This window comes from Balaenoptera physalus, assembly GCF_965194825.1.
Source record: "Balaenoptera physalus genome assembly, chromosome: 14".
NCBI classification, from domain to species: domain Eukaryota; kingdom Metazoa; phylum Chordata; class Mammalia; order Artiodactyla; family Balaenopteridae; genus Balaenoptera; species Balaenoptera physalus.
Genome location: NC_138893.1, coordinates 57408468 through 57985183, shown reverse-complemented (window position 1 = coordinate 57985183; position 576716 = coordinate 57408468). Strand labels below are relative to the sequence as shown.

General features: G+C 38.4%; 5 protein-coding genes and 2 long non-coding RNA genes across 26 annotated transcripts; 3 read left to right on the top strand and 4 right to left on the bottom strand.

Annotated features, from left to right (window-relative positions):
- Positions 1 to 42089: 42089 nt before the first annotated feature.
- Positions 42090 to 58532, bottom strand: LOC309642533. Its single transcript, XR_014253246.1, has 3 exons — positions 56392 to 58532; positions 46844 to 56359; positions 42090 to 46747 (listed from the first exon to the last, which is right to left on the bottom strand). It is a non-coding gene; the product is annotated as an uncharacterized lncRNA (long non-coding RNA).
- A 6197-nt stretch (positions 58533 to 64729) lies between these two features.
- On the top strand, positions 64730 to 128094 carry TNKS2 (tankyrase 2). Of its 5 annotated transcripts, none has more exons than XM_082423636.1 (27): positions 64731 to 65256; positions 77367 to 77591; positions 79836 to 79931; positions 81827 to 81863; positions 82054 to 82129; positions 82498 to 82592; positions 84605 to 84671; positions 87227 to 87413; positions 88488 to 88570; positions 90944 to 91035; positions 91123 to 91201; positions 94165 to 94336; positions 96383 to 96462; positions 100470 to 100615; positions 101634 to 101799; positions 102571 to 102790; positions 105557 to 105666; positions 106376 to 106564; positions 108445 to 108697; positions 109688 to 109770; positions 110855 to 110975; positions 114188 to 114285; positions 115139 to 115213; positions 119495 to 119600; positions 121652 to 121838; positions 124715 to 124871; positions 125742 to 128094. In XM_082423636.1, the coding sequence occupies exons 1-27, from the start codon at positions 65058 to 65060 to the stop codon at positions 125802 to 125804; spliced, it is 3462 nt and encodes a 1153-aa protein (XP_082279762.1). In that variant the 5' UTR covers positions 64731 to 65057; the 3' UTR covers positions 125805 to 128094. The 5 variants fall into 5 exon arrangements, with proteins under 5 accessions (XP_082279760.1, XP_082279762.1, XP_082279764.1 ...); XM_082423635.1 differs by having other exon boundaries at positions 64733 to 65256; positions 88488 to 88609; XM_082423634.1 differs by lacking the exon at positions 125742 to 128094 and having other exon boundaries at positions 64730 to 65256; positions 88488 to 88609; positions 124715 to 124945.
- A 23323-nt stretch (positions 128095 to 151417) lies between these two features.
- BTAF1 (B-TFIID TATA-box binding protein associated factor 1) lies at positions 151418 to 253543 on the top strand. Of its 2 annotated transcripts, none has more exons than XM_082423544.1 (38): positions 151418 to 152823; positions 177177 to 177300; positions 180641 to 180755; positions 182541 to 182687; positions 188852 to 189015; positions 191769 to 191905; positions 194186 to 194315; positions 194592 to 194660; positions 195760 to 195849; positions 196548 to 196643; positions 196743 to 196919; positions 197633 to 197773; positions 198597 to 198721; positions 201218 to 201338; positions 214463 to 214567; positions 215683 to 215832; positions 216127 to 216269; positions 216535 to 216709; positions 218051 to 218254; positions 223347 to 223773; positions 224737 to 224927; positions 226496 to 226649; positions 227073 to 227182; positions 228552 to 228753; positions 229906 to 230054; positions 235765 to 235917; positions 236149 to 236270; positions 236361 to 236528; positions 238470 to 238547; positions 238679 to 238808; positions 240825 to 240966; positions 241118 to 241248; positions 242877 to 243002; positions 244436 to 244588; positions 246434 to 246645; positions 247902 to 248061; positions 248446 to 248616; positions 250098 to 251715. In XM_082423544.1, the coding sequence occupies exons 3-38, from the start codon at positions 180737 to 180739 to the stop codon at positions 250239 to 250241; spliced, it is 5316 nt and encodes a 1771-aa protein (XP_082279670.1). In that variant the 5' UTR covers positions 151418 to 152823; positions 177177 to 177300; positions 180641 to 180736; the 3' UTR covers positions 250242 to 251715. The 2 variants fall into 2 exon arrangements, with proteins under 2 accessions (XP_082279670.1, XP_082279669.1); XM_082423543.1 differs by lacking the exon at positions 151418 to 152823 and adding an exon at positions 165178 to 165337 and having other exon boundaries at positions 250098 to 253543.
- FGFBP3 (fibroblast growth factor binding protein 3) lies at positions 152833 to 214455 on the bottom strand. Its single transcript, XM_082423940.1, has 2 exons — positions 211928 to 214455; positions 152833 to 158370 (listed from the first exon to the last, which is right to left on the bottom strand). The coding sequence occupies exon 2, from the start codon at positions 157053 to 157055 to the stop codon at positions 156282 to 156284; it is 774 nt and encodes a 257-aa protein (XP_082280066.1). The 5' UTR covers positions 157056 to 158370; positions 211928 to 214455; the 3' UTR covers positions 152833 to 156281.
- On the bottom strand, positions 251444 to 464796 carry CPEB3 (cytoplasmic polyadenylation element binding protein 3). Of its 10 annotated transcripts, none has more exons than XM_082423685.1 (11): positions 435028 to 436219; positions 395524 to 395683; positions 387496 to 387552; positions 369509 to 369532; positions 354990 to 355157; positions 352914 to 353003; positions 332523 to 332641; positions 319680 to 319794; positions 309443 to 309624; positions 259645 to 259716; positions 251444 to 255376 (listed from the first exon to the last, which is right to left on the bottom strand). In XM_082423685.1, the coding sequence occupies exons 1-10, from the start codon at positions 436183 to 436185 to the stop codon at positions 259678 to 259680; spliced, it is 2112 nt and encodes a 703-aa protein (XP_082279811.1). In that variant the 5' UTR covers positions 436186 to 436219; the 3' UTR covers positions 251444 to 255376; positions 259645 to 259677. The 10 variants fall into 10 exon arrangements, with proteins under 10 accessions (XP_082279811.1, XP_082279819.1, XP_082279812.1 ...); XM_082423686.1 differs by lacking the exons at positions 251444 to 255376; positions 259645 to 259716 and adding exons at positions 284977 to 288765; positions 464575 to 464796 and having other exon boundaries at positions 435028 to 436046; XM_082423687.1 differs by lacking the exons at positions 251444 to 255376; positions 259645 to 259716 and adding exons at positions 284977 to 288765; positions 464590 to 464796 and having other exon boundaries at positions 435028 to 436046.
- Positions 464797 to 464895: 99 nt separating this feature from the next.
- MARCHF5 (membrane associated ring-CH-type finger 5) lies at positions 464896 to 514220 on the top strand. 5 transcript variants are annotated; one of them, XM_082423932.1, is made up of 6 exons: positions 464896 to 465236; positions 481858 to 482060; positions 505497 to 505627; positions 512197 to 512380; positions 512505 to 512671; positions 513451 to 514220. In XM_082423932.1, the coding sequence occupies exons 1-6, from the start codon at positions 465202 to 465204 to the stop codon at positions 513565 to 513567; spliced, it is 837 nt and encodes a 278-aa protein (XP_082280058.1). In that variant the 5' UTR covers positions 464896 to 465201; the 3' UTR covers positions 513568 to 514220. The 5 variants fall into 5 exon arrangements, with proteins under 5 accessions (XP_082280058.1, XP_082280062.1, XP_082280059.1 ...); XM_082423933.1 differs by lacking the exon at positions 464896 to 465236 and adding an exon at positions 485474 to 485584 and having other exon boundaries at positions 481928 to 482060; XM_082423936.1 differs by lacking the exon at positions 481858 to 482060 and having other exon boundaries at positions 464898 to 465236.
- Positions 514221 to 524783: 10563 nt separating this feature from the next.
- LOC309642417 lies at positions 524784 to 533219 on the bottom strand. Of its 2 annotated transcripts, none has more exons than XR_014253179.1 (2): positions 527240 to 533219; positions 524784 to 526858 (listed from the first exon to the last, which is right to left on the bottom strand). It is a non-coding gene; the product is annotated as an uncharacterized lncRNA (long non-coding RNA). The 2 variants fall into 2 exon arrangements; XR_014253180.1 differs by having other exon boundaries at positions 524784 to 526855.
- Positions 533220 to 576716: the final 43497 nt, after the last annotated feature.

Sequence of the window (576716 nt, the reverse complement as noted above, 5' to 3'; positions counted from 1 at the left end):
CCACTTAGCAAGAGAAAATGTTTTTCATCACTTCTCTACTCAGTTCTTTAATGAAGAGAATTGAAAATAGATATCAGATAGAAAGCAAACTTATGGTTACCAAAGGGGATAGCACAGGGGATGGAGACAAATTAGGAGTTTGGGATTAACATATACACACTATTATATATAAAATACATAAACAACAAGGACCTACTGTATAGCACAGGGAACTATATTCAATATCTTGTAATAACCTATAGTGGAAAAGAATCTGATAAAAGCAACTGAATCGCTTTGCTGTATACCTGAAACTAACACAACATTGTAAATTAACTATACTTCAATTTTTTTTAAATGGTTAAAAAATTTTAAAAACAACTTTTAATTTAAAAAAATAGATGTTAGATATAGAAGCTATCCAACCCTATTCTCATGAGAGATTTTTTTTTTTTTAAAGATAATTTTAAGGGGAGCCTTCACGATAGTGACTTCATGGTGGTGATTTACCCTAAACATCCCCAAAGTTGCTCAATAATTGAGGTTAATTTTATCATCCATGAATACCTAAATCCTTCTTGAACTTTACCTATTTACTGCTTGATTCTATTCTACCACTGCGGGGTTAAATAGCGCTTCTAGTCTCTCAGGCTTTATCTCTCTCTGTGGGAGAATCCTTATCTCCTCAATGTATCTTCCCCCAAAAGTTGCTCCCTTCCCTTCATCACTTAGTTCTCCTCCCCTGGATTTTTTCTAGCCCCATTAGGTCATTCTTGAGAATGGTGGTCAAAAATGATAGAAACCTCAGTTTTGTTGCCAGTACCCTTTACCAGAATCTGCCCACATACTCCCCCGGCCAGGAGCAGTCCCTGCCCTGCTTGCCCCTGCAGGCCCAAGAAGGCCATGGCCAGTGCCTGCCCTGCAGGAAGGAACCCTCATCTATAACGCCTCTCTCGTGCTCAGGTGCCTTCGTTTGCAAGGCTCTTTCACAGATATTTTCTCATTTGATATAACAATCTTGAGAGGTAGGCAAGGTAGATACTAGCATCTTCATGTTACAGAAAAGAAAACAAAGGTTCAACAAGTTTAAATTAATCGCCTAACATCATCAAACTATCAGTGGCAGAGGCAGAAATTGAACTTGAGTCTCCAGAGCTGTTCTGCCCCATCTATTCCCATTGTTTAACCCCAAGGCCACTTACTCCAACTTCTAGTATCTGCCTCAGATCTCCTCCTTATTTTGGTGCAAACCTTGCATTCGGAGCCCGTGAAGCTCCAGGTGAGAATCACTTCCTCCAGCAGCCTCAGAGGAAGTGATTACCACAGCTGAGAGACTGACCCTCCCCATGCCTCTTCTGGTCTCCAGCTTCCCAAGAGAAGAGGGGAGAAGAGGTCAAGACCATTTCTAATGCTGCTGAAGCTCTGAATAGTGACATCTCAGCGCAAGTCCCCGTTTCTGCCTGACACTAAGCCGTGCCCACAACAATGCTCAAAAAATGTTTGGCAAATGGATAGGAATTCTGCTGTTTGCTTGTTTCCTAGCTCACTCCCTTATTTTGCCTTCCGGCTCATATGCTCTTTAAACTTGATTTTAGAAATTTCCAACAAATAATTCCACCCCTTTCAATTTAGAGACCCTGATATGACCTATTTCTTATGACTGTCAGCATTGTTTCCAAAGAGTACTTAGTGTGTGCACAAAATACTAGAGGCTCCTTTTATTCAAGCATATGATCAAGGCTTTTTTTTTTTTTTTAATAAGTTTATTTATTTATTTTTGGCTGCGCTGGGTATTCGTTGCTGTGCACGGGCTTTCTCTGGTTGCGGTGAGCTGGGGCTACTCTTCGTTGTGCATGGGCTTCTCATTGTGGTGGTCTCTCCTGCTGCAGAGCACAGGCTCCAGCAGTTGTGGCGCACGGGCTCAGCTGCTCCACGGCACGTGGGATCTTCCCCGACCAGGGAGCGAACCCGTGTCCCCTGCATTGGCAGGCGGATTCTTATCCACTGCGCCACCAGGGAAGTCCCATGATCAAGGCTTTGACACAGCAAAGGGGACCCACAGGTGCTTAACCCAAAAGGGAGTGAGGGTGGAGGAGAAGTGAGATGGGTCAGGGAAGCCTTCCAAGAAAGAAACAGTGGCTGGGACAGTCTTTATAAATGAGTAGCCAATATCAGAAATATGTTTTATTTTAGTGTGAGTTACCATTACTGTGTTTGTTTATTGTAAAGGTGGACATTTAGCATTCAGAGCAGTTTTCAATATAAAGTCATAAGAAAATGAGCAGCCAAGAAGGCAGAGAGGGAAGGATGTTCTAGGCAGAGGGCATGGCACATGCAAAGGCACAGAGTGTGAGAGTTTATGGCACTTTGGGGAACTCTATGAAGTCTGGTGTGACTAGAGGGCAGGGTGGGATGGGACGGCGCTGGGAGATGATGGGCCTGGGCCAGGTAAGGCAGAGCCTTGTGTGCTGTGCCGAGGTGATGAGACTTCATACTGAAGGGGATGGGTAACCATTGAGAAGTTAGTATAATATGATCGGATTTGTGGAAACACTCTGGCTGCATAAGGAGGATGGATCAGAGAGGAGCTAAATCTATTGAGAGGCTGCTGCTTTCATCTGGGTGAGAAATAACCAACAGAATTATTGAATGATGCACTGTGTCTTAGAAGACCAACACTGAAAAGGATCTTGCCAGTGGATCATCTTGTCCAAATGCTGTTTTAGAGATGAAGTAGGGGTGGCACTGCCTCGCCTGACCCATTTATTAGTCCTCTCTTCCATGAGTGTGTTAGTCTGCTAGGCATGCCATAACAAAACACCACACACGGGGTGGCTTAAACAACAGAAATTTATTTTCTCACAATTCTGGAGGCTAGAAGTCCAGGATCAAGGGGTCGACAGATTTGCTTCTCCTAATGCCTCTCTTTCTGGCTTGCAGATGGCTACCTTCCCTCTGTGTCCTCATGGCCAGCCCTCTGTCTGTGTGGTCTGCATTCTACTCTCCTTCTTATAAAGACATCAGTCATATTGAATTAAGACCCATCCTAATGACCCCATTTTAACTTAATTACTGCTTTAAAAGCCCCATCTCCAAACACAGTCACGTTCTGAGGCTCTGGGGGTTAGGGCTTCAATGTACAAAGTGAGGGGAAGGGACGCAGATGAGCCCTAACAATGAGTAACAAGAAATTGTATTCCTAGACGCACAGGGGATGGATGTTAGGACAGGCATCTGGGTGTTAAAGGATGAATTCATGGCAGAAATTGGGAGAACGGGAAATCCAAGCAGAGTGAATAAATGAGCAGCGTCCATCCTGGAATGTCCATCATGACAAAGTCCCTTGAGTCACAGAGCCCATGTCATGAGCAGTGTCGCATCCATGCTGATGATCATTCATCCCACTCCCACCCAAGCACACAGCACCAGTCGGCCAGACATCTCTTCAGTGGGTCACCTCTAGTTTATTATTTGTACAGCCTACACATTGGTGGAGACCAGAGGTGAGGGCCTCTTCCAGATCACTGAGGAATGTGTTAAGTTGTCTCGTCATCTTCGCACTGATCCATGAAAGAATCCCAACACCAAATTAATACTCTGCAACTGTCCCCATGGTGGAATACTATGCAGCCATTACCCAGTGACAACGGGGTAAGGCTCACAATATAGTATTAAGTGAAGAGACATGATACAAAGTTGCATTATAACTTTCATACTGTTAAAAAAAAAAAAAAAGCCTGGAAGACATTTCAAGAAGTTACCAATAACAGTGGTCTCTGGGAATAATGAGACTGACATATCTAGTTTTATAAATTTTCTATAAATTTACGTGAAAAATACATTTAACAAAGTTTTAAACTTCTATCCACAATAGTCACTTTTGCATATGCTCTTTATTTCCTAGTACAGTGTTACAAAATACTCTGGGTGCTTTAAGTTTCTAATGAAGTTCACTACCAAGACAAAACATGTCCTCTCTCCCATAACAGTTTCCAAAAAATCAGTTCCTGAGTTTTTAAAATGGAATTCAAGTCAAGTGTTACAATATTTCTTTGTGTTCACCTATTTACAAAATAAACTTATTCTAGAAAATTTGAAAAATAGAGACAAGAACATAGAAAAAAGAAAATCACCTAATCTGACTCCACAAATATTTTGGTGACTTACTTTTCTATGTAAAACTGTTTAATGGGAGCAAACTACTTTATAACTTGCTTTTTTACTTATCAATAAATTATAGACATTGCTCCATACATCCATTATTCCTACATATCATTTTTATGACTGCCTACTATACCATTGCATAGCTATATCTTACTTTAGTTAACCAAGTCACCTTTGATGGAAATGTAGGTGGGTTTTCTTTTTCTTTCAGTCACAAATTAGACTGTAATGATAAATCAAAGCATATGTCCATGATTATTTCCATAGAATAAATTCCTAGCAGTAAAAATGCTGAATCAAACTCATTTGAGACTTAGGATATATATTGCCTAATTACCCTCCAGAAATGTACTCATTTACCCTCTCAGGGTGCCTATTTTTCTCACCAGTATTGAATATCATAATTTTAAAAAATCTTTTTCAATTTGAATAGGGGCAAAATGACACGTTATTACTTTATGTAAAATACTTTTTGAACGTCTAGATAAATTTTGTTCATTGGTTTGCCTATGTACATTCACTTATTTATCTCCTCAAAAAGCATACTTCTCCAATGTTCTATACTTGTCTGTTTAGTGTCTATTACATGCAAGGCTCTTTACTAAGTACCTTTTCACAGTGGGTTATATTTATTTTATGCTACTGACCCTATACTTTATCTGTGATTCTACCATATTGCTGAGAATTACAGTGAAAATAACTTACTAGCCCATAATTCCTATGGTAACCTCTGGAACTTCCTAATAGATGTGTTATGTCACTAATCCACCAGCTAGCTGGTAACCTTTAGTAATGTTAAGGTTTATATTTTAGCCAATGGTCCCACAGTTTTACCTCCAGAAACACCTGGGTGGATGCCATATGCTCAAGTGATTTATTTACATCTGAATTATCATTTTGTTCTAGAACATTTTGTGCGTGCATCATCATTTGACATGCACCATCTGGCTTGGCAGCTACTGAAATTAAGTGTCCGGCATCTTGTCTGAGATGCCATTGCTGGAGTGCCTCAGAGACACTAGACAAAATCATGTGTGGAAAAAAATGCCACCAAAGGGAACGGAAGTCAAGTTTAAGGTTAAAAAAATTAGTAATCATAATACGGAATCTTCCTAAAATCCAGTACTGTCTTCATTTACTAATCCGGAATCAATGGATTTAATTCAGTAATAGGAAAGTCTCTTCAATGCTTAGAGCATATATTAATCAGACTTCTCTCAGGAGAAGGGAGCTCCTGCCGGATGGTTCAATGGAGATAAGTTAATACAGGGAACCAGTTATAAAGGTACTGGAAAAATTGAGCAGCTAAACAAAGGGCAATGAGATAACCCAGCAATTCACAACAGCAGGGAGTTGTTATACCATATTATCAAAACCCAGAAGCCAGAGCTACAAAGGAGAAACTGGAAACTCAAGACACCCCCTGATGAAATACCCTGGCTTCTCCTTTTCTTTTTTTCTACATTCTCCCTCCTGGGCTCTCCATCTGTGAAATGCAGACAGAAAACAATTGGCAAGGAAGCTTGGGGAAATGCAATCTACTGGGGCAGCCCTGCTGGGATTTAGAGCAGAGCAGAGGAAATAGATATGAGATCTCAGATCAAATAAGCAGTGAGTGGCACAGGACACCAGCAATGAGCTAGTATTTTGCCATGAAGAGGCTACTTCTCCTCTGCTCATGAAAGACTGCCCAGTGCCTCAGTCTCTCCAGATATTCACATTTATTGCTCTTCAACTCTAGCCTCCCCATGAATAGGTCCCCCATACCAGCCCCAGACCCACTTGTACTTCCCACTCTTAATCTCTGTTTGCACCTTGACCGATGTCACATTTCATCATCTTTGTCCATGGAGGTTGATCTAGACTCTGACCAGCTTTGAACTCCGTGTGCCTCTGCAAAGGCTCTGGACTTTCAGCCAATATCCAGACTTGTGACCTTTGCCCAATCCCATGGATCTGTCTGCACTTCCCAATTCCAGTTGTTCTTTCCCAAAATCAATGGAGCCATAAATAGAGGTTCAAGTATATTAAAATCATAATGGTAACTAATGTCATGAGTAAAAAATCATCTGTATCTATCAAATATTGGAAGAGCAAGGAGGGAATATGGGACAGGGTGAGCTAAATCTTCATCTGATGCAGGAGGTTAATATGTAACATTTAAAGTTGATAAATGGAGGTGGAATTATATGAGCATATAAATTAGACATCTGGAAGTAACCAACATAATTTAAAACACAAACAACTAAAAAAGAAATAAGATGGTTGCCTTTGGGCAGTGGGGCTGTAGAGGAAGGTGTAAAACAAGGGTTTTGGTTTTCATTATAAATGCTTCTGTATTCTTTGATTTTTTTTTAACCATTATAGTTTCTGTACTCAGATTTTGCACTTGCTGGAATACTCTTCCCCCAGATAGCCACATGGTTGGCTCCCTCAGTTCCTTAGGGCTTTCCCTGAGCACACTATTGAAAATAGCGACATCAATCTCCCCATTCTGTGTTTTCTTTCCATACCACTTATCACCATTGAACATTCTATGTAATTTTCTTATTCATTTTGCTTCTTTTCTGTCTACCCCAATTACAATGTAATCTTCATAAGAGCAGGGGCCTGGTTTTGTTCACTGATAAATACCATCACCTAGAACAGTGGCTGGTACTGTTGACTGACTATATGAACAAATTGTGTGTGTGTGTGTCTGCATGTGTGTGACTACATGAAAAAAAAGTTAATGACCAATAAGTCTTTTAGAAAAATCCTCACTTTTTTTTTTTGCCTGTTTGTTTTTACTTTGTTATGTTTCACATTGAGATAGTTCTTGGAGGATTAACTATGCCTGAAGTTTTCCAAGTGGGTTACTCTTTTGTACACTTGTCCTTCAAAAGTTCCTCTGAGTTCAACCTAATGAAGCAACAGGGTGGTCCAAGAGCAGGGAACTGACATCATTGGGAAAAAGTAAAGGAGATTCGCTGGCAGAACACCTCCTTACCCATGAGGATGAAGATTCCCCAGGGTGCTACCCAAGAAAAGAACCTTTAAAATGAGGGCAAACTCCATTGAGAAAGAATATAGCCAAAAGAACATACTGTCTTAATGGATGGTAGGTTTCGTTTGTTTTCTCAAAATGTTCAGTTATTTAAATCTAGGTCTTCCCTGGTGGTGCAGTGGTTAAAAATCCACCTGCCAATGCAGGGAATGCGGGTTTGAGCCCTGGTCCGGGAAGATCTCACATGCCGCAGAGCCACTAAACCCGTGCGCCACAACCACTGAAGCCCGCGCGCCTAGAGCCTATGCTCTGCAGCAAGAGAAGCCACCGCAATGAGAAGCCCACGCATAACAATGAAGACCCAACGTGGCCAAAAATAAATGAATAAAAATAAATAAATAAATCTAAAAAGCTAAAGAATGAAAGGTGAGACAATCTTGTTAAAGTACAGGTCTTTTAGAGAGTCTAAAAACTACACACTTTGAGGACCTTAAATTCACTGTAACCAGTGTACTCTTATCCAGTTTCTTCTGAAAAGACAAGTAGTTCCTCACAAAGGAATCCACAGGTATTAACAGCAAAAACACCCACTCTCTTCAGTCCCTCGAAGGCCTTCACCTGCAAGTTTGTTGCTGAGCCCTCTCACTGATACGACTGAATCACCAACACAGTTGAGTAGATAAGACTCAGAATGCAGAGTAAGAGACCCCGGTCTGGGTTCAAGACAAAGCTCACCACCTTCTGTGGTGTAACCGTGGAAAGATCTCCGTGCTCTGAGAACTGGCCCCAAGCTCCTCATCTCTGTGGCAGGAGTAATGGAACCTACTTCACGGGGTTGTAAGGGTTAGATGGGGTAAGGGGCGTAAAATGCTTGCCACAGTGTGTACAGCATAGTAAGTGTCAATAAGAAGCGGGTATTTTTATGATTGCTATCATTTTTGGGGTAGCTACAGTCATTTGTGAAGTTAGGACATGTCTCTCAAAAAACAGATAAATGTTGGATTCTAAATTTGATTTCATACCCATCACCTTACCAATACATTCCTCACAAATTGCCAGTCCTTATAACCGTTTAAATACACATGTTTAAGCTTTAATTACATGACTCTTCCAGAATAGAAGATATACTCTTACCTTTGACACACGTACAAAAATTTTGCCCCGTAGTGGTAGACTTGTGTTTTGTTGGAAAAGCATGTTTCATAGTCCCATAGGCTCTGCCGCTAGTTCTCATGCTATGCTCCCTAAAATTTTATGCTTTAGGATGATTAACAGATCTCTACCTATTGACTAGTGTTCTCTGGGTAGTGGTTAGATTTTAAGATGACCAACATCTAGGTTTGGATTTCATCAGGCTGGCCGAACATTACTCAGGAGTTTGACTTGACCAAAAATTTCTAAAAGGAAAAGACTACTACCTCTGGCTTTCTCTTTCCAGGGGAAATGTGAACAGTTCAGTTTACCAACCAAGTCACTGACTAGACAAAGGCCCACGTGCCCTAGAATTAGAGTTTCCAGATAAAATAAGAATGCCCAATTAAATCTGAGTTTCAGATAAACAATAAATAATTTTCAGTATAAGTATGTCCCAAATATTACATCACTATCTGAAACTCAAATTTAATAGGCATCCTATATTTTTATTTGCCAAATCTGGCAACCCTACCCAGAGCATAGAGATAACCACTAACCCCCTCACACTCCTCCATCATGGAGTTAACTTCCCTACTAAATTTTGAGTTTCTTGAAGTGGGCCCTGCGTGTTTTGGTCCTTGTGCCTAGCACAGCATAGTTGTTTAATGAATGTGTCAGGAAGGAAGGAAGGAAGGGAAGGGAAGGAGGGAGGGAGGGAGAGAGGGAGGGAGGGACGATGGATCTAATCTTTGAGGACTTAGCGAGGGTCAGACTGTCAGATAACAACACCAGTGCTGCCGCCCTGAGCCCAGCAGCAGCTTGACCCCAGCTTCTAATCATGTAACTTGTGCTGATTCCCAGCATCCCTATAGACAAGACAAATAAAGGCAGGTGATTTGAACTGTACAACCCATACACTTCAAGGGTGATAATAAACAGCACTGATACCGGTCCACAGTGCTAAACACTCAATAGGGAATAGAAGGGTCCAGATAGAACTGGAGAAGGGGCCAATGCTGCTTAGTTCCAGGTCATTGTTGCCAACCAAAATTACCCATCCTCAGCATGGCCAGATCATCCAGCTTTTCAAATGAAGCCGGAGATCCATGCGTTTATGTGAAATCTCCCAGTTATTAATTAAAGACAACTAATTCAAAAATTGTTTTATTAATATTTTATGGCCAAATAAAACACACTTGCAGGCTGAATTTGGCCCCCAGCCCTTCGTTCACATCTCTGGACTCTCTAACTCAAATTTTCTGTCTCTGCAGAGTTGCCAATAAGTTCATAAACTATTTTGATTGAAGTTGCTGCTGTACTAAATAAGTAACTTGAAGGCATCTCACCACTTTTGTGCCTATTTAGTTCAATTGGTTTTAAAATAGTGCTGACGAGATTAAGGACAAAAGAGCAACCATCCTATTTTTATAACAGCACATTTCACTCTCAGTCTTGACCAGTCCTCCCACCTACTCATGGCATTGGTTACATCAAGCCAAGAAAGGGGGGAAAAAAAAAAAAAATATATATATATATATATATATATATATAGCTGGTGCAATATAAATCCATCCTAATTCCTGGAAAGCCAACCCAGAGTATGATCGTTGATCATCCTAAAGCCATCTAAGTTGTTACCCTAAAGATCATAAAGTTTTAAAATATTTAAACTGCTCCAATGAACCATTTTCAGATCTAAAAAAATTTTTTTCATATTGTCTTATGCTTTCATTATGGTTTTAATTCCTCTATTGCCTATTTTATAATTTTAAACATACTTTGTATAGTATCTTTCAGCTTGTTGATCTCAAATATAACACCAATTCTCTTGTTCGGTCTGTCAACTCTCCCTCATGGAGTATTTCTTCCTTATGTGTTTGTGTTTTCTCCTGTGAGCACATTTTCAGCAGGGATTTTTTTGGGGGGTGGAGAGATGCCTATGGAAATCCCATGTATCCTGTTACAGAAGTGTTGCTACAGGGAAATTTGGTATTTGCTTCTACAAATTTCACTGAGTTACCTTTTTTATGTTTTCTCTTGGATCGAACATTCTGGGACTACTTGGGTAAATATAAATTTGAACGCCACCTACACAACTCACATGCCTGGGTCTCTGATTTCTCAAAGGCAGAGAAATGTTTTGGATCACTTCCCTAATTGCACAAACTGTTTCTAGTCCTATTTTACTAAAGGTGCAGCCATGGAAGCGTTCTGTCTCTGAGGAGAGCTCTCAGATTTAGTTTCATCTCTTACAAAAGCCCAAGGCCACACCTCTGTCCTCAAATGAACATGAATATTAAGTCCCCAGTGACTAGTCCCTTTGGTCTATTTCCAGACTAACATCTTTCTGAGCCATAGTAGCACCAGATCTCAAAGTCACACATCTGGCTTCACATTTCCTCATTGGTTTTGGCTCCTAGGGAATTCTCTTTCTTTATTTTAAGCTCGGGTATTGCATTTAAATTTTTTGTGTCAACATTTTGTCCTGCATTTACAGGTGCTTGGAATGAGAAAAGAAGATAATACGGGCTATCTCAGTAAGCCATATCCCCAGAACCCAGAAAATATATTTTTATAAAGTTTTCTATTAAATGGAAAGCATACATTATCTTGGCAAAATTCTTATCAGAAAATACTGTTTCCATTTCCCAAATAACTTTGGTTCATTTCCCCAGCTGAAATTTCTTTTTTGGAAGGAAGTAGTGTATCCAAAATTGGCCATATGTTGTATATAAAATTTTATAAACTGCCTTCTTGGTATATTGTTTTTATCTTAAAACATTAGATAATTACCATTTCCTGTATCATTAAAAATTCATCCAAAAAACCCTGATTTTTAGGACCTGTGTATTATTTCACTACATATCATAATTTATTTAACAATTACTCCATATTGAACGTGGACATATTTTCCAATGTTTTATATAAATGACACTATGATGATTATCATCATATTTAAATATTTGTTCACATTTTTTTATTATTTCCTTAAGATATATTCATAAAAATGTCTTTACTGGGGAGTTGCATTAACTCATTCAAGCCTGTGTACTACATGGGAAATGATTGTTTAAATTGTATCACTGCCAAGAACCGAATTGGCTAAAGTGCTAGCAGGAAGAGAATGATTAGCAACTACCCTCCAGTAAACCACAATTTCATAAGATTATTGTTTGTTTTACGAAAAGTTGTCTCTTGATTGCAAGTCATTAGGAACCAATGATAAGGAAAACCCTAGATGGGTTTCACAAGTGTGTTTAAATTTCACAAGCTTTGCCTATACCACCAGAAAGCCAAATGCAGTTTGCTGCTTTCATACAGTCTCCCAACTTGCTTTTCAAAGACAGCCCTTCATTTCCTGCTCCACGTTTCCAAATGTCATCAGTCTATAAGGATCCAAATCGAATGCCATTTCCTTCAGGATCCCACCTTATCAGGAGAAGAATATGCCTAATATCACCCTTCACTGCTCTCCCACAGCACTTACTATATTCTCACAACGTCAAACACCGTCCACTCTTACAGTCGTTGTGCCCGTCTCCCATACTCAGCTATATGCCTTAAGAACAGGATCTGGTTTTTCCCGTTTTACTGAAAAATAATCGACATATATCAGTGTATAAGTTTAAGGTATACAGCAGGATGATATGATTTACATGTATTGTGAAATGATTGCCACAAAAGGTTTAGTTAATATCCATCATCCCATAGAGATGCAATAAAAAGAAAGGAAAAAAAATTCTCCTTGTAATGAGAACCCTTAGGATCTACTCTTTTAACAACTTTCCTATATATCATACAGCAGTATAAACTATGGTCATCATGTTGTACATGACATCACAAGGACTTATTTATCTTGTAACTGTAAGTTTGTACTTTTTGACCACCCTCCTCCAATTCCCCCTCTCCCCCACCTCACCTCTGATAATCACAAATCTGACCTCATTTTCTATGAGTCTGGTAACTTTTGTTTTGTTTTGTTTAGATTTCACATGTAAGTGAGATCATACAGTATTTGTCTTTCTCTGTCTGACTTATTTCACTTAGTATGATGCCTTCAAGGTCCATCCATGTTGTTACAAATGGTAGGATTTCCTCGTTTATTATGGATAAATAATATTCCACTATTCCACTCACAACTTCTTTATCCACTCTACCAATCAATGGACACGAAATGTTTCCATGTCTTGGCTATTTTAAATAATGCTGCTATGAGCATGGGGGTGCAGTTGTCTTTTTGAGTTAGTGTTTTCATTGAGGACAGAATCTTTTTTTTTTTTTTTAAAGTTAATAATCTTTTTTTTTAATTAATTAATTAATTTATTTTATTTTTGGCTGTGCTGGGTCTTCGTTTCTGTGTGAGGGCTTTCTCTAGCTGTGGCAAGTGGGGGCCAGTCTTCATCGCGGTGCGCGAGCCTCTCACTATCGTGGCCTCTCTTGTTGCGGAGCACAGGCTCCAGACGCGCAGGCTCAGTAGTTGTGGCTCACGGGCCTAGTTGCTCCGTGGCATGTGGGATCTTCCCAGACCAGGGCTCGAACCCATGTCCCCTGTATTAGCAGGCAGATTCTCAACCACTGCGCCACCAGGGAAGCCCCAGAATCTTTTTTATAATTTATTTTATTGAAATATAGTTGATTTACAATATTGTGTTAATTTCTACTGTGCAGCAAAGTGATTCAGTTATACAGATATATATTGGGTGGGCCAAAATGTTTGTTTGGTTTTTTCTGTAAGATGGCTCTAGTAGCACTTAGTTGTTTCTGACTTCATTCGAAACAATTTTGTTAGATTGTATGTGACAGCTGTCGTATCAGCGTGCATTTTTAAAAAGACATCAAAATTGGTGAATTTTTGTGTAGCCATTTTAATATTGTCGATGGAAGAAAAAAAGCAACATTTTCGACATACTATGTTTTATTATTTCAAGAAAGGTAAAACACAACTGAAACACACAAAAAGATTTGTGCAGTGTGTGGAGAAGGTTGCTGTGACTGATCGAACATGTCAAAAGTGGTTTGTCAAGTTTCATGCTGGAGATTTCTCACAGGACGATGCTCCACGGTTGGGTAGACCAGTTGAGGTTGATAGCGATCAAATTGAAACAATAATTGAGAACAATCAATGTTATACCACTTGGGAGATAGCTGACATACTCAAAATATCCAAATCAAGCACTGAAAATCATTTGCACCAGCTTGCTTATGTGAATCGCTTTGATGTTTGGGTTCCACATAAGTTAAGTGAAAAAAACCTTCTTGACCATATTTCTGTTTGCGATTCTCAACTTAAATGTAACAAAAGCGTTCCATTTTTAAAACAAATTTTGACAGGCGATGAAAAGTGGATACTGTACAACAATGTTGAATAGAAGAGATCGTGGTGCAAGGGAAATGAACCACCACCAACCACACCAAAGGCTGGTCTTCACCAAAGAAGTTGATGTTGTGTATAGGGTGGGATTAGAAAGGAGTCCTCTATTATGAGCTCCTTCCGGAAAAACCAAACAATTAATTCCAACAAGTACTGCTCCCAATTAGACCAACTGAAAGAGGCACTCGACACAAAGCGTCCAGAATTAGTCAACAGAAATGCATAATCTTCCATCAGGATAACACAAGACCGCATGTTTCTTTGATGACCAGGCAAAACTGTTACAGCTTGGCCGGGAAGTTCTGATTCATCCGCCATATTCACCAGACATTGCACCTTCGGATTTCCATTTATTTCAGTCTTTACAAAATTCTCCTAATAGAAAAAATTTCAATTCTCTGGAAGACTGTAAAAGGCACCTAGAACGGTTCTTTGCTCAAAAAGATAAAAAGTTTTGGGAAGATGGAATTATGAAGTTGCCTGAAAAATGGCAGAAGGTAGTGGAACAAAAGGGTGAATACGTTGTTCAATAAAGTTCTTGGTGAAAATGAAAAATGTGTCTTTTATTTTTACTTAAAAAACTGAAGGCAATTTTTGGCCCACCCAATATATTCTTTTTCATATTCTTTTCCATTATGTTTATCAGGATATTGAGTATAGTTCTCTGTGCTATACAGTAGGACCTTGTTGTTTATCCATCCTATATATAATAGTTTGCATTTGCTAATACCAAACTCCCAATCCACCCCCCACCCTCCTCCCCCTTGGCAACCACAAGTCTGTTCTCTATGTCTGTGAGTCTATTTCTGTTTCGTAGATATGTTCATTTGTGTCATATTTTAGATTCCACATATAAGTGATATCATATGGTATTTGGAGGACAGAATCTTTGATTCATCTTCACATCCCCCAAAGTACCTAGAACTCTAACTCTGTCTAAGGCATAGGAAAGAGTCAATAAATAGTGCTTATAGATTTTAATGCACAAATGGTAACAATCCTAACTCCATACAATTTCATTAACAACTTAGCAACAATATATAGTTCTACTATTAAAGAGTGAAAAATTAGTTTTTACTCAACTATTTTGAGGAAGTTTTCCTCTCAGAATATAAATACCGCCTTGATAAAAACTACCTAGTAATAGATTTAGAGACATCAAAACTTAAATAAATCAGTATGATTCAAGCAAAAATAAAGTAACATTCAAAAATTCAGTTAAAAAAATTTCAGTTAATATGATTTTTTGCATCTAACACTGTAACTAAGTTTATCTACATGATGGCTGAGAATAAGCCTAATTATAATACAAATAGCAAAGTTAAGTGATTTTTTTTCCTTTTTGAATACTTTTTTCTTTTGAAATTTTAGTAATAATCCTTAACTATTTGAGAAATGAATCTGGCCACCAAATGACCATTTCGTACTTTTTTTTCCTCTTAACAATAAGCTTATAGTGGATGGATGGATAGATGAATGGATGGATAGGTAGCTAGATAGATAGATAGATGATAAGCAAATACAGCAACATGTTAACAACTATATTATTTAAATCAGAGCTTGGTAAACTTTTTCTGTGAAGGGTCAGATAGTAAGTACTTAGGCTTTGCAATCCCCATTGCAACGACTCAACTCTGCTGTTATAATACAAAAGCAGCCAGAAACAATACATGAATTAACAGGCATAACTGTGTTCTGATAAAACTTTATTTACAAAAACAGGCAAGCAACTGGATTTGACCCATGGACTGTAGTTTACCAACCCCTGATCAAAATGGTGCATATATAGATATTCACTATATAATTCTTTCAACTTTTCTGTATCTTTTAAAGATTTTATAATAAAATGTTGGGGGGAAAATATGTCTATGAATTATCCAAAGGTTTTAACTACTATGCAAATGTTTAAATATTAAAAGCTTATATATTGTCCCCATGTTTTTGTTTTTATATATGCTCTTTGATACAGTCTTCAGATGGTAAACAGTTTAATATCAAATTTTCTGAAATATCCTTAGATTTGGGCATTAAAATCATCCTGAACAGGAATGATTGATCCAAAATGATTGGTCCTTGATAATAAGAAGAAAAATTGCTTCCCTGCTTTTCTCGCCCCAGTGACTTTCTGTGTAGCAATGACTTTCCACTTAATTGTGACCTTTCCTTTCCTGTCAGGGAAGGGGAGGTGGATCTTTTTGTGGCACTATTATTTTATATACAGTGTATACGCCTTTTTCCAACCTTTTAAAGACGTTCTATTATTTAAAGTTGGCATTATCTAAAGTTGACAGCAGTGAGTTTTCACATTATATTATTTCCCTTTGAATATTCCCATCTACATGGTACTTAATATAATTTGACATATTTTCATTTTCTTCACAATGTGGATTTTTTAAACTACTTTTCCTGCCAGTTGTGACACTGGTTACTTTAAAACATTAAAAGGAGTCTAAATTTGAGGTGTTTATAATATTAGCTCCACTAGACTGAACAAGATGACAATCAGGCTATAAGACACCCTTTAGGATCTGTGTAATCTTTTTTTTTTTTTTTTTTAATTTATTTTTGGCTGCGTTGGGTCTTTGTTGCTGTGCGCGGGTTTTTCTCTAGTTGCAGCGAACGGGGGCTACTCTTTGTTGTGGTGCACAGACTTCTCATTGCGGTGGCTTCTCTTGTTGCGGAGCACGGGCTCTAGGCGCGCGCAGGCTTCAGTAGTTGTGGCTCGTGGGCTGTAGAGCTCAGGCTCAGTAGTTGCGGTGTGTGGGCTCAGTAGTTGTGGCGCACGGGTTTAGTTGCTCTGCAGCATGTGGGATCTTCCCGCACCAGGGCTTGAACCCGTGTCCCCTGCATTGGCAGGCGGATTCTTAACCACTGCGCCACCAGGGAAGTCCCCGTGTAGCCTTCTTGAATTGAAGCAGAAAAAAATTCTGCGTCATAGTCACTGGCTTAATTCATAATCCAAACCAGCGTTAGGAGGCAATCATAGTGTCTTTTTCCCTGACAGAATTTTTCTTTAGGCCTATAAAGCAATTCTGGCCTTAGAGACAACCATTCTCCATAGAAGACAAAAAATGGGAGCAGGGAGGAAAACGGCCTCTGTCATAGGATCATTTCAGCCACCACAATCCCAAGAGCTTCTGAGGAGCCCAGACCTCCTGGGTGCACACACTGCCTGCCTCCCAAAACTGAGGATCCCACCCAGCCTTCTTGCCACTTGGCTCTTTTATGGAGACCCCTGGTGTAAGGCCCGGTGGATCCCCCCAGAGGACCTGGCCCTCTCCTGTGCTGCAGTCACCTGCACTAAGCGCCTGCAGTCACCCACCTTGTTCTAGAGAGTCACCATTTTAAATGAAGAAACTGACTCTGAGAGAAGTTAGATGCCTACTACCTACACCCTTCCCTCCTACTGTGGTGAATCTCCAGTTCTGAACTCTTCTGTTTCTGCCCCATCACCACCATTTCCTGACAAGGCAGCTATCTTGCAAATGCCTCCTTTTTGAAATAGTGCAGAGTATAAACTCTGAAGTCAAGTATATCAGAGTTCAGCTCTCATAACTGCCACTTACTAGGTATGGATTTTGATCAGGTTACTTAACCGTGCTGTCATGGGCTGATAATGGCTCCTAAGATTTGTCAGCATCCTGATACCTGGAACCTGTGAATGTTACCTTATGTGGTCAAGTTTTTGCAGGTGTGATTAATTAAGGATCTTGAAATGAGGAGATTACCCTGACTATCCAAGTAGGCCCCAAATGCCATCACAAGTGTCCTTAAAGAGAAAGATAGAGGAAGAGTAGATGCCACACACAGACAAAAGAAGTGATGTGAAGGTGGCAGTGAAGATTGGAGTGATGTGGCCACAAGCCAAAGGATGCAACGGCAGTTAGAAGCTGGAAGAGAAGGAACGGATGCTCCGTTGGAGCTTCCAAAAGGAACCAGCCCTGCTAACATCTTTTTTTTTAATTCATTCATTTATTTATTTATTTTTGGCTGTGTTGGGTCTTCGTTTCTGTGCAAGGGCTTTCTCTAGTTGTGGCAAGCGGGGGCCACTCTTCATCGCGGTATGCGGGCCTCTCACTGTCGTGGCCTCTCTCGTTGCGGAGCACAGGCTCCAGATGTGTAGCCTCAGTAGTTGTGGCTCACGGGCCTAGTTGCTCCATGGCATGTGGGATCCTCCCAGACCAGGGCTCGAACCCGCGTCCCCTGCATTGGCAGGCAGATTCTCAACCACTGTGCCACCAGGGAAGCCCCCTGCTAACATCTTGACTGCAGGCCTCTAGCCTCCAGAACTGTGAGAGAATAAATCTCTGTTGTTTCAAGCAACCTACTTTGTGGTAATTTGTTACAGCAGCCATGAAAAACTAATATACCCGCTAAGCCTCAGTTTCTTCATCTATTAAACAGAAATACTATATACCTTGCTAGGCTGTTTTGATAAAAATTAACAAATGCAAAATACTACCTCAATCTCTGGCCTGTAGTAGGTATACAGTAAATAGCAGCTATTGTTTCTATTATAATTATCTTCATTATTTTTTAACATGAGTAAAAGAGTATAGGCAGCTTATCCTAAACCCAACACTGCTGTTTTAAAAATTAGTCAAACCAAATACTCAGTATATCTTCTTTGTATGGGAAGAACCGTATATTTATTTATAGTTTTTATCAAAATACTGCCTTTCATCAAAAAGCTGTCTTCTATACTGTTGCTATATTATTATGAAGTGCCAGATCTATTCATGCCAATAATTAAATAAGCCATGTTGCATTTTTCCAAGCATTTAATTGTGAATTTTACCATAAATTACATGTTTAAAATGGAAAATAAACAGTTCCAGCTGTTTTGAGGACAGCAAATCTAAATTCAAACTGCTGAATTCTGGAAGAACTACAGATCTTTTAAGTAAGCTATAATTTTTAAAAACCGATGTCAACTCTTGCTTATTCAAAACTTTAACATATGTAAGTAGGGGAAAGTGGGAGTTTTACATTATTAAAGACTGCTTCCCCGAACACAGAAGTGTAGTATGTAGGGAAGTAATCATTCATTTAACTAATGATTGTTAAGGAACTGTGCTAGGCATTGGAGGATACAAAGGTGAAAAAGACAGAGCCTCTACCTTGGAGGGACTAACAGGACAGTGAAGGACATAGAAATTTAAGCAGATAGATTAAAATTCAGAGTAATAGTGAAGCTAACATTTACCAGGTGTCTCCTATGTGCCAAACACTGTATAACTCTTTACATGAGTTATTTAATTCTCACAACAACTCTATGAAGTGAGGTTTTAGCAAGATTAACTCCCTAAAGCTCATATGGCTAGTTTAAGAAGAGTCTAATTCCTGAGACCTCTGTCTTAACCACTACTACAGAGGCATAAACTACATACTATGAGAACACAGAAAAGAAGAAACTTACTGTGTCTGAAGGAAGTGAGGAGGCTTCATCCCAGAAATACATTTAGGCTGGATCAAAACTGAATGGGAGATAGGAGGACTTTTTTAAGGTGAAGAAAATGTCAAAAGGCACTCCAGAGGGAGAGAAGAACCTGTGCAAAAGTGAAGCATCAAAAAAGGGCTATTTTTTCAGGATGGCTGGAGTGCCAATGAGGTTTGGTGATCAGGAGTAGTATACTGTACACAGATAAAGACATCAAATGATTAAAGTCTTTGGGGAGAGCCAGGATCAGATTTGCATTTTAGAAAGATGCCTGAGGATCCACGTGGAGGATTGAGTGTACAAAAAGAAGTCAAACCTGGAGGCAGGGCCTTCTAGTTCAAGGTGGTAATCAGAACACTGCCCACTTACCAATTCCCATTAGAATAATGAAGCAAGTACAAAAGAAAATACTTTGTATTACTGTTGGAAATCAGAGAAGGATGCCATCCACATATCAGAAGGCATTGTGGCAGAAGAGATGCTTGATCTCACTGATTGGTAGACTCATCTAAAAATGTCTGAAACAGGGGCTTCCCTGGTGGCACAGTGGTTAAGAATCCGCCTGCCAATGCAGGGGACATGGGTTCGAGCCCTGGTCTGGGAAGATCCCACATGCCACAGAGCAACTAAGCCTGTGCGCCACAACTAATGAGCCTGTGCTCTAGAGCCCGTGAGCCACAACTACTGAGCTGGCGTGCTGCATCTGCTGAAGCCCACACACCTAGAGCCCATGCTCCGCAATAAAAGAAGCCACCGCAATGAGAAGCCCACGCACCGCCACGAAGAGTAGCCCCCGCTCTCCGCAACTAGAGAAAGCCCGTGCACAGCAGTTAAGACCCAACACAGCCAAAAATAAATAGATGAATAAATTTATTTTTTAAAAAATGTCTGAAACAAATTTGAAGCTCAGTGTGTGCACACACACTAAATTTAGACAAAATAGAATTCAATGGAAAATAATTTTTTAAAAAAGGAAAAGGGGTAATGTTAGATGTATAAAAGGGAAAATTCAACCAGGAATACAGTCATGAATGATTATGCACCAAATAAGATAGCATCAAAATAGATAAAACCAAAGCTGCTAGAAGCACAGGGAAAAGTCCAAAGTTGTAACCATAATAGGAGACTTTAACATACTCTCTCTTCTTAATAGATCTAATTAAAAGCAAACACAGTTAATGTATAAAAATATAACTGAAAGTTTGAGTTAATAATATATATCATACCTTGTATCCCATAAGTTTTAAATTGTTTCACATCTTAGCCAACAAGAAAATCTCCATACATTCCAAAAACTAAAAAATTGTACAGGCTACATTTCCTAACTGCAATGCAATTAATAAAAGGGAAAACAAACAAAACAGTAGACCATTGGGAATTATTAAACACTATATTAAATAGTTTGGACCACAGAAGAATATTAAATTGCAATTACAGACTTTTTAGAAAAGTCTAAAAGACTAAAGTCTAGTGTTTTTAGAAAACACTACATATCTAAACTTGTGGAGAAAAGTACTCAGAGGAAAACATGAAGCCTCAAGCATTTATATTAAACAAACAAAAAAAAATCAAAATAACTTAAATATAGCTCAGTCAAGAAGCTGTAAAAAGCACCAAAAAATAAAGTTAAGGAAAATATGAGGAAAGACAGAATGCAGCAGCTCACAGCATAATCAGTTCAAAGTATCAATTATTTTTAAGAAACGGTTCATTTTTACAGACTAAGAAAACTTAGCTCTGGCAATCATAATCAAGGTTAAGAAGAAAAAACACCAAGGTACAACATAAGGAATGAGAAAGGAGGCACAAACACAAATAAATTTATTTAATCTCTATTTTCTGAATACATATTATGTATATATATGACAATATCTTTCATGAAAAGGTGATAAACCTAGTAGGATAATAACCAAAGGCGAAAACTTTTCAACATGTCTAAAAATATCCCCCCAAATGGTACCAGGTTATATAGTCCCATGTGGTTTCACAGATTAGTTCTTACAAATCACAAAGAGGAATCCATAATTTATATGCTAAAGAATATAGAAAAAAAAGGAATGTTTCCCATTTCATTTTACCAGATGATATAACCTTGATATTTAAACCTGAAAAATATGCAAAACAATACAGTTATCTAACATATAGAGATTTAAAATCCTAAATAAAATACTGAAAATTATAATCCAGAAGTATACTTTTAGAATATCTTAATTTATAATTCAGTTAATGTAATTCACCTGTTAACAAACTAAAAATGTAAAAGCTGTGTGATCATCTCAACACACACAGAAAAATCATTTGACATCTAAATCTCAGCAAACTAGGAAGAGAAGGAAATTTTCTCAACACAATAAAAAATATCTATGAAAAATCTGCAGCTAATATCAAACTCAGTGGTGAAAGTCTAAATGTTTGCCACCTAAGATCAGGAACAAAATGAGAATATCCGGGACTTCCCTGGTGGCGCAGTGGTTGGGAGTCCGCCTGCCAGTGCAGGGGACGTGGGTTCCAGCCCTGGTCCAGGAGGATCCCATATGCTACGGAACAACTGGGCCCGTGAACCACAACTACTGAGCCTGCGCTCTAGAGCCTGCGGGCCACAGCTGCTGAGGCCCGCACGCCTGGAGCCCGTGCTCTGCAGCAAGAGAGACCACCGCGGTGAGGGGCCCGCGCACCGCAACAAAGAGCGGCCCCCACTCACCACAACTAGAGAAAAGCCTGTGCGCAGCAACGAAGACCCGACGCAGCCAAAAATAAATAAATAAATTTATTTTTTTTAAAAAATGAGAATATCCACTCTCACCACTTCTAGTCACCGTTGTTCTGGAGATTCTAGCCAGTGCAATAGCCAAGAAAAAGAAATAAACATCCAGATTGGAAAGGAAGAAGTAAAACTGTATTATTCACAGATGGCATGTTTGTCTATGTAAAAATATGATGAAATCTGCAAAAAAAAAAAAAGCTGTTAGAAATAATAAATAAGCCTAGCAGTATTGCAGGCTTAAGATTAATACATAAAAAGCAATTGTATTTTTATACATACTAGCAATGAACAATTAAAATTGAAAGTTCAAAAATAATGAGAAAAAGATTAACTAAGAACTAAATACATGGAGAGATATACCATGTTCCTGGGTTGGAAAACTCAACACTGTTAAGATGAAGATTTTTCCCAAATTGGTCTATAGATTCAATGCAATCCCAATCAAAATCTCAGCAGTTTTTTAAGAACTTTACAAGCTAATTCTAAAATTCACATGGAAATGCAAAGGACCTAGAAAGACAAAACAACTCTGAAAAAGAACAAAGTTGAAGGACTAACACTGACTTTACGATTTATTAAAGCACTACTTTATTATTGTGGTACACTGTGGACAGCATGGTATTAGCTTAAAAAGAGATAAATTGATCTATGGAACAGAACAGAGAATCCAGGGAAAAATAAATACATGGACAACCTGTTTTTGCCAAAGGTACAAAGGGGTGAAAAAAAATTCTTCCAAGAATAGTCTTTTCAACAAATGGTGCTGGAAAACTTGAATACCTATATGCAAAAAACAGCAAAAACAACTGATCCATACCTTGCACCATATACAAAGATTAATTCAAAATGGATCATAGACCTAAATGTAAACCCTAAAAGTATAAAACTTTTAGAAGAAAACATAGGAGAATATCTTTGTGACCTTAGTTTGAGCAAAGATTTCTTAAATATGCCATAAAAGCACAATCCACAAAAGAAAAAAATTAATAAATTGGACTTCATCAAAATTAAAAACTTTTATTCTTCAAAATACACTGTTAAGAAATGAAAAGACAAGTCACAGACAGGGAGAAAATATTTGTAAAGCATATACCTGATAAAAGATTTATATCCAGAATATATAAAGAACTCTCAAAATTCAACAGTACAAAAACAAAGAACCCAATTTTTTTTAATGGGCAAAAATATTTAAACAGATAATTCACCAAAAAAGATACATGGATGGCAAATAAACACATAAAAAGATGCTCAATATCACTAGTCATTATGGAAATGTAAATTAAAACCACTGTATACCTATTAGAATAACTAAAATTTTAAAGTCTGACTGTACCAAGTGTTGGCAAGGATATGAAGGAACTGGAACTCTCATATAACGCTGAAGGAAATGTTGTGGTACCACCATTTTGGAAAATTGTTTGGCTGTTTCTTGAAAAAAAAAAAAATTCAATTCTCAGTTTTTCCACCATAGATTGTTTTGTCTGTCCTTGAACTTCATCTAAATGGAATCACACAGTATTTACCATTTTGTGTACATCTTCTTTCACTCATCACAATGCCTTTGAAATTTATCTGTATTATTGTATATATGAGTAGTTTTTTCCTTTTTATAGCTGAGCAGTATTCAGTTGTATGAATAAACCATAGTTTGTTTATCCAGCCTCTTATGGATGAACACCTGAGCTGTTTCCAGCTTGGGGCTATTATGAGTAAAGCTATGAATGCTCTCAGACAAGTCTTTCTGTGAACCACGCTTTCATTTCTCTTGGGTAAATACCTAGGCATTAAATATCTGGCTCATAAAGTAAGCCTATTGTTTCCTTTCATAAGGTATGGCCAGAAATTTTCCCAAAGTGGTTGTACTATTTTAGATTCTCACCAGCATTGTATAGACGTTCTAGTTTTGGGTGAAGCAGAGCTGGGGATTAACTACGCACAGTCGTGAGCAACTTTCTGGGGTGCTGGAAACGTTCTATATCTTTAAATGGGTTTGGGTTCCACACATGCATTTGTTTGTCAAAAACTCAGCAAAGGAACAATTTTGTGTACATTTCATTGTATGTAAACTTCATATCATAAGAAAAAGCTGTAAACAAGTATTGAATACTAATGATTTGAATAGCTAATGAATGCTTACTGAAATATTTAGGGTGAATTGTTCTGATGCCTGCAATTTACTTTGTGATGCATCAAAAAAAAGGTAGATTGATGGGCGGACAGAGAGATGATTGCATTGATAGATACCTGATAAAACAAGAGCATAAAATGTTAATGATACAATTTTGTAGTGTGTATAGAGGTGGTCACTTAAAAATCTTTTCAACTTCACTGTGTGTTTAAAATATTTCAAACCAAAATGCTAAAACTGAGCAAAAGATAAAACATAAATCTACCATAGGAGCCAGCTATCCTACTCCACTCCTAGGTATCAACCCAAGAGAAATGAAAGTATATGTCCACACGCAAATATTCAAAGCAACTTTATTTGTAATGACAAAAAACTGGAAACAACCCAAATGTCCACTAAGAGGTAAATGGATAAACAAAAGGTGGTATATCCACACAATAGACTACTATTCAGCAGTAAAAAGGAATGCACTATCAATATGTGCAACTCAAAATAATTTTGCTATGTGAAAGAAGTCAACCCCTGCCGAAAAAATTCCTACTGTATGATTTCATTTATATAAAATTCTAGAAGATGGAAATAATCTATGGTGACAGAAAGCAGAACAGAATTGCCTGGAGATAGGGTGTGGGGAGGAGTGTGGAAAGGGGTGGGGATGGGGAGAGAGGGGAGGATTACACATGGGAATGAGGAAACTTCAGGGCTTGATTGTGATGATAGTTTCACAGTCGTGTACATATGTCAAAACCTATCAGATTTTAAACTTTAAATAGGTGCAGTTTAGTATATTTCAATTGTACCTTTAAAAAGCTGTTTTTAAAATCCTAAAGAAAATATTGAAAACTTTAACCCAGCAGTATATTTTAGAATATTTTAATCCTGTAAGCTTAATGCAATGAATGCAAAGATTACATAATATTGAAAAAGTATTAATATGATAAATTATATTAATTAGTTAAAATTTAAATTTTCAGCTAACATTTTTAAAGCCTGATATTTTTCATTCTAAGAGAATTTCATAAATATTTCATAAAATGATTTTTAAAAAGTCTCTCAAGCTGATATCCAAAATGTTATTAGTGATAAAATACTAGATGGTTTCCCATAAAGCCAAGAATGCCCGCTATTACTACCTTCATTGTTTCTTTAATTAATCTGACATTTCTAGCTAGTAGAATTAAATAAGTAAAATGAATAAGAGATATAAATTTTGAAAAGGAGGTGATAGAAATGTCTATTTGTAAATGAACTGGTTTTCCAACAGAATTTACAAAAATAAATCAAACGAAAGACTAGTGGAAGAAATTCCAATAAGTTGGTGGTTGGTTGTAAAACATATCAAAATAATGGTTTTTATATATTGTAATAACAACAATACAAAGTATTTCAAAATACATTTAAAATAAATATGCAGATCTAATGTAAAGAAAACTACAAGTCTTTACTGAGGGGCATAAAGTAGTCTTGGAAAACTGTAAGAGGTCGTGTTTCTGGACTAGGAAGGCTCAGTGGTAAGATGTCAATTCTGTAGAAATTAATCCAAGGCAACACAATGAAAATAAAAATGCCAACAGGATTTTCCTCCAATTTGACATGATTCAAAACTTCATCTGCAAGAATAAGCATACAAGAAAAAAAAACAGAACAATATAGAAAGAATATCAGTGCAGGGAAACCTGTCCAACAAGCTAACAAAATGTGCTAAGAAGCCACAATAACATAAACGTTAGGCTGAAATTTGGGCAATCATAGACAGATCAGTGGAACAGAATATAAAATCCCAAAAAAGACCCAAATATAGCAGTAACGTCTCAAATCAAATCAAATGGTATTCTAAGCACAAATCAAAAGAAGTCAAAATATAAAAACTGGCAAAAACCCCAAACCTTAAATTTCTTTCTAACAAGAAAAAACAACACAAACAAAAAAGAAAAGGCAAATTGTGGGGAGAAAAATGTAATATATTATGACAGAGAAAGAGTTGCCCAAATATAAAAGACTCTCTAACAAACTAATGTTTCATTAGAAATACATGCAAAATCATAAACAGTGCATTTTTTATTGAAGGATAGTTGATTTACAATGTTGTGTTCGTTTTCGGTGTACAGCAAAGTGATTACATTATACATACATATATATTCTTTTTTTTAATTTTTTATTTTATATTGGAGTATAGTTGATTTATAATGTTATGTTAGTTTCAGGTGTACAGCTAAGTAATTCAGTTATACATATACATATATCCGTTCTTTTTCAGATTCTTTTCCCATATAGGTTATTATAGAATATTGAGTAGAGTTCCCTGTGCTATATAGCAAGCAGGTCCTTATTGATTAGCTATTTTATATATAGTAGCTTGTATCTATTAATCCCAAACTCCTAATTTATCGCTTCCCCTCTTTCCCCTTTGATAACCATAAGTTTGTTTTCTATGTCTGTGAGCCCATTTCAAACTGCATTTTTAAGAAATACAAATGTTGTGTAGACAAAGAACAAATATAACATTACTATTAATCTGAGAAATGCATATTAAAATAATGAGATAAAGATATTTCCACCTGTCAAATGATTAAAGAGAGTATCAAAGCATAACAATAGTAAATATTTGCAAAAGTGACTTTTTGTTGCATTTGACCAATGGGAGTCACCAGCAAGAGACAGGAAGCAGGAGAGAGATTGGAATTTTTATTTCCTGCATTTGGGCTGTGGTGTGCCATGCTGTGTTTCTATACCTGAGGCCACAGTACCTGTTAAATGGTCCTTCCCTCAGCTACAGCTCCCACCAGGTTCCAATAACAGCTCCCTCCCCAGACTCTTTCAAACCCCAGAGACCTAGGGTGGAAAAGGTTTCCTGAGATATCTAGTTTCTAGATGCGCTCTACCTGCTGGTTCCTCTAACCCTGGCCTCACACCTCTGTAAATGCTCCCTCTGTTAAACTCTTCAAACCCTTTCATAACCACCTTAAGTGCGGTTTCCTAGCAGGACCCTGACTGATACACAACCCTACAGTATGAATGTATTGTTTAAGTCTCCGTGTGTGTGTGTGTGTGTGTGTGTGTGTGTGCAGATACAAATGTAGACTTAGACATAGGTAGAGACACTCAGAAAAATATCAGAATGTATATATACCAAAATGTGTTACTTAGAAACACACACATGTATATACACATACATACATTTCTATGTATATAAATTCAATAAATAATAAAGAATGTAGGAAAGATTTAGTAAAAAAAAAATGCCTTTGCTTAGCTTTTTATACAAAAACTTCATTTAGACCTTCACTATACACAGACTATATAAAAACTGCATGTAAAAAAATTAAAACTTTAAAGAAGGAAAATATAAATTAAAATTTATACAATCTCTTAGGGAAATGAATTTATAAATTCCATAGGAAGTTTGGGAGGGGAAAGTCTGAAAAAGATGAATCAATTTAACACTTAAAAATGTAATTTCTACTGACCACAAACAAAACTAAATGAAAATGTATATGAAAAACAAAAATATGTACATAATTATAAGACTAGCAAAAGGTTCATATTATTAATGTATAAAGGACCATAACCAGTGAGAAAAGGGCATGAATGGAAAGTCCATGAAAGAGAAGGTGACTTTTTATACCTGCATTTAAAACTTCCAAGCCTCATCTCTCGCAGCACCTCCTCGACCCTATGCCTGTTCCTCTGTCTTAGGATTCTCATCCCTTCCCACCCCAACATTATCCCAGACCCCCATGTCTTCACCAACTCTCACCCTATCCACTCACCTGCACAGGCAAACATCTCACCTGGAAAACCCCAGCCAGGACCCCGCACCTTTGGGCCTGCACCCAAGTAACTGGTATAGCTTGGAATATCACACAACTGTGCAGACTAATCTCCCTTTCAATTAGTGACCAGCAATCTCACACTGCCCAGAAATCCCAATAACTTCCCTGATAATCTTGCTTTCCTACTTTTAAAGACAATAATTACATTTGACAGTATTGTCTACCAACGGGACCCACTTCCATGTCTCTCATTCACTTTTCAACCTTCTCCCATCTTCCCCCGTCTCTGACCCACTCTAATAAATTTTTCCTTACTCAGGTTGCCAAATCCCATAGACACTTTTCAATCCTAATCTTACTAAACCTCTCAATTGACCACATCCTCCACATTGAAACACCCTGCTGTTCCAATTCCATGAAACTTCACCTCCTTAGTTTCTTCCTTACCTCCCTGCTTGCTCTATCTAAGTTTCCTCTTCCAGCCTTCCCTTTTCTTCCCCATCTCTAAAGAGTGTGGAGTTATTCTAGGCTTCTATTCAGGAGTCTTCTCACTCTATACTGGATGATCTCACCCATTCTCATTTATTCCAGTATCAATTCTATGCTATCAAATCCCAGATTTTTATCTCCAATCCAGGTTTCTCTCCTGACCTCAAGACTCATATCACCACCTGGATATCTCGTAAGCTGCTCACATCTAATATGTCCAAAACAGAACTCATTCTTTCTACACTCTCCATCATCCAAGCCTGTTGCTCTACCTCTCAGTAAAAGACACCTCCGTTAAAACAGCTGCTCCAACCAGTAACCTGGAAGTCATCATTGTTATTTCCCTCTTCCTTACTTCCCAAATCTAATTCACCACAAATTCTTGCTGATTCTACCTCCAAAATATATCTCAAACCCATCCTCTTCTGCTGAGGATTTGGCCCCAACCAAGCCAGCTCTGTTTTCCTTCCTGACTACTGTCATAACTCTTTGACTGATCTCACTTCTACTCTTGCCCCTCCCAACTATTCATCACACAAGGGCCAGAAAAAAAAAAAAATTCTAGAAATATAAACCTGATCCAAACCCTTCAGTGGCTTCCTATTAAAATTAGTGTCAAAATCAAGAACCCTCACCATGACACTACATGACCTGGCTCCTTGTAACTTTTAGGCTTCATCTCATATCCTTTCTGACTTCTCACTCTCCTCCAGCCACACTGTTCTTCTTTCAGGTCCTCAAACGTATCAAGCTCTTCCCACTTCAGGGAGCTCACCTATGTTTTTCTCTCTGCTGAACCACTTTCCATGGCTCTTTGCCGGTCTAACTCTTACTTATCCTCTGGTCTCCGCTTAAATGTCATTCCCTCAGAGGTTTTCCCCAACCACTACCACCCTCAATCTAAATTAGGTCTCTCTAGTATACCATCTTGTACTTTGCCTTTGTATAATTTACCTTGGTTTGTGTTATATACCTATTTATTTGATTATTTCTAGTGTTTTCCCACTAAAACTAGATCATACACTGCATGAGAAAGGGTGCCAGGGAATATTTGTTTAGCTCATCACTTTTATACCCAGCACTCTGCCAGCACCTGGCACATGATCTTGGGTTTTTTTCCAACAATCAGATTAATGAATACATGAAGCTTTGGCTCAAGCCTCACTTCTTCTATAACTCCTTTCTCAGCCACCCTCCCTGCTCCCCAATGCTGGTAGATTTCAGCACGTGCTTCCTTGTTCCCCACTGAGTACCTGTAATCACACTTGACAAACAGTCTCACTGAACTTCTTTTGGGTTCTTAAATGAGCCAACACTCCATATCGCTTCTGGGCCTTCACACATGCTAATCGCTCCAACTGGAACACCGCTTTCCTCACTTAACCAAATGATCCAGCTCCCATGATTAGGGTCAGTTAACGTTAGAGAGTGAATTAAGAACCTGCTCCAACCATTCCCTCCCTCCCTAGGAAGGTGAGAGGAGACCTGCTTCTACCTTCTTAAACCAACACCTTTCAATGTGAAAAACACATTAGGAAGAGGAAATTCTAAAATGACCTACTACTGGCCCCAGACACACTTTGCCACTGAAAATACTACAGATTTAACTCCATCTCCCACCAATGGAGTAGAAATAAATAAACCAGTTTCTCTAAAATGGCTTCAAGGACGGTGTCAATGCCATCTGTGTTAACAAAATTTCAGGCAAAAAAAAAAAAAAAAAAAAAAAAAAATCAATGGTTACATAAGGCAAGAATGCTTAATTTTCCACATAGTCGATTGGCTTTTTCAGAAGAACAGCCTTGAAAGTATCCAGAAATCAATTGCTTTGGTAATGTACACTCAGCAACCTCAAAGTTGACATACGACTTAAATCACCAAGTGGAAACAAGGGAGGCCTTAATAGGCACTGACCAAGTAAAGATGTACCCTGAGAACAGAGAGTACACGAGAAGGGGTTGACTGGCATGTGCCGAAACAAACTCAATCATCAATGTATCGCATGCGCCATTTTTTAAAAATATTTATTTATTTATTTGGTTGCTCCAGGTCTTAGTTGCAGCTCGCGGGCTCCTTAGTTGAGGCTCGCGGGCTCCTTAGTTGCAGCAGGTGGGCTCCTTAGTTGCAGCTCATCAGCTCCTTAGTTGCAGCATGTGAACTCTTAGTTGTGGCATGCACGTGGGATGCAGTTCCCTGACCAAGGATCGAACCCGGGCACCCCGCTTTGGGAGCATGGAGTCTTAACCACTGCGCTGCCAGGGAAGTCCCAACATGTGCCATTTTTTATAATAACTATGTTGCGGGCATCACAGGTTGGCTCACTTGGCATTCATCCCTACTCTTCTTTCTTTGTTTCCTCTAGTATAGAAGTTAGGAAAGTGAAATTATTACTTTCTCGGCCTCTTCTGAAACTAGGGATGACTAAATGAACAGTTTTGGCTGAAGAAACCTTCTTCTTCATTCCCTCAATTGCCTAAGTCAAAAACTTGGAGTCGCTGGGCAGTTGGACTGGCAGTAATGAGTAATAGTCTAATAGATTCAAAAGGTTTGACTATAATGGGATTGGGAGCTTATCTCAGAAGCCGTTAAGTGTATGTTTGTTTGCAGACAAAGACAGATCCAAGAAATATTTGAGAGCTGAACACAGCAGCATTTCTTAGGCCTTACCTAACACTGCTTCTAGCCTTAAGGCTTATCACCAACAATCATCCACAGGAGTAACATCTCCCAATCCAGCTGTCCAGCCAGGTAGATCCATTGATTATTTAGGAGTGTGTTGTTTAACTTCTGTATGTTTGTGAATTTCTCAAATTTCCTTCTGTTACTGTGATTTTCTAACTTCGTTTCATTGGAGTGGGAGAGCACACTTTGTATGATTTCAATTCTTTTAAATCTGAGACCTAACATATGATCCCTCCGGGAGAAGGTCCCGCGTACATTTGAGAAGAATATATGTTCTGACGTTGAGCGAGTGTTTTATAGATGTTCTGTGTCTGTTACTATGTTTATAATTTGATCAAGTTTCTATTTCCGTGTTGATCTGTCTAGTTGTTATGTCCATTATTGAAAATGGGATATTGAAGTGTCCAACAATTATTGTTGAATTGTCTATTTCTCCCTTCAGTTCTGTCAGTTTTTCTTCATGTGTTTTGAAGCTCTGTTGTTGGGTGCATACATATTATTGTTGTTTTATCTTCTTAATGAATTGACTCTTTTATCATTAAAAAAAAAAAAAAACTTGAAGTCATCCTTGACTCCTCTCTTTCTCCCACACCCCACATCTGATCTGTTAGCAAATTCTGTTTGCTCCACCTCCACAATATATTCCAAATCTAAATATTTCTCACCACCTCCACCACTACTATCTTCATCTAAGTCAGCATGATCTATTGCCTGGGCCATTGCCATAGTCTCTCTGCCGCCATTCTTACCCCCTACAATTTATTTCCCAAAGAACAGCTCTGAAGTTATCTTTTTTAAAATGCAAACCTCATCATATTACTTCTTTGCTCAAAGTCTTCCAACATCTTTAAACAGAATAAAATAGAACTCCTTACCATAATCTACAAGGCCTTGTATGATCTGATTTCCAGCCACCTCATCAACGTCCACATCCACCACTCTCCTGCTTGCTCACTCTGCGTCAGCATTGCTGGCCTCCTTGCTGTTACTCAAACATGCCAAGCATGTTCCTCATCAGGGTCTTTCTATTTGTTGTTCTCTCTTCCTGGAACACTCTTCCACCAGATACGTCTCCCCTTCATTTATTCGGGTCTTTACTAAATCATCACCCTATCAGAGACACCTTCCCCAAATATTGTATCTAAAATAGCATTATGCACATACTTCTTACTTCATTGCACATATTACAACTTGACTTTATCATTAATATGTATTGGTTTATTTCTATACTGTCCCTCCAACACTTACACATTAACAGGCACACAGACGCTATTTTATTTACAACTGTATCCTCAGCATCTAAAAAAGTGCCTGACATGTAGTAGGAGCTCAGTTATTGTATTTGTAGAATTAATAAGCTTCCCATAGACCTCTGCCCAAATTTGAGTTATCCTATATTACCATTCTTTACCATTTCTTCTACTTTTTCTAAATTAATAATTATGACACACATGGTTCATTTTCCACCCATCACTTAAGCCTCATACCCCGCTTCCATGACAATAAAACCCTGATTTTTTTCAAGTAACCATAGAGCCATTGATCTATGCCAGTCCCCAACAATGAATCATGATTCGCCTAAACCAGTCATGGTAATCCTATTCTACTTTGGCATAGACTGTTATACAGTAAACATGTCATCTGATTTTTTTCAAGGGAAGGGAAAATTAACTAAAATATTTCCCATCTCAAATAAAAAGACCAAGTCTTAGAAGTAACTAATGTTTTGTACTTGTCCCTTCCTTCTTGGAACATGGCTTTGAAGATATAATGCTCAGAGCTGTGGCAGCTATCTTGCAACAATGAGGTGATGTTCATGAAGACTAAAAGCCAACTCAACGAGAACAGTACAATGGAAAGACAGGAAGACGTAAATCCTGATGACATCATTGAGCCAGTGAATAAGCCTGGAACTGCTCACTTCCAATGCTCTTATTAAGTAAACAATAGATATTCTTATGGTTTAGGCTATTGTTAGTTAGGTTTTCCTTTATTAACAGCCAAATGAAATCATAGCTCTTTCAATTATTTTATTTATGAATGTGTTTGTGAGGACAAATATGTTTTTCTTTTATGTAGAAGAACATTCTGGATAAGAAAAGAGAAGGAAAGTGGGAGAGAAGGAAGGGAGAAACAAACTCAGCTAACTTATGGATGAAATAATCCTGGAAGTGGAGTAAATTACGGGAAGGATAAAGAAGCAAATATATATATATTTTTTCCAATATCTTACCTAGTCTCAACTTCCTCCAATCTATCTTTATCTGAACCTTCCACTAGTACATAAAGATCATAAAGTAAGCCACTTCTTTGATAAATCTGTTACAGTGATTTCATACCATCACACTGTAAAACCTTTAATGACTTCTCATAATCTACCAGATAATGTTCATCTAGTTAGCATTCAAAGATTCTAAAATCCAGTCACACCAATCCATTGAATTTATCTCCTACTCTTTCCTAATCTAAATCTTCCCACTCAAATAAAAACAAATAAATAAGAACAAACTGTCCTTACTGTTCTCTTATTCTTTATTATATCTAAGCCTTGATCTCCCCATTCCAAGTTGCTGGATAATCTAACAGAGAAAGTAAGTAGGTATTTAAAACACTAGCAAAGCAGGGGGCAGAGAGAGAAAGAGAGAGAGATTCAACTATAATGCATTTATCCAGAATTTTGCAACCAGAAAACTAAAATAAACTGTTTAATTTCATCATGCATGCATGTTTTGTGCTTACAGTTTTAGAACTGTTTTATTTTGAATTGCATATGGTATACACGCATCATAAATTTTCTTCTAAAAGTTAAATCAGGCCCTGACCACTTAGAACACATCTTCTCTCCTCCCATCTAAATCTGGCTCCATCCCTTGAAACTAAGTCAAAAATCTAACCTTCTCCAAGTAACCTTTCCAGACCACAGTTGGCTCCTTTTTTTTGATGAATTTTTGCAGTTTTTAGATCCAAGTTTTCTCTTAAATATATATAATATATTTGTTTACACTGCAAACTGATCTGTGTAAGTTATAACTTACCTCTCTTATTAGACTCAGAGTTTCCTATTCATGAGTAAATCCTTAGAATACACTGTACTTTTTTTCAGTCTCCCACATCGCAGCTAGAACAGCAAGAATGCAATGAACACTTGTTGAATGGGAAGAGTACAGACCCTTGACCTACCAGTTTATGTGACCGAGATGCAGATGACCGTTTGAATATAAATTCTTTATGTTTCAAGAGTTATCAGCAATTTATTGGGTCAAAGATAAACCCTGGATTAAGCTAGAAAGTAGGATACTATAATCAGCATCAATAAATGAAGACCCAAATCCTCCTTCGAGAAGTTCTGCAGGACTCTATCCATTTTAACCATATGCTCCTTGCAAAGTCTTTCCTAACAGGCAAGGGAGGATAACACAAGAACTCCTTCTTGCTAACACAAGAACTTACTGGGTCAGACATTAACCATCGCTACCCAGTCCCACCCCTCCCCTTTCACCCAGCATCACTGCTATCCCCATCGCCAAATCAAAAATGCATATGCTTTAAATCAGAATATAGAACGGCAACGAATAGCACTTATGCCATACCAAAATTTATTGCCATCACATGCCTACCTCCCCGCTGCCTATGACAGTCTGCTACCTGCCTCAGTGACAAAAATTGGCAGCCAGCATGCTTCTCCCTCCACTTCAGTGTTAGTGAGTGCTCCTGTTCCCTCCCTGTTTGGAAATCATGGCCAGCCGCCTCCAAAATGTCAAAGGGAAGGGAGTAGGAACTTTGGCACCCTACTTTTAAAAGGGTGCTGGTCCACGTTACCCCAAATCAATTAAATCAGAATTATTTTAGGGTGGTGGGATCACACACACACACACACACACACACACACAGATACACACAGACACACAAACATGCACACACTCCCTTACTTACTTTCTTAAAGCTTCCCAGATAATTTAAGTGAGCAGTCAGGGTTGCAACCAACTGACTCAGGACTTCCGGCTCTGCCTTAGATCGCCTGACCAGTGAGATCCAACTCCCTGTCACTTCATTCGTAGATCTTATTTTCTAGCCTCTGCTCTTTAAATCATGAAAATAAAACGTCCTTTGAAGAGTCATACTTCCCCAAATTTCATCATTCATCAGTAGCTGATCTAAGTACAGAGTAAAGAGGCTCTCAGACCAGGCTCCTAACTTGTCAACTATGAGTCTTGCATGTTTTATACAAGAATACGGCTCTCCCTTCAAAGAACTAACACAAAAGATTTGCTTTTTAAGTTCATGCCAGAGAATGTACTTCTCTGATATCTAAATGCACCTTCTCTTTTTTTTTTTAATTTAATTTAATTTTATTTATTTATTTATTTTCTTTCTTCAACATCTTTATTGGAGTACAGTTGCTCCACAATGGTGCGTTAGTTTCTGCTCTACAACAAAGTAAATCAGTTATACATATACATATGTTCCCATATCTCTTCCCTCTTGCATCTCCCTCCCTCCCACCCTCTCTATCCCACCCCTCTAGGTGGTCACAAAGTACAGAGCTGATCTCCCTGTGCTATGCGGTTGCTTCCCACTAGCTATCTATTTTACGTTTGGTAGTGTATATATGCCAGGACATGGAAGCAACCTAAGTGTCCATCATCGGATGAATGGATAAAGAAGATGTGGCACATATATACAATGGAATATTACTCAGCCATAAAAAAAAACGAAATTGAGTTATTTGTAATGAGGTGGATGGAGTTAGAGTCTGTCATACAGAGTGAAGTAAGTCAGAAAGAGAAAAACAAATACAGTATGCTAACACATATATATGGAATCTAAGGGGAAAAAAAAAAAAAAGGTCGTGAAGAACCTAGGGGCAAGATGGGAATAAAGACACAGACCTACTAGAGAATGGACTTGAGGATATGGGGAGGGGGAAGGGTAAGCTGTGATAAAGTGAGAGAGTGGCATGGACATATATGCACCTTCTCTTATATCAGAAGCCTGGCTAAAAGTGACGCCATCAAGATGGCAACATAAATCATTCCCAACTTCAGTCCTTCTCACAAAACACCATCAGCAACCATCCATAGACATGGCACCACTGTGAAAATCCCAGAAACTGGGGTTGAGGCTAAAGCATACTCCTGGACCACAGAGACTGAGAAGGACCGCTTTTGAAGTGTCAAGGGGCACTCTGACCATGTCACCCCCTCCCCTAGGCCAGCATAGCATGGCACCAAGAGGACTCCCCTAGGACTACAGTTTTTCCAGTGGGAAAAGAGAGCCCAAGGTGGATATGCAGCTCCCCCAGCATTGCAGGATTCTTCCCAGGAGGCTGACTCAGTTCTCATCTCACAGGGACCACTGAGGGGATCTTCAGGGCTCAACCACTGGGGATCAGATAGAGACGGAGAAGGGGGGCAGGGCTTCCAGCAACCAGTCTCCAATCTGGGCAGACCACGTTCCTGCTTGCAGCAGTGCCAGAGCAGAGATCTCAGCCAGCAGTTCTGCCCATCTGCAGAGCCGAGCCAGTGGCTGATCCCACTCTAATAATTCTGATTTAATGGATGTGGGTCATCCGTTAACATAATAAAAGCCATATATGACAAGCCCACAGCTCACATCATACTCAGTGGTGACAGACTGAAAGCTTCTCCTCTAAGATCAGGAACAAGACAAGGGTGCCCACTCACCAGTCTCACCACTCATGTTCAACATAGTACTGGAAGTCCTACTCAGAGTAATCAGGCAAGAAAAAGAAATAAAAGGAATCCAAATTAGAAAGGAAGAAGTGGGAATTCCCCGGCAGTCCAGTGGTTAGGACTCCACGCTTCCACTACAGGTGGCAGGGGTTCGATCCCTGGTGGGAGAACTAAGATCCCACATGCGGCTCAGCAGGGCCAAAAAAATTAAATAAATAAATAAATAAATAAATAAATAAATAAATAAATTTTAAAAAGGGTGCCAGTCCATGATGTAAAAGGAAGACTATATTCTCTTCCAAATGTGGACACTGCCTATTTCCTTTATTGTAGTCATTAGCTGATGTCGTTGGCAGTGAACATACCAAGTAAGCTTTTCCAGGATGAGCCTGTAGATTTGTAGACTTGGAAATAAATCTTCCAAAACAAAAAGTCAAACTTCTAATTGTTTCTGTTTGTACCCACACATCCACCAACACACTTCATTTTTTTAAATATTTTTTTAACCAAGCAAGTCAAATTCATACTCCCTTCTGTCCCGTTACCAATAGCAAGTCATTTAGATTTCTACTTCTCCTTTTGGCCTATTTTCTTTGTCTTCTCAATTTACAAAAACAAAACAAAACAAAAACAACTTTTTTTGCCACCAGTCATTGCTACATTTCCCATTTTCCCTTTTCTGTTCTCTGGCTCGTTTTTCCTGTCCTCTTGCTGAACAACAGAAATTTTAAAAAGTAAACTGAACTGTGGGTAATCTATAGTTGAAGTTTTAAGGTCAGTATGTTAAAACTGGATCTGAATAGATCCAATAGATCATTTATTTCTTTATAAATCTGAATACAGATGCATTTAGTATTCATTATAAAGTGTTTTAAGGAGAAATGTAAAATTTTTTCTCAGGAAACTTTTATTTTGGAAGGCTGCATACTCGTTTTATGCCAATATCACATTATGATATGACAATAAATATGAACTACTATAAACTCTTTTCTACTGGATTCATTGACATGAGTTTAACAGGAAATCCAGAGCTCCAACTTCAATCAATTCCAGTGTCAAATGTCTGATTATCATATGCTCTACTTAATGAGTAACTAGCTAGAGAGTAAGATCTCAGCTTGATTGCAGCATGATATGTACAGACCAGACCACTGCATTTTCTATTTTTAACACAGTTAAAGAGTAACAAATATGTTTTAAAAATCCACGGAAAAAAAAACACATAGCTAGGAGAATTGAAAAACTAAACGCTTCTAATTACAGGTTAAGTTACTCTCAAGGGTCTGGGCTTGATTTTTCCTTAGGATCTCTCTACCAGTATCTATATTATTTAAGCCATGATTGTCTAGTGTGAGGACAAAGCCAAACAGATTCAAGCATACCCATGATTTTTATTATGCTCTTCCTCAGAATTAATGAAGGTTTGAGTCCCAGTTCTACCACTCAAGAGCTACATGATATTTAGAATGCTTTTCAGTCTCAGTTTTCCTATTTGTAAAATAGAGATAATAACCTACTTCACAGGGCTGTTGTAGGAATTAAATGAGAGAATCTATATGAAATATCTATTTCAGCGTCTAGAATCTAGTGAATTTCCTTCGAACCTCTCCCCATCTCTAAACATTCTTACTATTGCAAGCCAGTAGGGATGTATATGGGAACATCCCTTCCATTCCTTTACAGCAATGAGTTGAATGAGTATCTTTCTGTTTATAACTGTTCTTGCAAAATATATTGTTTTGTGTGAAGGTAATTTTGATTTCTATAAATAGTATTATATATCTCATTCTAGTTTTATTCTATTTCCATTTTGGCTTCGGCTTAGAGGAGCTCTTTAATTCTTGTTATTGTGGTTTGGGAAAAGCATAAAATCTGTTAAATGTTAGTCCTTCACAGCTCCTTTTCAAAGGCAAATTCAAGAGCAAGATTTTCTAAGTCAGGTATGCCCAAACTTGCTTGGAACAACTTTATCTGAAGAGATGAGATATACATGCAAGGCAAAGACATGATTGTAAGGGTGCAGACTTTTTCTTATCATAGGTCTTTTTGGGGTTTTTTTGCGGAGGTGGGAGGGTGGGGTGGATGGCCCAGGTGCACAGGGTTGAGTTAATCATATTCTCCACTTCATGGCCCATTATCATCATTGGTCTGTGCAAGGCCTCGCCCTTATTTTATTTATTTCCTTTAACCCCTATTCCTCATACCTTTCTCCTTCATCCCTCATAGGCAACCATGCCAATGAGTTGAATAGATATCTTTTTGGTTGTTAAGTGTATTTACAAAATATATTGTTTTGCGTAAAGGTAATTTACTTAAATAGTATTTTGCTATATATTTCTATTTCTTTTTTTCACTCTACACTATGCTTTTAAGTTCATCTATGCTGCCATGTGTAAATCTGCTTAGCTATTTCTGATTATTGCCTTGTTCTATGGTGTGGAACCACCACACCTAGCTACTGTCCCAGTAATGGACGCTCAAGGGAGCATCCCACAACCTACCACTACAAATAATGCTGAAATTAAAATTCTTAAATGAGTTCCCACATTTACCTATGTGAAATTTCCTTGGCATACATATCTGGGAGCAGAGCTATATATTAATGTATATAATACATAATTTTATATATTATACTTGATACAATTTTAATTTTATCAAGTACTGCTGGATTACACCTGTCTACTGGTACCAGCTGTCCCTGAGAGTTCCTGTAACTCCAAACTTGGCATGATATAGCTTTCTAAGAAATAGAAACTGATATCTCATCGTTTTAATTTGAATTTCTCTGATTATTGATGCATTTAAGCATTTCTTAATTTGCTTGTTGGAGTTCCCTGCACTGTAAGTTAGGCAAATTCATGTTCATATCCTTTGTACATTTTCTTATTAGAATTGTTGTCTTAGTCTCCAGAGCATTATCTGTTATGGAAACTTGTCAAATGGTTCATGCCATGGAAACATAAGGGTCATTTTTAATTAAAATACCATGATCCCTCTAGTAAGCCAAATATGCACAAAATAATGCTTCCCAGCTTTAAATTGAGGAATTTGGGTTGCTAAAGGCAAAAAAGAGGACAAAATTAAAGAAACATCATTCAAAATTTCATTCCTCATAGTAAAAACAGCTATAAGTTATGGTATTAGTACGATGTTTGTACTAAGAGCCATATCAATAAAATTGATACTTTCCTCTTAGAAAGAAAGCATTTAGCAAAATTTATTTATCAAATAACACTACTGAATTCTGAATATCTGGAATATAGCTGTAGAAGGCAATTACTATCACATACCCAGTTTAGAAGATACTTCACTCTACAGTTGCTTAAAAGCACTGAAATTATGAGTTGCCTCATAACTCTATATATTTTATACAGGCAATAGATACACACATGATGGCTTTATGTATTTAACACTGAAACCTCATGCTACAGGGGGAGAGTTTATGATTAACAATTATTTTGTGAACCTGTGATGTGAACTGGAAAATGTATGGTGGATTTAGTAATGATGGAGTACCAGCTATATTAGAGCAAGGGATGTGCTGCTATGCAAATAAAAGAAACGATGTCTAAACACAGATCCATAGCTCAGCGGGTAATCTACATATACCTCTGGGTCTTCACTCAGCACTGAAGAAAATAGTGAATTGTGCCAATGATTAAGGGCAGCTAATAAATACTTTAAGTTTGCAATGAGAAGAAATATTTCATTTATTTATTTACTTTTAACATCTTTATTGGAGTATAATTGCTTTACAATGGTGTGTTAATTTCTGCTTTATAACAAAGTGAATCAACTATACATATACATATATCCCCATATCTCTTCGGTCTTGCGTCTCCCTCCCTCCCACCCTCCCTATCCCAGCCCTCTAGGTGGTCACAAAGCACCGAGCTGATTTCCCTGTGCTATGCGGCTGCTTCCCACTAGCTATAGATTTTACATTTGGTAGTGTATATATGTCCATGCCACTCTCTCACTTTGTCCCAGCTTACCCTTCCCCCTCCCCATGTCCTCAAGTCCATTCTCTAGTAGGTCTGCATCTTTATTCCCGTCCTGCCCCTAGGTTTTTCATGACCTTTTTTTTTTGGCTGCGTTGGGTCTTCGTTGCTGCGTGCGGGCTTTCTCTAGTTGCGGCGAGCAGGGGTTACTCTTCGTTGTGGTGCACGGGCTTCTCATTGTGGTGGCTTCTCTTGTTGCGGAGCACGGGCTCTAGGCACGCAGGCTTCAGTAGTTGTGGCACGAGGACTCAGTAGTTGTGGCTCACGGGCTCTAGAGCACAGGTTTAGTAGTCAGTTCAAGTTATCCATGATCAAACCGGTCAGAGATTATTATTAATATTTTAATATGCTTTATTTTTTAAATTAATTTTATTTATTTATTTATTTTTGGTTGCATTGGGTCTTCATTGCTGCATGCAGGCTTTCTCTAGTTGGCGGCGAGAGGGGGCTACTCTTGCGGTGCGCGGGCTTCTCGTTGCGGTGGGTTCTCTTGCTGCGGAGCGTGGGCTCTAGGCACGTGGGCTTCAGTGGTTGTGGCTAGCAGGTTCTAGAGCGCAGGCTCAGTAGTTGTGGTACACGGGCTTAGTTGCTCCGTGGCATGTGGGATCTTCCCGGACCAGGGAGCAAACCTGTGTCTCCTGCATTGGCAGGCGGATTCTTAACCACTGCACCACCAGGGAAGTCCCTATGCTTTATTTTTTAATGTTAATAGATTCTAAGGCTAAATTTGGTGATTTGCATATGTTCTAAAAATCCATTAAATGGTCTGTGGACATCAAAAGTTAGAGAAACACAGTTTGATGGTAAGCTGTGATGAGAGAGTGTTTTACTCTGTGCCTCTGGGTAGCACTGATTTACAACTAGCATACAAGGTTTCAGACAGGAATCAAAAGGAGAGACTCTTTCTCTTCCTAGGTATGAGTCACGGAAACGGGTATTATTACTATACTGTACTGTCTATTTTTTAAACAAGAAAACTGTAATTTGGGTAAGTAAAATGAGCAGAGTCATATAGATTGTACACACGAGACGCAGACCTAACTCAGGTTTTCTCACCCCTAATTCAGACTCTGCTTTACACCATTCCTTCTCAGAATTGGAGCCTTTAGGGTGTATTTGGTATAGTGCAATGCTTTCGTTATTTAAACCATCAACTTAAAGGAATACTCACCTGGAACTCTAATTGGGTTGATGACTACTAACTAACTGAACTTCTGACAACTAGGTGCTAGTTGTTCAGCTTCCACTGGGAAACTTCCTGCTATCCTGCAAAATTTTCTTCTTCTGCTTCCTTGAAAGAGCATTCGATGCAGCTCAAAGCAGTGCATGTTTGAGTCCAGAGCTCTCTCTATTCTAATGGCACCCTATTCCCCAGACTATGTGCAAAGCACCAATTCCTCTCCCTACCCCACAACTTGCCTCCCCTTCCCCACTTCACTTTCAGACCTGGACATAAGGAAGCAAATGAACGCTTTTTTCATATTTCTTTTTAAGCCTTAAACCAACATTGCACTTCGTAGTTGGGATGAAGGCTCATATTCATGCTATTTGCCAGTCTCTAAAAATGAGTAAAGCCATTTCCACTAGATGGCTGTCTTTACCAAGAACTGTAAGAGCCATGCCAGCTTGTAGCAATTTGCAAATTTTAAAGCCTACCTTTTACAGAGAAGTATATATATATGCAGCCATTTAGTAGACTTACTAATACAAAGCTTTTATCTATGATTCCATTTTTTTTAGGCACCACTTTGGAAAAAGTCAATAAATATTAAAAATGTAATGTGCTTTTAAAAAACAGAGAAATTATTTTTGTTTCTGGTTGAATTTTTTCTCCTTTTAATTGAACCTATAGTATGTATAAATTTAAGGTGTACAACATGTTAATTTGTTATATTTATATATTGTAATATGATTGACATTGTAGCAATAATTAGCACCTCTATCACATTACATAATTATCATTTCTTTTTAGTGGTTGGATCAATTAAGTTCTAGTCTCTTATCAAGTTTGTTGATTATAATACAATATTGTTGTCTATATTCACTAGACTATGCTAATGCACAAATTTCTAGGACTTATTTACTACTCATTGCAAGTTTGTAGCCTTAAACAACATCTGAAAATTTTCTTAAAGAAATAAAGAGTTTTACCCAAAAGAAAGACTGAAAGACATATATAAAAATTATCTCTTTGTAATTGTTGTTCATATTCTCAGATCAAAAAGTATTTGTTGATTATAAAAATTAAGTGTTTGACATTTGGGAGAAAAGATTGGCTACTGCTATTTATAGTTGACATTAGTGTTGCATTTTTTCCCCAGGTGATAAAGATACTTTTAAGTTAAAACATAATCCATTGAGTAGAATTTATCATATGCTACAATTTCTACTCTGATCATCAATGAGATTGTTTCTTCCCCCTCACATGCTTTGTTATTTATTAGTATTTGATAATTTGTTATTTGATTAGTAGAAAAATTGAGCACCTTGAAAACTTCTTATTGAAGTATAACATAACTAAAGAAAAGTGCACAAATTTTAAGCGTACAGCTCGATAAATTTTCACAAAGTGAAATGAATATAAATGTTTTTGTGCAATTGTAGATTTTATCTTTTTAGATTCTATTTTCTATTTGTTTGGTTACACCCAAGTAATCAACACCTAGATCAAGACTTAGAGTACTACAGCCACCCAGAAGCCCATTATTCTCCCCCCTGGTTACCTGCCCAAGATGGTGACCATAACCCTGACTTCTAATGCTATTAGACTTTTGCCTGTTTTTGAAACTTATATGAATCTTCTCAATTCTTTTGCTTTCCATTGTGTTTGTGGGTCTCATCCATGTTGTTTTCACTGTTGTGAAATAGCACAACTTTTTATTCATTCTATTATTAATGGACACATGTGTTTTCTAGTTTGGAACTATCATGAATAGTGCTTCTATGAAGTTCTTAAACCAAAATGCGTATGCATTTCTTGGGGTGGGGATATACCTAGAAGTGAGATTGCTGGGTCATGGGATTTGCATATGTTCAGCTTTGGTAGACATTGCCAGTTTTCTGAAATGTTTGTAACCATCTACACTCTCACCAGCAGGGTATAAGAGTTCCAATGTTCTAGTTCTTCCCCAGCATTTGGTAGTCAGTCCTTTTATATTGTAGCCATTCTGATATGTAAGTAGTGATATCTCATTGTGGTTTTAAATTGCATTTCCTACTGAAATTTTTATATGCTTACGGGTTAAGAACATTACAATCTTTTGTTCATTTTTCTAGAGTTTTTTATATCCTTTTTTTTTAAAATATTAACTTGAGACATCTGTTCTTATAGTAATCTTTTTATTTATTTATTTATTTATTTTTATATTTAGTTTTGGCTGTGTTGGGTCATTTCTGTGCGAGGGCTTTCTCTAGTTGCGGCAAGCGGGGGCCACTCTTCATTGCGGTGCGCGGGCCTCTTCACTATCGCGGCCTCTCTTGTTGCGGAGCACAGGCTCCAGACACGCAGGCTCAATAGTTGTGGCTCACGGGCCCAGCTGCTCCGCGGCATGTGGGATCTTCCCAGACCAGGGCTCGAACCCGTGTCCCCTGCATTAGCAGGCAGATTCTCAACCACTGCGCCACCAGGGAAACCCCCATATCCTTTTTTAAATTAATGTGTAGGAGTTCTTTATATATCTGAGGCTTGTCAAATCGGTGGTCAGATATAAATATATTGTAACCATCTCTTCCCACTCTGGGGCTTGACTTTTTACTCTATAGTGGTATCTTTGATGAACAAAATCCAATTTATCATTTTTTTTAAAGATTTATATTTATTTATTTATTTATCTTTGGCTGCATTGGGTCTTTGTTGGGACGCGCGGGCTTCTCATTGTGGTGGCTTCCCTTGTTGCGGAGCACGGGCTCTAGGCACATGGACTTCAGCAGCTGCAGCACGCAGGCTCAGTAGTTGTGGCTCGCGGGCACTAGAGTGCAGGCTTAGTAGTTGTGGCGCACAGGCTTTGTTGCTCAACAGCATGTGGGATCTTCCCGGACCGGGGATTGAACCCGTGTCCCCTGCATTGGCAGGCGGATTCTTAACCACTGTGCCACCAGGGAAGTCCCTATCATTTTTTTTCTTTATGGTTAGCACATTCTTTGAGTCCTGTTTTTAAAACTCTTTGCCAGTTCCAAATTCATGAATATATTACTCTATGATTTCTTCTTGGAGATTTATTATTTAACCCTTTATATTTAGATATAATCCCCCTGCAATTGCTTTTTGTGTATGGTGTGAGGCAAGGAAAAAACTCATTTTTTCATGCAGATATCAAGTTGTCCCAGCACTATTTATTTAAATGACCATCATTTCACTACTACAGTTTCATCTTTGTCACAAATGAGGTAAATATGTATATAAATATATATATAGGTTTGTTTCTGGACTTTCTCTTCTCTTTCCTTTTTCTATTTTTCTCTCCTTGGGCCCATTATGTTCATTACTGTAACAATATAACAAGTCTTGATATCTGGTAGTGTAAGTCCCTAAGCCTTGTTCTTCAAGGTTCTATTAACTGCTCTTGGTCTTTTGCATTTCCAGATAAATCTTAGAATCAGCTTGTCAATTTCTACAGGGAGAATAAAAACAACAGCTGGGATTGTTATTGGAACTGGATTAAGTCAATAAGTCAATTTGGCGGAAAATTGATAATCTGTGGTGGCTTTATAATGTGTCAATTTAGGTAAGCAAAACTACATGTCCCAGAATTCCCTTCCCTGATTGCTTTTTGGTTAGAGTGAGCCATGGGAGATTTTTTTTGCCTGAGATTTGGAGGGCAGAAGTGACGCAACAGTCATGATTTTCATGTTCAGAATTCCAGAGCAGGCATCGTTAGAGCTCATGAACAGTGCCACTTATCTCTTGGCTCACTTTGCTGGTATAGGAACAGCAGTCAGGCCTACAATTGCTCCAGCTTCCTCTGAATCCTCTTTCAGCTTCTCTGACTCCTTGGTAGTGGGCACCAGTATCTCCTGCAGGACACCCACATCACCAAGATTGGAGGCAGTGAGAGCTGAGCTCACTCATGTGTCCTCATGTGTTCCAGCTTTTCTTTGCTCTACCAACTTTATAACCATCCTCCTTTCTCAGCTGCCTGCCATACAGATTTCAAGCTCCAGCATGAGACACAAAGACAACAGCTTTACAGAGACTCTTTGACCAACTCCTACACTGTGTAAGGTCAAATTCTTATCACAAATCTCATATATATATATATATACATATATTATACATATATATACATGTATGTATATATATTATATGTATATATAATATGTGTGTATTTATTTATTTATCTTGTCTTAGTGATTCTGCTTTTCTGGTTGATCCCTGATTGATACAGCATTTTTACAAACTGGGTCTTCCAATTCATGAACATGATATAGACTTCTATTAATTTGATCATTTTTAATTTCTTTCAGTAATGATTTGTAGTTTTTTGATATGGTGGTTTTGCCCATATTTCATTATATTTATTGCCAGATATCTGATGTGTTTTTTATGCAATTATAGATTTTATCTTTTAAAATTTTATTTGCTATAGTTTGTGACTGGTATATAAAAACACAAATTGACTTTTACATTTTGATCATGTATCCTGCAACCTTGCTTAAATTCAGTTATTTGTTTTAATAGTTCATAAACTCTTTTGGATTTTCTACACACATAACCATATCATCTGAGATTAATGTGTTTCCTTCTTCCTTTTCTTGACTCTTTTGGACTGGCTCAGACCTCCAGTACAACGTTGAGTGATAAAAGGTAAGCTTGTCTCATTGCCCATATCAAGGGGGTGTTTTTAAATACTCTTAAGGATTATGTTTTCTCTAGGTTTTTTTGTAGATATTCTTTTTTTTTTAATATTTACTTATTTATTTGGCTGTGCTGTGTCTTAGTTGCAGCACACAGGATCTTCATTGCTGCATGTGGGATATTTAGTTGTGGCATGCGAGATCTTCTTCCCTGTCCAGGGATCAAACCCAGACCCCCTGTACTGGGAGCACGGAGTTTTAACCACTGGACCACCAGGGAAGTCCCTTAGATATTCTTTATCAGATAAAATAAATTTCTTCTATTCTATTTGCTAAGAGTTTTTTTTTAACTTTTTATTTTATATTGGAGTACAGCTGATTAACAATGTTGTGATAGTTTCAGGTGCACAGCAAAGAAGCTCTATTTGCTAAGCGTTTTTAATCACGAATGATTATTGCATGATCAAATGCTTTTTCTGTATCTACTGACACCATCACGTGAGTTTCCTCTTTTTTCTGTTAATATGGTGAGTTACACTGATTAATTTTCATGTAAAGCCAATTTGGTCATGATATATCATCCTTTTTATATATTGATGGATTCAATGTGCTAATATTTTGTTTAGGATATTTATATATCTGTTCTTGAAAGAGATTGGACTCTAATTTTCATTTCTTAAATGTCCTTTTCAAGCTTCAGTCCAAAAGTTATGCTAGCCTCTTAACATAAGTTAGAAGTGTTCCATCTTTTTCCCTTCTCTGGAGGGGTTGTATAAAATTAATATTTCTTCCTTAAATATTTGGAAGAATCACACATAAGGCCATGTGGGCCTGAAGATTTCTTTATTGGGAACTTTTTAAATTACAGAATCAACTTATTTAGATACGAGACTATACAACATGGGTTGTATATATCATTTATTATATTTTTAATGTCTGTAAGATCTGTAGGAGTTTCTTTTTATTCCTGATATTGAAATTTTGTGCTTTCTCTCTTTTTTTCCTTGACTTATCTTGATAAGTCTGTCAAATTTATTAGTCTGTTCAAAGATCCAATTTTTTGTTCTGTTTGTTTTCTCTATTGTGCATTTGTTATATATTTAATTATTTCTGCTCTTATCTTTATTTACTTTCTACTTTTGTAGATTTATTGATATTTTGCTGTTGTTTTCTAATTTTTCAAGATAAATATTTAGATTCTTTATTTTTAGTCTTCCTTCTTTTCTGATTATACATTTAAAGCTATATATTTCCCTATAAACACAGCATTAGTAGCAGCTATGGGTATTAATATGTTATATTTTCATTATCAGTCAATTCAAAATACTTTCTAGTTTCCATCATGATTTTTCACTTGAGCCATGACTTATTTAAAATTATATTGCTTAATTTCTTTAAAGTTGAGGGTTTGCTAGTTACCAGTTTTTGATTTCTTACTGAATTCACTATGGTCAAAGAACACATTCTGTATTATTGCAAACCTCTGAAATTTTTATGACACATGCTTTATGATCCAGCATATGGTCAATTTTGATAAATGTTCCACATGCATTTGAAATGATGTGTATTATGTTGTTGTGTGTAGTGTTCTATGTATGTCAGTTGTTTTGTTAATCATGTTGTTCAAATCTTTATACTTACTGATATTTTGTCTGCTTGTTCTAACAGGTGTTGAGAGATCCACATTAAAGTGTTTCACTGTGACTGTGGATTTCCCTATTTCGCCTTTTAGTTCTGTCAAATTTTTGCTTCATGTACTTTGAAGCTATCTTATTGAGTGTATATAAATCTAAAATTGTTATATCTTCCTGAAGGATTCACGTCTTTAAAATTATTAAATGTTTCTCTTTACTCCTAGTAATATTTCTTGCTGTAACGTGTTCTTGTCTGATATTGATACAGCTACATCAGTTTTTATTTCATTAATTCTTTTTAATTCTTTTAGATTCACATTTTCTGTGTTCTTATATCAAGGTATGTTTCTTATAAGCAGCATATAATAGGATTCTGTTTTCTAACCAATATGACAATCTTTTCATTGAAATATTTAGTTCATTTACATTTAATGTAACTAAATGTACACTTAATGTAATGTAATGATTAATGCATAATATTATAATATGTTTACTATCTTATTACTTGTTTTACATCTCACCCAGATGGTTTTTATCTTTCATTTCTTATCTTCTTTTGGTTTAGTTAAATAATGCTATATTATTATTATTAAATAATGCTATATTTTCCATCTATTAGTTATTTATACTTTTTAAGCTATTCTTTTAGTGGTTAGCCTAAATACTATAATTTATTACCGTATGTACTAATTTCCTAAGGCTGCCATAACTAAGTACTACAAGCTAGATGGCTTAAAACAACAGAAATGTATTCTGTCATAATTCTGGAGGCTAGAAGTCCAAAACACAAGGTGTCAGAAAGGTTGGTTCTTTCTGAGGGCTCTGAGGGAGAACTATTGCATGCCTCTCTTCTAGATTCTGGTGATAGCCAGCAATCCTTGGCATTCCTTCGTTTGTAGATGCATCATTCCAATCTCTGCCTACATCTTCATATGACATTCTTCCTATGTCTCTGTGTTGTCACATGGCTGTTTTCTTATAAGAACACCATACTGGAGTATGACCTTATCTCTACTTCACTAATAACTCTCCAATGACCCTATTTTCAAATAAGATAACATTCTGAGTATCTGGGGTCAGCATTTCACATATCTTTTTGGAGGAACACAATTTAACCCACCACACAGTCTAAAATTAATTATTACTTTTATTACTTCCCTGACAATGCTGAGACTTTAGAACACTTTAATTCCATTTACCATTTCCTGTCTGCTGTGTTATCGTGGATTTAATTCCACATATTTTAAAATTGCAAAGAACATTACTGTTGTTTTATACACTCAGAATCCATTCATGTTTATCTATATATTTATTCATATATTTAGCTTTTTCACTACCCTTCACTTTTTTTCCACATTTTCTTTTTCTATCTTGGAGCATTTGCTTTCCCTTTTTCTCCTAGTCCACTGGGACTCCAGTTACATATATGTTAGACCTGTTTACTATGTCCTATCTGTCACTGGTGAAATTCTCTTTTTCTTAATCTAGTTCTTCCTTCTTTTTCTCTATTTTCTTGAATATATTTACCATAATTATATTAAAAATTTTACTGATATCTATAATTCTGAATCACCTGTCTGGTTTTTCCCTTATGTTTTTGGTTATTGTGTCCTATTTCTTGGCATGCCTAGTACTCTTTAGTTGACAGTCAGATATTGTGTTGAAAAGTTGTAGAAATTCTGGATGATGAGGGAATCTCTAGAGAGGATTCAACATTTCATCTGCTAGGTAGGTAGAGTTAGGGCTGGTCACCTTAATCCAATCACAGACTGAGCTAACCCAAGGTTATGCTGCAGTTTTACTAAAGCTTTTTCTACCTCTTCATCACTCCCACCCTAGAGCATAGCCTGCAAAGTTCCAACTAAAAGCCTGACTAGTTCCCCAGGGTCCTTCTCCCATGGCTTGTCTTGAACTCTAATCCTTCACTGCTAAGTAGCCTGGGACAGCCAGAAACCCCACTCTGCTTTTCAGAAACTTTCTGCCTCCTATACTTTACAGCTTCAGAATTCAGCAAAATGCTTTAAAAAAAAAAAAACCTGACCAGTTGAGTTCATTTTTCTACCCCTCCAGGCTCTAATTTGTGTTGCTTTAGACCCACAGGATTACCAGATACTCTGTTGGTTTTTCTGCCTTCCAGCAGCTGTCCTTTGCCCAAGACTTTTATTGCATGTTCAGCCACATTCCTTGAGCCCAGAATTGTGAAATACCCTTTGGAAAAACATGTCTGCAGAATGTTAGTTCAGCTCTCCGTGGTTTTCTCCTCTCCAGAATCTTGACCTCTCAAGTTCTAAGTTGTTTATCAGCTTTCCGATACCCATAAAGAGATTTTATTTGTTTTTGCTGTTGTTTTATCCAACTTCTCTCTAGTTATTCTGAAAGGATGCATTTTTCTGACATAAGTTACTCTACCATGCTAAAAGTAGAAATCCCAACCACAGAGTTTTAGAGCTTCCCCTTCAGTGAAGCTATTGATTTTGCTTAAGGAAGTTAGATTGCTGAATAAGAGAGTTTCTCTCTCTTTTTTTTAATCAGGTATATGATGATCTCTAAATACTAACTGTATAGTAATTAGTGTGCCTTTTGACAAAATGTGAATTTAAATTAATTAAGAGAACTTGCCATTGGACTATTTTGTCAAGAAACAAATGAGAAAAATATACACAATAAAAACAAACATGCAATTAATAAAGGACATTGAAAACAAATTTTGTTCACGATTGAAGCAAAAAGAGAATGTGGTAAGGTTTTCATAGGAATAGAAATGCTCTTATTAAGTAAATATATGCTACACTAACCTAATAAAGTAATTTGCAATTTTAAAAGATGGAAGCAAAATGTTAATTTTATTTCATTTATTTCATATTGGTATAGATAAACTAAAATATTTACAAAATAAAAATAGAATCCTTTCAAAAAATGTTATACCTTAGTAAACTATTAGCAGAGCCTTCTTTTTTACCTCATGTGTATAGAATTGAATTGATAATATTAATTTCATGACAAGCTATCATTATCCATTCAAGTTAAGACCCATTAACATTTTAAAAAATGTAATATTTATTGTCTTTTTCCTTTATTTCTGTCCCCAGTCTCCAATTCCATGTTCTTTCTACATCCCATCATAAGGTCTCTTTCTTATGTATTATATAATGTATGTCCTTCCAATCTACCTTTCAATACATGTATTTGTCCTTGAAAATATGTGGTATTATTTTGTGTATTTCTTAATTTACATACGTGAAACTATTCTATCAATTGCATTCTTTTTCAATTTTTGTACAATCTTGTTTATGAGGTCTTATTTATGTTGCTGTATGAAAATCCAGTTCATTTCTTCTGATCATTGCATCATATTCAATCATATGCTTATATATTTTCCTTATCCATTCCTTTATGAAGGACATGTAAGTTGTCTCCAACTCTTGACTACCATAAGCAACTGCAATGAACATCCTGTGCATGTCTACTTGTGCATCAGGTAAAAACTCTTGAGAGGAATTGCTACATCATAGCATATACACATAAACTTTATTAAACATTGACAGACTGTTCTCCAGAATGGCAGCACTATATCATTCAACCATAAATGGTTTCCCAGTATCCTCACCCGCTCCTAATATTATCTAATGATCTAATGAGTATAAGGTAGTCTCTCATCTTAATTCACATTGTAAATATGTCAGTCTTTCCCCCAATTAATCAATAAAAGCAATTCTAGTTAGAATTCCAGAATTTATGAGGTAATCAAACTTTTTCTAATATTTATGTAGAAAAATAAATTCCACAAATAGAAAAGTCAATTTTATAAAAGAAGAGCAAAGAGGAGGAAACCTAACCTACAAGATATGAAAGTATATTACAGAGTTATAATAATAAAAACATATGCTTCTATTGCAGGAGCAGGCAAATAGACCATTGAAACAGAATTGAAATTCAAAAACAAACCAGGGATATATGGGAATTTTTTAAATAATAAGAACAGCAACAATAATAATGTGGAAGACAATATTGTCACAATTCTTCCTTTCTTTTTGGCCCCTGCCATAGTTTCACTATGGACAGATATCCTTACCCCACTGTTTTGGGGCTTGGCCATAGGACTTGCTTTGGTCAATGGAATGTGAGTGAATGTGACATGAGCAGAGGCTTTACATGTGTTTCATGGCTTGTCTTCTCTTGCATATCTGCCACCTGCCATGAAACACACACACACACACACACACACACACACACACACACACGATACACATATCACAGAAAGAGGTAATACAAATAGTAATAGCCAATACTTACTGTAGACTTTTTATCCCAGGTACTATCCTAAGTACTTTAGTTGTAATAACACAATTAATCTGCCCAGTCACCTCATGGGGTAAGTAATGTTATTATCATCATTTTACAGATGAGGCAACTGAAACATAGAACTTGCACAAGATTATAGAATGAAATAGGAATTCTAGGTAATACCATAATACAATGGGAAAAATGGATTATTTAATGAATGCTATAGGGAAAATAGTTTATCCTACTAATTTTGATAATAATTTCACATCATTTTTTTGTTTTGTTTTTTTTTTTGGCTGCATTGGGTCTTCGTTGCTGCGTGCAGGCTTTCTCTAGTTGCAACGAGCAGGGGCTGCTCTTCACTGCGGTGCACAGACTTCTCATTGCGGTGGCTTCTCTTGTTGCAGCACGCAGGCTCCAGGACGTGCGGGCTTCAGTAGTTGTGGCACGCGGGCTCAGTAGTTGTGGCTCATGGGCTCTAGAGCGCAGGCTCAGTAGTTGTGCACGGGCTTAGTTGCTCCGTGGCATGTGAGATCTTCCCGGACCAGAGCTCGAACCCATGTCTCCTGCATTGGCAGGCAGACTCTTAACCACTGTGCCACCAGGGAAACCCCCACGTCAATTTTTAAAAAGGTAAATTTGATATGGATCAAAGGCCTAAGTGTGAAATGCTAAGAGAATGAAGGAGTATATCTCTATGATCTTTGAGAATGGAAAAACTTGTTTAAAAAGACCCAAAAAGCACAAATCTTAAGGTACAAATTAAAGGATCTGACTACATTAAATTAAAGGATTTTTTTTTTCAACAAAGAAAACCATAGAAAAAGTTAAACAGCCAGGGATTGCATTTGCAGAAGATATTTGTAATGTCGACAACAACAGGTTTTTATCAACTAGGCCAGTGGTCAGCAAGCTTTTCCTGTGAAAAGCCAGATACTCAATATTATAGACTTTGGGAACCAGACTGTCTGTTGCAACTACTCAATTCTGCTGTTATAGCACAAAAGCAACCGTGGACAAGACATAAATGAGTGGGCATGACTGTGCCCCAATAAAAACTGAACAAGTCCCATATGTTATCAACAGTGCAAGAGGGTTCTGGTTTCTCCATATCATCCCCACGTCTGACTTCCTATTTTTGTCATTCTGATGGATATAAAGTGGTAAGTCTTTGTTGTTTTAAATTTTCTAGTAACCGCATTTAAAAAGTAAAAAGGAACAGGGGAAATTAATTTTAATAATAGATGTTCTTTAACGTAATATATCCAAAATATTTTCATTTTAACACGTAATATTAATGAGATATATTTATGTATGTGTATTCTAGGCTCACGGCACAGAACTAGCTAGGGCAACCTTAGAAGAAACTCATTGGAAAGTCAGAACTTCTGTTACCCTGGATCCCTGCATGACCATGTGGGAAAAAACCTTCCCTCCCCACAGCCCAATCACATAGACTTTATGGTGTAAGAAATAAATTTCTATTGTATTAAGCCACCGAAATTTTGGTAGTTTAGTATTACCTTAATTAATACAGAAATTAGAACTGTGATGTTGAGTGTTGTAAAAGAAAATCTAAATTGTGTGGCATTGGCTTAATGGTGGATAGGCAGTGAGGAAAATATTATGATTTGGGGGGGTAGTGTTGGAAATGGATATAGAGACCCATATATGCAATGACAAAATATATGGTAAACTGTTGTCAGAGATAACTTGAAAGACAGACCAGGTATTTACCAGGTCCATAGCTTAGGGGAAGACATTGGGGAAACAAAAATTAACTGTGTGTTATGGTTGTTACTGATTGTATTTAGCGAGATATTAGAAAACAAGATAATCTCAGGTAAGAATTAGCTAATTTCAAGCAGAAATGAAAGGGAATAAAGAGTATCCAGAACGTGGGGCCTAGGAGGGTCACAAAAGCTAAACAGAAGGAAATAGCATTGAGAAAACTCTTGTGCAACCAAGGACCATTAAGACTTCGCCAGGTAGCAAAGAATAAATTAAGAGGTTGGCCCTCCTTCTCAAGCCTTATGGCCTTAATGTAGCTATCATTATAGTAAGAGAAAGAAGCGTGGCATCAAGGAAGCAAAAATTAAATTAGGGTTGAGAATTGTGTCTGTGAAAGAATTTAACTGTGGTTACAGGCACCAGGAATTGACTAGAAGCAAACTGATCAGAGACCTAATAAGTTTTTGAAGGAATTATCTGGCCAAAACCAAAAACAGAGTCTACTAAAGAAGCATTGACTCTTCTGGTCTTCAAAATTCAGGTCTTCAAATCTGCATAGCTGCAAGCAGAGTGAGAAAACTCTGCAGTCCCCAAGAAGGGTTTACTCCTCAGCTACCTCTTCAGCTGTGGCCAGGAAGGAAAATGGACAAGGAAGAATATCCAGGAGGGTTAACTCAAGGACCATGAGAAACAATAGACAAGGGAACTCCTCAACAGGAACAGGATCAGTATCTAATCAAAAATTACCCCACACCCGAGGGTAGGAGGTATTCACAATGCAAGTCCCAGAGGATTTCATAACTACTATGAACCCCTGACTGCTGTCTCCCATCTTTTCCTTTTCCAAATAAGAATTTTTAATTGTAGCTATTCTAGCCCCGTCCCATTAATATATTTCGTGTGTGGGAGTAGGGATGAGAAGAGGTACAAATAACTTATCTCTTTAGTTCATAGGTGGCTTGACCACTTATGATGGAAAGAATTGCATATCACCAGGAAATTCTGGAACTTGAGTTGCATGCAGTGACTGAATGAGAGTTTGGGTAGTCTCTCTTAAGATGTGGTGTAAACTATGTGGGAAGAAGAATGAAGCAGATATTGGTTGCCAGAAGAGTGAACTATGGCAGAGACTGGCCACCCACTCAACAGACCTAATTCCTTTTTCTCCTGGACCCTCAACTACACCATATTTTCCAGCCTCCCTTTTGGTTAGGAACAACTGTGTGACTAAGCCTGTGGAATGTGAGTAGAGTGATATATGCCATTTCCAGGCTTGGCCTGGAAAAATCTCCCATGCAGTCCTCTACTCTCTCTCTCTCTTTCCGCATATGTTGGCTGGCTATCAACATTTAGAACCACGGCAAAAGATGGCAGAGCCTCCACCAGTCTAGGCGCTGAATGACTCTATGGATCATGAACTTCATATGTGCGAGAAATTTCCATTATGTAAAGCCACTGAGATTTTAAGGCTTATCTATTACAGCAGTTAGCTTTATTTGAATTGATATATGAATCTACCTTAACCCATAAATACCTTTTATTTAAACTTTTCTACCTAAAGGGAATATGTACAAAAATTGCTTATGGTAGTGAGAGTTGGAATTAACTTGGGTTTTCATCACTAAAAAAGATGGGGAGGTAAAATGAAGCATCTGGAAGCAATGTACTAGATGAACATACAATAAGATGTATAAATCTGAAAAACATAATATTGGGAAAAACAGCAAGGAGCACAACTATAGACAGCGATAGCACAGTATCATCAATGTAACTGATGGAAAACGGAAAAGAACTACAGCTTAGTACCACCGATATAAATTTAAAACACATAAATATACAAAACAGTATTATATATTTTTCAATAATAGTTCATAATCAAGGAATATACACCAAACATATCAGGGTAGAAGAATGGATCTAGGGATCTGTTGAAAGGGAAAAAAATAAAAAAGAGATTGCTGCCAAAACAGATGGTGATAAAGTGCCACCATCTTAGTCAGCTTGGACTACTGTAACACCATAGAAGGTGTGGCTTTAACAGCAAACTTTTATTTCTCACAGTTCTGGAGAACTTGCTGCTGTATCCTCACGTGGTAGAGAGAGAGATCATCTCTCTTATGTCTCTTCTAAGGGCACTAATCCCATTATGAGGACCCCACTCTCAAGACCTAATTACCTCCCAAAGGCCCCCACATCCAAAACTCCAACAGACTGGAGATTAGGGTTTCAACCTGTGAATTTAGGGGGGGGACACGAACATTCAGTCCATAGCAGCCATGAATTGCAGAATATGATTAACTCAGTTCTCTATACCTATATGTGGTAGATGCTGCAGTTCTCTATACCTATATGTGGTAGATGCTGCAATGTGCCACTCAGATGCCTCTCAAGAAATGGAGGACTCATTCCCCCAGCCACTGGAAGTACTTCAGGAAGATAGCCCTCTGTTCTCAGCCCTCTTTGGGGATTACTTTGCCTAAATAAAACCGGCCCAAGATCATCCCTCCCTAGAAGGCTAGTTCCTATTCCATGACTGGTCAACGTAGGAGGTGTAAGTGTCTGTTCCTCATGCCCAAATTTGGGACAGTTTTAAGGGCCGTCTGAGATCCAGACTTTGTCATCAGGTTAGTTGATTGGAACTGTATCTCAGTTCAACTTCTCCCTCTACCCAGTCCTGCTTCCTTCTCCTCCCTTGCACAAGTATTGATCCCAAGACCATTCCTTAATAAGCATCCTGCACGCTAGTCTCCATCTCAGAGTCAGCTTCCCAAAGAACGCAAGCTGTGACACGAACGTTAATGTGTGTGTGTGTGTCAACTTTTGTTAGCATATTTTTCCTTTTGCTGACTTCTATTTTTCAAACTTTCAACAACAAACATTTTGTGAAAAGAAAAAACAAGTAAATTTTTTTTAAAAAATGAGAATGCATTTCTGTCGGCTTTAGTCATAACAAAACATGCCAAATTTCCTGTGATGAACATAAAATAGCTGAAAGTACCATAGAAACTGAAAAGCCAGAATACTTTCACTATTTATCTAGGGAAATTCAAAGGGCTACAAAAGATGAAGAGTAAATAGGCATATAATCGGTTTCCATTAGGCAGCAAGTTAAATACCAAGGCAAAGCTTTTCCACTAAATCATTTTGCAGTTTCTGTCTCCTTCCCAAGCTCCTACAACATAACCCTTGAGCAGAGGTCAGTTGGTAACCCTTTTCATTCCCTCACAACTCGTACATTTAGTCCATTTGCCCACTTTGCCATGCTCTTGTGAGCTTTCAGTCCTTTGAGCACCTATATTTGACAAGCATTTCTCACAAGTATCAGTGGCCCTGTGTATTCATTTCCTAGAGCTGCTGAACTGAGTACTGCAAACTGAGTGGCCTATAATAACAGAAATTTATTCCCTCAAAATTTGCAAGATGGAAGTCTGAAATCGAGGTGTTGGCAGGGCCATGCTTTCTCTGAAACACTCTATGGAGGATACTTCTTGCGTCCTCTAGCTACTAGTGGTTGCCAGTAATCCTCAAATGACCTTTTTCCATATGTTTCTGTGTCTGTGTGTCTTTGTCTTTTCTTGTAAGGACTCCAGTGATTGTATTTACAGCCCATCCTAATCCAATATGACCTCAACCTAATTACATTAGCGAAGACCCTATTTCCAAATTAGGTCACATTCTGAGGTTCAAACTGGACATGATTTTAGAGGGGACACTATCAACTCAGTACAGTCTGCCATCTGCCTCCCCCAAAACTCGCATCCATCCCATGTGCAAAATACATTCACCCCATCCCAAAGTCCCCCAAAGTCTTAACCCATTGCAGCACTAAATCTAATTCCAAAATATTGTCAACTTAAAAAAAATTCCAAATCTCATCATCTAAATCATCTAAATCAGGTATGGGTGAAACTCTGGGTATGGTCCATCATGGGGTAAAATTCTTCTCTGTCCACAGACCTGTGAAACTAGAAAACAAACTGTCTGCTTCCAAAATACAATGATGGGACAGCCATGGGATAGACATTGCCATTCCTTAACTGGAAAAAAAAAAAAAAAAGTTAGGAGTAAAGAGATTACCTTCCTAAAACAGTTCACCACCCAGAAAGACAAATTCTATTAGGCTTCAAGGCTTAAGAGTAATCCTTTGTGACTTGATGCTCCATCCTCTCAGCCCTCCTAGGTGCCAGCCCCACCCTCTCTGGCCTCTGCCTTCATGGCTCTGCCCTCAAGGGTATTCTTTCTTCATTTCATCCTGTCTCTGTCCCCTTCCATCCGGGCTGGCAGTGTTTTTTTTTTTTTTTTTTTTTTTAAGGTTTCTTTTTTATTAGTTTGCTTCAGAGAACCACTAACATTATAAAAAATATTGCTCAGATAAATTAGACGATGTTTAAAATTATGTTATAATCATCTGTATCAATATTGACTAGATGTACAAATTATACACTTTTCTAGTTTGATATGCTTATCTTTTTATATGATGCTCTCATCAATGAACACTACATGTTCATAAACGATATTACTAAGTTAAGAGATCTATTACAGTTTTTTTGGTGGTGGTGTTTGTTTGTTTGTTTGTTTGCCACACCATATAGCTTGTGGGATCTTAGTTCCCCAACCAGGAATTGAATCTGGGCCCTCCACAGTGAGAGTGTGGCAACTTAACCACCTTACTCTGGCAGTGTTTCTGTTGGTGTAATATTCTCCAGAACCTTGTCAATCTTCTGTGGATGTCAAGAGAATCCACACCATGAGACACAAGCATTCCTGGGTAAACTTGTCTATTGCTGGCTGCTGCTGAGATGGTTGATTGGAGCCATAAATTACACACACCTGATCTCTATAGCAAAGAGTTGTCCACTCACACCCTTGGCCCTGTTTCCAGAGTATGCTATCTGGGTAGGCTAAGAATTTTCCAATTCATCATTTGCAGGTTCTGTTTTCCTTAACCGTTTATTTCTCAATTTATCTCTTCTCTTATTTTACTGTAAGTGACAAGGAGAAACCAGTCTGCACCTTCCACATGTTGCTTGGAAATCTATCCAAATTCATCGCTTATAAATTCTATTTTCACCCAATAGTAGAACATAATTCAGCCAAGTTTGCTGCTGCTTTATAACAAGGATTACTTTTCCTATAGTGTTCATTAATATGTTCCTCATTTCTATCTGGCACCTCATCAGAAGCATTTTATCATTCATATTTCTAGTAACATTCTGTTAGTGATATTTGTATGCCCTCAGACTACAGAAGCTTTCTCTACAGTTTTCTCTTCCTTCTAGACCCTCACCAGAATTATGTTTAACTTCTATTTCTACCAACCATCTCTCCAAGGCAATCTAGGCTTTTTTCTATCATGCACTTAAAAATTCTTCCAGCCTCTACCCACTATCCAATTCCAAAGCCACTTGCATATTTTTAGGTATTTGTCACAGCAGCACCCCACTTTATAGCATCATAATCTGTTATTAGTTTCCTAGGACTACGATAACAAAGTACCTCAAACTGGGTGTCTTGTAATAATAGAAATTTATTCTCTCACAGTTCTGGAGGCTAGCTGTCTGAAAGCAAGGAATTAGCAGGGATGTGCTGTCTCTGAAGGCTCTCTAGGGTAAGATCCTTTCTTGCCTTTTCTAGCTTCTGATGGTTGCCTGCAATCCCTGGCATTCCTTGGCTTGTGTATGCATCAAACCAATCTCCGCCTCCATCCTCACATGGTCACTTTCTGAGATTCTGGGTGGATATGAATTTGGGGGAGGACACAATTCAACCTGGTATAGTCTTTTTCTGTATCTCCTTATTTCTGTTTTAACTCACTATCTCTAAGTCCAAGCTGTTCACTTCCCTTTTTAATTAATTAATTAATTAATTTATTTATTTATTTTATTTATTATTTTTGGCTGCGTTGGGTCTTTGTTGCTGCATGAGGGCTTTCTCTAGTTGTGGTGAGCGGGGGCTACTCTTTGTTGTGGTGCGTGGGCTTCTCGTTGCGGTGGCTTCTCTTGTTGCGGAGCACGGGCTCTAGGCTCGCAGGCTTCAGTAGTTGTGGCATGTGGGCTCAGTAGTTGTGGCTCGCGGGCTCTAGAGCGCAGGCTCAGTAGTCGTGGCGCACGGGCTTAGTTGCTCCGCGGCATGTGGGATCTTCCCAGACCAGGGACTGAACCCGTGTCCCCTGCACTGGCAGGCAGATTCTTAATCACTGCGCCACCAGGGAAGTCCATCACTTCCCTTTTAATGAAGGGAAAAATAAAGATTAGCAAGGGAAAGTATCTTGTTTCCAATAGAAAATGACTGTCAGATTCAGTCTCACAGTTGCTTTAGTTATACAGATAAACACCTCTGGAGTTATTTTTTGTGTGTTGTATTTGTTTTGAGTATTTTTTTTTCAAGCACCAGCTGGTTCTACATCACCTTTTTGGATTCTGTTAGCTTATGGTCTATTTAGAAGTTTTATATCTATGTTCATGATTGAAAGTGGTCTGTAATTTTCCTTTCTTGTCCTTACTTGCTTTGGTATCAAGGTTATAACAGTGTCATAGAATGAGTTAGGGAGTATTTTGTCTCCCTCTAGTCTCTGGAAAGAGTTTGAACAAGACTGGAATTATTCTGTGAAAGTTTGGTAGAATTTGCCTAAACAACTCTCTGGACTTGATGTTCACTTTGTGGGAAGTTTTTAAATTATTGATTGGTTTGACGTTAGAAAATCCATAAATATGATTAACTACACGGACAGATTAAAGAAGAAAATGTATCTCAATAGGTGTAGGAAAAAAATCATTTGATAAAATTCAACATCCAATTATGATAAAAACTTAACAAAAAAGGAAGCATTTTATAAAGATTCAACATCCATTCATGATAACAATCATTAGCAAAGTGCAAACAGAAGGAAACCTCTTTCACCTGAAAAAAGTGTAACTACCAAAACACTATGAAAAACAACATTTTAAAAAACATCATTTTTTTTAAAAAAATTATTAGCACCTTTAATTAATTAATTAATTAATTAATTAATTAATTAATTAATTATGACTCTGTTGGGTCTTCGTTTCTGTGCGAGGGCTTCCTCCAGTTGCGGCAAGTGGGGGCCACTCTTCATCGCAGTGCGCGGGCCTCTCACTATCGTGGCCTCTCGTTGCAGAGCACAGGCTCCAGACACGCAGGCTCAGTAGGTGTGGCTCACGGGCCCAGCTGCTACGTGGCATGTGGGATCTTCCCAAACCAGGGCTCGAACCCGTGTCCCCTGCATTAGCAGGCAGATTGTCAAACACTGCGCCACCAGGGAAGCCCCCATTCTTTTTTTTTAATCAAAGTATAGTTGATTTACAATATTAGTTTCAGGTGTACAGCAAAGTGATTCAGATATCTATAACTCTTTTCCATTATAGGTTATTACAATATATTGAATATAGTTCCCTGTACTACAGTAAACCCTTTTTATCTGTTTTATATATAGTAGTTTGTATCTGCTAATCACAAACTCCTAATTTGTCACCCCCTCTCCTTTCCCTTTTGGTAACCATAATTTTGTTTTCTATGTCTGTGAGTCTGTTTCTGTTTTGTAAATAAGTTCATTTGTATTATTTTTTAGATTCCACATATAAGTGATATCATATAATATTTGTCTTTGGCTTACTTCACTTAGTATGATAATCTCTAGGTCCATCCATGTTGCTGCAAATGGCAATATTTCATTCTTTTTATGGCTGAGTAATATTCCATTTTGTGTGTGTGTGTGTGTGTGTGTGTGTGTGTGTGTGTGTATATATATATGCCACATCCTCTTTATCCATTCATCTGTAGAGGGATACGTAGGTTGCTTCCATGTCTTGGCTATTGTAAATAGTGCTGCTATGAATACTGAGGTGCATGTATCTTTTCAAATTAGAGTTTTCATCTTTTCCAGATATATGCCTAGGAGTGGGACTGCAGGATCATATCATAAGTCTATTTTTCATTTTTTGAGGAACCTCCATACTATTTTCCATAGTAGCTCCACCAATTTCTATTCCCACCAACAGTGTGGGAGGGTTCCCTTTTCTCCACATCCTCGCCAACATTTATTATTTATAGACTTTTTGATGATGGCCATTCTGACCGGTGTGAGATGACACCTCATTGTAGTTTTTTAAAAATAAATTTATTTATTTATTTATTTATTATTTTTGGCTGTGTTGGGTCTTCGTTTCTGTGTGAGGGCTTTCTCTAGTTGCAGCAGCGGGGGCCACTCTTCATCACAGTGCGCAGGCCTCTCACTATCGCGGCCTCTCTTGTTGCAGAGCACAGGCTCCAGACGTGCAGGCTCAGTAGTTGTGGCTCACGGGCCTAGTTGCTCCGCGGCATGTGGGATCCTCCCAGACCAGGGCTCGAACCCGTGTCCCCTGCATTGGCAGGCAGACTCTCAACCACTGCGCCACCAGGGAAGCCCATTCATTGTAGTTTTGATTTGCATTTTTCTAATAATTAGCAAAGTTGAGCGTCTTTTCATGTGCCCATTGGCCATCTGTATGTCTTCTTTGGAGAAATGTCTATTTAGTTCTGCCCATTTTTTGATTGGGTTGTTTTTCTGATATTGAATTGTCTGAGCTGTTTGTATATTTTGGAAATTAAGACCTTTTTAGTCGTATCATTCACAAATATTTTCTTCCAGTCTGTAGGTTGTCTTTTCATTTTGTTTATGGTTTCCTTTGCTATACAAAAGCTTATAACTTTGATTAGATTCCATTTGTTTATTTTTGCTTTTATTTCCTTTGCCTTGGGAGACTAAGAAAATATTGCTACGGTTTATGTCAGAGAATGTCTTGCCTATGTTCTCTTCTAGGTGAAAAAACATCTTTTTTTTTTAGTGATGGCTTTTTTATTATTATTTTTTGGCTGCGTCAGGTCTTAGTTGCAGCATGCGGGTTCTTGGTTGAGGTGTGCAGGATCATTCATTGCAGCGTGCAGGCTTGTCTCTAGTTGTGGCGTGTGGGTTCTCTCTCTAGTTGTGGGGCGCACACTCCAGGGCGCCTGGGCTCTGTAGTTGTGGTGCACAGTGTCCAGAGTGCATGGGTTCTGTAGTTTGCAGCACACAGGCTCTCTCGTTGAGGCGCGAGAACTCAGTAGTTGTGGTGCGTGGGCTTAGTTGCCCCACGGCATGTGGGATCTTAGTTCCCCAACCAGGAATCAAATCAGCATCCCCTGCATTGGAAGGCGGATTCTTACCACTGGGCCACCAGGGAAATCCCCAAAACATCATTCTTAACAGTAAAAGGTTAGATGTCCTTTTAAAAACCAGAACAAGGCAAGCATATCCAGTATCAATATTACATTAGCGGTCTTAGCCAACCCAGTAAGGCCTAAAGCCTAGGATGGGAAAAGGAGAAACTTTTTCCAACATTCACATTCACAGATGATTAGACTGTCTGGAGTGACTTCCCTTGCAGTCCAGTGGTTAAGACTTCACCTTCCAGGGCTTCCCTGGTGGCGCAGTCGTTGGGAATCCGCCTGCCAATGCAGGGAACACGGGTTCGAGCCCTGGTTCAGGAAGATCCCACATGCCGCGGAGCAACTAAGCCCGTGCACCACAACTACTGAGCCTGCGCTCTCAAGCCCGCGAGCCACACCTACTGAAGCCCAGGCGCCTGAAGCCCATGCTCCGCAAGGAGAAGGCTGCGCACCGCAATGAAGAGTAGCTCCCGCTCTCTGCAACTAGAGAAAGTCCGGGCGCAGCAACACAGACCCAACTCAGCCAAAAATAAATACATAAATAAATTAATTAATTTTTAAAAAAAAGAAAAAGACTTCACCTTCCTATGCAAGGGGTGTGGGTTCGATCCCAGGTTGGGGAGCTAAGATCCCACATGCCTTCTGGCCAAAAAAAACCCAAAACATAAAACAGAAGCAATATTGTAACAAGTTCAATAAAAGACTTTAAAAATGGTCCACACCAAAAAAATCTTTAAAGAAACCCAGCTGATCACTACCTTAAGCGTGAGAATTAATTATGTGCTTGTTTTCATAGCAAAAAAAATAGTAAATCGCAACTCATTGAACTTTGTCACCAGTATATCCACACCTCAGCCAAAGCAGCATAATACGGAGTTACGAGGGGTCCCTCATTTAGTCCTAAACTAATAACTGTGGAAACAGTAATTCATCTAAGCCATGCCTCTCAATCATTAATTTAGAATTGGAACAAACTTTCATTGCTTTCCTAATTTTCTTCAGATGATCTTGGGGCAGCTCATCCAAACTTCCCATCAAGCAACTCATTCATTTCCGAGAAGTGGCCCACAAGAAACAGCAAAATAGCAGTCGCGGGGGAAGGGAAGAGACAGTGGGGAATGGGGGGGGGGTACAAACAAACAAGCGAAACAGAAGAGAAACCCCCAGGAGAAAGGGATTGTGGAAGCTGAAAAAATGGAAATTTTCCACAAAAGAAGTCCAAAATAATATGCAAGATCGGGGAAAAACTTTCAAGAGTTCTTTTCAGTGTAATAATGAAATTCAGATCAGGAAATCCATTCTTTAAGAAAGACGATAAGCAGAGCCGCTCGACTTCAGAAAAACCCACCACAAAGATGGCGGTGGGACGAAGCCCCCCTCTCCTCCCAAAGCTGGCGGCTCTCGCCTCACATTTCCCACAAACCCCTCCGCGCCGCCCCGCTCGCCGAAACCTGCCCGGCCCTCTACGACCACTGCGCACGCGCAGCGTGACGTCACGTGCGCTCCCAGGGCTCAGAGGAGCTGGCAGGAGGGGCCTTGCCAGCTTCCGCCTCCGCGTCGCTTCGGGGTCGAAAGGCGGGTTCGCGTTGCCTCCGCCGCCGCCGCGGGGCAGCCGGGGTCGCGAGGCCGAGCGAGGGGCGCGCGGCGGCGCGGCCATGGGACTGCGCCGAGCCCGGTGACAGCAGGAATCCGAGCGGCCCGGGCCCTGAGCGCTTCTCCTCCCGGGGGCCTCGCCCTCCTGCTCGCGGGGCCGGGGCTCCTGCTGCCGTTGCTGGCGCTGCTGCTGGCGGCGGCGGCGGCCAGGATCATGTCGGGCCGCCGCTGCGCTGGCGGGGGCGCGGCCTGCGCGGGCGCGGCGGCCGAGGCCGTGGAACCGGCCGCTCGGGAGCTGTTCGAGGCGTGCCGCAACGGGGACGTGGAGCGAGTCAAGAGGCTGGTGACGCCAGAGAAGGTGAACAGCCGCGACACGGCGGGGAGGAAGTCCACCCCGCTCCACTTCGCCGCAGGTAACCGGGGCCAGCGCCACCTCGCCTCGCCCCCAGACCCCACCTGCGCACCCCGGCTCGCAGGCCCGAAACCAGACACAGTGCTCCTCTGCCCCCGGCCTTCCCCCCTGGGACTCCGGTCCTGGTTATCTCGATCTCGTCTAGTGGGGACTGAGGAGTCCCCTAGGGGACTAGGGGGCAAATGTGCCGCACTCACTGGAAGCTGTGGGTTTTTTTGTTTGGGCTTTTTCGCTTTGTTTTGTATCGACAATACCTGTACCAACTTCCGGTCTTACTACCCTAAAAGGCCTCTACATACTAGAAAGAGTAGGGAGGTAGTAGGCCTTGTGAGTTAAAGGCCAGTTATCTCCAAAATCTATCGTTCTTGCACGTTCCACTATAACTCTTAAAAAGCCTTTGGGTTACGTTCTTAATGCTTTTGTAAAATGCAGGGATGTGATTTAGGAGCAGCAGCTTAATTGATCATTGACACATTAGCGTTAGTAGGTTTACCTGGGTAGCAGTCATTAGCAAGTTTTCTGGAGACTAGAACTGGAAAGAGTCAAGTTTGGGAGAATTGATACCTGACTTAGGTTGTGTGCGGGCGGATAATCTCTGCCAGACTCGTACAAATCGGGGTGGAAAGTAGTAGAATGCGAGGAAAGATGGTGCAGGTACTCTAGCTTGTATCTAGAATTTAAATTGGGGCTAACCTCGCCTCATTCTGAGATTTAGATCGTTTGAATTACGTTTTTTTTTTTAAATTTACATCTTATTTCTATAAAGCATTTATACTTTTCACTTTGAGGAAGGATCGTGATTACCTGTATCAAGTGAGCCATGCGCAATTGAAAGTGGGAATAGAGTCTCATACTTCCGATAATGCTGGTTTTTCACTTCGTGCGTTACATGATTGTTTAAAATAATTTTTTGCAAAAGCAGAAGGGTATGTTTTAAAGCACTCTGGTTTTTTTGGAGTAGGAATGATGAGCAGAGGGGCATAAGAAAGATTTCCTTGTTCACAGACATTGCTTTTACACTTTCTACCCATGGGAGATTTGTTTGTTTTAACCTGTACCTGTTTTAAAATGTAAATACTACTGGGAGGTATGCTTTCTCCATCAATTACAAATTTGTTGGGTTCCCATTTAGGAGCCTTTTAAGGGAGAAGGTTTGGGGGACCATCGGTGGGAGAACTAGAAACAGCCTGTGGGCAGCAGAAAGGGAAGGGTGAAGAATACCAAAGTCTAATCTTCTGTTTAGCCATTTTGCCTAAAATTTTTGATGATCAGTGCTGCCTGTCCTCAGCTAATTTGGATTGTCCTGCTTGTCCGTGTAAAAGCATTTAAATAACTGATTTGGCAAACCGTCATAACCAACGATATGTAATCCAAGGGGTAGTGTTACTTATATTCTGTTCACTTGATCTGTGGGATAAAAATAACCAAAGAAGATCTTAGTTGCTACCTTTCAAGAATTTGTTGCATTAATGAGTTCATATCTGAAAATAGTAATATTTAGAGGCTTAAGATTATGGATTAGCTTCTTATTGACCTTTTTCCTCCCAACCGTCCCACCCTGAGTTCTGTCCCAACATTGCAAAGTACTTTTTACATAGACTTCATGTGGTTTGTTTAGACTGAAATGGAAAACTAATTTTAGGAACCAACTTACCTCTCACAATTTACCCAAATTATCAGGTACAGGTTATAAGCTTAAGAAGTCAAGGTATAAAAGAAAGTAATAAAATAAAAATTACTAATAGTCTGCATTAAATCAGAGCTTTAAAGCCCTGCATTTAAACTCAGGTGTATTAGAAACTTTTTTTTAATTAGCTCGGTAAATTCAATCTAAATTATTATTAGATTAATGAGAGAGAACCTCTTTTCTTAATTTTTAAATAAGTGCATCCAGCTGCATTTTTCTTAATATGTGGAGAATATATTTTATAAACTCTTCGTAGGTGGTGAGTTATTCGTTATGTTAATATGCGTGTAAGCAAGTTATTGGAAGCTCAGTGTAGGTGGGACTTTGTAACTGCCTGACCAAGCAGTTTCTTGTGTTTGTACATTATAGGGTAAGCTATGGGAGGGAAATTTTTATTTTAAGCCGATTAAAGCTTGGAGGTTTTATTGGGGGGTAGGGTAGACATGATTTTGTCCTTTTGTTTGGATTTCCAAGGAACAGGAACGAAAAGTAAAATGAATCACGATAGAAAAGATTAGAAAAAATTTGGTGTGTCTTTTCATCTAAAATATTTAGTTCAATTAAAGGAATAATCAATTGCCAGTCCTAGAGGAGTTAAGTTTTTCTATCAAATGAAAAAAGTAATCAACATAAACAGGAACTTTTCTCCTATTATTGGTCTAGATTACATTTAGATAAGCATGCTTTAAGAAGTCACTTCTTATGAGAAAAATTGTTCCCTCTTCAATCCCTCTGCCACCAGCCCCCTACCTACATCCCCCCACCCCCCCACCCCCACACACACACAGAGGATATGAATGACTTTTTTGTGACACATTACAAAACTTGTAGAGGCAGGTTGGTGGTAGGAAGGCTACAGCTCTAATTTTGCTAAAAGCAATAGCATCTGAAATTCTTGACAGTATAATCCCCTAGAAAACAGCAGATCTCAGTAAAGGAGATTGCTTCTCTGAACTTATTTCTGAAAAATGAAGAGGGACAGAATCTTTGGGAGAAAGTCATCTTGTTGTCCATCATAGCCAAAGAAAGAAATACACAGTATTCTCAAGAATCTTAGAACTCGGGGGACTGGGCTGGGAGGAATAGAATTCCCTGGCTTGAGAATCTTAAATATTCTTCGGAGTGTGCAGAGAGGTATCATTCAGTAGAAAAATACGTGTAATAATTTATTAGGTTCAAGGAATTCAGGTATAGAGATGGTGGAAAGGAGATGATACATATGTATGTAGCTAGGGAATGACAAGTTTAAAAAGAACTTGCATTGTTAGAGTTCTGGTTAAACAAGGCAACATTTGTTTTTGTAGTGTGTTGCTAGTGTTCTGTATTTGTAGTATGCTACTCAGCCATATACATTGGACTAGTCAGACTTAACTTTATTATATTCAATTATGTGAATTGCATATGAGGGGTTTTTTGTTTGTTTGTTTGTTTGTTTGTTTTTCCCTGAAAGAGGGAAATGGAACTAGAGCATCTGGAACTTATTATACAAGCAACTGATATGAAAGCTAGAGTTACTTATTCTAGAGATGAAAGAAGACTAAGGTTAAACAATGTTGCTATCTTCACATATGTGTAAGATAGTCAAGTAGAAAGTGAGAGGATATGACTCCTCTGGCCTTGGCAGTCAAAACTAGGGGCTAGTAGGTGAAAGATTACAAGGAGTCAGACTGCCTTTAACAATCTATTCAACTGTGGGATTGGCTGGAAGTCTCCAAACAGTGGTTGGATTGGCATCTTTCAGAGATGTTGTAGAAAGGATTTCTGTTTAGGGTAGGCAATGGGACCAGTAAGTCAGAATCTGACTGGTATAAGAAAGTGGAATGATTCTTCCAATTGAAGATTTTAACAACTCAGTTACCAAAGATATAATAGCTTTTGTGATTGCCATTGATATCCTTTCCCCAAATGGTGCTATTGAAGACCTCCAATAATGTTTCAAAAGCATTTCCTTCTTTTGGCTGTAGGTCACCGTCATAATTATGGGAGATACGCAGAATGTACCCACATTTCTTACCTAGGGCTAGAATTATAGACTTTTGTTTCTAGGATTGGTTTTTGCTGTGGGTAATAATTAAATTCTGCATCAGTAGAAAACCACAGTATCAAATAAAAACCAGTCTATTTAAGAATTCAGAATTTTTTTTGACTTATCACATCTCCCAGTATATTATCAAGACTTGAGTTATACCTTTTTCCTCAGCACTTGATGGATTTAGAGGTAGGCAGTTGACTTCAGTAACAACCAGTCTGGAGTACTTGTGCAGTATTTCCGCATTCAGGTTGTCAGAATTTCATCACCCCAGAGGCCATGGCATCCTTTTCCAAGTTTCTCCCACTCTGACCAGATTATTTGTCCCAAGTTGAGCTAGGCAAAACCTTCTCCCTTGTGTTCCTCATTCTCAAGAAATATACGTGGGAAGTACTTTTTCTGGATCTTAGTAAACTAAAGTTAATAGTGAATGAGAAGTATAAAATGATATCCCTTAAAAAAATCTGACGAGTCCTGGCTGTGTAAGTCAAGCTGAAGGCTGCTTGATTATACATTCCCATCTCCTAGGCCACAGGAGCCTTCTCTGTTTCATGGCATTTGTTGACATTTTCTGTTTCTGAGTGTTTCCTTCTGGCAAAGCCCTACATGACACCAGCCTACTTTTAGGTTGGCAAGACATCACTGTCATTTCATATTGAACCAGCTGCATCATCAATGGCCCATTCCACCTTTGGACTGTAAAAAGGGGGAGGTGGTGGCTCTCAATGAAACTTCCTAAGAGTCTAAGTTGGTTTCTCTGTAGTGACTTGCAGTGCTTCACAGCTTTCTGGAAGCCATTCAGATGAAAGCATGTTTCCAGTAGAACAGCAAAATATGATACTGTTAACAATAGTCATGGTTGGCAAGACAGTTCCTGGGACTGCTGAAACTGATGGCGTCTAGATTGTAATGAAATTTGACAGAAGAGAAATTGAATAGACTACTTTTCTTAGTCATCACAAATCATTAACTTCATGTTTTCTGTGGAGGTCGTTTGCTTACTGTTCCAACAAAGTATTAGCCATGCACCAAACAAATGCTTATCAAGTCCTCCTATATACCAGGTACTGGCCTTGTCCAGTAAACAGAAATGAACAGGGGACAATGCCTGCCATTAAGTAACACAGTTTATTGATCAGCAAATTTACTTTCAAAATAAGCCTGTTTTGTTTCACTGTCAGTGCTTTATAGTGGATTCAAACTCAGTGTATGATTTCATCAGGATTTTCATGTTTGAAGATGAGTGCTATTCCATAATTATAAAATAAACCACAGTGTATCCTGAGCAGCCATGAGTGCTAACTGTAGGCTTCTGATTCCTTTATAAAGAAATCCTTAGGATATGAAGATTGGCATGACTCTAAGGATATGCCTATTAATGTTTCACCTGGCCAGTGAGAGCATGAACAGAATATACCTTGCAAAACTATTTTTTCTTCAAGAAATGAGTACTTAACAGAAGTGCTTTGAACTATTCTTGACACCATAAGAATGGGGATTTTATCAGGAATTAGCCCTCAGAGATTGGGAAGCCATTTAAACCTAAGGTTTCACCGAACTTCCAAAAGTAGAAGATTTTAAAATTTGAAATAGCTACCTGCTGACCCCCTCTAAATAATTCCTTTCATGTCAAGAAGTGGCTTCAAACATTCAAAATCTCAGACTCTTATCTACTGTCTCAGGATAGCAGCATGACCTCTGCGCACATATTGTATAGTCCTTACACTGTGACTTAGAAAACATGCTGATCTGTCAGTCAGTCTCCAGATGGGTGTCAGACCTCTTAACGGCTAGGAAATCATGTTGATACAGTTATTGAAGTAGAAGTCATCTGTGTCTTGGACTGTTGGTAACTATGTAGGTAAAATCACCTTAACCCTTTCTCCCCGTGTCTCCTCCCTAGCTAGAACTTCAATTTCAGTGTTTAGTCAGACACATCAGTATCGATTCTCTCTCTTCAACTCTGGTTTGAGGCAGCCCTCTTCTCTTCTCAATGGTATTTTAACAAAAGGCTACACTTGACCTTTCTTCAGCTTGATCACTGATCCTTTAGAACAGATATCTTCCTAATTGACACTATCTGTTGTAACAACTAGATGTTCTACTACACCTATTTCTATGCCTACCTCACACCTTTTTTGGGAAGTTACTCTGTGAGTCGCCATTTTGACTACTTCAGATGTGTCGATTACCACTGAAGAAAGAGTGATCCTTCTCAAAGTGCTTGGGTACATCAAGTCACTCTCCAAAGAAAGAGGTACCTTTACTAATTTTTCTTTATTTTGATTCCTTTTCTCTTACTCTCCAACCTAAGTCTTTTTTAAAAGCTTTTCTTCCAGGTGGGTGCTGCGTGGCTGGGATAGCAGAGCCATTGACTGGGGCAGCTGTGGGTGGCTCGCTTGGGAGGACAGTGTGATCAGCAGTACCCAGGCTGTGGTAAGGAAGATTCAGGCCAGAGCATAGTGGCAGCAGATTTGGCCTTTCCCTCCTTGAAATTTTCCCTCGTGGCTTCTGCAGTGCCATTCTTTCTTAGTTGTATTTCTCAGTCTCCTTTTCTCATACCGTGATATATTAATTCAGCAAATATCAACAAATTGCTATGTGCCATGCAGTGTGAAGGACACTGGGGAAGTAATGATGAACTAAGATAGACATTGATCCTCCTTTTACGGAACTTGAGAGTCCGGGAGATAAGTACTAAACAGTAATTACAAGTTTTTAATAAGTGCCAGAGGATACTGCTGTGAACAGCAAAGACAGAAACTCCTGTGTTATTTTCTGAAGTTTGCATTCTAGTGAAGGAGAGGGGAAAACCAACTGAATTGAATGTGGGTGTGCAGAATGGTCTGCTGTAGGTAGAATGCTCAGGGATGGCCTTCTTAAGGTGGAGACATTTAAACAGATTAGACAATGAGTAGAAATGAGGGATGCAAAGAGCAAGGGAGGAGTCCAAGCAGACAGGCAGCATGTACCACTGAAGTAAGGTTGGCATACTTGATGAACTGAAAGAAAGCTGGATCACAGCTCAGAAAGGGAAGAGTGGTATGAAATGAAGTTTGAGAAGGCGGTAACGGCCAGTTCATGCAGCAGACCTTGTAGGCCGCGGGAGTGTGATTGAATTTTATTCTAAGCAGCAGTGGGAAGCCAGTGAACTATTTTAAACAGGGGTATGATATGATGATTGTCTTTAAAAGATCTCTGGGGACAGGGTAGAAATGAGAGGCCCAATTAAGGAGACTTTTGCAATAGTTCAGGCTGGAGACAGTGGGTTGGGGCAGTGTTGGTGGAATGAAGAGAAGTTAGGGAACATGTTGAATCTGAGATGCCTTTGAAATACCGAGGTGGAGATATGTCCAGTAAACAGTCTGGAATTCAGGTGAAAAGTCTAGACCGGAGATTTAAATTTGCGGGTTGTGTATCTATGTGGTGCTTAAAGCCATAGGAGAAGATGTGATCATCTAAGAGGGAAAAGAGGGTAGAGAACTGAGTCTTGAGGAATCCTGGCATTAAAAATTGGGTGGAATAAGCAAGAAACCCCCAGGGAAGTAGGACATGTCCAAAACTTGAATTCCTCATCTTTTGCCATGAACCTATTTTGTCTGCAGCCTTCCCCATCTGAGTTGATGCCAACTCCACCACTCCATTTCTTAGTCCGAAAACCTTGGAGTCATCCATGACTCCTCTCGCCCCCGCCCTCTCTTAACCTCCTCACTCTTACCCTCACCCCACGTCCAATCTGTGAGCAAACTGTGCAGGGTCTACCTTCAGAGTACCCAGAATCTGTTACGTAATATTCTGACAAGTTCCACCACATTATGGTCCAAACCACCATAATCTCTCATCTACTTCTATCCTAAACCCCCTTAAATCTAGTCTCAACACAACAGCCAGAGGGTACTTTTCAAATATAAGTCATACCATGTAATTTACCAGCGCAGAACCCTGCAGTGACACTCCCTTTTTCCCCACAGTAAAAAAGCCAGTTCTTACAGTGGTCCTCAAGCCTCTCTAGCTGGTCCTCATTACTTCTAACCTCACCTGCTATGGTACCGCTTTCTCACTTGGCTCCATTTACTCTGGCCTTCTAACTGTTGGTCAGTAGGGCTAACGCTGTCTCTTTCAGGTCTTTGATCAAATGTCACCATCTCAGTAAGGCCTATGATGACCTCCCTGTTCCACTTTATGACCCCCTCCATACACACACCCTGGTCACTTCTTATTCTACTCTTTTTCTAATTACCTTTTTTAAAAAAATATTTATTTATTTATGTATTTGGCTACGCCAGATCTTCATTGCAGCACACGGTATCTTTGGTTGCAGCATGCGGGCTCTTAGTTGCAGCATGCATGTGGGATCTAGTTCCCTGCCCAGGGGTCGAACCTGGGCCCCCTGCATTGGGAGCGTGGCGTTTTAACCACTGGACCACCAGGAAAGTCTCCCTCTAATTACCTTCTAACGTACTCATTTTGTGCATTTGTTGTTCATCTCCCCCACCTCCATAGAAGTTCCTCAAAGGCGGAGATTTGGTCTGTTTTGTACACTGGTATGTCCCAGGCACCCAGAAAAGCATCCATTACATGGTTGATATTGCCTGATCATTTGTTAAATGAACAGATGAGACAAGGAAAACCCAGGATGTGTGATGTCATGGAAACTTGGAGAGATGTTTCACAAGGGAGGGAGTAGTCAGTTGTCGAATGTTGCTGAGAGGTCTAGTCAGATGAGGACAGACATGTGTCTTTTGGGTTTGGCAACATGGAGATTGTAAGTGGCCTTGATGAAAGCAGTTGTAAGGAAGAAGCCAGATGGATTTGGGAGAAGAATAAATGAGAGAATTGGTGACAATCCTTAGAGGTTTGAATATGCAGGGGAGCAGAGAAATGGAAAAGTAAATTCAGGGAGAATGTTTTTAATAAAATGGAAGATATAGAACATGTTTACATACTGCTGGGAATGATCTGGTAGAGAGGGAGAGACTGATGTGAGTGGGAAGACCTTGAGAAGGTGAGCAAGGCCTTAGTGTAAGGGTGAGAAGGGATTGATCTTTTATAGAAAATACACTTCTTTCAACAAAACAGAAAATTAGTAGTGCTCTGTAGTCAACTTCACTCATTTTCTTGCATGGCTTCAAACACCATCTTTATGGTCAGGACTTCAAAATGTCAGTTGCTAACTCATACTAATTTCCTTAGTTCAAAATCCACAGAACCTTCTACTTACTGGGCATTTGTTCCTGAAACTAAGCATTTCCAAAAACAAATAATCTTATCTCACAAAACATCCTGTTTTACTTTGTGTCTCAGACATCTGATAGTCATCTCTTTTCCCCAAATTAAAGAAGTTGCCAGATACTGTCAGTTTTCTCTTCTGTCTTTAGTTACTCCTGGCAACATTGTATGCAGTAGCAAAAGATTAGACACAACCTAACTATTCATGAGAAAGGAACTTGTTAAATTTTGGTACTTGCAGTCAATAAAATGTGTGCTGATAGGAGTTGATTTCTAGCATGTTATTAGTTGTTTTTTTTTTTTAAGGAAGATGCAAAACAGGGTTTTAAAATATACAGTATATTAGTAGGTATTTGCTTGTCCTTCAGTGACCATTGATGTGTTATATAGCAGTATTTTTCGTACTGTTTCTACACGATGCCTCTGGAATAGGGGGATAATTTCCTTTGGGTCTTTGTGAAGGAGAAGGCAGCAGATTCAACCTGAATAGTATTATTTTAAACTGAATTCAGTTAATTTGCAACTTTATGAGTGCCAGCTATGTACCAGGCATTGGGTATCTTTGCAGTGAACAAGACACATATTGGAATTTTATGTAGGATTTCATTAGAAAATGCTAACTCAAAAAGGCTTGTGCGCCCCCATGTTCACTGCAGCATTATTTTTCTTTCTTTTTTTCTTTCTTTTTTTTTAATTGAAGTATAGTTAATTTATAATGTGTTAGTTTCTGGTTATTGCAAAGTGATTCAGTTTTATATATGTGTGTGTGTGTGTATATGTATATAGATTCTTTTTCATATTCTTTTCCATTGTGTTTATTACAACGTATTGAATTAAGTTCCCTGTGCTATACAGTAGGACCTTGTTATTTATCTGTTTTATACGTAGTAGTTTGTATCTGCTAATCACAAACTCCTAATCTGTCTCACACACGCACACACACCCCATTTCCCCTTTGGTAACCATAAGCTTGTTTTCTATGTCTGTGAGTCTGTTTCTGTTTTATAAATAAGTTCATTTGTATCATATTTTAGATTCCACATATAAGTGATATCATATGGTATTTGTCTTATCCATTCATCTGTCCATGGACATTTAGGTTGCTTCCATGTCTTGGCTGTTGTAAATAGTGCCACTGCAGCATTATTTACAATAGCCAAGACATGGGAAAAAACTTAAGTGTCTATCAAGGGATGAATAGATAAAGAAACTGAGGTGTATATACACAATGGAATATAATTCAGCTGTAAAAAAAAAAAAAAAAAAGAATGAAATCTTCCATTTGCAGCAACATGAATGGACTTTGAGGGCATTATGTTATGTGAAATTAAGTCCTGGGGATGAAATGTACAGCATGATGACTATAGTTAATAATACTGTATTATATATTTGAAAGTTGCTAAGAGAATAGATCTTAAAAGTTCTCATCACAAGAAAAAAAAATTTTAACTATGCGTGGTGATAGATGTTAACTAGACGTATTGTGGTGTCCATTTTGCAGTATGTACAAATACCAAATCATTATGTTGTGCACTTGAAACTAATATAACCTTTAATGTCAATTATATCTCAATTTTTTTAAAGGCAAAAACAAATTGCATTAAATCTATTGCCTGAAAGCAGCTTGAAAAACACTAGTCTATAGGACAAAATCCATACACCACCTTAGTGTGGTTTGTAAGGTTCTTCCTCATCTGGCTTCTGCCTACTTGGGCATTCTGTGTCCTGGCCACTATGAATGATTAGCTCTTTCACACTTCGATGCCTGTGTACATTTTATTTCTTCTGCTTCAACTGCAGTGCTCTTTCCTTGCTTAGCTTTTTCCCACTCCCTATCTCTTTTCTCTTCACCTCACTTCTCTCCTCTCATTTTCCTAATGATCCCTTCATTTTTCTGTAAGCCTTCAGCTCACATGTCATCACTGGACTCTCCTTTGGGATAGTCCTTCCTGTTCTTTGCTTTCCCCCAGCTGGGTAGTCTCTTCTTTGAGTTCTCGTAGCATTTTCTATGTACCTCTTTTATGACAGTTATAGTATATTGAGATTACTGTTTCTCCACATCCTAAATTGTAAACTCTTTGAGGGTAGGGAGAATCAAAGATCGAGAATAGGGAGTATCAGAGACACCCACCTCTGTGACCTAGAGCTTAGAATATTTAAACAAAACAAAACAAAACAGTTAATCTCTTCAGTCATCTAACTCTTCCCTCAGTTGCAGCCAGGCCAGCCTCAGACATACACCTTGGAAAGATTGTATGTCGTTGCTTTCTCATTCAACTCCACTCTGGTCTTCTTAGAAGGACTACATTCAGGCTTGCTGGTTTTAAGAATATTCTGATAAAATTTCAGATGAATGTAAAGGTCTTTTCTCTCTCTCCCAATACACAGGTATATCTCCCCATCTGCTTTAACATATGCCTGAAATCCTTTTCTTTTCACTATTAACTGTAAGAAGATTTTAGGTGCTGTTATGTGGGAATGGTAAAAGATTGAAACTCATTGGTACTAAATCTATTAACCAGTATAAATGAGTTGTCAGACTTTTTTGGTTTTTTTCCTTACGGGGGCAATTGGAGCAGAACTGTGGGACATGGGTTTCTAAAGAAGACCTCCTGCCTAGGCAGAAGTTGCTTGTGTTGTGCAAGTGGCAAAGTAGGGGCTCCTTTGAAGACACCTCATATCACACTTCTGCTTAGTATCACCTCTCTCTATCTTCACTACATAGACAAATACAAACATTTTTGTTGCTGTCTCATAGTCCCCCTGTTCAATAGAAACATTTTATGAGATACATGTGGGAAAGGGATTCTAGCAAGAGTTGGTTAGTATACACTTTGAATACTTGAAAATGTCTGCACACAGAATACGCAGAACTCGTTATTTGCAATTAGGAATGCTATTGTAGAGTGGGAAATGTTTGAACTTTGGGCTTTCAGTCACTAATTTCATAACCTTCCTCTGAAGTTAGTAGTAGTACTACCTAATGCATTGGAGAGACCCTTTGACCTTCTCATTAAGATTAGTTAGTGATATATTTCATCAATGAATTCTTGAATCTGTTAATGTTTTGCATCCAGAAACATTTTAGCATGGCTTATACTTATTGATTCTAATTTGATATATTTCCTTTGGAGAACTTAAATGTGTATAATTTGTTTTCTTCTAGGTTTCGGACGGAAAGATGTAGTTGAATATTTGCTTCAGAATGGTGCAAATGTCCAAGCACGTGATGATGGGGGGCTTATTCCTCTTCATAATGCATGCTCTTTTGGTCATGCTGAAGTAGTCAATCTCCTCTTGCGACATGGTGCAGACCCAAATGCTCGTGATAATTGGAATTATACTCCTCTCCATGAAGCTGCAATTAAAGGAAAGATTGATGTTTGCATTGGTAAGACTGTTTACATTCCAGAAGTTTTCTGAAATAGTTAGTTTGTAACTACTCTGAATCTTAATTGAATTCATTTGGTAATGTGATCAAATTCTGCCAGGCTGAATTTAAATATTTAAGAACATTTCGTGATTAATCCAACCACTGTTTACTGAGTGTCTTTTTGTATGTGGTACTGAGCTTAAATATCTTAGAGAATAGAGTAGTACAGAATTTCTCTTCTCTAGAAATATGGATTCTCTTGGGAATAACACACACAAAGAACCAGATGAAGGCATGGTGGAAGTGAACAGAGTGTTAGAGGATAATAAGTGCAGTGACTGGGCTGGAGTTGAGTCACTTCTTCCTGAGTCTTCCCAGGAAGTACTGGGGAGAAAGGTCAGAAAGGTAGGTAGTGACTTCTTTATAAGGAGCTTTGGATTCCAGGGTAAGGAGCTTGATATTGTTACGTAGATAGTTTGGAATCATTGATAACTTTTAAGGAGGGAACAGTGTGGTGAAAGCAGTGTATTTTAGAAAGAGTGATCTGGTAGAGGACTGAGTAGAAAGGATGGCATTAGGGAGACTAGCTAGGAAGCTATAGAATAATGCAGATGAGAAACGATGAAGGCATGAACTAGAGTTCATGCCTTCATCGTTTCTCATCTGCATTATTCTATAGCTTCCTTCTAGGGTGGTTGTAGGAGAGTAGAAATGGCAGGATAAGTAAAGAAGCATTTGAAGGAAAAACTGTCAGTCATTTAGGATACTTTAATGAATGAAATAGGATTTGCCTAACAGATTGATCACTGACAGAAAATTATACGTGAGAAGGCTGCTTATTTGAGAATTGTCATTAACCCGGTATTGACTTTTCTGAGCTTAACAGAGTCAGAGATTTTGGACTGCTACCTTACCTCTATTTCCTGATGCAAAACAGGGACACTGGAAATCCTTGAGACAGATAGAAAACCAGTTCTGTGCACTAGGAAAAGTCTAGGGGCTCTATGCTAGACTTAAATTGTTCTTTCTCTCTCTCCCACCCCCTCCACCAACCCAAATCACTTTATACTGAAGTCATGAGCTTAGTTTAAATTAGGTTAGGTAATTTATAAAGATAAGAAAAGGATTACCTAGTAACCTCTGTCCAGTTCTCCTTTCCTGTGTGTTATCTTTTTTTGATTGTTTTTGTCCTTTGTGTTATCTGCCCTCTGCTCAGAATCCTTTTTGGGTACCTGAGTTTCAGGCATATAAATAATTAGCTTTAATAATGTAGGGTTTTCCAAATATAGTTATAGATCTGCACTGTCCAGTATGGTAGTTGAAGACTTGTAATGTGGCTAGTTCAAATTGTGATGTACTGTAAGGGGAAAACACATACCAGATTTCAAAGATTAGTACAAAGAAAAGGAATGCAAAATATCTCAATTTTATATCGCTTACAATATAAATGTAAATATTGAAATGACAATATTTGGGGTATATTGGATTAAATAAAATATGTTAAAATTAACCTGTTTCTTTTTTATTTTTATAATCTGGCTGCTAGAAAATTTTAAATTACATATGTGGCTCACATTTTATTTCTATTGGACATCACTGTTAGAGATAGGAGTACAGTGGAATGAACATTAACCCTGTAAAGGAACAGGAGCTGAGCTTCCCTTTCTGCATGTATTTGCCTGTCTTTCCCCAGCTCCCTATTTATAGAGTGTGATGGAATATCTTTATGTAACCAAATAACAGTATGGACAGAGTATAGCACAAGTCTTTTTATGCTTTTTGGGTTGTAATGTAGCAGTTTTGATTGGGGGTTTGTTAACTCTACAGAGTGGTTTTTTCTTTTTCTTTCTTTCTTTTTTTTTTTAATCCCGCAGATCCCTATTCCTGGGCTATTCACAGCTTTAGAAATTTCATTTTTGTTATTATAGAGTAATCTTTCTAGGCAGTGTTTATTTGGTATGAGAAAACAGAAAACAAGCTTTCAAGTAAACTTGCCTTTTAGTTCTTTATCTGTCCTTAGTCACTTGTTTAGCAAAGGAAAATCTGACATTGAGCTTAGGGGAGATAAATGTGTCTAATACATTAAATAATGGAATATTTTATATATTCTTATCTTTAAAATATAACATTTACCATTACTATCAGGATATAAAAAGTCTTTAAATTACTTTGAGACTTCTGGACCAGAATTTTTGAGAAAATGATTTATTAAAATCAAATTGTCACAATTACCATCTTGAAAGGTAGTGTTGCTGTTTTCAGTGCTCTTACAGCATGGAGCTGAGCCAACCATTCGAAATACAGATGGAAGGACAGCATTGGATTTAGCAGACCCGTCCGCCAAAGCAGTGCTGACTGGTAAGTCTACATACTCTCTTTGGGTATTCTGGGAAGAATATAACGAAGGAGCTTGCTAGGTAGACAGTCAGTTAATGAATTCAATGAGATTTTTTTAATAGTATCAGTTCAGTTGCTATTCTTTTTTGCATCTGAACAGTTGACATTTGATTCTTGTCTAAGGAAGGTAAATTTTTTTTTTTTTTTTTTTAATGAGCTTTTAAATTTGTGATTCCTGCCTTATTGGGGGCAGGGGTGGTAGATAATTGTGTGTTAGTAATCATTCTCTTGCTTTTCTAAACAGAGGATTCTGGGCACATCAATTTCAGTACCATGAAGAGTGACAATTATTGTGTTCTACTGGAACATATTCATGTGCTTGGAACATATTAAGATATATAAGGCTGTGGTCCCTAGGTTTAGGTTTATTTTAGACTGTCAGGCTTTTTTGAGTGGTAGTATCTACTTCACATATTTTCTCCCTTATCAGAGTATTTCCTCTGAAGCAACTCTCTGCCATATTATTTTTTTGGATTCTTATCTACCGTGTGATCACCATTAGAATTACGTCTAATAGTCAAGAGCTTGAGGGGCTCTGCTGTGAGGTTTTGTGCTTGGGCTTTGTGATATTTCTTCTGGTATTACTGAGAAAATTTAGACTAGTCCCCCAAAAGAGTTCTAGAAAAATGAGCTATTGTAACCAACAATTCAGTGTTCATTTCCTCCTTCCCTATTCCACGCTATTCCCTATTTTTACCTTTTTAAAAAATCTTGGGGCTCAAAAGAAGCCTTGCACAGCAATCAATATACAATTCATATTGTGGACACCAGTTAGGATTTTGTTTAAGCAAATAAACACTTAATTATGTTAATTTAAATTGTATCAATTTTAAAGTTTTTGCCTGTATTCATTTGTAAATATAAAGGCTATAGGCATAAGGGGTTTATTTAGTCCTGTTTTTGTGTATGTATATTTTTTTTTTTTTTTAATTTTATTTATTTATTTTTGGCTGCGTTGGATCTTCATTGCTGCGTGCGGGCTTTTCTTTGGTTACAGCGAGCAGTGGCTACTCTTCGTTGCAGTACATGGGTTTCTCATTGCGGTGGCTTCTCTTGTTGCGGAGTGTGGGCTCTAGGCACGCGGGCTTCAGTAGTTGTGGCTCGCAGGGTCTAGAGAGCCGGCTCAGTAGTTGTGGCGCACGGGCTTAGTTGCTCCGTGGCATGTGGGATCTTCCCGGAGCAGGGCTCGAACCCATGTCCCCTTCATTGGCAGGCGGATTCTTAACCACTGCGCTACCAGGGAAGCCCTATTTGTATATATTTAAAGCAGCATTGTAATAAAACAATTTTAGTGTAGAAAAATCTTCTGGATTCATAAAAATGTTAATGATTATGTTCCATTGGTGATGCTGTAGAGTATCTTTTGTAATTTCTGTGATATTGTTATATTTTTATATTGGATTTTGTTTTGTTTTGATTTTGAATGAAGTTGTGAATGCATTTTGTCTGTTAAACAAATAACATTGGTTTTATGAAATTTGAGGAGTAAAAAAGAAATGGAAAAGGTTACCCATAACCTACCCCCTAAGACAAACTTTGTTAAAATTTTGATTTATTTCCTTCTTGGCTTTCCTCTTTCTGTGCATATTGTTTTCATATAGTTGTGGTCATGTTTCATTATATAACATTGAATCTTTTTTTTTCACTTTCATAACAAAGGTATTCTGTCTGTCTTCATATAAATATTTTTAAACTGCACAGTATTCTGTTGATTATTTTCCATTTATTGGAAATTTATTTCCAATTTTTTCTACTTTAAATATAGTTCACTGAGTATCTTTATGCATAAAACTGACATTACTTTTGTAATTAATTTTTTTTTAATTTCTGCTTTTTTTTTTCCCCCTAATTCACAGGTGAATATAAGAAAGATGAACTCTTGGAAAGTGCCAGGTGTGTACTAGTGTTATAAACATGTACCATAAACATTTCACCATTTAATTTTTAATTTTTTAATTTTATTTTATTTTTACAATAAGCAAACTCTAAAAGAGAATGAATTTATTTTTAGTGGTCACATACATGTCTCCAGATAGGATCTGATAAAGAATACAAATTGCTAATACATTTTTTTGTATGCTAGGAGTGGCAATGAGGAAAAAATGATGGCTCTGCTTACACCATTAAATGTCAACTGCCATGCAAGTGATGGCAGAAAGGTACTTCCTTTTGCAACTAAGTTTGTGTGCATCTCCTGGTAACATGAAATCGTGTTTATCTTTTAACTTAAAACATTTAACGAAAATGCTGATATTTTCTTTTAAGCAATAATTTGGATTAATTCCTAACCTTAGTAAAACTTTGTTAATAATAAACATTTTGGTAGCTTCCTATTTGCAATAGTGAACTTATAAACTTTTATACTATGCCTTCGGTATATATGTTGGATTTTGTAAAACCAGATTATTACTGTTATTTAGACAGTGAAGTTATAAAGGTTTTTCTGGATTTCTGGTTTTATATTTGGATTTTTCATGCATATTTTTTAGCTATTGAATTTCATTAATTTGTCTGTTTAACATTTCAGTCAACTCCATTGCATTTGGCAGCAGGTTACAACAGAGTAAAGATAGTACAGCTATTGTTGCAACATGGAGCTGATGTTCATGCTAAAGATAAAGGGTAAATAAGCATTTAAACAAAAAGGATTTTTTAAATGTTATTGTCCTTATGATAATCTCTGTAATCTTGTAAAAATCATATTTTTTACTAAACAGCATAAAACATTTATTGAGCTTTTGTAATATGCAGATTGCTCTGAGAACATAGGGAATTATAAAACCTTAAGGCCACCACCCATAGGGCTTACACTGTACTCTAGGAGGCATGAAAAGATACCTAGCAGTATACGTTCTCTACTAAGTGTGAGGTGATAAATAGAAAGGGATAGCACTTACAGGAGTTCTTAGGAGGGAATGCTCAGTGCTGGCTGCAGTGGTTGAGAAATCCTTCAGGAGGAAGTGATACTTGACCTGGACTTAGTTCAAGAAAGCAGAGAGTTTAGGAAACATCACTCTGTGCAAGAGAATTGATGTGAGGGAAGGTGCTACAACAGATACTGCAGCATATCTTAAGAAACAATGACTAGACCAACGTGGCTGAAGCCTATGATTAATATAGGGGAGAAGTAAAGGTTAGGGTTGGAGAAATAGGTAAGAACCAGCTTTTAAAGAACTTGGTGTTCTAGCCTAAGGAATTCAAGCTTGATTCTGTGAGCCACAGTAGCTGTTGAAGTATCTTAAGCAAGGGGAATGATTCTTCTAAAAGAGGAGTTTTATGAAAAGAGGAGTTTTAGGAAACACACTCTGGCAGCAATGTGTAGGGTAGATTGAAGAAGGAGCCTAGAGGCAAAAAGAGCAGTTAGGAGAGTGAGCATTGTAGGGGTTCAGGCGTAATGAGATCTTCAATAGTAGTGGCAGAGGAAATGGAAATAAAAAGGCACAGATGCAAGAGATATTACAGTGTAAGAATGGTTAAGGTTTGTTGAATATCTGGATGTGATGAGGGAGAATAGTAGAGATTATTACATTTCATATTCTGAAGCTGAATGAGTGAGACCCAATGATACACATACTGAAATCCAGTAGAGAAAATTAATTACTTTGGAGGGGGAAAACATTGCGTTCACTTTTAGAAGTCTTGGTTTTATGAGATGATGATGGGAACTCGGGTAGAGGTAGCTAGTAGATAGTTGGGAATGAAATTGGTGCTCAGGTAAGTAAGAAATCATAATCAAAATGGTGAGGAAAGCCATGAGCCTCTACAGAGAGGACTGATAGAACCAAAGACTAAGCCTTGGGTGGCCATCACTCAGCGGTGGCCATCCCTCAGCAGCGACCATCCCTCAGCAGCGACCATCATGATGATGTCTGTGGTGATTAGTGAGTGATTCCCAAGGAGGAGCAGCTTACAGATACAATTCAGGATTTTAAGGTTCTGCTGTACCTTCCTGTATAGAAAGTTCTTCCTCCATTGCCGTCATAAAGGAATTGGGTTTTATATTAAGGAATATAGCAATTTACTTTACAGAATCTTTAAAAAAAAAAAGTTTCAAAGAAGAGCCAGTGTTTGAGCTCTGAGTTTGGAAAAGATGTGTAGAAGTCAGAAGGGAGGGAAATCTATCCCATTACACGCAGGGGATACTATGGAGTTCAGGGAACTTTAAGTGGTTTAGCATACCGTTATCGAAGAGTAAGGCTAGAGAGTCAGATCATTGTATGCCAGGCTAAACCGTTGGAACCATCATTTGAAAGCAAGGAAGTAGCAATGAAGGACATGAAAACGAGGACTAACCATATCAGATTTACCTTTTAGAAAAATCTGGCTATAGCTTGGAGGCTAAATTGAAGTGGGGCCCATTTCAGTAGTACAGGGAGGAATAAACAAGGCCCAAACTAAGGGGATGGCAGTAACAGTGGGGGCAGGGGTGGGGGGGGTGGATTTGAAAGAGACTTGGGCGTTAGAATTGTTAGGACTTAGGGTTCAAATAGATATTATTAAGTTTTATAAACTTTTGTTAGAAGGTCACATAAGCTATTTGCTAGTTAAATTTGCATAAATTTAATTAAAATTAAAGAAACTAAAGCCTAGGGAATCTGTAATAACACAGGGTTTTCCCCCTTCTCGTATTGTAGTGATCTGGTGCCCCTGCACAATGCCTGTTCCTATGGTCATTATGAAGTAACTGAACTTCTGGTCAAGGTTAGTTCTTGTATACTTTTCTTATATAAAATTACTTGAAATACATAGTATATATGTCTTCTTTGTGTTTTTAGTGCTTGGTGGATATAGAAGGAGTATTTATAATCATTACAAAATGTGGATGATTGATAGATCAGCATCTGACTGCTTTGAGATTTTTGAGATACCATAAGATTTTTTATATAAAGTAGCTTTCCCATTTTGTGAATATCAGAATAAAGTTTTGAAGTTTCAAAACTCTTGAAAATATCAGAAGTAATTTTTAGTGGACCATATGTTATTAAAACCACCAGTTAAATTTTCAAGACCTGCCCAGTTGTACTTTGGGTTGGAACAGGCTTACTTGGTAAGCTTCACTTCTTCCCTTATGCTGGGCAGCTATTGTTTAACAAGCAGGTTCCATGGACTGGCAAGAAACTTCTTGTTTTGCTCCCTGTTGGATGAGAATAGAAGCTATATATTCTCTTTGAGAGTGGGTTCAAGGATGTTACCCACACCCATTTCTTTTTGTCCCCCAGTCTCTACATATGTATTTGACATTCTTTAGACTTCTCTCACTCCGCTTTCATTCTGCCCTTGAAACTTTTCCTCATTCTGTCAGCAGCTGCCATGAGAAGGGAAAGAGGGCATTTGTTTCCAATGCCTCTCTGCTTCGTTTTGGGCATGTGCTACCACCGAATATATTTTCCCACAGAAATAACTTTACTATAGTGATTAGCTACTCTGAGTAGCCCATAAGCCTTTTAAAATGTATAATGTGACTATAATATTACACATTTAACAGTAATGCTTTTGCTTATTGTAAAACTGAATCTTGAATTTAACAGAATATTTGGAATGTTAATTGTGGATGAGAGAAACATGAGAGATTGCATTGGGGCTTACAACTGAATGGTGTTTTCCTAAGACCTAGTGTTCACTAAATAAGAGTGGGAGGATGATTAGAGGTCATATATAGAGAGGACGCTAAGTGAGGTGAGGGTGCAGTTACTAGAGCAGTCAAGCTCAGGGGAGTCAGGAGTAATCTAATAGTTTTAAAACACTGTTCGTTGAGAATTAGTTTCCCATCATTGAAAGTACTAAAAGAGAAAGTAGCTGGTTTGCCTTCTGCAGAAATGCTATGGAAGGGATTTTGTGTTTGATGAGAGGTTGAACTAGAATGACCTCTGTGGTTTATCCAAATCCAATGCTTGGAAACGTCTAAAATTAAAAAGACTAACAATACCAAATATTAGCAAGGATGTGGAGCCCTGGAACTCAGAACGTTGCTGATGGCAATACAAAAATAATACAACCACTTTAGAAAACTGTTTGGCAGTTCTACTAAAAGTAAACATACATCTTCCACAGAACCCAACAATTCCACCCCTAGGGATTTATCCAAGAGAAATCATAGCATGTATCCAACATTCATAGTTGTTATGAATGTTCATAACAACTTATTCGTAATAGTCAAAAACTAGAAACAGTCCAAATGCCCATGAACAGGATGATGGATAAGTGAATTGTGATATATCTATACAGTGGAATGCTACTCAGCAATAAAAACAAACTTTTTTTTTTTTTTTAATTTTATTTCTTTTTGGCTGTGTTGGGTCTTCGTTACTGCGCGGGGCTTTCTCCAGTTGCGGCCAGCGGGGGCTACTCTTCGTTGTGGTGCACGGGCTTCTCATTGCAGAGGCTTGTCTTGTTGTGGAGCACGGGCTCTAGGTGTGCGGGCTTCAGTAGTTGTGGCACATGGGCTCAGTAGTTGTGGCTCGTAGGCTCTAGAGCACAGGCTCAGTAGTTGTGACACACGGGCTCAGTTGCTCCGCAGCATGTGGGGTCTTCCCGGACCAGGGCTTGAACCCGTGTCCCCTGCATTGGCAGGTGGCTTCTTAACCACTGCACCACCAGGGAAGCCCCAGCAGGTGGATTCTTAACTGCTGCGCCACCAGGGAAGTCCCCAATAAAAACAAACTTGATACAACAACATGAGTGAATCTCAGAAATGTTGTGTGAAAGAAGCTAGCCACAAAAGTACATACTGTGCTATTCTACTTTTATGAAATTCAGGGACACGTAATTCTAATATATAGTGCTAACAGTCAGAATGGGGGCAGGAATTGTCTATAAAAGGAGCATGAGGGAACATTCTGGGGTGATGAAAGCATCCTCTATCTTGAATTGGGTGATGGTCTCATGGATATATACATTTGTCAGAACTCATCAAACTGTATACTTAAGAACTGTGCATTTTACCATATGTACATTATATCTCAGGAAAGGAAAAAATAGTTCTTGGAAAAGATGCAGGTTAAATGTAAAGCTTCATTTTTAACTGTTTTTAACAATAAAAGTTAAATAGGCACTTGTGGGTAGGCCTAGCAACCACTGACTGTTCTTCTGTGGGGAAAAAAATTACTCTTTCTGAAGCAATTGGTTTGAAAAGTGACCTTTGGGAACATAACCTTTTTAAGCTTGCATGATGTTAAATTACACACTACTGATAACTCTAAATTCTCTTAAAAATTGAGCGCTAAATATATGCTTTACCCACCCTACCCGACCCCCAGCATGGTGCCTGCGTAAATGCAATGGACTTGTGGCAGTTCACTCCTCTTCATGAGGCAGCTTCCAAGAACAGAGTTGAAGTGTGTTCTCTTCTCCTAAGTTACGGCGCAGATCCAACACTGCTGAATTGTCACAATAAAAGTGCTATAGACTTGGCTCCCACACCACAGTTAAAAGAAAGATTAGCATGTAAGTATAAAATGATGACTGTTCATTCAGCTAAGCTCTTACATCAGTAAACTAACATTTTTTCTTTCTTGTTTGTTTTTTGGAAATTTTTGAATAATAAGGTATTTTCCTTAACCATGGGTATCTATTATTGTTCACACTAACATATTTAATCATTTGAAAGTTTTCTACTCATTTTGCTCTTAAGATGCTATGAAAAGAAAGTATATTTGTATTTGCTTTTTTCAAGTCAAGTTAAATGCTTCTTGTGTGTGTTACTCTTATAGATGGTATGCTTTTGGAAAGAAAGAATTTGAGCTTTATTCTATCTTTGATGTGACTTTCTTATTAGCTGCTGTGAAGTTTTGAAGTGTTATTTGTAGGATTGCTGTCTTGTAAACATAGTCCCCAGATCTTACCATCTAATATTCTTTGGTATCTGGGCAATTCTGTGCTTTTCTGTCTATAACTGAAATAGATGTAGTGGTGAGAAATAGCCACGTATTTCAGATATAGTATTACTATACATAAATAGGGAACTTGTGTTAAGCTTGTATTATTCTGGAATAGTAAAAGATAATGGGTGGTTTCACAAGTCCGATGAATAATAGCGAGGAATCTTGAGAAAATGCCCTCTTCCATTTATTGATCAGTAGGTGGCTCTTAGAAATATCCCGCTAGTCTAGTCCCCAGTTCTCTGATGTGTGAGCAGAACCATCTGCTGCTGCTGTAACGTTAATATGGGGACTGTGATCACCTTTTCTTTTATTTCTTTACTGAGAAAAGTTCTGTGCTTTGGAAAATTCTCAGAACTCTCTGGTCTGGGAATATATAGCAATAATCCATGTATCAGACCGACACAGACCTTGAATAGGCCATGTGGTGTACACATGGGGTGAATGAGGTCATAACCGAGGGGAGCTGGCATACCACTGTCGCCCTTTCCAAGGGTTCTATTTGGAGAATATCTTTAGAGCTTCATTCTGGCTACTTGGTAGATAATTTTGAAAATAAGTTCAAGAAAAATACTGTGTCTGGCAAGTCCCATAAATTTGATAATTCTCATGCAGATTTAAATGCTTTTTCTTCATCTAGATGAATTTAAAGGCCACTCGTTGCTTCAAGCTGCACGGGAAGCTGATGTTACACGAATCAAAAAACATCTGTCTCTGGAAATGGTGAATTTTAAGCATCCTCAAACACATGAAACAGCATTGGTAATGTTTCAGATTTAAGTTTTTAAAATGAAATAACCAAAAACATGCTGAATTAATCATCATGTCTTACTTCTTTCGGTGATGCAGGATAACTAACATAATGTCCTACTTTTAATAACAGTATTGTTTTAAAAAGATGTGCTTTTTAAGAATTAATGCCTGCAGGTATATAAAGAAAAAATTTCAAACAATACAGAAAAATAGACAACCACATCCGCTCAAAATGCAGTACTGTTGTTCATTTGCACATCCTTCCAGACAAAAATTTTATTCACATACTGGCATGTATTATATGTGACTTTTCTATTATCATAAATCATATATATCATTTGCTTTTTTTAATTATAAAGAGCATAAATGTTTATGATTGAAAATTTGGAACCCACTGAAAGAGAAAATAATCTTGCCATCAAGATAAAAGCCACTGATTTTCCTTTTGGTATTGTAATTTTTTCAGAATTAGATCTAAAGTCTGTATATACCCCCTTTATACTGTGTGAGTAAAGTGTCTGTGTGAGTAGAGGCAGCTTGCCTGATAGAGGTAATGTCAGCTCTGTGGTGCTGTAACAAAGTAGATGAGAACTGGGCAGTCTTTGGAAAAGCAGTAAGAAAAGAATGGAAGCTAGTAGAGGTAAGTGGTGGAAGATAGGAAGGGGAATGTTGTGATCAGAGGCTACCTTAGAAGTAGAAATTTAAGGAACAAAGCTGTATGAGTTGCAGAATGTGCTTTCGGTGAGGGAAGATGACGCTACGTAAATTAATGTCTTTAGGGGCAGATTTAACTTGTAGTAGCTTTACTTACCTAATATCTTTTATGGTTAATTTTCTTCCTTATGCCATGGTATAAACTCTGAAGTTTTATGTAGAAACCTATCTATAAAACATTGTAGAACTTTTTGCTACTTTAAAAAAAAAAATCTGTGTTTAAAAAAAAAATAGCAAAGTTGCAGACTAATAAGAAATGCCACTGCAAAATTTAAATCATAACAGTATCAAGATGGTACAGGGAAGCTTGGAAAAACTGACATGGAAAATCTTCCAGTCTGAAAAGTTAATTCTACATGTTGTTTTCCTCTGAGCATTCTACTATTAAACCACTCATTTTTTTTATTAACCTTAAAATACAAGGAATTAACTGTTGGTAGATAGTTGTGTTGCAGAGACATTGTCTTCCAGGTTTCCAGAGATTACAGGCCCTGTCTGTAACAGGATGGGGCAGAAGAGTAAGGGTGCAATTTGAAATGGATGAGCTCAAGAATTCTTGGATGTAAACTATTTTCCATTCTCTGTGCCATCTTGATAGATGTCCTGGGATGATTATTCAAAACATATCAAAAGAGCTGTGTTCACCAATTAGAAATGATTTTATTGAGGGCAAAGGAATGATTTTGGTGACAGCAACAACATCAAAGAATGAATCTGAAGCAAAGTTATGAAGATTAGATAAGCTTTATAATTAGCAATAGGTTAAAATCAGACACATTTCATATGTACTGTGTTTAGATGTGTGCACAAGTTAGCTTGACAGTTATCCAGAACTTTTATTCCATGAAATCTCAGGTTTCAGTTTTAACTTAACTTTCACGCATTAATTTAGTCGTTCACTCATTCTGACACCTATTGTGTATGGGTATAATCCTGGATGTTGGGGAGACAAAGATCTGGGACATGACCATGAGATACTTATTGGGTTTATAACTGGCAAATCCCTACCTCCTATCTCCTTTTCTCCTTGGTACATCATAGACATAGATCCTGCAGCCTCCAACTCAGAGTATATAATTTTCTACCACTGATTTTACCAAACAAGTAATTCAAGGTCCTTATCCTGCTGGAGCAACTCATTGAGGAAGATATAAATACCACCCAGTTTGTCGGCTATTCCATCAGTGTTTTTCTAAGCAGAATCCAGAGCTGACAAGTGCTGTGTTATTTCTTCATGTAAAGAAATCCCAAGCTTTGGGGTGTTTTATTAACCTTTAAAAAATAACATAAACACCATGCTCTTTGGGAACAGTTTTGAAAGGACTGTTGGTCACAATTTAAGTTTTTCATTACAGCAGTAGTAGCTTTTTCAGAGATGTAGGACAACTATGAAGCTTAATCAAAATATTTAATAACATATCACTTGCCAAATAGGGTTTTCAGGCCCTGTCAGAATTTAGCAATCATTGCACATTCTATCCAAAAGAAAGTCTTTGAAGAGCAAAGTTAAGTCAAAAATGAAACAAAGACATGAAATAACTTCTTAATTGTTCTTGATTGGAAACACGAAAGTTCTTAAAAATCAGTTATGTATAGTCCTTGATTAATGCTGCAATTTAAATTATCTAGCATTGTGCTGCCGCATCTCCATATCCCAAAAGAAAGCAAATATGTGAACTGTTGCTAAGAAAAGGAGCAAACATCAATGAAAAGACTAAAGAGTAAGTATGCTTTTAATAATTAAAAATTATTGACACTTTTATTTTTGGAAAATACATTCATTGTCTGGCTGACTTTTTCTCTTTAAGATTCTTGACTCCTCTACACGTTGCATCTGAGAAAGCTCATAACGATGTTGTCGAAGTAGTGGTGAAACATGAAGCAAAGGTATACTTCATTTTTGGTAATCTTTGGTAATCCAGTGAGTTGTTTTCTATTTAGCAGATGAAATGCCTGACTTCCTAAGCTATTTACTCTTTCATAGGTATTTTTCCCTCAGAGTAGTCCTGCAGATACTTTTTCTATATCTTTTTGCTAGAAAGTCTGTGGATTTACTCAAGAAACATTATTCCTATATATCCTTCCTTCTCTCTTCCTTTTAACCACACCCCACTGGTCAAGTTATCCTTCTTTTTCTAACAATACACTCTTAAGAATATCCCCAGCCAGACATATTTATTCTGACCTATCATCTTTTCTGGGATTCTCTTCTGTTATCTTCTGTTGCTTGGTTACCATGGTAACTCCTGTTATTTACCCCAACCACAGTCTCTCTTACCCTCTGTTATTTCATAACTAAGCCAGAGATCATGGAACAGAAGGAAATAAATTAAGTAACTTGACTAAAAACATAGCTCCTCATATTGCGAAGTTCTGTAGTTGGCATTTGTACACAAAGCATTTTTTTAAAATCACAAAAGTCATTCATTCCAGAACATTCAGTAGAGAAATGTATTCTAAAATGTGGCATGTAAGATGGTTTTAAGGAATATCCGAAATGAACATTTTTATAAGAGTTACAATTTTTATTAGGAGAATATTGGTTTCCTATTTGTAGAAACGGTATACTTAAGTTTAAAAGTCAAGGTGATTTCACTATGTTGGACACCTGAAGCTTATATAATATATGTCAACTATACCTCAAAAAAAAGTCGAGTGGATTTAAAGAAAACAAAGCATTTTATTCATGGAATAATCAGGTTTTCATCAAGGCTAAAAGTCATTATTTCTTACCCAGGAACTTAAAAAAAAATTACTCAGTAAACAATACACATAGCATCCCAGATTGGAAGAGATAACAGTCACCTAATTCAACAGTTTTCAGTTTTTAGCCATCGATCGTTGCTTTCTTCAAACAAAATCTGTGGTAGAAATTCATTATATAATAGAATTGAGCTGCTGTGATGAAGGGAGAAGAAAGAAATAGAGATCCCTTTACCCCATGGGGACCCCTGAGGCTCTTCTCTAAATGAACTTTGCAGAATGATTTTCTAATCTGTCCTTCCTTGGGTTTCCACTCAAGGAACCACTTAGAATTCTACAGTTTCTTTTTATGTTGCCTCTCAGTGTCCTAATTTCTCTTTTATTTTGGGGGAATTCTTGATAATGTATAATCTCAATCTTTCCTATTGTAAAGTATTGAAAAAATAAAGTTTATTTCTGCTTGACTGCTTGGCATATCTCATTTGTCTGTCTGTCCTATAACTTTTCGTTGATTGCACTTTTTTTTTTTACATGTGGTGCATTACTTGAGGAATATCTGGATGCATATTAAATTTGAGTTGTGAAGCTCAGTGAAACAATCTTGTCTAGGGTGACCAACCATCCAGGTTTGTCCCAAGACTAAGGGATTTAACACAGGACTTTCAGTGCTAAAACCGGAAAAGTCCCAGGCAAACCAGGACGAGTTCGTCACCCTAACCCTAACACAGAGTGGCACCCAAATAAAGTTTTCAAGTGGATATATAGTTCACATTGCAGTGAGTTTTGGTACATGAATAAACAGATTAATTGCTCTGGGCATTTTAAGTTGATTTTTCTGATTCTGTAAGCATGGAGACTAGCTCTTGATAGGCTACTTTTAGATTCATTGAGAAAGTCTTACTATATAATCCTGTTCAGGTCTTCTCCGATTCCATGAATATGAATTGGACAGTGTCTGAAAACACTAGTGGTCACATGATTGATTACTGAGGAATTTGATTTCTCAGTTAGGTTTTGAAGAATTATTTTCCTGGGCGGGGGCGGGGTGGGGATGAGATAGGAGGGGTCTTACAGGTGATTTTTTTTTTTTAATTATGAAAAATTTCAAAAATACAACCAAGTTGAAAGAATTTTGCAGAGTATAACTATATACTTACCACCTAAATTCTACCGCTAGCATTTCACCGTATTGTTTTCTTACATATCCATCAATTTCTCTCTCTATCCATCAGTATCTTATTTTTTGACACACTTCACAGTAATTCGCAAGTTACTACACACTTCTCCCCAAATTCTTTTAAGGCATCAGCTAGAGGTCAATATTTGTTTACAGTCTTTTCTTTGGATGTGAAATTTACATGCAGTGAAATATACAAATCTTAAATGTGCATTTACTGAATTTTGCCTAATGCATACACCTGTGTAACCAAAACTCTTGAAGATAGAGAACATTATCTCATGGCAGAGGCCATGTCCCAGCCAAGGCAGTCTCCATGCCTAGAGGCAACAACCATTTTGATTTTTTCTAACATAGATTAGATTTGCCTGTTCTGGGCCTTCATGTCCATGGGATCGTACAATATATACTCTTTTGTGTAAGGCTTTTTCCACTTAGGATAATGTTTTGGAGATTGAACCACGTATCAATAGTTTGTTCTTTTTATTGCTGAGAAGTATTCCATTGTGTGAATATACCATAGTGTCCTTATCCATACAGATTATATTTTACATGAAAAATAAGATAGAAGATTAAGCCAATAGAAATAAGTATTTTAATGCTGATTTAGTCTCTGGCTTTGTTACCGACTGTTATCTTGGGGTTAGTTTCCACATTTCTGCACCTCAGAGATCCATAAAAATACATGCATTAGACTTTCTTAGGCAGTGTCTCACTCTAAATGTGGTGAATCTCTGAGTACTTCAATGCTAAACAACTGTTATTCAATATTTTTAATTGAAAATTGGACCTTCATGAATTGGTGAATTTATACTCTAGATTTGAGCAAAAATACTTTCTTTGGCACTGGATAATGGGCTTCATAAAAGATTAATTGAGATTTTTAAATTAGTAACAAGTGCTGGATACATGATTAGATCATCTTAAGTTTTGTACTGCAGGCTAATTTCACCTTTTTCTGATTGTTAAGGTTAATGCTCTGGATAATCTCGGTCAGACTTCTCTGCACAGAGCTGCGCATTGTGGTCATCTACAAACCTGTCGCCTACTCCTAAGCTATGGGTGTGATCCTAACATTATATCCCTTCAGGGCTTTACTGCCTTACAGATGGGAAATGAAAACGTGCAGCAACTTCTTCAAGGTATTGAATACGTCCGTGAAATTATAATTTTTTAAATTAACCTTTAAGTTTTTTTCACATACCATGTAGGAGTTGGTAGTAAAAAGAAAAATTTTCAGAATTGTTGGCTGTTATTTCTTCTTCATCAACTCATTGTACTCAATGCCCAAATGTTGTAAGTCTTTTATGAGTTTGTTCCAGTAGCATTTGCTGCCCAGCTTCTGTGAGTATATAGCTGTCTCTTAAGTTTTTATCTAGAAAGGTTTTAAAATTGAGACACAACAGTTGCTATTTCTTTTTAAAGAAAGGAAAACTGAAAAGGGTAGATGATGTCTCTTAGAAGAGCAACCATAGTGATAAACAGTACTCTAAAGACTCGCCCTGCCTCTTCACTCTTTTTTAGCTCCTTCATATAAAGCATATAGAATTTGTACAAGGTAACCAACTATTTGACTTACATGTAACTGTTGAATGGACTGATACTTATTACATTTTAAAATCAAATCAATTTAGATCAGATATCTACACATTTGGCCTAGGTTAAACATTTCAGCCTAGAAATCTGGTCCCATAAATTTTAGTGTCTTTGCCTATATCTCTGTATTTTACTAGAATTTAATGGAGTGTCTTTGACATATCAAAGCTCAAATGAGAAGAAATGTAACAGATCAAGCCTTTTGTACCTTTAATAGTCACCCTTGATGATCCTTATGCCTATGGTCTGGAAACTGCATTTTGAGAAAAACACTGCTTGAATAGATGAAGGCAGATTAATAAGATCTCCTGTGAACTTCTAAAATTGTGAACTAACTACAAGACTGCTCTCAAAATTGCCTTTACTTCCCCGTTTACCATGCATTTGTTTCAGTGTCAGTTTTGGGGGTAATAACATTAGTCCTATTCAGTTACCTAGTGATGGACATTTACAGTCTTCCTAGTTTTATACTAAGTGCTATTACTTAACCTTTCCAACCAGTTTCTTAGAGTCAGTTATCAAAGTAGCATTTCCAAGTCAAGGTTAACATAATTGTTAAATCATTTCTAGAAAAGCTGTTATGTACCATTTTACATTCCTACCAGTAGTATGTGACAGGACCTGTTTTCCTTGTCAGCCCCAGGTATTATGATTCTTAATCATTTCCTTGGGTGAATGTGTGTCTATGTGCGCGTATGTGAATTACAGAAGTAATGGACGCTTTTAAAAATGCAAATTATAGAAATATTGACAGTGTAACTCCCCATTTGCTCTTTGCCCACTAATGGATGAAAAAAAAAGCCCAGTATTTCATTATTTTAATTTGCATTTCTTAGATTTATGTTGCAGTATTTTTTCCATTTTGTTCTTTGCCTATGATTTTGTTTAATGCTGTGTTATTACCTGACAGATATTTTTCCAAATTAGTTTTGTTTCTGCCTTTGATATACTGCTTTAAGATGCTTTTCTGCTCCAAGACAAAAAATATTCACCTATATTTTCTTTTAGTATTTTTAAGGTTTAATTTTTTTATACTTAGCGTCTTTAATCCATCTGAAGTTTATTTGTTCTGAGAACAAGGTACATGTTTTCTTCCTTTCCTATGAGATTTTAAATGAGCTATAAAACAGAGAGTTTCAGACCTGAAAATAACTTCAGATGTTTCTAGTCCAACTTCTCTCTTTTTAGAACTGGAAAAATCAGAGGCCTAGAAAGTTCAAGTGACTTGCTCCAATTCAGGTAGCTAGTCAGTGGCAGAACCATGGTTAGATATCTAGCTGTTGCTCTCCTAATTTAATACTTTACCACCAGTCAACTGACTTGGTTATAGGGCAAGCCATCTTTCATTATATTATGTTCCTTTATATTGCTTAAATCTCATTTTATAATTATTATTCACATCTACATACATTTCATATATGTAATGTTTCAAAAAAGTTTTTATTGCTTTTCCCCTACTACCATGGAGATTCCCTATGTAATTATCACCAAACTATAAAAAGAACTTTACTCTTAGATAAGATGCCTTCCTTAAAACTTGGTCCCACCTTCCAAATGGGAGTTAATCACTCTTTACTTCTCTTTCTTTTTAGAGGGTATCCCATTAGGTAATTCAGAGGCAGACAGACAATTGCTGGAGGCTGCAAAGGCTGGAGATGTAGAAACTGTAAAAGTAAGACATAATCTTATGGTTTTGTTAACTTTTGTGTTTTTATTTTGACAGTGTTTAATGAATCTGTACTGTAAAAATGAAAAATCTAGTTATATGTGCATTGTTTTAAAAGGTAAATAATGCTAATCTAGTTCTGCTCTGCAAATAAGGGTCATTGGGTAATGAAAGAAACCTTAGTTTCACATGCATCTCAATAAATACATCATAGTCACAAATTTAAATAAACTGCATGTTTATGGGAATGCATTTTCTTTAAAGGACCTATTCATTTGTCCCTTTAAAAGAATAAGGTGTATGAAATTATTGTCCATTATTGTTTACATATAACACATAAAACAGGAAGGGAAGAAAACTAAACAATGTATCCCTCCGTCTATATATTTTTTATGGTTTCTTCATTTCTTTGCCCCCTCTACCTCTGTGAGGACCCAGTGTTTAAATATAGTAATAATATAGTGTCACCACCTTTCAGAGCCACTGTCTCCTAATAATCTTCAATTTATCTGGACTGAAATGTTCTTTTTCTTTCTCAGAAGAGCCAACTTGAGCCCGTCTATGGCCCCCATCTCCTATAACAGTCTTCCCTAGAATAACCTTTTCTCGAATTTTGATTTTACTGTAGAATCATATGTAATGTCTTAATACCTATACCAGATATTTCTGTTACCTACAGAAACTGTATATCCAGCTAAATAACTCAGAAGATTAAAATTTTGAAAGAGCAAGACTGCTTTTCAAGTCAACTAATATAAATTAAAATTAACTCGGCATGTTTCATGATTAAATAATTCTTTTTTTTTTTTTTTAAACAATCTTTTATTTTATTTTTTATTTTTGGCTGCATTGGGTCTTCGTCGCTGCGTGCAGGCTTTCTCTAGTTGCGGCGAGCGGGAGCTACTCTTCGTTGCGGTGCGCTGGCTTCTCATTGCGGTGGCTTCTCATTGCGGAGCACGGGCTCTAGGCGCTCGGGCTTCGGTAGTTGTGGCACGTGGGCTCAGTAGTTGTGGCTCGCAGGCTCTAGAGCGCAGGCTCAGTAGTTGTGGCACACGGGCTTAGTTGTTCTGTGGCATGTGGGATCTTCCCGGACCAGGGATCGAACCCCTGTCCCCTTCATTGGCAGGCGAATTCTTAATCACTGTGCCACCAGGGAAGCCCAGATAATTCTTTAGTAATGCAATAATGTTAATTTTAATTTCCAAAGCTAAGAGGGGGGGAAAAGCCCGGTTGTGTCCTCCCTCCCCACCAACACATCCCCCACAGACTTTCGAAACAGTGCTAGGTCCTATTTGAGGGGGCATTGATAGGTAATAAGTTTTATAAAAAGCTAAAATTATTGATTTGATACATGTCGGAAGTCTCTATTTCAACCAATTTCACTATATTTCTATATGGTGTTGTTAATCCTGAACAGACCCACCCCCACAAAGTCAGTTTTACATTTCCTGAGAAGAAAATGTGAATGTTGGCCTCATCAGAACTTGAGCTCTGAGGACATTTATTCACTGTCCTTTTAAATAAAGAGATTTCTGGAAGTTGATTTAAAAGTCCATGCGATCTTTTCCTACTGCTTTATGTGTGTAGGTAGTACAGTCATCTCCAAATAACTTAAGGGTTTTTTTTTTTAATAACTTCATTTTTTGAAAGAAAAATGCTATTATGCAATTTTATTGTTTGACTTGTTTTATAATTACGTTCTCATGCCCTTAATTAGAAGGTTAACATGATATTGAATGGGGGATTTTGTTTCTCTTACTGACTAATGACTTGTGGAAAAACAAATCACTTGAGTTAAGGGTAGTGAGCTTAGTTTTTTCCTGGAGGAGTGTGATAAGTTGGGCAGGTGGAGTTAGAGTCAACTAGCTGATTTTTTTTTGTGTGGGGTGGAGGTGGTGATAAAAAATTGTAATGCTCATCTACTTACATATGTTAAAGAGCATAAAACTACATTCAGTACATCTAATATTAAAGACCAGACTTTGTTCTCATAGAGATAGAAGAAGCCTAGAGGAAGAAATAGATGAAGAGAGGATGAGATTGGGGACAGGAATTGGACTTAGAGAATAACATAATGCCATTGAATTGAGGAAGACCTTCCTCTATCCCTGTGATAGTCATTAGGCTGTCTTCCCTTACCTCTGCTTTAAAAGTCACTTAGAGGAGGGACTTCCCTGCTGGCACAGTGGTTAAGAATCCGCCTACCAAGGCAGGGGACACGGGTTCGAGCCCTGGTCCAGGAAGATCCCACATGCCGCGGAGCAACTAAGCCCGTGTGCCACAACTACTGAGCCTGTGCTCTAGAGCCCACGAGCCACGACTGCTAAGCCCGCGTACCACAACTACTGAAGCCCACGTGCCAAGAGCCCGTGCTCTGCAGCAAGAGAAGCCACCGCAGTAAGAAGTCCGTGCACTGCAATGAAGAGTAGCCCCTGCTCACCACAACTAGAGAAGGCTCATGCGCAGCAATGAAAACCCAACACAGCCAAATAAATAAATTTAATTAATTAATTAATTAAATAATAAAGTCACTTAGAGGAAATTTATCTCCAACAACCTTTCTATTCCTTGTATATCTCTAGACAGGTGGCTTGGTATGAATCACTGGGACATATTACCCAATGAACACTTAATTATGTGCTTGGTTGTGTTTGTTTACTGGTGAGCTATCAGGCTAGATACTTTTTGGACACCTACTATTAGAAAACTTGTCTGAGTGGACAAAATTAAACTTGAGAGCTAGGGAATTAGAGTGGCCAGTGATACCTACCAAACCTAGCAGCACTTGACACATGTTAAAAAATACTCACTCCTAGAGCCTGGCTTCAGACCCATGAAACACTGTTTCTCAGTGGTGGGACCCTGAATGTATATATCTTGTTTGGGAAGCACTGAAGAGCTTTATCAGACCTGTTACTAAACCTGTTGAGATAAATCCACTGATAGCTGGCTCCTTTGGTTTATTAGACTTAAAGTTATCCCTGCTTTTAGGGTAGGGTAGTTTAAAAAAGGGGGGGAAGGGAAGGGTTTTTACTAATATTCTTTACTAAAATACTCCTTTGACTTTTTTTTGAACACCATGATTTATTATCTCTGTTGCTTTCCTTCCCCAAATGTTCATACTTTTCATGGAAAATACTCGAGTATTTTGAGTGTTACTCTGACAGCCTTTCTCAGCTAGACTTCCTCATCTGAACCAACAAAACACAAAAGAATTCTTTGAGTGACTTTAATTCTCCCAAGGATGGTACCTAACCAATAGCATTCTATTAGTTAATTCATTCCATATAGTACAGTATAATTCTCTAAGTGTAATTCCTCGACTGCCAGCATCAGCATCAGCTGCGAGCTTGTTAGAAATGCAACTGCTCAGGCCCCATCTCAGACATACTGGATTAGGAAATCTGGAGGTTGGACCCACTGCACATGAAAGTTTAAGAACTACTGTTCTAGAACAGTACTTCTCAAACGTTAATGTGCTTACAGATCACCTAGAGATTGTGTCAGAATGCAGATTCTGATTCAGTAGGTGGGAGTCTGAGAATCTGAGTTTTTAACAAGTTCCCAGGTGATGCCATCATGCTTCTATGATCCAGTGTATCTCTACATATATTTGTCACAAAATGAAAGCTATGATTGCTTTCAGGTACTTGCGTTACCTTTATGTATATAGCAGTAATGGTAATAATAAAATTTACCTACTAGCTTTAGCAAAAGTAGATGATTATAGATAAGAGGACCAGAGGGATTTCCAATAAATGATAAGATGAAATAAGAAGAATAAATAGCAAAGAGTTTCTGAAAATACTGATATGATGAAACAAGAAAATAAATCAGACATTTGAAATTTCTACTAAATGAATGAAAACAAGTCAGAATATGTAGCATCATGTGTATGAGAATACTGATATGATGAGACAAGAAAATAAATCAGACATTTGAAATTTCTACTAAATGAATGAAAACAAGTCGGAATATGTAACATCATGTGTATACTGTGTTGTGTCCTATAGAAATTGTGTACTGTTCAGAGTGTCAACTGCAGAGACATTGAAGGGCGTCAGTCTACGCCACTCCATTTTGCAGCTGGCTATAATCGGGTGTCTGTGGTGGAATATCTGCTGCAACACGGAGCTGATGTGCACGCTAAAGATAAAGGGCAAGTACCAACAATTGCCATGGCCTCTCTGTTCCTTTATCTGACCTTTTTAGGAAAATCTGAAAACATTTTTATGATAGATGGTAGTTCTTTTATTTTCAGAGAAGTCTGTTTCCTAACTGGCTTAAATATAGCTTCTTAATTTCAGTTAAGATTTTATGATGAGTAGCATTTATATAAAGACTTAGTTGCATAATGCCTTGTAATTTTGTAATGGCCAAGGAGATTACAACAATAGTGTGATGCTGATTTTTAATGTGGTAAATTTTTCAGTTTGCATTGAGGATACTTGAATTCTTCCAGTTTATCTTAAAGTTACTTTTCTTTAAAAATATGTAATTGGGACAAAGTGAGAGAGTGGCATGGACATATATACACTACCAAATGTAAAACTGATAGCTAGTGGGAAGCAGCCGCATAGCACAGGGAGATCAGCTTGGTGCTTTGTGACCACCTAGAGGGGTGGGATAGGGAGGGTGGGAGGGAGGGAGACGCAAGAGGGAAGAGATATGGGGATATATGTATATGTATAACTGATTCACTTTGTTATAAAGCAGAAACTAACACACCATTGTAAAGCAATTACACTCCAATAAAGATGTAAAAAAAGAAGAAAAAAAATATATATATATGTATATAATTCTTGGGAATTCCCTGGCAGTTGAGTGGTTAGGACTCAGTGCTCTCACTGCCGTGGCCCCGGATTTGACCCCTAGTCAGGGAACTAAAAATCCCATAAGCTGCGCTGCATGGCCATAGAATAGAATAGAATATTCTTAATTCTAGATATTGCAAAATAGACGTTTGTTATGTTCTCTGCAATTTTAAATATTTTTAAAATGTCCTCTCTGCCTACCCCCCCCGCCCCAAAGTAATTCCATTTCTGCTTTCAATAAATTTAGGTTCTATAAATTTAAATCAGTGAAATTTCTTATGCAGGTCAAGAAATTTATCAGCTGTATGTAATTATTTAAATTAAAATATATCTTTGTGTTGTGTTGCTTATTTAACTTTTCAGAGGCCTTGTACCTTTGCACAATGCATGTTCTTATGGACATTATGAAGTTGCAGAACTTCTTGTTAAGCATGGAGCAGTAGTTAATGTAGCAGACTTATGGAAATTTACACCTTTACATGAAGCTGCAGCAAAAGGAAAATATGAAATTTGCAAACTTCTGCTCCAGGTATATTTAAATACTTATGGACAGGGTATATTATGTGGAATATGTTTATGATATTTCTAATAATTCTAATATAAACTTAAACTAGTTAGGGGGTAGGAAGCAAAAATCTAATTCTGTACCTAGATTTCAGAATAAATGTCATGAACAGTATAAGCCAGGTTTATTTAGTACTAATGAAATTGATAGTACTGGTTTATCTGTACTGGTACCAGTGTAGATATTGTACAGTAAAAAGAGTATAGTTAAATTTATACTTTATATGAACATTGAAATATGTTTGTGAAAACTAAAAATAGCATATGTGAAAGGTAATTTTTAGTGAAATACTACCTTGTTTTGAATGTAGTTTAAAATTTTGACTATATTATTGCATTGTTAAAGCCCAGTAATATTTAAGTGCCTCTGTATTTTTTGTTGTAATTTTTTATGTATTAAATTAAGCGTTATTAACAGTCACGTTAACCTTTAAGGTAGAGTCTCTGTATAAAATAGTTTTCTTTAGCTCAGTGCTTTGTGACCACCTAGAGGGGTGGGATAGGGAGGGTGGGAGGGAGACGCAAGAGGGAGGAGATATGGGGATATATGTATATGTGTAGCTGATTCACTTTGTTATAAAGCAGGAACTAACACACCATTGTAAAGCAATTATACTCCAATAAAGATGTTTTAAAAAAAAAATAGTTTGCTTTGGTATCGTTACATTGAATATTTTCTCATTGACCAAGGGCAAACTTAAGCTAATTCCTCCCTTTCTGTTTTTCACATGCCCAGCATGGTGCAGACCCCACAAAGAAAAATAGAGATGGAAATACTCCCTTGGATCTCGTTAAAGATGGAGATACAGATATTCAAGATCTACTTAGGGGAGATGCAGCTTTGTTGGATGCTGCCAAGAAGGGTTGTTTAGCCAGAGTAAAGAAGTTGTCTTCACCAGATAATGTGAATTGCCGTGATACCCAAGGCCGACATTCAACACCTTTACATTTAGCAGGTAAGTGAATGAAGTGTCACAGATTTAGGCTGGTGACATCTAAGATTCGTTTTACCCGAGTACAATATTTCCTGTAAGTAAATTTGAAAGATTCAAATCAAGTATCTTCTAATACAACAATTATACTCTAGTGTATTTGTACAGGGCCATGTTCACTTTAGCACTAGCATGTTACATTCATTAAGAACAATCAAAAGAGGCTCTGCCAGTCACCATGTGCTTTGGAACCTTTATTCCAGGTCATCGTATTGTTTGAATCATCTTTGTGAGTGTGTTTTGGCTACAGAAACTTTAAAAGTAGGCCTGCTGAGCTGGCCATCCTCATGGAACGCTAAATCTTTCCATTCTTCTAATGATAGCTGTTAAGCATAAGCAGAAAAAATCTTTAAAGACTTCCAGAAGTTACATAAACTTCTTGTCATTTGTCATATTAGTTTGTAAGGCCTGCCTTAACAAATTACCACAGACTAGGTGGCTTAAACAACAGAAATGTATTTTCTCCGTTCTGGAAATGTTGGCAGGATTGGTTTCTTCTGAGGCCTCTCTCCTTGGCTTTCAGATGGCCACCTTCTCTCTGGGGCCTCACGTGGCCTTTTCTCTGTGTATGTGCATCACTGGTGTCTCTATGTCCTATCTCCTCCTCTTATAAGGACAACAGTCACATTAAATTAGGGTTGACCCTAATGGCCTTGTTTTAACTTAATTATCTCTTGAAAGGCTTTATCTCCAAATACAGTCACATTCTAAGGTACTAGTGGTTAGGGCTTCAACACAGAATATTTGGGGAATACAGTTGAGTACAAAACATTTGTTCTAAGTTTTCACTCATAAAATTGGCGCAATGTATCTTTGTCTTCACTGCATGTAATGCAGCATTGTGATTTCAGCACAGCTTTTTGAGCTGCACTGAAGATGCTAGGGGGACTTCCCTGGCGGTCCAGTGGTTAAGACTCCATGTTTCCACTGCAGGAGGCACGGGTTCAATCCCTGGTCAGGGAACTAAGATCCTGCATGCCACTTGGCCAAAATATTTTTTTAAAATAAAAACAAAGTTACAAATGCATATTCCTTTTAAAAAAATAAAAAAATAAGATGCTAGGGAATGGGCCATTAAAATCACTGAGCTACAACTAATACTTTAGTGGAGTTGCGTCATAGGCACATTTGACTCATACAAGTTTTATCTAAATACATGTGGTTTGAAAAGAGAAAAAAAAGGAATGCAGGTGTTTCTGCCACCTTGTGTAATGTAGGAGGTGTAAGTTTACTCTTCTCTCAGTTCCTTTCAGTCTCACAGTGTGAGCAACTATGTTCCTAGGTTTTTGTTGTTTTGGGGGTTTTTTTGGTTGTGTTTTTTGGCCACGCCTTGTGCAGCATGTAGGCTCTTAGTTCCCCAACCAGGTGTTGAACCCGGGCCCCCTGCAATGGAAGTGCTGAGTCCCAACCACTGGACTGCCAGGGAAGTCCCTTAAGAGATAATTTTAGTGTATGTGGTTTTTACCTTTAAATTATGACCCCATGTAAGTTGGAACCCCACTGGCAAAGGAAAAGAATTACTCCGTCTATGTGTCTTTTAGAGCATTAAAAGTGCACTAAAAGTGATAAGCCACAAATGCTAACGAAGCGAGGTAAAGCTTTTCTTCTTCCACTGGCAATCAGGAGTTTCTAGCCCAGGTAAGACAAGATGTGGCCTGACCTCTGATTCGAATTGTGCTGTGCATAATTACGTATATTAGCTTTGTATTTTTATGGTAGCTTACCTAGAAAATTTAATATTACTATTTAAGTCTGTGTTCTTTGTAAGTGGCAAATACATTGTATACACAAAATGTTTTTTACTTATGTGGTATTATACCTTGAGCTCTGGAAGGACTTTTGGATTTGGTGTAGTATTTAGCTTATGGTAGTCTTGTAGTTTTGTTTTTCTTTACTTGATCTTACTAAATTTTTTTTTTTTTTTTTTTTTTGCTTTAGATCTTTCAGCAAAAGGCTGAAAACTACCGTAAAAATGAATGACTTAAATACTTTGAACTATTTTATAGTTTCAAGTGATACCTGGTTTTATGTTGACAAAATTAAGTTCCAGATTTGCTTTCAAACTATTGATTATGTGTCAAATAAAATACACATACTTTACTGTGAGCATACATTTACTAAGATAGCTGACAGTTCCCAAAATGACAGCTGGGAGGTTACGGTACATTTATAAAATACTAAGTTTTATTACTTCATGGCTTTTGCAGCAATAGATTCTGCTGCTTGTAGAGATATACACCCTTACATTCTCTCTAGCAAAAAGCATGTCCTTGTGGCCTTCTGGGGAAATGGGGCCCTGAGACCCACACTGGTGTGTTGTCTTCTGCTCTGCCAGCCAGTTGTGTTCCTAACTTGGCTTTTATATGATTGGATGCCTTTTGCTTGCAGCCTTGAGACCATGTACCTGAGTTCAGGAAGTTGTGTATACAACAACCATGAAAGCAGGGGCTTTGGTAAGAAGGTTTTAAAAGGAAAGATTTAAGTATATCAGTCAATATAACTTTAGAGTCTCCAAAACAAATGGGTATCATTACTGAAAGCTTCCAACTTGAGGCCAGTGGGCAATTTTTTTTTAATAAGATAAATCTTTAACAGACTCCATTGGAGAATTTCAGATTTCTATAAAAATCTCTTATTTTTAAAATCCTATCTATTCTTTATATATAGATATATACATATATGTAGCTATTTTTTATATTAACAAGTAATTTTACTTTTTTTCTAAATTAGCTGGTTATAATAACTTAGAAGTTGCAGAGTATCTGCTACAACATGGAGCTGATGTGAATGCTCAAGACAAAGGAGGACTTATTCCTTTACACAATGCAGCATCTTATGGGGTAAGTACTTTCGTGTTACCTTTAAAAATGTCTGAAATTTTCAAAGTGAAAATCAGTATTACAATTCAAAAGGAATTTAGTTTGACTTTCTCATTTTATAGAGAAGTAAATATGAGAGCTAAAGAGGTTAAATAACTTCCAAGTTTCAATTCCGAATCTATTATAGCTTGCCGTGTGACATGCAGCACATTTTGTCTTTTGTTGTATTACCTTCCTTAGCACATATCTCTTATTTTCAGTGAGATGTTGGTGATTTTGTTTATTTGCTGGTGCTCAGAAACTCCACTGGGATTCATACGAATCTGTAGAGATGAGATGCGTTGTTCCTGACTTACAATAGCCTTGAATGTTAACAATCAGTATTGACCATCTTCAGTTGATTAATTAAGGAAGGCTGCTGGTTTATAAATTGATGTTTAGCAGTTTTAACACTTAAATAAATTAGAAACTGTTAAAGTCCTATTAATTTAGTTCCTTCCTGTGTAGAATGCCTAACTATTTTCTAGATATTTTCTCAAGTTAGGTAAATGTCTACTACTGTAATTTTTAATCAGCTACCCATAAATTATGATGATGGGGGGAAAACACAGTTTTTCATTCTAGAGTAAGTTTGAAACTGGAAAAATAGGTATATAGCTGGTTTCTTTTTAAGAACTAAAGTACGATAAAATAATATTTCCGACTGTAACAGGAGTATTTTCTTTTACAGCATGTAGATGTAGCAGCTTTACTAATAAAGTATAATGCATGTGTCAATGCTACGGACAAATGGGCTTTCACACCTTTGCACGAAGCAGCCCAAAAGGGACGAACACAGCTTTGTGCTTTATTGTTGGCCCATGGAGCTGATCCAACTCTTAAAAATCAGGAAGGACAAACACCTTTAGATTTAGTTTCAGTAAGTGATGGGCTCTTTGAAAAATCTCAGTGCTTTCCTGACTTTTTAAAATTCACTTGGTATATATAAAATGTCTTTATGGTGAATGTGGCAAAATCTGGCTTTTAGCCCGATTTAAATTTTAGACCTCTTTGGTATTAAAATATAATGAGTAAATAATAGAATTATCAGTTACTGTAAGCTGAGTACTTTTAGAAATGGGAAAAAGAAGTATAAGGTATAGCTGCTTACATTAGTTAGGAAACAAGCAGGCAAGGCCCTCAGTGGATGCTGTTACAGTGCATAGGGCACAAGATGGTACAAGCCCATGGGTCTTTATGAACTTCCCCAGCTGGGAACATGGCCTTCAGGGTGCAGCCGCAAAGCCTGCCTTTATAGAGATTTTCTTCCCTCCCAGCACAGCCTCATCCCAAAGATTTTATTGCTTACCCCACCAAAACTGTTCATGAAACAAGTTTGTTCCTCCAGTTCTCCATGGGAAGTCTTTTTTTCTTTCCTCTCCCAAGGAAACTCCTGTAGGTGTCTCCATTGTGGCCTCCAACCTCTGCTTTGGCCACTGTGATGCAGTTGCTTCTCTTGCCTCTGCCACTGAGGACATTGACCCAGAGCAGGGGAGGGAAAAGGGGAAGAAATTCTTCTTGAGGTGGAGAGGAAGGGGAGTCTCTTCTGCACACTGCTTTCTACTGAGATTCCACTGTTGCAAGTTACGTTGAGAAGCTGATTTAGTTCAGCTGCATTGGGGGTTGGATAGAATTTTCTCAGCAGGCTGACAACCCAGCCATATTTGCAACATTATTTCTTAAGGGAAATATCCTTCCAGTTCCAAACTACCTTAGAAGTGAACTTTTCTAATTCAGTCTGCACATACGTTAGTCCACTAGATATAATTAAGTGACGTTGAAACAGGGTGCACTGAGAACATGCATGGGTTTTAGAGTCAAACAGACCTGCCTTAGAATTCCAGCTCTACCACTTTCAGTTGTGCAGTCTTGCAAGTTGCCTAACCTCAAAACCTCAGTTACTTAATCTCCAAATGCAGGTAAAATATATCTGGTTAATATGAAAATTAAATGAGGTGATGTATTTAAAGTCCTCAGCGTGGTATCAAGTACATAAAAAGCACCCAATAAATTGTGCTAATGTTACTTTTAAGTGTTAGATACCAACTATGTGTGTCATGGGAGTCCTCAGATTCAGGGGAAGAAAAAGGTGAGGATTGAAAAGGCAGTATAAATGAAAAGCCATGAAAACAAGTACTGTTTACTTCTTGCTGAATGTTAATTACTTAGTGTCTTAATTGAGCATTGTTAAAGAATAGTTATTTGTTACTTATTAAATTAATATACCAGTAAAGTTGGGATTTTTTTTTCCATTCTAGCAGATTTGATTAAAATGATTATCTTTTTTCCTACCCTTCCAAATGTTCAATTTTGAGGAACAAATATATTACTGAGTATTTTCAAAAAACAAAAAACTCATTCTGTTTGCTAAAGTTCTATGTAGATTGAATTACGTCTTCAGAATGCCTTTAAAAGTTTTTAAATCAAAAAAAAAAAGTTTTTAAATCTTTTTAAAATTTATATTTCTAAAATTCATTTCAGTGCTTTTCAATCATGATATCTTAGGATTTTTTTTCTTGCTTTGCCACATTTAACAGTTTTATTTTGTATGTCTCAGAAGATGTGTTCTGTATTATGTTTTATGTTTAATAGCTGAATATTATTATTTGGTTCACTTTTTAAAATAGTTTTTATATAATAAGCAATTCTAGTGCAAATCTGCTGGGTTTTTGTCATATTTTTTAATGCGTTCTATTGGGTATAGTATAGAATTTTAAAACTTGCTTATTGCAGATTTCATCTCTCTGACATATACCCTAGGCAGATGATGTCAGTGCTCTCCTGACAGCAGCCATGCCCCCTTCTGCTCTGCCTTCATGTTATAAATCTCAAGTGCTTAATGGCGTGAGAAGCCCAGGAGCCACTGCAGATGCTCTGTCTTCAGGGCCATCCAGCCCATCAAGCCTTTCTGCAGCCAGCAGTCTTGACAACTTATCTGGCAGTTTTTCTGAACTGTCTTCAGTAGTTAGTTCAAGTGGAACAGAGGGTGCTTCCAGTTTGGAGAAAAAGGAAGGTGAGACATTCAGCCAAAATAATTGGTATTGTAGCCACATATTTGTCATTTGGATTACTAAAAAACCATTTTTTTAACCTTAGATACAACTGTTAGTATCAGATTAACATAGCCTAAAAGTTTTAGCCTTTTATTGTTTTCTTTACATTAGTATTAGAATTCCTAATGAAACTTTCTCCCTCCGTGATGAGACTTGATGAGTGTTCTGCTGCTAACCTACTCTTTAGATGTAAACATACTTTTTGAAAGGTATAGAAGTCCTTTTGGTTGAGTACTTACGCCTTTATTTATCTCTTCCAGTGTATTGTTACAGAATTATGAAATACTTTTAACCCCACATCAAAATACCTAATTTTGAACATCATTTTTTGAAAAGAAAGGGAATTCCCTGGCAGTCCAGTGGTTAGGACTCAGCGCTCTCACTGCTGTGGGCCTAGATTCAGTCCCTGGTTGGGGAACTAAGATCCCACAAGCCATGTGGCACAGCCAAAAAAAAAGAAAAGAAAAGAAAAAAAGACACATACCTACGGTCTCTTTACCTTTTACCTGTCAAAATTGATCTCACCCTATGCGACACTGGAACTTGTTTTCATAAACTTTTTTTGTAAAATAGCTTACCTCTTCAAAGATAGGGAAACTTTGCTTTTTTAATTGAGATATAATTGACATATAACATTTTATTTAAGCTGTATGGAAACATTTTAAAGATACAATTAAAAATAAAATTTCTTAAAAAGAAAAGATTTCTTTGTAACATGAGAGTGCCTCATTGGTTAACTCTTTTCTTCTAATAATGTTGAAATTTTATAGCTTTCTCCTTGCGATTTTTGATGTTAAGTTTAATATTATATCCCAAACGGCTGTTAATATTTTGCTTCATCTTTACATTCTTCATGCATGTAATAATGTCACAAAACTTTGCTGTTATAATGTTGATATACATTATTCTGATATGAAATTTTGTTTACTGTGATTTTTTTAATTTTCTAGTTCCAGGAGTAGATTTTAGCATAACTCAGTTTGTAAGGAATCTTGGACTTGAACACCTAATGGATATATTTGAGAGAGAACAGGTAAGTACATGAGTTGTTTTGCTTGGTTTGGTGTTTGGGGGAACCTCAAGGGGAAAATAGAACATACTTGAAATGCCCTGAACCATTCAGCCTATTGAGGGGTGAAAAGGATGTTTTTTTAAGAGACTGGAAATCAGTCAGTCTTCTAATTTGGCTTGTTCTTGGAATATCCATTTAGTTTATTAGCACATAAAAATTGTTTCTTGTGTAGTAGCAATAAAATAGCTTTCTCGAGTAAGTTTAGCGTATTCATTTCTTAAAAGTAAATTATCCTTGAGCTCAGTTTGTTCAATTTTGTTGTGTCAGTCACTACCCACTCTAAGCCCGACACTTCGCTAGCCACTATGGGGAGATACATAGACACACAAACTATGTATCTGGGCGTTTCTAGAACAGTCCTAATTTAAAGTATTCTGTCAGAATACATTTACTGATTTTTTGAGTCCAGAAAATATAATTATTATAGACTTGCACCCCTAAGGAACTTGCGATCTAGTTAGGGAGCTATACCAAGAACATATAAAGAGTCAAGTTTCTGGCATAGAAATTATAAGAAAAAAAGAGTTACTACAAGCTGGACTGTTCAGGGAAAGCTTCATGGAAGATTTGTAAAAAAAAAAAAAAGCAGCATTTTAAAGAATGTCTTAAGTTTCACAAAATGGGAATAATATATTTGAGGTAAAAGACTTAGTTTGAACAATGATGCTCAAGTTATCAGTTAGCATAGTCCAGAGTCTGTAGGAACATTACATTAAGACATTGTGTAAATAGGTTGGATGCAGAATGACGGTAAAATAGTGTGCCTAAATGTGGCTAATTTGAAAATGCATTTTTGTTTTGCAGTTTAGTTCTGCTCAGGTTCTTATATTAAATGAAAATAATGATATTTTTGGTAGTTCATGACTCAACTTTCTGTTTAATTAGCTGCAACTTTTCAGTTTCAGTCTAACAACTGGTGTGCTTTCATTTCTAATCTGTTCAAAATAATTTGAAATAAATGTATAAGTCTAATACATTGTGAGAACACCAATATATGAATGTCTTCCAAACAAGTCTTCTAAACAGTTTCATTCTCTTTTGTAAGATCACTTTGGATGTATTAGTTGAGATGGGGCACAAGGAGCTGAAGGAGATTGGAATCAATGCTTATGGACATAGACACAAACTAATTAAAGGAGTTGAGAGACTTATCTCTGGGCAACAAGGTATTTCATTTTAAGTCATTGCTATCATCAGTTTAACAGCTTGCACAAAGGCAGCCCTCAACTTAATAAATGATCATTTTAAAATCTGCAACAGAGAGTCCACTTAATAAGCGTACTGAGTAGGATTCCAGAAACCTGGGATCGAATCTTAAATCTACCACTGTTAAGCTTCCTGAGCTGCTACCTTTAACTCTGTGAACCTAAGTGAAATGTCTGGGCCATTCAGAAATGTGGGTGTTGCTTTATCTCTGAAATTTTTTCCGTTATTTCCATTCACTTATTTCTGAAGTTATTGCAGCTCAAAAATTGTATGGTTCTAAAAGATCTGAAACTTGGATATCTAATATCTTATTGTAATATAATAGGTAATGACTAGGTGTTCAGGCCTGCCCATAAAATAATGTTGTGAATCTCTTTTGTTGTAAATAGTTAAATTCTAAACACTTGCAGTAAAAATATTGGGGAACAGTAATGTTGCAACTAAAGAAACTTAGCGAAACAAAGTTGAATAATATTTTATTTCTCTTGAATGTTGATACGTTAGGAAAATGCAAATTGCATTTGTTCAATAGATATTCACACTTCCTGTATATCAGGTCTTGGGTATAAAAGATGAATTATTTTAGGTGTCAGAACCACATTTTAAGTTCATTGTTAAACTGAGGGAGTGATGTACCCCAGGGTCAGAAGCATCCTGTAATTGAAGACCTGGCTGTACAACTGTGGTTAAAGACAAACCCCCATTAGCAAAAATGAGAGAATTTTTAGGGAAGGATGTATGCTAGCCAGGATGGGTCCATCTCTTGAAGAAGAAAAAAGAGAGCTTTGAAAATCAGGTGATTCAAGCTAAGAATGTTTTAAACTGGAATTCTGGAATAGAATTGATTAAAGGTAGATGCACTTTACTTGCCTGATAGGAACTGGGGCAAAACATTTAAAATGCGAGATAGTCTTGGATATTTCTAGTATAGAAGACAAAATTTTATGAGATAAAGAAGAGGGAAGGGGCTTCCCTGGTGGCGCAGTGGTTGAGAATCTGCCTGCCAATGCAGGGGATACGAGTTCGAGCCCTGGTCTGGGAAGATCCCACACGCCGCGGAGCAACTAGGCCTGTGAGCCACAACTACTGAGCCTGCGTGTCTGGAGCCTGTGCCCCGCAACAAGAGAGGCCACGATAGTGAAAAGGCCCGCGCACCGCGATGAAGAGTGGCCCCCGCTTGCCGCAACTAGAGAAAGCCCTCACACGAAACGAAGACCCAGCACAGCCAAAAATAAATTAATTAATTAATTTTTAAAAAAAAAGAAGAAGAAGAGGGAAGACTCATGGCTCCCTGGAATGTTAGTATGAAGAGGAACTAGAACCCTCAGTTGTGGACTGCCATCATGACTCTACTAGAAAACACTGGATCTGATAGGATAGCAGGTAAGATTGATGAAAGGCTCAGGAAACAATGATGGAAACAGATATACTGCCTTCAAATGTCAGAGGTCCGTACCTCCATGCTGCCTCTGGTCATTCTGATAACATCCAGCTACACTTTAGTAGGAACATTCATTCCTACATGGAGGAGAAACATCATGACACAGAATGACTGTGTCTGATCTAGCACATCAGGGTCACTTTCCTACATAAAGTTACCACCTTCCTCATTTTCATTTGAAGCCAGGATTCTATACCTATATTATACCCAATTTGCAAAATGGAACCAGTGGCAAGCTTCTGACAGTCTCTCATCTCGCTGACTTAACAGCCTTAGCTATCATTCAGTGCATCAGGTCAATAGATTACTTTTTCTGGGACTTCCCTGGTGGTGCAGTGGTTAAGAATCTGCCTGCCAATGCAGGGGACACAGGTTCGAGCCCTAGTCCGGGAAGATCCCACATGCCTTGGAGCAGCTAACCCCGTGCACCACAACTGCTGAAGCCCACGCGTCTAGAGTCCACGCTCCGCAACAAGAGAAGCCACCACAATGAGAAGCCTGCGCACCACAGCAAAGAGCAACCCCCGCTCACTGCAACTAGCGAAAGCCTGCGCACAGCAACAAAGACCCAACGCAGCCAAAAATAAATAAATAAATTTATTTTTTTAAAAAATAGATTACTTGTTCTGATCTTTCAGCACTGATAAATGTCTTCTTGAGGCCATTAGAAGATGGCTTAGTCAAGTGTTTGTCAGACTTTATTCTGTTAAGTGTTTTTTCTATAAAATACCTCCTCTGTATAGTCTCCATACTTCCTGTAGACATTGTAATTCAACCATATCTATACATCTTTATCAGAGTTTAGCATGTTGGTGGTAGTACTGTTACTCAGACCAGAACAGTGCTCTTAGTCTCCAGAGGCAAACCGCCATGCATTAACCCAGCAGTAAAGGATTTGAGCCTTAACTGAGAAAACAGTGGAGCTCTGGAGATCTTGTGGAAATCTGGAGAGTTGTGTTACACATGTAACAAAGAAATTAGAAAATTCTGTTTTAAGATTCCATTTAAAAAGCTTTTGTGAGAGTAAAGATACAAAAATATATATGATTATCTTGACTGTTGACATTCAGAAAATATGACATTCATTGCTGAATTAAAGAATCGATCATGGGTTAGAATAAGCATTCCATCGTTAGTAGACTTTATGACTTCTCATTCTTGGATGATTTAAAATTACCTGAGGCCATGCAAGTTTCTTCCTCAGTTTTACAAAAAATAAAGGGACCAAATGCTGAAAGGGCTGCCTAGTTAATAAAGGAAATACTTTGAAGAAGAAAACATGTGACAGATAGGAAATGAAGAATAGAAAGATTTTCTGAACTATTCTCACAAAACCCTTATGACTTATAAGATAAAAAAAACAGTCATCTAAATGCAGTGTGATATTCTGGTTTGGATCCTGGAAAAGTAAAAGGACATTAGTGGGGGAAACTGGTGAAATCCAAATAAAGTCTGTAATTTACTTAATTTTTGACAGGTGTACTATGATTGTGTAAAATGGTAACATTAAGGAAACATTAATGTTCCTGATGGTAACATTAGGAAGTGGCGTACGAGTACACAGGAACTCTCAGTGCTCTCAGCCTGCCTGTAAATCTAAATTATCCCAAAATAAAAAGTTTTTTAAAATTGATAGTAAGCGTCAGATAAATTAGGTGGTTGTTTTGGGTTGATGTTTATTGGGGGGGTTTTTTGGCAAATTTTTTTTTACCTTTAAATTTCATTTGATAGGTCTTAACCCATACTTAACTCTGAACACCTCTGGAAGTGGAACAATTCTCATAGATCTGTCTCCTGATGATAAAGAGTTTCAGTCTGTGGAAGAAGAGGTATGTTCATATACCTTAAATAAATGTTGGTTCAGTAGCTAAATTTCCCAGAAGTTTCCAGGTCTACCTGAACATGTATGTAGCAGGGTTTTTTAATGTCCCTAACTCTTTACCACCTGGAAAACTTCTGAAATCAGCATTTAAAGTACACTATCTCAGTAAACCTTAATTCTAATAACTTGGTTCAGCACTACAATTAATACACAGAATTCTGTTGAAGAAGAGGTTGCTAATATTTCCTTCTTTCATGAAGGCAATTGCAAAGCCCAGTATCGTAGACAAGACCCAGAACATGTGAATGCTACTTATCTAGGAAATTTTTTTCTAGCTTTCTTTCCACAAAACTCTTTTATCCACCAAAATCTTAGAATACTGCCTTGCACTTTGAAGAACATCATACCCTAATTGTGTGAGCTGAGCACAGAGATACAAAGTTGAGTGAGACTTAGTTCTAAAGCTCAGGAAACTCCAACTCTCAATGATATACAAATTGTGCTTTATTAGAGCAAAACAAATGGGAACAAATAAATCATTGGGGTTTTTTTTGGTATGTCAGGTGGTTGGCTTTGTATGTTTAGCTCACCTATGCATCTGCTTGTTTCTTTTTCTTCCCGTAGTTTGCATTATATAATTTTCACCTGTATGTATTTTTAGATTGATTGTATTAGCTATCTGCTATCTCTCAAAAATAGTACATGTGAACTTATAGAACTCATTCCTTAAACAACAAAAATATTAAAAATCCATTTTGTATTCTCAAAAATAGAATCATATGGGTCAAGAACCATGTTCCCTAAATCAAAAAAAACACACAAAAGCTAACGCACGTATATTTGAAATATTTTTCCGTCAGATGCAGAGTACAGTCCGAGAGCACAGAGATGGAGGTCATGCAGGTGGAATCTTCAACAGATACAATATTCTCAAGGTAATAAGTTAGTGAAAATAAAGTTTGCTGAGACCATAGTTTTCAAAGCCTGAAGCCATGATTAACTTTCACAAGAATGTAATCTGTCCAGCCCAATAAGTCTTTCACAGGGCATCAGGGGGGATGTTTTGGGAAATAATATGTCCTTGGAAGGTTAGGATCCTCAAACCTCTGTACTAAACACTAGTTCAGCCTCTGTTGAACATATTTAAGTTTAGGGATTATGCTTTATCTTGGGGTAAAGATAAATCCTGCAGGTTTAGGACTTTAAATATGTAAACTACTATTAAGGTACTCTGTTGTAACAAAGTTGAATTTTTTTTGACTCATGGAAGGACTCCCGTGTTTATAATTACACCATGGTTTGTTTGTCCTAACTGTGACTACTCCAGGTTTCTGTGGGTCCCCACATATACCAATTTTTGGTAATTTTAGTAGTACTCCTTCTATACCTTCCATCTTTCTAAAAATAGTCTTTAAAAATAATGTTTTAAAGAGTCCTGACTGTTATTGATATCAGTTACTCTTCTCAGGACCTTTTTCAGCTTTGCTAGTTTGTGTTGTTGTTGTTTAAGCTATATAGCAACCAAACTGCATGCTCTACTTGAGATGCATAATAATTTTCTATTAACTACATTGATATATTCTTAATCATTATAAGACTTAGAGTTATAATTAAAATGTGGCAAGTATCTTTCTAATACCTAAATTTTAAACTCAAAGGTGAACAGTATCAAATCTTTCAGCTGTGTTGTATTACTGTTTCACAATAATATACTATTATGAGTATACAAATAGATGTCATATTTTAGAATTTGTGAATACTAAAACTATTCATTGAGATTGCTGTGTTCATACTATTTAGAAATAAGATGATATAAAACAAGCACACATTCATTTTTCAGGTGAAAGGGTTATTCTTCTGGGAGCTGTATTTTATTAGTTCATATCATAGTATGACCTGAGTGACATCTTGAGATTTCTATTCATGGATAGATATATAGTAATTTTTAATAAGACAAATAATTATTCCTCCTACAGGCAAATTTCAGTCAAGTCCATTTTGTGTGCAAGCAGTAACAGAATGTGTAGAGGTTTGTTAAGGGTGAGGGCAGGGAAGAGAATATGTGTTTGATTTCCAAAGTTACTGAATTTGGGAGGTATGCTGTTTTCTTCCTCTATAAAGGTATTTTAATGTAATATCTAATAAAAGTTTTTTCATTGATAAAACTTTGTTCCCTTTTATTTTTAAACATTAATGAGCTCTGTTTATGCCAGTTGTGTGCCTTGATTATGTCTGTGATGGTATTTTGAGTTAATTTGAATCAAGACTAAAACCACCAGCTCCCAGATGTGTTCTAGAACCAGCAGGGGGCTGTAGCACCCTTAAATACAGCTAAGAAACAGCACTAGGATTGTGAATTTTGACAGTACTCCTAATGAAACCAGTATCCATCTTTAACTCTTCTCCAGACAAATTTTAGGAATTGGAGGGATAGGGAAGGATAGAGGGAGTACTAGGTGGGGGTGTGTGTGTGTGTGTGTTTGGTGTGGCTATTTCAATTTTTTTTTTTAACATTTTTATTGGAGTATAATTGCTTTACAGTGGTGTGTTAGTTTTTGCTTTATAACAAAGTGAATCAGTTATACATATACATATGTCCCCATATACCCTCCCTCTTGCGTCTCCTTCCCACCCTCCCTATCCCACCCCTCTAGGTGGTCACAAAGCACTGAGCTGATCTCCCTGTGCTATGCAGCTGCTTCCCACTAACTATCTATTTTACATTTGGTAGTGTATATATGTCCACGCCACTCTCACTTTGTCCCAGTTTACCCTTCCCCCTCCCCGTGTCCTCAGTCCATCCTCAGTCCATTCTCTACATCTGCGTCTTTATTCCTGTCCTGCCCCTAGGTTCTTCATAACCTTTTTTTTTTTTTTTTAAAGTCAACATTTTAAGCTTTACTAATCTTCGGAAGCAGAATTTTTTAAATGTGTTGAACAGTGACATCACCACTAGAACAAGTACATGCCCTTCCAAGAGGACTGCTTAGAAGGAAAACAACATCTACTTCGAAGTATATAATTTCTAGATTGCCTGCTAAAACAACACATCATTTGATAAATCCTTCACACAATTTGAAATGTTCTGATAATCAAAATATCATTTTAGACCAAGTTCTGATCATATCAGACAGCAAAAAATTTACCACACTAGTTCAGCTCTAGGCTAGGAAAAATCATTTAAAATAATTTGGAAAAAAAATCATGTACCAGTAGGTACAAGAGCAATATCTAATATAATCCTGACGAGGATGGTTAAAAATATAGATTTACTGCATTTTACCACTCCTAATAGAATCAAACAATCACTCAAAATTCACCACTAAAAACAAGTATTCTTTCTTTTTTTTTTTTTTTTTTTTTTTGGCTGCGTTGGGTCTTCACTGCTACTCACAGGCTTTCTCTAGTTGTGGAGAATGGGGGCTACTTTTCGTTGCAGTGTGCGGGCTTCTCATTGCGGTGGCTTCTCTTATTGCAGAGCACGGGCTCCAGGCACGTGGGCTTCAGTATTTGCAGCACACGGGCTCAGTAGTTGTGGCTCACGGGCTCTAGAGCGCAGGCTCAGTAGTTGTGGTGCACAGGCTTAGTTGCTCCGCGGCATGTGGGATCTTCCCGGACCAGGGCTCGATCCCATGTCCCTTGTATTGGCAGGTGGATTCTTCAGCACTGCACCACCAGGGGAGTCCCAAAACAAGTATTCTTTTGGGAGCTAATAATACACACTCAGTTTAAATCTGTTCAGTGAACTGAACAGTCTAGACTCAGAATCAGCAAGGATATTCCAAGGTTATTAAATGTTCCCACCTTCAGGGAATTCCAGTCATTGTTTTCCATAATTCCAAAGAGCAGATGCATAAAAATATTTTAAATGGAGTGAATACTAATATCTTTAAAATTACCAACATTTAGAAAATGCACTTCATCAAAATTTCTTCACCTTCAGTATAGTTGAATATTTTTGTTTCACTTTCACATTTACTCTTGCTTTTGCATATTGAAATATGTAAAATGCTCTTTATTTTACTCATCTATGCTAAGCACACGTTGCCAAGTTGCTGTCAAGTATTTAATCAATTTCCTATGCAATACTCAGTTCTAATTTCTTGGGGATATGCATACCAAGAGATGGGCAGTGGAATCTTTTTCTAACAAAGCATCACCAACTCAGAGACAAAAACCTCGGGTCAGATCCAGCGGGACGTTCTCCTCGCCGCTGTCATTCCGCCCTCTATTCAGAGGTTCTTCAGCAAGCGGCCGCGGCCGGCCGCCGCCATATTGACAGGTTTCAGTCAAAACACCGGAAACCTTTTTTTTTTTTTTTTTTTTCATTCCATATATATGTGTTAGCATACGGTATTTGTTTTTCTCTTTCTAACTTACTTCACTCTGTATGACAGTCTCTAGGTCCATCCACCTCATTACAAATAACTCAGTTTCGTTTCTTTTTATGGCTGAGTAATATTCCATTGTATATATGTGCCACATCTTCTTTATCCATTCATCTGTCGATGGACACTTAAGTTGATTCCATGTCCTGGCTATTGTAAATAGTGCTGCAGTGAACATTGTAGTACATGTCTCTTTTTGAATTATGGTTTTCTCAGGGTATGTGCCCAGTAGTGGGATTGCTGGGTCATATGGTAGTTCTATTTTTAGTTTTTTAAGGAACCTTCATACTGTTCTCCATAGTGGCTGTATCGGTTTACATTCCCACCAACAGTGCAAGAGGGTTCCCTTTTCTCCACACCCTCTCCAGCATTTATTGTGTGTAGATTTTCTGATGATGGCCATTCTGACTTGTGTATTTCAAATATTTTTAATTAAAAACAGATAAAGATGGTACTTTGAGCCAGATAAAGCAGGGGGGAAAAGATAGTATTCTCTTTCTTATACTTCCATACAGAACTCAGCATGTCTGATTTGGAGATGTTTTAGTAGTAATTCTAAAGTAATGAGAATGGAAGTATTTTAATCAATTAACGGTACTCTTGACCTTTACATATAGCTTTTTTCCCCTTTGTAGTTTTTTGATTTCCAGAATGTACCTATATTTCCATTTTTATGGTTGGGTTAAAGTTTTTTAGTTGACTAAAAATAACACATAATTTATATTTCAGAGAAAAGTTTTGCCTCTCTTCTGGCCCTATGTGGCCCATTTTTGGATAAGATTAATTATTATGATCTAGAGATTTTATTTTTCTGGTTTCTTTTTAAAGATTCAGAAAGTTTGTAACAAGAAACTATGGGAAAGATATACTCACAGGAGGAAAGAAGTTTCTGAAGAAAACCACAACCATGCAAATGAAAGAATGCTATTTCATGGTAAGATTCCTCTCCCCCTACCCTACCACCATCCTCCTCCACATTTTTTGTCAGGTTTGAAATAATAATGAATCTTTATATTCCTCATGTCGTTTAAAAAAATAAACAGTATTTCTGTAAATCTTTACATTTATATTTTTTGGGGTTTTTTTTGGCTGTGTTGGGTCTATGTTGCTGTGAACGAGGTTTCTCTAGATGCGGCGAGCAGGGGCTACTCTTCATTGCAGTGCGCAGGCTTCTTATTGCAGCGGCTTCTCTTGTTGAGAAGCACGGGCTCTAGGCATGTGAGCTTCAGTAGTTGTGGCGCATGGGCTCAGTAGTTGTGGCTCCTGGGCTCTAGAGCACAGGCTCAGTAGTTGTGGCGCACGGGCTTTGTTGCTCCGTGGCATATGGGATCTTCCAGACCAGGGATCCAACCCGTGTCCCCTGCATTTGCAGGCGGATTCTTAACCATTGCGCCACCAGGGAAGTCCCTGTATTTTTAACGTCTTTTGAGTTTGCATGTTTTACAGTGGGTAGTGTATAAATAGGATTACCATAACAGAAAAAGTGTAGAAATGAGAATGTTGACTATTCATATTTTCCCTTTTATTTTAATATAGTTGATTTTGTGTGATGATTACTCTGAAAAATGGTGTGTTTTACTTTTAACTGGTTGGGTGAATTAAAGTTAAAATAAGATCTGAAAATTGCCTCAGAAAAATATATACATCCTGTTCTGACTGTGATTCTAAGTGTCAAGGCTACATTTAACTTCAGCAAAAAGAGCATTGTCATTGAACCTATGGAGTTTTCTGAGAACTTTTGTTGAATTGAGAGCACCATTACTTGTCATTCTTGAAATTTCCTGTTTATGTTGCAAGTTGGCAGGTGTTGATGATTGGTGTTTCATGTTTATAGCAAAAATTAATATAGATATTAATGTAGTGTTTATCAAGTCTTCAAGCACATTACCCATGATCGGGCCAGTCTGTTCCTTCAGTTGGCTTTGATTGCAGAAAATTTTTAGAGGCTGGTAAAGTTCTATAAAACACAGCATTTAAATGTCACAGTCCCCTGGAAGAATGGCTATAGCAGACTGAATTGGTATATAATATCTAAATGGTACTTCTCATTCCAAAACCCTAAAAATCATTGTGATAATTTCTTGGCACAGAGCATATTTATTTATGTATTGACTTGATGGTTGTAATGAATGATTTTTTCTGTTTTATAATAGAAATGGTTTTGGTTTTTCCAAATTCAAATAAGTTATTGTATTCTTCAGTATTTCTGTAAAGTGGAATTCAGTGTATTTTCCTGTCCCTTTATGAACAGAGACACTGATCTTGATGGATCAGTTAGTTGTGTTATATTGGCTTTTCCCAACCCCCAGCCTCACTCCACTCCCTGGCCTGGTACCCATGCTTAGTACCTCCTCTCCTTTGGCTAAGCTTCTTCTTGGCACACGTGCAAGGATGGAGGAGAAAGAAGTCAATATGTAGGGAATGAAGGAACACACCACATTTACAGTTGAAATCTGGTACTAGCAAGTGATAAAAGGTAGAGAAGTGGAAGGATAGGAGAGAGGAGGTGTAAAGAAGAAAATGAACATGAAAAGATCACTTTGGCCACTTTTGATATCTAGAAAAAGTACACAGATGTGGGTGTCATTGCATGACCTAATTGCATTCAGTCTTGCCATAAGAGGTGAATTATGAGACTCTTGGTTCTGGATATATATGAATTTGGGGCATGGAATTTGATAACTCTAGCATTGATATTTCAGGTGATCTGTTTGTTTTTCTAGTTGAATCTGTATGTGTTCTTACTTTGGCATCTGAACCACTACCCTATTAGAAACATTCATTCATATTAGCAATTCTTCTAAAATAACTATTCTAAAGTGGTGAGCTAGCTGACAGTTAACTTGTTAACCCTTGTGTTTTGATTTTGCTTTATTGTGGTGGTGGTGTATATATGTTTAAGAATTTAACTTCTAAGGGGCTTTAACTTTTGTTCTTTTTCTTCTAAGATAATTTTTAAGTGTTATATATTTATATGTATTTTAGGGTCTCCCTTTGTGAATGCAATTATTCATAAAGGCTTTGACGAAAGGCATGCCTACATAGGTGGCATGTTTGGAGCTGGGATCTATTTTGCTGAAAACTCTTCCAAAAGCAATCAATATGTGTATGGAATCGGAGGAGGTACTGGGTGTCCAGTACACAAAGACAGATCTTGTTACATTTGCCACAGGTAAGAGATCACTTGTTCTCGTTTATTTTGATAAGAATCAGATAAGAACTGGTTTCAAATTTGAGAAATTTTCGGGGCAAAACATTATCTCGGACAACTTTAGGAATCCAAGCTAGTCATATTTCAGGTTGCTTTTGGTCCTCTCACCAGTTCTAATAATGGCTAATATTTATTAAATGATCTGTATGGGCCAAGCACAGTTCTACGCACTTGACCTGTTCAACTCATTCAATCATTAGAGCACATGGTGCTTTCAGAATATGGAATAGAAAATATCACTGGGCATGAAAGAGATTTTATTGTGGACTGTTTAAAAATCTAGTATTCAAAGGCCAAAATGGCATTACTTGTTACACCTAATCATTTCATGGCGATGTGTGAGGGAATCTCTCTTCCATTGTGATAATGATCTTAATTCTCAATCTCTGATGTTACTACTCAAAAAGTTATAATAAAATACATCAATCCCTTTAGAAAGCACATTATCAAAGAACTACTTTGTACTTCTTTTTTCCTACTTTTAGTTACCCTGGTCTAACTCCGTTGTTAAAATCATTCAAATGACTTGGGTCGAATTGATAAAATCCTCATAGGTAAATAAATTATCTTTCACCATTTGAAAACTCAAGTAAGATTAATTACTGAGGTTTATTCTGTAGTTAGGACACTTCTTATAAAGACCTAGAACAGTAGCTATCAAACATGAGCAAGCTCAGAATCACCTAGAGGGCTAGTAAAAACACAGATTCCGGTGGCATGCATCCTGAATTGTTGATTTAAGTAGGTGGGGCCCTAGAACTTGAATTTCTACCAATTTCTACCAAGTTCCTAGCTGATGCTGAAGCTTCTGATCACTGATATAGAAACCCTAGAGCAGTAGTTCTCAGCTTTGGCAGCACATTGGAGTTACCTAAGGGGCTTTAAAAACTAATGCCTGTGTCCCACCCTCAAGAGATTCTCACTTAATTGGTCTCGGGTCTGGTCTGTGAATGGGATTTTTAAAAGATTCCCAGCTGACTTTGAAAGGTTACCAAGGGTAAAGGACTGTAGTCCTGAAGGGAAACAAAGACTGTTTATGTTTTGTTCTTGTTGTTTTCCCCCTAAATTTAGACTCACATAGGTATCTAAAGTCAGTCCTCCTGGGTATGACCTCACACCCATTTCTATTTTAGATCATTAAGTTGGAATGGTTAGGAGGCTTGTAATTTCTTAAGATTCTGTAAATTGAACATTGCTACTTTTACTTGTCATATATTATCTGGAGGCTAAATAGTTCTGATTATTAGTATTAGTAGTAAGCATTGTTCGAGTACCTCTTCTCAGCTGCCTTTGAAGTAGAATGCTTGTATGTCTGGAAATAAGTTTATTAATTAAGATTTCTGTATGCTGGATTATCATGGGACTGATTGTGACTATAATAGAAAATCTATTAGAAACACTAAGAAGGGCTTCCCTGGTGGCACAGTGGTTAAGAATCTGCCTGCCAACGCAGAGGACACAGGTTTGAGCCCTGGTCCGGGAAGATCCCACATGCCGCGGAGCAACTAAGCCCGTGCGCCACAACTACCGAGCCTGCTCTCTAGAAGCCCGCAAGCCACAACTACTGAAGCCCATGCATCTAGGGCCCGTGCTCCACAACAAGAGAAGCCACCTTAATGAGAGGCCTGCGCACCGCAACGAAGAGTAGCCCCCGCTCTCTGCAACTAAGAAGAAAGCCCACGTGCAGCAATGAAGACCCAAAGCAGCCATAAATATATATATAAAAAGAAAGAAAGAAACGCTAAGAAGGTTTCCAAAGGGCATATTTAGAATAAAAAGTACATAGCCCGTCTTCTTTGGAGACAGAATCATCAGTTAGTGCGCCAAATCTCCTCTTCTCCTATAGAGAGAAAAGAAAGTTAGAGAAACAATGAAGTAATAAAGAGTTCATTGGACCTAAGGAAGGCCAATCATATGCCTGTGGGGAGTGGGAAGGTAATACTTAAACTTCTGGTGAGGGAAGACCTATTTGAAGACATGACATTTCAGCTGAAACTTGAAAAATGAATATTAACCCGTAGAAGAGTGGTAGAATACATATCATTCTAGATGATAGAGGAAACAGTATGTCTGATGGCCATAGGGCAAGAAAGTTTGGCCTGTGGGAAAAAAAACTAATGCGCCTGGGCATAATGAACACAGAGTAAAATTCGAGACTTTAGAGCCATTAAAAGGAATTTGGATTTTCTTCCAGGCACAGTGAATAGCCTCTAAAAGGTTTTAAGCAGAAAAGTGATGCAATCTGATTTATGGTTTTTGTTGTTTGTTGTTTTTTTTCCCTAAATCACTGGTTGCTTGGATGGAAAATAATTTAGACAGGAATTAGAGTAGAAACAGAAAGACTAGTTCAAAGGCCATTGTTACAGTCCAGGTGAAAATTTTGGTGATTTGGACTCAATAGTGACAGTAGAATTAAGAGAAGAGAATTGATTTCAATACATTTTGAAAGTGGAATCAACAGGACTTACCTGGGTAAATGTTCAACTTTGTAAGGCACTTCATGGAAGCCCCTTAAAGCCTCCTCCTCCTTCCCACTTGGGCTATGATTTGTGCTTTTGCTGGGATACAAACAGGATGGCAAAGTCTATATCACTTTAAGATTATTACAATTGCTATATCATTTTATAGTTAAAATAAGGATTAATTAAAGTGACAAATTCTTTCATTAGTGAGAGTAGTAGAAGACATTCTTACAAAGTTCTTTAAAGGGTAAAATGATAGAAACCGTCATAAGTGTTCATGTATAAATGCATTAAAAAGCTTATGTAGTGTACATAAATAAAATTGTCATGTACGACTTGTCTTCAGGGAGATCTTTTCCTTTTCACATGTTATAGGCAGCTGCTCTTTTGCCGGGTAACCTTGGGAAAGTCTTTCCTGCAGTTCAGTGCAATGAAAATGGCACATTCTCCACCAGGACATCACTCAGTCACTGGTCGACCCAGTGTAAATGGCCTAGCATTAGCTGAATATGTTATTTACAGAGGAGAACAGGTAATTCAGTTTTATTTGCTCATCTTCAAAAATGCTTTAGAGCCATACTTTAACCTCTTACAAATCTTTTAAATTGACAAGGCATATTGCCTTAAGAGCTGGATTTCTTTTTAACTCATATTTGGAAATTATTTCAGACTTAAAGAAAAATTGCAAAAATAATAAAGAGAATTCCCTTATACCCTTTACCCAGATCTTCCAAATGTTAACATTTTAGCATTCTGTCTTTCTCCTTTATCATGCTCTCCCTACTGTATGTGTGTATACTTTTTTTTTTTTTTTCTGAGCTGCTTGGAAGTAGGTAATAGGCATCTTTCTTTACCCTTAAATTCTTCAATGTGTATTTCCTAAAATCAAGGACATTCTCTTAAAATTGTTAAAATCAGGAAAATATCATTAATGTAATATATCTAACCTACAGACCTTATTCAGATTTTGTCAACCATGCTTTTTTTTTTTTTAGCTTCTGTAAATTATAATTAATTAGAATCCTATATTTAATAGTTAACCTCCCTGTAGCAAAGAAATGTGTAATTCCCTCTTGCTCTTAGTGACATAGATCCAGTCAAAAGCATCTCTAGAGCGTTGTGTACTGGGGATGTGTATCAGGATCACCTCAGTTATTAAAAACAAACACATGCTTAATACTCACCTCAGTTATTAAAAACAAACACATGCTTAATACTCATCCTAGACCTGCTGATTCAGAATCTAAGGGATTGGAGTCAAGGTAAGGCTGTTTTGGGAAAATGCCCTTTGATGATTCTGATCCACAGCACTAATTTAGAACCTCTTCCCTAGGAATCCTTATAATAAGTCTCCTTTCAAAAAATTTGTTTACCAATATTTGAATTAATCTTTCTCTTCTAGGCTTATCCTGAATATTTAATTACTTACCAGATTGTAAGGCCTGAAGGTATGGTTGATGGATAAATAGTTGTTTTAGGAAACTAGCAACACTGAACCTAAAATCATCTAAGCAGCTGGTGGCCTCGTAAGTTTTACTCCTTTGCTGAGAAAAATCATCTTGTCCACAAGACTGTGGCAAAAGGTTAAAAATGTGAAAGGATTTTAACATTCTGACTTGATAAAGCTTTAATAATGTACAGTGTTTTCTAAATATTTCCTGTTTTTCAGCACTTTAACAGATGCCATTCCAGGTTAAACTGGGTTTGTCTGTACTAAATTATAAACAGAGTTAACTTGAATCTTTTATACGTTATACATTGATTCTAACAGAAACTGTAATTCCCCTCAACAGAACTCATTTTACTAATATAGTACTGTGTTCTTTAAAACACAGCATTTACACTGAATACAGTTTCATTTGTAAAACTGTAAATAAGAGCTTTTGTACTAGCCCCATATTTATTTACATTGCTTTGTAATATAAATCTACTGTTTTAGAACTGCAGCGGTTTACAAATTTTTTTCATATGTACTGCTCATCTGTACTTCATCTTGCATCATCATGATTGAATGATCTTTTACCTTTGATTCCAGAGGCTATGTTGAGTTGTTAGCAGAGACCTTGTCACTTGGGAAGGATTGATTCATCAGATTTAATTTGCTGATGGAAGCATTGATGTCTCATTAGAAGTCTTTCCCATTTAAGAGCTTGTTTCATAAATACTCTGGGAGTTTAATTTGTGATAACTTTGTATGTATAACACACATTCCAAAGAGCTCTAACTTTGATGGTCCTGATTATTAAAGACACTTCTTTACTAGCCTCAAACCCTGGGTTTCACATTGGAAAATTTTCTCATGTCATTTTGTGAAAATTAGAGCAAGAGCTTCTATTTTTTAGAGAGGCTAAATCCTGCCACTGAACAATTATAGTGTTCTTTTCATGGAATGTAAATAGGAAGTTGAATTTTCAGATGTGGGAAGGGTAATCCTGAAATTTTTCCAGCCTGTCCTAATTACCTTAAATCTAAAGGGAAAAAAATAGCAGATGGGAGTGGGTAGTTTTTTCTCCTAAGTATTTTTCTCCTGTTCTTTTTCTTTGGCCTTACTGTTTTACTTATAGCCAATCTATACACCATAGGTAAGCTCAACCCAAAACCATGAAATGTAGGTGTCCCGGTTCTCTCCTGGCCTCCTGAATAGGCAGGTGCAGTGAAATGGGTGCTTCCGCTGCTGGGTTGCCTCATCATGATATGGTACACCCACTTGGAAATACGCTTTGTTTATGCACCACCTGGTGACCAGGCTTGTTTGGCAGCTGTGGAGGGGAATGCTATCCCATAAAATGCCATTCCTATTTTTTTAACGTAAAACTATCTTTTCCATGAAATGTGCTTAAAGCATCTTGGTACAGAGACGTGAGTTACAGCTTGGCAATCTGTTTGTTGACTGTAGTTCCCTCAGAAGTCAAGGCAACATTGTTACCCATTAAATCTTTGTTAATGAGGCTGTGTTCCCCTCCACTCTCTGTACCAGTTCACATTTGTTTTATATTTTATTCGGTCTCTAAATTAACTGGGCTTTTGCAGTAATTTGTACATAAAGTGCTAGAAAATCATGTTTCTTGTCTTGAGTAAGAGTTAATCACAGTAAATGCATATCTGGAGTTGTGTTTCTATGATGTAAATTGTGATCATTTAAGAGGTCAATTCCTGACCATGAAGTGCTTTTATACAGCTCTCTAATAATGGCAAGTATGATCCTAATGTCATTCTTGGAACACAAATGGAGTATGCCAAATTTTATGTAATTTTTCAGGTTCTGGAAGCTTCTAGGTTTTATAATTAGAAGATAATGAGATGAGTTAATGGAGTTTATATTTACATACCTTATCTCTCAACATTTAGCCCATACTGCTCACCCTATGAGTGACTCTGGAATTGCTTATCATGTAAAATCATCGTGGTCTATGAGTTTACGATATTGCAGCCTGTGTTGTTTCATCTAATCCATTGCTTAATTAGTGTGTTGCTTTTCTATGAATGATTATATTGTGGTTAATATGTTAGCATGGCAATATTTCAGATAGCTTTTTGTTAGGAGCTTGGGGGGGTTTGGGGGTGACTGGGGATTTCTTTGAAGTTTTTGCATGAAATACCTTACTTTATGATGATGGAATTGCTTTTTCTTTTGTGATTTGTTTTTTAAGAGATTTAACTTTTTGTGTGAGTAGTACTATTATATCCATCTTGAGTGTCTTACTTGTATCACATTCCATACCCTCATTTAATTCTTAATAAACTGTTCACTTGTTTTTCTGGGTAGCATGGTAATTACTGGAATAGTATAAATGTGTTGAATGGTCTTTGAGAAAATGGATTAAGATTACAATAAACCACAATTGCAGGAAAATAATGTAGTTCTGAGTCTAATAGTGATGAAGACTGCAGTTTAAAATTTGAAATACTGAATGTCATGACCATACCTCCTCAGACGCTTTAAGATGAAAGTAGCTGTCAGACGCTTTTAGACATTTAGTCCATCCTACAAAAGTTTTGGCAAACCTTAACGCTGTTTCCTGGGAAATCTATCCTTTTTTGTTTTTTGGCCACACCACACAGTTTGCGGGGTTTTAGTTCCCCGACCAGGGATCAAACCCAGGCCCTTGGCAGTGAGAACTCGGAGTCCTGACTGCTGGACCGCCAGGGAATTCCCCTGGGAAATATATCTTAACTTATAAAGAGGAATAGGAATATATTTTTGTATTCTGTGTCATAGAAAATTTCTTTATAACTTTACAAATCTTAAAGTTAGTAGTAGTTATTATTCTTAAAAGAAAGTATAGTAAGATAAATGTATTTTAGATTTCAATATGCTAAGTGTCTGTGTGTGTGGTCAGGTCCCTGCTTTCCATAATAGGAGAATAATGGTGCAAATAATCCATAAGTCATTTGGCTTTGAAATGTTTTTTAGCAGCTTTATCTTACTGCTTGAGTTGGTATAATATTAAAGTGTTCTCTTGCTAGTTCTTAAGCATGCATGCCATTGTATGATGTGATCCAGTTGTTTGCAGGGTGATGAGGAAAGAAAACTTGCAAATAAATTTCCCTAAGCTTTTGTGATTAGTATTCCTGACTGGCCCTTTACCTACTGTCCTGTCCTATTAGAGGACTAGAGTAACAGAGGAAGCAAATGGTGGTATACATTCTTCACCAGGAGAACTGCCAGATTTGTATAAAGTTAGACTGTAGTGTGGCCTTTTCACTATCTGCTGAATCTCTACCCGCCTCCTCCTTTTCATGCTTACTAGCTGAGGAAGACTGACATAAAATACTTAATGATACCTTCTTAGAAGGTTCTTGCTCTCCACATACAAGCCACCATTGTCAGAAGTGTCTTCTCCACTTTGTTATTCACCACAAAAATGTGCGCATCACAAAAATCTGCACAAAGCCCCTCAGATGGTCTGCCAATACACTGTAGAGCAGTGCTACGCAAAAGTGGCCTGCAGGTGGGGCTGGTCTGCAAACTATTTGTTACCAGCCCGTGGAGAGATGAAAACAAAAATTGAGAGGAAACTTTTATAGCAGTTTGACATTGATGCAATGTTTTAAATTTCTTTTCTCTTTTTTCTTTTTTCTTTTTTTTTTTTTTTAAGGCCGTGCCATGCAGCATGTGGGATCTTAGTTCCCCAACCAGGGATCGAACTCGTGCCCCCTGCATTGGGAGCATGGAGTTTTAACCACCGGCCTGCCAGGGAAGTCCTCTTAAATTTCTTTAACTAAAATATTGGTCTGCAACAAATTGGAAATTAAGAGGAAAACAGAAACAGTAGTCCCTCACAGATAACTTGAAAGGTAGAAGAAAGATATCTGGTTTTTTTTACCACTAGACCCATCACTTAGCACAGGCTGACACGTAGCAGTTCCTCAGTAAATTTTTGTTGAGTGAATAGTGGTTAAGTGATTGGGCTCTAGATGGATCTGGATTTGAATTTTACCCTATCCCACACCAGTTTTACAGCCTTAAACATATTACATAACCTTTATAAGCCTTACAGTACTTATCTCATAGGTTTGTTGAGGGAACTAAATGATTTTCTGTATGTGCCACTAAGTGCTGTACTTGGCAAAAACTGGTTATTGTAATTATATTATTATTTCCCTGAATCCCCAGGACCAGTGGTTGAGTTTTCTCACTTGTCATGGAGTTATCGAACATAGAATTTTAAAACAGCAAAATTTATTTGCCACTGGACTGGTCCCTTTGTTCCAATGAAACCTTAAGAAGCTCAAATATGAGGTATGTATGTCCCTAGGAGGCTGAGGATCTCAGTTTGAAAAAGACTGACAAAAGCACACAGACAGACATGATGGCAGCCTGGTTGGGGAAGGAAGACACACCCATAGCCCAAGCCTGCATCATATTCCTGCAGTACAGAAGAAGCAGACTCCACTCAAATGAACGCATGATGAGAAGTCCGAAACAATCCACTGTGGGCATAAGTCAGTAGACACAACCTTAGAGCTTTAGCACCCTCACAAACTTAATGTAGGATGATAACTATGGAATAAGAATATTTAAAATGATTGGCTGGGGGAGGAAAGCATAAAAACCATTAGAAAAGATGACACTGAAAAAGGCAAAGTAGATGTGAAAAGCTAAGTCTTTTGGGGAACTAAAAAAATGTATAATTAATGAAATTAAGAGCCCCGTGGACAGATTAAAGCACAGATTGGGCATCTATGAAGAGAGAATTGGTGACCTAGAAGATAAATCAGGAAGATACCCTGGTCATAGCAGAGGAAGGGATGGGAAATAGGAAAAGGCTAAGAAACGTGGAGAATAGAATGAGAAGGTCCAACATAAAGAATAGGGGAAGGAAGATATTTGAAGATTTTTCCAGAATTTTAAAGGAGGTATGGATCCTCAAATTAAGAAAGTGTAACAAATATCTAGGAGAGTGAATAAAAACAAGTCTGTTTCTAGACATATAGTACAACTACAAAAGACAAGAGAAAAATCTAAAAGCAACTAAAAAGAAAAGTTACCTGCAAAGGAATTAGTAGTTATTACCTGCAAAGGAATAACTACGCTGGTAGCAGGCTTCTCAATGGCAGCAGTATAGGCCAGAAGACAATAAAATAAGTTGTAAGTGTTGAAAAGAATTGATGTTAGCCTTGAAATCTATACAGATGTAAATTAGCATTCAAAAGAGAGGATGAAAAACATATTATCAGATTTTGCTGAAAGAACTCATAGGATTTATTCCAGAAGGAAGGCAGTTGAATCCAGAAGGAAGGAGTGGACTGCAAGAAGCATGGTGAACAAAGAAATTGGTAAACGTGTTGGTAAACAGACTGAAATTATACTCGTGTAAAAAAAAGAATAAGTACTTTATTAACTGATAAGGAATCATCTTCAAGATACAATAAATGAAAAAAGTAAGAGGTTGATGACTGTGTATGATTTGGTAGTCTATTTGTGTAAAACAGGAAAAAGTACAATATACATTGGCTTCTTTATGCGTAAAACACCTCCGGGATACACACAAACTATTGGGAGGACACCTAGGTGCCAGGGGACAGAGGTGTTGAAGAGACTTTTTACTGTATAGTCTTTTATTCCTTTTGAATTTTGTAGCAGGACTATTTTTTTATATTTATTTATTTTATTTATTTTTGGCTGCGCTGGGTCTTCGTTGCTGTGCGCGGGCTTTCTCTAGTTGCGGCGAGCAGGGGCTACTCTTTGTTGCGGTGCCCGAGCTTCTCGTTGAGGTAGCTTCTCTTGTTGCGGAGCACGGGCTCTAGGCGCGCAGGCTTCAGTAGCTGTGGCTCGCGGGCTCAGTTGTTGTGGCTCACGGGCTCTAGAGCAGAGGCTCAGTAGTTGTGGTGCATGGGCTTAGTTGCTTCATGGCATGTGGGATCTTCCCGGACCAGGGCTCGAACCCATGTCCCCTGCATTGGCAGTTGGATTCTTAACCACTGCACCACCAGGGAAGTCCCTAGCAGGACTGTTTTATCTATTTAAACAAAACTATTTAAGCATTGTCTATAAAAATACCATAGGAGTAATAAATAGATATGAGATTTTAAAAGCAAGGTGGAATTTAAAGTACTACTTGATCATAATATGGAAGATAGGAGAAACTTTAAAGTGTTGATGAGCTTCAGAGTTTAAGTATGCATATTAAAATTTTAAGAATAATCACTAAAAGAGTAGAAATAGAACTGTAAAGATGAAAAAAAGGTAAAAGAACACTCCAACAAAAGTGGGGATCATAGGTGACTCATGTACTTTTTTTCTCCCAAAAGGTATGAAAGAATCTTAAATGAGTAGGAAATTATCTGTAAAGGGGTAAGAACAGGCTGGACATTTCCTGAAGGGGAGGGGGGCGTCAGCAAGAGGACCAGATGTCAAGAATAGCATTAAGGCTCCAGTAACTAAGTGTAATAATATTGGTGCAGGGATGGATTCATCTGACCAACTGAACAGAGTATAAATGGGATTTTTATATACACCAGAGGTAGCACTACAGATCATGTGGGAAGAAGGAGCTGTTCAATAAATTGTTAGGAAACAACTGGTTATGCACATGGGAAGAATTTGTATATCTGGATGCATACACAAAAATCACTTCCAGATGGATTTTATATGGGACTTAATATGAAAATCAAAATATTTTAAATGTTAAGAAAATACAGAAGAAGACTTTCTGATTTGGGGAAAAGAAAGAGCTTTTAACTGAGCTTCAAAGAACACTTAACCCTAAAAGAAAAGATTGATAAATTTGTATTAAAATTAAGAACATCTGTTCATCAAACGACCTTTGTAAAGAAAGTAAAGAGGCAGGTCACAAAGTGGGAGAAAATATTTGCAACACATTTAAAGGGCAAAGGATTCATATCCAGGATATACTAAACTAAGGGGGAAAATGAGTAAAAAATAAACAGGCATTTCTCAAAATGGGAGACCCCAGTGACCACTAAGCATTCAAAAAAATGCTCAGCCGTATTGGTAATCAGGGAAATTCAAATTAGGTAACATGGTAATACCATTTTACACCTGCTGGAATTGACAAAAGTAAAAAACTTGACAATGCAGACTATTAGAGGATGTGGATCTCTTACACATTGCTGTGGGTCTAAGTGCTTTGGAAAACAATTTGACATTACCAGTAAAATGAAAGCGCCTACTTCTGGGTATATAAAGAGGAAACAATAAAAGCAATAAAAAGAAAATAATGTTACGTAGAAACAAAATAAGACTGGCACAAATAGGATACTATATGCTATTCTTGGATAGAAAAGTTCAATATTATAATGATTTTGGTTATCCTTAAGTAAGTATATAAATTTGCCATGACCTAGTAACATACCAGATTGACATATACACATTACTATATATAAAATAGATAACTAATAAGAACCTACTGTACAGCACAGGGAACTCTGCTCAGTACTCTGTAATGACCTATATGGCAATAGAATCTAAAAAAGAGTGGATATATGTATATGTATAACCGATTAACTTTGCTGTACAGCAGAAACTAACACAACTTTGTAAATCAACTATACTCCAATAAAAATTAATTTAAACAAAAAATAGCAACCCTTTTGAGGGAAGGGGTGGGAAACTATGCAAACTGATTCTAAAGCTCCTGGGGAAAAACAGATATACAAGGATTCTTATAAAAAGTTTCTGAGAAAAAAGTACTGAAGGGCTACTAGCCATATCACATATTAAAAATATTTTTTAAACTATTAAACAGTAATACTGGCACATAAGCTAAATTACTGGAATGGAATAGAGAGTCCAGAAATGGTCTCAGATCTACGGTAGGAAAGGTAGGATATTATGAAACTGTGGGAAAGATAATGGTCTTGCAACAACTGAGGAGCCATCAGGACAAAATAAAGTTGGACCCCTGTTTCTTACATCAAAATACTTCGGTTGAGTCAAATATGTAATGATAGAAAGTGAAACTACGAAATTACAAGAAGAAAAACAGAATAATGTTACCAATATTGGTATAGCAAAGACCTTTCTGATTATAACAAAACCCAGAAGCTCTGAACAGAGAGATTGATAAATCCAACTTCACAAAAATTTTGTCTGCAAAGTTAAAAGATGAATGGCAAACCGTAAGAAATATTTGCAGCACATAAACGAAGAATTTATTTTTTTAACATTAAAAGCTCTTCAGAATCAGGAATCAAAACACCAACAACCCAATAGAAAATGAGCAGTACACAGAGAAGGAAATTAAAATGACATTTAAAGAGGAGAAATGCAGCTGAACTCTGTACCGTGGTACCATTTTCCGCTTCTCCTACTAGTAGAGAAAAGATGGAGTGATATTCAGAATATTTAACAGCCAGGCACTGACCAGTCAGAAGAGACTGAAGACCGCCTCTTCTGCCTGGTGTTAACCCTTTAGTTGCGGGATGGTGGGAGACTGGGGGGGAAGTAGGGCCTCTGGGCTATCTCGGAGGCTCTAGATAGCAGAGAGGAGCACTCAGGACTGGGGGCAGCATGTAGTTACCAGCGGGCACTGACGCATGCCGATATTTAACAGCCAGTACAGTCCCACTGGTGGAGGAAAATACCTCTCTTGCTTCATTGAGAAACAGCCTCTAGAAGGAAAACTGAGCAGTACTTGTCCAAATTTTAAATGGGTATACCCTCTGAGGAAGAGGACCTGTGGTAAGGAAATACATTACAGCATTATTTGGAAAGACAGAGTTATAAGCAGCACATCTCTCCATCAGTAGGGGACTGGTTAAATAAATTACAGCGCATTCATACACCAGAAAGTCTGGAACCATGAAGAGAATGAGCCAGTCCTACATGTACTGATCGAGATAGATTATTGAGTGGAAAAAACAAAAGCAAGGTTCAGAACTGTGTGTAGAGTCAGCTACCATTGTAAAATATAGAGAGGAGATACCAACACACAGGCATACTTGTGCTGAGGAAGAGATCCGGGTGGAAGGAGACATAGGGGTGGAATGAAAGCGAACTTTCTATTCTGTATCTATTATACTTAGAATTTTGTACTTTGTGCACTCATTTAAAAATATTTGTCTAAAGATGAGATTTGAGTTAGGTTAATATCTAAGAGATTTTTTTAAGCTGTAAGTCTGGAAAAGTGTGACCAAAACTGAACTGAGAAATCCCCCAAGAGGGAGTGGGGGGGAGGGATGATTTGGGATTGACATATATACACTATGATGTATAAATACATAACTAATGAGAACCTACTGTATAGCCCAGGGAACTCTACTCAGTGCTCTGTGGTGACCTAAATGGGAAGGAAATCCAAAAAAGAGAGGATATATGTATACGTATAGTTGATTCACTTTGCTGTACAGTAGAAACTAACACAACATTGTAAAGCAACTATACTCCAATAAAAATTAATTTAAAAAAAAAAGAAAGAAATCCCCCAAACCTGCTCTGCCTTCAGTCTTCCTCTTCGTAGTGAAAGGCCTCTCCATCCGTCCAGTTGTTCAAGACAAAAACCTTGGAAGTCAGCGTCCTCTTTCCCTCACAGCCTACATCAGCTCACCTGGCCTCCCTGCTTTCACCCTTGTCCACTACCGACCCCTCCCCAAGCCCACGCCCAGGTCCCTTAGTCTACTTTCAACTCAGGAGCCAGAGTGATCCTTTTGAAGCATAAGTCAACTATGTCACAAAACCCTGCAGTGACTCCCCATTTCACTTAGAGTAAAAAGCTGAAGTCCTTAAAATACCCAGGTTGACCCTACTCGATCTGCCGCTGCACCCCTGTGATGCCATTTCTCACTCGACCCCTGGCCACTCCAGCCTTCTTAGCATGGGCATGCCCCCACCCTCAGGGCCTTTGCAGGGGCCGTTTCTGCAGCTAGAATGCTCTTGCCCAGCATTCTCTGTAATTCGTTCCCCACCTTCCTGGTTGTTCAGGTATCACCTTCTCAGGAAGGTTCTCCAGAACTACCTTTTTTTTTAAAAAAAAAAAAAATGATGACTAACTTTCAGTTATTATTTTCTTAATGGGTCAGAATAGCTCAAAGTCAATAGCACTATTTTTTTTTTTTAATTTATTTATTTATGGCTGTGTTGGGTCTTCGTTTCTGTGCGAGGGCTTTCTCTAGTTGCGCAAGCGGGGGCCACTCTTCATCGCGGTGCGCGGGCCTCTCACAATCAGGGCCTCTCTTGTAGCGGAGCACAGGCTCCAGACGCGCAGGCTCAGTAGTTGTGGCTCACGGGCCTAGTTGCTCCGCGGCATGTGGGATCTTTCCAGACCAGGGCTCGAACCCGTGTACCCTGCATTGGCAGGCAGATTCTCAACCAATGCGCCACCAGGGAAGCCCAGAACTACGTTATTTTAAATGCCATTGCATACTCCCCATCTCCCTTAACTTACTCCCAGTCCTCTCTACCCTGCTCTATTTTTCCCTATTAAACTAAAAAGTTCTAAATTCATGTAATTAACATATTTATTCTCGGTCTCCCCACACTAAAAGGTAAACTTCACAAGGGTGGATTCCACTGATGTAGCCCCAGTGCCTCGAACAGTGCCTGGCACATAGGGGGTGCCCCGTAAACAATTGTTAAGTGAGTGAGTGGGCTTATATGATCTTCACTCTGTTCTTTTAAAGTCTACTCACCATTATATGGAGAAATGGCTAGTACTGGCATTACCAGCAGCAACAGGAACAAGTTGTTTATCAAATCCACTACCAGCAATAACACCAATAATCATAGCTATCATTTTTTAAATTCACTACCGGTAAGAATAATATCAATAATCACAGTTCTCAATTCACTATCAGTTGGATCAGTAATCACAATTACCATGTATTAAATGCCTGCATCATAAACCAGATAATCCCACATGAAGGGAACTGGAGCTCCAGAGTTAAAGAAACTTCGCTAAAGCCAAGGCTGTTAAGTCTTTTCCGATTCCTTTTGCCTGTGTTTCTCAGCCCTCCTAAGTGGTGCTGTGCTCTTAGCGAGCAGTAAATCAGCCCTGGGGAGACAGGAGTCTTTCATGTAGGCTCTGTGGGAGTGTCACTGGTTGCCTCTACCATATGGAGATGCAGGGTGGGTAGGTCTTTCCTGGGACATCCAGTCTCCGATCAGGGGAATTAACTGCCACGTGCCTCTCCTGGAGCCAGCACTCCACCTCAGTCAATGTGCAGAATCTGTCAGAGGAGCTTTATGACTCTAAAGGCAGAAAACTGCACTACCATGCTTGGAGGCTTGGCCCAAAAAGGAAGTTGATGAAAATCTAACTGCCTGCCTCAGTGCCTCCCCTTTTGAAGCAGATGCTGGAAAGTATGCTTTTACTTAGAACTTCTAATCAGCTGAGTTGTAAACTGACCAATTGGAGGAACAGATGGATTCTGGATGGAGCTGTAATCTAGAGGTGGAAACTGATTTCTTTTGATAGTTTCAACCCTGCATTTGTGTCAAGAGGAAACAGTGGGAACTCTTCTGGGGGAGTGTTCTGTCCCAGGAAGAGTAGAGTGTTTCTGTTCTGACCACTGAATACAGGGAGAACTAATCTAGGCAGAAATGACCTGCCTGAAGTTTAGTAGATTTCATTGTAAAAAGGCTAGCAGATTCCAGTGGAAGCGAATGTAGGCAATTTGTATTTATAGACAGGGATTAAATAAACCAGTCTGACAGGAGTCTCTGCAAGCAGTTGTTTGGGTATAAGGTAGATCCATCTGCATGCAAAGAATTGTGAATGAATAAGGATCCATGGCTCAGTGGGCAGGCGGGGCACAGGGGAGACCACCAGTCCAGATAATCAGACATTCACATTTCCCACTGTTTTGTTCTATTGTATCAAAATGTGAGACGCTGCTTTCCAGGCCCCCACATACAAAGCTCTTTACTGGACTTTACTGAGGCATGATCCCGGCTGTTTTACTCAAACTGCCAACCTCAGAAGAAGTTTTGCTTGATGGCGTCTGACAGCCCAGCTGTGCCCCCAAGTAGATTTATGAGCTGAGAAAGATGGTCAAATTCACACCCTAAGCATTCCCGATGGAATTAGAAGGTCGGAGACATGCCAGCATTTGTATACGCCCTGATGGCAGCACACCATCTTTGTGTCTTCCCAGCCCTCCTGGGTGGTGTTTGGAGAGGGCAAGCAGGAGGTGACACCCACAGCCCTCTCCCAGCTGGCGACACAGAGGGTCACCAGGAGATTCCAGATGATGTTATTTGGCATTTAACATGTTCTAATGGCAGCATCTCTCAATCAAAAGGACTGAACTCTTTCAGGGCTGGATACCCGTCCACGACTCCCTCTGGAGAAAGAGCCAGTCTCTTCTCTGGGGTGGGATTGACTCCTCCAACCGTCCTGACAAGTACTGGGGGTGGGCCTTAAAACATCCATTTCAGTAATATTAATTACTGATTGTTGTGCTTATAACAGTAAAGCACATTCACTGTAGAAAATCTGGGAAAGGCTGAAAGATACAGCTAAGTAAAAATCACCCATCATCCCATTACTTAGAAACAGCTTACCATTAACATTTTTGTGTATTTATTTACAATCTGTTTTCTATGCATATAGACAGGAAATTTGTTGGTTTTAGCAAAGCCAAATCATATTGTTTAACCTGAATCTTTTCTTTTAATATTATATGCAAAGCATTTTCCCATGTTGCTAAATATCTCCTTTTGGAAAAGCTTCTTTTTAATGACTGCGTCCTGTTCCACCATATAAAGTATCTCAACTTAGGTTGCATTACCCAAAGTAATATGTTTTAATTCAGGAGACAATGTGCATGAACAAGTGTGTGACACACAAACAGGATGCAGTATCAAGACTCTTCCCACCGAATTTGCACTACCTGATTCTAAAACATATTACAAGGCTATAATAATTAAAATATGTGCTATTATTATAAGAAGGGACAGTGAAAGTTATTGAAAGAGAATAAAAATGGTATTTCCAGTCAATAGGGAAAGAATGAATTATATAAGGGGTCCTAATAGAAGTAATTAATTGTTTAAGGAAAAATTAAAGTTAAATCTTTAGTTTATATCATAGTCTAAAATAAATTCCATGTGGATCTAAAAGTCAAATTTTTTTAAAAATAGAACTAAAAGATGATAAAGATGAATATTTATATAATCTCAAGATGAAGAAGCATAAAAGCAAAAGTTGTAAATCAAAAGATTGAGATGTGATTACATTTTTAAATTTAAATTTGATATGTAAAAAATACATAGATACAAAAAAAATACAAAATAGATCAGAAATATGACAGGAAAAAAGTTCAACACTAGAATTAATAAGATGCATGAAAGTTAAAATAACACCAGTTTTATCTATCAAATTGGCAACTTTTTTTTTAAGAATGATACTCTGTGGTGGAGGTGCTAAAAATGAGTATTTTCTTAAACTGCTGGTGGGAATGTGTATTGGTGTAACCCCTTTGTAGATTCATTTGTAAATCTGTAAATCATAAAACAGCATTTTCCAGCCTTCCTTTTCAGAGATTAAAAGAAATAAATATGACCTATTGTGTAGTGTTACATATCAAACTCTTTACCTAAATGATAACCATTAATTTTCATAGCAGACCTACGAGGTTTTATCTATAATGATGCCCATTTTATAGATGAGGAAAGTGGGGGTTAAATATTTGTCAGCTGGGGACTTCCCTGGTGGCGCAGCGGTTGAGAATCTGCCTGCCAGTGCAGGGGACACAGGTTCGAGCCCTGGTCTGGGAAGATCCCACATGATGCAGAGCAACTAAGCCCGTGTGCCACAACTACTGAGCCTGCGCTCTGGAGCCCGTGAGCCACAAGTACTGAGCCCTCGTGCCACAACTACTGAAGCCCGCGCACCTAGAGCCCGTGCTCCACAACAAGAGAAGCCACCGCAATGAGAAGCCCGCGCACCGCAACGAAGAGTAGCCCCCGCTCGCCGCAACTGGAGAAAGACTGCGCGCAGCAACGAAGACCCAGTACAGCCAAAAATAATTAGTTTAAAAAATATATATATATATATATTTGTCAGCTGTATGTATTTCATTGTTCTGACACTAATTCCCATGTGTTGTTATTTTTTCTTTTGGTCTGATTAGACCCCAATAGAGATAATAAAAGCATTAATCCCCGCACCCCCAAATAAAGTTTAAAGGAAAATCCTTATTCCTGGTCCTTCAGCTGCCTTCTGAAGTCTTCAGAGCTGCCCACTAGCGAGGGTGTGGGGGGCGTGGTGCTCTGCACTGTGAGGCCCACGGACGGAAGAGTCATCATTGTGGCAGCACACACTTGGGCCCCCAGTCACAGACACAAGGAATGACTAGACTGGTATCTGTGTACTTGAAATTCCACTGGAACCCTCTAAGGAATGGATGGAGGCTATGAGAAAACCCTGTGATTTAAGAAGTTTGGAAAATACTTCTCGATTCCCCAGGACTCTTACCGCCAAGGTATTCCATCCTGTCTCGTGGATAAGCCCTGATCACTCTATGGCATGTTTTAATATTGTATGCCTGCCATTCGATATTTTTTAAAGCATGTATTTGGGCTTCTTGTCATTTATTTCAGGATTAAAGTGTTGTTTGTGGTATGAAATGGGATTTCAGAACAGTGCCCTAGTTCCTAGCCTTGTATCTATAGAAAATAAATTCCATTTTTATGATTCAATTAAGGACTGTCATCTAGGAATCATTTAGATTGTATTGGACTGTCATCTAGGAATCATTTAGATTGTATTATCAAGTAGGAAGTTGTGTAACTCTTGTGTTAGAGAGGGTTTCTCAATGCTGGTTGCCATTAGAATCACCTGGGAAGTTTAAAAAATACTGCTGCACGGTCCTCACTTCCAGATTCTGATTCAGTTTGCCAAGAGGGGACTTAAGAGTATTGGCATTTTTTTAAAAGATCCCAAGAAATTCTAATGTGCAGCCGGAGTTGAGAGCTGCAGTATTTGATCCCTTGTTCGGTTGCCTTTCCAACTGGGCTACTGGCTGCACGTAGACAGGGACCATGTCTGTTTTGTTCGTGACTGTCTTCCAGCATCCTGCCCAATGCCATGGACACGTGTTTGAAATGAATGCAGTGATATCCTTGGGAGTTCGTTGACTCAAGGCCTGAGTGGCTTTTGGGAGGATGCTGGAGGCTCTGAGAACCAGTTTTTGCCAAGCTTGGAGGTAACTGGGGGAAGCAGGTAAAGATAAGCACATGATGGGTGACCAGGGTATGTGGGGGGTTTATCAAGGGTTGGGGGCAGGCTCAGCTAGCCTTGCGTTTGAAATGACTGATTTAGTGTGAAAGGCAATTATTTATCCCTTGAAGGACCTGGGGACGTCAGCTGTATGAGGAAATTGAGATGTGGCGCCAGTTAAGATCTTGCAACAGAGACAGGAGTTGGCCAACCCTAGGGAGCTGTTGGGACACCCCCGTGTTCAGAGCCGTGCTTCTGCTTTCCTTTAATTCCAAGCACGAAGTTGTGCTATAAATCAGAGCGCTGGTGGCTACGGCAGTGTTCAGAGTAGAGGCCCAGGGAAGATTGATGAGACTTGAGTAAGGGGGACAGATAAGAAAAAGGGGGGATTAATGCTAGCATGGAGCAGTTCTGAAGACTAGGAAGCTAGAGGGAAGAGGTCCTGCTTTGGATTTTCTGCAAGTCGCTATTTGAAAGGATGAAGGGAGGCCTGAGGACTGGCTTCTTTAAAAGAGTGTTTTGTTTTGTTCTGGCCCTGAAGCAAAGCCATAATGGCCATGCTGGTTGTAAAGGAGGGGGAAGCCAAAGTGTAATTTTTATATGTTTGTTTTAAAACATTAATTATTTAATTTGAGTAGGTATTATATTTACATGGTTCAAAAATATTAAAGTATAAAAAGATATTCAGTAAAATCTCTCTTCTATCCCCATTCCCATCACCCAGTTCTCCCACATTAGATAAATGCTATTATTTGTCTCTAGTGTACCCTACCAGAGATTTTAATACATACACAAGCAAATATGAATGTATATATGTATGTATATATTTTAGCCCCCTTTTAAAATTCATATTATGCACACTGTTGTGCGTCTTCCTATTTTCACTCAACAATGTATCTTGTGCATCTCTGCATATTAGTACATTGAGAGCATCCTCAGTGTACTAATATGCACAATGCATGGCTTTTCATTTTGTAGGTGTGCCACAATCTGTTTGACCAGTCTCCTACTGGTGGATATTGACAACGTTTCAAACATTTGCCATTACCAAAAAAAAAAAAAAAGCTTCAGTGAACAACTATACGGTCATGTCATGTTTGGAGTGTGAGTATATCTGATCAATTCCCAGAAGTGAAATTGCTGGTCAGAGGGTCAAAGGGAGTGACGGGGGATACCCAAGGGTAGTTTAAAAAAGTAAAATGCACATAGTGAAAATCAAAAGGTAAAAAAAGGTATAGCATGAAAAGCAAGCCTCTCTCCCACACCACTCCCTGCCACTCAGTTCCCTTCATTGAAGTAACCAGCATTATCACTTTTCCATATATGTATATGGGTTCCTTGTTTCTCTTTTCTTTTTTAACACAAAAGAAAAACCTCTGACACCACAAGACACCTTGCTTGCTTTTCTCTCTACAACATTTCTCCAAGATACTTCTATGTCGGTATCGTGCTCCCTCAATCTAAAGGGGAATTTTCTAATCCTACTCCAGTGTGCTGCAGCTGTAATCATTCTTTTTTTAAATTTCTTTTCTCATCCAGCTAGAAAGCAGTTTAGCTCAAGTCTGAGATTCTCATACCGTTGAAAAAACTCTTAGAGGTTACATCTGTTTTTAAGACGTGTGTGATTTAGGAGTTGGTTTTATTTGCATCTCCATCTCTGTGAGCCATGGTGTCAGGGAAGAAAGGTGATTCAAGGAGGTAAAACTTAAAATGAAGCCTCACGTGTGCTCTGCACTCTCTGACTTTCTAAGTCCTGGCGGACACGTGTCATATCAGACTTCCCCTGTTTTACACATTGGTCTTCAGCATAACATATTGTTAGAAATAAGGATTTAGATCTGATATACCTTCTTGGATTTCAGAAGAGGGTAGTGAGGCCAAGAGAGGTTGAACAACTTATTTAAGTCCACCCAACTGGTAGATGCAGGAACAGGACGAGGGTCTCCGAAGCAAGGTCCACATCCTTCTCTCCTCATGCCGGGACCCTCATCCACCTTCTCAGGACAGCTAGTGTCCTAAGTGGACAGCAGAGTGTTTAACCAGCTCCTCCAGATAACACCTGTGCATGTTACCACCACACCACCCAAACCTGAAGAACTTCCTAAAGAGTGGACACTCTAGGCATTCCAGAAGAACCACTGGGAGGACTTTGGGGGAAGGAGGCAGTAGGCAGACATCTGACCTGTCCAGCAGCACACAGGGCTAATTGGTGCAAGGACAAGGGAACACTAGACCCAAGAGCTCATAGGAACCACGAATCAAAGTGAAACACTCCTGGGTCTTGTCTGCGTAACAAGTTACCAAACATGATTCTTACCAGAATCGCCTGGGCAATCTGCAGGTTAAAAATAGTCTCCCCAGTGCTGCCCCAGATGGTCACTTTCGGAAGATCCAAGTGCGGTCCAGAAATCTGTATTTTTCAGGAGCTCTGTGGGTGGTTTAAAAAGAGCTACTAATGTTCAGCCCAGATTTGAAGAAATGCCATTGAGTAGAAAGAGCACTTTAAGTCAGACATGGGTTCAGGGGGCAGCTCTTCCCTACAAGACACTCGCTCTGAGCCTCAGTTTCTCACAATGTTAATTGGGGGGAAAGATCATGCATGCCCTGCCAACCTTACAGGGTGGCTATGGGGCTCAGATGAGGTCATGTCTGTGAAAACACTTGGCAGATTATAAACCACATACACATGTGAGGGGCATTACCTCACTGTGCCCAAGAGGAAAAGATATTTGGAAGAGACTGGTTGATTTTCAGGGCTCAGCAACAGCTCCCAGCTACCCTTGGGGAGACTGCTGCAAAATCCACACTTGTTTTCCTACAAAACATCCTCTCCTTCCTTGTCCATGGGCTTTGCCTGGGACTAGCTTCATTTTAGGTCAGCTTCCATTTTGCAGGGGTTTGTGCTGATAGGTTGGTTTCAGAGGCTCGGACCCCTTATTGCATCAGGTATGGGACTAATGAAAAGAGTGCTCTCTCTCCAGACCACTCCTGGCCCTGTCCCCTCAGAGTCCCCTGGATTGAGGAGCGCCTTTGTGACTTGAATCTAGGTCACAGGATTGCCTTTGTTAATCCCATGGGGTCACAGTTGCACCCGGTGCTTGGAGGAGGAGCGATGAAATGGAATAAACGCCTTACCTTTGACTTCCCGCTTTCCTACAGAGAGATGCAAAGGTTCCTAGAGGTTAATAAGATAGAGCACTGTGGGGTTCATTCCCTGGGGCTCTCCTTGAGTGGTGTGACATCATGCTGTTTCCTCGGGGCTACAGTGGGTCTCCTAGAATATCAGAGAATAGCACCCCGCCCCTCGCAATAAAAGGAGTTCATATTTTGTAGTCTGATCTACTGAAAGTGCAGCCTGCCTCAGCCTGGATTGAGGTTTTCTCCCCCACCCACCCCACCCCCTTTTTTTTTTTTAAAAAGAGCTCCTGACTTATTTATTTATTTATTTATTTATTTATTTATTTATTGGCTGTGTTGGGTCTTCGTTTCTATGCGAGGGCTGTCTCTAGTTGCGGCAAGCGGGGGCCACTTTTCATCGCGGTGCGCGGGCTCCAGACGCGTAGGCTCAGTAGTTGTGGCTCACGGGCCTAGTTGCTCCGCGGCATGTGAGATCTTCCCAGACCAGGGCTCGAACCCGTGTACCCTGCATTGGCAGGCAGATTCTCAACCACTGCGCCACCAGGGAAGCCCCCCACCCTTTTTAAAGTGCCTGTAGGCTTGGAACTACCATTTAAGACAAGAGGTAAATTGCAAGAGGCTATTTCATGCCAAGGTAGAGTAGCATCTCAAAGAAGGCTTAGCTAGGAGAGCATGATGGGCAAATCCTTCCACTCCCTGAGCAGGCAGGGAAGGTGGCCCGTGGGTGGAGAGAGCCCTAGCTTCACCCTGCACAGCTTGCCTACACTTACTTAAAGGAATATTCTTTCGAGTGGCCTCCTCCTTAGGCTGTTCATGATTAATGTACTCATAATTTTGTCAGACGTTGTGCTTTTTTTAATAAAGAGAGGGGAGCCATTTTCAAGATAGAAACGATAGTTCTTTAACTGTTGCCTATGAAGCGACGATTACAGCGTTTTTTCCCCAGTTGTCAAAATGTTGCATTTTACCTTCTCTTTAAGGAAGGACATGCCATTGTAAGTTTCAGACCCCAATTAGTCCACCGGCATTCCTTAGGAGAACCTGGTTTTCTTATACATCCGGATTTTGATTCGCTTTTTCTCCAACTTCAGTAGCCATTTCCTGAATGTGTACTAGAGGCAGGCAGCGCAGAGGAGAAGACGGAAACAAGAACAATGACTAGCAACTACTACATGCCTGCTGGGCAAATGTTTTCCTTCAGAAAACTAAAAAACATCAGCTTCCCTCCCTTTGCTTTACTAATTCCCCCAACTTTGCTATACGTTGGGATTACCTGGGTTTTAAAATAATTTTATTTATTTTTTAACATTTATTTATTTATTTATTTGGCTGCGCCCGGTCTTAGTTGCGGCACGTGGCATCTTCCTCGAGGCAAGTGGGATTTTTAGTTACAGCATGAGGACTTCTTAGTTTTGGCATGCATGCGGGATCCGGTTCCCCTGCCAGGGATCAAACGCGGGCTCCCTGCATTGGGAGAACGGAGTCGTACCCACTGGACCACCAGGGAAATCCCTTAAAATAATTTTAAATAACACTGTTGCCAGGCTCTCACCCCCAGACATTCTGATGTATGGGAGTGTGACCTGGGCCACAGGGATTTTAAAAAGCTCCCCAGGTGATTCTAATGTCCACGAAGTTAGGGAACCCCTGGCCTAACTTCTTTTCTCAGGTTTCAGCTCAGTATTTCTTCCTTCAGGAAGCCTTCCTGATTCCCCCTCTCTGTCACCTCCACACACACCCATGACCCTGACCCAGTCGGGTGTCCCTGCAGCACCCTGGGCTCCTGCAGCACCTGGTACTTACTCTTTCATAATACTGGCTACCTCAATCAACGCTCTTCCTCAGGAATACTGGGAGATTCTGGAGGGCAAGACCGGTGTTCCACACACTCTTGAATACCTGGCGCCTGGGGCATTGTGGGTTCTCTAAGTACTAGTTAAAGGAGTGATTTAATTTTCTATTTGGACATTTACTCATTCTGTAGATGCCAATTTACTTTTTCTGGTGAGAATGTCATTTTGTATTGCCCACTTAATCACACTTTCTCTAATTTTCATGGTCATTGGATAGGTGATTAAAATGAAGGATTTACATTATTTTATGTTTTATATATTTTATAAAATATTTTAGGAAATATTGCCAGCTGAAGCTATTTTAAAAATATGGTTTTTACAGAAAGAAGAATAAATTATTAGATTTGGTGGAGCATTATTTATGAAAATATATTCTTTTCATTTAGGTTTCTGTAAACTTAAAACCCAGTTCTTCTATTATTAAAAAAAAAAAGTTTATATTTTATGAGATGTGCTTTATAAGATTAGACAAGGGCAAATCAGGAAAAGTGTCTCTTTTTTGTTTGATTCATAGGGATTTAATGAAAGGGCGCGCGCACGCACGCACACACACATTTCTCAAGTTGTACCACGCTTTATTTCCAAAATTCAGACAAAGGAACAGATCTGCAAACACAGGCCCCCTGTCACATCACGAAAGGGGTCAGATTACTAGGCTAGTCGACGACGGGGGCCTTCAGAACCACGGTAATTGTCTCCACGTTCCTAGCCCATCATTTCTAGATTCTGCGACGACGTCCATAGACTTCTTAATGTCCCGCTTTGTAACCCCCGTCGGGCCGCGTGAATGGTGGGGAAGGTAACGTGACTGCAGAGCGCAGGGTCGGCCCCGGAGGGGCGCGGGCTTGGCCAGTGGGAAGGTTGGATGCGGAGCGGCGACATCACCCCACCGGCATCAGGCCATCGCCTCCATTCAGCGGCGGAATGTGGGCGGGCAGAGGATGCGCGGGCCCCTCGGCCTGCAGTTAACCCTGTGTGCGCCCGCGGTGGAGCATCACGCGGGTCGCGGAGCACCGCCCGCTCCCGAGCACCGCGCGCAGTGCTTAAAGGGCTTGCCAAATTCATTTTCCTCTAAAACATACTCGTGTTCGTGGCTCTTTTAGTGTTGTCTTTTTTTTTTTTTTTCAATCTCACCGTTTAATCACCATGGTTGCATTCCTCAGGACCACATTTTCTCACTACAATTCAAATAATGTAGAAAACATTTTAAGGTAATCGTGGGGCCCGGGAAGCTTCCGTTGCACAGAGCCCACAGGAGAGAAGCCAGCGAGGCAATGGCTCTGTCTCTCTTACTCTCTTTCTCTGTAACTTTATTATATTCCTAAGGAGAGGCGTGATCAGTTTCCGGTTAGTTTTTCTTCAGACTTTCTTTTTAGGAAATACTCAAGTCTACAGAAAAGTTGAAAATGTAATACAGTAAGACAGATGAACATTCCTCTACCCTTCATCTACGTTCACCACTTGTTAGCATTTTGCAATTAGCCTTATCGTATATCTGCATAGAGAGATTTCTTTCTCCTGAATTACAAGTAAATTGCGCATCTCATAACAATTTGCCCTGAAATAATTCACATGCAGGAACTAGGCATAAGGACGTTTTTCTTCATAAACACAATACTGTTATCACACCTCGGATAATTAACTCTGCTTAAATATCATTTAAAATATAGGCCATATTTAAATGTTCTCAGTTTTTCCCAAAATGCCTTTTAACTAGATTTTTTTTAAAAATCCAGAATCCAGTAAAGTTTCATGCATTGCATCAGTTATGTTTTTTCTTTTTATAGTAATTTTGTTATATGTTATTATTATTATTGTTGTTGTTATTTTCAGCCTCCCTGGCACATTTCTGGAGTTTAAATTTGTGCGCTGTGCCCTACAGTGCAATATGGATCTTGAATATAGTTCCCTGTGCTATACAGTAGGACCTTGTCGTTTATCCATATTACACTTTATTTTTTAATCCCTTAGATCACTGAGAATGAGTACTAGTCAAGATTGTAATAGAAAATACCCAAATGGAACTCATAGCAGAAAAAAAGCTGAAGGAAAAAAGGAAACAGAACACTTTCAGAGTGATCTGTTTATTTTTTAAACCCCAAACTGTAGGACATGACCATATAAAATGTGCAAATACGACATTAGAAATTCTTTAATGAATATTTAACTCCTTTTCAAAACAATGAAATCGGGCTAGAAAATTACTCTCATCAAATCTATAGCTCGAATAAGTAGATGAAGGTCTCTGTGCCTCCAAAGTCTTTACTAAGTGGAGAAGTAATGACTAATCAAAGCAATGAAAAATTTAAAAGAATTATTCCTTTTAAATCACAAATCAAAACTTCAAATGCTACTCTGGACTATTAGCTGATAAAGAAAATTACATTTAAAATATAGGCCATGAAATCGGCAAGCTAGATGAAAAAGAGGAGACCTCTGGAACGATTTTGGGGGGTAAGGATCCTGCAAAATTGCCCTCACATCCTTCCAGCATGAGGATGTTCCTAGCGCCACCCCCCCCCCCCAAAAAAGGTTAAGTTCAAGTAAATGATTATCCAAGTTTAATATTTCATTGTACATAAAAATTTCTTCAGATGGAGAAACTGACTTTTAAATTCTAAGCACAAATGCAAAGTATTCTGTAGCTCCTCTTACATGTTTCACAATCATGTCATAATTAGCTTTGACCAATGGAGGGACTTGTGAAAGGACACATTTAGATTCTCTGTTAGAAGAACATGACTGTCACTTGTGCATTAAAAAAACAGACACACACAGACATGCAAACCCTAGAACTGAAAAAAAAAAAAGCTGAATAAACAGCAATTAATAGTATTTCAATAGCTGATTCACTTTGTTATACAGCAGAAACTAACACAACATTGTAAAGCACTTATACTCCAACAAAGATGTTAAAAAAAATTGTATTTCACAAGGACAACTAAACACCAATATAAAACATCCACATAATAGTCATAAAATAATAATACATGTCCAGTATTCAGCTAGACATGATATTTTTCATGGCACTAACAGCACAATATTTACAGAAAATAACAGCAAATTTCTGGATTTGATTAAAATGATTTCAAAAATTATAGCCAGAACAGTCCAAACTAATGTTTCATTAGTTTCACACCTGTTGTAAAAAGCACAGGTTTTCACTCAAGTAAAGAATTGAAAGAATGAAAAAAAAATGTCAACTGCAGGTATTGATTTAAAACGTTGCTGGGGACTTCCCTGGCGGTCCAGTGGTTAAGACTCCATGCTTCCACTGCAGGGGACAAGGGTTCAATCCCAGGTCAGGGAACTAAGATCCACCCCACCCCCCCGCACACCCCACATGCCGCTCCAAGAGGACTAAATAAATAAATAAATAAAATAGGCCTATACCATCTTGGTAAAGGGAAAGAGGTGCAAACCAGAATTTTGGACAAAAATCCAGAAGCATTCTTGGTGTTCTACACCAGCACTGTCCAATAGAAATATAATGCCAGTCACATACGTGATTTTTTTTTAATTTAATTTTTTTTTTTGGCCTCACCATGTGGCATGCAGAATCATAGTTCCCCGACTGGGATCGAACCCGTGCCCCCTGCAGTGGAAGCATGGAGTCTTAACTACTAGACTGCCAGGGAAGTCCCACACATATGTGATTTTAAATTTTCAAGTAATTACACGAAAAAAACATAAAAAGAAACAGGTAAAATTAATTTTAATAATTTACTTTCTTCAACCTAATATCTCTAAAATATCACTTCCACATGCAAGCAATATTATAAATTTTTTTCATGAAACATCTTACATTTTTGTGTTGTAGGGGGAGGGCTACCAAGCTTTTGAGACCCAGTATGTATTTTATACTCACAGCCCATCTCAATTCAGACTAGCCACATTTCAAATGCTCAGAACCTCATGTGTCTAAATAGCTGCTATATTGGGCAGTGCAGTGCATAGTTTGACTTTATTTCAGGAGACAGGGTCTCAACTGTGCTAGTAGCAATGGCATTCTTTGGAACAATTCAAAGACTATATGCTATATTTTCTGGATCTGCCCAGAGATGTCACATCTTGATGAAGTACATATTAAAATTGACCTTTCTGACACACAATGTGAGAGCCTATGAAATGGTGCTAAAGCAATTAGACTTAAGCTAGATAAGACAGAACATGTGTGAGATGAGTTAAGTGAAACAGATCTTCAAATGAAGAACAAATTGTAGTTGGTGGTAGAAAATGAAATTAATTTAAAATGTGCTCTCTCCGTACTTATTTTTGGTATATCACTTGCTATTAATAATGTTATCAAAAGCTTATAAGAACAACAAATAGATTCAAGATTGCCTATTTCACTTTTTAAAAAATTAAAAATACTTTTTTAATTTAGTGAAAATTGGTTATTTAAATTGAATGAAACCGCATGTGACATATGAACAAAAGTGACATTCTTATAAAACATAAGGAAATCAAAATGGAAAAGAATATGTTTGCATGACTTGGAAGGAAAAGATTTATTCATAAATGATTCTAAACTAATTTCAATAGAGCCTATTTTCTGGCCTTTGTAGAGCAAGGTATCCTGTCAACTGAAGAGAGATTTGAACAAATTGGAAACTTTGAATTTAATATTGAATGGTTCTAGATATTGCTTTAAGAGATGAAACATTGAAGTATAAGTGATAGCAATTTATAGGATTAAATTAAAATGTTTTACAAATATATTAAACATTTTATGCTATTTTCTGTAATAATGTTAATTATCATTCGCAATTCCAACACAGTGCTTGAATGTGATTTATAAAATTTCGGGTTCATTTCTGAATCTAAGAAATTCATTGACAAATTCAGTTGCTACTGCCTCAGCGGAATGAAGTTTCTCAAAATCGAAATTAATAAAAAGCCACCTAAGAACTAAGATGACTCAAGAATTATTATCTAATTTGGCATTTCTGGCACAAATCTTGCCATTATAATCCAAACAGCATAATTAGCAATTTTGCTGAAATGAAGACAAAAAATTACAATATAATAACTTGTGAATTATATAGGTCACTATTACTCATCCATCATTCACCGGCCCATCAAGAGGACCCCAGACATGCACCATGATCATTGAATTTCATTTTCTTTGACATTTTACCAACTTTCAATCGTATAAAAATTATAGTTTTCGGGCTTCCCTGGTGGCGCAGTGGTTAAGAATCCACCTGCCAATGCAGGGGACATGGGTTCGAGCCCTGGTCCGGGAAGACCCCACATGCCACAGAGCAACTGGGCCCGTGAACCACGGCTGCTGGGCCTGCGCCCTGGAGCCGGCGAGGCACAACTACTGAAGCCCGTGTGCCTAGAGCCCGTGCTCCACAACGGGAGAAACGACCACAATGAGAGGCCAGCGCACCACAACGAGGAGGGGCCCCTGCTCGCCACAACTGGAGAGAGCCACATATCAGCGAAGACCCAATGCAGCCAAAAATAAATAAATAATAAATAAATAATTTTTTTAAAAAATTATAGTTTTCATACGTATATATTTAAAATTCTGTTGTTCAAAGGTATAGCCAAGATAGGAGGATAGACTATATTTATTAGCTTGCGTTATGATTATTTAATATTTAGACATACCGTATGTGGACTTCCCTCCATTGGAGCTCTTGCCCCAGGCCCTGCAAATGTTGGAGGAGGACCTAAAGAGGGAAATGCTTCTTGGAGTGATGTCTCTGCCTAAATAATCGTAGTATTCCCACCCCTATTTCTACAGCTTTGAGAATCAATCCCTTACTCCCATGGGCTCCCCTGGTACATTTCCAGAGAGACTCTAGTGGGACAGACCTTCTTTCAACGTGCTCCTGGGTTTAGTGCAACCCACCCCTCCCTGGGGACCTGGCACGCTTTCCTGGGGGTTAGGTGGGGAGTCAGTTTGAGCAACACCATGTAGTGCAGGGTGCCTTTGATCCCCACCAGCTGTTCCGCCTGGGAGGTTAATAAGCAGCCATTATTCCCCAACACATGCGGGCTTCAGACTTGGGAACAGGCCACCAACACAAGCTCACAAGCTCATTAACCCTTCTCACTCTTAGATCTGAGCTCTCACTTTCAATATTTAACAAGGACCAGGAAGTCTATGAATTTCAATTAGGATCTAATGGCAAACTTTGAGATAAACAACAGAATGGTAAACAAAGGGACTTTTATGTTATTGATATAGAATTTTGTGAAACTGCATTCATTACCAAAATAACACACCAGTCATGTCTAAATGGTTTTCTAAGTTATTTTCAAAATTCAAGAAGATCATTGACATTAAACAATAGTTGTTATTATTATTTTTTAACGGCAAATGAAACTTCATGACTATTAAAAGAGAAGGCCTCCTCTACTATTTTGAACAGATTTACCATTAAACAGTAGCCAAATTTTGAGGCTGCAGTCGAAGGGGCTCAGTCGAGGCCCCTTCTGGCCCATCCCCTCTTACATCCTACCACCTGGTCCCATGAGGCTAATTATCCCTCCTGCAAATAACTTCAGCTCTCCAGCCTTCAATCTGCCCCCAGCCTTCCTAAGGCAGCCCACCTGCGTTTAGGCATACGTGCTGTCCTCTTACACTGAGGTCCTCCTTCATTCTCGGTGACTCACTCAAAGTTTTTATAACAGTGTAGGTGCCAGCCATTCACAGTTACTCAAAGTGATTTCACCCTCCAGATTTTCCTGAGGGTTTATGTTGTGGATTTTAACAGGGCTTTGCAGGAACATCCAAACCCATCTGAGAAGCTGGTTGCATACCCACACGGTGGAGCCTGCCTGTGTGAGCTAAGGAATGAAAGACGGGACTGTCCTAACCAACTTCTTTCCTCTGGGCACACTGCCGGCAGTAAGTTTTCAAAATACTCCAGTCCTCTGTGTGTGTGTGTGTGTGTGTGTGTGTGTGTGTGTATGGGGTGTGTGTGTGTGTTCTGTTGTGTAGTGTGTTCTTTTGCTTTGCTTTTTTTTAATTTAATCGAGAGCCCTCCCAAGCCTTAAGTAATAATAGGAAGGGAGAAAAGAGAGACGGTAAAGAGCTGCCTTTAAATGCTGGCAAACATTTCATCCTGTGGCACTCCCAAGGAATACTAACACATGATTAAACATAAACTGTGACATCTCACCCTCCTGGGGATCCCACACTGGCCACCTTCCCTTCGCCTCTCTCCCCACATCTTAAAATCAATGCATAAGGGCCCTCTCCCTGTCTCGATTTGGAGAAGAATCGTTCTCATTGTGATCGTTATGCATGGAAACAAAAGAACATACGGATCAAAGGTTTAGGGTCCTCAGCCCCACCACGATCACATGACCACCCAGCTCAGAGGCAGCAACAGTCAACTGAAGTGCTGGTTGGAAGCTTCTGGCCTTCTATGGAGAGTCCCCGTGGTTACCTAGAAACAGTCCAGTCACATCATTTACATTGTTTTGCACTGTGCTGCCAGCAGTCCTTTGGGAGATTCTATATTTAACCATTTCAAATTGTACCCTTAACCTTAATGAAAGCATCCTTTTTTTCTCTCTCTCTGAAACATACAACCCTGCACCCCTCCAGTCCCCAAATTCGTTTTGGTTTTCCTTTGGAATTTTAGAATCAGTTTGCCCAATTCTCACACCAAAAAATCCTTTTGGTAGTCTGTTGTTATCATGTTTAAATGTATAGATTATTTACAGATTGACATTTTTACTTTTATTTATTTATTTTTAGATTGACATTTTTAAATGTTAAGGCCTCTTTAATCATAATCATAATCCACATATGTTTTCATTTACTCAAGTCTTTCTGTTCTGCCCTCAGAAGTATTTCTGTGTTCTTCACATAGCTCTTGTATATTTTTTATTGAATTTATTCTTAGGTATTTTACCTTGGATTGCTATTATTAATGGCACCTTACATTATCTTTTTCTAACTGCTGTTGTCTGTATATAATGACCACCTAATAATTTTAATATGGCTGAAGCAGCTGTCTTGCTTTACAAAAGGGAAAGGAGGGCTTTGGTCTGCTTTTATGCCTGCTTTTAAAAATTGAAATGGGGAAAAGTTTGAATGTGGTGAGCCAGAGGTCACAGGAGGGACAAACTTGGGGTAAGTTCATCAAAGCTCTGCAGCTGTAAGCATCAGGCAGGAAGTAAGGAGAGATGCTCTTTAAAGTTGTAAGAAAGCCATGGAGCTGGGAGGGCAGCTGTGGTCCCCAAGCCTCCAAGACCAGAAACATTCTCATCTCCTTTCAAGTCATTGTCATTGAAGGACATCACACATACCCTCTTGCTTACGCGTCAGGGATGCGAGCACTGTATTTTGTTCTCCTCATCAGATAATTGTCCCTTCTACAACCACAAATTTCTTGCTTATTTCTTTTTCAACCACACATTTCTTGCTTATTTCTTTTTCAACCACACATTTCTTGCTTATTTCTTTTTATGTGGCTCCCAGCTGAGATGGAGAGTTTCTGATCACCATTTTGTGTAAGTGCCCTGTAAGACTGAACGCCTTTTGGGAATTCCCTGGCAGTCCACTGCAGGGGGGCCAAGTTCGATCCCTGGTTGGGAAATTAAGATCCCTCAAACCTTGCATTCCTATCTTTAGGGGGTGGTCTCAAGCTACTCTGAGCTTCCTTTCCTTGGCCAAGATGAATTTTATCTAATGGTCAATGTTACTCAGAAAGTGATTCATAAACGTGGCATGAAACTATGGTCAATCTGAATGTTTTGCCAATTGTGTGAAGAACGTACAGAATAGGTAAAAGATAGTTTACATTTTCTAGGGGCTGGTCAAGGAGGAAAAAGGTCAGGAGATGTTCAGTATCTGTAAGATTGTTGCATTTACCATTATTTTAAAGGAGAGGAGGTGAGAAAAACAGAAGGTCAGCCAAAAACCCTTATATCTGGTGGTGGCTTAAATGTCTCATGGGTTCAGCCCTGTAATATAAATGAATAAAGTCAATTTATAAGACGTGCAGCAGCAGTGGGAAAACTCAAGAAAATATACCTAATCTAAAGAGGTCAGCCAATATTCAGCATCAGCCAGTTGTTGCAATGTGGAAAGATGTGTCCAATGTCATTAGATCTAATTTTACAAGAGAATACAGAAATCTGGCTTTTTATATGAAATGATCTAATTTTTAAATGCTAGCAACAAATCCCAATTGGGAGGGAGGGAGGAAGAGTGGAAAAATGAGAGAACTGCATGCAGGCCAAACAGAGCAATGATAGGACCCAGGGTTTGTCAGTTTGTGATTTTTCCCGTATGCAGACTTGTTCTTGTCTTTCCCCAACAATTCAAGATGTTTTTAGGAACTTCAAGGTATACTCAGAACTAGATCAAATGCAGTCAAAATTTCCATTGTCCTGCCAGTTCTTTAAATCTAGCCATACAGTTTTTATTGAGCACCTGACACATGCAAAGTCTATCATTTCATCTTATTTAAAATGAAATATGTTAACGATTAGTTACGCGAAATAGAGAGATGACTTCCATGATGGTCCAAATGACTCTGAGATATGTACTTACATTTTAGCTTTTTTAAAAAAAATACGATCAAATACAAAGAGAATTGTTCTTTAAAACCTACTGGAGCACTCAACTTCTATAATTCACTTCTGAATTTGGAAGGTTAATAGGAACGTTTCAGAACACTAGGCATCACTCTGTTTAAAAGCAGAACTTCTAAAAGAATTCAAAGGCAATCATCCTGAAAACCTTTTCACTGGAGTCACTTTTGAGCTCTGAATGGCTTCGATCCCTACAGGGATCATCTATGGCAGGAGACAGCACCCAAGTTCATGCTAATTCCTAAAGAGAAAAGAAGTTGGTAATCTTGTCAGCTGAGTAGGTGAGATGACACTGAAAATTCAACCTGGCTCAGGTTATCAGTTGCTCATGAGTGTATTTTAATAGGAATGTGTTAAACAGTGTACATTGTATCCTGCTTCCCACACGAGAGTCACATTCTCTCAGTCACTTTTTCCCACTTATTTTTTTCAGCCTCTCTCTGTACCCGTCTCTCTCCCCAGTCTACAGTTTTTGCACATTTAGGGTATGCCCACTTCTGTTTCCACTAGTTCTTCTGCTCTTAATCAGGGTCGACTCTTAATAATTTTTAACTTCTCTGCTGTCTCAGAGACTCTCCATAGCCTTTATACTCTCATCCCAAGCCCCACCTCCACCCCCCAGACCCATTCTAGAACCTGGACTCTTCCCCACTCTCTATCCAGTATCTCGTGGCCTAGGATGCCCTTAGCTTCCCCTCCCGGGCTGCGCACAGATCCCCTCCCTCCCTCTCCCCTTCCCTCCCCACGCCCGCACCCTCAGCCATTCCAGAAATTGACAAAGAAGTTGCAGAGGGAATGCCACTTCTCAGCACAGTAGGTCTCCGTGAGCTTCGCGTTCTCGTCCAGCTCGTCGGGATCGGGCCGGGTCCCCAGAGGTCGCCCCTCATCTAGGTCCCAGGCAGCCTTTCTCTTGCCTCCTTTGGTCTTCTTCTCAGAGGGCTTCCCTTCGGGCGGCGCGTTCGGGGGAGGCGGGGCCCCTGCGGCGGGGCCGCGCGCGGCGTCTCGGGGCTGCCCCCGGCTCCTGGCCCGGAGCTTGGGATCCCGGGGAAAGCCCGCCCCAGTAAGGCTGACGAATGGGGATGCGTGGGGCACCAGGCGCAGCTCCGCGCCCTGGCCCTTCTTGCCCGCGCACAGGCGGGCCTTGAGCGGCGCGGGGTCGTGGCAGGGCCGCCGCTTCCTGCGCAGCCCACCTAGCACCTGCTTCCAGAAGTGCGAGCGGCGGGCGGCATAGACCGGGCAGCGCCCCGGCTCCCCGCGGTAGGCACACTGGTGGCGCGCCCCGTCCGGGCCCTGGCAACGCAGCGCCAGCTCGCTGCCCGCCGCGGGCCCTGGGGCGGGCGGCAGGAGCTGCCAGCTGCACGCGTGCCGCTCGGGGCTGACGAAGCGACCGGAGGAGCCGCCCGCGGGGCCCGGGGCCGACTCGACCGCGCTGCCGGCCGCCCCCTGGGTTCTCCCGGCGCCCTCGAGGAGGCAGCCACCCAGCAGCAGCAGCAGCAACGAGAGAGACGCTCGCAGCCTCAGAGGACTCATGGCTCGTGGTGTCTGCACTCAGGTCGGCTTTCCAGGGACCCCTAAGCGCTTCAGTGGTAGCAGGGCCAGGAGAGCAGCATCCCTTGGGACCTGGGGACAGAGGCACAGGCGGTTACTGAGTCGGGCGCAGCCCTTGGCCCAAGCACAGGCACCTGCCAATCCCCCTCCCCAGACTTTGTGGGCGTCGGTTTTCAGTGGGCAGCAGCAGCTTGCGAGTGGCCCCTCTGGAAAGGTTTCCTGGGAAAAAGCCAATTACTGTCTAATCTTTTTGAAACTATTTGCGCATTGAGGTTTTTCTCCCCATTGCAAATATGATAGCAAAGCGATGCCTGATAATTACCACCTCCACCCCTTCCTCCACCCCCTCCCTTCTCCACCCTCCAGTAAATTATCTACAAAGTCATTTCAGATTATTCTTTGGAAAAACGCACTTTTACTGCACTTTGAACTTACCGAGTTCTGGGCGAGGTGGCGGAGCCTTGTTAAGGTAGAGGGAATGACTGCTAGAAGGATTAGTCTGTTTTAGCCGGCTCCCAGTGAATGAACGTGTTATCAATGGAACAGAACGGGCCTCCCCGACTATGCCCCTCCCAGACTTCTCTCTCTCTCCCTGGGAGACTTCCCACCACCGTGCCACACACACACACACACACACACACACACACACACACACACAGATGTATGATAGAAGTGGCAATGTAACATGAATATAAATCTTTTTTGCTTCCAGTGTTTAAAATAATCACGCGAATTTTAACAAATCATTCTTTTCTTTCCTTTTACGTATTTTTTACTTGAATTTTATTTTAATTGAATTATAGTTGATTTACAATATTGTGTTAGTTTCAGGTGTACAGCAAAGTAACTCAGTTATACATATCTATATCTATATCTATATTGCTTTTTTAAAAATTCTTTTCCATTATAGTTTATTACAAGATACTGAATATAGTTCCCTGTGCTCCACAGTAAATCTTTGTGTATCTATTTTATTTATGGTAGTGTGCATCTGTTAATCCCATACTCCTAATTTATCCGTCCCCCCCAAAACACTTGTTTTCAATGCTCTTTTAAAAATAGGCATTCATAACTATATTTGCAGTAATAGAAAAAAAAAAGCTTGAATAGTGCTTCCTTCACCTACTTTTTATTGAGATATAGTTCATATACCATACAGTTCACCCATTTAAAGTGTAAAATTCAATGGTTTTTAATATATTCACACATACGTGCGACTATCACCACAGTTAATCTTAGAACACTTTCATCACCACGAAAAGCAACTCTGTACCCTTTAGCTACTACACCCCCTCTCCTTTTACATATTTAATCATGTGAAGATAAAAGTTAAACAGAAAGATCTAAGTTTTAAGAGTTAAATAAGATGAAATGAAACAAAACAACTGTCAATATCCTTAACTGGACACTATTTACACTCTATTTTTTATATCATTCTGAGTTCTATATTTTCACCCACCATTTCTGATAGTTTTTCTCATCCTAATAATCTTAATCCTAATAACTGTTACTACTAATAAAAATGTAATATCCTCATTTATTGATGCATTATAATGTCCAGCATTTCATCCAGTGGTGAGCATTTGGTCTTTTGATTGTTTTTAGGTTTTATAACTCGATTACAAACTTCTTACAAAAATTAGAAGTTTAAAAAATTATTTTGATTATAGTATAATATTACCAATTCAAATGGTTAATCTTTAAGAATTAATGTGTCCTTGAATCTTAAGAATTTTACATGTAAACAAAGCAATTTTTCTTTTACACTTTAGGATATTCCATTATCTTTTAAAAACTGTTCTCAGTAATAAATGTGATCTTTTTTATTTCAAGAGTTTATACCTCTGACTATAATTGTTTAATACAAGTAAGTATTTTCCTAAAATACTCCCTCAGGACATCAAGAAGTCTCATTATATTTCCTAATGTATTCTTGTGGGCAGTATTTTCTATTACTGAACTCCCATTGGTATTGTATTTCAACAGTTACAATTTGATTACTACTATAAAAACCAAAATGTTTTAGAATTAGAATGTACTTAAATATGTTTTAGCCCAGAGTAAATATACGGTAGTGTATATCGACCTAAGAAAGGATGTTTCTACCACGCTGGTGAAATCAGAGGGATTAAAGGACTTACCCAATGTCACACATCATTTAGTGGTAAAGCCACCTGACTTTTAATGATCAATGATCTTTACATTTCAGCTTTGTATTTCCCTATCACTTACAAAGTTAGTTATGTCTTAATTACACCAGCTCAATTTATACTGAAAAACAATTAGTACCAATGAAGTTAATAAATATTAACATAAATTTCATGAACAGAGTAGCTTACTAATACATTTAACAGATGGAAACCTTCTCTTTCCCAGAAAACCGTATTTGTATGAGCAAAGCACTATATACAGACTTTTATCTGATGCTCTGGAATTACTTATAGTTATCGGCTACTGAACCAAACTGCAATAGTTTTTCAGCTAAAGAGTGACATCTTGTGACATTTTTTACTAATTACAATGAAAAAGTCTGTTACCAGAAAGTCATAATTATTAAAGGAGACATTCGAGACCATGTTTTCTGTCAGAAACATTGCCCCCAGAACAAAAATAAGGGCACACAGATGTGCTATGCCATGTCAGAAAGGGGTAACGTCTTACTAGAAGTTACTTTTTATAAATTGTGGTTAAATACACGTAACATAAATTGTACCATTTTTTTTTTTGTTTTTTAAATTAACTTTTATTGGAGTATAGTTGATTTACAATGTTGTGTTAGTTTCTGCTGTACAGCAAAGTGAATCAGCTATACGTATACACATATCCCCTCTTTTTTGGATTTCCTTCCCATTTAGGTCACCACAGAGCATTGAGTAGAGTTCCCTGGGCTATACAGTAAGTTCTCATTAGTTATCTATTTTATACATAGTATCAGTAGTGTATAGATTTCAATCCCAATCTCCCAATTCATCCCACCCCCAAATTTACCATTTTAACCATTTTAGGTGTACAATTCAGTGACATTAAGTACATTCACACTGTTGTGCAACCATCACCACCATCCAGCTCCAGAACTTTTTTCTTCTTCCAAAACTGAAACTCTGTACCCATTAAACAATAACTCCTCATTCCTCCCTTCCTCCACCCCCTGGCAACCACCATTCTACTTTTTGTCTCCATGAATGGACTACTCTGGATACCTCATATAAGTGGAATCATACAGTATTTGTCCTTTTGTGACTAGCTTATTTCACTTAGTATAATTTCGTCAAGTCTCATCTATGTTGTAGCATGTGTCAAATTTTCCTTCTTTTTTTTTTTTTTAAATTTTTATTTATTTATTTATGGCTGTGTTGGGTCTTCGTTTCTGTGTGAGGGCTTTCTCTAGTTGCGGCGAGCGGGGGCCACTCTTCATCGCGGTGCGCGGGCCTCTCACTGTCGCGGCCTCTCCTGTTGCGAAGCACAGGCTCCAGACGCGCAGGCTCAGTAATTGTGGCTCACGGGCCTAGTTGCTCCGTGGCATGTGGGATCTTCCCAGACCAGGGCTCGAACCTGTGTCCCCTGCATTGGCAGGCAGATTCTCAACCACTGCGCCACCAGGGAAGCCCCTCCTTCCTTTCTAAGGCTGAATAATAATCCATTGTATGCATAGTGCACATTTTCTTTATGCATTCTTCGGTTGATGAACACTTGGGTTGCTTCCACCTTTTGACTATTTTGAATAATGCTGCTATGAATATGTGTGTATAAATATTTGAGTTTCTGCTTTCAGGTTTTTTTTTAATAATTAATTTATTTTTATTATTTATTTATTTATTTTTGGCTGCGTTGGGTCTTTGTTGCTGCGCGCGGGCTTTCTCTAGTTGCAGCGAGCGGGGGCTACTCTTTGTTGCAGCGCGCAGGCTTCTCATTGCGGTGGCTTCTCTTGTTGCGGAGCGTGGGCTCTAGGCACGCGGGCTTCAGTAGTTATGGCACGTGGGCTCAGTAGTTGTGGCTCGCGGGCTCTAGAGTGCAGGCTCAGTAGTTGTGGCGCACAGGCTGTTGCTCCGCGGCTGCTTTCAGTTCTTTTGGGCACATACCCAAAAGTGGAATTGCTGGATCATATGCTAATTTTATTTTTAACTTTTTGAGGAACCTCCATGCTGTTTCCCATAGTGGCTGCACCATTTTACATTCCAACCAACAGTGCACAAAGGTCCCAATTTCTCCAGATCCTTGCCAATACTTGTTATTTACTTTTTTTAAAATATAAATTTATTTATTTATTTTTGGCTGCGTTGGGTCTTCGTTGCTGTGCGTGGGCTTTCTCTAGTTGTGTCGAGTGGGGGCTACTCATCGTTGTGGTGTACAGGCTTCTCATTGAGGTGGCTTCTCTCCTTGCAGAGCATGAGCTCTAGGTGCGTGGGCTTCAGTAGTTGTGGCTCGTGGGCTCTAGGGCACAGGCTCAGTAGTTGTGGCGCATGGGCTTAGTTGCTCCACGGCATGTGGGATCTTCCCGGACCTGGGCTCGAACCCGTGTCCCCTCCATTGGCAGGCGGATTCTTAACCACTGTGCCACCAGGGAAGCCCGTTATTTACTTTTTTTGTTTGCTCTCTTGCGTGCGTGTGTGTGTGTGTGTGTGTGTGTGTGTTTTATAATAGCCACCCTACTGGATATAGTTTTTCTTTTTTTTTTTGTCTGTGTTGGGTCTTCGTTGCTGTGTGCAGGCTTTCTCTAGTTGCGGCGAGCAGGGGCTACTCTTCGTTGCAGTGTGCAGACTTCTCATTGTCGTGGCTTCTCTTGTTGCAGAGCACGGGCTCTAGGCGCACAGGCTTCAGTAGCTGTGGCACACGGGCTCAGTAGTTGTGGCTCGTGGGCTCTACAGCGCAGGTTCAGTAGTTGTGGTGCACGGGCTTAGTTGCTCCGCTGCATGTGGGATCTTCCCGGACCAGGGCTCGAACCCATGTCTCCTGCATTGGCAGGCGGATTCTTAACCACTGTGCCACGAGGGAAGTCCTGCCATTGATTTTTGAAGCCACCTTTCTGGTGATAAAAAAAAAAATAATAGCTAAAATTTATTTAGCACTTAGTATTTCTTAAGTGTATCATGTATCAACTCATTTGCTCCTTACAACAACTTTACAAAGTACAGGTTCACGATCCATTATTTACAATTCTGGGATTGAAAAAGGTCTGAATATGATACTTAAAAAAAAATTCATCTGGCAGCAAAACCTGACCTAAACTGCCATGCATCTATTTAGAGTTTCTTATTTAGTCCTCTTAGTATGGCTATTCATATGTTTTGCTGCAGAACTATAAATGTACTTGACTATGGAGTGCTGCCCTAGAAGCTGCTAGGGTGTGACATAATAGGCACTGGATTGCCTTTCAAAATCTAAAAAATTCTAAATTCAGAAAACCATCTCTAGCCAGGGTCTCAGATAAGGGTTGTGTACCAGTACTAATGTTATCCCCATTTCACAGCTGAGGAAATTGAGACATAGAAGGTAAGTCATTTGCTTAAGGTTGCATAGTTAACAAAAAGAACACTCAATGTAGTTAATAATGTTTTTGAGTGCTTAAAGTTTCAGTCACTGGGTTAAATGCTTTATATTCATTATATCATTTAATCTTCACCACAACCCTATAAGGTGCTATTATTGTCCCCGTTTCCCAGAAGCAATTGAAGCTTAGAAAGGTTAGACAACTCCCTGGACACACAACTGTTAAGTGTGGTAAGGAAGGATTTAAAAACAAGTCAGTCTGACTTCAGTATATTTGATTATTACACTATGCCTTACCAATCTGTAACACCAGCCTTTTCCTCTCTTCTATATGTCCTTTCGAACTATATATCTAATTACCTCTTGGATATTAAAGAGTAAGATTTTTTTAAATGTATATCAGATCATTTTACTCACATGCTTAAAAACCTCCTATGACTTTCTATTGCTAGACTAAAATCCAAATACCTTACAATGGCCCCTTTCTACCTCTCCCATCTTGTCTCCCAAGATAGCCAGCTTCTCTTAGGTTTTTACACTAGTTGTATCCTCTATCTGGAAGGCTCCCCAGGTTTTCACATAGCGGGCTCCCTCTTGTCCTTCAGGCCTCAGATTAAGCTCCTCCTTCGTTTCCCCCTAATCACTCCGTCTGGGGTCTCTAATTACCCTCTCTATCCCATCATTCTGCTTTCCATAGCATACAAACATGATATTTTCTTGTTTATCTGTTCACTCTCTTTCCTCCCATTAGAATGTAAGTTCAACTAGAGTGGGCACCTTATCTGTTTTTGGTTTCTTTAGAAGCCCTAATCTCTAGTATAGAGTTTAGCATGTGGTAGGTACTTAATTTTGGCTGAATAAATGAATGTAGTGTACAATCAGTAAATGTACCTGCTTGTTAGTTTCAGTGGTGTTAGATGAACTGAGAAGGCAGGTGGGAGGAGGCTGTGAAATATGAAGACATGTGAACATCAGCTTGATCAGATATTGTCTAATAGTATAAAACAGTGCCAAGCAGGGTGTCTGGCATAGAGAAGGGGCCAAATTAATATTTGTTTAAGAATGAACAGTAAATATTATTAGTAGCTTGGATCTTGGGCAAATTACTTAACCTTCCTGAGCTTAGTTTTCTCACCTATAAATGAAGATTAAAACTTACTTTACAGGGTTGGCCTACAAAGTATATGAGATAATGCATGCCAAATGCCTAGCACATAGGTTCTTAAGTTAGTTTCTTTCCCTTTACGCTTTATAAACTCTTGTAAGCTTTTCTAGATACATGACCTCATTTTATTTCTACAGTACTTCTCATTAGCCTCATTTTATAGATGAAAAAGACTCAGGGGTTGAGGCAAAGCCTCTTCAGGTAATGAGAAGCCAATGGATAAGTTTTATAAGCAGAGGAGTTACACGGTGAAAGCAGTGTTTCATGAAGATTATTCTGTTGGAGGCCTTTAAGATGGGCTCAGGGGCTTCCCTGGTGGCGCAGTGGTTAAGAATCCACCTGCCAATGCAGGGGACACGGGTTCGAGCCCTGGTCTGGGAAGATCCCACATGCTACAGAGCAACTGGGCCCGTGAGCCACAACTACTGAGCCTGCGCTCCGCAAGAAGAGAGGCCGCGACAGTGAGAGGCCCACCGCGATGAGGAGTGGCCCCCGCTCACCGCAACTGGAGAAAGCTCTCGCACAGAAACGAAGACCCAACACAGCCAAAAAATAAATAAATAAATTAATTAAAAAAAAAAAAAAAAAAGATGGGCTCAGTTGAAGCTGGAGAAATATTACTTTGACTACTGTCATTAAAATCAAGTTTAAGGTGATAAGGGCTTGCACTAGGTGACAGAAGAATGTTTAAAAGCCTAATAAATTAAGCGACTGAACAGTCACATAAGCAAATAAATAAATACATAAATAAATGGCTGAGAGTTTTCAAATAAGGTTGAGAAAATGATGGCACCAACAACACAAGCAATTAAGAAATCAAACATGGCAAAATGGTTGACAGAATACCTTCCCTCCAATACCTAGGCAGAACATATGGCAGATAGATGGCAAACATTCGAGCCGTGTCTTCAGTGCCGTTGCAGATCTTTCTGGATTTCACCCCTCCCACTGGCATCGCCACCTGGACTAGAGCATGCTATGGTCCTGTGGATTCTGCTTTCTCTAGAAGCAGTCTGGCGAGATGGGGATCGGGGCAGTGAGGAATTACAAGCAAAGGTTTTAACTCCCAGAACCTTGGCTAGATCGCTTCTTTTCCTTCCCTAGAAAATAAGTGGACTCATTTCTCCTCTCTCGCCTCTTATGAAGACTACCGACCCCCTCTAGATGAGCACAGACAACTTTTTTTTTTTTGCGGCGCGCGCCACCAGGCCGTATGGGTTCATACTCCTACTCAGCGGCGGAGCGGAGCCCCTGACTGTGAGCGGGCGTCACTTCCGGCGCGCTGACGCTCAGTCCGGCGTGCCGACGCCTGCGTCAGCAAAGAGCGGGGCTGGGGGCACCCGGTTTGAAGTCGTGCGGGTCGGAGGACTGCTGCCTCCGCCGCCGTCTCAGACCCCTGCTCCCGGGCCGCTGCAGGGACGAGCTCGGGTAGGCGGCGGGGCAGATGCCCGAGGGCCCGCGCCGGGACATCCCGCGCTGCACCGGCCGCTCCTATCTGCTCCGTGGCCTGGGCCTGCGCCGCTCCGCTCCCTGGAAACTAGCGCCTCGGCAGCGCGGCGCGTCGCTCGCGGGGAGCTCCGAACCGCCGGCGCCCGGCCATGGCGGTCTCCAGGTGGGTCTAGCTTCTCCCGAGCGGACGGGAAGGCGGCCCGGGCGAGGCACGGTCTCCTCTCTGAGCCCCCACTCCTAGGAAGGAACGGTTCCCATTGTCACTGGGCTCGGGCGCCTTCCTCCCCAGACTCCGCGATTCGCCCCTCGGTCTGCGGGGGTTTGGGCTCGGGTTACCCCTCGTAAATCGGTTCAAAAATGTCTTTTTTCTTGTTGAATAGATCCTTTGGCGCGTTAGGGCTAGTTTTTCTCTTTCCTCACCATGTTTCTCTTCTCTGGTTTCTCTTCCCCCTTTCAGTTTTAGGAGAGTCTCTTCTTTTTCTGAGCATTTTAAGGCCGATCCCTAACCTCCATTTCACGGGAAAACTTGGTAGCAACTGTCGAAGTCGGGGAGATTTTGAGTTAATATTATCTACATGACCTTCTAATTATGTTAAAATTTTGTGTTTACGACTTTAGGGATATGTTCCGTATGAGGACTTTTCCCTTACATTACAGTATAATTCTTCCTTTTGTTTGACAGTACACATTCAGTCGTCAGTGTAATCTTTAGCAAATTACTGTATCAGCATCATCTTCCTTAACTAAGGCGTGAAAGATGTATCGCGAATCTTAAACTATTTTAAAGCGATGCCCATCGATAAGAAACTGTAGAAAGACCAGCAAGACATTTATTTGTATAGCTATAGAAGGAAAGTTCTCCTTTCCTCCAATATGAGAGAGTGGGGGGAGTATATTTTGTCAGAGACTTGAAGTTAGTGGACCTATGTGTGTGTAAGTAGGGGATATTCCCTCTGATAGCAGTCAGGATTCGCCAAGTTTACTGTTAGTTTTCATAAGAAATGGGTCCTTCTACCACATAGACTGAAAGGGGAAGACATAAAAACATAGTTTTTGCTCATTTTTCATAGTTAATTGAACACATTCCTGTTTTGCAAGTGAAATGATAACCCATCCCTCACAGACTCCCTAGATAACTGATAAAAGAGTACATGGGAGAAACCCATGGGAGTTGGGTGAAAGGGGTCCTAAGATACCTGTAGTGGGGCATCTAATTTTTATTTCATAGATTAGTTGAATCCGTTCAATGGGAGGAAATTCTTATTTTGTGATATGTAAAATTGCCTTGAGAGTATACAAGTAGTATTTTCAATTTTTTCAAATACAGAAAGGTGTATCATCTAATTTGTTACCCCCATATGAATATATAAATACATACATTATAAATACATTGATATATAAACTTAATATGGTATTCTTTTTATAAGGTGGTACAACGTTTAAGGGAATGAGTAGCTCTTGAAATTTCGTTCCTGAGTAGACGGTGTATGTTCACAGTATTGGTTATAGTTTTGTAGAGACAAAATGAAAGATTAAAGAGCGCCTAATCTGCTTGGCCAATGTTAATCTATTTACAGAAGTTTAGAGCACCTAAACTTCTGCATGAATGAGTGAGTTTTGAAAGCAAGTGCTTTTTGTTCTTGACATTGGATTTCAAAGGGTGGTGCTCTTTTTCTACAGATCTTTTTTATTTAGCTTGCCAAAATTCTATCAAATTCTACTGTAAAAAGAAAGCCTGTCATGGTTTTATGAAAGAGCTAGTCCTGTGCTTATTTTGGTAATATAATAGGTTCACAGAAAACACTTTTGAGACACTTTCTGGTTTGGGGATACTGTCAGTCCTTGACTTTTTCATCTGAGGATTCACTTTGGATAGCAAACTTTAATTTCAAGCTGGCCTTCTCCATGCACTGAGCACATATCTTTATTAACTAAATTTCCTTTTTCCTTTTGGTGTGGAATACAGACTCATTTTAATACTTTATTGTAGAAAAAGTGGAAGATGGTTCAAGAGATAAAAATCATATTTGCTAGAACCAAATCTAAAATATTTTTTGCACTGTTTATATCAATGTGTGTAACTGAAAAGAAACTGTAATGTTTTTAGAACCTTGTAAGTATTTCCAATAGAAGGGAAATATTAAGTTCAGATTGCAAGATCCAGAAATCTAGGAATAATATTTGACTTTGCTCTCCCTTCCTTTCCCCGAGTCTATCTAGTCCCCACATCCAATCTTGTCAGTTCAACCTTTCTAATCCTTCTCCGGCCAATCTTTTTCTTTCCATACGAATTACCACAGTCCTCCTCCATACCACCATCATCTCTAATCCGAGATACCTGTAACAGCAGCCACTCTGCTCTTCCTGCCTCCCATGGCATCTCTTTCTAATTTATTCTTCATTTCAGTTATATTATTGTTTGCTAATATGCTAATTTTAATATGGCCTTTTTTCTGCTTAAAACCCTTTAGTTTTCTGTTGCCTTAAGATAAAGGCCACATTCCGTAACAAACACATCTTACCAGATCATTTGTGATCTGGTTCCTGCTTTACCTTTTTAAGCTTCATCTTGTCTCAGGTTCTCTGCATCTCTCTCTCTCTTCTCCACTCCCCTTCATTCTGAATCTTTGTTCTCACCTCCAAGTCTTTATCTCTGGAACATTTTTCCTACCTCCCCCACTTCCCCCCAAGTCTGGCTAATTCCAACCTTAGTTTTTAGGTCTAAACCCTAAGCCTATACATATGTCACTTTGTTTGGGAAACCTTCTCTGGTTTTCCTTCATCTGAGCTCTTTGCACCAACGTGTACTCCTATCAGTCATATTTATCATACTTTGTAAGTGATTGTTTAATTGTTCTCTCCCCTGCTTGAGCATCAGCTCTGTGAGAGAAGGGAATGTCTTTGATCTTAATATCCCCAGGAGAGTGCCTCGTTCCTGGTAGGTGCTCAATACGTTTTAAAAAAAACGAGTAAGTGAGTGCTTTTGTTTCTTGTTTTAATTCCTCTCATGATTTTTCTGTAATTTATATATAGTAGAGTATTTCTGGTGTTTTTCAATAAGTGCTTCTGAGTTTTACAGTTTTCCCTGAGGAGAAAAACTTTATAGCTTTGACTATTAGCCAGAATTATAATTTTAAAAATATAATAAACATTGTCAGAACTAGTTTTATAAGTTTATAACCTAGTACAATTCTGTGATAGCATGGTCTTTTATAATGCAAATTGGATATAATGTAACCCTGCATTTTGTGTAATCAAAATTTTTAGACCCCACTTAGTTTTATGAAGGCCTAGTTTTAATGTACTTTGAATTATAAGAATGTAGCAAATCGTGAATGTATGGTCAACTCTTGATCCATGGATGAGTTAAATCTTACCACAAACAAACACTCCCCCCCGAAAAAAAACTTTGTGACTCTCTAAAATTGCAAATACAATTATAGCATTTGAAATTCTCTATAAAATGCAGTGAAATACTACTAAAAAATGTATGACTCCTTTAGACCCTAAATAAAAGAGAGCATACACATGTAGGAGAACAATGTTGCCCTTAAGATGTGAATGCTGGAAGGTCAGCCAAGCTCACTCACTAGCTACTTGACTTGCTCCCATAAAATCACCCTCAGCAAAAAAACAAATTAGTATATATTACAGGCTTTCAGTGTTGTTTGCAAACAGTTTGAATTATAATTGTTAAATCTTTGAATATTGTTTTGTAGAGGCTCACAAGAGCCTCTCTCCCTGTATTATCTGTCATCTAGTTGGAGTTGAGTCACCAACAGTACAGGCAACCTTAGAGGGGCTGTTAAAACTTATGCTCATTACAGAAGGTGTAGGTGAATGTGTGGTGATGTTGGGTTCCATGGCTTAATACAGATTTTTTAAAAAGATTGTTTTTGATACCTTTGCCTGTTTATGCCACAATTGATTGACTGTTGTTATGCATTGATTAGCTATTATGAACTTAGTTTTTCCTTGATCATATAGAGAAAATGTAAAAATATAATTTAGAGAATTTTTCTTGAGTGATCTCTGCTATAAAGTTCATGTCTAAAATGTCGAGACGGTAATTATGACTTGACTGTTTTAGAAGTCATGCCTTAAGTCTGTGACACATATTCTTTGCATTTAAAAATGATGCAGTGTTCAGAAAAGATTCAGGGAAAAAAAGGGAACATACCCTCTTATGGAAGAAACAAATTGCTACATGTGAGCAGAACTTTGCTCAGTTTTGATAATTCTCTCTCTGCATTGATGATACTTCAGAGGAACATTGTCTCAGTGGCCTATTCTGCCAAGTAAAAGGAGGTTTCATGATGCTGGGGCAAATTCCAGTGGGTCCTTGCTCTTGACAGGGAAAATGCTAAAATAATCTTACCTATAGGACAGCACAGGTTGCTTATGTTTGCTAGGCCTATTCCTCCATTATTGCTAATTTCTATCCATTATAAGATTGACAGAAGGCACTGTTGTAAATTGTAATATATCAAATATTTTGTTATTTTAAAAATGTAGGGACAAAAAGCTAGGAAAGGTGGAAGAGGCATTATGTAAGTGTATCCATTTTAATCCCTGTGGTAAATTCCTCCCTTTTAGTTTATTTCTCAAAGTACTATACACATAACAAAATTCACCGTTTTAAAGTGTATAATTTCAAATGAAGTTTTAAAACCACAGATATTTTTCCTGCAAAACCTAGATTTTGTCTTTAAGATAAAGTCATGCAAGAGGCGGAGATTAGAAAAAAAAATGGCCTGAAGGAAATAACGCAACTTGGTTGTCCTTTTTCAGCATTCATTTAACAAGTATTTACAGAGTGCTTTTTATGTTCTAGGTGCTGGAGATACAGCAAAGAACAAAAATGGAGTTCCCTTTCTCATGGAGTTTGTGTTCTAGAGTGGGAGTGGGGGGAATGTAAATTATCTAGCATGCACCTGCCCTTGCACCTGGCTTTGGTGTGGTTTCACATCTTCATATTTGTTCTTAGTGTCCTATGTGGTATTTCAGATTAATCTACTTTCTTGTTTAAAAAACATAACATAGTTTCAAATAACCCACAGTAGGCACTAGAAGGCATACATTTTAAAACATCAGTCTAGACAATTTCTTGGAAGTTGTTTCTTTTGACCATAACTTCCTTGCTTAATGATATTATGTAGGACTAAGCACAGTGTTCATATCAGCTATTTATTTTCTTATTCCATAAGTAACACAGAAAAGTAAAACTTCAAATAGTAAATGTAAAAAATGTATGACAAAATGGACAAACTTCACTGACCAATCCCTTTTAGTTAAGATTACAAAGCCATCCGTGTGAGGTATTCTGCCAGTAGACCTTCCATAAATTTTCAGAGTGTTTAAATTTATTGAGAATATTGAGATTGGAAGTAGATTGAGGAAGTTATATCTTATACTTTTTTTCATCCTCAAATGGCTTAGGAGTAGAAATGCAATATATATATATGTTTATTAATGATGAAGTAGTAATCTAGGACACGTTTTATAGTTCAAAATGCATATGATTTCTTTTTATATTTTTACTTTATGAATTATCATAATGCAAACAGCTGAAGTTAGATCGCAATTGCCAGCATGGCCTCTACAAACTCCCACGTACTTTCCTTTTTTCTAGGCAGTCTTTTTTTTTTTAACCACATTTTTTAAAAAATTGAAGTATAATTAATTTTCAACGTATTGGTTTCAGGGGTACAACATTGTGATTCAGTATTTTATAGATTATACATCATTTAAAGTTATTATGTGCTGTACAATGTATCCTTGTTGCTTATTTATTTTGTACATAGTAGTTTGTGTCTCTTAATCCCACACACGTCTTCCCATTCCCTCTTCCCTCTAGGCAGCCTTTAGAGCAGTTTTCTGAAATCACACATTTGTAAAATAAACATGAGTCATATCTTTTATAGTTATTTCTGTGAATTAAAATCCAAATTGAAAATGGGCCAGATTATCATCATCAGTAGATTCATAACCAGTGGATACTGTCAAATATAATTGCCTTATGTTTTATTAAAATTATTCGTCTACAGTCTTTGGTACCTTCCATTCAGCTTGACATCTGTTACCTCTTTCTCCTCCATCTGTCTATCCTTCGGCAAATGAAGAATGCCATTTTTTTCTATTATCTGTTATGCAACATAAGGTTTAGCCAAAAGAAGTATCGTGGTAAGTACTGTGTTCCCTCAGTCAGCCCTTCTTTTAACTTCCTTTTTCTTTTGATCACCTAGCCTTCAGACCTCTCCCTCATCAAGGGCCCTGTCTGCCCTCCAACATAATACTGACTCTGTCTCATGCCCTTTCCCTGTCCCCTACCAGTTCATTATACCAGCCTTTTCCATTGTGGCCTGGCGCTGGTGCTTACCCTGCTTGCCTCATAGCTGGCTATCTTGGAGTAATAGGTCAGATTGCCCTCTTGTGAGATCCTGGTCTGCACATCCCTTTGTTCTTCCTTTTGTGTGGCATCTACTCTGTTGTCCTGGAGAGAGGAATGGAGAACTCCAAAAGGGGCTTTGAGTCAAGAGGACTAAAGAAGCATTCTTGGGTCCCCATTCCTCTATTCAGGGAGGCAAATTTGGCTATCAAAAGGTGGGAGATGTGAGAATAAACAGGCCTGGAATTGGATGAGAGGGTGAGCTGATCTGCTACCCTCAGGGCAGTTGGCTGGTGAGGGAGCAGAGCTGACATGACATGGCATTGGGATAAAAGACGTTGAAGAAAGGAGAGGCAGGAGGAACTGTGTGGTTGTGAGGCAGAGCCAGCATTAGGTTAGAGAGGAGTCGAAGGTCTTTGAGCAGGATATGGTTCTAATGAAGCTGGGTAGCAGAGGACTAAAGGAAAGTTTAGGAAGGGTAGAAATTATTGAAGGAATACAGTGCCTACTGCGCAGTCTTTTTCGGCTTGCTCTTTGGAGCAAGTGTAACTGCCGTGATGTTCAGATTGCTAAAGTACTGCTGTGTTCGTCTTTTCACTTACTGAAACATTGCCTTAGCATCACTTCTGTTATTTTTATAACTTGTTTTTATGTAATATAGCTATGACAGATTAAGGATATTTCTTGAAGGAAGCAAAAAAATTTGTAATATAGCACCCTCTTTCTTTGCTTAAAAATGGTGCTTAAACCTGTCCCCAAGAAACTTGAACTTTTCTTTATCTATAATTTTAATTACAGTAAATACCAAGTATTCAACAAATATTTGACTACTGTGCGAAGACACTGCAAAGACACTGTGCAAAGTGTTGTGGGGGACAAAAAGAATCATTGAAGAAGGTGAAGCCTAACGAGCATAAGACAACATGTGACAAATTAATGTAAAGACACAAGAATTCATAATAATGCCAAAAAATGCCAAAATGGTTATTTAAGATGAGAATCCCTGTGGATTTTAGAAGAGGATGTAATAGTATAGTAGTCTGAGATGGTTTCAAGAAGGTAAAGGACTTGAACTGAATCTTGATGGGTGGGAGCTAGCTGAAGAATTGGACCAAGAAAGACATTCCAAGTAGAGGAAACAGGTTAGACAAAATTGTGGAAACCAAAATGGATCCTGTTTGGGAGATACTTTTTTGTTTTTGATTACTATCTGGTAGGTAAGGGTGAGCCATTGAAAGTTTTAGCGTAAGGTAATAATTTGATCAAAGAGTGCTTTAGGAAGTAAATTTAGCAACGAGATCATATTAGTATGGAGTTACGCTCGTCAAGCAGTTGAAAGTGTGGCACTGGAGCTCCCAAATGGGCTAGGTTTGGGGATTATTTTTACTGTGTTATAGTTTAACCAAATTACAGTTTCCTACAGGAGAAATGGGTGAGAGATGGGCAGCCAAGGATTGAATCTAGGAGAATGTTCATATTAAGAGTGTTAAGAGTAGGGAAACCACAGAAAGAATTAAGAGTTCAGAAAAGAACAGGGTAGCAGAATGTTGTGAACACTTAGGAAGGAAAATATTTTAAGAATGGGGTACTTGCTGAAATCACATGTCATAGAAGATTCATGAAAATTGGATTTACAGAAAAAAACACAAACCATTAGATTTAGAGCTTAGAAGTTCATTGGTGACCTTCAGGTGTGCTATTTTAGTAGTAAAGAAGGATAGAAACTTGATTTATAGGGATTAAATTGTGTATGGTGAGGAGATAAAAGAAGTGATTTTAAGCACTTGTTCAAGATGCTTGGCAGCAAAAAGAAAGTGTTCTAGAAGATGGAAGTCAAGCAGTTTATCTTCTCATTAAAGATGGACCTCTGGATGTTTGAAGATAGAAGGGAATAGATTACTAAGGCAGTGATTTAAGATATTGGAGAAAGGATAATTGAATGAGGGTAGAAGGAGATGGTAACAAAAAAAAATAGTGGGACTTTATGTAAGTCTTGAAGAAGAGTGAGGATTGTCTTTTCATCTGAAATTGAAAGAGGATAAGTGTAAAGACCTTTAGAGGTAATGAGTAGAGAACGAGATAGTTCTTGTTCCATAATCTAGAGATCTACTCAGTCCATTCCTTTTTAAGGAATAGGGAATGGCAACTGGGACTTGAGGAAAGTGGAAATGATTGGGGAAAACTGTCAATTTTATTTTAACTTTTTTACGCATGCATTTATAAACAGGTTAGTATTGTCACTTCTTAGAGTGTTCATTTTGCAGCCAGCTTTGCTTTTAGTCACAAAAGCAGAAACTCCATCATCAAAAAAGGAATTATGGGGACTTCCCTGGTGGTCCAGTGGTTAAGAATCCGTCTGCCAATGCAGGGGACACGGGTTCGATCCCTGGTCCGGAAGATCCCACATGCTGCAGGACAACTAAGCCTGTGCGCTGCAACTACTGAGCCCGCGCGCCACGACTACTGAAGCACGTGTGCTTAGAGCCCTTGCACTGCAACAGGAGAAGCCACTGCAATGAGGTGCCCGCGCACCACAACGAAGAGTAGCCCCTGCTTGCCGCAACTAGAGAAAGCCCGTGTGAAGCAGCGAAGACCCAGCATAGCCAAAAAAAAAAAAAAAAGGGAATTATGAGGTAGTTGAAGTCCTTCCAGAGGTGCAGTCTAGGGAACTTTGCATCAAATAAGTCAAAGATATGACAAACACTATGGTATATAAGGGGAACAAAACCTATTAAAACAAATGCAATGATGTGAAGCTATAAAATATGGCTAAATCTAGTTTAACCCTACAAAATAAGAGGTTAAGCAAAGTTAAGTGAGCTTCTCTAAGTCTTCTAACAAGTGACAAAAGTAGTGCTTTGTCTCCTAACTTCCAGTCTAGTTTGTTTTACCATTTTACCACTGTTTTCCTGTAAGAAAGTCCTGGATTTATGTGAACTGTACACATACAAGAGAGCCCGATATTGTTATAAAGAATGCATGCATCATATCAAATATAAGTCCACTGTTACATAAATTTGACCTAAGACATAATTTTTATAATAAAACTTATTTAATTTTGGATAATTTTGCCTGCCATAGAATATAGATTTAAAATGAATATTTGCCTTGATAGAAAGTTGTTTATAGATTATTTAAAATTTCTTTTCGCAAATTTCATTGAGCAGAGGCATTCAAAATCAGAGTCATGGCAATAGGCATTTATTTGTTGTGAAGGTTCAGAGAGAGTTTCAGTAACTTTAACATCACAATCAGTTGTAAAGATGAAAATACGTCAAAGAGCATTCTTAGGGTTATGTATGGGATGTATAAGGGAAGTCATTTTATGGGGAAGGGATTTGGGGTCTGACCTAGTGTTAGAACTTTAAGAAAACCAGCTGTCAGAAAATTTTTTTTTCTCCCTTTTGTCCCATTATCTGTGAGTCACTGTTCACCAAATCCTGTAGCAAGGCCTGAAGAGTGAATGGGTAAAGACAAGTATTTAGATAGCCCTGAATGGATAAGGAGAAGTATTGTGTCAAAAGGTGGGGTGTGTCTATGCACAGTGTATAAAATAAGTTGATTTTTGCATGTTTTTTTAGAAATAATTTCTATAAAATCACTGTGTGCCATTCAGTATATTGGAAGCAAAAACTGTGTTGTATTACTCTTTTTTTCCCCTTTATTTCGCTGGCTTTAATTACCTCAAATATTTTTCTTGAAATATGTCTTTCTTACACATACACTTAACTGTAAAATTTGAACCTCACCTCTTAGTGTTTTGTTCTGAAGCAGTTGAAAAGTTTTCGTAGTACCCTTAGCCTTCTTGACTGAAAAAGATCTATTTTAGTTATATATATATTTTTTACCAGTTACAGTGATTTTGTGCTTATTAGTGACTGGCTAGTTTTATAAATACTACCCCTTCGAAAAGAAAAAGTAAGAAGAGAAGGAAAAACCCTGCTTATTTCCTTTGCCCCCTTATAGCTTTATATTTTCTCGTAAAAGGTTTTTAGAGCTTTGCTTTCTAATTTTTTAGCTCTTTGTGAAAGAAAAATAATCCCAGAAGTAAAATATGAGCCTCTTTGCAGTCTATTAATACTTAATGCTCATGCTTAACTTTGGGACCTTGCTTGCTTTCTTTTCCTCATTAGATGACATTTAAAGGTGTATTCTCTAAATCTCCCCTCATATAAGATTGGGCACAATTAATATAACCTTGCCCCTTTTCACCCTTCATCTTGTTTAAAGTACCCATTTATTCTGGATATGAAGCCGCCTTCCTTTCATTACCTGTGGCATCCATTTGCCTCATTGAGCCTGATGAGTACTGTGGTGGAAGGGCTAGACCTTCTACCATGTGGACAGCTGGTGGTAGTTACTGGTTTCTTTGCCTTTTTAAAATCTTAGGATTTTCCTGTATCTCAGAAAGTAAGGGATACAGTTTTCCCTTTCTCCCCACTTATTCCAGGTATAAGGCATTGTGATTTTATTCCAAACCGTTTGTTGGATAAGTGGCAGAACTGGGATTTGAATCGTGAGGCTGTGGCTCTGGAATTTGTCCCATTATGCTATTTACCTTTACAGACTCTTTCCTCAGAGATCTTATTGCTGTATCTGTCACTTCTATACAAATGACTCATATATCTATATACCTTTCGTCTCGACTTTCTCCTGAACGTCAGATCTCTATTTCAGCTATCCTTTTTGGTCTCCCCCAGCTTTCCTGTCCCTGCCACTAATAAACTTGTCATCTTTTCTCAATAACATTTCTTCTACTAGTTATTCCCATATCTTTTAATGATATCTTCATTTCTAAAATTCAGAGTCTCAGAATCCTTTCATTTCCTTGACGTTTCATGGAATTACTATACCGTGGTGTTTTACTTCTGCAGCATTTTCCCCAACTTCTTTCTAGTCTTAGATAGCAGTTCAGGTCTGAAAGTTCTCTAAAAGTTTTCTTCCATTTTACTTCATGCTTCACACTGCTGCCAGACTAATCTCTCTAAAGCATAGCTCCAGTCCCATCACTTTCTTGACCCAAGACGTTCATGGCTGAGCTATAATTCAAGGGTCTCCACAATATTAGCTGTATCTTCCACTGTTCTCTTAAGTGTACCCTGAATTACAACCAGGCTGTTTTACTCACTTCCCTAAATACAGTCTCCTTTTTCTTATTGCTGTTCTCTTCTTATTCCCTCTTCCAGATTTCTCCCCCTTTTCCTTTTTACCACCTCATCTCCACCAGTATTGAAATTTTTTTCTACCATTAAGGTCCAGCTCATCCACCATTTCTCTTAGAACGCCTTCTCAGTAGTATACAGTTGGGGATGTAGTGTTTGTTGCCTCCATTCCCACTCCTCAAAGCACTTTGTATGTCTTTTCTGACATGTGTCTTATTGTATGTGTCCATGCATGTACAGTACCTGTATTGAACCCTATATTCTAATTGTGTATTTGCCTTACCCATTCACTCCACCTCCATAGCATGTTCCTTATGAGTAGAGGTTAGATTATCTCCTGTGACCCTACCATAAATCTTTCTTCATAGGTGCTTAATATGTGCATTTACTGACTCAGACGTATACATATGAAGAAACATTTCAGAATAAGCATTATATTTTTGTTATTTTAGGCTTGACCGTCTTTTTATCTTACTGGATACTGGCACTACTCCAGTTACAAGAAAAGCTGCTGCACAGCAACTTGGAGAAGTGGTGAAGCTTCATCCCCACGAGCTAAATAATCTCTTATCTAAAGTAAGAACTCTTTTTTTTTTTTTTTCTTTTAGTATAATACAATTGTAGAAATTTATCCATGGGCAGGAACATAAAAGTAGAGAAAGAAATTGTCTTATTAGTGACACTTTGTGGTCTTCAAATTCCATTAAGTATCTCAGTATTTCTCCAAATATTTTAAAATGTTTGCCATTTTTGTTTGTCACAAGGTTTAAAATATTTTGTTTTTTGCGTCAAGTTTGTTTAAGGGATTTGACAATATAGAACCTTTGGCCTGTGGCACAAATTTGAATCTGATCCAATTTGGTAACAAAGTAAGTTGTTAATCTAGTTTTTTAGTGGTCTAACTTGTTCTTAGCAGCTAATAATTATACTAGTTGGCGATCTTCAAATGGATGAGTACTCATGGGTAATGGTGGAAATATATGAGAAGCTAGTTGTTACGTTCTTAGCTATTAGCTCTTTGAAAGTGGAGGCTTTCTGCTTTGGTGGATAAGTATTTTCATAATCCTAGCCCATGTTCTTTCCCTAAGAAATGCTTTATTTTTACTGAACTCTGTGGGCTTGTAGAATTGTGACTGTATGATAGTAAGCAGCAAATTCCATGTATTTAATTCTCTGGCATGCAAAGTAAAAACAGGAGTGCTTTGTATCTGTGTTTAGGGGGGTGGGAGCAGTGGATAGAGGATAAGGTGGGAAGCAGTATGATAGCCCAGATATTGGAAGACTCAGTATATTCCTGTTCCCACCAGTCTTATCTCATCCTTTCATTCTGATTTGTCCCTCCCTGCTTCCTATGAGTAGGCGTTCTAAGCCCTTTGTCATCATACACAAACCTGCACTCTATTGTTCCTATCATAGGGGCTAACAGCGACTCTCATTCCAACGCACTCCCCACTTAGATACTATCAGAACTTTCTAACCAAGATGTCAATGAAGAGATAGTGATTTGACATCTACAGGCTCCATATTCTCAGAATGGAGAAGGGTGCGTATGAGGCAATACCATACTCATGTGAAAGGTGTGGGGATAGAGAGGTATACCCATTTCTTCTCATCCCAAGGGAAGAGATGGAGGACTGAATGAGCTGAAACTGGAAACAATGAACAAGACTAACTTGTGCTGAACTGAGAAAAGGTTTCCAGACTTCTAAGTGAGTTCTGGTCTTCTTAACTCAGACCCCATCATATGGCTGCCATCAAGTAATTCCAAAAGAGGCAGTTTGTTTTTAGCACCTTCTCACCTCCTATGCCCTCTCTGCCCTCGTGTTTTCCTATTGCCTTTGGTTTTATTTTTTAAAAAACAGCTGTATTGAAATATAATTTACATACCATACAATTCACCCAGATAAAGTGCACAATTCAATGATTTTTAGCATATTCACAAATATGTGCAACCATCACCACAATCTAATTTTAAAACATTTCTATCACCCCCAAAAGAAACTTCATGCCTATTACCAGTCACTCTCCGTCACTCCCCCTCCCGTAGCCAGTCCTAGGCAACCCCTAACCTACTCTCTGTCTGTAGATTTGCTTATTTTGAACATTTTATATAAATGTGTGACCTTTTGTGATTGGTTTTTTCACTTAAAGTATTATTTTTAGGGTTCATTCATATTGTAGCATGTTTTGTTTTTCATTCCCTTTTATTGCCAAATATTGTTCCATTGTATGGATATGGATAATGCTGTATGGATAGAGCACATTTTATTTATCTCTTCATCAGTTGATGGACATTTCGGTTGTTTCCACTTTTTGGCCTGTTATGAATAAAGCTGCTATGAAAATTTTTGTGCAAGTTTTTGTGTGGATGTATGTTTTCATACATGGGTGTATACCAGAGAGCAGAATTGCTGGATCATATGGTAACTGTGTTTAACTTTATGAGGAACTGCCAGACTGCTTTCCAAACTGGCTCCACCATATTACATTCCCAACAGCATGTATGAGAGGTTGGATTTCTCCACATACTTGCCAACACTTACTATTAACTGACTTTGTTTATATCCGTACCAGTGAGTATGAAGTGATATTGTAGTTTTGATTTGCGTTTTCCTGATGACTAATGACGTTGAACATCTTTTCATTTGTTTATTGACCATTTCTATATCTTCTTTGGAGACCTGTCTGTTCAGATCCTTTGCCCATTTTTAAGTGGGATATTTGTTCTTTTATTAATGAGGTGTAGGAGTTCTTTATATATTTTAGATACAAGCCCCTTATCAGGTATGGGGTTTGCAAATATGTTCTTCTAGTCTGTGGGTTGTCTTTTCACTTTCTTGATGGTATCCTTTGAAGCACAAAAGTTATTAATTTCAATGAAGCCGAATTTATCTTTTTTTCTTTTTTTAAATACATCACTTGTGTGCTCTTGAGATCATATCTAAGAAACCTTTGCCTAACCCAAGTTTACAAAAGTTTATCCCCATGTTTTCTTCTAACAGTTTTATAGTTTCAGCTCTTATTTTTAGGCTTCTGGTCTATTTTGAGTTAGTTTTTGTGTCTGGTGTGAGGTAGGGATTTTAAGTCATTATTTTGTTGCTCTAGTACCATTTGCTGAAAAAAACCTTTTTTCCCATTGAATTGTCTTGGCACTGTTGTTGAAATCTGTTGACGATAGACACATAATATTATTTTTGGACTCTAAATTCTATTCCATTGATCTATGTATCTGTCCTCTGCCAGTACAACGCTGTCTTGATTATTGTTGCTTTGTAGTAAGTTTTGAAACCAAGAACTGTGAGACTGTCAACTTTATTATTCTTTTCAAGATTCTTTCGGTGATTATGGGTCCCTTACATTTCCATATAAATTTTAGGATTAACTTGTCAATTTCTGCAAAAAATCCAGCTGGGATTTTGATAGGAATTGTGTTGAGTCTGTATTCAATTTAGGGGGTATTGCTATCTTAACGATATTAAGTCTTCCAATCCATGAACATGAGGTGTTTAGTTAGGTCTTATTTAATTTCTTTCCGTAGTATTCTGAATTTTTTGTAGTCTTCAATGTACAAGTCTTGTACTTTTTTTTGTTAAATTTATTAAGTATTTTATACTTTTTGATACTATTATAAATGAGATTATTTTCTTAATTTCATTTTCAGATTGTTGAAAGTGTACAGAAATACAGTTGATTTTTGTATATTGATGTTACATCTTGCTCTCTTGCTGAACTCATCTTTTCTACTAGTTTTATAACTCTTGTATTAAGTAATGGGACTTAATGAATAATATGCACTTTGCTTTTTAGAATGTTAAAAACTATGTTATTTTTAAAGTGCACTTAAGCATTCTGTTTTGGCCACTTTGAACAAACAAAATTTTTTGTTATATAACTATTTAATTTTTAATTTTTTAAGGTGTTGATATATTTAAGGAGTACAAATTGGGATACTCGGATTGCAGCAGGACAAGCTGTTGAAGCTATAGTGAAAAATGTACCTGAATGGAATCCAATGCCAAGAACCAAACAAGGTGCTTTTAAGTGGAAAAGTAGTTTGCAGTAAAAACTACACATTTTATATTTTAGCAATTTCACTTTTAAAGACTTAATTTTCATGCTTTTAGGTGCAGTCTTGTCAGGAAATAATATTGAATAAGGTGATTTTTTCACCATGTTTTAAAAAGCATACTAGACAAACAAAATGTTTTCTCATATATATTTGATTTATTTTTCTTTATTTTTTAAATTAATTTTTATTGGAGTATAGTTGCATTATCTCACATATATTTTAAATTACTCAGTATGCTTGATTACATAAATTACAGTATGCTTGATTTAGAGATTATTACTTCCCTCAAGGATTTATGTTCTAAAAAAAGAAATCAATACAGTGTAAATATTTGTAACAGTCTATTTATTATTGTTGCTGGGAAAATAGTGTAATTGTTTACTAAATTTAAGCACAGTTATGTGTGGATATTTGGAGGGGTCAGTCTTTAGTTTTTTTTATGTGTCTTTTAGATGTCTTTTAGTGGAAATTACTTGTTTTCTGACTGCCTATTATATATGACATTTAAAAATGAATGTATGCTTTTATAAATTGATAAAGGTATACATTTTAATTAAGTGAGAATTTAATATGGTGCAAATGCATTTCATTTTCAAGTCACTTTGATAACATGACTTTTATCATATGTCTTAGCTCGTCCAAAATTTTTGCTTTAATTTGCCTCACCTATTATTTTGAGGGATTGTGTTAATTTGTCTTCTCTCATCAAAAGAAATATATAACCAGAAGAAGTTATAACTTGTTTTAGAAAAGAGCCTTTTCCATTCCAGCCTATTACTCAAATTCTTTTCAAAACAAATTAAAAAAAAAAATTTTTTTTTTGCCCTTGCCACGCGGCTTGTGGGATCTTAGTTCCCTGACCAGGGATTGAACTCACAACCCCTGCAGTGAAAGCGTGGAATCCTAACCACTGGACCACCAGAGAATCCAAAAAAAAACTTTAAAGTAGTTACAGTAGCATTAAAATATATAGTAAGGTTACTTGTTATCATTAGAAAACTTTAAGATATTCATAGCAATTCCCTTTCAGTTTAGCAATTATACTTTAGTTTACAGATGAATTATATGCAAATGCCAGTTAAACAAACTATTAAGTCAGTGAACAATTACAGTACATTTAAAAATTTACAATGGCATAACCTTTTTGGGAGGAATACAGAACATTTTGTAGATAGTTTTAGACCCCAGATGGATATTTAATTTTAGCGATTTGCCAGGAGATTGTAATTTGCTTTATATTATGAGAAATGAATCCTATTGATTGAGTACTTCACTTCCTTTATGTCCTAGATATTCCTCAGGTATAGGGAACGATGATGCTCACTAGTTTTATTTATGAATATATTCTATGAATATGTTTATCTTCCAATTTATCACTATGATAAACTACCTTGGTATTTTTTAACTGTTTAACAGCACGATTTTTAACATACATATTTCAACATGGGGATGCATTTCTTTTTTTTTTTTTGCATTTCTTCATATAACATTGTGCTTTCATAGTCAAAAAGTTATACACACACCCACTGACATTCTGGTACTTTGTAGTAAGGGAGCCACCTACTAAATAATTTTTTCATAAATAAGAGTTGATCATAAGTAAATTCACAGTAGCTTTTCTACTTCTTCCACATTTTACTTCTCTTAAAATATTACCCTCCCCCCTGCCCTTCCAAAGTGATGCTATTTTCTTTCGTTCTATACTTTGGCTATATAATCAAATTAAATGTTTTTAAACCTCATCTAGAAACTACTTCAGAAGGTGCTATGGAAGATTCATCTACTACAGATCGATTGAATTTTGACAGATTTGATATATGTAGATTGTTACAACATGGGGCATCACTTTTGGGATCTGCTGGTGCAGAATTTGAAGTACAAGATGAAAAATCAGGTATGTAGTAGTAGTCCTACAGAAAAAAGTCTGAAATGCGTGCGTTCAGACCAATTTGTTCCTTGGCGTGCTATGTTATCAGTCATGCAAAATCTAATAGATGTCATGAAATGCAAATTCACTGAAGTTTTCAGTTTGAGGTGTGGGGCATGCAGGTGGGGAAGGTAACCAGAAGCACTTTGTCTAAAGCTACCATAGGAATATTTTTCTTCCCTTAGTTGAATATGTACTATATATATATATATATATATATATATATATATATATATATATGCACCATTAATAGATACATATTAATATTTCAGTATTTCAATATAGAAATTGTAAAGTGGTACCCAAGAGCTTCAGTTGAATAGATTTTAAAAGCCAGGATTAGTACAGATTGTGGTAATGTTTTCACAATTATGGAAATTTAAGAGGCTATGATAGTTTCCTTTTTATCATATGTTTTAAACATTTAAATAATTGGATCTACTTATGCTGATGACCAAAGCAAAAACTAAAAATGAAAAATAAATCTTAGATAGGTAATTGTCCCATTATCTTTAAACTTACAGAATCCATCTGGATATAAATAAATGTTTTGGCCATTCAAGATTGATGCCTTGAGTGGAAAAAACCTTGATGTTTTTAATGGATTTCTGTAAGTAAATAAGTTGCTTTTTTGACTAAAACCAAAACAGAACAGTGTTTTGTTTTGTTGCTAATTTATCATTAGTCAAAGCATATCTGTCTAAGTTAATGAAATGATCTTCAATTTGTTCATTTAAAAAAAAGTCAAATACCCATTTCCTCTTTCCTAATATACTTTGTATTGAAAGATCTAGTGTAATTATTTATGGAGAGAATTAAGAGGAGAATTTGCTTAAGTTCCAGAAAAGCATAGTTTTTTTTTTTTAATAAGGGAGGTAGAAGTCTTCAAAAACTTTCCAATTTGAAAAAAAGTTATCTCTAAGTTTACTAATTAGTAAGTTTACTAATCTTACTAGTGTACCCATGGACATCATGAGAGATCATTGGCCCTTATCTAAGGATAAAAGTCAGTGTCACTTTTGTCACTTAAAAAAAAATATGTGTTTGGGTCGTATCTTAAAGATTCTGATTTAATAGATCTGTGGAGAGTTTTGGGAAATTGTATATTAAAAGAAAAAGCTCCACAGGTGACTGATAATGTAAGCAGGATTGGGAACCCCGATTTTCTTGGAACTTAGTTTTTAATGCTGATAAGTCATAGTATGCTGAAGAGTGCTCATTAAAACCCTCTAATTAGGTTTTCTTTAAATATCTGCTCATCTGTGTTGGTCTCTACATATTTATAAATGACACATATATGATTTGCATAGGTGCCAGTCTGAGTTTCCTTTGCAGTTGGTTATTTTCCCCAGTATAACTTTCCCTGGAATGAGAGGACCAATTTTAGACTCTTTGTAAGTGTACTGAACTTATGATCCAGCAGCCTTCATTTTGGATGCCTAGTGTTTTTCCCTCTGGGTAGAGTAGCCTTAAATTTTTTTTTTTTAATGTAGCTTTAGAGAGATATAATTCACATACGATAGAAATCCCCACTTTAAAAGTGTCCAATTCAGTGGGTTTTAGTATATTCACAATTGTGTGTAGTTAATTTTAGAACATTGTCTCAAGAAGAAACCCTGTATCCTTTAGCAACCACCTTCCTATCCCCCTACATCCTTCCCTTCTCTTCTCAGCCCTAAGGACCATTAATTTACTTCCTGTAGCTATAGATTTGCCTACTATGGACATTTCATATAAATTGAATCATATAATATGTAGTCTTTTGTGACTGGCTTCTTTTTACTTAGCAGAATATTCCCAAGGTTTATCCATATTGTAGTATATATATTAGTACTGTTTTCATTTTTTTTCCTAAGTAGTAGTTACTACTGTTACAGGGTGTATCCGTTTTTAAATTGTGATAGAATATAGATAACATAAAATTTACCATCTTAATCATTTTTAACTGTACAGTTCAGTAGTATTAAGTACATTCATACTGTTGTACAGCCAATCTCCAGAACTCTTTTCATCTTGCAAAACCGAAACTTTATACCCATTAAACAGCAATTCCATTCCTTTTTCCCCTCACTCCCTGGCAACCACTGTTTTACTTTCTGTCTCTGAATTTGACTACTCGAGGTACTTCATATAAATGGAATCATAAAATATTTGTCCTTTTGTGACCGACTTATTTCACTTAACATAATCTTTCATGTTCATCTATGTTGTTGTATGTGTCAGAATTTCCTTCTGTTTTAAGGCTGAATAATATTCCAGTGTATGTTTATACCACATTTTGTTTATCCATGCATCCGTCAGTGGACACTTGGGTTGCTTCTACCTTTTGCTTATTGTGAATAATGCTACTATGTACGTGGGTGTACAAATATCTGTTTGAATTCCTGCTTCCAGTTCTTTTGGATTTATGCCAAGAATTGGAATTATAGGATCATATGGTAATTCTGTTTTTGATTTTTTTTTTTAGAACTGCCATACTGGCAGTTCCATAGTGGCTGTTCCATTTTACATTCCCATCAACAATCTATGAGGTTTCCATCTTCTCCACATAACCTTGTCAACGCTTGTTATTTTCTGGCTTTTTTGGTAGTAGCCATATTGGTAGGTGTGAAGTTATTTTATTTTCTGGCTGAATAACATTCCATTGTATGAATATCACATTTTGTTTATTCATTCATAGGCTGAGGACATTTGGGTTGTTTCCACTTTTTTGGCTATTATGAATAATGCTGCCAATAAATGTTCATGTACAGATTTTTGTGTGGGTGTATGTTTTCATTTCTCCTATGTAGATACATAAGAGTGGACTTGCTGGGTCATATGGTAACTATGTTTTACTATTCGAGGAACTGCCAGACTGTTCTCCAAACTGGCTTCACCATTTCACATTCCTCTAGCAGGATACAAGGATTCCGATCTCTGCACATCCTTGCCAACGCTTACTTGTTATTAACTGACTTTGACTATATCCATACCAGTGACTGTGAAGTGATATCTCATTGTAGTTTTGATTTCCATTTTTCTGATGACTAATGATGTTGAACATATTTTCATGTGTTTATTGACCATTTCTGTATCTTCTTTGGAGACCTGTCTATTCAGGTCCTTTGCCCATTTTTAAGTGGGATATTTGTTCTTTTATTAATGAGATATAAGAGGTCTTTATATACTCTTTATACAAACCTCTTATCTGATATGTGATTTACAAATATTTCCTCCCATTCTGTGCATCTTTTCACTTTCCTGATGGTAACCTTTGAAGCATAAACGTTTTTAACTTTGATGAAGTCCAATTTATCTTTTTCTTTCGTTTCTCAAGCTTTTTGATGTCATATGTAAGAAGCTATTGCCAAATCTAAGGTCATTTACCCCTGTGTTTTCTCTAAGAGTTTTATAGCTTTAACTCTTACTCTTAGGTATTTGATCTGTTTTGAGTTCATTTTTGTACGTTGTGAGGTTAAGGATCCAACATCATTCTTTACATGTGGCTATCCTGTTGTCTCAACACCATTTGTTGAAAAGATTCTTCTTTCCCCACTGAATTGTCTTTGCACCCTTCATGAAAACCTGTTGGCGGTAGACATATGGTTTTATTTCTGGACTCTCAATTCTATTCAGTTGATGTCTTTCTTTATGCCAGTACCTCATTGTCTTGATCACCATTGCTTTCTGGTAATTTTTAAAATCAAGAAGGAGGATGGGAGGGAGGGAGATGCAAGAGGGAAGAGATATGGGGATATATATGTATATGTATAGCTGATTCACTTTGTTATAAAGCAGAAACTAACTAACTAAATAAATAAATAAAAATTTAAAAACTAAAACAATAAAATCAAGAAGTATGAGCCTTCAACTTTGTTGTTCTTTTTCAGGATTATTTTGGATAGTCTCAGTCTCTTGCATTTCTATATGAATTATAGGATCAGTTTGTCAGTGTCTGCAAAAAGCCAGCTGATTTTTTTTTAATGCTATTTCTTTTTTTTTTATTATTAATTTATTTTTATTTTTTGGCTGTGTTGGGTCTTCGTTTCTGTACGAGGGCTTTCTCTAGTTGTGGCAAGCGGGGGCCACTCTTCATCGCGGTACGCGGGCCTCTCACTATCGCGGCCTCTCTTGTTGCGGAGCACAGGCCCCAGACACGCAGGCTCAGTAGTTGTGGCTCACAGGCCTAGTTACTCCGCGGCATGTGGGATCTTCCCAGACCAGGGCTCGAACCCGTGTCCCCTGCATTAGCAGGCAGATTCTCAACCACTGCGCCACCAGGGAAGCCCCCAGCTGATATTTTGGTAGGAATTGTTTTGAATCAGTATATCAATTTGAGAAGTATTACTGTCTTACTATGAGGTATTATGATCCATGAACATGGAATGTTTTTCCATTAGTTTAGATCTTTAATTTCTTTCACCAGTATTTTGTAGTTTTCAGAATATGTTTTAAGTTTTACTTTTGATTTTATTGTTAGTAGAATTGTTTTCTTAATTTTATATTCAAGTTGTTTGTTTCTTTAAATCTTTTTTCCCCCTCCCTGTTCTTTAGATGAGGGAACTTTGTATAGCTTTATCTTTGAATTCACTTATAAAACTATTATAATTTACCCTTTTCAAGTGTATGATTCTATTTTTTTTAATAGTTTGTTTCTCTAATGAGGTATTCTATCTTTTCATCATTGTGACAATATCTTCCTTTACATTTATCATTGTTGTATTAGCTGCTTAAAAAATCTTGTCTTCTAATTCCAACATCTGGGTCATCTCAGTGTTGATCTCCATTAATTGTCTTCCTTTTGGGAATGCGTTACATTTTCTTGGTTCTTTGTATGTCAGTTAATTTTGGATTGTATTCCTCACATTATAAATGTTTATACCGCAGGCTGGATTCTGTTATATTCTTCCAAAGAGTGTTTTGATTTGTTTGGTTTAGTTGGTTGTTTTTGCTTACTTGTTTTAATAAGCATTTAATTTGGTGAAACTCAAATTGCAAACTCAGTCTCCTTTGTACTGGGCAACAACTCAAATCCCAATTCAATTTTTAGCTTTAGTTGGACTGTTTGGAGTCTGCCCTGTGCATGCATAGTTCAGAGGTCAGTCAGAGATTCGGCTGAGTTCACAGAATTTGGGCTTTCTCTCCTTTCTGGGTTTTTTTCTCTCTACTTTCCAGTGGCTATAGTGATCCCTGACTCTCCTCTAATTCTGCAAGCCAGACAGACTGGGTTTTTACACAACTTTTAAATGTAGGGCGTGGCTGCCCTACATACCACGGACTGGGTCTACCTTCAGGCTAAAAACTGGGTCTACCTTCAGGCTAAAAACGTTCAAAAATGGGAAACTCACCTAATGCCATGTCCTTCTTCCAGGTATTGATGACTCCTCCAAGTATATGCCTACTTTTGATTTCTTTCCAGTGCCTCAGGCGGTTGTTTATTATATTTTAGCTAGAATTTGTTATCTGTGGAGGGGTAGTCCAATAAGAACTTAATCAGCTGTTATTGGAAGTTAATCATTATAGAACCATCTCTTGCAGCTTAGCTAGTTTAAGCCCAAATTTTTATTTTTAAAATAATACCTTTTGATCTATTTTCCACTGAAATATTGAGGGATTTTTCTTGGGACATTCAAAATCTACTTTTATGCCTTTGTCTTTGTTATTTGGGCTATCAGGACTGTGTCATCTCAGAATACATAAAAGCCACACTTGGAATAAGCATGTATTTGTTGAGATCTTTTTCTGTAAAATAAAATCTAGATTTTTCTTTTTTAAAGCCTGGTTAGAGCTCTCAGAGAATATACGAGATTAGCTATAAAATAATAAGATTGGTTTATTTTCATAGGAATAGATCTCATTTTATATATACTTGATAATTGACAGTAGGGCAATGGGGTAATCTCAGTGAATTTTTGTTAGCTAGAGTGTTTTGTTAGCTAGAACACTGTTTTCCAAGATCCAGTAAAAATATTTACTCTATTAGGTAATAAAGTTTATGACATCTTCAGAGATTGTGAGTGTGGTTCATTTTATTAAGAGAAGTATTCTAATGGTTAAATTTTTTTTTAAATTTTAATCGAGTCTGATCTTCACGTATTAGAAAACTGCTTAACTGATTTGAAGAAAATGTATTTCTTCTTTGTTTAAAGGTGAAGTGGATCCTAAAGAGAGGATAGCACGCCAACGAAAACTATTACAGAAGAAACTTGGCCTTAATATGGGAGAAGCTATTGGAATGAGCACTGAAGAACTCTTTAACGATGAAGATTTGGATTATACGCCAACTTCAGCAGCCCTTGTAAACAAACAACCTGTAGGTAAAACCTGTGGTTGGTTGATTGCAAGTAATAATACAGGGGGTTTGTTTTATTTTGCTATACAATTGGAATTTTAAAAAATGCATTTTTAAATTCTGCTCATTGTTGCTTAGTGTCACCATAATTTAGTGTCTTCATAAATTGGATTTCTAGTGATAGATTCTAAGGAGACAGAAGTTGCCACCTACCTCATAGACATTGGACTATTAGATAAAAGGTATGGTGCATCTTTTAGGAGACACTGGTGTTGAAAAATCCTAGTTGCATCAATTGCTCTTTCTTTGTTCAATGAAGAAAAATATTTCAGAGGGTGGGAGATAGTAAGGGCTATCATAGTCAGATATGATGATACTAGAAATCTTTACAACTATGATTCTTTTATTTGAGAAAGTAACAAACATGGTGAAAACTTTCAAACAGTGCAAAAGGGCACACTAGGAAGCAACCCTTTTTAAGTTATTTGTGCATTTTTCCTGAAATTTTCTCTGTATACGTAAGTTCTTTTAAGCCATGTCCACCTTTTCTCACTTCATATGGCTTCATATATCAGTATATACAGATTGAGCACATTCTTTTTTGACAGCTTCATGCTGTTTATATGGCTGTACCATAATTTTGCTCTGTATTTTTCCTGTTCCTCTATTTTTCCAATTCCCAATGGATGCCTGTATGCTTCTTTTTTTTATACCATAGACTCTTTTTAAGCTCCAGTAAAAGCTGTGGCTCTCTCCTCAGAAAAATTCACATACATGTGAGATATTACCTTTCAGGGTGTTTAGTGTTCTTTCCTCCTGCCCCTGCAATATCCTTTTAGGGATCTGTGGGTCCCATTAAGAATTCCTGCTTTACATGAAACCTGTATCTTCTCATTCCCTTGGCCTTTCCCTTTGCTTAAGAGGAGAAGGGGTCTATTTGCCTTTATACCAGTTGCCCTCTAAACCATTAGAAGTTGTAAACTAAATTTTTTGGCATTGAGGGGTATGTGATGATGATGGAACTTTTGCAGACAAGGGGGAAAAAAACGCAGATTCTGGAGGGAAAAAGGAGAGGAGTACAGAGGCAGAAAATATAATAACAACCAGGAAGGAATAGAAAGAAATGGGGTACAAAGGGACGCATAAGATGTAAATAAATAATAAAGAAGACAGGACTTCTGTGGTGGCACAATGGTTAGGAATCCGCCTGCCCGTGCAGGGGACACGGGTTCGAGCTCTGGTCCGGGAAGATCCCACATGCTACGGAGCAGCTAAGCCCGTGTGCCACAACTACTGAGCCTGCGCTCTAGAGCCCGTGAGCCACAACTACTGAGCCCATGTGCCACAGCTACTGAAGCCCATGCACCTAGAGCCCGTGCTCTGCAACAAGAGAAGCCACTGCAATGAGAAGAAGCCCACGCACTGCAACGAAGAGTAGCCCCCGCTCACCACAGCTAGAGAAAGCCTGCATGCAGAAACAAAGACCCAACACAGCCAAAAATAAATGAATAAGTAAATAAATAAATAAAATTTTTAAAAATAAGGAAGACAATAGAATAAAGGAAAACAAAAATGTAGTAATGTGATCACAGTGTGGTATTTCAACATGGTGTAGGGAAATGAATGGGTAGGTGTATTAGAGAAAATGGGCTATAGACAGAATAGTTGGATATGGGATGGCAGCAGCAAATTTGAGGTTTGCAGGATCCAAGTTTGGTTGCTTTAGATGTCACGGACCTTTGGGAAGAGTTACTGAGGTTAGTTGTTGCCATAGGGTCATCACTGCTCCATTGCCTTGTGTATGTGCCAGTGGTCGCTGGACCAAGGCTGTAGCAGGGCACCCACACCAGTGAGCCTAATTGGTTGTAGAAATGTAAATTTCAATTGAATGTTAATCAGTTAAGGGCAGAAAGGATTTTTAGGCCTGCGCTCAAAGCATTTTTGTTCACATCCTTAATAATGTCTCCCATGAATGCAAAAGAGAGCAAAAACAATATGTAGTGAGTGATTAAGAGGGAAAAAACATATAGGCTAAGTTAACTATAGGACACTGGCCCAGTTACTATAACTATATGGCTATAGTTATTTTTATTTTTTTCAGTAGGAGATGATTATCATTGTTTAAAAATTGACATTCTTTATTCTTATAACTTTTGGATGGTAGTATGGTTTTTTTTTGTTTTTTTTGTTTTTGGCTGCGTTGGGTCTTCGTTGCTGTGTGCGGGCCTTCTCTAGCTGTGGCGAGCGGGGGCTACTCTTCGTTGCAGTGCGTGGGCTTCTCATTGCAGTGCTTCTCTTGTTGCGGAGCATGGGCTCTATGCACGTGGGCTTCAGTAGTTTTGTCTCACGTCCTTAGTTGCCCCGCAGGCATTTGGGATCTTCCCAGACCAGGGATCAAACCCGTGTCCCCTGCATTGGCAGGCAGATTCTTAACCACTATGCCCCCAGGGAAGTCCTAGATGGTTATTTTGAAGTCTCACCTCTTCAAAGCCCTCACTGGGGTCAGGATCATACAGTTTTGCCTTATCTGTGACAAATGAGCATTTCCTGGCAATTGAAAGAATAGGGGAGAAGGAAGAAGAGAGTGGAATTATGGTACAGCCATACAGCAGAACAGAATGAAGCTGTCAAAGAAGAATGTAATCAATTTGTATATAGTGTAATCAATTTGTATATAGTGAAATTTACAGACTTTAGGCCTCTTCTGAGGCTGAGACTATGGGTATATATTCTAACTTCAGAAGTTCAAATTCAGCATTCTTTTATTCTTTTAGACTCTCCAGGCAGCTGAATTGATTGACTCAGAGTTTCGAACAGGAATGAGCAATAGACAAAAGAACAAAGCTAAAAGAATGGCCAAGTTATTTGCAAAACAGAGATCCAGGGATGCAGTGGAAACTAATGAGAAGAGGTAATAATCTTTTTCTGCTTATTTAAAACAGTAATGTTGGTTAGCTTAAATCTGGGTCTGCTTGATTTCTAAAAACATTTTGATGACATTGTCTTTGGCTGTGGAGTACCATTTGGATTGTCTTGCTCAATTGTCAGAGAGTATTTACTATTATTAGGGACTTGGACAACTTTCCCAGAAAAATCCACATATGCACATTTTTTTTTCTTTTTTTTTTTACATTTTTTTTCTTAATAATTATGAGCCCTGAATGAGGATTGAAGATCTTCCAAGGGGAGTGCATTCCAGGTAGCAGGAGCAAGTGTAAATGCCTTAATCATGGAATATTCAAGAAACAGAAAGAAAGGCTGTATGACTGGTAAGAGTAGTAGAGAATGAAGTCAGAGAAATGGCCTGAGGACTACAAGTTAAGAATACTACATTTATAAACTGGGTATTATATCACCTGTTCCCTTGGCTGGGGGCTGAGCCAAATAGTGGGTAATAATCCAGGCTTGTTTACCTAATCCTGTTGTAGGAAAGAACTCTGTGGATAAAATCACTGTCCTCACTTTCTTAATGAGTTCATAAGAATGATATCTGCGTGGCTTGGAGCAGCATTTCTCAAGGAGTGGTTCAAAACAACTCCCTTCATAAACACTTTGAGAATCTTGTTAAAATGTAGTTTCTTGGGCCCCACTTAACTCTTAAATCAGAATCTTTAGTGGTGTCCAAGAAATGTTTGAGGAAATGGTGCATTCATAGACACATGAGAGCCTATGAAAATAAGGTTTTGTTGCAGATAACAGAACTTTTTGTTGTTCTTTCCATTCATATAAAGCTAAAAAGTTAAGTGTTTACAGCATTTATTTAAAAGCTAGGCATATGGTGGGGTAAACAATAAACATCTACTTGGTATAAATTTTTACTTGGAGTTGTTTTTTTAAGTATAAAATCTTTATTGATCTTGTTTAACTACAGGTTTTTTTTTTAAGTTAACAGCTCATTAGGATTGTGTAGTAACCTAGTAAGTGTTTTTACTGACTTCTGTTCATTTAAGACTTTTACCCAAATATCTGAATATTGGAAATAATAGACCTTATTTTTCAGAGCCCATGACTCATTCATTACAGATATTTATTAAATACTTTTTATGTACCAGATACTGTTCTAGGCCCTCATGATACAGTAGTGAATAAAATAGGTAAGAATTCCTGTCTTCGTGGAGCTTACATTCTAGAGGGAAAGATAGATGAGGAATAAGATAAATAATTATATTAATGGTAAGGGTTAAGAAGGAAAAAAGAGGTAAAGCAAGGAACGAACAAGTGAAATGTTTTGTGGGGAGGGAGTTTTAAAGTTTAGATAGGATGGTCAGGGAGAGATTCACAGAGGTTACTTTTCAGTAAAGATATGAAAGAAGTGAGGATGCTAGCCAGCCCTGTGAATATCCTAAAAAGACATTCCAAATAGAGGGAATAGCAAGGACAAAAGCCTGGGAGTAGAAACATGCTTAACAAGTTCAAAGACAGTAAAATGACCAACCAGTGTGACTAGATTGAATTAGAAAGTATTAGGAGAATAATAATAGTCTCCGATTTCTTTCATCACCTTACAGAAAAAATGGTTGGCCAAGATTACACTATTAAGGTGGAAGGTGGGGCTGGGTGGATATCTATAGAAAATAATGCTGTATATACCTTAACAATGCTAATTCTTTCTTTCTGTTAATAATTCAATAAAGCAGTTACTTGTCTTCTCCTTTGTAATATTTTGTTATTAGTCTAACCTCTGTTTTTGTTCTTTTAGTCATAAAATTTTCCTCAAATTTTCTGCACACATTTTTCATCTTCCAATAGTCTTATCTCTATATTTTTCAAGAACTAGTAAGATTATAGTGTGTTGCTCAGTATATTAGTTTTTTTCAGGGTACAAAAGCCTAAAGAAAAAAAGTTATGCTGGGCCAGATTTAGGTTGTTAGGCCAAAAGAGTTTAAAATAAAAAGGAGAGGAGCTGGTTGTAGAGAGAAGGGGAAAAAAGAAGACATTGTTAAATTTGAGATCCAGTCTGAAAGTAAGACGTCTTTGACCTGTTTTACATTTATCAGTAAGAGTAGTAGGATAAAGTTTGCTCAAACATTTTTAAGCAGTTAATCTTAGTTATTTGATACATGAAATTGTAAGTAAACCATATAAGCAGAAAATGGCAAAGCATTTGTTCAAATGATGGATTCTCTTACATTCACTGTGGTTAACATTATCCTTTATTCACTTTTTTTAAATGGTGACTTTTTTTTTTTAGCAATGATAGCACTGATGGGGAACCAGAAGAAAAGAGACGAAAAATAGCCAATGTTGTTATTAATCAGTCTGCAAATGATTCCAAAGTCCTGATTGATAATATTCCAGACAGTTCTTCCTTAATTGAAGAGGTACTATTGAAATGCCCTAAAGTGTCCTTTGAAATTATTTATAATTTTTTCATACTAATGTGTTAGTAGATGGTATATAATAATCTGTCACTTGAGAGAACTTTTATTATTAAAAATCTAAGTATCTTTACTTCATTAGTAAAAATTGTTAATTATTTAAAAATTTAAAAGCCTGACTATTATTATTAGTCCTACAAATAAATACACCTTATTACTTAAATTATTAGCATAAGATAGATCTTTTAAATTAGTAGTAATTCTGTTTTTCTTATTCAGACAAATGAATGGCCTTTGGAAAGCTTTTGCGAAGAACTTTGCAATGACCTTTTTAATCCCTCCTGGGAGGTAGGATTTCTTCATTACAGTTTCTCTCAGCTCTATTTTCTTGGCTAATGATAGGAACCATGTCAAGCACAATCTGTTTTGTCAGAGTTCCTGTTCTTGCCCTGTATCCTTCTCAGAACCACTGGTCAGGGCTCTTCATATCACTCGCCTCTTAAATAGAAAACTTTAGACTGATTTTCACCTTTCATACCCCTTTTGACATATTTCTTTAGTGAATTGTTCATTTCTTTTCATTCTTTTAGCTAGTATGTGAAGAGTTGATATCTTCCAGACAGTAAAGATTTCATCTGGAAGTGGACAATTATGATTAAGACCAGTAGTTTCCAAGCAGTAGCTTAACCTCAGAAATATTTCTTCAAAGAAAATCTTGAACAGGTCTCATGTAAAAGAGATGAACGTGAAGTTCCTCTGGTTGAAATTGAGGGTTGGTAGTCTCAAACGATTCTGTTTCACTTCATTTGGCCTCTGAGTAATTTTAAAACACTGTTTTGGAATACCCTTCAGCACTCTTTCTTTTCCTTGATGTACTTCTATTTAAAGCTATTCAAGTCTTAACTCAAATGGGGTCTTGAATAAGTGGATGCAGTGTCAGTGGCACGTTTCCTCCCTTCCAGATGACACTGCAGAAGGCTACAGGGCTACAGTAAAGTATTAGTCATGAGACATTTTATTTGAATTGTCTTCCTTTGATGCTTAACACTGGTAGCTTTGGAACTTAGTATTGATGTATTTATTTCTAAAATATTGGTGTTTGGGCTATAAAGAACATTGTATGATGCTTTTCTCTCCTTTCCTGTGGATGATGCTGAATGCAAGTAGAGGTTAGAGGAGTGACAGCCAGGTGGGTTAATATCTCAGAAGGAATTTAGAATAGCTGTTTTCTTGCCTTGATTTTTAAAAAAATTCCACATAATCAAAATTGTGAAATAAATATATGTAATTCTTCTTGGACAATAGAAGAAAAACACATTCTTGTGAAGTACTGCTTAGTTTGTTCCCATTTCTTAAAAATCTAATATCCCTTTTTCATATTGAAGCAAAGGTAAACACTGTTTCTTAAGCATTTAACCTCTGATATTTGCTTCTTGGTTCTTTTTAGGTTCGACATGGTGCCGGCACTGGACTTAGGGAAATCCTTAAAGCTCATGGGAAAAGTGGTGGTAAAATGGGAGACAGCACTTTAGAAGAGGTAAGTGTAAGTGTAGTAAATCGATAATTATCACCAAGTTTCAATAGGTGGCCTCTTTTTCCAAGACAGGGAAGTAACAGAGCCATGAAGTAGAAATGAGAGGTAAATAATAAGAAACATGGAAAGGTGAATATAAGGAAAAAGATAAAAAGGTTAGGAAGAGGTTTATTTATTTTATTTATAGACAGGAAGAATGAGTTCAAGGGAAAGATATGTCTGGAAATATTGAGTGGAAAAATATGTAGAAGCACTAGTATTTGAGCAGGATATAAGGGATTCGAATGTAGAGTAAGATGAATGAAAGGATAGTTTAAAGGTCAGTAAGCAATATGATTGGTGTTAAAATGGAGACACTGGTAATAGGCTAGATAATAGATACGTGATAGATATAGTTAATGTCAGAGCAGCCTTAAGTGGTTTCTTAATTTCTCTTGGAGTGCAAGTAAAATAATAGAATTCATGAATTTTAAAGATTTTGGTACAGTATATCTAATAGTCATCGAAGAGGATGTGGTTAATATTAAAGATAGTAATTGGGACTATTCCACATTTTGGTTATTGTTCCTACAGCTAAAATAATCTGTCCCAGCATTTTGTTTCAGTTTACTGTACTATAATAGTTTAGTTTTAGTTTTTGGACCTAATATGTTTCCCTTAATATGTTTTAATACGTTATTAAAAAGTGATCATTTTAACAGATGATTCAACAGCATCAAGAGTGGTTAGAAGACTTGGCTATTAGACTCCTTTGTGTGTTTGCATTAGACAGATTTGGAGACTTTGTTTCTGATGAAGTAAGTATCGCCTAAGGGAGGCTTTACCCAATCAAATTTCAGATTCTTACAAAATATGTTTTTTTGCAAATGTGAGTTACCTTACTTTTTCATTTGTAGGTTGTGGCACCAGTTCGTGAAACTTGTGCTCAGACATTAGGTGTGGTGTTAAAACACATGAATGAAACAGGAGTTCACAAGACTGTGGACGTGCTGCTTAAATTACTTACACAAGAACAATGGGAAGTTAGACATGGTGGTCTGCTAGGAATAAAGTATGCTTTGGCAGTTCGTCAGGTAAACACTTCAGTTTTTGAAGCATGTATGGGAGAGTTTTTTCCCCCTCTTAGTTTATTTTCATTAATTAAATGAATTGGCTCTAGATTCGTAGTGTTACAGGTAAGCCAGTCCTTCAAGATTTGCCTTGTTGAGGTAGTATCATAGAGATAGGTGATGCTAATAAGAATTTAAATACAAATTAAAAGATAGGCTTGGAAACCTGTTTCTATTTCAAAGCAAGACCAGTTCTCAGCGAGTTTCCTAGTGTATGATCACAGGAGTAGCCTCTGGGAGCTGCCTTTATTGGGGCGATTGAAAAGAGGGTAGTTTGGAGTAATGAGAAGCAGGAAGAGATGGCTTTCTTTTCCCTCTTCTCTCATATTCCCTTTGGTTGTCAGTGGTGTTGAATGAGAAATAGAAGTTAAGGTTCTAGCACAGGAGTGTGTATGTGTGTGTATTCACACTGGGAATTCATAGTCCTGCCTTGAAAACATGTTCTGATGTTTCAAGTCACAATGAATAATGAAGTACTTGATACTGTTGTGTTCTTTTTGAAATGAGATTAGTTACATAGGCATCTGTTGATGTTATTTTTTGTTTCCATTTACATGACTCTTTTTAAATAAATAAATATTGGAATTTGTGCTTTCATATGTAAATTTAATAAAAGATGTTTAAGCACAATAATTGTACTATAGAAAATTAATCTATTTTTATGTACTCTTTTACAGGATGTAATTAATACTTTATTGCCTAAAGTTTTAACTAGAATAATTGAAGGACTCCAGGATCTTGATGATGATGTGAGAGCTGTTGCTGCAGCATCGTTAGTACCTGTGGTAGAAAGCCTTGTGTATCTTCAGACACAAAAAGTAAATATTTTTGCATTTTCTTCACGTAGAGCCTGTTTACATTTGAGGTGTAGCATGTTAGGAAAAACATTGAGACTTTTTTCGCCATTCTCCATTTTTCTTATGACAAATAACCCTCTGATGCATGGGATCTCGATTATATATTATCCTTGGGAAGAGTGAACTGTGTCTGTTTATCTTTCCCTTTCATGTACAGAATATATAGGGAACTTCCTTGAGAAGGAAGCAACCATCCCTTCTTCATTTCATTCCCGTTTTTTAGGCATATCAGATTTTTGTTTGTTTTGATTTTGGTTTTGGCTTTTGGTTTTTTAATCTGGTTTCATCTTTGAAATGCCTCTTTTAAGATCTATCTGACTTCCCTTTGTGTTATCAAAACTGGAACACATGTATCTGGGAGTGCAGCAAGCAGTACTTTGAAAGCTCAGAAACTAAATTTGTCCTTTCATGATGATTAGGAATGTATTAAATATATTAAAATTACTTTACTCAGAGAGTCCTGACATGTGTGTCTACACTGTATTGGTTTCAAAGTTTAGTTTTTTACATAAAATAGAGTATTGGATATCTTATTTCCTGAATTCTCCATCCAATTATGAGCCTCATTAGAAAGGGCAGTGCCAAAGTAGAGTTAAGTGGCATTAAAAAGAGGGGTAGAGAATTGTTAAAGGCTTCTTAACTTTGCTCAAAACTGGCATTATCCAAGGTCATTGGGATTGTATATGTTGTTGAATCAGTAGTGACTCCTGAGATACAATTTGGCATGGCTCGTGAATATTTCTTGCAAAATTAACAACTGTTTTCTTGATAACTAATCTTACAGGTACCCTTGATTATAAATACATTATGGGATGCTCTTCTGGAACTAGATGATCTAACAGCTTCAACAAATAGTATTATGACTCTTCTTTCATCCTTGTTAACTTATCCTCAGGTTCAACAATGCAGGTAATTATTTCTTTTCAGTGGAAAAAAGTAAAAAGTGTTTACATACATTTCCAGATAATTAAGCCTTAAAATAGTCTAGCACCTTTTAGAACAGTACTGTAAGTTGGGGATGCCAAAGACAGTTATTTCCAGGAGGACTTTTCTTCTTGACTGTCTAGCCACCAGCTCTTTTGGGGCAGGAACTTAGAGAGGTCATATTCTTGGGTTAGTTCATTTATATAATTCTTCGATTTGTTCATCCTGTAATAGTTAACTTTAGAAATACAATTATTACATGTTATTTTCACCTCTAGCCCCGGACTATGGAATTTTAGCCTTTGTGACATTTAGTTAATAGAATTATCGTTGAACATCAGTTGTACTTTTTCCAAAATTTACTACTCTGTAAACTTTTTCTTTGTGATGTTCACTTCAACTCTTGTTCTTTATTTCAATAATCAGTCATCAGGAAGGGAATACATAATAATGTAATATAATGTCCCAAGGCAGAGTCTGGGTGAAGCCAAAACATAAACCAAAAATTTAAAGTGTTGTTTATTTTCCTATCCTGATATTTGAAATGAAGCTCAGCTAATTAATGTATTCCCTACCTTTTAGACTGGCTCCTGAATATTATTTTCTATTAATAGTATCCTTGGAGACAGAGAAGAAGAAAATCATATGCAACTTAAAAAAAAAATCACAGATGAGAAAATTAATTATTCTTCTTAGCCTAGTGAGAGTGTTCAATGAATGTTTATGTGATTATGATCATAAATGATTTCTGGTTCTGTGAGTGAGTCTACTTCCAATGAAAATCATCGATGTGTGAAAAATGTTTCAGATAATACTGACCTGCTGGTAGTCCTTCAATGTTAAATTTAGGCTAGTAGGACAGCTCACAAATTGGAGGAGCAAAATAAGTACCTATAAAATGAAGAAAAAAATTGAAGTGGTAGTGCCTATATGGCGTTTCCTAATTTTCCGATGCTTTCATTGGTATAGGGATTAAATCAGTTAATCTATATGAAAGCCCTTCTCAAGCTGCAAAATGCAAGAGTTCTTAATTACTCTATATCAGGGGTTGGCAAACTTTCTCTGCCCAGATAGTGATGTTTTGGCTTTGTGGGCCATACGATCTCTGTCAAAACTACTCAACTCTGCCACTGTAGCACAAAAGCAGTCATAGATAATACATAAAGGAATGAACATGCCTGTGATCCAAAACTTTATTTTAAAAAACCAAGTAGAGTGGATTTGAACTGTGAGCTTTAGTTTGTTGGCACCTGCCCTAAATAAAGACTCTGGACTTTAAAAAAAAATAATCAAGTGGACAGTGTCTGGAAAGCTAGATAATGTAAAAAAAAAAAAAGAAAGAATGTAGCAAAAATTCTGTTAATTCAATGTGAAATAATGTAGTTTTTGATCTTTTTTTTTTCAAAATTGCCTTAGAAAATTTGCTTCATATGTTGTGATATTTGGCAGATACTTTACAGCTTACGTAAGAAGAAATGCAGCATGTATTTGGAGCATGAACAGTTACACTATTAACAAGACCTGTTATAATGCTTTTATAATACATATTTGACTCTGTTTTATGTCCGTGTGTGCATGTGTTTTAAGTTATAATTTTATAAGTAAATTTACTAAATGTGTAAATAAATGTAAGAAGTGATGTTCATACAAACCTGCAAGTAATGAAAATAGCATTAAAAGATGGACCTCCTGAGAGGAACCAAAAGAACAGAGATAAATAGTTACACTGACATACTCTTTTTTCCTCATTTCTTTTTCTACAGAGGTATATATTTCAAGTGCTAGTTATAAATAATTTCCTAATTTGAGGTAACTTTTATAAATGACTCACGGATGTGACAGGAATCTTATGGTCCAAGTTGTTAGCCTACACGTGGCTTTGCTTGCTTTCCCATTTAAAATCTAATCTGTGAGAAGGAAGATAATTTGAATTTTCCTCACTTAGTAATGCTAGATCAGGATAACAAATTTCAAATCTACTACCATACCATCTCTTGTTTCTTTTGATATGTGATACAGTTGGCCCCAAAGGGGGTTGTAAGTTATGTGCACCTATTGGTTACCCATTGGGGTTAGCCATGGGAAAGTAGTAAGGATTAGCAATCCTGATTTTGTGTAGGCTGACCACGAGCTAAGATACATGCCCCCATTTTCCTGAGTAAGAACAGACTGAGAATAAGTGCAGTTATATTGGAAAGTTCTAATTTGATAAAGGTTAATTCATGGCATTAGTGCCATAGAACAACCTAATGTTAATATTTCTACTCTTCTTTATGACTGCATTTGCTCTGTCTGTACTGGTACTATAATAACGGTTTTGAATGAGGGTGTTAAGCGAATGTTCGTATGAAAATTGTATTGTCTTTTTAGAACTTATTCATCAGAAAAGATGCTAGGTCCACAAGGTATTGATACTTAGATAATGTATCAATAGAGCTTCAACTGAGAATGAGTAAGATTAATTTGTGTCTTCTTTATTAGTATTCAACAGTCACTCACAGTTTTAGTTCCACGAGTCTGGCCTTTTTTGCATCACACTATATCATCAGTTCGAAGAGCAGCATTGGAAACTCTGTTCACTTTATTATCAACTCAAGACCAGGTAAGAACTAATAACCATAGTAATCTTGAAATTTATATAAATTAATTTTGTAAAATAAATCTGATCACCAGGTTACCCTTGCTTCACATAAAGATCGGGAGAATGCTAGGCCTAGTAAAATTGGTATGGTGACTATGTAGACACATAAGAATATAATCACCATAAGGGCAGAAATATTTTAATATTTTGTTGTAGGTTGTATTACCAGCACTTGGAATATTGCTTAACACATGGGTGGCCCTCACTGAGTATTTGTCGAAAGAAAGATTGATTGAATATTCCCTTCTTGTCAGAGACTTGTTATTCATTCTTTGCTTGCTCTGTGTGGTTGACAGTTGGATGTTTGGCAAAACTCATCCCAGGTTAGAAGGCTACATTTGAAGCTCTGCAGTATGACTCTAAAGACTGATAATAAAATTGCTAGGCACTTACCTCCTCTTAAGGATTACTCGATCTTAAGAGCATGATATTTCGAAGGATAGTATACTTCAGGAATAACACAATGAAATGCCTACAGAGAACCTTCAGGTAATATCACTGTGTGAATGGAATCTGTTAATGAGCTGAGGAGTCCTTGCCCTGTCTGTAAAAGGCTTCACATTCCTACTTTAAAAGTAGCCCTAAAGGTCAAACAAAATACTAGAATTTAGGGAAACACCATAAGGAATCTATTCTTCTATCATGCTGTTATTTATAGGTACTGCAGTTTGAGCTGGTGGTCTTCAAAAAGCAGTGATTAATTTTTTTAGACAATATAGTAGGGATAAATGTCTCTTTTGTGTTCACTAGCCATGCATTCATATGTGAATTAGGAATATTCCATGTAGACCTACTTTAATCTACAGCATGATGTTGTGTTGCACTACCATGAATCAATATTTGTGAAGTTTCGTTTTGCATTATCTTTTTTGTCTAATCACAGTCTTCTAAGGAAAAACTATCAGGTCTGTTTTATAATCCTTAGTTGATCAGGCATGGGTTCATATGACAAAACCGGCATGGGTTGTTCTGAATTTTCACTTCATTTTTGTTTTACTTTTGTGAGTTTTGCCTAAATGTTTTTGATGTAAATATTCTTAAATTCACTTTCAGTAGACCTCTTGAAGTTATCAGATTTCTTCCCTTCGTGTTGTTGTTGTTGTTGTTTGGAGCAGTTTTAGGTTTACAGAAAAACAGCAAAAAGTGCATAGTTCCCATATGCCCCTACCCACATGCACACAGTTTCCCCTTTAGCTAACATCTTGCATTAGTGTAGTACATTTGTTACAGTTGATAAACCAATATTGATATATTATTAACAAAGCCCACAGTTTACATTAGGGTTCACTCTTTGCATTGTAGATTCTGTGGGTTTTGATAAATGTACAGTGGTATGTGTCCACCATCAGAGTATCATAGAGAATAGTTTCACTGCCCTAAAAAATGCCTGTGCCCCACCTATGCATTTCTACTTTTCCTTCCTTCAGAGCCATAGCAACCACGGATCTTTTTACTGTCTTCATGGTTTTTGCCTTTTGCAGAATGTCATATAGTTGGAGTCATGTAGTAGGTAGCCTTTTAAGAGAGGCTTTTTTTCATTTAGCAATACAGAATTAAGATTCCTCCATGTCTTTTTGTGACTTGATAGCTCATTTCTTTTTATCACTGAATAATGTTCCATTGTATGGATGTCACACAGTTCATATATTCACCTATTGAAGGATATTTTTGTTTCTTTCTGTTTGGGCCATTACGAACAAAGTTTTAAACATTCGTGTGCAGGTTTTTGTACGGGCGTAGTTTTCAGTGCACTTGGGTAAATACCAAGGAGCACAATTGCTGGATCATATAGTAAGAGTATGTTTAATTTTATAAGAAAGTGTCTTCCAAAAGTGGCTGCACCATTTTACATTTCCACCAGCACTGAATGAGAGTTTGTGTTGCTCTACATCCTCTCCCAGCATTTGATGTTGTCAGTGTTGCGGATTTTAGCCTTTCTAATAAGTGTATAGTGGTATCTCACTATAGTTTTAATTTGCAGTTCCCTAATGATATATGATGTTAAACATTTTTTCATATGCTTTCTACCATCTATATTTCTTCTTTAATGAAGTGTTCAGATCCTTTCCCCATTTTTAAATTGGGTTGTTTTCTTATTGTTGAATTTTAAGATTTCTTTGTATATTTTGTATACGAGTTCCTCATTGTTCTTTTAAGCCTTTCTGTTCTTTATAAGGTGATTAAGCCACCTGCAGTCTCTTTTTTTTTTTTTTTTTTAATAAATTTATTTATTTTATTTATTTTTATTTTTGGCTGTGTTGGGTCTTCGCTGCTGTGCGCGGGCTTTCTCTAGTTGCGGCGAGCGGGGGCTACTCTTCGTTGCGGTGCGTGGGCTTCTCATTGCAGTGGCTTCTCTTGTTGCGGAGCATGGGCTCTAGAGCGCAGGCTCAGTAGCTGTGGCTCGCGGGCTTAGATGCTCCGCGGCATGTGGGATCATCCCAGACCAGGGCTCGAACCCGTGTCCCCTGCATCGGCAGGCGGATTCTTAACCACTGCGCCACCAGGGAAGTCCTGCAGTCTCTTTTAAACTTAACTTTTATGGCTTTATTTCTTTAGTAATGTCAACTTTATTTACATTATTAGGAAATCAGGTATTTCATATAAATCAGTTTTCTAAATAGTTGAAACATACTTTTTTGCTACCAAAAATAGTTACCCATTAAAATCATTGACAAACCTGGTTATCATCTTAAAGTATATTAAACATGAGTTAATATTTTTTGATGAATGAGTCACCAGTATGACTTATTGGTCAATAGTGTGCTTGCTTATTACGGTATACCGTGGGAATATTGAGATACATGAGTCACACTGCTTCTTTTTCAGTTGCTTTTTCCTAGGTTTTTTTTTTTTTTTCCTCTCAGCTGTCAATTGTGATTTCTCACTTTTGTCCGTCTTAATAAAATCTGGCTCCTCCTCCCATGTTTCAAAATTTTTTGATTCCAAAATTGCTCCAAATGCCCTTCTAAATTTTTTTAGCCCCTCAATGATTGGTTTGTTTGTTTGTTTGTTTAATACATTTATTTATTTATTTATTTATGGCTGCGTTGGGTCTTCATTGCTGCGCGCGGGCTTTCTCTAGTTGAGGCGAGTGGGGGCTACTCTTGGTTGCGGTGCGTGGGCTTCTCATTGTGGTGGCTTCTCTTGTTGCACAGCACGGGCTCTAGGCGCATGGGCTCAGTAGTTGTGGTGCGTGGGCTCAGTAGTTGTGGCGCGTGGGCTTAGTTGCTCCACGGCATGTGGGATCTTCCTGGACCAGGGCTGGAACCCTTGTCCCCTGCATTGGCAGGCGGATTCTTAACCACTGCGCCACCAGGGAAGTCCTCAATGATTGTTGATATTGGCTATTAAAATTATGTGGCTGTGAAAACATCTCTACGATGTTCTGTGATGTGTTGATTTCTTTTTATTCGGGGTTTTATTTATTTATTTATTTAGGTCCTTTGACCAAATTTGAATTTGCCTTTACTGGCTTGTAAATGAATGCTTTGGCCTTAGCATATGTAAAAGATTGATGATGATGACTGTCATTTCTTATACCAGAACTCTATTGTGTTTGTATGTGATTTGTGGTACGTCAGCTGTCACTTATGCATAGGCCCTCAATATTTGTTAAATAAATTTATATAAAATTCAGTGCAGGGTGTTACGGGAAATTATCAATAAGAAAAAAATCCTACATGGTTCTTACCTTGAAAAAATTTATGGTATGATTGTGATAAGACTCTTATGTAATAAGTTTAATAACCTCTGCAAATAAATAATGGAAGACCAGAACATGATAGGTGTCAGGAAGCAGCATTGAAGGCTAGACTAAGTGCTGAAAGATCAGGAGGATTTGGGTGATAAGGTTAAAAAAAGTCATCTTCCCTTACTTCTTCCTATTTAACATCTAATATCTTTAAGACATACTTCTATAAGCGTCTCATTTTTCTGAATAATATGTCAGTTTCAAATTAGGCAATTTATACAGACTGTATTGAACAAAAGAGCTTTTCCAGTCTCCTCCTTTTAGACGTTTAAATCTATCCTGCTTCCATATCTTCCATCCAGTTATTCTGATATGTGCACAATCCTTTATTTTTCTAGGTCTTAATGTTTATTGTATTTCCTATGTCCTTTTTTTTTTCTTTTAACATCTTTATTGGAGTATAATTGCTTTACAATGGTGTGTTAGTTTCTACTTTATAACAAAGTGAATCAGTTATACATATACATATGTTCCCATATCTCTTCCCTCTTGCATATTGCTCCCTCCCACCCTCCCTATCCCACCCCTCTAGGTGGTCACAAACCACCGAGCTGATCTCCCTGTGCTATGCGGCTGCTTCCCACTAGCTATCTATTTTATGTTTGGTAGTATATATAAGTCCATGCCACTCTCTCACTTTGTCACAGCTTACCCTTCCCCCTCCCCATATCCTCAAGTCCTACAGAGTGAAGTAAGTCAGAAAGAGAAAAACAAATACCATATGCTAACACATATATATGGAATCTAAGAAAAAAAAAAAAAGGTCATGAAGAACCTAGGGGTAAGACGAGAATAAAGATCCTATGTCCTTTTGTGTTTGTTATCTATGCCTCTTCTTTTTCTCTTCTTAAAAAATTTTTAATGGTGTCACTAATGAAATTTCCCATTGTTACTATCTATCCTGTATCTTCAGAGTGTCTTTTTACTGAAAGCGTTGCTGTCAGTGAAACTTAATATTGATGCATGTAGATTATTTTGTGCTTCGTCACTGCCCTGAGCCCTGCTCTCCAGTAGCCTCACCATTGGAGGCTGTAGTTATGGCGCATATCACCCACTCTCAGTACATTCCACTTTTGGGCCCCCACATATATCCTTTACTATTTCGTTTGATTTTTTGTTCTGTTTTTTTCCCCAAATAATACTATAAAGCCAAACCCTTTCAGAGTACTTTTTTTACTACCACCACCTCTTTTTCATTTTTTAATTTTGGGAAATTATTTAAATAGAAAAAAAGAGGGAATTATAAAACAACATTCATCTATCCACTATCCATACTTGGCATTTGTTATAATTCTTACTTGCTTCAAGTTTTTGTCATCAAAAATATAAAGAATAAATTGTAACCCGCTTAGAACATCACCTATTTTCTAATTTACCCATTTTCTTTCTTCTGTATATTTATAAAAAAATATTATTGTCCTTTCCCTAATAGTTGGCTCTTTAAGGTTTGGAATCAGTCTTTGTATATTTAGTTTCTACACAGTCATAGTATTTCTAAAAGGGGAGAATTTGAGTTAAGTCTCAGGATAATTTGGGGGACCATAACCTCGTTTACTTGCAAACTTGTTAGTAATCTGTCATTGCCTACTACATTAGAATTAAATTCCTGTCTTTCTTGTTCTTCTGTTATTTGGCTCTTGTCAGCCTTTTCCTCTGCTATTCCCTAATACGTAACCTGGAGTTAAGAAAATTGTCCACGTCTACCCCTGTATCCCAGTTGTAACCATGTTACGTTCTTTTGATCAGCGTATCTTTGTGCATGGCTCATCACCAACACTGCCCGCCCCCAGCCACACATACATGTTCTCTCCGAAATATTAGCTCCGTTTCTTCCTCTCTGTAACTTTCCTTCAGGGAGCAGGTCCAATCTCTAGGGCCATAAAGTTATTCTGACTTCTACAACTCACTATTATTTTTCTTTATCTAAAACATTATTTATTAAAGTCATTATGCAGTGAAAAACATTTATTTAATGGTTATTGTTAATCTTGTGATTTTGGCAACATTATTTGCTTTCTGAGAAGATAGCAGAGTAAACCATGTCTGATGCTTTTATCTGTTATTGTGTTCCTCCCATGGCATTACCTGATAGTTATTATAGATTGATTAATAGCTATGTACAGACTCTTGTAATGCAAGCCCATGGTCTCTTACCTGCAGTTTTGAAATCCAGCACTTTTGTAAGTTGGGTCAACTTATAAAACTACTTATTTGGCAGAAAAACCTGACCATTCTGAATAGAGGCTATTTATATAAGTCTTTATCCTACTTAATGTGCCTATTCACAAATTTTGCTGCAGAACTATTAATATATTTTATTCAGGTGCTGCCTCAGACTCTATTGAGGATATTACATAACATAGGGTATATACAACCTCATTACTGTTCTAAAATTTGAAAAAATTCTGAATTTTAAAACATACTTGGCTCCAGGGAATTTGGACTGCAGATGTTAGGCCTATTGTGACAATAAAATCTACCTTCATATAACTTGCCTTACTTCTTTCTGAGCTGCTTTCTATCACTGTTGTTTCCTCTTCAGTGGTTTAATGAAAAGATCCTTTAACTGAACAGAGAATCTGGGTTCTAACCTTAGCTCTACCATTTGTTAGCTTTATGACCTTGATCAAGTTTATTTAACCCTCTGGTGATAATCTCTATTGATCCTTTTTCAGAGTTATATATTGACCAAGTAAGATAATGTATATGAAAGTGCTTTAATTCTGTACAAATACAAATTATTAATAGTACAGACATAACAATAATAATTAACACTTGTACTTCTGGGAAATCTTTCCTAACAATTTCAAAATCTTATTTGTATTCTAGGGTGTAAGAATGATATTTAATTGTAGTAATAATCAGGCTATTATTGAGAGCTTAACTTTATGCTGTGAATTTCAGTAAGCACCATATATCGGGTGGCTATTGCCATTCCTATTTTGCAGATGAGGGAACTGATGATCAAAAATTAAGAAACCTTCCCAAGCTCACAGCTACACATCTCATAGTAAGCGACTCAGCTCAGATTTAGATCCAATTCTCTCTGACTTTCAGCTTCTAGTTTTAGAAGACAAAATGGAATGTGTCTCTTGAATTACTTTCCCATTTCTGAATATGAAGTCACCTTAAGTCCAAAGTGAAAAAAAACTTCAGAGCTAATTTACTAGTTAGCTCTGTTTTGGTTTCAGTTCTAGCTTCTCAACCTCTTCCCCTCAGTAATTCCAAGGTAATTTGGTGAGGCCCAACCTCACTGTAGCTCAGTGCATCAGTACCTCATAAAGACTGATGCCTCTGTTCCATTGGAAGTATTTTGATTATCTTTAGTAATTTTGTGTTTTGTTTTGCTTTGTAAAACCAGAAGACTTTATCAGGAAGATATCCTAAATCTTAAAATTTATCCGATCATAAGTGTGTATGCATAGCACAGGGAGATCAGCTCGATGCTTTGTGACGACCTAGAGGGGTGGGATAAGGAGGGTGGGAGGGAGGCTCAAGAAGGAGGGTGTATGGGGATATATGTATACATACAGCTGATTCACTTTGTTGTACAGCAGAAACTAACACAGCATTGTAAAGCAATTATACTCTAATAAAGATGGGAAAAGAAAAGTGCGTATGCAGACCTGCTCATCTCTAAAATGTTTTTGTATAATATCACAGTTAATATAGTTATTTATGAAATAATAAACTCTCATTTCTTTTATTTATTTATTTGGCTGTACCATGCAGCTTGCAGGATCTTAGTTCCCTGATTACGGATCAAATCTGGGCCCCCGGCAGTGGAAGCGCAGAGTTCTGACCACTGGACTGCCAGGGAATTCCTGAAATCTCATTTCTATTAGACTTCCATGTGACATACCTTGGCATCTGTGAAAATAAATTGTTTAATCCCTGTGCCTTTATCTCTGTTGTTAACATATGAAAGTATTGGCAAGCCTGGCTTCTCAGGGAGTATGAAATAAGAACTCTTAAGCAAACCAAATTAATTTCATTTGGTAATGACTTAAAATCAAGATGTAACTTTTTTTTTTTGCTGAACTAGGAGTTTGACAAAGTGAAGTAATTAATCACTTGCTTTTCCTTTTTTTTTTAAATTATTTTTTAGTGGAGTATAGTTGATTTACAATGTTGTGTTAGTTTCTGCTGTACAGCAAAGTGAATCAGTTATACATACCCATATATTCACTCTTTTTTAGATTCTGTTCTCATATGGGTCATTACTTGTTTTTCCTTTCTATAGACTATTTATTCATGTGAGTTTATCTATGAATGTATATGTCTATCAGTGAACTACTTTACTGGAATGTCTAGATTAATTAGTCTTGATAACCACTATCTGTTTTAACCAGAACTCAACTTCACGATCTAGGAAAATATGCTTCTGGACATTAATCTCTAGTTTAGCCATGTTTTGTTGACTGGGTCAACTTTTCCATTCCATTTGCATCAGAGTCACTTTGTGAGTCAATCCAGAATTTCAATACATACAGTATCGATTTTTGTTTGAAAGGCAAGCATTAGCATGATGCTTATATTTCGCATGAAGACATACATGAGATTGAGTTGGAATCTGGGGCATACTTAGTCCAGGATGTAAGAAAATTTAACATATGCATATGTAGAGAAGGAAAGAAAGACCAAAAGAATAGAGCTGACTAAGACTTTGGCATTTGAGAACATTAACATAATTAGGTATTGACCAGATTTTATAAAGGTATGAAAAGAGGAGAGCAAAGTTTATATATTTAGTTGACTTTCAGTAAATATTTGTTGGACAAATAAATAAAACAAGGCATTATAAGTTGTCTAAATATAGAACTGGGTTTGTTTTTGTTTTTGGCAGTGGGCCAAAACAGGATTTCAGACCAAGTTAGTGGAAGAACACAGAACTCAGTATGATTCATCACTTTGCTGTAGCTTCTTTCCAGATTTTCTTCCCTGCAACCCCACATCATCTGATATGGAGATAGCAATGATGATGCATTTGCCTGCAGGCAGGAATCACGTGTTCAGGGTAATGATAATCAGATTGCTGCTTTTTTCCACATCTGCCCCCTTTGTGGGTGTGCTTGTGGGAAGATAAAAGAGGGGGCATAGCAAAATGGTACTGGCAAGATCTTATCCCACCTAAGATACCAATTTTGCCAGTTAGGGATTTATTGCCAACTACAGTTGTGGAAAATTTTACATATTACCAACTACTCCCTGTGACTTTGGACCATTCCCCTAAGCAAGGTGGATTTATTCAACAGATATTTTAGTGCCTACCGTGTGCCTACAGTTTTCTAGGTACTTATTGGTAAGAGACAAGGTCTCTGCCCTTCTGTAGAGCTTAAGACAGGAAACTAAGCAAGACAGGAGAAGACAACTAGACAAGCCCTTAAAATTATATAATGGTCATTTCATAAAACTATCAATACATAATGAGGTGAGTATCTGGTAGGGGAAGAAGACAGTGCTACTGGATCCTCACTAGTGAGGTGTGTAAAGGTCAGGGAAGTATCTTGCTAAAAGTGAAGTTGAAACTGAGACCTAAAGGATGAGTGGAATTTAACCAGGTGAAGAGCAGGGTAACAGTCAGAGGAAGGAACATGTGTTAAACTCTGGGAGTAGGAGTGAGCATGATGGCACTAAGGAGGAAGTGAAAGGAAATTGGTCCGGCTGAAGGATAGAGTGTAAGGGGGTATATAGATGGCTAGAAGTTTAACCTTGATTTTCTGGTACAATGACATGTCTGATAGGCTTTTGTTTGTCATCAGCTTTCCTTATTAGTTCCATGAAGGCAGAACACAGGAGGGAACACCAATCTGAATAAAGGAGCTGGAAAGAGACTGCCCCATTCTCATCAAATTAAATAACTGTCCGTCATTCCCCTGAGTAATTCCCATAAATGCCCTCCCCTCCATCTGACCCTCACTATAGAAATGTTGGGGACCACGTTTAGCACTAACATAAAGTGCTAATATTATGTTAATTATTTAACACAAACCAAAAGATTTTTTTTAAAAGCCCTCTTAAAACATGAATTTACTTATAACTTGAGTTGTAGTAGTCCAGGTTGTAGTTAATTTAAACCTAGTGAAATAAACAGTCTGTGGTAGGAATTTTTCTGTATTTTAGATTGCACTCTGCTAGACTAATACTAAAGTCGTCAGAACTTTCCAGACTTTGCCTAAGATTAGGAGGGAAATTTTTGACTAGTAGACTCCAAGTTAGTAGCATACTAGAAGTCTATTGACTATTTTTTAAAATTTTGGGATGGAAAATCCCAAGGTGGATAATGTCTAAAGGACTGAAAGTACTACACCCCTCACTGTACCCCACTCCCCAGCCAATTTAATAAACTATAAATAAAAACAACATTAGGTTACCTGCCTAAATCACTGTCTACTGGAAGACAGCCACAAAATTAATGAAAGCAGGTGGACCAGCTTTCAGATTTGCAAGAGGCAAGTTGACTCTGAATGGGCCAAATGGTACTTAGCGATGTTTTGAGAAAATGGTAATAGTGAGCTAAAGCGTGTAACTTTTTGCAACCGTATCTAAAAGGAGATGCTTGCACAGTTGTTTAGATGGACTGAATTTGGCCTACGGTTGTCTTCCCAACTTGTATTTTGTATCTTGTATTTTCTGCTAGGCAGACTTTATGTTGTGCTACTGGAGAATCTGCGTTTTTTAAAATACTGGTTCCTGTGATGATGGTGATCTGCATATTCTGGGTTGGGTTTTTTTTGTTTGGTTAGGTTTTTGGTTTCTCTTTATTTTTTAAATTTTATGTTTCTGTTTATTTATTGACTTTACTTTTTTTTTTTAAATTTATTTATTTTTGGCTGCGTTGGGTCTTTGTTGCTGTGCATGGGCTTTCTTTTTAGTTGCGGTGAGCGGGGGCTACTCTTCATTGCCGTGCGCAGGCTTCTCATTGTGGTGGCCTCTGTCGTCTTGGAGCACCGGCTCTAGGTGCGCAGGCTCTAGAGCGCAGGCTCAGTAGTTGTGGCGCACGGGCCTAGCTGCTCTGCAGCATGTGGGATCTTCCTGAACCAGGGCTCGAACCCGTGTCCCCTGCATTAGCAGGCGGATTCCTAACCACTGCGCCACCAGGGAAGCCCTGACTTTACTCTTTAGAGCAAAATTAAAGTACAGAGTGCCCATCCATATACCCCCTACCCTCCCCCAAACACACCTTCTCCCACCATCAGCATCCCACACCAGAATGGTACATTTGTTACAGTCAGTAAACGAACGTTGACATATCATTATCAGCTAGTCCATAGTTTATATTAGGCTTCACTCTTTTTTTGGCTGCGCCACACAGCTTGCAGAATCTTAGTTTCCCAACCAGGGATTGAACCCTGGCCCTTGGCGGTGAAAGTGCGGAGTCCTAACCACTGGACTGCCAGGGAATTCCCTAGGCTTCACCCTTGATGTTGTATGTTCATTCTGCTGATTTTGACAAATGTGACATCTCTCCATCATTATTGTATCATACAGAATAGTTTCTCTACCCTAAAAACCCCCTGTGCTCTTTCATCCCTTTCTTCCCCTGGTTGTTTTTAATAATTATAAAGTAGAATTTACTACAGTAACAAAGATTATAGCCTGAGAAGGCTACTACAATTTATATTACATTCATTGTTTGTAAATACAGGGGAAAAGTCTTCCTCTATAGGTGTGGCTTTGGGATCTACAAGCAACTATTTGGATTTCCAGTGATGGGGTTAGGGAAGAATTAAGAGAGTTGGTAAATATGGTGGGGAGAAATGAGAAGAAATTATGGGAGAGTAATATCAAATTATTTGGTTATTGCTATTACAGCTTTCCTAATTCTATTAAGATTGTCCCTAATTCTCTCTGCTGAGAAAAGAGAACTTTTCTTCTTTCCGATTTCCCTTTCCCTTTCAATGGAAAGTAGTTAAGGCATAGCAAATCAGTGAGTAGGCTCCCCCAGCTGATGATTTTGCAGTCTGTTTTAAACTTCTTTCAAACCATTTTGAGAAACATATGTAAAAGATAGGACCAGGGTTGTTAGTTTTCCACTGGCTAGAAAATTATAGGTAGCTTTCTGAGTTATACATTATCCCTAGATCTTCTGGCTTTCTGGAATTTCAGTTAAATTTTTCAAATTTCTCTTCAGTCTCTTGCAGACAACACAGTTTTTGCTTTAAAAAAAAAATTGTGGGGCTTCCCTGGTGGCGCAGTGGTTGAGAATCTGCCTGCCAATGCACGGGACACGAGTTTGAGCCCTGGTCTGGGAAGATCCCACATGCCGCGGAGCAGCTGGGCCCCGTGAGCCACAATTACTGAGCTTGCGTGTCTGGAGCCTGTGCTCCGCAACGAGAGAGGCCGCGATAGTGAGAGGCCCGCGCACCGCGATGAAGAGTGGCCCCCGCTTGCCGCAACTAGAGAGAGCCCTCGAACAGAAACGAAGACCCAACACAGCCATAAATAAATAAATAAATAAAAATTAAAAAAAAAAATTGTGGAAGGAGGTGATGTTAAGTACTGTGAACTAGTTAATAGAATTTTTAGCTCCCAACAAGCTTGTAATTTTGAGCAATAGACAACATGTGAGATTCCTTTTCTTAGAATTTTGGGCACACAGTAGATATTTAATTAATCACTGTTTGATTGCTTGATTTGGGTTGGGTTTTGAATTGTTGAGAAATTCCTTAGATTGAGGTTATAAACCTGGGCTTAAGGAAATCCTTGAACCCCCTGAAACTGAAAGCAAAATATTATACCTAAGTGTGTATATAAGTGTATTTCTCTCAGAATAGGTTGTGTGTAGTTTTCACCAGATTTTCAAAGGGTCCCTAACCCAAAATAGATGAAGAACATTTGCCTTAATTTTGTAGTGAACTCAAAGTTGAATTTTCTAGGTTGGATATCATCTTACAATTCATTACTTGCATTAATGGTGAGCACATAAAACTTAAACTGTTTAGCACAGCAACAGTAATCTGATCATTTGTCAAATTTCTCTGACTGAGCAGTGATATATAATGTAAACAAAGAGTTGTTGCTGGTTAGAGCTTGCTCCCATATAGAGGATGATTTCAATTTATGAGAAGCAGAATTCAGTGTTGTTAATCATAATCAGACTTTCTCCAGCTTCCTAGCGATTGTGTGCCATTTAATTTCTCCAAACCATTGGAATAATAAATGCGGTATTGTTGCTCCAGAATCTTGTCAAAATTTATCACCAGTTGAACATTTTTGATGAAGTCATACAGTCTTTTCATGGTAGTACTTCTGTTATTTGACTTATAACTTTTTAAATAAGCGAACACCAAAGAATTATATGCTATAATTTTGATTTTGTTTTTGTTTTTAGAACTCTTCATCTTGGCTTATACCTATCCTTCCTGATATGCTTCGACACATTTTTCAGTTTTGTGTTTTAGAAAGCAGCCAGGAAATTCTGGACCTCATTCACAAGGTATATGGTGAAAATATCTGTACTCCTCTCCCAGTATCTTGGTAGATTTAAAAATTTTTTCATAACTCTGTACTGTTGTTGATCAGGGATTTTAAGAAACTAGAAATCATCCAAGAGATTTGAATAGTCTGGAGATCTGCAAAATGAGACAAGGAAACAGGCTTCTTATGGAATATAGTAGTTAAGTCCTGGTTAGCCCTGCTGCTTGTGTGACCTACCAGGCAAACGTTTTAAGCGCTTTCTTTATAGCCTCAATACACAAAATAAAATGAAGGAAAGACTGCTTTTCTCCATCACTCATTTTGCTGTTTATCAGCATGCTTATTGATCCTGCAAAGTATCTTTGGGATTTATTGGTAATATATAGAGTCTGATTGTCATAGTTTAGACTTGTACCTTTTTATTACTTAGCAAGATTGGTCATACGTGTTGGAACCTTTAAAGAATAGCCATTTGATGTATTTAATAATATTTATGGGAGGAAGTGGCACTGTTTTACCTTTAAAACCTGTTAAGTTAGTCTTGAATCATTGGCCTCTGAGGTGGCTCATTGTTAACAGCCTTGGGTTAACATTGGTATTATTTCTACATGCTGGCCCTAGCCCATTTAATGCTAGGCATCAAAATAGGTGCTTTATTGAGTAAGATCATGAATCAAGACTTATACTGTTCTTAATTTGTACTAGGATATTACTACCTCTAAATTTAGCAGAGGTTATTTATCAGGAGCTATTATATATTGAAGCAGTGTTGAATATAGGACTGCATATTGAGCTTTATGATACATACAAAGGATTTCATAGACTTACTGAGATTTTGGTAACTGTTATTTTTATGGGTAACTTTTTTTTAAAATGATTTTCATAAAATACTGAGGAAAACACTTTGTATTCCTTTTTTAAAAAACTTTCTCTTGTATTACTTTTTTTTTAGTATATGAACCTACCTACCCAAAAACAGTATTTAAAAATAAGCCTCTATATTGAATTTTAAAATTAATCTCTGTGCTATTTCCTACTTTTTTTTTTTTTGATTCAGTATCCCTAAAAATAAATATTAGGTTTTTTTAGGCCTTGCTAGAAAATGTTCATTCTTGTTCCCTTTTCATTCTGCAGGTTTGGATGGAATTGTTGAGCAAGGCTTCAGTTCAGTATGTGGTAGCAGCTGCTTGTCCGTGGATGGGTGCTTGGCTTTGCTTAATGATGCAGCCTTCTCATTTACCTATTGATTTAAATATGTTGCTGGAAGTAAAAGCTAGAGCCAAGGTAAGTGTAGAGGGACATAATGTATTTGTATGTTCAACTCATAATTATTAATACAGTAACCATGTAAGAAATCTGTATTGCTTTATTATAAGCATGATATCATTATTGCAACATAAGGAAAAATTATATCATTAGAACCTTGACAAAATGCATAGCAATTTTAATCCATTAAAATTTTGTGAAAAGAACTGTATTTTACTGGGATTATAACAAATGAGAGTGTTTTTGATGTTGTCTATTAAATTTTAATGGTTAATCTTTAATTATTGTTTTCTTCCCCCTTATTCCCTCTAGGAAAAAACAGGTGGTAAGGTGCGTCAAGGCCAAAGCCAGAGTAAAGAAGTACTTCAGGAGTACATTGCAGGTGCAGACACCATCATGGAAGACCCCGCCACCAGGGATTTTGTTGTTATGCGGGCTAGAATGATGGCAGCCAAGTAAGTATACATAAACTCAAAAGTCATTTAACCAAAAGATTCCTCTGATGTGTCTGTCAGTCTTTCCTCCATCACACTAGTTACAGAGTAGGAAAAAAATTAAAGCATAAGAAAACGTTTTTAATTTTTTTGAAGTTTTAAAAATAAGATTTATATATTTTTATGAAGATAAGATAGGAGTTATGTCTTCCTTGGGAAAAGTTACAGCTTCAATAGGGGAAACTTCAAGCAATTCTATAGTAACTTCTTTTTTTCTCCCTCTTAGGTTGTTAGGAGCACTTTGTTGTTGTATTTGTGATCCAGGTGTAAATGTGGTGACCCAAGAAATTAAACCAGCTGAATCCCTTGGCCAGTTACTACTCTTCCATTTGAACTCCAAATCTGCCTTACAGAGAATTAGTGTAGCTTTGGTAATCTGTGAATGGGCTGCTTTACAGAAGGTAAGATTTTGCCCAAAAATAAATGAAGACAATTTAAACCAGTTTCCATTAGCTGTTAGGATTATTTTCATTATATTTTACAAACAGAAAAGTGAAAATTGTCTCTGTATAAAAATCCGACATTTATAGAAAAGTATTCCAAATTATATTGCAACATTGTTTCTCATTTGCCTTTAACCCTAGACTTTTTTCTTAGAACCCCCAGTCTTGTACCTGAGAACTACAAAAGATAAGAGGCTTTGAGTGATAGAAATCCATTTTTATGAGTAGTAGCAAGGGCAGATTTTTGGTCACAGGAAGAATAAAATCTCCACATTTAAACACAAATCTTTATATTTCCAAATAAGCCATTCCCTTGCAGCCCCTTTAATTTTTAACTTCTAGTAAGACATATGATTTTATGTAAGACTTGCTTCTGTAAATCAGAGAAACTTCCTGCTGGCTTTGTTTATTCCATTGACTGGAATTCTGGAAATTTAACTGTCTGCACTTGCTGTGAGAGCTGCTTGTTACTGCCTCTTAGCAGTTTGTCAAAGCTGTGTCTAAAAGTAATTGAGCCATGCTCTATTGCAACTGAAACCCCAGCTTTGCCTCTGGAAAGAAGCAAGGCTCATCTGTTTTTAGGCAGGACTCGGTGTGCTGGAGAGGCAGTGATGCTCTGTTTTTGTGCCTCTCAGACTCAGCAGCAAGTGTTGACAGTTCGGTTTCTGGACCCTCACAGAGCTTCTCTGGACTTACTCTGTGAAGCCCAGGCTGATCACCCAGATCCCACAGAACCCCTCATGGCTCACCACTGAGGTCATTCCCCCTCTGGTTGGGGCAGGCAACAACCAGAGAGAGTGGGAAGGGTTAGTTAAATTTGGGGGCAGGTAAGTAGCTTTTAAATTATATATCCATTTCTACAGTATGGCATGTGAAGCTATGGGTTCAACTGTTAAGAAATCTAATGAGTTTTTAAATAACATTTTTAGTGCATGCTAAGTGTTCTTTTCTGACTGATTTCTTTTTACAGTTGTATATTTTAAAATCTGTGCTACGTAATATATATGTAAACTTGGAATAAATTCAGAATAAAGTAAGAGTAATTAAGTGGAAAATTTAATGGAATTGTAATAGTTCCATGTGCATGTGCTATAGTCATTCATATTAAAATTTTAGAGTAGTTTGGGTGTGATACCTTTTCTCTGTGCAACTAATAACTATGTTGTTCTGGGAGATAACAGAATATAGATTCAAAATCAATAGAAATTTAGACTTGGTAGTTTGCAAGTGAAGATTTATGCATTTCTAGAATTATGTTTACATATTTGCCCTGAATATTTGTTGTCTGTTATATTTTAGGAGTGTAGAGCTGTTACCCTGGCTGTGCAGCCACGTTTACTTGATATCCTTTCAGAACATTTATATTATGATGAAATTGCCGTTCCATTCACGCGAATGCAGAATGAGTGTAAACAGCTTATTTCATCGTTAGCTGATGCACATATTGAAGTTGGTAATAGAGTAAACAACAATGTTTTCACAATTGATCAAGCTAATGACCTGGTGAGTAAAGAAGTAACCTTCTTAATTTTAGAGCATGAAATAAGGATAAGAACTTTGTCATATCATGTTTACCACAACAACACTAATTTGTTTAATCTATTTATGGCTTGGTAGCCTGTCATCACTACCCTTTAGAAAGGTTATTTCATTGTATTGACTTTTCTTGAAATAAGAGAATGGGGAAGGGATTTTTTTTTTTTTTTTATCTCAGCTTTGACAAGCCAATATACCTTTATTAGAAAAAACTGTTACATTTTTGTCACTTCTCAGTTTTGCTTAAGACTGGCAGAGTATAGAAAAAATTGATTTTATAAGTTCCTGAGTACTTCTCCTCCCCCTTGCCAACTTACAATGAAAATATTCAAACATAAGAGAATTACACAGTGAAGTCTCATATACCTACCCAACTAGATTACACAGTTAACATTTTACTAAATTTGCTTTATCACATATATATGCAACTCTCTACCCCTCTATTCAATCATTAATCCTTCTTAATTTTTGATGCATTTTTAAGTAAGTTGCAGACAGATATCAGTACACTTAAACTAAAATTCAGTTTTTATGTTTTTTTCTCTTTTTTTGTGTCATTAACTAAAATTCAGTTTTTATGTTTATTTGTTCTTTTTTGAGGTAAAACTTATGTACTATGAATTGTACAGACCTTCCATGGAACATATGATAAATTTTAACAGAAGCATATACCTATGAAACCCAAACCTCTATCAAGATACAGACAGTGCCATAACACTTCCCAGTCAATCCCCTGCCCTCAAATAACCATTGTTCTGGTTTTTCCTTCACCATAGATTACTTTTGCCTGTTCTAGAATTTCATATACATGGAATCATATACTCTGTGCTGTTTGGTGTAAGGATCTTTTTCAGCATGATGTTTTGTAAAATAATACATGTTGTTATATGTATCACTAATTCATTCTTTTCTGTTGCTGAGTTTTCTTTCATTGTATAAATATACCACAGTTAGTGTAAGCCCTTCTCTGCTTGATGAACATTTGGGCTACTCCAAGTTTTCAGCTGTTATGAACAGAGCTGCTATAAACATTTTTGTACAAGTTTGTTAAAGACATATTTTCATTTCTCTTGGGTAAATACATAGGAGTGCAATTGCTGGGTCATAGGGTGAGGTGTTTATTTAGTTTTATAAAAAATTGCACTTTTCCCAAAGTGGCTGTATCATTTTACCTTCTAATCAGCAATATATGAGAGTTTGGTTGCTCTACATCATCACCAACATTTGATGATGGTCACTCCTTGTAATTTTTGCCTTTCTGGTGGTTGTGTGATAGTGTCATTGTGGTTTTAACTTGTGTTTCCTTGATGACTAATATGTTTAACACTTTTTTATGTCTTATCGGCCATTTGTAGATCTTCCTTTCTGAAATGTCTGTTCAAATCTTTTGTCTGTTTTTAATTAGGTTGTCTTTTTATTTTTGAGTTGTAGGAGTTCTTTATATATTCTGGATACCAATCCTTTGTCAGATAGATGCTTTCCAAATATTTTCTCCCAGTGTGTGGCTTGCCTTTTCATTTTCTTAATGGTGTCTTTGGATGAGCAGATATTTTTAAGTTTGATGAAGTCTAGTTTATCAGTTGTTTTCTTTTATGGTTATTGTGTTCTGTGACCTAAGGTACCTTTTCTTATCTCCAAGTGGCGAAGTTATTCACACACATTTTCTTCTAAAGCATTGTAGTTTTAGTTTAATCATCCATATTTATGTTTATATATAGTGTGAAGTAGAGCTTGCGTTTTGTTTTTCATATAGATATCTAATTTTTCCATCATCATTTATTGAAAAGATTTTTCTTTCCCCATGGAATTTCTTTGACACCTTTGTCAAAAATTAGTTGAAATGTTAAGTGTGTGTCTGTATATGGGCTCTATTTGTTCAATCTATTTGTCTGTTATGCTAGCACCAGTGTCTTGATTACTGTATCTTTGTACTTAGTAAGTCTCTGAGGTTAGGTGGTGTAAATGAGTTCTTCCTTTTATGAGTTAATCAGAAACTCAGCTGCTTCACTTGTGTTGATTCCTGTGAAAGAGCGTGCTTCATTTCTTATCCCCCTTTCTTATTGAAAAAATAATATAGTTGAAAATTTTTTTCTTCTCACCTGTGAAAAAAAAGCTAAAATTGCTCCAATTTTTTTTCTGAGTTGTTTTTCTGATTGTTGTTTTTCTATAATTTCTCCTTTTTGCCTCCCCTCCCCCATATTTTGCCTTCCTGGAATAAAATCTCAAATTTTCTTTAAGGTCTGGGTTCCCTTCTTACTGTTTCTGACAACATTTCTTTTTAAAGCTATTACATGGACTCTTAAAGCTTTTCTTATTCAAACCTCTCACTCACTCCCCAGTGAAACTACTATTCTGTTTCATCAACTTCCTTAGTCCAGTGGTTTTTGACCTGGGATATCAGAGTCTCTAGAAGAGCATATTTGAGGGAAGAGCAATTTTAAAACATTAGTCTTGGCCTTGGCTAAGAGCCACTGCTCTTTGTAACTTTCTTTGCATCCCTGTTTTATTCTTACCTGCAAAATATAGGCATTTCCTGAAGGTCTTCCTTTGTCTGTCACCATTCTCACAATTTAGTTCTTATCCATGTACTGTGCTATCTTCTCTTGATCTTTTATGTTCTTCAATTATGCATTTTTGCTTGGATATCTCACTGTCATTTCAAACTTAACACAACCAAAATTGGGATTTATTTTTTAACAGAAAATAGCCCTTTTTATCCACAGTCTCCAATCTTGTTAACATTTCCTTTCAGAAAGTTTCATATGTTTATCCTTTCTCTGTTTCCATCACCACAACCCAGTCAAAGGCCTTAGTGCTTTATGACTAGGTCCTGACTCATCTCTAAGGCTGCAGGCAGTCTCTGGTTCATTCCATCCTGCATGCTGTGCCACACTAATAAAATTGTTAGTGCCACTCTGAACACATCTCTCCCCTACTTAAAAACATTATTTTCTTTTTCCTTGATTTTAGTTTTTTTCTTTCTTACTTTCAACACCTTCTCTAAATTCCCCATCTCTTTTCTCCTCATTATTTCTCAAACGTCCTCCACTTAAGCCTAGTTAGTTTTTCTTTTGCAGAAGTACACCACCCTCACCCACTTTCTTTGCTTCACTCATTCTCACTTTGGTGTCTGAGCTCCTCTTTCCTTTGCCAGAAATTCCCTACCCTCCAGCCTCAGTGCTCATCCCAAGTTCATCTCTTGACATTCCTTCATCACCCTGTGCTCAGGCCGTGGTAAGCTGTTGTCAGTTCCTTGGACAATGCCTCGCTTTGCACTCCCTACCTCACTCTGTTTGCCAAGATGTCCCCATAACTCCAGACTTATCCATTGTTTAAAAACGTAGCATAAGTGTTAACCGCCTCTGGCAAGCCTTCACTACTTTTGTCTCCTAAGAGGAGTTAAGCTACCCTTGTGCTACCACAGCAACTTGCACTTACCTCAGTTTCATGTTACATTGTCTTAATTGTTTACTAATGTATCTGTCTCCCACATTAGTCTCAACATTTTTTGAGTGTATGAAGACATTGGTTTTACTCATCTTTTAGTATTACTCATTAAGTATTTGTTGAATGAATGAATTTGGGGTAATTGGAAAGCTTTTCCTAAGCTGCCTAGAATCATTGAAAATTGACAGAAGCCTAGTGTATTTAGGACAATGTTTTTAAACTTTTAGTAGTGAAACCTGTTTCAAATAATCTTATGCAAAGCTTGAACACATAAAACAGACAAAGCAAAGTGGAGAGCATAAGCTAGAAGTGGTATGTAATCATGTTCCTTTGTAGAGAAGAGATCAAGATGAAGCAGATACAGCTCAATTTAAAGTCTTTGGTATTTTATAATGATAAAAGAAGATCTTATTTGTGTGCCTGTTTTGCTTTTTATAATAGAGGTTGGCATTATCAGTCTTGTCCATAAGGGAATTGATTATTTCTAAGTCTGAAAAATTGGGTTCTCCATTACAAAAAAAGTTAGGTTCTTTAATGTTACAGGCTTTTCTGACCAACATTGATCAGATTGGATCTATTTATGGAGCCTCTTTATGATTGCAGTTACCTATCAAACAAGAAGACTATTTTTGTTATGTAATCCACCACACAGTCTTTAAATGATAATTTAAAAAATGTGCGCACACAGAAACTTGTACATAAATGTTCATAGCGACATGATTCGCAATAGCTAAAAGGTGGAACCAACCCATCCATTCATCAGCTAATGAATGGAAAAATGCAATTGATATATCCATGTAGTGTAATATTATTTGGCAAAAAAAGGAATGAAGTAATTATACATGCTACAACATCAGTGAACCTTGAAAGAATTATGCTAAATGAAAGAATCTAGTCACAAAAGATTACACATTATATTAGTCCATTTATATGAAATGTCCAGAATAGGCAAATCTATAAAGATAGAAAGTATATAAGTGGTTACATGGGGCTTGGAGGAAATGAGGAATGATTGCTAATAGGTATTGAATTTTACTTTGGGGGTGATGAAAATGTTCTAAAACTGTGGTGATGGTTGTACAACTCTGAATATAATAAAAACCATCGAATTGTACACTTTAAATGAGTGTATTGTATGTGAATTATATCTCGTAAAGTTGTTTTAAGAAGATGTACTGAACAATCTTTTAACGGGGCTTGTAAAGTAGTCTGATGCCACAGTCTTACAGCTTTAAGCAGCTCTTGGTAATTAAATAATTAATGACTATTGTACCATCCTCTCTTAACTGTTGGTTTATATTTGCTTACAGCGTTCTCATTTCACCAAAGTGTACTATATGGGTATTGTGTGTGATTTTTCACTCAAACTTACTAGATATAATAAGAAACTGTCTTTCTTAAACAATATAATACAAATGTTAAATTAAGTCAGATTAAAATAAAGTTTACTTGGAAGGTTTTAGACATTTATTTAGTTTACTGAATACTGAAATAGTACTAGATATCATGGAACTTAAAATTGAAACAGAAAGTTTGTTGTCTGCCCTTCAGGAGTTTACAGGCTATTTGGGGTTGATGTCCTTAATGATTTTTTATTTCTCTTTTTTAATAGGTCACTGCTATTTTTAATGAAGTCACATCATCTTTCGATTTAAATCCTCAAGTGTTACAGCAGTTAGACAGTAAACGACAGCAGGTCCAAATGACAGTTACAGAGACCAACCAGGAGTGGCAAGTGTTGCAGTTGAGAGTGCATACTTTTGCTGCATGTGCAGTTGTAAGCTTGCAGCAACTTCCGGAGAAATTAAATCCTATTATAAAACCATTAATGGAGACAATTAAAAAAGAAGAGAATACTCTAGTGCAGAACTACGCGGCTCAGTGCATAGCCAAACTACTTCAGCAGTGCACAACAAGGACGCCCTGTCCCAATTCAAAAATTATTAAAAATCTCTGTAGCTCACTTTGTGTGGACCCATATCTAACTCCTTCTGTCACGTGTCCAGTACCAACACAAAGTGGCCAGGAAAATTCTAAAGGTATATATCTAAAGCTTTATTTGGGGTAGAGAAAGAATTAACCATTTAAATTTGTTTATAGTCATTTACAGGTATAATTTAAGCACAAATCCAGTTTATGTTGGAGCTTTTTCCCATTTTGAGAGAATTTGCACATATTGCTAATAAAGTCACAACCCTCTTAACTTAAATAAGTTATTCATAAAAGACCTGATATATAAAATGACTGAATTCTATGAGACAGGTGTTAACCCTTAACTTCTCTTTCAAGACGATAATTATAGGGTTTACTGTTAACAGAGCTAGAAAACTTAATTATATCCAGTGGTGAATAAAAGTTCTTCCTGTAAAATTCTGGTTTCTCTAATTTAGTACATGTCTTATGAGATAAGTGGGCTCTGTTACCTTTAGCAAATAATGCTTAAACAGCTTTTCTGTTTTCATCCAGAAAATTTATATGGAAAGTAACTGCTCTTTGTAGGCTAATCTGAAGGACCAATGTTTCTTCACATGCCTTAGTCCTAAATTCCCCCTATCCCTGTCCCTGAGAGCTATGTGAGGCAGCAATATTTTGCAGTGGTTGGTGTTTCTGAATTCATGGTAACAATGGACTTCTTTTTTTTAAAGAAAACTTACTTGCATTGTTTTTTAATGTTTCTTTTTATGCCTGGAAACATTTATTTTTAAACAATTAATGTACTTTTAACTGAAGGTACATTCATTCTTGCATGTGATATTTCTTGTTGTTAACATGATGCTGCAAATTTGGTTGTATTAAGTATGGTCCTATGCAAATATTAAAACATTCAATGTTATAAATTATTGATTTTTGTTACCATTTCATTGTCTAAAGAAAATATCATTGGCCTATAAAAATTGAGGCTTAAAAGACAATTTTAAAATGTGTTGTATCTCTTTTGGAGCAGGAAACATTTGGTCACCTATATTATGCTTTAAAGGTTATTTAACTTTTTTCCTTAATAGGATCCAACTCTGAAAAAGATGGAATGCATCATACTGTCACCAAGCACAGGGGTATAATTACACTCTACAGGCATCAAAAAGCTGCTTTTGCTATCACAAGTAGGCGAGGTCCTACCCCCAAAGCAGTAAAAGCTCAAATAGCAGATCTTCCTGCAGGAGGTAGTGGAAATATCCTTGTTGAACTTGATGAGGTAAATAGTTTTTTTCTTTGAATACTCTGATTTTAAAACAAATATCTTACAGATTGAGAGCTAAATTGTCATATCAGCTTCTAGAATTGTATTTTAATATTTTTAAGTGAAAGAACTGGGGCTAATAACTTTTTGGAGTACTGCAGCAACAGGGTCCAGAAAAACTGAAAACTTCTTCAAATTTCTCATGCCTCTTATTATTTTTACCAGCTTAACTTGATGATTATCTTCCTAGGCAAGAAACCTTCTCAGTAGTGGGTACATAAGTCATTCATGAATATAAACTAATTCACTCCTATAACAGTGACTACAGAGATGTTAAGTAATAGTGAAAGCTAACTTTTCTCAGTCCTATCAATGTCAGGAATTGCTGTTGATATTCAGAGGATAAGTTTATACATGTCAGAGTTTTACCTATCTGACTTTTAGTCAACTTGGAATTTATTAACTGTGTGATGTGAGGTAGGGATCTAAATTTATTTGCCCACATGAACAGCCAGTTATCCCACCGTTGAATCTTTTCCTCCCTGGTTTATAATGGCACCTCTGTTTTATGTCATGCTTCGTACATATAAGGATCTCCTTGGGCTCTCTATTCTGTTTCATTGGTCTACTTATTCTACAGTACAGTCTTCTTTAAAGATGATTTTAAAAAGTGTTTGGTTTTGGAAAATCTTACAGTCACATTATTAACAACGGAATGAATGCTCTAGGTAGCTCTTTTGGTTGCAAGACATAGGAACTTTACCTGAGTTCAGCAATAAACTATCAATGCTAAAAGACACGTGTTTAATATATTTCTATAACGTATAGGCCTATTTTAAGTTTCTTTTTTTTTTTTAATCAGTCATCAATTTTATACACATCAGTGTATACATGTCAATCCCAATCGCCCAATTCTAAGTTTCTTTTTTTAAACCAAAATCTTAGCTTATTGTCTATATTTCTTTTAAAATATTCTGTGAATGAAGGTTTTTTCACTAACTATATTCTTCCCATAATTTTAATCAAAATTTACTGTGGTTTTAATACTTATACTTCCATGGTTTACATAGTTCCTTCACTTAAAAATATATATGTATCTTTCTGGGGGGACAGTTTCTTTTGTATTTAATTATTATAAAATTACTGCTAAGTAAGAGTTTATTAATATTGTGGTTAAATTAAATAGATGCTCATATTCTATCCCTTAAGCAAATATAAATAAGGGCCCATCATTTTATCTCCTTTTCCTCTCTCTACCTGTTTCTTTGGGGTGGAGAGAAGAAGAAAAAAACATGTTACTTAGAACTGTCTCTAGAAACAGCACATATTTGTCTATTCCTTATCTCCAACCCCCAAAAAGTATTTTACTTTGGATGTGAAAATCTAGTTGGGGATTTTATGCCCATGTAAGTTTAATTATTGAGAAATGTTTATAGTTATGGTAAATATGTCCAGTAATTGCTTAATTAGTTAATGGTAACACTGTGAATTCTTAGGTAGTGACTTTTAAATTATCTTAATAACATTTCAAATGCATTATACTTTTTTCTGAAATTTCGTTTTCAACTAACATTTAATTTTAGGCCCAGAAGCCTTACCTGGTACAACGGAGAGGAGCTGAATTTGCCTTGACAACTATAGTGAAGCATTTTGGTGGTGAAATGGCAGTGAAGTTGCCACATCTCTGGGAAGCTATGGTTGGTCCATTGAGGAATACAATCGACATAAATAATTTTGGTGTGTACATAATTTTCCGAGTTACATTTTAAACAGATTTCAGTGTATATCCATTACATATGTCCTTATAAAATAACAATGCCTATACCTGTTTATCCCAGGCCAGCTGGTAAGTTTTTAAATGGAAGGTTGGTAAAAACATTTAATTTATTTTCATGTCATTTTGCATACTTTTTGCTTTTTACTTTTTCTATTCTATATTTAGAAACATATTTGAAATGGATCATTATGTTAAACATCTTTAGTTGCTTTAGGTGTAGTACCTCAGCAGTTAAATTAAGGGGCATGGTATTTCATTTTACACTATAAAGCAAAATAGACTCTTCCACAGTACCTGGGGGAGAGCTAAAACTTTTTGTGGGCTCTAGATTTTAAAGAATTATTTGCAAGGTAATATGCACTTAAATCAATATGTTTTAATAGATGGAAAGTCCCTCCTGGAAAAGGGAGATGGCCCTGCCCAAGAACTGGTGAATTCTCTGCAAGTTTTTGAAACAGCAGCAGTGTCAATGGATTCTGAACTTCATCCCTTGGTAACTAACTAATGCAAGTGTAGTTTTTTTCTAGTAAGACAAGTAGTCTTATTAGACTTAAGGCTTGAATGAAAAGTGCAACTTTGATGTCATCCCTTATAATTGCATTTTCTTGTATATGCTATATCTAGATTCCTCTTTCCTGACAACTCAACTCTCATGGGATTTTGAGGCAGAGCTGGGTGCATGAATGATAGAAAACCCACTCTGGGAGCTTAGAATACAGGGCAGTAGGGACAGGGCTCTGATGACGCAGAAGCCAGGTGTAAACAGGAAAGAAAGCCGCATCCCTATTCATCTATACCATCTTAATAATATAGTCTAGGAAAGGAAGAGTACAGGTAATAAAACCTCTTTCCAGGATAAATGTAATGGTAGAAGGAAGTTACCTCTCAGAGATGAAACTAGTCAATGGCAAAGATAGAACCTGGGTTTATTTTTTGACTGTTAAAATATCTCTTACCAAAAAGTTGGAACAGAGGGAGGAGGAACATAGACTAGAGAATTAATTGTCTGGTTTTTCCATTGAAGAAAGTATTACTCTTTCTGTATAACTGCAATAGGAAGCTCTCTGCAATTTATAACATTGTGAAGGGTGCTATCTCCAATTCTCTATTCACATCTAATATAAGAGGGAGAATCTAGGAGAGAGTAGAGTGAAATTTTTCTGTTTATATAGTAATAAAGCATATTCTTTTACTTGTTAAATTTTGCGGATTTATCATTAGTAAAGAAGGGCAGAATCCTGTACATGCTCACCCTCCGTGATCAACAGCGTGCATTCAGCTGATCTGTAAGGCTAGTCTGTTGAGCAAGTACCTGGATCTGGCTTCCATGCAGCAGACGTTTAATAATGGGATATGTTGTGCTCTTGCGATCATATTGCCTTTGGTAAGCCAGGAAGTTAAAGTGGAAAATACCTACCAAAGTATAGTGCCTAGAACAAAATCAGGATCACTCAACCCAGTGAATAAAAAAGTATGTACCTAAAACTAAGCCAAATTGGGAGGGGGCTGATGATGTGTGGTGTCATTTTCCCAACCTCAGTAGGAGAATCTTGCAAGTGCCTTTGATGCGTTCCCTACTAATTTTGGAAAGAATTGAGTGTTCCCTGATGCCTAAGAGGATATTGAACAGGGGAGAAGTTCTGCACCTTTCTATTCTTTTTAAAAGCATTATAATAACAATTTAGATTTAAATTTTTATTGAGGATGTTTTGACAGTAATGTTTTGAGGTGATTGGAGATATTCTCGGATTTAGAGTTACTTAGAATATTGAGAACCTCTGAGTCTGGGCCGTTATAGTTATATTTTAAACAGTAGATTCCCTAATGAGTATTCTGATTATCTTAAACTTCTTGTTTTTTAGTTGGTACAGCATTTGCCTCATCTTTATATGTGCCTTCAGTACCCCAGCACTGCAGTGAGGCACATGGCTGCTCGTTGTATAGGCGTCATGAGCAAAATAGGTACCATGGAAACAATGAATATTTTTTTGGAGAAGGTTCTTCCATGGCTGGGAGCAATTGATGACAATATCAAACAAGAGGGTGCAATTGAAGCACTTGCCTGTATCCTTTTTTATTTTGACAAACTATTCAGAAATTATATTCATTTTATTTAAGGATGACTAAAATAAAACTTATTCAAATATGCACAGGGAATTCCCTGGCGGTCCAGTGGTTAGGACTCCATGCTTTCACTGCTAAGGGCATGGGTTCGATCCCTGGTCAGGGAACTAAGATCCTGCAAGCTACGCAGTACAGCAAAAACAAAACAAAAGAGAACAAAAACAAATACGCACATAACCTGCCTTGTTCCAAAAAGAAAACTACTTTTTTAGATTTTATTTTGAAGTGTATTTTTATTACATTATAATACATTATAAATATATTTACATTTGATTATGAAAATATTCACACAGAAAGTCTGAAGAATTACTATTAATTTTAAGAGATCTTTTTACAGGCAAAAATTTTATGTACCTCATGAACTATTTATCTAGTAACCTGTTTATTTGGTTTATAATCAATTTTTTTAATATTAATCAGATATTATATAGGTAGTTCTTATAAACATATTATGTTTGCTTTGTTCATTACTTGTGTAGAAAATGACTAAGTATACTAAATAACTAGAAATATACAGGCAAACTTTTACCAAGGGTATGGCATCCACTGACATTCTTTATCTCGAAATACCCGAAAGATATTTCGGTATAAGAGCAAGAAAGATGGGTGGAGATCAAATCAGTTAGAAACTCTGGCTCAGAAATGCTGACGATTACTTCAGTCAGGAGGACTGAACTCACTGGGCCTGCTATGTCCAGTTTAAGATTGTTAAGATATTGGTGGGAAATTTGGAATTAATCTTTGACGCTGAGTTGTGCTCCCTTGCTTGCAATGTAACTCAATTTTGGTATGGGAATTCTAGAAACTTGTAGGAATTTCTCTATGGAAAAAAGTCTTATTAGTAAAGTTACCTCCAGCCTTCCTCAGATGAAAAACATCATTTTATCTTCTTAATCATGAGAAAGTTACATAATGTTTACAAAGGAGTAACATTGTACAAATGCTGTTATAGTTGAATCATAGACCTTGAGGGACAGTCAGTTCTTCATAATACAGGTGAGAAAATGAGGAACTGTTTTAGAAGTCATGGTCTTAGTTTGTGAAAACATCTACCTTGGAACCAGTTGGAAATTTCCTTAATAACTTACTCAGGTGTAATGGAACAACTGGATGTTGGTATTGTTCCATATATTGTCCTTTTAGTCGTGCCTGTGTTGGGAAGAATGAGTGATCAGACGGACAGTGTAAGATTCATGGCTACACAGTGCTTTGCAACACTAATTAGACTCATGCCACTTGAGGTAAGTTGAAGATACTTGGTTTATGGACTTAATGTTTTCAGTAACTTCATAGTAATTGTAACCCTTTTTAAAGAACATGTCAGGTTTAAAAAAAAGATTTGAATATGTTTATGTTATAAGTGTTAAGAATTTTATGCTTTAATGGGTAATTTTTTTTTTAACACAGTGTTTTAAATAAAACTATGGTTCTGGGACTTCCCTGGTGGTCTAGTGGTTAAGACCTCACTGCAGGGGGCATGGGTTCAATCGGGGAACTAGGATCCCACATGCCGCACGACATGGCCAAAAATTTAAAAAAGAAACAAACAAAAACTATGGTTCCTAAAAGAATGATAATTCATTGATGCTATTCTAGAAATAGAATTGTTCCTAAGTATCCCTGGTAACATCTAGGTAAAGATTCTGTTCTGAAGTTTACGTGAAAGGTAAATTTGAAAGATGGTAATTGAAAGTGTAAAAAGCAGATGATGTCTCTGTTGGATTATGGAGAAAGCAGACTAGAAGGCTGAAGCTGGAGAATTTTGGAGTATATTCATGCTACAGAAATAATATATGTGGTCAGTGCGGGAAATAGAAGTGGCTTGAAGCAAGGGAAAAGCCAGGACCCTGCCACTTAGCCACTTAATATATTTTTATGGGATTTTTGTAATTCAGGAAGTAAGTATATATGCAGTTCATCCGTGTTGTAGTATGTCAGTAGTTCCTTTTGGATGTATTATCCTTTTGGGTGTGTTTAGAGTATTATTGGCCAAATAATACTCTATTTTATGGAGACACCACATTTTGTTTATCCGTTCACCAGCTGATGGACATTTGGATTATTACCAGCTTTTGGCTATTATGAGTAATGCTGCTATGAACATGCACTTTATGCACTTATAAAGTCTTTGTGTGGATGTATGCTTTTATTTCTTTTCTTTATTTGTTTTATTTATTTATTTTTGGCTGCATTGGGTCTTTGTTGCTGTGCGCAGGCTTTCTTTAGTTGCGGCGAGCGAGGGGCTACTCTTTGTTGCAGTGCACAGGCTTCTCATTGCAGTGGCTTCTCGTTGCAGAGGACAGGCTATAGGCACACAGGCTTCAGTAGTTGTGGCATGCAGGCTCAGTAGTTGTGGTGCACAGGCTTAGTTGCTCTGCAGCATGTGGGATCTCCCTGGTCCAGGGCTCGAACCTGTGTCCCCTGCATTGGCAGGTGGATTCTTAACCACTGCGTCACCAGGGAAGCCCCAGAACATGGATTCTTAACCACTGGACCGCCAGAGAAGTCCCTGCTTTTATTTCTTTTGAGCAGATATTTAGGAATGGAATTACTGGGTCATATCATGTTTAACTTTTTTTTTTTTTTATGTTTAACTTTTTAAGAAACTGCCAAACTACTTTCCCAGAGTAACTCTACCATTTTATATTTCTACCAGCAAAGTATGAGCATAAGTTGGATGATAGCCTCTCTGAAAAAAAAAAAAAATTTGGCTATATCTGGTAAAGTTGAAGATTCCCATCCCAATGACCCATCAAATCTATGCTAGGTATATATCCTAGAGAAATTCATAATACATCCAAGACACACCTTCAAGAATATTATTTATACCATTATTTATAGTAGTCTAAAACCACTCAAATGTTCATTATCTGTAGAGTAGATATGTTAACTGTGGATTATTATACTGCAATAAGAATGAACAAAGTACAGATACATACAACAATTAGTGAATCCTTAACATAAGATTCTATTTTTATGAAGTTCAAAAATAGGCAAAAGTACATGGGATGCATAATTAGGTGATAAAGGTATAAAGAAAGGTAAAAAAGAAATTGCCATGAAAGTCAGTAAAATGATTACCTCTTGAGGAAAGGAGAGCAGGTTATCACTGGGAGAGAAATATGGGATCTTGTAGGATGATGGCAGGGCTGTTTTTCTTAATCTGGCAATAGTTAGAAAGGTGTTTGTTTTATAATTTATTAATCTGTACATTTGTTTATATATTTCTCTGCATGAATATTTTTTCCGCAATAAAATAAGTTAAAATAACCACCATGACTAAAAAATACTAGACTACTGTATCAAAAGACCCAAGTGGCATTTCCTGAATTGTTTCCATCCTCTGTGTTTCCTAGGTCTTATTCATATCCTTTAACTTTTGGGCCTTGCATCATCTTATCTGTAAACTAAGTTGATTATGCTTCGTCCCCTTGGTCTTTTTTGGCACTGAAATCAATGAGTGATGAGAAACCATCATGTGTTCTTTGAGCAAAGGAGTAGATGATGAAAGCAGTGTTTTAGGAAAATCAGTTTAATAGCTGTTTGAATGTGGATTAGAATGTAAGTGCCCTCAAACAGAGCCCAGATCCACTGTGAGGTGATAAAGAGTCTAAACTACTTTTTTTTTAAGGGAGAATAACAGTACTTGATAACAAATTGGCAAAGAAAAGAGATTTTGAACTTTAGAGATTGAGAAAAGATTGGTAAGATTCCCTTTGATAGATGTGAAAATTATAAGGCTGTGATGCATATTTTGCTTCCAGCCATGATAAAACAGATTTATCCTCCTACCTTAACTTAGAAAACCAGACAAAATGAATCAAACAACGGATTTCAGACACTGAACAACAAGGGAACAAATGAAGTGCCCTAGCTTACTGCCTGGAGTGAGTTTCCAGACCATAGGACAGGGAAGTGAAACCTAAACAGAGGCTAGCAGAGTCAGAGTGCAGGGAGGACAAGATGGGTAGAATTTGCAAGGCAGAGTACCTGAGAGGAAGTAGCTGCACAGAGAGGAAGCTCCAGAGGTCCACACAAAGGCTGAGTATTCATTCATCTGGGCATATGTATGAGAATATATGTTTGAGACTGGGGGCGAAAATCAGAAAGGAGTAGGTGGAACAATTCCCAGAGCTCACACAGGGTCAAGAATAGGTATTTCCCCCAAGCTGAGTCAGAGGACCTACCATATAGGGCACTGAGTACAGTCCTTAGAAGTATATCGCCTGAGTAGCAGGGCCAGATTAACCCTTGACAAAAGACTGATTTGAACCCACCTTAATAAAGCTTAAAAGCAAGCCTGAAAAGGATCAAATTGGTTTCAGGTAATTTAACTATATCCCAGAAAGAAAAAACTATTTAACCCCCAAAAGTTCAGCACCCAACAGTGTAAAACTTAGGTTGTTTAGTACCCACCAGAAAATTAACCAGAGGGAATTCCCTAGTGGCCTATTGGTTAGGATTCCAGGCTTTCACTGCCATGGCCAGGTTTCAGTCCCTGCTCAGGGAACTGAGATCCTGCCCAAAAAAAAGAAAAAAAAAAAGTTAACCAGGAGAAAAGTCAGTCAATAGAAGCAGACCCTGAAATGACCCAGATAACAGAATTAGTATACAAGGACATTAAAACATGCTCCATATGTTCAAGAAGGTAGAGGGAAAGCATGAGTGTAGTGAGGAGCAAAATGGAAGATATAAGAACAACCCAAATTGAACTTCTTGAGTCGAAAGATATAATTACAAATAAAAGCACACTGGATAGGATTAATAGCAGATTAGATGCTGTGAGTTTGAAGACACAGCAATAGGAACAAGAATGTCATGCAAGTTAATTCCTGTTCCACTTTATCTTGATTTGCTCTGTCCCATCTTCATAGGAAGAATCATGTACTTTTCAGTCAAGGATTCAGGGAATATAAACCAGTGGTTTTGATAGAAGCTTTAATTCCTTGCACTATTAGTGACTCTTGCTGCTTTTATAGGAATTGGGGTGAGGAAGGTACTCAAAGGAAGGGTTCCTGGCACTAAACAATATTTATGAATCCTAATCGTTGTTAGGAAATGTCCCTATTGTATGGCCTTATATCTGGTTGTCATTTATTAAAAGGTCCATGAGGATAAATGTTTGAAGATTTGTTACTTCCTTATAAAGCACTGTGCAGAAAGGCTTCATTTTGATGGTTGTCATCATGGTATTAGATGTGTTAAAATGTTAGTTTCTATCTTACTTGACAAAGTTGTTAATTCTAAAACCTTTTGAGGGAATTCCCTGATGGTCCAGTGGTTAGAACTCCACGCTTCCACTGCAGGGGGCACAGGTTTGATCCCTGGTTGGGGAACTAAGATCCCTCGAGCCCTGCAGCACAGCAAAAAAAAAAAAAACTTCTGAAGATATAACATGCAATCGTTTTAAGACTCAGTGTATACACCTCACTCCTGATACTATTTCTGGTATTATAAGGAACATATATTTTAATTGAATTTAATTGAAGTTCTTTTCTCAGAATTTTACATTTCTTAACTTTCACTTTACATTTCTTATTCATAGGGCAGTAGTTCTCAAACTTTCAGGTCTCTGGACCTCTTTACACTCTTAAAAATTAAAGACCCCAAAGAGCTTTTGTTTATCATATTTTCTGTTATAGAAATTAAAACAGAAATGTAAAAAGATTTATTAATTCGTTTAAAGAATAAATCCGTTAGACTTTTGAATAGATCTTTTACCAGTACATGTTTTGTAACATGCATTGGTCATTTGGAAAACATTGGTTCACTGAGTTATGTAAATCTTTTAAAGGTTGATACATTTCATCATACAGTAGCAACAAATCAGACTCATTAATATCACCAACAGAAAGTTATTTTTAAATATTGGGAAGTACCTGCAGTGCTAAGTCTCTTTTGAAAACTTGAATTTTATCATTGGCAACAAGTTATGTCAGTTGTTTTCCTTGAAGTGACAAATTTATTTTTGAGAAAATATCAGCCAAATACCCAAGTCAGAATAACCATAGTTTGTCAGTCCATTCAAATACAATGTTGTTCTGTAAAATAATGGCTAGGTCAACTCAGAGTTTTAAGAAATCTTGCAAGTGCTTTTCCTAAACATATTGTACTTCCATATGTATGATATGCAGCAGAAATGCTTTATGTGTACTTCATATTTTGTTGCACGGAATGTTAAAAAGATGTGCCATTCGAAGGTTGAGGTTTAATAAAATTATTTTTACTGCTTCAAGGACATTCTTAAGTGAAACCAACTTTAAAAAAAAAGGCTGGTGGATGGCTGTGAGGAATACTACAGTGACTACCAGTACACTTGGTAACATTGCCTTGATTCTTTCTGAGGCACAAGCAGTTTTGCCCATTATTTTTGTGCATCAGAGCAAATGTCAACACAATGAAAAAAGTAATGTCTTTTGTTATGAAATAGTTGATGTCAATAACCCTCTGAAAAGGTCTTAGAGACCCTGAGGGGTCTGCAGACCACTTTTGAGAACCAATAACCCTGGGGTATCATAACACTAAAATTGAGAAGCTCCAGAAACGGCATTTCACTTAAAATAAGCTATACAATTTTATTTGCCTCTTTATCAAGTAATGCATGGTACTGGAAAAAATAAATTGTAGCTGTGTTCTTTAAAATATCTCAAATGTGTTTATTTAGTAGTCTCATTATAGCACTTTTAATACCTGTCAAATTCTTAAATATTTGTCTTCGAGTCTTTAAAATCATACTATTTTTGAATTGCCTTTTTCTCTGCATTTTTATATATATACATATATATGTTTTATCGTTGGTATTTTTTATAATTGAAGTATACTTGATTTACAATATTGTGTTACCTCTGCATTTGTATTTTGATAAGATGTGAAATGATTTCACAATCTGAGGATGGAAAAATTAATAAATAGTAGCAAATAGTTTTAATACACTTTAAAAAACAATTTTAGGCAGGCATTCCAGACCCTCCAAATATGTCAGAAGAATTAATCCAGTTGAAAGCCAAGGAACGACACTTTTTGGAGCAATTGTTAGATGGGAAAAAATTAGAAAATTACAAGATTCCAGTACCAATCAATGCTGAACTCAGAAAATATCAGCAGGTAAAGTTTTATACTTATAAATAGTGACTATTCCTTGTAAATATTCCTTGAGGAGTTTAAAAATTGATTTAGTAATTCAATTCTTCTGTTTAGTGTCTTATACCGATTTATTTCTCGTTGCCTGTAAAAATACAGATTTTTTGGTCTGTGTAATAAACATGTTCTTTACAAGAAAAAATTTGTTATGATCTGTTCACATTTATCATTTTTCTTTTTCTCCCAACCTTTCAGGATGGTGTGAACTGGTTAGCATTTCTTAATAAGTATAAGCTTCATGGAATTCTGTGTGATGACATGGGTTTAGGAAAAACTTTACAGTCCATCTGCATTCTAGCAGGAGATCATTGTCACAGGTAATTTTAAATGTTATTTTAAAAGAAGGCTTTCAGATGCTGAGCAGTTTAAACGAGCTGGTTAATTCATTGTGTTTTGCTGTCGTAAAGGGCCCAGGAATATGCAAGATCAAAATTGGCAGAATGTATGCCACTTCCTTCCTTAGTGGTTTGTCCGCCAACATTAACAGGTCATTGGGTGGATGAAGTAGGTAAATTTTGCTCCAGAGAATATCTCAATCCATTGCATTATACTGGACCTCCCACTGAAAGAATAAGGTAAGAACTGTACAACCAAAAAATGTTTTATCTTTTGCTTTAAGTAGTTTGGAAGAATAAAATCGATTAAAAATGAATTCTAGTTAGCTTTTTTGGTTGTCAGACATAGGAACTTACTTATTAAAGAAAGGTGAGTGAATAATAAAGATATAATCAGTGAGACTCATCAAAATTCAAGGACTTTAGCCATTGTTAACAATCAGTTGGGCTTTCTAAGTTTTGGAGCTAGGAAACTGTCAGGAACCAAAGCCATTCTCTATGCCTTTCTTGGAAGTCTTCTGATCATAGTATCTTCTAGGTGCTTCTGTTGTATCCTCATTTTCTACTCACTTTCCCTAAGTGCTCCCTCTTTCTTCTTCTCTCTCCCCAAAAATGCTTTTGGTCCACAGTGGCTTGCTCTAGCTGCCCTGATACCATAGAAACACTAGAATTCTATTAGTTTTACCTTCTTTCTATCAACTAGTACATCTCTGTTCCTAAATACAAATGTTGAAGAGTGGTATATCATTGATTTCAGTTCATCTTTTTTTTTTTATAAATTTATTTTATTTTTTACTTATTTTTGGCTGCACTGGGTCTTCATTGCTGCACACGGGCTTTTCTCTAGTTGCAGCGAGTGGGGGCTACTCTTCATTGCAGTGCACGGGCTTCTCATTGCGGTGGCTTCTCTTGTTGCAGAGCACGGGCTGTAGGGGCACGGGCTTCAGTAGTTGTGGCTCGCAGGCCCTAGAGCGCAGGCTCAGTAGTTGTGGCGCATGGGCTTAGTTGCTCCGCGGCATGTGGGATCTTCCTGGACCAGGGCTCGAACCTGTGTCTCCTGCATTGGCAAGCAGATTCTTAACCACCATGCCACCCGGGAAGCCCTGATTTCAGTTCATCTTTTAAAGCTTGGATAGTCATAGATTGCTGATTAGTCCATAGATTTGCTGCCCTTCTGTTAATAATAGCTAACATATATTGAGCACTTACTGGCTAGGCATTATTCTAAGCAGTTTTATTTACATTTATTTAAAATTGTGTATTCTCATAATTACCTTATGAGGTATGGGTACTATTATTGTTTCCAGTGTGCAGATGAGGAGTCTAAGACATGGGGCCTGGGAAGAAGGTCACTCAGCTAATTAAATGAAGATTGGAACACAGGCAGCTCAACAGCTTGTACTCTTAAAGAATTTATTGTAAAAGAATTAATCCATTTACAAGTGGTAGAAGCTCAGCTCAGACTAGCTTAAGCAAATAGCAAATTCATTAATTAAATTGAGAATCTCAGGGGGTGAATTCTTGCTTCAGGTACATCTAATTTACTATTCTTCCCCACGTATAACTTGTTCTGTTGATCTCTACTGGACTTCAGTCTACTGTTGGTAGGTAAGATGATCATGGGCAGTCTTAGGTCTACATTTTCCTAGGTTGGCAACTATAATAAACAGAAATCTTCTCTCTCCCATCATGAATATATCAGTACTTGAGATGACTGACTGGCCTTGATTGGGTCATGCCCCCAAACCAGTCTTTGTGGTCAGGGGATAAAATATTGTGAATGGCTTGACCTGATTAAAATGCTTCATCCCTTTGGTGATTATGGGGACGTGTGATTGATAGCTCCCCCTCTACCCCCCAGCACAACATGGAATGGTGAAGGAATAGTGAGTGCCTCCAAGGAAGAGGTGTTGGCAAATAAAGTTAAAATGACCTCCACATTTTGAGTCAGGTACCTGTCTCTTTTCTAATCAGACTGAGTTAGGGCAGCAAGGCCAAGTCATAAGAAGAATGGCCTTCAGGTGTCAGGGTCATGGATGTAGAGTAAGCAGAAGGGAATATTGGGCTTAGTAGGTAGATTGAAAGCACTGTATACAATGGCATCTGTGGTTTTCCCTTTGAAAGCATATTACAAACTTTGCAGAGTCCCCATTTTGTAATCTTATGTATTTTTAAATACAGGTTACAGCATCAGGTGAAAAGGCACAATCTGATAGTGGCTTCGTATGATGTTGTGAGAAACGACATAGATTTCTTTAGGTAAGAATTAAACTTTTTTAAAGAAAGACTTAGTATCAAATTCAGAGAGACTTAGTATTTTCCTGCCTGAAAGACTTCATATTGTTCCTGACATATAGTAAAAGATGCCAACATTTTTTGTTTTTCTTCAGAAATATTAAATTTAACTACTGTATTCTTGATGAAGGCCATGTCATCAAAAATGGAAAAACAAAATTGTCAAAAGCAGTAAAACAACTGACTGCTAATTATAGGATTATTCTTTCTGGAACACCAATCCAGGTAATTATTTACCTTTTTTTTTTTTTTTTTTTTAATATTTGCCATGTGGAGAGAAGGCTTGGCATTTGACAGTGAATTAAAGAGGTTTTTTTAGTTTATAGGAATGATAATTTCCAATAATTATCTTGCTTTTATAATGGTTCATTTGGTATGTAGCAGTATCTGAGCAAACTAGGTTTTAAATCTCATATTTAAAATGTAATTTTAGGCTATGTAAACATAAGTCTTATGTCCAAAGTATGGGAGACATTAGTCACATTTTCTTCCACGTTGGCCATTTTCCTTCTGCAGTATAATACAATCTGATTTAACATTGAAAAGCTAAAGATGATTCAGAAGTGACTCATCATATAGGAGAGGTATGAATACCTGAGGTTAGGAAGCAATTGAAGGAAAGAGATTGTAAAAGTTTATCTTGGAAAAGGAAGAAGATGGCTGAGTATGTAAATGCCCTTAGATACTTTTGAGAGATTCTCTTATCTTCCAGAGGAATTGGTTGCAAATGTTCACATCTAGCTTGGATAGCCAAGTCTGATGGGAAGATACCCTCCATCATTCTCCAGTTGGTTGGAGGATAGACACCAAGTGACTTCTAAGATTGCTTCTGACTCTTAAAAAAATGATGGTTCTTTATGTATTTGTTACTTTTCTTTTAAATTTATTTTTGGTGATGGACTGACTACTAAAGTATTAGGGTTTTGTCTATTAAGTAAACACTTCAGATTTTAATAACCACAAGAGAGAACATAATTACAAACATATGAAAATTTAATGGAAGTAAGAAAAAGTACATTTAAAAGGGAAAAAGGGACTTCCCTGGTGGTCCAGTGGTTAAGACTCTGCCCTCCCAGTGCAGGGGGCACGGGTTTGATCCCTGGCTGGAAACTAGGATCCTGCATGCCACACGGCATAGCCTAAATAAATAAATAGATAGATAGATAGATGGAAAAAATCACTCTTTCAGGTTTGATATATCAAGATTTGTTTTGCTTATATGAAAACTTCACAGTATTTTAAAATTGATTATAGCTTTCACAACAAAAGAAGTATTTGTTTGCTTAAAGGCTCTCTTTTCCCCTTCCACACCTCAGCAGTTTAGCTCTGAAGCTGTAAGGTGTCTGGGTTTCTGTACCAAACAGCCATGGTAGCCCATGAGTCGTGGGGCAGAGCCTAAGTGGGATTAGAAGGGTTTCAATATAGAATGGCAGCCCAGCATGGTGAGCCACTGCTTGAGCATGGTGAGGAGGGCTTCTGGAAGGGGTAAACAGATGGGATGGCACCTTAGGATCCACACATACTGGGAAAGCATCCAAAATGAAAAAGTGTTGATTTTTTTTTTTTTTTTTCATGAAACTCCAGCAGAATTGGAAAGAACCTGTGCCTGTTCCTCATGACCCATAAATACTGGGTAGACTTGACCTATAACCAAACTCTTCTAGGTTTTCCTGTGTTGAAGAAATGGTGGTGTTGGCCAGATTTCTTAAATCTTGCTGTTAATCTGAGTCTCAAAGTTAGAAGAATCAGACATGTATTCATCTTTCTCCTCTTCTATTTACTACTTGATGGAACCCACCAGTAGGATTTAAATACCATGGACCAAGGCTTATTCTGGTGGAAGAGACTTGAAAGTTTCCTCCAAATAGGATAGAGTATTTTCTCCAAATTTTACACGTTAAAATATAGACTCATAGAGACTTCCTGGCGGTCCAGTGGTTAAGACTTGTGCCTTCGCAGGGGGTGCGAGTTTGATCCCTGGTCGGGGAGCTAAGATCCCACATGCCTCATGGCCAAAAAACCAAAACAGAAAACAGAAGCAATATTGTAACAAATTCAATAAAGACTTTAAAAGTGGTCCACATCAAAAAAATCTTTAAAATATATGTATGTATAGACTCATACCCAAAAATGTGGTGATAATCTATGTCATCACAGTGGGCTTTCATTAATGTTCCATTTTTAAGTATAAGGAAATAATCCTAGTACACAAGATAACTGGTGTTCTTTTCTTATATTCAGAACAACGTTTTGGAGCTGTGGTCATTATTTGATTTCCTCATGCCAGGATTTTTGGGGACTGAACGCCAGTTTGCTGCTCGATACGGTAAACCTATATTAGCAAGTAGGGATGCTCGAAGCTCCAGTCGTGAACAAGAAGCAGGTATGAAAAAGAGATACAGTTATATACTCTGTGCAAGTGAATATAATTTATATCTAAATTTTGGGAAGCCATTTAATCTTATTATTAAGAGAAATTAATAAGAGAATGATAATAATAAATAGAATAAAGTTAACTCTGTTATTATTAATAGGTGTTCTCGCGATGGATGCACTGCACCGCCAAGTCCTGCCATTTCTTTTGAGAAGAATGAAAGAAGATGTTTTGCAGGATCTACCACCCAAAATTATTCAAGACTATTACTGTACTCTTAGTACTCTCCAGGTTAGGAATCTGGTGATCGCAATTGTGGTTGTTGGTGCTGTGTTTATTAGGGGAATGTTTTGAACAAGCCACAAAAGTATTGAATAAAGAGGATTTAGCCATTGGTTTATCACTCTAATCTAGCTTCTGCTTCCTTAGACTTCAGGAATATTCAGTTTCAAACAGGTGTAGATAAAACCTAAATGAATCTGTTTGGATATGTAAGTACACATTTGGGTATGTGCATTTTGAATATAGCATTAAAACAAAATCCAGTATCATAATTGCTTTGTTATATATGTCCAGTTAATTGAAAAAGTTGGAAGGTTAAAATGATAAAGAAGAAAGCCAATGTTTTATAAGGGCCAGAAGTCTGCCTATAATGTCATATCCTTACAGCAGCATTATAGGTGTATACATCAGGGCTGAGTTGGGAAGTGGGACCTTGTCCTTTTTAAAGTATTGCCAATAAATTTTCAAAATAAGTATTGGCTTCTGCACAGTTCTGATTTTGTGCATAGAGACCATTATCAAAGGAATTTATTGTATGCCTTTCCTTGTGCAGTATTTTTGTAAGGGGAAACTATCTCTTGTCTTAGTAAGGTATGGCCAATAAGCAGAATTTTCTGTTTGACCGTTTACTTTGTGTTCTAGGTTAGTAAGCATCAGTCTGTTTTAGTATTAGAGTTGATTTAGTATGGTCAAATGAATAAAAGATATACAGACATACCTGGAAAATAGCTTCTTTCCCTCCAGTGTATAGACATTTAACCTTTTAGTATTTATCTATACAACTTGAGTTTAGTGGACAGGACACTAATTTAGATGCTAAGAGCTCTGTGATCATTTATATTATCTACCTCATCTCTCTGAGCCTCCATCCCTCATTTGTAAAAACTGGATTAATATTTCTTGAAGGAAAAATTTTTAGAGGTAATGAGATGAAGACTTTTTAAAGTATAATAAAGAAAAGGTGCCATATGAAAAAACCTGAGATGATATACTGGTGGTGGTATTATAACATCCTCATAAAACACATTTAAGTAGTCTGGAGGAAGGGGGCTGGGGAGGGAAGTGACATTTGGGTTCGTTTTGCACCTACAGGTTTTTATTCTCTGACTTCTGTTCTCTAGCACTCTAGATTCTCTTCCCTTTCACATTGTTTTAGCATATACAAGGCAGGAACCCAGACTCCAAGATAATACTTTGAACTTGGTATGGGTTCTGCAGTTAGTATTCTTTTTTAAACTTGGTCTTTTGAAATATACCTATTAGGGTCTTGACCACGTAACTTCACTTAAGGAAGATTTCCTCATTTACTTGTAAGGGTTAAAGTTCTCTTTTATTGGTAATGTAGTTCTCTTCTTGAACACAGTGGAAAAATTGGGTCTAGGACTATTTGACTACTTTTTAAAATATTTTAGCAGCCAAACAATGTGTTAAACTTGTTTTCTAAATGTAATTTAAAAGGAATTTACCAAGATGCAGTGGGTCATCTGTAATCAAGTAGTGAAATATAGGTATCATAATTTATTTTCTTTGATGAGGGCTGATTTAAATTACTGCTTTTATTGGCCTTTGCTATATAGTTATATTTTGAACAATTGAAAATAAATATACTTATTGCTTTCATGGGGGGAATTTTACAGGTTCAGCTCTACGAGGATTTTGCTAAGTCTCGTGCCAAGTGTGATGTTGATGAAACAGTTTCTTCAGCTGCACTTTCTGAAGAAACTGAAAAACCAAAGCTTAAAGCTACAGGCCATGTATTCCAGGTATATATTGCAGTCCACTTTTTAAATGTTGTTGAAGAATGTTCTTCAGTGCAGCAGTTTTTACATGGAACACTGAAATACGGGTTTATTTAATTTTTTTCAGTATTGTGTATACATTCTTGAAAATAGGTAAAAGTACCAATTTAATTTATTTTCATATTCATAATTAGTAATTAATAAGTAATTTAATATTAAAATTAAAGTAAAAACCGCAATATATGTTTGTATATTACATGAAAAGAAGGGTTTTAAAATAGAGAACCTTTTATTTTCTATTCAAAAAAATATTTGAACATCTGCCACAAGGCAGTAATTTTTCTAACCTCAGGGGTTAATTAAAGCAGTGGACAAAAGAGACCCCTTCCCTTGTAGAGGTGAAAAATGATTAAGTAAGTAAAATATATATATCATGTAAAAAAAAAAAAAGGCAAGTATAGGGTTATACAGTATAGGAATCACGGTAGGTTGTGGTTTTCAATAGAGGGATCAGGGATGTCACTGAGAAGGTGACATTTGAGCGAAGATCTGAAGGAAGATTGAGGCATGCAGATATGTGGGGGGGGGAGTGATTCCAGGCAGAGTGTACATAAAGCACAGAAGTCCTGAGACAGATGATGAATGTGCTTGAGAAAAAAAGAGATAGTATCAACTCACTTTTTTTCTTTCCCTTTTGAAATATTCCACTGTAGAATACCTTCCAAACCCCCTTGTCACCAATAAATTAAAGACTTGTAGCAGTTTTAAAGATAGAAATGGGAAAAGGTGATTTTGAAGGCTTATACCTCTCCCACAGTTTCTGTCAGAATGCTTATGGATACAGTTGAGACCCAAACTGTCAGCCAAGTAATTGACAAAAGACAAAGGGTATGGCTGAATCAGAGAAAGAAAAAAAAGACCTGAGGGGCTTCTGATTCTCAAACACAACCACCTAGTTCCACCTTACCCTTCCCACCACCAGACATGTTGAATCAAAATACTGTGTAGAGGGGAGAGATTTACAGATTTATAAGGTCCTCAAGAAGTTTTTATACCCACTGAAGTTTGAGAAACCTTTCTTTAGAAAATGATGTCTAGTTCTAGAATCATCTATCAGCATTATCAGGCACTGTGAGTGGGAAAGGGTTAGCTAGGAGCTAATAAATAAGACATTCTTTCACGAGAAGCTCATTGTCTAGTGGGGGAGACAGACATAAACAGTACAGTTTATACAAGTTATAAATGCTGTCACAAAAATAAATACAAGTTGCATAAGAAGCACAGATGAAGACATCACAGATGAGATACTTGAACTGTTTCTTGAAGAATGAGCAGGAGTAGTGAGAAGGGGAAGAAAGGCATTTTAGATAGACGGACTAGCACAGCAGAGATACTGAGATATGAACATTTGTGGCATGTGAAGGAGACTTGTATATACTTTTTTCCCTTTCTTAAAGGCATTACAGTACCTACGTAAACTGTGCAACCATCCAGCATTAGTCTTAACACCTCAACATCCAGAGTTCAAGAGTACTAGTGAAAAACTTGCAGTTCAGAATTCTTCTCTCCATGATATTCAACATGCCCCTAAACTCTCGGCTTTGAAACAAGTAAGTAGGTCTTTTAAGTGTTAGATGTGTGTTGTACATTCTTGGTCTGTAACAGTAGGTAAATTTGCTTTTCCAAAAGATTACCGAGGTGTTTACTGTTTCTTTTATTTTTAAATTTGGTTTGTTAAATTTTTGATACAGCTTTTTAAAAACTTGTGGTAAAATATATAACATAATATATGGTGTTTTAACCATTTTTAAGTGTAGAATTCTATGGCATTAATAACATCCACAGTGTTATGTAACCATCACCACTATTTATTTCCAAAATTTTTCCATCAACCAAACAGAAACTCTCTGTACCTATTAAGCAATAACTTCCCACTCCCCTTTCTGTAACCCCAGGGAACCTCTAATCTACTTTCTGTCTGTATGAATTTGCCTGTTCTAAATATTTCATGTAAGTGGAATCATATCGTTGTTCTTTTGTGGCTGGCTTGTTTCACTTATTTTCAAGGTTCATTCATGTTAGAGCACGTATCAGTACTTCATTCCTTTTTATGGCCGGATAATAGTCCTTTGTTGTTGTTGTTATTACCACCACCGGTACATTTTGCTTATCCAGTCATGTGTTGATGACACTTGGGTTGTTTCCACCTTCTGGCTATTGTGAATAATGCTGCAATGAGCATTAGCTTATAAGTATCTGTTTTGAGTCCCTCTTTTTAGTTCTTTAAAATATTAGACCTAAGAGTGGAATTGCTGTATTATATAGCAATTCTATGTTTAACTTTTTCAGGAACTGCCAAACTGCTTTCCACAGTGGCTGCAACATTTACATTCCCAAGCTATGTGCCAGGGTTCTGATTTCCCTACATCCTCACCAACACTATTTTCCTTTTTTTAAGTATAGCCATCACAATAGGTATGAAGTGGTATCACATTGTTGATTTGATTTGCTATACCTAATGACTAATGATGTTGTTTTTCATGTGCTTATTGGGACATTTGTATATCTTCTTTGGAGAAATGCCTGTTTAAGTCCTTTGACTGTTTTTTCATTGGATTGTTTGTCTTTTGGTTGAGTTTTAGGAGTTTATATTCTAGATATTAAGCCTTTATCAGATATATGATTTACAAATACTTTCTCCCATTCTATAGATTGTCTTTTAACTTTCTTGGTCATGTCCTCCATGGTGTCTGATGAGAAAACAGGTGTTCATCTCATTGAGAATCCCTTTTACAGGAAGTCACTTTTGGGAATTCCCTGGCAGTCCAGTGGTTAGGACTTGCCGCTTTCACTGCCGGGGCCCGGGTTTGATTCCTGGTTGGGAGACGAAGATCCCACAGGTCGTGTGGTGGGGGGAGGTGGTCACTTTTCTCTTGCTGTTGTCAAGATTTCGCTTTTTGTCTTTGTCTTTCAACAGTTTGATTATAATGTGTGTCAGTGTGGATCACTGGAATTTATTTTTCTAGGAACTGCTTGCTCTGCCATTTTGCTCATGTCACTCTTGGTATAACTTTTAAAAATGGAGTTTTAAAAAATTCTGAAATTTGGAAAGGTTAAATTAAAGGAACCAATTCCAAGTTAATGTAAATGTTAATACCATTTAGTTCTTCTAGCCTTAAAAATTAAGATCTTATTGTAAAATCTGGACTTCATTGTTTTAACTTTTTGTAGTTATTCTGGCTTAAATTTTATTGAGAATAACTAATGGATGAAGATTTTAGATTTCACATGGGCTAGTGTAGAAAATGTTATAAATGAGAGCCCAAAATGCTAATCTGCTTTTCAGGTCACAGGTAAGTTAACCTTTTCTCACCACAAAGAGAAGTATTTATTTTGGTGAGATTGACTGCCTACTTTTATTGGACATCTGCGTAACAATTGATTCTTTTTTCAAGTTGCTGTTGGACTGTGGTTTGGGAAATGGCAGCACTTCCGAGAGTGGCACGGAGTCTGTTGTAGCCCAGCACAGGATACTGATCTTCTGTCAGCTTAAAAGCATGCTTGATATAGTAGAGCATGATCTTCTCAAACCTCACTTACCCTCTGTCACTTACCTGAGATTAGATGGTAGCATACCTCCTGGTCAGAGGCATTCCATTGTTTCACGGTAAGTGGCTTCTAAAATCTTACAAATCAAGTTATAGTCAATTTATTATTATTACCTACATAGAAGTTTGCCTCATGAAGTATCTTCTTTGCCTAGATATTTGCAAATGTGTTTTTTTGTTGTATAATTCAACCCAACTAAATCTTTACCTTTTTACAATACAGAACTGCAGAAATATAATTGAATAGTTTGTTTAGTTAGGGGGAAAAAAAGTGTGACTGTATTAGGAAAGCACTCCTAAGGGCATGAAAGAAATTTAAGGCATCAACAAAAAATAGAGATAACTACTTTCCCCTCATCTGTTTTTGGGGGTTGGGGCAGGAGGAAGCAAACAAATGGCTTAACTAAGCTCTTTATCCTGATCCCTCTGTCTCTGCTGAAAACAAGTTGGAAGCTGGCCTAGCTTGGAAGCAGAATCACTGAGTGCAGTGTTTCTTACCTGTGGTCTGCTCCCTCTGCTTTGGAAATCTCAGGGGTTCGTTTTTAAAAATGCATATTCCTAGGTTATGTCCCAGGCCTGCTGACTTCAAGAGTGAGCATTTTTAACAAGCATCCCTAAGAGATTTTTAGGCACAAAAAAGTTAGAGACCCACGAAGGGACTTTGAACCCAGGTTTGACTCCTGACTCTACCACTGAGGCAGTGTTCTCTTGGGCCTGTTTATTATCCACACAGCCTGAGAGTCTCTCAAAAAACAATAATCATATCTTATAGAGCTGTTGTAACAATTCAATAACATAAAGCATATAAAGTACAAAGCCCATTGCTTGACTCAGAGTGAGTAATAAATGGTAGCTTAGTAACGTTAGTTTTTCTTTTTCCTAGAAGCTACCAGATGTCCTTTGTCAATATCTTCTAGGACCAGTGCAATTTTAGCAACCCTCAGCACGCTAATCTTCTGCCTTCCCTGACTGATCTAACCTTTCTCTACGCTCTTCTGTCTCTATATGTTAAAGGTTCATAGTTGGGTTTTGTCTTAATTATAATTAGTGTTCCATTTTTGCATCCATTTTGCAATTGGACTTAATTGCTAGGTATGAAATTTCTGACATGTTCTAGAACACCTTCTATCTACTACTAAAGATGTTATGTCTATTGATAGTCTGAACTCAGGTGGTCACAGAAACGTCCGTGTCATGGATTATAAAGCAGTGTTCTCATTTGTGCTCTTTAACTTTTATTAAACAGTTCAGTTTCTGTTACTGGAACTTTAGGAAGAAATGTACTAATTTTATTTTTTAATATCTATGTTTTTAGGTTTAACAATGATCCATCCATAGATGTTCTCTTACTTACAACTCACGTTGGTGGCCTGGGGCTTAACTTAACAGGCGCTGACACGGTGGTGTTTGTGGAGCATGACTGGAATCCCATGCGCGACCTACAAGCTATGGACCGGGCCCATCGCATCGGGCAGGTAAGAAGTCAGCACGCACGGGTGTTACCTTGTGCCCTGGGAAAAATCACTCCCCCCAAAAGACAGGAAGCCTTGGTTTAAGTGCCTGCTCTTATGTTAGTAAGTGTTGTGACGTTAGGCAAGTCACTTAATTTTGTGGCACCATTTTTCCTCATGCATTAAATGAGGTGCTTGGGCTAAGAAAACCTGGGAAACTGTCCATTCCTAATATTCTGTGATCGTCTGCAAACATTTTAAGGTCATGGGCACAGATAAAGAAAACCCAATCCTAATTCAATAGTAGTTAAGTACTTAGTACAAGTATGCAAGCCCTCTGACTTGGTAAATCTCAAAACTTACCCATTTATTCATGCTACAGTTGCTTAACTTCTTTTTCTCATTCAGAAACGTGTGGTTAATGTGTACCGATTGATAACCAGAGGAACGTTGGAAGAGAAAATAATGGGTTTGCAGAAATTCAAGATGAACATAGCAAATACTGTTATTAGCCAAGAGAATTCTAGTTTGCAGAGTATGGGGACAGATCAACTCCTTGATCTGTTTACTCTTGATAAGGTAAAGAAAGAACTTACACAATTTGTTGTATTTTTAACGTGTTCACAGACTTCCTGGAACTGCTTGGTAAAAGTATTAAAAGGAGGCGCAAAAAAGTCATTCACTTCAGTATCACCTAGACAACCCTTTGTGGGAATTTTTGATGTCCAGATAGATAAAACTCTCCAGGATACTAGGGGATGTTTGAAGGTCTGACTTTTGATTGATGTCTCCAGTGTCCTCCCCAGATTTTCTTTCCTTAGTCCCTACCTGCTAAAGGACAGCTGTTTCTGGAGTCAGCTAGACCTGGGTCTGTGTTTCTTGCCCTGCCTCCTATTAACTGGTGACCTTAGGCAAATTAACTTCTCTGAGCATCTTCAGCCTTGGCAGAATAACAATGCCTATATTACTACAGAGTTGTGAAGATAATAAATAGTAGCTATTGTTGTTATTGTGGATGATGGAACTAATATATCAGATAACAATCCATTATCATCAAAGGATGCACCAGCTGGAAATATTGGTTGGTCTAATAATGTAAAACTAATAGGGTTGGATTTAAAGTCCTGTGTAGGTTCAGAAAATCAACTGTACACTCAGTATAAATTAGGGTGAGAAATGGCCTTATGTAATGCAATTAAACTAGCTGTAATAACAATTATAGTGTCCAAATGTGAGAGAAAGTAGTTCCACTCTACTCTGTGTGTGTTAAGCCACACTTAGAATACTGTCTGGTTCTGGGTGCTGCATTTTAAACAGTAACAAATCAGTGAATCCCCAAAAGACGGCCAGAATGGAGAAAGGTTCTTCAATCATGTCACGTAAGGGAGGTTGAAAGAACAAGATCTGTGTAACCCAGAAAAAAGGCTCAAAGAAACATGGATTGCCTCAAATGTATTTTATTCTGTTTGAAACAATATTCTTATGGGTGACTTTCAGCGAGCAGAAACTGGGCTCAAGGGGTGTTCCAAGGAAGCAAGAACTATTGCCATAAAGGATCTTATTGGCAAAATTTGAATATGGACTACATATGAGATCATCTTAATATACCAATATTAAATTTCCTTAATTCGATCTTTGTACTTTGGTTATGTAAGAGAATGTCCTTGTTCTTGGGATAAAGGGGCGTAATTATGTACAACTTACTCTCAAATGGTTTTGGGAAAGGCTGATAATTTAACTATATATCTAATACTAACATATACACAGGTATATATATATACACACACAGGGGAGAAGAATGACAAAGCCAGTGTGACACAGTTAACAGTGAGTTCTTTGCAGTGTTCTTAAATTTTTTCTCAAGTAAAAAGCGTAAAATGATAAATTATTAGGGCTGTGGGAAAATAGAATAGGCTATCTTATGAGTTCACGAACTTCCCCATATTTTGAAGTGTTTAACTCTGTTGAAAAAGTGCAATGTTAGAAACAAGTATGATATTTTAAAGGAAAATAAAATTTCTGAAATCTTTCATTTTATCTTTCTGCCAATTTTTCTTAAGGATGGCAAAGGAGAAAAAGCTGACACCTCTACTTCTGGAAAAGCAAGTATGAAATCAGTTCTTGAAAACCTGAGCGATCTTTGGGATCAAGAGCAATACGATTCAGAGTACAGCCTGGAAAATTTCATGCATTCTCTCAAATAACTATCAAATATTGTAAATGCAATTGCTGCTAGTTCAGTAACATTTCTGCTGATATTCAGCAAATTTCAAAGTTTATGGTGAACTTTTTAGCTCAATGTGTAAATAGATCTGAAGAATATTCAGCATAACGCTGGTTCTTGTTTCACTGGGGGGAACAAGTTATTCTCAAACATTTGCACTGTATTAAATTTAAATGTTAATGTGAAATGGTTTAAATTTTACATGCTGAATAGCTGCAGAGCAGAGGAACCAAACCAGGTTTACATGTGCTACCATGAGGTGTTCTTACTGGGAACAAGCCTCCTATCTTTACATAGTAGTCACTTTGTACAGGCTAATATCCATGAGTACTTTAGTGTTCATGTACCTTTTTCCTTTTAAAGAGAACTTGTTTTTATAAATGATTAAAACTAGGGCTTTTTTTGTATAAAAGCCTTTAATGAGCCATAATTTTAAGAATAATGACTACAATACTGGTTACTCTTGGAACATGAAAATCTTAGACAATGAATTGAACCAAGCTTTTGGTGGAAACCTTTATATATTTAATGCAAAGGCATAGTGTTGTTGTTCAAATCTTTAACATCATTTTGTCAACTTTTAAAATATATCAACTATTCTAAATACAGGTAATGTTCTATTTAAGGCTATCATAACATCCTATTAAGAGGGTGTTCTTTTAATTTATCTAAGGGCTAGGATATAGCCAGATTCTGAGAACATATCTACTCAATAGGTTTCAATCATATATATATATATGTGTGTGTGTGTGTGTATATATATATATATATATATACACACACACACATATATATATATATAAAATATATATTTTTTGTAACTATGAACCTATACAGTTTTCCAGAAGTAGATTTTACACTGTTTAGAATTTCAAAACCTATGGTGAAAAGACTGTTTATTGTAGTAATGCATGACTGAAGCATAAAAGGGAGAAATGATTCCTTTATACACACAAACATACATAAATACACATATCTATATGCACAGATGTACCTATCCTGCATCCAAAAGGGTGCTTGGTATTGGCACTAAAATCGTGTAGTTATACTGGGCAGCACTAATTGGGCATGAAGCTGATTAGTGTTAGAAAAGTGAGCTCAATAGTGAGGGTGGGTACATGTATATAGATATGCATGTGTGTGTATGTATATAATTTTATATATTTCACACATAAATTAATACACGCCTGTGTGCATATGTATGTATGGGATATAGTTGTATATACACGTACAGGAAATAAACATCCCCCAGGTTTGTGGCTGGCCATACACATAGGCATTGGTTTCAAAACCATCAGACCTCAGCTGTAAAATAACTTTTTGTTAAAATAAAGTTTTACTGTTCTGCAGCATTTAGACATGGATGTGTCACATTTCAGTAGCTTTGACAACCATACTGTAACATTAAACATAGCATTCCACAAGAGAATAAAAAAAAGATTTAACTGTAAAAATATGTGCAACTGTGTGTTATTTGTAGGAAATGATCACTAGAAAAAGCAAAAGATCATTAGTTTAGATATGTTCTAAAAAAGCTCAAGATCTTTTTTCTTACTAATTAAATGGTTATTTTTTCATTATTTAGGATTTATAGTCAAATTTGGTGGAAGACAAAAAAGGAAATTCTTGACTTTATACAGAATATCCATTGTACATAGCACAGTGAAGCTGTTTGGGGATGTGACCACTCAGAGACAAAAGTGGGGGGACTATAAGAGCATAATAGAAATTACAGAAAGGTAACAGCATTGCATTCACATATCTGTTCCAAATATTTAATCCCAGTACAATCTTATACCTCCCGATTAAAGATAGACCTCCCGATTTCCCAGAATACATGCTGGCATCAGTGGAATCTAAGTGAAATTGATTGCAGGAACATCTGTTATCAAGTGCCAGAGTACTCAGTGTGAATCTACAAAGCAAAAACTTGAGTTGTATCAAGTAACAAAATATTTGCTAGTCACACAAGTCAGTGTCAGACATCAAAAATTGCCTCCTGCATAAAGAAAGGGTTCCCACCAGTCTCTAGTAAATTCCCTCAAACCGGTGAAGTTCTGTTGAAGAATATAGGAGCTGAGATCCTATAATCTGTGTAGGGACAACAGCCATGGTTTCAGGCTCACAGGAGAAAGTAGAGCTATAACTTAATCCTCTCCATAAAGCCACAAAGAGTTCATGTATTGAAACAGGACTAGTAGAACTGTCCAAGAGCCCAGAATCACAAAGTCATCTATGAGAAATCAGAATCCCAGAATACCTGTACCAAAGGTAAGTAAGGTTGGGTTATTTTAAGTGTATAGCTATAAGAACCACAGATTAAGAAAATAACAAATCAACTCTGGGACCCTAGCAGAAGCAAACAAAACTGCCCTATAGGAACAGTTTCAGATAGGGTCCCTTAGGATTACCACAGGGGAAAGCTTCTAAGATTAAACTCACACACAATCTACAGGAGGCAATGAACTGCCAGGAGGAAGAGTCAGCAGATGCAAATAGGAAAATTCGTTATTTAAAAACTGCAAATAGGGACTTCCCTGGTGGTCCAGTGGTAAAGAAACCACCTTACAATGCAGGGGACGAGGGTTTGATCCCTGATCAGGGAACTAAGATCCTACATGCCATGGGGCAACTAAGCCCGCGCCACAACTAGAGAGCCTGCGTGCCGCAAAATACAGAGCCCACGTGCTCTGGAACCCACAAGCCACAACTACAGAGCCCACGTGCCCTGGAGCCTGCACGCCACAACTAGAGAGAAGCCCGCGTGCCGCAACAAAAAGCCCACGTGCCACAACGAAAGATCCCGCATGCCTCAGCAAAGATCCTGCGTGCTGCAACTAAGACCCAGTGCAGCCAAAAATTAAATAAATCTTTAAAAAATAGTTATTTAAAAAAATAGAATAAAAACTGCAAATAGAATAATCTGAAAGACCATAAAATAATGATTAGATATGAAAATAAGGAAAACATTATTTAAAAGTTAGGCAAATTTGAGGGCTTCTCTGGTGGCGCAGTGGTTGAGAATCTGCCTGCCAATGCAGGAGACACGGGTTCGAGGCCTGGTCTGGGAAGATCCCACATGCCACGGAGCAACTGGGCCCGTGAGCCACAACTACTGAGCCTGCGCGTCTGGAGCCTGTGCTCCGCAACAAGAGAGGCCACGATGGTGAGAGGCCCGCGCACTGCGATGAAGAGTGGCCCCCGCTTGCCGCAACTGGAGAAAGCCCTCGCACAGAAACGAAGACCCAACACAGCCAAAAATAAAAATAAATAATTAATTAATTTTTAAAAGGCAAATTTGAAACATTCATAAATGAAAAAAAGTCACTGGAATTGAAAACTTGATAGTCATCAATGCAGATTAGACACAGGTGAAGAGAGAATGTGAATTGGGAGACTGATCTTATAAAATCATCTATGATGGGATACAGAGATGGATTGATAGAAACTATGAAAGGGCAGGCAAAAATCATGGGAGATGGGATGAGAGCACCTAATAATACAGTTCATAGGAGGGTCCAGAAGGAATGGGATATGGGAAAAGAGACAAAGTCGTCTTTGACTTAACTCTGATTATTACACACCCCTGCATCCAGTCTATCAGCAAGTTCTACCATCTCTGGCTCCAAAATATATTCCAAGTCTGTTCACCATTCTCCATCTCTACTACTACTGCTATAGTTCCCACCATCATCTTAACTCTTCAGGACTACTGTATTCTAACTGGTCTTCCTGCTTGCTAAGCCTCCCATGACTTCCTATAACACTCATACTGAATCTGAACTCCTTACCATGGTATATAAGCCCTACATGTTCTGGCCCCCGCCCATCTCTCTCACTTTCAGCATATCCCACCATATTTACCCCAGTCAAGTCAGTCTGTCCCCCTGCTAATGCCTCAATGTAAAACCAAATGTGTTTCCATCTCGATTTTGGTTCTTGTACAGCTTGGTGAATGGTGTCATGGGGAGATATGGAATACTGAAAAAGGAACAGATTGGGAAGGGGGAGAGTAGGAAATCAATAATTGTCTTTTGGTCATTAAATTGAGATCCTTGTTATATCAAAGGAGAGATGTTGAATCTAGAGCTCAAAGGAAAGGTCAAGACTAGAGATATAAATTTGGAAGATAGTATTTTTAAGGAATGGGACTGAATGAGATCTCCTGTGGTGTTATTTATATAGTGAAGTACTATAAAGCAGTGAAAAATCAATGACTATAGTAAAACATGGATAAATCTCAAACGAAGTTGAGTGAAAAAAATAATAAAATATGTATAGTTTCAGTCTATATAAAGACTAAAAACAGGTAAAAATGAAACACTGTTTAGGGATATACAAACAAATCACATATATGGTTATTGCACATTTGAAACAAAAAACTGAGTGACAGTCACATGCACAACACTTATTGATCACTTCCTACTCTGTACCAAACACAATGGGAGAAGCTTAAAGACCAGTGAGGAGGAAGGATACCTTAGCCAACAGCTGATATGGTTACATTAATTTCAGAAGAAGTAGACCTCAAGGCAAAAAATATTACTTACAATAAAGAGGGGTATCTCATAATGATAATGTGATTTCAGTTAACCAGGAAGTTATAACAGCTCCAAACTGATATACACCTCAAAATCCATAAAGGAAAAATAGACAACTACATAAAAGGAAATGGACAGGTCCAAGGTCATAGTTAGAGATTTTAACTCACCTCTTTCAGTAGAACAAGCAGGCCAAAAAAAAAAAAAAGCAACAGGATATAGACAATTTGAATAATATGGTTAACAAATGTGACTTAATTGACATACCTAGATATACCCAACAACTCCAGAATACATTCTTTGGAAGCTTGTGTGGAACATTCACCAAAACTGACCATATGCTGAGCCATAATGCAAGTCCTGGCAAATTTTAAGAAATAAAAATCACAAATACAGTGTCCACTTTCTCCACTCCTATTCAGGAGAGTGTAGTATTGGCATAAAGATAGATCAAAGATATACTTGAGGTCCTTCCTTGTGCAATATGGCAATAAAAGGAAAGCACACACATCAGAAAATAAGAGACAAAACTTTTGACTTACAATGATTGTCTATGTAGAAAATTCCGAAGAATCTACAAAAAAGCTACCAGAATTGAGTTTAGAAAGTTCTTGGGATACAAAGACGATATACAAAAAGTCAAATGTATTTTTATACTTGGCAATAAAAAATTGGAAACTGAAATTTTTAAACATTCTTTTTATAACAGCACCAAAATCCATAAAATAAGTCTTAGAAAACATGTAAAAAGGTTTGTGTGCTGAAAACTACAAAAATGCTGATGAAGGAAATCAAAAAGATATTAAAAAATAGAGATACATATTATGTTCATGGATTCAAAACTCAAAATTGTTAAGATTTCAGTTCTCTCCATACAGATCTATAGACACAAAGCAATTCCAATCAATTTCCAGGAGGACATTTTGTACATATCAAACTGATGCTAAAATTTATATGGAAAGGCAAAGGAACCATAGTAATCAAAGACAACTATGAAAAAGGAAACAGTTGTAAGACTTACACTGCCAGATTTTAAAGCTTACTATAAATGTATAGTAGTCAAGAGAGTGTAGTACTGGCATAAAGACAGATTAATGGAACAGAACACATTGCCTACAAATATATTGACACTCAAAAAGTCAATTGATTTTCTACAAAGGTGCTAAGGCAACTCAATGGAGAAGATAATCTTTTCAAAAAGTGTGTGTCCATACACTAAAAAACAAAAATAATAACCCACAACTCCAAACATACCTTATATCTTATGCAAAATTTAATTCAAAGTTAACCATGGACATACATGATAAACCTAAAGCTGTTTAACTTCTATAGAAACAGAAAACGTCAGAGAAAATTTTTGTGATGTTGGGTTGGGCAAAGATTTCTTAGAAATTATACTATAAGCATGATCCATAGAAGAAAAAAATGTAAGTTGTACTTTGGAAAAAATTAAGAACTTCCACTATTTGAAAGACACTAGAAAGAATGAAGAGCCACAGCATGAGAGAAAATATTTCCAAATCACATATCTGATAAAAGGCTTACATCTTGAACATATCAAGAATACATAAAGAACTTCTAAAACTCAGTAAGCAACCCAATTTAAAAACAAGCAAAAGATTTGAACAGATACATCACCAAATAAGATATATGAAAGACAAATAAGCACATGAAAAGATGTTCAAAATGTTCAACATCTTTTCCAATAGTGTGTAGTGGTATATCCACTACAATTACACACCTATGAAAATAATTCAAAATTTTAAAAACTGACAATATGAACTGCTGATGAAGATGCAGAGCAAAGTGGTGTGGCCACTTTGGAAAACAGTTTGGCTGTTTCTTAAAAAGTTAAGCATACGCTTACCAGATGACCCACCAATCCCATTCTGAGTTATTTACCTGAGTGTAATGAAATATGTTCACACAAAAACTTGTACACAAATGTTTATAGCAGCTTTATTCATAACAGACAAAGGACGCAAACCACCCAAATGTCCATTAACTGACAAATGGATACATTTGACAAATGGCTATTTGGCCATAAAAATGAATAAAGTACTGATGTATGCTACAGTATGGATGAACCTTGAAAACATTTTGCTAACTTTAAGCACTTAGTCACAGAAGACCACGTAGTGTATGATTACATTCATATGGAACATCCAGAATGGAGAACCATATAGAGACAGAAAGAAAATTAGTGATTACTTAAGGCTGGGAGTGTGGTATAGGTGGGTAATAGGGAAAGGGTTCAGATTTCTTTGTGAAGTGATGAAAATGTTCTAAAATTAACTGTGGTGATGGTTGCATATATCTGTGAATATATCAAAAACCACTGAATTGTACACTGAAAATGGGTAAATTGTATATGAATTATATCTCAAGAATTTTTTTAAAAAAGAGTTTCTAGGGAAAGCCAAAGGAAAGAGGGGAGACAAAAACAAGGACACTAGGGGAAACTGAAGCCCCCAACACCTACAATTATAGCAACATTAAACAGAGCCTAACTCACAGCAAAATAGACATAAAATCTCACACTAAAGGCCTACTTACCTATTTCCCAATACGTCATGCCCAGCTTTCAACAAAAAATTACAAACAAGCTAGGGCAAGAAAAGACACAATCTGAAGAGACAAAGCAAGCATCATTACCAGACTTTGGAATTATCATATTAGAAATTTAATAGCCATACTACCCAAAGCAATCTACATATTTAATGAGATTCCTATCAAATTATCCATGACATTTTTCACAGAACTAAAACAAATCATCCTAAAATTTATATGGAACATAAAAGACCCAGGATTGCCAAAGTAATCCTGAGGAAAAACAACAAAGCAGGAGGCATAACCCTCCCAGACTTCAGATGATACTACAAAGCTACAGTAATCAAACAGTGTGGTATTGGCACAAAAACAGACATATGAATCAATGGAACAGAATAGAGAGCCCAGAAATAAAGCCACACACCTATGATCAATTAATCTTCGACAAAGGAGGCAAGAATATACAATGAAGACAAGACAGTCTCTTCAGCAAGTGGTATTGGGAAAGTTGGACAGCCACATGAAAATCAATGACATTAGACCACACCATCACACCATACACAAAAATAAACTCAAAATGGCTTAAAGACTTAAACATAAGACATGACACCATAAAACTCTTAGAAGAGAACATAGGCAAAACATTATCTGACATAAATTATACCAATGTTTTCTTAGGTCAGTCTCCCAAAGCAATAGAAATAAAAGCAAAAATAAACACATGGAACCTAATAAAACTTACAAGTCTTTGTACAGCAAAAACAACCATAAGCAAAATGAAAAGACAACCTATGGACTGGGAGAAAATATTTGTAAATGATGCAACCAACAAGGGCTTATTTCCAAAATATACAAACAGTTCATACAACTCAACAACAACAAAAACAACCCAATCAAAAAATGGGCAGAAGACCTAAATAGACATTTCTCTAAAGAAGACATACAGATGGCCAAAAGGCACATGAAAAGATGATCAACATTGCTAACTATTAAAGAAATGTAAATCAAAACTATAGTAAGATACCACCTCACACCAGTCAGAAGGGCCATCATTAAAAAGTCTACAAATAATAAATGCTGGAGAGCGTGTGGAGAAAAGGAAACCCCCTTACACGTTGGTGGGAATGTAAATTGGTGCAGTCACTATGGAAAACAGTGTGGAGGTTCCTCAAACAATGAAAAATAGAGTTGCCATATGATCCAGCAATCCCACTCCTGGGCATATATCCAGACAAAACTATAATTCAAAAAGATACACACATCCCTATGTTCACAGCAGCACTATTTACAATAGCCAAGACATGGAAACAATCTAAATGTCCACTGACAGATGAATGGATAAAGAAAATGTGGTACATATAGACAACGGAATACTACTCATCCATAAAAAGGAAAGAAATAATGCCATTTGCAGCAACATGGATGGACCTAGAGATTATCATACTAAATGAAGTCAGAAAAAAAAGCCAAATACCATATGATATCGCTTATATGTGTAATCTAAAATATGACACAAATGAACTTATTTACAAAACAGAAACAGACTCACAGACATAGAGAACAGAACTGTGGTTGCAAAGGGCGGGGTAGGGGAGGGATGGAGTGGGAGTTTGGGATTAGTAGATGCAAACTATTACATATAGAATGGATAAACAACAAGGTCCTACTGTATAGCACAGGGAACTATATTCAATATCCTGTGATAAACCATAATGGAAAAGAATATGAGAGACTTCCCTGGTGGCCCAGTGGTTAAGAATCCACCTTCCAATGCAGGGGATGCAGGTTCGATCCCTGGTCAAGGAGCTAAGATCCCACAATCCATGAGGCAACTAAGCCCGTGCACCGCAACTACTGAGCCTGTGCACCACAACTAGAAAGCCCCCACATGCTCTGGAGCCCGCCTGCCACAACTAGAGAGCCCATGCGCTGCAACTACTGAGCCCGCGTGCTCTGGAGCCTGTGCGCTGCAACTACGGAACCCATGCACTCTGGAGCTCATGCGCCACAACTAGAGAGAAGCCTGCGTGCCTCAACAGAGAGTCTGTGCACCGCAACGAAAGATCCCACGTGCTGCAACTAAGAACCGACGCAGGCAAAAATAAATAAATAAAAATGATTTTTTAAAAAAAGAATATGAAAAACAATGTGTATATATATATATGTATAATTAGTCACTTTGCTGTACAGCAGAAATTAACACAACATTGTAAATCAACAATACTTCAATACAATTTTTTTAAAAAAGGAAATGCTAAAAGTCAAAAACACTGTAACAGAAATGAAAAATACCTTTGATGCGCTCACAGTAGACTTGACACTGAGTCAGTGGATTTGAAGATATGTCAATAAAAACTTACCAAACTGAAATGAAAAGAAAAAAAATGGAAAAGACAACACCATTCAAGAATTAAGAGAGAATTACAGTGTAACATATGCATAATGGAATAGCAGAAGTAGAGAGAGAGAAAGGAGCAAAAGAAATATTTTAAGTAATAATGACTGAGAATTTTCCAAAATTAACGTCACAGAGCAAAACACAGATCCAGGAAGCTCCAAAACACCAAGCAGAATAAATCCGCCCCCCCCCCAGATTTGCACCTAGGCATACCATATTTAAACTGCAGAAATCAAAGACAAAAATTTTTGAAAGAAGCCAGAGGAAAAAAACACCTTACCTATGGAGGAACAATGATAAAACTTACATCAGACTTGTCTTCACAAATCATGCAAGCAAAAAAGGACTGGATTGAAATATTTAAAGTAGTGAAAGAAAAAATCCACCAACCTACAATTCTGTATCAAGCAAAACTATCCTTCAAAAATGGAGCAATAAAGACTTTCTCAGACAAATAAAAACTGAGGGAATTTGTCACCAGTCAACCGACTTGCATGGAGTATTAAAAGAAATTCTTCAGAGAGAGGGAAAATGATATAGGTCAGAAATTCAGATCTACATAAAGAAAGGAAGAACATGAAAAGGAAGGAAGATAAAATAAAACCTTTTACTTTCAAAATTCTTAATCTAATAGTAACTATTCAAAATAATAGCAAGAATATATTTGGTGATTATAGCTTATATGTAAGTGACATGAATGACAGCCATGCTATAAGGGACAAGAAGGAGGAACTGGAAATACTCTATTATAAGGTATCTGCACTACCCATGAAGCATGGAATAGTGTTATTTGAAAGTGGACATAGATTAGTATAAATGAAAACTGCAAACCCTAGGGCCTCTAGTAAAAAATAATTTGTTAAAGAAGTATAATTGAAGTTCTAAGAAATGAGAGAAAAGGAACTTCCCTGGTGGCGCAGTGGAAGCCATGCTCCCAATGCAGTGGGCCCAGGTTTGATCCCTGGTCACGGAACTAGATCTCACATGCGTGCCACAATAAGAGTTCACATGCCACAACTAAGAAGCCTGCGTGCTGCAACTAAGGAGCCGGCGAGTGGCAACTAAGGAGCCCACAAGCCACAACTAAGGAGCCCGCCTGCCGCAACTAAAGGAGTCCACATACCTCAACTAAGGAGCCGGCGAGCCGCAACTAAGGAGCCTGCCTGCTGCAACTAAGACCTGGTGCAACCAAATCAATTAATTAATTAAAAAAAAAGAAATGAGAGAAGATAGAATCTTAACAATTTGCTCAGATAAATCCAGAGAAGGCAGAAAAAGAGGGAAAATTTAAAAAGAAAACAAAATGAGAGCAATGTATAATAAACAGCTATAAATATGATAGGTATTAATTCAACTATATGAATACTCACTAAATGTAAATTACCTAAACACACCAATTAAAAGGTAGAGACTGAGAGGATATTGAAAAAATGAGACCCAATTATATGTTATCTACAAGAGATCCACTTTAAATACAAAGACATAGATTAGAAGTAAAGGGATAGAATCACCTCATACCCATTAGGGTAGCTATTATTAAAACAAAACAAAACAAAACAAAAAATAGAAAATAACAAGTGTTAGCAATAATGTGAAAAAATTGGAAACTTTGCGCACCCTTGTCGTGGGAGTGTAAGATGGTACAGTCACTGTGGAAAACAGCATGGTGATCCGTCAAAAAATTAAAAATATAATTACCACTTGATCTAGCAATTTATACTTCTGAGTATCCAACAGAACTGATAACAGGACCTTAAAGAGATATTTGCACACCCATTTTCTTTTTAAATTTTTGAATTTTATTTTATTTTTTTGTACAGGCTCTTATTAGTCACCAATTTTATACACATCAGTGTATACATGTCAATCCAATTGCCCAATTCAGCACACCACCATCCCCACCCCCCAGCAGCTTTCCCCCCTTGGTGTCCATACGTTTCTTCTCTACATCTGTGTCTCAACTTCTGCCCTGCAAACCGGTTCTTCTGTACCATTTTTCTAGGTTCCACATACATGCGTTAATATACGATATTTGTTTTTCTCTTTCTGACTTACTTCACTCTGTATGACAGTCTCTAGATCCATCCACGTCTCAACAAATGACTCAATTTCGTTCCTTTTTATGGCTGAGTAATATTCCATTGCATATATGTACCACATTTTCTTTATCCATTCGTCTGTCATTGGGCATTTAGGTTGCTTCCATGACCGCTACTGTAAATAGTGCTGCAATGAACATTGGGGTGCATGTGTCTTTTTGAATTATGGTTTTCTCTGGGTATATGCCCAGTAGTGGGATTGCTGGGTCATATGGTAATTCTATTTTTAGTTTTTTAAGGAACCTCCATACTGTTCTCCACAGTGGCTGTATCAATTTACATTCCCACCAACAGTGCAAGAGGGTTCCCTTTTCTCCACACCCTCTCCAACATTTGTTGTTTGTAGATTTTCTGATGATGCCCATTCTAACTGGTGTGAGGTGATATCTCATTGTAGTTTTGATTTGCATTTCTCTAATAATTAGTGATGTTGAGCAGCTTTTCATGTGCTTCTTGGCCATCTGTATGTCTTCTTCGGAGAAATGTCTATTTAGGTCTTCTGCCCATTTTTGGATTGGGTTGTTTGTTTCTTTAATATTGAGCTGCATGAGCTGTTTATATAGTTTGGAGATTAATCCTTTGTCCGATGATTCATTTGCAAATATTTTCTCCCATTCTGAGGGTTGTCTTTTCGTCTTGTTTTTGGTTTCCTTTGCTGTGCAAAAGCTTTTAAGTTTAATTAGGTCCCATTTGTTTATTTTAGTTTTTATTTCCATTACTCTAGGAGGTGGATCAAAAAAGATCTTGCTGTGATTTATGTCAAAGAGTGTTCTTCCTGTGTTTTCCTCTAAGAGTTTTATAGTGTCCAGCCTTACATTTAGGTCTGGAAACAATTTGGAGTTTATTTTTGTGTATGGTGTTAGGGAGTGTTCTAATTTCATTCTTTTACATGTAGCTGTCCAGTTTTCCCAGCACCACTTATTGAAGAGACTGTCTTTTCTCCATTGTATATCCTTGCCTCCTTTGTCATAGATTAGTTGACCATAGGTGCGTGGGTTTATCTCTGGGCTTTCTATCTTGTTCCACTGATCTATGTTTCTGTTTTTGTGCCAGTACCATATTGTCTTGATTACTGTAGCTTTGTAGTATAGTCTGAAGTCAGGGAGTCTGATTCCTCCAGCTCTGTTTTTTTCCCTCAAGACTGCTTTGGCTATTCCGGGTCTTTTGTGTCTCCATACAAATTTTAAAATTTTTTGTTCAAGTTCCGTAAAAAATGCCATTGGTAATTTGATAGGGATTGCATTGAATCTGTAAATTGCTTTGGGTAGTATAGTCATTTTCACAATATTCATTCTTCCAATCCAAGAACATGGTTTATTTCTCCATCTGTTGGTATCATCTTTAATTTCTTTCATCAGCGTCTTATAGTTTTCTACATACAGGTCTTTCACTTCCTTAGGTAGGTTTATTCCTAGGTATTTCATTCTTTTTGTTGCAATTGTAAATGGGAGTGTTTCCTTAATTTCTCTTTCAGATTTTTCATCACTAGTGTATAGGAATGCAAGAGACTTCTGTGCATTAATTTTGTATCCTGCAACTATACCAAATTCATTGATTAGCTCTGGTAGTTTTCTAGTGGCATTTTTAGGATTCTCTATGTATATTATCATGTCATCTGCAAACAGTGACAGTTTTACTTCTTCTTTTCCAATTTGGATTCCTTTTATTTCTTTTTCTTCTCTGACTGCCGTGGCTAGGACTTTCAAAACTATGTTGAATAGTAGTGGTGAGAGTGGACAACCTTGTCTTGTTCCTGATCTTAGAGGAAATGCTTTCAGTTTTTCACCATTGAGAATGATGTTTGCTGTGGGTTTGTCATATATGGCCTTTATTATGTTGAGGTAGGTTCCCTCTATGCCCACTTTCTGGAGAGTTTTTATCATAAATGGGTGTTGAATTTTGTCAAAACCTTTTTCTGCATCTATCGAGATGATCATATGGTTTTTCTTCTTCAATTTGTTAATATGGTGTATCACATTGATTGATTTGCGTATATTGAAGAGTCCTTGCATCTCTGGGATAAATCCCACTTGATCATGGTGTATGATCCTTTTAATGTGTTGTTGGATTCTGTTTGCTAGTATTTTGTTGAGGATTTTTGCATCTACATTCATCAGTGATATTGGTCTGTAATTTTCTTTTTTTGTAGTATCTTTGTCTGGTTTTGGTATCAGGGTGATGGTGGCCTCATAGAATGAGTTTGGGAGCTCACGCCAAGGAGTACTTCCCAGAACTTCTGCTGCCAGTGTCCTTGTCCCCACGGTGAGCCACAGCCACACCCTGCCTCTGCAGGAGACCCTCCAACACTAGCAGGTAGGTCTGGTTCAGTCTCCCCTGGGATCACTGCTCTTTCCCCTGGGTCCCGATGTGCACACTACTTTGTGTGTGCCCTCCAAGAGTGGATCCTCTGTTTCCTCCAGTACTGTCAAAGTCCTGCAATCAATTCCCACTAGGCTTCAAAGTCTGATTCTCTAGGAATTCCTCCTCCCGTTGCCGAACACCCAGGTTGGGAAGCCTGACATGGGGCTCAGAACCTTCACTCCAGTGGCTGGACTTCTGTGGTATAAGTGTTCTCCAGTCTGTGAGTCACCCACCCAGCAGTTATGGGATTTGATTTTACTGTGATTGCGCCCCTCCTACCGTCTCACTGTGGCTTCTCCTTTGTCTTTGGATGTGGGGTATCTTTTTCGGTGAGTTCCAGTGTCTTCCTGTCGATGACTGTCCAACAGCTAGTTGTGATTCTGGTGTTCTCGCAAGAGGGAGTGAGAGCACGTCCTTCTACTCCACCATCTTGGTTCCTCTGCACACCCATTTTCCTAGCAACATTACTCCCAATAGCCAAGAGGTAGAAGCAACCCAAGTATGCATCAATGGATGGATGAATGGATAAACAAATTGTGGTATCAACAAACACTGGAATATTACTCAGCTTTAAAAAATGAAGGAGGCCCTGCAAAGCCCCCTCCAGGCCACATGGGTCCTGGGGGCATAGGAGGGAGGCTGGGAGATCAGGCAGGCGGGAGGGGCCCTCCGGGTGGGGTCCCCCACCCTCTGAGACCAGAGGCGGGAGGCAGCCTGGGCCCCTTCTGTTCTGTTGAGCCTAAGCCCTACACCCCACACCCCCCAGGGCCTTTTCCAGTCCTGTGGGTCCTAAGCATAGGCCCTGCCCACCGCCCAAACCTCACCCCTGTTTATGCCCCTCCCCCCACATCCAAGGCCTTTTCCACCTTTTTTTTCCCTCCTCTTTTTTACTATTGTGGTCCTTCTGGTTGTTGTTTCATCTATATTTTTATTTTTATATTTTTTCTAACATATCTGTTAGTTCCCTAGTCTAATCTTATTTTTTACTTTGTTATTGTTCTTTTTTTTTTCTGCCCCACGTGGCTTGCAGGATCTTCATTAACGAGCCAGGGGTCGGGCCGAAGCTCCTGTGGTGGGAGTTCCGAGTCTGAACCACTGGACTAACAGAGAACCTCAGACCCCAGGGAATATTCATCGGAGTGAGGGCTCCTGTTGGTCCTCATCTCAGCACCAAGACCCACCTATACTCAACAGCTTACAAACTCCAGTGTTGGAAGCCTCAGGCCAAACAACCAGTAAGACAGGAACACAATCCCACTCATAAAAAAAAGGGAAAAAAAATGAGACAGCAAAAAAATACGTCACAGATTAAGGAGCAAGGTAAAAACCTAAAAGAACCAAATAAATGAAGAGGTAATAGGCAATCTACCTGAAAAAGAATTCAGAGTAATGATAGTAAAGATGATCCAGAATCTCGGAAACAGAATGGAGGCATGGACTGAGAAAATACAAGAAATGTTTAAGAAAGACCTAGAAGAACTAAAGAACAAACAGAGATGAACAACACAATAACTGAAATGAAAAATACACTGGAAGGAATCAATAACAGAATAACTGAGGCAGAAGAACGAATAAGTGAGCTGGAAGACAAAATGGTGGAAATAACTGTTGAGGAGCAGAATAAAGAAAAAAGAATGAAAATAATTGAAGACAATCTCAGAGACCTCTGGGGCAACACTAAACGCACCAACATTCAAATTATAGGGGTCCTAGAAGAAGAAGAGAAAAAGAAAGGGTCTGAGAAAATATTTGAAGAGATTATAGTGGAAAACTTCCCTAACATGGGAAAGGAAGTAGTCAACCCAAGTCCAGGAAGCACAGAGAGTCCCATAGAGGATAAACCCTAGGAGAAACACACCAAGACACATATTAATCAAACTAACAAAAATTAAATTCAAAGAAAAAATATTAAAAGCAGCAAGGGAAAAACAAAAAATAACACACAAAGGAATCCCCATAAGGTTATCAGCTGATTTTTCAGCAGAAACTCTACAGGCCAGAAGGGAGAGGCAGGATATACTTAAAATGATGAAAGAGAAAAACTTACAACCAAGATTACTCTACCCAGCAAGGATCTCATTCAGATTCAATGGAGAAATCAAAAGCTTTTCAGACAAGGAAAAGCTGAGAGAATTCAGCACCACCAAACCAGCTTTACAACAAATGCTAAAGAAACTTCTCCAGGCGGGAAACACAAGAGAAGAAAAAGACCCACAAAAACAAACCTAAAACAATTAAGAAAAAGGTAATAGGAACATACATATCGATAATAACCTTGAGTGTAAATGGATTAAATGCCCCAACCAAAAGACACAGAGTGGCTGAATGGATACAAAAACAAGACCCATACATATGCTGTCTACAAGAGACCCACCTCAGACCTAGGGACACATACAGACTGAAAGTGAAGGGATGGAAAAAGATATTCCATGCAAATGGAAATCAAAAGAAAGCTGGAGTAGCAATACTCGTATCAGATAAAATAGACTTTAAAATAAAGACTGTTACAAGAGATAAGGAAGGACACTATATAATGATCAAGGGATCAATCCAAGAAGAAGATATAACAATTATAAATGTTTATGCACCCAACATGGGAGCACCTCAATGCATAAGGCAAATGCTAACAACCATGAAAGGGGAAATTAACAGCAACACAATAATAGTAGGGGACTTTAACACCCCACTTACACCAATGGACAGATCATCCAAACAGAAAATAAATAAGGAAAACCAAACTTTAAATGATACAACAGACCAGATAGGTTTAATTGACATTTATAGAACATTCCACCCAGAAGTGGCAGAATACACTTTCTTTTCAAGTGCACATGGAACATTCTCCAGGATAGATCACATCTTGGGTCACAAATCAAGCCTCGGAATATTTAAGAAAAATACTGAAATCGTATCTAGCATCTTTTCTGACCACAACGCTATGAGATTGGAAATCAATTACAGGAAAAAAATTGTAAAAACCACAAATACATGGAGGCTAAACAGTGCACTACTAAATAACCAAGAGATTACTGAAGAAATCAAAGAAAAAATTTAAAAATACATAGAAGCAAATGACAACAAAAACACAATGACCCAAAACCTATGGGACGCAGCAAAAACAGTTCTAAAAGGGAAGTTTATAGCAATTCAGTCTCACCTCAAGAAACAAGAAAAATCTCAAATAAACAATCTAACCTTACACCTAAAGCAACTAGAGAAACAAGAACAAAGAAAACCCAAAGTCAGTAGAAGGAAAAAAATAATAAAGATCAAAGCAGAAATAAATGAAATAGAAACGAAGAAAACAATAGCAAAGATTAATAAAACTAAAAGCTGGTTCTTTGAGAAGATAAACAAAATTGATAAACCCTTAGCCAGACTCATCAAGAAAAAAAGGGAGAGGGCACAAATCAATAAAATTAGAAATGAAAAAGGAGAAATCACAACTGACACCACAGAAATACAAAGGATTATAAGAGACTACTACAAACAACTATATGCTAAAAAAATGGACAACCACAAAGAAATGGACAAATTCTTGGAAAGGTACAATTTTCCAAGACTGAACCATGAAGAATTAGAAAATATAAAAAGACCTATCACAAGTAATGAAATTGAAACTGTAATTAAAAATCTTCCAACAAACAAAAGTCCAGGACCAGATGGCTTCACAGGTAAATTCTATCAAACATTTAGAGAAGAGCTAACACCCATCCTTCTCAACCTCTTCCAAAAAATTGCAGAGGGAGGAACACTCCCAAATTCATTCTATGAAGCCACCATCACCCTGATACTGAAACCAGAAAAAGATATCACAAAAAAAGAAAATTATAGACCAATATCACTGATGAACATAGATGCAAAAATCCTCAACAAAATACTAGCAAACAGAATCCAACAGCATATTAAAAGGATCATACACCACGATCAAGTGGGATTTATCCCAGGGATGCAAGGATTCTTCAATATATGCAAATCAATCAATGTGATACACCATATTAACAAATTAAGGAATAAAAACCATATGATCATCTCAACAGATGCAAAAAAAGCTTTTGACAAAATTCAACACCCATTTATGATAAAAAAAACTCTCCAGAAAATGGGCATAGAGGGAACCTACCTCAACATAATAAAGGCCGTATATGACAAACCCACAGCCAACATCGTTCTCAATGGTGAAAAACTGAAAGCATTTCCTCTAAGATCAGGAACAAGACAAGGATGTCCAATCTCACCACTCTTATTCAACATAATTTTGGAAGTCCTAGCCATTGCAATCAGAAAAGAAAAAGAAATAAAAGGAATACAAATTGGAAAAGAAGAAATAAAACTGTCACTGTTTGCAGAGAACATGATACTATACATAGAAAATCCTAAAGATGCCACCAGAAAACTACTAGAACTAATCAATGAATGTGGTAAGGTTGCAGGATACAAAATTAATGCACAGAAATCTCTGGCATTCCTATACACTAACAACGAAAAATCAGAAAGAAATTAAGGAAACAATCCCATTTACCATCACAATAAAAAGAATAAAACACCTAGGAATAAACCTACCTAAGGAGGTGAAAGACCTGTACTCAGAAAACTATAAAACACTGATGAAAGAAATCAAAGACAACATAAACAGATGGAGAAATAAACCATGTTCTTGGATTGGAAGAATCAATATTGTGAAAATGACTATACTACCCAAAACAATCTACAGATTCAATGCAATCCCTATCAAACTACCAATGGCATTCTTCACAGAATTAGAACAAAAAATTTTACAATTCGTATGGAAACACACAAGACCCCGAATAACCAAAGCAATCTTGATAAAGAAAAACAGAGCTGGAGGAATCAGGCTCCCTGACTTCAAACTATACTACAAAGCTACAGTAAACAAGACAGTATGGTACTGGCACAAAAACAGAAATATAGATCTGTTGGTACAGGATAGAAAGCCCAGAGATAAACTCACACACATATGGTCACCTAATTTATGATAAAGGAGGCAAGAACATACAATGGAGAAAAGACAGCCTCTTCAATAAGTGGTGCTGGGAAAACTGGACAGCTACATGTAAAAGAATGAAATTAGAACACTACCTAACACCATACACAAAAATAAACTCCAAATGGTTTAAAAACCTAAATGTAAGGCCAAACACTATAAAACTCTTAGAGGAAAACACAGGAAAAACACTCTTTGACATAAACCACAGCAAGATCTTTTTTGACCCACCTCCTAGAGTAACAGAAATAAAAACAAAAATAAACAAATGGGACCTAATTAAACATAAAAGCTTTTGCACAGCAAAGGAAACCATAAACAAGATGAAAAGACAACCCTCAGAATGGGAGAAAATATTTGCTAATGAAACAACAGGCAAAGGATTAATCTCCAAAATATACAAACAACTCATGGAGCGCAATATCAAAAAAACAAACAATTCAATTAAAAAATGGGTGGAAGACCTAAACAGACATTTCACAAAAAAAGACAAACAGATGGCCAAGAGGCACATGAAAAGATGCTCAACATCACAGAGAAATGCAAATCAGTACTACAATGAGGTATCACCTCACACCGGTCAGAATGGCCATTATCAAACAATGTAGAAACAATAAATGCTGGGAAGGGTGTGGTGAAAAAGGAACCCCCCTGCACTGTTGGTGGGAATGTAAATTGATACAACCACTATGGAGAACAGTAGGGAGGTTCCTTAAAAAAACTAAAAAGAAAACTACCATATGACCCAGCAATCCCACTACTGGGCATATACCCTGAGAAAACCATAATTCAAAAAGAGACATGTACCACAATGTTCATTGCAGTGCTATTTACAATAGCCAGGACATGGAAGCAACCTAAGTGTCCATTGACAGATGAATGGATAAAGAAGATGTGGCACATATATACAATGGAATATTACTCAGCCATAAAAAGAAACAAAGTTGAGTTATTTGTAGTGAGGTGGATGGACCTAGGGTCTATCATACAGAGTGAAGTAAGTCAGAAAGAGAAAAACAAATACCATATGCTAACACATATATATGGAATCTAAAAAAACAAACAAACAAACAAAAACGGTACTGATGAACCTAGTGCCAGGACAGGAATAAAGATGTAGACATAGAAAATGGACTTGAGGACATGGGGGTGGAGGGGGAAGCTGGGGCAAAGTGAGAGTAGCATCGACATATATACACTACCCAATGTAAAACAGTTAGCAAGTGGGAAGCAGCAGTATAGCAGAGGGAGATCAGCTCGGTCATTTGCGATGACCTAGAGGGGTGGGATAGGGAGGGTGGGAGGGAAGCTCAAGAGGGAGGGGATATGGGGATATATGTATGCATATGGCTGATTACTTTGTTGTACAACAGAAACTAACACAGTATTGTGAAACAATTATACTGTAATAAAGATCTATTAAAAAAATATAAAGAAAGAAAGAAGGAAACTTTGACATATGCTACGATATGGATAAACCTTGAGGATATCATGCCCAGTGAAGCAAGCCAGTCATAAAAAGACAAATACTGTATGAGTCCACTTAAATGAAGCATCTAGAATAGTTAACTTCATAGAAACAAAGTAGAATGGTGGTTGCCAGGGGCTGGGGAGGAAGAAGGTGGGGAGCTGTTGCTTAATGGGTATAGAGTTTCAGTTCTGCAGGAAGAAAAACTTCTGGATATCCACTGTACAACAATGAATATACTTAATAGTACTGAACTGTACACTTAGAAATGGTTTAGATGGTAACTGTTGTGTTACGTGTTTTTATTTTAACCACAACTAAAAATAAAAATTTTTTTAAAGTAGAGGTGAAGAAAGATATATCATGCTAACACAAATCAAAAGAAAGCTGTAGTAGTTACATTAATTTTAGACAAGGCAGACTTCAAAACGAGGAAGATTATCCAGGATAGAAAGGGGCATTATATAATGATAAAAGGATCAATTCTCCAAGAAAGACGTAACAATCCTTAAGATATATGCACCTAACAAGAGAACATGCAAACACCTGAGGCAAAAACTGAAAGAACTGAAAGGAGAAATAGATAATTCAACTATTATAGTTGGAGGTGTCAACACATCTCTATCAGTAATTGACAGATCCAGCAGGCAAAAACTCAGTAAGGATATAGTAGAACTGAACAATACCCAACAGCAGAATATATATATTTCTCAAGCTGACATGGAACACTGACCAAGATATACTAGATTCTGGGCCATAACATACACCTCAACAAGCTTAAAAGAATAGAAATCATACAAAGCATGCTCTAAGACCACAATGGAATTAAACTGGAAGTCAATAGAAGAAAGATAGCTGGAAAATTCTAAAAATATTTGGAGATTAAATGACACATTTATAAATAACACATGGGCCAAAGAAAAAATCTCAAGAGAAATTAAAATAATATTTTGAACTAAATGAAAATACAACTATTCGTTTTATAATAATATTGTAATATTTTATATTATAAATGATAAAAGATACAAAATCAAAACCTAAGCTTCCACTTTAGTAGAGAAAGAAAAGTAAATAAACCAAATACAAGCAGAAGAAAAAAATAAAAATGAGAAGCCACCATCATCTTGATACCAAAACCAGACAAAGACACTACCAAAAATCAAAATTATAGGCCAATATCTCTAATGAATTTAGATGCAAAAATTCTCAACAAAATATAAGCAGATCAAATCCAACAACACATAAAAAAGGATCATATACCACAACCAAGTTGGATTCATCCCAGGGTCACAAGGATGGTTCAACATATGCAAATCAATCAATGTGATACACCACATCAACAAAAGAAATGACAAAACTACATTATCATCTCAGTAGATGCAGAAAAAGCATTTGATAAAATTCAACACCGATTCATGACAAAAACCCTTACAAAAATGGGTACAAAGGGAACATATCTCAACATAAAAAGCTATTTATGACAAACCCACAGCCAATATAATACTCAATGGTGAAAAGCTGAAAGCCTTCCTATTAAAATCTGGAACAAGACAAGGATGCCCACTCTCACCACTTCTCTTCAACATAGTATTGGAAGTCATAGCCACAGCAATCAAAAAAGAAAAAGAAATAAAAGGTATTCAAATTGGTAGGGAAGAGGTAAAATTGTCATTATACGCAGATGACATGATACTATATATAGAAAACCCTAAAGACTCCACACAAAAACTACTAGAACTGATAAACGAATTCAGCAAGGTAGCAGAATACAAGATTAACATACAGAAATTGGTTGCATTCCTTTACACTAACACTGAAATATCAGAAGGGGAATGTAAACAAACAATCCCTTTTAAAACTAAATACTTAGGAATAAACCTCACCAAGGAGATGAAAGACTTTCACACTGAGAACTACAAAACATTAATAAAGGAAACTAAACATGATTCAAAGAAATGGAGAGACATCCCATGCTCTTGGATTGGAAGAATATTGTTAAAATACTACCCAAAGCAATCTACAGACTTAATGCAATCCCTATCAAATTACCCATGACGTTTTTCACAGAACTAGAACAAATAACACTAAAATTTATATGGAACCATAAAAGACCCAGGATTGCCAAAGCAATCCCGAGGAAAAAACAACAAAGGAGAAGGCTTAACCCTCCCAGACTTCAGACAATACTACAAAGCTACAGTAATCAAAACAGTGTGGTACTGGCACAAAAACAGACATATGGATCAACGGAACAGAATAAAGAGCCCAGAAATAAACACACACACCTATGATCAATTAATCTTCGACAAAGGAGGCAAGAATATACAATGGAGAAAAGACAGTCTCTTTAGCAAGTGGTATTGGGAAAGCTGGACAGCCGCATGAAAATCAATGAAGTTAGAACATACCCTCTCACCATACACAAAAATTAACTCAAAATGGCTTAAAGACCTAAACATAAGACATGACACCATAAAACTCCTAGAAGAGAACATAGGCAAAACATTTTCTGACAGAAATTTTACCAATGTTTTCTTAGGTCAGTCTCCCAAAGCAATAGAAATAAAAGCAAAAAAAACAAATGGGACCTAATCAAACTTACAAGGTTTTGCACAGCAAAGGAAACCATAAACAACATGAAAAGAAAACCTACTGTATGGGAGAAAATATTTGCAAACAATGCGACCGACAAGGGCTTAATTTCCAGAATATACAAACAGCTCATACAACTCAACAACAACAAAAACAACCCAATCGAAAAATGGGCAGAAGACCTAAATAGACATTTCTCTAAAGAAGACATACAGATGGGCAACAAACACATGAAAAGATGCTCAACATCACTAATTATTAGAGAAATGCACATCAAAACTACAATGAGATACCACCTCACACCAGTCAGAAGGGCCATCATTAAAACGTCTACAAATAATAAGTGCGGGAGAGGGTGTGGAGAAAAGGAAACCCCCTTACACTGTTGGTGGGAATGTAAATTGGTGCAGCCACTATGGAAAACGGCATGGAGGTTCCTCCAAGAACTAAAAATAGAGTTGCCATATTGATCCAGCAATCCCATTCCTGGGCATACTCATACCCAGACAAAACTATAATTCGAAAAGATACATGCACCTCTATGTTCACAGCAGCACTATTTACAATAGCCAAGACATGGAAACAACCTAAACGTCCATTGACAGATGAATGGATAAAGAAGATGTGGTATATATACACAATGGAATATTAGTCATAAAAAAGAATGAAATAATGCTATTTGCAGCAACATGGATGGACCTAGAGATTATCATACTAAGTGAAGTAAGTCAGAAACAGAAAGACAAATACCATACGATATCACTTATATGTGAAATCTAAAATATGACACCAATGAACTTATCTACAAAACAGAAACAGACTCACAGACGTAGAGAACAGACTTGTGGTTGTCAAGACGCGGGGGGGTGGTTAGGGGAGGGAAGGACTGGGAGTTTGGGATTAGCAGAGGCAAACTATTATATATAGGATGGATAAACAACAAGGTCCTACTGTATAGCACAGGGAACTATATTCAATATCCTGTAACAAACCATAATGGAAGAGAATATGAAAAAGAATATATATGTATAACTGGGTCATTTTGCTGTACAGAAGAAATTAACACAACATCGTAAGTCAACTACACTTCAATAAAATTTTTTTAAAAAATAAAAATGACAGCAAAAAAATCAATGACATTGAAAACAGTAAAATGATAGAGAAAATGAAACCAAAAATGTTGGTTCTTTGAAAAGATCAATAAAATTGATAACCTCTATCTAGCTAGGCTAACCAAAAGAAAAAAAGAGAAGGCTCTGGTTACTAATATCACAAGTGAAGAAGAGACCACCACTACTGAGTCTATGGACATTGAAAGGTTAATAAAAGATTGTGAACAACTCTATCTCTATGCCCACAGTTTGATAATTTACATGAAACAGACCAATTCCTTGAAAGGTACAATCTACCAAAACTCACACAAGGAAAAACAGATACTCTGAATAGACCCACATCTATTAAAGAAACTGAATCAATCATTAATAACTTTCCAAAACAAAAAGCACCAGACCCAGATGGTTTCAGTAATGAATTCTACCAAACACTGAGGGAACAAATGATATCAATTCTCTACAAAGTCTTTCAGGAAATAGAAGCAGAAGGAACACATCCCAATTCACTCTATGAGGAGAGCATTACTCTAATACCAAACCAGATAAAGGCATTACAAGAAAGCAAAACTATAGACCAATATCTCTCATGACCACAGATGCAAAAAGCTTCAACAAAATATTAGCAAATCAAATCCAACAATGTATAAATAAAATTATATACACCATGGCCAAGTGGGATTTATTCCAAGTATAAAAGGGTGGTTCACTATTCAAAAATCAGTTAGTATAATCCATTACATCAACAGGCTAAAGAAGAAAAATCATGTCATTATCTCAATAGCTGCAGGAAAGGCACTTGACAAAACTCAACACCTATTCATTATAAAAACCAGCAACAGAGGGGAACTTCCTCACCTCGATAAAGAACAACTGTGAAAAACCTACAGCTAACATCGTACTTAAGGCTAATAATCTAGATGCTTTCCATGTAAGATTGGAAACAAGGCAAAGATGTCTCTTCTCACCACTCCTGTTCACTACTGGACAGTCCTAGCTAACACAACAAGAAAAGGAAATAAAAGGTATACAGATTGGGAAGGAAGACATCAAACTGTCTTTGTTTGCACATGACATAGGGTTGTATGTGTAGAAAATCTCAAAGAATTGACAAAACAAACAAAAAACCCTGGAATTTATAAGAGATTATGTAGCAAGGTTGCAAGATATAAGGCTAAAAAATAAAAAGTTCATTGCTTTCCTATATATCAACATGAGCACCCAAAAATGAAATGCTTAGGTATAAACCTAAAATATATGTGCAAGATTTATATGAGGAAAACTACAAAGTCTAATAAAAGAAAAAATAATAAATGGAGAGATATTTCATATTCATGGATAAGAAGACTTAATATTGTTAAGATGTCAGTTCTTCCCTAGCTGATCTGCAGATTTAATGCAATCCCAATCCAAATCCCAGCAAGTTACTTTGTGGATACTGACAAACTGATTCTAAAGTTTGTATATAAAAGGAAAAAACCTACAATAGGCAACACAATACTGAAAAAGTACAAAGTTGTGAGACTGACACTACCTGACTTTAAGACAATATAAACCTACAGTAATCAAGATAGTGTTGTACTGGCAAAAGAACAGACAAATAGATCAGTGGAACAGAATATAGAGCCCCAAAACAGACCCTCACAAATGTAGTCAACCAATCTTCGACAAAGGAGCAAAGGTAATACAATGGAGAAAAGATGATCTTTTCAACAAATGGTGCTGGAACAACTGGACATCCACATGCAGAAAAAGTGAATCTAGACACAGACCTTACACCTTTCACAAAAATTAACTCAAAGTAGATCACAGACCTAAATGTTAAATGCAAAAATATAAAACTTCTAGAAAATAACACAGACCTAAATGTTAAATGCAAAAGTATAAAACTTCTAGAAAATAACATAGATGACCCTGGGTTTGGCAATGAATTTTGGGTACAACATGAAAAGCACGGTTCATGAAAGACAAAATTAATAAGTTGAACTTTATCTCCAAAACATACAAAGGACTTGTACCCAATGTATACAAACAATTCTTAAAACTCAACAATAAGAAAGCAATCAATCCAATGTAAAAAATAGGCTAAAGAACTCAACAGACTTCTCACTAACAACAATACAGACAGCAAATAAGCACACGAAAAGCAAAATGGTACAGTCACTTTGGAAGACAGTTTGGCAGTCTCTTACAAAGCTAAACATATGTTTACCATATGATCCAGCAATCGTGCTCACAGATGTTTACCCAAATGAGTTGAATACTTATGTCCATGCAAAAACCTGCACATGGACATTTATAGCAGCTTTATTCATAATTGCCAAAAACAGGAAGCAACCAAGATGTCCTTTAGTAGGTGAATGAGTAAGTAAACTATGGTACTTCCAGACAATGGAATATTATTCAGCACTAAAGAGAAATGAGCTGTGAAGCCATGAGAAGACTTGGAGGAATCTTAAATGCATATTACTAAGTGAAAGAAGCCAGTCTGAAAAGTCTACATAATGTATGATTCCAATATGACATTTTGCAAAAGGCTTAAACTATAAAGAGAGTAAAAAGAAGAGTGATTGCAAGGGGGAAGGGGGAGCACATGGGATTTTTAGGGCAGTGAAACTATTCTGTATGATACTATAATGGTGGATACATGACATTATGCATTTGTCAAAACCCATGGAAAGGTACAACATAAAGAGTAAACTCTATATATACGGAATGGATAAACAACAAGGTCATACTGCATAGCACAGAGAACTATATTCAATATCCTGTGATAAACCATAATGGAAAAGAATATGAAAAAGAATGTGTGTGTGTGTGTATATATATATATATATGTATAATTGAGTCTCTTTGCTGTACAGCAGTAATTAACACAACATTGTAGTTCAACTATACTTCAATAAAAAATAAATTAAAAAAAGAGTAAACCCTAATTTAAACTGTGGACTTTAGTTAGTAATTTATCAACATTGGCTATCAAGTGTAACAAATGTACCACCCTATTGCAAGGTGTTAATAGGGGGAACTTGAGGGGAGAGGACTGACGGGGGTGCATGGGAACTCTGTACTATTTGATCAAATAAAGTGAATAAAAAAGAGCCACACGATTAAAAAAAAACCCAAAACCCAAACCAATTAGAAAATGGTCAACAATAGACACATTTCACTGAAGAGGGTATAGAGATGACAAACATGAACGTGAGAAAATGTTCAACATTATTAGCCATTAGAGAAATGCAAATTAAAACCACAATGGGATATGACTGCACACCTATCAGAATGGGTAAGCTGAAAAGCAGTGACAAAACCAAATGCCAGAGAGGACACAGAGAAACTGGATCATGCATACATTCTGGTTAATATGTAAAAAGGTATACCGGACTCTAGAGAACATTCTGGTAGTTTCTTCAAAAACTAAACATGAAACTACCATACGACCCTGCAATTGCACTCCTGGGCATTTATCCCAGAGAAAACGAAGACATGTTCACATAAAAACCTGTACACGGGGCTTCCCTGGTGGCGCAGTGGTTAAGAATCTGCCTGCCAATGCAGGGGACACGGGTTCGAGCCCTGGTCTGGGAAGATCCCACATGCCACGGAGCAACTAAGCCCATGCGCCACAACTACTGAGGCTGCGCTCTAGAGCCTGTGCTCCGCAACAAGAGAAGCCAAGACAATGAGAAGCCCGCGCACCACGATGAAGAGTAGCCCCTGCTCGCCGCAAGCACAGAAATGAAAACCCAACACAGCCAAAAATAAATAAATAAATAAATAAATTTATTAAAAAAAAAAAAAAACCTGTACACGAATGTTTGCAGCAGCTTTATTTCTAATAGTGCCAAGCTAGAAGCAATCCAGATGTCCTTCAGACAAGTGGTTAAACAAACCATGGTGCATCCATGTCATGGAATAATACTTGGTAATCAAAAGGAACAAACTATTGATAAATACAACCATGATGAATCTCTAGAGAATTATAATGATTGAAAAAAGCCAATCCTCAACTTCCCTGGTGGCACAGTGGTTAAGAATCTGCCTGCCAGTGCAGGGGACATGGGTACGATCCCTGGTCTGGGAAGATCCCACATGCTGCAGCGCAACTAAGCCCATGCGCCACAACTACTGAGCCTGCGCTCTAGAGCCCGCGAGCCACAACTACTGAAGCCCTGGTGCCACAACTACTGAAGCCCGTGTGCCTAGAGCCCGTGCTCCGCAACAAGAGAAGCCACCGCAATGAGAAGTCTGTGCACCGCAACGAAGAGTAGCCCCCACTCGCCACAACTAGAGGAAGCCCACGCACAGCAATGGAGACCCAACACAGCCAAAAATAAACAAATAAATAAATATATAAAAAAAAAAAAAAAAAGAAAAAGCCAATCCCAAAAGGTTACACACTGTATGTTTCCATTCTTTTTTTTCCGGCTGCAGAGCATGTGGGATATGTGATCTTAGTTCCCTGACCAGGGATTGAACCCGTTCCCCCTGCAGTGGAAGCATGGAATCTTAACCACTGGACCGCCAGGGCAGTCCCTATATTCCATTCTTGAAATGAGAAAGTTATAGAACTGGAGAACAAATTAGTCATCGTTGCCATGGCTCTAGGGAGGTGGAAAAGGGAGGGTAGCGGGTGTTCTTATGGTGACAGAAATGCTTTTCATTTTGTCTGTATCAATGTCAGTATTCTGGGTGTAATATTTAACACAATTTTGCAAGATACTAGGGGGAAACTGGGTAAAGAATACATGGAATCTGTCTTATTTCTTACAACAGTATCTGCATCTACACGTATCTAAAAATAAAAAAGGTATAATGTTAAAAAGTCAATCAGGCTATAAATGTGGAAGCAGGGGCCAAGAGATCTTGTTAAATGTTAAACAAGACATCACATAAGCCAGTCAGCACATGCACACGTGAGATTAACTGGCTTTCAATGTTTGATGCTTTACCATCAACTGCAGAGACTAATGGATGGAGGGTTTTTAAACTCTGTTTCTCGATTCCACCCCTCCTCCCAAACTGACTAAAACAAAACAAAACAAAACAAATCCTCCTGGATGTTGGTAAGCTTAAGGAAGAGTGGAAAGGAGCCTAGACATGGGAGCAGGGAAGGTGGGGAGCAGGGAGACTGAGGTTTGGGTGATTGGGAAAGCAGGCCAGTTTGGATGGGCGCCTGCTAGCAGTGACAGCCAGAAAAGAAGTCTGGTTCAGGAATAAGACAGTGAATTGCATGGAGACTGCCTGGAAAGAACTGCATTTGTGCCAAGCATCAGCTTTTACCTTTCACAGAGCCCCCTTTTTTTTCGTTTTAACGCTCCATTAAAACATAGAAAAGTGCACAGATCTCAGTGTATGGCTCAGTGAATTTACACAAACTGCACACACCTTGTATGCAACACCCAGATCAAGAGAGTTACCCGCAGCCCAGCAGCCGCCTCCATGCCCCCTTTCAGTTCCTCCTTGCCTGTTTATACAAATGGAATCATACATTATGTACTCTTTGGCGATTTTGATCAACATTAAGTTTGTGATGGCCTTCCGTAATGTGGCATATACTTGTAGACCTTCATTCTTACTGTTATACAGTGTTCCATTTGTGGATATACTACAATGTATCCATTCTAATGTTGCAGGCATTTGGATAGCTTCCAGATTGGGGCTATATGCTGCTGTGATCCTTCTTGTAGTATCTTTTGGGAACATGCTACACATCTCTGTTGGGCTTCTGCCTATGAGTGGAAAGGCAGAGTCATAGGATATACACATTCAGCCCTTGTAAACAGTTTTCTAGTGTGGTTGCACCACTTTACACCTCTATCAGCACTTATCTAGATTCTTCCTGATACTTAGTATTTCCCATCTTCTAAATTTTAGTCCTTCTTATGGGTATGTATTGGAACTGCGTTTTTTTGTTTGTTTGTTTTTAATAATGAGTAATGAAATTGAGCAGAAGGGCCCTTTTGAAAGGAGAGACCAGGCACGCAAGACAACTCCCCGCCTTAGGGACCAGAACTTGCTCGGGGAGTCTTTCGTCCATTTACAAAAAAGAGTCTCACTTGGTTCAGGCCTGCACTGAAGATGACAAGTTGGAATGTTTCCCTTATACTTAACAGTTCAGCTCAAAGCATCTTAACCAAAGATTTGAGCAGTAGCAGCAAAGAAGAAAACTCCATGACTTGGGCTGACCCTTACGGGGCCAGAATTAAATATTGAGGTGAATGTACATGCAGTTACAGACAAGTCCTTTATCTAAACACAAACAATGACCAGACTCAGAATCTGTTCCCTCCATAATACTCCGTAATGGGACAGAATACAGATAACTTTCAGTTACCTGTTCCAGTGATAGGGTCATTCCAGCCATTTATCTGTGGGGACCCCTCGGACCTCCAGAGTTGATATTAAGATGATTTTAAACTGAAGACATTGGAAATTCAACAGATGCAAAGGAAGCTTTTTCAAAGCTTCCCTTATCTGATTAAAGGCAGAAGCTTCTGAGAGCGAGGCTGTAATCAATCAATGAACGCCCTCTCCTGGGGAGTTTCACTGGCCAAAAGAACAGGGAAAACGCTCGCACCTGCATAAACAAACATTATCACAAACTTTCTTATCTCCCATTTGTTCCCCTAAAAACCCACCGTCTTTCCTAAATCTATAAAAATACTGAATCACTATATTGTACACCTGAAACGAATAATGTAAATCAACTATACTTTAATTGTTAAAAATTTGCTAATTAAAAAACAATTGCATTGGAAAATTGATTTTAAAAAAAAGAAGAAACCATTTGATCTTCCCATAGAAGCTCCTTTCTCCCCCCTTCCTTTCCCCTCTTAAATTAGGTTATAGACACCTACCTCTAATTATGGAGGGGCCACTTCTTTTGCTGGATTCATGTGCATATGAATAAGCTCCTGTTAATCTGTCTTTTGCCAGTTAACTCACAGGCTTCTAATCACTGAGCCTAAATTAGAGCAGTTTTTCTTCCCAACAGGCCTTTGAATAGCAATAGGACTCCTCAATTTTGGACTCCCCTCATCTCATTAGCAATCATTAACCTATCTAGTACAACCGTTCTAGTTAAAATATATGATTTTAAGTCTTCCAATTTAAGTGTCCAAGTGACCCATGGTCTTGTGAAAAACCACCCAAATACAATTTTTAAGCTGTGTTCATTAGTGTTTGTGGGTAATGAGTTTTCTTTTTGTAAAGCGGGTACCTTAGACCTAACCCCAGCCTGCTCAGCCGTCAGGGTCTGTCCTGCACATCCCCTCACAGCGAGGGCTTAGCGTCCAGCAAGGGGGCTGCTTCAGAACCGCCGCTTCCAACCTCACGCCCCAGGAACGCCAGGCCTCCCGGCTTTTACCCCCTAGAAATAACAAGCTGCTAGTCACCTCGGCACCACTCATTTACCTACTCCCCCTCCGAGTTAGGATCCCAGAACCCTTTTGCCTGGAGACTAACGTGGGGCCCAAGTCAGACCAGCATTCTGAAAACAGGGTTCCATTTGGTGCTTGATGCATGATGTAGTTTTAGAAAATCAAACGTAAAAGGGACCTGAAACATAGTATTCCTCTCCCCATTTTGCACGAGGCATTGACACAGAGCTCCAAATGGTCGATGCCGTCCGGCGACACGGCTGCGCTGAACCCCGGGCCTTCCGCGCGAGCTTCAGGCCTCCGGACCTTGATGGCATCTCGGGAGGCTGGTGCTGCAGCGGCCGTACCCGAAGCCCGGGAGGCGGCGGGGTGGGCGCGCGCGCACCGGTCGCGGGTTAGCTTACCTGTGGGCCGCGGCCACGCGCCGGGGCCACCTGGGGGAGGGCAGACTGGGGCCGGACTTGGGGACCAGCGACGGGAAGGGGCGCGAGGCAGGAGGGGGGCCGGGAAAGCCCGGGAGACAGCCCAGCCGCCCCGCCAGCTCCCCTGCAAAGCCGAGCGGCCGGAGAGCGGAGCCGGGATCCCGAAGGGCGGAGCGCTGCTCGGCGCCGGTCCCGCCCCCTCGGGCGCCGGCCGACTCTCTGGCGGCGCTGGAGGCCCCGTGTGGAAAACACCTGCGCCAGACCCCGCTCCCCACCACGGAACTACGGCTCGGGGTTGGGACGCTGACACCTGCATGTTATGAAAGCTGCCAGGGGATTCTTGGGTGTGGCCGGTTGTGGTCCGTTTTCTACAAAGACTGAAGTTAGTGCATACAAGAGAGCTTCTAGCACGTCCAAAGTCGCTACGGGATTGTGAAAGGACCCATTTTCCGAGAGGATCCCAGACAGCCTAGCGTAAAAAATAAAACGAAAGGGGGCGTACTTAACGTTTTCATTGACTTCCTTGGTTTTAATTTTGAAAATTGGTTTCATGTGGCAAGTGCTGGCATGCCCACGTGCACCTTAAAATCTTGCATACACACTCACATTGTGTCAACAAACACCTTCCTGTTTTAAATACACTCGTGGTCTTTTTCTCTTCTTTAAACGAGTGTCGTTCGTGTCAGAAAAAAGGTGAATGTTGCTGTATTTAACCTGCTTAAAGGAGTTTGTCCCCCCTCCCCCCAAAAGCTCATCAAGCAAGTTGGAGTGTGCAGATATTCCCAGACGCAATCCATTACTCCAAGATACTCCTTGGCAAGTGCAAAGGATGACAAGTGTCAGTACTTCATACAACTAGATTTAATAAGTTGTTATTACAGAAAAAAAAAAAGGAGTCCAAACTACAAAGTTTAAGCAGTTGTAAGCAATAGCTGCATTGAGCTCCATGGTTAGTCACAGTACTGCAGTTCCACACAAGCAATATCAGTCCAAGCCCCAAAGGCGGAAGCTGAGTAAGGGTTACTAGCAAAAACAATCTAAGAGAACAGGTAATAAAAGATACAATACATTTAAAATTAGTTGTTAGTTGAAAAACAAATACAGAGATCTTAGCTGTGAACACTCTAAAAGTTATGTCCATTATTTTGACAGCAAAAATACAAATACCTAATACTTTATACCCCAACGGAACTATATCCAGAAAAGAAAGAGCAGAAGTTGTCCTGTATTAGCACCCAGGTTTTCTACTTGTTGTGATTAACTTCATTGTCATACAAATTTAAACATCCCCAAATCACATATCCATTTCTTGACCCATTTTGGGGTATAAAGTCAACAGCATTAATTATAAAATACTCTGGTAAAATGGAACACTATTGCAGCTGAGATAGAGAAGTTTGGTTATTATAAAAAAAAAAACAACAACAGAAAATGTTAGCTGACATACCACACAAACTGGTGAAAAAGCAACAGTCCATACAAATAAGCCAGTTTTAACAAAAAGATAACTTTTTTTTTTCACTAATCTGTGACTAATCTTTCACTCAAACCTTGCAAGTAGAGATGTCACAATACTCAAATATTTAGGTAGGAGCTTTACCCAGTTAAATGCCATTTTGTTGCTAATATAATAGATAAAATGAAAACTAGCAGTTATTTGCTAATTGCATTAAATGCAGTACATTCTGCATTAGCCCATGCCTCACTAACAAGCTATAAAACACAAGATATAGGCAGAAATCTAAGCATAATCTTTATACCACTAAGCAAAAATTTTCCAATTTCTTTTCTTCTGTTCCTAATCACTTATTTGTAGTTAATGTAAAATTCCAACCAGTAATATCCAATTTGAGTTAAAATTTTACATCACAACTTGATCTAATCTATATATTATTTACAAAACTGAATACATAGAGCATACCCAAGAGCCAACTCTGGACACGTGTTTCTCTGAGTCATTCATAACCTTGCCTCCGTGGCAGGAGGCCTGGAAGAGGCCATCAAGGACTGGGAGAAACACACCATCTGTCTAGAGCGAGTCATTGGATGTTCTGTTTACGCAACACCAGTTTTGCAGTTGTATGATTTTTGTTTAATTTTAGGTGCCATGACAATGACACGCTGCCTTAACAGCACAGCTTCAAGGTGAGTTTGGGTGTTGGAAAAGAAGCAGGAGGGCAGACAGATCATGCTCGGAGTGGCCAGATGTGTTGCCACAATAAGGGACAAACAAGGGGCACCATACCAGGAGCAGGCGGGGGGTGGAGGAAGACGAAGTCTGAAACTGTCCGTTTACAGTGGTGACCTCGGAGTGTGCCGCCTTGCCAGGCCACCCGTGTGCTCGGGGAGGTCACTCGGGCGAGACACTGCGATCCAAGTCTAACTACCCAGAGGGCTGGTCCTCTCAGAGACCTCCTTTCACTCTCAGACGTCACCACTGTAAATGCAGGGCAAAGATTTGGCCTGGCGAAAGGTACCCACTCACATGTGGACAGCAGTCGGTGGCAGATTCACACACACACACACACACACACACACACACATACACACACACACACGACAGAATGAAGAGTTAGAGGGGAAAAGCGATAAAACACTCTGTCGACCCGGCCAGGTTCTCAACTTGGTGGTATCTCAGTAAGGGGTGACTTCATCATCAGGGCCACAGATTTGGCTGCACCTGGTGTTGTATAAATCCACTGTGACATCCCTAGAGAACTGTACTGTGACATCCCTAGTCTTACACTAAACCACTGTAATAAAGGAAAAGGCTTGTCAAAATCTCACATGTTCTGCTCATTCTGTCATTTTATTACCCAATTATCCGTTACATTTTCCAATCACTTTACATAACCAACCATTTTCATCGTTGTCACACTATTGTAAACCACATCAGCAAGTTAATACATAAAGCTTTGCATTTCAAAAAACTAGACACTTTAGTAACAATATTACAAAGGTTTTAGCTTCAAAAATAACTGAAAATGAAAAAAATAAACTTTTAAAGAATTAGCATCATAAAATTAATTTATTCCAAGTAAAAATACAAAATAATATTATGACATTGACCAGATATGAAAGTCCCTCCCAGAAACAACTCTATTAATGATTGAGAAAGCACTCCTTAAAGAAAATACGAAATAAAATGAAAAATATGTAAATATGTTTAATTTTTTTCTTAGCAAAAAATCTTTCTAAAAATAACAATGAAAATTTGTCTCAGTACAAAGGCTACATTACTATTGAAAAAATACCAGCATGAAGAAAAGGTACATATTTGACAGTAGAAAAATGATTTCAGTGAATCACAATGTCTAAAGTTTGCAATGAAAATAAATCTGCAATAAAGATTTATGCCTTTTTTCTTTTCTTTTTTTTTCTATTTTTTATACAAACAGTACAAACAGTATTGCACATAACAACAAATAGTCGAGGTTAGGTTATAGCCTTCAAAAAATCGACTAGTTCAAGTGTCACATCAAGGAAAGGCCACAACAGGACCTGTGATACCCGGGGGCTTCCCATCAAGTTGCAGGTCAGAACACCTCTGTGTTTTAAAAAATAATTTTTTTTGAAGGACCCTCTCTTTTAATATAACATTAACAACTTGGGGGCACATTTATTTACAAAACAAAAGGGAACATGTTATAATTTAATAAACTAAAAAAGTTCTCTTTAAAAAAATACAAACAGAAGAACTCTTTCACAATCCTGGTCAGTCGTGCACAATCAACGCTTGATTATAAATATACAAATTAAGGGAAAGTAGTTTCCACCACCTATTCACAACTTTCAGCACCAAATGGAGTTTATTTTTTGTAACCTATTCTTTATGACAATGCTTTTTCGCCTTCACTTCAGCTTTATGCTGTACAATATTCCAGCTTTTTTTTTTAAATCTCAGTGTTATTTTAGTACATGAAAGAGGGGTGCTTCTTCAAAAAGTTTTGCTTCTTTCACATAATTAGGTAGATTTCTGTAGGTTAGATATGATCTTTAATATTATAGTTATAAAGCTCTAACTTCTTCATTTTCAAAAAACACAAATAAGCATGAAAAAAATAAAGTTACCCATCTGTTAAATCATTTTTCTTGCAGAATTAAATTAATATATATTTTTCTGAATAAACTTACTTAGAAAATATCATTTTCTTTCCTATATTTCAAAATTGAGGTATTGCAAAAGATCATGTCAGTCAGAAAGCATGCCTTTTTCCTTAAAAACAAACAAACAAAAAAATCTTCAGCCAACTTTTGAAAACTGTCTAGAATACAAAAAGTAGTAGTGCATAACAAAATTTCTTGTACAGATGAAAAAAACCACAAACATAGAAAAAAAACAAACAGAAAACCACAGCTGGGCTGGAAAAAAGCAATTATTACCAAAAAGCCCAGAGGTAACCTCAAAGGGGGAGAATTCTAATAAGCATTTTTAATCCAGTAAAAAACTATTTTGTTTTTTCCTTTTTGAAAACAAACTATAGTTTGAGAGCTGTTAATTGCAACTAAACACTGGAGAAACAAAACAAAACAAAACCAAGCGATATTAAGACAGTACAAGGACATCACAGCACATAAAACACAGCGACTTAAATCTATTCTGCAGTGTCATATCCAGTCAGATTGTCCCCAGAATTCCAAAACATAGGAAGAAGATTTAAAAAAAGATTTACATAGTCTCATAATCATTGTGTGTGTTTATATATTACTATCTGCAGCCCAAGAGTGAATGCTAAAAAAATGTCCATGGTAGTACTAGCAGGTCTGAATTCTATTCAAGCTTTACAGGATAAATCCAGGGAATTAAGTAGTTAACTTCTCACCCAGACAACCAACCCTGCCCAGGCCATCTTATTTTGTACAGACATTTCTTTAGCATCACGATCACGCAACTTTCTTAAAATGTGCCTAGTTTGTCAATTGACAACTTATCTCTATATACTGTATATATTCCTAGTGTTTGTAAGCTAAGATGAGCTCTTTGGTTTTCTGGACAAGGTCTGAAGCTATGTAAAATGGTGCAAGCACTAGGAGATTGTAACTAAGAGCTCATGTGTTAGTTAATAATATACCAGTTATGAACTGTCAAGTTCGTTAATGTCTGACACAGAGGCTTTAAACAGTTAAGTTTGATCACAGTTAGACATAATCACTTTACTATATAAAATAAATTGCACAATATATAACAGAGCACCGCAAAATACTTCATCTACCATCCACAAATTTGCTTTAAGAATATCCTACACCTAGGTTTTATATTGGTTGTAATATAGGTCATTCTGTTATGGGCTGTTCCTAATTTCCGAAGCATTCCATTTATTGAGGCATGCCTTCCTCCAGTCAATTACCACTTCTTTGAATGAAAAAAATCTTTTTTAAAAAAATCAGTATTTTATAGCTTATATAGATTCTTAATTTGTGCATTGTGGGAAGGTTTTATACTAGACATCAGATATAAAATTTATTGCATGCAGCAACCTGATTAAGTAAACATGCAGTCAGAAATAGTGACCTTCCGTTGAAGCTTTCTCAAGTCTATTCTGATCTCCTTTCGGCAGCTGATTCTATCCCTAAATCACAAAAGTATGTTGTTGGGTTTTTTGTAATTGATACCTTAGCCTGAATAGAGTATTATGGTATTAATAATACCACTTTAATAGCAGCAAAAGCTATTGCAGCATAAATTTACATAACACTAAAAGATCTAACCAAAATCCTCAGCAAAACAAAAATTAAACATGAAGGAAAAATAAAGATTCAGCTTATGAGGTATCCTTACATGTCAAAATAGAGAGCAACTAAAGGCTTATTTTCATTAAGGGTTTTCCTTACTCTAAATGACCCCAACTAATGATTGCTGAATTGTTGTGAAGTTTTTGCTACATCTGCCACCTACTCACGAGTATTACCTTTGGTAAGTCTTCTCCTAGGGGCGATTCTCTAAGTTTCTGAAAATAAGTGCATGCTCCAGTTCAAAAACGATCAAAACAATAACAATACAACAACAACAACAAACAAAAAAATCACAGACATCAACCTGATGGCCGCTGATGAGAATGGCAGTCTACGAGTGACAAATCAGGTGTAAGAAATTAAGGTACCAAGCAGACAAAGGTGTGAATCAAAGTGCAAATCAGTACCGTTATACACTCTGCAATTCTGCATTATACTGGACACTGAGTTCAGTAATATGACTGTAAATAATAATAATAATAAAAAGACCCATTTCTTCTTTAAAAATCGAGAACAAATGCACAGATTTCCAGAACACTGTAAGCCCTGAGGCAGTGCCCTCTCTTTTCCCTCCTTGTTATCTACTCCAGTACTTGTGGCTGGGTATACCCTGGGCTCAGCTCCAGCGGAACGGGACATGGCGAGGGCGGTCACCTCCCTCCTTCACCAGCGGTTTGTGGAACTCCCGCCCGGCGCGGGAATGTATGCTCGCCCAGCAGTATTCGCAGTAATACTGCAGACAGGTGACGTTGGCACAGAAGAATGGGGCAAACTTCCCACCACAGCGTGTGCCCTGGCACTCATCACACATCTGATCATCCAGCACATATGGCTTCACTTCCACCTGGACCCAAAGAGGAAAGACAGGAGAAAAGATTTTAGCAAAGCTTCCTCACATTTCTTCCTCTTGAGAGTTTATAATGGAGCTTAATATGTCCCAGTCAGACTCGGTGTTGAACTCAGCTGGTATCAGACAGTGGCTGACAGTATGGGATCTGCTCCTTGACTTACTACTTACTAGTTGTGTGATGGCAGTAACCTCTCTCTGTGCTTCTGTTTGCTCTATATGTGGATCTGTAAAGTGGGTGTAACGGTGATACACGGACACACACACACATCTGGATATCTATATGATGGGCATAGCAGGGTCTAACTCAAAGGGTGCTGGAGGATTAAGAGAGGTAGCACAGGTAAAAGCACATGAGCTGAATCCTGAAGGCTGGGAAGCACCCGGCTATGCACAAACAGCATTTCAGGGAGAGCAATCAGCGAGGACAAAGCCCAAAAGTAGGCAAAGGCAGAGCACGTACTTGGGGAAGTTTGGCAGGAGCTGGGCCAAAGGGGAAGTCCCACTGAGGCTGGCAAGCCTAGCTGAAGGGTGACCGTGAGGCTCTGGGCTTCAATGTTTTAAGCACAAGGCTTTCAAAAGACTAACCTCCCAGTACTGTTCACAATGGATGGCAGGGAAAGGGGGACTAGGGGGATGTTAAGAAGTTACTCGAACAATTGAGGCTTTTTTATTTTTTAGATTTTATTGCCTTAATCTCCCTCCAAGACTGGAAGCTTCAATAGAGAACTTTTCATCACAGCCCTGCAGGCTATGTTAGAGGAAAACCAGAAGCAAGGAAGAACAAAAGTTACCACAGTATTCCCCCATGTCCGCTTCCTAGAACCTCAGAAACGGACTATCATTAATGTTTTCATCCCAAATGTTAGAAATTAGCAGGAAGATGGCAAGTCTCTGCAATCAGGCTCCTTCCCACGCTGACCTCTAGAGCCGTTCTGGGGAAGGGCAAGCACTGTGGCCGCTGGGGCTATGGAGATGGGGACCCACGTTTTTTTTGACATGAGCCAACTGCCTGACAGTTTGGGCTGCCTCTGGATGCAGCCAGGAGGTTCCAGCAGGGCACGGGGCAGGGTACCGAGGGGCTGATAAGGGACAGCATGGGGTGAGCAGGGACATAGGGAACGCCTGGGATTGGGCTCTGGCATTCCTGGACCTTCCCTTCTGAAGGCCCCTTCGCTGGCCTCCTCTGGAGTTCTGTCTCTGCTTGGAAGACCCACTGGAGATGACCTGTCCCAGCCCTTGGTTACCCAAGGGGGAAAATGTCTTTGCTTTGGCCCTAGTTCCCTTCCTCCTATTTTTCCCTCCTCAACCTAACAGGTTAGTGAGTGGGCTTCAAAAAAAAAAAAAAAATCTCACATTCATCTCTGCATCATAACTAAAACTGTAGTGGCTCTCGGGTCATCTGCCCAGGTTCAAATCCCAGCCACATTACTAGCTGTACAACCTTAGGCAAATTTCTCAGGTACTCTGAGCCTCTGTTTCCTCATCTGTACACTGGGGATAAAGAACAGTTCATACTTTATAGGGTTCCTATGAGGAGCAAATGAGTCACATAAAGCACACAGAACCGTGCCTGGCACATCAGACGCCCTCATTAAGTGTAGTTATCACTCCCCCTGCTTCCTCTCTAGTCCAGGCCACCACAACGTGCATCCACACCTGTCCAATACCGATGGCCTCTGCACTGGCCACCAAGCTCCAGGCCTTCCCTGGGTCAATTCTCCTACGTCCAGGTAGACGTTTCAATCATCTGCCTTCTCAATGTTTCTTGCCTGGTCAAAAGCCCTTCAGGCTCTCCCCTACCTTCAGGAGTAAGCCCAGCTGCCTCAGTATTAACAGGGTACTTACTCCCTGTCCCCTGCGACTCAAATGTAAGCCAGAGCCTTCAGGATTTGCCCCAATCTCTCTCCCATCTAGTCCCCAACTCAAACTCGACCTGGTCTCTAACTTACCTGCACTTTCTTCCCACCTTACATGCTCAGCCCACCCAACAATTTCCTGTACCCAGTAAGGCCCAGTCTTTCTTTTCTCTTTCCTTCTTAGCATAAAATTAACAATCTTAAAGTGAACAATTCAGTGGCGTTGAATATATTCACAATGTTGTACAACCACTACCTCTATTTAGTTCCAAAACATTTTCTTCACTCCAAAAGGAAACCCTGTAGCCACTAAGCAGTTTTCCCTACCTTCTCTCCCTCCCCAGCCCCTGGCAACAACCTATCTGCTTTCTGTCTCTATGGATTTACCTATTCTGGATATTTTATATAAATGTAATCACATAATTGTGACCTTTTGTGTCTGGCTTCTTTCACTTATCATAATGTTTTGGGGTTCATCCATGTAGCACATAGCAATATTTGATTCCTTTGTATGACTGAATAATATTCCATTGTTTGTGTATGTATATGCATGTATATATATGGTATTTTGTTTATGTATTCATTCATTAATGGACATTTGGGTTATTTCTACCTTTTGGCTATTGTGAATGGTGCAGCTATGAACATGTATGTACATATGTTTGTTCGAATATTTGTTTTCAATTCTTTTCAGTACATACCTAGGAGTAGAATTGCTGGGGCATATGACAATTCTATAATTAACTTTTTGAGGAACTGCCAAATTGTTTTCCACAGCGGCTGTACCATTTTGCATTCCCACCAGCAATGTAAAAGGGTTTCAATTTTTCCATATACTCACCAACACTTGTTTTCCATTTCTGTGATTATAGTCATCCCAATAGGTATGAAGAGATGTCTCATTGTGTTCTGATTTGCAATTCCCTACTGACGACATTGAGCATCTTTTCATATACTTGTTGGCATTTGTATACCTTCTTTGGAGCAAGGTCTATTCAAGCTCTTTGCCCATTTTAAAAATTGGATTGTTTTCTGTTGTTGAGTTTTAAGACTTCTTTATGTATGCTAGATACTAGACTTTTATCAGACATATGATTTGCAAATATTTTCTCTTATTTTGTAGGTTGTGTTTCACTTTCTTGAAAATGTTCTTTGATGCACAAAAGTTTTTAATTTTGAGCAAGTCCAATTTATCTGTTTTTTTCTTTTGCTGTTCTTCCTTTTGATGTCATAGCTAAGAATCCACTGCCAAATTCAAGGTCAAGAAGATTTGCTCCCTGGACTTCCCTGATTGTGCAGTGGTTAAGAATCTGCCTGCCAATGCAGGGGACACGGGTTCAAGCCCTGGTCCGGGAAGATCCCACATGCCGCAGAACAACTAAGCCCGTGTGCCACAACTACTGAGCCAGCATGCCACAACTATTGAAGCCCACGTGCTCTAGGGCTTATGCTCCACAACAAGAGAAGCCACGGCACTGAGAAGCACACACACCGCAACAAAGAGTAGCCCCCACTAGCCACAACTAGAGAAAGCCCGCGTGCAGCAATGAAGACCTGATGTAGCCAAAAATAAATAAAGAAAATAAATAAATTTATTTAAAAAAAAAAAAGAAAAAGACTTGCCCCTATGTTTTCTTCTAAGAATTTTATGGTTTTAACTCCGATAGTTAGGTTAACTGATTTCGAGTTAATTTTGTATACAGTGTGAAACAGGGGTTCAACTTCATTCTTTAGCATGTGGATATCCAGTTGCCCCAGGACCATTTGTTGAAGAGACTATTCTTTACCCATTGAATGGTCTCACCAACCTTGTCGAAAATTAACTATAGGCCCAGCCTTTCAGCCCCACAGGGAACTATTCCTTCCTCCTTTGAACTTAATACTCCACTTTGCTCCTCTGGCATTTCCTATCTATAGTTCTGCCTTGGTCAGCATCTCTCCTTATCTTCAAGCAACTTGAGGACAGAGTAGATCTGGGGAAGAAGGTGGTCTGCAGAGACTGTGGGCTCCTGGGGGAAGGGAGCTGTAGGCTCATGAAAGTGTATATAACCTGGTCTGAACTCCCTGTACTTGAAGGCCAAGAAGGAGCGAAGTGGTGGACTAAGTCCCCTCTGCCCTGAGGTGGGAGGACTACTGGTAGAGGCAGGGTGTGTGGGGAACTAGGAGCAGCCAGCTTGTCCACCTTCGGTCCATGAGCTGAGGACTGCTTCGCTTCTACCACCAGGTAGACGCCTACACTCAGGGTGCTCCAGCAACCAGATCTGAGTCCCAAAAAGCCCAGAAAAGGGGATCCAGCAGTGAGAGAGAGGATTGGTCTTTTACATTCAGCAAAAGAAAGCTGCCAGAGGAGAAAGACAATAGCCCTTTGTAATATATACACATGTGAAAAGAGTACTTAAGGAGATTCAAGCCTAGCACAAAGGGCACTTTCCAGTAATATATATATATTTTTTTAATGTTACTTTTGTTTAGATGTAAAAGTGGCATTGTGGTTATGTGGGGGGTTTTGCCCCTCAGTTTTTTTTAAGAGCTTAATTTTTTAAATTGAGGTTAAAGTCATAAAGAATTAACCATTTTAAAGTGAACAGGGACTTCCCTGGTGGCGCAGTGGTTAAGAATCCGCCTGCCAATGCAGGGGACGTAGGTTTGATCCCTTGTCTGGGAACATCCCACATGCCGTGGAGCAACTAAGCCCGCGAGCCACAACTACTGAGCTCACGTGCCACAACTACTGAAGCCCACATACCTAGAGCCGGTGCTCCGCAACAAGAGAAGCCACCGCAATGAGAAGCCTGCGCACCACAACAAAGAGTAGCCCCCGCTCGCCACAACTAGAGAAAGCCCGCACGCAGCAATGAAGACCCAACGCAGCCAAAAATAAATTAATTAATTAAAAATAAATAAATAAATTTTAAAAAGGGGAGGGGATTGAAACGGAATAGGACGGTGTGGGGCCCTCCTGGATACAACCCCCACCTTGGGTCCCCCGTTTCTTGTTTGTAGAAAAAGACGTTAGTCTCCTAGGCCTTCCCTGAGTTCCAAAGAGCAGACTCAAGCAGTTACTAATTAGGGGAGTGAAGAAATGCAGAAACAAAGGAAAAATAGTCAAGAAACAACAGTTCAGCGATAAAACAGAGTCCTAGTTCCTCCTCAAGGGAAATACATAACAATCTGACACATCTTTGAGTTGTTCTGCAGGAACTAAGACCCTCACCCAGGTGGAGGATGGTGACTACATGCTAACCATAAGCACACAGACCCCAGACTGGTTGGAATCAGAAGGTTGATGATTAAGATTCCTGAAACACCACCCTGTTACCTCACCACCAACCAGACAGAAGAAAGTCATGCCCCCTGCAACCCTCACCTCAAATGTTACCTTTCAGAGCCCTTCCCTGAAAGCCATCAGGGAGTTTGGGTCTTTTGAGCATGAGCTGCCCATTCTCCTTTCTTGGCCCTGCAATAAATGCCTCACCACAACCTGGTGTCAGTGAATTGGCTTTGCTTTGCAACGGGTGGGGGGACCCAAGTTAGGTTGGGTAACACCCATACATGTACATTTACTTTGTTTTTTAGTTTTTTGCCACTATTGACAATTCTGCAATAAATATACCTTTCATGTGTCCTCACATCTGTGGTTTTATTTCTAAGCATTGGGATTATAGCATTAAAAACAACCAACAGTAGGATTATTGGGTCAAAGAGCATAGGTATTTTTAATTTTAAGACTTTGCTAGTTTGCTTTTTTAAAATGTAGCAATTCACATCTCTATCAGCACTTAACAAGTAGTTATCACCTCTTTTAAATGCTCTCCAGTCTGATGAGAATAAAGTGACGTTAATTTTCTTTTTCCTGACTATGAATAAACGTGAACATTTTTTTAGGTGCATTGCCTGTGAATTCTTATGTGAATTATCTTCTACCCATTTTCCCACTGTGTTGTATGTCTTTTTCTTGCAAATTTTTAAGAGTTCTTTGTATGGTATAAATAATAATCTGCAATTGTTTTCCAAATCCATCATTTGCCCATTGACTTTTCTCAGGGCATCTTTGCCATTTAAATGTATTTTATTTTTACATAGTCTAATACATTTATTTCTTTCTGAAGCTTCTAAGTTTCTAATCCTTATTAAGAAGGCCAACATGGCCCTTAATTTTTTCATACAGACCTAGTTGCTTTGATTTTTTTTTTTAAAGATTATCATTATTTTTTTATGTTTAAATCTTTCTTTATGTAGATCCTATTTTTATGGTTTGGTTCATTGCAAGTCATTTATAATTTTTGTTACAACTGTGATTATTTTCTCCATTTTTATTTCTAGAATAGCATAAAGCTACTAGTGTTCTTCCAAGTCTTCTTGACAGAGAAATAATATCTTGACTAAATACAGGATTTTGGGATCACATCTATTTCTCTCAGACTAATCAATAGTATTCCTTGGTGTTCTAGCTTCCAGTGCTGCAGATGAAAACTCTGATGCCAATTTCTTTCTTTTTTTTCCTTTGTAGGAGATAGTAACTAGCTCTTTTCACGTGGAAGCATGTAACATTTTCTCTTTATCTTCAGTGTTCAGAAATTTTAGTTTTATGAAACCAAACTTGCGTCCGCTTGCCCATCACAAAACAAAGCCAATTCACTGATACAAAGTTGTAGTGAAGGAAAGTACACCTTTTATTACAGGGCCAAGCAAGGAGAACAGGAGGCTCATGCTCAAAGACCCAAACTCCCTGATGGCTTTCAGGGAAGGGCTCTGAAAGGTAACATTTGAGGTGAGGGTTGCAGGGGGCATGACTTTCTTCTGTCTGGTTGGTGGTGAGGTAACAGGGTGGTGTTTCAGGAATCTTAATCATCAACCTTCTGATTCCAACCAGTCTGGGGTCTGTGAGTTTGTGGTCAGCATGTAGTCACCATGCTCCACTGGGGGTGGGGGTGAGGGGGGGTCTTAGTTCCTGCAGAACAACTCAAAGATATGTGTCAGATTGTTATGTATTTCCCTTGAGGAGGAACTAGGACTCTGTTTTATCGCTGAACTGTTGTTTCTTGACTATTTTTCCTTTGTTTCTGCATTTCTTCACTCCCCTAATTAGTAACTGCTTGAGTCTGCTCTTTGGAACTCAGGGAAGGCCTAGGAGACTAACGTCTTTTTCTACAAACAAGAAACGGGGGACACAGAGGGGCTTTTGTACCCAGGAGGGCCCCACATGGTCCCGCTCCATTTCATAGGGAAATGGTTAAATAAAATGTGGTACATCTACCCTGTGGAATATCATGCAGTCATGAAAAAGACTGAATTAGTGTTTGTTTTGAAAGGATTTCTACAACATGGGGATATTAAGATCTAGTGGAGTGATGGATACAAGCACCTACTGCAAACTGAAGAACACTGAACAAATAAATGTAAGGTCAAGTAATACATTCATGCTGATATCTGAAAATGCAATATGAATAAACTGCATCTTCCATGTATTCAGGCTTCCAGCTGAGCGTGGCACCAATGTTCCTTACTGCATGAGGGGTTTTGAGGGATCTAGTCAACACAGTACTTCAGAAGATCTACCATGAAGCCCTATCATGCCAGAGGCACCAGGCCTAGGCATACACTGATGCCTTATTCTATCAGCTTCCTTAAGGAATAATGGATTTCTCATAAGTTACTTTTCCATGGAGCAGACATTTTTTCTTTTTGGTGCTAAACATCTTGAATTTTGATGTTTCTTGATAGAAATCATCCTAAAATGTACTATTTATTCTTCCCCCTCTTAAGCAAAGGGTACTATCAGCGTCCTTTATAGTAGTGCAAGTAGGACAATGCAGTGGACAGTTTTCACTTTTTCTGTCACCTCCTTCAAAATGTGTCTATCTGCTACCACTTCTATTAATACCTTTCAAAGACCCTTTATAATTTTGCAACTTCCAATCATTATAATTGGATTAAAAGCTAGATAATCACATTTGCTAAATCTCACACATTAACTAAGACTCTGAATAGAGACAAAAAAGTAAAGGATGTGGCTTCTGGACTGCCACTGTGCTCTCGGAGGCCTTTCCCGACACCTTCCAGAGGGCTCCCTTCCAGATGGGTGAGTGGTGCTATTATTGCAAAGCTGCTGTCAGCACCTGTGTGCAAGGACTGATCCAAAGAGTACAGCCATGCCCAAAAGGTAGGACATACACCAAGAGTCAAAATGATCCACAAACACATGTGCAAAGTGGCAACCACAGCCTCTCAAAGAGCAACAGTCAAGCAGTACCTCTGACAATTTATATCAACAAAGAGAAGTAGCTGCATGAAGGACACTGGTAGTTAGGTGGTCCTTATGCTAAAGAAGGGTGATTATTTTGGCTCAAATGGATTCATTCATTTGATGAATATTTATGGAGTGCCTATTCCTTATATGCCACCGTATTAAAAACTGAAATACAATGGAGAACAAGGCACAGTTCTTCCCTAAAATAATTTATGGTCTATTTGAGAGTTTCTTAAAGGCATTCCCAACCATTTGTAGTTTTTGCCATATCCTAATGCCATCTGTACTATTACTTGATGTTTTACCTGACTATCCAGATTAATTCTATTCTTCCCAATACACATATACATAATTATTAAAATAAAAACAGAAAAAGAATAGATATATGTATATGTATAACTGAATCACTTTGCTGTACACCTGAAACTAACATTGTAAATCAACTATAACCCCAAATAAAATAAAAATAAAATTTAAAATAAAATAACATAAAATAAAAAGAGGCTTCTCTGTTAACTACCTAAAACACCTGGAGTATCATTAAGCTACAGCACTTTGGAGACACCAACCTATTGGGATCACATTAGTGATCTACATGACCATTAAAGTTCAAATACTAGAGCCCTTCACAGAGCCAATCAAATCACCAAGCTGACCTTCTGGTGCAAAGAGATTTACAGGACCAGGAGATGAGAACGTCCTACAGAGAGAAACGCTTGAATTCATACTACACACCTAATGGAGGTGACCATACCCAAGGATGCTGAGAACATGTGTAACTTATTGATGAGGGATAACTATTAAGGTTAAGGAAGACTGATGGGGAATGCTGGATACGTGGCTATAAAAAGATGGAAAAAGGGAATAATATATGTAGAATGATATAGGTGAAGAAAAAGCCATACTTTAATAAACTGATCTCAATGTTGACGTTGTTGTGTTTCTAACAAGCTAGGGAAAATATTTTGCTTGGCAGTCATTTTGATATTGGTCAACATAATGACCTCCTAAAGTAAATAAAGCAATGATTAACAGCTCTTGGTGGCAGAGAGGTGATACCTAGGGAGACCATAAACTATTCACAGGTCCAGAGTTCTCTCTCCTTGGACCCGAAAGGTTGTAGAAATGAGAAAGGAGGCATTAGCCAAGGTCAGGCTCAGCTTGAATTATGTGCTAAAGGTCATATTAAGAACAGCTGGTCCCTGCCGCAGTCTGCCCTTTGGTGACAGGAAAAAAAACAAATTAAGTCTGTCAGATACCCAGCCGTCCCAAGGCAGGTAAGGCATGTTTACAGGTGGCTGGAAGATGAGTAGCAGCAATGATTTCAGATAATGGAGTCAGAGTGGACAAACTGGAGAAAGAGGCCAAGTGAAGAGGTATAATTTAATAGGGATAACTGTCTGGAAAGGCCTGCCCAGAAGTCAGGTAGGCCATTTCTTATCATCTGGAGCAACGTGCTTCCTGGAAAGACCATTTTGTTTGGTGTACTCAAAGCTTTAAACATAACGTATTCCTAATCTTCTTGGCATGTGTCACAGAGTACATCTATCCAGGCCTAAAATCCACAGTAACCGCATTACCATTCCCACTAAACACGGTGTCTTTACAGTTGCTAAAGCAAGTCCTCCACCGGCAGGCAATACTAAGAATGTTTAAACTAAATCTTTAGTTTTTCAACTATGAGCTGGAATCCTGCTGTTTAGAAAGCAGATGACAGATGCCTAGGAAATTAAAGCAGCAACGTGAAAATAGCTTTTCCTTAGCAACAAAGTTATCCACAACCTTCCAGTTATAGCAAATTCGCAGTTATTAATTTTAGAAGAAATCTGGGGTAGATTAAAATAAACACAGCGAAAATGGTTGAATTTTATTCTCTTTTTACCTTTCAAAGGATGGGACTGACCATTTTTCATATTTTCAAGTGCTAGAGGAAGAAAGGTTTTAAACTCACCCTTATGCCTTTCCCACAAGGAAACATACTTATGTGTGCTAATGTTGACACCTTTGCTGTATGTCTATAGAACACAGAGAGATCTGTGAGTGCTCTGTTTGGTCTTAAGATTACTTTTTCATGAAACGAAGAAGGTCCAGCTGACAGAATCCTGCATACTCCACACATTCACTCTCTAATCTTGTTTCCTTCCATGCTGCTTGGGAATGGGGCTGGAGGTGAGGATATAAATCAGCCCCAAATCAATTTCTAGTGGTAGAAGAGTATATCATATAGAGAACAATGGGTAAGAAAGTCATTTAAAATCTATAAAATGCATGACTGCCATGGCATCACCACTCCCTAACCCCCCAGGATGCAGACGTGCAGAGCCCTCTGGCTCTATCCATTTAACTGGCTACATCATAACCTTGCAGGCCACAGTTTCCTCTACTATATTAGAGGTTTGGACCAGCTCTCTTCCAAGTAAAAATAAGCACTCACCAAGAAATTGCTAACTGACTGATACCCCTGCCTTCTGAGGTCAAAGAACTTGAATATCCTACTGAGGTAACTACTTTAAAAAACTGTGGCTTTTTCCCATTAATAATCTCATAAACAGCGCCTAAACTCAAATATGAGAAGGAAAGAAGAACACTTAATCACTCTAAAGAGCTTTCATATTAAAAATTATCACAATTCCACAGGAGAAGACATAAAAAGAGAGCGAAGGACAGAAGAGATGAGGGGTCAAGACCAGGAAGGAGAGACAAGACAAAAAGGTCCCATGCCATTCAGAGAAGAGGAATATTTTTCTCTCTTTCTTAAGATGACCCAAACTCTATTTTAAAAGCTATTTCTAGTCAAAGGCTCTGAGACTCCCAGGGCTTCAAAATAAGCCCATGTGGTATTCAGAAAATATTTGAACTCACTTCTGGGTGTTGCTTCCTCTCAAAGGGTCAAACCAAACATAGCTATAGCTACAGCTGGGAAACTTTCAAGCCAGATCAAGGCCAGGGCCAGTAACAGCAGCAAGTTAAAGGCTGGGCTGTGGGAGTCCCAGACTAAGGCTCGGAGCAGAAATAGTCTGGGAACAGGTCGTCAGAACCCTCACTTCTTTGGCTATTCAGTCATCTCATATATTCTAGCTGTGGCCAGGGACAAAGAGCAGTATTATCAGCACTTCTGTTAGTATGGTTACTAGTTCATATTAATCTTCATGCAGGCTAAAAATATAAAGCCTTTGATAATCTTTAGCTAAAATTCAGGCCCAACATGTTTTTAGTGAAGAGAGAAAAAAAAGATTAAATGTGTGAAGTACTTGAAGTGCTTGCAAAGAAAGGTGCAGTGGATAACATCTCACTAAATAAAAAATGGGTTATTCTAAAAAGCGCTATTCAAAGCACATACGATGTGCTATGGCTTAACTAACACAGTGTTCCTTAAATAAAAGTATCAGAAAGCTCCAAATTAGCTAACAAAGTCAGACTCTCAGGTCTTCTACACTAAGCTAAAATAGAGTCAAGGGAACATTATTTCCCAATGGTATATTGATTTCAAAACTATTTTCCCTTCTTATATAGAGACTGATGTGTTAGAAAGATACAATAGATAATCTCAAGAAATCAAGAGATGAAGGACTACAAATACTAAAGAGAACAGCAACCACACTTTCAGTGCCCCTCCCAGCATTCTGAATATGCAGCTACCCCACCCCAACCCTTTGTAGATAGAAGACACATGTCCAGCAATTCCATTTCTGGGTAGTCAAAAGAACTGAAAGCAGGATCTTGAAGAGATATTTGCACTATTATGCTCACTGCAGCATTATTCACAATAACCAAGGTGTGGGAGCAACTTAAATGCCCACTGACAGATGAATGGACAAAGAAAATGTAGTATATACATAAAACAGTATATTATTCAGAAGTAATAAGGAAGGAAATCCTGTCACATGTGACAATATGGATGAACTTTAAGGACATTATGCTAAATGAAATAAGCCATTCACAAGAGGACAAACACCACATGATTCCATATGAGGAATCTAAAGTAGTCAAACTCATAGAAAGCAGAAAGTAGAATGGTGATTGCCAGGGGTTGGGGGCAGGGGGAAGTGGGGAGTTGCTGTTCAAAGGGTATAAAGTTTCGATTACACAAGCTGAAAAAGTTCTAGCGATCTGCAGTATAACATTGGGCTTATGGTTAACAATACTGTACTGTACACTTAATTTGTTAAGAGGGTAGATCTCATGTGTTTTTTACACCACAATAAGAAAAAAAAATAAAAAAACAGAGAGATTATATGGTGGGTGGGACAAACTTGGAAAAAGGACCGAGGAAGGGAAAAACAATCAACTGCTTACTAAACTTTTGATTTTGAGCATGAAAGAAGAAACGAAGCTGAAAACACTAATTACTCAACTGGGTTCCCTGGAACACTATTCCCAAGAGATGGTACGTTTTAGAAGAGTTCCATGGTCAAAAAATTTGTGAAAAATTGCATATTGTTTCCTTCTTGGATGTTCACAATGAGATTAGTATATAAATGCTTCCAAGAAGTCCTAGAATAAACTAGCCTATTTAACTTTCTTCAAGAAAGCATTTCTAAACTCATTTGACTCAGAAAAAGATTTTTTTTATAAAATAAATATTAAAATCCCAAGGGATTCATGTTTCATGGAGAACAATGTAGGAAATGATGATTTGGGGAACTAATTTTAGGGACAGATTCCTGGGCAGGGCAGACCTGCCTACTGAGAGCTCCTCCTCCTGTTTCAAAAACCCAAATAACCAACCAACATTACCCCTATCTTTCCTGAAATATTTAACTCCTTTTATCATGTGAAATTCCAATTAGACTGTCTAATAAACATCTTCCAGAAGAGCTCAAATATTAGTCATTTATGATTTCATGTAAATTAATGTGTTTTCAGAGTCACTGTGTATTGACAGAGTACTTTATAGTTTTCAAAACCACTTTAACACACATACACACATGTCCTTCCTTCAAGCTACACAGGTAGGTATAGTTAAGACTAAACCCAAGATTGGCTGATTCTAGTCTAGTATCCGTTCTACTAGAACAATAGCTGTGCTAAACAACAGCTGTGAGAGGGATCCCTGAGATTTTTATAAAGAAATAGTTCACATAAATCAAATCATATGTTTTTTTTTAGATTAAGGGAGACTCAACTGATTCTACCCATACTAATTTTCTCAGCACCATGGAGAGTAGACAAAAGAGCAGAAAAATGGCCATGTAAAAAGATTACCCATTGTCTAATGATCTCAATTTTCACACTACAAAAATCTTTCATATGTAAGTGACCTAGACGAGTTATAAAGAAAACTGGATTTAGCAGAGCTTTCACATCTTAAGTGTTCATTTGGCATCACTTCTAAAAATACCATTAAAACAGACAGAATGAGTACAGATGTCCTCTTTTGCCCTTATTGTACTTAAATACTTTAAACTGTTCCAGTTTTTCACAGAAACACTGTTCAAAAGAATATAAGTAAAATTTAATCCTAATCTTTTACTCAATTTCAGGTTCAAAATCTTTTCATTATTAGAGAAGATACTGGTAAAAACACCTCTTTCTAGACTAAAGAGAGAAACACCTTCAATCCTTTAAATAGAAAATGCATCCAGGTGTTTACACCTTTAAATGAAACTTCAGTCTCTACATACATGTCTTGACTAACATCCAACTTGCATGTTGATAGATTGGCACTTATGTTAAATTTTCGTTTTTCTTTTTATTTTTTTTAGTGTCAACTTCAACTATTTCATTATCCTTATATTAAAGATTCTGAGTGAAACTGAGTAGGCACTTTAAAAGACAAAAAAAAAAAAAGAGAGCGAATCAACTATTAGTCTTGGACATATGGTTAGGAACCAACAGCACAGTTTAAATAGGCCAAGTTCAGCAATGATACAAATCAACATCTGTACAGCCTAGTAACTTTCCAGAGCACTTCTTCACCTTCATTGTTTATCTGTGTTATAAACCTTAAGATTGTTAGGTTAGTGGTCTTATTACTCTGGGACAATAAAATCAAGCCTCAAAAGGTTAAGTAACTTGCCCAAGGTCACATCATGGCTGGGAGAAGAGCTAGGAGTATAAACTCAGATCTCTCAGTTCCTAAGCCAGGACACACTTTTTTTTTTTTTTTTACTACAGCCACGGTTCTGTGGGTGATGATGGCAGGAGTGGGTGTGGGACCCTTAGATACATAAACACCCCCCCACATTAGTGTTCTAGGGAGCCTCTGTTACCCATGAGAGTGTATGCCAAGGCAGAAGAAATGCTGAGAACCCTGTGCTGGGTATCATACAACTTCAATATTGTCATCATAGGGATGAATAACCAGTTGACCAGTAACTGTTGAACATTAGCCATAAAACATGCATAAATGTAAGCCTTAAAGGATTTATTTCAAGATGTTAATAACTTCTCTTTTGAAGTAAAAACTGAGGCATGAATTGTATTTGTCTCATTTATAATAATGTTCAATAACAAGGGTCATTATGACAGCAAAAATGCCAGTTTCACTAAACATTACAATCCAGTGGAGTTGCATTGGCTCACACTGACTTAAAAAAGGGTTTACATGAAGACAACATAAAAATTAAAATCAAAAGCAAAACAATTGCAAAAAAAAATTTCAAATTCATTTTGTTAATATTCAAAATTACCTATAGACATACTGACAAATTCTGATAACAAACTCCAGATGTGCCCTGCTCTGTGCAGTGTATGTTCACCTGAAAAGTTACATGAAATATGGAAACACGTATAAAACTAACTAAAGGACCTATAATACAACTCAGGGGTTCCTACCCAGGTCTGTGGAAAAATGACTTCATAGAAGAAGTGGGTTTAAAGAAACATTAGACCCTGGATGAGCAGCAACGTTCGGGAAGGGAGTTCCATAAGCAGAGGCAGCTCTCACGTCAATTAATGACAGGTGTCTTGAGAGTCTCCAAGCCTCTCCTAGATTCTTCTCTGTTGCAAATAAAGGGGGTTGGATGAGGTCATGCCCAAGTTAAAGTCTAGCTTTAATGTACTGTAAGTGTCAAATAAACTTTTTGATATGCTAAACAGCAAAACCTAAACTTCTTTATTACTCAAGTGCCTGCTTAACTAAGTAAAAAAAGAAAGCTGTGCAGAGTGCCCTCTGGTGGACAGTTGGATATGCCAAAGGGCTTCCCATCTGGAAGCTCTCAAACAATCAGCATTCATTCAACAACGCATTCATTCATTCAAATATAATTAAATAATGTGTCCACTGTGTGTTAATTATTGAGTATACAGTAGCTAACACGAGAGACACACAGTCATTGATTGCCCTCATCGACTGCATAGTCTAGAAGCATAGGTGGACATTAAAGCATTGCTTCATTACAGAGGTATTTAATGCCACAAAGGAATAATAGATGGTATTATGACAATGATCTATGGGGAAGATGTAAGCTCCACTGAAGAAAGGATTCCTAAAATTTTCACAATTAAGCTGAGACCTGAAGGAAAAGTGAGTTTCAGGCAGGCAGAGGAAACAGTATCCATAATCACCCTGTAAAATAGAGAAAAAGGCCAGTTGTGATTGGCTCAAGATGAGGAAATGGGAGCTGAGGCAGAGGTAGTACGTAGTACACGAAGGGTCATGTAGGCAGTGTTAATTAAGGACTTTGACCTTTAACCTAAGAGCAGTAGAACATAATCAAAAGGTTTAAAGGAGGGAAAGATGTGATTCAAATCATGATTTTAAAAGATGGCTTTAGTTTTTCATGTAAAGAAGGAATTGGAGTTGGGCCAAAAGTTGAATTGGGGTTGCTTCTAGTCCTTGCTCTCCCATATACCAACCTAGTTTATTCTACACACTTACTGAGTGTCAGCCAAGTGCCAAGCACTCCCATTCAGATCTCTGGGCACAGGTGGCAGAGTCGAGATCATGGCAGCTCCGTGAGGAACTACCATTAGAAGCCTCTTCCACCTGTTAGTCCTCCCATTGCTACGCATACTGTGGCGAAAAGCTTGCTGATGCATAGATTTTTTTTTTTTTTTTTTTTTTTGATGCATAGATTTATCAGCCCACTCCAACAAGTCACATATTCTTGGGGGACCCTAATTACTGCCATAGCAGGGGGCAGAAATTTGCCCCAACAGCCTGGGCTGCCTTGTTCCTATGACTTCAAAGAGCACAAGTTAATAAGTAGGATCCCTTCCCTATAATGAGCTGAGTAAAATTATACAGGATAAATCCACTATCCCTCAACTCCCTATCCTCACTGGGGTCATTATTCAATTGATCCTCTTATTGCAGACTTGAAGGATGCACATTCAAATACTTCTTCCTGTGTTCTAAAATTGACTGTGGTGATGATTGCACAACTATGTAAATATACTAAAAACTGAATTGAATACTTCGAATTGTTGATTTGCAGGGTATATGAATTACATCTCAATAAAGTTGTTACCAAAACAAAAATTTTTTAAATCACCTCTTCTTTAAAGATGATGACATGGATGAGTGAGACGACAGCAGAGATTAAAAGTGCCAAAGCCATAGGTGCAACTGTTTCTGTAACTGTTGCATATTGGCATATTTTATATTCATAGGCAAGCCAAAAGTCTCTACGATGATGAGAAGAAATCAAATCTATAAAGGCTGTATTTTCCCCATAAATCACTCCATCTAAAAGCTTAGCCAAAGAGCAGCAATAACAACAACAAGGACGATACATAAACATATAAACTCTCAAAAGAGATGTTTTTTTTTGAAAAAAGGTGGTTGGACATAAAAGAGGTTAATGAAACATACCAATCAGATCCTTCTTCATTTACCTCCCACAGTTTACCTAGGAAAGGTGCAGCCTGAGAACATACACCTTAAACAGTGCTAGAACTTCCATGATTCCAGACATTGCTGCTCTGCAGGAGGCCCTCTCCCACTCTCCATATGGGGCAAACAGTGAAAGAGGAAAGGGCTGCAAACACGAAGCAAGTGGCCTGTAAAATGCCATCTATACTTGTTGTTTTTTGGTTTTTTTTTTAATCTGCTGATTCCACTGAATCTGCATTTATGATACAGACAGCAAAAGAGATTCCTTTGACCAGAAGGATGATAAAGGTTGAAGCTATTCAAAATAGTCAAGGCCTCGGTTTAAAAGCAACTTTAGGCTAACATTAGAATGAAGGAGAAAAGGACTATAGCATCTTGGAATTTGCAACAGCAAGGAAAAGGGATTGTGGGCACAGGTAGACACCTGCCACTGACTTTCGAAGCTTCAAAACCTTAGCTATGAGACTATTGCTAAAAACCTGGAAGGGTTATTCAGGAAAGAAGGGTGTGCCCGATGACAGAAATTCTCCATGGTCAATCAAGAACAGAGCCCCTGAGAAAGAAAAAGGGCGTTACCTAAGGAAATACTAATATGCTTATATATAATGGGAACCCTCTGGAAAGCTCAAACTTAAGCTTTAGAAGAAAGACACATAAATATAAAAGTAGAATCAACCTAAAAAAGCATCTACAGCAAACGGTGCAGTTAAGAGAGGCTCAGAATGCCAGGGACAACAAAATAAGGTATTGCTGGCCATGTTCAAAGCAAGAAGAAAACAAGGATAGAGTAACAGTTTGGGAGAAAGGAGTGTAATATTCACAGAAGACCAGTGAAAAAGGAGCCCCACTCAAGATGGAAGCTGACTTCCTTCTCTCATAATAAAGAAAATGGTCTGCACCTTGGTCAGAGCAAACAAAGAGCATGAAGATGGAGCTGGGAGACAGGGAGAGAAAGGAATCCATCACTTTCAATGATTTCCAGTTCTCCCACTTAGATGACTCTCATCCTAGGGCACTGAAGGAACTGATAGGTCCCTTTTGACACCATGTGGATGGAGATGGCATTCTTTTGCCCACAACAGTCCCACTCTACATGTGTCCAGTGAGACACACTGTATATATTACTTTCTTGCTCAGTATCTCTTCTGGGCTTCTCAACAATCTAGTCGGATACACAAAGCTATTACTACTGCCCTCATTATACACTGAAACTCAGAATTTAAGTGACCTGCTCAAAATCACACAGCCCACCAGGAACAGGACCAGATCTAGACCCGGTCATCTGACTCTAGCCAGTGCCCTTTTCACTAACCAGTGTTATCTTTTCACTGCATCTTCAGCAGAGCAACCGATAAAATTCAAGCTACGTAATATTAACAGCAGTGTAAGTATACTTCCAGCAAGATGAATACTATTAACCAGCAAGTGCCAGTTAAACATCTATTAACTGCCATATGACTCTGGCTGTTCAATCTTCAAATCTCATTTAATCGTCACACCATCTCCAGGAGGGAGTTGCAGATGAGGACCCAAGGTTCCCGGCATTGAGTAACTTGCTTGAGTCACCAGTGACTGGTGCAGCAAAGGTTTAACTGTATTGGAATCTGTTCTAGCTCCAAACTCCATACTCCTTCCATTACAACTGGCTGTTACCCTAAATGTTTATCAAGAACTACTCTAAGATATGGAGGGTATGGTTAACCCAAATACAGTGAGCAGAAAACAGTCAATGGCTTTCCTGAGTCTTGAGAAGTTTGATGTGCCAAATATATTTCTATAGCATGGCCTATGATTATGCTAACAAAAGAAAAGCCACTTCTTTCTTTTTTACCTACGTCGAAGTCTTGTGGGAATCAATGCTGAGGGCATGAGCATAGCAGGGGTGAGAGTAGAGGTAGGCAATAAAACAAATAGTGCCTGAATTTTCTATGATGCTGAAAGGGGTTCAAAGATTTCTGTAATCCCTGGGGTAAGTGTGCTTCCTTCTAACTAAGGAATAGGCCAGGAGGTTGCTAGGGTGAGAGCAAAGGAAAGATATAAGCATGAGCAAGTGGAACCTTCTTTTACCACCTCTAGGACCTACCTCCTGAGAAGTCTCATTAATTCTGGCTTCAGAGGGGAACAAAGAAAGCTACTTTGATAGAGATGAGAACATAAGCGCTCTTCAAGTTAAGTTTATTGCCTGGGATCACCAGTGATGGGGGCAAGAGCAGTCTAAATGTCATGGAATCTGGGGCTTCAGACTCACAAATGTATAGGCACTAGCAAGTCCACCAGCAGCGGTAGTTAAGAGAACACTCCACATAACACCATTTGTCAATTCAACAAAGGTTAATCAAGCATCTACTGTATCTATACATCAAGCAGTGGGTAAGCTCTGTGGAGCTTACAGTCTGTAGGGGAATTACTGATACAGAACGGGTGCTGTGGGCACCTGAAAACTAGGAATGGAGCTGAATGTTTATCACCCCCTGAGTTTCCACTGATTCAGAGTGTTCCAAAATTCTGTAAAACTTCATTCATTTTAATTAAAAAACAAACCACCACTACTTACTTTTAAGGATCCCAGTAGATGCAGCAAATAGACTATTTATTTTAAGCACTGGCTTTTGTAATTTGATCTATGTCTTAAAGAAAATGTAACCTTGTTGACTATAAAAAAAATTCATCACCAACTGAGACTTTCACCTCCTAAGAAACTTAGGTCTACTACGCAAAATCAGTCAGTCAACCATAGAGAGTATAGGTGAAACTTTGTAATACAACATATTTACTACTTTACTTATTCTAGTCCAGTGTATGCCCCAAGAACAGCCTTTGCTGGAAGCATTAACAGCCACTGTACAATTGCATAGGGAGGTATTTAAGACTTGATGTTCTCCCACTTGATCTTTTAATCTATCAGTACAGGTCCCAGATTAGCTACTAACTAACACCTTCTACTCCCCCAAGCTTCCAAATAGCAGCAGAGCTGGAATTTAAGGGATTTAAACCTGTGTCTGTCTCCAAAGCCAACTGAGCACACCAATGCCCTACAGCTCTACTGTCCCCTGTTTAGAGGAGAGTTAGCAAATCTGAGTGCCTCTACTGGTCAGGTAGGTAACACCAATGGGCAAAGAAGCAGGTAATGGGATATGCATATTTGGTATGAGCAGGAGAACTACGGGAGTTGGAGAGGGGGCTGGAGGGGACGGCAGCTATTTGGCTCCAATGACTGCTACCACGTATGCTCTTGCAATTTTTTTTGGCCACGCTGCGTGGCATGTGGGATCTTAGTTCCCCGACCAGGAATTGAACCCGTGCCCCCCGCAGTGGAAGCTCGGAATCTTAACCACTGGAATGCCAGGGAAGTCCCTATGTTCTTGCGATTTTAAAAGAAACCAGAACTTCAAAATTTTATGTATACTTCTGAATATTAACATTAAATGTTAGTTCAAGTTTGTTTGTTTTAAGAGTACCACACGGGTCAAGCAGATGACCAGCTCTCAATCGTCGTTAACGTGCTGTTGGCATCATCTTTTGAACAGCACTGGTTTGCTTTGCTAAATTCTGCAGTGTTATTTTCATAAGTGTAGCATCACCCCGGGGATGGGTGAGGCAGAAAGTTCATCAACGCCTTAAATACGAAGGGCGCTCTCCTCTTCAGGCAGCCTAGGTGGACTCATGGGCTAATGCCATGCAAGGCAGAGCTGCTCACTTTGATCACAAGGTGCTTTTCTCCCCAGGGGCCCACAGAATAAATTTCATTTCTTTCCCACAGCAATTATACCTTGAGCAGTTGCTTACCCGTTTGTCAATGTCATTGTGTTGGAGCTGCACAAAGCGGGCGCTGATGGCTGCAATGTAACTCTGCTGATTGGAGAATGCCACGCGGCCAGCACCTTTGGGGTACTTCAGCTCTGGGTCCGTATCAATGCCAGCATAGCAGACACCGCCATACAAACGGTCCATGATCATTGCCAGTTCAACTGCAAGAAAATAAACACTGTTCGGTATAAATGTTTAGAAGGTACTCTTGCCCAGGAGAAGGAAGGACTATGTAGGGATCATGCAGTGTAATTAAGAAACGGAAAACCCATGTTAAGTCTCATGAAGAGTGTCTACACCAGTCTTACAACTCAAGGAGGGGAGCTCCTCATAGGATATTTGAAAACAAAATGAAAAAAAAAAATTAAGAGTTTACATAACCAGAATTTCAGCAACAGTATAAAAGAAATGATCTATCAGCAACCCTCCTGTTCTAATTTCTAACTGCTTAGTCCACTGGAGTGGGGCCCTGGGTAGGCAAAGCATTTCAGGTACCCTAACAAGTTAATAAGAAACAGCTCTACTTACTGACCTCTAGGACTGAAAGCAATTACTAAAGTCACACTACTGTATTAAGATCAAGCTATAGAAAGAATTTAATCTAAAAAAAAAGAATTTAATTCATTTTAACTAGAGGCAATATGTTTACAGGCTTAAAGTAAATCTCTACAATTAAAAAAAATAATAAAGATTTTAAGAGTATATGCTATCCCAACTGAGAACTCTCCATACTAACTTCTCACACTGAATTCTTAAATAATAGTACTAAAAATGATCACAGCAGCAATGATTTATTGAGCACTTACAATGTGCCAGGAAACACTAAGCTGCTACAAAGGCAGTAAAAACATACCCATCCTACACCCTGCTATAAATCCAGAGGTCTGGTCTGCACACCTCACCATATTTCTTCTAAGTATACCTTTATATTGGTATAGTTGCAAAACACCTGTACAGAAGGCACTTGGACATTGGAGCATTCCAAAGGTCTGATATTCTAAAATCGTCCTCATCAAAAGGTACCATGGAGAGACACATAGCAGTTACTTACCTGGATCCAAATTGCCTGAAGGTAATTGTTTACTTGATACTGGATGGCACCTCCTCCAGGTATGACCATTCCTTTCAGGCCACTCACATGGTTTAAGTCCAAAAGACTTAGTCCTACCCCTGGGGAACGACCCAAGAATCCACTTCCCTCAAACACCTACACATGGCATTTGGAAAGGAGCAGACAGGGAAGACAGATGATGACCTGGGACACAGCCAGTGTGCAAAGACCATCAGACAGTAGAGCTCCACAGGAATCAGTATCTGGGGAGAAGGAAAGCAGCACAACCTGGAGGGGTAGGGGAAGAACTCTGCAGCAGGTACAAGGGCTGAAGGGCTGAACGGTGTAAGATTTCTACAAACAGAAGGAAAGCCAAGTACTACTGGTTCCTGTAATAGGAAGCTGCTGAGGCAGTAAGAAAGCTATTTCGCCAGACAGAAAGGCTGTCTTTCTATTCAACTTCTTCAAAATTTGTCCCCAAACCAGACTGCCTAATACTGGTAATTGTTTTCTAAGTGCCTGTTTCTAACTGGAAGAATGACTTCCAACCAACAGGTAATTTTCAGAAGGGGAGAAAATAAACTAGCAATAATTAAGCCAGAGAATAAGTGCTTTTAAAGACAGAACAGCAGAAAGCTATCCCAATGATCCCATCATGATCAGAATTACTGAGTCACATCAGCCAAGGGAACATTGCTGGTTAGAGCCCAAGTGAACCCTGACTGCAGTCTTGGGGCAGGATCCAGGAATCACATTCATTCAAACAATGCAATAAGAATCATGTGTGTACCCTAAATATCAGAGTTCAGTGGGTCCTCATACTTCACCCCAACAACTTCTGATGGCTTGGGGACTTCCTCACATAGCTAACATTATTCCAGTTACAGAGAACAAGAAACTGAACGTGGAATTAATTCACTGCAGTCATTCATGAATTTCCTTTATTAGTCAAGTGGGCTTAGTAAAATATGTAACCTCAGGGCCTGGAAATTAAACACTAACTTTCCAAAGACCTGGCTTCCTCCGGAACGGAACAAGACAGTGAAAACTCCCTCAGCCTGGTGAATGGCCAGGAAAAGAATGCTGTCAAGGGACTGAATACGCTTGTCTTCCACCCTTAGGAAGGATTCAAGAAAATATCTAATTTACAAAGAAGGTATACACACCAGCTGTGAGCTTGAAGCTCCAGCTGAAGAGAAGAGTTACGGTAACCACAGGTTCTTCTACTGCATCTTGGTCTCCAAAGGAACCTTAGGGATCCTCAGATGCCAGAGATGGCACCTTCCACAAGCACTCTGTGAACCTGGCTGCTGCAAAATCATCTTCACGTGCCAAAGATTAGGTCATGGCTGATGCTGCTGGCAGTTACGTACTTTTGATAGGAAAAAGAAACCCTCATTCACTTAGGTGTTTATGAAAACTATATAAATAAATAATTTCCACTTAAAAGCTTGTATACAGTCATTTTCTTGGCCACCCAAAACTCTGCAGACGTTTGAGCCAATGAAGTCTCACTCAAGTGAAGGGCAATTTGTTGAGAAGCTACAAGAAAGAAATCAAGGTGACTAAGGAAAGTTTTCTGGGGGAGAAGAATAGGAAGGTTACCCATCTCTCTACCTTAATCTGTATTTTAACTACAAAAGTTCTAATACTGTGATGACCCTTGAAGAAAAGTAAATAATGACCAAACCAACTGCTGTTTGTATTTGGTCCTTTACTCAATCAGCAAGTCTTCACTAAAAGAATACTTCTTGCAGGCTAAACTCATGCTGGACTCAAAACACCAGAGGTATGTCACTTAAGTACTAAACAGAGTTTTTAATTATTGAGAAAAGTAACCAGTTGGTAAAAACAGCATTAAAAAAAAATACTAACAATTCATCCACTACATAGGTAACTAACAAACACAGAGCAAGCTCTCCTCAAATCCTACAAATTCCCAATCTGAAAATATTTTTTATATGGAAGATACAAATTCACCTACAGATGTCATAATGTACCACTACTTTTAGAGACTAGGTTTTAAAGGGTTCTTTAGAGTGAGTATTATCAGTTAATGTAGGAAAGTCCCATATAAATTCCCTTCCTCTGATTAGGGGGAAGCTGAGCCAAGAAGATGGCTACCATTTTGACTACTTGGGAGGAAGAGGCAAAAACAGAAAAAAAGCAGTAAGGATCTGGTAGAAGTCAACTAAAACCTTCGTGGGTCTATCTATACCTTATGATCTCAATCCTGCTCAAGAAATGTGAGTCCTTGATCAAGAAAGTGTCTTATCTGGAAAATGTAGTCAAACCACCTACTAAACCTATGACAGTGAATCCTCATTCTAAACCATCCTCTGTAGAGGACAAGGACAGCGTAGCTCCCCAGAGCACGTTCTTAACATTTAACCTGAGGAAGATGAGGCTACCGGAGCAGGACATACAGGTAGAGGCTGAAATTCAGACAGATGGAGGTGACAGCAGGCATAGAGTCCATGAGGAAGTCAGGAATCTCCAAACCACTTCTATTTTTTCCTTCCCATCCAGACACTGTTCACGGCGTGTCTGGTCACCACAGGGGTGGGAAATTAGGAGTTCTGGTAGCTATATCCAAGGGCATTCTGTACTTTGGATAAGATGTTCTGTGCTCTTAAGACAACTCAAGTCATCTCATAAACAACTGTTCCATGGTAACAGTACACCACTATGAGTATAACCCACACATTGGCTCTTGTGATGAGCTTCACCGTGTCCCAGACTGGAGAAGGAAACAAGAATATTGCAGTTGTATGTAGCGTATAGCGTTTCCATGAATGCCTCTGGGTTGTGGTGACTATGCCGTGAAGGTGACTCTGAACCCCAACTGTGGTTCCTTGTTTTGCTCCTAATTCTTCACAGAGATCTGAAAGGGACTTCAGCTCGTCAGAAAGGAAATCATGATGACTCCCCATCCTGCCCCACTCCAGGATCCTGTTCCTGTCATTTAATTAGATTTCAAAGCTAGCCTAAGGCAATGTATAAGTCTGAGACACTATGAGAGCCAAACGGGGTAAAGCAGGAATGAGGATTCCTGAGGGAAATACTAACACATTCATCTTTCCAGAGTCTAAATTGTGAATCTAGAAGCTACATTTCTCCTCTTTGGAAATAACAAAGCAGACAGGAAAGAGGCATAAGGCGCCTCAGGATGACAAGAGGTCTGGACTTCTGAAAGAAAGGAAAATTCAACTTGAAGGTGGACTTTCTGGGTTTACGATTGCTGAGTTGGTTCATGAGAGCAGTTCACACATCTTTAGTGGAGGAAATGTGCTCATTAGCTTCCACTCTGCATGAGACGTTGGGAAGTTAAGAATATTTTCAAACAAATGATATGAACAATCAACTAAGTAAGAAGGATAAGAGTTTTAACTTGATTAAATCGAGCTGGTACCAGATTGACTGTTATTGCTATTACTGAGACAACATCTCAGATCTCAGCTTGATAAAGCAGCTTCCTTCTGTGCAAAGAGCCCCAAACTTGAAGTCTGGAGATCTGAGTTTGAACCTTGGTTTTTTCACCTGTTGTGGTCTTGACTAATCACCCCCTTTGAACTCTGCTTCCTTATCTCTACAATGAAAAGTCTACCACTTACAACCTCACAGGGTTATCATGAGGATTAAACATACATGAGGGCTCTGAGCACACCGCTGGGCAAAGAGCAGTGCTCAAATGTTTAGTTTTGTCCAGCAGTTGTTCTTCCCTCTACTCATAAATCTTTGCTTAACATTTACTTGGCCTGGTTTCTGCTCCATAAGCACCAATTCATCCCAGTCTTACTTTGGCTTTATGCTAAGGTTGCCCAAACTGCCACTGATATGGCAAACTTTGACATTGGCTGTGGGTGAGAGTTTGCTTTTTTGGAGGAGGAGCAAACAAACACAGACATTATAAAATCCTTAAGCCTAAGGGCAATGCAGTTAATCAAGTCAGTATGCCAATTCTGGAGTTTATCTGAGACAACTCATTCTGAACTTGGGACTTGGTGAAAGAAAAAGCGTCTACAAAAAAAAAAGGTGTCCACAATGTTCACTGCAGCACTATTTACAATAGCCAGGACATGGAAGCAACCTAAGTGTCCACTGACAGACGAATGGATAAAGAAGATGTGGCACATATATACAATGGAATATTACTGAGCCATAAAAGGAAACGAAATTGAGTTATTTGTAGTGAGGTGGATGGACCTAGAGTCTGTCATATAGAGAGAAATAAGTCAGAAAGAGAAAAACAAATACCGTATGCTAACATATCTATATGGAATCTTAAAAAAAAAAAAAAAAAAAGGTTCTCATGAACCTAGGGGCAGGACAGGAATAAAGATGCAGACGTAGAGAATGGACTTGAGGACAAGGGGAGGGGGAAGGGTAAGCTGGGACGAAGTGAGAGAGTAGCATTGACATATATACACTACCAAATGTAAAATAGATAGCTAGTGGGAAGCAGCTGCATAGCACAGGGAGATCAGCTCGGTGCTTTGTGACCACCTAGGGGGTGGGATAGGGAGGATGGGAGGAAGACGCAAGAGGGAGTGGATATGGGGATAGATGTATACATATAGCTGATTCACTTTGTTATACAGCAGAAACTAACACAACATTCTAAAGCAACTATACTCCAATAAAGATGTTAAAAAAAAAAAAAAAAGGTGTTGGCAGGGGGACTTCCCTGGAGGTCCAGCGGTTAATACTCTGTGCTTCCACTGCAGGGGGTGCGAGTTCCATCCCTGGTCTGGGAACTAAGATCCCACATGCCACACGGTGCAGCCAAAAAGAAAAAGAGAGAGAAAGAAAAACAAAAAGAAAAAGCTCCTAGTGCTGACAAACTTGATATAAAGATGATTTCTGCCTGCTACCACTTCACTGAACAAAAAGGCTATGGTTATAATACTCCTATTTCCTTAATCACAAATCAGGATGTGATTCCTAATACATGTGGACTACCAGAATGTTTGCAGAATGTCTGAAATAAATGCTCTTAGAAAAATTCATCATGTACGTTCTCTAGATGTATGTCATACCTTACTGAATATTTACCTCAAAAATTTTTTTCCCTAGAATTTCCATAGAAAGCCATCCTCACAACAGTGGTGGTGGGGGAGTTGGGAGGGGGTAAGGTGGAGAAGGAAATTTCAGGATCCATCACAGAATATTAGCAGGGGAGAAAAAGACAGGAAAGAATCATCAGAGCAATAGTTAGGAAGATGGGAGACCCAAAGATGATGGGCAAATGGTAGGCTCCGGGAACTCAAGACTGATCTGTTCTGCAGGACCTGGTCAGATAAACTGTCAGAAGGAAGTCATAAAGTGGAGGAACAGCTCCCAGATGCCTCTAATTAGAGAGGAAGACTGAGGGTTTTTCAAGCCTGATCAAAATTGGAAGTGGATGGGTCCCAAAGCTTGATCACTGAGGCAGCCCCCAAATGAGATGTCTAAGCCAAGAAGCTAGAGTCAGAGAATACTCACATTTACAAACCAGGGAAGAATACAGGGACCAGATCCTTCATTTTCCACTTTTTCCTGGTGGTCTCCTCATAACCCCCAAGCCCGGCACTTAGTTGCTCTCAGAGCAAAGAGATGTGGTCTGGAGAGGTTCTAATGCCATAGGGATACGCAACAGGGATATTTCCATACTGAGATTTAGGAAGACATGCTGCTTACAACACTTGAATGAAGAGTGGCAACATGCTGTTGCACGTCCAGGTAGTAGCGGGAGGAGAGACAGACCAGACAGACAGACCACCCCTTTCCCTGTACTGACTCCTCTGAAGAATATGTACACTTTAGCCACACGGTGGCATGGCGAGTCTACCCACGGCCTTTCCTAGAGTCGGGGTGGGGAGAAGTGGGGAGTGGAAGGAAAGCAAGATGGAGAAACACCAGGAGACTTCAGGTAAACCATCCCGGGCTTGCCACTGTCACTGACAGGAGTGATGGAAGGGAGAGACAAGAGACGTAGAAATGTGTATTATATGACTTAGAGAAGGCAACAATCAGGCAGTCCAACTTTGGGTAAACTCATCTAGATTTTCCACTGATATTTTCCCATTTTCAGGCTAATTTTTCTAGGCCCCTGATTTTTTCCAACTTGAATTTTTAAAAGTCAAGTCACGCTTGTCAAAAGGTCAGAAGGAGCAACCTAAACTCCTCAGTCAAGACAATACCACTTAAAACAGGTTGCCTTGTTTCTTTAGAAGTGTTTCTGCACTTCTGTTTGGTGGGATAACTATATTTAGAATAATTTATTAGTGATAATGGTCCCTGTCTTACAATGGGAAAATATCAAAGATAAAAAGCCTCACAAGATCCAAAGGAATAATTCTTGAGTGATAACATTTTAGTCACTGTAACGTGTTGAAGGACCACTTTTGGCCCAGGATAAGGTGAAAATCAATCTGGACACATAAAATCTCACCTGTTGAGTCTCATCACTGATATCTAGTCTAGGATCACCTTGTATATAGTGCTTGAAATAGTTTTAAGACTTTTCAGAATTCATAACCACGACACCCCCGGAAATAATAAAAAATGCCCTGAAGTATTTAAAAACCAAAATTTGAGAATCATTATGTTAAGGAGTATAATTTAGCATCCAATTAACTGAGTTAGTATTTTATTCATACATTTCTCATTTTCTTCTGTTCTGAAATCTTTGATTCTGTAGATGACGACCTGTTCAACATGATAGTGGGATGTCCATTCAGTGTGGCATAATGTGCATTTTCTCAGTGCCAGTAACACAGTGCGTGCTCAATACGTGTTTATTATTCAAGTGAACTGCACTGTATTCAATTTAAGATTGTCTAGCAAAGTCAAAATGAATTCTTTTAAAAACAGTCTTCTATTCCAAGACACACACCAATCCACAAAGCTCAGTGTGTTCCAAAGAAAACTAATTCTATGCACAGGGATAAAAGCTGCAGATGTTAACTCTTTTCATCTAGATTACATGGCCTCCAATCTGGAAGTCTTGGATAGATAGAGTAAAATTCTAAGATGCTAATGTAGATTGTTTACCCTTCTAGAAACTAGCTACACTTATAGGAGGTGCTGGCATGGGGGAACATTGCCATTAGACCAAGTGACTGTAGATTACTAGCCAATAATGGCAAAAACAAAATTTTAAAACAAAAAAATTTAGCTTACGTTAAAAAACAAGAACTTTGAAATTTACAAAATATGTACTATCTAGGCAGGGAACACAAAATCCTATTTCTGACTAGGTAACTAAACATAATTCTTGTTTAACCCTAGAACTTGCAGCATCTTATAGACACAGAACGTTAAAGAAAGAATATAATTTAGCATCTTGGGTTTCCTGTCTTGCAGTGTCAGTGTGATCATAAGAACAGTGTGAAAAATAGATCATCACAAGATTTAAAGAGAGAAAAGGATATAGAGGCCCACACCTATCCTTTCAAATCATTTAAACAGAAAGAATAAAGAGTGACTAATAAAAAAGGGAATTTAGTTTATAAACTATTGTGTCTGTGACTTAAAAATAGACATAAGAGGTCAAAGCCAGTTCTGTTATTTTTACAACTGTGGGAACTTTTCTTTCAGAAATTTGTTTTTCAGATTCCCAGCTAAGAAAAAAGGAGAGGAGCTGAGATATTAAAACTAATTTGTGCTTGTATTTAGTTGCAGAAAAGAACAGCTAGAATACTAGCAATGAATGTCCATTTTTGTAGAATCCATTTGCAGTTAAAACACTATCAAAGGAGATTTTTCTCCCTCTCCACTCCTAGACACACCACCAGTTAGAAAAAGCCAGGAATATTACACAGTGCCCCCACCCACATTTTTTTTTTTAAAGCACAAGCTGTTTAGAAACAAAGGGCTGCATTGGCCCTCATCTCATAATGCTGTTCACGTTCGAGTTAGCCCTGCTTAGACTTTATTTTCTGACAGCAGATAAAGGGGGAAAAGCATCTCTGCTGTTTTGCTTTCCTTCTCTGGGCAGGTTTTCCATGAGAATGAGAAAAAGACCCAGTGATGCTTGACTTTCTGAAGTACCATAAAATTACGAACTCCACAGTCATAATTAATATGTTTTAAAGTCCTTCAAAATGGAATTACGAATACATCTTTGTACAGACCTAAAACTTATCTTTTAGGAGTAGATTGGAGTTGAGATTTGAATAAATATGTTAGAAATGTTGAGGAACATTCAGAATTAAGAAGTCCCCAAAGTCATAGAGCCAAAGAGCTGTAGGTACATTTTACAATTCTGTTTCACAACTTGATTTTAATGACCTCTGCTTTTTCTTTTACTTTTTAAGTAGAACTAAGTCTACTTGCTTACACTGACGTAGAGATAACACTGTCCTTTTTGCTACTACAGTGGCAACAGCTACCTTATTTTTTCATCTTATTTAAAAAAAAATAAACTCAACTATTTTAAGCACTTTGAAAACTTTGTTCTTACAAATAATTTTATTATATTCCACGGGCAATCACACTAATCCACAACCAATTAGATTTGTCTTTGGATTTAAATATTGAAGTCATCAGCCCAGCATCACTTCAAATGCCCCAGTCAATAATGATTCTGCCCAATCCCAGCAGGCACAATTATTTCATCATTGGAAAGGTACTTAAAAAACAAAAAACAGGGGAGCTTTCAAGAAGTCAAAATAAAGATGCTCAAATACATACCTCACTTTTCAAAGTATATAAGAAAAAATAGGAACCTGTTTCACTTGGGAAAAGTTCAGTTTGATTCCCAGTGACACAATTTCTAGCAGTTGTTTGGTTCCTCACTGACTAAGTGGACACACAGCTGCACTGGACAGATTTCTGATGGGGTGACTTCTTTTTCTGTCATATATAACAATGCTAACTGGCATAAGAGTGCACACTGCCAAATGTATTGTTATTATTTTAAAAATAATTGGTTGAATAGGGAGGCACTAATTAGAATTCATCCCTCTGAAATAACAATTTAATGAAGTTCACTCTTGTACCATAAGAAAATACAACATCTTGGGAGAAAACATTTAAGGGTCAGCTCAGTGAAACTGACCTGACAGCCTTCTTTTTGGAGATTGTGCATAGCTGACCAGAAACCTAGAAAATATTGAAGACTAAACACATTGGGGATTTTGTTGTTGCTTTTGTTGTTGTGGTGTTACTATTTCCACTCACCAGCTCGAAGGGGTCGTGGAACTCCCCCAACAAAGATAGTTTTTCTGGGGTCCAAAGGCTGAGAACCATCCATTACAAAGTCACTGTCACTTAGGTTCCATGGTCGAATTTGCACCTGAAAAAAAGTCGTTTACTTGGTCCTTACTTCATTTCCATCAACCCCAAATGAGAATAAGGTGACTAAAGACAAACCCACTGATTTGTGCATTTTACAACATACACAACCCAAACAAAATCCAGTTTTTAGTTAATGTAATCTGCATTAAGTGGCTTTCAATAGAACTCTTGGGGAATCTACTTACAGGTATTAGACTCAACACTCTAGACATATACCATGAAACCTTCAGAAACCACCTGTGGTTTAAAAAAGGGCAGTCTTTTATAGATAGAGTCTGGGTTTTGAATTTTAACACATGTTCGACTGTTTATAACCGGTCACATTACAGCACTTAGTTTTTTAAGAGCTCACCTAAAGAGGGACAGGAACATTGGGAATATTTTCTAAAAATTATCCATATGTCTGGCTTTTAAATGATCACCCCCTAAAATTAAAACATTTCTCTTTCAGCAATATGATTTAACACAGTTTAACACTTATCAAGTTAGCACACAATTACCAGCAATATCAAATACTGAAGGTCACAGATTTATCGACTTTTGGTTGATCTGATTTTCCTAAACAAGTCTGGTTAAATAAAGGTAAGCCTAGAAATTGAAGCAAATTTTCAAAGAGTAGAAGAAGAAATCTCTATGACATATTTCTAACTGGTAGTGTCTCTTCACTGGGACTCTGACTTCCTGCCCATAGTTTACACTGTTTTACCATTATCATATAAAATAAGGTATTCCATCAGAATCGTAACCTTAAAACATAATCCTTTCAATCCATAACCGAACAAAACAAAAAAAGCACAAAAAACCCTCTCATACTGAGAGGCCAGTTTCAGCACTGCCTGAAAACCAACCAGTCACTCAGCTGGCCATGCGCGCTGGGAAGTGGGCCAGGTATAGAAGCAGAGAAAATAGTGTCGGTCTTTAAGGAACAGCCCTCTCCTTTCCCCTCATCGATTAGGATAGGAAACAAAACAGCTGAATTTTCATTTTCTTAGTATCAACAAAATTCTTCTTTTGCCCCATTACTCAACCAACAATACAATGCAAGGAAACACATATGATAATTTCTTATGTGGCCTGGCTATATCCAGGAGTACTCCTATTTGAAAGGTAGTAAATCTGCCAATTACACTTTCAAAACATCTTGGGTCAACTCTAACACTGGCATCGCTCAGTTAGAAGCAGGCTACACGTTCTTTATGATTGTTACAAAATGTACCCCCCCGTCCCGCAGCTTTTTGGGCTTTTATGACACAGTTGCCTTCACCAGTTAGCCAGAAGCCATAAAATCTCCACTTCTTCCCTAGACCCTAAAACCTTGGACCTGTTTGTAATTCTGTTAACACCTAGGCATCTGCTCTACCTTTATCACTTAAAAAAAAAAAATCCAGTTCTTTCCTTGTAAAATTTGGTCTGTTTGACTAAATTATCGTTCCCTTGACATTTACCACAAAGGCAGATTCACCAATACCATAAAACACCACTTTCAAATGCCTTCATGAGGGCCCATTATTAATTTTTAATTAAAAACACAATGTCCTGACTCTAAGAAAAAGGACTCTAATGTCACCAAAAAAAAAAAAAAAAAAAAAGTAGGGCAAATCTTTTTCTACACAGAGCCCTCTCTTCTTCTAGTCTCATCCTTTATTAAGTAGTTAAGGCAGCTTCAGGACCAGGTTAATTCCGTTAACTTTATGATAACTGAGTTTGCTCATATGGCTCACAAATGAAAACAATTCCTGTGTAGTATCCATAGTGTTCTGGTTTCATTTAATCAAAAGTACAGAAAATGTAGCCTTGTACAATAGCTGGAGGTTACTGCTGCTCAAAAGAACTCTGCAGACATCTCAAACCTGCCTGCTGAGAGTCTTCATTGCTGCCTCTTCTTCCCTCTGACACCCTCCCCACCCCTTCATTACATCACACACAACCCATTCCCTTACCCTATTGGTAAAAATTCAGGAAGAGGACTAGGGAGACAGTAATGGTTAATCCTCTTCACAAAACCCACATTTCCCAGCTGCCACCACAGGACAGCTCCTCAGAGCTCACACCACTGCGGATTCAGAGAAAAGTCAACACAGGCCAACATCAGTACACTCTAAGAGCTAAGCAAAGAGTAATACTATGGTACTGTTTGCACTGAGAAGTTCCATTCACACTCTGGTTTCTCTCTGAAATATAAGACCATTCTCACACAGGCATGTTCTCCATCTTCTAAGGTTTATTCTCAGGGTCTAATATCCATGTTCTATCTTTCTGACTTACTCTTTGAAAAAAAAAATATATACATGTTTCTCTACTCTTTTAATCCCATACTTTATAAGCTGGCTCAGATATTTTGTAGAAGGGGTAGAATATAAGTAAAAGAACTGTTTTTTTATTATCTTTATTTCTTTAATAATTAGTTTTGAGAAAGGATGAAATTAGATCTCTGTCCTAATTCAACATAAACTTCCCCTGGCAAAACAGCTTTTACACACATAGGGATTACTGTGTGTGTGTGTGTGTGTGTGTGTGTGTGTGTGTGTGTGTGTGTGTGTGTGTGTGTGTGTGTGTGTGTGTGTGTGTGTGTATAACAACTCTTGCAGGACGTTGTCAAATAGGCTATACTGGGCAGTAAAAGCCACAACATCCTAAGGACAAGGATAAGGTGAAGAATGGTGAAGATTACCTTAAATGAGCCTGACATGGTTTCAACACTACCTCCTGAAGAAACCTGACCACATTTGATTACAAAGGTGACTCTAGGAAGAGGCTATCTGGGAGGGAGCATCCACTAGCCCTTTGGCCATGCCATGACCTTACAGCAAGGGTTACACAAAAACAAATGTCTGTAGGGCCAGACAGGCAGCATAAACATGTCAAGCTACCAGGACAACGGTTAGTAGGCAGGCAGTGACACAATGGAGTAAACCACTCCTTTCATTTATTTTTTAAAATTTTTATTTTCTATTGGAGCATAGTTGATTAACAATGTTGTGTTAGTTTCAGGTGTACAGCAAAGTGATTTAGTTACACATATACATGTATCTATTCTTTTTCAAATTCTTTTCCCATTTAGGTTATTACAGAATACTGAGCAGAGTTCCCTGTGCTATACAGTAGGTCCTTGTTGGTTACCTATTTTAAATGTAGCAGTGTTAAACCACTCTTGTTAAAGGAAGCAGACACCTCTCAGCTCCAGCTAGTAGTTAGCATTTGCGAATGTGTTGTCAGACTTTTCCATTTCTCAAAAGTAGCTAGAAATTCAGATTTTTATATAAAACTTCAAGATTTTTGAATGTTGGGAACTAATTCAAATGTATAAAGTCACCTGTACACGCTAGACAAAACTATCTGCAGGCCAGATCTATCCTGTGGGCCCCGGTCTGTGATCTCTGGTTAGAAAGGTTTAGTAACCACACAGCTCCTCACAATGGAATGTTTTATTGCATAAACAATTATGAGACAAAATTAAAAAATGGTTTTTCTTTAGTGTCTTTTTTAAGCATGTATTCCTGTGGAAGTTCTGGTCAGGACCATAAACCTACTTTTAGCTGAATTATTTGTCTTCTAAATTTTTATCTCCTTAATTAATAATTGGCTTTGTATAACTGCTTATCTCCAAAGGCAAAATCTTTTTAAGGATAAAGGCAAAAACCAAACATAAAGCTTGGTAGTATAAATATACCAATTTATACCATCAAGTGACTTCAACAGCCATCAAGAAATCTAAAAGAACATAACATTAATATGTAATAGCAACAGTTAGTACTAAAAGCACTAATTTTCCTTTTCAAGGTTTCCCAAAGTGTGTTCTGTGAAGTGCAGATCCCTAGGGTTCTTCTGCCAGAAAAGCAGTGTTTAGGAAAAAGTTACAAACTTCCTTCTTGGAGCTTCACAGCACACACTGGTGTATATTAATTAAAGGCTCTAAGAAGTTCTACAGGAAATGAATCTATTCAAATGTTGTTTAAGCCAGCATTTCCAAAATTACTTCCATGGAACCTATTTTCTTTGCATAAAACCTATTAATATCCACACTTTGGGTAATACTGCCCTATTATATCTTACTTTTAGTATGTATCAAAATATGGCATAATAAGGTTGAACTAATTGAACAAAACATCATAGAAACTTCAATCAAAGCCTTTTCCTCACTTATTTCCTGCTATTGCTCTCAAAGAGTTAACTAAAATTTCATCCTGGTTAAAACTGAAAGTCATTAATAGGGATAGGATTAGGCTAATTTCTAGGGAAAAAAATTTAAGAAATGCAATAGAGGTCACTTATTTTGACAGGATGCTACAAGATAACATCATTTCCTAAAAAGATAATTTCACTGAAAATTTGCAAAAGCCTCTAAGTTAAAATTAAATATAAAATGCATTTTTATTGTATCTTTAATAACAGCATAAGAGAAAACATACAGTTTTAGTAAGAACAGTCTTAAACACAAGCCTTAGGACTTCAAGTTTCTGAACATGACCAAATCTCCCTATAGCTCTAGAATTCTCTCAGTTTAGACCACTATTTAGAATTTAGACATTATCTACCAGTCAATAATGTTATCTTGAGCTCATTTTAAACATCTCACCCTATATGCGGTCTGGTGCTCTCCTTAGGTTACAAACATCTACCACATGAAGGGTCTACTGCACAGTGCCTTCCTTTTCATTTGTTGGGCTCAAGGCAGCTCCAAAAAGCAACCAAACTGTTCAGAGTCAACAGTGCAATCCGGTGGCTAGTTCAGGAAATCACCTGACCAAATCCCCCTTCCCTGCCATTTGATCTCTTTCCCACAAATTATCCATAAAGCTCATGGCTCAGCATCCCCCCCAACCCCACCCCATTTCCTTTTTCCTCTTTTCAACACTCTTCAAACTCCTACTCAAGCTCTTCAGGAAAAGGTCTCCATTTTTCTCTCCCTAATCCTACAATCCTTTCAATGTACATGAATCAGAAAAACAATAGTGCAGAACCATCAGGACTGCTCTCCCCAGTGAGCAGCAGCGTCCCGGCTCTTCTGACAACCAGGATGAGTCAGCTAAACCGAGGGCCCGCTGATACAGCTGCAACAGCGCGGCTGCAGTGGCAATGAACTCACACCCACCCCAGCTGTCAGCAATTCTATTTTAAGAATCCCAGACCTCACAGAATGACTGGAGTGCCCCACAGTATCACAAATAAACTAGTCTGTGGTTTGTGAGGCATCTTTATCTCTTCCATGTGTAAGAGGTTGTTTTATTATTATAACCACCAAAACTAATAGCCGTAACAGCAATAACTGTGGTTTGGACTCTTCAAAGTATATTCACATTTGGTATCTCATGTCAACCTAATTTTCACCACATAGCTCCCAAACAAACGGCCCAGCCACCTTTGTGGAGTTCAGATGCTACCTATGATTCTCAAATGCTGCCCTCCACCCAATAGAGAGGAAAAGAAGATGCCCTCCCTGTATCTTCTGCGGTAAGTGGCCAGAAAGAAACTTAACATCTGCTCAAGAGTCATTGGCCTTGATAAGACTTCCGTACCCTGGGCAGCTCTGGGGCCTCCTGGCAGAACTCCATTGGGACTCAAAGCAAAAAGCTCTCACTCTCACACTAAGACTATTCCTCAGATACCAGTAGATCACAGGCCCCAAAGAACCTCAGCAAAATAGCCTGGATTCTTCTTAGACAGGAAGCCGAAAGTAACCCTGGGAAATTCTCTTACGCTCTCCCAGAATGCTCCACACCCACCACCAGCATCAAGAAACACTGCAGGTACAAAAAGGAAATTGCTGCCATCCACACCAGGTTACACAGCCTGATGCACGGAAACCGCAGGCTTACAGCCCCACTGGGAACTTCAGTTACTGTTGAACAATTCAGATAACACTCTGTATGCTGTTTCATAAGGGCACCCAGTACAAAAACAGAGCATGCATAAACTGTGCCCCCAAAATGGTGATGTACATCCTTGCTCTATGCCTGATATAATAAAGCCACTATCAATTAGATGCTATGATTAATACCCGTACTTACAACCGTAAGATTCAAGGAAACATCTTCCCTCTAAAGGCCTTCCAGACTCCCTCAGGAACACCTGACCACTTTGCTTTTGAGCCACCCCACCTCAACTACCGTCTATAATGCGTCCATCATAGCACCTGTGACTCCTTACTCCACTTACTATTCACTTAGCTATTTCCCTCCATTGGACTCTGGGGGCCTCTAAGGCTGAGACCATATCTCTGTGTGGGCCCCAACTGCCCAGCACAGCACCCAACCCTTAGTGAGTGCTCTGTGCTCCTCAGCGTGCTGGTGAATTAACGAAGGTTTTCCCGAGGGGCAGACAGTGGTGCTGTAAGAACTTGTCCAGCAGCTGCCCCTCTATAGCTCCCCAATCACTCTCCTCACTCCACTGAAAGCTACCTTCTAGAGGCATGGAAATACACCGTGTCTGGTCACCAGTGGGTACGGGGCCAGGGCTTGGGCCTAATCAGTGCAAATTTCTGATGCCACTAGGTGACGCACGCGGGGATCAGAATTACCTAGTGCTCATCGTCACTTCTGATATTCCCGCATCACTTAGAAAGTACAAGCGTGACAGATGATTCCCTTTTGAAAGAAAGAAGAAACTAGCACTTTTGAGCACCTACACTGCACCACTGTGCTAGGCATTTTACATACACTGTCACATTTAAACTCACCGTAACTGTTATGCTGTAAAAATTATCTCTACTTTAAAAACAAGGAAACTAAGACTCGGAAGTGTGACGTCAACTCAGGACCGAAACCCAGGTTTATCTGACCCCGAGTCTACAGACACTCTTCCCACTGCAACGAGGCTGCGTGTCTGCAAGGCTCCCTGTCCTCCAGGCTACTGGCCACCAGCTCTGCTTCCCAAGAGTCTCCTGGAAAAGCCAAAACGCATTTTTATTTGTGAATGATTAACCTCTCTCTTCTTTCCAACCTCATGTGGCCCATTTTCAACGCATTAAGAAATGACCCATAGACTCTTCTTAAAGCTACTAAACGAAACGAGCAGTTAGAAAAGCTCAAATATGATTTGGCAATGAAACTGGCTATTTTAACTTCTAGGTTCATAGCCTCAGGCACTCTTGCGCCGCAGCCAGACAATTTTGTCCAATGTCTACATAAATGTGTATTTTCAGTTCCATGGCGCTAGGGCAAGGATGTTGTCACTGGCATGCCGATCACTCAAACTCTTGAGAGGGATGTACACATAAAAGTTCACGTTACCTAAGTTTTTCCTGGGAAGAAGCCTATTCTTTGAGCGAGCTTCATGCAATACTAATTCCACCAGAATCTTCACAAGTATAATCCCCAAAGAGGTACATAACATGCTGGATTAAACAATATTACACACATTTATTTATTGCAAAACTCCTCAGAACTTTCATATATCAATGTTTCCCAAATGTTCTTGGCTATGGAATCTTTAATTAAAGGAGAAAATGGACATAAAATGTACAAAGTAAGTGCTCAATAAGGGACACCTATTATTATTAAGAGCAAACCTTCTGTCAATGATCCTCTCAAGAGACCAGTGTTTGATGAGACAAGCGTTCTTTAGAACACACTTTGGAAAACACTGACTACGATCCCTTAGGGGATGGTATTGGCTATTTAGTCCCCTGGTTACCATTTTGTACACTGGAACTGCAGCATCTTTTAGACCTCCCTAGAAAGGAATAACAGCTTCCAAAGACTCAAGCATTAAGAAACTCTGGACCCATTTGCAAAATCAGAGATTCATGGAGAAAAAAAAATAAGACTTATTATGAATAGGAGGTACTGCTCTCATTTTAAAGGAGGAATTCTTTCTTTGGAGAAATTCTTAAGATGGGAGGTGCCCAAAGCATGAATTTAGACCAAGCAACAAATAAATAAATCAAGAAGATTAGAAGTGCTAAAGATTTCCAAGGTGGGATATGACACAAAACCAGATTTGATTGAGCCAAGATAAAATTATAGTTATTGTCTTAGTGGGTAGCAGGTGGGGAATGAAAGAGTTTGAGTAAATATACCACAAACCCAAGGACTGAGGCCATCAATCAAGACTGCCCTACAAGCCCCTACCTGTCTTTCCCAATTTAATTTCCCTCTACTCCCTTTCATATACTTGTGTTCCATCCTAAGTGTTCTGCATTCATACCACAAAATTTCTCATTTCTGTGTTCACACTGTTGCCTTTCTCCAAAATGTCTATTCCCCCACACCTCCATACTTCTCCTGGCCAATCTCCAAACTCTCTTCATCCTTCAAGACCTCGTTTAAATGACACTTCATCCAAGAAGCTTTCTTTCATCACTCCTTGTATGTATAAACTGTCCAAAGTGCTTAATCTACATCTTACCTCGTTGTATTTGTTATTTTTCTTAATTTGACAAATATTTGAGAACCTCTTATGCACCAGGCTCTACAGATTTGTCTATTTATACACTTGTTTTATCTATTCATTATATTATTAAGTTTTTGAACACAGGATTTTATGTCTGGTTCAAAATAAGTTCTGATTCATAGTAACCAATACTAAAGCCTTGCACATAGTAGGCACTCAAATGTGGTTTGAAGGAAGAAAGGAAGGCACAGCATTTTTAAAAGCTGTATGTGGGCTGGAGAGAGCTTAAATCCTAGGCAAAATGATCCAGCCTATTTTTGTAACTAAAAAAAGTGATGAAAAATGCTAGAGATTCCTCTGATATATAAATGGGGGTAGGAGACACTGGAATGACAGACAGATTAGACAGATTTAAAAATTAAAGAATTAAACAAGCCTCTATTTCCAGCTTCCTTTTTTTTTTCCACAATTTTTTTTTTTTTTAATTTTTGTCTTTCTAGTTTTAAGTGGATGACCTGAGCAATAACCTAAAGAATTCACCTTACATAAGACACTTCAGTTCGGTAAGACAGTTTAAAAATATATAGCAAAGTCAATCTGTCATGTTTTAGAATATTTATAAATTGTGATTGTGCTATAAATTGTAAGGAGGAGGAATTAGGAAACTTTTCTGATACTCATTTCAAGGTGTTTGCTATCCCACATCTCTGGCCAAAGTGTTCTAGAAGTTAAGAACCATAACATCTCCTTCCTCACCTCCTTTTCAAGGTTACTCTTTTCAGCCCCTCAATCTGTTAGACCCTCTTAGGTTTCCTCATCTATCAGTCCGCTGTCTTGAACCTTCAGGTTCAGCCTATTTATACATTCAAAAAGTAGAGTTCCCTTAACAAGAGGGACCACTGTCACAATGGCTGCCTGCTTTACTGAAAGCATGGACAAGAACATAGCTATCCTCTGGGACGCCTGGGACATCTGAGCTATGGAACTCCTCTTGTTGGAGGAGGGGGAAAAAAAATCACAGATCTAGAGGCTTTGCTATTATTCCTACTCTTGCCAATTTGTCTTTCATTCTTTAAGACTGAGGGGTCCTCTACCCAATACCCTGTAATGGCTTACATGGGAAAAGAATCTAAAAAAGAGTGGATATATGTATATGTATAACTGATTCACTTTGTTGTACATCTGAAACCAACACAACATTGTAAATCAACTATATGCCAATAAAAGTTATAAAAAAAAAAAGACTGGGGGGGGGGTCAATTAATCAGGCCATAAATACAGTTTCTTTTGCCATCTTTCAGGATCAGAACTATATATAGAATAGTCTGAGTGGAGTCATCTAATGAAAGGTAATCACTGACCAAAAATATAACTACCTGAAATCCACTAAGTATGGATTCATTTGAGTTAAAAAACAAACATGATCTTAGAAAGGATAAGTGAGAGGGAACCTTTCTATCAGGCGCTGTATTAGGAAAACCATGTGATTAACCTAATCCACACAAAGGGAGTGGGGGGTTGATTTGGGGGAAAGGGAGAGGGCAAAGGACAGAAAATCTGTGAGGTCACTTTAGAATATGGTGTATATTTCCAAGGAGAAATTCAGGGAGGATTGGAGAGAACTAAACAACAGAATGAGGGCACTAAGATCCTGAAAGGTAGCCAAGCTAAGAAGTAGAAAAAGCCAGAAAGAGCCACAGCTCAGAAGGTTTGGTGAATGAGCTCTAGAGGCTGACTTTACCTTGAGCTACTGCCCAAGTCCTTATTTACTCCCAAAGGTTCAACCCAGCTCTCACTGTCTGTGGGAGCATCCAAAATGAGGTGGAATGTACCGAAACCTGGTAGGGAAGTGTGGCCAAATGAGGCTGGGAGTGGAAGATGTGGAGCTGAAGCCAAGAAAGAGAAGGTTTCAAAAATAGAGCCAAAAAGAGCCAGAACCCAAAATGGGATCCAGTTCATTAGAATTACAGGTATTTGGGGACTTCTATGTTTCCCATCCTAAGTTTTATTTAAATTGTTTATGCTGGAAATTCTGAGTATGCCTGGGTCAAAGAAATACGTGATCAGCAGCCACCATTCAGAATTCACCAAGCTCCAATAAAACTGCTTCACTTGAGCTCAGAAAACGGAAACTGCAATAAGGCAGAAATTTGTAGAAACACAAACAATGAAAGTTAGTTTCCCCTATAAACATTTCCGAAACAGATAATTACACTAATTAATTTCAAAAGTCCTTCAAGCCAAGGGTAATACACATGTTTGGAGTGAAAACACTCAACAGTACTGGTGTTGCCTCCATACCACCTCCACCTGCAACCACCACTGCTCATCCCCTCTCACAAGACGTCCAGCCCTGGTGTGAGCTTGCCCTGACAGAACATATGACCCACCTCCTCCCACACAGCCAGTGACATGGCCCTTCCAAGGTACACAAGCCCCATCTGCTCACCTCCAGACTCCTCCCCTCAATTCAACAGCTTCTTAATCTACTCTGGGTGTAACTATCTCAGTATGTACCTCTACCCCTCTGTCGTTTTACAGATACGAACATATTTCAAATCCTCTCCTACAGTGCATGACCAACCCCACCTTAACCCTTTTGAGCTCACTCCCACTCCCACTGATGTGTCAGTGGCAGAGACTCTCTGGAGGTTGACCATTTTCCTCTGACATCTGACCCTGCCAAACTGGGCTCAGTCTGTCTAATTTCATATTACTCCAAAGAGATGTAGAAGTTATTGCAGCTTTCTTATTATTTTTTCAGAGGAAACACTGCACACTCCCACTCTAGTCAGTCCCCATGTCTCCCTCTTAACACACAGCCACTCTACACTGTTTAAATTAAGACGAAAGTTAACAAAGGCTCCCTACTCTTTTTCCCAGCCTGCTATTTTCTACTGTTTTCCAATACAGCTACCTGTATAGCTACCCTATCCAATGCTGTTAACTGCTATTATAAAAATCGGGCAATAGCCCCAGATATTGAAAAATTATAGTGATACTTTCAAACTTGCTAAAATCTTGCCTCTTCCTCTGCATCAATTATTGTACCATGACTCAGGATCCCCATTCTTTAGTAACTCCCTCTTCTGCTTTACATACTGTAATCTCCCACTTATAGGTGGCCAAGTCCCAGCATCATTTTTCTGCAACCAATTGTAAACCCTGTTCTAGATGCCACCATTCTTTTCAAAAGATGTTACTAGGTAGATAAGCTCTAACCTTGCTCTCCTGAATCCTCTAGCACTATGTAGAACTAATAGCACCATTTGTGCAAGTACCCGACCTCACCAAATGCTTTCACATTCATTTTGTTCTTATCTGAGCCTCTCAGCATCCCAGAGAGGAACCATTATTCTTCTCGTTTTATAGGTGAGGAAGCCAAGTTGCAGCAAGGATTATGTGACTTATTCAGAGTCAAGTAGATATTTAAATGCTAGAGTCAAGACTCAAACTGGGAACTTTACATCTGACCACAACTCTTTCCCCATACATTATTTCTAAGAATAAACCTGGCTGTCAACCAAGCCCAACACCTCTGGTGTAAGGGGATGCTTTAGGCCCCATGACAGATACCTGCCTTGGTCCCTTAGTCCACACCACTAATTTTTACTCTATTTCCCACTCCTAGCATCAAGTCTTGACACACAAACTCACCCCCCTCCCAACCTCTTAAGGATCTTTACTTCTGCCGTGTTAACCAAGTTTTTTCTTCTGCTCTAAACATTCTTGCCCCTTCTCCACTGATAGCCCCTTTGCCAGGAGAAAGGAAGCGGTCTTCCTCTGTTACCTAGTGACTTACACTCTTTGGCTCAGAAACCACAAACTTAACCATAAATTCTGTAGAAGTGTACGTTATTTATGATTTTGGGTCCATGTTCTCTGTCCTTCCCCTCTGCTGCCCTATTTGAAGCTATCCCATTTTAGATTATAAGCTCCTGGCCCAGAAGGCTCTATTTAGCCAGCTGTGGGTACCACCCAGCACAATGCCTTGCATTCAAAGGCATATAAACATTGATGATTATGATCTTTTTTAAAAAAATAAATAAATTACTCCTGCCCTTGATCTGAAATAATGACAGAAACCAGCTGCCAAAACCACTAAGAGCATTATTTACTTCAATTCAGAGTTTCTGAATAGGAATTAGCATAAAAGAGCCATAAAGTGAAAGACAAGGGCACATTTGTTTACATGTAGTCCCAAAGGTATAAAGCAAAATACTGAGTAATTTGTTATTAGCTTCCCATCAACAGCAGTCCAGCGCTACTGCGTAGCAAGGTCACCCCGGGTAAGAGGATCCTAGTTTCAGCATTCCCATGACAAGGAGAAGGCGATCAGCTATTCCAATTGCATACGTGCTCTGGAAAAGCAACAGCTGGCTGCATATTACTCACCGGTTTATCCTTGATGGTGGGGCTTGACACGCACAGGTACAGTTTCCCGTCTTCTTCTAGGCAGGCATCTATCAAAGCTTGTACTGAGCTCTCCTCCTGGAACAGCAGAAAGGCATAGCCTTGGGGAGAACAAAAACAAAAGGGTGGGGGGAGGAATCAGTAAATTAAACTCAAAGTACCAATTAAAAATTTACCTATTGTTTCACTTTGGCAAATTCTTATTAAAAATCTAAGAACTTGAAGTGGGACACAGGGAAGTAAGAGTCATTGAGACCCTCATGTGTTAGGTACTCACAGACTTTACCTTGTATTGGGTATTACAGGCACTGTATTAGGTACTCATAGACTTTACTTTGATTAATTTCCATAATTACTCAGGGGAGCAAGTTCAGAACACATCTATGGAATTTCCATTAAGTAGGTTTGGTCATCTTTAATGAGAGCAGGCAGACTCACCAATGGCCTGAGCCACAACGGCTCAGGAAACAAGCGTCACCTGCCCTCCAACTTCCACCAAGCTCTAGGCTTGACACATGCTGCAACATGGATGTACCCTGAAAACATTATGCTAACTGAAAGGAGCCAGGCACAAAATACCGCATATTATATGGAATGTCCAGAATAGGCAAATCTAGAGAGACAAAAAATAGATTAGTGGTTGCCTAGGGCTGGGGGAGTGGAGGGAATAGGTACAGTGTTTCTTTTGGGGATGATGAAAATCTTCTAAAATTGATTGTGGTGGTGATTGCATAACTGTGAACATACTGGAAACCACTGAACCGTACATTTTAAATGGGTGAACTGTGAATTATATCTCAACAAAAGTTGTCGAAAAAAAAAAAAGCTCAACAATAGGCTAATTTGTCTTTATATGTTATATCTGATGGTGATGCTCTGTTCCTTCAAGGATATTCTCCTGTCTCATGGCTGAATACATGATCTGTGAACGTGGACATGAGCTACAGGATGTCCACGGACACAGCCAGCTTTGTTCAGTTCAATTCAGTAAGATTTACTGAGCAACTGTTACAAACGAGACACAATCTATGGATTATGAGGAAAACTGAGATGAACGAGACTAGGTTCCAGCTGTCCAGAGACTTATGTGATAGAAGAAACAGGCTTTTAGACAATTAACTTCTTGCTACAAAGCTGAGGGAGATAAACGGAAATAAAAAGTACTATGGGAGCCCAGACAAGCAAGGAATCTGACTTGAGAGAATCAGCAAAGACGTCAAAGAGGACAATAGATGTTCAAGGGGCCAACTGTGGCACTTGCTGCCACACTGGCATTCATGAATGGCAGCTGAGCAAAGGCCCAGGATGAGCTAGTCTAAACCTGAGTATTCAGCTGTTCAACCTCTCTACAATCCCTTCAGCTCTGCTAAGTCTCTCAGCTGTCACCTCCACTCCCAGTCCTGCTACTGACCTCAAAGGAAACCATCACCAATAAGGCTCTCCCCTGGCGCACTGTGTGCCAGAAAGATGTAAGTGGTGAAGAAGGATAAGAACCCCCGTGTTCAGAAGCTTCTCACACATCAAACAAAGATGCTCATCAACTGGCCTAGAAGCAAAGCTCTCTGGAGTCCTGGGTAGCACGTGATGACAGTGGCAGTGGACAGTGAATAATGGGTACTCTTTATCCTTTTTCCCCAGCTCCTCATCTACTATACAGAGCATCCAAGCAAACAGAGTAGGAAAAAGATCAACCATTATGCAGCACACCAGGAGTGGCCAATGCAACAGGCAGAAGCCAATACACAGGGGAAAGCACCAAGCCCACAGGAACGGGTATGGAGCTACAAGACGGAGGCTGCCTAGATGGCAGGACCCAGAGCTGTTTTCTGGGCTTTCCTCCCAGGCTAGATGGGTCAAAGGATTCAGCAGATGGCCAGGCAAGAACAATAAAACTTAACTGCAAAACTAGAAAGGATAATACATCATTTCTTCATACCCTCTCTCTTTTCGAAATAGTATCAAACGATTACCAAGCCCCAGCGAATCTATTAAAAGTTCAATGTTTTCATTTAATGTGAGAACATTAATTACACTTGCCAAAGAGAATATTAGAGGTCAGTGGGTTAAAAAATGCAAAGATCACAAAGAGGAGGTCTCAGCATGTCCTCTCAAACCTCCTGCCTCACCAAGTTAAATCTTGGTGCAAATCTTCCACAAAGGTCCTCAGAGGCACACTGAATATCTTGTTCTTGGAGAGGGCCCTGTCTGTGTACAGTACGCGCAGGCACATCAAAAAGGCCTGGGGATGGGGCAGCTCAGTGAGCTGGGGTTCTCTCTAGCTCCTTGCCTCTGCAAGGCCACCGAGCTGGCTGCACCTTTCCTGCACATTGCTGCCCACCTCTTACAATCTTCCACATCAAATCCCACACTGTGTTCAACGTGGGCATCAGAGGAAAGGGAGGGTATCCCCATAGCAGCTGAGTAGCTACCACAAAATCACACAGATTTTTCACTCAGGCCTGTCTCACAGCCATACATGACAACACTGGCAGTAGACAGAGTAAAAACAACTGGGAGTCACAAGTAAAAGCCTGATACAAATATTATTACCAAGAAAAATATCTACAACTTCTTTTCCTTTCCCAGGGAATGGGCCAATTTCTTCAGAATGGCTCTTTTACAACAAATCATCTCTCCTCCCTAATCAGCAAGCTGCTACTCTCAGTAACACCAACATTCTCTTAGCACCACAGATAAGGGGTGTAACTCAAGTCCAACCATTTCCTTCAACCCTGCCTCCTACCTCAGGCCTTTCAACCAAAACAAAATTCACCAGAGACCCCAACACACCCATGAAAACAACTTCATGATACGTTCACCTACTAAAACACCTTCTGATATCTCAAGGTCAACCAAACCCAGACAACAACAGAAATCAGAGGATTAAAAAAAAATCTGGAAGGAAGAAAACTTCAAACAAATTTCCCTTTTGATTTTCAGAAATTCGAGGTCAAAGTAAACAAAGTAGAAAAAGATCCCTTCAAGAATAACAAGGTCAATGTGAGATGGACATAAAATCAATGATTTACTAAAAGGCAAATTCCACATGGTACTACAGAAAGAGTTCTGGACTAGGAGTCAAAATGCCTGGATTTGGGTCCTAGTCCTAACACTTATTGGCTGTGTAGTAATAACAGCTAATAGCTAACATTTATTGAGCATCTACTATGCACCAGGCACTGTTTCTAAGTGCCTTATGTGTATTAACTTGTTTCATCTTCACACACACTCTGAGGTAGTCACTATTTTAAATTGTGTTTTACAGTTAAAGAAACTTCAAGAGTGATTAAGCGACTTGTTTGGTGGTGACTGTTCTATCACCCAGTAAGTGGTGGAATCATGGACTTGAATGTTAAAATTTCTGAGTCTTAATGGCCTACATGGGAAAAGAATGTAAAAAGGAGTGGATATATGTATATGTATAACTGATTCACTTTTCTGTACAGCAGAAACTAACACAACATTGTAGTCAACTCTACTCCAATAAAAATTTTTTTTATAAAAAGTTTCTGAGTCTTGGCTCTTTTATCTGTAAAATGAAGATTATCTTACAGAGATGAAGGTTGTGAGATGATATATGTAAGATGCTTTGAAAACTAGGATATCGTGCAAGTGTCAATTTTTCTTTTACTGCATTTTCAGTTATTTTTGTGATAATGTAATATTAAGTTGTTTTGCATATGGTCTCATTATAAAAATTAGAGTTCAGGTGAATGAGATAAACTTTCTTCTTTGCATTTGCAAGCATTTGGTGAATAAAGGGAAGTAATCTAGATACTAAAGGTAAACAGTTTTTTGAATGACAGGCTAAATAAATACTACTGTAAACAATCAATAAAGTGACTGAATATTTGCTTTCCTATATCATTAGCAAGTTCTATTAGGAGAGAGAATTATCTGATGTGGTACTATTTGCTGGTTTTCATACATTCTTTAAATAAAAGCCTATTATACCTATAAATCAAGCTCCTCAAGCTGTCACTATGATGGCAGGGTTCTTCTGTTAGTTTGAAAGGTATAAAAAAAAACTTGGCCCAAAAATTATAAACTCCCTCTGTTTTCCCTTGCCCTCTGAGCCAGCCAAGAGATAACAGGATTATAAAACTCAAGTTTCAGAAATGGTGACCTTCTTACCCAAGTACCTAAGAAGTGTGGTGAGCTATGGGAGGCCCTCAACTCAGAGCCAGTCTGTAGGTGGAAACAGGGGCTCTGGGGAAGCAGTAGGAACTCTTGGCATGGTCACCATCACCACCCTGGGTTATGGGCAGAATGGGTGGCAGGAAGCTGCTTGCTTTCCCACTGGTGCCAAATAGGTTGGGAAGGAAGGGTAGAACAGTGAGGGATTTTTGGACAAGCCTGAACTGACCAATGTACTTCTCTGGGGTAAAGAGGTATGGAGTGAGAAAGGGGACTTAACTGGGATAATTCCATTTTATTTGGCCAAGTTTTTGAAGGATAAATTTAATTAAAGATTTTTTTTCTCTTAATACCCAAAACACACTGAGTATAACAACCTCCAAAATGTTCTTGGCTACCTTTCAAAAACAAAGCTTCCTGAGCTCTTAAATACCTAATTTTTCATGTTATAATTTTTTTATACTTGATCTCTAGTACAAATAACAGTCACCACCAACTTCACCACCAGAAACACCAGTTACTAAGTGCTTACAATGTGCTACACACTTTGTCAATAATAAACACTTTACCTCACAGTAATTCTATGAGGTAAATACAGTTGTTATTATTACCATTTTACAGATGAGGAAACTGAAGCTCTGAGAGGTTAAGGGATACCTCAGATTAAAACCTAGAGATTAAATTTGGGATTGAAATTTAGGTCAGCTTCCAGGGCCCTCATTCTTTATCCACTAACTTATACTGTCTCACCTAAAAATGATGAGATAAAGTTTTCAATATCACTAGCAAATAAGTACTTGCCTATTTATTATTTATTGTCACTTTTGTGACAGTGATCATTTGACAGTGGTTTAGTGGCATGAAGTGGTCACCTGTGCTTTAGTCCTACAATTTAAGGTCTACGCAGATATATTTGCTCTAAAGCCCACAAAAACTATATTAAGAAGAGCTTATAAAACCAAATAATCTCAGCTCAAAAAAAAAAAAACCAACTATATTAAGAAAAGCTGAAATGATGAATTTCAAAATAATCAGAAGTTTAGTTTTAGTTTATTTAGGACAATCGAATTATCATATTTAGTAAAGATGCTTATTGTTTTCAATGTATTTTTAAGTTGTATATTTAGAATGAAGGCTCTTGAGGGAGTTAAAGAGCAGATCTCACTAAATTAGACTTTAATAAAATGAACATCACCATCACAGTAATCATCAGCTTAAGCAAGAATCTTCAATAGGGGCTTCCCCGGTGGCACAGTGGTTGAGAATCTGCCTGCCAATGCAGGGGACACGGGTTCGAGCCCTGGTCTGGGAAGATCCCACATGCCGTGGAGCAACTAAGCCCGTAAGCCACAACTACTGAGCCTGCGAGTCTGTAGCCTGTGCCCCGCAACAAGAGAGGCCGCGACAGTGAAAGGCCCGCGCACCGCGATGAAGAGTGGCCCCCGCTTGCTGCAACTAGAGAAAGCCCTCGCACAGCAACGAAGACCCAACGCAGCCAAAAATAAATAAATAAATAATAAATAAAAATTTAAAAAAAACAAAAAGAATCTTCAATAGATGCTAAAACCATTGGGTAAATCTGGGAGGGGATACAAGATACTCATGCTATCTTAAGGTATTACTTTGAAGATGAATAAGTATTTGCAAAGGGAGAAAAAGGTACTTTCACAGTGGAGAAATCCGGCAGACAGCACCATAACCAAATGATCGCACTGAACATCACCAACAACAGGGCAAACTGACATCATGTGCCTCTCGTATTATGTCCTTCCCGGTGCAGCACGTCATCTGCTAAGAGTGTTTCCCCTGAACCTCATTATGAGGAAACAAACCTATCATTCCAAATTAAGTGACAGTCTATAAAACATCCGGCAGGAACTCTTCAAATGATACAAAAGACAAAAAGCCTAGGAAAGTATCTAAAGTAAAGGAGACTAAAGAGACATGACAACTAAATGTATGGCTAGACTTTGACTGGATCTTGGATTTAAAAAAAAAAGCTCTAAAGGACATTACTAGAATAATCTGGATACTTCTTGTTCTCAGAAAACATATGGTGAATCATTTAGGAGTGAGGGGTCTTAATGTCTACAACTTACTCTCAAACGATTTATCAAAAAATATGTATGTATATATACACATACTGACAAAAAAAACCAGAAAGCAAATGTGGCAAAATGCTAACAACTGGTGAATCTAGAGGAAGGCAGTATAGGCGTTCACTGTACTATTCTTACAACTTTACTGTACATTTTGAAATTTTTCAAAATAAAAATTTGTGGAAAAAAATCGAAACCACAGGTCTCTCTGGAGAAGAAGGTAATATACTCTCATTCTTGAAAGAGCTGTGTGGTCTTCTGAAAGACCTAATAGTTCTTAAAATCAACTAATGCTCTTAGTGATTTATATGTTTTAAGTAGCAACTACAATGGAAAAACAATTCCAACTTGTAGAGCTGTGCCCTGAGCTATGGCTGCATTCATAAAATGGTGACTGACAAGGGAGGGCTGGTTTCTGATGACAGGAGGTCAGCCCCAGAAGGAAGGATCCAAGGTCTGGACAGAGAGGGAGATCGCTCCTTGCACAGAATCCAGGTTCCCTGATTTCCTGTGACCTTCCTAGAGAGACCTGAAGGGCACCTCTCCAGCCAGAGCTGAATGAGTTCAGACATTTTTGGCACAGGAAGTCTGTTCCAAACATTCTCCCTGACCTTGGCTTTCAGGTCAGAGGACTTACCTGGTTTGCCTCAGGAGTCTTTGCCTTTGGATTCAATTCAATAGAACCAAAAATGTTTAGGGGGTACAAGGCAGGATACTAGGCACTGAAGCTACAAAGATGAATAAGTCAAGAAAGAACCCTGCCCTGGAAAAACTCAGCCTGTAAATAAGTGACTAAGAAACAACAAGAAAAGTGCTAGTTGGGGTTATAGCCTATAAAACACTGGTGAGAGACAAATGGAGCAGAGGTGCCCAAACATCAGGGAAAGTCATACAGTAAAGGCCACACCTGGGCTGGAGGATAACTGCTTTTCTAGGAAGCAAGGGCAATCCAAGTTCATGAAAGAGCACAGGCCAAGGCTTCACAAAGGGCCAAAGATCAGCTTATTTGGAAAACAGTGAGTAGAGTGCATTAGTTCAGAGTATAGGATTGGGGGTAGCAGGCGGGAAGAGATGAAGTAGCTCATCAACCCCCTGTCTGCTGCCTGGAGAACACAGTAAGTCTCTGAACTGGATTCCTTATTCATTCTCCTCTTGGATGAGAACCTCTGATCTCCAAGACTGACTGAACACTTACTATGCACCCTAGGCAATGCAGGGGAATTCTGACACGAGCAAGTCCTTGTTCTCAAGAAATTTATAAACCAGTACATGAAGGTCATGAAGAATAAGTATAAAGAGAACTCTAATTTAGGAACAATGCATTCAGGACCCTTAGAAGTATTTTCTAAACGTATTTTTAAAAGTTGGATTTCATAGAAGGAAGACAGATCTTTCCGTGAAGAAGACATGGATAGAGAAATCAGGGAAGACTTTCTGTCAGTGGTGGCACAGGAGCCAGATCTTAGGTGAAAAATTGGAGAAGGACATTCCAAGGGAAGGATTTAGCCTAATTAAGATGTAGAGATGGCTCATCAGGTACTGTCCATGGATGCCTAAACATTCCCCTTGGTTTCAGAACCAAACATATTTCTTTGACTATATTTACTACAAAGAGCTGAGAGGCTCAAGCATTTTGGCTCAAGCCTGTTTCGTGTTTTCTATTACACTAGTGACTGTTTCTTGGTGGGCTCGTTGCTTGGCAGGCAGGGGTGGGGGAAGGTGAGAATGGACAAGAAAACAAGTCTGATGGGTAGAACCACCTCAGAGTTGAAAACTGGCAGTCTACTTCCTGTGTTTTTAGTAAAGTCCTGCAGTCCAGGGCAGTGACCTGGGGCATCTGGGCTTAAAGTCTGCTCTGTTTACGTAACCACACATTCCCTATATAAAGAGGTCCTTGTGAAGTCTGCCAAATCTGTCAGTTCTAGTCACAGTCAGTTCTAACAAGCACCTGACCAAGAAAACTGAGATCAGACTGGGGGTGTGGGAAGGAACTGGTCAAACTAGTTGGGCAGTTTTATTTTGCTGAACAACGTATTTTCATCAGGGGGAAGGACACTAATATTATTTAACCTCTATGAAGCCTAAGTGCTGGTGCATATGTACAACGTCTCACATAATCCTTTTAATAACAATGAGTAGTATTAACTCAGATGAGTAAACTGAGGTTCAGGGATTAGATCACTTGCTCAAGGTCGTCTAGCTGGTAACTGCTGGCGCCCATGTCTGAGTCCACAAATATCTAGTTCTTGCCCCACTGCTTGTTGCTCTGCCTCATGCAGCATCAGACAATTGGCAAATTCTACATTTTAACCCAGTAGACGCTTCCCTGAAGATGAAGCTTTAGTCCAGCCCTGCTTGTAGATTGCCTGAACTCTGACAATCTAATTTCTCCTCCTTGCACTTTAACTCTCCTCTGATGAGTTCTTAATGCTGCTGCCAATGGGTTTTCTTGGCGTCACCATTTCTCCTTCTCAAGACGAAGGCTATCCCGTTCTATTTTGAAAGACAACCCAAGTCCTTGCTCTCAGCTTTCAAAATGTTTCACCAGATCCTCTCAGTCAGCTTCCCATTCTGAACTCTTCCAAATGATACATCCTCTCTTGGTCTCACTTGCTCATAGCCTTAGCCCTATCCAATTCCTGCCAGCAAGTCCTGCCCCAAGCTACGCCCTCTTCTAAAACATTCTCTCTGCCTCAGCCTACCAAATTTGCAGCTGGCATTTCAGTTCCTGAATTTTACTCTCTTCAAAAGAAAGTTCTCATCGGGGGTGGTTTCGGCTTCTCTGAACTAAACAAGCATCCCCCCCCTTTCCAGTACCTCTGCCTGGGAATAGCACAACAAGTACTGCTGTGACACAGTACAAGCTGTCTCTGTTATTTAAGTGGCTGCTCAGCTTTGTCCTGTGGCCTGTGCATTCCTTCTGCCCGTTCCGTTTTATACAGTCCCTCAAACTATTAATGCTTTGAAATCAAACACTAACTCTAACAGTTCCTCTTTAATATAACGCAAAAGAGAGAAATGTTTAATAGAACAGTTTAAACTGAGGGTGTGCTGAGCTTTTAAAAGCAACAATAGGATGCTGCTCCATCTCTGCAAAACAGGACAAAACAGAACAAAAAGTCCACTCTTGCTGCTCTGCAATGCAGTTTCCATGTTTTTATGAGAAAATCCATCCGGAGAACAAAAACTTCAATCAATCAAATATTAAAATATAGGATTCATAATTCACCAAAGAGTATGAGTACTATAAGCCAGGACCTGCATTTAAAAAAATAAAAAAAAAAAGGCCAAGTGTTACTCAAAAGCTTACAAACTGCAAAAGGTTAAGTACATGCTAAAGCTCCATTAGGTTCCTAACGCGATCAGTTTATATAACTCAGAAGGTGGAAAAACTTGGAATCTGGGCCTAAAACAACACTGACTTATTTTCATCCAAGTTACGCTACAAGGGAAAAAAATGTGAAGCTTGAAAACTTTCCTTTCCAAAGCCAGATTCAGACAAACTGAAGGAAAAAGGAAAGAGATGCTGTGAATCCAGCCCACTGCAGCTTCACAATGACCTATTTTGCCCATTTCAAGTAGAGTCCCCTTTCCTGTTCTTCAAACAGCATCTCCTTAGCTGGTCAGCTCAAAGTCAATCTGAATCCCCTGTGGCCCGGCTTATGCCAGGTTCACAAACCATGCTGGTATTGTATAAACTTCCATGCCTGCATGACCTTGGTCACAAGGACTAGCAGTCAAGTCAGCCTGACCAGTGCAGAGGAAATACGTGATCACCAGTAGAAACAGCCACTTAGAAGTACACGCTTGACTCAAGGTGGGCGGGAATCATCAGAGCGCAAGGCATGGGTCACTCTCGCATAAATATGCATGACTGTTACTGTTCGATCCACCTGGCCGTGCACCTGAATTGCTAGGGCTGAAGCTGGCTTCCATATGGGCTGAGGATGCCAGCCCCATCGACTTAACACAGCTTCAGAGCCATGTGGCCAATCGCCTGTCCAACATCTGCAACTGGCTGCTGTCCCTGCCTTTGCCCCAGAGGTCTCTGCCAACAGTGGTACAGTGTAGCTGCGCTCACTGCCCAGGAGATGCCAGCTCCTCTCCCTGGCCCCAGCCCCACCACAAGAGGTAAGACTGTTGGCAGTATCAGGAGCAGCTGCTTGGTTCAGAGCCAGGCAGGGGTAGAAGGCTCAGGGTAGGTAGACATTTTTTTTTTGTAGCTCTGGTAACAGCAACTTTGGACATGGGCTATTCTCCCAGGAGGCAATGAGGGAGGTGACGCTAAGCACATCTACCATCATAAAAGTTTGCCCTGCCCAACTTACCTTCCTAGCTGCCACATTCCCAGTCCCATGCTCGAGGAAGCAGAACTAAAAACCATTTGCTTTTTTTATTTTGTATTAAGCAGTCAAGGATTCTAAGGCCACTACAATTAGGATGGCCTATGTCACAGCAAGGGGTTAAAAGATGAACTGAACCAATCCGATTCCCTCTCTCTGGACTCCAACTAGAAATATGAAAACAATTTGCCCACGGGAAGCACAAACAGAGAGGAGCACACATGCAGAGACGAGCTGAGTCATGATAATGTGGAACATTACAATGAAGGATTAATAGCTCCCACTGTTCAAATCCTTGCAGCCTGCCACCCCCTAGCACAGTCTCCGTGACACCTGGTTGTGTCACAGCTCCTATTTTTGGGCTTTCCTTGTCACTCATAACTACTTCCCCAATTTGAAGTAGCACAAGAGAACCCTCTGATCCTTGTAGTCAAAGAACTCCCCTACAAAGCAGTGCACTCATGTCCAGAAATGGTGTGGTATCACCCCAGAGGCAAAATCCCATGGTTAAGCTACAGCTAAAGGGCAGCTCAGACCTATAGCCTCAGCCTAAACCAGCTCTTTGGAAATACCCCAGCTATGTCAGTGTGGCCAGCAGAATAGAAGAATTCAGGAAAAAGCCAAGGATCACTTTCATTTTTAAATAGCTATGAAAGTGTGCCATGGGTCATATAGCTTAAGTTGCTAATTTTTATATAAAATCCAGCCCCATAAATAACAGCATAATTTATCAGATTATATAGTTTAAACCTATCTTCCTTTCCCACAAATTATACACCCTAGCAAAACAAAAATTATTTTCTTGGTAATTCACCAGGTAAAATAGTATAAACTATTAGTCTTCTCAGTTCAAGTCTGTCTAATAAGAGCTGTGTGCTCCTAAGAAAAAGACACATCACCTCTTCGAGTCTTAGGTTAAAATAAAGGTTGAATTAAAATGAGACGATCTTTAGGGCAGCTCTAAAATTTGATGGGCTCTACAAGTAATGAGCTCATCATTTGCAAAGATAAAATTCATCCATTTAACAAACATCTGAGGGCTAGCCGTTGATGCAGGTATGCAAGGTACTGAGTACAGAGCAGTGAACAAAACATAAAAAACCCTGTTCTCATAAAACCTACATTCCAATCTGGAAAGCAGAAAAACACATATCATTTTTTTCAGGTTGTGATAAAATAGCTACTTTGAGGAAAAATAAAATGAGGGTAAGAGGTACAGAGAGTAAGAGGGTAGAGGGGCTGCTGTATGAGATGAGGAAGTCAAGAAAGATCTCTCTGTGAAGGTGTCATTTGAGCAGAGGTCTGTCTAAGGGAAGACAAGGAGTGGTCCATTCAGAAATTTGGGGGAAGATGGTTTTAGACAAACGGAAGTACTAAGCCCCTGAGAAGTCTTGGTTTACCTCAAGGAATAGCAAAGGAGTCAGTGTGGCCAGAGAAGGTAAGGCAGAGAATGACAGAAGATGATGTCAAAGAACACCCAGGACTTGACTGATGAGACCCAAGAGGAAAAGGTTTAAATGCTTCATGTACAAGATTCATATCAATGTGGTTCCTGGCTTCTGCAGGGGTCCGTTATATTCCAAACACGTAGGCGAAAAGGTAAGTCCACAACTGTAATGTACCATTTATCTGACTTGGAAAATGTGCTGCAGATGTCCAAATTAGCATAAACTTCATAAAGAAAATTGCTTTGGGAAGCCATGTGATATCAAATCCGGAGTCATTAAGATTTTCATTTCTTTTAACTCTGGTTAAGCTTCTGCTGCAAATTTATCCTAAAGAAAATACTATGAAAGAAAAAACACACACAAAAGGATATATTAACAGAAGCATTATTTATAATAGCCTACATGACCAACAAGCAAGTCAATTATGGTGCAGCAGTAGGTTAGGCAGCCACTTAAAAAATATGAAAATTAAGCAGAAACTTGGGAGGAAGGAGAATGGAAAACTGTATCTCTGCTATTATTACACTCCCACAAAAAAAAGATACATATGAATAAAGACTGGAGGGAAACAAAACCGATGATGGTTGGCTCTGCTACGGAGGCAGGATTATTCTTACTGCTTATAAAATAACACTTGTTCACTGCAGCCAGATTGCTTTGTTCTGCTTCTACTACTTCATTAAAATATTAAGGCCTAGAATTAGGATAACAATAGAAATTACTATGATCATGTACTTGACAAGAGGGCCACATGCATCTCTATTCCATCAAGGACTTCTCAATAACCCTGTGATATCTGATGGTGCTGACTATTCTTTCTTAAAGCTTCTTTCCTTGCGCCTCCGCAGCCACAGACACACCCCCCAGTCCTTCGCTCACCTGCATCTCCACTGCCATGTCCCCTTTTTCTTTCTGGTTCCTGACAAAACTTACTTATTAATGGCTTTTCATTTTCTTTTCCCTCCACTCTATAAAGATGACTCGCAAGAGATGTGTACCTCCATCTCCAGCCTCTTTTCCCAAACTCCCTAGCCACAATTCCAACTGCCTATTAGGAATTTCCTCTCAGATAAGATGTAAGGACATACCAAACTCTACAGATCTTCAAACATTTCAACACTACACCAAACTGGTTTTCCCTCTGCTGACTCCCTCTCATTCAATAGTGTCACAATTCTCCCATTCAGTGGAAGGAATTTTAGCACAACCCTGCCATCAAATCTATCACCATCATGATCTACTCTATCAGTAAGACCACTGGTCCCTTTCTCCCCTCATTCTAGTAATACCTCAATGCTACTATCTTAGGAGTTCATGGTCCTTATCACTTCTTATGCGCTTGATTACAGAAAACACCTAAATGGTTTTGCTGACCCTGGCTAAAAAACCAAAACCAAATACTAAACCTAACCTCTCCCTTGCTTAAAAAAAAAAAAAGAAAAAAAGAAGTCTTGGGCTTCCCTGGTGGCGCAGTGGTTGAGAATCTGCCTGCCAATGCAGGGGACACGGGTTCGAGCCCTGGTCTGGGAAAATCCCACATGCCACGGAGCAACTAGGCCCGTGAGCCACAATTACTGAGCCTGCGCGTCTGGAGCCTGTGCTCCGTAACAAGAGAGGCCGCAATAGTGAGAGGCCTGCGCACCGCGATGAAGAGTGGCCCCCACTTGCCGCAACTAGAGAAAGCCCTCGCACAGAAACGAAGACCCAACACAGCCATTAAATAAATAAATAAATAAATAAATAAATAAATAAATAAATAAAACCCAAAAGTTAAAAAAAAAAAAAAAGAAGAAGTCTTGAATGATATCTGGGCTCTAAGAAAGTATCCTATGTACACTGTCTCATTTAATCCTCATAAACCCAAAAGTGGTATTATTGTTTCCACTTTGTAGATTAAAAAAAAAAGAGAGACAGGACTTCCCTGGTGGTGCAGTGGTTAGGAATCCGCCTGCCAGTGCAGGGGACACGGGTTCGAGCCCTGCTCCGGGAAGATCCCACATGCCACGGAGCAACTAAGCCCGTGCACCACAACTACTGAGCCTGCGCTCTAGAGCCCGCGAGCCACAACTACTGAGCCCAAGTGCCACAACTACCGAAGCCCACGCGCCTAGAGCCCATGCTCTGCAACAAGAGAAGCCACCCAATGAGAAGCCCGTGAACCGCAATGAAGTGTAGCCCCCACTCGCCGCAACTTTCTTGCCAAGAAAGCCCAAATGCAGCAACAAAGACCCAAGGCAGCCAAAAATAAAAATAAATAAATTTAATAAAATTTTTTAAAAAAAGAGAGAGACAGAGAGACAGAGAGAGAGGGAGAGAGATTTAGGAAGATTAATAATCAGCCCAAAGATACAGCAATGGCAAGTAGTGGAACAGGAATTCAACCCAGGCAGCTGACTCTAGAGCCTGTACTCTTGATCACTGGTTACTGGACCCAAGTCCTAAGCCTGGCAGTGAGGCTACCACATAACCCCGCCTTGAATACACCTACCTCTAGGCCATTCTTATTCCCGAATGACAACAGTATAGTGCAATATTTGAGAACCTTGGGACTCTGAGGTTAGCCTGTTTAGGCTCAAATCCCAGTCCCATCATTTAACACATGACCATAGACAAATTACTCTCTTCTACACCTGTTTCTTACTCTTTAAAATGGTAATAATAAGGGTGCCTACCTTGTGGTTAGGAAGATTAAAGAAGATTAAATTAGATTAAGCTTAGAAAATAGTAACCCACTGCCGAGCTCACAGCAAGCCCTTAGTAAATGTTAGCCATCCTAATTATCATTATTCTAGCCCCAGAATAATTATCATTATTCTGCCTCTTCTCTTCCTGCCTAGCTTTTAAGACCAAGGTCTTGCACAGCCCACAGTAATCTATTCCTCCTCTAGATGCCTAGAATATTTTTTACTCACTTGTCATTAACCATAAGTTGATCTGTATTTTAATGAAAATAACAACATCACTCATAAAACCTGTATGCAGGGACTATTTTAAGCACTCCACATGGATTTACCCATTTTAATCCTCATCACACAACCTTATGAAGTAGGTATTCATATTATCCCTCTTTTACAAGTGATGAAACTAAGGAACAGAAAGGCTGAACAGCATGTCTAAGATCATACAGTTAATAAGTGGAGTAGCCCAGCAAGTCTAGTTCCAGAATCCATGCTCTTTACCATGACTTAATGTTTCACTGCTGTGTTCTCATGTCTCCTCTGGAAAACTGCAGCCTTCTCAAAAACAAGAATGGTGTCTTCTCTAGATCCCCCACAAGGCCATATAGTATAGACTCTTTCACAGACTGAAGTGCAACAAATATTAGATGGATTGATGCATGATAATTTGCACCAGGACCCAGGCCCTCTGTCTGCATTTATTTGTTCTCTCACCATCCCCTTGCAATAACTATCTTCAAATTACCTGCACCCAACCTACTATAAACGTAGTGATGTTGATTAGTATTTTGTATGAATGCAGGATTTGGTTCATGCGCTAACATTTGGGAGAACCTCCCTTTCCAGAACTCACAACTCCAACTCTACTATTCCAGAAGTAAAAAGCATGAGAATGCAATCTCAGCAAACTTCCTCAATATTTTGATTAGATTTGAATTTCTTTTCATCATCAAGAACCAAAGGCAGAAAACACAAAGGAAGACTTTGCTTCAGTTTTATCAATAGCTATTTGAAAGTATTTTAAACTGATATTTCTATTTGACCCAACTCCATTCTGTCTCTACCCCAAAGACAAACACCACACAAATGCCTTTGTATCTACTCTCTCTGGGGGACTAGAGCAATTCAGGGAAGGGAAAATAATCGTACTTTTTTTTCAAGACTTTCTTTCATGTCATTTTCTCCACCCTCACAACATTCCAACCACACTTCCTTCATTTCTTCAAAGGTAATAAAGCCCTTTTCATACTATTTCCCATATGGTATTCCTCTGCTTGGCACTTGCTTCCCTACACTTTCTAGTTAACTCCTCAATTTTCAGGTCTATTTAATCGCTATTTCCTCAAAGAAGCTCTCTCCATATACCCGATCTAAATCGACGTCCCCCTTTTAAAGTCACCACACTCTCCATTTTTTCCTTTAGAGAACTATTATAGTTTATAATTGTGGTATATTGTGACTATTTGACTTCTTTTAATTTCCCCCACAGGACTCTAAGTTCAGGAGGTCTGAGAACATATCATGAAGACACGATCTGATTTCCATGCCTTCTTTTGCCTTCCAGGTTCTCAGAGGTGCTCTGGAGAACACCAAGCAACTACCTGTTTGTGGCCCACAGACAAATGATCCAGAGGGCTCTGCATATCCTCAAAGAGTTGATCAAATGCCTCAGTGGCTTTGTGCTGGAGAGAACCCCAGTCTCAATCACCTCCCACTCTGTAGGCCCAACAACACTTAAGGGGACAGCTGACGTGCTTGGTCACTGTTTCTCTACATGGATATTAAGTTCTCCACAGTCCACTGAAATGGCCATGGTTTTACAAACCGTACTCCACATCTGTACAGGTATACCTGCTGGATACATGAATGGTTCTGTTTATTTCATTAGGCATACACTTTCTGAGAAAAAGACAGGAGGACTCAATAGTGGGTGGTTCATATTTTCCTCTTATTTACACATAAGCCTAAAGCATACAGCCAAAGGAACTGTGCCTTATGGACAAGCTGAGGTGACCTAAGAAAACTATAATCGGCAAGAGGGGGATTACCAAAAAAGCACTGACCTGAATTAAAACCTAAGGAATTTAAGGAAAAATAGAAACAGCATGAGGACGTATTATTAAGAAGGCACAGAACAGTTTGGGGTGAACTACTTAGATGTTCCCAATGTTCAAAGCAATGGGCATGGATTCTCAAAGTTACTTCAATCTTGGAATAACACCAAATTTCTTTAGGTCCTTCCAAACTAGGTCAACCTTCAGACTTTAGCTGAGAGCAAAACACAACAGGAGCCAACAGTATAATTATTTCTCCTACTTGACCCCAAAATCACCACAAAGGCAATCTGCTCTCGGAGGATGCAAGCCTGAGGACCAGAATCAGGAGATCCAGATTCTCTTCTTGGCCTGGCTCTCCCTAGTCCATCTCAACACTTAACCTCAGCTATAAAATAAGGGCACTTTCTCTAACGTTCTACAATTCTATATTATTGTGCTGTTACGTAGGAGTGGTACCAATACCACGGAGTTCATAGAGTTGCTAAACTCTATACTGCTCATACCAACCCAAATGTTCTCTCTTCAACTCTCAGAAACAAATTTAAGTAGGATATTGTAGAGATGACATATGCACAGAAAAGGCAAACAAGAATAATGGTGGTCCAGAATCCATTAGGCATAAGGTATGACTCGAGATGTGAAAATATGTAGCTTGGAAAAGAGAAGACTTAAAGAGAAACTGATAGTTCTTTAAGTACCGAGAGATATATGTCACAATAATGACTCAGTTTTACTTTATCGAACACAATTGACCATTGGGTAAAGATTGCATGACCATATATGTTTATCTTCATTTTTACTTTTTACAATGACCATCTTCAACAGAAGAACAAAATTTAATTATCAGTTACGTCTGCAAATACATAGACTTCCTCTGAAATAAACTGCCTCCTTTGTCACTGGATGTCTCAGAAGCTAAATGAACAATTTTCTGGGCTATTTTAGAACAGGAGTCAATAAACTTTTTGCAAAGGGATTTGAGGGCCACGTATAGTCTCTGTTACCTATTCTTGTGTGTGTGTGTGTGTGTGTGTGTGTGTGTGTGTGTGTTTCTACAACCCTTAAAAATATAAAAACTATGCTTAGCTCACAGGCCAAAGATAGTCTGCTGACTCGTGTTCTGCAGGTGTGCTGTCCAATAAATATATGAGTCACATATGTAATTTAAAATTTTCCAATATCTACATTTAAAAAGTTAAAAAGAAACAGGAGAAGTTAATTTTAATATACTTTATTTAATACAAAATATCCAAAAAACTATCATTCTAACATGTAAACAAAATTACTAATGAAATTCTTTACCTTTTTTTAAAACTAAGTCTTTGAAATTCAGTGTAGGGAAACAGAAGAGATGACCTTCCAACCAATACTTAATTCTAATGACTCAAATCAATGAGGAAAAAATGGAATTGTCAATAAATGACTGCTGGGAAACTGGCATGATACCGGGAAAAATAAAGCTGGATCCTTTTTTGTGACTTACTCCATTATAAATTCCAGAGAGAAATGAGATGTCGATGTAAGAAAGTAAAATAATAAATTCAAATGGCCAGTAAGAGAAAAAAATGCCAAAAAAGATGTTATTTTAACCGTCAGATTGGCAAAGATCGAAAAAGAGCCATATCGCCAGACCCTCAATAAAACAAAGTTTTACGAATCAGGTACTATTAGTGGGAACATAAATGTGTATGACCTTTGTTAAGGGCAGCTTGGCAGTACGTATAAATATGTACCTCACTTCTGGAAATTCACCCTAAGAGGTAATTAGAAAAAAGCAAAAAAAAATGAAGGCACAAGGATATTCACTGAAGCATCATCCATGAGAAAAAACAACTGAAAGCAACTTAAATGACCAGCAGTAGGACTGATTAAATAAAACAAGGTCATTAAGGATAATATAGGTTTCTTACAGAAAGATGTTGACATTGCTGGGGGGAAAATGCAGGTTATTAAACAGCATATATAGTGTGATCCCATTTATGTAAAATTTTAAATTTCATATAAATGTATATATTCATAAAGAGATATAAGAAGGATATTTAATAAAATGTATACAGTGATTATCTCTGACAGAGGTAGATTTGGGATAATTTTCTTTGGACATGACCATAGATGTGCTTATCTTCATTTTTATTTTTTACAATGATCACCTGACACCTTTTATCCCAGAATCATTTTTATAACCTTCTAAGAATGAGGATTTTTTTTTTTCAACTAGTACTCTTAGAAGTATCTTTTATACATGTCATTTTACAGAGTGTGTTACATGCACCACAGTGTGGTGAATACATTCTTTCACTGAAATAACATTGCCTTCATTCACACGTGCAGCTAGTACTCTCAGGAACATCTTGTTATACATGTGACTTTACAGAGTGTATTACATGCAGCACAGTGTGGTGAACTCATTCATTCACTGAAATACCACTATTCTGATTCAACAAACCATTAGTATTCTTAAAAACATGTTTTAAACATGTTTCTTTAGTGTTATACATGCACCACAAAGTGAATACATTCCTTCACTGAAATAATCAGCATGACGATCTTTATCTTTTTTGACTAACATAAAACTTAATTTTAATTTTAAAAATTATTGGAGAAGATTAACAGAAGAATGTTAAAAGCAAACAAACAGCCTTATATTATTTTTCATAGGCTATAAAGAGAGTGGGGAGAAGTACAGGTGACAAATCTAATAAACCAGACATAAAAGGAAGCTCCTGCCTTTCCTAGGTTAAGCTATAATTTGATTCCTATACAAGGCCCAGGAAGGACAAGTATTTTGACTCCATCTTCTTGTGGTGAGTACTGTTACACAATAATACACATCAAAACCCAATTCCTTAGAGATGAAGGACATCCTTGAAACATACAGAACATAACACAAGAAGAAAACTTTCTCTTTAACTCAAAACACTCTTCAATATAAATCTAGGAACATACGTAGAATTAATATCACCAAAAAAGCTCCCTAGATTCCACAGAAATGACAAACTATAAACAAAGTGATACATTTTCATGCCCTCATAAACTAACAAAAAAGTCTATCAAAAATAAGGAAAAAAATAATAATAATAATAATAAGGGAAGCAAGGTCATGTAAAGAGTCCTTTGTTAGTGTGCCCTCTACCTGTTAAAAGGCTAAGTCACTTAAGATACAGACATGGATAAAAGTAATTTTATATAATGTCATTCTTCAGTCACTAACTTTTCCAAGTTTGGGGTTTATAAGATCTATAAAACCACAGGGCTATGGGCTACTAATAAAATTTGACTCAAAACAATCTTTTCTTTTCCATTGCTGACATTCCTCAAAACCCTAGATCTCTTCTCTCAATTAATGAAAAGTTAGCCAAGGCTCGTTCACAATAAACTCACAGGATCTCACTGTCAATAAAAGTAGATGCCACAAAACAATCACTGTGCTCCTGGGAGAACAGTCTCCAAGTGAAAACAGTAAAATATAAAAAGATGATCAACATGAAAATGTTTTCTTAATTGGGGGGGAAAAGTCAACAGCTATTTCCAGAGTTAAAAGGCTGCCTTTTATTGAATTATCATGTTAGCTCTCCAATAGGCAGGCAGTGTAGACATTTTAAGCGCATTACCTTTAGGAGGAAAATACGACTTGCTTTCAGCTTTGTGAGGCCAGTCTACGACGAGAGGTCCAAACCTGCGAAAGCTGGCAGTGATCTCATCTACAAAACAGAGAAGGACTCTTAGTAGAAGAGAAAATAATACTGCAAACAGAATAGCATAAAACATGTCTTTTTATTTTAAAATGCTTTTTCTTTTTTTAATATATTTATTTATTTATTTTATTTTTGGTTGCATTGGGTCTTTGTTGCTGCACGCGGGCTTTCTCTAGTTGCGGTGAGCGGGGGTTACTCTTCGTTGCGGTGCGCAGGCTTCCCATTGCGGTGGCTCCTTTTGCTGTGGAGCACGGGCTCTAGGGCATGCAGGCTTCAGTAGTTGTAGCATGCGGGCTCAGTAATTGTGGCGCACGAGCTTAGCTGCTCCACGGCATGTGGGATCTTCCCGGACCAGGGCTCGAACCCATGTCCCCTGCATTGGCAGGCGGATTCTTAACCACTGTGCCACCAGGGAAGTCCTATTTTAAAATGTTTTGAGAGCTATATTCTAAAGCATTTTTACAGAAGTCAAACTTACTAAGTGAAATACCATTGTATTTCAACAATGCAGAATGTGTTTCTAACTATAATTCACTTCCCTTCTTCACTTCCAATAAACCTGATATAAAGAATTTGGAAGGAAAAAAATCTGACATTAGCTAAGGTGACCTCTCTGTCAAGTAGAAAGGAGATTCTAAAAATAGGAATGTTCTCTGTTTTTAGAAAAACAGGCAAAAGTACACAAAATATTTAAAATACACTTCCACTTGTGTGGTGAAATAATCTCTAAGATTATTAATCTTAGATTATTATTAAGATTGTTTTAGAAATATTATTCCTTTGGTGAGGAGTAGGGACAATAAGTAGGTAATTCTATTTAGGGATAAGAAAAAGCTAAAGCCAATGGTCTCTTTCTCTCATATATACCTATACACAGCCTATAAAGAAAACGTTTCAAAAGTTATAGCTTAACAAATTTATCTTTTCCTTCTGAATTTTGACTCAAAGCAGAAGGTTATAACTAAGCTCCTAATCAGGTTTAAGTGGCCACTCTCTCAGCCATGATCAAAAACTTGGTCTTAAAGAAAAATCCAATCCAGGGATGAGATTAACACTAGTACAAGAATAGTTTAGAGGAAAATGTACAACTTTAAAGCAGTAAGCCTAAAGTAAAACTATTTTTAGAGACTACTCTTCTCTCATTATGAAAAAAAGAAAATCATGATAAATTAGAGAAATACCATAGCTTAAATAATACTGGCAAAACAATTCTGCTTTAACAATGTTTTTATAGCAGATCCAAAGCCTACTAGAATTAGAGCCGCTGTTATTTCCCTTGAGGTAACTTTGTCACAATTCTATTTCATTTGTCCATTCAACAAATAGTTATTGACAACCTACTATATGTTGGCTGGCTTTAGGCATAAGTGAAACTCACTTTTGGATTGGCAGTATCTCAAAAATATTATTAGGAAATATTCCAATAAGTCTTCATTCTTTAAAGGCAAGAGGGGGTTTTTCATTAATAGCTATCTACATTAAAATATGAGATGGTATGGTGTGATGGATAGGAGCAAAAGCTCTGGAATCAGACTGATTTTGATTCCAGCTGCACCATTAGCTGCATAACCCTAGATAAGCTGTTTCTCTCTGATCCTTAGTTTCCTCACCCACAAAACAGAGCTGGTAGGAGACGCCTTACAGGGTAGCTATGGAGATTAAACAAGATAATGTAAAGCACCTGGCACAACAATGGGCTTGTGGTACGAGTTTCATACATATTAGCTCTCATTATCATTTAAAATGTATCATTTAAAATGTATCCCCAAATGTATTAATAACTAGGAAATGGGAAGTTGTTTGAAGACTGCTATGTATGAAGAACAGACCTAAAGTGCACAATCTCTCACTTCCCCATCTATCGAATATCCTCATCTCCTGACACCAAGATATGAACGTCCTGAAGCTGCCTTCAAGAGGAGAGGTAGGGTCAAATCACACAAATAACAAACCTGGCCTTTATAAAGTCATTATAAAGTGAGTGCATTGTACCTTCATCGATATCAGGAGGAAGGCCTCCAACAAACACCTTTCTAGAGTAGCGTTCTACTCGCTCCCCATTTTGACAGCGAGTGGGAGAACTTAAGCCGGATGACAAGGACTGGTCGCCGTGACTGTCGTCCAGGAAGGCATCTTCAAAGGGAAAGAGAGAAGATCGACCTGAAACAAATGTGGGAGTTTCTATGGTTAAAATTATTTTCCTGGACAACACATGCTTTATTAGGAGCTGAAGCACAGAGTGAAGCATTCCAAAAAATATATCCTGAGCTGTGACTTTTTCAATAGAATAAGCGACTGCAGGTTACCAGGTCTAGACAAGTTTATAGTATCATTTTTGTGTAAAGTTATGTACAGCACAGAAACAACTGCATTGGTATTAAGGAAGAAGCATCAAAAATTGCAGCTGTTTTCGCTGCTAAAAAAATTACTACATTTTACTCATACAGTCCCTATCACTGCTGCTAAGAGTATTCAGCAGTTATTTTTCCTTTCGCCAGGGTTTTCTTAAAATAAATGGAAAAGTAATCTTTACTGACAGATTTTGATTGTTCTTTATGGTGACTTCAGAGGTTCATGTCTAAAGACTGGGTCTGATAGCTGATGGAATATTAAACTGATGACAGAGGCTGATAACTTCTCTGATAGCAGTACTAAAAATGATCAAGTTTTCCCTGCCATTCCAAGCTACTCCAATTTAGAAATAAACATCCACAATAATAAAGGGTGGGGCAAGTAAACGAAGACATGTAAATTAAGATATGGGAGTATAGATGTAGATGTGGTTATGACATCTTTACTAATCTAAGCTGTATTTTATATCACTCAAGAAAACGATGTCTATTGTTAACTCTATAGCCAAATAAAGTCTGTAGAGTAAAGGCCCTACCCACTCCACATGACATAAGAAAGATGCCAGCAGTTAAAGTCTGTCAATAAATGTAACACAATAATGCCATCTGGCATCACAAAATAAAATCTAAGTTTAAAATATATATATATATATAGTTTAAAATATATAGGTCTTCCCTGGTGGCACAGAGGTTAAGAATCCACCTGCCACTGCAGGGGATATGGGTTCGGGCCCTGGTCTGGGAAGATCCCACATGCCACGGAGCAACTAAGCCCGCGCACCACAACTACTGAAGCCCGCACATCTAGAGCCTGAGCTCCACAACAAGAGAAGCCACCGCAGTGAGAAGCCCGCGCACCACAATGAGGAGTAGCCCCGGCTTGGCTGCAACTAGAGAAAGCCCACATGCAGCAACAAAGACCCAACACAGCCAAAAATAAATAAAAATAAATTTATTTAAAAAAAATATATATATATATATGTTTTTTTTTCCTGTTTGAGTCAGTGAGTTCCTAGTAAAGCTTTCCACTAGGATCCACTCTAAAATTGAACTATCTTGCGCTCTCTAACTTTTGAAAAAAAGAAAACTTCCCCTCTAAAATAAATCATACACTCTTCAAAAAAAGGACACTGTCTTCCCTATTTAGTCTCTCCTCTCTATAGCTCCCTGAGACCTAGGTTCTGTGTCACTACAGCCAACTCTCTAAAACATAATATAAATAGCCTCAGAAAAATACTGAACATTAATTCTTCTATAAAAAAGTTACTAATATAACTCTGTTTATTTTATGAACAACCCAGGTGGTATAAGAAAGGCACTGTTTTGATGTTGAGAGTTAATAAATAAAAGGACCAAAGAATTTTTTGTTCAGCTCTTCCCAGCTTAGCTACAAAGAAACAGAACAGAATTTGTCACCTCGTGTTACCTAGCTTTTTCAGCCTGGCAAGGACAAACAATAGACAGTAAATTCTCATCCCCTGATGTCTGTTTTGTTCACTGGGGGTAAAAGAACTAGATCTGCAACAACTATAGGCAAAACGAGCTTCCCCAAAACATCCAGAGATGTTCTCCCACGGCCGTCGGGTTTGCTTTTCATGGAGTCCACACTCAGTGAATTATGTGCCTAGTCCTACTCAACACACCCAAACCAGCATTTCCCACCTTATGTTCCTATCCCCACCTCTTACCCTCAACACTAGTAACATGAGATGCTCAGAAAACAAAAGCTGGTGGCGGGGAGGGATTGGGAGAACTAAATAATATTGGAAAATACTGCACACCTTATGCCCTTCCCAGAGATTCACAAGCCATATTAGAATACAAAGACTGGAAAAAAAAAAAAAAAAAAAGAATACAAAGACTGGGAAAAGTTCTGCAGTAAAATCACTTAATCTAGCATTACTTGGATTTAAGATAAAGGAAACTTTAACATACATGTATAACTCAGTGGAAAACACTTGAAGAAATGTTTATCCACATTCCAGGAACACCAAAGAAATAAGATAGTTATTTGGACGTCGTTGCCAAAGATATCAAGGCTGGTGAGAGAGACAGGCAAGCACATAATTATAAAATAGAGAGAGAAACACTAAGAGAAGACTTTACCAAGTGACACAATGGCACAATTTACTGCTCTACAGAAAAAGGTAGCGGGGGGGTGGGAAGGGCTTTATAGTGATTTCACAGGAGGACAATTTTGAACAGAATCTTGTGGGAGTGGGAGTTTCTAAGGTGAAGAATAAGAATCCACAGAGAAAGAACTTTCAAAACAGCTCTTATCTTTCCCTCCAAACCTGCGCCTCTAGCATTCCCTGCAATCTCAATAAAAATGACTATTATCCACACTCAATTCAATCTCGAAATCTAGGAGTCATCCCTAACATCCCTTTCTTTCATATTCCACATCTAATCCATCTCTCACTAAGTCCTACCAACTCAAGCTACAAAATAATTCTTCAATCCATTTAGTTCTCTCCACCTTCAGTCCTAACACCCTGGTCCAGATTGCCATCATCTCTCCCCTGAACAGCCTAACGAGTCTATACAACAACCTGTTTAGTCTACTGATTTCTACCTTGTACCCCACAATGCTTTCTCTATAAAACAGCCAAAGTCACCATTTTCAAATATTAATCTGAACATGAAACTACACTCTTCACCCCATCCTTAAAACTTTTCACCCTTTATTTGGATAAAGTACAAAAACACTGTAAACTGTAAGGCCTCTGCCTACCTCTCCTTCATCACAGTTGCTGCCTCTACCTCTGGTTCACTAACCTCCAATCACCCAGACCTCCTTAGAAATTCCTGATTATTCCTCCCTGCTTCAGGCCCTAAGGGCAAGGTGTTCCCCCCACCCAAAACAAACACCCTCCTCCCAACTCCCCAATTTTCTAGTTAATTCCTATTAATTCTTCAGGTCTAAGCTGAAAAGTCATTGAAACTCAGGTAGAACTTTCCTGACCTTCTAGATTAGATTAGATGCCCATCTCTATCCACTCACAGCACTTTTCCTAACAGTTTTTCCTCAGTTACCATTATGCTATCATACGGGTTTTCATTTGGTATCTCGTTTCCCAACCCCGTGAAACTGTAAGCTCTATTAGGACAAGGACCAATTTAATCATGCTCACCACTGTATCTTCATGTCCTAATAAGGGCACATAAAATAGGTATTCAGTAAGTGTTAAAAGCGAGGCAGTAGACAAGAAAGGAAAACAGTATGTGCAAATAAATGCTGGCGCACAATATACAGGTGTGAGGATGGCAAGAGATAGGATCCTGTTCCTAGAAAATTGAGACCTTTTCTCCTCCTTCTGTTTGTTCAAGCATTACGTTTTACAGTATATATTACAAAAGCAACAGGAAATTTCCACATTTTCCAAATTTGCTATTTCATTCTAATACTAGCTTTTTTTAAAAAAAACCACACTCACTCCCTGAAGACTCTGATACTCCCATCTAATCCATCTTCCATCCTGTCAGAATGACTTCTCTAAGATGCCCCGGACCATGTTATTCCCTCCACCCCAAATCCTACAATAGCTACATCACCTCCACTAGCAATCTGCACTCAGGGAGAGGGAGGATGGGGTGAAATTCTGAACAAATCTATGACTGTCCAGTTGAGAGATGAGGAAGTCTTGAACCAGATCAGTGAGGAGAAGCAGCGGATGTTCAAGACATTCTGGAACAAAGAGAACTTTCTTTCTGCATGGCCAACATAACCACAGCTTCCCCGGAGTATTTTGGCAAAGAAAATAAAAGCAAACGTTAATTGCAAAAATTTGGGCTGTTTCAAAAATTGGTTATGGGTACTTAAGAAACTTTCCAAGGTTTTAAAACCAAACTCTGTCTTATTATTAGTATATAGAGTACCATAGACTTTAGTAATAAATTTGCCCCTGGAAATGAAACTGCTAAGAATTCACACATACATGATGTTTCTCTAACTGTAGGTTAAAGAACTAAGAATACAGGTCTCAGAACTCAATCCCCAGATCTACTTAAATTGAATCATGGAGGTCAAACTTGAAAATCTGCTCTTTTAACAAATCTCCTCAGTGATTCCTATGCTCAAACTTAAGAACCACTGAAATGCAGATTATCTGTCTGTAGCAGACAGCCACTAAAAAAGACATTGTGTGAAGTGTATGGAGCCTTGGGAAACATCCAAGTTCGATCAAGTTAAGAAAAGTATACAATGGGACTTCCCTGGCAGTCCAGTGGTTAAGACTTCGCTTTCCAATGCAGGGGGTGCGGGTTCGATCCCTGGTCAGGGAGCTAAGATCCCACATGCCTTGGGGTCAAAAAACCAAAACATAAAACAGAAGCAATATTGTAACAAATTCAATAAAGATTTAAGAAAAAAAAAAAAGTATATGCTCAGGAATGGAATACAAAATCTATAATCTAGTCAACCTTACTGTAACATGACTGCCTCAAGTACTGATGGAACAAAAAGTTAGTATGCAGGAAGCATTTAAAAGACAGAAGGGCAGACTAAGAACTTGCAGCATTTACCCAGCTCATATCAACAGGAGATAGGAGGACTTTGACCATACTGGCGGGATTACTCCTATGTGGGACAGAATGGCTCATTTGATCTTTCCAAAGCCTGAAAACCATCTATTTCCCTATGCTCTAATTATAAGCTCCTGAAGGGCTGTTCTATTAATTTAGTGCCTTGTTATTATGAAAAGGTGACTCTTGAACTAGTAGAAAAATAATAAGCCACTGAAATTGTATTTCTGTTACATCCATCTCCATGATAAGATGAAACACTGGTATTCTGATCTGTCCAGTAGACTAAAGAGGTTGGTATTTGTGCATTCATTTGGTTGGCATAAATCATCCTCCCATGACAAACAGCCCCCGGGAAGACTGGTATAATTTTAGTTCCTGGACGTGCATTACTAGAAACTGAAACTTAAGAGGATGTACCCAAATTGTGTCCCATGAGAGGCCCTGCTTCACTAAAGTAGTATCTCTCTGACATACTTCTTTTCTTTAATAAAAGCATTCCCCGAGAAGCAGCCGCATAGCACAGGGAGATCAGCATAGCACAGGGAGATCAGCTCGGTGCTTTGTGATCACCTAGAGGGGTGGGATAGGGAAGGTGGGAGGGAGACGCAAGAGGGAGGAGATATGGGGATATATGTATATGTATAGCTGATTCACTTTGTTATAAAGCAGAAACTAACACACCATTGTAAAGCAATTATACTCCAATAAAGATGTTAAAAAAAAAAAAAAGGCATTCCCCAAGACCAAAATGTTTTAAGTAAGTCACGTTACTTACCAAAAATTATATTCTATGTACCTAGCATATAAATCTGCTTTAGAATCTCATGATACTTTCACATAAAATATTCATATTCAATATTTCAACAGAAGCAGGAGAAATACTTCTCAACTGCTGTACTTTGGCCATTTGGCTTTCTCTTCCACCAATGGTCTGTTTTTCTGATATCTATTTTCAATTAATAAGCAGAATGTAGTTTTTGGTCCAGTAAATGGACAAAAAAATCTCTGGATGTAGAGATGACTTAAGGCTAAAGGAGCCCTGGACTTCCCTGGTGGTGCAGTGGTTAAGAATCCACCTGTCAATGCAGGGGACAAGGGTTCAACCCCTGGTCCAGGGAGATCCCATATGCCGCGGAGCAACTAAGCCCGTGTGCCACAACTACTGAGCCTGCGCTCTAGAGCCCACGAGCCACAACTACTGAAGCCCGTGCACCTAGAGCCCGTGCTCCTCAACAAGAGAAGCCACTGCAATGAGAAGCCCGCACAACACAACAAAGAGTAGCCCCCGCTCACCACAACTAAAGAAAGCCTGCCCACAGCAACAAAGACCCAACACAGCCAAAAATTAAAAATATAAATAAATAAATAAATAAATTTATTTTTTAAAAAAAGCTAAAGGAGCCTTGGAAGACAAGGGCCAAATAAGAAACCTGCAAAGCCTAGTAGTTAAGCATGGAAGGCTTGTCCAAGATAACTCTTCCCCAGGAGGCTCCGTTTCCTACAGCTTATGAGGGGAAAACAAAAGCCCACTGGCCATGCTGTGCTGCCAAAACTGCTTGGACCTCACCTCTGAGCTGCCACGTCTCTGCTTGTCAATCCAGCAGCTCCAGGGCACTCCTGGCCCAATACTTCCACTCCAAGCCTGACCCTTCCCATCTTAGTTTTACAAGGAGCTCAGAAATAAGTCACTCTGGGGATTTTTTGTAAAAATGGATTATGAAGCATGTCTCCCTTAAGAAAAAAAACTGCCTATAAGTCAAGATAGTCAGATTCCAGCCTAGGTTGTTTTACTCTGTGACCTTGGACATTTCACTTATCTGAGTCTCATTTACATAATGAGAGATTTGAACTAGATGAAAGGTTTCAAATCTCTGGGGGCAGCAGCATTCCTTTTTTTTTAAAAAAAATTTTTATTTATTTATTTATTTAGGCTGCTCCAGGTCTTAGTTGCGGCACACGGGATCTTCGTTGTGGCTTGAGGGATCTTTAGTTGCGGGATCTCCGCATGCGGGATTGTTTTTAGTTGCGACACACGGACGTCTTAGTTGCAGCATGAGGGCTTCTTAGTTGCGGCATGCATGTGGCATCTAGTTCCCCGACCAGGGATCGAACCTGGGCCCCCTGCATTGGGAGCACGGAGTCTTACCCATTGGACCACCAGGGAAGTCCCAGCATTCCTTTTATTACACAAAACTCTTACATAAAACCCCATTTGTTCACTTCTTTCCAACTCCACTGCCATCATCCTATCCTAAAGCACCATCATCTCTTGCCTAGACTACTACCATCATTCCAATGTAAACAACCCACTTCTCTCACTCTACTCCAAACAACAGCCAGAGTACTCTTAAAAACATAAAACTGATCACTTGACCATGCTTTAAAACATTCATAGATTTCCTCTTGTACTTGGACCAAGTTCAAAATCCTTACCAGGAGCTAAAGCCCAGCAAGATCAGATTTCCTTCCTTCCTCCAACCTCATCTTAATACACCCTCCCTTCTCTCCCACCAAGCTCAGCCATTCTAGGCTCTATTTACTTCCTCAAACAAACAAAGCCCTTTCTTGCCTCAGGTGCCTCTCCCCTCCCCCACCACTCCTTTTTAATACAGCTTAATTAAGAAATAATTTACTTATTATACAATTCATCCTTCTAACCCATTAGCAGTCACTCCCCATTTTCCTTGAACCCTCTCAGCCCTAGGCAACCACTAGTCTACCTTCTGTCTCAATAGATTTGCCTATTCTGGACATTTCATAAAAGTGGAATCATCCAACATGTGATCTTTTCTAATTGCCTTCTTTCAGTTAGCATAATGTTTTCAAGGTTAATCAATGCTGTAGCATTTATCAGTACTATGCTTCAAGCCTCTTAAAATAGCTGTATTATGATGTCTGGAATTTCCTTTAAAATATTCTAAGGGAAAAAAGGAGGGGGAACATATGAAACAAGATTGGCAAAAATGTTGATAATCATTGAAGCTAAGTGATGGGTATACACTTCATTAAACAATTCTATTTTTGTGTATGTTTGGAAATTTCCAAAATAAAACATTTATTTAAAGATAAATAAATCTTTCCATCCTTTCCATCCTTTGGGTTTCAGCTTAAATAACATCTCTTCAGAGAAAACCATCCTACCTTAAAGGGACCCTCCCATTTTTCCTGCCTAGTACTTATCACAACCTTTGAGTATAAAAATGTTTGTTAATACTGATGTATTACCTCTCTCTCCCCCACTAGAGTGAACACTCAGTAGAGAGACAGCTAGGGTCTAGCACCTCATCCAACCCATAATGGGCACACAAACATTTAATGAATGAAATTAGTGTGGACAGCCCAGAACCCCTCCTTCATTATTAGTTTAGGTTCCTTCCAGAGCAACTTCTTGCAAAAGTGAACATTTTTCCTATTACTATAAGCAGCAATACTTCAGACACTGTAGCTATGAACACTCAGATATTTCTTCAGCTGTTCATGTTTCACTCTGGGACCATCCACTCCTTTAGACAAGAAAGCTCACGTAACCCCAGTTTGAATTAGCAGGATGACATGTTTGTACCACTGTCTCACTGATACAGCTGATCTCTCCTCCCTTGGGCAGGCTTTTGGCAGAAAGACCTAACTCCAACTTGATACACAAGTTTGTTTTATTGGATTCTTAGAACCTTTTTTATTGACTAAATCATCCATTAATTTCAATAGATTTTTATGAATTAAATATACACAGAAGTACATTTTACAATAGTAACACCAATCCACAGTAAATCCAACAGTAAAGTGACTCCAATCATTCTTTCCATTTGCTCATTCATATTACTTAAAAAGATCTTTCATATTTTCCTGGCTGCTCTTTAACTAAGAAATTCTGTTAAACATCAAAAGCACTGGCATAGCCAACATCTCTGTTTATGGACGAAAGTCTCCCAGAGATCATAAAAACTCATGTGAAACGAAAACACAACATATATTTTAATCAAGTGTGCTGTTTAATGTGTAGGCAAAGATCACGTATGACACTAGCTATCAGGCTAGTTTCTAACAGGGGCTGCAGCTGCATAGGAAAACAAAGCAATCTACAGATTCAATGCAATCCTTATCAAACTACCAATGGCATTTTTCACAGAACTAGAACAAAAAATTTCACAATTTGTATGGAAACACAAAAGACCCCGAATAGCCAAAGCAAACTTGAGAAAGAAAAATGGAGCTGAAGGAATCGGTCTCCCGGACTTCAGACTATACTGCAAAGCTACAGTAATCAAGACAGTATGGTACTGGCACAAAAACAGAAATATAGATTAATGAAACAGGATAGAAAGCCCAGAGATAAACCCACGCACATATGGTCCCCTTATCCTTGATAAAGGAGGCAAGAATATACAGTGGAGAAAAGACAACCTCTTCAACAAGTGGTTCTGGGAAAACTGGACAGCTATATGTAAAAGAATGAAACTAGAACACTCCCTAACACCATACACAAAAATAAACTCAAAATGGATTAAGGACCTAAATGTAAGGCCAGACACTATAAAACTCTTAGAGGAAAACATAGGTAGAACACTCTATGACATAAATCACAGCAAGATCCTTTTTGACCCACCTCCTAGAGAAATGGAAATAAAAACAAAAATAAACAAATGGGACCTAATAAAACTTAAAAGCTTTTGCACAGCAAAGGAAACCATAAACAAGACCAAAAGACAACCCTCAGAATGGGAGAAAATATTTGCAAACGAAGCAACTGACAAAGGATTATTCTCCAAAATATACAAGCAGCTCATGCAGCTCAATATCAAAAAAACAAACAACTCAATCCAAAAATGGGCAGAAGACCTAAATAGACATTTCTCCAAAGAAGATATACAGATTGCCAACAAACACATGAAAGGATGCTCAACATCACTAATCATTAGAGAAATGCAAATCAAAACTACAATGAGGTATCACCTCACACCAGTCAGAATGGCCATCATCAAAAAATCTACAAACACTAAATGCTGGAGAGGCTGTGGAGAAAAGGGAACCCTCTTGCACTGTTGGTGGGAATGTAAATTGATACAGCCACTATGGAGAACAGTATGGAGGTTCCTCAAAAAACTAAAAATAGAACTACCATATGACCCAGCAATCCCACTACTGGGCATATATATACCCAGAGAAAACCATAATTCAAAAAGAGTCATGTACCACAATGTTCATTGCAGCACTATTTACAATACCCAGGACATGGAAGCAACCTAAGTGTCCACTGACAGAGGAATGGATAAAGAAGATGTGGCACATATATACAATGGACTATTACTCAGCCATAAAAAGAAATGAAATGGAGGTATTTGTAGTGAGGTGGATGGAGTTAGAGTCTGTCATACAGAGTGAAGTAAGTCAGAAAGAGAAAAACAAATACAGTATGCTAACACATATATATGGAATCTAAGGGAAAATAAAGGTCATGAAGAACCTAGTGGCAAGACGGGAATAAAGACACAGACCTACTAGAGACTGGACTTGAGGATATGGGGAGGGGGAGGGGTAAGATGTGACAGGGTGAGAGAGTGGCATAGACATATATACACTACCAAATGTAAAATAGATAGCTAGCGGGAAGCAGCCGCATAGCACAGGGAGATCAGCTCGGTGCTTTGTGACCACCTAGAGGGGTGGGATAGGGAGGGTGGGAGGAAGGGAGATGCAAGAGGGAAGAGATATGGGAACATATGTATATGTATAACTGACTCACTTTGTTATAAAACAGAAACTAACACACCATTGTAAAGCAATTATACGCCAATAAAGATGTTTAAAAAAAAAAAAAAGAAATGAAATTGAGTTATATATAGTGAGGTAGATGGACTTAGAGTCTGTCATACAGAGTGAAGTAAGTCAGAAAAAGAAAAACAAATACTGTATGCTAACACATATATATGGAATCTAAAAAAAAAAAAAAGGTTCTGAAGAACCTAGGGGCAGGACAGGAATAAAGACACAAATGTAGAGAATGGACTTGAGGACACGGGGAGGGGGAAGGGTAAGCTGGGACGAAGTGAGAGAGTAGCACTGACATATATACATTACCAAATGTAAAATAGATAGCTAGTGGGAAGCAGCCACATAGCACAGGGAGATCAGCTCTGTGCTTTGTGACCACCTAGAGGGGTGGGATAGGGAGGGTGGGAGGGAGACGCAAGAGGGAGGGGATATGGGGATATATGTATACGTATAGCTGATTCACTTTGTTATACAGCAGAAACTAACACAACATTGTAAAGCAATTATACTCCAATAAAGATGTTAAAAAAAAAAACTTGTGAAAGAACACTCTGGAAAGAAGAGGTTAAGATTCTTTGCTGTCATTTTGATTCCACAAGGGAAATCAACTTTTGTCTACTGAAACCCATCTCTAAAATAAAAGTGGGTATCAATGGGAAATATAATTGAATATTTTAAAACTTTATGTACAATCAATATTCATTTTCAAATCCTATTCTTTCACATCTAATTCTTCTTCTTCCCAACTGCTACTGCTTCAACTGTACTACTGGAAGCGCTTGATTTGCCAAAGAGTCTACCCTCCAACACTTGATTTCCCATCCAAGCTGTCAACTGATGCCCAAGTTCTCTCCTGTTTTCATTGCTTGTATCATGAAACTCTTTCTAAAGCCTGACATTATCTGTGTCAAAAACCATTCATCAGGGCAACACAGACCATCCCACTGCCAACTTCTCCTCTCCAGCTGGCCCCCACTGCATCCACTCACAGACATATGCTCCAAGCATCTGGTCATGCCAATCTCATCTCAAAGCTTTCTTTTACGTTGAATCAGATACCTGGAGTGCTTTGCTTCCTAATCCTCTTCCATCATCCAAATAGTTCCTGATATTCTACCTATTCCAGGAAGCTTTTCCAGGAGAGGTGAAAGATTTCACTGCCTAATTTTTGCTGACAGATCTCAAAACTGTCACAGATAATTCCCTTTGCCCTCTATTCCCAAAATGTTTACCAACGTGTATGTAAAGCACAGAATATGAGTTACAGCTAACACACATCAACAGGTTCACTTTTTATGCTTTTGGGGAAAAGTCTAAATTTTGTTTGGAGGAAAGAAATCAAGCATTAATATAATCCCTGATTACACAAATAAATGGCATGAGGAAATCTGCTAGATCATCAAATTTATACTATGTAATGCTGGCCCAGATGAGTATATTTCAAGGAATGAGAGTGGATATGAGGTACACCTGCTCCATCCCATATGACTTTGTCACTACATTTTAAAAAGATGACTCTTCTTTTTCAACTTTACACACACACACACACACACACACACACTCTCTCTCTCTCTCTCTTTTGCCATTATATTCTTCATTTACAACTATCAAACTGCAGACTTATGAAGAGCAGTGACCAGGTCATTCTAGGCAGTGTTTAGCACTTGATGCAAAGATGATCATGGCTTCTGAAAACGATTAAGTCAAACCTTACAAATAAAGATGCGGAAGGTAACACAGAAATAGGAAGAGTAAATATTTTTTCAGGAGTTTAGAAACTACAGGTGATCTTATATTCTTGATGTCTAGTATTTAGTATACTATGATTTTTAAATATAAAATAATTTTGAAAAAATATAATGACAAACTCTGGTCTGCATAGACATGGGGTTTTACTTCCAAACAATCCTCATCAATAAGCATTTAATACGTGCTAACTATATGTAGGTCACAGTGTTAGGCACAAGAGGCAACTGTCCTCAAAGAACCTATCTCCAGTTGAAGAATCAGGGCATACAGAAAAGACAGAAAGAACATAAGGCAACAGAAGCAGAGGAAAACACTGCCTGTAAGGCCACTGGGCAAGGCTTCCTGGAAGGGGTAAGGCTTGAGTTAGACTTGAATGCATGAACTAAGGATAGGTTTTAGTTAAGTAAATGAGAGGAAGGGTGGACAGTATTTGCAATAGCTAGAGAGTGGGAAAGCACAAGGATTGGTCAGAGGAAGGTGAAGGGGAAAAATGGAGATGATGAGGCTGGTGAAACAGGGAGAAGTCAGATGACAGGGATCCTGAATGGAGAACAAGGGTGAGAAGGACAAAGTGGTGCTTCAGAGAGATGAAACAATAGAATGGAAAGGGAGGGTTAAGCCCTGAGAAACTAGAAGGAAAATACTGACAAGATCTGGTGATTAATCAGTGCCTAATAAGAGAAGAGTTCCTGTTGTCTACCCCCCAGATAGTGTTCTTCTCTATTCCTTCCCGAGAGCCATCAATTTCCTAGCAATAAGAAAAAAAAATGTTACAAAATGATTTCTAGTAATATTATTTTCTACACTTGAAATTGTAAAATTATAAGATTAATAAATGTTAAATGGTCTTTATTTCCATGGTTAAAAAGTAATCAACTATACAAATGTTTTTCTTCACCACCACATGAGAACAAAACTGACGATATGATTCCATCATGACAGAAGGTTTCATTGGTAACTCAAACACATATTAGGTTCTGCCAATATTCACCTATTCAACAAACATTTACTGTGGAATAAATACTATGAATTTAATATTATTATCTTCAGGACTCAACTACAGAGTCAGAGACAGCCTGATGAATGATAAACATCACCCAATAAGTAGCCAGAAGACAACGGTTCTGGACTTGGCTCTGACTTTGAGATCACACAGCTGGGGAAATTACTTTCTCTCTCCCAACTTCCGCAAATAAGCACCAAAGCAACTGACATCTATGGAATGCTTTCAGTTTACATGGATAAGTTTTCCTCTACTATTTTTAATACCATAACTTCACTAACTAACATTCTTGAAGTTGGAAAAGACTGGTTTTAATACTTCATAATTTACAGATGAGGATACCAGATGTTAGTGATAAAGCAGTGATTCCAACCTAAGTCTTTGATCCTAAACCCCATACTCTTTCCACTACATTAGACTTACCCTACCTACTTCGTAAAATTATTTGAACAAATTACAGATATGGAAATGCTTTAGAAAAGTTACAGCAATACACAAATGAAAGCAATATTATTTTGTTTGGGTGTGGCCAGGAGAGAATGAAAGTTTTATGGGGCTTAGAGCCTATACAAGTTGAGGCTCTCTCTTTAAGAAAAAGAATACAATGATAAGGTAAAAATCTTGGAGGGGACCCATGAAAGTGAGGATACCCGAAACTTAACTTTCATTTAGCTTCAAGGTAAATCTGCCTCTGGATGTAACACACAAAAAATTCACCAGCCAACCTACTAAAATAAAGAATTGCCCTCTAAAACCTAACTTCTGTCTTCTAAGTAGTGTGAAAAGAACACAGTGGACACAGAACAACAACAAAATACGTATGCTTGGCCTTTATTCCCTCAAGATCATTCACAATAAACCATATAACAAAAACTTCCAGTTATAAATAGTCTTTGCTATGTCTTTATTAGGATTAAAAGAAGAAATTACCTACTAACAACAAAAAATAATTATAATGAAAGTGACAAGAGAATTATTTCGCTAAAATAATTAAGCTAGAACATCATACCATACAATAATTATTGTTTTACACACACACGGGTATAAACACGCACACACTCACATTTACTCACAATTTGGCAAGCAAAAGATCTCATTAAAAAAAAATTTACCTCGTCTTCGCCCATAGCTCCTGGCTGCATGTAAACACAGAAGAAAACCATGGGTATTTGTATCAAAATGGTGAATTTAGAAATAAAAAAATATTCACACAAACCTTTTCTAAGTATTCTCAGAATCAATTAATCTGGAGATACTGTTCAACTTGACTACAGACATATTATATTAAAAAAACCTTTATGAAGCACAAGTTAAATCACAATCTTAAAGAGAAATTCAACTGCATGTGGCAGCCACTGGAAAAGATACAATGGGTGCTTAAGTTTCACAAGTCTTATAAGGATTTATATTGTGGCCCATTATCTATATCAGATATAGATACAGTTCTTTAAAATTTTTTTCTGATTTATAAATCTTCATTTGGACTATATGTTACCACCAGACATCACTTTAAAGATAAAACCATTCATTCTAAATAAAATCTGCAGCATGTGGTGGTCATTCTAAATTTCTTCTCACACACACACACACACACACACACACACACACACACACACTTCACAGAGTCCCCTGAAAACTGTATACACAATTAGCTGTTGCTTTACAAAATGTGTTTCTGTAAAATTTTCAGTGACATTTCTCTTAGCTTCCTCAGTTACTTTCCATACAGTATTACAAATGCAGGGAAAACAATATATTTTTCATCTAGAAAGTGAACTGAAAAAGTAGAAAGGGATTAAGGCAATGGGTACATCCCAGGCTATGCTGAAGAACAGAGCACTTTAAAGGTTTTCTTCCCCCTCAAAACTCAAGGCCCACAGAATGCATTGTTACAATGTTTAATAGAGCTAGACTGTGGCATCCTACGTATATTGCTAGGAGATCCTGTCATCTAAAATGACTTTTCAAAGTGCAAAGTTTTTCAAATTTGAAACCCCGAGTTCTGTAAAAAATAAATGAGAACTCTAATCCATTTTTTAAAGGCATGAAATGTTATAACATTAACTTTAAACTAAAAAACAAGGATAATTTGGGGTTACATTTGCAGTATAAGGTAGAACTAAAGAAAACCACTTCTCTCCTAGGAAAGGAATTCAGACTTTTCAGCTAGAAAGTTGAAATACCAGTTGGCCAATCTCATCTTCTTCTAGTTTCCATTTTTCTTCAGACATCGTACTCACCCCACTGACACACCTTTGGCCTCTTCACTTTCCCATGACACAAATATTAAAAAGTATTATCCAGATTAAAAAGGATTACTCAAACCCTACTTACTCCCTAACTCCATCCATCGGTATAACTCTCAACGAAAAACACCTTTTCTGAATTTACATAGCAATTATTGTTTGCATCACCTACAAAGGGAATGCATTCTAAAATAAAATTTTAAGGAACTTTTACACTTTTCATAATTTGGACCTGAAATTCATCTTCTCAGAAAAATAAATGGTAGTTTCCTAGCTTGGTCCCCCCAAAAGCCTACTTCACTTATAATAACACGGGTGAATTAACACTAATAGACAACACTTAGAAAAAGAGATGAAAACCAGTTGTTGTTTTTTTTAAAGTATTTGTTTGTTTATTTATCTATGGCTGTGCTGGGTCTTCGTTTCTGTGCGAGGGCTTTCTCTAGTTGTGGCAAGCGGGGGCCACTCTTCATCGCGGGAAAACCAGTTTTGATGTCCTACCTATGTATTTATTTTTGTCCTTCTCCCATCCCCAATGATGTCATGCTGTCCAACACCCCCCAGTGCAAAACCTCTATTTAGAGAGAAAATCAAACATTCTGTATTTCAAAATTACTCACTTCTCTCCCAAACAACACATTCCCATTCTTTCATTATATCTGATTTCTGGCCAGATACTCAATAAAAAGAATCTGATTACGACACTAAGGTACAAATGACTCATCAGACCTTAACATCCCTAAAGGCTAAATGAGAACGCTGTTCACTCACGTCGTCAACTGCTAAGCATTCAGGCAACAGAGAACACAGAGTGCACAGACCCAGACAGGCATGGGGGCGCGGAGGAGCACCCTGAACTGGGGATGGGGTAGAGTTGCAAAAGGCGTACTTGGGAGTTGTTTTTTGGGTTTTTGTTTGTTTGTTTGCCTTGGAGGAGGTTTCATTTATCTCTCACATTGAAACTGCAAAAATAGATCAGTATTTCACAGTTACTTGGGAGCTGTAATCAAAGCTTCCTTAAAACAGTTGATGATTTTTATAGACTCTTCTCTTTTTCCCATTTCTAATCAAAGACAGAAAATTGGTTCATGTCAGTCTGGAGGCTCTGATAATATGGAGGCAAAGATGGCATATGGAATAGGCAGCCAATTTCAAATAGTGATCTTGGGCTTCCCTGGTGGCGCAGTGGTTAAGAATCTGCCTGTCAATGCAGGGGACAAGGGTTTGAGCCCTGGTCTGGGAAGATCCCACATGCCACGGAGCGACTAAGCCCGTGCGCCACAGCTACTGAGCCTGCGCTCGAGAGCCCGCGAGCCACAACTACTGAGCCCACGTGCCACAACTACTGAAGCCCGTGTGCCTAGAGCCTGTGCTCTCCAACAAGAGAAGCCACTGCAATGAGAAGCCTGCGCACAGCAAGGAAGAATAACCCCCGCTCGCCACAACTAGAGAAAAGCCCACGCGCAGCAACGAAGACCCAACGCAGCCAAAAATAAATAAATAAATAAATAAATAAATAAATAAATAAATAAATAAATAAATAAATATATAAATATATATATATATATATATATATATATATATATATAAAAATATGCTCATGAGGGCCATTTGCAAATAGACTAATTAGAGTCAAACTCTTCCCTAAAGGTGAGATAATGAAGAGAACACCAAGTAGAGAAATTTGGGAGCACAGAAGTAGTGCTTTCCCCTGAGAACAAATATGACTTTTAAACAAGAAAGACTATTGAATATATAAACTTAGCATGAGCCAGCACAAAACAATCCCACATAGAAAAAAAGGAAATAATGTGACTAATTCTGGGTATATAATATATTCTATGCTAGTACAGATTTATACCAGATTATGACAAGATACAATACACTTTCAAAGTCCAAGAACTACTTCCTCCACGAACTTTAATTCTTTATTATCAATCATCATCATTACAGATAAAATTCTTTTACTGTTTCATTATGTATTAAACAACTTTAGACCTCATAAAAAATTACATTCAATTTCTAGAAGTCAAGGTAGTAGTTACCCTTGGCTAGGGGTACTAACTGGAAGGGAACCTGAGGGGAGGTTCTGGGGTATTGGTAACGTTTTGATCTTGATCTTGGTACCGGTTAATCTGTGTTCAATTCCGTGATAATATATCAAGCTACAGTATATATTTATGATCTACACACTATTTGGTATATAATTATACTTTAATAAAAAACAAAATATTACAAACATTTTAGACCGATTCACTGGGATAAAAGGTTATAAGATTAATGTAGAAGGTCCAAAATGCTAACATTTTTGTAGTCTTTAAATCATAAACCTGAATAATCCAAAATTGAAAAAAATTAGACTTATTTTCAATTCACCAGAATAAATATAAAATGGTACATGTACTTTGCAGTGGGATATGCCAGTTACTCTAAAAATAAGTTTACATGATCAATGGCTAGTACCTTGTGAATGGCACCTCAAGTTAACGGTATGGTGTTTGGTTAGGCACAGGAGGCAGCACTGTAAAACGGATCATCTGTTACTCCTTAAGACTTGGCCTGCACTCTGTTTTAAATGGCTGCACTCACACATGTGATTCCCTAAGGGCAACTTACGATCTGATTTTAACATCTAAAGTAAATCTTCAGCTACATGGATTCATCCAAAGTTGCTGAAGTTTCTGTAAGCCAAGTAACATCATACACAGATTCTACTACAGAGGTTCAAAAATGCTCGTGCATGGCACAACAGAGAGAGAGAGAGAGAGATCTCCATTCTCTTGTGGATCAAAGTAGCATGCACCCATTTCAGGAACTTAAGCAGAGTCCCTGGGATGCCATACTTATGAAATTAAATGAACAAGATACAGAGATCTTAGTACAACATTTTACTAACTGGCTTGGAAATATCTGTCAAGGTTGTTAAAAGTTAACTGTAGGAACAAATTGTTAATTACCTTCCTTGCAATAAAATCAGTTTCTTAAAAACACCTTGTAAACTTATTTTTTGAATACCATTTCAGTATACAAAATTAAATTCTATTCAAACATCTAATGGTCCCTTTCAACTTCCATCTAAGTATTAGTCATGCAAAAAATTCTACCTAAGATGGGTTAAGATCTTTAAGTTAGTACAAAAATATCTCCTTTTCCCTAGTTAGACTGTAAATTCCCAAAGCACAGGAGTGATGGAGTTTGTCCCATATATGCCCCGCCTCTATCTTTGTCTTTATAATGGCAGGTGAGATAGTTTTAGCCCAGTAATTTTCAAATCTGGCAAATTATAATTGAAAAGATCAATTTATTCATAACATAAACTTAGCAGGTAGAAATGATGCTTGAACGGATGGGATACATTTTCATCTGCTACGTTCCCATAAAGTATTTGGATGTTTTAAAATCCCTTCTTCCCACCCTTTTCTCTTTGACTCTTATCCATTTTTCTCAGAAAAATCTTTCCATTCCATTTGCAAGCTTAAAAAGTAACATTAACAAGTGGCAAGTATAATACTAGTGTTGCTTACATACTTCATAAAGGAAAAGAAATACCATAAAGTAAAATATAATAACCTGATAATTTACTATGCTCCAGGCATTATATGCTGAATGTTTAACGTTGTCTGTTCTAATTCCCAAAGCAACTACCATAATATATATTTCCAGATGGGCAAACTACGGTCCAAAGAGAATGACTGGTCCAGGTTATTCAGCTACCTAAACAGCAGAGCTGGGATGGAATCCAGGTCCACACTGGCTCTAAAGCATTTATTCTTTTTCTCTTTTAAGTTAAAGTAGTATGTACATTCAATAAAACTCATCCATTGTAAGTTTACAGTTTGATCCATTTTGGTAATCATATATAGCCATGCAACCAGTACCATCATAAACAAGATATAGAACAGTTCATCTCCCTAAAACATTTCCTTGTGCCCTTTTGCTGTTGATCTTATCCCCCAAACCATGGCTCCTGGCAATCAACAGTCTGCTTTCTTAGCTTTGTCTGCCCTTTATACAACTTCATATAAATGGAATCAATGTGTTTGACTTCCTTTACTTAGCATAATGTTTTTGAGATTTATCTATGTTATTACATGTGTTAATATTTTGTTTCTCTTTATTGCTGAGTAGTATTCCATAGAATGGAAATACCACAATTGATCCATTCACCAGTTAATAGGGACTGAAATGTGTTCCCCCTAAAATTCATACGTTGAAGCCCTAACCCACAATGTGACTATATTTGAAGACAGGGTCTTCTATGAGGTAATTAAGGTTGAATGAGGCCATAAATGTAAAGCCCTAATCCAACAGGACTGGTGTCCTTATAAGAAGAGGAGATACTAGGAGTGCCCATGCACAGAGAAAAGGCCATGTGAGGTCACAACAAGAAGGCAGCCATCTGCCAGCCAAGAAGAAAGGCCTCAGGAGAAACCAACCCTGCCAACACCTTGATCTTGGACTTCCAGTCTCCAGAACTATGAGAAAACACATTTCTTTTGTTTAAGTTATCCAGTCTATGATAGTTTGTTATGGCATCCCTAGTAAAGTAATACACCAGTCAATGGACATTTGAAAAAATAAAGCCTTTATTCCTAACCACCAAGATAGAAAAGCCAGTATTTCAAAACTGTACAGTCCTTGAAAGTACCCAGAAATTCCCTTTAGGATTTCCAAAAACTTATCATCCTCCAAGAGTCTGCTTTTAGTATCATAATCCAAGAATAATAAAGAGAAATTTCTCACCCAAATTTTCTTTGTTTTATTTCATTATTACTACCATAGCACTATTGTTTTCTATTAATCACTACCCTTAAAGCTGTTATTTTATGAATTAAGATCAGAATTTAATAGGTGTTTTTGTGGATTGGTCAGAAAATCTAATTGTCATTAATAACATATGAAACTGCCCTACATTCTAAGCAACTGAATTTTTGCAACATTCTGTTTCATTGCTTACAAAATCTTATAAGAAACCTATAGATCTTTAACCCATGTCCCAAACAAAACAGGAATTACTTCTATACCCAACACAAAGATGTTCTCCCTGGTTCTGCTAGAATACCTTAATCAAGAGTTAAGGTAAAAGAATAAGGAGGCTCACTTCCGTCTTTTCCAGTCTTCCTTTTTTTTTTTTTTTCAAACTTTTTTCTAAGTAGCAGATCCCTATCTCCTCTAACAAATGAACCCCAACAAATATGAGATATTTATTCCCTGAACAAGGCTGTTCAGGTTGAAGCAGCACAGGGATTCAGAGCCCCACCTGTCAGGTATCCCTCCCCATAGTGGCCCTTAAAGTACCCCCTTGGATGCTGGGGTTCCATAGAACATGACTGGAAAAGTGAGATTCATGCTACATGGTAGGACAATTCTTTCTAGTTAGAAAGTTCTTTCTTATACTTGCCTCACTATTATCCTTCGCCACAGACACCAGCCTTTTTTTCGAGGGTCATTACTTTATCTCCTTTCGGTTTTCTTTCCTACAATGGAGTTATATTTAGCTATTCCTCATACGAAATAGTTTTCCATACCCCACATCATCCTGAACATCCTCCTTCAGATAAACCTAATTTTCCAGTAAGACAGTACTTGTCTGTCCAAGCTTCTCATAAGAACAATCAAGGCCCTTTACCATCTGATCTCTAACCACCTTTCAGATCCTCATTCCCACTATTCCATACATCAGACCCATATATTCCAGTCACACCAATTCAACCCACTCCTCTGATAGTATCATTAAAATATAATCACCTATCCGGTTAACATAAAGATCTAGATACCCACATGTTTTAACATCTGTTCTTCTCTGCTTCCTAGGAAACTCCTAATCCCCTTTTCCATTTCCATCCCCTATTATTTTTCCAATCTTGTCCAAAATGGTAAATCCAAGGCTTCACTATACCATCTTGCAGTGTCCATGCATGCCTAGTATTAATTTCTAAACTACATTTACCATATAGGTTACTAATTAAATCTCTCAATATGTGACATGTTATCAAAGTAATCACTTCAGAACTTCCAGGTCCATGTCTTAAATTTCTCATTAAAACAGAGAAAGATCATTTAAAATTTGTATGTCTGACAAGATTTCTCTGGAAATAAACATAGGTAAAGAATCTCTGCATGGGGACTTCCCTGGTGGTGCAGTGGTTAAGAGTCCGCCTGCCAATGCAGGGGACACGGGTCCAATCCCTGCTCCGGGAAGATCCCACACGCCATGGAGCAACTAAGCCTGTGCGCCACAACTACGGAGCCTGCACTCTAGAGACGGTGAGCCACAACTACTGAGCCCATGCGTCTAGAGCCCGTGCTCCGCAACGAGAGAAGCCACCACAATGAGAAGCCCGTGCACCGCAACGAAGACACAATGCAGCCAAAAATAAATAAATAAATACATTTATTAAAAAAAAGAATTCGCTTTCTAATGCAGGGGTCGTGGGTTCGATCCCTGGTCGGGGAACTAAAATTCCACATGCCGCGGGGCAACTAAGCTTGCGCACTCTAGAGCCCATGTGCCACAACTAGAGAGAAGCCTGCCCGCCGCAACCGAAGAGCCTGTGCACCGTAACGAAAGATCCCGCATACTGCAGCGAAGGTCCTGCATGCTGCAACTAAGACCCGATGCAGCCAAATAAATAAATAAATTTATTTTTTTTTTAAAAAAAGAATGTCTGCATGATACTGCTATCACTGGTTGGAGAGAGTGGGCCTGCACATGCGTTTGCAACAGCTGGTGCCTATGCACCCTCACACCTGTGCCCTAATAGTATTCCGCTGAGAGTAATTAATTACCGCCTTACCTTACCTTTATCTCAATAGCACATTGCTAAATGACACACTAACTGCCCTCCTGAAAAGCAAGCAAAGTTCTACAGATTCTCATCACATACCAGAATATTTTATATTTTACACAGACCAGTCTGTCCAAACCAGGTCTGAAAATGCCTACTCCATGCACCCAAATATCTGGCATATGTTCACTATACCGAAGTCTTCACTATGCCAAGGTGTCTTGTGGTCTCTTCAAACTTTAAACACTTAATTTTTAGATTGTTCAGGACAGCCAATACTTGCTAACCCTACATGTCTGAGCCCCGAGATAATGTAGGAAATTATACAGAGGGGAGAGAGCGGTAACAAAACAGGTGCCGTTGTGCCCAGGCCCCTTAAGTCAGCCTCCTCGTCTCCTCCCTACCAACAGGGCTCCTCTCATGTGGGAAGGAGGGCTCCTTCGTGGAGCAAAGTTGTGGAAAGGAATGGACCTGAGAATTTGGGAGGAACTCTGGCAACACAGAGAACTGCTCCTTCCCCTCACCCATCCTGACCTCTCAAAGACAGCTTCCTCTAGTAACCTGGACTTGGAAAAACCTCAGGGAACAATAAAAGCAGGCCAAGCCTTGAGCAGAAAGAAACAATAGGAGGGAATACACAGCACAATCCTTATACTGTTTGATTCCTTCATGCTCAGATAAAGATAGACACTGGAAAGGGGTAGGGGGGCAGCACTGAATTTCTCAAGAGGGAACTACCTCTAATTGTGGTCTTTTCCACCCACCCCCCTCAACCAGGTTCAATCCCAGACCTATTAAATTAGTCTCTGGTATGGGGTCACAAGTATTTTCTATTTTGGTTCCTTTTTTTTCTTAATTTTTTATTTTACATTGGAGTATAGTTGATGTAGAATGTTGTGTTAGTTTCAGGTGTACAGCAAAGTGAATCAGTTACACATATACATATATCCATTCTTTTTCAGATTCGTTTCCCATATAGGTTATTTATTTTGGTTCCCATTTTGATTGTAGAGCCAGGATTAAGAATTACTGTTAACTCAAAAGGAAAAAAAGGGGGCAAATGGGTAGAAGAGGGAAGGATCAGAGACTAGCATTTGTTAGGTATGTATTTCTTGCCAGGTTTGGTAATGGAGCATTGCACATTTAACCTTATTGTTGGTAAAGAAGGGATTAATGTGTCCATTTAAAATAAAAAATACGGGTAGCTTTCCCAAGGAAACAAACAAATGATGGGTCCCGGATTTAAGCTCAGATATGCTTGGTCCCTCCAAACTCCATTATTTCCACTATATTAGGCTGGAAAAACAACAACAACTTTAGTCAGATAACAAAGGTATGTGTGTGTGCAGGCTAACAAAGAAAAGAAGGCAAAGTTTCAGGTACTTAACTTTCCCTCCTGATCATTGGCATACCGAGTCTTCATCCAAGTCTCAGATTTCCAGTCTGCATATACTAGAGGCCTGAGAGGCAGTGCGTTAAAATTCTTGCCACTAATAAGGGAGACTACGTTGTAAAATTAAAACTGATCATTTTCAGAAATGCACTAATTCTCTACAATCAATAAAGTATTATTTAGTTAACTGCTACTAAAGGAAACCTGAGTGATCTTTTTGGGAAAACCCAAAAGAGCAGAAATCACTGCTCTTTTGGATTAAAGGACTGGTTAGCAGACTAATCTGTGTGTCCAAGTCATAAATGACTACTTGCTGGCTGTATGACATTAGCAAGTTCCTTTACCTTTTTTAGAAAATGAGGACACTGCCGTGTTTTAAACAAGGATGCAATAAAGATGAAAGGAATGACCATGACTCTCTGTTTTCTATCAAAGTGCCCCAATAGCAGAAGGAAACAAATCACGAAGCATTCTTAAAACTTGCTGAAATCTAGAAAATCTTTTGAAGTCTCCAGCTTTATCTGAAAAACTGCATTCAGTTTCATATACTGCTCTATCACACAGCCATATTTTGTTTGGATAAGAGAATAATTCTGGGGTGAAACTGGTGCTCAAGGAAAATTTTGACCATGTCCTGGCAAACCATTTTAAGCATTACAATGGCAGAGACAGGTCTGTGAAAGCACTTTGTAAACTGTTCATTGTTAGATCCATATATGTTAGTACCAGCTTCCAAAAGGAGAAGTTAAAACAAAACTTTAGGAAGGAACTAAGGTGGACTAGATATTCTCTAAGGCTGTTAAACTGTGCTTTTCACAGTCTCTCTGAGATATCTTTCCCTTTCTTCCAGTCTTCCAGACTAAGTACCTACTCTATGGGCTGGGCATTGCACTGGAAACCAACGAACAGCTATGAAAAGAAGTTCATTCTCTGCCCTCTTGAAGCGTACATATTAAAGTGAAACACCAACATTAAAATAGTTAATTACAAGTGTGATGAGTGCTATAAAAGAGAAATCCACGTTCTACTGCTGACACAAGTGGACAAAGCAAACAGGGAGGTCCACAGGAAAAAGGTAACTTTTCAGTTTCCCGCATCTTTATTATTAGGTCGGAAGCACCCAAATCCTGACACCTTAGACATATTCACACACACAAAGAACTTCTTCCAAAATCCAGTAAAGTAAGTCAAGAATTTCAGAGTTCAGTTCTTTACAATATTCAATGCCAGGCCATGTAGACCAGGAATATCACTCTACTTTTCAGGAAAAGAGGATTCATTAAGCATTCAGAGCATAAACAAGGTGACAACATTAGAAAAATGATTTTCCCAGAGACACTGAATTTGTGTGTGTTAAACTAGTATAAAAATAATATAACCACTCTTAACAATTAAGTATTTAAAGCAAAGGTTATCACCCTCAACCTGGAGGCAGAAGGTTCTGATCCAGAAGGTTCTGGCTCCATCATGTCACCCTAGCCAGTTCACATAGTCTCTTGAACCTCAGCTTCCCCATCTGTAAAATGAGAAGGTCAAAACAAAACAACAATGCCCTTAGGTCCCCTACCATGTTCATGTGCAGCATCTACCCAAAATAGTTTGAAATTTGAGTATAGATCATTACATGGCCTTCTGATTACTATCCTGCATTTTTAAATTAGCCATCATTTACAATATATTCATTCCACAATTATATACTAATTTTACTTCTAAATCTGTTCAGATAGAAACAGGGATCTTGTCTTCCAAAAGTTCAAAATACTCAAAGACAAAGTCTTTAATCTGAGAATCTCAAAATAATTCCTTCACTATCTTATTACTCTGCTAAAAAAAAAAAAAAAACTATTGACTTATATCCACTCTTGGTGAGCAGAAATACAATGTACTCTTCAAATTTTGGAAAATTCCATTTGAAATTCTAGCAAAACTGGCTCTATTCCCATTTTGGCATAAAAGCATCATGTGTTCAGCTCCCTCTCTGCCACTTCCTCTCAGCTGAGCTGCTCCCCAAGGAGTTCACCCTCAGCAGAGAATGAAAGGGAGGGGGAAGAGGAGGCTCGGCGGCCACACCAGAGTCTGCCAAACACAAAGTTCATACCAAAACCCTTTCACATCGCCTCTGGCAGCCCTCAGTTCAAACAGAAATAGAAGTGAAGTCTTCTAAAATATTTTCAACGCATTAATAAGAGGAAAAAAGCAGAAGGCAGCATGAGCTAAAGCTCCAAGCTTCTTGGTGCATCAGCTGTGTACAAGGTGTTAACAATCAATGACCTCAGAGTTTCTCAAGCAGATGAATGTTTGAGGCTTTTTTAAGATATTAAAATTTTAAGTCTTCAAACATCCAAGGTTTTATTCTAGGACTCCTCAATTTATCAGTGTTCTTAAAAGTTTGATAAGGAAGAGTGACAGCAAACAATCATCCCTCCCTGTCAGAGGGAAAGTGGCACTTCAGATTTCTTTGTTTTTTTTTTGACTTGTGGAAACAAATTCTTTATTTCATAATTATCATATGGGATAGCAAGTTTAGCTGTATTAAGTTCAAATTACTGGGTTAGAGGTTGCAATTAACAAGAAGCTGTAGAAGATACCTACTGAAGTATAAGCCTCTACTGGGTTTATAGTTCAGCTGACAAATAAGGCACATAACTTTTGTATAATCTAACGGCACTTCAAATTTCTTATTTGCCTCATAACTTGGAACAGGCTGTAGTTACAAGCTGAGAGATATCAAAAAATGAATGGCATGAAAATTTTTAAATAAAACTGAACCTCTGTTACATTACAAAACTACTGTTTAGACCCTCTTCTCTAAAACGACTATGCCCCCTACTTTCCAAATGTAGCAATACTAACACCTTATTTGTACCTGTGCCTAATCTCATCTACGTCGCACAAAAATAATGAGGTAGTTAGAGTATCATAACTGTCCTCCTGTAGGTTTTTTTAACTAAAGAGAGACTTAGGAGATTCAGAGACTTGCTCAACCAGAAGCCATCCTTATCACATGACTCCTCCAAAAATCTAAGCCTTCACTCTTGTCCTCTGAAAAAAGGGGGACAATATTACTTCAAAATATTCTTAAAGCTGTTGTATTTTCTGTCACTATAGATTAGTGTACATTTTCTAGAATTTTATATTAATGGAATCATCTAGTATGTACTCTTTGTCTAGTTTTTTAAATTCAGCATAATTATTTTGAGTCATTCATGTTGTTGCATGAATCAACAGTTCGTCCCTTTTTTAAAATTAATTAATTTATTTATTTATTTACTTTTGGCTGTGGTTAGGTCTTCACTGCTGTGCGCAGGCTTTCTCTAGCTGCGGCGAGTGGGGGAACTCATTGATGTGGTGTGCGTGCTTCTCATTGTGGTGGCTTCTCTTGTTGCAGAGCATGGGCTCTAGGTGCATGGGCTTCAGCAGTTGTGGCACGTGGGCTCAGTAGTCGTGGCTCACGGGCTCTAGAGCACAGGCTCAGTAGTTGTGGCGCACTGGCTTAGTTGCTCCGCGGCATGTGGGATCTTCCCAGACCAGGGCTTGAACCCTAGTCCCCTGCGACGGCAGGTGGATTCTTAACCACTGCGCCACCAGGGAAGTCCAACAGTTCGCTCTTCTTTATTGCAGAATAGTATTCCACTGTGCAAATGTACCACACTTTATCTGTTCTCCAGTTGAGGGACATCTGGATTATTTATAATTTTGGCTATCATGAATACTGCTGCTTTAAACATCACATACACACCTTTGTGTGGACATTGGTAAATTCTTAAGATAGAACTGCTGCATCCTATGGTAGGTGTGTATGTTTAACTTTTTTAAGAAACTGCCAAACTGTTGCCCAAAATGGCTATCCCATTTTACATTGCAAACATCACTGTACGGCATCTTTAAAAGTGCCAAACATCATGAAAGATACAGCAACTCTAAGCCCCAAAGAAGGTGCATGTTTCAGTCAGGAGACAGAGACAGGAAGCATTTCATGCAGAAAAAAAGATTCACACAAAAAGAGACAGTAATATACTCCAGGACAGCCACTCTAGCCTATTAGTGATTTGTAGGTGTGCTGTCTTAAATTCCATCAGGAAAACCTCTATCTAAATACAAACAATGTAGGATATGTTTTGGAAGTCTAACATGCAAAGAAAAGGAAATCTTTAAAAGGCAGCACTATGGCGTCCCTGGTGGCACAATGGTTGGGAGTCCGCCTGCCAATGCAGGGGACACAGGTTCGAGCCCTGGTCTGGGAAGATCCCACATGCCGCGGAGCAACTAAGCCAGTGCGCCACAACTACTCAGCCTGCGCTCTAGAGCCCACGAGCCACAACTACTGAGCCCACGTGCCACAACTACTGAAGCCCACGCGCCTAGAGCCCGTGCTCCACAACAAGAGAAGCCACCCCAGTGAGAAGCCCGCACACTGCAATGAAGAGTAGCCCCCGCTCACCGCAACTACAGAAAGCTCACGTGCAGCAACGAAGACCCAACACAGCCAAAAATAAATAAATTAAATAAATTAAATAAATAAATAAAATAAAAGGCAGCACTAAAGCTCTGATACAAGCAATCATGACAGCAGTTCACCTGAGCATTATCTATAGGCCGCTATGCTAAACTTTACAAGATTTATATATAGCCACTTTAGTGATCATTATCTTGATTTTACAGGTGAAGAAACCAGAGACAAAGAAGTTAAGAATGTGGCCCCAAGGTCATACAGCTTCTAAGAAGTGGGACCAGATCTGCTAGATTCTAAACAATGCTTTTCATGGCTATGCTAATTTATTGCTCATCTTCAGGCTTCACAAGCCTTCCAGCCTACTTGGAAGATACCTCCCTGAAGCTGAGTGATACTATCCCTTAGGCCACACTGCTCCCCCTGTTTCTCAAGTTGTACTCATCAAGCAACTTCCTGATATTTCACTGTTTTTCCCATTCTCTACTTGAAAAAAGAGGAGCTGACCAGTCAAAAGGAATAAAGTGGATATACTCAGCAGTGGCTCTCCTCGAGTAAATCACAAGACCAGGCATTCTGGTTTTGAACATTAACTTGACCATAAATTTGGTCACTTGACTAATGATGGAGCACCAATATCCTTTTCTGAGGATCATCATAATAGAGGAAAAAGCACCAAGTCAGGCATCAATCCCATACAAGCCCGCAACTACTAAACTCAACTCTATACCTAGAGTGCAGGTATACACACACATGCACACACACACAAAACCCACAGACAATCAAAGAAACAAAAAACACAAACTACCCTTAAGTGTTAGAAAAAATCTCGCTGATAAAACTACTACAGATATAGCTGGAAGCACTCTCATAGTCTCCTTCCTTCTCCAGCAGGAAAAATAAAAATACATTATGCAAACTTCTAGTGTCTTTGGTGTAAGGGTGAAGAGGATGAAAAGAGGGCATTATTAGAAAGTTAAGAAAAAATACATTAACAGTTTAAATGGAAGGGGCATACTGTTTCAGAACTAACTATATTTTGGAAATAGCAAACAAGTGGCAGATCTTACTGATGGATCAGAATTTCTTCCCATCTCCACTTCTGTATTCTACAATACTTGAGGACTAAAATTTTCGGTAACAGCCAAAATTTAGATGTGTCTCTTAGTTTCCTCCCCAAAGGTTGGCCTGCTAACTCTTACTAAAGTCATGGTCTTGAGTAGCAAAAATCAGGAGAGTCTTTGGCTTTACACAAATTTTGCTAGCCTTTCCACACCCTAAATGTCTACAGGTTTACTTTTTCTACAGTTGGTTTCCTACCGTCTTCTCCCAAGCTCCATTTTCTGGCTTCTAGATGTCATCAGCAGTGGTGATTCTGAGAGGAAGGTATAGGTGGAAGACATGCACTAGGAACACCAAAAAACGGGAAACTGGCCCATTCAAAGTTGGGCAGTAGTAATGAGAAGTGAGAATGCTCACCCTGACACCTCTGTCTGTCTCATCAAGTCAGGAGAGCTCACAACATGGTATTTTCAGGAGAGATTTGGGTTTGGGTGAGATCAAGGAAGTGAAAGAATGGGAGATTTTTTGAAGACATAGTGAATGGCAGCATTATGAACAGAGTTAGGAAGCATCAATTTTGCATACCAAAAACAGTTAATAAAAAAGGAACTACAACTGTCTCACATTTTCTTTTTTTAAAAAATTTAACCCTTGACTCAATTCTTTTAAATTTTCTTAGCCAGTATCTTCTTGTCTGAAAATATAGTTCAACTTCAACCCAGCCCCTTTCAATAATTGCAAATTCTGAATTAATAAAGATTTAGTGATTTGTGACCTCATCTATATGAAGGTTGAGGGAAAATAAGAAGGACAGACCAGTCACAGGACACTAACTGTTGAGCTGAAAAATGGTAGGCATAAAAGGGAAGACAAAAAATACATAGGTGTGTTTGTGCATGTGGTACATATATATGTCACCAGATGGGCTGGGCCCAACTACACAAAAGGGGAAAAAAAGCTTTATCACAGCAAATCTGTCAAAACCTGTAGACCTCACAAGTATCTACCAAGGAGGATATTTTGTTTACTCTGATCATTTCAAGTCGAAGTCAACTTTGAAAGAGAACTGACAAGTGCAAATGTCAAACCCCAGTGGTTTTTACGGTTTACTTTGAGGAGCCTATAGGGCAGGACCCACAGAGTCATTTGAAGATAGGTGTGCTCTGGTATCTGCCATAATGTTGAAATATGCGTAACTCATCAACATTTGATACAGATATTGGCAAAATGACCCTTTTGGTACTTTAAAAAATATTACAACATCACAGAATCTTCATTCTGAAAGCAATCATTAAGACGACCTAATTCAGTCTCCTCATCTGTAAGGATGAAGAAATTTCAAGGCTGAAAGGGGGATTTAAACAACATGTACAAAGTGGAAAGAACATAAATGAAATCTCTTATTTAAAAGCAGAGATTAAAGAGAATCAAATCAAAGAGAATCAAAACCTTTTAAAAACAAAAGTGTCCTTTAGCTTCATTTTTAACACAGAAAATCATAAATTATATCCTCTCCCTCTTGCAGAAGAGGACTTACACCATGTCAGATTAGGTCTTTTCTAAAATACACACTTATTCCTGCAGGCAGACACACTATCATACTGTTCTTTTCTTTTACATTCATTTCTAAATCCCATCATCTAACTGAAGCGTTTTCACAAAGTTTCACAAAATTGCTGTGGCTCGGCAAGTTAAGCATGTTTATTAATCCTCACCTCAAAAATACCTGCCTTCTAGAAAAAAAGTTAGAGGTAGCAGAATCTAACTGTAAAGTGATCTTTCTTCTAGAAATTAGAAAATAGAGGTGGATAGTCTGGAACTCCCATTGTTTCCAAGACCCTCAAAAAGAGGAGATACTAGCTGTTTAGAACAAAATGTGCATGGAGTGGATTAGGACCTGCATTATCAAACAATGCCAGCAGTGCTGGTTCTTACCAGTGCTCCTTGCAAGGTAGGCTACATGTCAGAACCAAAAGAAATATGGAATATATATTTTAGAGATAACCTAAAATATGCCCTAAGGAACACTAATGGCATTTCAACATCCTTACTCAAGCAAGAAGAAAAGGGGTAATATTGTAAACAACCGTAGATTTACCCAGCATGTCTTCCATGTGTATTGAGAGTCAGCTTGTATGTCAGGGAGGATGAGAGGGGACAACCTGATATCACTCATTTGATAGAGGAGAAAACTTATATCCTGAGGGATTCAATGGCTTGTATGGTCCTTCAGACAAGGGACAATTTCCATTTAGAGACTGTTCTTCTGCAAAGCTATTTGGTCCATAGACACTAGGAAGGAGAGTTGATGCCAGCCAGATATTTCTTGCAGTATTATTTAATACAGTGACTTTCTGGCTAATAAGGTTTTGATGCTCCAGAACCCAATCCAACAAGTACACTGACAAAACCATTTCTAAGCAGCAAAGCTATTGCCACTATTCCTATGCAAACTCCACTAATGGGAAACCCCTTATATGTCCAGTTTGAAGCACCTGTTGGCTATCTACCACAATGAGAAAATTCTGAGTTACAATACGTTGATTTATTTATTCACACTCTCTAGCCCAGTCCCTCTCTATCATCTCCCTCCTTCTTCCTCCCCTCCTTCCTCCCCCCTACCACAGTGGTATTATACAGCAGGGGTCAGCAAAGTTCTCTGTAAAGGGCCAGACAATAAACAGTTTAGGCTTTTTTGTCTCTGCCACTGTAGAACAAAAGTAGCCAAAGACAATCCATAAATGAATGGGTTTGGCTGTGTTTCAATAAAACTATTTACAAAAACAGGCAGGCGGTGGGCCACATATGGCTCACAGGGCTGTAGTTTGTCAACCCCTGGTTTACAGTAGCAGTTCTCAAACTTTAGCCTGCATCAGAATCACCTACAGAACTCGGTCATACACAGATTTCTGGGCCCTATGCTTAAAGTTTCTGATTCAGCAGATCTGTAATGGGGCCTGAGATTTTGCATTTTTAATAAGTTCCCAAATGATGCTGATGCTGCTGGTTCAGGGTCCACACTTTGAAAACCACTGCTATAGAATAATGGCCTACCCTGCACTCAGTGACGGCTGAAATGTAATGAACAGCTGAGAAAGTGGAAACTACATGCCGTAGACTCGACTGCCAATTTTACAGAATATTTCATATGAAGACTTACTGTTAAGTGCCATAATATTATCTGTTCCTGGATGATGAAAATTTATTCCCATGCGTCCTAAAAAATAAAGTAATTTTACTTTAAGCACAAAGCATGCTTAATATAATCATAAATACATTGTACAATATGAACATTACAAAAAACTAAAACAGATTAATCTATAACAATGCTATCAAAGGCCACAGCAGTTAAAACAGTTTTAAATCAAGTCATAAAACATACACATGAAAAAATCTTAAAACAAAGCTAAAGTCTCAATAACAACAAAGAAATAAAACAAAACAAAAAAGAAGCTTCCATTATAATAGGAAAATTTAACGCATTTCCCACATTCCAATTTAAACATGCCAACTCCCTGGATTAAGCATTTTATTCAAACAATTTATACTGCCCTTCAAATTCAAGCAGCAAAATAATGAATTCAAAGAAGTATATAAACTTGAAGCTTAGAGGGAATTAAAAGATAAAAGTTTCATGGTGGCTCAAAAATGCAACATAATGATCAGAATGGCGACCAGAAGAAAGATGTAAAATTTATATAACAGATATAGTGGGGGACAATGACCGGCCTAAAAATTTAGGGTTCTTGTGCTGCCCCTACCACTCATTAGTTATACGACCTTGGGCATAATGCTTGTGTCCAGACCTTTGTCCTTATAGTAACAGGGGGCTGGCTGCTTGTTTTGTCTGCCTCCAAACGAACAATCATTTTTACATTTTTAAAGAGTTGTAAAAACAAACACAGAAATTAAAAAACAAAGAATAATGTGCAACAGAAACTATATGGCCCACAGGCCTAAAGTATTTACTCTCTGGCCCTTTACAGATGGTGCCTGCCAGCCTCCGTTCTATAAGATGACAAGTCTGAATAAGATGTTTCAATTAATAGCCTCCAGGTTTAAGAGCAGAAGATGTATTAATTACTTGGGAAAAAGGAAGATGTATTAATTATTTGTGATTTACTTATCATATTCTGAGGTATTCAAACTAAACAATAAACAACCAGTCACTGGAAAGTCTGCCTAAAAAACCCAATCACTGCCGAGCAGAATTTAAGGAAATGGCACGTTGAGAGGGTCTTTCAACCTTGACCTAGGAATATTCAGATATGGGTGTTGTTCCTATAAACCAGGGATGTTCCCTAAACGTTCTCAGAATAATACGGGTTATCAAGAAATCCAAGCAAGCCCAAATTTAGCTCATTCAACTTCTTTTATTTCCTGTGCTACAATCATTTATGGTAAAGAATTATGTAGTTTACAACCACTATATCAAATAATAGTTTTTATATGTTTCTGGAACTACTTGTGTTCCCTAACGTTAAGGGGTGCCCCTCTCTGTAGTCCTCTAGAAGCTGGATCCTTTTTGTACTCTTTCCATCAGGTCTTGGGACTTTTCAACCTGGAAAGATGAAACTGAAAGGAAGCTCAGTAGTTTTCTAATTATCATCCTCTATCCTACACCGATAACTTCCAATTCAGTCTTTCTAAAGATGTGGCAAAACAAGAGCCTTAGGCAATGTTTTGTAGATGAAGGCATCACTACTTGCTGAAAAGCAGAAAATTTTTTTGCCTTTCCTGGTATCCTTCCTAATTCTGTTGGCCTCTTTGACTTTAATGATCTCTAGATCAAGATCATCAACCAAAGATTTTATAAGAAACTCTAGTTCAATGTCAGAACCATCAGAACCAGTTACTTAAATGTAATATAATTTTTTCCCAAATTCTTTTTAGTAAACCACTTATGGCTTCTTTAAGCTACTTTCTCTACCTCTTCAAAAATTAATGTTTAGATTACAAAATACAATATATTTTCATTGGAGAAAAATTAGACAATACAGAAAAATGAAGAAAACAAGATCACCAATCAAAGACAAGCTCTGCTAACATTTTGATTTATAGCCTGCCAGTTTAGGGAGTATATATGTATAAAGGTTTCTTTCCTAAAATTAGGTTTATTTTATAATATTTTAAAAATTTAATATATGGTATGCCTTAAGTTTTAGTTATTATGGGATTTTGAAGGAGAGAGAAAATACCAACAGCAAAAGAAAAACTGACTCCAAATTCAGATGAGGCCATTTCTTTTTTCTTCCTTTTGTCCAACAAATACTGCTGTTTAATCAGCTGTGAAAATAGAAATCAAGTGTGTGACATCTGGTGATTTTTGTTAATGCAGTCTGGTGCTGCCAGCGTGACATTTTGTCACCTGTCCACGGTCTGCTATTTTTAAATTGTTCTTGTCAGCTAGCTATCTTTTAAGTATAGCGTAAAATATAAGGTTTCGAAAACTGGAAGGCATACTTAGTTTTACTGAGTTAAACGATGCTGTGGAAATCTGAGACCGTGTCCCACTTTCCCCACTGCACAAGGCCTGATAAATGGGGGTGGGAGAGGATGGAGGGGGAGGTTGGAGAATAGGGTTACATATGGCTATTCAGACTGTAAAAATCACAGTCTCATAAGCTCAATTCATATTCATATTTAAGATGTTAGTTATAAAAAATTGCCTCTACTGTTATTCAAAGTTTCAGAGTCAAACTAAACCCATACTTTTATATGTCCAAAATAAAAACTGGAATTTTTATTAATTCGTAACTAATTATGAAAGTCACCTCTTCACTTCTGCAATTCCTTATGAGATAGGGAGCAACTATCTTTCTCTAATCATCCCCACATGTTCTAAAAAGTCAAGTCCTTTGGAGACCTTTACATAACAGAATGTGAGTGCTGTGTTCTAGAAAATGTTATGAGACAATGCATATTCTACTAGATTCTATTTCCTACTAATTTTCTCTATAAAGTTGAAGAGACAGTCCCTCAGAAAAAGTATCTACAAGGTACAATAATGTGATATGTAAGAATACAATAAAATGGTGTTTCAAATTCCTTTTAAGGAAAAATTACGAAAGTATGTTACTATAATATTCGAAATGTGTTCCAAAGAACCACGAAGCAAAAAAGGTGAGCTTTGACCTGAGGTCAAATCCTTGTTGTCTTTGCATACCAGTTGTGAATAATTTTTGGTATGTTATCAATTCCTTTGTGCCTACATTGCCTCATTTCAGTCTGTACTCTAGAACAATTAAATCAGAATTTCCAGAGGTAGTGCCCAGGATTAAAGAACCCTTTATCTTTTTCTTACTCTCAGGTGATTATAGTGCCATATTGAAAGGATCACTGGGCAAATTAATGGGAATTACCTATAAAAACAAAATCACTCAACTTCTATCTGTTGTCTTCCCTTTTGTGTAGAAGAGGAACAATGACTTCTTGCTAACTTCGAACCTGTGCCCTAACAGTTTCTGGAATCTGCAAACTTTTATACAAGGCAGACGGATATGGGCCAAAGGGAGGTAGTACAAAATTAGAACCGGAGTAATAATTCAAGTACGTAAAGAGACTGTATATTTTTCTAAATAAACTAAATGTAATGAAGGTGCACTTTTTCTAAAACAAGGTGACCTCAACCTTCCACAAAAGGGACCAATTTTCTGAAAGGCTCTATAATACTAAATTTAAATTATGATGAATAAAGAAAAATGCCTCTATAATACCAAAGGGATGGCATTATTTCTTCCAAGTTTCTGTCAATTTAAATGTTTTAAAGCACTATTATCAGAGGATAGCTGCTATTTTTTCCCAGATTCAGTATACATTTGAAAAACAAACCCTTCGATATCAGTTCTCAACCGACACCTGCTCTTTTCATTTTTCAAATTTCAGTTCCATGAATGGTGAAGGAAGAGAAAATTCAAATATACAAAAATGCTTCATCAGGCACTACCCCCAAGTGCCCAGCCAAGCCTACTCTTCTGTTATAACAGGGACACTACACAGGATGAGAGAAGGATGATTCCTTCCTGTTTTTTGCCAAGGACTGTGCTATATTGTACTACCCCAGCCAGGCAATGGGACCTTGCTTCATAATGTCACCTACCCTGCCCAATGCACTGTGTTGGGTTTTCCCTATTATTCTTCTCTCTCATCACTTTGTCCTCTTTGAATAATAATCCCAAGAGAGGGTATGAATAATCAAACCTTACGTCCCTGGGTTTTCAGAGGGGTTCCCCAGTGGCTAGGTGAACCCTCATCATTGGTAGCAAGTCGGGGGACAGCTGTAAGGAGGGTGCAGGGAGGAACATTTTCCCCTTTCCTAATCCTAACTCTCCCGATGCCAGAAATCCCCCTAATCCTCATAATCATGAGGAGAGTTGGCTTTCCCTGCATCCACTAGAAAAGAGGGCAGAGGACAATTCTTCCCACTCAGGCCTCACTCATACCTCTACTGACCCAAGGATTTCTGTACTTAGAAAAGAAATAAGGGATAGTTTTCATTAGTTCATCACCCTTCTCAAAACCCTCCTTCTCATTTCCTGGAGACATTTTCTCAAATGAACGAAAGGAGAAGTCATACCTAAGGTATGGTAAGAGACAACAGGTAATTATTAAAATGTTATTCTGCTACAATCAAGAACTGTAGTTTGAGATCAAAGAAGCCCCCCCAAAATTAGTTTTTATTTTATTTAAATTAATTTTTGTTTAAATAAGGGTTCTGTGATCTGAGCAGCATTGCAGAAGACATTCCTCAGGGTTCTGTGAAGAAAGCTCAGTTTGACTTTTTCTCTACATTACTTGACATTTTTAACATGGGGAGGAGGGTTTTTTTAATTTTTAAAATTTTAAAATTTCCTACAAACATCTTTAAGGCTGACCTAGTATAGGTAGAAATATGATTGGAAAACTGTTAAAGCTCTTTACTAAAACAAGTTTTATTACTTCCTAAACTTCCTATTCTGTCATTTCTCCCACTAACCCTTTTTCTGCCTGAATCAAGAGAACAGTTGAATAAAGGGATTTCTTACTGAATACATTTATATGATGAAATATCACTGTGCACTTATTTTCACCATGTTCACTTTAAGTACATCATGAAGTACTTTTATTTTTCATGAATGTGATATTCTACTTTATTATACTTTCTTTACACTATTCAGGTATAAAATTTTGTAAAGCCAACAAAACTTAGGAGAATTATTTTTCTTTCTCCTTTAGGTGGTTTTTGATAATGACAGAATGTTTATCCTTCAATAATCACTACTTATATCTATGGCAAATACACAATTTTGACAACTTGCATTCGAAAGCTTTCAACACTTAGCTGCAGTCTAGCTGGAAGGAAGTAAATACTGTAGGGACATAAAGGTTTACTTTATTACCCAGGCCAGGCAGTAGGCACACCACTACCGCTGCTGGTAAAAAAATCACAGATAACTTCTGAGCAGTTTCTAGTGTCAGGGACTTTATCTCACCTTCACACCCGCTCTATGAAGTAGGTGCTTTATTTTAATGATGAAGACACTAAGGCTTTGAAGAGGCTAACTAATTTATCTAGATCAATAGCCAACTAAAGGCAGAACCAGAATTCAAACCCAGGTTTGAATGACTGCAAAGAAAGTCAGAAAGGCTGAGTTGAAATTTCATTTCCTATACAGAGAATATAAAATGTCTGGAAGAATATTAATAAAAATAATAATCTTTGTTATCTCTAGGTAGTAAGTCTCAGGTGGTTTTTTCACTTTCCTTTTTGTCTTTTTATGTACTACTTGAATTTCTTACAATGAGCAAAAATGTATTTTTTTCTAAAGAAAACCTAAATCCATAGAAAAACACCAAAACAAATAAGCACACAAAAAACCAATGACTCTCTAACTTGAATTTTAAGACCCTCAAAATAATGTTCAAGTAAAACAAGAGGATATTAAAGCTAGGAGGAAGAACAGGATGGATAGGGGGAAGTGTTTCTGGACAGACTCATACAGAAGCCATGAGGTAGTTCCCCTATCCTACCACCTTTCTCTTAAAGCTCAATTCACCTAGACCTTTACATCTTTTGAGCCAGAAACCCTCTCTATTAATTTTCCTTAAGAAAAAGCTACATGCAAGAACTCATCCATGGCAGCATTACCTATAATGGAGAAAAAGCTGGAAACAACCTAAGAGTCCAAAGTTAAGGTCTATCAATAAATTATAAAGACAAGGTAAAAACATAATGTTTATTATATGGAAAATTTTTTAAAAGATACATCATGACAATGTTTCTTTTATTTTTAAATTATCTTTTAGTTATTATAATTTGCTCCATTTTTTAAAATCAAATATTACTGAAAATCTTTCCCTTAAAACGCTAGCACCATAATTATGTTTTTAGAAGTAATAAGGATCAAACACATGGTGCCATAAACCAAACATAAAAGTCTCCCAGCTGGAAAAGGGAAGCCTGAAGTTCAAACACCCTAACCAGGGGACAATAACAGGGTGATATAATTGACCATGGGAAGTAGTCCATTCATAGGAGATCAATGTGGGTGGTTGTAACCATACTGAGGCTCTAAAAAAGTACATGTTAAGTGCCTTCTAACTTATTAGGACATATTATATCTATAAGTACAATTCAGAAGGCTTTTATAGATGAAACCTCACATTTGCAAGTGTAGTGGAGAAATTTATGCAGAGGTAGTTGGACGTAAAATAAAAAAGGGGCCATCACAAGTAGAATAAGGTATTTACATTATCCCACAGTGAGGTACCCTCCTTACACTTTGACAGTGCTACTCTCAACAGGGCAGAACAGCTCCTGCTTAATCAATATTCACAAAATTCTAGAAAATTATTTTACAGACTATAACCTAAGATCCTTTCATAATCTTTTATTGCTAGAAGAATACAGACCAAGATAAAACAGGTATGCATAAAGAACAAGGACTGAATATTTTAGAATAATTAGGATGGGCTTACAGCTGTTCGAGGTAGAGAAGGAAGACAAATGTAGCCTTAGAAGATACTAAAAACACAAAACAGTCTGTGAATATTGTTTTTTTTTTTTTAAACACCATTCTCACTTCTAAGTGAAATTACCATGTACCTAATCTTTACTGAAGAAAGATGTGGTAACAGTGACTAAATATAACAATGACTAAATGAGAGGCCTTTTTTCCTACTTCTGAAGGCCTTAAAATATAGCTTTTCTCAAAATCTTTTATTTTCTTCATAGCCTGTTAACTACTTTCTTTTCACTGGAACTTGAGGAAAGCAGCAGAAAATCATGAGTATGACAAGAAAATGATGAAACAGATTTTTGGTGTGGCATGAGGAAATGACTATCAGGTTCACAGTCAGTCATACCCTATATAAGAGCTTGCAGAGAACCAGAAGGGATCAAATTCCTCACAACTCTAGAGGACATAAGGGTTCATATAAGACGGGCAACCTTGTGGCTAACGCTTCCAGTTTTCAGATAGTCTCTAAACCCAAGTACAGTGGCTATTTCCACAGAAAATTTCCATTTCAGTATCTTAAAATATCACAGGGCCCTGGAAAAGTCCTATACCGCATAATAAGAACTATCTGTAATCATGAATGTAACATCAGCCTCTATCCTGAATTTACATGGGCTCTAAATATAGGAGGTCCTAATATTGCTGACCTTGGGACTTTCTGCCTTATATTTAACCCAAAACATTTTCCTTGTGTTTAGCCTTAGAGAATGCAAAGGGTCACTGTCTGCTCTTAAGTCTGTGTAGCAATATTTCCTACACTAGGAAAGTGATTGTATTTTAATAAAATGAAACCCTTTTCTACAAAGTTTTCTGAAGTAGTCTTTGGAGATTAAATCTCATACTTCCTTGCAGTATACTTGGACTTAAATGAATTATCCAGGTTCAGCTAAACATTTCAAATACACAAAGCCCAAAAAACTTGGCTGCTGGTCTCATGCTATAAACCACGACCTCAGCTACCCAACACATGCTTCTGCCAGACATTATGATTAAAGCAAACAACCTTGATTATGGTAGGTAGCTGAACCCAGGTTTAAAAAAAAATCAACTTTAAATACATTCCACAATGCTTTACAGAAGCAAACAAAAACAAACAAACAAAAAAGAAACAAAAACAAAACCACAATTATTAAAAAGCTGATTTTTGTTTAAAACACCAAGCAAGGAATGGACATATGAATATTCCTAACCTGCAAAATGATTCCTCCACATTATATCAGCGAAACTCATTGGTGGGCCACTGGGAGGGTAGTGTTTACCTTTCAGAGGCTCATGATCAGTCCTTATCATATCCATTAAGGAGTTCTCCAACGAGTGCAAGTTAAAAGTGTCATAGGGCCTACTCCGGTCCTAAAAATAAAAACAGAACAAGACAATACATAAAATTACTTCATAAAATTAATAACCATATCATTTGCTTCTTGCCACGGATTGATGACATGAATCAAAATTCCAGGTAGTTTTAATAACACATTCTTTTCATTAAGAATAATGACTTGGGGGCTTCCCTGGTGGCACAGTGGTTGAGAATCTGCCTGCCAATGCACGGGACACGGGTTCGAGCCCTGGTCTGGGAAGATCCCACATGCCGCGGAGCAACTGGGCCCGTGAGCCACAACTACTGAGCCTGCGCGTCTGGAGCCTGTGCTCCGCAACAAGAGAGGCCGCGACAGTGAGAGGCCCGCGCACCGCGATGAAGAGTGGCCCCCGCTTGCCACAACTAGACAAAGCCCTCGCACAGAAACGAAGACCCAACACAGCCAAAACTAAATAAATAATTAAATAAATTAAAAAAAAAAAAAAAGAATAATGACTTGGCAACATTAAGTTTAATACGAGTTTCCATAATTAATTAAATTGTATCCTTTACCCTAATAATTCTTTAATATATATGTCCCAGTACTTCAGACTAATTTTCTCTCAAATGAACTAAAAAAGTAAATTCAAAAGGAAGAGTCAAGTGAATTGGTTTTGCCCTCCACCCTTCACCCCCCTCCCTCTACTATCAACTGAATATTCTATTTAAATGAATAGAGATCTTTTTTTTTTCCCTAGAGGAAGACCATAACTAAGAACTCTCAGTCTACAAACAGAATCACTTCCCTGAAAAATCAAAAGGTGACTGTAGTTTCAATGTAATTTCATTGGGTATCTTTAATAATTATTACTGATAAGTTCCATACATTAGATACACTTTATAAAAATTAAAATGTGTCCAAAGTACTAAAACTACCTTTTGAAAAGCACTCACATGAAAAAAAACTTTAACCCAAGGTAGTGTGATTTCATGATGTTAGATTCAAAAACATTTTGAAAACAGGGAGCTAACACAAACTAAGTGAAGAAGAAAATTGTTCTACTGCATTTCACTCAAGCCCATGGGAGACCATCACCTACAAATTATTTTTAGTAGTCTGAGCCTAAAAGGAAATGCAGTTCATGGCCTAACTTAATACTATAGAACAGCAGATTTAGTTTGCTTTTGCTAAAGAAAAGCAATACAGTCATAAACATCAACAACCACACCAAATCAAACCACAGCAATGAGAGATTATTTTCAGGGCCTTGAAAAGTTTATCCAGTTTTGCAAATGACCACTTATCCTCCCCTATGAGCAACAGAATAACAAAATGACTGCCTTGATGAGCAAAAAGGGATACAACAGGTAAAAATCTCAGCTACAGTGATCATTTTCTAGTTTAAGTCTTAAAATCTTGGGAGGCTGTTTTCTTCTGGCTTCTGGAAAGCATGGCTGTATACCCATCCAGGGAGGCAGAAAGGAAGGTGGCATTTCCTCAGCTCTGAGCATAGAGGAGGAACCCAGAGGGTTACTGAATGAATGAATGCAGTAAGTTTGGACGCAGGTCCGAAGAAGAGCCCTGAACTGAGAACCAGAACGCAAGAGTGCTAGAAATACAGTCAATTAGGAGCTTTTGGGTACATCATGATCTCTAGTCTGTGCCTGAAATTCCTCCCTTTATACAAATGAAAGGATTGAGCTAGATTATTTATAACATCCCTTCCAATAGTATACTTTTTTTTTTTTTTTAACTCACACATGAGGAGGAGGGGTGGAGGGCACAGATGTTATCAAATGCCACAGAGAGATATTCCATTTTTACAAGCCTTTAACGCAAAAGTGTAGGACTGGGCCCTGGTGATTCAGAGATGAATGTTATAACCTAGTCCTTGCTTTTAAGTAACTGGTATGACAGGTGTTTTAACAAAGGAATGTATACAATACAATAAAAACTAAGTCACATCTATTTCTTAAAGAACATATATTTGTGTGTGTATAATAAATTTTTTTAAAAATCACATTCTGTAAAATCCTAGGTGTCTTGAATCTGGACCTGTCATTTGACCAGGCGTGAGGCTTGTCTTAGTCATTCTCGATGTCTTCAGTATTCTCATTGGTAAAATGGGATCTTTCTTACCTGTGAGGATTAGGGTGAAATTACTTAAGTATTCATTTTACTCACATTATGTTTGACAAAAAGCAAGTGCTCAACATTTCTTTCTTTACTGCTGCCCCCCAACTCCTTTCTACCCATTTTTTTTCCTCCACCCCATTTTTTTTCCTTTTTAACTAACACTCAGCAGTTACCTATCTCTACTGATGGGTAAGAAGGAGACATGGAATATTTTCTTTGGTTCTCCATTTTGGTCTCTATATAACTGAAGAAGGTCTTTCCTTTTGCCTTTAGGGTCTTGCTGCTGATCATTTGTTTTGCTTTGGGTTCAAGTTATCAGTGGAAACTCCAATTACTTACGGAGTAAAGCTGAATTTCCAGAAATGCAAGTTTGTACCCGTAAGAATGAGTATCACATTCTTTGTCCAAAGAAAAAGCCAGAGGTAAAAAAGTGTGCTGATGAGTAGTCAGAATGACAGCCTATTTCTGGCACTGACAATCCCAGAATGTGTCTAAGTGCCTTCTATCATACATATCCACACTTCTAACTAGAACCCTGCAGACGTGGGACTATTTCCAAAAAGGCTGATGAGGTGAAGGAACTATAAAAAAAAAGGCTGTTTGGAACTATAAAAAAAACTAGAGTTTTTTATAAAACTATTAAAAAATCTGGCTGATTTTAGTATCTTTCCAGCCAGAACAGTTTATTTTTTTCATTTAATTCTTGATATTATCCTTCAAGGTGGAAAATAACATACTCCTTTTACACAAGGAAGGTAAGGTTCAGAGAAGATTCAAACGTGGATCTGACCTCCAAGCCAATATCTAAGGAGTATAAAAATCTGTCCAAAGAAGTTAATCCAATCCATATAGGACAGTAAATGAAAGCCCTATAGAAGCATAGCATTGCATCTAATTATCAATGAAATAAACTTCCTGGCAAGGTGGTAGTGAGTTCCTGTCAGAAGACTAACAGATATTAGATGACTACCTGTCAGGAAAATTGCAGGGGGTATTTGGAGGGGATTCATGTAATTGAAGTGGTTCCCAAACCTGTCAGACTGTTAAAATCACAGGTAGAATGGTTAAAATGCAGGTTCCTGGGCTCTGGCTAAAACCAACTTAATTGTAATTTTAAAAGAAATTAATGTCCTGGTGATTCTTATGACTGGCTAGATTCGAGAGCCACTGCACTGGATGATTCTTCAAGTTAAGCCTTTACATTCATGAATCTGATCATAAAAATGGGACAGTAAAGTGAGGGGAGAGACTAGATAGCAGCAGGAAATAAACAAGCCCGGCCACTTTGCCAAGGGTCAGCTTTGCAGTCTTCCAATTGATTGTGGGTGAGAGAAGCAGGTGGTGGCCTAGTTTTTAAAAGCACAAACTTTGAAATCAGACATCTAATTTTCAAATTCTGGCTCTGCCACTTGCTGGCATGTCACTCTGAACAAGTTTCTAAGCCTTGATTATCTACATTTATAAAATGGGGGTGATAATAATTCTCTTTTTATGGTTGTTTTCAGCGCTATATGACAAACGTACAAGGGATCTGTACTGTGGTGGCTACTGGAATATCAGGGAAAACACAAAGAGACTTCTGTGATGCCACCTCAGACTACTGGAACATAGATTTTAGAACCCAGAGGTTCATGGATGCTAACCTAACAGGGTTCACTAGTGCTCAGCAGATGAAACATGTGAAATGCACAATAGAATTTGCACAGGCTTCTTAACTGAACAAACTTCAATAAGTACTGAGAGACTTATTTTCTCACTAAAATTAATTCTATCTATGCTTCATCAATTTATATTTGCATACGATTCATCCTTCTTAGTTTTGTAAGTAGTCAATGTTGCTGAAATAACTGATTAACTGGCAAGAAAAAACAAAAAAGACAGAAAAACTAAAACATCTGCAGTGAAAGTCAACAGAAATTATGCATAGAGAAAACAAGTCCGCAATTTATCATTTAACAGCAAAGGTTACAAGTGGCAAATAATCATTTAAGGTCTTTCTTTTTCATAAGTTTTGTTTCCAGGTATAGGGAATAACAAATAAGGAAAACATCTTTTTAAGTGTGTTTTGAACAAGCAAACACATCAGGAAGTATTAAAACATGTATAAATAATGCTTCCTATTATTGACTCTTCTCTGGAGATAACGAAGGACGGATGTCATCAGTCAGATGTACACAAAGGCAGCCACCCCCACTATACAGTTCATTAGGCCTGCTTTCCTTCTTCCCCTAGCTTGACTTAATATTTATAAATTTATCAAGTACTTAATATGTGCCTGGCGCTGTTCTAAGAATGCTAAATGTATTCCCTCACAACTCTATGAGGTAGGTAACTTTTATCCCCGTTTTATAAATCAAGCAATAAAATCTTGAAGAGATAAGTAACTGGCTCAAGGTTACAAGGCTAGTAAGAGGCAGAGCCAGGACTCAGCTAAATCCAGACTGTGCTCTTAAGGACTCCCCGTGTACTGCTTCCTTGACTTCCTCCTACTCCCTTCACCTTAAATGCTTTTCACAAACACCCACTTCAGCCTCATACTGACACAATCAGAGACAGGACTCTTTGATCCCACCCTTCCACACAGGCAACCTAACCCTCACTTGCCCTTGGTCAATGACCCTTGTTCTACTGACAACCAGTTAAATTCAAGTAGTTGCTTGATCTACCCTCCAGGACAGCCCCAGGCCTGCCTCTACCAGCCCTCACCTGCCTTTTTCTTGGGAGAGAAATCCAGGACCCTCTTCTACCCTTTCTGGCTTATCCCCAGACATTTCCTCTCCTAGAGATATAAGGTCAAAACTGCAAGGAGCCAAGAACATCTGAAAAAAAAAAAAGCAGCTCTGGAACCAAATGATAAAATTAATCATGGTTATATAACTGCTCAAAGTCACAAAGCCGGTCAGAAATCAGGATGTGAACCCAGGTCTGTGACTTTCAAGTCCACACCAGTAATGCTCCAATGCTCTACACTGATCAGTTGCCGTGTGTCCCATGAACAATGGGGGCTTGGCTGGGAACAAAGGGGCACAGACAAGATCAAAACTCAAAAGGAGGACAGATGTTTGAAAGGGTTAGCAAAGGATAAATGGGGTTGTGAAATGATACAGAAAAAAAAGAGGAGGAATTCCTGAAGGAAGGTTTTTCTATTTATCATATGGCTCCAATATATGTACATACGGATAAAACATTTCAAAGTTAAGTGTATTCAACCCATAAAAAAGAATTAACCCACAAAACTAGTCATTCCTGAATTTCTACCCTACTGCTTTTATTTTCTAACTAGTTTACATTACTTGAAACTATCTCAATTCCCCACCTACACTATAAACACTGTTTAAGGGTAATGAATATTCTTTATCTATTTTTAAATGGATATTTAATTACATAAATTAAAATATGAACGTATTCTTCTCAAACACACACACACACAAAGAATATTACAGAAAAAGCAAAAGTCTCCAATCCTCCTGCCTTCTTGCACTCTCTTCAGACCACTATATACATTTGGCACATATTCTTTCAGATGTTTAAAAAAAAAAAAAAAAAAAATATATATATATATATATATATATATACACACACACACACACACACATACATATATATATATATATATATTTATGGACACAGACACACATATACATAGAAAATATATATTGTTTTATGTTTTTTCCTAAATGTAAAAATATGCATACTGTTCTGCAACTTGCTTTCTTTGACCAAAATTGTGCTTCTGAGGTAAGGTCCCTTTTAATATATGTTCTTGCCTCTCCCCCACCCAACTATACACACATGCCTCCTACAGGGTAAATGCATAGTGAGTATGTTAAAAGAACAAAGTAATCATCTCAGTGTATATTCTATAAAGTAATTTCTGATTTTGAGATTTCTTTCCTATCCCCCGATTTCCTCAAAATTTCTGTTCTGCTCCTTTAATTGCATCTCTTCCATGCTTGGTCTATTTTGGCACAATCGTTTCCTGATCCCTGGTTTCTATGAAGGACACCACTACTAATGAAACATAAGGATCTATAGAACCTGCCAGCCCTGAGTAAAAATCAAAGAGGCAATATATCCAAAAGATCAACATGTAGTGAGTTCAAGCTCAGAATATGCTTAAGAGTACCAGAAAGAACAGACAAAACGTTTAATAACAAATACTATATAAGGGCAGGAAACAGTTAGATGACTAGTAATATAAAATTTCTATGTATCACAAAGTAGAAGTCTAGGAATTTATAGCTCTAAACCAATTACTGCTGTTATTTGTCAGGACCTATCAAAAGCATGAGGTTCCTGTATCAAACTGAACTTTACTATAGTACCGAGCAGCTTGACAAACATTTGCCCGAAGATTAAAACCTTTCCCAAATAAAAGAAAATCAATGTCGCTAACCTATGGGGAAGAGAAAAAAAAAACTTTTCAAATGCAGATTTTCATCCCATCTTCAGTGGGTACCAAGTCCTTCAGTCAATGGTAAATTTTAACCATCCCAAATGAGACTATCATATTTGTAGCTCTCTGGAAAACGTGATTGTAGACTCTCCTTCAGTCCCTCAATAGCAAGCAAATGCTCCTTATAGCCAACCTAAAGTCCTTACAAAGTTGAACTCTCTCTTGCTTTTCTGTCTTCAGAAAAAAAAAAAAAAAATTGATCAGCACCTGCTATGAATTTTAATATTTTTTAACATTATTGTTAAACCCAGTCTTCCATGAAAGAAATTCTCAAGAATTTAGAGGATATAGCCGTACACAAAGAAATCATGACTCTCATCTTTTTCTTCATGAGAATGACTTCCAATCACTTTAAACTTTTTATCAGATCATATTTTTCCTTGCTGTATAACAGCAAATGAAGCTAAGGTTCTTGAGAAGTTTTTAAGAAAGCAAAAAATAGTTTGACCTGCTCTGATGCTCAAAAATTAGATGAGCATGACAACTTGAGGCACGACCCAGCAATTTCACATAGTCTCTTCCCGCTTCATGCCACCTCCAATCTTCCTTCACAGCTCTTCTCAATTGTTTGCCACACAGGTCCGATAAGAGGCCCAGTTTATCAAACACAGGGAAACATGGCTCTTGGAATCTTATTCACCTGAAATGACCTTCATACTGAGGCCAGATCTAGCTGGGTGAATGCTGAAGGGGTCAACTGGACAAAAAGTACAAATGCCTATTGCTACCACTTCTGACCGTGGTAAACAGTTCAGAGCTAAGTACACATGAACTTTTTTTTTTTTTAACATTTATTATTTATTTATTTATTGTGGCACGCAGGCTCCAGGGTGTGTGGGCTCTATAGTTGTGGCACGCGGGTTCCAGAGCGCCTGAGCTCTGTAGTTGCGGCACGTGGTTTCTCTAGTTGAGGCGCGTGGGCTTAGTTGCCCCGCAGCATGTGGGATCTTAGTTACCTGACCAAGCATCGAACCTGCGTCCCCTGCACTGGAAGGCGGATTCTTTACCACTGGACACCAGGGAAGCCCCCATATGCACTTTTATTTATTTACTTATATAAATTTATTTATTTTATTTATTTTTGGCTGCAGTGGGTCTTTGTTGCTGTGCATGGGCTTTCTCTAGTTGGGGCAAGCAGGGGTTACTCTTCATTGCAGTGTGCGGGCTTCTCATTGCAGTGGCTTCTTTTGTTGCAGAGCACGGGCTCTAGGCACATGGGCTTCAGTAGTTGTGGCACGTGGGCTCAGTAGTGGCTCACAGGCTCTAGAGTGTAGGCTTAGTAGTTGTGGCACACGGGCTTAGTTGCTCCATGGCATGTGGGATCTTCCTGGACCAGGGCTTGAACCCGTGTCCCCTGCATTGGCAGGCGGATTCTTAACCACTGCGTCACCAGGGAAGCCCCCCATATGCACTTTTAAGAGGAGTGATTATACAGTTTAGCAGTGTGTGAGGTAAAAGGCAGAAAGCCAGACCCAGGATGGACTCAGAAAAGGAAAACAGTAACTACAGGGGTCAAAAGAGCAGGTTCCAAGGACTACAAAAAATTTAAGTTCCCCTTTCCCTGGTTATTGTGCATATGTGACCAGCTGGTGTTGCCCCCAAACTGTTAGGCATCAGAATATTATCCCAAGTAGCTTATTAGGTCCTGATTATTAGACATGATAACGTAGGAAGAGCTTGACCTTCACGACCAAAACCTATCTTAGAACATCATGCAAAGGTACATACGGTTCCTCATATTGTTTTCTTTTTACTGATCATAAATGTCAAAATCCTTCCACAAAACTGCCCACTTCTAGGTGTAGTTGGACTCTACTGGTGATCCCCTCCCCAATATCTTAACCCCAGATAGTTAGCAATAATGCCTGACATCCTCAATAAACTGTAACTTCCATGGGAGCAGAGATATATCTTATTTCTCCATATTTCCATCACCCAGTAGAGGGCCTGGCATATAACAGGCATTCAGTAAATGCTTCCTTTGCATTTAAAATCATCGTCCTGATGGTTTCATACTGTAAGATTTTCATTTAAAACTAACAAAGAACTGCGCACCTATTAGAATGGCTAAAATCCCAAACAAAAAACCCTGACAATTCCAAATGCTGACTAGGATGTGGAACAACCAGAACTCTCATAAATTGGTGGTGGGAATGTAAAATGGTACTGCCACTTTGGAAAAACAATTTGGGATTTAATTATAAAGTTAAACATACACTTGACAATACAACCTAGCAACCTCACTCCTAAGAACTTACCTAAGGTAAATAAAAACACATGTCCATACAAAAATCTTTGCACAAATGTTTATAAAAACTTCATAAAACAACTTTATTCGTATTTTCCAAAAACTGGAAACTACGCAAATGCCCATCAACTGGTAACCAGATAAAACAAACTGTGGTACATCCATATGATTGAATATTATTTAGCAATAAAAAAAATGAGCTACTGATATGCTATAACATGGATGAACCTTAAAAATACTATGATAAGTGAAAGAAGCCAGTCACAAAGAATCACATGTTGTATAATTCCAATTATATGAGATGTCCAAAATAGGCAAATTATCCAGAGACAGAAAGTAGATTGGTCATAGCCTAGGGCTAGGAAAGCAGGAGGGAAATGGGGAGTGAAACCTAATGGGTACAGGTTTCTTTTGGGGATGAGGAAAATGTTCTAAAATTAGATAGTAATGACTGACACACACTTTGTAAATATACTAAAAGCCACCGCATTGTATACTTTAAAAGGGTGAATGAATTTCATGGTATGTGCATTATATCTCAATAAAGCTATTATTTAAAGAAAGAAAAAAGCTTTCCTAAGGTTTTAATAGGAACTATGATTCTACCTACAAATCATCTACTTTAGTTACAGGACATGAGACTTAATAACTTTCTTGAGCTATAATTGAAGGAAGGCAAAGTCTTGACTCCAGTTGTTCCATTCAGGAGCCACTGAAGGATCCAGGTAATTAAACCTAAACCACATAGTAGTAAAGTTCAAAAGGCAACCGTTCGGCCAGTAAATAACTGGCAAATAACTAATGCCATCCATCGTCACAATATGTATCATTTATATTTCTAAGGATGTCTGTAATATTCCTCCAGAGACCTACAAGCAGTTATTAGCTATATTAACCACAAACAGCATCTTTTCATGTCATCTATTGTTTCTGATGAGTTTTTCTTAATCCCAGAGATTCCTGTCTTATAGTGATGTACTCTGTCCTTCAGAGACCCAGATCATCCCATTTATAACCTTTTAAGAATGACATGCTCCAGGGATTTCCCTGGTGGTCCAGTGGTTAAGAATCCACCTTCCGGGCTTCCCTGGTGGCGCAGTGGTTGAGAATCTGCCTGCTAATGCAGGGGACACGGGTTCGAGCCCTGGTCTGGGAAGATCCCACATGCCACGGAGCAACTAGGCCCGTGAGCCACAACTACTGAGCCTGCACGTCTGGAGCCTGTGCTCCACAACAAGAGAAGCCATGATAGTGAGAGGCCCGCACATCGCGATGAAGAGTGGCCCCTGATTGCCGCAACTAGAGAAAGCCCTCGCACAGAAACTAAGACCCAACACAGCCAAAAATAAATAAATTAATTAATTTATTAAAAAAAAAAAAAAAAATCCACCTTCCAATGCAGGGGATGCGGGTTTGATCCCTGGTCAGGAAACTAAGATCCCACATGCTGCGGGACAACTAAGCCCCGTGCACCACAACTACTGAGCCCGCATGCCACAAACTACAGAGCCCACACGCTCTGGAGCCCACGCACCACAACAAGAGAGAAGTCCATGCGCCACAATGAAAGATCCCACGTGCTGCAACGAAGATCCCGCAACTAAGACCCGACGCAGCCAAAAATAAAATTAAAACTTAAAATACAGAAAAAGCTTAAAAAAAAAAAAGAATGATATGCTCCAGCATCTACCTAAAGGCACTACTAGACTTCAAAAGATACCCTATATCCATAAACACCAAAGTATGCCCTGCTGCTATTCATTTCAACTGTTGTTTGGCTTCAATGGTTAGGTGAGGCAACACAGCAGAATTCGCAGATTCACCAGAATGTGACGGGCTGCAATGTGAACGCTTCTGCTGTAGCCCCCTGTTATCCTTTGATCCCTGTATTTAAAAACTGATCAGCAAAACACAGCTGCTTTTATGCAAATAGTCCTATGGCAATGAAAGCAATAAAGTAACAACTCTGCCAGTTTGGGCTAGCACCTGTTGAGGGTTCTTCCCACTTCAGAAACCAACAGATGATGCCGTGCTCAGCATACACACAGATTAAGAGTTATGGAATATAGCTTTTCACTGTCACTCCCTGGCCACCACTGGAGAGGTCACCAATGTGCTGTGTGTTTATTTTTTAAGCAAGGAACGTGGTGAGTACCAAAAAAATTCACTCCACGTTGATGGACTGGAACCAGAGGAAGAGAAGTATGATTTTTTTCTCAGTTTCCAAACCCCTCTCTTCTAATGGAAGAAGGGAAAACAAAACACAAACCACAAAAAACCCTGCTTTGTATATTTTACCACAATAAAAAAAATCATCAACAAATAAAATATTTACACAGAACCAGAACATTTAAAGCTACCATGCATAAGGTAACAATAAATTATATTATTAAGCTATATTAATAAATTATTATATTAAGCTATGTTAATTTTTTCTATTATCGTCACTATATTAAAAAACAAAATAACTGTTGAATTCCCTACATTATATAAAGCAATCTCAAAAAAGTTATTGCTAAGACCATATCTATGTCATGTTATGTTGTTATGTTTTGCTGTTTTTTCTCTACTTCAGTATGCATTTAAAGAATTCTAATACAAAATACTGGAGGGAAAAAAAAACAAACCCTGCTTCTCAAGTTTATTGTACAATCTCATCCGATTCCAGATGAGACCAATAATAAAAACAGACTGAGTAACCAAACAAATATAATAGGATAGTATGGTCAAAAGCCCTGTCTTAACCATTTTTAAAGCTTTATTCTTTCTGAATTTGAACAGGCTTACTCCCCCTTTATGCCCAACTGTCTCTGACACAAGATAATGTTGGTTTATAAAAATAGCTGCCAATCTGCCTCTGGAGAGCGGGAAACGGATGGGTATACTGTTTTTCATAATAAGCCTTGTAGAATTTATTCGGTCATAGCTACCATATAACAGATAATTAATATATGCCAGACTCTGTGCTGAGTACTTTACGTGCATTATTTTATTTAACCTTTACAACTGTCCCATGAGATAGATATTATAATCTCTATTTTACAGATGAGGAAACTAAATCTTAAATTCAGTTCTTAATACAAATCAGGTAATCCTTGAAGAAGGCTAACCACACACAAATCATTTGTTATGTAAGAATTCCAGGAAGAAAAGAACATCTATAAACCCTTAGCCTAATCTTCCATTTAAATGTTACCACATTCAAGGTGAACACATTAAAGTACCTAAAATGCAAAGCATCTACATTTATTAAAATATTTGGTATTTGGAAGGTTAAAAAAATTTAGCTCAAAATGAAGCCTGTATCATTCTAGTCACGCTACTTTAAGGTACTTTAGAGATCATACAGTAAAATGCAATAAGTTAGATTAAGGGAAGTTCAAGCAGAATTTCCAAAATATCTACATCACAGAATATTTCTTAGAAGAACAGCTTTCTTTATCACTTTCAAATGTTAGTGCTAACAAGATTTTGCCAAGTGTGCTGAGGGCTGTTTTACTCTTTCTTCATTTATTCCACATATATTTATTGAAAACTTTAATATGCCAAGCATTAAAGATTAAAAGGTTAAGTGAGGCATACATAGTCTGTCCGTAAGCCAGCTGTCTAGTTTACAGATAATTACTATATAATGAAGTAAAGGCAGTGACAGAGCTATGCGCTTGGAATTATGGGAGCACAAATGACAGAGAGATCAAATATGCTTCCAGAAAAGGAAGGCCAGAGGCACAGAGACTTGCACAAACACCTGGGTCCAACTTCCTCAAGAAATTTGGAAGGACCCTAGAAGAGATTCTTCAAAGGAAATATATGCTATAGGCTATAAATAGATAAGATTTGTTTGTAAATACTATTAACATTAAGGATGTAGCTTAGGAAACCATTTCTTCAGGACAGTATCAGGTTAATTTGTGTGTGAATGTGCCGAATTTCAGAATAATATTCTACCACAAAAGAGTCCAACTTTATTTTAAAGACTTTTTTGGTGTGGCCTTAAATCTTTTCCCTGGTAGTCAAATTTGGGGATCTGGAGGGGAATATTACCATTATCTGTTAAGTTAGATCTGCAAATATTCATTCTCCAGCATACTAAGGCAACAAATAATCTGATTTCCTCTTATTACCTTTTATTTATAGAGTACTTTACATCTCCAAAAGCATTTTCATACACCTTTGCTCATCTGAACCTCATTACGGTGTTTTGTTTTGTTTTGTTTGGGCTGCGTTGGGTCTTCGTTGCTGCACACAGGCTTCCTTTAGTTGCGTCGAGCGGGGGCTACTCTTCGTTGTGGTGCGTGGGCTTCTCATTGTGGTGGCTTCTCTTGTTGCAGAGCACGGGCTCTAGGCACGCGGGCTTCAGTAGTTGTGGCACACAGGCTCTAGAGAGCAGGCTCAGTAGTTGTGGCGCACGGGCTTAGTTGCTCCGCGGCATGTGGGATCGCCCCGGACCAGGGCTTGAACCCGTGTCCCCTGCATTGGCAGGCGGATTCTTAACCACTGCGCCACCAGGGAAGCCCTAGGGTGTTCTTTTGAGCCTTACTTAGCATGCCTTATTCCACTTTAACATATCCCCAGAACCTTTCTCTTCTTATTAAACCAGCAACAGGGCTAAAAAACTCCTGTAATTAAATAATAGCAGAACTGATTGATACTGGCTATGTGCCCAGTACAGTTTTAAACACTTTACATGTTTCATCTCATTTCTTCCTCATAAGAGTCTGTGGTGGTAAATACTATTATTATCTCATTTTAGGAAAAAACTGAGGCAAAAAGATAACAAACAGAAAGTATCTGAGACAGGAGTCAAACCCAGGCAATTCTGGGCCTTAAAACCATTGTGCTCTTCTGCATGGAGGTGGATAATCATTCCTAGTTAATAATTCTCATTTCTGTTATTATCTAACCATTATTTTTCTACCATTCCTGGTGTGGTGTGTGTGTGTGAAAAAGAGTTGTATGGTAACTACTTATTGAGATATTATTGTTTCTTATTCATTAAGCTGAACCCTATAGGAACAAGGGGAAAGCAAAAACATGAATAATTCTAAAGTGGTTTTTTTTTCTGCCTGTAATTTTAAATCTCTCTCCTACATCTAATAGAGGGCTGGAAAAACCCTAACATTTTACTTCAATTTGTGTTTCAAACACTATTTTGAGGAAACTGTTTACTTAAGTGAAAAAATTTCACTTAATTTGCTTTTGAAAAATAATTAAAGTAGGACCTCCTTTTAAGGTATAGCTATTTGGAGGTTCTTAAACTGACCCAACTTACAAAAATTAATTTTATTCCCAAAATCTTGTGGGAATTTTACTTCATAAAAAGTGAGGTATCAATGTAAAAAAATTTACATATGGACATAAATATATAACCATAAATACATGTTTATGTATGAGAACATATATATTACTCTTTCCATAAACCTTTACTGTCACTAGAATATGTCACGGCTTCTGGAGACAGAAAAAAGAACAAGCAAGTGGACTGGCTATGTTCTGACTATCCTCATTCAATGAGACTATGGGGTATATACAATATTCCAAAAGCAAAGACTCAAAAGAGGGATTTCAAGGCACAATTTGAGAAAGGAAAAAGGAGACAAAAGCCAAGAAGAAATAAAAAGGAAAAAGCAGATAGAACTCACTATTCTTACAATGGTATACACAAGATAATCAGTCTTGGGAACTCCCTGGCAATCCAGTAGTTAGGACTCAGTGCTTTCACTGCCAAGGCCCAGGTGCAATCCCTGGTCAGGGAATTAAGATCCCGCAAGCCATGCAGTGCAGCCAAAAAAAAAAAAAAAGTCTTTTCACTGGGATGACCAGTGGCAGCCAGAATAACACTGCTGCTCTGAAGTTGGACAGAAGTAAAAATTCATAAATCACAGCACATTGATAAGCACTCACATTTCAATAGAAATGGACAAGCTACTTAACCTCCCTGTGAATCAGTTTCCTCATAGGAAAAATGGTGATAACACTAATACCCACCTTACATGGATGCTATGAAGATATTTGCAAAGCACTTAGTAGGTTATGCAGCATAATGTAGCACCAAGTAAGTGTGAAATAAATAAAATAAACAAATGAATACCATTCGTCCCTGTCATCACGCAAGGACGTGAAGGTGCTCATATACCACAGTATGGAAGTTCTGAATGAACCTCAATTTCTTTTTCATGAAGTAAAAGTAAGGCATGATTTACAAGTTGCAAACTACGGAATTATGAAAGAGGCAAGTGGCAAATAAATTGCATTCAAGTGGAACTGAATGCACAAGAAAAATCTACAGCAATTATTTTGAAATAATAGAAGACAGGAAAGCTGCTGGAGAACAAAAGAAAGAAGGGAAAATATTATATATATGTACCCACACACACCCCTCCCCTCACACACATACACTTTAAGGAGTAATACCTAAACTACTGAACAATCTGTAATCACTTGGAAAAACTGTAGGTATGAACAAAACTTCAAGAGATATACGGTGCTTTTAAAAATACTTTTCATTTGAATAATTTTGTGATTTTGTTGACAACTCACCTACCCTTTATAAAAACAATTTCATTCAAAATGTAAACATAAGAGAGGGGGGACTTCCCTGGTGGCACAGTGATTAAGAATCCGCCTGCCAATGCAGGGGACACGGGTTCAAGCCCCGGTCCAGGAAGATCCCACATGCCACGGAGCAACTAAGCCCGTGCGCCACAACTACTGAGCCTGCACTCTAGAGCCTGCAAACCACAACTACTAAGCCAGCGTGCCACAACTACTGAAGCCCGCGCACCTAGAGCCCGTGCTCCACAGCAAGAGAAGCCACCACAATGAGAAGCCCGCACATCACAAAAAAGAGTAGCGCCTGCTCGCCACAATTAGATAAAGCCTGCATGCAGCAATGAAGACCCAACACAGCCAAAAATAAATAAATAAATAAATTAAAAACAAAAAAAACATAAGAGAGGGCAGACAGCAGAAGCAAGAAGAACTACAATTCTGTAGCCTGTGGAAGGAAAACCACATTCACAGAAAGACATACAAAATGAAAAGGCAGAGGACTTTGTGCCAGATGAAGGAACAAGATAAAACCCCAGAAAAACAACTAAAAGAAGTGGAGATAGGAAACCTTCCAGAAAAAGAATTCAGCATAATGATAGTGAAGATGATCCAGGACCTCAGAAAAATAATGGAGGCAAAGATCGAGAAGATGCAAGAAATGTTTAACAAAGACCTAGAAGAATTAAAGAACAAACACCTAGAAGAATTAAAGAACAAACAAACAGAGATGAACAATACAATAACTGAAATGAAAAATACACTAGAAGGAATCAATAGCAGAATAACTGAGGCAGAAGAACAGATAAGTGACCTGGAAGACAGAATGGTGGAATTCACTGCTGTGGAACAGAATGAAGAAAAAAGAATGAAAAGAAGTGAAGACAGCCTAAGAGAGCTCTGGGACAACATTAAACACAACAACATTCGCATTACAGGGGTCCCAGAAGGAGAAGAGAGAGAGAAAGGATTCAAGAAAATATTTGAAGAGATTACAGTCAAAAACTTCCCTAACATAGGAAAGGAAATAGCCACCCAAGTCCAGGAAGCACAGAGACCAGGCAGGATAAACCCAAGGAGAAACACGCCAAGACACACAGTAATCAAATTGACAAAAATTAAAGACAGAAAAATTATTGAAAGCAACAAGGGAAAAATGACAAATAACATACAAGGGAACTCCCATAAGGTTAACAGCTGATTTCTCAGCAGAAACTCTACAAGCCAGAAGGGACTGGCTCAATATAGTTAAAGTGATGAAAGGGAAGAGCCTACAACCAAGATTACTCTACCCAGCAAAGATCTCATGCAGATTCATCAGAGAAATCAAAAGCTTTACAGACAAGCAAAAGCTAAGGGAATTCAGCACCACCAAGCCAGCTCTACAACAAATGCTAAAGGAACCGCTCTAAGTGGGAAACATAAGAGAAGGACCTAAAAAAACAAACCCATAACAATTAAGAAAATGGTAACAGGAACATACATACCGATAATTACCTTAAATGTGAATGGATTAAATGCTCCAACCAAAAGACACAGGCTCCCTGAATGGATACAAAAACAAAACCCATATATATGCTGTCTACAAGAGACCCACTTCAGACCTGGGGACACATACAGACTGAAACTGAGGGGATGGAAAAAGATATTCCATGCAAATGGAAATCAAAAGAAAGCTGGAGTAGCAATACTCATATCAGATAAAATAGACTTTAAAATAAAGAATGTTACAAGAGACAAGGAAGGACACTACATAATGATCAAAGGATTAATCCAAGAAGATATAACAATTATAAATATATATGCACCCAACACAGGAGCACCTCAATACACGGTAACTGCTAACAGCTACAAAAGAGGAAATCGACAGTACAGTAATCGTGGGGGACTTTAACACCTCACTTACACCAATGGACAGATCATCCAGACAAAATTAATAAGGAAACACAAGCTTTAAATGACACAATAGACCAGATGGACTGAATTGATACTTACAGGACATTCCATCCAAAAACAGCAGATTACACTTTCTTCTCAAGTGCACACGGATCATTCTCCAGGATAGATCACATCTTGGGTCACAAACCAAGCCTCAGTAAATTTAAGAAAATTGAAATCTTATCAAGCATCTTTTCCAACCACAACGCTATGAGATTAGAAATCAATTACAGGGGAAAAAATGTAAAAAACACAAACACATGGAGGCTAAACAATATGTTACTAAATAACCAAGAGATCCCTGAAGAAATCAAAGAGGAAATCAAAAAATACCTAGAGACAATTTACAACGAAAACACGACAATCCAAAACCTATGGGATGCAGCAAAAGCAGTTCTAAGACGGAAGTTTATAGCAATACAAGCCTACTCAAGAAACAAGAAAAATCTCAAATAAAAAACCTAACCTTACACCTAAAGGAACTAGAGAAAGAAGAACAACAAAACCCAAAGTTAGTAGAAGGAAAAAAATCATAAAGATCAGAGCAGAAATAAATGAGATAGAAACAAAGAAAACAATAGCAAAGATCAATAAAACTAAAAGCTGGTTCTTTAAGAAGGTAAACAAAATTGATAAACCTTTAGCCAGACTCATCGAGAAAAAGAGGGAGAGGACTCAAATCAATAAAATTAGAAATGAAAAAGGAGAAGTTACAATGGACACCGCAGAAATACAAAGCATCCTAAGAGACTACTACAAGCAACTCTATGCCAATAAAATGGACAACCTGGAAGAAATGGACAAATTCTTAGAAAGGTATAACCTTCCAAGACTGACCCAGGAAGAAATAGAAAATATGAACAGACCAATCACAAGTAATGAAATTGAAAGTGTGATTAAAAATCTTCCAACAAACAAAAGTCCAGGACCAGATGGCTTCACAGGTGAATTCTATCAAACATTTAGAGAAGAGCTAACACCCATCATTCTCAAACTCTTCCAAAAAATTGCAGAGGAAGGAACACTCCCAAACTCATTCTATGAGGCCACCATCACCCTGATACCAAAACCAGACAAAGATACTACAAAAAAATAAAATTACAGACCAATATCACTGATGAATATAGATGCAAAAATCCTCAACAAAATACTAGCACACAGAATCCAACAACATATTAAAAGGTTCATTCACCATGCTCAAGTGGGATTTATCCCAGGGATGTAAGGATTCTTCAATATACGTAAATCAATCAATCTGATAAACCATATTAACAAATTGAAGAATAAAAACCATATGATCATCTCAATAGATGCAGAAAAAGCTTTTGACAAAATTCCACACCCATTTATGATAAAAACTCTCCAGAAAGTGGGCATAGAGGGAACTTACCTCAACATAATAAAGGCCATATACGACAAACCCACAGCAAACATCATTCTCAATGGTGAAAAACTGAAAGCATTTCCTCTAAGATCAGGAGCAAGACAAGGATTTCCACTCTCACCACTATTATTCAACATAGTTTTGGAAGTCCTAGCCACGGCAATCAGAGAAGAAAAAGAAATAAAAGGAATACAAATTGGAAAAGAAGAAGTAAAACTGTCACTGTTTGCAGACGACATGATACTATACATAGAGTATCCTAAAGATGCCACCAGAAAACTACTAGAGCTAATCAATGAATTTGGTAAAGTATTTGGTAAAGTTGAGGATACAAAATTAATGCACAGAAATCTCTTGCATTCCTATACACTAACAACTAAAGATCAGAAAGAAATTAAGGAAACAATCCCATTCACCATTGCAACAAAAAGAATACAATACCTAAGAATAAACCTACTTAAGGAGGTAAAACACCTGTACTCAGAAAACTATAAGACACTGATGAAAGAAATCAAAGGTGACACAAACATTTGGAGAGATATACCATGTTCTTGGATTGGAAGAATCAATATTGTCAAAATGACTATACTACCCAAAGCAATCTACAGATTCAATGCAATCCCTATCAAATTACCAGTGGCAGTTTTCACAGAACTAGAACAAAAAATCTTAAAATTTGTATGGAGACACGAAAGACCCTGAATAGCCAAAGCAGTCTTGAGGGAAAAAAACAGAGCTGGAGGAATCAGACTCCCTGACTTCAGACTATACTACAAAGCTACAGTAATCAAGACAACATGGTACTGGCACAAAAACAAAAATATATATCAAGGAAACGGGACAGAAAGCCCAGAGAAAACCCACACACCTATGGACAACTAATCTATGACAAAAGAGGGAAGGATATACAATGGAGAAAAGACAGTCTCTTCAATAAGTGGTGCTGGGAAAACTGGACAGCTACATGTAAAAGAATGAAATTAGAACATTTCCTAACACCATACACAAAAATAAACTCAAAATGGTTTCCAGACCTAAATGTAAGACCGGACACTATAAAACTCTTAGAGGAAAACATAGGAAGAACACTCTTTGACATAAATCACAGCAAGATTTTTTTTGACTCACCTCCTAGAGTAATGGAAATAAAAACAAAAATAAACAAATGGGACCTAGTGAAACTTAAAAGCTTTTGCAAAGCAAAGGAAACTACAAACAAGATGAAAAGACAACCCACAGATTGGGAGAAAATATTTGCAAACGAATCAATGGACATAGGATTAATCTCCAAAATATATAAACAGCTCATGCAGCTCAATATTAAAAAGCAAACAACTCAATCCAAAAATGGGCAGAAGACCTTAATAGACATTTCTCCAAAGAAGACATACAGATGGCCAAGAAGCACATGAAAAGCTGCTCAACATCACTAATTATTAGAGAAATGCAAATCAAAACTACAATGAGGTATCACCTCACACCAGTTAGAATGGGCATTACCAGAAAATCTACAAACAACAAATACTGGAGAGGGTGTGGAGAAAAGGGAACTGTCTTGCACTGTTGGTGGGAATGTAAATTGATAGAGTCACTATGGAGAACAGTATGGAGGTTCCTTAAAAAACTAAAAATAGTATTACCATATGACCCAGCAATCCCACTACTGGGCATATACCCAGAGAAAACCATAATTCAAAAAGACACATGCACCTCAATGTTCACTGCAGCACTATTTACAATAGCCAGGTCATGGAAGCAACCTAAATGCCCACTGACAGACAAATGGATAATAAAGATGTGGTACATATATACAATGGAATATTACTTAGCCATAAAAAGGAACGAAATTGGGTCATTTGTAGAGATGTGGATGGACCTAGAGACTGTCATACAGAGTGAAGTAATTCGAAAGAGAAAAACAAATATCGTATATTAACACATATATGTGGAACCTAGAAAAATTGTACAGATGAACCAGTTTGCAGGGCAGAAATAGAGACACAGATGTAGAGAACAAACGTATGGACACCAAGGGGGGAAAGTGGTGGGAGGGTGGGTGGTGGTGGGATGAATTGGGAGATTTTGATTGACATATATACACTAATATGTATAAAATAGATAACTAATAAGAACCTGCTGTATAAAAAATAAATAAAATAAAATTCAAAATGTAAACATAAAAGCTCAAAGATAATATCTAGGAATATCTTTAGTGATAACAAATGAGAATGTATGTAAAATCCTTTTGTCAACTGTAAAGAAAGCATCACATAAAATTAATAGAAACAGTGTCAGTACAATATATGCAAGATTTAGCCATTTCTGGGCAATATTTTTTGTTGTTCACAACACTCACTAGCTTTAGAAAATTTGATGAAACATTCTACCTACTGGAAGCAAAAGCTTAGCCTAGTAGACAGTCTGTCAAGCATACAAGAAAAACCTTACATTCTCCTTGTAAATTATATATTGTATCTCTCTCTATATATGTTGCTTTAATGATGGCATGCTAACGGAAAACCACAGATTTATGCATAAAAGTGAGAAATGAAACAGAAACCACAAGTTATAAAACTATACTATGACTTGCAGTACAGATATACTGTGCCAAATCATGACATAAAGCACAAACTATTTAGGACAAAATTGTTTTAAACATCAGTACATTCAGATCCATTTGTTCTAAGATAAGACAATATATCTGCACTGTCCAATATGGTAGCCTCTACCCACATGTGGCTATAGAGCAATTGAAATGTTGCTAGAACAAATTGAGATGTGTTGTAGGTGTAAATACATCCTGGATTTTGAAGACACAATATGAAAAGAACAATGTAAAATACCTCATTATTAATTTTTATATTGATTACAGGTTGAAATATTTTGGATAGAGCAGATTAAAAACAATATATTATTAAAATTAATTTCACCTGTTTCTTTTTACTTTTTAAATATGCCGCTAGAAAATTTTACATTATCCTTGCAGGATAAGAGAAATAGACTGTGCTTTGCAGTCTATTTCTATTGGTCAGCGCAGCTACAGACAAATAGATTTAATGGTAACTCAGCTTGAATTCCTGTGTTCCAAAGTTAAGATCACTGACTATTCCAGCAACTAGACTAGTTTACAAACTTAACCAATCCCTGCCCAAACTGTGCTAATTTCTGACCTAAAACCACCCTATGACTAACCTCAGCCTCCAAAATTTATTTATGTACTCTAACTTCCCCACTTTTAAGGCACTCCTGAGACTGTCAAGGTGGTGCTGGCTCAGCAAGTGCAGGAAACCCAGCTTTATATGATCAGCAGGTTTCCCTGGTGGTCTTTGTACAGGGCTTTGACAAAGTCAATGAATAAGAATTGTAAAATGCAATAAGTTGTATTGAGGAGGCATAACAGGAACGGTTAGAAAAAAGTAATTATATATAGGTTGTTCTGTCTAGTGATTTAAATTACCTAAATTAAAATCCACACTTGTAGCAATCTACCTTATTTTTGAAAAGTGAAAGAGCAAATCATATGGGCACTAAGGTTCCTGCTAAGGTTCCTGCTATGACAGAGTAGGAGTACGTAACATTAAATTAGACAACAGGAATATATCAACTTCACTGAGGTTTCTGAGTGTTACAAACAGGCTGAAAACATGATCTAAATTTTTAGACTTTATAGAATCCTTATTGTTTTTGTGATTTGTACCCAACTCCTGACTGAGTCTTCAGAGTAGAAATGGGTGGGGTTTTAAGGGAGACACAAAGCAAATGTAGCCATCTTTACTACTTTCCTTTCAGTCTCAGGACTCAGTAGAATACCATTTTAAAGCCCAGGAGCCAGGGTAAACCCCCTAGTCTAGAGTTGATTATAATGTGGCAAGTTAGCTGAAGTCCACCAAGTTTTTCCCGTACAGAGTGAATTATACCCTGCCGTTTTGATTCCCTTCAATGGCGACATTTAAACTCCAGAATTACAGCCACCTAAATAGGCCATATTTATGAAAAGCTAAATACATCCTCAAATCACTAAACAGAAAACCATACATAAGACTCAATTTTCAACTTTTCACCATTGTACACATATTAATCTCAAGTAATACACACTTTCGCTTACCCCAAAATAGTCACCCATCCCACCTAAGTTTATTTTAACCATTTTCTTTCAACTTTGTTAGTGTTCTCCACATCAGTAAGTTAAAAGATTTTCTTAATAAACAAAGACATCAGATACACTATGACAACCTAACTACAGAACATCAGAATAAAAATCTTAACTTGAGAATCATGCATTTATGACAAAAACACATTTACTTGATTTATCAGTATGATGAACCACAATCAATTTTGCAACTTTGGCAGCTTTACTTTGATTTTCAGCAAGTTTCTTAAGTATTTCTCCACCCTTGATGAACACTCAATCAAGTCCATATTAACAAAATTAAGAATGATTAACAATGACCACTGACAAAACAGTATTCCAAAATCAAAGAGAAATTTTGACTTTTAGATCATTAATACCACTTCACAATTAAATGGTCTATTCAAGATGTCTCTACAGGGTGCATGTATACATGTGTGCATACATATGTAAAAGGGAGAGATGTGTTTTAATACAAAGAATTACAAGCAGAGACCCTGTTCTCCCGCCTGTCTTCAAATATACTACCCAGAGTGAGCCAATATAAATCGCTGAACAGCTAAGACACCCTTCTGTGAATTCTGTGGAGGAAGGGCAACAGAAGTCTTACAGGGAACATTATAGCATAAAAAGACACTCGTGTTCACTGCCAGGGCCTGACCTTACATCAATTCTACATCCTCACTTTTAATTGCATGCCTGCTGCGCATCTTTACTTGAATAGCCCTTCAGCAGCATAACACTCAACCTACTGTGGGCACAGGGATTCAAGAAGTCAAAATATCCCTATCAGTAGTTTAAGAATGAAAATAGGCAACAGCAGTTTTGAATTCTTGAGCTTCAAATGATAAAATTCAGAGAGAAGGCAGAAAAATTCTGTAAGTGCCTAAGTGAGAAAGGGGAAAGATCATCCTCTTCTCCTCTCCCTCAATCCTTTTAATGGATGGGGACCTCCATGGAGAATGTTGTGGGAAACACTGTCACCACATTTTAGCTGGGGCAAAGCCAGGTAGGGAAAGAGAAAGATGGAGGGAAAAAAAAATATATATATATATACATATATATATATGTATATACATATATGTAGCCTTAAGTTGATACTGTTTTAAGCATAACAGCTCAGAACGATCTTGTGCTCCTTCACATCCTCTACTCACTCCATCAGCACTCGCGACATATTCTCCTTTGTAAGGTTTCTCACAGGTATACCTCCCTAGATTTGTGCTAAACCCAAGATTACTATCATGCCTTCTCACCAGTCTCCTTGCCCCCAGGCTGCACTGTGGCAGGCACACACACTTCTCCAATCCACCTGCCTTGTCTTTCTAAACATATATTTTTATTGTGTCACTGCTCTGATCTTAGTTCTTCAGGGCTCCCCACTGTCTGCAGAAGAACCCACATTCCTAAGCCAGACATTCAAGACTGTCACTATCATGATAAGTATCATCAGTATTAGTCTAATTCTCAACTCCATTTTGCATCCTTGTTACCTTTATCTCACCTACTTCTAATCTAAGTTCTCTTACAGTGTAGAATGTACAAAGACATGTTAAATGCTTTTTAAAACCAAGTGGAATCTAGTAAATAAAATATTTATTTATTTGTTTGTTTGTTTATTTTTAATCCTAAGGAACAACCAATCCATCCTCATCTCCCAGTAAGATGAAAAATCCCCAGCTCTAGTCAGGAAAGTCTGCTCGATAACCCCAATTATGGTTCATTTTTCTTTCCTTATTTTGGATTCCCATTCTATCCAATCAAATTCTATCCATCCTTCAAAATGGAACTATGGGACACTATCACTTTTTAAATTTTTTAATTTTAATTTTATTTTTTTCTTTTTTGACCGCGTCGCACAGCTTGCAGGATTTTAGTTCCCAGATCAGGGTTTGAACCCGCACCCTCGGCAGTGAAAGTGCAGAGTCTCAGCCACTGGACCACAGGGAACTGCCTATCATTTTTTTCAAAAAAGCATTCTAGGACAAATTATTCTTGACCCTACTTGGCCACTCATGGCAAATAACACATCACACAATCTGGTCCTTGCTTTCTTATTATGCTCCGTTGCATGTATGTTAGTTTCTAAAGACAGGATTCAGATATTTCACAATACCTAACACCAGTCCAAGAACATAGTATGTACTTTGTAAATACTGAATTCGAACTCCAGTTAACAGCACTGCCACATATACATGAATTTCTAGATTTATAATAAAGAGAAAATACATAAAAGAGTATATAAGAATTTTTCACAGTATAGATAGTTTCTACAGCTCTTTCTATAAAACACAGATCTACAGAACATATCTTTTCTACATAGGTTGTCTTTTTACAATTCTGACTATTGTGCGAAGTCATTAGACTAAATCAATAATACACACAATGCAAATTACGCTAAATACACAGTCTATCTTTCTTTGATGGTTTAGAACAAACGAAGTATCTTAGAGGCATCATGAATATTATGATCATGCCACAGGAGATTAAAAGATTGGGTTTTGAACTTGCTTCTGACATTCCCTAGAAGAAACTTTTTTAATATAAATCCCTGATGTCAGCTTACTTGCCTATGGCTTGCTTGCATAAAACTGGAATATAAAATGGGCAATTGCTTAACTTCCTGGATAGGATAAAGTGGCTGCCTTTTTGAATATTTAATTATTGTAACAAAAGCTGAAGCATCCTTTTACCTTGCTTTGTCCTCTTCGTGGAAATCTTCTTCACTGTCTTTCAATGTCCTTTGATGTCTCAGTATTCAATACATTCTCTATTATTTATGTCGCTCTAACAGAATGTGTCACTTCAACTCCCTTGTCTACTTCAGCCCTCCATTATATCCCTCAAGTGTGAAGGAATATATTCACTATCAAGAGATTTTTCTCCATTTCCTCCTCACTCCAGGTCTTATATTTTTGACATTAAACAATAATTTCCTTTAAGTCTCCTTCTATGTTTCACATTTAACAGAATCTAGCCCTAAATTAGAATTAGAATATCAAATATCCCACTGTATTTTAAAATGAAAATCTTCTGTTATACCTGGATGATTCATCAACTTTAAAACAGCTGTTTGGGAATAATATTTCATATGCTAGATCACACCAAAGTTGATAGGTCAAACGGAGTCATCTACCCTGGCAAATAAGTAGGAAGTAGGCAGTAAGCTCTAAAACGTTAACCGAATAATTTTGCTACCTTCAGATGAGCTCATGTCTTTGGAATATTGAGGAATTCAAGGTCAAAATGATAAAATCAATCTCCCCACCCAATCCCAAATCTTCTAAAATACTAAACTTATAATGCCTTTGAAAGTAGAGTTTAAAATTTTCCATTCACCAAGTTTTACTTTGCAACATCCTGAAACATTAGCACAATTAGTCTGCCTTTATTCTGCTTAAAATCAACACAAAGTTTAATTTGACAAACATTGCAAAATACTGTTTCATCAGCATTGTAAAATGATTCAAAGTATTTATTGATAGATTGTGTTTTTGCAGCTTAAGAGCCAACTATTTTAAAGCTCCCCCCCCCCCCCCAAGATACCTTCTGACCTTTGAATGAGCACGATGGCAAGAAGGTGCCTGGTAAAGCTTCAACTTAAACTGTCATCTTAAAAAAAACCCAGCCAACTCCCTCCCCAAATGAGCAAACTAACAAAACAGCCTTTCTGTTTTAATTGAGGCATATACAGAATATGATGCTGCAAAAGAGTTCAGAACTGGCAAAAGTTTGGTCAATTTTTCTTACCAGGCCTTGATGTCATAACTTCTTAAAGACACTGTATTCCAAAATGCTCTATTGTTAAAATGGCTCTTTACCAATAAAAACTAAGTAATAGATGATAGCTAGATTTCCACACTGGCCTAGAAGTAGTTAATTGGTTACAAAGCTAAACAAAAAACCCCTAAATCATATAGGCAACATTGTTTCTATGTGAAAAACTTAAGATCTGTTTCACTTCTCTTGGTGTGTTGCAGGTCTATCATTGAGATCTAGAACAACTGCTCCTCTACCCCCCAAACCCCCAATTTCTACCCTCTCCCCCAGTTCTACTCTCTACTCTCTTCATTAGGTTACAATAGTAGGAAAAGCAACAACAAAGACATGAATGGGAGAGTGGACATGTTCCTCTTGAGCAAAGGAGGTCACTTATATATTTGCAATTTCTGAAAGTCAATATTTCTAACTGTACCTCCTATACCAGAAATGGAATAACATCACTCTCTTGAATCAAAACTTCCTAGTCCATTTATTCATTAAAATACATAAGCATCTACTATAGTTGAAGCTTTGATTAATTTACTTTCCAGATTAACCCATGAGTTCCACCTTCCCAATAAAAAAAAATGCCCATAGTACATTCAACACTTGTGACCGATAAGCCTATAAATTTCTGTCCTACCAGATTAGTTACAAGTCAACCTAGAAATGATGGGTTTGTCCCCTAATCTTTGTAATGCTAGTGTTATTATAAGTATGTGATTTAATATATGCAAGCCAGTGAAATGAATGCCAAAAAATTATGATGAAAAGTTAATTTGAGGACTTCCCTGGTGGCTAAGAATCCTCCTGCCAATGCAGGGGACACGGGTTCGAGCCCTGGTCCGGGAAGATCCCACATGCCGCGGAGCAACTAAGCCCATGTGCTACAACTACTAAGCCTGTCCTCTAGAGACCACAAGCCACAACTACTGAGCCCACCTGCCACAACTACTGAAGCCCATGAGCCTAGAGCCTGTGCTCCACAACAAGAGAAGCCACCGCAGTGAGAAGCCCGCGCACCACAACGAAGAGTAGCCCCCGCTCGCCACAACTAGAGAAGGCCCACTCGCAACAACGAAACCCAACGCAGCCAAAAAAAAAAAAAAAAGGTAATTTGAATGCTCTAGAAAAAGCTAGATGAAAGAGGAGTTGGGTCCCTTCTATTTGTTTTCATTTTATTTATTTATGTATTTATTTATTTTTTGGCCGTGCCACGTGGCATGCGAGATCTTAGTTCCCCCACCAGGGACTGAACCTGTGCCTCCTACATTGGTAGCACAGAGTCTTAACCACTGGACTGCCAAGGAAGTCCTTGGTCCCTTCTCTTTAGAAAGCTCTCAAATTAAAGTTAGGCAAAACTCTTGTGAGTTGTGAAGAGGGAGAAAGACAAATTTTATGAGATGCCTAAGTTTTAAAAATCTTTTAAAGATTTATTGGGTGCCATGTAGCAGCATCTGTAATTCTTAACCATTTTCAAGTTATGGATTCCTCAGGAAATTTAATGAATGTTACAGCCCACTTCTCTCCCTAGAAATACAAATGAATAAACACACAATTCTGGTGGATATTATACCCTGTCCCCATTTCTCCTTCATGCTCCATGAAAGCTCATCTCCCTGTGGCTCTACGGATCTTAAGCTTCAAAACATTTTATCATGTTTACACCCATTAAAAAACTAAGCATTTTATTAGTACAGCAGAACTAAATTCCATAAGGTCTAATCTCAACTTTGCTAAGACCTTATTAGCGATATTTCAGACCTTCTAATAACATACACTGACCTCTCAAGTGAGTTTATTCAACTTAAATAATAAAGGATGCCAGGTCTCATTTCTCTTAATTCCTGTGATCCTCCCATATGATTGATTGGTTAGCAATTCCTTATAGTTCTCTGCAATGCCTAGCTGTAACCCATAAACAAGATGACTAATGAGCGAACACATACTCTAATTCTCAGGGTACAATAAAGAAAATTTTTTTAATAAATAAATAAATAAGGCTAGAATCAGAAAAAGCTCTTGACTTAGAATGGTAGTTATTTCTTCTCTCAGATTTAGTGTTTTAATAAGTAGTCCACAAAGTAATCTATCTTAATAAGGTTTTCCTTCCCACGCATTAAGAGTCATATAAAAGCACGGGTGGATAAGAGATGTCAAATCACTTGCTCAAATATTCCCAACACATAGCTTTCTCTTCTGAAGTTCCCCCAGTCTAAACCCACCTGGGCTTATGAGTCATGAAAATTCTAATCTGCCACTATTAAGCCTTTTCACTTCTAAATCATTTTTCCCAGCTGCCTAAACCAAAACTTGAACAGTCATTCTAAACTCCTCCTTCTCCTTTATTACCCATATCCAAGCAATCACTAGTCCTCCAGTTGGTCTCCGAATTCATTTCTCAAGTCTGTCCCTTCCTCTCAATCAATTTAGGTCCTTACATGTTAACTGGTTTCCCTGTCTGTGTTTGGTTCCTGACAATCCATATCCCAGAATAATCTTTCCGAAACAAAGATGTGATCACTTCATTCACCAAATTAAAGCCTTACAATGGCTCTCAGCTTAAAAATCCTTCAATGTGGGCTTCCCTGGTGGCGCAGTGGTTAAGAATCTGCCTGCCAATGCAGGGGACATGGGTTCGAGCTCTGGTCCAGGAAGATCCCACATGCCACAGAGCGACTAAGCCCGTGCACTACAACTACTGAGCCTGTGCTCTACAGCCCGCGAGCCACAACTACTGAGCCTGCGTGCCACAACTACCAAGCCCACGTGCCACAACTACTGAAGCCCGCACGCCTAGAGCCCATGCTCCGCAACAAGAGAAGCCGCTGCAGTGAGAGGCCCGCGCACCGCAACGAAGAGTAGCCCCCGCTCACCGCAACTAGAGAAAGCCCGCATGCAGCAACAAAGACCCAACGCAGCCAAAAATAAATTCATAAATTAATTTAAAAAAAAATCCTTCAGTGTCCCTACTGGACAAAGTTGAAGACACAGAAATGATGGAATGTCCTTTGTGATGTGGCCCCTACCTACATCCCCAGTCTCATCTCTCACTTGCCTCACCCCTATGCTGAATCTTCTGCTCCCTCAACACACCATGCTGTTTTTTACCTGTGTCCCTGTTTTTCCCTCTGCTTAAAATAAATATTTGCTGCAACCTCTACCCCCATGCCCTGGTCTGTCTATGGATCCCTACCCATTCACTTCTAAATAGAGATTTAAAATACCCAATGATGTTCATGACAGCATTATGTTTAACAGTTAAAAACTGAAAAGCTAAATCCTCCAAATACAGAAATAATTTGTTAAATTACAGTGGATTCCTGTGATGGACTATTATGCAATAATAAAAAATGTTTAAAAATTAATGATATGAAAAGCTAAAAAATATGGCGATAAAATTGTTTACACAGAATCATCTCAACCATATAAAGTACACTATGCATATACATTAAAAAAAAGAGAGAATTGGCAGAAAATGCACCAACACATTAAGAGTACTTATCACTGGGTAACAGAATTACGGGCAATTTTTTTCCCCTCAAGTTTCAGACAGTGAATATGCATTACTTTCAAAATCAGAAAAACTTCGAAAGTATTTTAAATTACAAAAGACTTTCCTGGAGACTTCCCAACCCTCCCTCTCCCCACACACAAATTTAATTATTCCTTCCTCTGCAAGTACACATTCTCTTTGTTGTGCATATCACACACAAGTATAAAACTTATCATCCTGTATTTTAATTTATGTTTCTCAGGGAGCTGTCTGAGGACCAGATATGGTTCAGTTTTAATCCCTAGTGCCTGACCTCTGGTAGCAGCCAGGTAAATGTTTATAAAATGAAATTGCTCTTACATTGCTAGCTACATGTAAATGACCAATAAGTGTCTTATCAATCATTTGTAAATGTAAATCATTAACACATTCAACAAACATTTCCCATGTGCCTAAAATATCCCAGATACTGTCACAACCCCTGAAAACACTACAGTGAAAAAGGTCCTTGCCCTTGTGGAACTTACATTCTAGTGTGGAGAAACAAACAAACAAACAAACAAACCCAGCTCACTTCAGACAGTAACAAGTGCTATAAAGACAATGTGGGGGTTTCCCTGGTGGCGCAGTGGTTGGGAGTCTGCCTGCCGATGCAGGGGACACGGGTTCGAGCCCTGGTCTGGGAGGATCCCACATGCCGCGGGGCAACTAAGCCCGTGAGCCACAACTACTGAGCCTGCACGTCCGGAGTCTGTGCTCCGCAACGGAGAGGCCGCGACGGTGAGAGGTCCGCGCACCGCGATGAAGAGTGGCCCCCACTCGCTGCAACTGGAGAAAGCCCTCGCACAGAAACGAAGACCCAACACAGCCATAAATAAATAAATAAATAAATAAATAAATAAATTTATTAAAAAAAAAAAAAAGACAATGTGGGATGAGGGGAATCAGGGGAGATCTGGGGGAAGAGTGCAACATCAAAGACACACTGAAAGATGGTAAGTGATAAGAGGCAAGCGGGTATAATAAAATGAGAGAACTGGACATCGAGTCTAAAGACCTACATCTCCATTCCTCCTCTGTCACCTTACTAGTCAGGTGATATTCTCTGAGTCTCAAGTAGGATGATAATTCTTAATTCACAAGAATGTGTAAGGATTAAATAAGATAATTTATGTGCAAAGGGTGAGGCCAGTGCTTGACATGCAGAGTCCCATGTATTTGTTAGCTGAATCTATTTGGAGAAGACATCAAAAATAATACAACACCCAAAAGCTGGAGTACATGGATTATGACTGCGAATGATGATGCCAAAAGATACTTAATGTAAATCCTATCCCTTTGATCAGGGAATCCTGTAATAGATATGTGCTTAACAAAAATACCGCTTACGCTATCTTTCTTAACTGTTTATCTGAACTCAGGATTCTACTATTGATTACAACCACTTTAAACAACAATATGGCAAAGAGTTGACTAGCTTACCCATAAAATCAAATGCAAGCACATAAAAAAAAAAAGATTCATGCTCCAAAAACTGTCTCTCAGCCTTTCGCCTTTCGCCATAAACCTCACTGGTCTTCACTATTTTTAATCCCCTGCGTATCTAGTTTATATTTCTCTAGTCCAAAAGAGGAAAGGAAATTTTCCACGGCAGATTGCAAAAGAGAGGTGCTTCTGGGCACATTCACTTCTTGTCCTTTTTAATTGCTGCCTATCTGAAACCTAAGAACTGGGTCTCCTGGACTTTGAGTAGGGGGTTAGAGTGTCAGATCACTAAAATGTTTCCTCTGAAGTATTTAAATCCCTAGCTAGTCCCCAAACTCTACCATATATTTAAGATAGAAAGTCTTTTGCCCTTTACATCTCTGCTTTCCAATCTCACAATCTTCAAACGAATGACTAGCTGAATGGGCCTACTATAACCTACTCTTTGTCAACCTCTTAGACCAAAGAATTGTCACCTTAATATTTCCAAGTGTTATTGTCAGAATTATTCTGACCCTCATTCTGATCACTTCCAGTATTAATAACTTGATTTGGGAAGACAGGAATAAAATAGACCACCATGACAGGGTAAGTTAACTCCACAAGAATGAGATGATTAACAGTGAAGAGGTAAAGAAAAATTTAACTCATAGGATACAAGTTAATGTTCCCATCTATTGCTTGCCAAAATCTCTAATGTCAAAGCAAGAACCCTGCTTACTTCTTAGCATACCAAAGTACAAACAGAGTCACAGCCTAGAAACTAGGGATGTCCATAAAGTCTGAAAAGCCAGATATTTTCTGTTTTTACAAATTGAAGATGTCCTTTATAACATTCTGTACATTCACCTATGTTTCCATATTCTGTGAACATCTTGTAAAGCAATGCTATAGTGGAGAATCTGTCTTGAAAATGTTAAATATACTGTATTGTAGAAAGAACAAAACTATAGCAACTTGTATTTAAATGTTTAGTCATTCATGTTATGAGCACCTACTAAATGTCAAGTGCTCATGAACTTCTAGACACTGGTTCAGTCGGTAGCACTGGCCATTTAATTCGTTGCACTGAATTACTAAAGATAGGTAGTTACATTTTTTCTCTTGAATTTGATCTTGCCTTTGAAATAAGTTTGAACACTTGAAGAATGAAGATATTTGGCTGTACAACAGTCTTAACCACACAATATAAGTACACAAAGTTTCCTTCCCTCTGTGTACATTTATTCTATGATCACTTCAAATGATATAAAGGCTGTTTGGCACCCATTTCTGTTCCTCTCCTCTGAAGACCGCCAACAAGGTTTCATATCATATAGTCATTATTTTTGAGAATTATATAATAGTGCTTCTGGGGAAAGAAAAGCAGTGTTGATTCTAAGATGCTAACTTATTGTATTATTTTAATTCACTAGTACTTTTCCACATCAAGTTAAGTCAAAATATTACAATGTTTTCACATTAAGTTTACATGCCTAACACCTGTAATGAACACTGAAGGATATGAAAACTAAATGTAAAAGAACTGAAGCATAACAGAACCCCCAGAGAACAAGCCATGTACAAGGTATAAGGACCAGCTGTGGAAAATTCCTTGTAAGGCTGGCTACTACTGCAAGCACAGCAATCTCCCCAGGAAGGCACCTTTGAAGCTGTGGCTATATTATATTCCTCAACTCTCAAGATCCAAACTTGGGCCTCTATACTGAATTCTATCTCTGACAACCATGTTGGCCTCTACAGAGAGTCAGGCATGGTCTTCAGGGAAGTGGTGATAAGGAACTTCAAATCAGAGCCTTTGGAGCTCCAGAACTACCAAAATCTCACATTTGCATTGGGGAGTCAGCCATGGCAGAAGCAGGTATTTACAAATATACACCATCCTTGTGACTAACTCTAAACTCCCTAACTTTCAGAGCACTATGACTGGCTTTCTAGGACAGGCAGTCACCATAACATACAAAGAGCCTTTCATTGCTCTTCCATCCCTGCTGGACACATCTTTCTAGGCCTTCTCCACTTCCAGATGTCATCAACTAGCATTTAATCCTAGACTACTAGCTATCAACAAATATTTCCTCTATTAAACTCGAACTGTCTCTAATTACTGGTGGTTAGGCAGGCATTTAAGATTCATAACAGTATCTAATTTTTTGAACATTTTGTATACATTCTCAAAGCAAACCCAGAAGATAGGCTCTCTCTCTATTTTTGCAGACTTCTTGGAAAAAGAAACATGGAATAAATGACTTGACTCCAATCACCAGTGACAGAGCTGAGGCTTCAACCAGTGTCTTCCTCGTTCCAGGCTTCATGGGCTGTCCACTACTCTATACTCCCCTCCATTCCTTTCCTTAGTAAAATCCACATGGCTGCATCAGATTTTTCATATTGTAGTAACGAAGCCATAATCTTTTGACACTTGCAGATCAAAACACTCCAAAAACCACCTGAGCAATGACACCTTCCAAATGGACGAGCATTACACCTTGCGCAGCCCTTGAAAGATAGCAAAACAGGCCAACCAGTGGAGAAAGCTATTTAAGCAGAAATTTGTGTCTTAGAGGATATCTAAACGCATTACATTTCTGAGAGCATATTTTTATATCAACTTGCTGCAAGGTCATGAAGAGTTTAAAGCTAAGTACTTTTCAACATGCAATTTTAAAGTAAACAGTTTATATTAGATAAATGTTTTCAGTAGCATAGAAAACTTTCCAATATTTCCTAACCAATATCTCTTTTAAATAGAATATAGATAATGTGGCTTTGCTGGCATACATATTAACCACGCTACGATAAGTTCTGAAACAGTTTGTAGAGTTGGGTGGACTTTAAGTGGTTTTTGCATTGGAGCAGTAGTTAAGAAACCAACTACAGAAGAGTCTCTAGTTTTAAATCTAGGTCATAGCATCCTTATTCAGAATCAAGCATAAACTAGACAATTTATATTACTTCCTGAAAAGATGGTTCCAAAAGAAGGAGCCTATGCTGGTTGAAAACACTGATGTTTCTTCAAAATTTATTATGAATAGGCATATTTATTTTTCAAAATAATTTATATTCCCATGAATTCATGTAAGGAATTTCTTTCTCTGGTATAGATAACCCACCAGCACAATCAACACTAAACTACATTTAAGCAGACTTATGCCAGAAAATATAAAATCTATACAGTGGCCTTCAATTTGGGGTAGGAAAAGAGAGGCGGGATAAAGGCAGAAATGCAGAGAGAAAGCAGAACATAATTTGAATTTTTTTCCAAAAATACAAAATCAAAAATACATAGCTAAGTAAATAAATAAATAGGGGAAAATACTGACTACTGTTGAATCTAGTATATGTATGGGCACTATATTTTTCTTCCTCTGTTCCTCTCAATAAAATATATTTTAACAATACAATCTCCAGGGTATATCATAAGGTCAAGTACAGATGCCGCCCAGTCTCCTGCTTCTACACTGCACTGGTTAACTGATGTTCACTGGCTCTGGAGGCAGATCTCCTGGGTTCAAATCCCAACTCTGCCAGTTACTGGCTGTGTGATGATGAGGAAATAATGTAAATGCACTAACCCTCAATTTCTTTGTCAGGATAATGAGGGTAATAATAGTCCTCTACCTTAAAGGAGTTCCAATAAGAAACTACATATAAAGTGCTTAGCAAAGGGCCCGGGTCATAGGTAAATGGTGGATTATCACGTTACGGTAACCAGGGGGTACCTTCAGACAGAAAAAAAAAGACTAAATAACATTACATAGAAGTTTGGGGTTTTTCAGATTGCATGGGATGAAAAAGCAGTAATCCATACTAAGATAAGATCACGCAGAGCCTCTGGCCACCATTATAATAACAATAATCATAACTCAACATTTATATGGTACTTTACTATGGGCCAAGTACTGTGCTAAGCACTTTACATGCAGTTTCTTATCTGAACTCCTATGAAGCGAGTAATTATTATTATTCCCATTTTACAGATGACAAAATTGAGGGTCAACATATATACATAATTTGTGCAAGATTACAAACCCAGGAACTGGCAGCGTTGAGATGTGAACCTAGGCAATCTGCCTCCAAAGTCTGCTTCTGATAGAAACTACCCACCTGAACTTGAGCAGGTCATTACACATATTTGGACTTTGATTTCCTCTTCTGGAAAATGAGCAGAGTAGTGGAATAGGCGCTCTCAAAAGTCCCTTCTAAATTTCTCTGGACAACAACACTATTTAAACCGAAATTCACTACATATAGAAAATACCTCTGTTCTAGTCCTTTTACAAACCTAGGCTTCTCTGTCTTATATAAATAGAGAATGAAGCATATGTATAATACCCCAGGTGGGGTACCTCACTGCTTTTTAAAATTTTTTTTTTTTAATATAAATTTATTTATTTTTGGCTGCGTTGGGTCTCCGTTGCTGCGCGCAGGCTTTCTCTAGTTGCGGCGAGCGGGGGCTACTCTTCGTTGCAGTGCGCAGGCTCCTCATTGCGGTGGCTTCTGTTGTTGCGGAGCACGGCCTCTAGGCGCACAGGCTTCAGTAGTTGTGGGGCACGGGCTCAGTAGTTGTGGCTCGCGGGCTCTAGAGTACAGGCTCAGTAGTTGTGGCGCACGGGCTTAGCTGCTCCGCAGCATGTGGGATCTTCCCAGACCAGGGCTCGAACCCGTGTCCCCTGCACTGGCAGGTGGATTCTTAACCACTGCGCCACCAGGGAAGCCCCCTCACTGCTTTTGATCTCTGTTGGTGGATGGTACATCACTAAGAGCCAGATAGAGAACCTCATGAGATAGTTCCATAAGTAAGTCCCTTTGAATGGAGCCCAAAGAGAACCTGACATAAATGAAGTCTACCTGACAGCACTAGTGCTACAAGGAAGTTAAGGACACACATCAACAAAACTAGCCAAAGTGCTATTACCTAAGTTATGCCATTCTTTCTCTCAGGACCTCAGTTTCCTTATTTATAGAAATGAGGTGGCTTTTAGATACAAGCAATCCCTAAGGAAGCAGCCACCCCAACCCAGAGAAACCAATCAACTTTGTTAGAATTAAGGGAAGGGCATAAGAAAGCACATGCAGTTTGAAAAATCACATTCAAATACAGTTATTGCTTTCACAATATAAACCACATAAGTAAAGCTCCAAAAATTCTATTGTGTGGGTTGGCAAAAGAGAGTGAAGCAGCACTGCTGGGAGTGGGTAATGGATTTTTTTTTAATATTATGATACATTAGAGTAGATCACTGTTGAAAGCCGCTTTTAGCTCAAAGAGTCTGAAATAAAAAAATTAAGTTGATATTCTATGAAATACAGTCCTAGATTTAAAGAAAAAAATCTTATTTGTCAAAATAAATTTTTAAAAAGTCATTAGGAGCTACTTAAGTTATTTTCTCTTCTGTAGAAAAATGATTTAAATAAATATATAAACATGTAAAATTCTGTACACAAGACTCAAGGTGTTTTTGTTTTTTTAAACTTAATATGCTTATCAACACAAACCAAGTCTGATAATTTTCCAAGCCAAAACACAGCCAGATTACTCCTACTCTGGTTCTAATACTGCTTCAAAACCCTGAAGCTCCATTTTAAGTAAGAAAAAGAAATGAGACAAAGTCCATGTAATTCTTCCTGAGGTCAAATTTATAAAGCTCAATTTTCAATCAAATCTCTCCTCCTACAAATCTTTTGGCCATCTTTCCCTACTCAATAGCACTACCAGGGATGAAAAAACAAGAATCCAAACTCAATCCAGTCCATCTGGCTCTCATTAGCATGGCTGGTAAATGGTTTGCTGAGAAACAACTGGCTATCCCCACATTACTTGTCAATATCAGTTTGGGGGAAATTTTGTGGATTTAATCTCTCCCCAGTTCCCTTTTCTGGAGATAATCAAAAGCTAGTTGTATTCAGATTCTACTCTTAGAAAAAGATAATTGATGTCTACACTATCAGCTTCCAGGCCCAAAACCTCCCTGTTAGATTTTAGGTTATCCTCTAAGACTGGATTTGGGTAGAGATCATCAGAATAATAAGAGGGGCTATTAGAAAAAGAGGGGCTCTCCTACCAAATGCAGCCTCCCTGTCCAGCCCCCCGCCACACACACACACACACACACACACACACACACACACACACACACACACACACACATAAAGAAATTCCAGAAAGCAGAGTCCTCCTTTTCTCTAGGGATCTAATCCCAGCGTGCAGTCTCTTCATTTTATTAAAACAAACTTTAGAATAATGGGGAGAAATATACCTTAATATTAAACTTTTCCATTCCTGAAGGGCCCCTGTAAAAATGTGTTAAGATTGTCTCATTAAAAACTCTCATACACATAATTTATGAGTTTCAGGGACCCCCTTGAACTGTTGAGGTTAAAAATCCTTGCTCTAGTTTAGAGAATCATGCGCTTCTTAATAACCCTATCTCCTCCTTCATGGATGGGAGCCATGCCAAACATCACATCTGAAATGTAAAGAGCAATAAAATGAAGCCTCCAATTGCACCTGCTGCTTTAAACTAACTCTGTCAAATGTCGGTTCTGCCATTTTTCAGCAATGCTCAAAGGATTTCTGTTTCATTTCCTTGGATCCAAAGATCCAAACTGGGTCTTATCCAAGGCCCTCCTCTCTCCTTCCTTCTTTTCTTTTTTAACTGAGCCTGGAAGCGTATGGCCAAATCAATTTGTAAGTGAAGGGTGAATGTTTACCTGAGAACAAAGCCCTCCAGTGAACACTCCCCCTCACCACCCCTTTCCAACTCAAGATGTCCAGGACACTGCCAACCGACGTGGCCATACACTGGATCAGAAAGCGAGAACAGAATAAGGACACTCCATTCAACCTTTTTGTCTGGGGCACTTCCTGGGTTTTTCATTGGCATTTAACACCAAGACACAAGGCTCATTTTTCATTAAAGTTGCAAGACTTTCACTTTGCCCAGTTTCAGATGGTGTAATTGATCTGCATTGTCTTCTTAAATAACCCAACTGAAGGACACTGCAGCTTTAAATATTTCAGCGCTAGCTAGCAAATAGTCTCCATTGCAATATGGCTCTGAAGGTCGCGTCCTATTGTCTCTTTCCTCTGGAAAAAACAATTTCTTAAGTCCTTCTTCTAGGTAACGTAGGAAGGGTTACCCCTAGAATTCCCACTCTTCCATCCTGGTCCCTGATAGAGTTCCAGTGTTTATTGGAATCTCACACTCATAATTTTCCCGGCAGGGGCAATATGCTGATTGCTATTAATGATGCCAGCACCTTCGCGAGACATAAACACATGTGTTCACATTAGTTTAATTGAGCGTATGCAACTGTCTGAAATAGCAACACTCAAGGGCTGTTAACCCCTTTAAGAGGGGGGCCAGAGTGGTTTGGGAGTGGACGGCTTTCAGGAGGCACCCTGAGCCCGGGACTGCATAACGTGAAATGTGTAGCTACTTAAAACGACAGGAATCCCAGCCTACTCATCCTGGGACTATGCCGGCACCCTGCCATACACTTGCAGCTTTTCTTGTCGAAGAAGGTCAAAAGAAGAGGCACAAGCACGATGAAGGAAAAAATAAGCTAAAAGAAAAAGGCTCTTTTCTATCTTGTCAGGGTGCATATATACGATTCCGCCAGCAGTCACAGTGTTCCCCCACCCTTGTCCCCGGTCGTGGAACAGCCCCAGTGAACTGAAGGCTTTGGAAAACGGCAGGGCATCGCTGCCTTTTTTAAAGAACAAAAATCAACGGCCTATTAAATGGCAGGGAAGACAAGGCAAAGGGAGCAGAGAAGGAAGGCGTGTGCAGGTGCACTGGAGCATTACCTGAAATGGCAACAGATTGTTACCATTGTCCGTCCGGAAAGCGTTATCCTCCATCCAGGACTTGGAGGTGAGCGGGGCCGCGCGGGGGAACTTGGGCGGCGCGATCACGTTGCTGGAGAAGGGCTTTTTGAGCGGCGAGATGGGGTTGAGCGGTGAAGGCACCCCGACGCCCACGCCCACGCCCACGCCGACAGCCCGGCGAGGGTCCCGGCCCGCCTGCAGGCCGCCCCACGGGTTGGACGGCGCGCTCCAGGCCGCGTTCACGCTCTGGTGCGTGTTCCAGCTGGACGACGCGGACGAGGCGGCAGCCGCGGCGGCCGCGGCAGCCGCGGCGGCCGAGGACGAGGACGGCTTGCTAGTCATGATGGGCTGGTGACCGTACGCCGCGGCGGCGCCCCTCTGCGCATAGGGTGCCTGGCTGGGGCTGGCGGGAGACCGGCGCTGCTGCGAGGGCTGCGCCTGCGGGGGCTGCGCGGGCTGCGCGGGCTGCGGTGCGGGCGGCGGCGGCTGCTGGTGGTGCTGGGTCTGCGCCAGGCTCATCTGCGGGGAGAAGGTGCCTCCGAAGACCGGGTTGACGTGGTGAGGGAAGTTCTGGAAGAGCATGGTCCCGTTGACTGGCGTGATCCCCTGGAAGAAGCTGTCCTCTACCGCGTTCGTGGTGCCCGTGGACCAGGTGCTGCCGAAGGACGGCGACAGCGACGCGCCCGGCGCCGCGGGCTCCTGCGGCGGCGGCGGCGGCGGCTGCTGAGGGGGCTGGTGGAAACCCAAGCCCGGCAGGAGCGGCGATTCCATCTGCATCTTGTCGGGGCCGTTGGGCGCCGGCGGGGCCGCGGCGGGGCTGAGGGCCGGCACTGCGCTGCTGTCCTCCGGCTTGGGGGTCTCTGAGGACAGGGGCGTGGACGGGGCTTCGGCTGTGCCGGGCTCGGGCTGGGGCTGCTGCTGCTGCTGCCGCTGCTGCTGGGACTGGGGCTGGGTTTTGCTTTTGTCCATCAGTAAATCATCCTGCATGGTTTGCGCAGCTGAAACGGGAAAAAAGAGAGACGCGTTATTGTCAATGTGTTCGTTAATGCCCCTTGCTGAAGCGGGCGGGTGTTTTACTTGCGAAAATCCAGTGCCACCGCTATTAGCCAATTGCAATGCAAATCCATAATCTCCCATTTAGAAGAACAGGTCGGGCTGGGGGAGCGGGGGGAGGAGGGTGCGGGGGGGGGGAGCTCATGCAAGGTCTCTAAAAATACTGTGAGAGCGTCTTCACCCTTTCTGATGTCTAGGTTCCTTTTCTGTATTAGTGAGAGATGTGCTTATAAGACAGAAAGACGGCAATTTCGCCACGTCTCTTTTCCCTTCACCGGAACTCAGAGCGTTCACCCTGCAATGAGAAACCGATTCTGGTTCCTGTTTTTTCCCAAGCACCACCCTCCCCCAGCTATTTGCATACGTCAATAAATACTGCTGCGTCCTTCAGCAAGGTTAAAAAGACACCGCACACGACCCTTTCTAACCCCCGCTCCGGCACTTTAAAGAAACAGAAGTCTTATCCCCCTTGATTAGCAAACTGCCTTCTTGCCTCGATAATTGTTTCATTTAGCAGCAGCGAACCACGAGGGAGGAAATCCTTGGCATTTGTTAGGAGGAGGACTCAGCTGCACAATCATTCTCTGGCCTCCCAGGAGCTGCAGCTACTCCATTTTGTTAGGAGACATTAAAACAAACAACAACAACAAAAAAAAACACATTGTTTTTAAAGAGGTAAAAATCTACTGAAACATTTTCAAGTGCTTGCTTCTTGTTACTCTAAGGATTAGGGTTTTTCTGCTTATTCTCCAATTTTCTCGTCTCCAATTCTGCCGCACAAGAGATTTTTTTGGCATCTCAGTGGTTCAGGTCTCAACAGGAGCCTGAGAATTTCTCCGCAGAGTGAAGAAATGTTCTGGTTGGATTTAAGGTCAGAGAGAGACGGGGAGAGGGGGGGAGGGAGAGAGAGAGAGAGAGAGAGAGAGAGAGACGCGGAGGGAGGGAGGAGGGAGGGACGGAGGGAGGGGGCGGGGGACTGTGACTATGAGATGGGGTGGGGGCGGGGCTTTTAAAAAAATCCCTCTTGAGATTTAAGCAGAAAGTCAAGATAATTCTGGGGTTGCCAGATTTTTCATTTTTGAATCCTCCTGCTACTGCCTTGGTCACAAGACTCTGGCAAATTTAGAATCCATTCTCTTATCACTGGTATTAGCAGTGAAAGATTATGGTTTGAAGACCCTGAATTACCACATGCTAGCTAACGTGTTAAAAATAGCATAGTACAAAGTCCCCAATTCTCATACATTGCAATTATAGTGCACTGCCATCACTGCTTCATTTAGCCATATAAGGAGAGTATGGTATTTTCCATTTCGCACAGAAGGGCTATATTCACCTCTGCCATACAGCATGTTTTATCATTCAAGGATGAAAATAGTCATCGCTCAAAACCAGGAGATTTCCATACACATAGTTATCACTGAGTTAGCTTGTCCCTTAGAGTACATTAATTGTTTTAAATATATGAATATTACAGTGCTAAGACCCTGAAAACAAGTATTTTGAAGTGTTCAAGGAGCATATGACCAAATATATAATTATTTTTAGATGATGATTCAGTATAATTGCAACAAAGTTATTAATATGTGTAATGCAGTTAATTAACTCAGATACTTGGAAAAGCATCTTTCTCAGGACACTTGTAAAGGGCATTCAGATACACACAGAAGTTCTGTCTTTGGACATTCTCACGATAATAACTGTTGTAAGATAAATGTGTTGGAAAATGTCTATGCTTCCCCTCTCAACTATTAAGCAAAATACGTCAGACTAAGAAATGGGATTAAAAGTAGTTCTACTATTTTATTAAAGAGTATCTTTAAAATGGTTAATCTTTCATTTCAAAGTTTCATACATAGACAAAATAGTGGGCTCGAGGAAAAGCTTCACAGCCACCTTATTCTCCTTTCTACTCCTCCCCCGGACCCCCACCCCCAAAAAACCCAACCCAATATAATACACATCACAAATTGCCAGCTACTACCAATTAAACCTACTTAAGATTGACTTTGTGTTCCTTAGCTCCCTTCGTCTAAAATAATGGCTTTGATCAGTATTGTAAAATATGACAAAGAGGCAAGCAGAGCTTGGATTCACAACAGCACAAAGTTCTATTGCTGCCAAAGGAAATGGACACAGAAAGAGACATTTTCATACTTGGTTTAAGCAGTGCTGCAGTAAACCATTATAATCTGGGATTTGAGTCTCTTCCAGTGTGCTAGAATTGTCTTTACAACAGCCATATCATCATGGCTGAAATATGCATTTGATTATAATTTTAATATCACTCAGCTTTTCCAATGCTTGTATCAATGCTTTCTGTTAATGCCTTCAGTTTAAACTATATATCTGTGGTGGAAAAAATAATGCTGTACTACAGCAAAAAAGCCAAAAAGTAAGCTAGACTCAGAATATTTTAAGGCTATAAGTAATATTCATATATTTATTAAATTAAAAAATTTTTATCATACCAGAAACACCCATTTCTCTTTTCAACATTTCTTAAAGACATAAATTTCACTGCCTGTATAAATTCACTCTGTCAAGGTCAAGACCCATCTTTAATAAATAAGACCCTTTTAAACAAAAGATAAGCAATAGATGAAAATAACATTTACAGAGTTAATATGCAATGTCAGTAACTGCTTGTACAGTCTGTTCCTTTGGGTGGGTTTTTTGTTTGTTGGGTTTTTTTTTTTTTTTCTTTTTTCTTATTTACAGCAGAGTCCGAGAAATAGATACCTCCTTCCCCTCCCCCCACCCCACACACAATAGATCTTCCTTTACATGCAATCACCCAATCTCAAGTAACAAATTCTTAGCAGCAGTTACCTTTGAGGGTCCAGTTTTTAAGGATCGATAAAATTAAAAAGTGTACAGTATTTATTTTCTTCTTTCAGGTTGGTTATGTGACCGCTCTGGCAAGAGCACTTTGACAACTGTAAGAAGAGAGGGCATGCGCACACAGGGAACTGTGGGGGCTGAAGTCCTTAGCTAGGTCTGCTGCCCGACTGGAGCATGTTCCGCTAGGAAAGGAGGAAGCCTCCGAAATACTGATTCCACGGGAAAGAGGTTGTGCCGATTACACTGTATCTTCCTAACCAATCTAAATCACGAGTTGTTAAGATGAACACGGGGGAAAATAAACCGGTTTGTTAACTGATTTAGGAGGCCAGGTTAAAAGAGAAACTGGATTCTAGGACTCAAAATAAAGAAACCCAGCGGAGCTACCTTAAATGGTATTAGAATGGTAATGACTGGGTAGCCAGCAATAGGAACCCTACCACAGCAAAAGAGATGGGGTGGGGAGGAATAAGGAAGGGAGGAGGCGGACTACTAGGGAAAGATACTTAAAATCTGACCATACTTAAAAGATACATGCTTAATATTATAAAATGAAAAGTACCTTAATATTAAATATGATATAAACCTTGGAGGTCAGGTTAAAAATAGGTTTCAGTCACAAATTTTTGACATCTTATCTATCCACCAAGATTTCTTTGTATTTGAAATGAAGGCAGAAATCACTTACTTCACGATTCTACTTCATATGCTCAAAATCAATTCACCTCCTTATTTTACTTGTCAAAATGAAAGTTTACCTTGCATTATTCATACAATGATCAATCAAATAAAATTCAACTCTTTTAAGCTAAAATAGTGTTTGGTTAAACATTAAAAAAATAATCTGACATGTTTAGAGTTTCACTGTATAGGGCAGTGACTTCTTTATTCAAAACAGAAAGTAGATACAGTTTCTATCTAAAATTTTTTTTTCCGGTGTACATTTTTCCTATCTTAACCTCAGAACTCCAAGGCTGGAATCTCACAACATCTTATCAACTGGTATTATCTATAGCTTCTGAGAGCAATAGTTCAATTACCAGTTTGCTCACATAGGCAGAAGATATTATTTCTTGTGGGATTTGGTTCAGTGCCATTCACCCAAGAGGTTCAGAGTAAATGTCAGTTGATGATTATGCTGATTGGACTTAGAACTAAAAATGTTAAGCACCATTTAAAACTGTCTTATTTCTCTATTTCCCCTCTTCACCAATTACAACTAAAGTAGTATTACCAGAGACTACCAATTTGCAGCAGTTAGTCGTCTTTGTTTCTAGTTATTTCTAAGGAAAAAACAAAACTAACAATTTAAGAGGAAAAAATCATTTCGAATGAATCTGCCAAAAGCTCTTTTTAAAAGAACCAAATAAATGATCTTCTTATTCCTACCGTGAACTTAGCATATATTCCCCCTTTTTTTTTCTTCCTCTACCTTCCTAAAGAAAGCTTTACCTCTGCCAACGTGCTATACTAACCATATTCATTACAGAGTCTGTAAAGATCAACTCATGGCTAATCTTATTCCTGAATACTTCCCTAACCTACCAAACTCCTACATTTTCAAGTACTTCAATTAAGTTAAAAAAAAAAAGTTCCCTCATAAAACCCTTATAAAGACTTGTTTTAAGAAATAGATTTTTTTTAATTATTTGAAATTAATATGTCAAGACTTTATTGGTAAAGTAGAAATTCTTAAGTTATGCAGGTGTGCTTGAAAATGGTTTACCTGGGCATTTATCAATCCACCTGACCCCAAGTACAGGTCTACTAATAATTCACACAATGAAGAAAAATAAACTTTGGCCTCTGACCCTTTGATAAATGACAATAAATAATTAGCACAGCCCATACTTAACATAATTTTATTGTATTTGAAAGTGAACTATCTCTGCTCTTCCGTTCCTAAAATGAGCACTCAAATTTAAAAGAAAATGACTCATACATATATACCAAGGTGTAAGTAAATACCAAGCAAACAATAAATTATAGGAGGACCCCTAACAAAGACAAAGAACTTCTCTACTGAAATCTTGTTTTTTATTTAACCAAAAAGGAAGCATTTTCTGAAATTTTGTCTTTAGGTCACAAAGCTTAACAATAGACCCCTTTTGAATAGTCATGGAAGGCTGTAAAAATAGAGATTGCACTTGCAAAGTTAATTCATTGAGATATACATGGGTCAAACACATTTTTCTAGGCTTCCTTCTTTCCTTTCTTTCCCTACTTACATCTCCAGCACAATGCTTATGAGTCCCGGGTACTTGGTGGTTGCTCCATGTACCCTTGCTGATAAGTGAATAAATGGATAAATGAATGGATGGATGAAGCATAGTTTTTGATTATCTAAAACAGCCAAGGTTTGGGACTTCCCTGGCAGCCCAGTGGTTGGGACTCAGTGCTTCCACTGCAGGGGCGAGGGTTCGATCCCTGGTCAGGGAACTAAGATCCCACGTGCCTCGCAGAGCGGCCAAAATAAATAAATAAATAAAGTTCATTTAAAAAAATAAAAATAAAAATAAATAAAACAGCCAAGGTTTGAGTAAGTATTAAATTATCCTCCATTTACAAGAGCAATTACTTTTTCATCAGCTGCAAGAATGGGAAGTGTTATAAAATAGAGCACAATTTTGGACCTTTATGCTGCTCAGCAGTATGCAGATCATTGGATTGCCATCATGAAATAACATTCATTAAGCACGAAGTGAACAAGGAACTTTGTTCCCATCTAAGAGTTTACAATCTAATAAAGACACACACCCTACCCCTCCACAAAAACTGCTTCATTAAGTTCACAATAGCCATTCAGAGCTAAGTCCAAAGGATGTTTTGTTAGTGTTATCTTGCTTGACCTTGCAGCAACATTGACATAGCTGACCACACTTTCTAGATATACCTTCTTCCCTTGGCTTCCTTCATGTTGTCCTTTCTTGGTTTTCTTACATTTGGGGTTTTACTCGCTTGCCCACATGTGCACACACACGCTCTCTCTCTGTCTTCTTTGCCAACTGACTTTAAATATTGAGTTCCTCAGGGCTCTGTCCTAGGCCCTCTTCTCATCTCACTTCATTTGAATGGCTTTCCCAACTAAAAGGAAAGGACCAGGCCTATCTTTATTGACAGCTATATTCCCAACATCTATCACTGTGCCTAGCACATAATAAATAGGTATTCAGGAAATATTTGTTGAATTAAATTTACATTTGTATGCAAAGGGCAAGGATGCCAACACACTCTAGGTGGCAAAAAATAAATAAACCTAGAGGGACTTAAACCACCAGATATCAAGACCTATTATAAAGTTATAATAATTAGATTGTGTGGTTATTGGCACAGGATAAGCAAATAGACAAATGGACCAAAAAGTCCAGACACAGATCCACATATGTATAGTTGTTAAGGAACTGTGGACCGAAACCACCCACCTTGGCCAGGCACGATGAAAACCGCTTGCCTGAGTTGTCTCACAACAAGAGGTCCCGATAAGGAACATGGTGCTGCCTCTGAAAACTAACCGGGAGAATTCGGGAGGGGCCAAAAGAGGGAGGAGACGACCCACCTCCGAGACTCCTTCACGCTGGAATCCATCTTGGCTGAGATGCACGCGCCACCAGGAAGGGCCCTGAGTCAAACTGTGGGCCAGAGATGATTGGCCAGAGACAACCCAGAAACTAACCCCATTACCATAAAACCTAAGACTTCGAGCCACGTGGCAGAGCAGTTCTCCTAGGTTGCCTTACCCTGCTGCTCTCCGCCTGGGTTCCCCTTTCCAATAAAGTGTCTTGCTTTGTCAGCGCACGTGTTTCCTTGGACAATTCATTTCTGAGTGTTAGACAAGAGCCCACTTTCAGGCCCTGGAAGGGGTCCCCCTTCCTGTGACATGGTGACCAGATTTATGAAAACAGTAACACTGCAGTAGTGAAAGGATGGTCTTTTCAATAAAGGATATTGGAGTCAACTGAATATCCATATGGCAAAAAAGAGACCTTCATCCTTATCACACCATACACAAAAATCAATTCCAGATGGATTGTGAGTCTAAATGTAAAAGGTAAACAATAAAGCCTTTAAAAGAGTATTTTCATGACATTAGAGCAGGCAACAATTTCTTCAACAGGTCACAAAAGCAGTAACTATAAAGGAAAAATTTAATAAACTAAACTAATTAAATTAAGAACATCTGTTTACCAAAAGTCAGAGTGAAAAATCACAGAATGGGAGAAATATATGCTATATATATATTTTTTTTCAACAAAAGACTTGTAATTCAAATATATAAAGGACCCTTCCAAATTAATAACAGTGAACATCCCAAAGAAAAATGGGCAAGAGACTCCAACAAAAGATATTCAAATGACCAAAAGGCACATGAAAAGGTGCTCTACATCACTAATAATCAAAGAAATACAAAATACAACCAGAATGGCTAAAATTGGAAAAGGCAGACAATACCACACATTCACAAGGATGTGGGGCAACTCATTCTCAAACACTGCTGATGAAAGTATAATTTAGTATAACTATACAACCACATTGCAAAACTATTTAGTAGGATCTATTAAAGCAAACATTCACACACCTTATGACCCAGCAATACTGCATCTAGATATATACCCAATAAAGATGCAAACATATGTTCACCAAAAGACATGTTCAAAACAACATTATTGATAATAGCCCAAACTTGGAAACAACCCAAATATCCATCTACAACAGACTGAATAAGTAAATCTGTGATAGAGTCATATAATAGAATATCATAAGGCAAAGATAATGAATAGACGCCAACTCTATAAAACAACCTAGATGAACTGCATGAATACAATGCTGAGTGAAAGAAGCCTGACACCTAAGAATATATACTATATGATTCAATTTATATAAAGTTCTAATAAAACTAATTTATAGGGCTAGAAGGCAGCATGCTGGTAACTTCTGCAGAGCAATAATGATTGATAGGGTATATAAAAGGGGGCTGCAGGGGACAGGAATAAAGACGCAGATGTAGAGAATGGGCTTGAGGACACGGGGAAGGGGAAGGGGAAGCTGGGATGAAGTAAGAGAGTGGCATGGACATATATACACTACCAAATGTAAAATAGATAGCTAGTGGGAAGCAGCCGCACAGCACAGGGAGATCAGCTTGGTGCTTTGTGTCCACCTAGAGGGGTGGGATAGGGAGGGTGGGAGGGAGACGCAAGAGGGAAGAGATATGGGGATATATGTATATGTATAGCTGATTCACTTTGTTATACAGCAGAAACTAACACACTATTGTAAAGCAATTATACTCTAATAAAGATGTTTAAAAAAGAGGGGGGGCTGCAGGGATGCTGGTGATACACTCTTTTTTTTTTTTTTTCTTTTTTTAATTTGGCTGCACCGGGTCTTAAATTGTGGCATGAAAGTTCTTAGTTGTGGCACGCGGGATCTAGTTCCCCGATCAAGAATCGAACCTGGGCCCCCTGCATTGGGAGTGCAGAGTCTTAACCACTGGACCACCAGGGAAGTCCCTACTCTGTTTCTTGAACTGGACACTGTTACACAAGTGTATTTACTTTAAAAATTCAGAAAACGGACCACATGATTTTTGCACTTTTCTACATTTTTGTTATACTTTCTTTAAATTTATAAAACATATACATGTATTTTTAAAGGTTAACTATCTTCTCTAAAGTAAAGAGGAAAAAATAGCACAATCTGGCCAAATAGGGAGGGGAGCCTTAAGTCTGGGTCATCTCAGCTAGAAAAATAAACTGGGGAGTTCCTATGTGCCAGACTTGTATTAGAGGCACTAAGTGCAAAGATGAAAAAAAGCCTAAATCCCTTGACTTCAAAGACCTCACAGCCTAAGGAAGGAAAAATCATTATGGTCAACTATGGTTAAATTAGATATCCCCTAAGTAATCTAGAAAGCTTTTAAGATCTTAAAGCCTAAGGCAATTTACTAGCAGGAAGTCCACCTCCTCTGAGTAAGGACCTGTTAAGCAATTCTAGATCAGACTGTTTGAGAACGGAACAAAAGAAAGAGAGCAAAAGGGAAGCCAGGTGAGTCAGGTATGGTTTGGTGGGCACTCTGCAGAGCACCTGGGGTTCTTTATGTTTCTTGCCTCTCTGTCCATTAGTTTTGATTTCATTCAGCAATTTTATGAAAAACCTCCTAGCCACAAAGTAGAAATTCCAAAACTTCACCTGCTTTTTTACTGACCTTGTCTCTAACCTCTAAGAGAAAACAGGATATTAGGCAGTAATTTCCTCAATTTCTCCGCTGCCCACCCTCTCTTTACAAACTTATCTGCATCCCCACCCATACTTGCTTTCCTCCTACCTCAGAGGAAGCTGAGTTCCCCTACAAGTCCACACTAATCCCTCCATCTATAGTCTAGAGTTCATTCCATCTAGTTTCCTTGAGACTTAGTTCATTAGTTAATTATGCCCAACATTCTCCTTCCCATTCCAGCCTGGCCATTTGAAAGAAACCGCTAAATCCCAGCTTTACTTCTTTCTCACTTCCAGTTGACTCCACAAACTTACTGCATCTGGCTTCTGCCCCTACAATCCTGCCAAAACTGCTCTTGCTACTGATCTTACTCAAATCACCAATGACCAACTGACACCTTTTCAATTCTTATTTTATTTGCCATTTATCCTTCATAAAACACTTGCATTAGGCAGAATTCTAAGATGGCCCTCCAAGATTCCAAGCTAGAAGGAAAACAGGAACCTTAGTCCTATAAAGGCAATTCTGCCAACAATAAGAATGAACCTGAAAGTGGATTGGACACCCTCAACAGAGAACCCACAGTCATGCTGACTACAGAACCGTAAGTTAGTAAATGAGTGGGTTTTTTCTTTTTTTAAGCCATTAAGCTTGTGGTAATTTGTTACAGATCAGGAGAAAACTAACACAACAGTACTCCATTGTCTTTGAAGACACTGCTCTCCTGCTTCTTCACTTCTGAAGTTTCTTCTCAGTCTCTTGGTCACAAAATACAGCTTCCCCCTGGGAAGCAAAGACTTCAGAGAAGCAAACCCTACCTAGTTAATGTTTTAAGTTGTTCTTCAAATCTCCTGACAGTTTCACCATTTCACTTTAAATGCTGTTCACAGGTTGCCCTCATTAAATTGGAATCAACAGTCACCTCTCAAGGAGCTGCCTTAGAAGTATCACCAGCTTCCACAATTTCAACTTCCATCCCCAAAGTTTTAGCTATAGCTTTGAGCATTTTCCCAAGAGCATTCCAACTGCCTGCTGGACATTTCCATGTTCAAGTTTTACAGTGTCACTCATCGTTCTCTATGGGACAAGAGCAAACATTTACCCTAGTATTTAGGGTTCTCTCCTTCTAATCCCAACCTATATTCCCAGATAGCATTGGCCCCACTTCTCCAGGCAAATTGGTCTACTTGTGGTCCTGAACCTTGCTGATGTTACCGACCCCATATGCCATACCCTCCTCATCCTCTCTACTTATCCTAATCTCACCTTTCTTCAGGGCCTAGTTCAAACACCAGTTCCTAAAAACAGCATCTATCTGTACCACACATTTATAGCTTTGCATTTCTATTTACCTTTTCTGGTATAATTATGTTAATTCCCCAGCTAGAACTCTAAGCTTCTTGAGCTTAGAAAGGCACTGGAACTTATGTTTTTGTTCTTCCTCAAAGTCAGGTAGAGTATCCTGCAGGGAGCCTCGTAATTAGAGCTAACATTTATTGCGCATATACTGTGTGCCAAGTGCTTTCTACTTATTAGTTCATTTACTCCATGTAATAAACCTATGAGGTAATAAGTACTGTTATTGTCCCTAATTCGAGATAACAAAATGGAAACTTAGAAAGGTGATTTACCTGTCCACACAAGCAGGTCCTCTTGTCCTACTTGATCTAAACAGCCCAGCAGATAGCTTGGGCTTCAGAGGTGTGAAAAGAGGGCAAATTATGGTTCAGCAAATTTTCTTTCTCCCCTAGCCACAAAGCTTTTATACAATGACCTTTGCCTGAAAACCAAAGATAAATTCTAATCAAAGGATTCCAAATTCCACCTATGGGAAAGACCCAGTCCCACTCCAGGGTGTTCTAAAAACAACATGATTGTTTCCAAGAGGATGAATCATCAAAAGAACTGATTTTAGTCTTATATCTAGAGAGCAAGGCTGGTCCAGGCCTGAAAAAGATGGAGAAAATCTTTCCTGGCCACAATCTCTATAGAAGTACACAATAGGTGTTGTACAAGTTAACGAGTCACCAGGATCATCAGAACCAAAGGGAAGGGCAATGGTCAGAATGTCTACCCAAGTCACTCTTGGATCCTGGTACTTGAAATCAGGTAGTGTTTGTGTGATATCAGTGCTTTACATTCACAGAGGCGATTAGACTCCTTCAACTTATTATCTCACTTGATATTAACAGCCCTGTGCAGTGGAAAGACGGCACAGACAGGGCCCTCGCCTTTGCTTCTGCAGTGCACCAGAAGGCTGGCCAAGGAGGCTAGTAGAGACTGAAATCTACATGCTCTGGTCACCAAGCTCACGAACCTCAGTGGCAGAGCTGCTTCTGCCTGGAGGAAAAGGCATCTTTTCCTAATTTCCACAAAGGGACTGTATGAATAGGTGACAGCAACAAGGATGACTATTGGGATCCCTACGTTAAATATGTGGGTATCAATTATACCTCAATAAAGCTAGAAAAATTAAGAATAAATAAAGATGTTGAAACCCAGGCTCAGAGATGTTACAAGATATAGTTAATAACTGGTGGATCCAAGATTAGAATTCAAGTCTTCCAACTTACTAGTTATAGTTTGCATGCTTTTTCAACTATACTACAAGTCTCCCATTGGTTCAGTTTAATGTTGGCTATCTCTGTCTTCTCATGTGGCAGACTGGTATCCTCAGCACTTTGCTCCAACCAGTGGAAACAAAGTCCAGAGCTTTTTGGTGTAGTTCTGTCCTAAAGCCACAGCTGTCCTCTTACTGAGGAAGCTGAGAGACAGATATGTGTGCCAACTGTACCAAAAGGGATACTTTAGATGGATCTCCTACCACTTTTGGAAAAACAAATTAGACCACCTGTCCTAATGTTATGGATCATACATCATCACAGTGGCAGAGAGTCAACATTATTAATATTATGGGCGGTGGTGTGTGGAAAGGCCATAAGGTATGAAATCCAATTATCTAAATTTAGATACTAGCATTACCACTTATTAGCTGCCTGGCCCTGGGAGATAACAATAACAAATATTCATTGAACACATACTATTTGCCATACCATGTACTTTGTTTACATGAATAATTTCACACAATCCTAAGAGGTATGTATCTTCATTACTCCCATTTCACAGATGAAGATATTGAGGCTCTGGAAAGTTCAAGTAACTTACCATAGGTTACACTGTTGGGAAGTGGAGAAGCCAGGTTTCAAACCCTAGCAATATGACTCTAAAACCCATGTTCTCAATTTCTTAGTCTTTGTTTCCTCTAGAATAAAATAGAGATAATAATAACAGCTGCCCTACCCAAATAATCAGAATTATATTAGCATGTACAAGGGCATTTTCAATAAACTGTAAAGCAGTAGAGGTCAATGTATGAAATCCAAAGCTAACATTGACATGCAGATCGGTTCATCTGGAAGGTCTACACAAGTACAGATTTCCTTGTCTCCTTTCCACTTAATATTAGGAGTCAAATGAGTTGTGTTAAGACCATGCTTCTTCGAACAACAATGATCTTGCTCCCACACATTTCTTACCTCACCCCTTTCCATATCCTGTGTTCCTACTTATGGAAGCAAAATACAGTGGGACATATCCTTAAACTGCTAGAGGGTACAGATTTTATTGTTCATTCATTTCAACATCTGTAGCTTTAGAAAATTTCTTCACCACCTGGCAATGATGATGATGATATTTATACTAACTGATCACTTATTTATGTAGGCATCTAAATAAGCATTTTACATGCCTTATCAGTTAATCCTCAAAATAATCCTAAAAGATAGAAGCTATCATTCTTCTCATTTTTCAGATGAGGAAACCAAGGTTTAGAAAGGCTAAATAATTTGCCCAAGGTGACATAACTAGTGGATGAATAAGCTCAGGTCTATTTTGACTCCAAAACTCAAGCTCTACAGCTTTAACTCTTATCCCTCACAGCTCGCCACACCCAGAGGACAGTGCCCACATTTTCTTTACAATCACTGCCTCCCATTGCTTTATTTTTATTTTTTTTAATTAATTCATTTATTTGGTTGCACCGGCCTTAGCTGCAGCAGGCAATGCCTCCCATTGCGTTAGTAACCATATTTTTCCTACCAAAAGTCAAAACATGTGGCCTGACCATGTGAAATAATAAAACTCTAGAAAAATCCAGGACCTGTGCTTACTGGGCTTTTACCTTCCTCCCTCATACCTGATCACCTAGAACAAGCCCTATGCACGTTGTTCTCGGCTTCTCTTTTGAGCTCAGGCCTGGTTCCTCTTAGTGTTAAATCCATCTCCCAAGCAGAGGCCTCCACCTAAACTCTTCACCCAAAAGCCTCAGAGCCTCGTAGAAAATGTGACCTCGACCAATCTTACCACCCTAAAAAATTCCTCTCGCAAAAGAAAAAGATGAAAAGAAACGGTTTTTTTCCTCTTTTCTTTTTTTTTTTTTTATATAAGTTGTCCTTGAGACATCCCTTTGAAACATCCCACTCTTCTATCAATGGGCTCTCCCAGGGAAAGCAAGGAAAAGGAAAAGAGAAGTTTATCTGTTCTCTTAAGGGAGAGGCATTGTTTGGCCTCTCCATTCTAAAGTAGCTCTTTATTGCAGTTTGCCCTGTAGGTCCTCTCAGAGAGGACAAAAAGAAAGAAGACCTAAACTTCATATGCAGAAATAATCTGGAAATTCACTCATTCAACACATTTATTGAGCACGAACTATGCAGTAGGCTCCGAACATTTACTATTGCTCTCTTCCATCTAAATGCAAGATCAAGAATACTCAAAAGAAAAAAAAAAAAAAAAGAATACTCAAAAGTAGTATACAAGAAAGAAAAGATCTTTCTACATGGGGGAGAGGGGGAATGGTTATTGAAAAAATAAAAATAAGAAATATCAGATAAGTGCTGTAAAGAACAAAAAAGGTGATGTGATGGAGAGAATCTGGTAAGATATTTACATTAGGTAGTCATTAAAGGCCTCAATGATGAAGTGACACCTGAATCAAGTTCACACCTGAATTAAAAGGACCCATCCATGTGAAGACTGGTAGTGGAGGATGCAAAGGGAACAGCTAATGTGAAGATCTTAATGCAGGAGGGATAAGCCTTTAAAGCAGAAGTTGGCAAACTTTTTCTGTAAAAGAGCCACATAGTAAATGTTTTAGGCTTTGCAAGTCACACAAGGTCTCTTGTTCCATATTCTTCTTTTTGTTCCTGTTGTTGTAGTTGTTTCACAATCCTTTAAAAATGGCAGTATAAAAATAGGCCTCTAGCAAAATTTGGCCCCTCTTAGTTTTCTGACCCCTGCTTTAGAGGAACATCTAATCTATTGCAGCTAGAGTAAACAAGGAGAAAGTGGTACAAGATGAGGTCTGAGAGGTAGTCAGGAGCCATAGGGTATAGTGCCTTTTAGGTTATATTAAGATTTTGGGGTTTTTTTCTAAGTGTGATGGGAATCCCCTGGAGAGTTTTAAGCAGGGCAGTGACATGATCTGATTTACGCTTTAAAAAGGCCATCGTGGTTCTGTGTGAAGAACAGACTGTGGTGGGGATAACAGTGGAAAGAGAGAGATAGTTGATTAGGAGGCCAGCTATTGTATCATCCAGGCAGGAGAGAACGAGGAGGGTGATGTTAGAGACAGAAAGAATTGAACAGAGAGGAACTAAACACTCTCGATGAAAGCTCTATCTATCACTGAGAAACAAAAACATAGAAGAATTCTTGAAATTTTACTTTAAAATCAAAAGAGTACTATAAAGAGCTTGACTAACAGAAAAATCTTGGTTACTCAAAATTTTAGCAATATTTTGACATGTTTGATTTATAGATATTTGACCTTCAGGAAGATCATCTTTTCCTCTCTCTGAATCATTTCCTCTAGTGAAATGGTTCAGTTTCTCCTCTGGTCCCTGACACTCATTATTTTCCCCATTTCATTTACATGTATTATGAAGTATACTGAGATTGTTCCTCTCATTTCAGAGTACACTGCAGTCAACCAAAAGAGCAAAACTGTTTGCTCTTTTAAAATCAGAGAAACTTCCAACTTCCCTTGGCAACCCGCCCTTCCCTCAAAGTTTTCACCATGAGGAAGTTGTAAATGTAGGTGGTTCTCACTCTACCCATACTCATTTTCTTATTCTTTCTTTGATAAAAATGAAGCTGAGTTTTTGAAAATTCATCAAGGTGTACATTTAATTTGGGCACTTTTGGGGTATAGTTGGGGGAGAAAACAAAAACAAAACCCAGACACACACACACAGAGGTTCCAATGATGGCAACCGTTAGAGAGTAGGCAGATTAGATAGTGTCATAGGTTAGGTTCCTTGGAGACAGATTCTGAGACCAATTTCAAGCAAGAGATTTACTGAGGCAGGACGCAACCGGCAAATACATCTGCAATGCAATGAGGAAGACCAGGAGAGTCAGAGGGAGACACTGACCCCAAAGTGGTTGCAACTTGGCCAATACCTGTGGTAGCTGAGACAGGTCCCTCAGACTTGTCTTCAAATAAGGCAAGGAAGCTGGGTCTTTGCATCTTAAATCAGCCAGTCACTGGCTGTGGGCCAGTGAGGCATAACCTGGGAGGATAACCTAAAGTGAGGCAGTTCCCTGCAACCGAAGGCAACACCCAGCAAAAACAAAGCTTTTCACCATCAGGAACTAAAATTCCCAGCAGCTGAGGGAGGAGTACATTACCCATGAAGAGAGGATCTGGATTGGAGCACCACAGCACCCACTACAGAGGGATACTCAGGTGTTCTCATATAGTCATTTTTATTGTTTAATATGAATCAAGGCAGTATTTTACCATGGGTTTATAGTATTTTTACTAAAATACTCTAGTACTTTTTAGTATACCAAACATACTAATCAGCATGGCAACTGGTATTTACCACACAATACAGTATTTTACCACTTAAAGCATTTTTATTAAAAATAAATAGAGGGGCTTCCCTGGTGGGGCAGTGGTGGAGGGTCTGCCTGCCAATGCAGGGGACACGGATTCGAGCCCTGGTCTGGGAAGATCCCACATGCCGCGGAGCAACTGGGCCCGTGAGCCACAACTACTGAGCCTGCGCGTCTGGAGCCTCTGCTCCGCAACAGGAGAGGCCGCGATAGTGAGAGGCCCACGCACCGCGATGAGGAGTGGTCCCCGCTTGCCGCAACTAGGGAAAGCCCTCGCACAGAAACGAGGACCCAACGCAGCCAAAAATAAATAAATTAATAAAAATAAAAAATAAAAAAAAAATAAATAGAGACCATTTTCAAATGTTTAGGAACATACTTTCAAAAAATACTGCTGGAAACGTGACTCAAGTGCCATTTCAACTGTGTACCTTTTTGCAGCTGATGATTAAACCTGAGTCATTTTTGACTCTTCCTCCTCCCTTATCAAGTCCTATGGCTCCTTCCATGATAAGACTCCTCCATCTATCCTTTTCTGTCACTGCCACCAATTCTGGTCCCCACCTTCATCTCCTCAAACTTAAAACGTCTCCTGTGTCCAGTTTCATCCAAGTTGTGTTGGTTTTTTTTTTTTTGCAGGGGGGATGCTCCATTGCATGACTTGCATTAATTACTCAAATAGTCATTGAAAATCTGTGCAAGGTACCAAGGAAATAATATTGAGCAAAAAAAGACAATCCCTCCATCATTTTTTTTTTCCATCTTTTATGAACATTAATTTCTAGTGAGTGAGACGGACTTTAAACAGTAAACTCCATGATAATTTCATGGCAGTTGTGATAAAAATGCTATGAAAAAGTACCAGATGTTATGGAACCATACAATGTTCGGACCTGGATTAGGGGGTCAGGGAGGGGTTTTCTAGAGTAAGTAAAATGAGCCTTAAAGAACAAAAGGATAAAGTTCAAAGGAAGTATGCTCCATGCAAAGAGAATACCATGCTTCTTCTTACCGTCAGGATCTGAAGAGGAGGAAGCATGGTGTATTCAAGGAACTAAAGAAGAAAGCCAGTAGCTAGCATGCTAGAGTTCAGGGTTCATTTGGGAAGCTAGAGGGAGGTGGGGAGTAAAGTAAAGCAAGATAAAGTAAGTGAGGGCAATACAAAACCATTAAAAATGGGGTTTTACATCTGGACACCAAGGGGGGAAAGCGGCAGGGGGGGTGGTGGTGGTGGTGGGATGAATTGGGAGACTGGGATTGACATATATACACTAATATGTATAAAATGGATAACTAATAAGAACCTGCTGTATAAAAAAATAAAATTCAAAAATTCAAAAAGAAATGGGGTTTTACTTTACTTTTAATGTTTCACTTTGAAATAATTTCAGAATTACAAAAATGTTACAAAAAAGAATTTCCCTCCACTTTTCACCCACATTCTCAAATGTTCACATCTTAAATGACCACAGTATAATTATCAAAATCAGAAAATTAACATTGATTCAGTACTATTATCTAATTTACAGACCTTATTTTACCAACTGGCCAACTAATGCCCCTTCTAAGAATCCAACCAAGAATCACACATTGCATTTAGTTGTCATGTCTCCTTAGTCTCCTTTAATATGGGACAATTCCTCAGTATTTGTCTTTCATGACCCTGACACCTTTTTTTTTTTTTTGGCCACGTGGCACAGCATGCAGGATCTTAATTCCCTGACCAGGGACTGAACCCACACCCCCTGCATTGGAAGCATGGAGTCTTAACCACTGGACCACCAGGGAAGTCCCCTGACCTTGACACTTTTGAAGAACACTGGCCAGCTATCTGGTAGAATGTCCCTCAATTTTGGTGTCTCTGATGTTTCCTCATGATCAAATTCAGGTCATGCATTTTTGGCAATAATACCACAGAAGTCATGTTGTGTCCTTCTTAGTGCATCATTCCAAAAGGAACATGATGTGGATATGCCCCATTGTGGTAATGATAACTTTGATCACTTGGTTAAGGTAGTGTCTGCCAGATATCTCCACTGTAAAGCTACTATTTTTCCCTTTCTACTTAAATATCTTTGGGAAGATACTTTCTGACTATGTGAACATCCTGTTTATCAACATACTTTCACCCACTAATTTTAGCATCCATCAATGATTCTTGCCTATATAAATTATTCCTGTGGTGTTTGCAAGTGGTGATTTGCTATTTTCATCAACGTTTCTAAATAGTTGTAATGCCACTATAAGAGTTTTTCCTTCTCCCCTGATTTATTCATTTATTTTTAACAGCATAAACTCACAGATTCATATTTTATCCTATAGGTTATAATTCATTATCATTATTTATTATGTTACTCAAAATGTCCCTGATTTGGCCATTGGGATCCCTTCAAGTTGACTCCTAGGCCCTTTTGACATGGCCGCATCAGTTTTTTAGCACATCCCTACTTTCTGGCACTGCAGATGTTCCAGGTTCATGTACTTTTCCTTTCCTACTAGTCTAGAATTAGCAGTTTCTCCAAAGAGCCCTTGTTCCCTCTATTGGAGATAGCACTAGGTATACTCATTGGTTCTGGGGTATAACTGCCTTAGGCCCTCTCAGCAGATACAGCCAAAAGCATATGTATGCACACATCTGTGTGTGTTTATCTATGTATGTATATCTATAAAATCATGAGTTTGTATCGATACTTCCACTTCCAAACATCTCAGGGTTCATTCTCGCCTTAGAAGTGTCTCTCCCTTTTAAAAATTCACTAAATATTTACTGAACACCTGCCAAGGGCCAGGCTCTGTGCAAGGCACTGGGGATACAACCGTGAACAAAACAGGTATGGTCCTGGCCTGCCCTCATGAAGCTTAGAAGGCATAATTCATGGATTATTCCCCTTGTCTCCAAATTGCTAAATTTATGCTTTCTACTGGCTCCTTCTCACCAGGATTTAAACAGGCCACAGAAGGACTTCAAGCAGGTAACACGAGCAGTTTTACATTTCTTAACAAGTCATTCTACTCGTGAATCGAAGGAAGAAAGAGTAAACTGGAGAGGCCAATTGTCAGATCAGTTGAAGAGGGATGAAAGCAAAGGTGCGGAGACCAATTACGAGACTAGTAAGTAGTCCAAGGTAAGAGATGACAGGCAACTGGACTGGGGTGAAGGGAGGGGACAATGGAAAAAAAATAAATGGATTTGAGAGATATTTAGGTGATAAATGGACCACACTTGGTGACTGACTGAAAGGTAGGGGGATGAGGTAAGGGAGAAGGATGACTCAAGGAGGACTCCTAGGTTTCAGGGAGTGTGTGCAGATATATTGGCTCAGATTTCCATAAATTGTAAATATATGACGATATGTCTCTTCCATTAAATGGTAAACAACCTGATGACAAGAACAGACTAACAATGTATTATTCATATATTTGTATCCCCAGTATTCCCACAGTGTCTGGTACATAGTTGGAGCTCAAGAACTTGTGTTGAATAAACAAATAGGTTATCTTTCTCAGACTTACCGAGTTGAGATTTCAGCTGTAGGGTATCAAATTAGTTATAATACCTTCATAAAAGCCTAAAACTCTTTTAGTAGAGGAAACTGACTTATACTGAATATCTATTCTCCCAAAAGACTATATCCTGGTCTTTTAGTTTATTACATACACTTTCTCTTCTATCATTAATTCATCTTACCCAAGAGGTAAAACCCAGAAGCTATAAAATAGAGGTAAACATTTGACTATAACAATGAAATTTCACTTCACACCTATCAGATTGCCAAAACTTAAGGCCTATTAAGTGCCTATTCCTGGCAGGAGGTGGGGGTAAGGGGAGGCCTCTGTTTCCTCACCTCCCAAATCAGGCTACGTGGATTAGGTGGAGTGTTTTGAGACTCAAGCAGGCATTTAGTAAAGATTGACACTGCCTTTCTCTTTACATATCCATATACTCCTCCTTCGAGACCCAATTCAAACCACTCCTCCACTAGGAAGCCTGCCCAGACCCACCTTCAAACCACTCCTCCACTAGGAAGCCTGCCCAGACCACTCCAATATGCGGCAACTTCTTTACCCTTCTCTGAGCTCCTGGGGTACCTATCTGTAAAATTCTTCAGAAATTAATCATGGGTAGTTCTGTGATTGCTCTTGCAATAAATCACTTTCTTCTTTACTTGTTATTTAACTATCACATATTCATACACTGTTCTCCAGTGAAGTCAGATATACCTGGATTCAAAGGTCAGCTACACCACTTACTTGCTATGACTTCATCTCTCCATTGTTCAAGTTCTTATCTGTGATATGAGAGACACAGCCATCTATCTGATAAGGTCATTGTTAGGGTTTGAGACAATGTACGTATAGGGCCCAGCACATGCCACGTATTAGGTGTTCAATAAGTAGATGCCAACAGGCATGCGTTAAGGGCAGCTGTCAGATCTTTTTCAAATGTCAATCCCCTCCCAGATACAGCACCTCACAGAGTGCCTCACACATGGCTGCTGCTTGATATTTTATTTACTTATATTCCACCTTGTCCAAAAAGGACCTAAGGCAGGGAGGTGTCCAACAAACATTTGTTGAATGATTACAGGCCACACTTTCCAGTCAGATTTTCCTTCCATTTCTCCATAATAAGCAGAACCACCATAATGTTGTGACTTTTTTTTTTTTTTTTGGCCACACGGTTTGTGGGATCTCAGTTCCCGACCAGGGATTGAACCCAGGCCATGGCAGTGAAAGCCCGGAATCCTAACCACTAGACCACCAGGGAACTCCCAATATTGTGACTTTTTTAAAGCCTTTAATCATCCTTCACTTGCACCAATGATTTTTTAAATTTAATTTACAAATTTTAACTATGAAATACATGCTCATGGTGAAAATGAAAACATCATAAGGGAATAAAATGAAAAGTAGGCTTCTCTCCCCATATTCAGTTTCACCATCCACAGGTAATATCAAAAAAACAACAACAAAACACATTTCCTATGTGTCTTTCTAGAAATCTCCTTACATACACATGCTAAGTTAAAAAAAATAATAATTTGGATAACACTATAGATACTATCTACTCCCTGCTTTTTTCACTTAACATATAGGTAGTATTTATTGGTTTTGGAGTTTGGCAACTATTCAACCTTCTTTAAGCTATTAAAGATCTGCCCTGACTTAGCAACATAAGAATATAAGCTCCACAAGAGCATTTTGTCTCTTTTGCTCTCCTCTATCCCCAGCACCTAGATAGTAAATGAATCATAACTATATGGTCAAAAGTGCTTGCTAATGAATGTATTTCCTTTTGAGGAACTGCCTTCATTCAAGGTACATTGCCTTCCTTTAGCCAAGTGGCAAGGAAGATTGATTAGATGCTCTCTCCTTAGATTTTGAACCGTGAGCAGAATACAAACAGTTGGAGGGAGTTTATCCATTCCAGTGCTGAACCCATATGAGAGCATGGAATGTTCCTGCAAGATGGTTCTCCTGCCTTACTTTCAATCCTGTGAGCTCACCCAATTCCTTCCAATAAATTTCCTTTTGCTTAAGTTAGCTCAGTGTTTCTCAACCTCAGCGCTACTGACATCTTGAGCTACATCTTTGTTGTGAGGGGCTGTTCTGTGCATTGTAGTATGTTTAGCAGCATCCCCGGTCTCAACCCACCAGATGCTAGTGTAACTATCAAAAAAGTTTCCAGACATCAACAAATGTCCCCTAGTGGGACTGAATTAGCTAGAGTTGATTTCTGTGGAACAAAAAAAAAACCTAACTGATGACCACTACATCTTTAGCAACTTTTCATTATGGCCTATATAGAAATATCTCATTTGTTTCAATAGCTCAGCTATATAATACTATGTTATATTGATATGTCATAAGTTAATACATCAGTCAACTAACAATGGACTTTAAGGCTTTATCTGGTGTTATTTTAAACAACAGCTTTATGGAGATACAAGTCAAACACCAAATAATTCACCCATTTAAAGTGTACGCTTCAGTGATTTTTAGTATATTCACAGAGTTGTGCAGTCATCACTACAATCAATTTTAGAATGTTTTCATCACCTCAAAAAAAGGTGCACATCCCTGCACACCTTAGTTGTCACTCCTCAAAACTCCATCTCCCTCAACCCTAGGCAACCACTAATCTACTTTCTGTCTCTGTAGACTTACCTATTCTGAACACTTCATATAAACGGAATCATAGAATATGTTCTCTTTTGCACTGGCTTACTTCACTTAGCACAATGTTTTCAAGGTTTGGCCATGCTATAGCATTTAACAGTACTTCATCCCTTATGGTTGAATAATATTCCATTGTATGGACACATTTTATCTACCCATATATCAGTTGATAAGCATTTGGGTGGCTCCACTTTGTGGCTATTATGAATAATGCTGCTATGAACATTCATGTACAAGTTTTTGTGTAGACAGGTTTTCATTTCTCTTGGGTATATATCTGGGGGTAGAACTGCTGGGTCATACGGAAACTTTATGTTTAACATTTTGAGGAAGTGCCAGACTGTTTCCCAAAATGGCCCCACCATTTTACCTTCCCATCAGCAGTGTACTAGAGCTCTAATTTCCTCACATTCTCACCAACACTTATTATCACTTATCATTTATTATTCATCTTTTTTCTTATAGCCACCCTAGGGAGAGTGAAGTGGTATTCCATCGCGGTTTCGATTTGCATTTCCCTGATGGCTAACGTTGGTGAGCATCTCTTCAGGTGCTTACTGGCCATTTGTATATCTTTGGAGAAATGTCTATTCAGATCCTTTGTCCATATTTTAATTGGGTTCTTTGCCTTTCTATTATTGAGTTGCAACAAATCTTTATATATTCTAGACAGAGGTCATTTTTCAGATATATTATTTCCAAAAATTTTCTCCCATTCTGAAATGAGTGAAAGTCTGTTCACTTTCTTAACAGCACAAAAGTTTAAAATGTTTATTGTCAGTCTTTCAGGTAAAATAGTGTGAGATGAGCAGCTAGTTCAGCTTGTAGCTCAATCATGTAAAGTGTTTTGCTCTGAGACAACTATCATACTTTGGATGCAGCAGAAGTGTGCATATTTCCCATTTCATCACACAGAATATTCAAAATACACATAACCAAGGGTCAAAATTTAATAAATGAATATTTTTTACTGCTTAATCAAGGACATTCTTAAGTGAACTTTTGTTTTTATTCTATGTGTGCGGTAGTGAAGACTATATAACTATTAGTACAGTTTGGTGTCAGTGCCTTTAATGGTGCTAAGATACAAGCATTTACATCCACCATTGCTTGTGCTATCAGTGTAAATGCCAATGCAGTGAAAGAGGCAAATAATGTTTTAGTATTATTATAAAAATAGCTTTGACCTCACATACCTCTTGGAAAGGTTCTCAGGGAGCCCTAGGAGTCTGTTAGACAACTTTTTGAGAACTGCTGCTCTGACATCCACGCTTGTTTAAAAAAGAAAGTAATTCTTTATATATATATTTTCGCATAAAATTGATACTCCTGAAACAAGATACAAGAAGGAAGATGTGGCATGTTATCCTGTGATTTTTACCTACTCTTGACACACCACTGCCTTATCCCAGGGACACCTAACCCGGAGAGAGGAATTTAACCAAGGACAATGAAAAGTAATGAGTCTTCCACAATATTTATGAGGAAAAGAAGACTAATTAGTAGATGATGACTTTTTCTGGTAAAATTATTTACCCTTTATAAATATCTTTTCCGTTAGAGTTGACGTAAGCTATTAAAATTCTATTCTCTGCATAGCAAATGAAGATAAAGAGACAGGTTTTAGACTGTCTTCTATAAGTGGCCAGTGAAGCCTCTGTCCAGAATTAAGAAAAGGTCAATTCAAAGTAATCTTAAAGGGCTTACCTGGTGGCACAGTGGTTAAGAATCCGCCTGCCAATGCAGGGGACAGGGGTTCGAGACCTGGTCCAGGAAGATCCCACATGCCGAGAAGCAACTAAGCCTGTGCACCACAACTACTGAGCCTGTGCTCTAGAGCCTGCGAGCCACAACTACTGAGCCCACGTGCCACAACTACTGAAGCCCGTGCGCCTAGAGCCCGTGCTCCACAACAAGAGAAACCACCACAATGAGAAGCCCTCGCACGGCAATGAAGAGTAGCCCTCACTCACTGCAACTAGAGAAAGGAACGAAGACCAATGCAGCCAAAAACAAATAAAATAAATAAACTTATAAAAAAAAAAGTAACATTATAGATGCTAAGCCAGTAAAATGTATTCTGGGGACCAAGGTCTCCCTATAAAAGTCCTTTAAGAGACCCAGGAGCATTATCTATTTGAAAACTACTTAGCCAATCTAAGGCTCTTCAAGAACTTATAGCTGTGTTAAAGCAAACTTCTGAAATAGTTACAGACCATGGCTAAGTTACTGAGACCTAGGCCAGTCCTAACTTGTCTTTGTGCCCAACCCACCCTGCATACCACTGCGAAATTAATCCCCCTAAATCACTCTCACCTTGACTCAAGAACTTTTAGTAATAATTAAGAGCTAACACCAATGGAGCTCTTAACCATGTACCCAGCGTTGTCCTGAACAATTTAAATGAATTTTCTCATTTAATCCTCCCAGTAACCCAGTGAGGGAGGTTCTGTAATTCTCCTCCTGAAGATGAGGAAACTTTGGCTTAAAAAGATTCAATAACCCACCCAAAATTGCTGAGCCCCTGCGTGGCAATGCTAAGACTCAAATGTAGGTTTGAGTTGATGCTCTCAACCACTGTGGTATTTCTGCAGAGATACCATTGGTCTAATAATCACTTAGGAAATTTGTTTTTTAAAAAAACAGCTAATTGGGCACAACTACAAGGCACATGGATCAGAATGTCCAGGGTAATTCTCTGACTCACAGCAGGTTTGGGAACCACTACAAGTTAACTCTCCGTTTCCTACATAATGGAGTCCATTTCTTATGTCCTCCTCCCAGCAGGATTCTAGGATACAGGCAAAATTCCTTAAATTGGCTTACAAAGCTCTTCAGAGTCTGTCACTTGACTGACCTTTGTGGCCCCATTTTTACCCCAGGTCCTCTCTTTGTTTTGATTTCTCCCCTTCATCACAGGGCTTTCCTTCTCAGGGTATTTGCACATGCTGTCCTTTGGCCTAGGATGCTCTTCCCTCTTCCCTTTGTCCAATTAACTGTTGCTCTTCCTCAGTTATCAGCATAATAGACACTTCCTGAGAAACTTTTCTGACCTCCCTGTCTAGGTAAAAACCCTAGTTATTATCTCTCATAACACCATGTACTACATTTGCAACCTAAAAAATGTATTTATGTGATTCTCTCTCTCCCACTATAAATGGTAAACTCCACAAAAGTAGGGACCACGCTTGTTTTTCTCATTATTGTGTCTCCAGTACCTAGCTTAGTGCCTGTCACATAAATATTGCTTGTTCAATAAATACTTATCAAAAGAATTAACAGCTTCAAGGCCTTTTAACTATTCCCTACTTAACCAACCAATCATATTTTTCACTTTTACTCAACAGAGACACAGTTCCAGTTACAGAGGTTAACTCCTCTCTCTACATCTTTTCATCCTTATCCAGACCCAAGATCCTTCTCTACCTCTTTACCTACATAATTCTTATTGCTACAAGGTAGAGCCTAAATTCCCCTTGTTTCACAAAGTTCTCTAACACACCAGCCCATAACAGTCTCTAAACGTCTACCTCACTTTGTATTTCTAGGCCAATTCATTTGGCACTTAATCATATGCTTCCATGTATCATTACGTAGTATTTCATATGTAAATGCCTTGTTTTAATTTTTTTTAATATAAGCCTTGGTAGGTAGTTTGTATGTTCTTAAAGGGTAGTTATTGTTTAATTTGTGACTAGAGTACCCAGGCACATCATAAATCCTCTGGAAATGTCTGCTGAATAAATTAATGAAGAATATTCTGTGGCCTGCAATGTGGCCTCAGCCTGCAGTTTATCACCAAATTTGGCAATTGACAATTCTCCTTGGAAGGCACCTGGATACTTTATATATCTCTTTGGAATATCTCCAGGGCCCCTTTTGGCAGACAGTTCAAAACAAGTGTCATGGGAGAACATTAAAGTAATATACTACTTTAAATTTCCTAACATATTTAGAACAGTTCCATACTCAGGTATTTCTAAATCCATTATAAAATTATTAATGCATAAGTGCATTTCAACTTTGTATTTTGGGTGGGGGCTCAGACTAAGATCTAAGTAAGTAAGAAGTTTTTTCCTTCAAAATCAGAAAGTAAATTATAATTCCAATTATTCCAAGTCTTATCTGAAAACACAAGAGCCAAGGAAAACAAAGTTGACAAACAATACTGAAATTCAAGCTATTTGTGTCACCCATTTCAAATTTATTTGAAGGAATTTATTTCATGAGTTCTATCAATCATGATTTTTGTCCATACTAATTAAAAAATATAAAAAATTAAAGTTAAATTAAAGAATTATCAGTTATCTGTTGATCTGTTTCTCTTTATATGTCCTTATGAATATTTTCTATGGAGCTAATTTTTTAACAGCTTTACTGAGATGTAATTTACATACTATAAAATTAACTCATATTAAGCATACAATTCAGTTTTTTAAGTATATTTACAGAGCTGTGCCACCACCACCAGAATCTAATTTTGTTTTATCTTATTTTTTTAATTGCAATATAATTCACAAAGTTGTGTAACCATCACCACTCTAATTCTGGAAATTTTCATCAACCCAAAAAGAAACCTCATACCCGTTAGCAATCTCTCCCCATTACTCCCCAACTCTTCCAGCTCTAGGCAACCACTAATCTACTTTGTCTCTATGAATTTATTCTTAACATTTAATATAAATGGAATCATACAATATGTTGTTTTTGTGACTGGTTCCTTTCACTTAGCATAATGTTTTCAAGGTTCATCCATATTGTCACATGTATCAGAACTTCATTCCTTGTTATAACCTAATCACACTCTGTTGTATGACTATACCACACTTGGTTTATCCATTCATCAGCTGATGGATATTTGGGTTGTTTCCACTTTTTGGCTATTAGGAATAATGCTGCTATGAATGTTGGCATACAAGTCTTTGTGTAGACATAACGTTTTTATTTCTCTTAGGCAGATACCAAGGAGTGGAATTACTAGGTCAGGTGCTTATTGCTTTTTTTTTTTTTTTTTTTTTGCTAATCACTCTTAAGATGAATAACAGATTTTTTTTTCCTATTTCAAAGGATTTTTGACACAGCCAGGAAACAGAATTTTCATGAAAATGCTAATATAAATTCTTTTTTTTTTCAATATGCTAAGATCAACTTCTATTTTTTGAGTGGCACGTATGTATCAATCTCCTTGTGGCTGACAATTGCTTAAGAGATAAATACACAGTAAGGGAAGACTTACCCAGTAGGAGTAGCAATAAATAGGAATTTAAAATATCAAACACCCTGATTAAATTACTTATTTCCCTCCCCTGTCAGGGGCCTGCTTCTCATTTCATGAGAAAAAGGTGAAGCATTAATTATAATTAGTCATGTAAATTCCCAAAGCTTTTCATAAAAGCATCTTTCAGAAATTGGAGGCCAAATAAACTTCTGGTCACATGTTATTTTTGTTTTTCTTCCTGGTGATGTACACTCTAGTTCAAATATATTCAGGAAGCAGTCTTTGAGCAGAGAATTAAGAGCTTATTGTACAATTCTACGTTAAAAAAAAAAAAAAGAGCTTAAGCAACACATTTTAATTTAAAGAAAAATCAAACCTCTTGCGTTAGAAATTAGGCATAATCAGGGGAAAACTACCAGACATCCTACCAATCGCAGCACTAGAGAACGCCACAGGTCATCCAAAAGACGCATTCCTGTTAGCCAACAGCTCTTTTCCTCCCGCCAAAGCTGTCCCTAGAGCGTCAGAGAATAAACCAACGAGCGATTTCTGATTTTTCCCTTTTGATCCCCCCTCCCCCCACACACACACATCCACCTGCTTGGAGGTGTCAAGGCGACTAGAAATGGTTAACAGCGACCAGCAGCAGCGAGAGAAACAAACACCCCTGACGACCCACAGCTGAGTAAGCAAGAGCTGTTTATTCACGAACACGTTCCGTTTGGAGACTAGTGGCGAGCCCTTGAAAGCCCAGGCACATTTTAGAAGGTTCCTAGAGAGGGAGGGAATAAACTCCCCCCCACTACCCCGCCCCTCTCCCCCACGTCGGGCAAACATAACACGGAGAGGTTCGGGTGGGAACCATCTCGTCTAGGCAGCCCCTGCCCTTCCGACCCCTCAGGAATAAACTCACGTACTAGAGCATCCGACCCCTTACGGGGGTTGCATAACTCCCCAAAATGGGTTCAGACGCGGCAGACGCTGGCACCAGCGCCGAGGGCTTCAGAAGGCGCTTCTGCCACCCCCACCCCCGCCACGGCCCGCCCCGACGCCGCGGCCGCGACTGGGGACCCTGCCGAGAAATGGCCCTTTAGCCCCCCCCCCCCCCGCCCCTCACCTGGCTCGGTCCCACCTGAGCACGAGAGCTGAGAGAAAACAAACAGGCAGGGAGGGCTGACCTTGATGCTACTGACGGTGGAGCGGCACATCCCGCTGCTTCCTGGAAAGCGGCCCGCAGGACATTTTTCCCCCTGGAGGAAGGAAACGGGAGGGCGCCGGCCGGGCGGCGGCGGGCGCGACGGCGGTGGTCGGGGCGGGCTGTGCAGCCTCTTGCGGGAACGGTCCGAGGACTACATCTCCCAGGCTGCTCTGGGCCGCCTTGCGTCGTGACCCCGGCGCGCACTGAAGCGGTGACTCTTACCTCACAGAGGTAGCTCCTCCGCCGGCAGCAACTCGGCGCTCGCGGTCCATGGACCGGAACCCCGGGCCGACGGGCAGGAACCCGGGCCGCGATCGCCGCCTCCCCACCCCAGGCTCCTCCTCCTCGCTCCCCACCGCCTCCTCCCGACGCCCGCGGGCCGCGCACCGCCACCGCCGGGCTCGCGGAGCCGCCCCGGGAGGCTGGGTGGCGGGTTCGCGGCTGCCGCCGGACTGAGGCCTACTCCGCCGCCTCTCAGTGCTATTGTCCCTGGGCCCGGCCCTGACCGGGCCCACTGGGGAGGCGAGTGCGCCGCCTCCGACGAAGATGCCGGACCAAGCCCTACAGCAGATGCTGGACAGGTACGGGCAGCCTTGGGGGAGGACGGGGGCCGGGCCTCGGGGCTCTTCGGAGCGGAGCCTAGCCTGCCGGGAGGAGTTCCACGGCCTGGGGGCCGAGTGAGGGGCAGAAAGTTTGGAGTCCGTACTTGGGGGGGGGAGGACGGAGCGGGCGGCCTGGGTGCGTAGACTTTAACCGAAACTTAGTTACGGATTGGCGTCTGGTTTTGTCCGAACGCCGTTGCGAAGTGAGAGGGGTTCGTGTGAACCCAGAGAATTATTTTCTTTTTCTTACTGTCCTCCTCCCCTCCCCCCAAACTATGTTGTAACGTGTTTATCAGCGCTGTCACTGGCAAGAAGGAACAGACTAATTCTCTGGGGAGTGATCCCCCTCCAATTTGTACACTCTTTCCAAAAACCAAGGATAAGCATTCTGTTGGAAAGCCTGATAGGCTGACTTCATTCCTCCTTCCTCCCCCATCCCATCCCCACCCCAAACTATAAGGTCAAGAGTATCCGCAAGGGACTTTAACGGACAGACCAGAGTAGAGGTTATGGAAAACAGCCATAAGTCCAACCCTGAACACTTAGCGTATTTTACCATTCGTTGAGTTCACTGAGAAAGTTTCATCTTATCATGGGGCAAGTTCCTGGGGGGGGGGGGGGGGGCGGCTCCAGTCGGTAAAACTCTTTCTGTGAAATCGGCTGCACCGCCTTCTGCTGTTGTAATTATAGGCCATGGGTTCTACCACGAGTTTTTGGAGACCCTTACTCCACATTTTCCCCTAAGCCAGGACATAACTTCCTGGCCTAGCCAATGCTACAGGCTAATGCATGTTTGGTTGCCTGCAACTCTCAGTAGACCATTTGCCACCCAGTTCAGCGTGTGGTACAGGTCTTCGTACTGAGGAAAAGTCCAACTGTAAGGTTGGCAATGAAAGGCCAACCTTAAATGAGATTATACCCAGTTAAATGCTGTTGGGATCACACCCAGAACACAAGTCACTCAAGAGTACGTCTTCTTCCAGAGTGACAGACATTTCCTTTGGAGCTTAGAGTTTTGAGACATCTAAGTTGATACAAATCATGGTACTGACTTTTTCCAGTTGGGGTGACCCAGTGATTAATCCAGCCCTTGTTTGAGGGGAGCATTCAGGTCAAGTTGTATTGACTAACCCCTTTTTATGTAAGTAGTTTACAGGCTCCTGGAAGGCAGAAACTTACACATCATTATTTTGAAACCTACAGCAGAGCCTGGCACTAAGCAGGTCATTGGTAAATATTTCTTAAATGATCAAATGCATGAACTTTTTTGTCATTTTTCCCAGTTGTCTAGGGGTTTGATAATTTACCAGGTTTTACCAGGTAAATTATAATTTACCATACTGACAAATTATATAGGACTACTGAAATATGCCCACAGGAGACCACTTTCTGCCACTGCCAATTCCAATCAAATGAGACCCTATTCTGGTGCTGGGTATTTTGTAATTAATTTTTTTTTCCCTCTGAGGGCCTGCTGCTTTCACTTTTATGTAGGTGACTTTTAGAAAAGCTTTTGTGTCCAAAAGCTGATCTGGCTTTCATACACTCTTTGGAGATTTCCATAAAAGTAAAAAAGCCAAGGAGTGCTTGCCAGACATTTAAAACATCTAATAGAAACATGGAAATTCTGGCTGCATGTACTGAAACAGGTGACTATAATACTGGCTTCCCTCATCTTTGGCACCTTTTTGACATACCTCAAGGTAGATTCTTAAGATGACATTCAAAGATCTTTACTATCTAAGTCAGTGTTTTGCAACGTGGCCCCACGTTGGAATCAACCTGGGGAGCATTTTAAAATATGGATGGATGCCTGGCTCTGCCCACAACCAATTAATTCACAGATTTCTGGAGAATGGGGCCTGAGCATGTATATTTTCAAAAGCTTTTCAGATGTTTATTGTAGTTGAAAATCACTTTTTTTTTTTGGCCGCGAGGCACGGCTTGCTGGGGGATCCTTAGTTCCCCAACCAGGACCAGGGATTGAATCAAGGCCCCCTGCAGTGGAAGTGTGGAGTCCTAACCACTGGACCACCAGGGAATTCCCACTACCCTAAATCCCAAGGGATTATTTCATGATAAGAGGTAGTACATTTTAGTGATATAAGCTTGGCCAGAAATCTTAAAATTCTCATTTTGCCACTTACTAGCTATGTGACTTTGGACTTATATTCTGAGGTTCTACATCCTCATTTATAAAATGGCAATATCCTACCTCACAGGATTGTATAAATGAGAACACGTGTAAGCACTTTATAAAACAATAAAATGCTATTCATATGTTAGGCACACAGAAGGTACTTAAGATTCTAGTGTAACCAACTAATGTAACAATTCCCTCCCTACCACACGCACACGTATCTCCATATTTACAGTATCATCTTAATCTGGGCTGGCCTTACATGCAAATTGAACACAGAGATACTTGATGGGTTCATTTGAGGAATACTGACAGGCCCAACAAACTAAAATATGTCAACCTGTTAGGACCTAGAATTCTTGCTTTGAATTTGGCTTCCCCCCCAGCTTGGTCTTTGGGTGGCAATTTTTGAGGGATAGAATTTAGCTCAGAAACTTGCCCTTATGTTTATTTCTTCAGTGCAAGTTCTATCCTTGAGAAGATGAGGAAATGTGTATAACATATATTGTTCTTTTGCTTCTAGGTTAAAATTAGGTATCTTTTAGTGCTTATTAAACATTTGTATTTAATGAATTGACTTAATAAATATCGATGCATTTGCCCAGTACCATTCTAGGTCCTTGGTATATGGTGGTAGTGAACATAAGCAAAAATGCTCATATGGAGCTTTAATTCTAGTGAGGTTTGTGTTCCATAAACTATCAAATAAAATGAAGATTATATTTACATAACATGGATGGTATGTTCAGTTTATACACTTAGTCTCAAGGTTTTTTAATTAATAGCAACTTATTAATAGCTGAAGTTCAATTGCCTTGTCCTTTGTGAATAACTAAATTTAGTTTAGCAATTGTTTATCTTGATAAATTTTATTATTGAAGTATTTGTAGATAGAAGGAGTATATATAGATATATATTTTGATTGCCTTTCATTTTTATAAACAGTAAGCAACTGTTTTATATAAATTTATCATTTGAACCTTTTAAATTGTTTGAGAAAGGGGGTGGGAAAGTGGGTGGTTTTCTAGTGTCATGAATGATTTGAGATCACAAATCATTGCCCTGAAATTATAACCATTCATAAACTCAAACCTTTTACATCAGGCTCTCTGTATCTTGGTCAGTTTCTCTTCCTTCCCTTCATTGCCATACTTTTTTAAGGAGAAGTCTGTTATATATTATTCTATCACCATTACACTTTCTCGTTTTCTCTTTTATTTCTCAAAATTAGGATTAAATGTATAGAGAATACAAAGAATACTGTAACAAACTGCAGGAATGAACCTCAGGTGTAAAGCCTGGTGAGAGATGCTTCTGGAAACTTGACTTTTGTGTACCCCTTTCACATTAAACACTCAGGAATTTGTTGAGGTTGTTTGCATCACTTACTTGCACCTGGTGAGTAGGCAAGGAATGTAGCCAGTGTCCCCAGAACAGTCAAATGGGAAGAAAAGCAGGGAGAATCATCTGCTCCCCACGAGCCTCCTGCAGTGGCAAAGTGAATTAGAATCCCCACTCTCAGGGTGCTGTCAGCCACACATGTACATCCTTTTAGAGGCTGTAGAGTGTTCTGATAGGAACATGCTAAATTATCTTCTTATTTATATAACCATCTCTAGTTTCCATTAAAGCAGCTTCTCCTTCTCTGAAGCATATTTTCCCCAATCATATCACTATCCCATTTTGACATTTACAGAACAATACCTAGAATTAAAAAACATTAGCAATTAGTTGTATTTGCTTCCATCTCTATGTAAAAAGTGGAAACATTACAGATAAAGTCCCCTTTGGCCACTATCCCCAGTCCCATATCTTCTCCCCATCCCCACTCCACTATCATAAATGGGTTTATGTTCTTCCAGTCTTTGTTTAATGCTTTTATATATACCATATGTAATTCATAGTTTTGTTTTTGTTTCTAAAATTTAAATATATCAATCTACAATTGACTTTTTAAAATATTGAGTTCTGTGATATACAGCAATTAAAGAGAATATATATATAATCCATTGTATTAACTTACCATTGTTTTTCTTTCTAAATCCGTTTCCCTGTTTGTGACATTTTATATTCTTATTTTCTCCTTATTGTCTCTTGTTGTAATTTGATTTTCATCCACCTTTCTTGTCCGTAGCTCTACTAAAAGTATACTGAAGGTTACCAATAATTTCTTACTCGGTAAACCTAATGACTTTTTTTCTTGGTCCTCATGTCCTTGACATATATGTAGTGGAGATGAAACTGGTGACCACCACCCCCTAACTTCTTGAAACTGTGTTCTAGTCTACCACACTATTTGTCTTTTCCTTTTTTCCCCTCTTATGTATCACCTTACCTTTACTCTCTTCAGTCAATTAAGTATGGTTCAATCCTCAGCACTTATAATTCTTCTCTGAAAAGTATACCTGCTTACTATCTCACTATCACCTTTATTTGAGTGACTTCCAGATTTATGTCTTTATTCCTGACCTCTTTCCCACATTTTAGTGTCTGCATTCTAGCTGCCCAGTAGACATTTCCATTTGTGTATAAAGAGTATTATGGGGCTTCCCTGGTGGCACAGTGGTTGAGAATCTGCCTGCCGATGCAGGGGACACGGGTTCGAGCCCTGGTCTGGGAAGATCCCACATGCCGAGGAGCAACTAGGCCCGTGAACCACAATTACTGAGCCTGCGCGTCTGGAGCCTGTGCTCCATAACAAGAGAGGCCGCGATAATGAGAGGCCCGCACACCGCGATGAAGAGTGGCCCCCACTTGCCGCAACTAGAGAAGCTCTCGCACAGAAACGAAGACCCAACACAGCCATAAATAAATAAATAAATAAATAAACAAACCCAAAAGTTAAAAAAAAAAAAAGAGTATTACTAGCGCCTTAACGTATCTAAAACTAAACTACTGCTATTTCCCTGGCGTTTACTTATCTTGACTTCCCAATTTTGGCCTTTGATAGGACCATTCTTCTAGTCTACCACCCATAAAACCTACATCTTTTTTTTCTTTTTTGCTTTTTTCCTCCAAATCCACTTGCTTATCAGATACTATAGATTCTTCTTTCTCTGACTCCAGTTTTTCTCTTCCAGTTTGACTTACAGAGTGGTACCAGAATTTCCCAGTTTGACTTAACAGAGTGGTACCAGAATTGGCCAAGGCACAATTATCATGGTGTTTCCATACTTTAAAACCTGTCAGTCTCTACATCACCTATAGGATAAATTCTAAACTTTCAAGGCCCTGGTGAAGAGGTTTAGCTCTATTAATCCAATCCAGCCCCAACCTTCCTTAACCATACTCTTCTGCACTGCACTTCATTGTCCTCTGGATATATCCTGCTGTACATCTTCTTATTTTTGCTTTAGATGACTTCCTCCCTTTTGACACCTGGCTAACTCTGACCCATCTTTAGAATTCAGCTCAAGTATCACCTTGAAGCATTACACAGCTCCTTCAGGCAGAGTGAGTTACTTCTTCCTGTATTTCCATAGAACCTTTATGCATTCATTTTAGTACATCACACTGTATGGTGATTTTTTTTTAATGCACCTATCCCAAGTCTCAGAGCCTTCCACACATACCCTTTACCACCACCACCATGCACATTCAAGTGGAAGTTCACTGAGAACAGGAACTGTTCCCTATCCCATTCCCCCAGAAGGGGAAAGTACATTGGAGACACTGTTGAATCATGGTGTCTGTCTTTTCACTATTTATGACATATCAGTGCCTAGAATAATCTTGCTGAAGCACCAAATATTTATTTGCTCAAAACCTTTTGTATTTTCTTAATTGCTTATTAAGCTTAAGTTCAAATTCTTTAACCTGGCCTTCAAGACCCTCCATAATCATATTTATTGTGCTCTCTATTATGTTTAAGACAGTGAGTATATGGCTGGCACCAGCTACCTTCTTAAAGCTTTGCTTCTGTTTAAGAATGAGTTCATAAAGTATATATGTTTTGCCCAGGCCAAACTGATTGACTCACTGTCCTGTGTTCTTTTCAGCATCTTGTCTTTCAAAATTCTACCCACTCTTCAAGACCCAGTTTAGTTTCTGCCTCTTTTATAAAGCTTTTCTGACCATTTCAGCCAGAAGTATTTCCCCCCTTCTCCAGACTCATGTAGCAGTTCTTTACAGGCCACACGTACATACATGCCTCCCAACTCTTTACATGCCATAGTTCATAAGATGAGAGATGGTAACATTTATATGGCACATTGGAGTACACTGGCAGGGGTTTAGATCTCTAGTGAAAGCTCCTTATGGCTGCTTAAAAGTACCCTAGCAAAAATGAAACACATGATTATTTGTACTGGCTATAATTTCCTTAGAAATGAGAAATGGAAATTTTTCTCAGAATACACTATCCATATGGCAGCATGGTGCAGTGAAAAAAGTTGATGTTTTTGGTGTTTTTTTTTTAATTTTTAATTTTTTTGGGGGGGGGATATAATTTACAAAAAAGCTCATATTTTAGAGTTGAGGCCTAGGTTGCATCCATGCCTTTCTACTTAACCATGAGGCCTTGGGCAGACTGTTTAACCGTTCTGGGCTTTTGTTTCCTTATTTATTTAAGACAGAAATAATTATGTTTGCAGAGTTTGTGAAGATCAGAGACAAAGAGCATGGCATGAATATTTGCTTAGTAAATGATTGCTTTCATTGTGGGGTATTTCCCTTTCCCTTTTTTGTAATGTGTCATAATTGTGGTAGCTCTTTGATGAATCCAGATACTTTAACTTCTATTCCACTTGGCTGGACAGACATATAAAGGGATGTTTAGTTTTTTTTTTTTTTTAATAAATTTTTAAAATTTATTTATTTATTTTTATTTTTGGCTGCCTTGGGTCTTTGTTGCTGCACGCGGTCTTTTCTCTAGTTGCGGCGAGCGGGGGCTACTCTTCGTTGCAGTCCCCAGGCTTCTCATTGGGTGGCTTCTCTTGTTGCAGAGCACGGGCTCTAGGCACGCGGGCTTCGTTGCTCCACGGCATGTGGGATCTTCCCGGACCAGGGCTGGAACCCGTGTCCCCTGCACTGGCAGGCAGATTCTTAACCACTGCGCCACCAGGGAAGTCCTGGATTTTTAGTCTTCTTGATGGTATAGTTCCTGTTTAAGAATACATGGGATGTGACACTTTTAATCCTGAGACAAAGCAAGCAGTTTGCAGTTTTTTCCATTGTTAAATTTAGGCGTTCCTTGCATTAACCAGAGCATGGTTCTCTAAGCATCTTCTGGATTAAGGACATGTTCTCTTTCCTTAAAACATTCATGGAAATACATTGGTAAGCCACCATATATAATACAAAAACAACAATTTAAAGCTTGTTTCATTGCTCTCACTCCTGTATTCTGGAACTCTTCTATTCTGCTTCCCTCCAGTTTTCATCAAAGTGATCATAGGCAGGAGCCTATGATTTTCCAGATCTTTCTAATAATCCACTATAAACACCTACAGTCTGAGTCTGCAAAGGTAGACTTTACTGCCAACTGTTTTATTAGATAACCATACCTATCTTGCTTAGTTAATTTATGTGCCAGTGAGAAACTATTCTATTGATGTTTCCTCCTCTTTTTTTCCATATACTTTTAAAATAATTAACTTAATCATATAAACTGGTTTAGTCACAAATGAACCCTGTGAAGTGAGGTTACCTTTGTCATCCATCCTTTCCCAACTGGTTTGTAATATCTAGCTTTATTTTAAAACCTTTCTGCTCCAACCACATTGGTTTTATCATTGTCCATGACCATATGCTCATGTCTATCTCTAAGGTTGTTTATGCTGTTATTCTTACTTCAGATACCCTTATTCTTTTCATTCCCCAATTGCCATCTCATTTGTAGTTCTTCCTTTTCATGAAACCTTCTCAGCTGTTTCATCCTGTGTTTCTTATGGTCATCATCACGTTTCTGTATTACCTTTGGTCACCAACATCATTTCTTGGCACTCAGTGTTTTGTGTGGTTGTTTTTATGTGATCCTTCTATGCATATATTTGTTCTTTAACTAGATTGTAAGTTCCTTAAATGTATTTCTTCTGGCATCAAATAGTGAACATACTAAGTACGTTCAAGTTAATTTAGGGGGAGATCTTGAATACTCTTTGATTTAAGGCAAATTAGATGTATATTCCTTTAACTGTTTATAAATTTTACTGTTGAGAAGGATTTATATCAATAATTGGAAAAAAGTTATAATTTTAATTTAAAATCACATAGAAGTAAATGATTTTTTTTATAAAGAGTGGCATGTCATACATACAGATTAGTGACATTACCAGTACCAGTAAGGCCATACATTTATTTTAAGGAATAAGTAATATTCTTTAGAATTGTCTAGTTTAGTTCTTTTTTCGTGTCTTCATATTATAATAGTGATTTGTTCTTTGATCTCTGAACCAGTCATGATAATTCCCAGATCTCCCTTTACTCTGTAACCTAATGAGCACTAACTTGGCTGGTGGAAAGGTGTGGAAGTAAATTGTGAGTGTGTATTATCAGCAGGCAGGCGGCATTTAGAAAACCTAGTGGAAGGAAAAGAAGGGTGGGAGAAAATGAATTGAGGATTTGAAAAAATATCTTAAGCAGTGGTGTTGGCCTATTGAACAATTGGGGGATGATCAGGAATCCAGGACCTTTTCCACTGAATACCAGGGTGCCAGGCAGAACTGCTGTATGTGCTAATTTAGGTAAGAAAATGCATCCATAAAAATCTAGGCATAGATGTAAAGTTGACACCATCTTTCTCATCTCTATCGGTGCCATTATTGCTACTGTTCATTTCGTGGTTATGTATGTGCCAGGCAATTCTTAAGCAGTTTCATGATCACTTGTTTAATCCTTTACAATAGAGAATCTTTTTTTAAAATTTATTTAATTGAAGTATAGTTGATTTACAATGTTGTGTTAATTTCTGCTGTACAGCAAAGTGACTCAGCCACACACCTATATACATTCTCCTTCGTATTCTTCTTCTCTGTGGCTTATCACAGGACACTGAACATAGTTCCCTGTGGTATACAGTAGGACCTTGTTGTTTATCCATTCTATATATATATTTGTTTGCATCTGCTCATCCCAAACTCCCAATCCATCCCTCCCTCTTGGCAACCACAAGTCTGTTCTCTATGTCTGTAAGTCTGTTTCTGTTTCATAGATAAGTTCATTTGTGTCCTATTTTAGATTCCCCATGTAAGTGATATCATATGGTATTTGTCTTTCACTTTCTGACTTACTTCACTAAGTATGATAATCTCTAGGTCCATCCATGTTGCTGCAAATGGCATTATTTCATTTTTTTATGGCTGAGGAGTATTCCTGTGTGTGCGTGTGTGTGTGTGTGTGTGTGTGTACACCACGTCTTCTTTATCTGTTCATCTGTCGGTAGACATTTAGGTTGCTTCCATGTCTTGGCTGTGGTGAATAGTGCTGCTGTGAACTCAGGGGTGCATGCATCTTTTTGAATTATGGTTTTATCTGGATATATGCCCAGGAGTGGGATTGCTGGATAATATGACAACTCTTATTTTTAGTTTTTTGAGGAACCCCTATACTGTTTTCCATAGTGGATGTACCAATTTACAATTCCACCAACAGTGTAGGAGGGTTCTACAATAGGGAATTTTAACATAAAACCTTTTTTATGCTGAGAACTCCTTTGGAAGTTTAGTTAAGCTTGTGGGTTCCTTCTCAGAATGTTTTGAAAGAATAAAACAAAATATACAGGTCAGAAATGGACAAATTATGTTGAAATACAGCTACCAAAATATTAAAAAGCTGACATGGTAATATGAGCTTTAAAACAAATACAAGATCTATTACTGGTGGGTCTGATAATTTCAAGTTAGCGGTGGGTTAAATGTTATTTTGAGATCAGCACAGCTGTAATATGAAAATTTCTGGTCACTGTACTAATTTCTAATTGCTGTATGCTAATATTACTATGATTTGTTTATTCATCATTGAAGGAAAACTGAATTTTATTTAGAGTTTAGTGAAAATAAAGGTATAATTATTTTTTTTCCCATCCAAATTTACCAATCCCGTAAATTTTTCATGGACCTCAGGTTAAGAACCCCTGCATTACAAAAACTCTGAAAGAGATTGTCATTAAACCTAAAATAAGTGGTAAGCAGGAATTTGAACTCAGGCATCCCAAGTTCTTTAACCAGTTAGAATATCCTGAACTCACAAAATCTTTTCCCCAGATTTAGCTAGCTTTTTTCCTTAGAAAAAAGGATCTCAAGCATTTTGCTTACTATTTAAACTAAAAACCAAATAGCTTAAAAATGTTTACACTGAATATAAAATAAAATTTCATTTTTGTATTATGGTGAGTTGAGGAAACTTACAAAGGGAAAAAGGAAAGAAGAATGGCCAGAGTAGAGGTTCTCAAACTTCAGGTATCACGATCACCTGAAGGGTTTGTTAAAATACCAAATACCACGTTGGTGATTCCTCAAAAAAGTTAAAAATAGAATTACCATGTGACCCAGCAATTTCACTTCTGGGTATATATCCAAAAAGAATTAAAAACAGGATCTCAAAAAGATATTTGTACACCCATGTTCGTAACAGTATTATTCACAATAGCTAAAACTTGGAAGCAACCTTAGTATTTAAGACCAATGAATGGATAAGCAAAATGTGGTATATATACATACAATGGAATACTATTCAGCCTCAAAAAAGGAAGGATATTCTGCAATATGCTACAATGTGGATGAACCTTGAAGACATAGAAAGACAAATACTGGATGATTCCACTTACATGAGGTACTTAGAGTAGTCAAAATTATAAAGACAGAAGGTATAAGGGTGGCTGTCACGGGCTTGGGAGAGAGGACATTGGAGAGTTGTTTAATAAGTATAGAGTTTGTTTTATAAGATGAAGAGTTATGGGGATGGTTGGTGGTGATGGTAGCACAACAGTGTAAATGTATTTAATACCACTGAACTATACACTTAAAAATGGTTAAGATGGCAAATTTTATGTTACATATTTTACCACAATAAAAAAAAGAAGAATTTTTAAAGAAATTTAAAATAAATAAATTTTTTAAATGTAGTGTTGGGTCCCATCCTCAGAGTTTCTGATTCTGCAGGTCTGGGGTGGGACCTGAAAATTTGCATTTCTAGCAAGTTCTCAGATGATGCTTCTGCATCACACTGAACACTGCTGAGAGATTGGAGGATTGAAGAGAAGAAGGGGAGGAAATGACTCAAAGAGAAACTCTTAATTAGAATTTTATCAGAAATTACAACCTCTTCTTAGGTGTGGACTTAGAAAGGTTTTTGGCTTTGTCCTTTGAAATGTCAAATAGCCAGTTCTCACCTTTTAAGGGTATTAAAATTGCCATCCTATAAACTATAACATTAAAATATGTAATAAAGTAGAATTATAGTTAAATTGATCCTGCAATGCAAATATTATAGCATTGTCAGTAAGAATTTTTAATTTCAAAATGTTTGGTTTTATCTTTGTTGGCTGTTTTTATCTAAGAAATGACCTGATCCAGTAGCCAGAATCAGGAGCATATTTTTGCCCTGTGTGAGAAATAGAAAAACTTGCAAGACTCAAAGTACTTGGAGTGGAAATTAGATTTATTTAAGCCTTTTCAGCTCAAGTTGCGGTCAGTAGGAAACAAAGCCATTGACAAAAAATAGTGTCCTTATAAAAGCTGTTTAAGAGGCTACATTATATGATTGTTCAGGGCTATCCCTTATATCCAGTTTCTCACAATCTGTAACAAGATTGTTTGGGTTGTATCTGATAGGAATCTGCCCCAAACTGGTTAAACCAAAAAAAAAAAAAAAAAATCTGTGGGTTTATGTAAGTGAACAGTGCAAGGGTATATTTAGCTTTAAGCACAGCTTGATACATGTCTCAAACGAAGTCATCAGTTTCTATCTTTCAGCTTCCTTTGGATTCTTTAGGCTCCACATTGTGGCTCTCCTGGCAGCAGAGCCTCACACCCTCATTTAGCTTCACACTTTTCCTGCCTTCAGGCTCAGTGGAAAAGAAAGTCTGTGTACCAACTTTCCCAGCAAAAATTCTGAAGTTCACTCTAATGAAACTAGCTTTAATGGGTCCAGCCTCCCAACAACTGTAATCTAGGACATGGGATACTCCCTTAAACCAATCTAGGGATTACTCTTCCTGGAGCTGGGGATGTGGGACTAACTGCCTAAATAAACCACATACATGGCTGATGTTGGAGGGAAGAGTGGTTTTCCTTAAAAAGTATGGTATACTTTTTGTCCCTAAAAAAGAGAACGTGTGCTGTACATTAAACCACAAGCTTCTACTCTCTCCTCTCTTCTAAGATCTTGAGAAACTCTAAACCCATCATTTTCAAACAACCTCTTTTCTCCTTAAATGGAAGGAGGTGGGGAATTGGGGAATAAATAGCTGAAATAGATAGCATCAAGGAGGGAGTAGGGTATGGGGAAGCAAAGGGGGAAGGCATAATTTTAAGACCTTCTTAGGTGATATTCCTGGTCAGCCTATTAGAAGTTTTTTTTAAAATGAGGGAAGAGAAGATTCCTATACATACTTTGTTCCCTCCCCTCATTTCCAGCCCTGAAGACTAATAACTGTCTTACAGGCTGTCTGCCTAAAAACATTCATGTGACCATTTTTATATGCTTTAGTTTCCCATGTACCTGGCCCTTATTTCACAGACTAATATTCTTTCCATATTACGTAGATTAAACTCATATACCTAGTAAGGTAGTAAGTCAGTTAATAAATTCTTTAGAACCTAACATTTTCTGTACTGTTATTTATATTAAAAATATTTAGTCATCAGAAGCAATTATTTCTACCTTAAGTAAATCCAGTAATTATCCCTTTCACACAGTCTGCTTTCTCCAATCTGTTTGCTTTTTTTTACCTGCCATTTTTCTACACCAGCGGTTCCCAAACTTTATTGAATATTGGGATCACTTTGAGAGCTTGTTAAATCACAGATTTGTAGGCCCTCTTCCTCTAGAGTTTCTTATTTACTAGATCTGGAGTAGAGCCAGAGAATTTGCAAGTTCCCTAGTGATCCTGAACTACTGGTCCTGAGACCTTTGTTTTGAGAATCCCTGCAATAAAATCACTTGCCCCTGCTAATTTCTGCTATGACTCCTCCCTGAAACCTTTTCTGATCTATCCAAATTGATCCTTCCTTCTTCTTAAAATGGATGTACCTATGGTAATTTCACTGGAACCTTAAATCTCTTGTATCTACTGGATGTAGCCCCAATTAAATTATAGGGTTTTCTAGATAGGTACAATCTTCCATTTATTTTGTTTGTGCAACCACATGGAACCAGTGAAACTACATGGAATCAGTGAATGCTCAGTAAATGTTGCTGGCAATTTCTATAATTTTCAGTTGCTTGTTTGTTTTGTACTGTTAAGTTAGAAGTCTTCGTTTTATATAACATTTACTTGTATCTAAATTATAATTTTTAGATGAAGTAATTTGGTGGTGTTACCAGAAGCTTACATATTGTGGGCAATACTATTTGATCTCAGATGACCATCATCAGATGTACTGTTTAGTGATTAGAATAAATAGAAAATGTATGTGGTACGTTGGTAGATGTTGAAAATCAGACTTTTTGAGAGTATTATTATCAATAAGGTTTTTTAATATCTCCTCTATAGGATAATTTCAGTTAATCTCTAATGAGCATTAGCTTCAAAATCCAAATTTGTAAGCTGTATACTCACTATCACTATGAATCAAACAATAAAAACAAGGTTATGGGTATTAACACTTCCAATTAGGTTTAACACCTAATAAGTTTTCACTGTAAATCATCGTTCAACTATCTTATCTACCATAGTTGTGAAATTAGAAAAAAATCCGGAAAGTGCCTCTTTTAAATGTTAGTTGAGTACCTTCTAAAAAGTAAAACTGTAAAAGTGTTTATTTAGGGGTGAAGTACACTAATGTCTGAAACTTTGAAATGCATCCAAAAATAAGATTGATGAAAGAATATGTAGTAAAGTACATATGTAGCAAAATGATAAGAATTGTAGAATCTAGGTGTTAAGAATATGGATGTTCACCAAACAGTTTTTCAACTTTTTTCAAAAGTTTGAAATTTTTCCTATTAAATGTTGGGGGAAAATAAACTTATACTTATCCAGAATTTATGGGGATTATAGCTATACAAATATTCCCATTATATTGGTATATGAAGCTGCCATTTATGTAAGTTAAAAACAGATAAATATAGGCAATTTCATTTGGTTCCACCTAGTATTAAGGTTCTTTACATTTTATTTTGTTTTTTCCTGATGCCTGGAAATTGGCTTAATTTAAGATTCAGTTCACCTTAATACTGATTAATTATGTTGGTCTAGATGTACTTAGCTACATATATGTTCCATTGTTGATATGAAAAACTTACAAGAACCTAGAAATCTAGTTTCTAGGTATTCTGCCTATATTTTGTTGCCAAAATATGGTTTTCATTTCCCAGAGGTATACAATTATATTTTAAAAATTACCTTGGTTAAATGGGGAAAATATATACTAACACCTCAAATAACTGGTTTATTTGCTCTGTACTTGTCAATTGAAATTTTATGAAAACTAGGTTGAAACCCAGTCAAATCATGGATAGTGATGATGGTTGCCAGTGTGAATGACTTAGTGCTACTGAATTGCAATCTTAAAAATGGTTAAAGTAGTAAATTTTATGTTATGTATATTTTACCACAATAAAATTTTAAAAAATAAGGAGGTGGAGGAGGAGGCATTTCTGGATAACCGTAAGATAGCACAAGGGCCCAGACAGCTTGGCTGAGGTAGGTCAGAGGGTCAAGCATGCTCAAACAAATGCTACCTACCTCCAATTTTTACCTAGGTAGGTCAAATGAAATCTGACTGAATTTGAAAGCTGAGTAAAAGCACAATTTTGGATATTGTTGCCACGTATTCAGTTCAGTTTTTTTTTTCCCTATTCTAATCGCGAAGTTTTAATTGGAGCACACAATTAAAATTCATATTGTTATACAGACTGGAGACCTCACCCGTATATAGTACCTGACTATATAGTCCTTCCCACTGAGCATAGTTAAGCTAGTTGTTCTGACAGAAGCCACTTATCTAATTAAGTGAAATGTGCACAGTAGGTGACAAGCTTTAATTAGCAGTTTCCTATTGTGCAGTCAAACTTTAAGGGTAGTAGAGGAGAGTGAATGGTGTCATTGAGTTAAACTGTATTTGCCCTAATGGAAATCGGTGTCAAAACTTGTGTTAACTGAGAGGGAAAAAAAAAAAGGAATTGCAACCTAATTCCACAAGAACAAATTAGAGTTCATGAAGTATCCTCAAAAGCAAAATGGGGAAATGTTTAAAAATTAACCATCTCAATAGAATTTTTTAAAATATAGGCATCCCAGACTTGACTTTTAGATTTAGAATATAATAAATATAATTTAATTCCCACAAAAAAGGAAAACCAATCATACCTATAATGGAAACATGTAGGCCCAAATTTATCATATCACTATCCTAAAACAATTTATCCTGATATCCTCATCTCTTCTTCCCTTTGTGCTTTTTAATTTAATCATCTTTCTCTCTTACAGTCATACTTTACCAGAAAGAGAAATGAGTGGGGTTTTTTTCTGTCTCAGTTGAAAACTGAATGAGACCATATGTGAAATCATTTATGTAATACTTTAGTTTTCCAAGTTCAAGAGGTTAAGAGGTTAATGTTGTTGAAATGGGAGATACACTGAATTTCACATATTCCTATATTTACCAATCCTTGAAGAATTATTAGGTCATATAAAAGCAGCTTGAGGATTGTCTGTTTGCATTCTGGTTCATTAGAGAAGATGAAGAATTACTAGGAAGATGGACTTCCCTGGTGGCACAGTGGTTAAGAGTCTGCCTGCCAATGCAGGAGACACGGGTTCAAGCCCTGGTCCAGGAAGATCCCACATGCCGTGGAGCAACTAAAGCCTGTGTGCCACAACTACTGAGCCTGTGCTCTAGAGCCCGCGAGCCACAACTACTGAAGCCCGCACACCTAGAGCCCATGCTTTGCAACAAGAGAAGCCACTGCAATGAGAAGCCCGTGCACTGCAATGAAGAGTAGCCCCGCTCACTGCAACTAGAGAAAGCCCACGTGCAGAAACAAAGACCAGTGCCGCCAAAAACAAATTAATTAATTTTTTTAAAAAAACGTTAATATACTAGAAAGATGGAGGAAGTTATATAAAAACAAAATTCAGAAAACACAAGATTCCGCAGAAGAATACAAGGAAAAACAGAAAAAGAAGAAACTACTCTACTGGAAATGTGTTGGTTGTTTTTCTCCTCAGTCTTTTAATGTAGAATTAAAAGTTCCTATAATATAACATAGTAGGCTCATCCCATTAAGTGAGAGCTGCAGTGAAGAGGAGGCTGGGGTGTTAATGATAATGTCATTATTTTCTCTTTTAATTTACAGAAGTTGCTGGGTGTGTTTTGCCACTGATGAAGATGATAGAACAGCTGAATGGGTGAGACCATGCAGATGCAGAGGATCTACAAAATGGGTTCACCAGGCTTGTCTGCAGCGCTGGGTGGATGAAAAACAAAGAGGAAACAGTACAGCCAGAGTGGCATGTCCCCAGTGCAATGCTGAATACTTAATAGTTTTTCCAAAGTTGGGTAAGAAGATCCTTAAAACCAACACAGATATATATATATATATATATCATGTTATAATATATGACTCTATGATCCTAGGTTGATTTTTAAGTGACTCATGTCTTTGCTTTTTTGTGAATTTCTGTATTCCATTTCTGTTGTTTTCTCTCTAAATGTCAGATATTTGTTTTGCTAACAGTTTACATTATCCTTAATATATCCCCAGATCTATCCATTTGTCTGTGTATTCAATGTTTTCATTTGGTTGAGTGGATAAAGAACTTGGATATCTAATTGTGTGGGTAAAATCAAGTTAACAAAACTATAATAAAAGGCTGACTAAAGAGCCTCATTCTCTGGAAACCATTGGTGTGGGAGAAAGAAAACAATAGTGTGTTCTTTCTAATACTTATTTTTCTTAATTCTTCTATTAAGGAATAAAAGAGAAATTAAATATTTAATAAAAGACAGTGTTTAGAATCCAATTTATATGGCTGTCTTTCATGAAAACTACTTTCCTTTTTCTGTGAGTTGGCAGGCAAGGAATAACCAATGGTCTTTGAGAATGAGGCTAGCATTGAAACAAGTGTAGCGGATTGTTTAAAGGAAGCTATAACTAAGGCTGATATTTAGTTAGCATGTTCCATTACATCCATGTGATTATGAACTGGTGTCATTCTCTTTGTTTGGTGTTTATGCCATGCCAGTTGTTCAACATTTTTAATGTCACACTTGACTATAATCAAGAGGTGAGGTATATGAAAGCAGTTTGGGTTTTGGGAAGGTCAAGGAAAAAATGACTTTGTGGAGGAATAGAGTTCAAGGAGAAACTGGAAATAGTTATTAGATTTTTTTTTTCTAGGTGCTATACATATTGAAATCAGACCTTTCTTTAAAAAAATAAGGCAACATAAGTGCAGATGATGAAATGCTTTTCTAATGTGAGAAGATTAATTATAAGGGCAAACAAAATTTCCATAGCTGTCTATATTTTTCTAACATAATGCATAGGAAGAAGCGATAGCTTTCTATGAAAGAAAAATAGTGTAGTAGAGAAAGTAGCATTTCTCAGACATTTAGAATTTGTGGACCACACTGACAGGTCTTTTTTGTTGTTGTTGTTTTTAATTTATTTATTTATTTATTTTTGCCTGTGTTGGGTCTTTGTTGCTGTGCGCGGGCTTTCTCTAGTTGCAGCAAGCGGGGGCTACTCTTTGTTGCGGTGCGCAGGCTTCTCATTATGGTGGCTTGTCTTGTTGCGGAGCATGGGCTCTAGGCGCGAGGGCTTAAGTAGTTGCGGCACACAGGCTCAGTAGTTGTGGCTCACGGGCTCTAGAGTGCAGGCTCAGGAGTTGCAGCACATGGGCTTAGTTGCTCCATGGCATGTGGGATCTTCCCGGACCAGGGCTTGAACCCGTGTCCCCTGCATTGGCAGGCGGATTCTTAACCACTGTGCCACCAGGGAAGTCCCACTCATGGGTCTTTTAAACATCATGAAAAGCGATTACTGCTAGTCTTTCACCACATTGATATCTGGCTCACTAAAGTCAAAGTTACAATTTCCTATTTAACTGTTTCTTTTCCTACTTCTTAGTTCTGCTAAATCAGATAATCCCACTTTTCAACTATAGGTTGTTGGGAATAGCAGCAAGTACAGGATGATTCTTTTAGATGTTTTAGATATTCAGATGGATGGGCACAAAAATTATTGCAAGAATTCTCACTGAAAACTACCTACAATATCTGTTGAAGCACTGAGTTGACAAATGTATGGCACTCAGCAATGAAGTTGAATATTTCAGTTTGGAAGATGGCAGTGGATAAATCTGTCCTTCTGGTTGTATTTCAGTTCTAGGAAACATGTTTTTAGGTCTAGTGTGGTAATTGAATACATTTTTTAAGTATACTAATGATAAGACACTGATTTCATTCTACAACAAGGAAAGAAAATGGCTACATGTTGGAAAAGTCAAACTCTCTGCTTAAGCTACGTGTATCATGATTTGGTCTTTGTATTTTATCATTAAGAACTGTTATTTCACCCTCATGATAGGTTCAAGCTATTCACTATACTGAATATCACAGAGATCTGCCACTTGAGTAAGCCACAGATAATCAGAAATTTTTTACTGACCTTATTGGTGTCATGGGAAAAAAAATGTATATACTTCATTTAAATAGTTTTTGTTAGCATCTTTCCTCCTGACAAGATAGGAAAGCAGAGTGTTGTATTTGCTTCTTTTTTCCTGACCTAACATGCTGAAGATACCTGCTCAGGGACTGCAGTTTGAATATTATATTCACAATTTTCCATGCAATCTTTAACAGACTCAATAGAAGACTTACTGTCAAATGTCAGGTGTTGTCTGTAAATGAAGCCATGTGTGAATTGATTTCCAGGTGCTATACTCTTCCTTGCTACACACATGACTAGTGCTTTTGGCCATATTGATCCTAGTGTACATTTTCAAGTCAAGGTTCAAAGATAATTGTTGGTTAAAGGAAAATCCCTTCTCTAAAGCATGTTTTCATTGATAATCAGAACTGTTTGTATTTCATAATTTACATATTATGTACATACCAAGAGTTGATTCATATTCTGAATACTAGTGGTTTCTTGTAGCCATGAAACAAAATATTTAAGAGCATGCATCTGTGATACTAACTGTTCTTACTCACTGAATACCACACCTAACATTATGTAATTAATGTCCAGTAATGTCATCTGATACAGAAACATACCAGTAAATTGTTTTCTTTCTGAGCATGTTTGTCATTAATTTTGCAGCTGACCTTAGTTATACCTGTTTTTGTTAAAATAACTTAAAGTTTCTTCGCAGTTTTTAATCTTTGCTTTCAATGACAAAATTCATAATGCAGGTTTTGACTGGTTTACTGGAGTGGCTGAAAATTATATGAATGCTTCAGTGACTTCTTATCCCTGTTTTATAATGTTTCAGTCCCTGTTTAAAAATGTATTATACTTTGATTGGAACAAGGAGGTCCCCCAGTGTAAACTAATAACTTGTAATTCACTGGTCATAGCCCATTGTAAGATCCTACTGTTTTCTCTCTATAAGATCATACTATTTATCATTTATGACATTCTGAGTCAAATGTGTTTTTATCACTTTTACTCTTCAGTGAGCACTTTTGAGGCATTGATACATTTTCCTAATTGGGGATTTAACACAGTGATAAGACAACAACAAAATATATATTTAACCAATGTAAACAACTCATGATGTCAAAGTTTGTTAGCTGAAACAAACAGTCCCCTCTTAACTATCCTTGTAAAGCATGTGTGACCCTTGGAACATAACAATTAAGAAGCTAAAGGAATTTCCTTGAAAGTCATAATTAATCTTTTCAATTTATGAAATGTTTGTGATCAAAGCTTTTATCACTTTTTTTTTTAATCAAACTGTCTATAGTAAACCAGTTAATTGATTGCCAGGGACCACCATTGGTCCCCAGACGACACTTAGGAGACACTGGCCAGAAGAAGGAATGAAAGACAAGAGAAAAAATGCAGAGAGGAAGAGGTGATGGTTAACATTCTATGAGATGATCTCTGTGTAGCAGGTACTAAAAAAGAGTTTTCATATGGATTTAGACTCAGTCTGTCTGGCTAACTGGCCAAAGTCTGCATCTTTTCTGGTACTTAGTGGTGGCCAGAATGGAAGGATGGTGGCAAGTGTGTGTTCTTAATTGTCAATAGGGAATATACTGTGAATATATCCTCCTATTCATCCCATCCTCCTCCCTAAACCCTGGCAACCAATGATCTTTTTACTGTCTTCATAGTCTTGCCTTTTTCAGAATGTCATATAGCTGGAATCATACAGTATGTAGCCTTTTCAGATTGGTTTCTTTCACTTAGTAAATATATTTAAAGTTTCTCCATGTCTTTCATGGCTTGATAGTTCATTTCTTGTTAATACTGAATCATATCCCATTGTCTGGACATACCACAGCTTATTTATCCATTCTCCTACTGAAGGGCATCTTGTTGCTTCCAGGTTTTGGCAGTTACAAATAAAGCTGCAGTACACATCTGTGTGCAAGTTTTTGTCTGGACATATATTTTCAGCTTATTTAGGTTAATAACAAGGAGCGTAAATTGCTGGATCATATGGTAAGAGTATGTTTAGTTTTGTAAGAAACTACCAAATTGTCTTTCAGAGTGGCTGTACATTTTGCATTCCGACCAGCAGTAAGTTCCTGTTGCTCTATATCCTTGCAGCACTTGCTTTTGTCAGTGTTTTGGATTTAGCCATTTATATCTCATTGTTTTATTTTTTATTTATTTATTTATTTTTTAAATTTATTTATTAATTTTTGGCTGCATTGGGTCTTTGTTGCTGCACGTGGGTTTTCTCTTGTCGTGGCAAGCGGGGGCTAGTCTTTGTGGTGTGAGGGCTTCAGTAATGTGGCACGCAGTCTCAGTAGTTGTGGTTCACAGGCTCTAGAGCTCAGGCTCAGTAGTTGTGGCGCACGGGCTTTGTTGCTCCATGGCATGTGGGATCTTCCCGGACCACGGCTCAAACCCGTGTCCCCTGCATTGGCAGGCGGATTCTTAACCACTGCACCACCAGTTTTAATTTGCTATTCCCTAATAACATAGATGTTGAGTGTCTTTTCATATGCTTATTAAGAGTCTTATGTCCTTCTCACACCTGTCAGAATGGTCATCATCAAAAAATCTACAAACACCCAGGAATGCAAGGATTCTTCAATATACGCAAATCAATCAATTTGATACACCATATTAACAAATTGAAGGAGAAAAACCATATGATCATCTCAATAGATGCAGAGAAAGCTTTCAACAAAATTCAACACTCATTTATGATAAAAACCCTGCAGAAAGTAGGCATAGAGGGAACTTTCCTCAACATAATAAAGGCCATATATGACAAACCCACAGCCAACATCGTCCTCAGTGGTGAAAAACTGAAACCATTTCCACGAAGATCAGGAACAAGACAAGGTTGCCCACTCTCACCACTATTATTCAACATAGTTTTGGAAGTTTTAGCCACAGCAATCAGAGAAGAAAAAGAAATAAAAGGAATCCAAATCAGAAAAGAAGAAGTAAAGCTGTCACTGTTTGCAGATGACATGATACTATACATAGAGAATCCTAAAGATGCTACCAGAAAACTACTAGAGCTAATCAATGAATTTGGTAAAGTAGCAGGATACAAAATTAATGCACAGAAATCTCTGGCATTCCTATACACTAAGGATGAAAAATCTGAAAATGAAATTAGAAAACACTCCCATTTACCATTGCAACATAAAGAATAAAATATCTAGGAATAAACCTACCTAAGGAGACAAAAGACCTGTATGCAGAAAATTATAAGATACTGATGAAGGAAATTAAAAATGATACAAATAGATGGAGAGATATACTATGTTCTTGGATTGGAAGAATCAACATTATGAAAATGACTCTACTACCCAAAGCAATCTACAGATTCAATGCAATCCCTATCAAACTACCACTGGCATTTTTCACAGAACTAGAACAAAAAATTTCACAGTTTGTATGGAAACACAAAAGACCCCGAATAGCCAAAGCAATCTTGAGAACAAAAAACAGAGCTGGAGGAATCAGGCTCCCTGACTTCAGACTATACTGCAAAGCTACAGTAATCAAGACAGTATGGTACTGGCACAAAAAAAACAGAAATACAGATCAATGGAACAGGATAGAAAGCCCAGAGATAAACCCACGCACATATGGTCACCTTATCTTTGATAAAGGAGGCAAGAATATACAGTGGAGAAAAGACAGCCTCTTCAATAAGTGGTGCTGGGAAAACTGGACAGGTACATGTAAAAGTATGAAATTAGAACACTCCCTAACACCATACACAAAAATAAACTCAAAATAGATTAAAGACCTAAATGTAAGGCCAGACACTATCAAACTCTTAGAGGAAAACATAGGCAGAACACTCTATGACATAAATCATAGCAAGATCCTTTTTGACCCACCTCCTAGAGAGATGGAAATAAAAACAAAAATAAACAAATGGGACCTAATGAAACTTAAAAGCTTTTGCACAGCAAAGGAAACCATAAACAAGACCAAAAGACAACCCTTAGAATGGGAGAAAATATTTGCAAATGAAGCAACTGACAAAGGATTAATCTCCAAAATTTACAAGCAGCTCATGCAGTTCATTATGAAAAAGACAAACAGCCCAATCCAAAAATGGGCAGAAGACCTAAATAGACATTTCTCCAAAGAAGATATACAGATTGCCAACAAACACATGAAAGAATGCTCAACATCATTAATCAATAGAGAAATGCAAATCAAAACTACAATGAGGTATCACCTCACACCAGTCAGAATGGCCATCATCAAAAAATCTACAAACAATAAATGCTGGAGAGGGTGTGGAGAGAAGGGAACCCTCTTGCACTGTTGGTGGGAATGTAAATTGATACAGCCACTATGGTGAACAGTATGGAGGTTCCTTAAAAAACTAAAAATAGAACTACCATACGACCCAGCAATCCCACTACTGGGCATATACCCTGAGAAAACCATAATTCAAAAAGAGTCATGTACCAAAATGTTCATTGCAGCTCTATTTACAATAGCCAGGACATGGAAGCAACCTAAGTGTCCATCAACAGATGAATGGATAAAGAAGATGTGGCACATATATACAATGGAGTATTACTCAGCCATAAAAAGAAACAAAATGGAGTTATTTGTAGTGAGGTGGATGGACCTAGAGTGTGTCATACAGAGTGAAGTAAGTCAGAAAGAGAAAAACAAATATCGTATGCTTACACATATATATGGAATCTAAAAAACAAAAAAAAAGTGGTCATGAAGAACCTAGGGGCAGGACAGGAATAAAGACACAGACCTACTAGAGAATGGACTTGAGGATAGGGGGAGTGGGAAGGGTAAGATGGGACAACGTGAGAGAGTGGCATGGACATATATACGCTACCAAATGTAAAATAGATAGCTAGTGGGAAGCAGCCGCATAGCACAGGGAGATCAGTTAGGTGCTTTGTGACCACCTAGAGGGGTGGGATAGTGAGGGTGGGAGGGAGGGAGACGCAAGAGGGAAGAGATATGCAGATATATGTATATGTATAACTGATTCACTTTGTTATAAAGCAGAAACTAACCATTGTAAAGCAGTTATACTCCAATAAAGATGTTAAAAAAAAAAAGTCATGTCTTCTTTGATGAGGTGTCTGTTAAGTCTTTTGATCGTTTTTAACATCAGTTTTCTTATTGTTGAGTTTTAAATGTTCTTTGTGTATTTTGGATAACAGTTCTTTATCAGGTATATCTTTTGCAAATATTTTTTCCCAGTCTGTAGCTTGTCTTCTCATTCTTTTGATCTTTCTTCTTTTTTAATGTAGTCATTTACAGCTATAAATTTCTCTCTAAGCACTGCTTGGATTTCTGCTTTGACCTGTTGATTATTCAGGAGTGTTTTGTTTAATTTTCACATACTTGTAAATTTCCCAAATGCCCTTCTCTTATTGATTTCTAATTTCATTCCATTGTGATCAAAGAACATACTTTGCTATCTGTTCTTTTAAATGATTAAGGCTTGTTTTATGGCCTAGCAAGCTTTATACTTGCAAATGTTCCATGTGTACTTGGGAAGATGTGTGTTCTGGTGGTGGTGGTGGTGGTGGTGGTGGTAGAGTGTGATATAAATATCTAGTTGACTCATAGAATTTTGAAGTCTTCTATTTCCTTGTCGTTCTTTTACCTATTCATTGAAAGTGGACTGTTGAAGTCTACAGCTATTGTTGAATTGTCTTCTCCAGTTCTGCCCATTTTTGCTTCATTTATTTTGGACTGTTGTTATGTGCATAAATGTTCCTAATTGTTACGTCTTTCTGATGGATTGTCCCTTTTACCATCATAGAATGTCCTTCTTTGTTTCTAGTAACACTTTTTGTCTTAAAGTTGATTTTAACTGATATCAATGTTGCCACTTCCACTCTTTATGTAAATTCTTAGATTACTTTCAAATTAAATTTTATTATAGCTTTGTTTTTTATTTCTTCATTGTTCTCAACTAAGCATTAATTCAAACTTCTGTGTAGAGAGGAAGATAACTAACAATTACCCTCAAAAACTGGTTGTCAAATGTTAAGTGGAGTGTAAAGCTTAGAAGGAAAAGATATTCACTAGGGATGATGAGGAATGATTCCTGGGAGAAACCTTTCCTAGAAAATCTAGCAAATAAAATTAATAGTTGTTACTATTTTATTTTATAGTATTTTCTTTTAATAATATTAACAGTGATATCAGTAGCTATCACTTCCTAACAGGCACTGACTCTTTGCCAGGCACTATGTCGATCAGTTTGCCTATATTATTTTAAGCTTCTCAAAAGCTCTACACAATAGATAGTGTCCTTATTCTACAGTTAAGGAAGCAGACTTGGCAAATTTATTTAACGGAATACCATGGGTTTCTAGCAAGTAAGGAGCCAGGATTTTAAATTGCCAAAGCACATCAGTAGCTAGAGGGGAAGGTTACCTAAAGGATGCAGTTTGTTTAGTCAGCCTCCCAATGTACAAAGCAGGGTGGAGAAAGAGGAGGAGTAAATTTGGAGAGGCAAACAGAATATTGAGCACAATTAGTTTATATGTTAATATATTCTAGACTAGTATACTATACATCATGTTCTATGCTTCCTTTTTTTTTTTCTTAGCAATATATGGTAGATACCATTTTATATTAGTGTATAAAGAGCTTTCTTTTTCTTTGTAGTTGTATAGTATTCTGTTACATAAATGTATGGTTATATAACCAGTTTCCTAATGATGGACATATAGTCTGTTTGTAATCTTTTACTGCTACAAAGAGTGCTGTCATAAACAACTGTGTAAAATAATTTTACACATGTGCAAAATGACTAGAGTGGAATTGCTATAAGTCAAAGGGTATGTGCAGTTATAACATTAATAGACATCATCAAATTGGCTTTTGTAGAGATTATGTCTGTTTAATCTTCCCAACAGTGCATTGAAGTGCCTGCTTTTCCATTGCCTTTACCAACATGCTGCTATCAATATACAGAACTAATTATATCTGCTGCCTTAGCATTGATCAAAGCTCAGCAGAATGTTCACTAAGGTTTTTTCTTCTATTATGAAATTTCATTTGTTGAGAAAGAATATATAACTACATATGAGGAATAATGACTAATAAACTATCATCCATTTACCTATCCCTCAGGTTTAGAGATAAAATATCCTGGTGATTTCAACTTTTTATCATTAAGTAATGACTATTTTATCTATAAGAATTTTTTGTGTGTATCTTAAACTTCTATATAATATAGACATGATAATATAGAATACAGTTGCCCCTCGGTATCTGCAGGAGGTTGGTTCCAGGACCCCTGCAGATACCAAAATCCATGGATGCTCAAGTCCCTTATATAAAATGGCATAGTATTTGCATATAATTTATGCACATACTACTATATACTTTATTTTATTTTATTTATTTATTTTTGGCCGCGTTGGGTCTTCATTGCTGCACGCAGGCTTTCTCTAGTTGTGGCGAGCGGGGGCTACTCGTTGCGGTACGCAGGCTTCTCTTTGCAGTGGCTTTAAATCATCTCTAGATTACTCATAATGTTCTAATATGGTGTAAATGGTAAGTTGTTGCTGGTGTAAATGGTAAGTTGTTGCTGGTGTGCAGCAACTTTGAGTTTTGCTTTGGGAAACTTTCTGGAATTTTTTCCCCCTAGATATTTTCATTCTGCAGTTGGTTGAATATGCAGATGCAGAACCCAAAGATTTGGAGGGCCAACTGTAGAATGAAAATATAGCTATACCAGATTTTTTAAAATAGATTTGTTATTTTAGGACAATTTTTAATTTACAGAAAAATTTCAAAGATAGTACAAAGAGTTCCCAAATATCCCATATCCAGTTTCTTCTGTTATTAACATCTTATGTAGTATTGTACACATTTGTTATAATTAATGTACCAGTACTGATATTATTATTAACTGAAGTCCATACTTTACTCAGGTTTTCTTAATTTTTCCCTAATGTCCTTATTCTGTTCCAGGATCCTGTTCAGGATATTATATTACATTTAGTCATGTCTCCTTAATGCTCCTCTTGGCTGTAACAGCTTCTCAGACTTTGCTTGTTTTTGTTGACCTTGACGGTTTTGAGGAATACTGGTTAGATGTTTTACAGAATGTCTCACAATTCGGATCTGTCTGATGTTTTTCCTATTATCTACTGGGGTTATGAGTTTTGGGGTACAAGACCACAGAGATGAAGTGCCATTTTCATCACATCACATCCCAGGCACATACTATCAATATTACTTATCACTCATGATACTGACCTTGATCATCTCAGTAAGGTTATGTTTGTCAGGTTTTTTCACTGTAAAGTTACTCTTTTTTTCCCCCTTTCATACCAGCTTTTTTTGATGTTGTTGCATTTGCTTATCTTTTCTCATCCTTTTATTTTCAGTTCTTCTGAATTCTTTTGTAAATAAGTGTAAACTTATTGTGATACTCATATAGTTGGGTTTTTTCTGTCAAATTTCATGCATTCTATTTGTCCTTTTTCTCTTTTTTTTCCCCTTTAGTTGATCATCTTCTGGATTGAAATGCTTTTTCCTGTGATACTATATTTTCCCCTGTACTTTTTTTTTTTTTTTTTTTGACTGTGTTGAGTCTTCGTTGCTGCGCGCGAGATTTCTCTATTCGTGGCAAGCGGGGGCTACTCTTTGTTGCGGTGCGCAGGCTTCTTATTGCAGTGGCTTCTCTTGTTGCGGAGCACGGGCTCTAGGTGCACGGGCTTCAGTAGTTGTGGCACGTGGGCTCAGTAGTTGTGGCTCGCGGGCTCTAGAGCGCAGGCTCAGTAGTTGTGGCACACGGGCTTAGTTGCTCCTCGGCGTGTGGGATCTTCCCAGGCCAGGCCGTGTCCCCTGCATTGGCAGGTGGATTCTTAACCACTGCGCCACCAGGGAAGTCCCAGAAATACAAAGGATCTTAAGAAAGTACTGTGAGCAGTTGTATGCCAACAAATTGGGTAACCTAGAAGTAAAGGATAAATTCCTAGAAACATAAAACGTACAAAGACTGAATCATGAAGAAATAAAAAATGTGAACAGACCAATAACAACTAAGGAGATCATAAAACTCCCAACAAAGAAAAACCCAGGACCAGATGGTTTCACTGGTGAATTCCGCCAAACACTTAAGGAAGAATTAATGCCAGTCCTTCTCAGACTCTTTAAAATTAAAGAGGAGGGAACATTCCCAAACTCATTTTATGAGGCCAGCATTACCCTGATACCAAAGCCAGATACAGACACTATAAGAAAACTACAAGCCAATATCCCTGATGAATATAGATGAAAAAATTCTCAACAAAATATTAGCAAAACAAATCCAACAGCATATTAAAGCATCGTACACCATGATCAAGTGGGATTTATCCCTGGGATGCAAGGATGGTTCAATATCTGCATATCAATCAGTGTGATACACCACATTAATAGAATGAAAGATAAAAATCTTATTATCTCTGCATCTCATTATCTGCAGGATGCAGAGAAGCATTTGACAGAATTCAACATCCTTTCATGATAAAAACTCTCAACAAATTGGGTATAGAAGGACATACCTCAACGTCATAAAGGCTGTATATGACAAGCTCACAGCTAACATCATACGCAGTGTACCCACTAAGATCAAGAACAAGACAAGGGTGTCTGTTCTCACCACTCCTGTCCTACCCAGAGCAGTTAGTCAAGAAAAAGAAATAAAAGACATCTGAATCCAAAAGAAAGAAGTAAAATTGTCTTTGCTTGGAGATGATATGATCTTATACATAGAAAATCCTAAAGACTCCACCAAAAGCCTGTTAGAACTAATAAATGAATTCAGTAAAGTTGCAGGATACAAAATCAACATAAAAATCAGTTGTGTTTCTATATATACACTAAGCTCTCTGAAAAAGAAATAAAATAATCCCATTTATAATACCAAAAATAATAAAATACTTAGGAGTAAAACAAAATTTCAAAACATTGATGCAAGAAATTAAAGAAGACACAAATAAATGAAAAGCTATCTCATATTCATGGATTGGCAGAATTAATACTGTTAAAATGTCCATACTACCCAAAGCCATCTATATATTCAATGTAATCCCTGAAAGTCCAATGGCATTTTTTACAGAATTAGGAAAAATAATCCTAAAATTGTATGGAACTACAAAAGACCGCAAATAGCCAAAGCAATCCTGAGAAAGAAGAACAAAGCAGGTGACATCACATTTACTGATTTAAACTTTATTACAAAGCTATAATAAAGCAATATGGTACTAGTGTAAAAAGACACGTAGGCCAGTGGAACAGAGTTGAGAGCCCAGAATTAAACCCACACATATATGTTCAACTAATATTTGACAAGGGAGCCAAGAATACTCAGGGAAGTCTCTTCAGTAAGTGATGTTGGGAAAACTGAATTGTTACATGCAAAAGACTAAAACTGGCCCCTGTCTTATTCCACTCACAAAAATTAACTCAAAATGGATTAGAGATTTAAATTTAGGACCAGAAACTATAAACGTTCTAGAATAAAATATAGGAAAGTCTCCTTGACATTGATCTTGGCAATGATTTTTTGGATATGACACCAAAAGCACAAGCGACAAAAGCAGAAATAAACAAGTTGGACTATATCAAACTAAAGAGCTTTTGCACAGCAAAAGAAACAATTAGCAAAATGAAAAGGTAACCTATGGAATGAGAAAATACTTGTAAATCATCTCTCTGATAGGGGATTAATATCCAAAATATAAGGAATTTATACAACTCAATATCCAAGAATAAAATCCATACACAATCTGATTTAAAAATGGGTTAAAATCTTGAATAGAAAATTTTCTGTAGAAGACATACAAATGGTCAACTGATGCATGAAAAGATGCTCAGCATCACTAATCATTGGGGAAATGGAAATCAAAACCACAATGAGATGTTACCTCACATCTGTTAGAATAGCTATTAACAAAAAGACAATAGACAACAAGTGTTAACAAGGCTGTGGAGAAAAGGGTACTGTGTGCACTGTTTGTGGGGATATTAATTGGTACAGCCACCATGAAAAATTATATGGAGATTACTCAAAAAAAGTTTTTTAACTATCATGTGATCCAGCAATCCCACTTCTGAGTAGATATCTGAAGGAATGAAATCACTGTCTGGAAGAGATACCTACACCCCCATGTTCACTGCAGCATTATTCACAATAGCCAAGACATGGAAACAACCTAAGTGTCCATTGACGGATGAATGGATAAAGAAAATGTGTGTATATATACAGTAGAATATTCAGCCTTTTTTAAAAAAAATAAAAGGAAACCCTGCCTTTTGCAAGAACATGGGTAGATCTTAAGGGCATTGTGCTAAGCGAAATAAGTCAGAGAAAGACAAATACTATATGTTCTCACTTATATGTGGACTCTAAAATATCCAAACTCAAATAGTAGAATGGTTGGGGCTGGGGGTTGGGGAATATTGGGAAATGTTGGTCAAGGGCTACAAACTTCCATTTAAAGATGAATCAGTTCTAGAGATTAATGTACAATATGGTGACCATAATTAGCACTGTATTATATAAATGAAGGTTAAAAAAGTAGACCTTAAGTGTTAGCACCACAAAGATGGTAATTATGTAAGAGGATTGAAGTGTTAACTAACCTTATTGTGGTGATCATTTCTCAATATATATTATCAAATTATCACATTCTATACCTTAAACATATATGTTATATGTCAATAATAATAAAGCTGGAAAAATGTATAGTTATCTTTTTTTATGATAAGACTGATCAGTGGATACAGGTGTTATCAACCTGATACATCCAATAGAATTCCCTGTCAGTTTCCACCTACTGGTTTTAGCAGAGATTGATATTTTTTTTATTCATTGCCTCTAGATCTATTATTTCATTAGATGGTACAGAAGAATGACATTGTAATTCTTTCTCTTTTTTTTGAGTTCATTAGCTTAGAATACTTATTAAAGATGAACCAAGAAGGGATTGCTAAATTGGGGTGAATAGCATATATACTTTTGCTGGATTAGGTACTATACCATTTTATATGCACCTGCAATGGATGAGTTTGCCTGTTTACTTACAGCTTTGCCAATAGATTGGCTAACATTTTAGTTTGTCAGTATAATCTGTTAGGTAAGAAAAGGTATCTCAGAGTTTTAATTTCCATTTCTTTATGAGTGAGGTGGCTAACCATTGGAAAGCAAGAAAGAATGCTGTTGTGTTGGGTTTTTTTTTTTTTAACATCTTTATTGGAGTATAATTGCTTTACAATGGTGTGTTAGTTTCTGCTGTATCACAAAGTGAATCAGCTATACATGTACATATATCCCCATATCCCCTCCCTCTTGCATCTCCCTTCCACCCTCCCTATCCCACCCCTCTAGGTGGTCACAAAGCACAGAGCTGAGCTCCCTTTGCTATGCCGCTGCTTCCCACTAGCTATCTATTTTACATTTGGTAGTGTATATATGTCCATGCCACTCTCTCACTTCGTCCCAGCTTACCCTTCCCCCTCCCCGTGTCCTCAAGTCCATTCTCTACGTCTGCATCTTTATTCTTGTCCTGCCCCTAGGTTCTTCAGAACCTTTTTTTTTTTTTTTTAAGATTCCATATATGTGTTAGCATACGTTATTCGTTTTTCTCTTGCTGACTTACTTCACTCTGTATGACAGACTCTAGGTCAATCCACCTCATTACAAATAACTCAATTTCATTTCTCTTTATGGCTGAGTAATATTCCATTGTATATATGTGCCTTATCTTCTTTATCCATTCATCTGTTGATGGACACTTAGGTTGCTTCCATGTTCTGGCTGTTGTAAATAGAGCTGCAATGAACATTTTGGTACATGACTCTTTTTGAATTAGGGTTTTCTCTGGGTATATATATGCCCAGTAGTGGGATTGCTGGGTCGTATGGTAGTTCTATTTTTAGTTATTTGAAGACCCTCCATACTGTTTTCCATAGTGGCTGTATCAATTTCCATTCCCACCAACAGTGCCAGAGGGTTCCCTTTTCTCCACACCCTCTCCAGCATTTATTGTTTGTAGACTTTTTGATGATGGCCATTCTGACTGGTGTGAGGTGATACCTCATTGTAGTTTTGATTTGCATTTCTCTAATGATTAGTGATGTTGAGCATCCTTTTGTTTGAAAAAGGGTACTAAATATATATAAAATATATTTTCCCCCAAATTTAAAAAAGTTTTTCATGGCTTCAATTTAATGAGAATTTTACATTTTTAATATTTTCTAAGCTATCAGTTAACTTTCTAAGAATAGTCTGCATTGTTTCCTCTAACCACATGGCCCTCTGTTACTCACCATAAATCCAAGCGGTTACTTTCCTGACTGCTCTCATAAAATATATTGTTGGCTTATTTCATTACTTGAAAACCAGTATAGACTTAAGAATTCAAGTACTTTCTTCATATAATTAAGAGTTTCTAGTAATATTTACACTTGGCCATCAGAGAAGTGTTTATTTTTGCTTTGCATTATATCTAAACGTCTATGGATGATCAAAATAAAGGAATTGAAAAACCAAAATCCTACTCCCTAATGATTCAGTCTTTGAGTACCCTCTGATGTTAAAGTTTGTAGGTAGGCATCTCATTAGATCTTCTTTGGCCCTCCTTTATATACCCTCTTATGAGGCAGATGACTAGAATACTTTCAAAGTAAGGATTTCTTGTGTTTATTGCTGGATCACATCTAGTCTTGTTCCCTAAGATTTAAATATAAATTTGTTTTAATAAGTATCTTCAATAGGGTGAGGCTTTCTGGGTACACACTATATATAAATACTGGTAGCTGAATTATAGGTCCAAAACACAATTACAGAATCTTACATTTTTTAAAAAGTAATTACTAATTATAGTCTGGTGTCTTCTCCCTCTTCATTCCCAGATTCCCTGGCACCATGAATTTTCCTCTTCCTCCTTGTTCCAGACCTTTAGGCAAAAAAGATCTGTCCTTTATTTCTTACCTCACATTTTCCTGAAACAGTCTTATTTTTATACCAGAGCCTTATGCCATAAATTTTTCCTCAAACATCTGTCTTGGATTATACCTCCTATTCCAGAGTTCTATTCTACTTAACTTAGTATGCCATTTTTGAAAGAACTAATATCTGACATTGGTACAGTATAACACTAAGTACTGTATTAAGAGCTTCATATGCATTAATTTTCACAAAAACTCTGAGGTAGATATTATCTTCATTATCATTATAGATGTAGAAATTGAGGTCTGGAGGTAGCATTTTGTCCAAATTCACACGGTAGACCCTACCTAATCCTTACCCGCCTTGTTATTTTGCCTCCTAAGGAGCCTACTGTGAGTTTCTCATATAAAGGGGAAAAGAAAATGAAACAGTAATGTCAGGTTGACTTTCCTTAGGGTATGGTTACCTGAATTTTATGATAACCCTTTGTTATTCTCTAAAAAGTAGTTTTTCTTATTAATAAAAGTAATTATATTCTCATCATGGAAAATTTGAAAAATATAGGTATGTTTAAAGAAGAAAAAAGAATATGTAATAACAATTCCTTGGCATATATGTAGTATGTGTATAATTAATATTGCCATCTATTTTTATGTATTAATGATAATTGATGGTGGTGTTTCTTTTATCACAGCTTAACTTTTTCAACTTTTAATTTGGAAATTCAAAGAATTTAATACCTTAGGCATGGTTTCTCCTAAAAGCAGACAAAACATTTTTTCTCTAATAAGGTTTAATATTTCTTTATCCTTTCTAACTCAACTCCCTATTAAGCTACTTTAGATTGATGCTACTATCTCTTTTTTTGTACTCACTTTAGATACAAAATCTTGTAGATTCTATTCTAGTTTATTCTGACTTTAAATATTCTTAGTTTTCCTAAAATATCATATTCATTTTAGCATGCCTGTCACCAGGAACTTCCTTCCTGCCTATTGTGTCATGTTCTTCAGAGATCTGGCTAACGGTTTCTATCAATTAACCCCCACCTTACTGGCATACTAGCTTTTTAAAAATATATAAACCCTTTGAATAAAGTCTTTTGCCTCTAGTTAGGTCTTCTAGCATGCCCCCCTTTTCAGATCATAGATTTCAAGGTCAATATTCACTTCTGTTAATTAGTAAATATATACATGCAGACAGTAATATTAAAACTCCTTGCATCCTTACCCCCTCTATAATCTTAACTTAAAATTTGTTAACATGTATCTGTGTAGTTTGTATGACACTATCATATATTTGTCAGTTTTGCCATAAAGTTTTCCAGTTGTTTAATGTGTATTTATTGTTTGTCCCTAACTAGATTGTAGGCTCCTTGGAGGCAGAGGCTAGTGTGTTAAATTTTATTTACATTTATTTTAATGGATAGTAAAATGCTATATGTACAGTAGGTGCTTAATAAGTACTAGTAGTTGACGTTACAGCCCTCAAATATTCTATGGGCTAATCTATTCTAATGAGGAAAAATTTAAGCTTTCCCTTGGCACAAGCTATGTACTCATAAAGAACTACTTTGATGATCTTTAGTTACTTTTCTTGGTAATACACTATATATATACACCAAGACATAATATTCATCTACTTTGACTCTGAATCTTTTATTCAGCATTGGTTTTGTTTTGTTTTGAGGGGTTTTTGGTCAATTATTATTAGTTTGGTTAAATAAAAAATTGTCCAAGAACATATCCTTTCCTCTGTTTACAATCTAATGACTAACTTTCATCATTAAGCAAAGTAAATTAAAGCCTGAGTTTGCAGGATGTTTGTTTTTACATAAAAATTGGTAAAATCTCAACCTACAAGCAGAGCAATTAAAGATGAACTTACATGAGCTTGTCTGGGGCTCTTAGACCTAGCCTCCAGCATCTTAGTGTTTAAAACAGTGATGAATGCTAGAGAAAGAGTTAAAAGTTAAAACTCTTTACTATCCCATCAAAATTCCCACGTGTTTTTAACTCAGTTGAATTGGTGGTTGTGATATTAATGTTTTCAGTAAAATCCACATTTGTTGTTGGACCATATAATTAATACTTTTTTTAAGTTGTTTTTTTAACAATGAATTGAGTCAAATACTTGCCACAGAGCGCTACAGCTAGGTCCTGTGCCATTATATTCAAATGCCCTGTGGAACAGGCCAAAGTTCCCTGATATACTGCCAAGTACCATGTGCTGAAGATAGCTGTAGCTTAGACAGTCCCTGAGAGTGATAGATACCAATCATCATTAAAAAGCATTTTTTAAGCACCTATCTGTACATGGTTCTATCCTAGGCACTGTACAAAACGAGTTAAACAGACATGGCCCCTGCCCCCTGGGAGTTTTCAATCTCAGATGATGCTGACATGGACAGACTTAAAGGATATTGAGACAACTGAACAAACATTGAACAAGAACATAAAGTACTAACATTATGCACAAGCAAAGGGGTAAGTGCATTTTGTGGGATAGTATGTAAAGGAAGCCTCGTGGAACAGGGTGGGGTAGAACAATTAGTCAGCCTCTATCAGGTTAGGTTAGTTTTCATTGGGAATTTGGGTTTTCATACAGATTTAATCAAAGTAGGGACAGGACATTCCAGAAGTAGTGTGCAACAAAAAGAAGACTTGGAGCAAGGAAAGAAGTTTAGAACTGTATTGTTAGGATCTTGGTGACCTCGAAAATCTGCAATTCTCAGCAGTTCTGAACCTGAAAGTGGGGTTGATGTTTTGGCTTAGCAAGTTGGCATTTGAGTTGGGTCTGGCAATCTCTTTTATAAATTTGGCCACTTAACAGAAACCTTGGAGTTCATGGGAGCTGTTATCATCTCAGGGACTTATACAAGGTTATCTTGTGAAGCATTAAATTATGTTTTGTGTTAGAAACTTTAGCACCCTGGCAGCATTTAGAAATTATTTTTCAAGAATTGGTCAGAGGTGTTTTTGAGGGTACCTTTCTATCCCCAAGAAAGGTTCTGGGAATTCTGGGTATGATTGTATGCAGTGCCAGGAGATTTTGAACACTAAGTATTAGCTGCCCTTCAGTCATTAATTCTTAATTTCCAAAATGTACCTTTAACACCATGCATACAGAGACTTGAATTTAAATCACAACACAACAATCAGAACAAATCTACTTTTGCAGTGTCTGCCAGATAAAACTGATTACTTCTTTTCAATAGACATGGACTTAGGAGTTTCCCTAATAGTTCTCAGCTCACTGTTTGATGTCATTCCAATCTGAAATGTGAAGATTTGAATTTACCCAAAACATTACGTGTAGTTATTTTCTTTACAAAAGTTTTATTGTGCAAAAGAATTCACAATAGATTTCCTTTTAATTGCAAGTTTCCCTAGTGCCCTTTAAATTATTGAATTTTCAAAACTTGTATTTATACAAAGGTTCTCCAATTGCCATTCATTGTGTAAATACAGTACTGTTGGAAACATAAGTGATGAAGCTCACTGAGGCATTAAAAATTCAATAATACCTTTTTAAAATACTAAATAAAACCTTTTTATGCCCTTGCATATTTAACTTGTGAAGTACGTTTATTCATACTTCTTCCTCCCCATCAGAATTGAGATTTTGAAGGGCTAGAGTCTTGCCTTTCCTCATTTCCCGTAACTGTTTGTACTTTAATCTGACAATAAGAAGAGGCTAATGACTGTTGCTGTTTTCCTTTTATGGCCTCAAGTCATAGGATAGTACATGATAAGCTTCCTAATAAGAAAAATATGATTGAGGGACTGCATCCGGAGGATTTGAGTGATTGTTCTTATTCATCAAATAGCTTGCCTAGATAATCTTTAGCTCTCAGAAATACCTCCCCTGGGTGGCAGTTTATAATTCTAATGGTATGTTTACCACTAGGCATTTATCCTTCCTTTTAAACATTAAACTAATCTTGGACTAGTCTATCTGGAAAAGACTTGAGAGGTTTAGGCAAAATAAACTTAAAACAAAAGCCTAGACAGAATTTTGCCAGAAAAACTGGAAATAGGGATTATGAAATGCAGCCAGTAACTTCATTTAATCCAGCACATCTGTTGCATATGACCCAAGGGATAAGTAAAAAATTTCCAGAAGGAAGTATGAGGATTTATTTGTTTGTTTTTGTTTGTACAGAAAGAATTCATACCCAGTGATTCAGAAGAAAATTGAAAATTGAGCTTATTCTGTTGGAACCTTCTGAGATCTTTAAAGGAAAGACAATTCAAACACCTGTCTATTGTCCATGTTCATAATAGATAAAATTGGTAGTGACTGATCACTTTTTAGGAACTATGTTTTCATCTAAATGATCTGTTACTTTTTTTAGGAATTATATTGCTTTGCTCCATCAGTAGATCTTTCCAAGCACCCTTTTGAAAAGGTGGGGAATGGGGGGAGAAGGTCAGCTGGAAGCAGGTAAAATACCTTCTCTCCTAATACATTCTGATTCTGACTGGGTAGAAAATAGTCTCATAACTTGGGCTTCATACAGAATAATGAAAAAGGAAGACCTAGAGATTTTCATATCATAGTTTTTCATAAGTACCTCAGTAGAGAATTAAGCAAATTTTTGAGAATCAAAGGAATTGGGATTCGTCAGTAAGCAAAATAAAAAGGTTACTTTCGCTTTGGAGCTCATATTCTAGTTCAGGAGCCAACAAACTTTTTCTGCAAAAAAAAAAAAAAATATATATATATATATATATATATATATAGTAAATACAGTTGACCCTTGAACAGTGCGGGCTTGGACGGGGGAAGGGGTGCCAACCTTCTGTGCATTCAAAAACCCACATATAACTTATAGTCAGCCCTCCATATCCACAGCTCCTCTGTATCCCTCCATATCCATGGATTCAACCAACAGAGGATTGTGTAGAACTGTAGTATTTACTATTGAAAAAAATCCTAGTGTAAGTGGATCCGTGTAGTTCAAACCCGTGTTGTTCAGGGGTCAGCTAACTTTGCATGTGGCCATGTTTCTCGAAAATTTATTTATAATAACAGCGAGGTGGATTCGGCCCATGGGCCATAGTTTTTCAACCCCTATTCTAGTAGGTGGAAACAATAAGTAAATTAGAGTATGTTAGGTGGTAAGTGCTTTAGGAAAAAGAAAAATAGAGCAGAGTAATCAAATAGGGAGTATGATGAAGTAGAAGTTGGCAGGGTGGACCTCACTTTGGTCAAGAAAAAGAGGAGGAAAAAAAAAAAAAAAAAGAGGAGGAACCAGCAAAGGAGACTGAAAAGTTAGTGACTGGTGAGATGGAAAGAAAACCAAGAGATGGTGATGCCCTGGAGATGCATTGATTATTGGGAAGAAGAAGGGAACATCTATCAGATGTTGGTGGTAGCCCAAATAAGAGGAAGGCTGATATTAGACCATTGGATTTAGCTATGTGTGGGTTGTTAGTGACCTTGATGAGCAGTTTTGGTGGAGTGGATTCAAGAGAGAATTGAAGAGAGAGAGTGAAAACAGAAGAGTCTTTTGAGTGATTTTGTTGTAAAGGGAGCAAAGAAATGGAGCAGTGGAAAAGAAGGATCAAGAGAAGGTGTTTCTCTTTTTTTTAAGATAGAATAAATAATGACATGTTTGATGAAAATAATCCAATAAAGCGTAGGGGGAAATGATGTAGGAGGGTAGAAGTGAATTGCTAGAGCTGTGTCTTTGAGTTGGTGAGGGGATGGGATCTGGTGTATAAGTGGGGATTGACTTCAGATAGGTGTGATGTTGGTAGGTGGAAACGTGCTGTAAAGAGTCTGTAGTTGTTGTTTTGTGATTTTAATTTTCTGATTAAAGAACTATCGATAGAAAATATGAAAGCTGAAGTTTTGAGGCTTTATATATACCTATTGGCTTTAACTTTTAGTACCAGCATTTCAGGGATCTTTGGTGACTTACTAAAATGCTTTTTATTGTGCCTTCTGAGAGGGTTATAAACTTAAAACTGCAAATTTGTGTATTTTAAGGATTAAACCCTACATTATGAGATTATATAATGATACATGTAATGTGTGGCACAGCGCTGCTATCATGTAGAATGTAGAGTCAGTATACATTGAACTAGGCTTACTTTATCTCTTTGGTCCCAAAAGATACCTTGTCATAGTTTTAAATGTTATATAAGTTAGATTTTGACAGTAGTAAGTTTATATGCTAAATTTAAATCATAGGTCCCTTTGACATCTCTCCTAATGTTCTTCCTTCTTCACAGTATGGTCTCTCTTTATACAGTAACTAGTAATATTACTGGCTCCAGCAATCAGGGGGAACTATTGCTGGATGGATAGATGGATGCTTGTTCTTTTAAATGATTTTATCATATATTGCTATATGGATGGATGCTTGTTCTTTTAATGATTTTATCATATATTGCTATTTGAATTTCTTTGTACAGTGAAAATAAGTTGGTTTTGTATACAGCATCCTCCTATAGATTGTAAGCCCCCAGAGGTAGGTGATACCTCTTATACATTTATAAGAAAATGTCCTAAGTAATAGTTTGTACGTAGAGGGCATTCAACAAATATGATGATTACTAAGTCAAGGTTGCATGTTCCTTTAGTTCAACTTAGATATTCAGTTCTTTAGGCCTTGCTCTAATTCAGGTCTAAGACTTTTCCACTATTCTGGAAAATTCTAGAGCTAAATTATACCGGGCTTAATTGCAATTATTATAATTCCTCCTAGTATAGTTATTCCAAATAACTACCAGAGGAGATAATAACCAAATTTCACTTTGTAAGCACATAATAATAATAGAAGCATAATTGGCATATACAGCTGTTGGAATGCCATAAAAACTGGCATGATCATTAAAAGTAGTTTGTTAGAGAATAGTGCTCAACTAAATATAGTATATAAGATATCAAAGTAAGATAGGTTGACTTTGTGTAACTACAAAAAAATAGCCTAGGTTACCTTCACACACTATCAAGGAAGTAATAAGTGAAGTCAAAGAAATGATAGTCTTACCAAGTACTATAGAATCTAATTGTGGCCAGGAACTGTTTGTGAAGAGCAAGTTGAAATGGCCATGTCATTCTGCAGTAGCCAGTGTCATTAAGAGAAGTAAGAGAACTATTTTCCTTTATAAGAAGTAGCTGTGTTTAAGGCTTTACTCTTAGGTTTACTGATAAAGATAAAAATTTGAAGAGGCTATTTCCTAGGAGTTAGGAAGTAAAACTCAGCTATTCATGGAAATGACTGAGAAATTCTAAATCTGTTCAAATCTAGGTTCCCATTACATTTATAAGTTATTTCTAAAGCATCAGGGCATCCAACTTCATAAAAATATTTTAGATCTGTGGTCTTTTTTTTTTTAATCTGTCTTGTGTTGACTTTGTTTTCTTTATATTATAGGTCCAGTTGTTTACGTCTTGGATCTTGCAGATAGACTGATCTCAAAAGCCTGTCCATTTGCTGCAGCAGGAATAATGGTTGGCTCTATCTATTGGACAGCTGTAACTTATGGAGCGGTGACAGTGATGCAGGTTCACTATTTTATTCTATTTGATGATGTTACTTTTGATATGAAGATCAAACAGATTAAATAGATTTTTGTTAGGAGTTTTTAAAATTATTATTTGAACAAGTAATAACATTCTCATGGCTTAAAAATAAGAAAATATATAAAAGCTCTCTAGGGGAAAGTCTTCTTACTCCTCTCCTTCATTTGCCCAGGTTCCCCTCTCCTCAGGTAGCCAGATATATTCTTCCAGACTTTCTTTGTGCGTATGCAAGATAAAATAAATATGTTCTCCCACACACATTATAGTTTACCCCCCAAAAGGAAACGTATTAGAGCTGAACCCCCTTTTTCCAAAAACAATGAATTTTAGAGATCTTTTCACAAAGTATGGAGAAATCTGCATAGCATTCTTTGTATAGAATTTCAGCAGTTTACTAACCAGTCTCTTATTGATTAGACAGTTAGTTACTTCTAGTTTTTTGCTATTACGAAACAATGCTACAGTTAGTAACTGTTGATGAAAATTAGAATGACTTAAATTTCAAGATTTAGTCCCAGGCCCTTGACTCTTCTCTCTGTATACCTCTTCTTTGAAGATTTCCAGCCATCTTAACTGAGCGTTTTGTGTTCAGATCTATGTCTTTCACCCTAATCTTTTCCCAAAATCAGTCCTATAAGAACAGCATGGCCCTTCTCCTTAAATGACCTCTTATGACTTCACACTCAATATTATTGAAATCAAACTTGTCTTTTCCTCAATTTGAAACCTAAATTTATTCTCTGTTATAATTTCTCTGTATCTTTGATTCCTACAATTATTTTCTCATCTACTTGATATATAGCCTACATTCTTAGGATTACCTTTAACTCTTTCTACTTCATAGCACTATATCCAGTCCACTGAGTCCAAGCAGTTTCCATCTAGATATGTCTTAACATCTGTGGCTTCCTTTCCACAATCTTTAATACCTGACTTATTGTCTTTCTCCCATCATACCTGGATGGCTAAAGGAGCCTCTTGATTGTTTTCTTTAACTTCATTCTTTTCTGTCGATCCATCCTTCCATGTGAATCTTCCTAAAATAATACCTTTCAACGTTTTACTTCAAAGCTTAACGTCTCCTCTAACTTAAGTGATCATTTTCGAAAGCAGCACCTAGATTGGTTAAATGTTTCTTTTTTTTTTTTTTTTTAATAAATTTATTTATTTTTATTTTTGGCTGCGTTGGGTCTTTGTTGCTGCATGCAGGCTTTCTCTAGTTGCGCTGAGCAGGGGCTACTCTTCATTGTGGTGCGCAGGCTTCTCATAGCAGTGGCTTCTCTTGTTGCTGAGCACGGGCTCTAGGCACGCAGGCTTCAGTAGTTGTGGCACATGGGCTTAGTTGCTCCGCGGCATGTGGGATCCTCCCAGACCAGGGCTCAAACCCATGTCTCCTGCGTTGGCAGGCGGATTCTTAACCACTGCGCCACCAGGGAAGCCCGGTTAAATGTTTCATGACTAACTCAGTAATGGTTAACACACTTTGGTTTGTAGATGATATAACTTACTTTTCTTTAATATAAATTAAAGAGTACATGAAAGAAAAATGGATCGAAGGGATTATATGTAATATTCTAGAAGTTGCACATAACCTATCTATGCAAGGTCCATAGTGAGCCGCCATTCTGGTTGCTCCATTAATAATCATGGTGAGACAGAATATTGCAATGCTTCTTTATAAAATGTTGATGACACCCCAGAAATCTGGATGTAGTCACTGGAATGAATCACAAATCATTTGTCATAGGATAGTGGATAAAGATTGAGAATCACTGACTTGAAAAAGATTCCATTTCCTTAACCTGGTTTGTTATGCAGTGTTCTCCACAATCTTAACTTCATTCTACTTTGAGGCCTATTGGGCTGTCTCCTCCAACCCATCCTTATGTTGTTTAGTTTTTTTACCTCTGTCCTTTGGCTTATGTTACCCGCCCTGCCTAATACCTGTCCTTTCAGTCCTTTCTCTCCGAATTTAAACCCTCCTTCCAGGCTTAGTTCAGCCACTTTCCCTCCATGAAACTTATCAGGCAACTCCTGCCCAGTGTGATTTCTTCTTCCTCTGCATTCATGACATTTTTATTCCTCAAATGGCAGCCAATCCTATGTTGACCAAGTGCTATATCTTATATAGATTACCTAAGTTATTTAACTTTTGCTGTATTCAGGCCTTACTCTTCCTATTAGCAGGTAATTTCCTTGAGAAAGTAGAGACTATCTTATACGTAGGTGTTCCCTGTATAGCATATACACAGACATTAACTTTAGAAGGCTTTCATAAATAATGATTTTTTTAATATGACCAATTCTGTCAGGTAGTAACAGGTTTGTTTAACTGATTATATGTTCTGTAATAATTTGTTAAGCTCCAGTAATGAGTATTAGTATATCATTAGATCAAGGAAGTTCAGGACCATTCACTAGGACTGACAAAGACCTGAAAACTTAAGAGATTATACATTGTTTAATGTACAAATACATTATACAAAAGTATATTTTTGCAGATGGGGAAACTAAGGCCCTCTGAGATTGAGTGATTTCTCTTTAAGACCTAATTGACCATAAGAAATGGGATGGCTCTTCTTGAAAAGATTTTAGGCTAGCACAGTCTTAAAAGAATTCTCGTAATTAATGAGACACTTCAACAACAGGAGCCAATTAAGGAAAGACTACCTTAACAGTATTTTAATTCAGTAAAAGTGAAAGATCATTTGAAGTTATGAAAAAAATAAGTCTTGAGCTGACCCTTGAAGAGGATAATTTGGATTGGTAGAGAGGAGGAAATGATATGAGCAAGGAGACAAAAATAAACATGTTAATGGTGACAGTAAAGAAGGTTAATGGTGACAGAAAAGAACTAAAACGATGATAATGCATATATATATTATGTGTTACCATTTAGATATAACCTTCACATGTACTGTTTCACTTGAAAAGATTTTTTTTTTAGCCCAGAAATGGGAGCAATTAGCTGTGACAGTAGATAGCTCCTGTTGTGTGATTTAAGAGTATTTGGAAGACTTTTATCTTTCTGAATGTTTGATAGCAGTCGTGCCCCCTACTCCATCAGCAGAATTTAGGATTTTCTTTTTAACACTTAATTATTTTTTTTCCTTTTGTTCTCTGACTTCTCTGAAGTTCAGGTAAATCAGATTAAGGAATCAGATCACTGTTTTTTTCCCATTTATTTCTTCATGAACCAGTCTTCGGTTCAATCCCTGTTCGTTGTAAAGAACTTGAATGGCCCCTTTGATTTAAATTTGTTGAAAAGACAACGTGGTTAACTTTTTTTTCCCCGGCACCTGGCTGAACACCTTTCAAGCACCGATGCATATAATCCTTGCAACAATCTTGTGACATAGATACTATCAATTATTCCTAGTTTACAGGTTCAGAGAGCTTACGTGTCCAGTACCAGTACCACCTTCCAGCAAGGAAGAAGCATTAGGACTCCTGTCCCTAATCTAGGGCTCCTGAAATGAAAGCTGGCCCCAGAGGCAGCTGGAGCATTGTATCCGGGAACAGTGGTACACTAACACCTGGCCCAGCTCTGCTTCTGCCTCTGCTGTAGAGCAGCCCCCACAAGCACTGTCCCTTCTTAATTGTGTTGCATTTAATTACCCTGAATTCTAAGGAAACCTTTTAGTTCATCGCTGTTCCATCCCCCCTTTTAAAAGTAGGGTTCTATAGGCAGTGCTTTAAAAGATCAAACCTTAATTAAAACTAACTCTTAGCTTTTTAGCATTGATGAACTGCAGGCCTAGCTGACTATGGAGATTTAGCTTTCAGCTCTTAAGCAGAAAAACAAACAAACCTTTCTCTAAACCTGCAATTCCATAGGCCTTGATTTTGTACATGGATAAAAAATTCTTAGAGAAGACATTCGACAGTTCCTGAATCTAACCTCAAAATTTAAGTCTTGAAAATTATCTCTTTCTCAGTCTTAGGGCATAACATCAGAATGTACATGATCCTACACAAGGTTTGCTGGTTTTATATTGACCAAAGTTAAATCAGCCCCATTGCTTAATTCAGCTTTAATTTATTACCCTTGAGTCTGACTGTAGCGGCACGTAGTATGACACTATAGGTGTTACACTGTCCTAGTTCCTTAACATTTATATTTGCACACTTGTTTGATTTGATTGCCTCTTACCTCCAAAAGACGTCTATTTAGCTCACCTTTTAATTCCCAGCACCTCGGACTGTGTCTGGCACATAATCAGTATTCAGTTGAATGAATGCATGCAGGTATGCATGTAATGGTCAGCCTCAGCTTAAGCACAAAGCATGCCTCTTGATCACAGGTGGGGAAAATGGGCTTTTGCTCACTGTTTGCCCTAATTTCCTTTTTATTTCCTCATTCTTAGACACCTGGTTGGAAAGTTTTTACTGCTACCCATGAGGAATAAATTTTCCCTTACTATAGTCCATACCTGAATATTCACTTTGCTTTATATTTTTAAACCCTAAATTCTGAAAAGAAAACATAACCCAACAAAGGAATTTTTCAAATTTCTAAATTTGTTTGCTAACACTTTGGGAGTATTTAAATCACATTTAGTTATAACTTTAAAGTGATCATAATATTGAAAATAATAAAATGATATAAAAAATAGAGTGTCATGGGACAAGCATTATAGGTAAAGACAGTTTCTGGGCTAATCCACTTTTGCTGCCAATGTGGGATATGTGTTTATGAAATGTGGTGAACCAGACTATTTCACTTTAGGGCAGCTCAGAACAACCACCCTTCACATGCAAGATATGAGGTTGTTAATTTCTACCTGGAAACACAGAAGAATATCAGATACTGATACCATGGGTTTTGACCATTTGGAAGAGGCTAGTCCCCTGTTCCTTAATGTTACATCTTGGTTAGATAAATTAATCATGCACAAAAGTCTGGGCTATATCCTTAGCTGAAATTTTAAAAGCACCCATTTTGGTCCTCTCCACATACTTTTTCTTTTCTTTTTTTTTTTTTTTTTTTGTTGGCCGCGCCACACAGCATGGCATGTGGGCTCTTAGTTCCCAGACCAGGGATTGAACCTGTGCCCCCTGCATTGGAAGTGCAGAGTTTAACCACTGGACCGCCAGGGAAGTCCCTCCACATAATTTTATAAACTATTTCTACCTGGATCAAGTCTGTTGTCTAGAATTTCAATTTGCCATGACCATTGTCAGCTTCCTTATTTCACATCTCCTTGAAGTCCACCTAAAAAACTCTGCTATAATAGCTGACATAAAGGGCATCTCATTTTTGAAAACAAATCCCATTTACTTTTTCATGAGTTTGCTTTCCTGAGTAGATATTGTCCCTGGAGCTTTTAGTCTTCCCTACCTTCTTTTCTCCCTTCCCTCCTTACCTTTCCTTCCTTTCTTTTCCCTCGTCCCTCTCAGAGATATAGACAAAGACAAAGATATAGATTGTCTATATCAACAATCCTTTCTTCATAGTTTAATACTTAAGTGTGTACAGAAAAACTATAGAAACCTTTATAGTAGTCTCCTCATATCAAGCTGTGATACCTGGATGGGCTAAAACCCCAGGATTCTGAAATAGTCTCCCCTGTCATAACTGCCAAGAATAATCCCTCAGAGAAATATATTTAATTTGCGAGCATTTGAGACTTTTGGCTAAAGGGAGGTCATTTGAGACCTGTGAAAGAATTTTTAGGGAAATTTTCTAGTTAAAAGTAAGATGCTCACCAACTAAATGGCCATGTTGAGAGACATGTAAGACTGAGATTGATCAGCAAGTGAAAAGAATTTTGCCAGGAGGGGAAGTATGGAGATTCACACATGCGAATTAATCATGTCCTTCTTGCCCTCTCAGATCTAAACCAATTGAGAAATAACCCCAAGACCCAGATGAGAGGGGAAGGATTGTTTTAGCTTTATTACCCCATAGATAGGCACCCTTGGGTTCCTGGATTAGAAAAAGTGACTGGAACCTGTAGCCAAAACTGGACCTCCTATTGCATTCCCTCAAATCTAGACCTTGGAATTGCATTTTAGGAGAGTTAGGTCTGTAGAGCAGGCATTTAGCCAGCCAGAGAAATCACACTCAATCCCAGACACCACTGAGCAGGGAGAAAGCCAAAGAGAAATGAGATTTCAGACCATCTCCTGAAGGCCGGTCCTGCCCCTTGGCTGGCTGTGCTTACCTCCTAGTAGGAAGAGCAGGAAAACAGTTGCTCTTCTGGAAGACACATGAGACCTAAAATTATAGCCCAGTCTAACCAAATTAAATAGAGGAATGGAAGCAAGAACCAGAAGTCCCCTCCCCTCTATTGAAGTGTAATCAATGTGGGTTTTAAAGCTTTTATTCCAATGTAATATGAAACAGCTTGGGAGCTTTTCTTTTTCCCCTTGCATGAGAGACATTTCTTATAAATAAATCAGGATTGATAGCTTTCCAGCTTATTTTTAAAACTTTTTATTTCTGTATTCTTTTGAAATTAGCATTTCCTCTAAAATGAATTGCACTCAGGCATGCAACCCTTCATTAGATGAGGAAATGATTGGAGCAAATGCTATCTGTTTCACAGGTTGTAGGCCATAAAGAAGGTCTGGATGTTATGGAGAGAGCTGATCCTTTATTCCTTTTAATTGGACTTCCTACTATTCCTGTCATGCTGATATTAGGCAAGATGATTCGCTGGGAGGACTATGTGCTTAGACTATGGCGCAAATACTCAAATAAACTACAGATTTTGAACAGTATATTTCCAGGTAAGGCCCTGAATTGTGCTGGTAATGAACATACCTAATTAATCTTGTGGACAAATCCTAACATGCGAAGATATTTTAGATACTCTGATTTATTAGCACTAATACCCTACATTTTTTTCTCTAGGGATTGGTTGCCCTGTTCCTCGAATTCCAGCTGAGGCTAATCCTTTAGCAGATCATGTCTCTGCGACCCGAATTTTGTGTGGAGCCCTTGTTTTTCCTACTATTGCGACAATAGTTGGTAAACTAATGTTCAGTAGTGTTAACTCTAATTTACAAAGGACAATCTTGGTAAGGTGGCTTTAATATTACTTTTTTCAAGTGACTATGCAAAAGAGAAAGAACTGTATATTTGTTTTTAAAAAAAAAAAGAAGAATGGGACTATATAAATATTTATACTATGGCTCCTGTGCCTTAAGTCTCTATTTGATCCCCGCTGTCATCCAGTAGCAATAAAAAGAGGAGGATCCACTGCAGTAGTTCTGGTCTTCTGGAACTGTGCCGTGGGCGTTCTCCCCTGGGATGTGCGTGAAGCATTACTCCCAAAAGATGGTGTTGACAAGTTTCTGCTCCAGGGTCAGATTGCCCAGTTCAAATCCTATCACAGACATTGCCTTGCTGAGAAACCTAAATAAAATTTCTTGATTTCTCTGTGCTTGTAGAATGGAGATAGTAATGGTAGCTACCTCAGGATTATTGTGAGGGTTAAATGAGATAATTCATTTGAAGTGCTAGCACATAGTAAGCCCTTATGTTGTTTGATGTCATTATTATTGTTCCCACTTCTCCCCTCTGGTAGCAGCCTGCATATAATGCCTGGGCATTCTCTCTACTATATGAGAATGGATTTAGAGCTAAGTGGAAGGAAGATCACTCAGAGAGGATAAAGGCTTTCTGACCTCTAATGTCTATTCCAATCTTACCCCCTAGTAAAAAAAAAAGAGAACTATTTCATTTGCAGTCATCTGAATTAGCAACAATGCCTGTGTCTTTTGTGATTTAAGTAAAATGATTTTTATTATGTTCCTCTAAATCTGCATTATAAAAAGCTAATTTTTTTTTTTTTTAGGGTGGAATTGCTTTTGTTGCCATTAAAGGAGCATTCAAGGTTTACTTCAAACAGCAGCAATATTTACGTCAGGCACACCGCAAAATTCTAAATTATCCAGAGCAAGAAGAAGCATAAAACTGACTTCTCGTTGTTCTGCAGTCCTCTCATTCTTATGAGTCTGTTGTGTTGTTTTGATTCCATCATTAATGCACAGTAGTGGAGACTTGCGATAAGCTGCTGCTCTCATATTTTTAAGAAGTAAAATAAAGCACTTAGGGAAGGGGAAACCCTCTCAGTAATCACGGAACCTAAGGATGTGATTTGTTTTCATTCTTTTGTATGTACTTCTTTTATGGCAGTCATCTGAACCATTATTTTAGCATGGTGAACCTGAGTTTTGTTCATATTTTCTTCAGACAGAAATGTAAAGATCAAACTGTGCAAATATTTAAAAATGCACATGCTGTTTTATTCAAAGGCCTCTTTTGTACATGTTCATGTTCAGTGTTTTCTTAGAATCAGCAACTCAATGAAGGTACTATGAGGATTTTTCTCACTGGCATAATTTGATTACAAGCTAAACAGGAGTATATGTTAATATGAGGAAATGTAAATTAGTTATACATAATTAACAAACCAAAAATGTATGTAAACATTCAAATGATTATCTGAACAAATGCAATTTTGTTTTCTTTTTCTTAACCCATGTGATGTCCTCCAAAATGTGTAGGGTAAAATTTCACAGGGCTTCCAGATCACTTTTTCACTATTAAATTTTATTTATATAATGTTGACATCTCATAGTTCATATTGTAATTTTGACTCATGCAGTCTTAATTACTGTGTGTGTATGTGTGTGTGTGTGTGTGAGTGAGACAGAGACAGAGACAGAGACAGAGACAGCGACATCAGGTCCTTCCATCACCGGAGTAAGGTTTTTAAATTCGTGTTTCTAGAAATTAGTTTATAGTAGTTTGAGCACAGAGAACGATTTGCAAAAAATCAATAAAGTTATTTTCCTCTCCTTTCTCATCGATTCAGTTATTCAGGTGTTTGTTGATCACCTCCTACTTCCCCAGGCACTATGCAAAGTGCTGTGGGGATACAGTGGTGAACAAGACAGACTTGGTTCCTGCTTTTATATAGTTTACAATCTAGTTTCAACAGGTAGAAAACCAGCAGTGAGTAAACCAAGGTGAGGCCTTGAGCTCTTTGTTTTTATACCAGTCAGTGAGGAAATAATTATGAAAACAAGTCTTGAGTAAATATTAAGGTCATTGTTTTTGTCAGATTATTATAAGAAAAAAAACAATACTAATATTTTTAAATTTAAATTGCTTGTCATACTGAGGAGGCTAGCACCTTAATAGTCACTGTTTAACTAGTTTTATATTCATTTTTCAAAAGCAATTATTTATTTTAAGCTGTTCAGTAGTGACCCTTTTAATGTTCAGCGATCTGGTCTTGGAGTTATTTTCATCAATTAATATTAAGTTTTTTAAAGATAGTTCCAAAAACCCTATTTATTTTCTTGTTCACAGCATCTAATGCATGACAATATGAATGTTCCCCCTTACTGATAAGTGGCCACTTCTCTTTAGGATTGTAGCAAGTATAGATTGAGCTATGTTAGATTACAGTAGTATATGTTAACTTCAGTAATTTAAGACTGGTACCTTTCTATAGTATGAATGTCTTAATTTTGAGTTATAACATGAAATTTATGTGAATGGCTATTGAACATTCAAAGTTGTAATTACTTGGGGAGGAAGGGAATATTTGACTGACAGTGAGCCTTATATTAAGATCACTGCTACAGTTCTGAAGGGGAAATATAAAATCTATGATTATATATAAAAATAACAGATTATATAGCTGTGCTTATAAAATATATTGGCTTTCTTAAATTTTCAATATGAAAAGACATACTGGATATTTCCTGCATAATTTTGTTATATAGAACAGCTTTTAGCAGCCTTTACTAAAGTTACACAAGCACACAGTTCCCCATTTATTACTTTATGCCCAAAATGGGGGAATAACTGCTTGGATTTGTTTGGCATCAGGGCTTGTGAGGGCCAGAGAAACAACTCTAATCGTTCAGGGGCAGGGAGAAGGAGTTTCGAGGGCTGTGGGGAGGGAACTGCAAGTGCCTGGGGACCAGAGTAGCCTCAGCCCTGGAATTGAACACATTTAAATCGAAAGAGCCTTAGCTCAAGAAGTACCAGGTACCAGCCTCTTCAGAAAGTGTCCTGCACCACCCTGAATCAACAAAAGCATGGGCTGACTAAAGTTGAGTGGACCTAGGTTCAGATCCTAATTCTGCTTTTAATAACTGTATGTATGACTTTCATCAAGTGACTTAACTTGCTCTCAGCTACAGTTTTCTTCATCTCTGAAATACAAGTAATGCTTAGAATGTTTCTAGGATTAACTGAGAAATTAAAGAAACAGAGAGAGTCACTTTAAGCTCAAAATAGCGTCTACAGAGCAGTAGTGTCTTAATTGCTGAACACTAGGAAAAGGGAATGAGGCAGTAAACGAGAAACATTAGGGGACAGATTAAAGGGATGCTCTAGACTTTTGGGATGGGCAGGTATATTTGTGTTTTCCAGTTTATTTTCACATTGCTTTACTGTGTTATTTCTATAAACTTTAATGTTTTAAACCTCTTTTATAAAATTCAGTGACAACTAGTAGAATTCTCTTCTTTGCAGAATTTAACTTATCTCCAAAGTGGCAGAAAATATTGTTCATCATTACATGATTATCAAATGACTGTGAAGAATATAAAATTAAACTGAGTGACTTAATTAGTCACTGCCTTGCTAATAACTGTGCTGTAATTTTTTTAAACGTCCTGTTTTTAACATAGCAGACTATCTCAACACTGGCTGGATTAGGTTAAATAAAGAATTTTTATGTTCTCTAGGTGTACTTTGTCTGTTGAACAACTTCCAAAACATAATTTGTTTATTCTGTACCTACATAATTCTTTTTAAATCATAGTAATCGAGATACTAGTGAGATTTTCTCTTAGTACAAATAATCTGAATTTTTTAAGAACTGTAGAGAAATATGTCTTAATTTCATAAGCAGATGAGCCTAAATTCCAAGTATGTTTTAATTTTTAAAATGAATCCCCCCCTCACCTACCCTCAGAGCCACTTGGAGTATGATTAGACAAGATCTGTGGGTGGTCTCATGCCAAAGGTATCGAAGTATACTCAGGTGGGTTGGGAACACAGAAAAAGTTGCTTCCTCCAAGATACTAAGAACTTTAGTTTCTGAAGAAGATTAGAATCTTCCAGAATGAGTACATCAAATAAAGGCCTTTCCATCCATGGGGATAGTATTGTGTCTAAATCATTTCACTGCCACCATCTGAGAGACAGACTAGCAGAGAAACAGCCATAGAGTCAGTCCTGGATGCATATTCTAGCTGATGTTTAATTGGTTGTAGGGCAAGTTGCTTTACCTTTCAGATAGACCCTCAACTTCCTTATCAATAAGATGAAGATTATAAAACCAATCTCCTGGGTTATTGTGAGGATTAAGTGAGGTAACATACTGGGACACTTTGATACACAGAGAAACTAAATATATCTGTGCCAACTTGGAGGTTGGTTTGCCCATAACCTTTCTTTGGTCCCCTGGGATCTCAAGGTTGCCGCTTCTCTGCTACCTGCCACCCACACACCCTCTAATGGGTATAGTGATGAAATGTCTTGTTTAATTGCCTTCCTGGAACAAAGATCCTGAGCAAAGGGAAGAGAAGAAGTGTTTGCAGCTCAGTGTAGAAGATTTGGGCAAGTAACAGAGGCTCTGCTGTTCTGGTCAAGCCCAAGTGGATTTATCTTACTGCTAACAGCCTGCCAAGGTTACTGTAGGCCAACAACGTATCCTACTTTACCAGATGTTTGTTGAGCACCTGTATGAGCCAAGCACTGTGCTAATAAATCCTTTGGTAGATGGGAAATAAACCTGCTTTGAGATGTTTAGAGTCTTCAAAGTACACAACAGATCTTACTTAGTCTTATTATGATATTACCCTGCCAAGAATGTAAGATCCATAAGGGTGTGGGGGGGTTTTGTTTTACTTTTGTTTACTACTCTATTCCACAAATTAACAGCATTCATGGGCTGCTGTTGAATACTTTGAAATCTTAGAAGATGTGCCCTCCTTAAATACAGACTGTCTCTAGTTTAAAATTAGCAAGAAACAATCTGTAACAGGAACTGAGGTAATACATTCATGACCTTTTAATAATTCACATTGAACAACGTATTTATTCTTATGTATCAGAATATCAGTGTATTTACCAATTCAGATAATTGTACACCAAAAATAAGACACGTAAAGTGCACAATTGGGACTTCCCTGGTGGTCTAGTGGTTAAGACTCTGAGCTCCTAATGCAGGGGATCTGGGTTCGATCCCTGGCCGGGAACTAGATCCTGCGTGCCGCAACTAGAAAAAGATCCCACATGCCACAAGGAAGATCTCGCACAAGGCAACGAAGATCCCTCGTGCTATAACTAAGACCCGACGCAGCCAAATTAATTAATTAAAAGTGCACACTCTTTAAGTATAAATCTTGATAAATTTTTGCCTTGCAGTGTCACTCCAGTGCCCTCTGTTGGAAAAGCCTAATGTTCCAAAGGAAAACAGTTTACAGAATCCAGTTCCATATCACAGAGTTGGGCAAGGAAGAGTGAATTTAGAGCTGAGAGACAATAATTTGGCACAGGTAACTAATGCCCTTCTTTGTGGCCTTTCCTAGTCAATCTCTGACCCCCACACTCCACCCACCCCAAAAGGAAATATAATCTTGACCTCTTTTCAGTTAATAACTTAGAAAGTGTTTGGCATAGTCATTTAATTCTGATGTACTTGATTCACAGAAAGGGCCATAAGTGATTAAATACCATATCATCCAGGATGATAAATGGGCCATTTTTGTATATTATGGTTTGGGGTGTAAACTGGTATGGAGGGCAATTAATATCCTTCTAAATTACAAATGCGTGTACTCATTGACTCAGCAGTTCGAATTCTAGGAATTTATCTTAAAATATATTTGCCCTATATATTCCTTGCAGCAATATATGTAATAACAAGAAATTTGAATCAACCTAAATGTCTGTCAGTAGGAAATTGGTTAAATAAATTGTGGTATATCCATAATGAATACTATATATCTCTAAAAAAAGGAATGAAAGAGCTGTTTACATAATGATATGAAAATATTTCTAACGAATATTGTTAAAAAAATATCAAGGGACTTCCCTGGTGGTACAGTGGTTAAGAATCCACCTGCCAATGCAGGGGACATGGGTTCGAGCCCTGGTCCAGGAAGATCCCACATGCCTCGGAGCAACTAAGCCCGTGTGCCACAACTACTGAAGCCCACCCACCTAGTACCCGCGCTCTGCAACATGAAAAGCCACTGCAATAAGAAGCTCATGCACTGCAACAAAAAGTAGCCCCCGCTTTCCACAACTAGAGAGAGCCCGCGTGCAACAATGAAGACCAACACAGTCAAAAAACAAAGTGTACAATCAGTGATTTATACTGAAGTATAGTATAGTATACTATACTAAGTAGTATAGTATTTTCAGAGTTGTGTAACCATTACCCCTATCTAGTTCCAGAACATTTCTATTCCCCCCAAAAGAAACCCTATACCAATCAGCAGTCAGTCCCAAAGTCCCCCTCCCCCAGGCCCTGGAAACCCCTAATTTACTTTCTGTCCAGATTTGCCTATTCTGGACATTTCCTTTAAATGGGATCATATATTATGTGGCCATTTGTGTCTGGTTTCTGTCACTTAGCATGTTTTCATGGTTCATCCATGTTGTAGCATGTTTCAGTACTTCATTCCTTTTTACGGCTGAATAGTAATCCACTGTATGGATAAAACCATATTTGGTTTATCCATTCATCCACTGATAGACATTTGGGCCCTTTCTCTTTTAAACCTACTCCAATCACGCCTTTACCCCCTACATCCCACACTTCACCAAAACTACTCTAAACAAGGTCATCAGTTACCATATTGCTAAATCCAATGGTCAATCCAATCCAATGGTCACCTCGTTTAACTTATATAAAGTATTTGACAAAGTCATAGCTTCATTCTTAAAACAGTTTCATTTGGCTTTTGGAGTACCACCCTCCTGATTCTCTTCCTACCTCGCTGGCTGATCATTTCCAGTCTCCTTCATTAAATCTGATTTACCTTTCCAACGTCTAAGTGTTGAAGAGCCCCAGGGCTCAGTCCCTGGACTTTTCTCATTTACACTACTTAAGTGAACTCATCCAGACTTCTGACCATCCATCAGATGATCTACCTTCTATAATATAATAATTCCCAGATTTATATCTCCAGCCCAAATTACACCCGTGAATTCCCGACGAACATTTCCTATTCAACATCTTTATATATATATATATATATATATATATATATATATATATATATATATATACACACATACACACACACATACATACACACATACATACATACACATACACACACACACACACACACATATGTATATCATCTCAAATTATCCCAAGCCATGTGCAGACTGGTGCACGGAGAGTGAGATGCTACATGGAGAGAGAGGGGGTGAGGGAGACATGTGAGTGATGGAGCCATCTTGGAAATGAATCCTCCAGCCCCAGCCTGACCCAGCTAATGTCATGTGGATCAAATACAAATTACTTGGCTAAACCCTTCCTGAATTCCTGACACACACAATTGCCAACAAAACTAAATGAAGTGGTTTGTTATGCAGCAATAAATAACTGAGACACGCAGTGACAACCATTACTTACTGGTGTGAGACATCTTAGGGGGTGGAATTCAAGTATTTCTGGCTCAGTTGTTAAGGACATCCCTGTGGTGAAGGAGGCATGAAGATCCCTCCCCCTGAAGCCAGTACACTTTGAAGCTATCCAGTTCTTCTTGCTCTGATGCTGTGTCCACCAGACAGCTCTCAGAGGCCCACAGAGACCAACCTAAAGAAGACGCTGCCTGAATCTTTTGTGTCCCATCCTGGCCTTGATGGTACCCAGGGTGAATTAGTAAAATAATCTCTTTGTCTTTCCCTGCAGCTTAATCACTAGGCAAGAATGTGCTGATTATGAGGCCACAAGTATGCTAGTCTGTCCATATGAGAACTATAATTCTCACCATAACTTAATAAGTGGGCATTCTAGGATCTGCCTCCTCGTGAAAGATTTTCAGTTAGTTGGTCTTCAAGGACAGAGGAGAGCAAGTGTTTGAGTCTTCAGAGCAGAAGAGGGACAATTTCAACTGGTTTTTATTTAGATGATTCACCTATGAGCCAATTCCTGATGTACTTGTTTTCTATTTATCTACACTCTTTATTATACCCATTTAGCAGATGAGAACATGGAGGTTAAGTGCCCTAAATGCTCTCCTCTCCTTTCTCTGCCTATTCTATTTGCTCATTCTCCAAGACTGTGATGTCTCCCACATTTCAATGATTTTAAATGTGAGGTCTTTTTTTGTTGTTTTAATTTTATACAGTAAAATAAACAATTTTTAAAGGTAACAACTCAATGGATCTTTATACACATACATATTTTTATTGAAAAAAATCCACATATAAGTGGACCCACACAGTTCAAACCTGTGTTGTTCAAGGGTCAACTGTATACCCCTGTGTGACAACAATCTACACCATATAGAACATTTATTTCCATCTCCCTAGAAAATGCCCTCTTCCCAGTTAATACATCCCTCCCAAGACACAACTCTATTCTGACATCTATCAACAGTCTTTAATTTTAGCCATGCTGGTGGGTATATAGTAATAGTATCTCATTACCATGATGTAATTCTTAACAAAGATTGTTAAGGTTACAACCAATGTGCTACCTCAGCCCTCAGGCTGCTACAAAAGAGGGTTAGTAACTGGCAAGGGTTTGATGGCTTTGGCTGAATAATCAAGAAACCCCAATTTTTAGTTATTAGAATAGTGATAATTCAAATCATAACTCTATTTCCTCACGTATATATAGAAAGAAATCTATTGCTATGCACATGAATGAGACAAGACGTGAGTCCTGCCCTCGTGGAGCTTACAGTCTACTTTTATAAGAAAGCTCTTACTTCTAGTTCATAACAGCCACTAACATAACATAATTTACCTATTTGACACAGATTTCTAAGAGGCTTTGAAGGCTTTGCTGTGCCCTGTTCTTCACTAACAGCTGCTTGTCCTGATTTGGTTGGTTGTTCACACCAGTGTAATTATATGTCAGTTAATGGTCCTTTCCTTCTTACAGTAATTAACCAAAACCATAAACTTGCTGCAAAATTTTATTTAACCAGTTCGACATCCCTCTTTTTCTGAGGTATTGATAATGATTATATTTCTTTTCAAAGCTTTTCACCAAACTACTCTCTAGAGCTCCAAAAAACAGTCTTATTTTCTTATGTTCTTATGTTCTCCCTTTGATGATCCAACTGTTTTTCAAGAGTTACTTGACTTTAACTTCCAGCCCTTCTGTTGCAATTTTCATTTTGACTATCCTATTTTGAATTTCTAAGAGCTCTTAATTATTCTCTGAATTTTCCATCTTTTATTTTTCCATATAGCAATAGCACCCTGTCCTGGACCTTGGCTTGTGGATGTAATATCTTCTCTTATCTCCTCAGATTACTATTAGTTTTTTTAAAATGTTTTGTTTTACTCTCTGCATTGCCTGTTTCCTCTGAGCTCTTTTCCTTGAGAGCCTGGTGATCTTTGGTTATCCTTTCATATTTAAAAGTAATACACTAGGGACTTCCCCAGTGGTCCAGTGGCTAAGACTCTGCACTCCCAATGCAGGGGGCCTGGGTTCGATCCCTGGTCAGGGAACTAGATCCCACATGCTGCAACTAAGATCCCACATGCCGCAACTAAGATCCCGCGTGCTGCAACAAAAGATCTTGTGTGCCGTGACTGAAGATCCAGCACAGCCAAATAAATAAATAAATGTTTTTTAAAAATAAAATAAAAGTTTTGCACTAAACAGCTGACTGGAAGCTCTGTAGGGATGCAAAATGCCTGTCAATTGGTGCCCTTCACTGTGTAGTGAAAAGGTAGAGAGCCAACTTTTCTTTTGGGGAAGACCTCCGTAAGTCAGCATCTATATTAGTCAGCTCCTTTCCCTTACAAACCAACACAAAATTTCAATGGCATACAGCACAAGCATTTATTTCTTCCTTCTCCCCTCTTCAGGTTGGCTCTGTTGGGCTTGGACCCAAGCCTCAAGTTGGGTTCAAGTCTGCTCCGCATGTCTCTTATCCTCCTATACCAGTGTCTACCCATGGAATATTGTTCTCATGGTGAAAAGCAGGAGAGCAAGACAGCAACCCAACCATGCAAGCTTATTTCAAGTCTCTGTTCATTTCACGTCTGCTAATGGGGCCAAGCAATTCACATGGCCAAAGCCAAAGTCAAGGGATGTGGCACTATACCCTACTTACTATGAGGCCCAGCAAGAATGAGGATGTGAACTTTATTACACTGAACTTTATTCAGTGTAATAGAGTTAGGGAGTTAAGAATTGGGACAGGGACTTCCTTGGTGGGCCAGAGGTTAAGACTTTGCCTTCTAATGCAGGGGGTGCGGGTTCGATCCCTGGTTGGGGAGCTAAGATCCCACATGCCTCATGGCCAAAAAACCAAAACATAAAAACAGAAGCAATATTGTAACACATTCAATAAAGACTTTTTTAAAAAAATGGTCCACATCAAAAAAAAAAAACTTTAAAAAAAGAATTGGGACAAATAATCCAATCTAATATTCCACTCAGTGTTTTCAAGCCACTCATTGTTTTCCCCAAACAGCCCTCCCATCTACTGTCAGGGGTGAATAAACCAAGCTACAGGTGTTCTTGAGAACAGGTAGGGGAATTAGGGCTCTCCCTGACCAGTGACAGCAGTCTGTCCTTTATTCCTCTCGTTTTCAGTCTAGCCCTCAACTACTATTAACCCCACTTGCTGCTCTCCATGTGCTTACTCTTCTTTTTTATGCGGGGACCGCACTGTGAAGCTTGTGGGATCTTAGTTCCCCGACCAGGGATTGAGCCCGGGCCCTCGGCAGTGAGAGTGCTGAGTCCTAATCACTGGACTGCCAGGGAGTTCCCTGCTTAGTCTTCTTAAGTTCTGAACTTCTCAGGTTCAAGTTCTCCAAAGAATACACCTCTGGTATCCTGTGGGAGTGAAGGAGGTAGACTTGCTCGATTGCTGGAGCTTTGAAAAAACTCAAACTAACCTCCTGCTTTCACCCCTGCCTTCTGAGGTGTTATGATTCCTAGTTTCTCTCATTAGTTTTCCCTTCTTCAGGTGCTTGTATATTTACCTTTACTCGGCTACAGTTCCCACTCCATTATCTGCTTTTTGACAGCAGTAGTTGGGATTTACAATTTCATCAAAGATACAGTTTGTGATTTTGTTCCTCGTTGGTTTGGTTTGATTCTGGAGTGATTTCCAAGATTTGGAGAGGCTAAACGGGTCTTCTATTCTCATCCTTAAAACTAGAAATCTAAAGGAGAAAAATAATTTTTAAGCTACCATTTGTTGATTGCTTACCATGTGCAAGGCACTTCTCTAAGCAATTTACACACACTACATCATTAAATCTTTACAAAGTTCTGAGAACTAAGTATAATTATGATTATGCCCATTTTACAGGTGAGGAAATGGGGGCTGAGTGAGGTGAAGTAACTCAGCCAAGGCCAACAAACTGGTAAATGGTGGCATCAAGATTATAACTCACGTCTGTGAGTCTGCACTGTGAGTAGATTTTGTACATGGTGCCCATTTACCCTTCATCCTTTGCTAAGGACAAGCTCCAGGCCAGGCTCCATGCTTGGGGACTGGGGCTACACAGATCAATACAGGGGGCCCTGCTCTCAAAGAATTGACTATTCCTGAGGCTCCAGCTAGAAGTGCTTACCCTGTCCTTTATGTGGTTACAATTCTGCCAAAAGTGTCATTTAGAGAATGTACTCCTTAACATGCCATGTTTACCAGGCACTAGTATAGATTTCCTAAATTCTGAACATAGAGGTACCGGGAGGAAATTCTTTTGTATCTTACTCTCTCCGCCAGTGTTTGGCTGTCTTCGGATATTGACAAATCTGACACTTCCTGTAGAATGTAATCATTGTCTAAAAATGTGAAGGATTGTAGAAATTGCCAAGTTCCATGTAGTTTTTTTTTTAATAAATTTATTTATTTGTTTGTTTATTTTTGGCTGCGTTGGGTCTTCATTGCTGCGAGCGGGCTTTCTCTAGTTGCAGCGGGCGGGGGCTACTCTTCGTTGCAGTGTGAGGGCTTCTCATTGCAGTGGCTTCTCTTGTGGAGCACAGGCTCTAGGCACACAGGCTTCAGTAGTTGTGGCACACGGGCTCAGTAGTTGTGGCTCGCGGGCTCTAGAGCGCAGGCTCATTAGTTGTGGCGCACGGGCTTAGTTGCTCCGTGGCCTGTGGGATCTTCCTGGGCCAGGGCTCGAACCCATGTCCCCTGCATTGGCAGGCGGACTCTTAACCACTGCACCACGAGGGAAGTCCAAGTTCCATGTAGTTTTTATCAGAAAACACTGCACGTTGTCAGTTTAGAAATGGTCTAAGAAAATCCCCCAAATACTACACATTCAAAAAACACCACATTCACAATATAAATCTATCATCTCTCTTTTATAAAAATAAATTATTATAACAGTATTGTATGCTATAATTTATAAAGAGTCAAACATAAAAGTACAAAATAAGAAGTTAAAGTCTGCCCCGCCCCATTTCCTTCCTAATTTCCTAAATATCATGTGCTTGTTGTAAAAACTTCAATTGATACAGAATCTGTAAAAAAAAAAAAAAAAAAAAAAAAAAATTAATAAACAGAAACCTCAAATAAAATAGAGTTGGGAGACCAGAAGGGTGAGCTCTCATGGTCTGGATGACAGCAGAGCCCAACAGGAAGAAGAAAGGCTCCTCTTGTTTCCTGGTGACAACTCAGCCAATAAAAAGCCATTCACTCTTTCTTTACTCTAACCCTCTGTACTTCCTTTCTTCTCTATAAAAGTTTCTGTTTCTCTTGCTGTGAGGGGACTTGCACTTGGCTCACCTTGGTTGCAGACCCCGAAATACAGTTCTGTCCTGATCTTGAATAAACCCATTTTTGCTGGAGAAATAACCTGCAGTCTATTTGTTTTAGGTCAACAAAGCATATCCTCAATCCCATTTCCCACGTGTAACTAGTGTCTATCCGTTTTTGATATTTCCATCATCTTTTTTTTTTTTTAAATATTTATTTATTTATTTATTTATGGCTGTGTTGGATCTTCGTTTCTGCGTGAGGGCTTTCTCCAGCTGCGGCAAGTGGGGGCCACTCTTCATCGCGGTGCGCGGGCCTCTCACCATCGCGGCCTCTCTTGTTGCGGAGCACAGGCTCCAGATGCGCAGGCTCAGCAATTGTGGCTCACGGGCCTAGTTGCTCCGCGGCATGTGGGATCTTCCCAGAGCAGGGCTCGAACCCGTGTCCCCTGCACCGGCAGGCAGATTCTCAACCACTGCGCCACCAGGGAAGCCCTCCATCATCTTTTTTAAAACTAACTCACAGAAGTCTTTGGGATTGATAACTATATTTTGCTGAGCATTCCTTGGGTACCACTAATTATGTATAAACTGGGAAAAAAACATATTTCAGCCTTAGGGGATTTTGTTTCCTTTTGTTTTGATTGTTGGGTTTTGAAGTCCAGGCCCCAGTGAAAGATTCCCATTGAAGAAGAAGCCAGTCCCCACAAACCCAGCACAGTTCATCTCAGCTGTAGGGTGGTTTTTAGCAAAGGGAATATCACCTTTTAAATAACACTAATACTGGGAATAAGGAATTGTGTTACAGGGAAAAATGCAGTTAAGATTCTCAAGACGGAGGACATGGGGAGGGGAAAGGGTAAGCTGGGACGAAGTGAGAGAGTGGCATGGACTTATATGCACTACCAAATGTAAAATAGATAGCTAGTGGGAAGCAGCTGCATAGCACAGGGAGATCAGCTCCCTGCTTTGTGACCACCTAGAGGGGTGGGATAGGGAGGGTGGGAGGGAGATGCAAGAGGGAGGAGATATGGGGATGTATGTATATGTATAGCTGATTCACTTTGTTATAAAGCAGAAACTAACACACCATTGTAAAGCAATTATACTCCAATAAAGATGTTAAAAAAAAAAAAAAAGATTCTCAAGACGAGATGCTATGAATTTCTCGTCTCCTTACCAAGGCAAAATACCGTTTGTAAAATGTACGTTTATTGTGGTTTTCACCCTATAAAATTAATACATTCCTTTTGTAAAAATGTTAACATTACAGATATACGTAACATAGCAAATAAAAGTCAACCTACTGGGCTTCCCTGGTGGCGCAGTGGTTGAGAATCTGCCTGCTAATGCAGGGGACACGGGTTCGAGCCCTGGTCTGGGAAGATCCCACATGCCACGGAGCAGCTGGGCCCGTGAGCCACAATTACTGAGCTTGCGCGTCTGGAGCCTGTGCCCCGCAACGGGAGGGGCCGCGATAGTGAAAGGCCCGCACACCGCGATGAAGAGTGGCCCCCGCTTGCTGCAACTAGAGAAAGCCCTCGCACGAACCGAAGACCCAGCACAGCCAAAAATAAATAAATAAATAAAAATAAAAAAGTAGCTATAGAAACGAAGACCCAACACAGCCATAAATAAATAAATAAATAAACTAAAAAAAAAATTAAAAAAAAAAAAAAAAGTCAACCTACTCCCTAGCTCCCAGAAATGACAACAGTTTGGAATATATTCTTCAAAGGGTTTTTTTTTTTTCCCTATAGAGCAAAACTTTTCTGTTTTCTTAATTTCCTAAATATTATGTACCTGTTGTAAAAACTTCAATTGATAAAGATGCATATCAAAATTTAAAGTGAAAATTTTCTCCCTTCCACATCCTAATTCTTAGAATTAGTTTGGTGTATATCTTCCTTTACAGACTTTTTTCTACATAGATACTAAGACATCTATATGGCTTTTTTTTTTTTTAACACAATAAACCTATTCTGTAACATACTATTTTTCACAAAAAATATATCTTGGGCTTTTTTCCATGTCTATTCACGTAGCTCTGTCTTGGCTGTTTAATAGTTGCATAGTGTTCAGTGGTATTGGATATATCAGTCCTATTTACCCAATCCATTTTGGTTGTTTCCTTTTTACACATTTGTACAAGCATTTCTCAAGTCTAGTATAGTGGTCACCAGGATGGACTCTGGAGTTAAACTGCCTGGATTGATACCAATTCCAATTCCACCACTTTGTAACTTGTGCAAGTTACCAGACTCTTTGTGCCTCAATTTCCCCAGCGTAAAATGAGAATTATAACACTCTATAATAGAGTATACTGCAAGAATTAAATGACACAGACTATACACAATGCTTATCTCATTGCTTGGTACACCTAAGTACTCATTAAATATTGGTTCTTAATGTTTATCATTAACAATAAGATTAATAAATGGTCCCTATTATTATAATTATCATCATTCTCAAGAAAGCAAAAAACAGAATTGAGAAAGTAGTAATTAGTAGTTAATTAGTAATTAGTAGTTAAGAAAAATTATATCATTACCACTTAAAGATACTTATTCTACCTGACAAGTCAGTTAATGAAAGTGTATTTTAGGATGTGAAGAATTTTACATTAAGCTAGTTACACGAGAAAATCTGAACGATTTGTATTTTAAATAAGAATGAACGGGCCTCTGAGGCCCAGAAGAGAAGACATTAACTGGTAATTAGAAAAATCAATCTCTTAGCTGAAAGTTTTAATAGCTTCCTTTGTTCTTTCATCCTAACTGCTACCTGGACCTAAGCAGTGGCTGGAGAGAGGGCAGAGCCGTGAGGGTTCCTAGCGGGGCTTCCTCTCAGGACCTCATGGGTACTAGCAGCATCTCAGGGTGTGTCCTACATCTTGGTCACCTTAATATCGTGAATACCTTCCCACTAGGGATTAGTGTCCCTCTTCTATAGCTTAGGAAACTGAGGCTCAGAGACCACGTCATTTAGGGTTTCTGGTTTGCATCTCTCAGAAACCAAGGCTGACCGAAGTGAAGGGGATTTTTAAGCAGGGATGCTGGGAGCTCATAGGGTGGGAGGGGTGGCTGGAGAGCCTGAACAAGAAACAGGCAGGATCTCGCAGGTGACATGAGGCAGAGGCAGGAAGCAAGTCCAAGCTTTTCAACACTCAGATTTTGATTCCAGAATCTGGAAGCATCTGATGGCCAAATACTTGAGAATGGGCGCACAGGCCAGCAGCTTTGGCATCACCCGGGAACTTGTTAGAAATGCAGAATTTCAGGCCCCACCCTGGACTTCCCAAATCCGGATCTACATTTCAAGAGATTCCCCATATCTGTGCATGCTACAATTTGGGAATCAGTGGGCAGAGCCCCTAAAAAACACCTAATCTCTGATCAACTTCCCCATGAGGAAGAGGTGATTCCTCAACAGGAAATCTGGGGAGCTGCTCAGAGAAGGAAGAGGAATGGACTCTAGGAGAGCCATAAAAGGCATCCCTGGGATTCCAGCACAGCCTGGTCTGCATCAGACTGCCTCCTCCTATCCATCCTCAGGACATGTGGACAGACAGTTCCTGTTGGCAGCAGCAGGACAGGGTTTTTCACTCTAGATCAGATTTCTTGGAGCTGATGACATCTGGGAGATCTGAGAGAGGGCTCTGCTGTAACATCACTGATCTTTTTAAGCCAATGAATGTTAAAAACCTTTTCCCTCCTCTTACATAACTTTTTGGACAAAGATGGAATGTTAAGACAGCAGCTGCACTCCTTCTTCTCAGTGGTGCCTCTTTCACAGGAACCCACTATAGATTTATTGCTATATTAAAGGGAATAATAAAGATTAAAGTTTTGTAAGGCCTTGGATCCAGGTGCCAAAGGACAAAGGAAGCATCTGGCTTTGCCAGCACAGAGGCTCTGGTACCAAAAAAGCAAGATGTGAGCACTGGAATGCCAAAGAAGGGCAGCTTCACATTCCTTCATCTAGTGTTGCCTTGACAAGGGGCTTCTATGTGAGAGGCCTCTTTGGAGACTTTCCCACACCCCTCCTGAAGCCCTGCCCCTCTTTCTGCCCAGGCCTGTCTTGCATGAGCATAGCAAGCCCACGAATGTCTGTGGTCAAAGCAGGGCACATGGACCGCTATCCTTGGTCCTGAACCATAGCTACAAGTTGCGGCAGTAATTCACAACCTGGCTGCAAATCTGAGTCAATGGGGAAGGTAGATAAATGTACTGATTGCAAAGCCCCACCCCCAGATACTTTGACTCAGTAGGTCTCTGCATTTAACAACAACAACAACAACAATAACAACCAGAGACCAGATGAATCTGATAGTCATTCCATGGATGACAGCTTAGAAATCGCTCTGCTAGGATCTGCTTATTGCTCCTAAGCCTATGTAGTAGGCACCCTGTTGCTTTTTTTCCTGTTAGTCTTTATTCCCCAATCTTCTAGAAATTCACCCTGGTTCTTATAATGGAGCCAACTCAAAGGCAGGTAGAGCTGAGGGATGGAGACCAGGTCCAAATGACCTTGTTTGAGCCTCTGAATCAAGTGGCTCTGAAGTCTGAAATTCCCCTGGACTTTTCAGGGCTAATACATTCCCTTTATTGCTTAAGCCAGTTTGAATTGGGTTTCTGTTACTTGTAACCAAATCTGACTAACATTTCTTAGGACTCTGGTGACTCTTACACATCTCCTAAGAATTCTCTCCTATGAATTCTGAACCAAACAAGAGAAGAGGCAGTATGCAAGAGAAGAGCTGGGGCCAGAGTGAGAACAAGGAAAAGAAGCTGAGAAGTTGCCAGGGAGACATAAGAATGACTCCAATTTGGACAATGTGTCCAAATAATCAGTTACTAGGAATGGACTCTAGGAGAATTAAACTTCAAACAACCATGGCTTGAAAATCACTTGACTGAAGGAGAGTCAAAAGAATGGGTGGGCTCAGGGGACCAGAGGGGACCAATGTTGATACACCTCCAGAAGAGGTATCCTAGGTGTGTCACCAAAGTGTTCACAGATTTTGTTTTCATTTTCTATCTCAAAAAACCTTGTTATTTTTACTCTGTTCCCCATGTCTTTGGTTTATGCTACATGGTTTCCATGGTTGATCTCACTCAGCTTTTTTGAAAAAATTTATTTATTTTATTTATTTATTTTTTGGCTGTGTTGGGTCTTCGTTGCTGCGCGCGGGCTTTCTCTAGTTGTGGCAAGCGGGGGCTACTCTTCGTTGCGGTGCGCGTGCTTCTCATTGCAGTGGCTTCTCTTGTTGCGGAGCACGGGCTTTAGGCATGGGGGCTTCAGTAGTTGTGGCACGTGGGCTCTGTAGTTGTGGCTCGCAGGCTCTAGAGTGCAGGCTCAGTAGTTGTGGCGCACGGGCTTAGTTGCTCCACGGCATGTGGGATCTTCCCGGACCAGGGATCGAACCTGTGTCCCCTGCATTGGCAAGTGGATTCTTAACCACTGTGCCACCAGGGAAGTCCCTCACTTGGCTTTTTGTCTGACATTTACAATGCTTGTCCTCTCTGAGGATCTGGGGCAGTATGAACCACTCCATCAGCACACTGAGCTCAATGTTTGCTCCCTCCAATGTCACTGTGGGGTGGGGGACATGTATGATGTTTACACCCCCAGGAATTTTAAACCCATAATAAAAAATACTGAAAGATCAAAAGGTTTTCAGGACTGAAGGGAATAACCCCCAATGGTATAACTCCAGAGTATCATTTCTCCAAGTAGGTGGTACATATGGGAGATGGGAAGCATGACAAAAATGCCTGTATCCCTTCCATGTGGTTTTGAGAGTATTCCTGTCTGGCTGGGGCAGGAAAAAAGGTCTAATTAGTGGACGTTGAAGTGAGTTAACGTTTGCATTACTGAAGAAGGGAGAGTTGCTTGACAGAGATTCCAGGACACAGGTAATTAGACAGGAGGAGAGGATCTGATGAAAGACCACTGGGGAGATCTGAAAAACCAGGGTAAAACATAAAAGGAAATTATTTTTAGGGACAGAGATGCTAGATCAGATTGCAGGACAAGCAGATCTAGGCATCTGGGAATGGTCATTAGAAATGGCTTGAAAGTCAGTAACTCTGAGCAAAAGAATATTAGGGCAAAGCTGTGGTATTTAAATGACTGTCAAGAGATGTGCAATTTTTAACAAATTCTGGAGAGTCTGATGCCTCTGAGCTATTTGCAAAGCCCAAGAAAAGGATCTGTGCCTTTTGGACAAAGGTTGCTCCTCTAATGTGGTGCAAAGTCATTAGATCATGAACATCATATTACACTGAACTTTTAAAATATTTTAGCTGAAAGTCTGGAGGAGGGAGGAAGCACAGAGTGGGCTCTGGGGACTGGTTTTCGTCTGTTTCTTGGTCTGGTAAGTAGTCATAAGGGAGCTCACCTTGGATTATTTGTGAAACTATACATTGGTGTTATTTGAACTTTTCTATGTATTTCACAATAAAACAGTGGAAAAAGTTATCCAAGTGCTAACAGAGAAATACTCTGAGTCATAGAGAAAGGATGTGAATCAAGGAGGAGAGAACATCCTCTAGGGGGATGTTATGATATGGCCATTAGAAAGAGTGTTTATGAAAAGTTTTGATATGGGAAAATGTTAATGATATGGTGTTAAGTGAATAAGTGGGCTACAATATGTGTATGTACACAAATATCTATAAAAACTATGAAATAAGTATACGTATAGGAAAAAGATTGAAAAGAAAGTGCTATCACCACCCAGCTACCTAAATGAAGGGAGGTTGCTTTGGTAGCACCCTGGCTGCTTCCCATACAATAAATACAGGGTAACAGTTAAGGTCACGTTTAAGGCTCTGGAGGTCCAGTCCCAGCACCGCCACTTACTAGTTGGGTCCCTTGGACAAACTGCTTAACTTCTCTGGGGACATAACAGTGCCTCTGGGGAAATAGGTCCTGGGCAAAACCTGCCAGCATGGTTTAGGGAGGTCTGATTTATTAGGCCCATTCCAGCCCAAGATCAAGGAGATTTTCATAGTCTGAACTGTTTCCTTAGTATGGATGGAGCTGGTGATGATTGTTAAGGGTTCAGAACACCCTTGGGCCCATGACTTGCTACTGTCATCTCTTTTTTGCCTGTTTTGTTTTGTAATGATGTTCCTTGATCCTATGGGGGAAGTTGGGAAGGGTGAATTGGAGCTATGCCACACCCTGGGACATTTAAGATGTACTTTACTGCAGCCTGCCCCTGTCCCACAAGCATCAGGGCTGGCTGGCGGCGACCAAGTTCCATCGACTTTGATCCTATTTAGGGAGACAAGCTTTGGAAATAATAAAAATCAAAATATTTCTCTGGCCAGATCACCAGTATAGAATTATTTTGGACCTATCAAATCTTTAAAGCCAACTTTTTCTCTCTGACCCTGGATAATCAACACTATCCTTGGTTGTCCTTTGGAAAAGAAGAACATTTATGATGAGACTTAGTCAAGGAAAATTCCTCAGGTGAGCGTGGGCCAACATCCCTTTCATGTTTCCTCATTCCACTCTAGGTTAGAGGAACACAATCAGAACTTTAAAAGGATCCTCTAAAATACCTGCCTTGAGGTTTCGGAGATTTAGTGAGAACAGAGCAGCAGCCAGGGACTCAGTTTCTAGTTCTCTAGCCAACCAGGTACAGAATTAAGGACAAGGGTGTATCAAAGTATTACTTGCTTTATTCTTGCCTTTTCTTATTAAATCCAGTATGTGGTGAATGGGCTACTTCCTTTTTATTCTTAGGTTTTATAATAATATGTAAAGTTATTATTCCATTTTTCCTTTCTGCTCCATATACTACATAGGTCTGGAAACAATAATTTCTTTTTAACTTTTAACCGATTTCATTTCGTTTTATGGTAAGGAGAGGTAATTAGGTTCCCTGATTTAAGTTGTTCTAATTTATACTTAAATTGTAATCCTTATACAAACAAACTCTTATTCATCAGGCAGGGCTTTGTGGGAACATTTGCTGTCTGCCTCTCTTGGGGGCAGTGTGGGTGTGTCTCTTGGAGGGGTTCTGCTTCTCACTGCGTTCCCCCATTCTCCTTTCCACTTTGAGTGCCCAACAAATGAATATGACCCCTTCTATCTCTTAAAGTCCACTCCAAGAGACGACATTGGATTGATCATCTCACATCTGCCAGGGCAAGGATAAGTTGTAAACTATTAGCTGGCCTTTCAGTTGGCTCTTTGAGTAAAATATCCATCCCTGGCCCAGGACCATGGTTGGGAGTGGGTGGGTGCAGATCTCTCCTTGACGAGGCTTGGTCGGGCAAGCAATGAATTCCATCTTTTGCAGAAATAATAAAAGCCTCATCTGACAAGGATCATATGACATAACTGTGAAACTGCTTTAGGAAGAATCAAGGGTAAGTTAAAGTTATTCGAATTATTATTCAGAATTATTAGAACAAAGAATGAGAGTCAGGAGGCTACTTGAAGAAGTTCCCAATGGCCAAATCTGATATAGTTTGAGCAACAAAGTAATGATGATGGTGGATTACTGCCCTCGGTAAAATAAATATCTATAAGTCCTGATGATATAAATAGTTGAATAAACTTTAACATGTAGGAAAAGGAGGCTCCTCCTTAGAGTAGAATTCCAATTAAATAAAAATTCAAGGAAGGATTGAAATAGAAAACCACCTCTTGGCAAATAACACAGTAATAATTATTGCAAGCGAGGATCATTGATGGATACCAAAATTCATGGGCAAATATATGATAGAAACAGGGTGTTAACATAGTCTCAAAGCTCTCCCAAGATACTTATTAATTGCAAAGGGGAAAATAGTAACTTTACAGTGGAGAAATACGGCAGACACCTCCTTAACTAACTGTTCACTAGTAATAACTGTTCACTAACGTCACTAGTAATGCAACATATCAGCATCGTATGCCTCTTGATATGCTGCAAGGAGAAGGACACACGTCACTTCCGTGGTGTTCTGTTAAAAATGCATAACCTGAATTTAACCATAATGAAACATCTTATAAACCCCAATTGAGAGACATTCTATAAATTACTGGACACTCTTCAAAAGTGTCAAGGTCATAAAAGACAAAACCAAAAAACAAAAACAAAACTGAGAAACTCTCCAAGACAGGAGAAAATTAAGGAGACATGAAAACTAAATACAGGGTCCTGGATTTGATACTGGGCCAGAAAAAGATCATTAGTAAGACAATCGGAGACACTTGAATAAGGTAAGGAGATTACAAGTAGTATTATGTCAGTACTAATTTCCTGGTTTTGATAATTGTCTTGTGGTTATAGATGTTAACATTTGGGGAAGCTGTAGAAAGGTTATACAGGAATTCTTGTATTACTTATACAGTTTTATTTTTAAGCCTGAAATTATTTCAAAATTCAAAATTAACAAGCCTAAGAAATAAAACAGAGCTCATTAGTACTGATATGGAATAATCTCCAAAATATATTATTGAGTGAAAAAGAAGTTACCTTTTGAGTAAAAAGGAGTCTGTCACACATTCTCACATTCTCTCTCTCACACACACACACAAACACTCTTGAATCTACATAGAATATGTCTTGAGGAAAATACAAACAATTGGTGATAGTGGTTGCCACTGGGTTGGGGAACTGGGAACCTGACAGTTGGGAGAAAGATTTTTGAGGATATAATTGTTTTTTATATTGTTTGAGGTTTAAAAAAAAGATCATGTCTTGCAATGTCTTATCTTTAAGATATCATTAAACTACCAAAATCTGTTTGTCTTGAGAAACCTGGATTCATTTCACCAAAGCTAACTAGGGCCAGATATCCCCTTTTCAAGATCGTCAGTCCCGGGACTTCCTTGGTGGTGCAGTGGTTAAGAATCCACCTGCCAATGCAGGGGACACGGGTTTGAGCCCTGGTCTGGGAAGATCCCACATGCTGTGGAGCAACTAAGCCCACGAGCCACAACTACTGAAACCCGCGCGCCTAGAGCCTGTGCTCCGCAACAAGAGAAGCCACAACGAGAACCCCACGCACCGCAACGAAGAGTAGCCCCCGCTCCACGCAACTAGAGAAAGCCCGCGCCCAGCCATGAAGACCCAATGCAGACAAAAATAAATAAATTTATTTAAAAAAAAAAAGATCCTCAGTCCTCTGCCTTACTTCCCTATCTCTCTAAGCTAAGAACATAAACCGATGTGATTATATTTCTTCCCAAACATATATTCCCATGGAAACTGAAGGGCAACAGTCCAAGAAAGAGAAGCAAAGAAAGAAGCAAAGGATATTCATTTATTTATGATTATTTGAAATTCTTCAGGTCACTTTCCGATTTCCACTTATGTTCCATGAATGCTTTGAAAAACACCAAATGTATAACAATTCTGCCATTAAGGAGCATGGGTTTTATTACTAAAACCAGGTAAGAAGCCTCCTTTAGTGTTAGGCAAGGTCTGGATAACTAGGACCAATATATAAAATGTACAAGTCTGTCTCCTTGTGCTTTTGAATCTAGCTGGTGCAAGTGAAGCCTTTTTTGAGAGAAGTTTGATCACAGGTATTAAAATCTTTAAAATGTGCAGAAATGAGACTTCCAGCTATGACAATATGAAGAGGCAGGCAAATATTCTCTCACCAAACACAAGGAAGAAATCGAATAAAATTATCAAAATCAAACCATTTCAAGGCTCTGTAGATCAACGAAATGCAAATAACAAATTGAGAGATGTTTATTTCTAACGAATTTGCTGGAACTCTGTGTAAGAACAATAGGAGTCTGCAGCCTTCTTGGCCAGGACAGCTTCCATCCCACCACCCAGGTTGGTAGGTGCAGCTGATTTACTAGAGCAGGACAAAAATTGAAAACCAGCTTGGCTGCAAGTAGGGGCAAACTTGATTTGGAATGGAGAGTGAAAAGTCCATGCTCAATAGCATTGTCAGGAAAGCAGCAAGCCCAGTAGAAAAGGAACATAGAAAGCCTGCAGCTTGGCTGACCTGGGACTGTGGTCCCAGGTGGGATGGGTGGTGGATTAGATCTATAGGAAGGCTCTGGGAGTGATAGGGCGATAGAAGGCCTAAGTAAGCTCTCCACATGTCTCCAGCTGACTGGAAAACTATACACACGTTCAGGGAGACATGAGAGGGCCCAGGGAAAAGTGAAAGCCACAGCAGACTTGGGAATGCCCTCCTCACCCCACACACAGACCCATCAGGGAAGGGTGAGAATGTTATGGGCTCGAGGTGTTTAAATACAACGAATCAATGGCTAACTACTAAGCTATGTTGACACATGGGTTCCCTTAGGAAGTCAGGCTAAAAATAAGCATGAAAATACTGAGCAGAGACATCAGCTGCTATACACTGTGGGGAAGACAGATTCTGCAGATTAAGTCCAGGCAAGTTACTAAAACCAAACCAAAACAGAACAAAACAAAGAAACAAACTAGAAGAAGCCCTCAGGAAAATAAATCAGAATCTCTAGGTGCTATAGAATATATTATATTGAATTTTCTTCAGCTTTTGACAAAAAACTATGAGACATACAAAGAAACAGGAAAGTGTGGTCCACACAAAGGAAAACTCTATTGAAACAGACTCTGAATGAGCCCAGATGTTGATTTCAGCAGAAAAAGATTTCAAAGCAACTGAGTTTTTTTGTTTGTTTTTGTTTTTTTTTTTTTTGGAGAAAGAAATGGAAAATTTTATTTGAGCCATCCTGAAGATTATAACCTGGGAGACAGTCTTTCAGAAAGTGCTGAAGACTGTTCCCTTAAAGCAACTATTTTAAATATGCCCAGATAATTAAAGGAAACCTTTTTAAAAACTAAAGGAAAATATGACAATATTTCAGTAAATCGAGAACCTCAAAAGAAAATATCAACTAGACTAAAACAAAACAAATGGAAACTCTAGAGTTGAAAACAACCAAAATGAAAATTTTCATCCACTGGATAGGCTCAACAGTGGATTTGAGAGGGCGGAAGGAAGAATAAGTGAGCCTGAAGATAGTTCAGTAGAAATTATCCAATTTGATGAACAAAGGGGGAAAAATTAAAAAGAATGAAGAAAAATGAATGGAGCCTCTAAGGCCTGTGGAACAACACCAAGCAAACCAGCTTACATGTAATGAGAGTCCTAGAAGGAGATGAGAGAGAGATATAACAAACTGAAGAAATAATAGCCAAAAATGTTTCAAATTTCATGAAAAGCTCAACAAACCCCAAATAACACAAACACAAAGAATCCATACCTAGACACATCATAGTTGAATTGCTAAAAGCCAAAACAAAGAGAAAAGGTTGCAAGCAGCAAGAGAAAAATCTCTCATATGTACAGAGAATCCACAGTACAATTAATGACTCATCATCAGAAACGAGTCCAAAAGGCAGTGAAGTGGCATAGAGAACTAAAAAAGAAGTCAACAAATAATTATAGAGTCAGCAAAACCATCCTTTAAAAATGAAGACAAAAGAAAGACGTTTCCAAATAGACAAAATCTGAGAGAATTTGTTGCTAGCAGACCTACCTTTTAAGAAATACTAAAGGAAATCCTTCAGGTGGACAGGAAATGACACAGATGGCAACTTGAATTCACAAGAAGAAATGAAGTGCACCCAAAATTTTAAATATATGGGCAAATTAAAAAGAGTACATAAATATAAAGGCTTCTCAGTTCTCTTAATTTCTTATAAAATATGACTGCAGAATAGAAACCACTGATTTGACACTTTGAACATGTGAACTTCATGGGACATAAATTCTATCTCAATAAAACTATTCAAGAAACACAAAAATGCATACAAATTCTAACACTGTATTGTTGGATTCCTAACATACATGTATGGCAATAGCACAAAAGAGGCAGAGGAAATGGAGCTTTACTGGAACAAAGTTTCTGTGTTTTACCAGAATCAAGTCAGTATTAATGTGGAGTAGACTGTGACACATTAAGCTGTGTATTGCAGTCCTTGGCACTACTGATACTTTGGGTCGGGAACTGCTGTGGTGGGCTGCCCCTTGCCTTCTAGGGTGTTCAGCAGCATCCCAGCCTCCTCCTAGTAGCACACCCCTACTCCCAGCTATGGCCAATAGAAAGGTCTCTAAATATACCCTATCCACATGGCTGGAGGCGGGGGGCATCGCCCCTAGCTGAGAACCACTGTCCTACAGCAACCACTGAGAAAATAATCCGAAGAAGCAGAGTTTAAAATCAATAGAAAAAAATCAGAAGAATTAGAATAATACAATAACAATGTTTGTTTAACACAAAAGAAGTCAGTAAATGAGCAAGGCATAATAGATACAGAAAACAAATAGTAAAGTGGCTGATTTTAAATCCAATCTTATTAATAATTACATTAAATACTAAATACTCCAATCAAAAGGAAGAAATTGGGGCTTCCCTGATGGCGCAGTGGTTAGGAATCCTCCTGCCAATGAAGGGGACACAGGTTCGTGCCCTGGTCCGGGAAGATTCCACGATGCCGCGGAGCAGCTAGGCCCGTGAGCCACAACTACTGAGCCTGCGCATCTGGAGCCTGTGCTCCGCAACGGGAGAGGCCGCGACAGTGAGAGGCTCGCGCACTTTGGTGAAGAGTGGCCCCCACTCGCCGCAACTGAAGAAAGCCCTTGCACAGAAACGAAGACCCAACACAGCCATAAATAAATAAATAAATTTATATTTTAAAAAAAAGGCAGAAATTGTCAGATTGGATAAAAATGCAAGCTTCAACTATATGCTGCATATAAGAGACACACTTCAGATTCAAAGACACAATTAATTGAAAGTTAAAGGATGGAAAGAGATACACTATGCAAACAGTATCCAAAAGAGAGCTGGAGTGGCTATATTAGTATCAGACAAAATGGACTTTAAGACTAGAAACAATACTAGAAACAAACAGGGACATGTCATAATAATAAAATGGTCATGACATCAAGAAGATATAATAATTATAATTGTATGTGCACCTAATAATAGAGACTCAAACTATGTGAAGAAAAAACTGACAGAATTGAAATGAGAACTAGAACAACCGGAGAGGAGCTCAGGAAGGATATACAGCACCTTCCAGTTAGATCTGACTGACAATTATAGAACACTCCACCCAGTGACAGCAGAATATACATTCTTTTCAAGCACACTTAGAACATTCTCCAGGATAAAAATAACAGGATGAAAAAGCAAGTCTCAATAAATAGGAAAGGACTGAAATCATATGAAGTATGTTTTCTGACCACAGTGGAATTAAATCAGAAATAAAAGACAGTAGGAAATTTAGGAATTCCACAAATATTTGGAAAATTAACACACTTGTAAATAACTCATGGGTCAAAGCAGAAATGGCAAAGGAAAGGTTTTCTAAAGGGTCGATGTATCTGTAACAGGCCCCCTGGCTAATAAGCAGCTAAACCAGAATATCCACAGAGGTCTGACCCAGCCCAGAAACCAGAGCCTTGAGTGCTTACTTCCCTACTGAGGATCAGGTCTTAATAAGTGAGTGAAAATCCTGAAACAAGATTCTGTTTCTCCTCCTGTTCCCAATAAGATTGGCTTATTAATGACACCAAAAAACGCATGCAAGGGGCTCAGGAACCTCTGCTTTCCATAGAAATTCAGGTTTCCCCATCACCACCCCCTCCCCCGAAGGAGAAAGCTGGAGACGACAGAAAAGGATGCAATGTCATATTTAATGGAATGTTCCAATTCACTAGTAATAATATTATCCCATTAGAGTCTATCAGTCAAAATGTCTCATATCAGAGAATGAATTATTATTTAACTAGGTGTTAAAACCGTACTTCAAAAGGATCCATTCATAATACATCACAATATCCTCAAGCTGAGAATGTGGGTCATCTTGGCACTTCCTGTGTCCTGCTTTCACTGCAGGCGATTCTCAGAACCAGGTCACTGAGTGTCAGCATTGAACGTCCCCAGACAGACAGGGAGGCCCAGGCTCACATTAGGCACATTTACAGAATCAGGCCCAGCAAGGGGATATAGGTTTCAGGAGACAGCTTCACGTCTGCTGGGAAGCACGGGCTTCGGAGTTAGACACGCTGGCTTTGAGTCCTGGCTTTTCTGCACTGTGCCCCTGGGCAGCAAATCACTTCACCTCTCTGAGCCCATTTCCTGTCATCTGCAAAATAGGAATGATGAACTCTGCTGTGTGTTGGTGTGTATGTGTGTGTATGCATGTGTGTGTGTGTGTGTGTATATATATATATATATATATAGTATCCTGAGCTCTTTACCTGCCCCCACTCATCCCAACCTCTGTTAATCTCTGCAATTCCAGTTGCTCAGCCCCAAAATCTTGAAGCCTTTTTTAAAAAATGAAATATAGTCAACTTACAATATTATATTAGTTTCAGGTGGTACAACATAGTGATTCAGTATTTGTATGGATTACACACCATACCAAGTTATTATAAAATACTGACCATATACCCGGTGCTGTACATGACATCCCTGTGACTTATTTATTTTATAACCGGTAGTCTGAACCTCTTAATCCCCTTCACCTGTTTCACTCTTCTCCCCCACCCCCTCCCCTCCGGCAATCATCAGTTTGTTCTCTGTATCTCTGAGCCTGTTTCTGTTCTGTTTGTTCATTTCGGGGTTTTTTTTGTTTTGTTTTGTTGTTTTGAATTCCACTCCTGGGTATTTATCCGAAGAAAATGAAAACACTATTTTGAAAAGATATATACACCCCAATGTTTGTTGCAGGATTATTTACAATAGCCAAGATATGGAAGCAACCTTAGTGCCCATCAGTAGATGAATGGATAAAGATGTGGTGTGTATGTTCAACAGAATATTACTCAGCCATAAAAAAGAATGAAATTTTGCCATTTGTGGCAACATGGATGGATCTAGAGGATGTTATGCTTAGGAAAAGCCTTTTTCTTTCACTCTGCACGTATAATCCGTCAACAAATCCTGCTGGCTCTACCCTTTAAATACATCCAGGATCCAACCACGTCTTACACCGCTGGCACCCACCCGGCTCAAGCCACAGTCTAAGTCTCCATCATTTTTTACCTCCTGACTGGTGTCACTGCTTCTGCCTTTTCTCCCTTGCAGACCAGCAACCAGAGAGATACTATTAAAATGTGAGATACTTTCTGCTCCCGCTCAAAGCCCTCTGAAGAAAAGGGTTTGGCGATTCTTGAGCCTGTGGCCGGGGTGCACCCTGAGGCAATGGTGATTCCTTGACCCAGAAAGGATGGGAAAGACGGAAAGTACAGGGAGGAGCTGGATTTGGGAATTGAGCTTCCAGAAGCCTATGCCACCAGCTACTTTTAGGGCCCTCAGGGCTGCGCTTACCTCCAGCAGGTCTCCAGAAGCAGGATGTAGAAACAGAGCACAGGCTCGAGGGCCAAGAGTGACAGCAGGGCTTACCTTTCTTCCTTAGCTTCTGCTCCCCGAGCTCCAGTACTCTCACCAGCAGCGCCCTTGTCCTCCGCGCCCCACCCCCCCACGATAAAGAAAAGAAAGCAAAACTGGCTTCACCAGTTTCCTCTGAACCAACAGGCCAATTTAATCAAAGCCCACAGCATACAGCTGTGCTGAAAAGGACTGGCTCCACCTGTACCACGAGCTGCTGATGCTTATTTTAAAAAACAGCTTTACTGAGGTGTATTTGATATATGTAAAAATTGTGCATATGTAATATATACAATTTGATGAGTTTGAACACATACGTACACCTGCAAAACCATCACCAAAATTAAGGTAACATAGTCATCACCTCTGAAAGCTTCCTTATATTCCTTTGGTTGGGTTGGGTTTGGTTTGGTTTTTGTGGGATTACATGAGATTACCCTCTTAAGAAATTTGTAAGTGCATAATACAGGCTCTGTGCCATACAGCAGATCTCCAGAACTAATGCATCTTGCGTAAGTGAAACTATACCGATTGAAAAACTCCCCATTTCCCCTCCCCCCAGCCCCTGGTAACCACTGTTCTAGTCTCTGCTTCTAGGAGCTTGACTATTTTAGGTCCCTTATGTAAGTGGAATCATTCAGTATCTGTCCTTCTGTGACTGGCTTATTTCACTTAGCATAATGTCCACAGGTTCATCTGTGGAATCTTAAAGAGATTTCTGCCCTCCTGTGTTCATTGCAGCACTCTTCACAATAGCCAGGGTATGGAGACGTGTCCTAAATGTCAACTGACAGATGAATAAAGAAGGTGTGGTGTATACATACAGTGGAATATTATTCAGCCTTAAAAAGAAGGAAACACCATGAGCTCCTGAGAGGAGCTGCCTGTGGAGCAGGAAGGACATGCAGGTTGAGAAACAGTAGACAGAGGTCTAGAACATAAGGCCAGTGGGGACTGGGTTACTTTGGAGTTGAGGGAGAGATGGTGTAAAGTAATTCGAGGAAGGAGAGTATTAAGGGCCCAGTGAAGAAATCACAGGAACTAAGGACTTTAGAAGTTCTTTCTAATTGCTCTAAGGAACTGATGAACCTTGTGACCAGGTTTTCCTCATGTTTCATTTATTGCAGCATAACAAATCACCCCCAAACTCAAATTTAAACAATGAGAATTTATCACGTCCTACAAGTCTACAGGTGATTTCGGTGGTTCCTTGGTTCTTGACCACGTTCATTTACGCAGCTGCTATCAGCTGTGGGATCCATTGATCATCGCTGGGCTATCTATCTCCCATGTTTGGGCAGGTCTGTAGGCTGGTCTAGGGTGGCCCAGAATGAGACACCTGGACTGCCACCCATGTGCTCTGTTATCCTCTGGTAGGTGGTGGTAGAGGCCCCAGAGAGACAGGACATAAGTATGCAAAGCCTCTGAAGGCCTAGGCTTGGAATGGACATACCTGCCATTTCTGCCACACTCCACTGGTGAGAGCAAGTGGTGAGGTCAAACCCAGAGTCAGGATGGGAGGATATTATCAAATGTGTGGATCCAGGGAGGGGAGAAAAATTAGGACCACAATCAATCTACTGTACCATCCCAGCCCCAATTTCAAATCTGCCACCCCACTGTCAGAGAGGCCCAGAGAATGACAGAATCATTAAGACTTTGGGATCTGCCAGACTTGGATTCAAACCTACTTGCTTGTCTGAGTGTGTTTGGGCAAGTTACTTAACCACTCTGGCCTTGGGCTCCTCATCTGCAAAAGGACAATAATAATCCCTCTCTCTCAGGGCTGTGAGGATGAAATGACATGCATTGTGAAGAGGCTCAAGTGCGCAAGGATTGATTATAACATGTGGGGCTTGGAGTAGTGGGGGAACCGCAGGGAAACCCTAGGTGCCCCTCTTCCCTCCAGTCTTTAAATGGGACATGGAGGATGGGAAGGAGATAAGGAGGAAAGGATGAGAAGGATAAGGGGTGGGTGGAGAGGGTTGGTGTGGTGAGAGCCCCTGTGCAGGGCCTCAGGAGGAACTTGAAGAAAGCAGAGCGCCCTTCTGCGCAGTCACGATGGCCCTGCTGTCCGAGCATCTGCAGGCATTCGTCAACCCTGGAAGCAAACACGGCTGACTCTCTCCAGGGAACAGGGAAGAAAGAACAAGTCATGAATTCATCAAGTCAGCTCAACTACTCCAGGAAAGGGATCTTTTTTTTTTGGCCGCACGGCAGGCAGGATCTTAGTTCCCCAACCAGGGATCAAACCCGTGTCCCCCGCAGTGGAAGCGCAGAGTCTTAACCACTGGACCACCAGGGAAGTCCTGGAAAGGGGTCTTTTGTCACCCTCACCTAACATGACGGGGTTGTGGCCTCTCCCTTGACTGGCTTCTGCACACATCTGTTTGTGTGTTTGCACGTGAGGAACAGGCAGAGACAAATGCTCCCTGAGAAGAAAAGAACTTCATTTTACAATAAGGCTACAGGAGCCAAGAGACCATTTGGCTTATCCTCCTCGTTTCACAGATGAGCAAACTGAGGCAGTGAGGCCAAGTGCCTCTTGCCAGTTGACACAGCCAGCTACTGAGCCTGGACCAGAACACAGGGGTCCTGCCTCCCTTGCAAGTTCAGGTTTCCAAAACCACCCTTGGGTTGGACAGATTCGCTAAAAGGAATCACAGAACTCACTGAAAGCTGTTACACTCACAGTTACGGTTTATTTCAGGGAAAGGATACAGATCAAAATTAGCCAGAAGAAGAGATACAAAGGGTAGAGAATGGGAGGTTCCCAAATGCAAAGCTTTGATTGTCCTCAGAACGTATGACCCTCCAGATGTTGATATTGATGTATGGCAATAAGCATGGAGTGTGGTCAACCTGGGAAGTTCACCCAAGCTTCAGTGTCTAGAGGTTTTATGGGGGCTTCATTCCATAAGCATGAGTGATTGATTTATTGTCCATAGGATTGAACTTAGACTCCAGCCCCACTCCACCCCCTGGAGGTGAGGCTGATATCACCTGGCCTGAGCAGACCGAGTCACCTCATTAGCATAAACTATCAGGTGTGAGCTAAGGGGCCCAACATGAATAACAAAGACACTCCCATCACCTGGGAAATTCCAGGGGTTTAAAGGATATCTCCCAGGAACCAGGGACAAAGGTCAGACCAATCTGGGCAGGGCCAAGTTCTTTACTACATACCTTCCATCTGCTTATGCCTTACAAAGGCAGTTACAATGATAAATAAAGATAGCTATACTGAGCATGTGCTAGATGTCAGACATTGTACACGTATTTTGTCTAATTCTCACAACAACCCTGGAAAATTGGTGTTATTTAGTCCTATTTTACTGATAAGAAAATTGAAGCTCAGAAAGTTACCTGAAGTTTTAGAGCTGGAAAATAAACAGATTTGACAATGTTGACATACTCCTTGGGCCATTAGATTCATGTTGCCAACTTCATTCTTTCATTCATTCATTCATTCATTCAACAAACATTTATTCAAGCCTACTACATGCCAGTAACAGTTTTAGGTGATGAAGTTACAGCAAAGAACAGACAAAAAACCCACTTGCACAGAGTTGATACTCAAATGGGAGAGACAGACAACAGGCACTAAATATGCAAAATAAATAAGATTTTGAATAATTTAAAGCATTGTATGTACTTTGTATGGACCTCGATCTGCATGCTGGTTAAGTATGTGAATTCAATTTGCAAGCAGCCACCAAGCAGCACACTGATAATCTGTGCCCTTTTCAGTATCTACAGTATAGTTAATGAAACATCTATAAAAAGTCATGAAAAAAAAAAAAAAAAGTCATGCAGGGGTGTCTTGGTTCCCTCCTCTTAACTATCGGTGATGACACCCAGCCACCCCTACCCGCATCTCATGGTGAATAAGAGGGGAACAGAACACAGTGGATCGTTGGTTTAAAAAGAGTAGATGTCATGCTTTCTCAACTCACAACAGCAACCTCTACATTTAAAGCTGCTGAAACTGACACAGTGAGTTCTCTGGCTCGTGGAAGGGAGGAATCTACTAAGAACTGGGTGAAACTGTAAATAAAATCTGAGAACTGTCTTCCCGTAACAGATGTTAATAATGTACCTTATTCTGTCTTATGCAACAGAACATTTTCACACAGTATCATGATGCCAGTTAAGCTGTGGCATCATTTTGAGAGCAATCAATTTGAGTTTAAAGAAAAAGGAATTGAATATTTTAAGTGTAGACATTACGAGCTCTTAAAAAGCCAAAATTACAGCTTTTCAAACTAGAAATGAAAAGGCACTGAAGCATCCTACAGGTTTTAATTTCTAACAAGATATTGATAGGCATAACTCATATAAACAAAAAGCCCTTTGGGGTCCTCAATTTTTTTTTTTTTGTTTTTGGCTGCTCCGCTCGCGGCATGTGGAACTTCCCTGACCAGGGATCGAACCTGTGTCCCATGCAGTGGAAGTGCAGAGTCTTAACCACTTGACCATCAGGGAAGTCCCTAATTTTTTTTTAAGAGTAATGGGTCTCACTTGAGATCAAAAAGTGAGAAAATCACTGTGGTTATCCCCACCTTTGTTGATAGGTCTGTTTCTTCCTATGACCTCATAAGGAGCTATTGTTTTAGAATTCCAAGAACCAAATAAGCTCCTGGTTAGGACTAGTTTATTAGTCCTTCTGGCTCAGTAAGCTGCTTTTCAGTGACCTGAGGGACTTTGACGAAAGTCAGCTTGTTTCCTCCTTGGCATTTTGGTCTATTTTAGTTGTTGGGGTTTATTTTTTTCCCCCTATCTTATTTTTTCCTCACTTCTTTTCTTTATTCTTTAATTTTACTTTTATCATTTTTCTTTTCCCTCAATTTTTTCTTTTTAAATTTAGTTTGTTAGTATTTGCTTTTGTTTCTTTTTAGTTTTGTCTGGCATTGTGTTTTGATTCAGTCATAAAGACCAGTTCATGGGGTGAACTTTGGACTGATTTTCTTTTGATTTGGACCAAGCTTCTCACCAGCTCTTCCCAGATGTAAGCCGACCTTAGGACGCCTCGACTCCAAGCGCAGCAGTGAGTCCAGCGTGCTGTGGGGCCTCTGATCCGTCTCTGCTGAGGAGAGACCCAGATTCACATGGCCTCCTCCAGACGCTCGAGACCGTCGGCAAGGGAGACTGGGCTATGGTGAAGTTGGCCGGCACATCCTGGCTGGGAAAGCGAGAGCTGTGAAGATCCTTGATGAGACTCAGCGGAACTCCTCCAGCCTCCGGAGACTGTCCCGCAAAGCAGGAATCATGAAGGCTTGGATCATCCCAACATAGTGAAGTATTTGAAGTGACGGAGGCTGAGGAAACTCTCCGCTTGTCAGGAGGACGCTAGTGGAGGAGAGGTGTCTGAGCACCTCGTGGCTCATGGCAGTAGGAAAGCAAAGCAGCTGAAAGCAGAGTCCACCAGGAGGGTACTGTCCACAGAGACTTAAAGGCAGAAAACCTGCTCTTGCATGTGAACACGAACATCACACTTGGGCTTCAGCAACAAATGCACCTTTTACAACAAGCTGGACACCTTCTGGGGTGGTGCCCCTCACGCTGCCTGGAACTCTTCCAGGGAAGAACCACAGGAAGTCATCCTGTCTACACTGGCTGATGGATTCCTGCCTTTTGATGGACAGAACTTCAAGGAGCTGCCAGAGGGGTACTAGAACAGAATATATTATATGCTCTTCTGCATGTTTATGGAATGAAAATCTGTTTAAGAAATCTCTGATTCTCAGTAAGAAGTAAGAACAAATCATGAAGGATCCGTGGATTACTGTGGGTCATGGTTATGAGGAACTAAAGCTCTACATGGAGCCACTCTCTGACTACCAGGACCCCGGGCTGACTGAATTCATGGCGTCCATGGTTACACGTGGAGACAGAGATCCAGGACTCACTGATAGACTGGAAAGACAAGGTAATGTTCTAGTATCTGCTCCTGGGTCATAAGACATCTGAGCCAGAGGGCTACCGGGTCACCCTGAAGCCTCAGCCTTCAGCGGATCTAACAGCAGCACTCCTTCCCCCGCCCCCAGGAACGGCACAGGGCCCCCGCCAGCTGCAGGCAGCACATTCCCACCTCTAACTGCTGCCCTGAGAACACTCCGAGGAGGAATGCAGATGTGCAGGAGGATGAGGGCACGGGGCGGAGGGCCACAGCGCAGCCAGCGAGCCGGCAGGGGAAGAAGACCGCCGCTGCCGCCCACCGCCCAGCGCCCTCTCCACCGGCACAAATCAGAGCAGGAACCCCCCGCGCTGGGAGAGAGCCAGCCTCGGCCAGGCCTCCGTGCAGAACGGCCAAGGCAGCCTAATCGTGAGGGTCCGGGGCCCCCTTGGCTTCGGCTTCGGCCACAGTGTAACCCGGCCCCGCCTGCACCAGGAATCCAAGTGCAGCCCACGCCGGCCTCCGGCCCCGCCCCACGGAGAGTACCTGTGAGGAGCCCAAGGCCAGCACAGCCCCCAGCCTGTGCCCGAGTCCACCCGTCTACCTGCAAGGTCGGTAGGGAGTGGAGCCCCGGGTCTGTCCAAAGGGAGCTCCGCCCACAGGGGCAGCCCGACAGGTGCCAGACCCAGACATCCTGCCCTGAGGTGAGACCCCAGACTCTGCCAGTGGCAGAAGTCACAATCGGCTCCACTGGGAGCTTCTTCAGGAAGTTCAAGTCCAAATCGACAGGAAGAAATCGAGGTTTGCCAGAGGAACCTGAATGAACCTGAAAGCAAAGACAGAGGGAAGACACTCCTCCCTCACGTGGTGAGCAGCCGAGGCAGTGATAAAACAGTGAGCCGCGCTCACTGCACTTGAGATGGACGACGGAGACCATGAGCTCCGTGGAGCGGGAGGAGATGATGCGGAGACAGGAGAGGATGCGGGGGCAGGAGAGGATGCGGGGGCAGGAGAGGGTGCGGGGACAGGAGAGGATGCGGGGGCAGGAGAGGATGCGGGGGCAGGAGAGGATGCGGGGGCAGGAGATGATGCAGAGGCAGGAGAGGATGCGGGGCCAGGCGGTGCTCCACGCGAGCAGCTGCCGGTGCAGCAGAAGCAGGACCAGCCGCTGTGCGGGCAGCCGGGACTCGCGAGCAGGGAGGGCGGCCTTCCGACCCGGGGGATCGAAACGCGGACCCTGGTCTCCACAGCTTCCAGAAGCATCGCCTCCAGAAGCACCGCCCGGGGACCAGAGGAGGGGCGCTCCGTGCTGAGGCCGCGCTCGCCCACCTGGTCCAACTCGCAACCAGGCCGAGCGCCTCCCTGGAACCCTGCTCCCGCCGCGGCCTCTTCCTCTTCTCTTCCACCCACTGGAGAGGCGCTATGCCCTGTAAGATAAACACAGGCGACTCTAGTGAGAACACACAGCTGTTTACTCAGAGTCGGCGGAGTGGCCACCATCACTTGCATCTGGCAGGGATCCCAGGCAGGCAGGGCAGTGGGAAGCTCCCAGGTGGAAAGGGAAGGCTCGGGGTGCGTTGATGGAAGTTGCTGGCCAGCGGCCCCCTCTCCTCCCCGCTCCACTGGGACACCCAGACTGGATCTCTGGAGTTCCCCGGGAGGGGCTCGGGCCCCTAGCAGGGCCCACTTCTACTCTACCCGCTCCGCCCCACTTTCCCCTCCAAGCAAACCACCAGCGCAGCCTGCCCCGACCTTGGCCCCTGGGCTGCAGAGGTGAGGGGGGCACCTCTGGTCTCCTTCCACCGTGAGCCCTGAGCCCTCCCTCCTTCCCCAGAGCTGGCGTTTCTCCACAGGGCGCTGTGCAAGGGGTGGCTGTCCTCCTTGCCAGCTCTGTGCCATCCCTCCCCCACGCACTCTGGGGCTGGGAGTGTGGAGGGGCTGCAGGGACATTAGGCTCCCCTGGGGCCCCTGGGTCATTGGTCTCCCTAGTGACAGGGACACAGCAATCTCCGTTCTAGGAGAGCCTTTGTCTGAAAGCACCACTACACCACCACCCACCATCCTCTTCCCCATCGCTTCCCTGGATTGCACTGATCTGGGCCACATCTAGTTCCTCTGCAGTGAGCTCCTCCCACCGGACCCTGCTGCCTCATCTTTCTGTCTCCCAGCCGTCCCTTCCTGACAATGTCGCCTGTCCATGGGCTGGGGGACAGATTGGGCAGAGTGGCTCCCTGCCTGCTAACCTCGCAGCTGGCATGGAGACGGATGGTTATGGGCGCTGGCCGGTGATGGCGCTGCATCCCTCCCTTAGACCAAGGGCTCCCCTTCCCTCCACTCCCTATTCCTGCCCTGTGGAACAGCCTGGATGCTCTGAGGGGTCCAGGAAAACATGGCTTTGCTCCCAAATGGGGTGGGGGCCAGGGGGACCCCAGCAAGTGGCCCCTCCCCTCCCAGCATCCCCTCCTGCACTTAGTTTCTCCTGGGATCAAATGCATAGTAATGAGAATGTTTTGAGGGGAAAAACTTTAATCCTCTATAAAAGACTTTTAATCTGAGAGGAATGGGGAGACTTTGGGGAGTTTTCACAGAGAACTGACATTGGCTGATGCTATGTTTTCTCAGGATCCCTGTGTTGGATAAAGCGTTTAGGGGGACAAGGGCAGAAGCAGATGGATGCCAGGAAACAGTGCCACATTCCAGACGAGTGGTGATGGCAGACTGGACCGGGTCATGGATGCAGAGGTGGGAAGAGGAGTGTGTCCCTGTGGCTGGCGGCTTGCACCTGCTGAATTAGCAATGATGGCCTCCAGCAGGGCTCGCTCCGCCTCCCAGACCCAGTATGGCCTCCCATCCTCTTCTCCTGATCTCTTCTCCAAGACCCCCTCTTCCAGCTAATATCAGAAGATTCAAGTAGCATAGGCCAGGGGAGTGCTATAAGATGTAAGTAGAGAGTAAAGGAGTAAAGGAGAGATGACACAGAGAAAGACAAGGCTATTGGTTCACGGGTCTCAGCTGCAAGCAACGGAAACCAACTCAGGTTGAGTTTGACAAGAAAGGAATTTATAATGTTGGGTAGATCACGAAATTGCCAATATGGATGGAGAGCCAGGTTCTATGAAACACAGGATCAATGCCCACTACTACGTGGCACAACTCATCAAGTGTGGACATCCCTACCACCACCAGCAAGCAAAAGAGTCTACATCTTGCACCACCAATCCCTCTAGCACTGCACCCTGCATACCATTTGCTGCCACTGCTGCCCTAGGAACTCAATCCATGTGGAGGCTCCCAGTCCCTACCCCTTTGAGTCACTGGTTCCTACTTCCAAGTCACTGTAAGTCACTGGACCATGCCCTAGCTGCAAGGGAGTCTAGGAAAACAAGAGTTTGGCATTTTCATCTCCCATTGAGTGAGGCAACCTCTGCATCCCACTATGGCTAATAAGGGTGGGAAAAGACCAAACATCCAAGGGATTGCAGATGCAATACACAAGTGTCCATAAGAGAAAGTATATCAGTTGGGGACCAGTGAATGAACTATGATTATAAAATTACCAGACCGATTTCACTCTGTGGCTCTAATCCACACTACCTGAAGGAAAACCCAAGAGAAAAATTACTCTCCTGAGGGAACCACCTGAAATGAAACACTTGTTTGGATATTTGTTTAAATATTATTGTCAACAGCCTGATAAAATTTTTATGAAACAATGTTTCTGATAGATAAATAGACAGACACACATTACACTCAAATCCGGACAATATCATTTGACACCCCCTCTGATCCAGCTGTAACTAGAGCTGAATAAACCCTTGGAACTCCCAGGTATTCAAACAAATAAATTACCTTCTCAACCAGTTAGCTTGAGATGAGTTTCTGTCACTTGCACCCAAGAGAATCTGAAATATTTGAATAAAATTGGCACTTAACATTTGTTGATGCTATTTGTTTGTACTACAGACATAAATGGACTTATATGAGAGTACTTTTAATTCATATCAGAAGGAAACGGAAAATAAAAACAGAAATGATTGTAGATTTATTTTTATAACCCTTCATCTGTGAGAGCTGTGATAAATTTTATTTTCTTTACAATTTTTTCTTAGTTTTTAATGTTTAGTTTTTTTTAATATTTGTAAGTGGGACAAAAGCATGTTTAACAAAAAGATGAGGTCCTACTGTATTTTGAAAAATTTATACATTCCAGGCAAGGCAGGTTCTACTTATTCCTGGAAAGGAACAAGTATTGACATAGATTTAAGGCCAATTTGTGAAAGAATAGATGTTAAAACTTAAGCTATTTATAAAATATGAGGGGAAAGGAACAAAGAAGATTACATTTGTGATTAAATATAGTAATAGTATAAGATTAGGGTCAATTAAACATTTGAGTCTAGCACTGATGCCCCCTTATCCCCAATACACACACACACACAGAGCAGTTACTTTGCTCTAAGGGTTCTAGGACACTAGATTAAACTTAAATAGTACATAAAATGTGTATAAGAATTTTATGAGATAGTTCCCACTAATCATCAAAAAATGAACAAGGGCATTTACCTCCCCGCCCCTCCTATAACTCCTAAAATGATAGTAAAGGGAATAATTTACAAGGTCAAACCACAAGGATAAGCAGAAGTGGCAGGAAGACAATAGCAATAAAAGTTTGGAAGCAAGAATGAGTGTGTACAAGTAGTAACTTTTCTGCAAACATGAGGAAGCCAAACCCTAACCAGCAGCAACAGAGTGTGAGCAAGCTCCTCCCTGCTGTGGCTCCTGGGAAGCTCTGGACCGGAGGCGTCAGGGACCCTGTGGAGGATCAGGTGGGTGAAAACTCGGGGGAGTCAATGCAAGTCTGAACACAGTGGCTGGAAGCCCATATCCACTCCACCGGTTGAAGACTAGAGGTTTACTCCCTGGAGATGCTCATTCAACAAAGCTCTGGACTCTAGGGCCCCAGCCTCCCGTGTAGGCAGTAAGGCTGTGCTGAAAACACGGGAACAAGTGAGAAGCTACACACCAAACAGTGAGCCTCTTGTCCGCTAGGGTCCCCGAATATTGGGGGTTAATTTAGGGTGCAGCCTTCAGGCTACCTTTACTCTCTTCTGTTTATATTTATATGTTTTGAATTCTTTACAATAACGTGTATCATTTATGTATGTAAACAAAATTCAGGAGGTAAATTACTTCCAACTTAGACATACCAGGCGCCAAAGAATGTGTGGCTTTGCTCCAACACAGAAATGACATCTTGAAGAGCAGCTAAGTTGGAGTGACCATCCGAGTAAGTTGATAATTCACTGTTATTCACCAAGATCCACCTGCCCTTTGCATAGACATAATTGAGCAATCCTTTAAAGAGAAAGAAATTGGGGTTAAGATTGCACAACTGTTAAGTGTCTGACCAGAATTCAAACCCATTTGTCAGGCTCCAAAGTCTAAGCAGACGTCCCACACCGTAAGACCTCAGAGTCTCTGTAATCACATCAAGTTGCCACCCACAAATCTGGACTTGCAGATCCATCACTAGGAATTAGTTAGTCTCACTTTTTGGTGAAGAATACATTTTTAAAAAAAATCACCCTCTCCTGAATGGACTTAAGGATATGGGGAGGGGGAGGGGGGAGATGTGACAGGGTAAGAGAGTGGCATGGACATACATACCTACCAAATGTAAAATAGATAGCTAGTGGGAAGTAGCCGCCTAGCACAGGGAGATCAGCTCGGTGCTTTGTGACCACCTAGAGGGGTGGGATAGGGAGGGTGGGAGGGAGGGAGATGCAAGAGGGAAGAGATATGGGAACATATGTATATGTATAACTGATTCACTTTGTTATAAAGCAGAAACTAACACACCATTGTAAAGCAGTTATACTCCAATAAAGATGTTTTTTTAAAAAAAAAAAACACCCTCTCCCAAACATTAAATAAATTGCAAGGTGGGTACCAAAGTAAGATCCAATCCTCCCACGGTAATTGAATGATCTCTGATGGAAGTTTAAATCATGGCTGGCTTTCTAGATGGTCGTTTGGTAACGAATCAACATCCTTAACGGCCGCGATGGGCGCGAGCGGCAGAACTGCCGGGGGACCGAGTTGTCCGTCGCCCTCCAGCCTCGCGCCCCTGTCCCAGCTTGGAGCCCCAGCTCCTGGAACTCGGGACGCCGAGTCCGCCAGAGCTCCGGGAGGCGCTGAAGCGCGAGGCGAGGCTTTGACAACGACAAAGTCACTTGCAAGTTGCCCACCCAGGGTGAAAAGAGCTTCGACTCTGTGGCCAAACTGCACAACGTGAGGAGCTTGGAGGAAACGCGAACAGTTTCAGCCCGTAGACCGTGCACCAAGGCGAAAAGCCACTGTGGGAGAGGATGTGGACCCGGCTAAGGCCCAGAATTCTGACAGTGATTTGCGACATTTTATGACCCGTTCCTGGCTGTTCCTCTGCAGATAACAGCAGGTCATCTAAAGCAACCTCACACAAACAGGAACTGCGCGTCCCCTTCACGAACGAGTCTGCAGCGATGAGCGCCGGCCTTCCAGCTGTAGAGCCAAGACAAAGAAAATGATCAGGGATAAAGAGGGGCATTACATAATGATGGGTCGATTCCCCAAGAAGCGATAACAGTCTTTAATGTGGATGAACCTAACAACAGAGCGTCAAAATTTGTGAGGCAAAGATGGATAGAATTGAAAGGAGAAATAAACCAATCCTCTATCATTGTTGGCGACTCCAACACCCCTCTATCAGAAATGGACAGATCCAGCAGGCAGAAAATCAGTTAAAGATGCAGTTGAACTGAACTGCACCATCAGCCAATTGGATCTGTTGACATCTATAGATTACTTCATCCAGCACTGCAGAGTATACATTTTTCTCAACCTCACATGGAACATTCACCAAGATAGACTACATTCTGGGGTGTAAAACGCACTTTAACAAATTCAAAACAGAAATAATACAGTGTACTCTCAGACCACAATGGAATTAAACTAGAAATCAAAAACAGAAAGATAGCTGCAAAACCCCCAAATAGCAGAAGATTAAATAACATGCTTCTAAATAACACATAAGTCAAAAAACAAGTCTCAAGAGAAATTTAAAAAATTTTTTTGAACTAAATGAAAATACAGCTTATAAAAATTTGTAGTATCCAACAAAAGAGATGCTAAAGGAAAATATATATAGCATTGAATGCATGTATTAGAAAAGAAGGAAGACCTAATATCTGTAAGCCTCCACCTTAGTAAACTAGAAAACAGCAAACTAAATCTAAAGTAAATAGAAGAAAAAGTTAAAAATTAGAGCAGAAATCAATGAAATTGAATATAGGAAATCAATAGAGAAAATCAAAGAAACCAAAAACTGGTTCTCTGAAAGATCAGTAAAATCGATAAGCCTCCAGCCAAGCTAATCAAGAAAGAGAAGACACAAATTGCTAATATCAGACATGAAAAAGAGGCCAGCACTACTGACCCCACAGACATTAAAACAATAATAGAGGAATGTTATGAACAACTCCATAACACAAATTCTGTTGATCTTTTTAAAGAACCAAATTTAGGTTTTGTTGATTTTCTCTATTGTTTTTTCTATTCTTTATTTCATTTACCATTTCTCTAATCTTTATTATTTCCTTTCTTCTGTGACATCTGGGTTTAGTTTTCTCCTCTTTTTCCAGTTATTTAATGTAAACAATTAGGTGATTGATTTGAGAAATTTCTTCTTCATTAATATATGTATTTACAGCTATAAATTTCCCTCCTAGCACTGCTTTGGCTGTATCTCATATTTTTTAGTATGTTGTATTTTTTTTTTAACATCTTTATTGGAGTATAATTGCTTTACAATGGTGTGTTAGTTTCTGCTGTATAACAAAGCAAATCAGCTATACATATAGTATGTTGTATTTTTATTTTCATTTTTCTCATGCTATTCTCATTTCCCTTGTGATTTCTTCCTTGACCCATTGGTTCTTTAAGTGTATGTTGTTTAACTTCCACATATTTGTGAGTTTTCTATTTTTTTCCTGATTTCTAGTTTTATTCCATTGAAATAAGAAAGGTACTTTGTATGATACCAATCTTTCAAAATTTATTAAGTTTTGGTTGCGGATTAACATATAGTCTATCCTAGAGAATATTCTATTTGTGCTTGAGAACAATATATTCTGCTGTTGTTCAGTGAAGTGTTCTGTATGTGTGTTTTAGGTCTAACTGGTTTATAGTGTTGTCAAAGTCCTCTGTTTCCTTATCGAGCTTCTGTCTGGCTCTTCTATCCATTATTGGAAGTGGGGTATTGAAATAGTCAACTATTACTGTAGAATAGTCCACTTTTCCCTTCATTTCTGTCAATTTTTACTCTATATAACTTGGGGCTATGTTATTAGACAGGTATTTGTTTATAATTCTTATATATTCTTGATGAACTGAAACTTTTATCAATATATAATATCCTTTCTTGTCTCATAACCTTTTTTGACAATCTATTTTGTCTGATAATAATATAACAACCCCAGCTCTCTTTTGGTTACTATTTTCATGGAATATCTTTTCCATCCTTTTACTTTTAATCTCTGTGTCTTTGTATCCAAAATTAAGTCTCCTTTAGACCACATGTGGTTGTATTATACATATACAATATATATATATTATCTGCATGAGGAAAACTACAAAATTCTGATGAAAGAAATCAATAAAATCTAAATAAATGGAGAGATATTCCATATTCATGGACAGGAAGACTCATGTTAAGATATCAGTTCTTCCTAACTCGATCTATAGATTCAACACAATCCCATTCAAAATCCTACCAAGTTACTTTTCAAATACCAACAAACTGATTCTAAAGTTTATATCAAAGGCAAAAGACCCAGAATAGCCAAAACAATATTGAAGAACAAAGTTGAAGGACTGACACTACCGACTTCAAGACTTACTATAAAGCTACAGTAATGAAGATGGCGTGTATTAAAGAATAGACAAATAGATCAATGCAACAGAATACAGAGCCCAGAAATAGACCAATACAAATATAGCCAACCAATACTTGACAAAAAGGCAAAGGCAATTCAATGGAGAAAGGATAGTCTTTTCAACAAATGGTGCTGGAACTACTGGACATCCACATGCAAAAAAAAGAATCTAGACACAGACTTTTTACTTTTCACAAAAATTAACTGAAAATGGATCTTATACCTAACAGTAAAATATAGAACTGTACTCCTAGATGATAATATAGGAGAAAACTGAGGTGACCTTGGGTTTGGCAATAGTTTTTATTTTTATTTATTTATTTATTTTTGGCTGCACTATGTGGGATGTGGGATCTTAGTTCCCTGACCAGGGATCGAACCCACGTCACCTGCATTGGAAGCACGGAGTCTTAACCACTGGACTGCCAGGGAAGTCCCTTGGCAATAGTTTTTAGATACAACACCAAAAGCACAATCCATGAAAGAAAAAAATTGATAAGCTGGACTGCATTAAAATGAAAAATTTCTGCTCTGTGAAAGACAACTTTAAGAGAATAAAATGACAAGCCACAGACTGGGAGAAAATAGTTGCAAAATACGTTTCTAGTGAAGGACTTGTAACCAAAATATACAAAGAACCCTTAAAACTTAATAATAAGAAAACAACCCCATTAAAAAGTGAAACAAACATTTGAACAGACACCTTACCAAAGATGGCAAATAGCAGATGAAAAGATGCTATTTCAATATCAAATGTCATCAGGGAATTGCAAATTAAACAATGAGATACCACTATATAGCTACTAGGATGGCTAAAATCCCAAACACTGACAATGCCAAATACTGGCCTGGATATGGAGCCACAGGAACTCTCATTCATTGCTGGTGGGAATGCACAATAGTAGAGCCATTTTGAAGATAGTTTGGTAGTTTCTTACAAAGGTAAACATAGTTTCACCATACAACCCAGCAGTCATGCTCCTTGGTATTTACCCAAATGAGTTGAAAACTATGTCCACTCAAAAACCTGCACACAGATGTTTATAGCAGTCTTATTCACAATTCTCCAAATGTAGACGCAATCAAGATGTCCTTCAATAGGTGAATGGATAAACTGTGGTACATCCATACAGTGGAATATTATTCAGCAATAAAAAGAAATGAGCTATCAAAAAAAGAACTTGGAAGAAACTTAAATGCATATTGTTAAATAAAAGAAGCCATGCTGAAAACGCTACATACTGTATTATTCCAACTATGAAATTCTGGAAAAGGCAAAACTATAGAGACAGTAAAATGGTTGGTGGAAGTTCTAAGAGGAGGGATAGATGAATAGGTAGAGTACAGGGGATTTTTAGGGCAGAGAAACTATTCTGTCTGTACTGTAATAATGGTTGACATGACATTATGTATTTGTCAAACCCTTTGTACACAGACTGTACAACACAAAGAGTGAACCCTAATGTAAACTATAGACTTTAGTTAACAATAATATATCCGTATTGATTTGTCAATTGTAACAAATGTACCACACTAAAGTAAGAAGTTAATAATAAGGGAAATTGTGTTGGGGTGGTAAAGTGGGGGAGAATGGAGTATTTTGGAATCTGTACTTTCTGCTCAATTTTTCTATAAACCTAAAACTGTTCCCCCCCAAATAAAATCTATTAAGTTTTTAGGGGACTTCCCTGGTGACGCAGTGGTTGGGAATCCGCCTGCCAATGCAGGGGACACGGGTTCGAGACCTGGTCTGGGAAGATCCCACATGTCGCGGAGCAACTAAGCCCGTGCGCCACAACTACTGAGCCTGCGCTCTAGAGCCTGCAAGCCACAACTACTGAGCCCACGTGCCACAACTACTGAAGCCCGAGCGCCTAGAGCCCGTGCTCTGCAACAAGAGAAGCCACTGCAATGAGAAGCCCGCGCACCGTAACAAAGAGTAGCTCCCACTCGCTGCAACTAGAGAAAGCCCGAGTGCAGCAGCAGAGACCCAGTGCAGCCAAAAATAAATTAATAAATTTTTAAAAATCTATTAATTTTTTAAGTCAGTTGATTTTTTAAAAAATAAATTTATTTTATTTTATTTATTTATTTTTGGCTGCACTGGGTCTCCGTTGCTGTGTATGGGCTTTCTCTAGCTGCGTGGAGCGAGGGCTACTCTTCGTTGCAGTGCGTGGGATTCTCATTGCGGTGGCTTCTCTTGTTGCAGAGCACTGGCTCTAGGCGCGCAGGCTTCGGTAGTTGTGGTACATGGGCTCCAGAGAGCAGGCTCAGTAGTTGTGGCGCACGGACTCAGCTGCTCTGGGGCATGTGGGATCTTCCTGGACCAGGGCTCGAACCTGTGTCCCCTGCATTGGCAGGCGGATTCGTAACCATTGCACCGCCAGGGAAGACCAGTCAGTTGATTTTTAACATAAAATGGGAACGCACTAGAAAGACTTTCGTCAGGAAAGCGACCTGGTCAGATTAGGTGCAGGGTAAAGCTGTCTCAAGGCAGTGTGGAAAGGAATGGGGGTAGAGTGAAGACAAAGAGGGAAATATACAAAGCCTGGCTTCAAGGAGTCATGCCCGGTCCACATCGAAGATGGAGACAGTCTCAGCTAGGGTAATGAGGAAGGGAAAGAGGAGATGGGCTTGAGAAATATTTAGGAGGTCAAATAGGCAAGATGTGGTGGTTGGTTGTATGTAAATGGTAAGAGAGGGAAGGGAGAGGATGACGCCCTGGTGACCAGGTGGGTGATATTCTGCCTGATTAGACAGCAGTCCCCCTGTTGACTCTCAGATACCCTCTGGTGTCCATTCCTTTGTCATCACAGATTGAAATATGTACTTATGAATCCTGCAGCCTGTGGACCAAAAACCACAGTTACAGAAAGATAGAGAAGATGAAAAGGCAGAGGGCTATGTACCAGATGAAGGAACAAGAAAAAACCCCAGAAAAACAACTAAATGAAGTGGAGATAGGCAACCTTCCAGAGAAAGAATTCAGAATAATGATAGTGAAGATGATCCAGGACCTCGGAATAAGAATGGAGGCAAAGATTGAGAAGATGCAAGAAATGATTAACAAAGACCTAGAAGAATTAAAGAACAAACAAACAGAGATGACCAATACAATAACTGAAATGAAAACTACACTAGAAGGAATCAAGAGCAGAATAACTGAGGCAGAAGAACGGATAAGTGACCTGGAAGACAGAATGGTGGAATTCACTGCTGCGGAACAGACTAAAGAAAAAAGAATGAAAAGAAATGAAGACAGCCTAAGAGACCTCTGGGACAACATTAAACGCAACAACATTCGCATTATAGGGGTCCCAGAAGGAGAAGAGAGAGAGAAAGGACCAGAGAAAATATTTGAAGAGATTATAGTCGAAAACTTCCCTAACATGGGAAAGGAAATAGCCACCCAAGTCCAGGAAGCGCAGAGAGTCCCATACAGAATAAACCCAAGGAGAAACACGCCGAGACACATAGTAATCAAAGTGGCAAAAATTAAAGACAAAGAAAAATTATTGAAAGCAGCAAGGGAAAAACGACAAATAACATACAAGGGAACTCCCATAAGGTTAACAGCTGATTTCTCAGCAGAAACTCTGCAAGCCAGAAGGGAATGGCATGATATACTTAAAGTGATGAAAGGGAAGAACCTACAACCAAGATTACTATACCCGGCAAGGATCTCATTTAGATTTGATGGAGAAATCAAAAGCTTTACAGACAAGCAAAAGCTAAGAGAATTCAGCACCACCAAACCAGCTCTACAACAAATGCTAAAGGAACTTCTCTAAGTGCGAAACACAAGAGAAGAAAAGGACCTACAAAAACAAACCCAAAACAATTAAGAAAATGGTCATAGGAACATACATATCGATAATTACCTTAAACGTGAATGGATTAAACGCCCCAACCAAAAGACATAGACTGGCTGAATGGATACAAAAACAAGACCCATATATATGCTGTCTACAAGAGACCCACTTTAGACCTAGGGACACATACAGACTGAAAGTGAGGGGATGGAAAAAGATATTCCATGCAAATGGAAATCAAAAGAAAGCTGGAGTAGCTATACTCATATCAGATAAAATAGACTTTAAAATAAAGAATGTTACAAGAGACAAGGAAGGACACTACATAATGATCCAGGGATCAATCCAAGAAGAAGATATAACAATTATAAATATATATGCACCCAACATAGGAGCACCTCAATACATAAGGCAACTGCTAACAGCTATAAAAGAGGAAATCGACAGTAACACAATAATAGTGGGGGACTTTAACACTTCACTTACACCAATGGACAGATCATCCAAAATGAAAATAAATAAGGAAACAGAAGCTTTAAATGACACAATAGACCAGATAGATTTAATTGATATATATAGGACATTCCATCCAAAAACAGCAGATTACACGTTCTTCTCAAGTGCGCACGGAACATTCTCCAGGATAGATCACATCTTGGGTCACAAATCAAGCCTCAGTAAATTTAAGAAAATTGAAATCATACCAAGCATCTTTTCTGACCACAACGCTATGAGATTAGAAATGAATTACAGGGAAAAAAACGTAAAAAAGACAAACACATGGAGGCTAAACAATACGTTACTAAATAACCAAGAGATCACTGCAGAAATCAAAGAGGAAATCAAAAAATACCTAGAGACAAATGACAATGAAAACACGACGACCCAAAACCTATGGGATGCAGCAAAAGCGGTTCTAAGAGGGAAGTTTATAGCTATACAAGCCTACCTAAAGAAACAAGAAAAATCTCAAGTAAACAATCTAACCTTACACCTAAAGAAACTAGAGAAAGAAGAACAAACAAAACCCAAAGTTAGCAGAAGGAAAGAAATCATAAAGATCAGAGCAGAAATAAATGAAATAGAAACAAAGAAAACAATAGCAAAGATCAATAAAACTAAAAGTTGGTTCTTTGAGAAGATAAACAAAATTGATAAGCCATTAGCCAGACTCATCAAGAAAAAGAGGGAGAGGACTCAAATCAATAAAATCAGAAATGAAAAAGGAGAAGTTACAACAGACACCGCAGAAATACAGAACATCCTAAGAGACTACTATAAGCAACTTTATGCCAATAAAATGGACAACCTGGAAGAAATGGACAAATTCTTAGAAAGGTATAACCTTCCTAGAGTGAATCAGGAGGAAACAGAAAATATGAACAGACCAGTCACAAGTAATGAAATTGAAACTGTGATTAAAAATCTTCCAACAAACAAAAGTCCAGGACCAGATGGCTTCACAGGTGAATTCTATCAAACATTTAGAGAAGAGCTAACACCCATCCTTCTCAAACTCTTCCAAAAAATTGCAGAGGAAGGAACACTCCCAAACTCATTCTATGAAGCCACCATCACCCTGATACCAAAACCAGACAAAGACACTACAAAAAAAGAAAATTACAGACCAATATCACTGATGAATATAGATGCAAAAATCCTCAACAAAATACTAGCAAACAGAATCCAACAACACATTAAAAGGATCATACACCACGACCAAGTGGGATTTATCCCAGGGATGCAAGGATTCTTCAATATACGCAAATCAATCAATGTGATACACCATATTAACAAATTGAAGAATAAAAACCATATGATCATCTCAATAGATGCAGAAAAAGCTTTTGACAAAATTCAACACCCATTCCTGATAAAAACTCTCCAGAAAGTGGGCATAGAGGGAACCTACCTCAACTTAATAAAGGCCATATATGACAAACCCACAGCAAACATCATTCTCAATGGTGAAAAACTGAAAGCATTTCCTCTAAGATCAGGAACGAGACAAGGATGTCCACTCTCACCACTACTATTCAACATAGTTCTGGAAGTCCTAGCCACGGCAATCAGAGAAGAAAAAGAAATAAAAGGAATACAAATTGGAAAAGAGGAAGTAAAACTGTCACTGTTTGCGGATGACATGATACTATACATAGAGAATCCTAAAACTGCCACCAGAAAACTGCTAGAGCTAATTAATGAATATGGTAAAGTTGCAGGATACAAAATTAATGCACAGAAATCTCTTGCATTCCTATACACTAATGATGAAAAATCTGAAAGAGAAATTATGGAAACACTCCCATTTACCATTGCAACAAAAAGAATAAAATACCTAGGAATAAACCTACCTAGGGAGACAAAAGACCTGTATGCAGAAAACTATAAGACACTGATGAAAGAAATTAAAGATGATACCAACAGATGGAGAGATATACCATGTTCTTGGATTGGAAGAATCAACATTGTGAAAATGAGTATACTACCCAAAGCAATCTACAGATTCAATGCAATCCCTATCAAATTACCAATGGCATTTTTTACGGAGCTAGAACAAATCATCTTAAAATTTGTATGGAGACACAAAAGACCCCGAATAGCCAAAGCAGTCTTGAGGCAAAAAAATGGAGCTGGAGGAATCAGACTCCCTGACTTCAGACTATACTACAAAGCTACAGTAATCAAGACAATATGGTACTGGCACAAAAACAGAAACATAGATCAATGGAACAAGATAGAAAGCCCAGAGATTAACCCACGCACCTATGGTCAACTAATCTATGACAAAGGAGGCAAAGATATACAATGGAGAAAAGACAGTCTCTTCAATAAGTGGTGCTGGGAAAACTGGACAGCTACATGTAAAAGAATGAAATTAGAATACTCCCTAACACCATACACAAAAATAAACTCAAAATGGATTAGAGACCTAAATATAAGACTGGACACTATAAAACTCTTAGAGGAAAACATAGGAAGAACACTCTTTGACATAAATCACAGCAAGATCTTTTTTGATCCACCTCCTAGAGTAATGGAAATAAAAACAAAAATAAACAAGTGGGACCTAATGAAACTTCAAAGCTTTTGCACAGCAAAGGAAACCATAAACAAGACGAAAAGACAACCCTCAGAATGGGAGAAAATATTTGCAAACGAATCAACGGACAAAGGATTAATCTCCAAAATATATAAACAGCTCATTCAGCTCAATATCAAAGAAACAAACACCCCAATCCAAAAATGGGCAGAAGACCTAAATAGACATTTCTCCAAAGAAGACATACAGACGGCCACGAAGCACATGAAAAGATGCTCAACATCACTAATTATTAGAGAAATGCAAATCAAAACTACAATGAGGTATCACCTCACTCCTGTTAGAATGGGCATCATCAGAAAATCTACAAACAACAAATGCTGGAGAGGGTGTGGAGAAAAGGGAACCCTCTTGCACTGTTGGTGGGAATGTAAATTGACACAGCCACTATGGAGAACAATATGGAGGTTCCTTAAAAAACTAAAAATAGAATTACCATATGACCCAGCAATCCCACTACTGGGCATATACCCAGAGAAAACCGTAATTCAAAAAGACACATGCACCCGAATGTTCATTGCAGCACTATTTACAATAGCCAGGTCATGGAAGCAACCTAAATGCCCATCAACAGACGAATGGATAAAGAAGATGTGGTACATATATACAATGGAATATTACTCAGCCATAAAAAGGAACGAAATTGAGTCATTTGTTGAGACGTGGATGGATCTAGAGACTGTCATACAGAGTGAAGTAAGTCAGAAAGAGAAAAACAAATATCGTATATTAATGCATGTATGTGGAACCTAGAAAAATGGTACAGATGAGCCAGTTTGCAGGGCAGAAGTTGAGACACAGATGTAGAGAATGGACATATGGACACCAAGGGGGGAAAACTGCAGTGAGGTGGGGATGGTGGTGTGCTGAATTGGGCGATTGGGATTGACATGTATACGCTGATGTGTATAAAATTGATGCCTAATAAGAACCTGCAGTATAAAAAAACAAACAAAACAACTAATACTAAACTTTCATTGGTTTATTTGTATGGAAATATGTTAATATAAATGTTTCAGACATTACATGAAATTTCTAAAAATCTTATATTTGTATTTGTATGGAAATATGTATGGAAATATGTTAATATAAATGTTTCAGACGTTACATGAAATTTCTAAAAATCTTGTATTTGTATGGAAATATGTATGGAAATATGTTAATATAAATGTTTCAGACATTACATGAAATTTCTAAAAATCTTATATGTTCTGGTATAATGTTATAAGTCATAATCCTAGTTATTACTTTAAAATGTATATCTCAGAAATAACTAATTTTCTTGTCAACTGCATTATTATGAACTTTCATCAAATCTTTTACCGTGGTCATTTTTAAGTCTTTTGTCATTTACAGACAGTTCTGGGTGTACTCTGATGATTTTGCAAATATGTTCCTATAAAAGGGTTTCATCTTCAAGAAATTCATGGAAAAGACTCTGACAAGTACAGGTTTCTGGTAACTGACTGTACTGCTGAACTGAATGAATAAGCATTTTCAGAACTCTGATGAAAAACTGATGAACTCATAAAAGTGCTAACAAAAGATCAAGATGAAAAAAAAAAAACAACAATTAATTACATGGGACTGAGTGAACTGATGAGGATGAGTATAATTTTTGTGACTTTCTGTCTGAATTTAAAAAAAAAAAAAAAATCCCACAAGGACTCAGGCAGGGAATATACAAATCAATTTTCACTGCAAAGTAAAGGAGCTGTTACAGTGGAGGATTACTGGACTGAATGGCAATATTATGACATAGTATGAGTGTGTTTCATGTTTGGTAATTGCAATCATTGTTGCTTTTGTTGTGGTCATCCATGTACAATGCTTGGTGTCAGTCTATTTATCTCTTGTAAAAATAAAATACAGTGTGTGTGTGTGTGGAAAAAAAAAAAAAAGAAATATGTACTTATTTGTGTGCTTATTTGCTTAGTAGCAGTCTGCCCCTCCAGACTGAAAACGCAGTGGGGTAGAATCATGTCTGGTTTTGCTCATCCTTGTACCACCAGCACTAGCAAAGTGAGTGGCACGTAGTCAGCACTGAATAAAAGCTGTCCAAAAAATATACAGAATGGGAAACGGAATATACAGGAAGAAAAGACACTTCAACGAGTTCCTTTTTGGACATGGTGAGTTTGAAATGACTGTGCAGAAATCCAGGTGGCAGTTGGAAATGAGCCTGAAAACTCACGGAGAGGTTAGGTTTGGAGATAAAGACTTGAGTGTTACCAGAGTGTAATAAAAGCCTGAAAGTGAGAAGCGCGTCAGGAGCAGACCTGATGAAGTTCAACAATTAAAGGGATTTACTTCCTCCTACTTCTTAGTCAATTACTTTTGCTTTCCAGAAGTACACCGTCACTGTTCCCTGGGCAGCTCACAGAGCCGGCTTATGACAGCTCCAGGGTGCACAATTCTATGTTGTGCTCCAGGGAGGACCCAAACTTTTAGGACCTTTCCAAGGAGACCTCATATGCCTATAATATCTTCCCCCTATTTTGCCAACTCAATTCTCCCAAGTTCTTTAAACAACCCCTGATTTCCGAGAAATCCTATTCCATGAAATTCTCCTGCACTAGACCATAGAACAGCAATTATCCTGAATATCCTAGCCATCAAATAGCAAATTGCCCACTCTGCTTAATCAAAATGTAGAAATCTTACTCTTTCCCAGTTCATTTTCCAATTAGATACCTTTGTTTTTCGTCTGTCCACCCTAAAGACCAAATTAGGCCTGCATTGATACAAATACCTGTTTTTTATTACTATTTGGTTTATTATTTCTATCCTGTTGACTGTGTGTTCAGTCACAGCAGGGGTCTGTGTACTTTAACCTGGTGCCGACCCTGAAGAAATCACAGGCTATATCAGGTAGGGTGACAGGACTTCCTGGCTTTTCTTAGTACCATTGTGTTGAAAATGTTCACCCTAACCAAGTGGTATGTCGAACTATGGATTTTGGCTCAGATAACGTTCATCAGGGAAGGATCCAGGTTCCTCCTGCCTGTACTCTCTGACATCCTTAATTATACTGGCTTTTATCCTCACACTTGTCATCTCATGGACAGTGATGGTTATTCCACCTCCAAGTTTTGTGTCCCCAGGAATATGGGGCAGGAGGAGGGGGGAACAAGGGAGAAAAGGAATTTTTTTTGTACTAAGTCTTATCATTTCATTCTGGAAGGGAAGCCTCCCTAGTGTTTTTTACCTACATCTCATTGACCATCTGCAGCTAAAAGGGGACAGAGATTAAGATTGTAGCTTTTATAGCTTCTATGAGCTTCTATGATAGAGCTTGGCAAGAGATGGGAGAAACTGAGAGTTGAGAATTGCCAATCAAGTATTTCAGATTTAGAAATAAACATAAAGGGGAATTCCCTGGCAGTCTAGTGGTTAGGACTCTGTGTTTTCTTTGCTGAGGGCAAGGGTCTGATTCCTGGTGAGGCAACTAATATCCCACAAGCTGCACGGCCAAAAATAAAAAAATTTAAAAAACGAAATAAATGTAAGGTTCATTATTATGTCTGCATATTTCCTAAAATCCTGTGAGTATATCTTAAGCTAATCTACTCATGCTGATGTTGATTTCTATTTGCATAATTCTTAGAGTAATTTTATTTCAAAAATTTCCACTCTATAATATATCAACAACGCTACCCATCCTTTTTTATTTTCAGTTTTGATGTCAGTTTATATGGTCTATTTTATCAAAGTGAGCTAGAAAAGGAATTGAAAATATTTCTAGATGCTAGTTCTGGGTGAATAAGATATATTTTTCTCCACATGTTATCCCTTAAGTTAGACCTGGAACTTTTGCCACTGGTGGCAAGAACAGTACCAAAGATAATTTTACCTATCTTCTCACTTTTGTGCTGCTTGGCACATTACATAAATTGGAGTTGACGCAGCTGTGACGTCGGAGAATGGGTTTTATGTGGGGCCTTTTTCATGGAGAAGTGCTTTGTCTCCCTCTGGTGGACAAACTCATCTTTGCAACGTCAGCGGTAATTCTCAGGCCCGGGCGCACTTTAGGATCACCAGGGGTGCCACAATCCCAATATGTGCTAAGCAAACACACACACACACACACACACACACACACACACACACACACACACACACACACACACACACAATTAGACTGGTCCCTGGGCAAAACTGTCAAATAATTTCAACCCAATTTTGATACCCTATGTATTTTCCAAAAACTTTCTCACATACTTTCTCATTTAATCCTCTCAAGAACTTGTTAAAATGATTTTTCCCTCTTCTCATGAGTACAAACACTCACCTAAGAACACAGAGCCCTTTCATATCTTAGGTGCACATTCAGACCCTGCTTTTCCCTGCATCTTTGTGTTCATTAAATCTTACAGTGCCATAACTGGCTTCCTTCTCAGTTTGCTATCTTTTCAAAAAGCTTCTCAAATTAATTCCCACTGACAATAGATCAATTTTAGTTATTAAAAAGGAGATCAAGTTCTGCTTCTGGCAATGGTTGACCAGATGGTTGTGCCCTCTCACTGAAAACAACTAGGAAAGTACATACTATTAAAAGAGTGAAAAGGCAAGCCAGAGAGTGAGAAATATATTTGCAATGCATATAACTGACAAAAGAGCTCAGATCCAGAATACATACAACTCTTATGACTCACTAAGAAAAAGACTAGCAACACAATAAAAAAAGGGGAGGGGGCATGAGACTTCACAAAAGGGAATATTCAAATAGTCAATAAATACATGAAAAGGCTCTCATCTTCATTAGTATACAAAGAAATACAAATTAAAACTACAAAGTATTCACCTACCACACCCATTAGAATGGTCAAAACTGAAAAGACTACAATACCAAGTGATGGGGAGCAACTGCAACTCTCATACCCTGCTGGTGAGGGTGTAAGTTGGTACAACCACTTTGGAAAATTGTTTGATGGCATCTCCTAAAGTTGAACATACATGGTTATCTATGACATAGCAATTTCACTCCTAGGTACAACCACAGAAATGCATGTAAGTGTGTACCCAAAGACATGTTTAAGAATGTTTATAGCATTATTTATAAATAACCAAAAACTGGAAACTTAAATGTCCTTTAATAGTATAATGGATAAATTGTGATATATTCATACAATGGAATTCTATAGAACAATAAAAGTGGAACAAACTATAGCTACACACACAATAAATGGGTAATCTAACATGAAATTTTGTACAAAGTTGGGCACAGGCAATGCATATTTTAAAAATTTCATTTGTATAAAGTTCAAAGCAGGTAAAACTAATCTATGCTGTAAGAAGTCAAGATAGTGGTTACCTTTAGGTAAGAGGGAGAGGTAGAAAGTGTAAAGGGGAAAGGGATAATGATACAATTCTTCCCCTGAGTTGTCAGTACACAGATGTGTTCACTTTGGGATAATTCACTGAGCTGTAAACCATTTTGTGCACTTGAGTAAAAGCAATTTCTAAAGCAAAGCAGAATATTCAAAAACAGTTTTGTAAAACTAACTAAAAGTCTTCCTTGTGTTTTTCACCGTAAGTGAGGAGAGTTTTAATTGATGGGATGTTATCAACAGTGTTCCCCAAACTTTACTGTACATATGACTCATCTGAGAATCTTGTTAAAAGGCAGCTTTGATCCAGTATTCTGGTGTGGGGCTCACAATTCTTGCATTTCTAGTGTTAAAGAAAAATGCACAACATGAGAACTGCGGGTTTAAGTTTGACTCGGGGTCTTACTGAGGACTCCCGCCCGGGAGACAGGCACTCAGTAGCTCTGAGGAACTGCTCTGAAGAGGTGGGCGAGGAGCCAGGGTACACATGACTTTTTGGGGCTGGGAAATACGTGTAGTCAGGCATGCAACTTGGTAAAAGGTCACTGCTAATCACAAAGAACAGACATCTCAAGTTAGTGATTTTAGGTTTTTCTACGTATGGGAAGATGCAAGAATCTGGGGTCACTGAAATCCTTCCTGAGACTTCCCTGGTGGCGCAGTGCCTAAGAATCTGCCTGCCAATGCAGGGGACACGGGTTCAAGCCCTGGTCCTGGAAGATACCATATGCCGCGGAGCAACTAAGCCCGTGCACCACAACTACTGAGCCTGCGCTCTAGAGCCCGCGAGCCACAACTACTGAGCCCATGTGCCACAACTACTGAAGCCCGCACGTCCTGGAGCCTGCATGCCGCAACAAGAGAAGCCACCGCAATGAGAAGCCCACGAACCGCAATGAAGAGTAGCCCCCGCTCGCCACAACTAGAGAAAGCCCGTGCGCAGCAACGAAGTACCAACGCAGTCAAAAAGAAAAAAAAATAAAATAAAAGAAATTCTTCCTGAGATATGCACCTAATTATCTAGGGGCCAAAGCACAGAATGCCTCATCCTGTTTTTTCATCCTGAATTCCCCTCAGGGTGCACTGTTGGTGGGTTCTGATTTAACACACTTGTATAACTGGGTGATGAGTGACGCTGTTTATTCTTTTTTGTTCACAGTCTCTCCCCTTTTGGTCATAAATTCAATTAAGGTTTGAGAGGCATTTTATGACAAATTTGTCCCATGGTGCTAGGAAGACTCATTCCTAGGTTTAGTGAGGATTTCATTGAGAGGCCATTCAAGTGCTATACCTGGATTAAGTCCTGTTAATAACCTAAAAATTCTCTGGATCATCTGTTTTACTAGTCTATTATGATCCAGGAAATGTTTCTCCCTTGTTGCTTCTTCCTAGATCTATAAAAATTAATTTTATACAGAGCTATATATGTGATCAATTGCCTCAAGATGTTTAGCTGTCATCAATTTTGTCAGAGAGCTGGTTACACAGCAGGTGATGCAAGAAACAACAATCATAAGATAACAGGATATCACTAGTAACATTAATAAGATTATAGTACAGCAGCAAGAGACACAAAGCATAAACAGTTTAAAAACTACAAAGAGAGATCAATTAGAACAATGATTAGTATAACTAGTTGCAACCTGGATCATAATAAACCACCAAGTCCAGAGGGGAGCCAGCCAAAGAAGACAAATTCTGGATGGATCAGGTAGAGAGAAATAGATGTTAACTAACTATAACTTAAGAAGGCTTATCATCACTTATTTGACAATGCTTCCCATGTAATTTAACACACCAAATAAGTCTAATTAGTTTAATACCTCTCTTTGAGATGTTTCAGGGGCCCTCTGAAACATCCCAAAGTTAGCTAGAGGTCAAAAGAACTCTATTTAGAATCTGATTTGGGGAAGTTTGTCAAAAATATCAAAAGTTTTAAAAACACTTGATCAATTAGGATCCTAGCGTAGATCACTGTGAAACAGTACTTATTCATTTAACCAAAGTGATAACAAAAGATTTCAAAGGCAAATATAGAAAGTTACAACAGATTACTTAAGAGGTAAAGAAACTGTTATCAAAAGCAGATATTCCAAAAAAACTTTGTCCTCTTAACAGAAAGAATCAAATTCTAGTTTTGTACAACCTTACTTTTAAGATTCATTTATTTAATTTGTTCTAATCCTAGCCAGTCCTAACCATACACAAAACTCTTTTCTCAGGGTTCCTTTTCCATAACCTTTCTATAACTTCCTTTTTTTATCTTTAACCTTAGCCTCCATTAGGACCCCATCAACAAGTCTTGGTCTTATAAGGAGTTCCAGAAACTCTTCCTTCTTATCCGCCAGCTGTTTTATCCATTCCTGTATAAAAGGCTTTGGGGTCCCCAGTGAGGGGTCCAGCCAAGGAACCCAGGCCCTTTTGTCAATGTTTAACTTGATTAATTGGCCTAACTGTTGCTCCAAGCAATTGCTGATCGGGTCTCTCAGTGTAAATTTTCCCTTCCAGCCCCTTAATTTTTTCCAAACTGGGGTAAATAGAGCAAACTTGTTTGGGGCCCTTTAATATTGGGTGGACCCACAGAGGGTCCCTTTGGCTCATCCAAACTTAAGTAGTGCTGTTTCAAAGCCTTTGTTTTAATCCCATGAATATCCAAGCCACAGGGTTTGCCCCTTAATAACCCTTTCTATTCCCTTGTTAACCTAATTAACATTAATTAACCTAATGTTTTATTAGCATCTGCAAGACCCAGTGAGGGAAGCTGAGATCACAAATTCAAATAGACTTCCCGAACAGATGCTTTTTTGTTTTTTTTTTTAAACTAAGAGCGTTCTTAAGGTTAGTCATTACATTTCTTTGTGTCCACCTTTTAATTTGGTTTTTCCATAGCTACCAATAAAATAGCTGTTTACAAGGAGAGCTCTCTAAAAATTTACCAGAAGTTTTTCCAATTTAAAGGATCCATCATTTGGCCATTGATGAGTAGGATCTGAATAGGGATTCAAACGAGTAAGACACAAGAGGTGTCCCCATAGGATCGTGCAAAGGATGCAGCCTTCACAAGATCCAGAAAGTTTATTTGCAAAAATAGTCTAAGAAAGTAAGGGCCTTTATTGTACAGGTGGATCCAATGAAAGTTGACATGATGAAGGCCCCTTATGGATTAGGAACCCTTATGACAAACTCTCCTGAGAGCTGGCAGGGCCAAAGGGATTGCTCGGAATCCTAGTCTCTTCAACTGGCTTCCAAATGGACACTGTATGAGTACCTTCCAGATGGCAGAGATCAGAAAGAGTTTTCTCACTGATCAACAAACCAAGCTCTCAAGGCATAGAACAAGTTGCCCAAGAAGATCAGGTACATTTACATCTCAAAGGCACAGGGAGATAATACAAGTTCCTCCTAGAAGGGTGTCTGGGTTTCTCTCTCCAGCCAACCAAAACCACCATGGGTGCTCAAGCACTGGATGGCCAGTTCTAACGTGTACAACCCCAGATGAGCGTATCTTTAATTAACGAGTGGGTTTCTCTACCGGACCACTACATGGTATGAGGACTTGCCTCCACCAGTCCTGTAAATTTCTGTTGCCAGAGAAAGCTGTAACCAGCTGGGAGGAGCTTTTGTCTCTTATTTTGGAGCTAAAAGCTCTCATATGGTGTCTTCATTTTTATTCCAACAAACTCTGTTAAAGTAGCCCATTCAAGGAAAGACACCAGCTTAGCCCTTACCTAATCACCCAGTCCAAACCTTTCCAGTGTCTTTCAGCTAGACAATTTTCTCAGTGCATTTGAACTGAGCAACCTTCCCAATGTCTTTCAACTGAGAATTCAGGTACCTCTTCTTGAACTGCCTTAAGTTCAAGGAAAACCTACTCCTCATAACAAGTTTACCAACCACTGAATAAAACTCAGAATCGTCAACCAAGACGGGAGATGCAAGACCAAGAGAGACTTACCCAGTCACTGAGGAGGTGGATGGGCCTTCTCTAAAAAAGTTTCCTTATGTCCTTTGATCCCATCTGCTGACCTCAGTCTCCAATCACCGATCTTCCTTCTCACTGTAGTTTTGCTCTCCTGTTGGCTTAAATTTGCATTTCCCCATGACTCATGATGTTATCTTTTCAGGTACATATTGACCATTACTTACATCTCCTTTGGTGAAGCGTCTATTGAACTCTTTTCCAACATTTTTGTCTTATGAGTTTCTTGTATATTCTTATATGTAAGTCCTTTGTCTGATTTATGTATTGTAAATATTTCCTCCCAGTCAGCAGTTTGCCATTTTCTTTTCTTAATGGTGTCTTTTAAAGAGAAGACAGTTTTAAACTTGAAAAACTTCAATATGTCCATTTTTTCTTTGATGGTTAGTGACTTTTGCATCCTAAGAAATTTTTGCCTAACAAACTTCGAAGAGATTTTCTATGTTTCCCTGTAGAACTTTTACAGTTCTAGTTTTTATGTTTAAATCTGTAGGCCTTTTTGAGTTAATTCTGTATATACTGTGAGATAAAGGTTAAGGTTCTTTTTTTTTTTTTTCCCATAAGGATATCCAGTCGTTCTTGAACCATTCATAGAAAGGACTACTTTACCCCCATCAAATTACCATGACACTTCAGTCAAAAATTAATTGAAAGTAAGGTGGGGCTCTATTTCTGGACTCTATTCCCTTGCATTGATCCATAAGTCAATCCTTAGGCCAATACTCACTAGCTTGATTATAGTTTCATATAAGCCCTGCTATCAGGAAGGATAAATTTGTTCTTCTTCAGAATTATTTTAGCTATTCAAGATTCTTTGCATGTTCATGTAAAATTTTAAATCAGCCTGTCTGATTTTAATGTCTGCCCAAAAAGCCTGCAAGAATTCTGACAAGCATTGCTTTAGAATCCGTAGCTCAGTGGGGAAAAACAGATATCTTAAAAGCACTGTCCTACAATCCATGAATATGGATTTTGTCCTTTTATTTGGGTCTTTAAAAACTTTCCTTCAGTAACGTTTTGAAGTTTTCAGTGTACGGGTTTTTCACATTTAAAAATATTTTGCCCCTAAATACTTAATTTTTTGGTGCTATTATAAATTATTTGAATTTTGTGGACAGTATAATTTTTTGACATAAAATTGATTTGTTAATGTTATTTCCTGCAATCTTGTTAATTCAATTATTATAAGTACCATTTTTGTAGTCCTTAGAGTTTTTTTGGTATGTGCTCATGCCATCTGTGAACAGTTTTACTTCATTCTTCCCAATCTTTATTGTACTGACCAGGACCTCATATACAAGTTTGAAAAAAGTAGTGAGAACATACATCCTCATCTTGGTGCATCTCTTAGCGTCAAAGTATTCAATATTTTATCCTTACTTATGATGTGACCAGTAGGTATTTTTTAAATTCCCTTTATTAGGTTGAGGAAGTTCCCTTCCATTTCTTGTTTGCTGAGAGCTGTTAGTATGAACTTTGTAAAATGCTCTTACTCTACCTATTGAAACGACTGTGGTTTTTCCTCCTTAATTCTGTCACTATGGTAAACAATACTAATTGATTTTCAAATATTATACCAACCTTGCATTCCTCCCACTCTGTCTTCATGTAAAGTTGGTATAATATTTGAAAATCAACTGTATAAAAAAATTCCTTTTTATACATCGTTGGATTCAAATTGCCAACATTTTGTTAAAGACTTTCAGGACTTTTAAAAGGGTAATTGATTTAGAGCTTTCTTTACTTGAAATACCTTTGAGTTTGGTGTAAGGGTAATGCTGACCTCATAAAAGGGTTCCCTCCTGCTTTCTAAAATGTAAGATTGGTATAATTTCATCCTTAAATGTCTGATAGAATTCACCAATGAAGCCATCTGGGTTTGGGATTTTCTTTGTGGAAAGGGCATTAATTCAATTTCTTAAAACAGATTAAGGGAATATTCATATTTTCCATTTCCTTTCATGTCTGTTTTGGTAATTTGTGTCTTTCAGGAAATGTACCTCTTTCATCTAAGTTGTCAAAATTACTTGTCTATAATGTCTAAACAAAAACAAAAGGGACACAGGCCAGACCTACCTTTGGGCGAGACCCAATTCCTGACTACACATCGACCATGTTATTAGGAGATACTTGATGAAGTATTTAGGGGTGAGGAGCCACGACATCTATGGAGAGAGTGGGAGGGAGGGAGCAATGCGCAGCAAACATTATTAAACTGGTGAATACAGGGTGAAGGCTATATGGGCATTCACTGTACTATTTCTACAACCTCTGTAGATTTAAAACTTTTCCAAAAAGAAGTTAAATGATATATTCATATTCTACAACCCAGTGATTTAAAGAAATAATCAGAAAACCACACACATACTCTGTCTGCACAAGGAGTTTTATCATGGATCAGAGTTTGAAAACACCCTAAATATCCCACTCTTAAGAGGACTGGATAAACAAACTACAGTATGACACCAAAAACTCAACAACAATGACAACAACAACAAATACCACAAATTTCCCAAGAGTATCCACGTGGAAAATTCTCAATATAGATAGACTATGGAAGGAAAAAGTTGTAACACTGAATATATGACCCCATTCTACATACACGGGAAAAAGACTGCAAAATAACAATGCAAAAAATGTGGTTGTCTTGGAGTGGTGGGGTTACAGATGAACTTGACTCTTGTTCACACTCTTGTTCAGAATCACTTGAAGGATTCCAGATCATCTCATCACTCCAGGGGCGACAGCAAGGAGAGCTTGCATTGATTTAAGGGCCTAGCAGGCCAGGAGGCATGGCTCTGGACTGACTCCAAGAGGGAGGGAGATCCCAGTGGTGATAACTGTCCACAAGGGAGTCCAGCAAAGGGGAAACAACAGAGGACTGGAGGAGAGGCACACAGACTCTGAGACTTGGTCTCACTCCCTCCAAAATAGGCAAAGGTTGGGAGACTGAGTAAGGTGGTATCTGTGAAAAAAGTTAAGTTTCATACACATGTAAAAGCAACTGCCCTTCTACTTTGTTCCACAAGTACCTTTGTAGACTTGGTACCCATTATTACAGGAAATCCACATGGAACAATGAGAACTAGAGTTTAAAGATCTGAGTTGAGGTTTGAATCCGTGCTTCCTGCATGGTCTGGGGCAAACTGTTTAGCCTTTCTGAGCCTATTTTCACTTCCGAAAACCTGGGATGATGATTTTAATCATCGTCCTCCCATGTCAAAAGATTGGGTGAGAAAAGCAGCAATTCAGTACTACCAATAAGCTTTGCCACAAGAAACCATGGAGTGGTCAACGTTCAGGTTGATAAGGACAGTGAATGAACTTCATCGGATGGGCAGCACAGAATACTAGGGATCTAGAAGCCTACTGGTCAGAGGCCCTTCCAGGGAAGGGTTAGGAGGGCAGGAACCATCCTTACAAAGGGAGATGATTATGTGAGAATCCTTGGTTTTCACCATAAACATGCTGCGAATAAGAGAAGGGGACCAGATGATTCCCCTCACACACCATGAGAGAGGGGGAAACTGCACCAAGCCCTAAAACCTGGGGTGGCTCCAGGCCTCCGGATGGGGCAGCTGTGTCCTCCCTGAGCACAGAGCTGACCATGTGCCCTGCACTACTGTCCTAGGTTGGAAGCTGAAGAACAACCAGATTCCCTCTTGAAATGCTTGGTCAAACCAGCTGGTAACCTCATG

Excerpts from the sequence above, each read along its gene's own strand:
- BTAF1 (XM_082423543.1), top strand. Across the intron at positions 194,316-194,591 it reads GTTCTTCCTTAATTGAAGAG|ACAAATGAATGGCCTTTGGA; the intron begins GTACTATTGAAA and ends TTTCTTATTCAG. Across the intron at positions 246,646-247,901 it reads AGGCATTCCATTGTTTCACG|GTTTAACAATGATCCATCCA; the intron begins GTAAGTGGCTTC and ends CTATGTTTTTAG.
- MARCHF5 (XM_082423932.1), top strand. The coding sequence starts at position 465,202 with ATGCCGGACCAAGCCCTACAGCAGATGCTGGACAG. Across the intron at positions 465,237-481,857 it reads CTACAGCAGATGCTGGACAG|AAGTTGCTGGGTGTGTTTTG; the intron begins GTACGGGCAGCC and ends TTTAATTTACAG. Across the intron at positions 512,381-512,504 it reads TTTGAACAGTATATTTCCAG|GGATTGGTTGCCCTGTTCCT; the intron begins GTAAGGCCCTGA and ends TTTTTTCTCTAG.
- CPEB3 (XM_082423684.1), bottom strand. The coding sequence starts at position 436,185 with ATGGGAGATTATGGATTTGCATTGCAATTGGCTAATAGCGGTGGCACT. Across the intron at positions 387,553-395,523 it reads GTGGAGGAATCATTTTGCAG|GACGCATGGGAATAAATTTT; the intron begins GTTAGGAATATT and ends TTTATTTTTTAG. Across the intron at positions 319,795-332,522 it reads CCACCATCAAGGATAAACCG|GTGCAAATTCGACCATGGAA; the intron begins GTGAGTAATATG and ends ACTTTTTTTCAG.
- TNKS2 (XM_082423634.1), top strand. The coding sequence starts at position 65,058 with ATGTCGGGCCGCCGCTGCGCTGGCGGGGGCGCGGCCTGCGCGGGCGCG. Across the intron at positions 102,791-105,556 it reads AACACCTTTACATTTAGCAG|CTGGTTATAATAACTTAGAA; the intron begins GTAAGTGAATGA and ends TTTCTAAATTAG. Across the intron at positions 105,667-106,375 it reads ACAATGCAGCATCTTATGGG|CATGTAGATGTAGCAGCTTT; the intron begins GTAAGTACTTTC and ends TTTCTTTTACAG.
- FGFBP3 (XM_082423940.1), bottom strand. The coding sequence starts at position 157,055 with ATGAGTCCTCTGAGGCTGCGAGCGTCTCTCTCGTTGCTGCTGCTGCTG.